A 576,716-nucleotide genomic window follows, 5' to 3' on the forward strand; every position below is an offset into this window, starting at 1 on the left:
AGGAGAAATTTGGATGTTGTACATTGTGGGAGAATGTAGTCAGAGCAAATGCTTATGGAGATGTGCCCATAGAAATTTTAGGGTGCTTTAAAGCCGAGCTCCAATTCAAAGACAGGAAGGCGATAGGGACTGTCCATGTGGCCAACAGAGGTGGAGAGCTGTTGTCCTGGAGTGATCAGGCAGAGCTGAAGATAAGACTTGAAGCAAGCCACCCAGAACAGGTGTTGACTGTGGAAGGTGAAAAATCTGGTGGAAAATCGGTCTCGAGCACTGTTATGGAAGGGGCCAGAGGGCAAATGAGTGTCACTAAGTTAGGGTGCTTGAAGGGATTTGTGCACAAAATTCGTTTGAAAAGAGATGCTATTCCCAAAGTTGCCAAATTGCAGACCATTCCCTTGGCCCTGAGAAAAGATGTAGAGAGTGAATTGAAAAAAATGGAAAGTGAAGGAGTGATAGAGAGAATTGATTCCTCAGAGTGGGTTAGTCCTATTGTAATAGTGAGAAAGGGCAATGGATCGCTGCGGATATGCATAGACCTTAGACACCTGAATAAAAATGTAGTGGCTGACAAATTTCCTTTACCCAGAATAGATGATTTATTGGCAGGTGTGTCTGGTTCCAAAGTATTTTCTCTTATTGACCTCAAATCTGCATATCACCAAGTAGAATTACACCCTGATTCTAGAGATCTCACAGCGTTCATTACCCCTATTGGCCTTTTCAGATGTATAAGAATGCCATTTGGATTGATTTCAGCAGCTAGTGTATTTCAGAACGTCATGTACAGATTACTGGGAGGAGAGAGAGGTGTCATGTGCTACCAGGATGATGTGCTAGTATGTGGGAAAAATGAAGCAGAACATGATAAAAGGTTAGAGAGAGTGTTGAACATATTCAAAGAGGCTGGCCTTACAGTATCGTTAGAGAAATGCATATTTAAAACTGACAAAGTTGAATATCTAGGTCATGAAATTACAGGTGAAGGGATCAAACCCAAAGAAAAGGCCATAGAAGCCATTCGCAAGATGGAAGCACCAAAATCCAAAGCAGACATACTGTCTTTTCTAGGTTTGGTTGAATTTTATGGCAAGTTCGTTAGAGGGTTGTCAAATTTGTCAAGGAATATGAGGATGTTGACTCGTAAAGGTGTTACGTTCAAGTGGAATGAATCATGTGAGGAAGAGTTTGGTAAGATTAAAGATGCCATAGTTAATGCACCCATTTTGAAAACGTTTGAAGAAAGTAGACATTCATTACTATTTGTGGATGCTAGTGACTATGGTATTGGCGCAGTCCTTATGCAGGAAGATCAGGAGGGATTACACACCATAGCATTTGCATCTAGATCTCTCAAAGGACCTGAGAACAGATACTCAGTGGTAGAAAAGGAAGCATTGGCTTGTGTCTGGGGAGTGGAAAAATTCAAGAGATATCTGTGGGGCAGAGAATTCACAGTATGTACTGACCATAAACCCCTTATAGGAATATTTACCAAAGGTGGTCTGGAGGGAGTCTCCAGACGCATCATGAAGTGGGTGACGTCCCTACAAGGCCTGCAATATGACATGCTTCACGTTAGTGGTGAAACCAACGTAGTTGCTGATGCCCTATCTAGATCAGTAGTGAGAGAAATTGTGTCTGAGGAGTCTTCTCTGACTCGTGAGAAAGGTGTTGAAATATTTCAAGTTCATGAGTCAGTAAAGAAAGAGGAGTGGGACAATGCATGTTCTGAGGATGAATTGTACCAGAGAGTTTTAACATTGGTGACGCAGAACAGAATAAGAGATTATCTTGGTGATTTAGGTGGGTTTGCCAAAGTTAAGGAAGAACTCTGGATTGATAAAGGATATTTACATAGGGGACATCAGATGGTTGTACCTATCAAAATGAGAAAATTAATAATTGAGCTAGCTCATGTTGGGCATTTGGGACTGCCTAGAACCAAAGGCTTAGTTAGAGCAGAATTTTGGTGGCCCAATCTTGACAAAGACACTGAAGAAGTGGTCAACAATTGCTGCGATTGCATTGAAGGTAATAAGGGTCTCAGAATTCAGAAAGTACCCATGACTGTTAGGAAGCCATCCACGGTTCCCTGGGATGAGGTTGCTTTAGACTTACTAGGTCCTTTCAATATCAGTGGTGGGAGAGACACCTATGTATTGGTTGTCATAGATTTATTATCCAAGTGGCCTGAAATATTTACACTAAGAGATATATCCAGCAGTAGCATCATTAAATGCTTGGAGCAATTATTTTGGAGAGAGGGATTCCCCAGGAAGTGTTTATCAGATAATGGCACCCAATTGGTTTCCAAGGAATTTAGAGAGTTTTTGAGTAACCATGGCATAGAACAAGTAACTACCTCATTATATCATCCCCAGACCAATGGGTGCGTAGAACGTTTCAACCGTACACTCATGGATGCCATAAGAATTGCGGTAGCCACAGGAGGTGACTGGGTCAGGACCATAATGGAGAGAACATTCCAATATAGACTAGCACCGCACAGTGTTACGGGTGTATCTCCATTTGAATTATTAAGAGGGAGGAAACCTAACTCACACATGTGTCCAGGCTGGATGGGAAGGTCAAAATTTGTAGGAATAGATCTGGAGGGAGTGAGAGAGAAGATATTTGAATCAGGGGTAAGATCCAAGGAGCAATATGACAGGAAAAATGCTTGTAGAGAATTCAGTATTGAGGAAGGTGATTGGATCAAGATCAAACTTCCCACCAAGGTGCGCAAAGGCGCATCCATATTTTCTCAGCCCAAACAAGTTGTTAAAGATTTGGGATCTTCGGTTCTTGTTAAAGGAGGTGGGGTCTGGAACAAGGAGAGGATAGCAATTTGCAAAAAGGTAAACAACACCTTGTAACTGCACTGCACGGTATTTACTGCATTTTACTTATTCCTCCACATAGCGGTGTATCAGATACTATGTAAATAATGAACTGTTTGATTTTCAATGAAATTGTTTATCTATTTTAGGCAAACACTTATATTTTGGTAAAAGGAAGGGAGGTGTTAGGAGGTGTTTAGACTTACATCATTGTGTTTATACTTACATCATTTCAGCTGCTGCCATGTAACCCAGTTACCAAAGAATCTGTAACGCTCACCTGATTCGCGTAGAGGCGCCGGTCTTGACTGGGCGTATACCGTATCTTCAAAGGTGATGTGTAACACACGGCTGGCTCTTTGGGCTGGACCTCTGTGCACTGTATGTTTGACTCGAAGGGTAAGATGTCTGCAGATAGAAAATATGGGATTAATGAACTGGGTTATTGAATGTCTCTCTCTTCTTCCCTTTCTCTTCTCCTGTAGAACCCCGAAGGTTAACGCTCTCACCTTAGGTAAGTGAACGCCGTGCTCTCCATCTGCCTCGGGGCAGGGTGCTGTAACCAGTTTCTTCACTGGATAAGGGGAGCAGGCCTCTTGACTTCAGAGGACTGCTGTCCGTCGTTTACTGCACGAACTGTAAGTTTCGAGTAATTCTAATGTCTTTAAAGTCTTTAGTAATGATGTCTCTTGTTTTGCAGGGTTCCGGCGATGGTGGATGACGGGCTGAAGTGAGTTGAAGATGGAGCCCGTGTGATGAATAGAAGCGCCTGGAAGCACGTAAGTAACCGCTTGTTGCCTGCTTCACGATGCGCTCTAACTGTCTTTTTATTTTGCAGGTACAAGTTCGGAGCGGCTGCAGGGTGCCGGAATACCCACTGGGTTAGATGTGGAAAGGAGTAATGGCACGTGAGTATTAAAGTTCCCCAATGTCTTTAAACGCACCTTGTTTTGTCTTTCAGATGCGGGATGCAGCGCCGAAGGCCTCCGGAGCGTGCAAAGAGTTGGCAAGCTTTTGTCTTTCAGATGCCGGAATGCAGTGTGAAGACCTCCGGAGCGCACGAAGAGTAGGTAAGCCTTTGTCTTTCAGAATGCAGCGCGAGGCGTTGGTGACAGCCGATGGCCCAGGTAAGTGAAGAGCTGTCACTGAAGACCGTAATGCTAACCTGTTCTTTCTTGTCTTTATAGGTGTTGCTGAAGACTGGATTCAGGATGGTAAGCCTTTTTCCTTAGGCCCAGGATCAGATGCAGAAGACACGATGAGCGTTCTGCTGCAGAGGATGCAGAATAATGCAAAGCAAGATTCATCCATCGGGTGTGGTTTAAATAGCCTCCTGTAGTGCTTAGGTGTCTCCTTCCACAGCCACGCCTAGGTAAGAAAAGAGTTCCTGCTTTCCAGAAGAGTTCCAGTGTTCTGAACCTAGGGAGTGGCTCCTGCCCCACCCAACAGGAAAAGTAGTTCCAAACAGAAGAGGATCAGAGGCTCAACTGGCAGGCAAGTAAGCAGCATGGTCTGCTGCAGGTAAGTCCACCCAAGCATTATGAGCCCGGCGCTTCCAGCGCTGGGACTGGGCATATTTATGAGCCTGGTGCCACTGGCGCCAGGACTGGGTCCAAAAGGTCCCAATTGGGACTGGTTGGCATTCGGAACCTGGGTTATGAATCTGCTTCAAAGGGAGTTGGGAAAACCCTGACCTTTTGGAAGCAGAGGTCATGACAGTACCTCCCCTCAAGGCCCCTCCCAAACCGGGCTTCTCCGGGGGTTTTGGCTTGTCAGGAAATGTTTGGTGAAATCTTTTGATTAGGCGAGGAGCGTGGACATATTCAGCAGGTTCCCAGGATCTCTCTTGGGGGCCGTAGCCTTTCCAGTCAATTAGGTAAAATAGTTTAGATTTGGAGATCTTGGAGTCCAGAATGCTTTTGACTTCAAACTCGAGTTCCCCATCAACTAGGATAGGTTTTGGAGATTTAGTTAGTCGGGTTTGAGGTTGCACGGGTTTTAATAGAGAGACGTGGAAGACCGGATGTATCTTCATGTGCGGGGGCAAGTCCAACTTGACCGCTACTGGGTTTACTATGGTAGTGATGGAATAGGGACCAAGGTATCTTGGGTTGAATGTGCGTGGCCCTTTTAGAGGTAGATATTTGGTGGATAACCAGACTTGATCCCCTACTCGATATTGAGGGGCTTCCTTCCGATGTTGATCTGCTCCTTTCTTGTATTGTTCTTTAGCCCTTTGAAGGTGAGAAACAGCTTCCTTAAAGGCTTGGGTGATTGTAGAATGCAGGTAGTCTACTGCTGGTGTTTCAAGATCTTGGAGGGGATCCAACTCCGAGGTTCGAGGGTGACTGCCGTACAAAAGAAAAAACGGGGTTTTCCCAGTTCCCGAATGGACAGAGTTATTGTAGGCATATTCGGCTATCCAAAGGATGTCTTTCCAAGTTTTTTCAGTTTGTTGCAGCATGCAGCGTAAATACTGTTCCAGAGTTTGATTGGTCCTCTCGGTTTGTCCGTCGGTCTGAGGGTGGTGACTGGTCGATAGTCTCACATCAATTTGAGCCGACCGACAGCAACTTCGCCAAAAATGAGAAATAAATTGACTACCTCGATCCGAAATTAGAACCGAAGGAAAACCGTGCAGTCGGACGATGTTTTCGAGAAATTCTCGGGCCAGAGTTGCTGCTGTTGGCAAGCCTTTGAGCGGAATGAAATGCGCCATCTTGGAGAATAAGTCCACGATTACTAGAATCGTATTGTATCCGGAGCATGGAGGTAGATCGGTGATGAAGTCCATAGAAAGCGTATGCCAAGGGCGAGGTGGGATGTCAATAGGGCGTAAGAGGCCTGCTGGTCTTTCCTTTTGACTCTTGTTTTGGGCGCATACTCCACAGGCCATTATAAAGTCTCTGATATCTTTTTTCCAAGACGGCCACCAGAAGTAGCGCTTGATCTTTTCTGAGGTCTTGGCTATACCGGGATGTCCTTCCATTAAAGAATCGTGATAACAAGAGATTACTTCTTTCTGTAAATCTGTGCTGGGTAGGTATAATCGTTCTTGGAAATACAATAAGTTGTCCTTTACTGCAAAGTCCTTTCCTTGCAGATGCCAATTCTGTATGTCTGCTGGAGTTACAAGTTGCCTGGCTTTATCCTTAACTTCCTCTATGGATTGTGTGGCGATTACACCCAGAATTCTTTGTTCGGGAATGATTGGTACAGGTTTAGGGTTGATCAAGTGTTCTTCCACTCCCATCCGAGAAAGGGCATCAGCTTTACCGTTTTTTGTACCAGGTCGATAGGTAATTATGAAGTCAAACTCGGCAAAGAATAATGCCCAATGGAGTTGTCTAGAGGATTGGGCTTTTGCGGTTTTCAAATATTGCAGGTTTCGGTGATCCGTAATCACAGTAACGGTGTGTCGGGCCCCCAGCAGATAATGCCGCCAAGCCTTAAAGGCAGACTTGATAGCCAGAAGTTCCTTGTCAGTAATCGTGTAATTGATTTCAGGAGGCGAGAATTTGCGGGACCAAAATGCCACGGGATGCAACTGATTGGTTACCGGGTCCTTCTGTGATAGAACTGCCCCCATGGCAAGGCTTGAAGCATCAGTTTCCACGATGTAGGGGAGTTCGGGGCGAGGGTGTTTTAAGATTGGTGCAGAGATAAATTTAGTCTTCAAATCCTGGAAAGCTTGTTCCGCCTCGGCAGACCATTCAAAACGTTTGTTTTTCTTTAACAAGGCAGTGATGGGCTGGACTATTCGAGAGAATTCGGAGATAAACCTGCGGTAAAAGTTAGCGAAGCCTAACATGCTTTGCACACCTTTTACGGAGGATGGTGATGGCCATTTGAGAACTGCATCGACCTTCTTTGAATCCATACGCACTCCGCCAGGTGATAATATGAATCCCAAGAATTCAACTTCAGTCACGTTGAAAACACATTTTTCCAACTTAGCGAAAAGTTTGTGTTGACGCAATCTTTCGAGGACCATTTTCACGTGTTTCCGATGTTCAGATTCCGATGAAGAATAAACGAGGATGTCGTCAATGTAAACAACAACACACACATCTATGAGCTCTCTGAGGACATCGTTCATAAAATATTGAAAGGCGGCCGGGGCATTGCAAAGTCCGAAGGGCATGACCTGATATTCAAATAGCCCATACTTGGTGCGGAAGGCAGTCTTCCATTCATCGCCCTCTTTTACTCGTACCAAGTGGTAAGCTCCTCTAAGATCCAGCTTTGTATATATGCATGCTTTTCTGACTTGGTCCAGGAGTTCAGGGATCAAAGGTAACGGATATCTATTCTTAACGGTGATCTGGTTCAGGGAGCGATAATCTATACAAGTTCTAAGGTCTCCTTCCTTTTTTGGAACGAAGAACAAAGCTGAAGAAGCAGGGGACTTGGAAGGACGAATAAACCCATTTGCCAGGTATTGATCCAGGTATTGTCGAAGGTGAAGGTTCTCAGGCTCGGTGAGGGCATAAATTCTACTACAAGGAGGAGTAGATCCAGGTATCAGGTCTATCTGGCAGTCATAAGACCTATGAGGAGGTAGAGAGTTAGCCTGATCCTTCCGGAAAACATCTTGGTATTCTAGGTATTCGGGAGGTAACTGGGGAGTCTCTGAAGAAATTGCTGCCAGTGCAACACCAGGTGGAGGGTGACAAGTAGAGACACATTCTGGAAACTGGACCGTTCTTGCTCGCCAATCGATCAGAGGATTGTGTTTCTCTAACCAAGGTATTCCTAGAATAATCTGAAACTGAGGGGCCTTGATCACATCGAACACGATCTTCTCATGGTGTCCATCTTGACTTATTAGCGTCACTTCTTGAGTGGTATGCGTTACTGGCCCGGAGGCTATCTCCGTACCATCCACCATAGTAATGACGTCCTTTACAGCCTTGGGACAAAGAGTTAGATTCATCCTCAAAACCATTTCATGATCCACATAATTGCCGATGGCACCGCTGTCGACGTAAGCTTCAATTGCATGTAATCGATCCGGATTATCAGGGCTAATGAGGACCATAGGTATCACGAAATGCGAGGTCACGGAACTGGTTTTCACGCTCGGCAAGAGGACCTCTATTCTTGTCGGGCGAGGTCGTTTCCCTGCTCAGAGTTTGTAACTTTGGTAACTGCAGCTCCTACTGCCTTCTTAGCAGGTTTCACCGGACAGTCTCGAAGAAAGTGCCCTGAGTTTCCGCAATAGAGGCATAATTGCAACTGTTTTCTCCTTTCCCGCTCCTTTTGTGTTAGAGGACCTTTCAGACCCCCTATTTGCATGGGTTCCCCGGAGTCTACTCCTTTGGAAGGAGTTGGCGGTTTGGAAAATACTCGAGCATCAAACTTGGAACGATCGGCCTTCCTGTTCTGCAGTCTGTGATCTATTTGAATGACTAAGTCTATATAGTCCGAACAATCTTGTGGGGGATTCACTACTTGGGCTAACACATCTTTGAGCTCTCCACGTAGACCTCTATAAAACAGCGTAATCCTTTTGTCCTCAGGCCATTGAGTTTCCACTATCAGTCTGTTGAAAGACGCAATATAAGCCAAAAGGTCTTGATGACCTTGTCGCAACGAAAGAAGCTCATTGTCCAAGGTCTGCCCCTGTGAATGTCTTGCGAACAGTTTTTCCATACTGAGCTGAAAAGCTTGAAAATCATGAAGGACCGGATCATCTTGATTTACTAGAGGGATCGACCAGTCTGCCGCATTGCCACTTAGGTACGAAAGCACGAAAGCTACTTTAGCTTGATCAGTTGGAAAGGCTGCTGGCCGGCATAAGAAATGCAACCGGCACTGATTGATAAATACTGCAAACCTCTTTGGGTCACCAGAAAATCGTTCGGGCGGAGCCAGAGGTACATTCCCAGGTAGGTTGATCTGCACTGGATTCATAGAGGATGTAGAAGGAAGATTTCCCCCAGATGCGGGTAACGGGGTCTGTCCGGCTTGTGACTGTAGCAATTGTCTAGCGAGATCATCTGTTCGCTCCTTGGAAATAATCAGTTCCCTTCTTAGAGCGTTCGTTTCCTGACGGGCTGCATGCACTTCTGCCCTTAGTTCCCCAAGTAACTGGGCTAGTTGGTCGGTATCCGAGGTTTCCATAGCGCCTGGACGGGAGTTTTGTGGTAGGCTTTGCATTCTGTAACGCTCACCTGATTCGCGTAGAGGCGCCGGTCTTGACTGGGCGTATACCGTATCTTCAAAGGTGATGTGTAACACACGGCTGGCTCTTTGGGCTGGACCTCTGTGCACTGTATGTTTGACTCGAAGGGTAAGATGTCTGCAGATAGAAAATATGGGATTAATGAACTGGGTTATTGAATGTCTCTCTCTTCTTCCCTTTCTCTTCTCCTGTAGAACCCCGAAGGTTAACGCTCTCACCTTAGGTAAGTGAACGCCGTGCTCTCCATCTGCCTCGGGGCAGGGTGCTGTAACCAGTTTCTTCACTGGATAAGGGGAGCAGGCCTCTTGACTTCAGAGGACTGCTGTCCGTCGTTTACTGCACGAACTGTAAGTTTCGAGTAATTCTAATGTCTTTAAAGTCTTTAGTAATGATGTCTCTTGTTTTGCAGGGTTCCGGCGATGGTGGATGACGGGCTGAAGTGAGTTGAAGATGGAGCCCGTGTGATGAATAGAAGCGCCTGGAAGCACGTAAGTAACCGCTTGTTGCCTGCTTCACGATGCGCTCTAACTGTCTTTTTATTTTGCAGGTACAAGTTCGGAGCGGCTGCAGGGTGCCGGAATACCCACTGGGTTAGATGTGGAAAGGAGTAATGGCACGTGAGTATTAAAGTTCCCCAATGTCTTTAAACGCACCTTGTTTTGTCTTTCAGATGCGGGATGCAGCGCCGAAGGCCTCCGGAGCGTGCAAAGAGTTGGTAAGCTTTTGTCTTTCAGATGCCGGAATGCAGTGTGAAGACCTCCGGAGCGCACGAAGAGTAGGTAAGCCTTTGTCTTTCAGAATGCAGCGCGAGGCGTTGGTGACAGCCGATGGCCCAGGTAAGTGAAGAGCTGTCACTGAAGACCGTAATGCTAACCTGTTCTTTCTTGTCTTTATAGGTGTTGCTGAAGACTGGATTCAGGATGGTAAGCCTTTTTCCTTAGGCCCAGGATCAGATGCAGAAGTCACGATGAGCGTTCTGCTGCAGAGGATGCAGAATAATGCAAAGCAAGATTCATCCATCGGGTGTGGTTTAAATAGCCTCCTGTAGTGCTTAGGTGTCTCCTTCCACAGCCACGCCTAGGTAAGAAAAGAGTTCCTGCTTTCCAGAAGAGTTCCAGTGTTCTGAACCTAGGGAGTGGCTCCTGCCCCACCCAACAGGAAAAGTAGTTCCAAACAGAAGAGGATCAGAGGCTCAACTGGCAGGCAAGTAAGCAGCATGGTCTGCTGCAGGTAAGTCCACCCAAGCATTATGAGCCCGGCGCTTCCAGCGCTGGGACTGGGCATATTTATGAGCCTGGTGCCACTGGCGCCAGGACTGGGTCCAAAAGGTCCCAATTGGGACTGGTTGGCATTCGGAACCTGGGTTATGAATCTGCTTCAAAGGGAGTTGGGAAAACCCTGACCTTTTGGAAGCAGAGATCATGACAGAATCTTTGTTGTTATGATTAAGCAAGGGTTCCAGATTCGAGCAGCAGAGAGAGGATTGAGAGCAGGAGGACAGCCCACAGCTGGGGGCCTTTCTCTTGGATGAACTAACTAAATAAACCCTCACTAAAGACAAGGATTACAGTGAAGTGTGGTCATTTACTTATTAACAATCTGCCTATCTCAACAACAGAATTAACTCTCTTTCTTGAGTAAGTCTACTTAAAAAAGGATGAGGGTTATCACAAATTACTTGTAATCAATCACAGAATATTACCTATATAATCAAACATACTGTAAGTATTGTGTGACATAACTCCACTCATGGCTAACTTTGAAAAAAAAATTCGAACTGGCCACCAGGGGGTGCACAGATTGCAAGCTCTTCTGCGTGAGCTTCGCATCGAGGTCCATCAAAGTGGAATGAGCCCCCGCAATCGGATCACCCCGACCCAGTGATCGACTGGTACCGTTGACTTAAGGTCCCCTGCGTTCTCCGGGAGAAAATCCGGTGAAAAACAGACATGATTTCGCCAAGTTATGGGCCCTTGAAACTTAAAAGGGAACCTGCGCAGCTGAAACGAAACAGAGCCAAGATACGCTACTTCCCGCCGTGCGACCTGAGTAAGCTCTCTGCACCTCGTTCAAGAGCGGCTGACCCATACTAACACTCCTATAGTATCGGAGAACCTGACCCTCTGCAGTCCTGCACAAAAATTGCATTTAAACAATAAACTGGACCAGACGAAAGGCACGCTACTACGCACCAAGCCACAACCACACGCAGAGGTCGCACCTCATTCAAGCACCTTCAGCGACCCTGGCCTAGGGGGAAAACAAGGTACTGTCCATACAAAGCCCCTCCCACCCTCACCTTCCGCGTCGGAGAATAACCGCGCAGAGCGTCCCGCTCACCAAGCGAGACCAGCTCTCCCTAACGGCCCCTCCGCTTCAGAGCCCCCCCCTCACACTGAATCCCGAGCCTGCGTGCACACCCGGACACTGTGTGAGTGGAACCTCGAGGGAGCCCCCGGTGCATATCGCTTGCACCCGTACCGCAGAGGTGCCAGCCCAGACCCTCCCTGGAAGGCTGTCACACACAGGCCCGCCATAAGGCCTGCACATCTTACGCAGCGTGCGCATACCTCATGAGGCGCACCGCCCCAACAACAGGACCAACCCTCGCAGACTGCCACACAAGTGCAATACCTCCAAAGGTACCCGGCCTGATGAGGTGACAGCCATGAGAAGCCCCTACCACTTCTCCCTGACCCACAACAAACTGCAGTGGGAGCGAGCAGCCTGACCTAGATAAGCTCCCAAAGAACATAGCCCCAAGCGGAGGCCGCACTCAATACGGCACGTACCCACCCCGCCAAACCACCAGTGGAAGTGAATAAAGTGCTCCTGGGGAGCCAGAGTGGTGGGCTCGCCGGCACCAGAAGGGGCACAGCAAAAGGAAACGGGAGGAGGCAGACAATCCCTGAAACTAGAAGCGAGGATCCAGAACACAGACCGGACTAGGTTGTGCACCGCCGGTGGTGTTGAGCCCACTCCATAAGGAAAGAAACTAAATACCACCTGAGAAAACCTCATCCAGCCCCCACACAACACCGAGAGACAGGCCCCTGCAATGCAGGGCATCTGCCCCTCTCGGTTTCGAGTGCAACTCAAGCTAAGCTACCCTCTACTTAACCGTGGGTTGGGCCCCTGCAATGCAGGGCATGTGCCCTCCGCAAAACCAACGCACAGCACAAACCTCATCCCTCTAACACCGCTGGCGCCCAACATGAATCATACCCTGTCAACTGGGAGTTCTACCCAACCTGTCGGTTGCAGCACCAGGAACGGACACTACCACCCGTCCTCTGATCACACACCAAAGAGGGCCATCTGTCCTAGCACCTCAGATATCCTGCCCATGGACATTAAGGAGAAATTGGCAGTATATCAGTTCTCGCCACCACACGAGAGCCATCGCCCACTTGAGGACACAACAATGGCGTCACAGAGATCCGAGGCAGCCTCAACCAAAGCGGATGTTGCCGACATCCTCACCGAGATGAGGAGCATGTGAGCCGATATTGGTGGCAAGATTGATAAAATCACCCAATGGATAGACAAACTTGAGGACAGACTAGAGGAAGTCAAGCACAATCAGTCATCCCTGAACACTTTGGAGACCCAAATGGATATGCGCATCGCTGAGCTCGAAGGCAGGGAGGAGGAATTTCACCTAAAGATCGATGACTTGGAAAATAGGAAATGGCGTAACAACATACGCGTTTTCGGTATCCCAGAAAAGGAAGGCGAGACTGAGTCAGACCTAAAAAGAACTTTGCACACCATGATGAAATCATTATTTAACAATGAGTCGGTCGACGAGCCCAAAATTGACCGTGTGCACAGGGCTGGTGGCAAGCCGGGTGGGCTGAGAACACTGCTTGCCCAATTCCATAATTACGCGGACAAAGCTAGAGTCCTGGGAAAGGCCAGACATACTCCGCAAGTCACAATGGGCGCGGCAAACGTCTCCAACTACCAAGACCTGTCCTCCCTCACATTGGCAATGAGGAGAAAATGTCTCCCATTCACCAAAATATTTAAAGAAAAGGACATACGATACCGTTTAGTCACCCCTTCTCGCTCGCCTTTGAGTGGGAGGGTACTGCTATAAAACTGATCTCTGAAAAGGACATCCGATGCTGCATTGCCAACCTATTGAGAGCCCACGAGGAAGAAACAACCCAGAGCGAAGGAAGGTCCGAGGTCAAGGAATGGCACACCAAAGGGCCACGACGGAAGAGGATGCAAGGTTCTAGGAAGTACAGACGGATGAACACCTCCCTGGACACCAAACACTAAATCCACCACCTTGAAGCCCCAGTAGCTTTTCCATGGGTGTGCCCGATGAGGGGTGCTGGGTTGGTTGGAGGCCAATGTCAACAATGGAAGAGCACGGACCGAGCAACGGCAGACGAGGGTGGGACTGACTTACCCCTCGTGTCGCCTCATCTGTTGCAAATGATGCACCCGCAGACTGGCCAATGGTAAGGTCACAATTGCATGATGAAAACCAATGTACTACAATTGGCCCCGAGAGCAGGAGGGAGGCTGGGGACTGCGGGCCGCTCAGGGAAGGAGGGACAACGAAAGTGGTGGAAAGCTAACAAAGATACAATTACCGTTTATATAATGTTCTGATGGGAACCCAATATCGGGTTCCCACAACCAAGAGACCCAGGTTTAAAACATAGTCCAGTTTGTTAATACTTTGTCATAAGGCAGGGGGGTCGGGGGCTCATTGTTAAATTATATTAGCACATGACTGGGCCCGTTCGTTGTACGGTTCCCGCTGGTGGTCCGAGAAAGACTGGGTGAACATAACCCAGCCTAATCAGACGCTGTGTGGTTGGGGGGGGGTGAGGGTGGGAGAGTGCGACAAGAAGGGGCTGATGGGATGGGTGGGTGGGGGGGAGGGAGGGAGGAAGGGGCACTATGGAAACTGTCGACTATGGAGCACAATGAATGTATAGCGACCCTCCTAGGGTTAGACACAACCCGACTCACTGGCAAAGAGCCAGACATATGGCCAGAATCTAGAGCAAAGGCACTGAGGCAGGCGCACTTAGCGTGCAATTATGCACTCGATAGTAACAATGGCGGAAACACTTAGAAATCACACATTACGTATATGCACACTCGATGTGAAAGGCTTAAATTCCCACACCAAACTATCCATGGTAGCGAGAGAACTCAAGAGATCAAATATTGACATCTTGTTCCTACAGGAAACGAAATACCAGAAAGGAGAAGAGAGGGGGATCCCTAGTGGCCTAGTGGGGCACAACTTCTAGAGCTCAGGCATCCTTAAAAAGGCTGGGGTGGGGATCCTGATCCGAAAGAGCCTCCGCATGAAGATCCTAAAATCCTGATCAGACGCAGAGGGAAGGGCCATGCTAGTGGTGGGATCCATCCGGGGCACAGTTATAACCCTCGCCACGATCTACGCACCCAATCAGGGACAAAATAACAGGCCGATTCATGGAATTAATGTGCGCCGAAAAAACGGCGCACGCGTGCGAAAACGTGCGATTCGCAGTGAAATAGCGAAAATCGCAGTGCAAGTGCGATTATCGCACAGAAAACATCGCACATCAATTCATGGAAGTCCGTGCACGCGCAAAATGTGGGATGTGCGCTGAAAAAGTGCGCAGCGCACGCTGGCGCACACTGGCGCACAGGTCATCGAACGCCGTGCGATAAGGCCACAGCGAATTCGCACATAGCGCGGCGCACATAACAAATAGGCGTAACATGGGGCGTCACATGCAGAATGGGGAACAACTCGTGAAAATGTGGGCGTCACGGGGGAAGTACAGGAGGCAAGTGTGCAGAACGCCCACACGCTCGCCTACAACACGTATTCATGGAATCGAATAGGGAAAAACAGCGCACGGCCAAAGACGCGCACAGGCCCATACATGTCCGCCACACGAAAGCAGGCGGTAGCGTCCCTGCGCAGGAAAAAAATGTGCGCCAAAGTCCAACACGCGCGAGAAGGCCCACACGCGATCGGGCCTGGGGGAGCGTGTGCGTGTATTTCAGAGGTGCGCGAGAAGCTTCACACGCGATCGGGCCTGGGGGAGCATGTGCGTGTATTCCAGAGGTGCGCGGGAAGTTCCACACGCGATTGGCCTGTGTGCGTGTATTTCAGAGGTGCGCGAGAAGTTCCACACGTGATTAGCCTGGGCGCGTGTATTTCAGAGGTGCGCGAGAAGTTCCACACGCGATTGGCCTGTGCGCGTGTATTTCAGGGGTGCGCGAGAAGTTCCATACGCGATTGGCCTGGGCGCGTGTATTTCAGAGGTGCGCGAGAAGTTCCACACGTGATTGGCCTGGGCGCGTGTATTTCAGAGGTGCGCGAGAAGTTCCACACGCGATTGGCCTGTGCGCGTGTATTTCAGGGGTGCGCGAGAAGTTCCACACGCGATTGGCCTGGGCGCGTGTATTTCAGAGGTGCGTGAGAAGTTCCACATGCGAATGGCCTGTGCGCGTGTATTTCAGGGGTGCGCGAGAAGTTCCACACGCGATTGGCTTGGGCGCGTGTATTTCAGAGGTGCGCGAGAAGTTCCACACTCGATTGGCCTGGGCGCGTGTATTTCAGGGGCTCACAGTGTTTTTACACGTGATCGGGCCTGGGGGAGCGGGGTACGTGTATTTCAGGGGCTCGTGGGTGGTTTCACACGCGATCGGGCCTGGGGGAGCGGGGTATGTGTATTTCAGGGGCTCGCGGGTGGTTTCACACGCGATCGGGCCTGGGGGAGCGGGGTATGTGTATTTCAGGGGCTCGCGGGAGGTTTTACACGCGATCGGGCCTGGGGGAGCGGGGAACGTGTATTTCAGGGGCTCGCGGGTGGTTTTACACGCGATCGGTCCTGGGGGAGCGGGGTACATGTATTTCAGGGGCTTGCGGGTGTTTTCAAACGCGATCGGGCCTGGGGGAGCAGGGTACCACTCACCGTCTGCCTTGCGTGTAGAAGAACGCGTAGCCAACACCCACCCGCTGTGAACCCCAACGCCTGCAAGACACACGCACCGCACCCCACGAAAAGCAACACCCGTGCGCAATACGTCACAGACACGCATACGCGCTAAGGGCCTTTGGTCCAATGGAATCGCGTATGCGTGCTGACGCGCTTATGCGCTAAGGGCCTTTCCTCGATTCACACGCTGACGTGCAGAATTTTCACGTGCCAAATCACTCCGTATCAAGCTGGCCACGCATAAACACACGGAAGACCACGCTCCTGCCCAGAAGGCCGAACTACTGCCCCCCAGAGCCCTGAGCATGCTCCCACTTGCCATCTGCTGCTGCCTGACTGCCTGCTGCCCACGTGCCCTGCCATTTGCTGCCTGCACATCAGCCAGGGGTGCTGTTGCTGTGACCACCCCTGCTGGAACCGAAGACTCCCGACTGGGATTCCATCGCTCCAGCCCCAGGACCCAGTTGCCCACCCACTCCTGCCTCTGGGGTTGTCATGTGGGGCACTGCAACATCTGGCACCACTGACAACCCCCGCCAGAGAGGCAGAGGGGCACCAGCTTCAGTGCCACTGAAGTTGGTGTCCTGGTGGAGCAAGTCCTGGGGCAGTATGATGCCCTCTTCGGAAGTTCCCGCGCCGACAAGGAAGGACGGACTCGGATCTGGACTGACATCGTGACTGCCATCAACGCGGAGGGGGTGGCAGTCCGCGACTTCCAACATGTCAAGAAGCGCTGGGAGGACTTCAGGTCCAGGACCCTGAACAAGGCCCGGCGCCTCTTGAAGGCAGCGGATGCCAAGGGGCGCCGGGGCCACTTGTCAGAAGTTCAGATGAGGGTCCTGGAACGCATATCCCCAGCGCTCCACGTCCAGGTCCTTGAGAGGCAGACCGGTCTGGAGTCGAGCGGTAAGTGTACATGCATCCTGATTGTGAGCTGTGCGTGTGGTGATGTTTCAGTAGTGTGCAGGTTGCACATCTGTTTGTATGGGGTCGAGTATGGGTGGAGGTGTACAGGGCCGTGGGGCTAACACATGCGAGGGCTGTAATGTGTGAGACATGGATGGTGCTTGTGTGTGTAGGCTTGCATGCCAGATGCAGTTGTGTGGGCACACATGTTTGGATGAATGTGTATGTAAGTAGACATGTCTGTGATGTCACGCATGTATGTTGTTTTCAGCTGCATGTATCAGCACTGTGTACATGTGCATTTGTGTGTATTTGACAAGGGTGCAACAGTGATGCAACATGGATGCATGTGACAGCGGGATGTGGAAGCCTGATTGGCAGATGTGACATGGATGCCCATCTGTACACTGCGACACTTGGCAGAGGTGTACACATGCATGCAAGTGTGGTGGTGTGTGTACATGTGTGGTGCACTTCCTGTGTTGCATGTGATGTCTGGCTCAGATTTGCCTGCTCATGCTGTTGTATGGGTATGGATGGTGCTGGCAGTTGCGATATGGCTGTGGTATGGCTCATGTGTGCGAGTTGAAATGACATGTGTGTTGGGGATTGTGATGGCATGTCTTAGGTTTGCCAATGCCACTCATGTACAACTGTCATGTGTGTATGTGTCCATTGTACAGTGCCCTGATGCCTGTGTTTTATTTCTCCCTGTCTGCAGAGTCAACTAATGAAGAGGGCAGAGAAGGTGCTGTGGAGCACAGCGGCGGGGATCCCACCGCCAGCCGGAGACGCAAGGCCCGGCTCCCCTCCCATGTTGTCATCTCGTCGGGGAGTGAGGAGTCCGGTGCCGCGTCCCAGGCCGCAGCTGCCGGGGGGAGGTCCAAGAGGCGGAGGTTGGAGTTGGACTCCTCGGCAGCAGAAGGGGCAGCTGGGACCCCACAGGGCCCAAAGGGGGAAGATGGCACGGAGTCATCCAGGTTGGTGGGGGGTTTGGTGGAGGAGGAGGCCGTGCAAGCAACGGAGACGGGGTCTGGAGGTGGGGATCCCACAGGTGCTAGTGGTGCAGTGCAGGACCAGGGACAGGAGGCAGCACAGGCCACCACGGAGGTGCCTGTGTGCAATCCTGTCCCTGATCCTGTCCCTGCATCATCTTGCACCAGCAGGGATGCCTACGTTCAGACCCGTTTTCAGGCAGGGGATGAGCAAACGACAACTGGCCTTCCTCTGCCTGCGGACGTGGCTATCCGGGTCCGGGTTGAGCCTGTCCTGACTGGTGTGGCGTTGCGTCAACGGGCCATGCAAGGTGACCTGCAGTCTTTTCATGAGGAGACTGCACGTCATCTCGAATGGCTCGTTGACCACGTCAGCCTGCTGGGACAGGTCACCCAGGCCGGATTCCTCCGTTTGATGGGGCTTGCTACGACCCCCTCCTCAACTGAACCCCCTACGCGCCAGACGTCCTCCGTGCCATCTTCCCACCCATCAGTCACCTGGGTGCCCTGTGGAGCTGCCTCTGACAGTGCGGCCAGGCTGGTGGAGGAGGCATCCCTGCCACAGTCGGGAGTCGGACGTCCAGCAGGGGTGGCCACATCAACGACTGCACCCCAGCCGGCGGAGGATGTGCAGGCAGCAGGAGGCAGTGCACGGGCAGAGGCACAGCAGCAGCAGCAACATGGTGGGAGCCATGAAGGCTCGGGGCCTTCAACATCGGAGGGGCAGGCATCGGCCGGAGGGCAGGAGGACCCAGGACAGAGAGTGTCTTCCGTGTGGCAGCGGTTGGGCCACGCCATAGATGCGGAGCAGCAGCGGCCGGAAGAGGCACGGCTCACAATGGTCAGGGCGGAGAACTCCATGCGGAGGGCCCTGAGGCGGGCCGAGTTCCTCGAGGCAATCCGCAGGGGGTTGGAGTTGGACACGTCAATGGCCCTGCGACCCTCGGGGCCATGGAGGAGGACCGCCTCTGGGACATTGAGCAGGAGTTCGATGATGCCCTGGGCCGGGACATCCAAAAGTGAGCCGTCAGACTAGCCCGCTGCCCTTGTACATAGTTATGTAGGTAGTGTTAGGTTTCCTTTGTTTTTTGATTTATTTTGGACCTTTTGGACATTGGCCACATTTTTGTATATAGTTTATTTTATTAGTTAGTGTTGTTAGATAGGTTTCATTTCTTTTGTTGGGATAATGGACCCTGGCTTGTTCGTCTGTACATAGTTCACTGTTGGATTTTATTTTTCTTTCACAATTTACCCATGGAGCAATGGCTTTCAATTATTATTTCCCATTGGATTTTCTTTTGTGGACAGTGACTTTGGACACCATTACTTTGGATTATGATTTTTGGTTTTGCTTTTTTTCACGGACATGCTTCTTTTCATTTTTGTACATTCCCATTTCTGTTTCTTTATTTTTTAATCTACTTATGTTTCCTTTAATACATATTTTTTTATCGAACTTCAATGTGTAGTATCATCTCATTGGTTTCATGCATATCATGATATGGGTTTTGAGATTCACTGACACCCATTGGGTGTATGTGAGGGACATGTGTTTGTTTCGAAACTTGCTATTGGTGTTCTGTCATGTAATTGCCATTTCGGAGTGGGTGGATGCAATACTCGGGTGGATATTTTGCATTTGGAGGCTGACCATAGGGACCAGGGATCTAGATTGTGATGACATGTTGGCTGGGGAACATGAGTTGGGGCCTGCTGGCAGGTGCCTCACAGTGCTGGTGGGTGGGGGTGGTGGGGAACATGAGTTGGACATGGGTGGGGGCCTGCTGGCAGGTGCCCCACAGTGTTGGGGGTTGGGGGTGGTGGGGAACATGAGTGGGACATGAGTGGGGGCCTGCTGGCAGGTGCCCCGCAATGCTGGGGGTGAGGGTGCAAGGGGACATGAGTTGGTGATCATTAGTGCAAGGAGACATGTGCCTTTGCTGGGGGGCATGCCCATGTTGGGTGGGCTGCCTGTGGGACATGACCAGGGATGCAGGGTAGTCCCCTGTGGTGTGGGCTGCCTGCAGGGGCCGTGGAAGGTGTACAGGGAACATCTGGGAGGACCCACACTGCCAAATCACATGTAGGACTCCCCGGCACCCCTGAAATACACATACCCTGCTGATATCGCGTGTGAAACTTCCCGCGCACCCCTGAAATACCCGCACACAGCCCAATCGCGTGTGAAACTTCTCGCGCACCTCTGAAATACACGCGCCCAGGCCAATCGCGTGTGGGACTTCTCGCGCACCTCTGAAATACATGCACACGTTCCCCCAGGCCAATCGCGTGTGGAACTTCTCGCGCACCCCTGAAATACCCGCGCCCATGCCAATCGCGTGTGAAACTTCTCGCGCACCTCTGAAATACACGCGCCCAGGCCAATCGCGTGTGGAACTTCTGGCGCACCCCTGAAATACACGCGCCCAGGCCAATCGCGTGTGGAACTTCTCGCGCACCCCTGAAATACACGCGCCCAGGCCAATCGCGTGAAAAACTTCCCACGCACCCCTGAAATACACGCGCCCAGGGCAATCGCGTGTGGAACTTCTCGCTCACCTCTGAAATACACGCGCCCAGGCCAATCGCGTGTGGAACTTCTCGCGCACCTCTGAAATACACACGCCCAGGGCAATCGCGTGTGGAACTTCTCGCGCACCTCTGAAATACACGCGCCCAGGCCAATCGCGTGTGGAACTTCTCGCGCACCCCTGAAATACACGCGCCCAGGCCAATCGCGTGTGGAACTTCTCGCGCACCCCTGAAATACACGCGCCCAGGCCAATCGCGTATGGAACTTTATCGCTCACCTCTGAAATACACGCACACGCTCCCCCAGGCCAATCGCGGGTGGAACTTCTCGCGCACCTCAGAAATACACGCGCCCGCACCCCTGAAATACATGCACCCAGGCCATTCGCGTGTAGAACTTCTCGCGCACCCCTGAAATACACGCACCCAGGCCATTCGCGTGTAGAACTTCTCGCGCACCCCTGAAATACACGCGCCCAGGGCAATCGCGTGTGGAACTTCTCGCGCACCTCTGAAATACACGCGCCCAGGCCAATTGCGTGTGGAACTTCTCGCGCACCTCTGAAATACACGCGCCCAGGGCAATCGCGTGTGGAACTTCTCGCGCACCTCTGAAATACACGCGCCCAGGCCAATCGCGTGTGGAACTTCTCGCGCACCTCTGAAATACACGCGCCCAGGGCAATCACGTGTGGAACTTCTCGCGCACCTCTGAAATACACACGGCCAGGCCAATCGCGTGTGGAACTTCTCGCGCACCCCTGAAATACACGCGCCCAGGCCAATCGCGTGTGGAACTTCTCGCTCACCCCTGAAATACACGCACACGCTCCCCCAGGCCCGATCGCGTGTGAATCTTCTCGCGCACGCGTGTTCCCGACACCCGTAATACGCGTTCCCAGCTTTGCGTTTGCTGTTTGCCAATCCGGTAAACTGGTACAGTGTTGGCGCAGCCCTTTGCGATGGTTTTGCGATCTTGATGGCTTTTCCTTGCGCGAGGGCGTTCTTGGGGGCGTAACTGGCGCTGCTGCAGGGTCGCTGCGCCACTCTGCGCCACGTCTGCTTTTGGAGGCGAGAGCATCCATGAATACGCTGTGCTCGGAAATTGATTTTATCGCACGCGGCTGGCGCAGACATTCGCACGGGCACGCTGTGCGCCAGCCGCGTGCGACACTTTTGTGAGGAATTACATGAATCGGCCTGTTAGTTACCACCACTTGTTCCTGTGAAATTACCACTGGATTACAAGTGATGGTAGGCAGTGTAAATCCCCATTTTCTGGAGTCCATATGACTCCATTGGGGATTTACCTTGTAGTAATTCTGACAGTTTTTGCAGGAAAAGTGTAGAATTCACCTGCAATATCAAGCTGGAGGTACATTTCAATCCCAAATTGGGAATATGATAACATTGTATACATATTCAAGTAATGTATAATGCAGGAGTCTGTCTTTACTCATCAACAAACACATTTAAATAAAAAAAAAGCTGGAGCTACAGCCTCCACTTTCCCCTCAAAATATCGTCAGAATTACCACTCAGTAATTCCTCCAGTGGTAATCTCGCCAAAACTTGCAATTTGACGGGGCAGAAAAAATGGAGGTAACTGAATTGCCTCCACTTTTTTCCTGCACCACCAAAACTCGTAATGAGGCCATACATATGGTATAAAGGGTAAAAAGGACCAGAGCAGGGGGCTCCAGTTTCCCGTACCTCGCTGCCGTACACTGGAACACCCTCCCTAGCTCCCTGCGCTCTGAACCCTCACTGACCGCCTTTCGGAAATCCCTGAAAACGACCCTGTTCATCTAACAATTACAGGGCCTAGCCCTCATAATTGTATTGTATGATGTATTATGTGGTATATCTGATCACAGGTCACTGCCTCACTGTAACCCAAGGCACAACCTGCACACATTGTAACTAAGTCTTCCTTGCAAGTAACAGTGCCACAATGCCCCTGGGCTGCCTGCGCGCTATATAAATTTAATAAATAAATAAATAAATAGAGTCGAAGTGAACTGGCTGAGGCCTAAGTCACTGTAGCACCTGTTCTAAAGAGTGTGCAAAATACAGTATAAAGACTATCGGGTTTCCTGTGTCAGTATTGTCTGTCTGCACAATCCCAGTTAATGCATTCAATTTGGTCAATGTCTGAATATCCTAGTTTGACTATCATTCATATTACCAGTGTCATGTAAAACTACATTTTGGGTAGCTTTTCCTACAGAAAAGGTTAGGAATTTGCATAATAAAACTTCTTCTGATGTGACAGTTGTCCTGGCACCACTTAAGACCCAGGGGGAGATTTCAAGTGCCAACATTCCTGCTGGTTGAAGCCTGAAGGCAGTATTTGCCCATACCTGTTCTGCTGATGTTGCAATTCTCTGACTGGAGATCAAATGGCTTAAGAAGAACACCCTCCCCAAAGGCCATTGCCAAGAAGGCGAACAGGATCCACTTCATTGTGATGGTAGGCTTATTTTTTATTTAGCTATTTCTTTAATTAAATAATTAATTAAATAATTGTAAAGCGCCTTAGGCCCAGAGTCACACGGGCACTGTAACAATAAGAACAAACACAACAAACACGCAAATGAGGAAAGAGTCTATCAAAATCAAAATACAGGCAAAAACCAAGAGCGGCTAAAAGCAGCATAAGATAGAGAGCACATCAAACCCAGGGCAAAAGCCAATAAAACTGATAAAAGAAGCACCAGGAAGAATAAGATCAATAAAAACCAGGCACAGATATTACGTAAAATAGAAAGTTTTCAAGGCTCTTAAAAGGGGCAAGAGATGTCTCTAATCGTAACTCAATGGGCAGACTAGTCCACAGTTCCGGGCCCAGAAAAGTAAAAGCATGCTTACCGTTTCCTGTAAAAACATAACCAGAGGTATGTATAGCAAGTTATATTGACTTGATCTTAAGGGTTGTACATTCTTTTTCCAACTCAGTCTCTGTTTGGGGTACACGGGATTGTTACCAAACAGGCATTTATGAACAATAGTAAGTAATTTTGGATCAGTGGCCTGTCTTATTTTGAGTTTTCAGGTGTCCTGGGCGTGCTAGTATGCCTATGTGCATAATGGCCATTAAAGGTTATGAGGGCCAGGCCAGGTCCATGCTAGCCACCCATGTCTAAATGGCATGTGTATGGGTGGCGAGAAGTACACTAGGGAAATAGGCATAGGGAGTGTGAAAGAGGACAAACAAATATGTGTGCAGCTACGGTTCCATTTTTTTTTAAATGAAAGGTAGCTACGTTCTTATGACAGCAGTATTGTGCAGAGTGTCATTAGACTTTTACGTGAGAGCATATGCGTCCAGAGAGGGGCCGCGCCTTTGGATAAAACCAACAAAGTGGATTGTGAGTTGGAAAAAAAAGATTGGAAGAAACAAGAAAAAGCCTAGACCATAAAAAGGTTGCCCTCATGGACGTAGCTAGGTGTGGCACCCTGGTCAACTGCGAGACTGAAACTTTGGAAACTCTCGTGAACTTGACTAAGTGCTCCACCCTGGATGCCTGCGCAACCCTTGAGGGGCTGTAGACCGGCTATCACCAGTGACTCTGTCTAAGTGGAAAAGATGCACACTCTTGGTATCAATCTAAGTGGCATATATTGCCCAACCTCAGTGTTCATCTGAGTGCGAATACGCTGCCCACTCTCAGGGATGGTCCAACTACGATAGTTGCCCCCATCAGAAAGATTGGGTGCAGAGGGAAAAGCCCACCCTCAAAATGCCTTAAAGAGTGATCCATTGTCCACCCCTAATTAGTCCAGATGCAGCACATAGTCCACCCCGAGACCCGTCCAGGTGCCACACATTTCTCGCCTTCAAGAGTCAATCTAAGTGCATTGCTCCCCCACCCACTCAGTGTTGTCCTAAGTGCGATATGCTACCCACTCTCAATTCCGTCCAATTCAATATGTTACCCTATCAAGGCAGTTCAAGTGCAGAGAAAATGCCCGCCCACAGAAAACATTAAAGAGCAATACATTGCCCACCCTAGGACAGTCCGAGTGTATCACATAGTCCACCCCCAAATCCATTCAAGTGCGCCACATTGCCCCCCCCCTCAAATTCATGCAGGTACACAAACCGTACCTGCTTTTTCAAAGGTCTTCCAGGGCCCAGAAGGAGGACAGGGGAGTGAAGTGAAGTAACTGAATGAGGAGCACTGTCACAGGGGAGAGAAAGGGGAGCGGGTTGGGGCAGGGCCCAGAAGAACAGGAGAGGGGTCAAGCAAGTAATTAAGTGGAGACAAATTAGCACAGGGGGTTTAGCAGTTGCAGGCCTGTGCTTTTTCTCACCCAGTTATACAGTTTAATAAACACCCTTGAACTGTGATCATGAGTTCCCTACACTCCCCTATAATCGCTGCTAATAGGCCTTTTACATCACCTATGGCTAGTGTCATTACTGATATCGATCTCTCTAACTCATAAATGCATTTTCCCGCACCGGAAGTTAAACTCTGCAATTTACATCTTAAATTGTCTTTAGCCATTTGTGGCCATGGCATATATTGTGGTCGTCCTCCCCCTTTCTCTAAAAATGGGAATTGTGAAAATCCTGATCCATAATCAAATCTACATATACTTCTCGTCTTCCAGGCAGGGCTAGTCTTGCCTATTTGTCTCCGTCCTGTTAACGCACTTAACCTGCTTACACAAGGCCGGGATACATCCCCTACACTGCTCGATCGTGCTTGTGGTCGCTCAGTGTATGGTGTCGATTCTGGTGCTCTCGCTTTAGGGTCTTCTAAGTCTCACCATTTTGCTCCTTTCTCTACAAACAATTCTTTTGAAAATCTGCATGCGCTCTCTCTTCACGCTGTCTCGTTTTCTTCCCTTTCTTCATCTGACATCATTATGCCCCAGCTTGCATGACTATCATCCCTTTCCACATCATCAAGATCGAGTTTACTTAAAGACAGCGTTCTGTGCTCGTCTCTCATGACGTCACCTGACCTACCTCCGGTTTCCCTCATAAGAGATCCTTCTACGTTCTCTTGGGTTTTATATCCTTCTTTATGCCTCATTTGCCTATATAACCCCCCAAGCCATTTCTTTGCACCTTCTGTACCACGCACTTCAGCCCATGACAGTATTCTTGGTACCCCTTGCAGCACCCTACAGGGCTGTTGTGACCCTCTCTCTTCCTTAAGTCGTTCTTGTACTTCGATCAGCACTATGCTTTTGTGACATAGATAATCTATCTCATAATCTTTTAGCCCCTACTTCTGTTAATTTCTTCTTCCCTTCTCCTCATCTCACTTAATTCCTCTTCCTTTTGCCTTCTTTGCAACATATGTTTTTGCATTCTTTGCGCTTCTACCCCCTCTCGTCTCTTCTAATCTTTGTTTTCTTTGCTTGCCCCATACCTTCATCATTCTTCCCTTAGCTTGCATTCTTTCTTTCTCTTCTTGCTTTTTTTATTTTCCCGCTCTTCTCTTTCTCGAACCCCATCAATGCCCTTATCATAAAGCTTAAGTGATATTTGTCCTTCCATCCATTTATTCTGTACTATTGTTTTTCCCTTAGGTGTGTCCTTTATTTCTTTCTGCTTTTGTTTCTTTCCCTATCTCCATCTTTTTATCTTGTCTGTCCTTCCTCTCATCACGCTGTTTACTTTCATCGTGTGTCAAAATATATTTGCTTTCTCTACTTCTGCTCTCCTCTGTGTTATCCTCACTGTTATAAGCAGGGGGCCCATATGTCGGATTAACGTACCTTGCCGCTGCTTTCAATTCCTTTAAAGTATAAAATCTTTTCTCCTCTGTATCTACGCTCTTGTTTTCAAGAGGAGAAAGGGGAGCCAAAGGTGTTTTATCCTCCCCTTTATGCTGGTTAAGCATCCACTCCTTCTCCTGTGCATGTGTGTATCTTGGTAATGTCCTGCATAACTGTAAAAGAGGAGTGTCTCCCATGATAAGTCGATCTTGACTGTTCGTACTTAACCGATTTTCTATTCTTCTAATATTATCAAATATACCACACTGATCAATTTGGACAGACAAAATCCAAATATTATATCTGCTTTTAGAACTCTACACAACAATGTTCTTATTGTTCCTTCGTTTACACTTTTCCTATCAATTTTTAATATCTCGTCCTACCATTCATATTTTAAGAATCTCTTCTTTTTTTATTAGATGCCTTTAATTGTTATCCTTCTGACTGACGTCAATCTCTTGATTAAAAAATTCACCTTCATTTTTTACTATTGTTTGATATCCACCTGTTTAAACACAACAAAAGCTTTATACTGACATATTTAAAAACACACACGTGTACTTTAATAAATGTTTCCCCTGCATACGCCTTCCTTTACTATCTTTAGTAAATGTATCTCATCTAATTTTTGCCCATTTTGGAGCTTGATACGCACTCTTCTTGTTGGCTTTGCCTCAGGAATCCTTAACACCCCCATTTGGATTATTTTTGGTTCATACCCTTCTGTCACCTTGGAACCGGCAATCAAGGTATCTACTTCTCTTCTTTATAATCCCCAAAAATCTGTTACCTTTATACACACTACATATATATATATATTATTTACAACACCGTCCCTCACCCTTATTTTTGCCACGTTCAATGTTCTGCTTACATCCGTGGCTCAGAGTCCCTCAGCATCGACTCTCCCTCAACCGGCCAGTTCACTTTACGTCCACGGGGCACCTACGGGGACCGGACAGGAATTTCGTCAAAAGGGAACCTGCCGACTGTATCCTTTACCATGTGACTTGTTGCATGCAGTACTCCACAGGAAGCTCTGCAGTCTTCTGGCTAATGGCGGAGCAGCCAAAGGTCTGAGATTCTGGAACTGGGCCTAGGGCAGTTAGACCAAAACCATCTGCACCGCTACCAACATGTGCTCTAGCACCTGGAAGTGCCTCTTGTGCTAGATGGAATTACCAATAAAGGTCTCCGACCAAAATAACCGGACGGACTCAAGGAATATGGCAAAATACTACTTTATTCTCAAGTAAATAAAGCAGGGTTAACTGACAATCATCAAACAGATGCTGGCACACTCACAAATAAAGTTGATTACACAGGGGTCTTATACCCCAATGTACGTCATCTATGACATCATCCTACGTGGCAAACCATAAAACGTATTGCCAGGAGGGATTGGATATGGGGAACATATCCACTTATGGAATGAATATGGGTCAATACTTTGGCTGTCTCTTATTGTTACACATGGCTGTAGATGGTCGCTATGGTCCCGTACCCGCTTGTGCGGTAAACATACCCGCTTGTGCGGTTGCCTTTGGAGAGGCAGTTCCAAGATGGACGCCCATAGGGATCTTCGAGCGGACAGCAGCGGTCCAATCTTTCCACGCCTTTTTGAGACGCCGCAGACCGCTCACGTGACCCTATTTCCTGATTCAAAACCTACGGATCATTGCGTCGCTTCTGCTATTGACGCTCCGTGAGTTCGTTATTCTATCCCTTGTCTACTTTGCTGAATATTTCATGCTAACCCTTTCTCACTCTTCTAATTCTATATCTCTTAGACGTTTTCAACAGTTGCTCGACTCAGCCGCTAATCCCTTTGAGTGCAGATCAGCCCGGCTAATCCAGCTTAACGCAGCCGTTTCGAGAGAAGTCTATCCAGCTTTCGCTTCCTCTCAGAAACCCACTAGGGTAAACCCCATTTCCTTTGAGCTCCTCTTTCTTAGTTCCGATCAGAGCACTTACCTGTCTGTACTTGTAGAGCTCCAGTCGCTCACCTGCAATTCTTCTGAGTTCCTGTCACGTAACGTCTAAGCCCTTCTAGAATCTTCAATGGTGAGAGGATCTCCCTTCCGCCCTTTACTCAACATCCAACTCTCATCTCCTATCTGACTCTCTCCTTGTTTTCCTTTTGTGCATCCAGAAGAAGCCTCCCGGGTGACATCAGTTCTCTACCACGCCCCAGGAACATCTCTGCTTCCACACCCTCCAGATCTTTGAGACTCCAGATTTATCCAGGGTTTTCTTCCCATTAGAGGGTTTCTCTGGCGGTCCTGCCCTCACCCCTGGTTATTCCATTTCTAGGTTGGGGGGCCAGGATTGATTCAGGGGAACCTTCACAGCCGCATTTGCCTCTTCCATATTGGATTCTCCGACTTGTCAAGGAGAGCGTGTTGAAACCTTTGGTAACAACTGCTTTAATGGTATACTAGTATTACAGACTTTAACACTTATCTGTCAGACAACCCTCATACTACCGCTCAATATGTATAATACTGAATATAGCAAACAAAATGATAGTGGGTTGGTCTATGCATAGCAGGTTGCCCCATAGACCCACTGACTGGTTGGCATTCTCACCCAACCTTCGACTTTCGACTCGGCTAGCAGCATGCGAGCGACCGAAACCCAGGTGCTTGGGTCACGTAGGATTATGCCTCACTTTCCCAATTAGTCCATCATCTCTCATCAGATAGTCTATGAGCCAAAGTCTTCCGTTTGTAGTTGACCTTGTGGCCTGTTCTATGTGCTAGGACATCCACGGGAGTGAAAGCACATCACTATATTCAGACATGGCTTAACGAATAGCCCTTGTTTTTGACTTCTGAGTCACATGTGAAGAGATCGCGAATCTGTCCATTTCAGCCTCGTATTTACTTCTATTTTATTTAATTATACTGAGTGTCATTGCTCCATTTGGCCTCTAGAGATTTGCTCACTGTACCTTGCATAAACTTTATACACTTTTAATTGTCCAATACGTGGCTTAATCTTAGAGAAATATGGCTCACGTCCATGACTCGTCCGTCTGCCTCCTTTTGTGCTTAACAGCTATTACTTGAAATAATAGCATCCTTGATCCCCAGCAAACACTGACCCCTCTTTGTTTGGCCCCCAAAGCTGTTCTGACCACGGATCCTGATTTTCCAACCCTGGTCGGCTTCTGATGTAGTTGAATTGAATATTTACACAAGCTGGCGTCCATTTTCCAATAATGGCCATCCTTGCCACGTTATAAATTCCTCTATAGCAAGCTTCTATGTACTTTTTCCACCTCGCGTTACTGCGTATTTACACTTAGTGGCCAGTAAGTTACTTTATCTTGTTTTGCGTTCATGATTCCTTCATTGTCTCGTATGTGTTTCTCTTATTACTTCAGTTATATCGCCCTTCTTCAGTATTTTCATATCATTTCAGCATGGCTTCATATATCTTCTTTATGACGCCACTTTGCCCTCGTCAGATTTCCCTCAGTGCTCCATGATGTCCAATGGTGCGTGCTTACATGCTTCCATACAGCATCCTTCCACACTTTCAGTGCGAGGGTACATTCGATACGGTTGTCTGAGTGCATACCGTCTCTCATACACTTAATGAGGTATGGGCATAACACATGAGGTCCCACATATAGCCATTCTTCTGCTGTTCCAGTATGATGGTGGCGAGGGGGGAGCCAGGGAAAATGTGTCCATCTGCTCCTCGACAAGCTGGTCACAACCACTGAGGATTTGGAGAATATGCATACGAGAGAGAACCTGAGAATCAGGGACTCAGAGAGAACACCAAAGGGGCTGACTTACGATCATAGGTGACCACGTTCTCGAGGAAGCCTTCCCGGGAATAGCCTCTGAGGACATTACTTTGGATTGTGTGCACAGGGTTGGCCTGATGCGAATGGGGTCCCAAGTGCAACCAAAGGACGTAATTATGAAGTTGTACTCATATACTGTCATGGAGAGGATCCTCAGTGCCGCTAAATTGAAGGGGGAGGTCTCCTATGTCAATCAGAAACTCTTAATCTATCAGGACCTGGCTGCACTCAACCTCCAGAAGCGTCTTGCGTTCTACCCTGTTACGGGGAAATTGCAGCATGAGAAGGTTAAATACAAGTGGACTTTTCTGTTTGGCCCGATCTTCTCTTGGAAGGGGAAACAGTGGTTTTGCACAACCCCGGAGGAGGCTGCTAAGATTCTTGGGTTCCATGTAATAATGTTGCCACAAGAATCTCGCCATGCAAAAGTATCACCGAAAAATGGCAGTTTTTTGTGGCGACATTATTGCATAGAACATTTTTTTTTGTGCCTCTGTCCCCATATATATGGTCACCCATATAATATCGCCACAACCTTTTCCCGGCGATATTATTTACGGCGACCATATATATGGGGATAATATTACCTGATACCGATTCTGGATGTCGCTCTGAGTCAGTCCAGAGAAGAGGACAGTGATGGTCACTGGAGGACTGTGCAGGGCAACGAGAGAAGAAAGCCGAGGGGGGCCCTCCCATTTGGGCTGGTTGGTAGGAGAATCTGTTTCCTCATGACATGCTTAGGTTCGCCAGGGAGCATAATGGCTAACTGTGAGGGTGGCGGGGGGAGAGTTCTTTAAATAGGGTGAAGTGGTGGGCTTGTTCTAGGGAATGATTCCCTCAAGGTGGAGAGTGGGGATGGGCCCAAACACTGATACACGTCTGTTCATTTTATCTACATGTTTTTATTGGTTTGTTGTTTGGCTTCAAAGTTTGGTTCGGCACAGGGGGGTGGCGACTTCACAGCAGGGCGGCGGAGAGGAGGAGTATGTGGTGCTGTGGGTGGGTTGGGGGGTCAAACCTGAGGTGGCAATTGAGGAGAGAAGGAAGCATCAACCAGTTCAGGGAAGTATGGAAGTAGTTCTTATGACTTGTAGCTTAAGGGATTGCAATTCCCACAGAAAGAGGACCATTCTTCTCCACAAGCTTAAGAGAGAGAGCGTTGACTTGGCCTTCCTGCAGAAAACTCACCTGACAAAGACTGATTCAGTGAGGCTCAAATCACAACTGTACAAGCATCAGTTCTTTTCCTCTGTAGGTATCCTGGTGAGCAGCAGGGTTCTCATACAGGTGGATAACACTAAGGCCAGCATGAAGGGGCAATACCTCTTTTTGGTGTGGACGCTGGGGGCGTGCAGGTAACTCTGGCGGTTGTCTATGACCAAAATTCAAAGCAAAATGATTTTCTCTGAGCCGCACTGGGGAATTTACTAGTGTTCACAGAGGGTACATAATACTGGGAGGAGACCTAAATGTAACCGCAACTGGGATACATCGAAGGACCAATATTGGGGAGCCACTAGGCCATCCAATGATCTTCTCCAACAACTGGCGGAATGTCATCATATTGAAATTTGGAGGCAGGCAAATCCCATGGCTAGGGGCTATACATTCTTCTCTCACTCACGCTGTATGTACCCTAGGTTGGACTACTTTTGGGTAAGCGGGGGCCTAGCATCAAGATTTGGGATGGTTGAGATAGGAAATATAGATTTCTCAGATCATGAACCGGAGCAGATGTGTATATCCCTGCCTGAGATCGGCCACAGGACCAGGCAATGGAAACTCAACTCGTGCATATTGAAGGACCCTGTGGTACACTCTGAGGTAGGCAAAGCCATTGGGGACTTCTTTAGCAATAATCCAGATGGCCAGGTGCAATGGACGACTCGACTCAGTGGCATGCATTCAAATCCTACATTTGAGGGTTACTGATCTCCAAGGCGTCAGCTTCTAACAAGCTAAAGAGAGACCAGGCCCACCTACTCAGCAAGGAGGTGGAAGCTAAAGATAGGGAAACAGGTTCACACAAAGTTTTCCGGGCATTGCAGGCAGCAAGGAGACAGGTCAACATCTTGGAGTCAGTCAGGGACAAGTTTGTGCTCTCATACAAAACAGACTTACTCCGAGTATGGAAACAAGGTGGGAAAAACTGTCTTGGAAGCTTAGGCGCAGGGTTAGTTCGGGCACTATCGTAGGGATTCGCGGGTAGAAGGGGGGTGACATACATTGAGACAAGCATATCCTGGGGGAATTTTATAAGTATTATAGGTCTCTGTATGCAACACAGAACCCAAAATGTAAGGCTATAGAGGGGTACCTAGATGGGGTTCCTATTCCGCTGCTCTCTGCAGAGCAGCGGGATTAGCTTGACCAGGAGATTTCCAGGGAGGAGATGGTGAAGGCTCTCTCAACTCTGAAAGGTGGCAAAGCCCCAGGTTTGGACGGCAACACAGCCATCTTTTACAAACAGTTTTCAGAGAAGCTGGCACGGCTGCTTCATGACCTGTTAAACTCAATGTTTTCGCAGGGCTACTCCCCTGTCTCTATGGGTGAAGCAGAAATCTCACTAATCCGCAAAGGAAGGCACGGATATGGCAATCTGCACCTTTTACAACCTGCAGTCCTTAATACTGACATAAATATCTACGCCAAGGTACTGGCTGCACAATTGGATAAAGTTCTTCCGCATTTGGTAGGGTGAGAGCAGGCAAGCTTTGTTAGTGGAAGGCATGGCACAGATGTGAGGAATATTGTGGGGCTCGCAGACATAGCGCATAAAACACACACCCCTGCACTGCTTCTAGGGATCGATGCCGAAAAGGCGTTTGACCGTGTTGAGTGGCCTTTCCTCCACAAGGTTATTTACAGGAAGCATCTGGAGGATAATTATATTGAGGGGGTCTTCCCTATGTATTCAGTATCCACAGATAGGATGATGCAAATATTCTCCTCTCCCCAGGGTTTGCATGGACCAGGGGGACTAGGCACGGATGCTCCCTTTTCGCGTTGCTCTTCGTGTTGGCAGTGGAGCCTCTCGCATCTCGGATACGAACCAACGTAGCCATAAAGGGAATCCCGTACCCAGGAGAAGCCCATAAGATCGCCATGTTTGCAGACAATATTATCCTTTCATTGACTAAGGTTGATGGGTCGATCCCAGCACTCCTTGGTATTCTCAAAATGTTCTGAGCTATCTCGGGCTTCAAAGTGAATCTAGATAAGAGCAAGGCACTTAGCATTAACTGTAGTAAGGACACGGTGGACAGCCTGCGGCAGACCGCTCCTTTACGTGGGCCATGGGGTTGATAAAATACCTAGGCATAAAGGTGACCCCACACAACGCGTAGATATACCAGGCTAACTATCAGGGGTGGTACTCAGTGATCGGAGTGGATTTGCGATCATGGAGATCAGCAGTGATCTTGTGGTTTGGGAAGATTGCCACAGTGAGATGTATGTCCTGCCTTGGATCTACAGTTTTCAGGCTCTCCCAATGCCTGTTCCCTGGCGGGTACTTAGTAGGATTCAGCAAGACATACTCTCATTGATCTGGCAAAATGGGAGGGCTAGGGTAGCAAGGGCAGTGATCTTCAGGTCTAGGGATAGGGGGGACTGGCACTACCTAACATCAATCGCTAGCAGGCGGCAGAGCTGAGTGCCCTTCACAAGTGGGCCAACCTGCACACATCCAAAGAATGGGTCTGCCTGGAGGAGTAAGTGGCTGGGAAGTTTCTTAGGTACATGCCATGGCTACCTAAGGCCGGGAGGCCCTTGGGTAAGTACGAGTTATCTATTAGCAGGACCTCGATGCAGGTGTGGGATGGTGCAGTCACTAGGCAGGGTCTTTCGATGTTTCCATCTCCATTAACACCAATGCACTTTAATGCAGATTTTCGTCTGGCTTACGATGGTGGGGCTTTTGGTAGGTGGGGGGAACGGGGTGTGAATATTTAGTGCATCTCTTTGAAGGGGGCCATATCTGCTCCTCTGAGTCCTTTAAGCTCACGTTTAGGGTGGGGGAGATTTCAGCACTGGCAGTTACGGCACTGGGCAAAGCAGCCACATACAGCATAGCAGCCACTAGACCTCTCACTGAATTTGAGACTATCACTTTCTAATCAAGTGCATCCCATGGGTTGGTTTCTCGTCTCAATGCCTGTCTAGGTAATAAACTTAATGAAGCTGCTCCGTCATATGTCCAGGCTTGGAACAGGGACCTGGGGATGGAGATATCAGGAGATACCTGGAGTGAGATCTGGAGAGGCCTCTGCAAGACCACTCAAAGTGTATAGTACGCGGAGAAGGGCTTCAAATTCTTGGTGACAGAGTAGTCTGTGTTGGAGGGGGTGTGGAGGCTATGGGACATATGTGCATGTCTGGTGGAGATGTCCTAAGCTGACGAGATACTCGGCTGAAGTGGTGTCCACAATTAACCAGACTGCAGGACAATCAATCCCTCTGGACCCTATGATAGGTCTCCTGTGTGCTCTCCAGGGTTATGCACAAACATCCGCTAGTGCGAGTTGCCACACTCTGCGTACTATAGTCATGATGGCTAGGGCTGCGATTGCAGCATGTTGCAAGAAGGAGAGGACACTCTCGGTGGAGGATTGGTGGGCGCAAATGTGGCAACTTCTGGTAATCGAGAAGGTATCTTATTCAATGCAAAATAGGATGCAGGACCAGATCCCACAATAGAGATGCCACCTGTCGGACAAGGTTAAGGGTGCTGGGCCAGCTGGAGTGCTCCTAAAGGTGCCCCATGGTCATGCAATATGCCTCCTAGGCTCACTCAACAAGTGGAGGGGGAGTCTGATACGTCACCTGTTAACTCACGTGCTGCTTTTCATTTGAATTTGTGTTTTTTGTTACCTTGTCATCTTGCCATTCTGATGCACGTTGACTTTGTATTTTTACATTTTGAGTTACTTCACATGAACTGTCTTGGCAACAAAGGAATGCACTGATATTGCTTTCTGTAACAAAATTCAATCAAAAAGATGTCAATACAAATCAGACTTTGTCCCAGCCCAAGAGGGACACTCCAGCCCAAACTGTTAGGTTACATCCCTTCTGCATGAGAACACAAGCATCCCCAGACATGTTTTGCCTCATTGGGCATCATCAGTGAGTGTTACATTTGGTCTCTAGGCACAGAAGGTATAAGACCCACATCTGGACATACCAGCCCACTCAAGGAGACATAAGCAAAACTGAAGGTTGATGCCTTGAAGCTTTTGAATCAATCATAAGCATTGGAATTGCATGGGCAACCCTCCAGGCCATCGTTATTCAGCCTGCTATGTCATTCAAGAAAGAGAAAGACTATGGGTCTCATTATCAGTTTGGCAGTAATTCTGGTAATTATCACCAAACAAGTGTCAGCGCCAAGTGATCATCTTGGTGTTGAGCAATGCAGTTTACAAGTGTAAATAAATACTGCTAATATATGGTTTGGGCAAGCACAGCTCTCCCTCTCCAGGCAGAAAGTAGCACGGAGCAATGTAGAAACATATATAACCCACTCAGTCAACCATAGCAACAATATTTGGCCCTTGGGCACTCCACTGGATTTACAGAGGGGTTCCTGGTAGGGGCACCACCGGTGAATGGCAGGCTGTACCCGGCTAGGATCAAGAAAGGCTGCCACCAGCCGGTGGAGCCCACACAGTCAGCTCAGCTGTGTGAGAAAGGTCACACACTGGAACACAGGGTGCTTTAAGGCACCATAAACCTGGGAGACTTACAAGCGCTTATTTAATAAAAAAGTGCGCGCTGGTGAAGAGCGGCCATCGCCTGTCTGGCCTGTTTTGGAATGAGGACGAGGAGCTGGGAGGAAGCAGGCTGTCGGCTGTTAGAGCTCCCACCACCATCAACCATATCCTTGCCGACAACCTGCGTGCCATCCATAGCATCACCTGCATCACTCCTTTTTAAAAGGTAAGCCCTGCCAGGCTAAATCAATTCCATGGCAGCATGGCTGTTCAAAAATGGCTGCTGCCATTTCAATCCTTTGTTGCCTTGTTCTGTTTGCTTCTGCCTCCTGCCTACAACTGCTACGATTGGCTGCCTTTGACTACATCTGGCCAATCATGGGGAGCATGCAGGCAAAGCCGGCCCCCACTAAGGCCTGCATCAAGGCTGTTGCCTGTCTGGTCTCTTTTGGAACGAGGACGAGGAGCTGGAATGACGCAGGCTGTCGCCTATTAGGGCTTCTCACCACCATCAACCATCCCATTGCCGACAGCCTGCATGCCCTCCATACCATCAACTGCATCACTCCTTTTTAAAATGTAAGCGCTGCCGGGCAAAAGAAATTCCTTGACAGCGAGGCTGTTCAGAAATGGTTGCTGCTATTTCAATCCTTTGTTGCCTTATTCGGTTTGCTTCTGCCTCCTGCCTACAACCGCTACGATTGGCTTCCTTTGACTACATCAGGCCAATCATGGGGAGCCTGCAGGTAAATCCGGCCGCCACTAAGGCCCACATCAAGGCTGTTGCCTGTCTGACCGTGGCCTGTGTGCCGGCCACAGCCCTTTCATTTCCAAGCAGATTCCTGATGCATACATTGGATCCCTTTCTTCACATTGCATCGTCCTTCTCTGGGTAAGCGTTGTTCCATCTACCTGCTTGTCTTCCCCTACTTGGTTCCCTCTACACCCCTTGCACCAGTGTCTGGCCTGCCACACTTAGTTATCTGCTGTGGCCGCTGTTGCTGAGGCCAGTTTTGTTTTTCATGCTCCAAGTTCATGACGCTCTGGTTTTATTTTCATCGCTACATACCACTAACCCCTCCTCCATTCTCCAGCACCTTAGTTTGTCCTTTCTTTGCCCCTGCTCTAATCAGAGCTACCTTCTTCCTTGCTTCTGGCCTGGCTGTGTTTGATTTCTTTCCGCCCTTAACGGATGTGGCGTCACCTCGCACTTGTGTTCTAGCTGCAGCTTATGACTATCTCTGACTTTATTGTCCTACCTTGGCCTGTACCCTCCCTGATGCCTGACCTCAGCTATGAGACTTACCTGTACATTTCATACTTGATGCATCTCTTCACCTTGAGGCTGGCAGTCCAAATGTGTACCTTCACTTTTTTACCTCCAAATGTGATGTTATCCCCTGCACCATAGGGTGGGGTTTTACAAACTTGAACACTCACTCGAATGTCGTTTCTAAGGCTTATTTGCCTGCCTGCATGCCTGATTTAGCCCCTCATTCCTTGAGGCAAGGCTTTTCCAGCCTGCAGGCAATTCATACCTGCTAAATTGCGTGTCTGCACGCCTGATGTAGCCCCTCATTCCTTGAAGCAAGACTTTTCCAGTCAGCGTGCAATTCATACCTGCTTGTCTTAATTGCTTGTCTGCACGCCTGATGTTGCCCCTCATTTATTGAGGCAAGGCTTTTCCAGTCTGCAGGCACTCTTACCTGATTGTCATAATTGTATGTTTGGTTTCCATAATTGCAGTTACCTACCTATTTATTCCTGCACTTCTTAAAATATGTTTTTATGTACTGTACTTCCCACCTTCTTCCCCCCCCCTTTTCATGTCTCAGCACTTGCACGTTCTAAATTATCTCATGACCTAGTCAGAGCGTTTGTTTGCATCCCTTCTACACCCTCCCACCACTACCCCGCCTCCCCCTCTCCCATGCCGTAGCACTTGCATGTTCCGAATGTATCAAGACCTTTTTAAGAACGTTTTGTTTTATACCTTCCTCCTCATCCTGTTGCCCCCCTTGTCTCGATGCGCCTTGAAACACTATTTTTGTGGTATAAAGTGCGCATTACAGATAACCGATAAATAATGTGTTGTTTGTGCGCCACTGCACACCTTGCAGCCCTTTAATAAAACAAATGTAAAGGCAGGTGCGCCCCATGCGCAGGCTACGCCCCTCTTATTCGCCGGTATGACGGTATGATGTTACCATAAAGAAATGTCTATGGTAATCAGGGAGGCGCGCTTCAAAAGCACTGCGAGACATTTCGAAAATAAATAATGGCGACGTGCTTACGCGACTGTTTTGATGGGCACAATGTAAAACACATGTCAAACATGTAAAAAAAGAAACCGTCTCGTGTATGTTAAAAAAAAAGGGACAGGTGTTGTGCTGTCTGCACTGGGGAAAATAGCAAATATTTAATAACGAAGTGACAAAATGTTTTGAATGGAATTTTTGAAAGATTCAAACAGACCCCTGTGGAGTGCACTTTTCATTTGTCAATCGGCTGTTATGCTTCACCCAGCCTCAGCCAATTGCTTCCTTGCATCCCCTATTGTCCCGCCCCAGAAGTGAGCCTCATTAATATGCAATATTGCCATTTATAAAATAAATTGGGCATTTTGGGGGCTTTCCGCAAGTGCAGCGCAGACTGAAAGTGCTCCACACGCAGCTTACTTTTAATAAATACGGCCCATGGTCTCTTAGTGAGCACAATCGTTATTTATGTCCAAGATGGGGTCACTGATGAGGAATCATCTAAATCAGATGAACGAGAATAAAGAAAGACAAAAGTGCACGGTGGAACATTTATGCTTCAAAGAAGTTCCTACAAAATTGGAGCAAATGATGGCCGCCCATGGGCTTCCTCAAGAGGTCAAACATGCTAATTGTCCTCCATTTCAAGTCAAAGTCAAGCCACATGTATGACCTTTATTGATTTGGTAGGTATGTTTTGTAGAGGAATGGCACATGAGGTGGCTTCTTTAAAGGAATAGTGTGCTCTAAAATATTATTGGCTAAAAAGATGGCCCATAATCAAAAATATCTATGAAAGATATTTTTAAACGAAGTCCCTATGTAACGTTTTGAGCAAATGAAGCTCAAACTCAAAAATGTGAAGCACTAGGAGGCATCCATTTTATGAAATGGATGACCCTCCTGTGCTAAGACCTTGCGGCACTAATGAAGCAAAAGCCAGTGAACTGTAATAAACAAAAGCTACTACTGGGGTGCTTTTGCTTCATTGGTGCCGGAAACCAGAGAATGAAGGCAGGAAAGCTGCATCTAGGTAAGTGCTTATTTCTTTTTTAAATAAGCACTAGCTGCGGTTTTCGTTCTACGTTTTCTGGGCTGGAGGAGCCAGTTGATGTCCTCTTGAGATGACGTGCTGTATGAGGTGTATAGCTCTTTATTGAACTGGGCAAATCGTGGAGTTATGTCTTTTGGGTTGGTTATCGTATCTCACCATTGTGACTTGATTTTATAGACTGCCCTTTTCCGCTCTTTGCCCTCTTAATCTGGCTGCGAGCAGGGTGTGGGCTTTTTCTCCCTTCTCGTAATATTTCTGTTTTATATAACGGAGGTGGGTTAGTGCTTTGCTCTGCCACACGTCCTTCAAGTCTTGCCTGAGCTCTTTGATTTCTGCTAGGGTTCCTGCTATGTCCCCCCACCCCTCTCTAGGGCTGCTTCTCTCTGGCTTATTTCTTCTTTTAGTTGTTTTTCACGCAGTTGTCTGACTCTTTTCATGTATGTACCCCTCTCTATCAACAGACCTCTCAGAGTGGCTTTCGCCGCCTCCCAAACTATTGCTCGGAGTCTAGAGACTCCCTAAAGACTTTGTCCTTCAGGAAAGTGTTGTTGCATATCCACCTCTTGTCTGTGACTTTGCTTGGGCCGTGCTTGGGCTTAGGTTCAGCTCAACAGTAACCATATCGGGATCTGACCAACCAACTAATTCTCTTGTTGCACTCTCAAGGTCATGTTCTAGTGGTGCATCTATGAAGATGTAATCGATACGCAAAAATGTTTTGTGGGGGGTAAATAAAACGTGTACACTTTCTGTTGTGGGTTTTGGGCCCTCCATGCATCCACTAGCAAGTGTTTTCGTATTAGGTTGAGAAAGGACCCCCTCTCTCTCTCTCGAGGGGGGGTGGAACCATCCCTGTCCGATACCCAGTCTACTGCCGGATCTATCACCATGCTGAAATCACTGCCGCAGATCAACTCCCCGGCCCCCTCCCTCTCTGTTACCGCTTAGAGTTCTGTGCCAAATGCCAGCTGCTGGGTGATTGATACATACGGTGAGCACAGAGTGATTTATTTCGCCTTGATTGTACCGTTGACAATAAGGTATCTCCCGCCCGGGTCACTGGGTACCATAGCAATCTGCAACCCCAGGGACGCCTTATAAATATCCCTACCCCTCCCTTTTTCTCCAGCCGACGCCCTTAAGGCACCACCCAGCCTTCTGCTCTTGGGAGTGATTTCTTCTCCTTTTCTAATTTAGTTTCTTGTAGGAAGAGTATGTCGAGGTTGGCCTGTTGGAACGCTCTCATCAGCATTGATCGCTTCTGGGGCGAGTTGAGACCCTTCACGTTCAGAGTCCCCATCCTGACTGTTTCTGGTGTCATGTTTCCGGAAGGCCTTGTGCTCTATGACTTGCTGCCCTATTTGTTTGCCCCTGTGTCAGGATTTGAATGCATGAGCGTGATTGATTTGTTTGGCTGAGGAGACTGTGACGATTGTATTGTTGTGTCGCTGTGCTGTGTGTTTCTTTGCTAGATGAAGTTGTCTGCTGGTAGGCTCTGTGCTCGGACCCCTTGTATTGTCCTTACAATATCTTTTACCCTTGCTCTCCCCCATCACACCCTGCCTTCCCCTACAAAGAACATGAAGAACCAACCAATAAGGGGTCCCTCTTAAAACTGGATACGCCCAAGAAAAAACCATAGGGCCACTCATCGGGGGACTCCCCGAAGGCCGTAACCTTGAACTGCAACATGTCAGCTATTGTTAGGCGCGAATGTGCAATATCTACGGTCTTGGTTGCCCAGCCCGGCTCGCAAAGGGCGTTTGATCGAGTCGCTGCCGACTGCTGAACTTTGGGGAGTCAACTCTCTGCTTGCTAATCTTGTGAAAAATGTGTTCCATAATCCTATTGTCCTCCCCGCTTTCCTTTTCCTCCACTTTCTGTGGCGTGACATCCGCTAGTTTGTACCTCTCTCGCTCAGGGGCTGTTGAGTCTCTTGAATTTTCTTGTGCCTTTGGAGCATCCTCTCTTCGGCCAAGGGCCAATGGGGTTTCTGATTGAATGTGAGGAGGAGGGGAGTTTGCTCTGTGCCCGCTGTCAGACCCCGCAAGATGCTGCCTGCTTCTTCGCTTGAGGTGACCCTGTAATCTTCATTGTTGTGTTCAAACAAAAGTGCAAAGGGGAATCCCCACCTGTATCGAATGCTGTGCTCACGCAACCAGGTGGTTAAAGGCCAGCAGTCTCTTCTTTGGCCAAGGGTAGTGGCTGACAGATTTTGGTAGATTCTGACTCGCAAGTCCTCAAAGTCAATGTTTTCTTGTTCTCTGGCACATTGCACTATTTCCACCTTGTGTTTATAGTGGTGGCACTTGGCCAGTACTGATATTGGGCCATTTGGAGGGCCCCCAGCTATATGGACCCTCTCGAATTCCAGTTCAGGGGTTAAGGGTGTTGAGAAGAGCGAGTTCACCAAGGCCTTGACTCGTCTCTCTAGGCTAGCCGGGGTTTCTTTCGGGCGCTTCCTTGAGGCCTTGTATCCTAATGTTGGCTCTCCTCTCCATATTTTCTAAGTTGTCAACTTTGGCCACCAAGTTCATGTTTTTCTGCTCTAGGTCCTGAAAGCGACTTTCTGACCTCACTTCAATGAGATCTACGGACTGCCGATAGTTCTCAAGCGCCTCCACTTCATCTTCTACTTTAAGGACCCTTTCCTGGAGGGCACTGACAGTCGTGGTCATGCTGCTGCGCAGGGACTGCATTTCGTCGAGCAGGAGACGAATGTCTGCTTTTGTTGTGGTCTCGTGGTGCTCGCCATGTATGACGGGTGCTTCTGGGGAGGACTGCGTTGCCATGGCTGGTGTAGCTTGACGGTACCCCTGTAGCTTTTGGGTTGTTGCTGGATCGATCTCTTTTCACATGTGTGGCCTGGTTTAACTTGGTGGTGAGGCCTCTGCTCACGTATGCAGCAATGGATTTTTGTGCCTTTCCTTTCTTCTGGCCCTTTATGTGGTCTGAGGCAGAACCTGAAGGTTTTGGGAGCGTTCGTGGCGCTCCTGTGACACTCTTTGTAAAATGACGGGCTGCTGTCCCGCACAAAAAGGGGCTGGCTGCTGGGCTTTTTTAGTGTATTGTGTCCCTGTTTGGTGCCCGTTTGTGTCTGGCTTGCCGCACCACTGGGGCGTTGCCGTGCGGGGCTGTTTCTGGCTACCCGCTTTTCACTCCACGTTCCTGCCCCTTGTCCCATTCTTTTATGCTGCCTTTGGGCCTCGCTTTACTTGATTCCTGCTGATGGGGGGCTTTGTCACCATTGGTGATTGGTTGAGGGGAGGGGGATGTGGGAGCTTTTGTGTGCCAGCACTGGGTGTCCTTGTCTGGCGCTTCGTGATGCCGCCTTCTTTCTTTTTCAGGGGGGCGAGCCGTGACACGTGTGTATGCGCTTGGCGTGAAGCTTGGTATGAAGCTTTCTGAGCTTCGTGGTTTGTGGCTTGTTGACCCCCAGCCTGATTGGTGTCCCGGGCCTCGTTGGCTTGCTGGGTCCCTGGTGGATTGCTCCTACTCTCTCCTGGGGCGGGTAGGCAGCGTGGTCCGAGTGGAGGTCGATTGTGGGGCCGCTTTATCCTCCTCCTGCGCCCCCTCCTTGCTATTGCCTCAGTTCTGTCCTCCTTTGCTTCCTCCTGCTTCTCTTTTCCCTTCTCCTCTCTTCCGTTCCTCCCGTTGGGCTCTCCTGTGCAGCGATGACTGTGGGGCCTTTCTGCGTGAGGGAGTGTTGTTGCAGTCAGGTATGTGTTAGACCACTGCCTGCTATGCAAGGGAAAGGCAATGGCACTCCGAGGGTTGCTCGGGCAGTGCTGGGGCTTGGGTCTAGGCCTGCGCTGTTTCTTAGTTTCTGCTCCCCCATGGGGCGTATGAGATGCTTGGTCGGACAGCAGCGTTTTGTTGGGGAATCGCCTCCCTGCTCCCGCTCCCCCTCCTTACTGCTGTGGTTTCTGCCGGCTGCTGTTTTCACGGTCTGCTTCTGCACCCGGGTCTCTCCCCATGTGGTGGGGTTGCCAAGCGCTCTCCACCACCTCCGTACCGTTGGGCCCAAGCTCTTGCTTAAGTGTGTCCACTTAGTGGAGGGTCGTCCTCACTTTGTCTCCCTTTCTTCCGCACTTTTTGTCCCTCAGGGCTAGAGCCGGACAGTGCCCACATGGCCTTGCCATTGCTCCGCTCCTGGCTGTGGCGGAGTCGGAGCGGGGCGGCACATCTTATGCCCCTGAGATCTTCCCCAAAACTGCTCCAATTTCTTCTGTTATTGATGCTGCAGCTCGGCCACTGCTTCCCTTGCCCTCATGGTTGCTGTGCGTCCGTCCCGGGCTGGGCTGACTCCACAACGCTGCCTTTCTCTATGGGCTTGCGGGCAGTGAGGGCTTAGGCTGTCATTCATCTTGCCTGTGCCCCCTGGTGGTCTCAGGGGCCATTATTAACACTGTGAGGCGAGCTTCTCTTGACACAGAGAAGCGGCACAACGCCACCTAGTGGCTTTGAAATATTTGACACGTACAGTGTCAAACCTCAACATTAACCTACAATACAGGCAGGAAAAGGCAGCAGTAATATCAGAGGCAAGTGCTACACACTCTAGACGGGCACAGACCCAAGTGCACCTGCAAAGGAATGACCACACCCAGACCCACAGGAGTTGCTCTTGACAGGTACAGGGCAAAGAACCCTGTGAAGACCCAACAGTGTTTAAAATCCACAGCTCCAGTGAAGACTATGAAGAGCCCCATACTAGCAAAAAGTGGACAGCATCCAGCAAAGGGCACGCAGTACAAAGAGTACTGGGTGCAGGAAGGGGAGCATTGTCCCAGGGAAGGAGCTTGGTGGAGGACCTAATCACTTTCTCTGAAGGGATGGAAGTCCTGAGGGGAGAAGCCTCAGGGAGATATCATGAGGGGCATGGGGGAAGAAAGAAAACCTGAAAGGCCTGCAGGAGCCAGACGCCGCCCCCCCCCCCCACCCTGGGCACACCACACAGAAAGAGAGGTGGTGAGAAAAGAGTGAGGTCCTGTGTAAGGAGAGGCAAAGGATATACAGACGAGGAGTCCAATTCAGATGAACTGGGCGAGGATGTGTGGGACGAGACATCTGAAAGCTTTGAGGAGCAAGATATATCATCCCTGAGCCCTCCTAATAAGCACAACACGGCCAAGAAAAGAAAAAGACAAAGGGAGGAGGAAGAGATAGACGAGGTATTCGACCCAGATTCTCTCATCCATCCCAGCTCAGCGGAGTGGGAGCCCCCCGCCAAGATTGCCAATGATATCAAGAAGAGGATTCGAAATCCTCTGTCGAAGGAGGCCAGAAACAAACTCAGGGCGGAATGCCCCAGGCCCCAAGTACCAGAGGGTATGGCGGAAACACCTGAAATAGATGAGAAAATGTCCTTCATAGAACCTACGGCAGGGACATCAAGAAGCATAGATAGATCCAGGTGGTCATGCCAGGATAAGGCACTTAATGTCTTAGATCCCCCGAATATGATCTGGCAGATGGCGGAAGAGGTGAAACAGCCAGAACAAAAAGTGGACCCTGAGATCCTAGCTGGATGGGCACAGAGGACAATATGCCTACTCGGCAATGCCCACAATGCCCTGACAAAAGAAAGACTGAGGTCTATCCTGGTCAAAATAGACCCCAAAATGAGCGAGCTGGCCACCTCAGAGTCAGTGTCTAGTAGTAACGGCAAACTCTTCGGGATGTCTTCATTAAAGAAATGGCGAAGTTCGCTAATAATTACGCCGCTATAGACAAAGCCCAGGCATCATTAAAGAGGGTGTTTGGACAACAGGTTTTTGGAAGAGATGGTATAGGGAGGGGCTGCTCAGCCAGCCGATATTCCTCATACAGGTCCAACTATAATAGCAGAAATGACTGGAGGAATCCAGACGAACACAAACCCAACCCCTTCTTTCAGTTGAGAGGAAGGGGTGGAGGCAGAAGCTGGAGAGGCAGCAACAGAGGTCAACAGGCAAACACAGCTGAGACTGATCACAGAAATGCCGAATCGACCAACACAGTCAAGGACCCAAGAGATTGGGGGGAGGACCGCAGTATTCTTAGAAATTATTAATTATTAATTATTCTTAGAAGTTATCAGGAGATGCATGGGTCAAAGAAATGGTACATGGCTTCCTACTAGAATTCTGGCAAGCACCAGTACAGAGTACCCAAGACCTAGAAAGTTCCTCAAGAAAGACAAAGCTTTGTTAGATAAAGAGATATTAGATCTAGAGAGAAAGGGGGCCATTTCACGGACATCTGACAACTCAATCGGTTTTATAAGAATATTTTCTTGGTAAATGGCAAAAAGAAACAGAGACCGGTGATAAACTTGAGAAGTTTGAAAGCATTCGTCATATACAGACATTTCAAGATGCAAGGCATCCATCTTTTGAGAGATGTATTACAATCACAGGATTGGCTGGTGAGGATAGACCTCAAAGATGCCTACTTAACGATCCCAATCGCAGGGAAACATCGGAAGTTCCTTCAATTCTGGTGGGGAGGTGAGAAGTGGGAATTCACATGCCACCCATTTGGCCTAGCATCAGCGCCCCGGGCCATTATGAAGTTGATGAGGGCGGTGGTCAGTCACCTAAGAGAACAAGGCATAAGATTGATAATATATCTAGACAACTTCTGTCTGATGGGGCAGGACAAAAGCAGGCTGGAAGAGCAAACAGATGTAACAATACAACTGTTACAGAACCTGGGTTTTCTGATAAATTGGGAGAAATCCGAGTCTGAACCAGCTTAATCATTAGAATTCTTGGGTTTCATAAGACACGAGAACGGCCACACTCAGCCTACCTATAGCAAAAGTGAATCTGATCAAGAAGGAGATCAGCTCAATCCTAGCATCCATTCAAGCGATCTTCCCGGGGCCACTGCACTACAGGGCACTACAGCGCCTAGAAATCCCAAATCTACAAAACCATTATCGTACAAACAAAAAGTACTGATCTCCTCAGAGGCGAGGACAGAACTATGGTGGTGGTTCGGACACATAGAGGCCTGGAACGGGAGAGCGATATTTGGCTCATCCCTGGACCTCGTCTTAGAATCGGATGCCAGTCGGTGGAGCTGGGGAGCCCGTTGCGGAGAGGTGACAACTGTAGACAAGTGGTCAGGGAAGGAGCTAGCGCGCCACATCAATTTCCTAGAGCTGATGGTGGGCTCCTTCGCGGTAAGGTGTTGGACCGAAGACAAAGTGAACTGTTGTGTATTACTGAAAATGGACGTCTCAGCAGTACGCTACATAAACAGGCTGGTCGGGACGAAGTCCAGGAGGCTGGCAGAACTAGCAAAAGACTTCTGGGACATGTGCCTTCAGAACAAGATCAGCATCACAGTAGAATATCTACCAGGACTGCAAAACAAAGTGGCAGACTGGAATTCAAGACATTTGAGAGATGCCAGCGATTGGCAACTAGACAGAAGAGTATTTCTGACCATAATGAGGATGAGGGGTCCTTGCAGGACATACCCATTTGCGTTCAGGTTGAATGCACAACTAACTTGTTTCTTCAGCATGGGCCCGGTGGAACAGCTGATGTGTGGAACAGCACATACATCCCACTTGAGCAAATGTGAGACAGATTGTGAATTTTCCAGCAACCCTGGCAGCACAGGGCAAAGCATACAGAACAGTGAACACGTGTAGATCAGCCATTTCAGCCGCCATCCTAGGATAGAGAATGTAGCAGCGGGGGAACACCCTCTAGTATGCAAACTCCTCAGGGGGGTAAGACTTTTGAAACCCCAGATGCCCAGATACTCACAGACATGGGACGTTAATATGGTCCTGAATCTGTTTAATAACTGGCCAGATGACGAACAACTAATGAGAAAAGCATTATCAGCAAAGCTTACCACACTGCTTTGCCTCCTATCCTATAAGAGGGTGTCTGCCGTGAAAGCACTTGAGGTAGACCAGAAATCTTTTGGCCCTTCGGGGGTCACTTTTTATATTAACAAAATGACTAAGACAGGTATTAAATCTGTTAATTACTTGGCCTTCCTGAACCAACCCCAGCTATGTCCGGTGCGTTGTTTGAAGGCTTATGAGGAAAGGACAAGTACCCTTAGGCCGACAGGGGTAACCCAATTGTTCATCGCACTAAGGAAATCTTTCACTGAGGTGGTGGTGGCAACGCTAGCCAGATGGGATAAATGGTGCATGTTACAAGCAGGCATTGACTTGGGAACTAATAGGGCCCATTCAATTAGAGGAGCTATGGCGTCAAAAGCGAATACCACAGGGGCTAGGTTACAACATGTTAGGCAGAATTATATGCAGTAGCCTTTGGGAACACCACACAAAAATTAAGACTACAAGTGACAGTACAAATTCACTTTTGGTACAATCCTGTACTACACAGTAAAGTGGCAGCGATGGCTGAGCAGCCAGACTTATCTCAAGAGTAAGTGAGCAGTATCAATAGTTACACAAAGGACAGCAATTACTATGATTCAAACAAACACTGACTCAAGGTTTCTGAGTAAAAGAATATACATTTATTTACACATCAGTTGTAAAACATTTCACTAAAGTAAAGCAGTTGAAAAATCACACTCTTAATACACTACACCACACCCAATAGATTCTGGACAAGTTAGGCTCAAAATGAAGTGTGAGCAAAATGGCACGCCAGTAATTCCAGAAAGGGAGGGAAAGACAAAGTTATCAAAAACAGTAGCAGCACCATCAAGTAATAGGCAGGGCAATCTAGAAAAAAAAACTACAGTGAGGAAATCAATTCAATAGGCCTGGGCCAATGTTAATGGGTCACAGTCTGTTGCTCAAGATCACACAGTTCACGGTAGTTCGCGGTTAAGTCTTTGCCAAGAGTTCAGGACGAAGTTGGTCGGCAGAAAAGTTAGCTTAAAGAATGGAGAAGGACAAGCCCTCGGATTGGTGAAAGGTTTCACACACTTTCACCGTGGCTGAACGAAACGATCAACCGGATTTGAACAGTACCTTAAATGGAGCAGAAGGCTGTAGCTGAGGTGGACGTTCCTGACAGGTCCTGCAGGCTCACGGTTCCTGAAGCGACTGTCGGACTGACACGAAGTAGGAAGACTGGAGGGTCCTGCACTGCCCAGGGAAGAAACCAGCAGCAGAGCAAAGCAACAAATAAAAGTTGTGCTCCTTAAAACACAACCAGGGTCCTTGCCTCCTGGCTATCCGGTTCACTGTATATCTGTACAGCAAATTTGACCAGAGAAGACCAGAGACCTGGTGAGCAGTTTGGTAAACTGGTTGGTCCCACCAGCTCAAGGGGAGAAGATTCCTTGAAGATCTTCCCAGTCGTTGGAGTATGAAGATTCAGACCTGCAGCAGGGCTTCACCGGGCGGTTCAGTCGTTGTATGGGTCCTCTTCTGTCTGCTCCTCTTCGGTTATTTTGTTCCAGTGGCGAATCTCCCTTTCCAGCCCCAGAGACCTGCTTTTTATGCAGTTTTCCCCCATTCACACAGCCTGGCTGTCAATCACACAGCTGGGTGACTGTCCCTCCGGAACCCCAAACTGATACAGAACTTCGAATAAGTAGCTCCATTCCACGGAATCAAACGCGTTTTCCATGTCCAGCAACGCCGTCACTGCTTGCGTTGCTGGATCGATCTGAGCCAATATTGCAAAGAGGCTCCGAAGATTTAAAGAGGTCGACCTCCCTGGGATGAACCCCGATTGGTCCATATGTAGTATCTGTGAAACATGCGGGAGCAGCTGATCTGCCAGCACCTTAGCAGATATTTTCGTATCGAGATTCAACAAGGATAGCGGGCGATACGAGGAGCACTCCAGTGGGTCCTTACCTGACTTAAGAATCAATGTTATCACTGCCTTGCGCATCGCAGGGGGGAGGTACCCCACTGTCATGATTCCTGCCCCTCATGTCCCCAGCCCTCCAAGATGTCAGGCTGGAGCCAGGCCACGATCACCTACATGGCCCTCAAAGGCCTCTCCATCCCTCCAAAGACCCACTTGGAGTCAGACTTGGCGCTTGTGGCACCAGACTCACTCACTCCCATAGGATAACATTGGGGATTGGACTTGTAGTGCTTTGATGGGGACAAGATGGATGCCCCCACATATTTTGGTTCCCAGAACTGCATGTGCAGTCTAGTCTTTTGGGTGTGGTTCAGCCCAGAGACACCTGGGATACCCAGAGACTATTTAAGCCACATGCTTTGTGTTTTCTGCACCTGCAGCGTGACACTCACCGTGTTCGGATCGGTCTCCAGTAGGCCTGCATCTTTCTTCTGCGCTCAGCTCCTGCAAGAACAAGAACACCGTTAGGAACAGCCTTACCTTACGGCGCTTGTGCACATCATTCATCGCTTCTTCTGTTCTGCGGGCATCTTCGGTGGTGTCATTCCCATCCCGGCACACCGCTTCCTAAGGAAAAGGGAAAAGAACAGAAAAAAGGCATTAGTACGCATTCAGCAAATATTTGCTTATTTTTAAAGACTGTACGAGCTTCAAACGCTTACCTGAATCCCAGCCGCTCTGGGGGAACTCTGTCTCCAGAACTTCTCATCACTCTGTTCGCTTGGGTTTTGTGCAATAATTGCATGAATTGAGAAGTGATGTACTCTGCTCACTAATATACTGTAGTTGACCAGGCGTTAGGTGACATCAATGAGAGAGGGGTAGCCAGTTCTCACTCCCTTATAGTACTCCAGAACTTCTCATCCATTTGCAAGAAGGAAAAGACACTCCAGGTTAGCGTGGAAACATCTAGAGGCGCCGCATACCGCGTTTACTCACCGCATTTCTTCTTCATAACCGGCATCCACGCTGAAAACATTGCGGCACCTAAAAGACACAGAAAAAGAACTCAGTTCAATACAAATACGAACTGAGTCGCATCGCGCTCTCACTCACCTTCAAGGCTACTCATCTCAGCAGCACGTCGCCATCCCCGGATGCCGGCTACTATCTAAGGATAGGAACCAAGTTAGAGAACTGTTCAAAAGACTCATTATACTTACCTGTCGGACTCTTGCCAGTGAAGTAACTAGGGAGCAACGAGCCTGCATCAATCAACGCGCCCCTGAGCTGAAAGCAGGACGGAGAGCACACTTTCCAAGAAAACAAGGTGAGCTGTGGTTCAAAGGGAATGGTTGGACCCCGGGGAAGAAGGGGTTCAAGCACACAGAGACAATAGGGAGTTAAACTCTACCAATCCTGTGTTTCAGGCCCAGTCTCCAGTCGAGTAGACTCCAGGGAAGGGTTTGAGGTCGTAAGAGGTCAGAACAGGCTGAGTGACGTCCCCGTGGATACCAGGTGAGCGTTACAGAACACAAAGACTCACATCAAAATCCACCTGGACGTCATGGAAACATCAGAAACCGACCAGTTAGCCCACATGTTGGGGCAGCTACGTTCCGAAGTACATGCAGCCAGGCAGGAGACCAACACCCTAAGGAGAGAGCTGATAGTAGCCAAAGAACACACTGATGATTTAAGCCGGCAACTTCTCCAGTCACAAGCAGGGCATGCACCATTGCCGGGAAGCATGCCCTCGATGCCAGCACCATCAGCCAATCCCGTTCAGATAACCCTGCCTGGGGCAGTTCCCTTGGTCCCGCCCAAACGATTTACGGGGGATCCCCAGAGGTTTGCAACGTTCATGAACCAGTGCCGCCTGCACTTCCTTTGTAGACCCGGGGCCTTTCCGAATGACCAATCACGGGTCGCTTTTGTACTATCCTACCTGAGTGGTAGCGCCACGGACTGGTCTGTACCCTTTGTGGCCCAAGACGATCCTTTGCTGCATGACTTCAGGGGCTTTCAGCAGGAGATGGAAAAGCTGTTTGCCCGTCGTACACATGAGCAGGCATTAGACAACAAACTTCTGTCCCTACGCCAAGGGAATCAAGACCTATTAACATACATAGCCACATTCAATAGACTCGTAGTTGAAGCAGAATGGCCAGTGGAGAAGAGAACCACGTTATTTCATCAGGGGTTGCGGGGGGAGCTCCAGGATGTTCTCGCACAAGTATTGAACCCCCCGAAAGACTGCTCAAAATTAATTGAGTGTTAGACTTTCCTCTGCACACCAGAACACTGCTAACATCTCCACAACACCTACCTCGGGTTCCCACACTACTCCCTCCAGGGTTCGAGACTCACGACGTGATGTGGTTGCCCCAAAGGACCCAAAGATCTGTACCAGGTACAATGTACGTGTCCGGTTGCAGCCCTTCCTGCATTGGCAGTTGCCATGGAGAACATACAGCAGAAGGGGCGGCGGAACACCTCCGCATAGATCATTCATTTGCTCACGTGATTCAGAGCGGCGTTTCCCACGTGATCATGGTGGACGTCACATGACTCAGAAGCGCACAGTATATAAAGCTTAATGCACGGAGCACTCATCGCTTCTCAGCTGTCTTCGACTCTGTTTGGCGCTACGTTTGATATACTCTGTTGGTTTACCTTGATCTTGGATATTTCACCTGGACTCCTTCGGATTACCCTTTTGTACCTTTGCTTGGAACTGTTTACCCATTGCTGAACCTCAACCCGTCCCTCACCTGTCTTCGGATCATCCCTTGGTACTTTGTTGGACTTCTACGCCATTGCCCTTTGGGTACTCAAACTACGTCTTCAGCTCTACAGGTGGACTATCCTGTATCCACACCTGACTCCGTTCCCTATTGTTCTGGGGACCGCCTCTCATCTGAGTCTCGAACCTCCTTCACTAGGTTTCCCGGGCTTTCCAATCACCGGATAGGTAAGATTACTCAGATCCTTTGATTACTGTGTTATATTGTATTTGCCTGGTACTTAACCTCGTTCTTTCTGCAGCAGCATCGGTGTTCCAGAGGTTCAGTGGATCCGGGAAGTAACATCTCCCACCTGTGGCTCCAAATGTCGCACAGCGGGTTTCTTTTGGTTCCCCTGTGAGTCACTTGGGGATGGCGATCTCAACGGTCTACACGACACTCAAGTCAGAACAGACTGAGAAGCCGTATAGTCGTGTTGGATAATGCAGGGGTCCACGGAAGAACCCATAGCTGCTTTAGTTCAGGCAATTACAGTATTAAGGGCAGATATGGCCGCCGCAAACACGGTGATTCACCAAAGGCTAGATTCCATACAGAGTGTCCAGCATTCCCTCCCTGCAGACTCTGAATTTGGGGATGCTCCCACTCCAGCTACACCTCCTCCATTGGCAAATACCCCAGCTCCAACCCCAGTGGTCCTTCCAGCCCCTTCTCCCTTGGCCGCTCCTGAACGTTATCAAGGCGACCCCAAGAAGTTCAGGACCTTCATCAATCAGTGCAAGTTACACTTCCTGTGTAGACCTCTGGCCTTCCCTAATTCCACTGCTAAAGCGGCCTTTACCCTTTCCCATCTGGCCGGAACGGCTGCCGCTTGGGCTAATCCTTTACTGGAGAACAATAGCCCGGTTCTCTATGATTTCGATTTGTTAGTTACCGAGATGTCCCGAGTCTTCGACACTCAACACAAGGCACAATCTAGGGATTTGGAGTGGTCAGAACTAACCCAGGGGAGTTGGACCTTGATAGACTACATTACCCGCTTCAACCAATTGGTCGCCGAAACATCATGGCCAGAAAGCAAGCGGGCGGTCATATTCTATAGAGGGTTGAATAATCCAATGAAAGATGCCTTAGCCGTGATCCCTACTGTACCCATTCAGTATCAAGAACTAGTGGATCTTGCCCTACAGGTAGATGCACGTCGCTCAGAGCGCAGGGCTGAGTTGGGTTTCTCTCCTCCTACAGCTGTCAGTACTCCCGCCTCCAGCACTGAGGAACCTATGCAAGTGGGAGGTTTACGTAGTCCTATCACGACATCTGAGAGAGAACGTAGGAGGGTGGATAATGCATGCTTTTATTGCGGCACCACAGGACATTATGTTAAGGAATGCCCTCGACGTCCCAAGAAGTCCCAGGTTTTTCGGACAGCTCGACCTTAGATCCAGAGACCAGGTCGAGTTTCCAGTCCTCATCTCCGGGTGCCACTCCTGCTTTCGCTCGTATCCAGCCCATCTTTGTACAGGCCACTCTTTGTCCTTCTGTGGGTATCTCTCACGCAGTCACAATCATCATTGACTCTGGTGCCACAGGGAATTACATAGACATTGCTTTAGCTCATTCCCTCAATCTACCTTTGGTGGTGAAAACCCGACCTGAACCGATTCAGGCCGTAGATGGCACTGCCCTAGTCTCTGGTCCCGTTAGCCACCAAACTGCTCCTCTATTATTGACTATACAAGACATTCACACAGAGACGCTAAGTTTTGACTTGATCACCACACCCCAGTTCGGTATCATATTAGGAATACCATGGTTGCGTGAACACAATCCTCTGATTAATTGGCAAACAGGCACTTGAGTCGGATATCTGCCAGAACTTTTGTCTCTCAACCCATTTAGAAACAGATACTCCGTCACAAGCTTTGGGAGCTCTTGCTCAGCTCACATTGAATGATGGTGAACCAGCGGTTGTGAATTCCCATACCGTCGGAGGGGTAGTTACCGGGATTCCCTCTGAGTACAAAGAATTCAAGTCAGTGTTCGATTGCGGTTCTTCCGAGGTGCTTCCTCCACACAGATCATATGACTGCCCGATTGAACTAATCCCGGACTCTACCGTTCCTTCGGGCAGGATCTATTCTCTGTCCCCCTCGGAAGAACAAGCTCTGAAACAGTATGTCCAGAACGCCCTACGACTAGGACACATCCGCCCTTCTACTTCACCAGCTGCAAGCCCTATATTTTTTGTACCCAAGAAAGAGGGGGACTTACGTCCTTGTGTGGATTACCGATGCCTTAACGCCATCACGAAAAAGGACAGGTATCCAATCCCTTTGATTACCCCCCTCCTGGACCGATTATCCCATGCTTCCGTTTTTACCAAGCTGGACCTTCGGGGCGCATACAATCTAGTGCGCGTCCGCGAGGGCGATGAGTGGAGAACTGCCTTTTGCACCCGTTACGGGTTGTATGAATACCTAGTCATGCCCTTCGGCCTATGCAACGCCCCGGCAACATTCCAGCGTTTTATGAATAACATATTCAGGGATATACTGGATGTATACATGGTTGTTTATCTGGACGATATCTTGATCTTTTCACGGAATCTTGATGACCATGTACAGCATGTTCGGGAGGTCTTATCCCGTCTGAGGGAACATTCGCTGTTTGCCAAACCCGAGAAATGTCAGTTTCATACAACGTCTGTTGAGTTTCTGGGCTTCCACATTACCCCTGGGGCACTATCCATGAACGAATCCAAGGTCAAGGCGGTCTTAGATTGGCCGATTCCTCAGACACTCAAGGCCTTGCAGGCCTTTTTGGGCTTCGCCAACTTTTACAGGCGCTTTATTTCGTCGTTTTCTACAATTGTGGTCCCACTTACAGCTCTTTCTAGCCCTCAAGTACCCTACCAGTGGCGAAAGGAACATCAGGAATCCTTTGAGGCTCTGAAGACCGCTTTCACCACCGCACCAATTCTTCAGCACCCCAATCCCGAACTTCCATTCATAGTCGAGGCGGACGCCTCTTCTTTTGCCCTCGGTGCAGTGTTGTCTCAGACATGTCCTACGACGGGCAAGTTGCACCCGGTGGCATATCACTCCCGTAAGTTTTCCAGTACTGAGACCCATTATACTGTAACGGAGAAGGAACTTCTGGCTGTCATGGACGCCTTTCGAGTCTGGCGCCATCATCTCCTGGGGGCTAAGTATCCAATCACTGTCTACTCCGATCATCAGAACCTGCAGGATCTGGCCTCCCTAAAGTGCATCAACAGCAGACAGGTCCGGTGGCATCTGTTCTTTTCTGCTTTTGATTTTCACATCACTCATCGTCCTGGGATCACTCATGGGAAAGCGGACGCCTTGTCACGCTCTCCGGGTGGAGTCTCGTTGCCAACCTTCCCCTATACAGTTCTAGGTAAGAGTCACGTGATTTGTCTCTGCACTCCCTCTCTATCATTGTTGGATTCTGTGCGAGCTTGGACGAGCAGTCATTCTGACCAACTGCAGGATTGGGATCCAGTGTATTGTGATGGTTTACCATTCGTGCATGATCGCTTGTTTCTCCCCACGCGTGACACCCGTAACCTGGCCCTTGAATGGTCTCATGATGCTCCCTTTAATGCCCATCCCGGCCAGGAGCGTACCATGGATCTCCTAAAGCGCTGGTGTTGGTGGCCCTCTATGAAGCGTGACCTTGAATGCTATGTCAACTCTTGCTCTGTCTGCGCTCAGGCCAAACATCGAAGAGGGCGTCCAATCGGCCTGCTGCTTCCGCTACCTGTACCCCCAAGACCTTGGCACACACTGACTATGGATTTCGTGACCGATCTCCCCAAGGTGCGGGGTTTTGATACCATCTGGGTGGTGGTAGATACATTCACAAAAATGGCTTGCTTTGTTCCCTGTAAGGGGATTCCTTCGGCATCGGTCCTGGCTGGGTTGTTTTTTGAATCTGTGCTCTCATTGTTTGGGCTTCCTTCTGTCATTATCTCCGATCATGGGTCGCAGTTCACCTCTCGTTTTTGGAGAGCTTTGACTAAGCTGCTTGGCATCGATACCAGGAATTCCTCGGCCTATCACCCCGACACTGATGGGCAGACTGAAAGGACGAATCAATCTATGGAGCAGTATCTCCGGTGTCTTATCTTGCAACAACAGTCCTCCTGGCTGAGTACTTTACGGCTTGCTGAGTTCGCATACAATAACGCGGCTCACTCTGCTACAGGTTTTTCTCCTTTCTACGCCCTCTATGGCCAACACCCCAAGGTTTTGCCTGTCCCTGACGCCTCTATCTCTTTGAATCCTACGGCCACGGCTTGTTTTAGGGAACTGTCTGCTGTTCATGCTCGTACTCTGGTCCATCTTACTGAAGCAAAGGCCTCTATGAAGTCCCGTGCTGATATCAAGCGCTTGGCTGCTCCTCCCCTTGTGGTGGGTTCGAAGGTGTGGTTGTCTTCCCGTCACCTTCGTCTGGTTGGTTGTCGGAAACTTCTGCCTCGCTTTGTTGGCCCGTATGTGATCTCTCAGGTTGTGAATCCAGTGGCTTTTCGTCTGGTTCTCCCGAACTCTTGGCGTATCCATCCTGTTTTTCATGTCTCTCTCCTCAAGCCCTGCCCTGATTCCTCCCGCCTTCGGGTTCCAGCAGCCCCGGTGTCCCTGGCCTCCCCTGATGTCTTTGAAGTGTCAGCCATTTTGGGTTCCCGTTGGTTTAGGGGTGGGCTCCAGTATTTGGTGGATTGGAAGGGTTATGGCCCAGAGGAGCGCTCTTGGGTTTCTGCCCTGGACGTTAACGCTCCTCGGTTGGTGGCCCGGTTCCATAGGGATCACCCGTCCTGCCCACGGGGTCGTGGGCCGTTTGGCGGGGCTATGTTAAACTTTCCTCTGCACACCAGAACACTGCTAACATCTACACAACACCTACCTCGGGTTCCCACACTACTCTCTCCAGGGTTCGAGACTCACGACGTGATGTGGTTGCCCCAAAGGACCGAAAGATCTGTACCAGGTACAATGTACGTGCCCAATTGCAGCCCTTCCTGCATTGGCAGTTGCCATGGAGAACATACAGCAGAAGGGGCGGCGGAACACCTCCGCATAGATCATTCATTAACTCACGTGATTCAGAGCGGCGTTTCCCACATGATCATGGTGGACGTCACATGACTCAGAAGCGCACAGTATATAAAGATTAATGCACGGAGCACTCATCGCTTCTCAGCTGTCTTCGACTCTGTTTGGCGCTACGTTTGATATACTCTGTTGGTTTACCTTGATCTTGGATATTTCACCTAGACTCCTTCGGATTACCCTTTTGTACCTTTGCTTGGAACTGTTTACCCATTGCTGAACCTCGACCCGTCCCTCACCCGTCTTCGGATCATCCCTTGGTACTTTGTTGGACTTCTACGCCATTCCCCTTTGGGAACTCAAACTATGTCTTCAGCTCTACAGGTGGACTATCCTGTATCCACACCTGACTCCGTTCCCTATTGTTCTGGGGACCGCCTCTCATCTGAGTCTCGAGCCTCCTTCACTAGGTTTCCCGGGCTTTCCAATCACCGGATAGGTAAGATTACTCAGATCCTTTGATTACTGTGTTATATTGTATTTGCCTGGTACTTAACCTCGTTCTTTCTGCAGCAGCATCGGTGTTCCAGAGGTTCCGTGGATCCGGGAAGTAACATCTCCCACCTGTGGCTCCAAAGGTCGCACAGCGGGTTTCTTTTGGTTCCCCTGTGCGTCACTTGGGGACGGAGGTCTCAACGGTCTACACGACACTCAAGTCAGAACATTGAGCTTGTTGTTCAACTGGATCATAGGTTGCAGGACCGAAGAGCAGATCGAATCAGACCGGACCCTCGCCCTATGTATGTGCGTTCAAAGGACAATATTGCCCGCACAACGGAAGGTTCAGGAGAACCAATGCATCAGGTCCAGTATCCCAGTCCACTGCAGCTTTAACCCTTCTGTGCCAGGATGGACACCAAGAATCTATTGTTTTCGACCTCATTAAGGCACCACAGTTCTGGTTGATTTTGGGAATGCCATGGTTGGTAGCTCACAATCCTCGAATCGATTGGCAAGCAAAAGAATTGGCCTTTTTCCGAGACTTGCACCCACACATGTTATTGCCAAGAGAAACAACCAATAGACACCAGAACCTCCACGCTTGCGACTGTGGCAATCGGCACCCTACCAAGTGAATACCAGGACTTTCAAGATGTCTTTCAGAAAAAACAGGCTAATACCCTGCCACCGCATAGACCATACGATTGTCAAATCGACCCGAGACCCGGTGCACAAATCCCTTGTGGGCGAATTTACGCACTCACGGAACCAGAAAACCAGCACCTGAAGGCCTATCTTGACCAATACCTGGCCAACGGGTTCATCCGTCCCTCAAAGTCTCTAGCAGCCAGTCCTCTATTCTTCGTAACAAAAAAGGAGGGGGACTTGAGAACGTGCATCGACTATCGCGCACTGAACCAGATTACCGTAAAAAAACACTACCCCCTGCCACTGATCCCTGAATTGCTTGATCAAGTCAAAGATGCCCAAATCTACACAAAACTAGACCTGAGGAGGGCATATCACCTTGTTCGCGTAAAACAGGGGGACGAATGGAAAACCGCTTTTCGCACCAAATACGGCTTGTACGAATATCAACTAATGCCCTTTGGCCTTTGCAACGCGCCTGCGGCATTTCAATACTTCATGAACGATGTCCTACAGGAAATGATTGATGTCTGTGCTCTAGTGTACATCGACGATATTCTAGTATATTCCGCATCAAAGCAGAACCACGTTAAACACGTCCGATCCGTATTGGAGAAACCCTGTCAACACCAGCTCATTCCATGTCTCCGAGGTGGAATTCCTGGACTTTATTCTCAGCCCGAAAGGAATCCGAAGGGATGTACACAAGGTAGATGCTATCCTGAACTGGCCATCCCCAAATTCATTCAAGGGGGTTCAAAGTATGCTGGGTTTTGCAAACTTCTACTGCCGGTTCATCCCAGGATTTTCACACATCGTACATCCCATCACGTCATTGCTAAGGAAAAGCAACAAAATGTTCCAGTGGACAACAGAAGCCGAGGAAGCTTTCCAGGAACTCAAAGCAAGATTCACATCTGCCCCAATCTTACGCCACCCTCGTCCTGATCTCCCATACCTGGTGGAAACGGACGCCTCAAGCATGGCTACGGGAGCCGTCCTCTCACAAAAGGACCCCGAAACGGGCCAGTTACACCCTGTTGCCTTCTGGTCGCGTAAATTCACACCTCCTGAACTCAATTACGCTATCACAGACAAAGAACTCCTGGCCATTAAGTCAGCCTTTAAGGCATGGTGACACTACCTCTTGGGCGCCAGACACACAATCACCGTAATAACTTACCACCGGAACCTCCAGTACCTAAAAACGGCAAAGGCCCAATCCTCACGACAACTACGTTGGGCCCTATTGTTTTTGCTGAATATGACTATGTGATTACATTTCGACCAGGGGCAAAAAACGGGAAGGCCGATGCCCTTTCCCGTATGGGGGTGGAAGAGCAAGGGTATCAGACCCCTAACCCAATAGCAATCATCCCGAGTGACAAGCTCCTAAGAATCAGATCAACCATAACTCTGAAAGAATTACATGAAGAAATCCAAAACCTGATGAGTCCGGAGCAATTACATGCGTGGAGTGCACAAGGAGAACATTACATGATAAAAGATCAGTTGCCCTACTTCAGGAATCGTTTATTCTTACCAAACCAAGAACTACAAGAACAAGTCATGTCCGGTTATCATGATTCCTTGATCGAGGGCCATCCCGGAATTGCTAAAACCCTAGCCAAGGTAAAATGAAATTATTGGTGGCCCACGTGGCGTAAAGACATTATCCAATTCATCCTATCTTGTGGAGTGTGTGCTCAAAACAAGTCATCCAAGCAGAAACCGGCTGCGCTAAGACAACCATTGGAAATCCCACCAGCACACTGGCACACGTTGTCCCTCAATTTTATTACTGACTTGCCACCTAGTCAAGGATTTAACACTATTCTTGTGGTCGTGGACCTATTTTCAAAAATGCCACATTTCATTCCTCTTAAGGGGCTCCCAAATGCTTCCACTCTGGCAAAGGTATTTCTTGAAAGCATCGTACAGCTCCATGGGTTTCCTTCAGTTTTAGTCTCAGACCGAGGTACTCAATTCGTATCTAACTTCTGGAGAAAATGCTGCTCTATGGCCCAGATCGGCATCCGGCTATCCACCAGTCACCATCCCCAAACGGATGGTCAAACTGAGAGGACAAATCAAACGCTCGAGCAGTATCTGCGTTGCATGTTACACCAAGCTGAATAAAGCTGGTTTGACCTATTATGGATAGCTGAATATGCTTATAATAATTCCCTACACACCAGCACTGGGCAGACACTGTTACGCTCACCTGGCTCCCACAGGGGCGTCGGTCGGACCCAGACAGCTGCGGTCTCCACCCACGTGATACGTAGTGCAGCAATGACTGACTGGATCTGCCCTCCTAATATTGTCTGCTTAACCCATAGAAATATTCTCCTGCAAGTGGAGAGATGGATTTAGCCACTTGTGGATTCAAGTGATGGCACCCCTACAGTCCTCCCCAACTAATCACCTCTGAAATGCCCTCACAGCAATCTCACCTTATATTCTTGAAAGATGAGCTCTCCATCCTGCGTGGATTTGCAGGGGCGCGTCGATTCCAGTTACTTCACTGGTTTGAAGGCTCGGGAGAGTTCCGGAGAGTATTGACTCTGAGGTTCCTGGTGAGGACCAGTAAGTATTAAGTTCATAGAGTTCAATATGTCCGATGTTCACTCTTGTTCCCCCCTTCCTTTCTTGTCTTGCAGCTGGCTCGTGAAAAGATGCTCTTGTGGCAGCTGGTGGCGCTCAGGTAAGAGTCTGTATTACCCGGCGCTGTCTGGTAAATGTTGCACGTGGAACGTGTGTTGTTTTGTCTCTCTTAACAGATGCGGCACGTGAAAATATGGAGAGTCACAAAAGGATGCCTCCGGTGGTAAATCAGGTAAGTCTATGGTGGTAAGAATTATATTTGTTGGTTCCCTCGGCTCACCTTGTGGTTTTCTTTTGTCTCCTAGGTGCCGAGGTTCGGCGAAGAAATGATGGTGGCAGCGCCGACCCGAAGGATGCTGTGAAGACTGGTGAGTATGGCGCGGCGGTGCAGCAGGAGGTGCGGAGCGTGCGCAGAAATGATGTTCTTTACAGGTCTGGAGACGAGATGGATCCAGAATCAGGTGTGAAATAGAAATAAGTTCGTTTTCTAACCTTGTCCCTTTCTTTCCTCTTTGTTTTATCAGCTCCGGATTCGAGGCGGGCGTGGCAGAAGACTGGATGCAGGCTGCAGGCACGGTGAGCGTTACGCTGCTGGATGCAGAATAACGCGAAGCGTGTGTTGCTGGTCGGGCGTGGTTTAAAGAGCCTCAAAAGTGGTCCCAGGTAAGAAGTCCCTAGAACCACACCCGAGTAAAAAATAGTCCCTGTAGAAAAATAGTCCCTTTCAGGCTTCATGTTGGATTGGAGTCATTTGCAGCATGGTCTGCCTGAGGTAAGTAATGACTATGAGCCTGACGCCTTAGGCGCCAGGACTGATTTCTACTTTGAGCCTGGCGCCTAAGGCGCCAGGACTGAACCCAGATAGCCCCTAGCCGGGGCTGCTGAGGTTTTACTAAATGTCTAGATGCCTGCTCCCGGGGCTGATGGGCTTGGTCCGGATGCCTGGGGGTAGGCATCATGACAGCACTCCCCCCCAAGGCCCCTCCTAAAGTTGTTCTTCCCCCGGGCCCTGGTTTGTCTGGGAAGTTCCGATGGAATCTTTTCACCAACCGAGGTGCATGGACGTGGTCACTAGGTTCCCATGACCTTTCTTGTGGTCCGTAGCCCTTCCAATCGATTAAATAAAAAAGTTTTGATTTAACCATCTTGGAGTCCAGGATATTTTTTTACCTCGAATTCAGGTTCTCCATCTATCAAGATGGCGTCGGGTGGTGTGGTTAATCTTGTTCCTGGTTGAACTGGTTTTAAAAGTGAAACATAAAAGACAGGATGAATGCGCATATTAGAGGTTAATTCCAATTTGACAGCTACCGGGTTGATAATGGCCTTTATAGTGTAAGGTCCCAAATATCTAGGGTTAAAAGTCCGAGTTCCCTTCAGAGGTATGTGTTTTGTAGCCAGTCAAACTTGATCCCCAATCTGGTATTGTGGAGTTTCACTTCTATGTTGATCAGCATTTTTCTTATATTTCTCTTTTGCTTGTTTAAAATGTTCTGTTGCCTCTTTAAAGGCTTGTGTAATAGTAGAATGCAAATGACTAACTGCAGGCATTTCTAAATGCTGACGCGAATCTAGTTCTGAGGTTCGAGGGTGATGTCCATATATGTTATAAAAGGGCCTTTGTCCGGTTCCTGAATGTACAGAGTTATTGTGTGCATACTCGGAAATCCATAAAATATCTTTCCAATTACTTTCGGTCTGGTGTAGCATGCAACGTAGGTACTGTTCAAGGGTCTGGTTGGTCCTCTCCGTCTGACCATCGGTCTGGGGATGGTGACTGGTTGATAACCTCACGTCGATTTGCGCCAGTTGACAACATTTCTTCCACAAATGTGAAATGAATTGACTACCTCGGTCAGAGACCAATACGGAAAGAAATCCGTGTATTCGAACAATGTTTTCGAGGAACTCCTTGGCCAGAATTGAAGCAGAAGGTAATCCCTTTAGAGGAATAAAGTGGGCCATCTTGGAAAAAAGATCCACAATAACTAGAATGGCGTTAAATCCATTACATGGAGGTAGATCTGTAATAAAGTCTGATGATAAGGTGTGCCATGGTGTAGGTGGAATATCCAAAGGTTGTAAGAGGCCAGCTGGTTTTTTCTTCTGACTTTTGTTTTGGGCGCAAATGCCACAAGACATTACGAATGACTTTACGTCTTTTCACCAGGTGGGCCACCAGAATTGTCTTTTAATTTTAGCTTCAGTTTTTGCGATACCTGGGTGTCCTTCCATCAGGGTGTCATGATAATTGGAGATGATTAGTTCTTGTAGTTCCTTGTGTGGTAGAAATAGTCGCCCTTGATAATAAGGTAGGTCATTGATGACTGAGTAGTCCGAGCTTTTCCTCACCCAGTCCTGCAGGGCTGTTGGATCGAAGATTTGTTGGATCTTTACTTGAATGTCCTCTAGTGTCTGTAGAGTGGTTATGCCAAGAATTCTTTGTTCTGAAATTATAGGCACCGGTTCCGGGTTCGCATATGCTTCTCCCATCCCTATTCGGGATAAGGCATCTGCCTTGCCATTTTTACAACCTGGTCGATAAGTGATCACGAAATCGAACTCGGCAAAGAACAATGCCCTTCGAAGTTGACGCGACGATTGGGCCTTGGCTGTTTTTAAATACTGCAAGTTCCGGTGATCAGTGATTACCGTAATGTTATGCCTGGCACCGAGAAGATAATGCCGCCAAGCCTTAAAGGCGGATTTGATGGCTAATAATTCTTTATCGGTAACCGCATAGTTTAACTCGGGTGCCGAGAACTTTCCGGACCAAAATGCTACTGGGTGAAGTTGACCGGTTTCAGGATCCTTCTGGGACAGGACAGCTCCCGTGGCTAAACTGGATGCATCAGTTTCAACTATGTATGGAAGTTCGGGGCGTGGATGCTTTAAGTCAGGTGCAGACGTGAATTTCACTTTCAGCTCTTGGAAGGCCTTTTCAGCTTCTTCGGTCCACAAGAAGCGTTTGTTTTTTCGCAAAAGTGCTGTGATAGGGTGTACAACATGTGAGAAATCCGGAATGAATCTGCGGTGGAAATTAGCAAATCCGAGCATGCTTTGTACCCCTTTAACTGAACTGGGTGATGGCCACTTGAGGATTGCATCCACCTTTCGAGAGTCCATTTGGACTCCTTTTGGAGTTAGGATAAATCCAAGGAATTCAACTTCCATAGCATGAAAAACGCATTTTTCCAATTTTGCATATAACTTGTGCTGGCGTAGTTTCTCAAGGACTGCACGAACGTGCTTCACATGGTCTGATTCTGAAGAGGAGTACACTAGAATATCGTCTATGTATACAACAACACAGACGTCAATGAGTTCACGAAGGATATCGTTCATAAAATACTGGAAGGCTGCTGGTGCATTGCACAACCCGAAGGGCATCACCTGGTATTCGAATAACCCGTACTTAGTGCGAAAAGCAGTCTTCCATTCGTCGCCTTTCTTTACACGTACCAGATGATATGCCCCTTGGAGATCTAATTTAGTGTAGATGCAAGCGACCTTTACTTGGTCTAGTAATTCGGGGATCAGAGGCAATGGGTATCGGTTCTTAACCGTGATCTGATTTAATGCGTGGTAGTTTATGCACGTTCTGAGGTCACCTTCCTTTTTAGGCACGAAGAACAAAGCTGAAGATGCAGAGGACTTGGATGGACGAATGAAGCCATTAGCAAGGTATTGGTCCAAGTATTGTCGTAGGTGAAGGTTTTCGGGTTCCGTAAGGGCGTAGATCCTACTACATGGAGGTTGTGCACCGGGTATGAGATCGATTTGACAATCGTATGATCTGTGAGGTGGTAGGGTGTTTGCCTGTTCCTTTTGGAAAACATCCTGGAATTCTTGATATTCCTGAGGTAACTGCACGACTGGAGTAGCGACTGTGGCCAGGCCTTGGTTCAAGGGTTTTTTCGGGTAACAAGTATGTGCACAATCCGGGAAGGTTATTCTCTTCTCTCACCAAGCAATACAAGCATTATGTGTTTCCAACCAAGGTATCCCCAGTATTATTTGGAACTGCGGGGCTTTGATTAAATCAAACACAATAGTCTCTCGATGCCCATCCTGACCCAATAGTGTCATCTCTGCGGTGGAATGAGTTACAGGCCCAGAGGCAATTTCAGTTCCATCGACTGTGGTGATGACATCCAAAGTGGTCTTTTGCAGAGAGATAGATTGATCCTAGAAGCCAAATCGTGGTCCACATAGTTTCCTATGGCCCTGCTATCAAATGTATGCCCTCACTGCGTGCATACGTGATGGCTGCCTTGGATCTATAAGGACCATTGGTATGATGAAGTGCGAGGTCTGAGTATCCTTCTTCAAGCTCGGCAAGCAGACCTTTACGCTTGTCGGGCGTGGTAGTTTCCCGAATCAGGCTCTGATTGATTTTTATCAGCAACTCTGACTACTCTTTTAGATGTTTTTATAGGGCAATCCCGTAGAAAATGTCCTGAGGCCCCACAGTACAGACACAATTGCATCTGCCGTCTTCTTTCTCTTTCCTTTTGAGTTAAGGGTCCCTTGACCCCCACCGATCTGCATCGGTTCTGATACATCTGTTCCTTTGAGGGTAACATTGGGTTTAACCAATACCCGATTCTCAAACTTAGCTCGATCAGCCTTTCTATTCTGAAGTCGGTGGTCTAACTGGACCACTAAGTCTATATATTCTGCACAATCCTGAGGTGGGTTCACAACTTGGGCCAAAACGTCTTTGAGTTCACCCCGAAGTCCACGATGAAATAATGTAATTCGTTTTACCTCTGGCATCCGGTTTCCACCACTAACCTATTGAAAGTGGCGATATAGGTTAGTAGATCCTGGTTACCTTGTCGTAATGATAAAAATGTCGTTATATAGGGCCTGTCCCTGTGAATGTCTGGCAAATAGTCTTTCCATGCTCAATTGAAAACCTTGAAAATCCCGAAGAAGAGGGTCATCCTGGTTAACTAATGGAATTGACCAATCCGCTGCGCTGCCACTAAAATATGATAGTACAAAGGCTACTTTGGTTTGGTCGTTCGGAAAAGCTCCAGGTCTGCATAAAAAGTGCAAGCGGCATTGGTTCATAAACACGGCAAACTTTTTTGGGTCCCCAGCAAAACGTTTGGGTGGAGCTAAAGGAGAACCACTTGCACAGGATTGCTCGATGAAACAGGAGTTGGATTCCCCCCGAATCCAGGTAATGGTGTTTGCCCAGCTTGGTTTTGCAGTAATTGTCTAGCAAGATCTTCAGTGCGCTCCTTTGACACAATCAGTTCTCTCCTGAGGGCATTAGTCTCTTGGCGCGCGGAGTGCACTTCTGCCCTAAGTTCCCCTAACAATAGGGCTAGTTGGTCGGTTTCTGAGGTTTCCATAACGCCCGGGTGGAGATTTGTAGATAGGCTTCGTATTCTGTTACGCTCACCTGGCTCCCACAGGGGCATTGGTCGGACCCGGACAGCTGCGGTCTCCACCCACGTGATGCGTAGTGCAGCCATGACTGACTGGATCTGCCCTCCTAATCTTGTCTGCTTAACCCGTAGAAATATTCTCCTGCAAGTGGAGAGATGGATTTAGCCACTTGTGGATTCAAGTGATGGCACCCCCACAGTCCTCCCCAACTAATCACCTCCGAAATGCCCTCACAGCAATCTCACCTTATATTCTTGAAAGATGAGCTCTCCATCCTGCGTGGATTTGCAGGGGCGCGTCGATTCCAGTTACTTCACTGGTTTGAAGGCTCGGGAGAGTTCCGGAGAGTATTGACTCTGAGGTTCCTGGTGAGGACCAGTAAGTATTATGTTCATAGAGTTCAATATGTCCGATGTTCACTCTTGTTCCCCCCTTCCTTTCTTGTCTTGCAGCTGGCTAGTGAAAAGATGCTCTTGTGGCAACTGGTGGCGCTCAGGTAAGAGTCTGTATTACCCGGCGCTGTCCGGTAAATGTTGCACGTGGAACACGTGTTGTTTTGTCTCTCTTTACAGATGCGGCACGTGAAAATATGGAGAGTCACAAAAGGATGCCTCCGGTGGTAAATCAGATAAGTCTATGGTGTTAAGAATTATATTTGTTGGTTCCCTCGGCTCACTCTGTGGTTTTCTTTTGTCTCCTAGGTGCCGAAGTTCGGCGAAGAAATGATGGAGGCAGTGCCGACCCGAAGGATGCTGTGAAGACTGGTGAGTATGGCGCGGCGCTGCAGCTGGATGTGCGGCGCGTGCGCAGAAATGATGTTCTTTACAGGTCCGGAGACGAGATGGATCCAGAATCAGGTGTGGAATAGAAATAAGTTTGTTTTCTAACCTTGTCCCTTTCTTTCCTCTTTGTTTTAGGAGCTCCGGATTCGAGGCGGGCGTGGCAGAAGACTGGATGCAGGCTGCAGGCACGGTGAGCGTTACGCTGCTGGATGCAGAATAACGCGAAGCGTGTGTTGCTGGTCGGGCGTGGTTTAAATAGCCTCAAAAGTAGTCCCAGGTAAGAAGTCCCTTGAACCACACCCAAGTAAAAAATAGTCCATGTAGAAAAATAGTCCCTTTCAGGCTTCATGTTGGATTGGAGTCATTTGCAGCATAGTCTGCCTGAGGTAAGTAATGACTATGAGCCTGGTGCCTTAGGCGCCAGGACTGATTTCTACTATGAGCCTGGCGCCTAAGGCGCCAGGACTGAACCCAGATAGCCCCTAGCCGGGGCTGCTGAGGTTTTACTAAATGTCTAGATGCCTGCTCCCGGGGCTGATGGGCTTGGTCTGGATGCCTGGGGGTAGGCATCATGACAGACACCCTTTTATACCATGTATGGCAGGCACCCACGTACTTCTGAGTTGGATGTTCCTACAACCCTGGAAATGCCAGCAGTCAAAACCTTGCACACGACCATTTCTCAAACCTTTAAAAGGGCAGCTGAACACCTACTTCAAGCTAAGAATCGCCAAAAGAAGTTTGCTGATCAACACCGAGCAAAGGCCCCCAACTACCAAGTGGGAGACAAAGTCTGGCTGGCGTCTAAACACGTGTCCATTAAAGGAACCCGAACTTTCCGTCCAAGATACCTGGGTCCATTCACCATCAGCTCCGTGACAAACCCTGTGGCGGTCAGACTAGCTTTGCTGTCAAACATGCAGATTCATCCTGTGTTCCACGTGTCTCTCCTTAAACCTGTTTAACCTGGGACCCAGGTAGCAACACCACTGCAGCCAGTAGTAGACGCCGGGAGCCAGAATTCGAAGTCAAGAACATCCTGGATTCAAAGTACATCAGATCCAAATTATACTACTTAGTAGACTGGAAGGGGTATGGTCCACAAGACAGGACATGGGAGCCTTGTGAGTACATCCATGCACCTCGCTTGCTTAGACGATTTCATCAAAACCATCCAAACAAACCAGGACCAGCAGAAGAGCCACCTTGAGAGGGCCCTTGGGGGGGGGGGGGAGTGCTGTCATGATTCCTGCCCCTCATGTCCCCAGCCCTCCAAGATGTCAGGCTGGAGCCAGGCCACGATCACCTACATGGCCCTCACGGGCCTCTCCATCCCTCCAAAGACCCACTTGGAGTCAGACTTGGCGCTTGTGGCACCAGACTCACTCACTCCCATAGGATAACATTGGGGATTGGACTTGTAGTGCTTTGTTGGGGACAAGATGGATGCCCCCACATATTTCGGTTCCCAGAACTGCATGTGCGGTCTAGTCTTTTGGGTGTGGTTCAGCCCAGAGACACCTGGGATACCCAGAGACTATTTAAGCCACGCCCAGGCTGAGAAACATGCTTTGTGTTTTCTGCACCTGCAGCGTGACACTCACTGTGTTCAGATCGGTCTCCAGTAGGCCTGCATCTTTCTTCTGCGCTCAGCTCCTGCAAGAACAAGAACACTGTTAGGAACAGCCTTACCTTGCGGCGCTTCTGCACATCATTCATCGCTTCTTCTGTTCTGCGGGCATCTTTGGTGGTGTCATTCCCATCCCGGCACGCCGCTTCCTAAGGAAAAGGGAAAAGAACAGAAAAAAGGCATTATTAAGCATTCAGCAAATCTTTGCTTATTTTTAAAGACTGTACGAGCTTCAAACGCTTACCTGAATCCCAGCCGCTCTGGGGGAACTCTGTCTCCGGAACTTCTCATCCATCTGCAAGAAGGAAAAGGCACTCCAGGTTAGCGTGGAAACATCTAGAGGCGCCGCATACAGCGTTTACTCACCGCATTTCTTCTTCATAACCGGCATCCACGCTGAAAACGTTGCGGCACCTAAAAGACACAGAAAAAGAACTCAGTTCAATACAAATACGAAAGGGTTGCATCGCGCTCTCACTCACCTTCAGTGCTACTCATCTCAGCAGCACATCGCCATCCCCGGACGCCGGCCACCATCTAAGGAAGGAAAGGAACGAAGCTAGAGAACTGTTCAAAAGATTCATTATACTTACCTGTCGGACTCTTGCCAGTGAAGTAACTAGGCAGCAACGAGCCTGCATCAATCAACGCGCCCCTGCGCTGAAAGCAGGACGGAGAGCACTCTTTCCAAGAAAACAAGGTGTGCTGTGGATCAAAGGGAAGGTTTGGACCCCGGGGAAGAAGGGGTTCAAGCACACAGAGACAATAGGGAGTTAAACTCTACCAATCGTGTATTTCAGGCCCAGTCTCCAGTTGACTAGACTCCATGGAAGGGTTTGAGGTCGTAAGAGGTCAGAACAGGCTGGGTGACGTCCCCGTGGATACCAGGTGAGCGTTACACCCACCAACAGCCCTTCCTCTCATACTGCTAGCATATACTGTTCTACTTCGGAACCCCACTTTTTATAAAATCTTAGCAGTTATCCCATCCGTGCCCGGCGCTTTGGAGGTTGGGAGGGCGCGCATCACACCCAGAATCTCATCGACCGTGACTGGTATTGCCAGGGCCTCTGTCGCCTCTTTGCTAAGTTTCGGAACAGCTGCAGCTCTAATATATTCCTCAAGCTCTGCTTTCGGCAAGGTCCCCCGTGAGTTATACAGGGACTCATAGTAATGGTGGAAGGCGTCCTCAATCGCGCTCGGTATCACAACCACTTTTCCATCTGCTGTTTTCTTCCTTACACGCTCTTTCATGCCCACCAGGAGCCTGCACGGTCTACCCTTCTCTCCGTATCTATGGGCCATTGCTGGTCTAGCTAGTTATTTGACCTCCTGCTTCGCTAGGGCATTGAAGCGGTCCAGTTCTTCCCTTAGTTTAGCCAGTGAGCCCGTTGTGCCTCCCCTGTCCACCTCCCCTTCCCACCTTTTAACTTCAAGCTCACTATCATTCAGCTGCCTCTGTATCAGTTTTAACACTCCCAGTTCTAGGGACAGGCACCCTCCGCGAAGCACCACCTTGAACGCCTCCCATATAGAGCCCCTCTCGGATACTGTACCCAGGTTCTCGCAGTAGTTCTTGACCATGCTGTGGACCTCGCTCCTAAACACCACGTCTGACATTGCTGCCGGTTTGAACCTTTAGTAGGGGCGAGGTGTTGCCAAATCCAGTCGTAGAGACCAGAGCACTGGAGAGTGGTGAGAGAGCGTCCTCGGGAGCAGCACACAATTGTCTGACCGTCGTACAAAATAAGGGCAGGCCAGGATATAGTCTAATCGGAATGAGGTGTTATGGGCCGTCGAGTGGTGTGAGAATTCTTTCCCTTCCGACCTTAACAGCCTCCAGACATCCTCCAGTTCTAGTTCACTCATGCCGCTCAAGACTGCCTCCACTGCCCTAGAGCATCATCTCCCTCCCCCCGTTGATTTGTCTTTCCTTGGGACTAATACAATGTTGAGGTCCCCCGCCCACACAACGTTAGTATGTAGGTATTTATGGTTTATTTTCACCAGGGTGTTGAAAAACTCAGGGTCGTCCACATTTGGACCATATAAATTGACAAATGTAATCATCGTGTTGCCCAAGCATCCTGAGACAATGACATATCTCCCTTGCAGATCGACTACTGTATCATTCATGCAGAATCCCAGCGACTTGTGCACCAGGGTCATTACCCCTGCTGAGTACGCTGAGTATGAGGTGTAGTATTTACAGTCTCCCCAGCTTCTGGCAACCCCCAGATTCCCCTTCCCAACAAGGTGTGTTTCCTGTAGCATAATTATTCTGGCCCCATGTCGCTCGCAGTACTGTATTACCTTACCGCCCTTGCGGGGGTTAAGTCCCTGCACGTTCCAGCTAACAACTTTATTCGCCATAGCTGGGGTGAGGACTATAAAGAAAGGCAAGTCCGCCCCGCATACTCAACTGGCCAGAGAACTGACTTATGACCAATCCCGTGAGGTGCAAATCTTTTTTACATAACTCAAACCAACTGCTCCCACAACTACCCACCTCCCCCACCCCATCCTGACCCAACTAGACCCATCCCGACTGCCCCCCACCCACACTGCCCGCCCAAAACCTGCAGTGACTGTAACCCCCCTCCCGATATGCCTCAACAACCAGGTCACCATGGGCCACAGCTCGGGGGCACTAGACTCCTCCGCCCAAGTTACCACCACCACTTCAGACCTCAAGGGGAGGACCTTTAAAACATTTCTTCCACATGTAACCGTACTTTTTCATTACATTTTCAGCTAAAGTTTACTAGACCCATCAGGGATGCCCTGTAGACCGCATTTGGTTGCCCGGCAACTTTTTAGGACCCTGATTGAGAAAGCTCGGGAGCACCGCCTCTTCATTGTCTTTCCCGACTGTGTGCTTTGTGCGGCCCGACAGTTCACTACGTTAGGGTTTCGAGGAAGTCATGTACTGCCCCTGGGCAGTAAAGAAATGGGTTTGTCTGCTGTTTTGGACTTGTAGTTTGGAGGGGTATTGCATCGAATATTGTATCCCTCGGTCACAGAATGCTCTTTTTGCCGCCAGGAAGGACAAGCGTGCTTTCTGGATTGCCGGGGTGAAGTCCGGGTAAAAGGACACTCTTCTGTTCTCATATGTGAGGTCCCCGAGTTCCCTCGCTCTTCGGAGAATGATGTCTCGATCCCGATAATTCAGAACTCGTGCAATTATCGGGCGCGGGTTCTGGCCCGGTCTTGGAGTGATCTGTGACACCTGGTGCGCCCTCTCCACCAGGAACTGGGAGGACAGTGATGGCTCCAGTAGCACGACCTTAATGAAGTTCTCCATGAAGACCTCATGTTTCGTTGCGAGATGGATTCCGGGACCCCCACCACTCGAATGTTATTTCTTCGCGACCTCGCCTCCAAATCTTCGTTCTTGTCTCTGATGATCTTCACCTGCCTACGCAGCTCCCGGATTGCGTGTGTTGTTTCATTGCTGGTATCCTCAAGCACACTCACCCAGAGCTCGACCACGGAGGTCCTGCCGCTCTCTCTTGTCTATGCGCTCCTACATTCTGTCGACTTTGTACGCCATTCCATCCAATTTTTTGTTAATGAATGCAAAGCCGGATCGCATTTCTGCCAGCATCTGACCCAGCTCTGACATTGGGGTGCTCTCCCTCGGTCCTGCTATCCCCTCAGCCTGGGATGCCACGGATAGCACGGTAGGAGCCTCGTGGGACGCCATCATCTTGTTGCTTTCTTTGTGTAGTTCTTTTTGGTTAAACGGGAAGCGGGACTGCCGCTTGTTTCCTTTCGCCATATAGCTTTTGATAGGGTCTGCTGCAGTTGTTCCCCGGCACAGGTCACGTGCAGTGGGGAGACGCAACCCGAGCAGCCTGTGCTTCTGTGTCAGGTCACTTACTATAGACAGTAGACAGCACAGAGCCCGCTCTTAAGTGGTATTATCTGGGCAATGCAAAACTTTGCACTCTTTCTCTTGCTTGGGTCTGGTATTGATACCTAAGCGGCTTCCTCACTCTGGTCATGTTGCAGCCCGGAGGGCTGTTGTATGCCTCAGGAGAATGCAGCCTCCAGCTGCCACTGTCCCTGACGCCTGTGTCTGTGTTGGGCTTGTGCTGTTATTGGTGCGGCTGGGGTTGGTGCCTGATGGGCCCCCTTTGGATGGCTCTCGGTGTGTGTCCAGGGTTGCTGCCCCGACCGCAGTGACCCAACCGAATGTCAGGGGTCTATCCCCCTATATAATGTTCCCGATCCTACTATAGTTTTGGCAGTCCTAGCATGAAATCAAGTGCTTCTAGCTAGCGGGATTCCAGGCAGACTCTGTGTTGCTGGGCCCCCGTGCAGCCCAGGGTGCAGAGGGTTGCTTCACCACTTGGTCACTGAGGGGTCGGGGATGCTTTGTTTCTGTATCAGGGAGACCTTGGGCACTGTCCGTTATGTATGGTGTTGGTCTGGACTCCCCGCTCCCAGCTGCTCCCTACTGGGTCTCCAGGCTCAGCAATAGGCCGCGGGACTCTCGCGCACTCCAAGCGATGCGCAACTCCCTCCCCTCATGGCCCCCACAGGGGCCAGGCTTGGTGTGGTGACAGGTGCTGGCTGTCGAATTTAATGTGCCAGGGGATCCTCCGGCTCCCTGATGCACAACTCCTGGCTGCTGCGGATATCCCTCACCTCACCTGTGGGGGCTGGTGGTGTTGTTTCATACAGGGGAGGATCAGTCGAGGGTGACCGCAGGCCCCTCACGGTTCTCCTATCCCTCCTGGGCTGCTGGCGCTGTTTTACTTAAAGGGGAGCCCAACGGAGGAGGACCGGTGTCTCCACACGGCACACCGGTCCCTCCAATGCCGGAAAGATACAGCAGGGGAAGGGCTTTCACATCTCCGCGCTCCAGACTCTCACATCTACGAATGGGTCATCCGGCCACCTCACTGTAGGTCCAGGCTTCAGACTGAGCACTCCTGGTTCCTCTAGGGGGGGCCACAAGCCTCGGCCGGCCTCTCTCGCTTTTCCGCCACCCACTTTCTCTGATGATGAGTCACGCGTCCTGGGCTGGCACGTGGCTCCGACAGCGGCTGTGGTGTTGCTGGCTCACCAGAGTGGGGGGTGCCTCTGAGCTGGGAGATGAACCTCTCTCCCTTGCTTCCTTGTCAGGGTTTGTGATTTCAGCCTGCGCGCGTTGCACCCTGGGCTGCGCACAGGCACTCGCGTGCAGACCACACCGAGCCGCGCGCCCCGGCCTCCCATGTCCAGGACCCCTTCGGCTCCTATAGGTATATTTCTGGTGCTCCACTGGTCACCAAACTCTGGCCATCAGCTGTTGGGCTGTTCTGTCAAGTTTCTACTCATGGACTCGCACAGTCCCCAATGGGTCGCAGATCCTCCTTTCCTCGGTCGAGGTCCGATACAGAGCTCACAGAGACGCGGCCATCTTGGCTGCGGGCTCTCTAGCCCCGCCCCTAGAAGACATCTTAAGAGCAGCAGACTGGTCAAAGGAATCTACATTCAAACAATTTTACTTTAGACCAATACATCAATGTCAACGTTGGTGGTAAGCGTTGAACAAGCATAATCCGAGCCTCCAGTCTTGGCATACAATACGGATTTTCCATACTATCGTTATAGAAAGTCAAGATTCTATTAAAGACACAGAGGTGAAGTATTATTCCACCCGACCAATCGTATGAATAAATAAGATTATGATGTAAGGCATATGGAATAATGTTGCTGTAATTGTACAGAAAAGATTGCCCACTTTATCATATCTAGTGTCAGATGTTTATTTATTTGGCAGTTACCGAATCAAAGCCAGCAGGGTCCTAAGGCAAACAGGAGGAAGACACACTTATGTTTCAGCGTCGACCGGTTGGGGGTGCACATCTTAACTTTCGAGACAGATAAAGAAAGAGGAAGGACAACAGAAGGGGATGGAGGTTATGCACTGGCAGAGAGGATTGGAAAGAGATGCCACATGTTTTCAAGTTATCATATCAAAAATGGACTACAAAAAAAAGACTATTTCTTGGGAGATGTAGTTTTTATTGTGTTCATTTTTATATATTGAAATGTTTGTAATGCTGCTCGAGTTTTGTAGTAAAGAAAGCATAATTCCCTCGCATGTCTTTAATAGAATCTTGAGTTTCTATAATGATACTATTGAAAATGTGTATTTTGCCTGTCATCTCAGCTAAATAGGGTTCATTGTGCTAGTCATAGAGTTTCAGCCAATCACTACCTCATATATTTGTACACATGAATGAATTGTAAAGTGGAACTGCAACTAACACTAGTGCACACAAATGTTATTCTCCTGCTTATAAGCTAAAATGTGTTAAACAGAAGTATTGTGAAAATACATTTTAGATATGCCCAAAACTTCCTACACTATGCAACAGCAAATATAAAGCATACTTGTTAACTCACCTGTAATGTCCTGTAACCGGTTAATAAGAAGCCCTGATTGGCAGGACTAGGAGACTGTATGGGAGGCAGAAGGAGGTAGGATTCTAAAACATGAATGCAGAGTGAACTAGCATGTGAGAAAAAGTGTCCTTGAGAACGAATCAGTGGTCTTTTAGATATCTTCTCTCCAGTAGCATCAAATATATGCAATCAAGGCAGATCTCGCAAATTACCGTTCCCGCCCTATCTCGCACCATGTGCTGGTACGACTTCTTGTCTTGGCCGGGCGGAAGACTACACCCTGGTAACTACACCCCAATGTTCGCTGCTCATTTCTCTGATTGGCTGAGAATGGCTGCCGGCGGCGCACAAAAAAAGCATGTTCAAACAAACATGTCCTTGGAGGGGTTCTAGCGACCATGCAAAATAGAGCCTACTAGTCGGTTTTAGGACAAGCAAAGACTTTTCCGGGAGAGACGAGAGGTAGCCTCGACGCCGGAAAGAAGGCCAGGCGGCGACATGGGCGAGTGCACGGAGGTATTGTGGGCCGCTCTCCTTCCCTTTAAGTTTAATTTCAAACCCGGCCTTTACGCGTTTCGGCTAACCTTTTGACTGGAAAAAAAAACGCATAACTGTGTAACGTATAAAATGTCGTCAAATGTTGGATCAGCGATATCTCTCCTCGTTTCAGTGAGAGGGGCTCACTGTTCACTTGGGAAGGGAGGGGGCGGGGGGAGAGGGTGGAGCTACCCAGGAGGAGGAACTGGAGCGTGTTCCTTACTGCAACAAAGGGCAACTGTTATGTGACCAACCATCCTATCAAGATCACGCTCAGCCTCAAGTGTCTCCATTGTCAGCGGTTTGAAGGCTGATGAAGTGTTAAAGGCAAGGCAGTAACTTGAGAGCGAAGCAAACTCCATGTCTTCAGACCTGCGGAATTGATAAACACACACCTTTAAGCAAAGCGCATATTAAGCTGATACATTTTGAAGGTCCTTGCTTTTTATGCTCGGATTACTTACCGGTAATCTTTATTATGTCTAGTCCTACTCTTCCTCGTCACAGTACTTACTCTTACAACAATCGGCCTTCAACATAACACGCTCCCACTATTATTTTGTTTCTTCCGCCCCTCCCCCTCCTAGCCCGGAGTATAAAGCACCTGGCAAGTCCCATATGTGATGATATGCCCCCGGGGTCTCTAGTTCTGCGTCGGACCTCGGGATGGCAGGCATCTGGTTCGCAGCGCGGGAAAGCGGGCGCAGCAAAGAAACACATGGACCACTTCGATCAGTGCATAAACCCGGACTGGCGTTATGACGCCAGTTCCGGTGATTCCTTTATTTCCTGTGTGTCACGTGACCCTCGATTGGCGGGGCACGTGACACCACATTCCTCCCCAACTTGGAGGTGTTTGCGCAGTTGTCGACAAACATACATTTAACTGGTCTTATATATAACTTGGCATACTTCTTGGATAAACAAAACTTATTGACTGGGCTTAGAGTTCACCTTAGCGAGGCTTCGGCCAGCTTACTCTGTCCACGACATATCCATGCAGGCGGGACGACGGTTTGGGCCTCTCCCTCAGAAGATACCGGGTGTTTCTTTTCTCCGGTGCGTCTGTCCTTGGAGTCTCGGCTCTCTCCCTCTTTGCTGGCGTGGGCTGTCTGATACTCCGGGAATAGCAGGACTTCCTGGTGCCACTTGGCCGGGGGGTGAGGGTGGCGCCTCCGCTTCTTCCCTAGAAGGCATCGGTTGTTCTTCCCACAGTTCTGGGGGTACCTTCCTGAAGTGAGACACGTTCCTCGTCACTGTCTCCCCCCCTCGGGTGGCTGTGACCATACTGTGGTTTGTGGTACTAACTGTCCATGGCTGGAGCTCGAAGTTGAGGGACATTTTCTTAGGCGGGGCTCGATTCTTGACAATGACGGTGTCCCCTGGCGTCAGCTCTCTGTGGCTAGCTCGTCTGGCGATGCTTTCTTGCTCATTCCGCCTCAGCCGCGTAGCGTCTATGGCAGGGATGTCTGGTTCTGGAGCTATCCACTGGGGGTGTATGGGTAGTTCCACATGAATGGGTACGCCAAGCATGAGGGCTGCCGGGCTGATCCCCGTAGAGGAGTGCAGGGTTTGCCTGTGTGTTCTCAGGAACCAGTACACTGTTTTCAGCCACGAGCGTCCCTGTTCTTTGGCGATCCTGATGACTTTGTTGAGTGACCCCATGAATCTTTCAGCGTCACCGTTCGCTTGGGGCCATCTTGACATTTACTGGTGTTTGACATTTACTTCTTGGAAGTACTCGCGCAGCTCTTGACTAGTGAATGATGGTCCGTTGTCGCTTTTCACTTTCCTCGGTATTCCATGCGTAGCAAATATCTTCTCTAGTGTGAGGATTGTGGTCTCTGCGTTAGTAGATGCTACGTGTTCCACCTCCGGGTATCGGCTAAATTCGTCGATCACTACGAGAAGATACCCTTCGCCAGCAATTGTGCAGTGGTCCATGCTGACAGCGTCCCAGCGTTTGCAGCTTCTTGGGGTGCTGCTAATCGGTTCGGGGTGTTCTGGTCTTCTCGATGCTTGACATGCTGCACAGGATTCGACTAACTCTACTACCTTTTGTTGTATGTTGGGCATCCACATCCTGGACTTGAGGTATGCAGTGGTTTTGACGATGCCTTGATGCCCACTGTGTGCTAGGCGTAGAGCTCTATCTTCTAAGGACTCGGGCAGCACGATTCTGTGTCCTTTGAGTAAGATGCCTTCTGGGGCTACCGAGAGCTCATGTCAGATCCCAAACAGAGCTCTGAGTTTGACTTGGGCTGGCGCAGTGCGCTGGGCCATCAACGTGAGATAGTTCTTCCAGTTGCCAGCTCGGACAGCGGCAGTGGTGTGTTGCAGGACGGTGTCCGTTTCAGCTTCACTGGCCACTCCCTGTAGGGTCAGGGCCCGCGGCCTCGCGCAGGCGACTATGTGACAGACGTGTTCGTCGGTTTCCTTCGCTTGGCGCCGTTCTCTGTCAGTGGCAGGCCGCGGGTGGCGGGATAGGTAGTCAGCTGGGTTGTCTGTTCCGGGGCGATCCTCAACCTCGATGTTGTACGGTTGTAGCTGCAGCATCCATTTCTCGATGCGTGCTGGTGGGTGAGGAGCGGATCCACGGAAAATCGGGATCAGAGGTTTGTGATCCGTGAGGACTTTTGCTTGTTTGCCTAGCAGGTACACTTTGAAGTGACGGCATCCCCATAAGATGGCTAGTGCTTCTTTCTCTATGTGTGCGTAGTTCTGTTCAGGTTTTGTAAGCGCTCGGCTGGCGAACGCGATGGGGACCACGTTTCCCTCGTTGTCAGTTTGGGTTAGGACTGCTCTGAGGCCGACGGGGCTGGAGTCGACCAGGAGTTCAGTCTGCCTATCTGTGTTGAAGAATGCCATGGTGGTGGACGCGGATAGGGTGTCTTTAATTTGTTGAAACGCTTGTTGGTGGGAGGTGGTCCATTCCCACTTCTGGTCCTTTTTCGTTAGTTCCCTGAGTGGGCTTGCCGTGCTGGCGAGATCGGGGATGAAGCGTGCACAATATGTCGCCATACCCATGAAGCTTCTCACTTCGGAGGCTGATTGGGGTGCTTTGGTGTCCTTTATGTCTGGTACCTTGGACGGGTGGGGGGATACTGTTAGGAAAGATTTCGTAATTGTAGGTAATTTTCCTTCCATGTGGCAACCCCTAAACTTTTTGCTATTGTTTTTAACCTTGTTCTTGACTTTGCCAGAGAAGTACAGCCTTCTGCCGCACTTCTCTGGGCTTTCGCTCCTTTCTTACGGGGAAACTGACATGCCCTTAAGACAGTCAGTACCGGGGAACGCTGTTTCCCGTAGTTTCTTTTATCGTGTTGCGGCTTTAGTGCAACATGACACAAGAGGGCACTGTAAGCTAAGTTACAGCTCTCTTGGGTCTCTAGCCTTCTACAGGCCCTAGATACTCTTTTAGGATGGTATTTGATCGATGCAAGTCATTCAGGGACTCGAATGGTGGCAGCGATCGTTTTGTTTATTTTGAGCTCCTTTTGGCGTTCTGAGCACGTTTTTCGCACTGAACCCAAAATGGTGGCCTGGCTCCCAAAATGGCCAGACCACGAGGCTCCTTTGTCTTGTCCACTGACCGTCTTGCTCCCTTCACCTTCCCCAGGTCGAGAGACCCGGGGCCTTCCTTATTTGGGCATGTACTTTCCCGCGAAACGTGGTTGCTTTCGCGGGCTTCTACATGTCGTTTGTGTGCCTCCAGGGTGTGGGCTGGGATGTCTGGTCCCAATACACATCCTGGGTGCCAGAGAGTCTAGGGTGGTGTGAATGCCTGGGACCACCGTGGTCCGTGATTGGTCCACGTATGGTATGTGTGTTGATGAGCTGATCTCCCATTGGCTCCCCTCCGTTTTGGTGCGAAGGGAACCGTGGATAAGGGGGGGCTGGAAACACCACTATCATGTCGATCTCCTGAGTTCTCACGAACGAAGGAATACAGGAGCCAAGTATCCTGCAACCAAGAGGCTGGACCGAGGAATCGCTGGTGACCCGCTGAAGGAATCCTCCTTTGCACTGCTGTCGTCCTGTGAAACCCTTTCCTCCTTTGATCGAACCAGAAGGCCTGTACTGGTGCTTCGACCTTTGGAATAGCAGGAACAGCTATTCCCGGCGACTTCATCATCTCCTGCCAAGTAAGCCTTCGGAAGTGTCTCTGGGCCATCCAGTTGACTGACCAGTTTACAAGGGAGTCCTGCTCTGTAACCGCCGCCAGGTTGTGTTGTATTCCGAGTCCTTGTCACTCTCCCACGCTTCGTACACTTGGCATTCCCAAGTCTGAAGGGAGGAGTGTACATTTGGCTCAAATACACACGGCCGCTCCGTTGTCCTGCTGCGGCAACAAACTGTGCTGGTTTCGTCGATTGGGACGTCTTTTTGCTCTACACGACTACGAGGCGTTCCCTGCTCTTCTGAACCTGCCAGCTGCTGAAAGTAACCTGGAGAAGCCTGGGTCTGCTTGCTTCGGGGACCGGTGAGTAGTTTAGCTAGGATCTGGTCGCCCTCCTGCAGTATCCCATTGCTTTTCCCTGCTGTGTAAAAACAGCACCCTTTTGGCCGCACTCGCGCTCTGCTTCTGCCCGCTGTGGAGGCTGCGCTTGAGTTGCGGAACCTGTTCTCCTTCTGCTGTGCACTAACCCGAACTGCCTGACTTCCTCCGAAGAGCTTCTCCTTTTGCCCGTTGGCACCGGCGTGGCAGGTACTTTGAGCACAAGGCTCCACTCTTCGCAGGGCTCAGACTTCCATCTAGTTAGGTGCCTCTGAAGGCGAACTGAGTCTAAAGCGTTATCGCACTGCCTGTTTTCCTTCCCTTTCAGGTGGACTACACATTTCGTGCATATAACGCTTGCGACTGTCGTATTTGTATATATATTGTGTTGATATGGTATGTGTTGGTTTAATATTGTGATATTGTGATTTTCTCGCTACCCTCATTGTTTTAAAGGCCTTAAAATAAATGTGTATCTATTTTTGATATAACAACGGTTTGGAGTAGTTTGTAAGCGCTCTTGCTTTGTGTGCTCATTGCGGGCTTTCAGTCACCCTCACCCCTCTTGAGACCTAGTCTTGACCGCCGCGATCGCTACCTTGATTGGTCTGGCTTGTCCAGAGGTTACCCTGTTCCAAGTAATTAGGTTGGCCTTCTGAACTTCTGCGCCACCAGGACAGAGTTCGGAAATCCGTCTTAACAAATTGGTGTACAGCGGTGGGATACGACTGAAGGTATCCAGTGTTGCGCTCGAACTAAGGCATTTCAGGTTATTCCAACCAGTACACGTAGTGAATTGTTGTAGTATAACTTTAAAAAGGCCATAGTCCTATCTAACAGTATGGAAACAAATACCTTGTTAACTTTAAATGCTTCCAAATCAGAAATATTGAAGAAGATGTGTGCGGAGAGAGGTGTTTCCTCTCAAGGCACGAAATTGGAAATGATCCAAAGAATCGTGGCGTGGCAAGAAGTGCAGCTTGACGCTATTACTTCTGAGGACAGTGCAGAAGGTGGTGGGGCTGCTCTCACTGGTAGAACCGACGGTTCTGCCGCTGCACTGATCCATCGCGACCACGAGGACAGGGAGGATGTGATGTCTAATGTTTCCTCTGCCAGTGCTGATGGGGAGGCTATGGTTGAATTCAAGAAGCAAGAGCTGCGGTTTAGGCAGCAGGAGCTTGAATTCAGCATAGCCAAACTAAAAATCGAACAGGCAGAAAAACAGAAAGACAGGGATCACCAGTTGGAACTGGCCAAGCTTCAGGTTGCAAATGGATCCAAGGGTCCTAGACATGGGTCTGGGGCTTCCTCTCATCCACGGTTTCCGAAAGATCTGCTCAGTGTGTATGAAGAAAGGAATGACATTATGGACTGGCTGAATGCGTTTGAGTATGCATGCGAGGTTCAAAAAGTTGACAATGCTGATAAGATTGCGTGGTTGCTCAGTAGACTGCCCCATTCTGGCTGTAGTGCCATTATGGAAATGTCGAAGGCTGAGCGGGCTGATTTCGCAATGTTAAAGCAAACTCTCATTTTAAAGTTTGGGAAGACTCCGGCCCAATATTTAAAGCGTTTTCGAGAGTATAAGAAAAAGGAAGGTGGTACTTGGGTATCTTATGTCGCTGAATCTTTGAAAAACTTAACTGGCTGGGTTGAAGGTTATAAGGTTTCTACCTTCGAAGGCATGATAAATCTTGTCATGCTGGAACACATTTTTGATTCTTCTTCCCCGGAGCTTAAGCAGCATTTGGCCGATTCGAAGGAGATAGATCCTAAGAAGCTGGCCATTGCAGCAGACTTATGGGTGTCACATCGAGTGTCCCATAAGGACAAAACTCATCCTGGTAAGCAGGAGGAAGGGAAAAAGTCCAAAGATATGGAGGGTGGGGAATCTGCTAAATCTTCTTCCCATAAGGGCCACAAAAAGAAAAACAAGGGTAAGACACAAGAGAACTCACAGGGCAGTGGAGGTCCGCCTCCGAAACAGAACTCTGGTTACAATAAGCCTCCCTACGTAAACAGACCCACTGGGGCTTGTTTTTCTTGTGGAGCAACTGACCACGTGAAGGGGGATCCCCGTTGTAAGGTTAGACCTTTGGGGGTCCACTCCGCTAATCTGGCCTTCTCCTCCTACGAGGAAGAAGAGATTACAGGAGCATCCTTCTCATCAGACTCATTTCCCAGCGGAATAGAGGCTGAGGTAGTTTTAGTGTCCCTGGGTTCCTGGGAGCCTAAAGTCGCAGAGGCTTATGCTAGGATTCCGGATAATACCAAGCACTACTTTAAAGACAGTGTGCTGATCAATGGAGTGGATACTCCAGCTCTTAGGGATAGTGGGTGCAGTCGCACTGTAGTGGATTCTACCTTGGTAGACTCAGAGGAAGTTGCCAGAGCTACTCTGATGCCCACTAAGTTGGCTGACGGCCCCCTCCGTATGTTTCCAGTAATACCTGTAAATCTTACTTTAAATGGTACAGCAGTCAGGATTCCAGTGAGCATTCAGAGAAACGTCCCGGGAAAGGTCTTGTTGGGTAATGATCTCAGAGCTTTAGGGCTCGTAGGAGACACTGCCGAAAGACCCTACACACGGTCTCAAGCACGGGCAGCATTGGCCAAGTCCAATACGCCGCCCCAGCCGAAGGGGAAACCCAAGGCGAAAGGAGTCTACAAGTCAAAACGAGGGAAAGAGAATATTCCCCCAAGCTCGCCTACCACTGCGGTGGAGGAAGTTGGTCAATCGCCCGGGCCTGACGAAGAGGTGGCGATGCCTGAAGTATTCGACCCCAACGATCACCCTGAACTAAAAGACTTGTTAGTTGAAGGAGGTCCTGATAGGGACGAATTCAGTAAAGGCCAACGTGAGTGCCCATCTCTGGAAGGCCTAAGGAGACAGGCCTGCTCCCAGCTTGAGGGTGAACCTCCTGGGAAGCATAGGATTTATTGGGAAGGTGGACTCCTGTATAGTGAGCCCACAGAGTCTACAGAAGGAGACCATAGGAGGTTGGTGGTTCCCCTTGCTGTTAGGCCCTTCCTCCTGCAGTTGGCGCATGAAGTTCCCCTTGCTGGTCACCTTGGTATGAAGAGGACCAAGCAAAGGTTATCCATGCACTTCTACTGGCCCAAGATGGGGGAGCAAGTAGAAAGTCACTGCAGGAGTTGTGCCGCCTGCCAGTTGTCTGGTAAGGTTGGCGCGACAATCCAAGCTCCGTTGGTACCGCTCCCAGTTGTGGGGGTACCATTTGAAAGGGTAGGGATCGACATGGTTGGTCCCCTTGACCCGCAAACATCCTCGGGCAATAGGTTTATCCTGGTGCTGGTCGACCATGCAACCAGGTAACCTGAGGCCATCCCATTGACAACTGTAACTGCCAAGTCAGTTGCAGAAGCTTTACTCGGCATATTTACTAGGGTTGGCTTCCCTAAAGAAGTTGTGTCGGATCATGGCAGCAACTTTATGTCGAAGTATAGGCAGGCTATGTGGAAAGAATGTGGGGTCACCTACAGGTTCTCTTCTGCATACCACCCCCAGACCAATGGTCTGGGGGGGCGTTTCAACAGGACGTTAAAGAGCATGATTGGGGCTCTGGAGGAGCCTCAGAGAAGAAAATGGGATCTTCTTGTTTCATGCTTACTGTTTGCCTACCGAGAGGTACCACAGGAGGGTGTTGGCTTCAGCCCCTTCGAACTTCTGTTCGGTCATCCCGTACGGGGACCCTTAGCCATCGTCAAAGAGGGATGGGAGATGCCCACTCCCCCTGTTACTACCAATGTAGTTGATTATGTTTACCTTGGACAAAGAATCGTGGCGTGGCAAGAAGTGCAGCTTGACGCTATTACTTCTGAGGACAGTGCAGAAGGTGGTGGGGCTGCTCTCACTGGTAGTTGATTACCCTAGTTGATTATGTGCTAGGGCTCAGAAAACGGATGGTACTTCTGATGGGCTTGGCTAGTGATAAATTGAAGGCAGGGCAAGCGCTGGTGAAACATTGGTACGACCAGAAAGCTTCCCTCATCAACTTTACACCTGGTCAGCAAGTCCTGATCATGAATCCAATAAGGCCTCGAGCTTTACAGGACAAATGGTCAGGCCCTTACACAGTGGTGGAGCCCCTGGGTGAGGTGAACTATTTAGTGGACCTTGGAAGGCCTGGACAGGCTCCAAAAGTGTTTCACGTGAATAGGCTGAAGGCTTTCGTCCCAAGAGTCGAAATCGCAGCACTGCTACTGGCTTCAGATGTTGAGGAAGAGGAGTCTGAACCTCTCCCCGACCTGTTCCAGAGCGGTCCTTCAGATAGCTCCATTGAGGGTGTCCGAGTGGCCCCTCACCTGACTTCTGATCAGCAGGCTGAGGTGAAAAGTTTGCTTAGGCAGTTTTCCCCCCTGTTTTCACAGTCCCCTGGTTTGACACCTTGGTGCAAACATAACATTGACACAGGAGACAGTGTACCTACCAAAAGTAGGGGATACAGGATGTCAGATAAAGTACGGTCTTATATTAAGACCGAGGTCAACAAAATGTTAGACCTTGGGGTGATTGAACCCTCTAGTAGTCCTTGGTCCAGTCCTGTGGTGTTGGTTCCAAAGGCAGGCACTTCTGAATTGAGGTTCTGCGTGGATTACAGGGCTCTGAATGCTGTCACCAAGACAGATGCACACCCCTTGCCTCGAACAGATGAGCTGGTGGATACTTTGGGTGCCTCCAAGTACCTCAGCACGTTTGACCTCACTGCTGGCTATTGGCAAATAGCTTTAGCAGAACATGCCAAGGAGAAGACAGCATTTTCTACTCCAGACGGCCTTTACCAATTCCGGGTAATGCCGTTCGGGTTGAAGAATGCACCTGCCACTTTCCAGAGGCTTGTGAATCATGTGTTGAATGGGTTGGACGAATTCTGTCTTGCATATCTGGACGATATAGCAGTTTTCAGTGCCACCTGGGAAGACCATGTGAAACACCTCAGGATTGTGCTCCAGGCTCTTCAGAAAGCCCACTTGACCATAAAGGCTAGTAAATGCCAGATTGGACAAGGCTCAGTGGTTTACCTTGGACATGAAGTAGGTGGAGGGAGGATACAGCCTCTACCCAGTAAAGTACAAGCAGTACAAGACTGGCCTACCCCCACTACGCAAACCCAAGTGAGAGCCTTCTTAGGACTCACGGGGTATTATCGCAATTTTGTGGCAGACTATGGCACCATAGCTGCTCCTCTGACTGCCCTCACAACTCCGAAGAAACCCAAGAAGGTAACTTGGACCGACGAGTGTGAGAAGGCCTTCAATGGCTTAAAAGACTCCTTGTGCCAGGCCCCTGTCCTTAGGGCCCCTGATTATCAAAGACCTTTTATCGTGCAGACGGATGCCTCTGACACTGGGATAGGAGCTGTACTATCACAAGTAGATGAGAAGGGTAAGGAACACCCTATCGGTTTTATTAGTCGCCAGCTTAAGGACAGAGAGCTCAGGTGGTCCACGGTAGAGAAAGAATGTTTCTCTGTTGTGTGGGCCCTAAGGAAGCTGAGGCCCTACCTCTATGGGACCCACTTCACTGTGCAGACTGACCATAAGCCGTTAAAGTGGCTAATGAACATGAAGGGGGAGAATCCAAAGTTGCTTAGGTGGTCCATAAGTCTACAAGGCTTCGACTTCACTATTGAGCATAGGCCAGGTGTCCAACATAGCAATGCTGATGGGTTGTCCAGAATGTTTAACCGACCTGAACAAGAGACTCATCCAGGGGTGGATTAGTTCCCCCTGTCCATAGTCTGGGAGGGGCGAGTGTTAGGAAAGATTTCGTAATTGTAGGTAATTTTCCTTCCATGTGGCAACCCCTAAACTTTTTGCTATTGTTTAACCTTGTTCTTGACTTTGCCAGAGAAGTACAGCCTTCTGCCGCACTTCTCTGGGCTTTCGCTCCTTTCTTACGGGGAAACTGACATGCCCTTAAGACAGTCAGTACCGGGGAACGCTGTTTCCCGTAGTTTCTTTTATCGTGTTGCGGCTTTAGTGCAACATGACACAAGAGGGCACTGTAAGCTAAGTTACAGCTCTCTTGGGTCTCTAGCCTTCTACAGGCCCTAGATACTCTTTTAGGATGGTATTTGATCGATGCAAGTCATTCAGGGACTCGAATGGTGGCAGCGATCGTTTTGTTTATTTTGAGCTCCTTTTGGCGTTCTGAGCACGTTTTTCGCACTGAACCCAAAATGGTGGCCTGGCTCCCAAAATGGCCAGACCACGAGGCTCCTTTGTCTTGTCCACTGACCGTCTTGCTCCCTTCACCTTCCCCAGGTCGAGAGACCCGGGGCCTTCCTTATTTGGGCATGTACTTTCCCGCGAAACGTGGTTGCTTTCGCGGGCTTCTACATGTCGTTTGTGTGCCTCCAGGGTGTGGGCTGGGATGTCTGGTCCCAATACACATCCTGGGTGCCAGAGAGTCTAGGGTGGTGTGAATGCCTGGGACCACCGTGGTCCGTGATTGGTCCACGTATGGTATGTGTGTTGATGAGCGGATCTCCCATTGGCTCCCCTCCGTTTTGGCGCGAAGGGAACCGTGGATAAGAGGGGGCTGGAAACACCACTACCATGTCGATCTCCTGAGTTCTCACGAACGAAGGAATACAGGAGCCAAGTATCCTGCAACCAAGAGGCTGGACCGAGGAATCGCTGGTGACCCGCTGAAGGAATCCTCCTTTGCACTGCTGTCGTCCTGTGAAACCCTTTCCTCCTTTGATCGAACCAGAAGGCCTGTACTGGTGCTTCGACCTTTGGAATAGCAGGAACAGCTATTCCCGGCGACTTCATCATCTCCTGCCAAGTAAGCCTTCGGAAGTGTCTCTGGGCCATCCAGTTGACTGACCAGTTTACAAGGGAGTCCTGCTCTGTAACCGCCGCCAGGTTGTGTTGTATTCCGAGTCCTTGTCACTCTCCCACGCTTCGTACACTTGGCATTCCCAAGTCTGAAGGGAGGAGTGTACATTTGGCTCAAATACACACGGCCGCTCCGTTGTCCTGCTGCGGCAACAAACTGTGCTGGTTTCGTCGATTGGGACGTCTTTTTGCTCTACACGACTACGAGGCGTTCCCTGCTCTTCTGAACCTGCCAGCTGCTGAAAGTAACGTGGAGAAGCCTGGGTCTGCTTGCTTCGGGGACCGGTGAGTAGTTTAGCTAGGATCTGGTCGCCCTCCTGCAGTATCCCATTGCTTTTCCCTGCTGTGTAAAAACAGCACCCTTTTGGCCGCACTCGCGCTCTGCTTCTGCCCGCTGTGGAGGCTGCGCTTGAGTTGCGGAACCTGTTCTCCTTCTGCTGTGCACTAACCCGAACTGCCTGACTTCCTCCGAAGAGCTTCTCCTTTTGCCCGTTGGCACCGGCGTGGCAGGTACTTTGAGCACAAGGCTCCACTCTTCGCAGGGCTCGGACTTCCATCTAGTTAGGTGCCTCTGAAGGCGAACTGAGTCTAAAGCATTATCGCACTGCCTGTTTTCCTTCCCTTTCAGGTGGACTACACATTTCGTGCATATAACGCTTGCGACTGTCGTATTTGTATATATATTGTGTTGATATGGTATGTGTTGGTTTAATATTGTGATTTTCTCGCTACGGTCATTGTTTTAAAGGCCTTAAAATAAATGTGTATCTATTTTTGATATAACAACTGTTTGGAGTAGTTTGTAAGCGCTCTTGCTTTGTGTGCTCATTGCGGGCTTTCAGTCACCCTCACCCCTCTTGAGACCTAGTCTTGACCGCCGCGATCGCTACCTTGATTGGTCTGGCTTGTCCAGAGGTTACCCTGTTCCAAGTAATTAGGTTGGCCTTCTGAACTTCTGCGCCACCAGGACAGAGTTCGGAAATCCGTCTTAACAGATACGCCCTTGGCGCTGAAGATATACCCGAAGAAGCATATTTCATCTTTGTCGAACTCGCACTTTTCGGCGTTGAGTGTTAGGCCCGCTTCTTCTAACCTTGCTAGGACCGCTGCCAGTCGTTTGTGGTGGTCCTTCTTGTTTGATGCGTATACGAGAATATCGTCGCTGATATTGGTGGTGCCTTCTAACCCCGTGATGACTTTTCGGATTTGGTGCTGGAACACTTCCGCGGCAGATGATATTCCGAAGTTGAGTCGTTTATACCTCATCAGGCCGAGGTGAGAGGAGAATGTAGTGATGTATCTCGATTCTCTGGACAGCCTCAGTTGGTGATAGCCTGATCTAAGGTCAAGTTTGCTGAAGACTGTTGCTCCTGTGAGGTCTACAATAAGCTCGTCTATCGTAGGTGTTACATGCCGTTCTCTCCCGATGGCTGCGTTGGGAAGCCTCATGTCCATACAAATTCTTACCGCGTCTGGTTGTTTGGGTTTTTGAGCAACCACCATGGGCGAGACCCACGGGGTAGGTCCTGACGTTTTTTCTATGATTCCCGCTTTTTCTATGTTGGCCAGCTCTTTTTCCACTGCTCCTCTTAAGTGGAATGGAATCCGTCGATGTCTTACTGCTTTAGGTTCAATGGTGGGGTCTATGTGGTGCTTGATGGTTCTTCCTTTTAGGCATCCAATGCCTTGGAACAGTTTCTTGTGTCGTTTTAGCAGGCTGTTGAGTTCGTCATGTTGAAGGTTGAAAGCGAAGGGATCAACTCTAGTTTTTCTGCTGTTCTGCAGCTCAGTAATGTCTCGCAGCCGGCATCTACTACATAGATGCGTGCTCTATGGTTTGCGTTTTTGTAGGTGAAATCCGTCTTGAAGGATCCTTGTACCGGCAAAGGCTTCTTGCTTCCGTAGGCATAGAGCCGGACTTTCCTCTTCTGGAGAGTAGGCTTCGGGCAGAGCTGACTACCTTCAGCGGTTGGAAAGAACGGTGCACGACGGTCTCTTTTTCTGTCGTGATCGGTGCGCTCGACGGCCGAGATCAGGTGTACTCGGTGTGTCCGCCTACTCCCCCTTTTTCGTCTGTTTTTGTCTCTACCTTCTGGAGACGAGCTGTCGACGCTGCTGCTCGTGTCTGGGGACTTTTGGGAGTCGTCCACGGCTCTAGCTTTTCCTCTTCGCTCTTGTTGGCGGGAGGATTCTCTGGGTGCAAACTTTTTCCTGCGATCCTGTGCAGGCTGCTGTGCTGCGTCATTTCTGTTCGGTGGGTTCAAACATACTGCGGCATAGTGGTTAAGGCGGTTGCATTTTCTGCACGTGGATCCCCATGCCGGGCAAGACTCACCCTTGTGCCATGGGCCTCTGCACCATTTGCAGTTCCTGTCTCGTCCCTGTGCCGTGTTGGGCCTTTGGCTTTGTTTCGTGCGATTGCTCTGATGTTTAGAGATGGCAGCGACGTCCTCGGTGGGTTTAGGGCTGTCTAGCGGCAATCTTTGAATCGCGGCCTCCATGATCGCCACCTGGTCTTCTGTTTGTTCACGGAGGCGTGCCATTTCTAGGATGCGAGAGAGTCTTATGTTTCTCTCAGGTAGGATGGCTCTTCTTAGCTTTTCTGAGGATATCCCGTTGATGATCTAGAGGCGGATGGCAAACTCTTCGTCCGGGAACTCGCAGCCTACCGCCATTTCTCGAAAGCGAGCGTGGAATTTGTCTACTGTCTCTTTCTCGCGTTGTCTCGCCGTACAGAAATGGAAACGTTCGTAATCTGGGTTGAGATCAGGCTTGAACATATTAGTCAGCGTAGCTTTGGCCGTGTCGTAGTTGTTGTCGTTACCACAATTTGGGGTCGCGTTGAATAGGCGCAGGGCGGCTGCTCCAATGTTTTGTTTTTTTTTTAATAACTCTGTTTATTGAGTTTAAACAACACAACTTAAAGGAAAAAACATGGATGAGACATGAATCATCGGTATACATAGGATGAAGGCAGCATGGCAATAATAACAACTAGCATGAGCCCCCTGGGTCAAGGGCCGCGGGACGTCAATAGGCCGAGGCCGGCAAACAGTGCCAACAGTACTACCAATGTACCCCCACCCGCTGGTCTCAGTGGAGATCTAGCCATTTTCCCCATATTTTTTCAAATTAACGGGGGCAGCCCCTTGCGTTATAAATCCGGCGCTCTGTGGCTGCGCACCTGTCCAGTTCGTTGCTCCAGCGGTTTAGACTCAGTGGGTCGGCAGATCCCCAATTGGCTGCGATAAGTCTTTTGCTTGCCCCCAACTCAATTGCCAGAAACAATTTCTGATATTTAGATAGATCTACTTCCCCCCCGATGCCCAAGAGTATCATCTTGGGATCCCTGCTGCTCCAAAGTTGAGTAGGAGGAACGTGCGCTTCTTCTTCGCTATGGTAATGTCTCTCGCATCTAGATGCATTTCAAATTGCTGTAGCCAGATTTCCCACCTAATAGCGGCTCCGGTGGTAAAAGGATCAAACGACGGCATGAAGGTTGTCTGCGCTGGGTCTGAAGGGTCTAAGGAGAGGCTCCTCCTGGATGATGAATTTGTGCTGGTCCTCGTGGGGCTAGTATTTGGGCTGGACATGTTCTAGAAAGTTCACGGTGCTGCCCTTCCAGGTTAGGTTTGAGCTCACCAGATTTGGTTTGAGGCGTAGTTTATGGGGGTTTTTGATGGCTCCTGGGGTGAGGTGAGGGCTGTGTCTTCACCTCTCGAGGTGCAGGGTGCCTGCGTTGCTACTATACTCCCCTTTTCTCGTTTCTGGGTGATGGGAGAGGGTTGTTGTGTGAGGAGGAGCTTGCTGCTTGCCAGTCTTGTAAAAAAAAAAATGTTTTTTTTCAGTGCCTCACGTGTTGTAGCCGACTTATGGCATGTGGGAGAGGTTGTCCGTGTGATGCACGGCTCATTTGTCCGTGTGGGAGAGGCCCCGGCGTGTTGTAGTGCTGCTGCGTGGATTCGCTGGGTAGATGCAGCAGCAGCTGGTCATCCGCGTTAGCAGGCGGAGGGATGACACGCGGCTCCGCGTCGCGCTGGCACGCGGAGTGATGATGAGCGGCTGTGCTTTCAGGGGCGCGGGTTCTTACCGCCTTGTCGCCAGTGTGATGATATGCCCCCGGGGTCTCTAGTTCTGCGTCGGACCTCGGGATGGCAGGCCTCTGGTTCGCAGCGCGGGAAAGGGGGCGCAGCAAAGAAACACACGGACCACTTCGATCAGTGCATAAACCCGGACTGGCGTTATGACGCCAGTTCCGGTGATTCCTTTATTTCCTGTGTGTCACGTGACCCTCGATTGGCGGGGCACGTGACACCACACCATAATCCTCCTGTCTATACGCAAAAGAACCTGTATTGTCATAACTAGTACACCAATGTGGTCCATATGGCGCAGGTGGAGGAGAATGCATGTGAATCCATAGTTAATTACATCCAAGATGGAGCTGAAAATACCCTTCCAGTAATACTTCATGCTACAGTCTAGTGTTTTCCAAGATGGCAGCTCTGTATGATCAAAACCATATAACCCCCTCATACCGGGTGTTGCATGGTAACCCCGCCTGGGAGCATGGTAGCTCCCAGGATGTTGTAATGGGTCACGTGGCAGTTGCACGTGACCAACATAATAAAAGAAACGAGCCGCTTCCGCTCGTCAGTCACTCTACAACCTGACTCCGGTGTTCTTTCATGGGCGTGCAGGAGGCTTGGCGGGTGAGTCAGCTGTTTACAACGCGGGTGACACCCGCCAAAAGCGTGTGAGTTGAGAGCTATGTGTTCTTTGTACGCGCCCGGCCGGCACTGCACCGTGTGTGCTGGGCCCAAGGACGGGGCCCAGCTCGAGGACAGTGCCCCTGCTGGGTAACGCTGTCCGGATGGCGCCCCTGCCGTGCGTCGGGTGCCACCTGACCCGAGTATGGGGCTGCCCGATGACCCGGAGCAGCCCCCAACAATGCAGCCCCCAACACCGACCATCGCTTTTCACTTGAAACGGTAGCTTCAGTGTGAAACTCCGATTTCTCGCTCTTGTTCATTTTGGGGCTCAAATGGGAATGGGGAATGGTTTTCTGAATGGGGGCTTACCAGGTCCTCCAAGGTTGGAATGACCCGGTAAGTCCCCATTCAGAGACCCCAGACTCGGGTGCTAGTATCACCTGTTCTCTGCCTGGGAGTTGCTGTGGACTCCATCGGATGAGCAGGAGCTCATCCCTCAAGGCCCCAACACTGCAGGAGCAGCGGGCCGGGCCAGGAAGCCATCCAGGATCAGCTGCTGCTATCCGGTAAGCGCTGCCACTATTGCGCCCATTCTGAATCCATCTAAGTTCGATTTTGCTAAATTCCTACGCAAATGCTCACAAGTGCTCTGAGTTGCCCCATTAAGGACCCAGGCAACCTGCACTTGCCCCGCACCTGCAAAAGCTCATTTTGCCCCGTTTTCTGCACCGAGGCACACGAGGTTCCCCCTTCCAAGATGGCCACCGTATTCAGGCCTGCTTCACTCTGTGCCTTACCAGGCACACATCAGTAGCCTTGCCCTGCCTGATTGGCTACAACGTACACAACCCCTGCCATTGGGCGCCGGCAGGCGAAGCCGGCCCCCTCCTTCCAAGGCCCACGGGAACAAGGCTGGAGCCTGTTCTCTGCCTGTTAACTGCCGACTCTGCCGTCTGCCAGACCCCCTGGTCCACCGTACTCACTGGCCAAGGTAACATTGTGCCTGCCATATCAACGCTCCGCCGAACTCACAACCTACCTGTAATTACATTCGCACTTGCATTGTGTTGTGCCCTATGGTCGCCCAGACCTTACCTGCATTGTGTTGTGCCCTATGGTCGCCCAGACCTTACCTGCATTGTGTTGTGCCCTATGGTCGCCCTGACCTCACCTGCATTGTGTTGTGCCCTATGGTCGCCCTGACCTCACCTGCATTGTGTTGTGCCCTATGGTCGCCCTGACCTCACCTGCATTGTGTTGTGCCCTATGGTCGCCCTGACCTCACCTGCATTGTGTTGTGCCCTATGGTCGCCCTGACCTTACCTGCATTGTGTTGTGCCCTATGGTCGCCCAGACCGTACCTGCATTGTGTTGTGCCCTATGGTCGCCCAGACCTTACCTGCATTGTGTTGTGCCCTATGGTCGCCCAGACCTTACCTGCATTGTGTTGTGCCCTATGGTCGCCCTGACCTCACCTGCATTGTGTTGTGCCCTATGGTCGCCCTGACCTCACCTGCATTGTGTTGTGCCCTATGGTCGCCCAGACCTTACCTGCATTGTGTTGTGCCCTATGGTCGCCCAGACCTTACCTGCATTGTGTTGTGCCCTATGGTCGCCCAGACCTTTACCTGCATTGTGCTGTGCCCTATGGTCGCCCAGACCTTACCTGCATTGTGTTGTGCCCTATGGTCGCCCAGACCTTACCTGCATTGTGTTGTGCCCTATGGTCGCCCTGACCTCACCTGCATTGTGTTGTGCCCTATGGTCGCCCAGACCTTACCTGCATTGTGTTGTGCCCTATGGTCGCCCAGACCTTTACCTGCATTGTGCTGTGCCCTATGGTCGCCCAGACCTTACCTGCATTGTGTTGTGCCCTATGGTCGCCCAGACCTTACCTGCATTGTGTTGTGCCCTATGGTCGCCCAGACCTTACCTGCATTGTGTTGTGCCCTATGGTCGCCCTGACCTCACCTGCATTGTGTTGTGCCCTATGGTCGCCCTGACCTCACCTGCATTGTGTTGTGCCCTATGGTCGCCCAGACCGTACCTGCATTGTGTTGTGCCCTATGGTCGCCCAGACCTTACCTGCATTGTGTTGTGCCCTATGGTCGCCCAGACCTCACCTGCATTGTGTTGTGCCCTATGGTCGCCCTGACCTCACCTGCATTGTGTTGTGCCCTATGGTCGCCCAGACCTTACCTGCATTGTGTTGTGCCCTATGGTCGCCCAGACCTTACCTGCATTGTGTTGTGCCCTATGGTCGCCCAGACCTTTACCTGCATTGTGCTGTGCCCTATGGTCGCCCAGACCTTACCTGCATTGTGTTGTGCCCTATGGTCGCCCAGACCTTACCTGCATTGTGTTGTGCCCTATGGTCGCCCTGACCTCACCTGCATTGTGTTGTGCCCTATGGTCGCCCAGACCTTACCTGCATTGTGTTGTGCCCTATGGTCGCCCAGACCTTTACCTGCATTGTGCTGTGCCCTATGGTCGCCCAGACCTTACCTGCATTGTGTTGTGCCCTATGGTCGCCCAGACCTTACCTGCATTGTGTTGTGCCCTATGGTCGCCCAGACCTTACCTGCATTGTGTTGTGCCCTATGGTCGCCCTGACCTCACCTGCATTGTGTTGTGCCCTATGGTCGCCCTGACCTCACCTGCATTGTGTTGCGCCCTTCATTGCATTGTGCGCCCCCTGACCTTATTTGCATTGTGCTCTGCCCTACGGTCACCTCAGACCTAACCCACATTGTGTTGTACCCCACCTATATCACCAATGCCCCCTACCCGCCACTCCTCTGTACATCACCCTAGCCCTAGCATGCTACTTTGCCTGACTGCGATCATGTTCCCCTTCTGTGTCATGCAAAGCAACATACCTTGCACTGGCAATAGTTACCTAGCCTATAACAATGGCTTAGTCAGACCCGCCTGCCCAAGACATCACCCGATAACCTGCCCCACACCATTCCTGCCCACCACACCAGCCTTCCTCCCGCATCCTAAATCCGCCCATCCCACCCATAGCCATGCACACTCTCCGGATGTCCCAGCTAATACGCACCTAGCTGTCTACAAACGGAACCCCATCAACACGAGAGCATCATGCCCCACTCTCAACTATAGCACCACCACAATAGCTAACCCAACTATCTCCCGAACCACCACCTTCATCCCTTCCGATCGGAACATTAGACTTGGCGCCAGAACCCACTACAGATCCAGCAAAGGCCCAGCCAACTCACCTAATAAGACCAACCATCACACTGCAACACCTATCAACACTATCCATCCCATTCCTAAAGGAGCTCTTCTAAATGTCAGATCATTAGTCGCCCACTCCACAGAAGTCGCAGACATTATCCTAACAAACAACCTGGACTTCCTTGCTGTAACCGAAACATGGCTGCACGATGCTGCAGGACCATCTCTCACCCTAGCCATACCTGATAACTACACCATCCTTAGAGCAGACAGACCAAACGCTCGAGGTGGCGGTGTAGCCATTATCTTTAAGTCCACGCTTGACATCAGACTAGCCTCCTCTCCTCCACTTAAATCCTGTGAGCACATCACAGTCAAATTTCAAACCTCCCCTAAAAGTACTATCACGCTGCATTTAATTTACCGACCCCCGGGCCCACCTGGCTCATTTGAGGAAGACATCACCTCACTAGTTGCTGAAAGCTCCAAACCATCAGCACAAATGATTATACTTGGAGACTTTAATCTTGGGTTTAATGACCCCCTCGACACCCCAGCCACTGCCCTGGCCATGGCATTAGAGGAGCATGGCCTCCAACAACTCTGCTCCAAACCCACCCACTCGAAAGGCAGAATCCTCGACTGGATTACGGCCCTTAATTGCAACATTACTGTGAAAGACCCCACACAACTTATCTGGACTGACCACTACCTCCTCCCTTTTGACATTCACACTAGCAACTTAGCGCATAAAAGGCCTATCATTTCACCTGCCTGCCCAACCAGGAAAAAGAGCAACATTACAGCGGAAGCCTTAATACCTTTGGTGATCCCTACCTTGAACGCACTACCTGCTATAACGGACTTGAACCAATTGGTCAACGTTTACAATGATTCCATGGCCAAAGCCATCGACATCATTGCCCCACTGAAACTGCGTAAAGGGAAACCTAAAGCGCACCTGAACACATGGTACACCCCGGAGCTCAAAACTCTCCGTCAACAAAAAAACAAACTCGAAGCACTATGGAAATCAGTGCCTTCAGTAAATAACAGAACTAATCTCACTAACATCTCCACTCTCTACAAAAACGAGATTACACGTGCCAAGAAAGAATCTCTCAACATTAGGATCTCCCAGGCAAGCTCCAGCACAAAGGAGCTCTTTAACATACTAAAGGAACTAGAAAACCCCATTACTCCCACCGACTCTTGCACTAAGGATAAACCGTGGTGCACAGGGATCCAGAATGCCCTAGCTAACAAAATCTCAGGGCTCCAAACCAAAATCAATAACAAACGACAACAACTCACTCTTGATCCTACCTCCATCCCCATTCCCCCCCCACTTACTGCCACCAGATCAGGCTTCACCTTCAAAAAGGTATCCATATCGGAGGTCCAGAAAATTATAGCATCCTTGAAACCATCGAACTGCAAGGGGGACAGCTGCCCCGCACAGATCATAAAAGATGCAGCCAGGGATCTCTCCCCATTCATCACCAAACTAATAAACCTGTCTTTCGCCAATAATATGGTCCCCAGCAACCTGAAACAGTCCTGGGTCCTACCTCTACTGAAAAAAACTACGCTCAACCCTGACATTCCCACGAATTATAGACCCATTACCACCGTCCCATTCTTACTAAAAATTCTGGATAAAGTGGCCTACTTACAAATCCAGGACTACCTCGAGGCAAATCATTTACTAGGAACCCGCCAATCTGGCTTTCGACCACAACACGGGACAGAAACGGCCCTTGTTGATCTTAAGTGCCAGATAGACGAACTCAAAGACAAAGGTAAGGCTGCCATCCTTCTACTCCTCGACCTCTCCGCTGCCTTTGACCTGGTCGACCATAAAATCCTGTGCAACCATTTGTCTCTGGCAGCACACTTCTCCCATTCTGCGGTCACATGGATCCAATCTTTCCTGGACAATAGGACCATGCGGGTCTTCTCTCCCCTAGCAGCGGCTGACCCCATCCCCATTACCTGCGGTGTCCCACAAGGATCCTGTGTCTCACCCACCCTATACAATATATTCACCAAGCCCCTATTCGATAAGCTGGACAATCTGGGTGTCACCTACACGAACTACGCAGATGACACCCAGATACTCCTCACCTTATCAGGCAACTACAACAAGGACGCCAAATGGATCAACGAAGTCTTTTCCATCATTCAGGCATGGATGGCCACACATGACCTGTGCCTGAATGATGATAAGACTGAACTGCTTCTTGTCGGTTCACCTAACACCATCCGAAAACTCTGTCCCGGCTACACTAGCTTTACTATTGACGGTAACACCATACCCATTGCCAAGAGCGTAAAAACTCTCGGTTTCTACCTAGACACGAACACCAACCTAGCTAAACAAATTAACATGACTGCCTCAGCCACTGCCTACACTGGTAAATTAATTAGGGCCTGCAGACCATTGATCTCCCCTAACAACTGCCTCATCCTAGCCAGAGCACTCATTCAATCCAAACTGGATTACTGTAATAGCCTCTATGTAGGTGCCAACAAAACAGTAATCAATAAATTGCAAGTCCTACAAAACAACGCACTCCGTGCCGCCCTCAATATCCCCAGAAGAGAACACATTTCCGCCACCAGAACTGCTTGTAAATGGCTGTCCATCCAACAAAAAATAGACCTAAAAACTATATGCCTTACATACAAAGCTCTTAATCATCTTGCCCCGCCCTACCTCTCTAACAAATTTACATTAAGACAGAATACTAGAACCACCAGATCGTCTAACACATTACAACTAACGGTACCCAAATATTCCCTCAAAAGAGCCGGCGGGTCCAGCTTCCCAGCTCTGGCTTCACAACTTTGGAACACCATCCCACTGGATATCAAATCCACACCCCCCTTCCAGCCCTTCAGAACTAAGGTCATCTCCTGGTTACTCAACAAATAACCATCTAACCATATATGTATGCACTCCCAATGTCCAATTTTTTTCCTATGTTGTTTGCCTATTATTATCTATGCATTAACTGCCTTCCTGTTCAACTTTCCTATGCCCTATTACTACTGTACTATTGTCTGTCACTTGTAACATGATGTTAAAGCGCACATATACCCCTGGGTCAAGAGCGCTATACAAATAAATAAACAAACAAAACAAAACAAATGGCTGCCTCCAAACTCGTAATGACCTGTCTTTTTCCCTTTAGGAGCTCGAGGGAATTTGGGAGGCTCTCCTCTGCTTCTGTTCGGAACATATGATCGGGTTGGTGTCCTTACATTATTGAGTTTTGCTACTAATCATCACACAGATGTTCGGGTCGTTAGTACCATAATGAGAAATAGTAGTACTAGGTGTAATGAAGTTTACCGGTAAGTAATCAGAGCATTACATCCATGTCTCTCTTCCTCGTCCCAGTACTTATCTTTTGAGAGGCTCCAGCCTCTCAGGAACCTTTTTTTCAAGCCTTTACTCCTGCTGGCTCTGCCCCTCCTTAGGAGGTATTACCTCCCTCTTTACCCAGGAGACCTCAGTTCTGTTCCTGCCAGGGTATGAGCGCCACCAGGACTCTAGGATGGCTGCCAGACCTTCTGCAGGGATGTGGGGTCTTGCAGAGGTGAGTTGGAGACAGACGGCCACTACAAGGAAGGTACCTAATGACATCTGGCTCCATCAAGTGCGCCCGGGGATCATCTTTTCCGAGCTAGGGTCCATGTTGGTGCCCCCGGGATATCTGGTAAGTGGGGGGGTAGGTAGGCTGCCGGAGGCCAACATTTCAATGCGGTGCAATACTGGGACGCCCATGAACGGCAGTATGATCACATTCACTGATGGCCGGGAGCGTTCAAAGCAGAGGGACGCCTACACTCCCTGGTTGTTGGAGAATATTTGGAAGAGTTGCAGGGAAACCATAAAATGGCAGCAGGAGGTTGCCTAGCAACATTGTTGTCTGTTTCCCCGATACAAAAATGGGGAAGTGGTCAGAAAAAAGAAAGCATGCAGAGCTGGAGTCTACTACTTCCTCTAAGCATGGCAGTAAGAAGAGGAAAAAGACTCCCATGGAGAAGTTGGGTTCAATTACCAGAAAGGAACTGATGCTACTGTTGAAGTCATGGCAGAGCATAATAAGAGGAAGGGGACAAAGTTGCCTTCTCCTCCATCCTCATCCTAATCTTCTGCATACTTGTCACGCTTTCTCCCGCACACCCTCTCCCTGCTCCCTCCGCACGCCCGGTCTCTGCCAAAAACCATCAGGGGATCCCGTTTATGCACTCTGGCAGTCAGAGACTGCATCATCTTACCCGCCATACCAAGACACTGTTTGGACCAGGGGTTTACCGGCCATCCCAGCGCTGGAAATTACAATGGAGACTCCCACTGGCAGCCAGTAACAATCCACATCGTTTGCGACGATCCTCGCGTCACGTGAGAGGGCCAACACGATCACGCATCACGTGAGGGGGCTAGCACCGCCAGGAGTCATGTGGCGACAACGCTTCCGCATCACGTGACACGCATCACGTGATTTCTCTCAAGGATTCAAAAGCGGCCAGGAACACGGAAGCGTTGCTTCACAGCTGAACTCTTTCAGTACTGTACGGCTCTTGTTCCTTGTTTTGAACCTTGCTCCTACGATTTTGCACGACCTCAGATTTTGTCTACTGGATTGCTTTTGTCTAACCCTTGGCATTTTTGAACTTTGGCTTGAACTCTGTCACGACCTCGGATTTGTCTACTGGATTGATTTTGTCTACACCCCTGGCACCTTTGAACCTTGGCTTTGCGTTTTCTACGACCTCAGACTTGGATTTGGATTGCCTCTCGGATTTCGTTGTGTTTTGGTACTTTGGCCACTGGCCTCTGCAAGGCGTTCGCCTGGCTGCATAACCTGGATTGCCTTAAACCTCGGTGTGCGCCCATCCACAGAGTCTCGCACACCAAGCCCAACCCTCTGCTATTGGAAGTTCAAGCCCCGTCCAGGGCCCCACTATCCATCAGGGTGACACTTCCTATACTCTAGGTAAGCGGTGCTCTTTTCCTTGCTGGGTAATCATTGTACAACACGCACATTGTTTTGATAATCACTTATTGCCTTGCAGTGCTCCAGGGGTCCTTCTGGCTGTTCCCCGTTCCAGACCTGACGGCTCACAAAACAACCTGTGGCCTCAAAGACTGCACAGGCACTGAATATCTCGTTGTCTCTGTGGTACTTGGGGACGGAGGCATTACTAATCTACACGACCATCAAGATCAAGTCCATAACAATACTCCTCAGCTTCTAGTAGCTCGTCATCCTCAGAAGAGGAGGACGGAGAAGCCACTCCTAAATAGCTCGACGCAGAGGAAGTACAGAAGAAGCTTGATCATATTTACCAGTCCATGGAATGCAAGGAGCAAGTAACGTTGGCTCAGTCCCTGGATCCGAAGGTACGCCAGTATAAGCACACCCCTAAATTGGACCTCCCATGATCTCTGACATCAGGAATACGATCCTGTGGAAATAGACGGGCCTGGAACATATAACTATGCCTAGATTCATGTCCAAATTGTAGCTTCTGAAGGGGGTGGAGACCAAGCTACCAGCTGTATTGGAAGTGAATGACATTCTGGCCAGTGTAAAGGGGTAATCCTCCATGTCGGTTGACTGGCACTTGGCCTCGGTGCGTGGGGAGACCCCCAGCCCAGAGACTTGCATTGCTCTTATTGCAAACGGAGCTCCGCAGAGGACGTGTGCTCAGAGGGAGCTTTCCCACCTCACCACAGGTGAGCCACCGCTATACTAACGCTTTGCAGTGAAGCGTGATGGAAGCAGCAACCCCCCGCCCTGTGTGAACGGGCCTTAGGCCCCACTGGAAGCTCTTCTGCACACAAAGGGCTGTCTGCCTCAAATCCCGGCCAACTGTGACATATGAGTGGCGTCCCTGGAGCTGCCGTCTCTACGAGGGGAACCCCTGCAGTCCCGAACGGCACTTGACACACAGGCCCCAACACCATCGGCCCTCCAGGTGCTCAATAAGGACACCAACAGCGTCCTCCCTCACCCGCACTGTGCAAGTGAGGTATCTTCCTGGCCACTTGAAGTTGCGCTTGAATGGGATGTCCCAATGACCTGCACTCCCACCATCCGTCAGCCAGAGGTCTGATGGCCCGTGGGCATAGGGCCCTCCGGATAGAGGTGTCCAATAGGCTGGAACGGCCATCTGCATACACACCACGCTCCTTAAGGACTACAATCCCCTAATCTCCGGCTCCCTCATTGCATGCCATTGCCAGGGGTTGTCTCTGAGAGGGGGCTACCAACTCCCCCATAACAGGAACTGTAGCTGGCTCAGGAGGGAAACGGACCAACTCACCTACACGGCTGGCACAGAACTAAATCACCTCAGTAAAGCGCTGCAAAGGGGGTTATCTCGGAATAGGCAGCAGCGTAGACTGCCCTGGGGGTATTTTACCGTACTGCACCACGAACAACTCTCCGGCACGGGACCCTTAAGGAAATACCCAAAAGAGGCTCTAGAAGAGGATTTGGTGCTGGGCAGCTAGAAAAGAAATTGGGGTGGCACCTTGAAAACTACACGGGAGAGCAACACGGAAGTGAGGCCACGGACCAGGGTATCAGAATCGGGAATAGAAACAGTTATCCGAGTAAACATCCCATCGCCCTCGTCCCTGCTCCTCACAGTGGACCCAGAAACGCACCTCAGGGGCCACAACAATGGCAAAACACCTTAAGGCTCAAAAAGCACCAACATCTCTACAATTTTGCTCCCACCAGATATAGGAAAGAAACCAGAACCTACCAAATCTGCACCCCCGCCCCCAGCGACTCGGGAGAGCACCGGTCATCTGGCCACTAAAGACGACATCCAGGCCTTTATGCTGGACTTTAAAACGGAATTTCGATCATGCATCTCAGAGCTCCCTACCAAGCTGGAGCAGACCGACCAAGGGGTGGTGGAAGTAGAGCACAGAGTAGGGGAAATCGAGGACCTAACCCAGGAACATGCAACTACCCTCCTGGCAATGCAAAGTCAGATCCAATCCTTAACTGACAGGAACAAGATCCTGGAGTATAAACAGGAGGATCTAGAAAATAGGGCTTGGCGGAACAACCTATGCATCTGAGGAGTGCCCTCCTCGGTACCAGACCAAAACTTAGTGGAGTACGTGAGTGATCTGTTTCAGTCCCTGTTGCTGCACCTTAAGAAACCTCAAGCTCATCCTAGACCGCACTCACAGACTGCGCCCGTGTCGAGGAGTCGAAACTGCCCCCCGATATCACCCAGGTTCACTTTTATACAACTAAAGAAGCAATCCTAGCGATAGGTCGATCACAAAACGAACCATCCTTCCAGGGAGCCCCTCTGCAGATCTCCAGGACCTGGGCGTGGCAACGATAGAGAAGCTGAGACCGCTGATGACTTTCCTCCATGGTCAAAACATCAGGTATTGCTGGCTCTTCCCAACAGTGCTGCAATTCTCCTCCAAAGGTGTCCCCCTGAAAGATTGGGCACTTGGAGGATGTAAGAATGATCCTACACCCTACTTCCCTGGAGAACGAAGCCGGCTCTACCTCCCTGGACGGCGGATCCCATGACCTCCCACCTAAACCGAGACAAACAGCTTGGTCCAAAGTGTAGAAGGGCCGAAGAGCACAATGACCGGCCTATCAACACCAACCATCCAAGCTCATAAGAACATTGAGGATGCTGCGCCTAGCCCTGGGATCCAGTGTTGGCCTCCGGCCACAATCCCAAAGACCGCCAAACACTGGGGAACCATTGATAACTTGATAGCTGTAGCGGACTTCGCACGTTTCATGCCTAACTCCGAGGTGGATGTCACCTGTAAGCCCTTGGAGTCCACTATTACTAGTTTGGTTAAAGTTTGCCAGGGACATGGCTGACAATAAATGGTCGGCCCCCTGGACGTTTGCTGTTACAATTCCCCGTTGGGAGTTTAAGTTTTTAAAATTCTGGTTGCACAGCAGAACGAGAACTTTGGGCATCATGAATGGTAATTTAGCACTAATCAACCCTGACCTACGGGACGTAAGCACCATGGAGGAGCCCCCGCCTCACCAGAAGCTGAACTTGATCACGCTGAATGTTAAGGGACTGAATGCTCCTACCCCCCAAACAGAAGTCAATCTTGCAACGTCTCCAAGACATGGAAGGCTCTGGTTTTTCTGCAAGAGACACACTTGTTACCAACAGACTTTGTATGCCTTCGACACAGACAATTTCCGCTTCAATATGTGGCCTCCAGTGGATCCAAAAAAGGGGGGACGGTGATACTCCTATCCAGAGGCCTCAAGCCCAGGATTCTCAACACGCTATGCTGCCCGAAAGGACGATACACCGCAGTCAAAGGCGTCATTCTTGGTCAACTTTATTCGCTGGTATCAGTCTGCCCCTAACGAGTGCCAGGAAACATTTTACGAGGACCTGGGTACTAAACTACTTCCCTTTGTTGAAGGCCAAATAATCCTTGGCAGGGACATCAATGGGGTCCCAGACCGCCTGCAAGACAGATCACACCTACCGTCCCCCAAAGACTTCAAAACTGCCATTGGGCTCCTCCACCTCTTCCGGACACTGGCAGTGGTAGACTCCTGGAGGATTCTACACCAAGGAGAGAAAGATTTTTACTTTTTTTCACACGTCCACCAAACCAACTACTGACCTTTCCACAAACTCTTTCCTTTGTGGATGAAGTGACCATAGGTGTAAGGACTCTGTTTGACCATGCCCCTTTCAAACTAACACTTCGCCTAAGACTCATCGCACATTGCAAACGGCCCGTGTGAACGAAACACTGAAGAAAGGACACCAGCAGCGGCAAGAAGGAACGGAGAAGATCAAAGGAGAACAATTAATCACTGAGCAATGGAAGGAGGAAAGCATGGTTCGTTTGACATAGACCAAACGAAGGGGGTAGAACAACAATGGCGAGGACATACATGGTCACAGGCGGCTGATGGCCGCGAGTCCTCGGAAGGTGGGGTTAGAGAAGACCGGAACAGAAGCCTCCTGGCCGTACCCGCTCCCCTATACCCGAGAAATATACTCTTATGTCAGCAGGGTAACGTCAATCAGACCAGTTATGCTCCCCAACAGCCGGCGGATTACCATTGAGCAGTTCCGTTCACGTGGCAGTGGAAAGCCGCGACAGAGAAACAAGTGGGAGTACCGGATTACGGAGAACCCCGGCAAAGCTCACCTTTCATTTCTCGTTGCATAAGTCCAGCAACTGCGGCGGTGACGGCTCACATGGAGGCTGGCGTTCCTTTCGGTTGCGCGGGCTTGGCGGACCAGGCATGGAGGCAACCTTTGTTACGAGAAAAAGGGGGCGGGGCTTATGGGAACTTTTATAGACTACCTGAACAATACCTCTCTGATTGGTTCACAACCCTCCAGCCCCTATATAGAGTGGCGACAAATGACGGACTGTGGGTGTCTTATCCATTCCCTTGCAGGAACCCGAGAGAGAAGGAGCACCCGAGACGCTGTGGGCTTATGAGAACTAGCTACACCTTTGTGAAGCCTCATCCTTATTACAGAAGGAAGCAGTAATCTTTATTAAGAGCCTTTTAAGTTGAAGCAGTTATACCTGCATCCTGAATAAAGGTTTTGTTTGGTTCAACAATCCTTGCTGCCAGGCCTCTCATTTACAGCCCGTAAGAAATTGGAAGCTCATTACGCAGACGAAACTGCACACCTCTTGGCCAAATCCAAGCAAAGCTATTACGCTAAAAATAACAAGGCAAATAAATTCTTGGCGGACAAATTGGCCAAGGCAAGGAAAAGGAACACTATAATAGGCCTACACGACCCACAGGGCACAGTCCATTATTCCGAACAGGCCATGCTACGACTGGCTGCAGCCCACCTTATCGACACAATATCAGCAGCTCCCCGGGACAGAGGGGAACAATTATGCTACCTTCGGGGCACCGCCCTGCCGCTCATCGAGGATCCAGACAGAGAAGCTCTGGACACCCCGATCACAGGTGAGGAGGTGGAAGCTACAATTAAGTCCCTAAAGCCCAGAGCCCCAGGCCCTAATGGCTTCACAACAAGGCTCTATAAAGTGTTTCGCCCCCAACTAATTGCCCCGCTAACGGCTCTCTTTAACTATTTTAGCATCACAGGCTCCATCACCCCTTAAATGCAGGAATCAGTAACTATCCTCTTACTTAAGCCTGGCAAGGACCCCAAGGATAACTCGTATAGACCCATCTCCTTCTTAAATATTGACGCTAACATTTACTCCAAGATCCTGGTGACTCGTCTGGCCATGAACCTCCATAAACGTATCGATGCAAATCAAACTGGTTTTATAAGGAACAGATTAACTGGAGACTACATCCGTAGAGCCCTCGACCCGATGGACATAGCTACCCAGGATTCACACAAATTGGCCTTGTTGGCCCTGGACGTCGCTAAAGCCTTCGATAAAGTTGACTGGTCCTTCCTTCGGCTTACTTTAGAAGCTTTCCAGTTTGGCCCCAATTTTCGTAAAATGTTTCTAGCCAACTATCAGTCTCTGAAAACTCTTCTCCGGGTAAACCAGAATTTATCTGACCCAATTCCTCTATCCTATGGCACGAGACAGGGTTGCCCCCTGTCCCCTCTCCTATTCGCTCTAGTAATGGAGCCTCTTGCCCAACGGATTCGTCGGAATTCCAACATCGAAGGGCTTTCAACGGGCACTGTGCTGCACAAAATCTCATTGTATGCAGACGATGTACTGTTGTCTATAACAAATATTGGTCCCTCCCTAACTTCTTCGCTCCATGAACTCTGGGTTTGGAAAGGGTGCAGTGTTCACCATTAACTTTGGGAAGTCTACAGCGCTGGAGGTGGGTCTATGCGCGGGGATCTAGAAGCTCTTAAGCCCATATGCCCCGTCCAATGGAGTCTGAAATCGATACCTTATCTGGGGGTCCAAATCCCGGGATATCCCAAAAATGTTTACCCTCTGAACACCCCCCTGACCCCCCCTCTTAAAAGAATTTGAGAGAGACCTCGAACGCTGGTCCTCACAAGAAATATTACTTATTGGATGAATTACAGCATGCAAAATGAATCTCCTCCCGCGCTTCCTTTATGCCTGTGCCTCCCTTTCCGTTACAATCCCACTGCCTCCCCTCCTACGGTTACAGAGGAAGGTGTTTGGGTTCATATGGAAAGGTAAAAAGTTGAGGATTCACCGGAAGATCATGATGGGCAATCCCGGCCTGGAGGACCCTAACCTACGCAACTATTGTGTGGCCTCACAGCTAGCACACTTCCGAGCTTGCTGCATAGGAGATAAACCCCCGAAATGGGTCCAACTGGAACAATCGCGTCTCCTGAAGCCGCTCTGCTTTCTTCCACATGTCCCCCTTTTTTTTTGCGGAGGACATGACTACGACCTTGACCTCTCCACTAAGGCCACCCCCCGTATCTGGGACTGGGTCCTAAAATCTAAGTGAATTACGTGAGGCCTAAGCCCAAACACCCCGATCTTCTATAACCCAGCCTTCTCTCCAGGGCTTAACCCTCTGAATTTCAGAAATTGGGTGGCAGGGTGTTGAAAATGTCCAACCGTGTACTTTTGAAAGCTGCAAACAGACTTTCACTTAACCGAAACAGACAGATTTTCTTATGCACAACTTCGGCACTGATACATGCAGCCACCAATCTGTCGGGAAGCCAGCGCTCCCTCACCCCTCTTGAACTCACCCTACAGGGAATGCCAGAGAGGGGTAGGACCTCTAGTCTTTATAGGTTACTCCAAGATGACCTCCTTTACCTGAGACCTGTGTATATGTCACGGTTGGAAACAGACCTGGGAAACTCATTAGACAATCGAGCCTGGGTGGACATTTGGTCCAGAGCCCACGCATCTTTTTGTATCACTAACCGGGAATGTGCGTATAAACTCCTTCTCCGTTGGTACTACTCCCCATCATGTCTCCATCGGTTTAATCAATCACTTAGCCCCCTATGTTGGCGCAATTGCGGATAGCCTGGATCATACATACATATGTGGTGGACCTGCCCCACTGCTCAAACCTTCTGGACCAGATGCACAGCCACCATAAAAGACATTACCCAGATGACGATTCCCAATAGCTCAGAAGTACTTCTACTGGGTTTACCAGTTCCGGGATCCTACCCTGGGTTCGGGAAAACCACCAAACTCCTTACCCAATTGCTATTAGCAGCAAGTATTATGACGGCCCGCACTTGGAAGATGTCCGAGGGCCCCACACTGAACCTGTGGTGGTCCAAGCTTTGGGGCATCTTGGTGGCGGAAAAGGTTACCGCAGCCAGGGCCAGTCTTCTGCATCGGTTCACAGATGTTTGGGCCCCACTTATAGACTACGACCAGAAATTCCCGGCCAAAACCTGCAAACCTCAAGCGGCTCAGTGGACCTTACAGGATGCCCTCAAATTAATCCCAAAGGCCCAGGACTGAGGACACGGACATCAACGGGAAGCCTAATGAGTGGGCGGAGGAGGAAGGCGGGTCTGGGGGCCACTGGAATAATTAAGGGGTTATTTGTGTATTCCGTAAGAAAGATTCTATGATGTCATGATACAATGTATGCTTTTATCTATATGCCCCTGCTGCATGTGCATAACAAGTGGGAAAAAAAAGAAATTGGCAAGTGTGAACCCAACGGAAGGGAACTCCCGCTTTCTGATGAGATTGTGAACTTTGATATGGGCAAATGTGAATCCGACGGAAGGATGCCCGCAAAGACATTGAGACTTTTTGAATGTTACGTTTCTAGCGAGAGGCCGTAGTGAACCCGACTGAGGCAGGCTAACTTTGCAAGAAGTATCGGAGTCCGGCTGATGGAGGTTCAAGGGGCAAAGAGCAATCGCTGAACGTGAAAGATTTGAAAGGAACTATTGTTTGTTTATAGTCCAGAAGGCCTAAGGCAAGAGACTTTATTGGAAAGAGACTTGGCCCCAGAAGGTCCTGCCATCGTTGAAAGGAACTGTAACCTTGTGCTGGCGAGGCCCAGGAGTGTACTGTGCTCAAGGGTCCTGCCTTGTCCCGTGCTGAAAATGTGGGGAAGGGAGACCACAGCCATACCATCCTGACTTATCATTACTGAACACTTCTTTCTTTTCTTTTGAACATTAACCCACACTATTTGGTAGGATTGACAATATTTATTTTTAGTATAGGACCTTTTTATTTGACAAGACACCACTAGGACTGCCTTATTATTTGATGGTCATAGCTTGCTCTCATCTTAGATTTAAGTTTATATTAGACGTTTTTCTCTCCCATTTATACAGTTCAATAAAAACCCTTGAACTGTGAAAATGTGTCTGTCTTTACTGTTGCCACCGCAGGTTCCTTACACCACACAGGTCCCTCTAGCTAATAGCTATGCATTATTTCCAATCCTAAATGCATGCCTGATGAAATTACAGAGAAGGGAGTAGCTGTCATGACTACGGGGTTCCCTCTCAAAAGAATTTCCAAAGTTTCCTGGGTGGCCGCTTACAAGTCCTGGTCAAGGAATAGGTAGGGTGGGGCTCTTCCTCATCAACCAACATGGCCGCCTGATGTTACAACCACTAGATTGGGCAAGCGGTCTAGTTTTCTGTCACTCTGGAGTACTTAAGCCCTCCCCCCTTGTTCAACGGCGCTTCGCGTCTTCAGCTGTGTCAGCGGACGCTTACCGCGGTTCATCCCTCTGACAGGAATTCCTCAGTTTCCCTTGTAATCCATAGATACCCTCTCTGTAGTGCCATGGTCATTGTTTTCCTGTTCCATTCCGCGGCAACAATTCTGTGAACTCTGTGTGGAGTTTGCGTTCGTCAGTGTGTGAGCTGGCGAAGACGCATTTCCTTTTGGTGTTTGGTTTGTGAGGAGAATTTCGAGGCACTCATTCTTGTTCGGTCTCCTTCCACAGCAAGTATTCGTTACCCATTTTTTCCTCTATACCGATTCAAAGGTTCCAAAAAGGCTAGTGCGCTTTGTACATTGTTCTTATAGGGTGAGTGTATGTTTAACCACCGTATCGTATTAGCCTTACAGAGCTAGGGGGTTGTGAGGAGATTTTTTGTTCTAAGAACAGAAGTGTTCCGTTTTTTCTGTCACAGTTAAGTACACTAATTCCACTCATTAAGGAACATAAAATGTTTAGGGTTGTGCACATTTGGTTTTAGACACAGTAAGGTTTTTTCTTGTGAGTAGTTTGTTGCAATACCATTCCTGACTGGGTATATTTTAGGAGTAGCACCTTAGAGATATTTTTAGGATTTCCAGAGAACAACCCTTCCTCTTCAGTCACGGTTGTGTTGTTGAAAATAGGTTATTCTCTTTCCACCTCACCATTTATTTATAACCGAAAATTCATGTTGGGCAGTCTATCTTCCCTAGTTTTGACCCTTCTTCAGAACATGCACCCCTGTACAGAAACAGGATGGAGAGCTAACCAAATCACTAACTAAGGTAACGGAACTACACAGTTTTAAGAATTTGAACCTTTTAATATTTTCACTACATTAGAACTCCTTTCATTCATTTCGTGTGGTAATTTGTTTTTGTGGTATAGAAAGAGAGTCCATTTGGGGTAGTGAACAAAAAGATAACTGCGCACCCTGAGAAGTTCAGAATATCACGTGGTGTTCCTGAGGAGTCTAAGGTAAGCGTTACAGTAGCGTTCCGAATGGATCAAGCAAGTGGGCAACATGCTGGACCTAGGTTTGTGGGTTGGTGTTGTGTGCAATACTTTGGTAATACCCACCTGTGCCCATAAACAGAAGAATGAGAACACCAGGACAGAATATTTCAAAAGGCTCACAGCCACAGTTTATTCTTAAACACGGTTAAGCGGTATGATATGCAACTGTTTCATCCAAGCCTCTTCTGAAGTTATTATGAGACAAAACCGCTTTATACATTCTTTATACTTTCTTCATGACCGTCATTAAATCCCCAGGCTAAATGTGAACACAGGTCAGGGTCTTGGCTTACTTCATGCAGCTGTTGCCTGGCTATTTCAACTCTCTGGAGCCTGCTCCAAGAATAAATGTGTACGTGCAACTCACAAAAGGCCTTTCTTTTTCTTGCAAGGCAAGCACTCTTTTAAACGTGTGCACAGACCAACTGATTAGAGAACCTATGTTCATTCATTTTACAAGGGCCTACCATATTTGGTTATAGTTTTTCACAATCTGTCCTTTTGAATATAGTTCTATAATCATAATGTATATCAGTACGTACATCAGTCGGTTACATGTATGGCCAGCATATCTCTAATTACATTCTCTTGCATAATAAAAGCATTTGTGGTGGATATTGAAGCTGCCTGCGGTCTGACACATGAGGCTAATGTCTGGCACAAGGCAGGCACACAAATAATACACAGTCCTATGAAAAGAAAAATGGCTAATAAAACAAAAATAACGAAAATAGTGTACACCCAAATGTTGTCATTAAGGACCATAGAGATCCACCAATATCTAATGTATCCACAGGGAAGTGTACTTGGTCTGCAATACTCTGAACAAAAGTATTTTTTCTATGCTCTTGCTGGATTGGAGACAGGGTGACATTACTGTTTTAATAAACCCTTTGGAACAATACCTTTTTTGTTTTTCTTTCTCTGATGGGAGCATAAAGATGCATTAGCCCTCTCTGGGGTGAAATAGCCATACACTCGCGGTTTGATGTAGCTTGTGTATGGAGCAAAACTAAACAGCCACCAAGACATGTATAATGGCGCTTAATCGCTCCTTGGGAGTGTCTGTTTTTACTACCTCACCCCCCCAAGTAGTCCATAAAGATGGTGGTCTTGACCACATGGTAGCTGTCCCTCACGGAAAGGGATTCCTCTTCATAGTTTGCAGTTCAATAACTCTTATTTTACAGTTTGCTGAGTCTCAAGTTATATCACAGTCCCTCTGTTGCTCCAGCAATGTCTTTTGGACGAACGGCAATGATGCAAGTGTCCAATGTCTTAGCAGAAGGGGTGCTTTCAGCACCGGACACAGCAGGCAATGGTGTTGGTTGCAAAGGAGATGGTGCTTGCTTTATGTGCGATGCATGGACCGAAAACTAGCAGCCATAATATTTTGCAGCCGTCTGAGTGGTGAGCAATACCTGCAACAGCCCTTTTCACCTGGCCTGCAGTCCTGATGCTTGATGAAAGTTCTTCGTTGGTACCCAGCCATCTGCCTGGATGCCGTGTCCTGGCCCCTCCAGTGGTGTTGGTAGACAATCGGCAACCTGTCTGCAGAGAATGAACATGTTTTTAGCTAACTCTTTACAGTAGTCTATTAACAGTGGATATGATTTGGCACACCCCATACATTTCCTGGGCGACCCATGACTACTTTGTAGGGAAACAATCCAACACCTGAGTACACTTATTCCATTGCAGTATCAACAAAATGCACATCACTGTTGCTCCAGACAATGTAAGGCAGTCCATATCGGGTTAAATACTCTTTTACAAGTAGGGGTGTCACGGTATTGGTTTTATTGCGGTATGATAACCTTCTTGCCAAATGACGGTATATCATGGTTATCGCGGTATTGCAGGTGGAGTTAACTAATCTTAACAAATATTTTCTTAAAGGTCATACATTTTCAGCATTTTGAAACTTGTCTCTGCACATTTTTAGCTGATTCCTCCAGGAATCTAAGGCAGCAGCAGATTTGGTCTTTCATGGCGTTCACTCGTTGATCGCCTTTAATGAAAGAGTGACTACTGGAAGTGTTAAAATGCACATTTTGAGCAATGAGCTTGCTGCTCAGTCACAGGTCATCGCTTTGAAAATCGGCCTCGACCTGCATTATTTTGGAACCACATGGCAGAGGAATCGTGACCCCCTCGCTGCGATCAGTCATAAAAGTTTGTTTTGATAACGCTTTATCCCATTAAAGGAAGAAATGTCACTCATGTGAGGTCAGAAAGCCCACGTCATTGTGTTTCTTTTGTCAACATATCATAGCCAACAAACACTCACCGAAAGGTTGCATATTGATCAAATCACTATAGCTTGTTTACCATCTGCCTGGTGTATTATAAAGGTCTGATGTTGGAGTCACCCCTGACCATGTAATCCTAACAGGACAGCGTTCAGTGGGCGCTGTTGATTTCTTTCTTGATTCTTGCAATACATGTTCATTTACCTTCTTTTTTTTTCAATTAAACATTTTATTAAAGTTCTCATGAACAGAAACACACTTACATTTGCATCGCATTATAAAGCGTAGGGAATACCGAAGCTTGGCTATAGATGACAACAAGTTGAATCACTCAGAGCACTCTCCCCCACCATCCACAGCCAGACAAATGAATTAGCCTTGAAGCCAACGGCTTAGAGGAGGTCTCCTGGTAAGGTCAGGGAATCGATCAGAGTAGTCCATAAAGGGTGCCCAGGTCGTTAGGAAGGAGTTCAAGTTTCATGTGCGGATGGCTGTGACTTTCTTCGCCACTGCGATCTCCCAACATTTGGACCACCACAGAGGGACCGAGGGACCATCCTCATGCTTCCAAAGTCTAGCCATTGCCACTTTCGCCGCTAGTAGGAGGTGTGTGCGGAGTTGAGAGAGCCGACCAACCATTGGGAACTACCCACCCCCGTCTCCCCCCAGAAGTATGATGCCAGGATCCCACGGGAAAGCAAGCCCCATAATTGCGTTTGTGGTTTGTCACCTATCTCCAGTAAGCCTCCGCCTTAGGAAAGGTCCATAGCAGGTGAAACAGGGTGCCCTCGCTTGCACATCCACACCAGCAATTTGGAGACATTTCGGGGTTAGATTTATGAAGTTGGGCGAGGGTGATGTAGTACCTGTAACATAGTTCATAGCCACCTTCCCTATTGGTGATACATTGTGTGCTTTTGTGCAACCAAGCCCAGATCTTTCCCCATTCAACCACCTCAATTTCTCGGCCCAGGTCCCTCTCCCAATCAGGCATATACTTGTCTTTTACCTCCGGTCATGTCTATCCAGTAGGCAGTAGAGGGTCGAGACTCTGCCCCTGGGTGCAGCTGTGGTCAGGGAGAGTTCCAATGCAGTTAGGTCTCTGGCCCCGCTCTCTTTGATCACCCTATAGGAAACCCAGTGTCGGAGTTGGACATAATGGAATTGCTCCGCCTCCCCCACCCCAAATTTCTCCTTGCATCTTTCGAATGTGATGGGGGAGCCCCTTTCTAGGAGATCTGACAGCTTTTCCAACCCACCTTCCTTCCATGCCAAGAAGCTGTGCGGGAGATTCCCGGGAGAAAAGTCTGGGTTGTTCATTTACCTTCTTTAAGATAGTGGCACAAAAACCTTTTGAAAATGACAAAGTTAAAAAACATATCGGCACACATATGGCCTAGATCACCACAGCCCCATGATTCCCATTTACCCCAGGTCTGAGCGCATTAGGACCCTTTTCATGTGAGTTGAGACAGAGGAATGCTTTCATGGGTGGTGTCACAAATTGAGAATAGATCTGAGAAATACCTCACCCCCATTGCTCTGGATAGTTTAATTTGAATGTAGAATCTGTCCTGCCTGCTTGAGTCCAGTGCCATATGCAGAATACAGGTGAAGGATCAAGGGAAGCAACAACTCTAGTGCCAATGTGTAAATCTACACTGAGGACAGTGGCGGGGGCAGTTTATATACTAGCACAAAGCACTGATATGGCCACTGTTCATACAGTCTACAAAGCTAACTTTTTTTGTGGTCATGCATCTGAAGGGTATCCAGTTCATTCCCCCTCCCTTGAATTCTGGGATGTGTAGTTCCCCATCTTTTAAATTGGTGGGAAAACTACAAATCGGCTGATCTTTAACCAGACTCTACTGATCAGAGAGAGCGGTCACAGAATCAAAGCTGCATTTACTGCGCAGCACTTGCTTACTGCAGCCTTTCCAAATCAGATTGAAAAGCTCACTTAATAGCTGCAGACCTAAAACGGTATACCGTTATAAACCATGACGGTTATTATAGTTCAATTAAGCTGTTCACGGTATCTGTAACGGTATACCGTTACACCCCTACTTAAAGTATTCTAGCAATGTTTAATGCAGTACTGTCTCTTCTACCCATTTGCTAAACATGCATACTATCACTAACCTCATTTTTCCTTGACAGGAAGGCAATTTAATAAACTCTATTTGTAATAATTCAAAGGAAATTCAGGTGGCCAAAAAATTTCTTTTTTGGGGCTCCCTCACTTTTCTCAATGTTACAGGACGCTCATACTAAACAGTTTTTACGAAAAGCAACCGTGGCTGGCCTTAGCTTATTGATACTCCACACTGTAGTGAGCAACCTTCCACATTCCCTCTGCACCTACAGGAGACGGGCCATAAGCATAGGACAACATTAAAGGTAAGTACATATGTGGTAATTTCCATTTTATCCTCATCTTCTGTGTCTAGCCAACAACCATATACATAATTCCCAGTCTGTTTCTATTTCTGAAGCTCTTGCTCAATGGTCTCAGCCTGAAAAGTTTGCACTGTATCAAGGGTATTTTCACATATGATATTCTCTGGCTGCATCATGTGTGTAACATACATAAGAGATGCAGGGGACTGCGCAGTTGCCTTTGCAATTTGGTCTGCAATAGCATTACCATTTCCCATATCATTTACAATGGCCTTTTGTGCGCTGCATTTAATGATGGCCAGCCTTTTTGGCAGGGTCAGTGCATACAATCATTTTCGAAATCAATGTAACATGCTGCATTTTTGTCCCATTTGAAGTTAAAAATCCTCTCTCAGCCCATAAGCGGCCAGTGAGCTAGTCCAAATGCATATTGACTGTCAGTCTAAATATTAACTAAAAGCCTGGAGCTCAACTCATAAGCTTGGGTAAGGGCAATCATTTCAGCTGCTTGTGCTGAATTCTGAGATGTCCTACAAGCCTCAACAAAGGTTTTCAATGTTGTAATAGCATATGCTGCCATGGTAGTACCATTTGGTTATTTTAGAACACAAACCATCTACATACAATGTACCATTAGGTTTATCAATTGGAGTATCCACCAACTCAACCTGTCTCTTCGTTTCATTATCTGTTATTAATACAAAATCATGCATTACTTTTGATTCATCCAATGGGAGGGGTAGTAAAATGGCAGGATTTTTTTTTTTAACATTCTCTTATTATTGACTTGACAGCACAACAAACAAAAACAGAGGGAGCCACATGGCACCGGCGTTGAGAAAAAGCAATGTGAATGTTAGACAATACATATTGAGTAAAACGCAGCATATTGGTAAACGGCAATATACACAGCATTGATACATACACCTTAACAGGTCATCATCCGAGGGGAACCACCTGGGGAGGTGGAGGTAGAAGTTGATGGTGAGGCCATGGCGGAGATTTAGGCCCTGATTACGACCCTGGCGTTGGACCATGGTGCTATTAGCACCATGGTCCATGCCGGTCTCCGCCATGGTGGATGGCGGAATTACCACCCCATCACAAGGTTGGCGGGGGCGGTAATTCCCCATTCACCATTTGCCCTTCCCCATTCCCATTTTGCCCCATAGGGCATAATGGGAATGGGGAAGGCGATAATTACGGCACTGCTAATAGCGGTTGCCGTAATTATCGCCAAGGTCCCTTTGCGGCACCCACTTGAACGGCTGGTCTACACCAGCCGTTAAGTAAGGGTCCCGCAAAAGGGCCTTGTAATCAGGTGCTAATGGTTTAACGGCGCCGCCGCCTTTTACGGCGCCGTTAAACCATTAGCGCCTGGGTCGTAATGAGGGCCATAGTCTCGGAATCTAGGCCAGACATCTCTCGGCCTGGAGTGTGGGTACTGCATCGCATTCCAGGACTGCTCAGTATCGTGAGCCCATGTGACCGATCTGAGCCATTGTGTATAGGTAGGCGCTCTAGGGCGGAGCCAACAAAGTAGTATACAGCGAACTGCCAGTAGCATGCAGAGACCTGTCAGTTTCTTAGAGTCACGAGGTAACTGAGGGAAGTCGTGGAATAAGCAGTGCAGTGGGGTAGGGGTGATCGGTATTCCAGAATGTCAGACAGTGTAGAGCAAATATCCAGCCAGAATTGGGATAGCCGGGGACAGAGCCACAACATGTGTATGTAGGTGGCTTGATCTGTGCCACATCTGGGACAAGAGGGGGGGGTTTGAATTGAACATACAGTGGAGTCTCATAGTGTATGATGGTATCTATGCAAGATCTTGAATTGGATAAGTTTGAATTTAGAGTTGTAGGAGACCTCGTGGGTACGAGCGCACATCCGAGACCACCTCTCATCAGTGATCTCGGAGCCAAGGTCCTCCTCCCACCTGTGTCGCAGTGAAGTGGGGAGCCGCTCTAGTCTGTAATAAGGAGTAGAGCCTTGACACCTTGCCTCTGAAGGAAAGATAGGAGCAGAGCTCCTCCACTATAGGTTCATCGGGAGTCAAGGCAGGGAAGTCTGAATATCTGGATTTGAGATGTCCACGGAGTGAAGAGTACTGTAGCCACACCGAGGGTCGGCGTCTAAGTGAAGGAGGAAGGTCAGACCATTCTATACAGTTTCCCTGCTCAAAGGCATCGCGCAGCGTCAGGAAGCCAGCAGCGGCCCAGCGAGTGACCACCGAGAGTGGAATGTGTGGGACATCAGGTAGGAAGTTCCACAGTGGCAAATCCCCGTGGAACGGGTAGGGAGTGTTGACCATGGACCAGAATTTGGACAAAGCCAGGGATGTACTGGCTACAGGATTCGAAGAGTTTGAATCAGGGGAGGTTGGTTGGAGGACCAGGGAACCGATCACTCGGTCACAGACAGTTAGCTTCTCGAGGTGAACATGTGGGGGGGGATCAATGGTATTGAACCAGTGTGCAGCAAACTGTGATTGGGCCACCACCCAGTATCTGATAAAATCGGGTGCGCTGAAGCCGCCCAACGCCTTAGGGGCTGTTAGTGTGGATAGTTTAAGGCAGACGGGACCAGAGTGCCAAAGGAAGGTGTTACATATGCCGCGCAGTGTTTGGAAAAAAAAAGTCCCCGGGCCACAGGGGCAGATTGGTGAATCGGTACAATAATTAAGGTAATACAATCATTTTAAGTATTCCAATCCTGCCTGCTAGTGAGAGGGGAAGTTTAGTCCAGCTGCAGGTTTTAGCCTCAAAGTTAGTTGGGTAAGAATGGTAGTTGTCGTCTCGCAACCTTGACGTGTGCCGGGAGACCACCACCCCCAAGTAGGTGAAGCTGTCATGAGACCAGTTAAACCCATGTAGAAGAGGGGGGGGCTGTGTCAAGTCTGTAAGTGGAAATAATGTAGATTTGGAACAGTTGACCTCTAAACCGGATATGTCCCCAAATCGAGCTACGTCTATCCGTATGCGAAAGATTGATTTCCGGGGATCGAACATACAGCAGGGTATCGTCTGCGTAGATGGAGACTATGTCGGTCTGGCCAGATGTGCGCAACCCTCTGTGCGAGTGTGATTGTCTAATCATGTCAGCGAAGGGCTCCATGGCAATAGCAAAAATGAGTGGGGAAAAGGGGCATCCTTGGCGCGTACCTCTAGATATCTGGAAGGAAGAAGAACACCTATCCTCCGTACGGACCTTGGCTGACGGGGCGTTGTAAAGGAGCTTTATCCAGGTGCAGAAGTTAGGGCCGAATTTGCACTTCTCTAGAACACACCACAGGTATCTCCATGAGACTGAATCAAATGCCTTTTGCATGTCCAATGTAGCAGCCACTGCCTGTGTGGCCGAGCCGATTCTGCTGATTACATTGAAGAGTCTCCTTAAATTTAGGGAAGTGGATCTACCGGGGACGAAGCCGGCCTGGTCTGGGTGAATAATGTGGGACATGTATGGAGCTAAGCGGTTGGCAAGCAGTTTGGCAAATATTTTAATGTCGCTATTTATCAGTGAGAGGGGACGGTATCAGCTGCTCTGCGTAGGGGTTTTACCTGGTTTAAGGAGCACTGTAATCAACGCCTCCCGGAGGGAAGGTGGGAGTATGCCCCTGTCACACGATTCTTCCTAAAGGGTCAGTAGGTGCGGCGCTAGTTGGGCCTTGTATAGTTTGTAAAAGTCCATCGGGAGTCCATCTGGGCCGGGAGCTTTCCCCGATGCCAGTGACTCGATGGCCTCCACTATTTCCTCCAGGGCGAAGGGCTTCTCGAGGGAGGCGCTAGCGTCGGTTGACAGGACTGATAAAGGGAGGTTCTCTAAGTAGGAGTTGATTTCGGAAATCTGGGATCTGTCAGCCTCCGAGTATAGGGACGTGTAAAACGCGAGGAACTCGGAATTGATATCTTGAGGGGAGGTGGCAAGTGTGCCATCCGGTCTAGAAATGGCCGGTATGTTGGGAGCACTAAATTCGCGGTGTAGCAGTCCAGCTAGCATTCTTCCAGGTCGTTCACCTTTGCCATATTTCCTCGCCGCTTGGGGGGAGTCCAGGAACTTAACCTCGCGCTCAGCTAGGCTGCGGAACCTGTCCAGCTCAGAACTCAGCGTCACTAGAGTAGTCGGGGAGTGATCCATAGCGTATTGGGATTCGTAGGCGGATACGGCTGATTCGCTGGTAGTGATGTCGGCTCGGATACCCTTCAGTATTCCACTGCTCTTGGAGATGGCAACCCCTCTCGTATGTGCTTTGAAGGCTTCCCAGAGCACAGTTTGTGTTGAAACAGAATTTATATTCATCTCAAAATATTCCTCGATAGAGGACTCAAGCTCAGAGGCAAAGACCTGGTCAAGAAGCATGTGAAGGCTCATCCTCCACGGTCTTGTTTTATTGGGGTCCCCAGTTTAAAGAGATGAGTACCGGTGAATGGTCTGATAGTGTCCTGGGGAGAATGGCTAAGTGGGTTACGCATCTAATCAGCATGTCTGTGACGAGCCATCTATCTATTCTGGAGTGGGAATCGTGCACCGAGGAGTAAAAGGAGTATGTACGGTCGTCGGGATACAACAGGCGCCAGGCGTCCACCAGTGCCAGGTGGGGGAGCGAGGTCAGGATAGAATATGCTGCCTTAGACAGTTGGCGAGGTCGAGAACCCGATCTATCCAGGGTGACGTCCAATATCATGTTGAAGTCCCCGCCCCATAGAATAGGAATCGGGGGGGGGTAGCTCTCGAGCAGAGTGGCCAGGTGAAGGTAGAAGTCAGGGTCGTCGACGTTGGGACCATATATGTTCAGGATAATTATTTCTTGATGTTGTAATGTACCAGCGATGAGCACAAACCTTCCAAGTTGGTCTATGTGGGAGTGCTGACACGTAAACTTCAGGCTTCTATGTATTAGGGTGAGGGTGCCACGGCTCTGTGTGGAATAATTAGTATAATATCTCTGGGGGCCCCATTGTTTGGCGAATCGTTCACATTGCATAGAGCGAGCATGGGTTTCCTGTAGACATAGGATCTTTACTCCGTGGCGTTCAGCGTGAAGCTGAATCTGCCTCATCTTTTTATAGTTGCCTAATCCCCTGACGTTCCAGCTCATAAAAGTCAGAGTTGTGTCAGCCATATCTGAAGAGGTGATGGTGGAATAGGTGAAAGTGGATTCTAGTCAAATATAAAGCGGGTACCCTGGGTGTATGTGGTCGCCTGACTATACATATGAATTGGTTGGGCGCGGTGCCTTTGGCGCCTCTGGAGGCTGTCAAGACTTTTTAAAAACATAACGTTCCCATCTTACTCCCCACCCACATCCCTCCCCCAATCAGAGGGACGAAACCCAACCAAAACAACCATAAACTCTTAGGCATCAACGCCTGGGGGTCTGTTAGCAGCCGGGCGATGGCGCGCCAGACTGGGAAGAGCGTAAGGAGAGTTATGCTACATAGAAGGATCAAGTAGGGGGGTTTAGAGTGACTGCGGGTTGCATCAGGACCAGATCTAAAAGCAAAGGACCCATAGGAGATTGGGGTGCGGCCGTGTGCCCAACAGGGCATCAACAGACACTGGGGGGGGGTCCTAGTCTGGAGGAACCAGGGTCCCGGGGCCCGATCAACAGAGGTCGCTGGGATAATATGCCGGGCAGCTCCGAGACAGGGGCCCAAAAAGAAACGGTTATTGCAGTCTGCGATGCAACAGCATGGCGCGGAACATACCTACATAGAGAGGTAATGGAGCAACATTAGCAACATGAACAACAATAAAGTACGATGAAGGTGACCATCGTGGGGGAGGAAGCACCGTGACGGTCCCGACCCGTGGCCCAGGTATGCTAACAAATATTGAAAAACATGAAACCTATATCAAACTGTTTAGATCAACCAGGAATATGTTCGTCTATATATTTCGAGGCGTCTTCTGGGATTGTGAAGAAGTATGTTTGGTTGGAGTGTTTGATCCTTAGTTTGGTGAGGAAGAGCATAGAGTACTTGACTCCCAAGTCACGGCACAGAGAGGCAATGGAGCAATATTGAAAAAATGAACACACAATAAACTGCAATGAACAGTGGCCATCGTGGGGGAGGAAGCGCCCTGGCAGAACCGAACAGTGGCCTAGGTATGATGACAAACATTGGAAACCAAACAGCCAATGAACTTCGGTAAACAAGTGGCCATCGTGGAGGAGGAAGCGCCACGGCGGTACCACGCGTGCGGCAATAACCATTAACACATATGAGGTTTGTGTTAACAATGCTTGTGTCAGCCCGGGATGTGTTCATCAATATATTTCGAGGCTTCTTCCGGGATGGTGAAAAAGAATGTCTGGTTAGCGTGTTCAATCCTTAGTTTAGCAGGGAAGAGCATGGAGTACTTGACTCCTAAGTCTCGAAGTCTCTTTTTGACCGCTAGGAAGGTCTTACGTTCTTGTTGCACAGCCACTGAGTAATCCGGGTACAGGTTTATCCTCGCCGCCCCAAGATGCAGCTCTCCTTTGGACCTAGCCGCACGGAGCAGGGCATCACGGTCGCGGAAATTCAGGATTCTGGCTATGAAAGGACGGGGCGGGGCACCCTGTCTGGGCTTCGCGGTCAGCGTGCGATGGGCTCTTTCTACTGCGAACTGCGCTGAAAGTTTGGGGTTATCAAGGAGTGTTAGAAGGGTGCGCTCCACATAGTCCTCCATTGGTTCCCTGATGTTGTCCTCTGGTATGCCGACGATGTGGAGGTTATTCCGCCTGGAGCGGGATTCGAGGTCGTAATTTTTCTTTTCGACCATCAAGAACCGGCTGGTCAGAGTGGTCACAGAGGCGCGTAAGGAACCCAAGTCGTCCTCCACGGCGCCACCCTCGCCTCGACCTCGGCCACCCTACCGTCAGTTCTTTCGATATGGGCCTTTATGGATGAGATGGTCCCGTTCATATCGTCTAATTTAGTGTGCAGGGTAGTGAAGCCCTCACGCATATACTCGAGCATTTTCTGCGAGTCATCAGGGGCTGAGGATGCTGTGGTGGTCAGTGATTCCTCCGGATGGTCATTCAGCGGCTTGGAGGGCGTCTTGGCGAACATATTCAATGAGCTCTGCTTCTTGCTAGCTTCGGTATCCTTAGTCATGGTGTCAGGCCGCCTCTGGTGCCAAGGGCCCCACTAGGATGCAGTGGGACAGGCCTCCAAACAGTGCCCCAGTGAGTATCCCAGGGGGGAGATAGGGCAAGGACAGCGCCTAGGGAGGCTGGAGGGAGCGCCAGTGAGGCTCCACCAAGGCACACAGCGCCAGCGCCGAGTTAACGAGGATCCAAGGGGGTCCAGATTTGAAGTTGACACAGGATCTTCAGGGAGTGATGTAGTATAGGAAGATATGGCATGGGCTGCCGGTAGAAGGGTGGTTTGTGAAACGGGACAGCGGAGCTCAGAGCGAGGGGCTCCGGCCCCTGCGGGGGAGCTATGAGTGAGGTGAATCGGTGCCACCGCGGTCTCAAACCCCCAAGTCCCAGGGCGTAGGACATATGCACAGCCAGCACAGGTGTGGGGCAGTGAGTGGGACCGCAGATCGTAGTTTGGTTCAGTTGGGGCGGCAGGGCCACCTGGAAGCAGCACTGCAAGTTGCACTGTCCTATACTTAAAAGCAGAGAGGGCACACAGGTTAGTGGTTCAGTATGGCTGCATCACTTTGAGAAGGCGGGGAGGCAGTGTCCCTGAAGTGGGAGGGTAAGGGTGTTCAGCAGGATGTTATTTGTAGGCTGCTTACGTGGGCCTCAGTGCACCGGGAAGCTCACCTAGCCGGTAGATGGTATAGTGGTTGGTGGAGGACACCAGTTCAGTACAGGCGAGTCCCAGCGCAGTTATAAAGAGAGAAGAGCCAATAGTCCGTGGCTTAGGAATGGTGCTGGGGCAGGGTATATCACTGTGGGTTGTCCAGCAAGGGGCAGTATCCGATCAGGTATTGGGAAGGCAATGTTCCTGAAGCAGAAGGGTAGGGCGTTCAGCAAGGTATTATCGGTGGGCTGCCAGTGTGGGCCTGGATGCACCGGGGAGGTCGCCCAGAGGGTGGATAGCAGGGTGGCTGGCGAGGGTCACCAGATTAGCCCAGGCGCATACTAGCGCAATCACGGGGAGAGAGGAGTCAATTGTCTGTGGCATAGGAGTGGAGGTGAGGCCAAGTATTCCAGCGAAGGCCGCCCAGCGAGGGTAAGGGTCCGATCAGGCACTGTTGTTGGGGTCCTCCAGTCAGTATACAAGAAGGGGGGGCGGGGGGCGGGCAGAAGCGGACAAGGTCCACCAGTGCGAGGCCCCACAGCCACGCCAGCCCGCAGTCAGCTGGGGAGCAGAGTAGTCACCGCAATAGGGGGAAAAGGATGGTGGTCTGTTAGGCCGGCGGGCGGTAAGTAGGGCGGCCGCAGGGACCGCCGGAGCCGGGCACACCCGTCCCCTACCACACCCCCTACCTTGTTGAAGTCTGGTGCCGCGGTCGTGAAGAGGAACGGCAGGGAGGGGGAGCCCAGGTGCAAGCGTCCGCCGTGGGATCCAGTTTCCAGTCGTAGCAGTCGCAGGGGGCTGCGGCCCGACACGGATGGGCTGGCAGGCCAAGGCAGTCCCCCGCTGGATGTCAGCGCCCCTCCCCCACCGCGGCCCGCAACGCCGCTTTCACAAGTAGAGGAACGGGCCGTGGTCCTAGGAGCTGCAAGGTGGGGAGAGTGGGTAGCTGCAGCCGCCGGCCGTTGAGAGGGGCACAGACAGGCTCTGAGGGCGCGTTCAGCACCGAAACTTTACAGGGATGCAGCAGGGATGCTCCTGGAGCCTCGACGGCAGCGCAGTAGGATGAGGCAGCGTACAAGAGGGGAAAAGGCAGGATCTGTCGCTCTGTCAGTCCGGAGAGGTATGCTAGGCAGCCATCTTACTTCGGCGCAACAGCGCCCCCCCCCCAAGATGGTAGGATTTAAAGTATTACAACGTTGTATGGCAATGTTTGGAGCCAATAATGTCAGCTCATACCTAGTTGACCTGGCATTTGTCAAGTGCTGTGTTTTAGTTTGTTCAAAATATATCAATGCATGTGGGACAGACAATGTAACTTGGTGTCCCAATATTATGGCATCAGCTTGCTTCATAGAAATGGCTGCAGCCACTACACCCCTTAAACAATTTGGAAATGCTTTTTCCACTGGGTCAAATGTAGGAGAAACATATGCACAGTCTGTTTTTACTGCATTGCTGTTGAGTTAGTACAGACCATGCAAAGCCTTGTTTTTCATGCACAAACAATGTAAATGATTTAGTATAATCAGGAGTGCCCAAAGCAGGTGAGTTGCATAATGCAGCTTTTAGAACATCAAAACTCTTGCTGAGCAGCAGTCCATGGCAAGGGGACTGGAGTGCTACTCTAGTTCTAACAGTGGTTTTACTAAAAGCGAAAATTTGGGAATCCACTGTCTGCAAAATGAAATCATCCCTAAGAACCCACTGACATCTTTCTATGTGATAGGGACAGGTATTTTCATTATAGCTTCTAGGCGCTGAGGGTGTAATCTATGCTCTCCTTTTGACAATAGTTGTCCTAAATAGGTGACCTGGGTTTTGCAGAACTGTTGTTTTTTTAGGGACCCTTTATGTCCCAGTGGTGCTAGAAATTATAAAAACCACACAGTGCAATCCATGCACTGCTCATGGGTGTCTCCAGCTATCAACAAATCAATGTATTGGAGCGGTATGGTATTTGCAGTCGGAGTAAACATGGCTTGCTGTGTTTTTTTTCAATGCTTGGCTGTACATTCTTAGCCTTTTAGTGTAACCTTGGGGGGTGGGGGAGCTAAGGAAGGTGTTGGACCGCCCTTACACATTAAAGGTAAATAGATACTGACTGTCTTCATGATTCGGTATGCTAAGGAAAGCATTTTTGAGGTCCAGAACAGTGAAATATTGGGCTGAAGGTGGTATCATGGTGAACAGGGAAGTCCTGTTGGTCACCACCAGATACTGTAGTTCTACAATTTTATTTATTGCTCGGAGATCAATAATCCGCCTCCATTGTGCTGGAACACAAGGCTTCCCATCAATTTGTTTTAGTACAGGAAGAATTGGACTGATGTAGGGACTCCCCACAATTTCTTTTAGAATCCCTTTACCTAGTAAGTTCTCTATTACTGGTTTAATTCTTTCTAACCCCTGATAGGGTATTTTATACTGAGGAATTTGCGGTAATACCGCACCAGGCTTAACCATTATTTTCACTGTGTCAACTACCATACATCATTCGATCACATATCACAGGGTCCACTCCCTTGTGTACACTCCAACAGGTGAACAATGTGTTTGCATGCAAATGTTTCAGCAAATCCATTCCCAACAGATTTAAAGCACATTTATCAGTGACAACCTGAGCCATTCAAGATATAGGACCTACACTAAACTGGACAGGATCAGATATTTGACTTGGACCGGATTATTAGAATCCCACTTAAGTGTTTTCTTCCAAGTGCAGAATATGGGGCACTAGTTTGTGGGACATTGATGTATTGGACACACCTGTATCAAGGAGGAACGTCGCCTGTTTGTCTTGCACAGTAACTTTCACAAATGCCCCTTTGAATCTACAGTAATACGTGTGCGCCCTTTTCCCTCTCCAGCGCAGTTCTATGTTATGTAGTTAATTGTACTGTAATCACCCTCGTAATAATCCTAGCTGAATATTGCAGACCATGCCTAGGGTCAAAATAATTATGCTGTTGCTCATTATTCTCTTATTCTCTTCTGATGTTCCAGTATTTGTTATTATTCTGATCCCGGCTCCATTCCTTATAAAAGTTCCTCTTGTCATTCCTTGCCCATTAGAGCATCCGCACCCTCTCCGGCGCAATCGACACTCCCTTATCCAGTGGTCTTCTGATTTGCAAAAAATGACACCTAGTGTCTATCATACCTGCTCCATTACTTGGCGGGCACTACCACCTCTTACTCCTTTATACATTACTCTTCCCCTTTGTATACGCATTTACCTCTGCCTCTTTCTGGAAAAGCCTATTGCATTACTGCTCTGTTTTTTTGAATTCCTTCATTTTCTTTTATTTTTCCCCTTTTATTTTTAGCATAGTGGTTTGCATAATACCTTGCCACAGTCAAAATCTGGACAGCAGTTTGAGTCAACCTTGTAGACTCCTAGGTTTTTATATCATTAGATGAGCAACAATCCCTCTACAAAGTGTGAACAAAAGGCTTTCTGTTCCTCGAGCATAGCCATGTCCATTCCACTAAACGAGGTAAAGGCTTCTTCCTTTCATGCAAAATATTGTTCATTTGACTTCCCTTCTACCTGCCTGCAAGCATTCCATTTATCCCAATTAATTTGCTTTCGGGGAACCACTTGCTGGATACATGTTGTCAACCGTGCTGAAAGAGCTATTATTTCCTCTGACAATTTCCCAGTCTTCCCCCTTTGTTTGCTGCCTCTGTCAACTCATCCCACTTAATGACAGGATCTAAACTGTCTTGCATTTTGCATTGGCTCTATATCTCCCACTTTGAGCAGACCTGTTTTAAGAACCCGGTCTTTCTGGGTATACCACTGTTATGGATTTTGTCTAATATCTGGATAATCTTTAGTAAAAGAAAGTAACTCCATCCTTTTCCAGGATACATGGACCTGGTGTTTTGGATTATCAGTATCAAACCCAGGCATTTCTCTCATGGGAAATGCTTGAGTTACCATAGACTTTGATGGGGAATTTATGATCCAAAATAAAAATGTTACACTGTTGCAGGACAGAAGTTTGAATCAAGTTTACACTCTTGGATTGCTTGCTCTATGTCCTTATGATTGCTCAGGTGGGGCTACACTTCATCCTTCTCATTCACCTTTTTATGTAACAGCCACATTTGTTTGCATAGCCTTTGTAATAGTGCAAATATAAGTGTATCCCGTTGCTGGGGCACGTACACTTTAACTTGTTCCACTCCTTCTACCCCATTTTTGTATCCATGCCAACACTACCTTTTCCGCGGTTTCCGTGTTGTGGGCTGTAATCCTGTGGGCATGAGCTGGCGAGGAGAACGCCTTATCACCAGGTACCGGATAAGGGGGTGGGGGAGGCCTTTTAGCCAATAAACATTCTAACAACGGGTGTCTCATATCCTCTAAGGTCACTTTTGATTTGGGTGTCTGGGCTGAGGGGCAAGCCTTGGCTGCATACACACCCTTAATTCTCATTATATCTTCAGTTTCCCCTCTTCCCAATACTTTTTTTTATCTCTTACCCGCTGACTGCACATTTGATCACCTGCACTTTTCCACGCCCCCGCTTTTTTGCACTTCTAGTCTTCCCCGCGCAATCTGACTGACACAAGGCTCAGTAAGAAGGTTGCCTTGGGCTCCATCTGTTCTCCCTCCTTGTCTTGTTGCGCCTAGAAACACTTGTGTACAGGCACGTTTAAAATTGCCATATCATATCTTTTATAATCATATGCGTGCGCTTTATCTCTTTCAGATTTTTTTTTAGTCTGGGTTTACCGCATAGATTTTTGTCTAGCATAATCTTCACATTGTTTATATGTTTGCCATTGCAGGGGCCTAATGGACTTGTCACACTTAGCGGCAAACAGTCCCCTAAATATCTTATTTATTAAGACCCATGCACGGGAAACTGTAAATCAGGGTTATTGGCAGTGTATTTGTGCCATTTGCGCAAAACCACTATGCCCAAGCCTTTCTTGATCATCAACTCCCATCCTGGCGTACCAGGGTGTGACGGTTCATCTTCAATACAGTGACCAAGTATCAGACCGCCTGCACCATGGGCAGTGTACGGTCCTGAGTGAGATTCCCTCCAAGATGGTGTCAGGTGCTTCTGGTAACATCCTAGTTGTGAAGCAACTGCCCGTTCAGCAGCCAAGGACCCCGGCTTTGGAGAAAGCTTTTCCGGTCTGGAATCCAATGCAGCTTTGCGTTGCTACTCTTCAAGTTTGCCTACGCTTAGTAAGTTTCTTCATGATCCTCTCATTCCTTGAGATTCTACACCTCCTTCCATGCCTGACATTTCCACTTCCGATCTTCTTCCCTGTTCTTCTGCAGCTTCAGTGTTTTTGTTCACCCGCAGCCAGGACTCATCGCGCTTACACAGCAAATCCACTTTCACCAGTAGGCGGCTTACCCATGTCCCACGGTTAGGTCTAGGTCCTGTTTGGGGTATCTGCACATGGGAACGAGGGTGTGTAACAATCTGTGATAGTTTCTGTGTTTTTAGACTTGTTCCGCACAGGTCGCCCCCATTTCTTGGAACTCCGTTTCCCAGAAAGCACCGGCAGCGATCCGCATCTCTGCCTCTCAAGGTTTACGTGCTGCTGAAACGGTATGTAAACGGGTAACACACATGGATGGGCTTGGGAAGCCTTCCTATTTCATTCCTGTTCTATCTCTGTTTATCTTTTATCTATATTCTGTTCTTTACGCTTAAGGGCATGATTGGTCCGAGCAGTACCTAACGAAGCAGTAATCTCTGCTTCTACTCCGGAGAAGTCCACACGAGCTCTGTAATCGGGTAAGGCTCTGCTCTAGGAATCTTAAGTAGGAGATTTGGGGTTGGAGTCACTTAAAGTCGTGCTTTACCTTACAGCTGGGAATCATCTTGCTGCTGGGAATCATCTATACTGCGAGAAGGCACTGCTCCAAAGCCAACAATCTACTCCAGAGACCTGACCAGATCGGTCGTTCTCTAGCAGCCCAGTCAAGGGTTTTCTTCCCCACGAGGGTTTCCCTGGAAACCTCTCTGTTCCTATCACTCACAGGAGCGCAGACAGGTGACAAGGTGAATTCTCATAACGTCTAGCTGTCCCTTCTGGATCAGGTTAGTGACTCATCATTCCGATTGCTGGCAATTTGTCGTACTATCAATTTAATCTGAGAAGGCCAACCCTAGCATAACACAGGGGAGTAGACACATGTTTTTCTAATTGCGAACAACTCTTAAACATTGCAATCCACAACATCCCTTAATACAGAAATGGGAAATTCATGCACTATTTCTTGTGATCACAAGGTTGCGTTGATAATGTCCCACTTAATGCAGTGCGCCCACAATCAATACAAATGTAGTGCTCATTTCAGAATTTATCCATTCCATGGTTTCAGGCTGTGTACACAAGGTGTATTTCCCTATGGTTCATTAACAGTATGCTCCCATAGAAAATACAACGTTACATATTCATACCATTAGACCACACAACATCGTTCTGCAATAAATCATCACACTCTGTGCATGAAATGGTCTCACCCTTTTTTCTGCAGTCTTCTGTGCCGGCACTTCAACAGAACTGTGAGTCTCCCTTCCACACAGTCTGGGCACCCTCGGTTACAGAGATCAACGTGTCGAAGAGACCGGCTGGTGAGTGAAGGGTGTGGCTGCAGGAAAACATGTCCAAATAACACAGTGCATTCCCCAACCTCCTCCCTTCCTTTGCTTGCTCTCTGACCATGGCAGATTAGTCCAACGGGATCTTTAACTGCAACACGATTCCATCTGGGGTAGCCAATTTGTGGGCAATACTTTCAGAATATCCACCAGTGCCGATAAACCGCAGAATGATGACACAAGCACAGAAGATTCATAGCCACAGTTTATTCTTTTTTTTCTAACATATTTTATTATTTTTTTTTAAAATAAACATACAATACTTAATCAATACATTCAAAACATACAGGCATGCAAACATTCTCAATGCACGGCTCGTTCAGTTACGTTTTGAGGGGTACTTCCGCATATTCAGTCTGTGTGTTACCTCTATACATATAGTTCAGGTGTATCACAGCAGTTCAGCAGTTCCTATGCGCAGTTGCTTGGCATTTCTAGTTGTCCTCCCAGCTTTGCCAGATCTTGCGTGCCTTCCCAGGGCACCCTCTGGTGGTATATACTCTTGTTTCCATTGACACACGCATATCCACATCTGTTATCCATTGTTCATATTGCGGGGGGGAGCCTGAGCCCCACAGCTGGGCCAGATTTCTTTTTGCGAGGCTGTGGTTGGTGCAAGCATGAGTTTATCAAAGCGGGATATTTCTATGTCCTCATCTATTCCCAATATTAGCAGTGTGGGGTCCATTGGTATCACTCGGCCGATGACCGTTGATAATCTGTCACAGCATTTCTGCCAAAAGTTCTGCATTTGTGGGCATTCCCATAGGATGTGGAAAAAGGTTCCTCTCGTTTGACATCTTAAACAGTTGGGATCCGTTGCCCTCCCCCATTGGTGCAGGGCCTCTCTTGGATAATATATCCTGTGGAGAATTTTAAGCTGGATCAGTCTGATTCTGACCGATATGGCTGTTTCTCTGGGGTACATGAGGGCTGTGATCCAGTCTTCTGATTGTAGTGGTCCCACATCTCTTTCCCACTTTGTCTTTAGGTCCGTAAGTTCGGTTGTAGCAAATGAGGCGATTGCATTGTACATGGTCGAGGTTATTTTGTTGTCTATAGGCTCTATCACAATGTTCCTCTCGATCGGTGTACACTCAGGAATGTTGGGAAAGTCTATCGCACATGTGGTGAGTACATGTAGCATCTGTCTGTAGTGGAAGTGTTCTGTGGAGGGTAGCTTGAATCTATCTCTTAGAGTCTGAAAGGATACTATTTTACCATCTTGTAACACATCCTCTATTATCCCAGCTGCTTCCCAGTTCGCCCATTCTGGAAGTTTTCTGAGCTCCGGTAGATGCCTATTTCGCCACAGGGGCTGAACCGGTGTGACTTCCCCTCCCATCCTAGATGTTTGTGTGCGTCTATCCATATCTGTGTTCTGTGGGCTGTTATTGTGGTGGGGGCCTGGCGTGTTATGTTTTGGTAGAGACTCTAAAGGGGAGGGCCCCTGTCCCGACTGCCTGTCCGCTCGGATGTGTGGTAGTTCAGGGTTGTTGTGTAGGATGTCGTTTACTATTGCCATCTGGGCTGCCCAGTAATATGTTTGAATGTGGGGGAGCCCAATACCTCCCTCCCATATGGAGCATTGCAGGGTGTTCAGGGCAATTCGGGGGTGCCCTCCTCCCCACAGCAGTTTCCTGAGTATCCCGTCTATTTTACGGAATTCTATTTTAGGTATATATAATGGTGCGTTTTGCAGGATGTATAGGAATCGCGGTAGAGCCAGCATCTTAAACGGAGCCGCTCTCCCCAGTAGGGTAAGGGGAAGAGTCATCCAGTGTTTCAAATCGTTCGCAAATCTATCTCTGATTGGATATAGGTTTGTGGGTACGTATTGTGTAAGGTCGGTCGTGATCTGTACTCCGAGATACCGGAACTGATTATTTTCTATTCGGTATGGGCAGTTGTTTAGGGTTGTTACATTGACTCCTTTAATTGGGAATAGTATAGATTTATTGTAGTTTACCCGTAGTCCACTAAAGGTTCCTTATCTGTTTAAGTTGTGTGTGACAATGGGACACAATTGTGACGGATCACTCAGGTAGATCAATAGGTCGCCAGCGTATAGGGAAACTCGGTCTTCCCAGTCGTGGGCCCAGTGGAATCCCTTCCATGACTGCGATTCTCTCAGCATTATTGCAAGGGGTTCAATTGCCAATGCAAATAGCATTGCGGAAAGGGGGCAGCCCTGTCTAGTTCCTTTGCCCAGATTGATGCTACGTGAGGTCCATCCATTTACCCTGATCTCGGCTGTTGGGGCGTTGTATAAGAGTTTGACCCAGCTCATAAACTGTTAGCTGAATCCCATTCTACCCATTATGGCCCACAGGGCCTCCCAATGGACCGAATCGAATGCTTTCTCAAAGTCAATGGTGAGGAGTGCCAGTGCTTCTTGTAATGCTGGTGCCTTTTCAATAGCGACCTGGAGCCTATGAATGTTCATTCGGGTGGATCTCTGTGGCATGAAGCCGCATTGATCTGGGTGGATGAGAGAGGTCATTACTGTCTGTAATCTGTTGGCTAGTATTTTCGCCAGTGTTTTGGCCTCTATATTTATGAGCGAGATCGGCCTATAGGAGCTACATGCATCTGGTGGTTTGCCTTCCTTGTGTATCACCACTATGCTGGCCTTTCTTAGGTCCGGGGGGAGAATTCCTTTTTCTTTGGAGTGCAGGAACATTTTGAGCATGTGGGGTGCTATTTCCCCGCTGCCAATCTTTTTCCACGTATCCACTGGGAAACCATTGGGTCCTGGGGTTTTCCCATTTTGGAGTTGGGATAGAGCCGCTGTCAGTTCTTCTTCTGTGTTTTCTGTTTGTAGGTTCATTCTTTGTGTGTCGTTTAAGGACAGGATGGTGACTGTGTCCAATATGCTGGGATCTGTCGGGGTCGTTAGGGCAGCGTATAGTGCCTCATAGTACGTTACAAAGCTTTCTGCGATGCCTGGGTCGGTTGAGATCCGTTCTGCATTTGCGGTGTTTATGCAGCGAAATTGGAGGTGTCTTTCCTCTCTTTTCTCCAGCCACGCCAACATCTTGCTGGCTTTGTCCCCAGTCTCATATAGTCTAGCGCGCATGGTTTTGTGTGCCTGTTTCGCACAGGTTAGTGTGATATTGTGTAGTTTCTTTTGTGCCAAACTGTAGGGCTCTGTTGTCTTCAGTTTCGCCTGTGCTTGTATACCGTGTATCAGCTTTTTGCACCTCTGTTTCTGTGTCTTCGACATCTTTCCTGTGCGCTTTTTTTATGTTCTGCTGTCCAACTTAGTATCTCGCCTTTCAAAGTTACTTTATATACTTCCCATATTATCCCTTTGTCATTTATCGAGTTCTGGTTTAGTTCAAAGTATGTTGCTGTGGCCTCCTGGATCTTCTCTACCAGTTCTGGGGGGCTGGGGTATTTCCGTTTCAAGTAGGATCGTTAGCGGGGAGTGATCTGATCTCCCTCGGGGGTGCAGAGTTGCTTCCATTACCTTATGTATATTTTCGCTGGGTAGAAAAAAGTAATCTAGCCTGGATAGTGACGCGTGTGCACCTGAGTGGAATGAATATTGCCTCTGTCGGATGAAGCTCCCTCCATGCATCCCTCAGCCCCAGTGCTGCTGTGAAGGTGGCGAGTTTGGTTGGTGTCGCTGGGTTTCTTCGCCTTATATGTGTGCGGTCTTTATTGACATTAGTATAGACTGTTAGTATGGCAATGGTTTGGTTCCACATTGTGCCTTGTATGAAGACGAACCTTCCTCCAGTGTCCTGGGTTATGTTAGATATTTCGATAGGAGTTCTCTTATCAGTATTAAAACTCCTCTCGAGCCTATGGAGAAGCCTGCGTGTATTGCTGTGTGGTATTTGGTTCTCTTGAAGAGTTGGCACATTGTGCCTGCCAGTTGCGTTTCGGTGAGGAGCACTATGTCTGGGTTGTGCCGATTTAGGTATTGCGTCACCAGTCTTTTCTTAATGCTGTTTCCCAGGCCGTTCACATTCCATGTTATGAGACTGAGATTTATGGTGCTAGATCCGGTTGAATTCATTGCTCGTCTTGTGGGGGTTTATGTATAGTCGGCCGCAGCTTCCTCACGGGGTATATTGTACTGTTTCGAATTTCGAACTGCAATGCTCTGATGTCTTCTATGTTCCATATGTGCGGTTGAACCGTGCTTGCCTTACTGCCAACAAATAACATGTTCAAATCCCAACTCCCCCCCCATACTCCATCCCCAACTGAAGCATTTGTCGCCCATTCAACAAAAATTTTTAACAAATAGTCAAACGTTAAGTGTCTCTCGTCACTGTGGCATTAGAGATGCCACGGTGGGCACCTTTGAACTTGTATTTCTTACTGTCTTGTGATCTAAGGGGGATGTGATTTGGCGTGTCTTGGGCCGCCAGCCATCGTGTGGGGTGAATTCTGTAGTTCTCGTCTGGGATGTCTTTGGGCGAGCTCTCGGTCGTTCACACCAGGTAAGTACCTCTGTTTGTCTGTTTGCGCTTATTCATCGCCTATTTGTGGCAATGCCTCTATTTCTTGCTGAGGTGGCGCATCTGGTGGTCTGTTTGGTCGAGGTCTATTTCTCTGGTTTTCTTGCCGTCTCTGTGGGCTCCAGTCTCCTTCTAGATTGCATTCTGCCCAGTTCCATGCCTCTTTAGGATCCGTGAAGTGCACCGTAGTGCCCTTGTGGTAGATTTTCAGCTGTGCCAGAAATAGTAGGCCATATTTCACATTCAGCACCTGGAGACGTTTCTTGAGAGGGTCAAAGGATTGTCTCGCTTTTTGTACTTATCTCGTGAAGTCAGGGAAGAAGGCTATCCTGGAACCGTTGTATGTTATGGCACCTTTCGTCCTGGCCATTTGGAGCACCGCATCTCGATCCCTATAGTTTAAGATCTTGGCTATCCCTGTCCGTGGTTGTGCTCCAGGGAGCGGTCTGCCATTCGGAACCCGGTGAGCGCGCTCAACTGAAAAGAACTTAGATAAGGATTTGGGGGCGAATAAGTCAGCGAGCCATTGCTCTAGGAAGAGCTCCATGCTTGCTCCCTCTGTTTTTTCGGGCAGGCCAAGGATTCGGATGTTATTTCTTCTCGATCGGCCCTCTCCCTCTTCCACCGTTCCTCCAATACTTTGACGCGTTCCAGTACACCGGTCATTTGTTGACCCATACCTCTTAGCTCGTCCTCCGCTACGGATATGTGCGTATCGGCCTCTCCTGTGCGGGACAATAGCTTCTGGAGATCGTGATGCAGTAGGGAGACCTCTGTACTGATGCTGTCCATTTTAACTTCCACGGAGGCTCGTGAATTGGAGATGGCGTTCATCACGTCTCTAAGGGATATGTCTTCGCAGGGTCTTGTGATTCACCAGGCTTATTCTGATCTGCTGTGGGAGCTGGGGCGGATGTCGTATATTGTTCCATTGTGCTCTGGGTACCTGCTTTCTTGGCCTTTTCCTTTCCCATTTCAGAAGTTATACGCTTACCCCTTGTGAGCCTCTGACGTGTAGCGTTTAGTGGAGCAGTTCGGGGTGTAAGCCCCCTTTGCCCTGTAGTACTTGTGATCTAGGTGCAGTTCCTGTGAGTGTGATTTTGGGCTCATCGCGGGTGGATTTCGTCTGTCTGTGGCCTCGCTGCTTTCAGAGTCTCTGGTGGGGGCACCACATCATTCTCTTTTGCAGTGTGCTGCCGAGCTCTTGTGCCTTATTTTTGATGCTGGCGGTGGCTGGGGGGTTGTTTTAAGGGTATCTTTGTGGAGCCCTCTATTTTCCTGTGAAGTTTAGCCCTGCAATTCTCTTGTTAATATACATTCACTATCTTGCATGTCTTCACCCTGGGGGTAATATTTGGTGCCGCAGTGGTTGCGTTGAGGCCTGTTCTGTATGCTGCTGTGTAGGGCCAGGGCGTGCTTGGAAATGGGCCGCAGGATGTATGGCTCTGGGTGTCTTAGCGCCTTCTAGATTGTTCTCAGTAGATGTTTGCTCTTCGCCTCACTAGTTGCATCCACGGTTCACATATGGTGTCTGCAGTTCTGGATGTGGTTGGCGGGTAGCATTGGTTTTCTAGTTGCTTCCATGTACGCCGGTTATTGTCTGCAGCTGTTCAATATATCGGGTTACTGATCTCTCTGTGGGTGTTCCCGCCCCTATATTGTTGCGGGGTACCACAGTTTTCAGGGTTTAGGGATCCCACTCGCTTTCCTGTGTTAATGTTGTGTCCCTTTCTCATGTGTTTTACAGGTTTGGCTCAGAAGTGTGCCTGTGCAGCCCTTTTCCCAATGTCCAATGTCCTTTGCAGATCGTGTGATTTTATCTGTGCTCATGCAGATCCGCCATGTTCTTTTTATCTCTCTGTGCCGTGCGGGTATGAGTAGTGCGGTGTCAGAGCCGGGTTCCTTGGGGCTCGGGTCTGTGGATCTGCGCTGGTGTGTCAGGCCAGCGGGGGCCTTCGCTCGTAGCAGCCGTCTCCTGTCTCCCTCCTTCCCTTCTCCTTACCGCCGTTATTGTTGTTGTATTCCTCTGCAGGAGGTCTAGCAGGCGCTCTACGCAGAGCGGAGCGCCCGCGACCGTGTTATGAGTTTTGCGTGCAGGGTTTGGGTTCATTGCAACGCAGCGTTGATTTTGTCAGGAGGGAGGCAATGTTCTTTATTTCTCCTCTTCCTGTGCGGCGGTGGAGATATGGGGAAATGCTTCTCGCAGATGCCCAGGAAGGCTCACAGCTTCTTATTGGAGCTCAACTGCCGGGCGTTCTATTTCCAGAAGTGGCACAGCTTCAACGGGCGGCAGCATTCGGTCTGATCCTCTCGCTGTCTCCGGCGGCCATCTTGTTTCACTCGCGTTGTCATCTGCCTCTTTTCTTCGCGGCAGGTTTCTCCGGATTCCCCGCCAGGTTTCCTCCCCAACTTCAGCAGTTCATTGTACCAGGTTTCTGCTCTTGATGGGTGTCCTTTTCATGGCTGGTAATTCTTATTATTTTCAGGATTTTGCAGGATACGGCTGGCGGCCTCAGGAGCACAGTGAAATTACGTCTTCGTGCCATGCTCGCCGGCCCACAGTTTATTCTTTAACACGCTAAAGCGGGGCCCCGTTTGATGCGCAACTGTTTCATCCAACCCTTTTGTGAATTTTTTATGTGACCAAACGGCTTTATACATTCTTCATGACCGGTCAGCAAATCAACAGGCTAAATGTGAACACAGGCCAGGGTTTTGGTTTACTTCATGCATCTGTCGCCTGGCTATTTCAACTCTCTGGAGCCTCCTCCAAGAATAAACATGTATGTGCAAACAACGAAAGGGCTTTCTTTTGCTTGCAAGGCAAGCACTCTTTTAAACGTGTGCACAGACCAACTGATTAGAGAACCTATGTCCATTCATTTTACAAGTGCCTACAATAGTTGTATATCATTTTTCACAGTGTGGAGGGGGGGTGTGTGTATGTAAGTGTAAGTGTAAGTAAAGCTGGGAAGGAAGAACAGATTCTGGTCCTAAGAGCATAATGAAAAGCATAGTGCTTCTTGTATCTTCACTGTTTGTCGTTCTGGGGGTTGAAGTGTTGTGAACCCTGACTGGACAGGAATGTGAATGTGTTGTAGATGGAGGATTGAAAAAGGGGTGGGTGCACAGATTCAGTGTTTTTTGCATATGAAACCCAAACCATTTGCTTGCTTGTTTGAAGGCCAACCCCAACATTCATTCAGTTCTTAGTCAAAGACATGTTTTAGTTCATCAGCATAGCATATGTTTTGTGTTCCTTACTCATAGGATGTTTCATTTTGGGATTTTCAGGTGAAAGTAAGAATTCCTTTCGGAAATAAGCACTTGGATGCAGTGTATACTGTGCCGGTCAAGCAGCAAGGCCCATTGCATGGAGTCATTCTCACTCATGGAGCAGGAGGGGACATGAATTTTGTTCATTTGGTGTCCCTTGCCTCTCACCTGGCAACTCATGGGCTTCTGTGTCTTCGATTCACCTGTAAAGGACTTAACCTCATTTATCGAACAAAAGCATACAAAACAGTATTGGTAAGCTCTACAATGTTCTTTTTAAAGCAGTATTGTCATGATAAATAAGGTCTTCTCCTGAATCCTCTTGAATCAAAATCAGCTTATCTGTATAAACGCCAATTGGTAATATACGTTAGTGCAGAAGTCCCCAACCTTTTGTAGGCAATGATCAAAATGTGTGTATCAAATGAAACGGCGAACAACATCCATATTTCGATGAAGCCTATTAGTGTTTAGTTGGTCGTAAAACGATTGCAACATAAAGAAACGTAATATTGCTAAGAGGATATGTTCATGTGCCTTAATTAATAGTAATCTAGATCGGGTTCAGTTCTGGTCCAGGCAATTTGTGGTGGCTTTTAACTGCATTTTTTTTGTTTTTAAACTTTTTTATTTTTCAAAGAGAGTTACATCATAACAGAGCTCAAAGCAGTCGGTAAATTAGAATAACATTGCAGATATCTATTTTACATTTCACAATATTCAGTCGATTAGGATGGCGGCAATGCAGTGAGATCATCTTCAGGGAGCATATTACATAGGTAAAGTCAGAAGAGAGTCCATATGTCCTTAGGTCGACAGCACAGTTATAACAAACTGCTCCTCACATTCATTTATCATTAACAAGTCTTTCAGAAAGTCTTCCCTTTTGGGTGCTTCTGTGGATTTCCAGCATTTCAGAATGTTTCGCTTTGCAACAACACATGCAATGTTAAACAGTCGTCTGGTGGTCTCAGCCACCTTGCCAATATCCCCAAACAGATATTTCAATGGGGAGGGTGTAGCTGGGATCATGGTGATGTCTTCTGGGATTTCCGCCATCTCCCCCCAGAATTTGGCTACGGATGGGCATGCCCAGTACATATGATACAGATCTGCCTTGGGGGCATCGCATTTAAGACATCTGCCTGTGTGGCCGTCCACAAACTTAGCTAGTTTGGCGGTGGTGTAGTGCAGTTGGTTGAGCACCTTAAATTGGATTAGTCTCAGACCCGAGGTCATGGAGACATTCTAAGTAAGTTGGCAACATCGCAACCAGCTAGATTCACCCAGTTCTACTCCCAAGTCCCGCTCCCAGGCCTCTTTGATGTTATTACATGTTTTTGAGTGTCTGGACCAAGTTATATAGTATGGAGATTCCTTTCCTATGTCCACCCATTACTGTCATTGCACTGATACATTCGTGAATAGGGGTCTCTGATGGAAATGTGGCCCATTTGGCGGCAACAGCGGTTTTCATTCGATAGAACTGGAATTGCTTGAGGTGTCCCCCACCCACTGCCTCAACGAAGTCACCCAGTTCACAGACCTTGCCATCCGGAATCATATTGCGCATCTTAAAATGTTTATTTGGATCCCATGCCCTCTGTAATGCCTTGTCAAATGTGGGTGCTATGCCAGGAAAATTTCATAACGGTATCTCTGGGTCATATAGGGTCGTAAAACCAATTCTCTTATATATCTTAAACCACGCACGCGTGGTAGGGCTCACGAGATCGTATTCGCAGGAGTCCTTGCATTTGGGGTCAAATATGACGGATCACAAGTCAATCGGGGAAGCAGCATATTTTTCCAGGGGGATGTGTGCGGCTGTATCATCTGGGTCGAACCAGTGCCTTGCAAAGTGTGCCTGTGATACTAAATAATATAATTCAAAGTCAGGCACTGAGATCCCACCCTTCGAAAATGGTTCCGCCATTTTGGACCATTTCAGTCTGGCTGTTTTGCCACCCCACACAAAGGAGGAAGTTAATGTCTTAAGCTTTGCGAAGAAAGGCCCTACCTGGCCAAATCGGGATGTTGCAAAAATAATACAATAATTTGGGGAGAACTGCCATCTTGAGAAGGGCTATCCGTCTGTATAACGAGATGGGCAGTTTAGCCCAGAGCTGTAGTTTGATGGAGAGAGATTGTAGTGATTCCCCATAGTTCTCAGTGTACAATGTGTTCTTATCCCTAGATATCATTATTCCTAAATAGCGGACGTGCACGAGGGACCATTTAAACCCATTTATGCCGGACTTATCTCCGGTGCTGGAGTTTAGTGGGAACAGTTCGGACTTTGAAACATTGATTTTGTATCCTGAGTACTCGGAGAACAGCTCTATATCTGTCATGATGGGGCCCCAGGTTTTCATTCGGATGTATAATAGGGTATCGTCTGCGTCGAGGCAAATTATTTGTTGGGTTCCAGTCATTCTGAGTCCCCTGTGTGCGTGATTTTGCCGCACAAATTCCGCCATAGGTTCTATTGTTAGTGCAGACAAAATGGGGGAGAATGGGCACCCCTGCCTGGTGCCTCTATTTAATAAAAAAGATGACAGTGTGATTAGTTGGTACTCTCGCACCTGGGTTCGTATAAAGTAAGTGCACACACTTAACAAAATATTGGTCTAATCCGAATCGCTCGATGACCAAGAACAGTTAAGACCAGGAGACAGAATCAAAGGGCTTTTCGGCATCCAGCACTGCTATGGCCGCATTTGCCTTCGGGTTTATTTGTGCCATTACTCTGAAGAGACGTCGCAAATTTAGGGCCGTAGACCTAGTTGGTATGAAGCCGGCCTGGTCTGGGTGCACTAATAAGGGCATATAGGGCAGTAAAAATTTTGCGTCTGTATTAATGAGCGATAGGGGTCTATATGAGCCCATATCCTGTGCAGGCCGACGGGGCTTAAGGAGAACCGTTATTACTGCCTCGCGCATAGAATCGGGCAGTATTCCCCGCTCCATGGCTTCTTCCCAGACATGCAATAAAACCGGGGCCAATTGTCTTGGAATTCCTTATACAATTAGGATCCCAGACCATCTGATCCCGGGGCTCTGCCTGAGGTTAAAGCTTTGGTTGCATCTGTAATTTCATCCAATGTGATGGGAGTGTCTAATATCATTCGTGTTTCCGGAGTGAGTGTCGGGAGATAACTGCATGCAGGTAATTGGTTATCTCCTCCTTTGACTTACTGTTTCGATTGGAGTATAGGGTCTAATAGAATTCAGCAAACGTATTGTATTGTTAATATCTTGATCTCGATTTACCATCATCCCATTGGGTGTCTGTATGTTGGTGATGGGGCTATGTTGGCTCTCGGCTTTGAGCATCTGAGCCAGGAATTTCCCGGAATTGTTGCTTTCCCCATATCTTCGAGCCTGTGGTGGGGCGGCCATGTACTGGATCTCGCAACCAGCAAGTGTATTGAATTCACCCAGTATTGTATGTATATCGGAGAGGGATTCTTTACTATGTGTGGTGCTGTATTTAAACTCAAGCAATTCAAGCTTCGCTTTCGCTATGTCTAATTCTCTCCTGACAGATCTCAACAGCCCAGTGGACTTGGCCATAATGGCACCTCGTACCCATACCTTGAATGTCTCCCATAGCGTGGCATGCCTGTCTACCGATCCCTCATTTAGTTAAAAAAAATCCTCTATTTCAATGTGAAGGGATTCACATCCTTGGGAATCCCTTAGCATGGCGGGGGGGCATCCTCCAACGTTTAGTCTGCGGTGTAGAGTTTCGTATAGTTAGGGTATTGATATTGGAGAGTGGTTTGAGAGCGTACGAGGATACATCTCGCAGTTCGATACCATGTCCGAAAGGGTCGAGCTAATGAGCCAGTAGTCAATGCGTGACTCAGAATCATGTACCGATGAATAGTAAGTGAACCGCTTTTCCTGGGGGTGTAGTTCTCGCCATATATCCACTATGGACATTTGTTGCATTATCAGGCGTAAGGTGAGTGCAGCCTTAGTGGGAGAGCGGGGGGTAGTTGAGGACCGGTCCAAAGCGACGTCAAGTATCGTGTTGAAGTCTGCCCCCCCCCCCCCAACCCCCCACATATTACTGCTGGGTCATCAGTTGTGGTTAGCATATTGTGTATAGTTCTGTAGAATTCTGTGTCGTCAATATTGGGACGATAAGTATTAACGATCGCAATATGTCGTTCTGCCAACTCCCCCCCCCCCCCCCAAACCAGCACATATCTACCTTGGTGTCTATTTTGTTATCCCGGAGCCAGAATCCCAAAAATTGGATTAATGTGAGCACCCCCCTTAGCATGGGTCGAGTACTCGGTGTAATACCTTAGCAGACCCCATCTTGGGAGAAAACCAGTACAGACTTGACCAAGCGCATGTGTTTCCTGCAGCAATATGAGCTGGGGGTTATGTCTAGTAATATATGCTGCAGTTTTCCGGGCCTTAACAGGGTTGTTAAGGCCACGGACGTTCCAAGAAAAGAGTTTAACAATTATTCCCCTATCAACCTGCGCCATAGTCCTCCTTAATCATAGATCTGTGTCCTGGCCAGCGAAAAGAATCTGCTATTGACACCAAGCCCCAATCATCCGGCAACCACTAATAAACATGAATCAGTGCCACCCAGACACCAATAGTGAACTTTGTCAAAGGATATCGTAGTGTCCCCCATTTAGTCATCGGGGCCTCTCCTGTCAACAACCAGGTGTTGGAGGTCATTCTGGTCTGGCTCTCGTCCTCACGGTGGGAGTGGAATGGAGGCCTCTATATAGTTCATGGCTGCTGTTGGGTGTTCAAAAAAATGTGCGCGACCGCCATGTTGTATGTACATTTTCGCCGGAAACATTAGGGGATACAGGACTTTTCTCAACCTAAGTTGCTTCTTAACCGGGTAGTAGGATCTCCTTTGCATCTATACCCCATTGGCGAAGTCAAGGTATATATGGATGTTGTCTCCGCCAGTGGCCCCAACTCTCTTGCCAAACGAAGGGCCATATCTCTGTCCCTGTAGTTTAGAAGTTTGGCGATAATGGTGCAGGGTGGGGCCCCTGGCTTGGGCACAGCAAGTGTGCGATGCACTCTCTCCACCAAAAAGTCTTCCGAAAAAGTTTTCCCCAAACAAAGCCTTGAGGAGCGATTCAATATGGGGTTACATGGGGCCTTTACAGAAGGATTCAGCCAATCCTACTATACGTATATTGTTGTGGCGGGACCTGGATTCCAAGTCGTCGCATTTACCACACAGCTTGGTCATTTCGCCCTTCAGGAGAGTTATGTTGCGGGTATTTTGGCATATGGAGACTTTGTTTGTTCCAATTCTAGTCTCTGCCTGAGTCATCCTTGCGCTTTCCTTGTCTACTCTGGTCTTGAGTGAGCCAATAGTGGCGACAATATCGTCCAATTTAACATTAACAGCCATGAAGCCATTATGTACTGTACTGAGGAGATGGTCAAATTTGGCGCTTTCGGATGATGTGGTGGGGGGGTGTTCGGCCATCTGACTTGACGCATTGGCTGGGGCTTGGGAGCTTGTATAGGAATCCATTGGACCAGTTGTCTTCTTCTTAGCATTGGTCCCTCTTGGCATTGCCCAGATATGTGGTATGGGCTGCAGGCAGCTGTCTGTATGGTCAGATCCGGCTGGCTGGTTAATAAAGTATCTTTACAGCTGTCGTATGTACGTGTGTACACTCGGTGCGAGCGCAACTGGGTTGATAGGTAGCACGTGTCAGTTCACCTCGAATGGGTGAAGATGTCTACGGCCTCTATCCCTGCGAGTTCCGGACTTGTGTGTGGGCTTCCCTTCAGATTTTTGGTTCAGACACTGGGAGCTTCTCATCCAAAGCCTTGTAGGGTGTTCAGGTTGATTTGGATTTATTTGCTACTGTGGTCATCAAGCATGTTGTGCCATGTATAGCTCACTGATCACATCGAGTGGACTGTGTTACCTTGCTTTGTATACACCAGAGTTGTTTAATGTCGTACACCGTTGGTCGCAGGGTTGAGCCTATTTGTGCCCATTCAGCGCTGCCTCGGATGGATTAGAGGGGCTAATATGGTGGTTCACTCAGCATGAGCAATGTGTACATGGTATCCGTTTCCAAAGCTTTCGGTTTTGTGTTTGGCAAATTCACAGATGGCTTTGTCTCGAGGTCGCACAAGAGGTTCCCCATTTAGGATTGTGCAGGGTGTTTAGATTAGCATGCGTTTGCTCGCTGTCATGACCCCCAGGTGTTTCGTAGCATGTAGGGCCCACTAATTCTGTAGACTGGACTGTATTCTCTCACGTGATTGTTGGAAATGGGGTCCAGTTTATGCGGGTGGACTTAATGCGGTACTGGGTAAGTTAAACAGACTTGTGTGACAGTTCACCTCTCATGTGAAGCAACGTACCTGGCCTCTGTTGCACCCTGTTGTGTGACAGATATAGGAGAGTCTTTGTTACGGGCCCTGTCTTGAAGTTAGACTTTGAGGGGTGAGTATGGCGTTTAATCCAACATGTGTATGTTTACGGTGGCAACTCATTGGTAGTTTATGATTTCTAGGAGCTAGTTAACCCTGTGAGTGGATCGCGGCTTGTTACATTTACATACTGTGCCTTTGCACTAAAGACCACGCAGGATGATCCGCTTGGTATAGATTCAACTATTGACTCGGCTGCCAGAAGGATTGTAGCCCGTGAAGTCCACTGATCACATAGGGTGGATTGTATCCTCCAATGTACTACCACAATCTCGATCACTTCGCAGGTGATTTAAAATTCAAATCCACATAGGGAGATACCGCATAGGAGAGCACAGAGTTTTCAGAGCAGCGTCAGCACGTTGATAGAGGCGGCCACGAGATGCAGCATGAGGAGTCTTCGTACCGTGCAGCGCGGGCCGCCACGTCTCATGCGTTCCCCCACCCCCCACCTATTCCTACCTTGCAGGGAGCTTGCGTCATATGCATCAGGCGAGGTCTCCCAGTGCGAGGCAGCAGCCATCCGAATAACAGTAAATTTCGTGTAGCAGACCATTCAGAATAGTGAAGCTTTGTGGTCTAATGTCTTATCGAGTTTCTGCTGCTACCGCCGGTGGATTCAACAAAAAAAGGGGGGAGAATGGGCTCTGTTGGTCTCCACGGGCAGCAACGAGTTTAAGACCGTTGTAAAGGATTTATGTTCTGACAGAGCTCTCAACCCCGGAACGCCCAGTATCGGGGGCCGTCAAACCAAACCCAGCGGGGGACACCCCTCCGTCTCATAGAATTGTCTAGGTTGGGAAAGGGGGGGGGAGGCCGGGGAGCACTTATCTCGATCGTAGCTGCTGATGTGACGGGTGATGACAGATGTTCCCAGTTCCTGTGTTCGGGCCCGTTGTTTGTGCTTCCGATCCCCTTGCGATGTCTCTGATTCACTGTGAGTATGTTCTGTGGGCTCGTCCCGGGCCTCTCCTCCCAGGGTCGACAGGTGATCTCGGATAGGGGCTCAGGGCGTAGCCAGCACCGGCGCCCAAGAGCCGCTGCCACACCCTGCACCCGTATCGGGTTGTGTCCGCTGCGTGGTCATCACACAGGTTGACGGTGTGCTCGCCGTTCACTCCTTATCCTTATCAGGGGCTCGGGGGCACCTCCTCAGCTGTAGTCCTCGCCTCAGTACCTGCAGTAGCCTGGCATCCAGTTTGTACGTGAGCAGGCAGTGAAGAGCTCCCCAGTGCCTGCCACGCTGGAGGTTTAGCTCCGCCCCCTCCGCGGCCCAGTTGAGTCACAGCAACCGCAGCATGTAGTGAGCACGGCTCGGATCACTCCTCGGGGGTCCCTACTCCAACACACCGCGCTGCACCTGGTTAGCCTTTTGTTTCGGGTATGTCGCTCCGTATTTAAGCTGGATTTTCCCCAGGCGACCCTCTATGGTTTAGGCAGCGGCTGTAACTTGTACAGGTCTCCTCGGGTGGCGCCAAGCACAGATATTTTTAGAATCTGGATATTCTATTCATCGGAGAGGAGCTTGGTGATTAGGCGGCCATCTTGTTTGCGTGCAACAGCGCCCCCCAGCGGCCTTTAACTGCATTTGAGTTGGGTTTTATAATTGGCAATGATGTGGCAAATGGGGCATTTGTAGACTCACAAGGCCAGTAAAATTGTTTGAAAACACGACGGCACAAGAAACATTATAAAGAGCTGGGCGTTCTCCCCTAAGATATTTTCTGCACATTTGGTGGCAAATGTATTTTAATTAAGCACATTTGTGTGTGGCAGTTCCAGGCAGAGCAGAGCTGTCCACGTCGTTGTGCTACAGGAAGTAGCATTTCTTTCACACCATACCGCGGAGCGGTGTAGCGGAGCTGTGTGGCTGAGGTGTGTGGCAGTTCCAGGCAGAGCAGAGCTGTCCACGTCGTTGTGCTACAGGAAGTAGCATTTCTTTCACACCATACCGCGGAGCGGTGTAGCTGAGCTGTGTGGCTGAGGTGTGTGGCAGTCTGCCGCAGTCCGCTGCAAACGCGTAGTAAACGCACTCCAATGGAACCGGAGGTGGGTCCAACAAACGCTGACACGGAGGGGAGGAGAAGGCAAAAAACTATGACGGCATCCATCGCACCCAATGAGCCAGGCGGTGCAACACGTAGGAGAAGTAAGTCAGCCTCCCTACTGAAAGGACTGGGGGGGGGGGTGCATTCCATCAGGGGCTACCTTTCCCCCAGTGCTAATCAGACGCTGTTTGGCGCCAAAAATGCGACATTACAATCGCAGGGGGTGAGGGGAGAGAAGGACATATGCATCCCACTCATCCCACCTGAGTCACTGGATTCGGTAAATACTGCAAATTCAACTCTACCAGCCCCACGCGATCAGACTCACCTCCCGGCAACTTGCCAGTCCAATGACCTGCAGCCCTCAAGTGCGCGGGAGCGAGGAATGGGAGGGCAACAGGCAATAGGGCAAAGGCATTCAGAACTATCACAGGGACTGGGACAGGGACAGGACCCTGGGGTTGAACAATCTGACATTTTTTTACACACAGACTCAAACCTAAAAGATGTCCCGTGCCCCAGAGTGGGAGGGGTAATGTCAACCATCTCAGCAACCGTATCAGACAAGATATTGGGTTCAACGAATACTATGCGTATCCAAGCAATGTTCCACGAGGACGAACAAAGAACCAATAACAACCTCAAGCTGGGGGATAATGCCAGTGTTACCATCTGTGACTCCACCGAGATAGAAATCGAACAAAAAGGACTGCTAAATGCTCATAACATAGAGAAGATTTCGGAGTCAGACAAAGAGGACGTTGAGAGTAATATCTCAACGGACGAGGAGTCGGAGGGCTCCAATAAAGAAACTGACGCGGAACAGGAAAAATTACTAGGAGGAACGGCGAAAACTAAAGAGAGACCTAAAGTGAACACCACTTCTAACCCAGGGCTCCAAAATAAAAAAAAAAGGGGAGACGAGGAACCAGCTAAGCTGACCCAACAGGGGCAACGGACACCAAGGAAAGAGTTAAAAAAACCAGGACGACGGCTACGAGGACGCTATAATCCACCTTCGTCCCATCTATTAAAAGTTTCTCTTACTCAGCAACCTAAAAGAAAACCGAGTATAGAGACCGAGATCTCGGATGCAGAAATGCTTGAAATCGCGGCGGATTCTCAGCCCGCACAAAAACAAAGAAGAACGGAACTAGATATAGGGCCGACAGACAAGAACGGGCTTGTGGAACAATCTCAACCTCACAGCGCTCCGTCAGCAAGAAAAGCACCCGGTCCGGACCTTGATAACCTAACTGAAACAATCACCCCGAAGAATCAAGTAAGGACTACCAGTGTCCTAACCAAAATTAGTTTGGACACTACACGATCTATAAGTCCTCCGAGGAAAAGACCCGCGACCATTGAACCGATAACAATCCAAGAAGAAGGACAGGATGAGGAGGTCAGGGAAGTGAAATCTCCAAATAAGTCAATGGATGCAACACTGTTAGATCCCCAAAATAAAGAAGAGAGATGGGCCTGGACTAAGCCCCACTTAACAAAGATCCAAGAAAAGGACCATCCAAACGTCACACAAGCGCAGCAGGGTTTTGATAGCAAAATCTATGAGAATGAGAGGGCGACTTTTAGAAAAGGGGGAACTCCAGATAGACCGCTGGGGGCGATTGGATTAAGTCCCGCACTGGAACTCCGAACATCGCCAAAAAGATCGGAAAAATTGCTTACCCCCCCAAAAAAGAGACGCCTCAGTGAAATTGCAGCCTCACTACAAAAGGACTCGCCCAATAAGAAGCCGGATATGATTGCGACTATGTCAGCCATGACCGTAGTTCTAGCACCTTTCTGCAAACTATACGAAGCAATCAAGGAAAATGTACAAAACAATACGGCAATCTTATCCAATGTGATGGACAAACTTACCCTCATAGAGACTCGCCTCTTGCCAATAAATCAAAAAATACCCAATCTGGATAATACCTTTGACTCCAAACGGAACACGAGACCACCATTAAGTGAGCCCACATGTTCACTGTTCACAAAAAAGGGAACAAACCCAGGGATTTCACAGGAAGTTGAGAACCAAAAAATACACTGGGAAAAAAAAATGTAAGCCCTGGAAAGAAAGATCGAAAAGCTTGAAATGCTAAATAAACATCTTGAGACTCCACTATCGAATACTGCTACCGTGTGGGGTGAAAGGGGAGATCTTCATAAAAACCACGAACCCATCATGTTGCTCCTAAATCCAAAAAACCAGAAACAAGGGCCCAATGGGGCTAAGCCAACAAATCTGCAGTTACCCGAAAAAGAGCGGAGAAATATGAAATCTAATTCACAAAACCAAACTCCGACTCCGATGGAAATGACCACCGAATTGTCGATAAAGAGCCCCACGAAACTACAACAAGAGATCAAAAGCCGAGAATCCACAATAGGCTCCCCAAGATCACCGAAAACAATTGAAGAGTTCCTACAATGTGCAGAGGTAATGAACATCTCCACCTATTCTGAGGATGGTTCAAATATAATATCGGACTCACCCATAAAAGAGGGCCATATTAAGAGACCAACAAGCAAGGCTGACACCACTTCTCGCAATGTGAAAGCGTCGGATGGGGGTCCCAACAAAAGGGAGGCCAGAGCATCCTCCGAGAACCTGGACCAAAGAGCAAATGAACCAATGACATATAGTCAGGCGCTCAGATTAAGAATCAGCCCACGGACATCGAGAAAGAGAAAAGAGAAGACGCAGAGAACTCCAAATCGACAAACCGATTGTGAAGAAATTAATGTCCGGGAAAACACTTCAACAAAACCAAATAAGATAATTCGAGTCTTTAAACTGGAACAAATTCGACCAGAGAGATACTCACTCATCTTAAATAGATCGACAATACTACAAATCATAAAGAAAGTTAAAACGTTGAAAAGAATTACTTCGGATGATCTGATATTAGTGGAACCCTATCACAGGGAAAAAAAAGCAAAAGCTTTCATCCACCTAAAAGCAGAGAACGTTGCTTATATCAACGAATCAGCATATCAAGATCTGCACCAAATGGGGTTTCACTTGTGGGAAATAAAAAGTAGCTCATACAGTCGAGACATCGAGGAGGACAAGAGACAAACACGAAACAGCCAGTATCCCCTCAGATCACGATTTGAAAATCGAAATTGGGCCCAGAAAACTCCCCGCTCGCAAAACTCCCGAGCATATCTTGACCATCGAAGATCTCGAGATAGAGATCATAGAGTCCAATCGCCAACCAAAGAAAGAACAAGGACTCACCTAACAGGTCATAAGAACATAAAAGACAAAACGGGACACTCCGGACATTCACAAAAAAGATTAAAAGAACAAGAAACTCCCACCCCTCCGCGAATTAACCACAACAAGAAAGCCTCGGGGGAGGACACACACACCCTTCAATCCTCCACAGAAAAAGGAGACCCAGAATCGCAAAGAATGGGCCCGTGGAACTGGATCTCATCAAGATGGACAAAAAAACAAGTAAAATAGCAATCATCGAAGGTGGGGGTCCGACAACACTCGACCACCCCACAGCGACCTCTTTTTCTCTTGCCTCTTGGAACACGAGAGGCCATATGCATTTGACAATAGCAGGAGACGTCAATCTAAATCAATTCGACATACTTTGTCTACAAGAAACGTGGCTCTCAATACAACCAAGTCTGGATGGGTACTCGGTCGCAATCTCTCCGGCAGTAAAAGGCCTACTCGGCCGACCGTCATCAGGATTGTTAACTGCCATAAAATCTAGCTCGGGTCTAACAGAACCCAAAATCTGGAAACAATCTTACGAAACACTGGTAACGCTGACTTCCCACACCCAGAGAAAGGCCAAGACGGAAAATGTTTTCCAAAAGACTGTAGCAATACTCAACTGCTACTGGAATCCACAAAGAATGTCCATCAAAACTTTCTCCGACAATATGACTATGGTGATTGATCACCTATATGCAGAATTTGAAAAAATTGAAATCATAATCTGTGGCGACTTTAATGCCAAATGCATTCAAGTAACGAAGGATCGAGCTTGCTCTAAATCCCAGCGACAGTGGGAAGATGCCGCCTCAAAAAGAGGAAAGGCATGGAATAAGGTCATGACATCACGACACATTCAAAACGTGACGACGCTTTTTCCCTCCCAAAATAATATTCCAACATGGGAACGCATGAGCTCCAAAGCAACATTAGACCACATTTTTGTGTCGTCTGGCCTCATCCAAGATTTAAAAAGCTTCCAAGTCCAGAAAACGGTGAATAGTGACCACAATTTATTGAGATCTGATTGGGTCATTCCTCATATCAAACCTAAAACATACGACTGGGAGACAGAAGTAAACAGACAACAAACGCGACTCAGACTGACTGAACGCGACATTGACAAAATTAAAAGTTCTTGGGAGCTAAATCACAACAAAATCGGCAATAAAGACGCTGAGGAAAGACCTAATTACTTGCCGCTATTACTTCCCTTTCACAAGAAAAGCTCAAACGGAACAAAGAAGATAACCAACAACATGCACACCTATAATAAAGAGCTGGTACAAAAAAGACAGATTGTCCGCAGATTACTAAGATGTGCGAAGAAAACAAACAATACAGAAGACTGGACTAGCTGGCAACTGGAAGTAAAAAAGTATAAAACCTGGCTCAAACAGAACAGAGCCAGTCGCTATCAAAATGACGCCGAACAGATGATGTCCGTACTACAATCAAAAAAATCTAGTCAACTCTGGTCATTGATAAAAGACAACAACTGTACCAAGAGTTCGACTTTTACAAATGCAGTCCTAGAGGAAACCTGGATCCAATACTATACGACCCAATTCAAAAGCCCCCCGGATAACTCGAATGGGGTTACACCATTCCCAGACACTGTTTGGGTCGACCTATCAAATCCGGAAGACATCGAAACGGCCATTAGAAAACTAAAAACCTCCAGAGCCCCAGGTCCCGATGGTCTGACCAATGTAGACTTAAAGATCTCCCCCCCCTAAATGGGCCGCGGTAATCAGCGACATCTTTGACATCTGTGGCCGAACGAAGAAGATCCCAGAATCCTGGCAAAGAACCGTCATTGTTCCAATTTATAAAAAAGGACCAAGGCAGGACCCGGCTAGCTACAGACCTATAGCGTTGCTAGATATCCTGAGCAAACTATATGCCACTCGCCTTTTGGCCCACTTTCGGACCTGGGAGAAAAACAGCGAGGCCAATGACCACTTCCAAACGGGCTTTCAGAAACATGGTTCCACGACCATCAACCTTTTCACTCTGAACATCCTGAAAGCCAAAGTGAAAGAAGGAGCACCCAAAGTCTATCTGGCTTTCGTGGACCTCTCGAAAGCCTTTGACAAGATTGACAGATCCAGGCTATGGGCAAAGCTGCAAAGCTGGAAATGCCCGATGAAAATATTGGAGCCCATTATGGCACTCAACACGGATATAAAGATGAGAGTAAGACTCAATCAACAGGGTGATCTGTCAGAAGAAATACCTGTGAAAAGAGGAGTGAAGCAGGGCTGCCCGTTCGCGCCAGCGCTTTTTATCGCCTTTTTAGGCGACTATCAGCACTCGGAAACAAAGATCCGAGCGTTCCCTCCAAAATTTGGGAAAGTCAAGATCTCTCGCCTACTGTACGCGGACGATATTACTATCATCGATCAAACCAAAGTGGGTCTCCAACGCAAACTATCTAACCTACAAAACTACATGGAGGACAACTTGTTAGAAATAAATAAATCCAAAACAAAAATCTTGGTATTGGAGAAAGTGAAGGCAAAGGGAACTTCTAAGCCCAATATTTACCTGGACAACGAACACATCGAAGTGGTCACCAACTTTAAATACTTGGGGACACAACTGGACTCTTCCAAAACAGACCTTAGTCTTCAAACTCAACTGTGGGCAAAAGTAAAATGCCTAACGGCTCAAATAAGGGCGATCGATCGTAAGTTCGGAAAGTTCTCCTTGATACCAGCCATCCTGTTCTATAAAACGAAAGTAGTTCCATCCTTGACGTATGGAGCAGAAGCTTCGTTATATCTTCCTCCGCAAATCTGGAACAAATTGGAAGGATATGTGTGGAAAACGTTGCTGGGTCTCCCCAAGTCTACTGCAATAGCTGCCATCAGAAGGGAGCTAGGACTGGTTTCTTTAACATCCTTGGTAAACCAAAGTGCGATGCGCTTATACAGAAAAATCATCTCTGCGGAAACTCTACCGATTTTGAACATTATTCACGCAGAAACTTCAACCGGCAACTGTTTCGCACTAAAAAACTGGGTCAACAGGAGACTAGAAGATCTTGAAATGATCAAATGTTCCCCGACGGAGCTAAAGGAAAATCCAGATCGTATCAAAACTAAAATGGAAGACATGGATTGGATTACCACAATAGAGCAGGCAACCAACAACAAACTATTGAGTCATCTACCACCTTCTTTTAACAAGTTGAAAAAACCCCTAAATTACTGTGCAAAATTTCCGGAAAAAAAACTGAGAAACGTGATTATGAGAGCCCGTTTTAACCTGCTACCAACCAGAGAGATATTGGCGCTCAGAAATCAGGGTTCTGTAACACTCTGCCGTCTCTGCAAAAACCCAAATACAACTGAAACACTAAAACATCTGATAATGGATTGCATCGCCATTAATGACATAAGAAATGTCTATTTACTCCCTTTGTCTGAGAGACTATGGTTTTTGCAGAAAAACGACATATGGAATAGACTAATTTCCGGGGAGAGCACCAAATGGTCTCAGGCACTGTCTAAACTGATCGATTTAGTCTTTACAAAAATTATGCAGACTAATGTCAATGAGTTCGTGGAAACCACCTCCTCAGTGGCCTCCACAATGGCGGAATGACAAAAAGGAAGTCGTCTCTCTTACCTTTTTTTTCTTCTTTTCTTCTCTCTTCTCTTCTTCTGCTGATCCCTGAAGAGCTTTGCCCTGGTCGGATCTGCTACTGTTTTCGTTGACAAAACTCAGTTTTAACTGTGTAAAGTTCAATTAAAAAAAAAAAAAAAAAAATTAAGCACATTTGTAAGATTGCCCATGAGCTTGAACATTTAAAACGAATGTTACAGCTGAATTTTATGATTCTCCCCCAAGTCTTTTTTTGATTTTTTGCAGCAAAAAGTGTGAACACAAGACCAGGAACACTGGTCAAAATCTGGCAGGATTTTAAAATCCCTTATCTTAGGGTTTCTGATGTTTTTCCCTAAGAATTCCTATGACATTTAGTGGCAAATTGTGCTTTTTAAAGCACAAGGGGCATTAAAGCACAGGGGGCATGCTACATTGGTCAAAATGCTGTTAGGCATACGCTTTACTAAAGGATATGCAGACTCTTCCTTGCATCGATCGTCTGGGAATTGTATTGGGAAATGGTGCATTTTTAGGCACATTAGGCCAATATCATTGGCCACACGTTGGAGCTTTTAAAGACCACTCTAAAGAAATGGTTGGGGTTTTACTTTGATATTTGGAAGAACTTCTCGTCCTGTTCATGACCAATTATTAGCTGTAACTTCATTGGCTTTGAATCGGAATTTCTTCAAATTACTTTATGATCGCAAATTTAGCATTTGTCTTATTTGCTCATTATCCACATGCCAGATGTCGAAGCATCAGACCACAACACTTTTTCCACCAGAACAACGCATTAAGTATTAACATTTATTTTTTTTAGTTTTGCACTTCATTGGGATTTTTGCAACAAACATTGCATGAGGCGTATATCCGTTTCGTACAACATTGAGTTACTTAGTAATGCAGAAAAGCACAGGACTCGGAAATAATTAGAGCCTGTTTATTATAAAACATATATAACATTGGAAATAATGATAAAAGTAAGTATACCAGCAATTCACTTGTTTCAAACCATAATATTACATTTGAATTCACTGTACTTAAGTATTAAATATTGTTTGTGCGCTGAATATTGGCTGAATTGAACAGGATATGTTTCTTGACCTGAAACATGTTTAGTTCAAACTAGTAGCACTCTGGTGGTTTCTGTAAATAGGTCTTTATTTGATCTTGTTTGTTGCCTCATAGTAACATGAGAAAAAAAAGTGGAGAGACAAATGGAAAATGAAGATAGAAAGCAAGTGATGGGAGAGAGGAAGGGAGACTGAGAGGAAAACAATGGAGTCTTTTTGAGGTTGTATATTAAGGTTGCAGATATTGGAGGCGGGGGTGTGGAGAGGGAAGCCGACAACAATAATTGTGTATAGAGTGGCCGGGGTCCTCCAGCAATCACCCCAACTGAAAGCAGACTACACTTTGGCCCCTCCAGCTCCCAGCCAAAAGAACAGAAAACTCAGCCATGGGGCAAAGTTACTGTCGTTTATTAGCGAATAAACATAATGGGGATCACACCAGAAAAACAAAGTTTGTCCAGAGCTTTCAGCTTGTAAGCATGTGTCGCCCGGTTTTATTCTTGTGACGTCACAAATCCAGGTTCCCTCCTGGGAAACTATCAGACATTCACATTGGTCAGTTTGGGTAAGTTACATATAGAACTTCTATAGGGTAGTCTTCTAATTGGCTAGCCCTAGCTAGTGGCTCCTCCTGGGACCACCTCTACTGCACTCATCTACAATGTTGTAGGGTCGCCGCAAGACCATTGGCCCGGGCAACAAATTATATTCCCATGAGAAAGTTGAATTTGAATTGAGAAAAACGTGTCTTCAAACCACTGGGACCCTAGGCTGTTCTCAGACTGAATGTACCTCTTCAAGGTAATGAGAAAGAACATGGAGGTGCAAAGCGTTCCCTAATGTTGCTATTCTGTGCTCACCCAAACCTGTGAGCGTGCAGTCACTTAACGAATCGTGGTCAACACTTGCATCTTCTTCCCTCTGGTTCTCTGGGAACATTTTTCTCTGTCTTGGTTACGTGTGTCGAGACCATGAAATGAAGCCCCCCCTAATCTGGAATTTATAAGGATTTTAGCCTGAATTTCAGCTGTGTCCTGTTTCTGCTTGCCTCGAGCTGCAGCGATCATGGCAGCTTGTCTGTGTAGTCAGAATCTGTCTCTCCTTTCTTGTTCGTTTCAGAGGCCTATAACTTCTATAGTGTTCCTTATGGCTTCTCCATGTTGGTGGCAGTTAAGGATGTGCAAGCTAAATGTATGAATTATTAGCATCTTGTGGTTTCAGCTTTGGCGATATGTATGTGTGGTTGTCCTCTGCGTAAGTGGCTCATAAGCATGTGCTTCGTGCCTATATGCAATACACTAGTGCAGATTCGTGTAGCTTTTTGAATGGATGAATATGTACTTCATGTGTAAACGCGGCTACGTCATGTCAGTGACAACATTCGTTTTTGATTTCCCAGTCAGTCGACTTAATCGATTGACGTCAATCCCATGTCTGCGAAATCATTAATTGGGTATGGTCTCAACTGTTATCTAAGGGAATGTCGCTTTTCACACCTGTGATACATCGATGATTGCGGTGTTGGGTCTAGGAGTGAGGCACAGCTATTGTTGCTCTGTCGCTGTGTCGAAGTCGTGCGGGGGGCATGAGGGTCAGATTTGCCCCCCCCTCCCTACAATTGTATTTTGCGTTGCCTGCTGGGCACAGCAGTGCTGTATGGCGAGATAAGTATAATAGCGACTTAAGGATGCATATTCATGCCCCCACTCTGTAGTCTGCACTGCTTCTTCTCATGTTATTATTTGGGGGAGGGAAACACCTTTCTGCATGGGCTGGTGGCGTGGGGGGCTCATTTCATAGTAAGCCATAACAAAAGGCTGGAATGATTTTAGGAAAAGCATGTGCCCAAATGATCCTACTTGCTCCTCTTTTTACATCTCCACCACTTTGCTTCTTTGAGGAAAGCCTGTGCAATTGGTCAGGCAACTAAAGCGGTCTGTGTAGTATAGAAATAGAGGGTTTGGGATCTGCTGGCAGACCTGGAAGATTTGGAAATCCTTCTGTATACCTTTTCCCATTAAGAGGGGTTCAGTTATATTAATATGCTCCCATTTGAAGTCGGTCATAGAGTTAGGTTTTGCATTTGTGTCGTTACAGTTCATAATTTTCATAGAAAATAAACACCACTGCAGTTCCTTTTTAATATCATGAGCTCATCTTCTCTCTTGTTTGTGTTGTGGAATTAATGTTTTAATCTGTTTAGTGCTGTGGCTAGTTTCAGGTATTGTGTGAATTGGTGGTCTTGTAATCCATATTTCGTTTGCAGTTCTGCAAACGTGAGGGGTGAACCATAATTTAGTACTTGCTTAGTGTAGGATTTCTTCTCTATCCAGGCGTCCCAGTGTTTTTTGTTGATGTTTTCATGGGGATTTAGCTATAATAAGGCCACTATAATTTATTTTGTAACTGGTTTGTAAGTATTTTGTGAAACGGTAGAAACATTTATTGGAGGCCTCAAGAACCTGATGCACTCCGTTCATAGACGCTCTACACTTAAGGGGAGAGGTGGGGCTTCTAGTTATGTCTATCTTGGCTTCATCCCAGTGATATGGCATGTGAAATCATTGATTTGTGCCACTATAAATGCTTGATGGTAAACTTGGAATCTAGGGAAGTTGACCGCCGCCCGCATCTCTGCACGCTTGGGAGTTTTTTTAATGGAGGCTCTGTGGGACTTCCCGTTCCGGAAGAATTTTATGAAGGTATAGTTTAGTTCTTTATAGAATTTGTTATCAAAAGGTCTGGGGATCATTGTCATTGGGAAAAGCATCATTGGGTTAACCTCATTTTTGTGTCCGATTTTCCTTCACTTTCTGGATGATGGAGAATTGTACTGAGACAAGGAAGAACAGGAGTACTGATCAACTCAGTACTGGTACAAGGTGGCCCCACAGTGACCTAAGGATTGAAACTGGACTCATGGACTACAACAGCACTGGCAACAATGTATAAAGATTGACAATGGGCTACGGTCTTTGTCGAGGCCAGCCACGATAGGCTGCAGGTGTGGAGCAGCCCCGAAGTGGGAGCTTCAAACGAGTGGAGAGGAGGAGGAACCGAGAATGCTGGCAGTCGGCCGAGGGCATTCATCGGCATTCATCGTCAGACGCGCAGGAGCGGACCTGTACACAGGAGGTGTGAGCCGAAGCATGCTGTCTGTGGGAACACCGTCCCATAACCGCAGCAAGAATGAGACGCCAGAGACACTTCTGTCCCAGGAAGTCCTGGTGACGTGCCGAAACCCTGTTCAAGGTAAGGGGTGGCCTGTGAGACTCTGAGGGGAGAACGTGACATACTGCATGCAGGTGGTTATGGCTAGGGAGGTACCCCGAACGCAGAAGTGCAGCGGACCTCCTCCTCCTCTTCGTCAGAGTGGCAGAGATGAGACCACTGATCACCAGGGAACAGTCGAGGAACCCCGCCACGAGCAGAGAAGCGTGAGAGGGGACACCTCTCGCCTCAGTGCAGAGATGTCCACTAATCACGAGGGATAGGTCGAGGACCCCAACCAACATAAGAGAAACCTAAGAGGGAACGTCCCTCACTTCAGTGGCAGAAAAGCCCACTGAGCCCAAGAGAATGGTCTGGGAACCCAACAATTGGATTGTAAGCAATAGAGGAAGTCTTGCTCACCAAACTGGCAGGAACCAGTACACCAGAAACCTGAAGGAAACTTGAGACTCTGAGACTTGGAGAAAGTCACTGAATAAACCCTAGGACATTTGTGTGGAACAATATTTCCAAGCTAAGGATTGTACATCAGGGGAAGGGAGTCATCCTCCCCCCGCCCCCAACCTCGGTGCTGTGCAGAAATTGGAACGTGTCTACAGATACCAGGGGAAGGGAGTCATTCTCCTGTTAATAGTACTTGTTGGATCTTTAAGGCAGGGGAAGGAAGTCGTTCCCCCGGTTACTTTTTGCAAACAAACACTGTTGGACACCACATCCGTGCGCCAGGAGAAGGGGAGTCATTCTCCTGGTGAAGGAACTTTCTGTTGAGCTGCATTTTCTTTTTAGTTATAGTGTGAGGGATAGAAGTAGGTTACGGCACAGGTTACGACACCGGGCAGTGGACATTAATTTTGACTGACATTCTGACACCCTCATTATTATTAGTTTTGAGGCAGGGAAACCCCTCATAGAAGTAGGAACAGCAAGGCATTTTCTTTCCTTTCATCACTTTAATGAACGTCTATAGTCAAAACCATGCCACCTTTGTGTCGGACTCCTCCTTTGACACCCTAACAGTTTCCTATGCTATAAAATAAAAAAAGAAATGCTCCTCAGGATGTCTCACAAACTAGAGTCAGTCCTCCATGCCAAACCTAGCCTAACCTAACACTATTCTATAGAAAAGAAGATAGAAAGAAGGATCCTAAGCTACTTCACAGGAGGCGGAGGATGAGGAGGAGGAAGAAGAGGAGGAGAAGGAGGAGAAGGAGGAGAAGGAGGAGAAGGAGGAGGAGAAGGAGGAGAAGGAGGAGAAGGAGGAGGAGGAGGAGGAGGAGGAGTAGTGGTGCTGGGTGTTGTCTGACTCCCCCACCAGAGTTCAGAGAGCCACTTGTGTCTCAAAATGTCTGTAAAGGATGTCCTCATCTAACCACATGATTGAATCCCTTCTCCAGATTTACACTGGGAGTCTTGGTACCCCCTGTAGTGTCGGAGGACATTCAGCACGTGAGGGGCACGATGGACACAGCGGGTCATGTGACCCAAGGCGATGTGGGGAAATGAGGAGGTGCCAATAAAGTTCTTAGTACCTGCACCCTGTGTGTGTGGTTGTCTTTGTGTGATGTCCTTGAATTTGTGACTGGCCTAAAGGCAGACAGCACACTGGCGATGAAGGTTGAAACCCTGCCGCAGCCAAGCAACTGGTCGAGTGCTTCGCACCCGTGTCGGGGATCCACCTGGATGACTACACCTGAAACATGCGGCTGAGCACTGCCACGAGCGGCAGAGGAGCCTTTTACAGCTCAGGGCAAGAGGAAGGACTGGCAAAGCCACAGAGAGACGCTGGGGAGGCGCGGATCTCAGTACTACCAGCAGAGACTGCATACAGCAGCACAACACTGCTTCATGCAAGATGGAGAAAAAAAATAATCATAAAAGGTGATGTGCCCACTGCAACGTTAACCCGGCTGGGGGGGGGGGGGCAGGCCTACAAGAGGGCGTCCTGCACGCAAAGGTCTAGAGTAGACCCTGCTGCTCAGAGTCTAGATGCCCAGCGAAAGGAATCCTATCCTGCAGAGAAGGAAAGGAGGAGAGGCAATAACGTGCAAGCAAGACACGCACGCACTAGCTTGGTGCATTTTCACTGTGGGCAACCCATTGGCCTCTGAAAAGTCTGAGCACATACATACAGAAGGAAAAGCTGCAGCTAGAGAAAAGAAAAGACAAAAGGCGAAATAAGAAACGTGCCATTGGAAGTAAAGTGAGCGTGAACCCGCACAAGTGTACCATTGCAGAGTGGAAGTTCTGGATCAAACTCGGGCAAACCCAGGCCCCAGCTCAGGAGGGCAGACACAGCAGCAAGCACAACAGGTATGGAACACATTTCTCAAACCCATGCCACTCCCTATTTTTTAACATAACTTTTTATTTGCATTTTTAAACCAAACATTTCCATATAAAATGAAACCTCCCCCTGCCCCCCCTCGTGGTCCGGCGATAGTCCATGAACTTGCTCCCTGGTCCTCTACCTCCCCCTTCTGCGGTGTCGGAGGGTATGTCCATCATGTGCCATTCCTGATCGCTCACTGGTCCTTCACCCCCTCGCCCCCTTCAAGATGCTTGAAGAGTTCATACCATTCCCAAGATGTGCATTCTCCTTGGGCACCAGGACCCCCTTGTCCTAACCTGTAAGAAGTCCAGAACCCTCAACAAGTCTCACCGATATCCTCTGTGATCTCCCTGCAGGGAGTATGTTCGTCGTTCCAGCACTGCAAAGCTCCATATTTTGCCTACCCACTGGTGTTCCAACAGGGGTTCCTTAGATTACCACTTTTGTTCTAGTGCTAGTGCCCCCGCTCATCAAAATGGCATAAACTTTGCAGTTGGTTTCGAGGGTAAGTCTTCAATGGCCCTGTCCAGGCCTATCAGAGCCAAGCCTCTATTACCCCCACTCTTCACTCCCAGGTCTTGTCCTAGAGTTTCCTGTATGACCCCCCCTTCCCCCCAGAATTCTTGTATGAGGGGACACTCCCGCCATATGTAGCTCCATGTTCCCTCCATCCCACACTAGACACTGCAGGATTAATTTTGTGTAGTTTTGCTGGGGCTAAGTTCCACTTTAGGACCAGTTTTACCTACATTTCTTGGATCTGGAGGGATCTTGTTAGTTTGGGGATGTTTGACCATAGTTTTGCCCAGTCAGTCTCCTCTATTTGTTGACCTGAGGTCACTTCCCAATGTTTCATATAAGTCCTTTGAGCCGGGTACTCCCCCTTTTTTGTGGGCATATATTGATGCCACCACCCGCCTATCCCCGGGGTCTGTAGTCAGGTATTTCTCAAAGGGGGTTAATGGGCGTGTCGCCGTCTCTTTATAAGGGGGTATTGAAGCCAATGCTTTATTTGTGTATTTCGAAATCGCTCCCCTTCTTCCACACCAAAGTCAGCTTTACATTGGCTGAAAGATTTCACCTGGTCCCCTTCAAACATATCTCGGATCTTCTGGCAGCCTCCCTCCTGCCATTAACTAAAGGTATTGCTCCTCCACCCGAGGGTGAATTGTGCGTTACCAAATATCAGGGTAAACGGGGATGGGAAGGAGGTGATAGCTTCGTCCCAGGAGTCTCCCACTAGAGAGAGTATTGTGCTGCTATACATTTGGGCCGGTCTCTCTGCCTTGGGCTCCCAGAGTACCTCCTCCAGGTTCTCCACGGTCACTGCCCTGGCCATCGGCGTCCACATTTTATCTCAGTCGTCCTTCTGCCAGTCTCTTATAATTCTGAGTTGGGCTGTCAAATAGTAGGTTTTGATATTTGGTTCCCCCAGCTCGCCTCTATTCCTGGGCATCTTCATTATCCTGTTTGCCAACCTCAGTGTTCTATTATTCCAGTCAAATCTACTTGTATGTTTTTGGATAGCCCTAAATAGGGCGGGTGGTATGTGAATTGGGAGCACTGAAAAGTAGTACAGCAGCTGGGGCAGTATGATCATTTTTAAACATTTATTCTGCCTAGCCTTGTTATGGACCGGGGACCCCAGTCGACCAGTTTGCACTTGACCATTTCCAGCAGGGGCAGGTAATTTGCCTCATATAGCTTTTCTATTGATTTGGTTAAATTGATTCCTAGGTAAGATTTGGTTTTCTCGGCCCATTATTGGAGGAGCCCCTTTTGAGTTCCAGCTCTATTACATTCGGGATTGTCAGATTTAGTACTTTGGTTTTGTGTGCGTTTATTTTTAGGCCTGCCATCGCCCCAAATTGCTGAATCTTGTTGTCTATTGCCCCTAGGGAAACCTCTGGGTGGGTTATTGATAGCAACATGTCATTGGCAAATGCAACTATTTTATGTTTAGGTCCCACCGCCGCCAAGAGGGGCTCTAAATGTATCGCATAGAGCAGGGGTGACAAATGGCACCCTTGTTTGTGCCACGTTGCACTGCGACTGGTTCCGTTAGAAGGCCATTTATGGCTATTCGGAGCAGAGGGTGTTGGTAGTTGGCCCTAACCCTGGTCAGATATTCTGTTTCCGAAGCCCATCTTTTTCATGGTTGCGAATAGAAACCCCCACTCCACCCGGTCGAAAGCTTTCTAAGCATCCAGGTCCATGAGGAGAGCTGGGATCTCTTTCTTGTTAGCTTTTCAATTAGATGGGCAAGCCTTCTGATGTTGTCGCTAGTTTGACGGCCCCTGACTAAACCCAACTGGTCCAATTGAATGATACGTGGGAGGATTTGATCCAGTCTGGTTGCCAATACCTTTGTATAGATCTTGGCATCTACATTGATTAAGGCGATTGGTCGGTATGAGCCGCACTTTGTGGGGTCCTTCCCCTTTTTGGGAATGAAAATCACGTTTGCCTCTTCCATAGATTGTGATTCCTCCAGAGCAAAAGTAGTTGAACAGGAGAGTTAGGTGTAGTAATAGTGTCTCCCTGTGGGCCTTGTAGAATTCAGAGGTGAATCTGTCAGGTCCTGGGGATTTATTGGTGGCTAGTGCTTTTATTGCCTTTTGGATTTCCTCACAGGTTATATCTTGGTCTAGGTCATCTCTCTGCCTCAGTTGTGCCCGGAAGGTTAATGTTCTCTAAATTGCCCTCCTGTACTAGTGTTATCGGGTTGTCCGAGCTATAGAGCACAGTGTAGTATTTGACGAATTCATATTTGACAAATTCTCTTTCAATGACCTTTGTATTCGTACTGGTTATCCCCATCAACCTTTATTTTCAGTATAGTTTTTGCCTTTTTCTCTCTCTCTCTGCAGCAACCAGCCGTTAGCCTGTCTGACCTATTTGCTTTTATATAGTATTTCTGCTTTAGGGACAGTACGGCATGTTTCAGCTGCTCTAGTTTGTATTGGGTCTAGTTGGCCCCTTATAGTCCTATATTCCTTCTTTGTTTCTCTGCTTGCCCCCGGTCCCAGGTGGGACATTATCTCTTTAAGCTTCCCCTGTAATTTAGTTTCTTCTGCTATCATTTCCCTGTCTCTGTGCCTTAATGGCTATAATTTTCCCCCTTATTGTTGCTTTAAATGCGTCCCATCTTGTCTGCGGCTTTGTTTCCACAGGTTTATTATCGTCAATGTTAGACAGAAACCTGTGCAGTTCCCTCTGGGACCACTGCAAAAGATTTAAGGCTACAGGTGTTTGGCAGTAAACCCACTTGGTAGCAGTCCGTACCACCCAGATTTACCTGGTAGCTGTGGCTGAGCAGTCAGACTTCCCTCAAGAAGAGTTAGGCAGTATACAGAGCATACATAATAGGTACAGAGGCACAGTAGTACAAGCAAACACTGACCAGAGCTAGGTGTAAAAGTATATAATTATTTATTTAAAAGACACACTCATAAATTACACTAGCACAGAAAAGGTAAGTAAGTCAAAACACAGTCACTATTACTTATGTATACATCCTAAACAGAGAATTCTCCCTAACACTCGCCCCCCCCAGACTAAGGGACAGGAGGATTTAATCCACTCCTGGATGAACCTCATACCTCTAGTCGATGACATACATCCTAGAGAGTCCATCAGCATTTTGATGGTGACAACCTGACCTGTGCTCAATGGTGAAATCAAACCCCTGGAGGCAGATTGACCATCTCAATAGTTTTGGATTTTCCCCTTTCATTTGCATTAACCATCTCAAGGGTTGGTGGTCAGTCTGAATGACAAAAGTAGAACCATACAAGTATGGCCTAAACTTCTTCAGTGCACACACAATAGCAAAGCATTCTCTTTCTATTGTTGCCCACCTTGTTTCAGGATCCTTCAGTTTTCTACTGATGAAGCAAATGGGGTGTTCCCTACCCTTCCCATCCAGTTGGCCAAGAACTGCGCCTATACCTACATTGGAAGCATCAGTTTGTACAATGAAGGTTTGGTTGTAGTCAGGAGCTCGGAGTACTGGAGCTTGGCAAAGAGCTTTCTTCAGGCTTTCAAAGGCCTGATTGCATTCCTCATTCCATTTGACCTTTTTTGGGAATTTTGGAGAGGATATCACATTCAGAGGAGAAGCTATGGTCCCATAGTTCTCAATGAAATTCCTGTAGTACACAGTGAGGCCTAAGAAGGCTCTCACCTGGGTCTGAGTAGTAGGTGTTGTCCAATTTTGCACAGCTTCAATCTTGCTGAGCAAAGGCCTTATCTCACCACCTCCTACCTCATGTCCAAGGTAGACCACTTTACTCTGTCCAATTTGGCATTTGCTTGCCTTTATTGTCAGATTGGCCTGCTCAAGAGCCTGCAAAACATGTCCTAAGTGGTTCACATGGTCCTCCCAGGAGTGGCTGAAGACTGCAATGTCATCCAAGTATGCCATGCAGAAGTCCTCCATCCCAGCTAGAACTTGGTTCACCATCCTTTGGAATGTTGCAGGTGCACTTTTTAGTCCAAAAGGCATAACCTTGAATTGGTATAGGCCAACTGGGGTAGAAAATGCAGTTTTCTCCTTGGCATGGTCTGTCAGGGCTATTTGCCAATAGCCTGACGTAAGGTCCAGTGTGCTGAGGTACTTGGCTGCACCAAGTTTATCCACCAACTCATCTGTCCTTGGCAAAGGGTGGGCATCAGTCTTGGTGACTGTATTTAGAGCTCTATAGTCCACACAGAATCTCAACTCTTTGGATCCTGCTTTTGGTACTAACACCACTGGGCTAGACCATGGACTAGTAGAGGGCTCTATTACCCCGAGATCAAGCATCTTCTTGACCTCACCTTTGATGTGGGTTCTGACATGTTCTGACATCCTATATCCTCTGCTTTTGACTGGCAGACAGTCACCAGTGAGTATATCATGCTGTCCCCAAGGGGTCAAGCCTGGTGAAAGTGAGAACAGGGGGGCAAACTGATTTAACATAGTTTTGCACTCCTCCTGTTGCTCAGGGGTCAGATCTGAAGAGAGATTAACTCCTTCAACCTTTTCGTCCAAAGGTAAGCCTCTCAGGAGGTCAGGTAGAGCTTCACTCTCCTCCTCCTCTTCTGATGAAGCTAGGAGCAAGGCTCCTACTTCTGGTCTAGAGACATAGGCTTTGAGGCGGTTGGTGTGGAAGACTCTGGGAGCTTCCCTGGGTTTGCCCAGATCCACCAGATAGTTGACCTCTCCAAGTTTTCCCACAACCTTGAAGGGTCCCATCCATTTGTCTTGCAAGGCCCTCTGCCTTGTTGGAAGCATAACTAGAACTAGCTGGTCTTGAGTAAACTCAACCATGTTAGCCTTCTGATCATGCCAATGTTTGATCAGAGCTTGGCCAGCTTTCAAGTTGTCACTTGCTTCTGCCATCATGTGTGACATTCTCCTACGGAGACCTATCACATAGTCAGTCACTCTGACTGGCTTGGGGGAAGGAGCACTCTCCAACCCCTCCTTAATCAGGGCCAAGGGGCCTCTGACTGGATGGCCATAGAGAAGTTCAAAGGGAGAGTAACCTACTCCCTCCTGAGGGACTTCCCTATAAGCAAAGAGAAGGCATGGCAGTAGAAGGTCCCACTTCTTTTTAAGGGGTTCTTCTAAAGCACCTATCATGCTCTTCATGGTTCTGTTAAACCTTTCTACCAACCCGTTTGTCTGAGGGTGGTATGCGGTTGAGAACTTGTAGGTGACTCCGCAGGTTTTCCACATGGCTTTCATGTAGTAGGACATAAAATTTGACCCCCTGTCAGAGATCACCTCCTTAGGAAACCCAACCCTGGTAAAAATACCAAGGAGGGCCTTAGCTACAGCCGGGGCTGTAACAGTCCTCATAGGAATTGCCTCAGGGTATCTGGTAGCATGGTCTACTACAACAAGGATAAACCTGTTGCCTGAGGAGGTTGGGGGATCAAGGGGACCAACAATGTCAATCCCTACCCTCTCAAATGGGACTCCCACAACTGGGAGAGGCACTAAAGGTGCCACATTCTTGGAACCAACCTTACCAGAAGTCTGGCAGGTGTGACAGCTCCTGCAATATCTATCTACTTCAGCCCCCATCTTTGGCCAATAAAAGTAGAGAGAGAGCCTTTCCTTGGTCTTCTTGAAACTCAAGTGACCAGCCAAAGGAATCTCGTGGGCTAGTTGCAAGAACTGTTGTCTGTTCTCTTGGGGCACTACCAGGCGTTGGTAGGCTCCAGGTTCAGATTCAGTTGGTTCACTGTAGAAGAGGCCATCTTCCCAGTGTAACCTATACTTCCCAGGCTCTTGCCCATCAGCCTGAGAAGCTGCCTGTTGGCGAAGGCCCTCCAGAGTTGGACATTCTCTTTGTCCCTTAAGAAAAGCTGACCTGCTGGGTCCCCCTTCTGCCAGTAAAGACTGCAGCTCAGGATGGTCAGCCGGGTCCAGGTCTCCAATAAGTTCTGGGCCTCCTACTAGCTCTTCTTCAGAGTCTAGTTCAACCAGACAGGGTTGTACCTCCCTCTCAGCCTCCGCTGGAGGTGGAGTTACAGGTGTAACCTTGGACAACCTCGGTGAAGTCCTTGTTGGAAGCACTGGAGTGCTTGCTGTAGGTTTTTTTCTAGGAGTCTTGGGTTGCCCCTTTGCTCCTGATCTGGTAGTTACTGCAGTAAGTTGCTCCCGTGGAAGAGGAGTGATTTCTGTCATCATCTCCTGAGATAAACCTCGCAGGGCTTTCTCTCTTGCAGGTTTGGTGAGCTCCTGTAACCTATTACTAGGGGGTCTGGGGGTATGTGACACAACTCCAAGAGCTTTCAGGTCATTACCTAACAGAACCCTTCCTGGTACTTCACATTGTATACTGACAGGTATCTTCACAGCCATATCATTACACTGGATGAGAACTGGTAACTGGGGACACATCTGCACAGGCCCTCCAGCTAACTTGGTGAGGCATTTGGGAGCCTTAGCAACATCCTCTGCCTTGAAAAATGATTCATCCACCACAGTTATGCTGGCCCCAGTGTCCCTGATGGCAGGAGTCTCCTGACCATTCACATGGACACTGTCCTTATAATACTGTAACGCTCACCTGATTCCCGTAGAGGCGCCGGTCTTGACTGGGCGTATACCGTATCTTCAAAGGTGATGTCTAACACACGGCTGGCTCTTTGGGCTGGACCTCTGTGCACTGTATGTCTGACTTGAAGGGTAAGATGTCTGCAGATAGAAAATATGGGATTAAGGAACTGGGTTATTGAATGTCTCTCTCTTCTTCCCTTTCTCTTCTCCTGTAGAACCCCAAAGGTTAACGCTCTCACCTTAGGTAAGTGAACGCCGTGCTCTCCATCTGCCTCGGGGCTGGGTGCTGTAACCAGTTTCTTCACTGGATAAGGGGAGCAGGCCTCTTGACTTCAGAGGACTGCTGTCCGTCGTTTACCGCACGAACGGTAAGTTTCGAGTAATTCTAATGTCTTTAAAGTCTTTAGTAATGATGTTTCTTGTTTTGCAGGGTTCCGGCGATGGCGGATGACGGGCTGAAGTGAGTTGAAGATGGAGCCTGTGTGATGAATAGAAGCGCCTGGAAGCACGTAAGTAAGCGCTTGTTGCCTGCTTCACGATGCGCTCTAACTGTCTTTTTATTTTGCATGCACAAGTTCGGAGCGGCTGCAGGGTGCCGGAATACCCACTGGGTTAGATGGGTAAAGGAGTAATGGCACGTGAGTATTAAAGTTCCCCAATGTCTTTAAAACGCACCTTGTTTTGTCTTTCAGATGCGGGATGCAGCGCCGAAGGCCTCCGGAGCGTGCGAAGAGTTGGTAAGCTTTTGTCTTTCAGATGCCGGAATGCAGCGCGAGGCGTTGGTGACAGCCGATGGACCAGGTAAGTGAAGAGCTGTCACTGAAGCCCGTAATGCTAACCTGTTCTTCCTTGTCTTTATAGGTGTTGCTGAAGACTGGATTCAGGATGGTAAGCCTTTTTCCTTAGGCCCAGGATCAGATGCAGAAGACACGATGAGCGTTCTGCTGCAGAGGATGCAGAATAACGCAAAGCAAGATTCATCCATCGGGTGTGGTTTAAATAGCCTCCTGTAGTGCTTAGGTGTCTCCTTCCACAGCCACGCCTAGGTAAGAAAAGAGTTCCTGCTTTCCAGAAGAGTTCCAGTGTTCTGAATCTAGGGAGTGGCTCCTGCCCCACCCAACAGGAAACGTAGTTCCAAACAGAAGAGGATCAGAGGCTCAACTGGCAGGCAAGTAAGCAGCATGGTCTGCTGCAGGTAAGTCCACCCAAGCATTATGAGCCCGGCGCTTCCGGCGCTGGGACTGGGCATATTTATGAGCCTGGTGCCACTGGCGCCAGGACTGGGTCCAAAAGGTCCCAATTGGGACTGGTTGGCACTCAGAACCTGGGTTATGGATCTGCTTCCAAGGGAGTTGGGAAAACCCTGACCTTTTGGAAGCAGAGATCATGACAGTACCCCCCCTCAAGGCCCCTCCCAAACCGGGCTTCTCCGGGGGTTTTGGCTTGTCAGGAAATGTTCGGTGAAATCTTTTGATTAGGCGAGGAGCGTGGACATATTCAGCAGGTTCCCAGGATCTCTCTTGGGGGCCGTAGCCTTTCCAGTCAATTAGGTAAAATAGTTTAGATTTGGAGATCTTGGAGTCCAGAATGCTTTTGACTTCAAACTCGAGTTCTCCATCAACTAGGATAGGTTTTGGAGATTTAGTTAGTCGGGTTTGAGGTTGCACGGGTTTTAATAGAGAGACGTGGAAGACCGGATGTATCTTCATGTGTGGGGGCAAGTCCAACTTGACCGCTACTGGGTTTACTATGGTAGTGATGGAATAGGTACCAAGGTATCTTGGGTTGAATGTGCCTGGCCCTTTTAGAGGTAGATATTTGGTGGATAACCAGACTTGATCCCCTACTTGATATTGAGGGGCTTCCTTCCGATGTTGATCTGCTCCTTTCTTGTATTGTTCTTTAGCCCTTTTGAAGGTGAGAAACAGCTTCCTTAAAGGCTTGGGTGATTTTAGAATGCAGGTAGTCTACTGCTGGTGTTTCAAGATCTTGGAGGGGATCCAACTCCGAGGTTCGAGGGTGACTGCCGTACAAAAGAAAAAACGGGGTTTTCCCAGTTCCCGAATGGACAGAGTTATTGTAGGCATATTCGGCTATCCAAAGGATGTCTTTCCAAGTTTTTTCAGTTTGTTGCAGCATGCAGCGTAAATACTGTTCCAGAGTTTGATTGGTCCTCTTGGTTTGTCCGTCGGTCTGAGGGTGGTGACTGGTCGATAGTCTCACATCAATTTGAGCCGACCGACAGCAACTTCGCCAAAAATGAGAAATAAATTGACTACCTCGATCCGAAATTAGAACCGAAGGAAAACCGTGCAGTCGGACGATGTTTTTGAGAAATTCTCGGGCCAGAGTTGCTGCTGTTGGCAAGCCTTTGAGCGGAATGAAATGCGCCATCTTGGAGAATAAGTCCACAATTACTAGAATCGTATTGTATCCGGAGCATGGAGGTAGATCGGTGATGAAGTCCATAGAAAGCGTATGCCAAGGGCGAGGTGGGATGTCAATAGGGCGTAAGAGGCCTGCTGGTCTTTCCTTTTGACTCTTGTTTTGGGCGCATACTCCACAGGACATTATAAAGTCTCTGATATCTTTTTTCCAAGACGGCCACCAGAAGTAGCGCTTGATCTTTTCTGAGGTCTTGGCCATACCGGGATGTCCTTCCATTAAAGAATCGTGATAACAAGAGATTACTTTTTTCTGTAAATCTGTGCTGGGTAGGTATAATCGTTCTTGGAAATACAATAAGTTGTCCTTTACTGCAAAGTCCTTTCCCTGCAGATGCCAATTCTGTATGTCTGCTGGAGTTACAAGTTGCCTGGCTTTATCCTTAACTTCCTCTATGGATTCTGTGGCGATTACACCCAGAATTCCTTGTTCGGGAATGATTGGTACAGGTTTAGGGTTGATCAAGTGTTCTTCCACTCCCATCCGAGAAAGGGCATCAGCTTTACCGTTCTTTGTACCAGGTCGATAGGTAATTATGAAGTCAAACTCGGCAAAGAATAATGCCCAACGGAGTTGTCTAGAGGATTGGGCTTTTGCGGTTTTCAAATATTGCAGGTTTCGGTGATCCGTAATCACAGTAACGGTGTGTCGGGCCCCCAGCAGATAATGCCGCCAAGCCTTAAAGGCAGACGTGATAGCCAGAAGTTCCTTGTCAGTAATCGTGTAATTGATTTCAGGAGGCGAGAATTTGCGGGACCAAAATGCCACGGGATGCAACTGATTGGTTACCGGGTCCTTTTGTGATAGAACTGCCCCCATGGCAAGGCTTGAAGCATCAGTTTCCACGATGTAGGGGAGTTCGGGGCGAGGGTGTTTTAAGATTGGTGCAGAGATACATTTAGTCTTCAAATCCTGGAAAGCTTGTTCCGCCTCGGTAGACCATTCAAAACGTTTGTTTTTCTTTAACAAGGCAGTGATGGGCTGGACTATTCGAGAGAATTCGGGGATAAACCTGCGGTAAAAGTTAGCAAAGCCTAACATGCTTTGCACACCTTTTACGGAGGATGGTGATGGCCATTTGAGAACTGCATCGACCTTCTTTGAATCCATACGCACTCCGCCAGGTGATAATGTGAATCCCAAGAATTCAACTTCAGTCACGTTGAAAACACATTTTTCCAACTTAGCGAAAAGTTTGTGTTGACGCAATCTTTCGAGGACCATTTTCACGTGTTTCCGATGTTCAGATTCCGATGAAGAATAAACGAGGATGTCGTCAATGTAAACAACAACACACACATCTATGAGCTCTCTGAGGACATCGTTCATAAAATATTGTAAGGCGGCCGGGGCATTGCAAAGTCCGAAGGGCATGACCTGATATTCAAATAGCCCATACTTGGTGCGGAAGGCCGTCTTCCATTCATCGCCCTCTTTTACTCGTACCAAGTGGTAAGCTCCTCTAAGATCCAGCTTTGTATATATGCATGCTTTTCTGACTTGGTCCAGGAGTTCAGGGATCAAAGGTAACAGATATCTATTCTTAACGGTGATCTGGTTCAGGGAGCGATAATCTATACAAGTTCTAAGGTCTCCTTCCTTTTTTGGAACGAAGAACAAAGCTGAAGAAGCAGGGGACTTGGAAGGACGAATAAACCCATTTGCCAGGTATTGATCCAGGTATTGTCGAAGGTGAAGGTTCTCAGGCTCGGTGAGGGCATAAATTCTACTACAAGGAGGAGTAGATCCAGGTATCAGGTCTATCTGGCAGTCATAAGACCTATGAGGAGGTAGAGAGTTAGCCTGATCCTTCCGGAAAACATCTTGGTATTCTAGGTATTCGGGAGGTAACTGGGGAGTCTCTGAAGAAATTGCTGCCAGTGCAACACCAGGTGGAGGGTGACAAGTAGAGACACATTCTGGAAACTGGACCGTTCTTGCTCGCCAATCGATCAGAGGATTGTGTTTCTCTAACCAAGGTATTCCTAGAATAATCTGAAACTGAGGGGCCTTGATCACATCGAACACGATCTTCTCATGGTGTCCATCTTGACTTACTAGCGTCATCTCTTGAGTGGTATGCGTTACTGGCCCGGAGGCTATCTCCGTACCATCCACCGTAGTAATGACGTCCTTTACAGCCTTGGGACAAAGAGTTAGATTCATCCTCAAAACCATTTCATGATCCACATAATTGCCGATGGCACCGCTGTCGACGTAAGCTTCAATTGCATGTAATCGATCCGGATTATCAGGGCTAATGAGGACCATAGGTATCACGAAATGCGAGGTCACGGAACTGGTTTTCACGCTCGGCAAGAGGACCTCTATTCTTGTCGGGCGAGGTCGTTTCCCTGCTCAGAGTTTGTAACTTTGGTAACTGCAGCTCCTACTGCCTTCTTGGCAGGTTTCACCGGACAGTCTCGAAGAAAGTGCCCTGAGTTTCCGCAATAGAGGCATAATTGCAACTGTTTTCTCCTTTCCCGCTCCTTTTGTGTTAGAGGACCTTTCAGAACCCCTATTTGCATGGGTTCCCCAGAGTCTACTCCTTTGGAAGGAGTTGGCGGTTTGGAAAATACTCTAGCATCAAACTTGGAACAATCGGCCTTCCTGTTCTGCAGTCTGTGTTCTATTTGAACGACTAAGTCTATATAGTCCGAACAATCTTGTGGGGGATTCACTACTTGGGCTAACACATCTTTGAGCTCTCCACGTAGACCTCTATAAAACAGCGTAATCCTTTTGTCCTCAGGCCATTGAGTTTCCACTATCAGTCTGTTGAAAGACGCAATATAAGCCAAAAGGTCTTGATTACCTTGTCGCAACGAAAGAAGCTCATTGTCCAAGGCCTGCCCCTGTGAATGTCTTGCGAACAGTTTTTCCATACTGAGCTGAAAAGCTTGAAAATCATGGAGGACCGGATCATCTTGATTTACTAGAGGGATCGACCAGTCTGCCGCATTGCCACTAAGGTACGAAAGCACGAAAGCTACTTTAGCTTGATCAGTTGGAAAGGCTTCTGGCCGGCATAAGAAATGCAACCGGCACTGATTGATAAATACTGCAAACCTCTTTGGGTCACCAGAAAATCGTTCGGGCGGAGCCAGAGGTACATTCCCAGGTAGGTTGATCTGCACTGGATTCATAGAGGATGTAGAAGGAAGATTTCCCCCAGATGCGGGTAACGGGGTCTGTCCGGCTTGTGACTGTAGCAATTGTCTAGCGAGATCATCTGTTCGCTCCTTGGAAATAATCAGTTCCCTTCTTAGAGCGTTTGTTTACTGACGGGCTGCATGCACTTCTGCCCTTAGTTCCCCAAGTAACTGGGCTAGCTGGTCGGTATCCGAGGTTTCCATAGCGCCTGGACGGGAGTTATGTGGTAGGCTTTGCGTTCTGTAACGCTCACCTGATTCCCGTAGAGGCGCCGGTCTTGACTGGGCGTATACCGTATCTTCAAAGGTGATGTGTAACACACGGCTGGCTCTTTGGGCTGGACCTCTGTGCACTGTATGTCTGACTTGAAGGGTAAGATGTCTGCAGATAGAAAATATGGGATTAAGGAACTGGGTTATTGAATGTCTCTCTCTTCTTCCCTTTCTCTTCTCCTGTAGAACCCCAAAGGTTAACGCTCTCACCTTAGGTAAGTGAACGCCGTGCTCTCCATCTGCCTCGGGGCAGGGTGCTGTAACCAGTTTCTTCACTGGATAAGGGGAGCAGGCCTCTTGACTTCAGAGGACTGCTGTCCGTCGTTTACCGCACGAACGGTAAGTTTCGAGTAATTCTAATGTCTTTAAAGTCTTTAGTAATGATGTTTCTTGTTTTGCAGGGTTCCGGCGATGGGGGATGACGGGCTGAAGTGAGTTAAAGATGGAGCCCGTGTGATGAATAGAAGCGCCTGGAAGCACGTAAGTAAGCGCTTGTTGCCTGCTTCACGATGCGCTCTAACTGTCTTTTTATTTTGCAGGCACAAGTTCGGAGCGGCTGCAGGGTGCCGGAATACCCACTGGGTTAGATGGGGAAAGGAGTAATGGCACGTGAGTATTAAAGTTCCCCAATGTCTTTAAAACGCACCTTGTTTTGTCTTTCAGATGCGCGATGCAGCGCCGAAGGCCTCCGGTGCGTGCAAAGAGTTGGTAAGCTTTTGTCTTTCAAATGCCGGAATGCAGCGCGAGGCGTTGGTGACAGCCGATGGACCAGGTAAGTGAAGAGCTGTCACTGAAGCCCGTAATGCTAACCTGTTGTTCCTTGTCTTTATAGGTGTTGCTGAAGACTGGATTCAGGATGGTAAGCCTTTTTCCTTAGGCCCAGGATCAGATGCAGACGACACGATGAGCGTTCTGCTGCAGAGGATGCAGAATAACGCAAAGCAAGATTCATCCATCGGGTGTGGTTTAAATAGCCTCCTGTAGTGCTTAGGTGTCTCCTTCCACAGCCACGCCTAGGTAAGAAAAGAGTTCCTGCTTTCCAGAAGAGTTCCAGTGTTCTGAATCTAGGGAGTGGCTCCTGCCCCACCCAACATGAAAAGTAGTTCCAAACAGAAGAGGATCAGAGGCTCAACTGGCAGGCAAGTAAGCAGCATGGTCTGCTGCAGGTAAGTCCACCCAAGCATTATGAGCCCGGCGCTTCCGGCGCTGGGACTGGGCATATTTATGAGCCTGGTGCCACTGGCGCCAGGACTGGGTCCAAAAGGTCCCAATTGGGACTGGTTGGCACTCGGAACCTGGGTTATGGATCTGCTTCCAAGGGAGTTGGGAAAACCCTGACCTTTTGGAAGCAGAGATCATGACAAATACTCTTTAGTATTATCTGGGATAGAATTATAGACATCTAAATTCTGTTGTTCCCACAACCCCAGAGAGACTAAAGAAACACTGGCTGAGACTCCAGTGGGTTCATCAGCCAGTAGTAGAAAGTTTCCACTTGCCATAGGGACTTCCTCCTCTGGAGCGAAGGCTAAGGAGACAAGCTGGACCCCTGAAGGTTTACCCTTACATCTGGGATCTCCTTTCACATGGTCAGTAGCCTTACAAACATAACAGGATCCAAAGGCCCTTTGGAATGGAGGCTTGTTCTGACCTCCTTCTGGTTTGGCACCAGAAGGTATACTGCTCTGCTGTGGTTTCCCAGGTGGCTTACCCTTATGGTGTGGTTTGGGGCCCTCTTTGGAATTGGAATTATTTGAATTCTCTTTGGAGTCTTTCTTAGGCTGCCTCCCCTCATCCTTCTTCTGAGTTACCCCAGAATCCTTGTGAGTAGCCCTGTTGGCAACCCACAAGTCAGCAGCCTTAGCTAGCTTTCTAGGATCTAACTCCCGTGAATCAGCCAAGTGCTGTCTGAGCTCAGGAGAGCAGGCATCATACATTGACTCCATCATTACAAGATTCCTCATTCCTTCATAAGTGTTCACTTTGTAACCCTTAATCCATCCCTCTAAGTTTTTCAACCCTTCACACACCCAGGTAGCCCAAGGGGTACCATCATACTTTTTGAGGCTTCTAAACCTCTTAAGATACTGGGAAGGGGTCTTCCCAAACCTAGCTATCAAAGCTAGTTTCACACATTCATACTCTTTCCTATCCTCCTCCCCCAACTCCATTACTGCATCAGTCGCAACAGGGGGGAAGCCTAGAGAACAACCAGGTGAGTAACTCATTACCTGTGATGTTCTGGAGCCCATGATTATACTCAAACATAGACAACCAATCCAACACATCCAACTTAGGCTCATACATACCAATCAATTCTTTAGGCATCCGGGGTCTTTTAGGACTGGAACTTCTAGAGGAGCCAGAGAGAGAAGCATTCTCAACAGACAATTTCTTCATTTCTAGCTCATACTTGAGCTCCATTTCTCTTAGCCTTAGTTCTTTGTCAGTTTGAGCATTAAGTTTCTTGTACTCTAATTCAAGTTTCATTTTCTCCAGTTCATAGTACTGAGGACCAAATGTGGGACCTGGCAAAGGCCCAGTAGGTACAGCTGGTAGAGCAGACAGAGGCCTAGAGGGAACATCTACAATAGTTTCATCTTCCTCTTCTGGTTCTGATCCAAGATCATCAATACTTTGTTCAATATCAATATCATTGCTGTTCTCTACATTTGCTGGAGTATTAGGTTCCTCTGAACCATCATCCAGACTTTGGTTTTCTAACAACCTTTCCATTAGCTCCATTTTCTTTCCTTTAGTCATGAGATTCTTATGCTTACAGAGAAGTCTTAGACAATCAGCAGTTTTTGTAGCAAGGGACTCTTGACTATAACTTTCCATAGTAGACAGGTTAGAATATGACTTTTTCTTTTTGTGCTTTAAGCTTTGTGGTTAGTTGCACTAAGGTATCTCAAAAGTACACTAAAGTGTATGCTCAATGCAAATCCCACCGCTGTACACCAGTGTTAGACAGAAACCTGTGCAGTTCCCTCTGGGACCACTGCAAAAGATTTAAGGCTACAGGTGTTTGGCAGTAAACCCACTTGGTAGCAGTCCGTACCACCCAGATTTACCTGGTAGCTGTGGCTGAGCAGTCAGACTTCCCTCAAGAAGAGTTAGGCAGTATACAGAGCATACATAATAGGTACAGAGGCACAGTAGTACAAGCAAACACTGACCAGAGCTAGGTGTAAAAGTATATAATTATTTATTTAAAAGACACACTCATAAATTACACTAGCACAGAAAAGGTAAGTAAGTCAAAACACAGTCACTATTACTTATGTATACATCCCTAGTTATTGGTTGGACAAGTCTAAGTTAACACCACTTATTTCCAAACAGAGGTGAGCACTTAACGTTAGATGGCACTCCAACAAGTTAGTTAAAAAGGGAGAGAAAAGGCAGAAGTAATGAAAACAGCAAGGTAAAACACTTTTCAGAGATTCACAGTAAGTTTAGCAAGGCAGTCTATTGAGGAGCAAGGAAGTTCGGTTGCCAGGCCCACTCTAGGGAAAGCCAGGCAAAAAGATGCCCAAGATCACACAATGTCACAAGTCTTTACAGGTGAGTAGAAAAGGGTTTTCTCAGTTAAGAAAAGTTTAGTTAGGGTGTCCCAGGCTTACCCAGGGTCGAGAGCCGAGGGTTAAATCTACCCCGTACAATCGGTGGCAAGGGAAGCTGGGCGGAACACGGTACCTTTAAAATGGAAAGGATCCTCCAGCGGTGGCAGTTGTTCCCGGTAGTGGGTGCAAGTCGCGGCATCGTCCAGAGGAGGAGAAGATCTCGTCGTGGGGGAAAGCTGGAGGTCGTTGCATTACCAGGGAAGAAACCAGCCATGGAGTTTTTCCGGTTAAAAGGATGTTACCCCTCTTTCGCGGTTGAGGTAAAAAGTGGTATCCCGGTTGCCGGGGTGCTTGGCACAGGCAAGGCGGCCACGAGATGCTTCAGGGCGGCGAAAAGGAGGCAGAAACTGGTTGTCCCCACCAGTCAAGGGAAGAAGACTCTCCGGCGGGAGATCTTCTCTGTCGTCGGAAAAAGTGGTGAGACGGTTCCGCAGGGCTCCACCGGTGGTGTCGTCTTGGCAGGTCGGCTCGGCTTCTCCCTCTTCGGCTTCTTAGGTCCTGTGGCGACTTCTGAAGAACCAGTCCCAAAAACCCTGCTTTTATGCAGCAAACCCCCATTCATACAGCCTAGCTGTCACTCAAACATGCTAAGTGGTGAGCGGGGTGGCTCACCACCTGGGCCAATCACACCAGAGTGCGACATGAGTTGGCAAGGCAACTCAGTCCAGGGTGCCTAAACCCCCTCCCACACCCCCTGTGGTACCCAGACAGAATGGCACCACTTTGGAGGGCTTCTGTGCAGAAGCCCGCCAAAAGTGGAACAAAGGCTCGACTCGGGTTCAGGGTTACTGAAATGAACCTAGACGCCATTTTGGTGGCGAGTTCTGGCAAAAAATCCCAACCGGTGAATTTATATTAAATAAATAAACCGGCGGTATCTTTAACATTGCACCACAAAGTGGTGCTTTAAATTCAATGGGAAATCCCATTGGGAAATATTCCGGTGGAATATTTCCGTGGTATCCACTGCCACCAGCCAGAAACTCGGCGAGGGGTACGGGACAGTACCCCCTCGACAGCGGACCCAGGGGCAATCTAATTGCCCCTACCAGTACTTCCACAGTATGATGGTTTGTACTGGTTAAGTTCCTAAGTTAGGACTAGTAAAGTCAATGGTGACTTTACAGACCCAGGGAGACAGTAGTCAGTCCCAGGGTGTGGAGTCTATGTTTGGGGGTCTCTATGACACCCCTGTGTTACTGCACTGAGGGTGCTGTGTAACACACATTCAAAAACCAATGATAGCCTAGGGGAAAAAATACCCCATAGCCCATAAGCACATAGTAAGTCACAGAAACACTCTCAAGTCATGTCCAAGAGTGAGGGTAAAAGAGTCTCACTCTTGGCAGGAGAAAAAAATAAACCCCAAAAATCCAGCAAAGCTGCTGGGGGACTCACTAGGTTAGGAAATTCAGCCTAAACAGAGAATTCTCCCTAACAGTCAAAGAAGTTTGTTATCCCTCGGTAACCTTCCTCATCCTTGAACAGGGCTGCAGGATATCAGCATTTCCATAGGCACAAGGGCCCCTGGTTTCTCTGCAGTGTTAGTTTAATGGGGGCATGATCAGATTGTATTATTATTGCCACCACAAACCCCAGTGTACGGACAAGAAGACTCCTGGATGCCCATATGTAGTCAATCCTAGAGTGTGCGGTGGACGTGAGAGTAGAAGGTGTAACCTTCCCTGTCCCCCTCTACCTCCCTCCACACACCCACTAGGGCTTCCCTTGTGTAATTAGGTCCTTCTTGCCTCTGTCCCTTGCTGGGTTCCAGGCGATGTTGAAGTCACCCGTTAGGATGATGGGGGTATTCACAAATTTCTCTATTCTGGTCAAAGCTTTTTTTTTAAATGCATCCTGTCCTGAATTGGGAGCATACATCGTGGCTACCGTATAGCCCTCCCCCCTCCCTTTCAGGGCTGTCTCCAGGTATCTCCCTTGGTCATCCCTATCAGTCTCTATAGGTGTGAGGTCAAAACCATCCCTCAGGGCCATTAGTACCCTTTCTTGCTGGCCTGTGTTGCTTGGTAGATTCGGGTGAAGCCCAAAAAAAGTATCTTGCCCCTGTCCTGCGATTGGACGTGGTTTTCCTGGAGAGCTACTGTGTCGGGACGCTCCCTTTTTAGGAATCTTTTGTTTTTTATTTATTGACTTTTTTTTCCCAGTTAGTTGGTGAGTTCAGTCCGTTAACGTTACGGGATACAAGTGTGTTTAGTTTATTGTCGCTAGCCATTATCCCATGGGTGCTCCTGCGCACGTTGTCTCCCTTTGGACTCCTGTCTGGACCCCCACCCTTTTCTGCCCCTCCCCGTTCCCCCCCCCCCTACAGTACCTCCCTCCCCATCCCAGGTAGGATTCAACCAGCCTCTATCCCCCCCCTCAGATCTGTGTTCCGAGGATTGAACCCTCCACTTCTCCCAGACCTAGTCCCTACAGGTTCTCCCAAGCCTCTTCTGAGATCTCCCCCCCACCCCCCATGTAGACCCTATAGTTGTTTGCCCTCCCCGGGTGTAAGCTGATTGTGGGCCCCTGCTGCGTTGTTGGTGCCGCCCCTCTAGCATTCCTCACGGGTCAAGTTCCCTTCTCCTGTTGTCCTGCAGCCGGGGCTTTCAAATGTGTCTGGTGTCCCCCTCTCTTGGTGCGTTTGGGTCTCACTGTCGACCATTCCCAAGGTTAGCGGGTGCTTTGGTGACTGTCCGAAGGCTGTCCTGGGGGTTGGTCTTCCTCGTCAATTTCCAGAAGCCCTGCCCCCTCTTCAAAGGACGTGATCCTGTGTTGCTTCCCTTGCCACTCAAAGAGTAGACCGAATGGAACTGTCCATCTATACCGCACGTCTTTGCTTTTTAGGAGTGACGGGACTGGCGCCACCCCTTTTCCTCTTGTTCAGGGTTGACTGGGCTAGGTCCTGATAGAGATATATTTCTACTCCATTGTAAGTTATCTGCTTCATCTTTCTTTCTTGCCTTGAGAAGTATCTTCTCCTTAGTTGTATAATCATGAAGGGCCACCAAGACCTCTCTGGGCCTCGCCCCAGGTTCTTGCCTGTAGGGTCCCACCCTGTGGATCCTATCAAACTTTATCTCTGGGGAGTCTTCCGCTTCCAGGAGGTCTGTAAAAATACTTCTGACCGCCGCGTCGAGCTCCTTGTCCAGGATCCCCTCCAGCAGGCACTTGCGTCGGATGTTGGATCTCCTGGATCCATTCTCCAGGTCCTACGCCTGGAGTTCCAGATTATGGGTCACCATTGCTAGGGTCTCCAGTAGGGTGTCGGATACCCTTGCATCCTCCGTCAGCTCTTGGATGGCCCTTTCATAAATGTCCACTCTTTCTTCAATTTTGTTAATGTTCCGTTTTATTTCTTGTAATCCTTCTGCCAGGTCCTCTCGCAAGATATCCAACTGCTTTTGCACTGTTGGCTATTTTGTCACCAAAATCTTTGAAATACTGCCTTAGCATCGTTTGTGTCACTGGTTGATCTTGCTCCTCTTGTGGCAGGCTTCCTCCTAGTGCTGGTGGGACCTCTGTGGTGTGTTGTGCGAGAGAGCTGGCTTCTCTGCGCCAGATCTTGGGGGGTGGGGTGAGTGCTTTTTTGTTTTTTTTCTTTTTTCTTTTTTTTCATTTTACGTTTTTTTGTTAATGCCCTTTACTGGGGTTGCTGGTTCCTTTTCCCCCGTGAACTTCGACATGTCTATGTGAGGCGTGTGGGTCAGCTTCCCTGGTGCCCCCCTTTCGCCTTGTGTTGTAATTTGCTTGTGAGGGCTGGGGGTTTTAGGTCTATTTATTCCTTGCCCTTGCTTGGTTCTACTCGGGGTCCTGCTGTCCGTGCCTATCCTGGAGCCTTTGAATCCTCTCAATCGTTTGGTATGTCCCTTCTCCTGGGATCCTGGAGTTGTTCCCATGGGTGGTGCCAGGAAGGTGGCACTGGGTCCAAGGGGTTTCGCTCCCTGCAGCCAGCCAGGGTTCGCCACCTGCTTTTGGCTACCTTCTATGTGGTGTTTGTAATAGCTGGAATACTCTCTTTAACTGGGATTCTTGTGCCACCCTGGGTTTCCGTTCAGGGTCAGGTATATGGTTAGGAGCTTACCTCCCTTTGTTATTCCCCACTGTGTTCCCGGAGTTGCTCAGTGGATGTTTAATGGCCCCCACCCCCATCGGCACATAAAGCGCCCATCTGCCGGTCGGACACACAGACCGCATGTGGATCCCCCACTGCGGGGGAGACACAATAGTGCTGTAGATGGGTGAGTGGGGGGAGGGAAGAAGTATGCGGCCTTGGACCCAGTGGTGGCAGTTATTCCTCGGTGGGGTGGGGAGGTTCTTCACTGCTCATCTTGCTGCTCGGTAGAGCGCAGGCTGTGCGTGGGTGGGCCTCTCCAGATGGGTGCACGGCCCAATTCCCGGGGGACAGCTCCTTCTCTGCCCGCTACCTCTCACCTTGCCCTGGTCGGAATGGGCAGAGTCTGCTCCGAGGCATATATATTCACTCTCCCGGAGCGAGGGTGTCGGGGGCTCTGCCAGGTGTCCCTCTTTTACATTTCGACGGGGTGACGCACCAGTTGGCAACTCTCCCTTTCTTGCCTTCGGTCCTCTTCTGTGTTTCTCGCCCAGGGCTCTCCAGTCCGCTGGGGGAGTAGTCGTTGGTGCTGCCAACGACCGTCGTCCTTGATCCGTGCAGGGTCCGTACAGCTATGATGCCGAGCCTCGCTACTGCTGCTATCTCCGTATGCATGTTGGGTTGCCCTGTGCGGGTCTCCCTCTTCCCCCGCTCCAGGCCTTCCTTTGTGGCGGTACGCCTGCGATTCACTGTGCTTGCAGCCTGATCCGTTAGTCTTTTCAAGAGGGTCACAGTCCCGCCACAGCAGCAGTCTTCTCTGATGTGTGCAGCACCTGAGGGAGGGCGTTAAGAGCTGTATTTAGAGCGTCATTGGTCTCAGGGTTCAGGAGAGCCTCGTTTACAGTGCTCTCCACCCAGCAGCCATCTTGAAAGTCTCCCTTTTGATATGACGGACATGACGAATCTTGGACCCAGATGGATCAGAGAATTTGATGTGCCCCTCAAGATGACAAGTGGATAAAAGGGCTCCTCACACTAAGAGCAGCCCCTGAAGTGAGAGGCATTATTTTTGAGTTAACTGAAGACATCGACTAAACCTATCCAGCGTTCAAGCGCATTCTGAAGGAACATTTAGTAATCCATAAAAATGTTGACTAAGAGCGACACATCTTCCACATTACCATGCAGATGGAAGGAGAGACCATGGATACATTTGTAACAAGACTAAGAGCCAAAGTCAAGAACTGTGATTTTCACTGCTAGTTAACTGGGGAGGCAATCCGATTACAGATTAATGCAGGTTGCAACTCTACAACTTTTAAAAAGAAACTGCTGCAGAAGACACACACGCTGGCCGAAATATTGCTGCTGGCAAGAACCACCACAGCGCTGTCACTACTGACGGAGAGGCCATGAGTGGTTGTATACCGAGTTTTCGATAAGTACATCACTCCAAACGCGAAGATAGAGGCAACTTTCACGTATTTGTTCAAGAGCATAGGGAAGCTTAAAGGGCGACAGATACAACTGCACATCAAGCCCTCTGTGAAACCTGTGGTGCAACATTACAGGGGCATCCCCCTCAACACCCAGCCCCGGTGGAAAGAGAGCTGCAAACCCTCATTAGGATGGATTTAATCGAACCCACCACTGGACCTACTCTGTGGGTATCGCTGGTGCCTAAGAAAGTGCAGAAAGGACAAAATCGGTTGTGCATCAACATGCTGGTGCCCAACCAAGCAATCCTAAGAGAGCCCCACCAGACACCACGTATCACAGACATGATGCACCTACTGAACTGAGCAACTGTCTTCTCTCGGCTTGACCTAAATGAGGGACATCACCAAATAAATATAAGTGAGGAATCCTGCTATATAACGACCTTCACTATTCAGTTAGGGCTGTTTCATTATAAAAGGCTACGTTTCGGGATATCCTCAGCAGCCGAGATCTTCCAACAAGAAATAAGAAGAGTGATCTGCCACATCCTGGACTGTATAAATTCTAGTGACAATATACTGATATTTGGCAAGTTAAATGAATCTCATGACACCACAGTACTGTGGGTATGTCGAGCACTGGAAGACGCCAACCTGACCCTCAACAAGGACAAATGTACATTCAACAAGCCAACACTGAGGTTCTTCGGACACACATTTTCAGCCAAAGGGATAGAACGGATCCGCAAAAAAGCACTTAAAAAAGCCCCACATCAATCAAATGTGGCTCAAGTGCATTCATTCCTGGGTATTGCAAGCTACTGCATGCGCTTCCTCCCTAGGTTTGCGTCCATCAGCACCCCCCCCCCCTCCGCACGCTCACGAAGATGGACCAAAGGCTTGCATGGGACACACCGTGCGAAACTGCATTTGACAGTATCAGAGACATCACAAATGGTGTATGCACCTCATACTTTGACCCAAGCCTTACAACCAAGCTAATGGTAGAAGCCAGCCCTGTGGGGCTAGGAGCCATACTTGCTCAGCATTCTGAAAGTGATCACACGCACCTAGGAGGATAGTATCCTGTGCCAGCAAGGGTCGGACGGAAGCCCAACAACGCTATTCTCGGGCAGAGAAAGAGATCCTAGCCATTGTGTGGGCATGCAAGCTTTTTCACTTGTTCTTGTATGGTAAACCTTTTACCATCATTACAGACCCCCAGGCCCTAATACTCGTATATGGCAAACTGCTGGCGCAAATGCCTCCTCATCGCCCAGTGGGGCCTAAGATTGAAAGAATACAAGTTCATCATAATCCACATGCCCCGAAAAGAGGCCAACCCGGCGGATTTCACTCCCACCATCCAAAGCTAGGAGCACTCGAGTGACCGTGCTGAAGGATACATCAATTATGTTGTGCATCATGCCTGCCCGTCCACGATCACGCTTGAAGAACTTAATAAGCGGACAAGGGAGGACCTGGCCCTGGTGTCGACCTACATCAAGAATGGGCGGTGGCGCTGAGCCCGGCAATAGACACACGGCTGTGGAGAACGTTATTTCGAGTGAGCAACAAACTCTCCATCGCGCTCTGAAACACTTGTGTACAAGCTCAATATAAATAAAATGTCATTTCATTTTCATTTTTCCAACGTCCTACTGAAAGGCAACTGGATTATAATACCATCTCAATTACATCATCAGGCCATAGACGTAGCACAAGAAAGGCACCAGGGAATTCTGTGTACCAAAAGGCTACTCGGGCAGAGTGTGGTTCCCTAGCATGGACAGCATACTAGAGGACGCCCTCCAATCATGCCACATCTGTCTCAGCCTGCAGTCACACTCCTTCCCAGAACCATTACAAATGATACCGCTGCCCGAACATGTGTGGGAGGAAGTGGCGGTTGACTTCTTTGGCCCACTCCAATTGGGCACATACATCCTTGTAGTACTGGAGGAACATTGCGATACCCGGATTGCAACTGCTGCAGTCTACAGCCGACACAGCGGTTATACTAGCGTTCAGCTGCATCTTCTCCATATATGGCATCCCAAAAATTGGGAAATCGGATAATGGTCCCCCTTTCACAGGGGGGGGGGTTCACCCTCCGGAGGGTCACGCCACTGGCCTCGGGTCAATGGAGCCGTAGAGCATTTCATGGCCAACCTGAAATGTGCAGTGCGCATGTCAAACATCACACGCAAACCCCTAGAACAAACTCTTTATCAGCTTCTGCGCGACTACAGGAACGCACTACATAGCTCCATTGGGGCATGCCCAGCAGAACTAATGTTTGGCAGTTCATTGCCACACATCCTATGTCAGAAATGGTAAGATGACAGTGACTGGGAAGTGTGAGCAAATGACATGAAGGCAAAAGCGATAATGAAGGATTACGTGGACAGACGTCGCAGGGCTCGCCTCTCTGACATTTTCAAAGGAGAACGTGTCCTGGTGCGTCAACCCAACACTCAGGAGTACAACCCTTTGACCCACATCCCCTAATAGTGACACAGAAAAAGGGGTCCATGATTATGGCAGCCCGCTCGGACAAGACCATACCAAGGAATGCCTCATTCTTCAGAACGTTTCATCCGGACTCGGGCAGAGTTGACACCTGGCACCCAAGGTAGTGCAAAGGTTCTGGCTACTCAGGTGATGAAGATGAAGGCTGGGTGTGTGGGGAAGAATGAGAAAACAAGCTAGCGCCAGCAGTTGACGAGAGACCACGTTGGATCCTAAGACATCCCAAGAGGGGGATTGAAGAGATGGGGTGAGACATTATTGCGTGAGTGGTCATCTTTGTGTGATGTCATGGAATTCGTGTCTGGCCTAAAGGCAGACCCCACACTCCCAATCCCAAGAATATTAATTCCTGGGCTGTCACGCTTGACGGCCTCGGGTAGACACCTAGTTTCCTTGATCTGGTTCACTCTTTCTTTACCTTCCTGTGGTTTGGTGCTTTTGGGAGCCCCTGGTGGCCTCTGTGCGGCTCTCACCCGCTTGATCTTTCGGTTCCTTTTACCCCCTTTTGAGGTATACTTGTGGCTGACCCCTTATGGGCTACAGGCACCTCTGGACGTTTCCTTGTTCGGTTTCATTCACTGCAGCCTCGGGTATGTTCTCGGTTGCCCTCTTGTGGGTTATGTACTTCTCTGGCCTATTTCTGTGTTCGGTTTCCTTCACACCATCGTTGGGTATGCTTTCGGTTCGCAGACTGTGGCCTTCTCTTGCCCTTGCAGTGGCATTGCTTCAAGTGTTCTCATCCTTCTGGCTCCAAGATGCTGTTACTGCTCTCCTGTGGTGGTGCTTCCTGCCTAAGCGGCCCCTCTCTCGCTCGAGGGTACGCCTCCATCGAAGCTATAGTGTTCTCATTCTCGCGATTCCACCCACCACTGCGTTCTGCTTTGTACTGCGCTCCTCCCCTGCGAGGCATGTTCCTCGTGCTGCGGTGGATGCTCTCCCTGCTACTACTTGTTTGTCAGTCTTTAAGTTCCTGCCTTGAATGGAAGACAAACTTGATTGGTGTTGGCTTCCACAAGAAGGTGACGACAAATACAGGTCAGAGACCAAGCCTTCCACATTAAAAGTGTCCTGAACAAATTTGTGCTGCACAATACCCATGTAACCAATGAACGTCAGTGGGACAGGAAACGCGGAGTATTATCTTTCTCTGCATAATCCTTGTCCCCAGAGGTGGTGGGGGGGGAGGGGTTACCATCATTGTAATCCTGATTGCTGTGTCCTCCCTAGGGAGGACACTGCATTGCACACTCACCTCCCTAGTCCCAAAGTGGGTAGCTCTACCTTGGGGAGAAGGGACAACATCTTGGCAGTCTGCTTGGTTATGTGGACCAGGGAAGATTGAACTGCCTAGGCCTATACTTCTTTCATTGTTATCCCCTCGACCTCCCACATACTAGAGGACTTCCAGAGAGGCCCGAAGATGAAAATGGTTGTGGTTCTTTCATTTCATTATATACAGTGTACGGGCCTTTCTTGTGGACAGATCTACTCCTCTTGTGTTTTGCCTGTTAAAACTGCAATAACAGATGTTTGAAAAAAATAAAAGTGGGGCGCGGAGGAACGGGGGGCGGGGTGTGGGACGGCACATGTCCGGCAGCTATGGAGTGAGGTGGCTTCTCAGAGTTGTCCTGCCTGATTCGACACGATTGCCCGCACTAGGATGTACTTGCAAAGTAAACCCAACTAGAAACTACATGGTAACCTGCCTAAGCACTTGAGGAAGGCGCTCACTGCCTGTGGAATAACTCAACCCTACAGAACGAAAGTACTGCTCCTCGTAAAGTTTGCCGGCTGGCTGCCTGCTTGCTGGAGTCGCGCTTTGGGAGCGGTGGATCGAGACATGAACGTCTGCAGGACAACACAGAGGAGAAGTTAGCCCTGCGATTGCTGACCTGGGACACGTGCGAGTGTATGAAGGGGAGCCGCTGTCTCCCAAACCCCCAAAATGCACGGAAGCCTTTTAGCGCACACTCGCGCTCAGTACTGCTAACGCAAGGTGGCACTGCGACTCTCCCAGCCCCCAAAGACCAAAGCACAGTAAAGCGTGGGGCCATTGTGAGCCATACAGGCACTCGCCACCCTAAAACAGAATTTTATTGTTATACGGCCCTATTGATGCAACATGGAGTTGGCAGAGATGCGCGCACCACCACGAGCGCCCCGCCAAGGTTCCAGCTGGCCACAGACCTCGGTCCCCCCTGTGCAGAGAGGAGAGCACATTGAAATCCAGAGGACAGGGCACCCACAAAGAATACCTCAGCACTGCGGCCTTCAGTATCATTGAATACCTCACAGGCTCTGCCCACAGCACCACTCCATTGATGCTGGACAATGGCCCTAACGTCCCTACAAAGCAGTTAAGGCCTACCATTAAGACCGCGCACAAGGATCCTTTTCCCTCCACCTGCTCCAACTGCAGTTAAGCAAGCTGGGCCAATGGTTTCGGACGAGATGTCCGAATAAAAATTACCGACCCCACCAAAAGACCTAAAACACACACCACGAAAAGTTCTAACTACCAAAATTTTGAACTTTTCATGGAATGTGTTTAGGTGTTTCAGTGGGGTCGGTATGGGGTTGGGGGGGGTATGTCCCCCGCAACACCTCGCTCACTATACTATACAGTATAGTGAACGAGGGTTGTGGGGGAAGCCCATGCAGCTGCCCGAAAAAAAAAAAGAAAAAAAGAAAAAAAAAGGATCCTGCGGCGCCGGTTCCCCATCACAGAAGTGAAGGGGAACCGGCGCTGCAGGGACACAGCACCAAGGAACGAAAGGTAAGTAGGGTGTTGCGGGTGGGGGTGTGTTGTGGGTGTGGGGGTGTGTGTGTGTATATATGGTTTTCTATTGGATGTTCGCATGGGAAATGTACGAACATTTGTAGTGCATACATTTCCCATGCAAGCATTTTCGTCGCTGGTTTTTCCGCAACAGAAATATCACGCAGACCCGGGCCAATGACTATGAAATAAGACAGTCACATGAGGAACCCAGCCAGCCACTCTAAACAAGGCAGTAGAAATATTCACACCCTGCGCACCAAACGCATCATACACAGAGAGCTGAATGGCTCCTAAGGCGGCCAAACTTAAGGGCAGCCAAACTATAAATAGATAACTACGCCAGAACCTTCTTCCAGACACCTACAGTTCAGATGGCGTTGACACAAAATACAGCTAAAGAAGCTGAAGAACCGGATAATCAAATCCTGCTGGCCATAGCAGAATTGAAAACCTTGCTGTGCTCAAAAATAGATGCTGTTATGGTAGATGTGGGGTTACCAATGCCTCTCACTGACTGCACCACGTTACCTATTGGCCGAATTCTCCAGACACAGCTCATCCAGACCCACCAGAACACCTTACATGAACCAACTGAACATTCCCAAATTCAATCTGAAAACAGCAGGGGGATCCTGTTTCCCTGTGCTAGCAGCGAAATGCTGGAACGAACTTCCCATGACAATCTGGGCCGAAGAATCCTCCTGGTCATTCAGAGCTAAGGTGAAAACATGGCTCACATCTCAGTAAGAATACGATACTGACATGCATGTACTGCAATCTGTAACCATGTTGCGGACCACATTGTAACCCGGTCCTCATGTCACCTACTCTATTATCCTCTTATGTTTCGTATGTGCAACCTTCTGTATGCGGCTCCTCAAGTCTAATGCGCCCAATTACCCCAGGGTTTGGCTGCGCTATATAAACAAACTAAACTAAACTACGTCAAGACATCAGGAAATTATCCAATAGGATTAGAGATTTGGAGAAACAACTGTACTGCAAAGATCCTAGAAATCTGCCCTGAAATTCACATCCTACAACAGAAGGTTAAACTGCTGAAAGAGAGAGCGGAGGGGAGAACCAGAAGAAATAACTCCTGCATCATCGGCCTTCCAGAGGGAGAAGAAGGGACGGACCCCACATCTTAAATGGAAAACAAGAAGAGATAGGACCCAGGAATCTCTCGCAGGGCTTCACAACAGAAAGAGCACATAGAGCCCTTACCAAAAAAACCGCAGCCAGGAGCCCCTCCACGACCAATCATAGGAGAAATCATCAATTACAAGGATATGGAGAAGATCTTATCCTACTCTAGGCAGGGGGGACATGATACGGAGAGCAGCTGTAACCCTAGCAGTATATTCTGACTATACTTTCCAGGTCCAGAAAAGCAGGGCTCATTTTTCCTCAGCCAAAGCCAGGCTCTGCAAGGTGGGCCTGAAATACATGTTAATGTACCCAGCTCGCCTGAACGTTCGTCACGTGCCCTGTTTTTTGACTTCCCCGAAGAAGCACGGGCGAGGATGGACAAAGAAAGAATCGGCCCCCTCACAGAGGGCAGCAATACCCCGCCATAGCACAGTAATATTTCTGCAATAGCAGCAAACGGAGACCAAAACTCCTGCTGTCACCAACTACCTCCTAACGATTGTACAGCACCGATTTGGAGCCATTTAGGAAACCAGGACAAGCGGGTTACCACCTAGGCGGATCTTCTCTGATTAACGCAGACGTTACTTAGTTTACGTACATGGCAGGATCAACTTTCAGCAAGTAACCGTCAACCCACAGGAAGGGGACCCGGCCCCGGCTGCTGCCGGCCCACCCACAGAGTTAATCCTGGGACGCTTGGTTTTGCGCCCAACCGCTGTGCACAAGTCCCTGGATCAGACACTGGAGGCGGCCGCGAAAAGCGGATACGCCCGAGGATGGGTAACATTGCTGGGCGACTGTTGGTTAATAAAGTTGGAGAGGTTATTGGGTGTTTTGTTTTGCCTGCACCATAGACTGTACCACAACACTGTCCAAGACTCTGGGCTTTTCTCTTAGCGAATAATGTAGTAGTGCTGTCTGTTGATTTGAAATATTGGGACTTGTTACAACGAGCCATAGCTAATACGAATAAACCGTCATGGCCACTGACTTGCAATTGCTTACCTGGAATGTCCAAGGTTTGAACAGTTATGTGAAAAGGAACTGTGTCTATGCATACCTCCGCAGACATAAAATGGATGTCTCCATACTACAAGAGACCCATCTCGCGGCAAACAAATTAGCGCTGATTGCTAGCAAATGGGGCTGGCAAACCACAGACTCTCCATCCTCTGTGTACGCCAGCGGAGGGTTAATTTGGATAGCCCTTGCTGTGCCCTTTAAAGTGACGTAGTTTAAAACTGATAACTAGGGTAGAATGGTGCTGGTGCAGGGGCTCCTAGAGAATGTAGATACCTGTCTTGTTAATACATATTCTCCCAACCATGACACAGCAGCCTTTTTCCAGACACTATACCCACGTCTTGGGCCATATTGCGAGGGCAAGATCATATGGGGAGGGGACTTTAAGTGTGTGGTAAACCGGCAATTAGATGGGTCATATACCAAACTCCAGAGACCGGCCCCACCTGCCCGATCCTTGATAACACTCTTGACTTTCTTCGAGCTGGTGAATATATGGAGAACGCTGCGCCGGAAATCCAGACATTATTCTAATTTTTCTGCGCCACACTCGGTCTATACCAGACTCGACTATTTCTTTTGTTGGGAAAGAGCTAGTCGCCGAACTTGTGGCTGCTGACTATAAAAGCAGTGTTTATCAGACCATGCCCCCCTCTTGCTGAAATGGCAGTATGTACCCCTTATGCCCCCATCCCCACATGGAGACTCGGGAGCGAGGCGCTACAAGACCCCCAGTTTCAAGACTATATCCAAGATGTTATCAAAGAATATTTCACACAATCGTGCCCGGTGCTGGAACTCTCTGGGAGGCTATGAAGGTGGTGGTTGTTAGGGGCACTGCAATTGCCCGGGCGGGAGGCATACAAGCCTCGCTATGCAGGGAACTCGACACTACCGAGGAGGCACTACAAAAACGTGCGCAGTCACACTTGGGACAACGAGAAGGGAACACAGATGAGTCAGTGTTACGGCGAATGTATAGAATGCTGGGAGAGATTAGGCTGTTACAGCTATTCTAAATGTATATAAGGACAACATGCGGAAGGTGACAAGCCGGGCTGACTGCTCGCTTGGCTATATAAAAAAGAACAGCGAGTACCCATTTACTTTATACACGCACAATAAGGCACTACAAGCACCACACAAGAGGGGATCAAAGCGGTTTTGGTTTTTCTAGAGTACTAACGAACATTGTATCGACAAGAGCCTGTAGCCCCAAGTGCGGATATAGAGGAAGTGCTCAGCGAGATCCGACTTCGTCAACTCAACGTAACGGCCGTTGACAGCCTATACGCACCCATCAACTCAGAAGAATTATGAGGCATAATAAGCTCATTGCCATCAGGGAAGAGCCCGGGCTCAGACAGCTTGCCCAGTGAGTTCTAAAAAAGAATTTGCAGTAGACCTGGCCCCTCACCTCCTTAATACACTAGAGGAGGCGTATGAAATAGGTTTCCTCCCCTGCAGCCTGAGGGAATCAATAATCGTACCCCTTCTCAAGCTACAAAAATCACCATTAGATTGTAGCTCGTACAGGCCCCTGTCAATGCTTAATCAGGACAGTAAAATCTTGACAGCGCTGCTGGCAAATAGATTGAAAAAATTGATTCATACCCTAGTGCTCTCCGATCAAACTGGGTATGTCCCAGGCAGACATATGGCCTGGAATCTAAGGCGTCTGCACCACGTTATTGACAGCACTGCATCATGGGACATGCCCTGTGCGATAGCAGTTTTGGACGCTATAAAAGCTTTCGACTCCATCAAATGGGACTGGCTGATCGCCAGGCTGCATCGGTTTGGTTTCGGGCAGACGTTTACCAATTGGGTGAAGCTAATCTACACCAAACCAGTGGCAAGAGTCAAGACAGGCAAACACTTCTCAGCGCCCTGGGTTCTAGAAAGGGGCACTAGACAAGGCTGCCCGTTATCCCCGCTGCTCTATATTCTGGCAATGGAGCCAATAGCGATATACCTAAGAATAGAATACATAGAAGCAGGATTGCTCATTAATGATACTCGCCATCTAATATCCCTATATGCCGACGACCCACTACTATATGTACAAAACCCGAAAGCCACTTGAAATTAATAATGGGGGCCCTAGATCTTTTTGCACGCCTCTCAGGTATTACAATTAGTAAATATAAGTCATCCCTGTTTCCACTGGCGGACTTAATAAAGTATGTCAGGATAGACTCTCTGTCCTGGTCTTACAATGGAGCACTAATGCATTTAGATACCTTGGAATTAACATTTATCACAACCCTGAGCTTAAACATGTCCACATCCAGCAAGCCCTTGACGCAATCAAAGGCTCAATGAAATGCTGCACTAAGCTCTCCCTTTCACTAATGGGCAGAGTTGCATTGTTGAAGATGGTAGCACTTCCCAGACTGCTACATCACTTTGCAAACCTCCCATACAATATACCAAAGACTTTCTTTAAAATTATAGATTCCCTAAGCAGAGAATTCCTATGGTGTAACAGCGATGTAGAATAGCATTGTCCTCCCTGCAGAAGCCTTATAAAGGGGGTGGTATCAGAACTCCTCACTTTGAATCGTATTACATTACAGGATAACTGCAATTTGTGGTAGGCTGGCTAGCAGATGAGCCTACTTCAGATACTGACTTACTCCAGCCCTCAGTGCCAGGTTGCTTCCTCAAAGAGCTACCTTGGCACAAAAAAACCTGAGCCACTCCGAGCTCACACCAGGTATCATTAGGCACCTAACTATGGGATAGGGCGCTCGCATCAATAGGACTGACAAACCCATTCTGCGTACAGATCCTCCTAGCCTCACTGACTCCAACACATCCCAAGCACAACTAGGTATTCGCAGACACAGGGAAACACACAGCATTGCCACTATAGACGACCTGATTGATGGCACCTCTTTCATACCTTTCCAGGAGCTAGAAAACACTACGGGGATACAACCAGGCCAATACCTATTGCACTGTACCATCCAGAAAGCGATATTGAGTAGATGGCCAACATATAAAGAAATAATGCAAACACACTCAGTGGTTGAAACCCTATATGACATAGCAGAGAGTGGCCACATAGCAGGTTATATGAATTACTCTTGACCAGCGCACCCCCTGGGGAATTGGTCATTAGGAGCAAATGGGGGGGGGGGGGAGACCTAGGCGCTCGATACAAGATTTGGATTGGTCAAAGATATTGCGATTCCACAAGAAGGTGTATCGTAATGCTAGATTGCAGCTGATCCAACTGTTTGTCACTTATAGAGCATACTAAACGGCCCTTAGGATATCTAGATTCCCTGGAGCAGCTGCACAACAATGCCCCAGATGTGACGCAACAGATGCAGGACTACTACATATGTTTTGGACATGCCCTACTATTAGAATATATTGGGAAAATGTGGCGTCCAAATGAAATATAATGGGTCTAACCACGAACCTGGAGTCGCCATCTGCTTGCCTGCTAGGACGCTTTATGTGGCAAAAAAACAATGCGCATGCATCCGAAATGAAAGATCTAGCATATATACTAGCAAAACGTAGGATGGCTATGGCATGGAAGTCTCCACGCGGCACCAACGTAGCAGATTGGTGGCGTGACCTTAAGAAATGGGCAATTGCAGAAACAGCAGCTTGGAGGCGCGCAATATCCCCCCCGCCCGACAAAGACATTAATCTATGAAATGAGCTCATACAGTCATTACTTACACAAGAGGCTCAGGACTGGGAACAGACAGACTCACTCCTGACAAGGACACAGGCAGTACATCCCCAAGGAACTATGACAAACGAAGCACCAACATTGCAGCCAATTCGAGGGAGGAGGGAGGGAATAAGTTGGGGGGCGGGGAGGGTTGGGAACGTTGGGAAACAAGTTGCTGTTAACTACAGGCGAAGTTAGGAAACCAATGAAAAGAATGTGGAAATGTGATATACCATACTGTACCGATGTCTATATAATGAAAACCTAATAAAGCCTGTTTAAAAAACAAAAAAGTGAAACGGGCAGAGAGCTCCATCGCCTCTTGCGGTAACATAGCATAGGGCTCACTGTACTCTGCAGGAGGTATGTAATCTGGTACAGGCGCAGCACAAACAACAATAGTACGGTGGTGGCAAAATAAGACTTTCCAAACAAGGTTCTGTAAAAGAATACGAAAAATGCATGCAATGAATTAAAAACGTGAAAAATCCAACCACGTAAACAAAAAGCAGAGAATGCAGACTTTAAGAGCAAAAAGGGTCAATTGATTTGAGCAACAAATGTGAAAAGTATTTTAAGATATCTTTAAAAGCCAAAGAGTGGTGTCTTCTAAGTCACTAGGGCCCTTCAAAGCGGACAAGGGGAATTGATTACTGCAAATACCTGTATTCCTTATCTTAGGTACTCAAAAGTGCTGTGCCAAAATTCTTGGCAGTTCTCTGCAGTTAATCTGATATCAAGACGGTCGAGTTGTGGTGGTCCAGTGGCGTGACGGTTTTGAGACCGGGCTCTCTGTGAATCGAGTCAGCGCTCGAGACAGTTCGGGTTGATGGGCCTCAACAGTTTGAGGCGGTGGTTGAGTCATGTTGAAACTGTGTCCATTGGGTTGAGTCAGCGATCAAGACAGAGAAGTCGATATCTTCCAGCAGGTTGATGGGATGCTTCTGTCAGGTTGGGTTGGGTGCTTTTGCAGCAGCGAGACAGTGGATCAGTCAGGGCAGTAATGGGATTCACTGGGTAGATTTTGCTAGAAGAAGCATGTTAGCAGTTTGAAGTGCAGAGAAAGCCAAAAGCAACACTGCAGGCCCTGTAATGATTTCATCTAAGTCTAGCGGGGTTGAGTCTCCTGAAAAAGCTCTTGTGGTAGTAAATGGGGCTCTTAAGCTGCTTCTGCACTTCTGAGTCGCTGGGACGCCCAAACCCTGGTTTCTAGGATAAGGCGAGTCCTTTGTGCCACACTTCCACCTGGAAGATTTTGTGGCATCTACAAGGGGTCCTTCACCTCCAGTGAGGACGATTCAGGTTCCTATGTACAGGCAGCAGAGAGGCCTTGGTCCACAGCATTGTCACCCCAAATGTCCCCCTGATGTGGGTAGGGGGAAGCACTTTTCTTTTCCTTGAAAGCGTCTGTCTTCACCAACCATGGCAGAGGAATTTCATGTAGGCTGTACCCAACATATTTCCAAGTGAATTCTTCTTGTCTTGAAGTAAAAAAAACAAATCCACTTAGGGGAGGGCTTCCCCTGACAGCTAGCCTGTTGTCAGGGGCCCAGTGGTCCAGTACCAATACAGGCTTCTATATAAAATGTCATTTGACTTCTCATATCTTATCCAGAGTGCTTTGTCTGCAGGAACTGGGAAGGGCGTTGGAAGTTTAGGGAGCCTTAGCAGAATCGAAGATGCTGGAAACCCACTTGTGGCCTACACCTCTTCTTGGACTACTTTGACTTCACCTCCTTTCCATGTCGGCCTACTACAAAAGGACTCAAATAATCAGCACCATTTTAGGCTACCTTTTTGAATCACCAGTACAGAGGACTTCTACGGGAGGAATCCTGTGTCCAGAAGGAAGGTTTTGGCTTTTTCTCAGGGAGATCAAAAGAGTAGCTTCTTGGGCAGGGTTGCACATGCTTGTTGCGCAGACACCAAGACCAGACTGCTAATACACACCAGCCCCATCATGACTGAGTCACCTCCCCAAGTTGCAACTAACATCCAAATGTGATGACTGTATAATTATGTGATCTTAGTAGCCACAATCCCATAACCAGAAATGGCTTATATTTGCAGTTTAGTGTGCCACTGTGATGAATAAGGTACACAGTAATTAAGTTGTGAATCGGGGGTGCATACGATTACAATGATACTGCTTCCTGTTGGAACTTTGTTTTCCATCAGCTGTCAGTAATGCACATGTGACATTTGAACCTGCCATTGCAGGGCACTTGCTGGAGATGTCCGGTGACGGTCACCGAAAAGGCACATGAGTGCTCTGATTTTGGCATGGAGCATTCTGAAAGGGGGTCTTATTAGTAGACCTCCCTTCCAGAAACCGAATTACCTGCACCATTTTATATCTAAAACCAAAGGAGCCTGGGCCATTTAACCCTTGCAGATGGCATTCCAGTAGCTTCTTGTGGAAACCTTTGTATGTATTTCTCTAATAAGGATCCTGTCATCCCCCACACACTTTATTAATGGCACAGATTTACTTTTTGGCCAGTCTAAAGGTCAGAGCGTCAGTTGCTAAGCCCCATGCCTGTCTTATTTTTACTTTATAGAGTACCTCCTTAAAGTTCTCCATTGAACTTGCTGGAGAAGCCATCCCCTTTTTCTGCCTGTTGCAGAATCCTGTTGGCTTGCTGGTTCTGGTTCCAAGGACTGTGAAGTTGAGGCAGCGTAGAGCCATATTGGACTTGGGGAAATTGAGCTTTACCCAAGATTCCTATGTCCTTGCATGACTATTTCTCTTTGGTTTTACAGCTTGGTTAAAAGGACAACACTTAACCAGGCCAGTCCTTCAGTACAAGGTAATGGGCATCATTACCAGTTTGCTGGTGCGAAAATAACGTGCCACTAATGACGTTTAGCAGCATGTTTCCTCACCAGCCAACTACAAGTTTGCCGGTGAGCGGCCTGATATACCTCCAGCCAAGAGCTGTAGCTAAGCCGGGAATCTCACGGGTAAAAAAACAGCCTGTATTACCGGTGCTGGTAATACCAGCAATCCCCCCCGATGGAGTCCTATGGAACTCCATCGAATGGGGAATTCCCACCCTTCCTGCCACTTGTAATCTGCCGGTAATTCCGGCAGACCAAGTGGCGGGATGTCTTTGCTCAGATTGTGTCTGAGTGATACAAAATAGAAACTCCATGTTAGGCAAGATTGTATGCAGTACCCTTTGGGTGCACTACAACCCTGACCTGCAGTAGGAACCCAACCTTTGATATAGGTCTGTACTACACAGGTTGGTAGCATGTTGAGCAGCCAGGCTTATCTCAAGTGGAGTCAATGTGAGCTCTAGGGGAGTTAGAGATTCACAGTGACAAGTATTCAAATACACTCTTACACACAAGGTTTCTTGAATAAACGAATATTATTTAACAGTCAGTTTGAGTAAGCCTTCTTCAGAGGGGGCAATATAATAGTAACACACAAATACTCTCCAAAATATGCACTCTTAGTTTCACTAAATCAGGAAGTGCCCATTTGGGATGTCACACAGACACTTCCTACACCCTTAGGTGACTTAAATAACTAGGACACTGTGGACATTAATATGCCGTTGCATTTAGGGCAATACTTGGGAGCATGTCAAAGAAAAAGTTTATTGGAATAAAACAAGAAATCTCACAAATATTCTGAAGCAGGTAAGTACTTTTGGTAACCCCCCAATGCAAAGTAAGTTAACCCCTTCCTGGAAGGAAGACCAAACACAATATCAGAGGGAAGAAGAGTCATTCAGGGAGTCAGGCTAGGCCAAAGTCAATTGGGCAAAAGTCTAGGTGAGCTGAAGCAGTTCTTGCAGGTAAGTAAAAGTCTTGCACAATGTTTTAGATGTCTTTGTAGAAGAGAAGAAATCAAAGCAAGGCCACAAGCTGATTAGGCTTGTGAGGTAAAGAAGCTGATAGAAACTCTACAAAAGCAACCAAGACAAGTCTCAACTGAGAACAAGTGAGGTTACATAAGAGGTAAGTTCTCTTAGACTTTACAGTACCTTTTGGTTAGACGAAAAATGGTTCTAGCTGGCTTCTGTTCCTGTGCAGCTTCTGCAGATCCTGGGTTCCTGCGCTCAGTTGTGGGGACAAGAGGGAGGACGTCTGGAGGGCTCCCTCACTGCAACGGGATGGCCGGCGACAGAAAAGGACCAATTTCTATTCAGTGGCACTTTGCAGTTTCAGCTCATTGCGTCTCAGCAAATGGCAACAACGCTGACTCTTGGCTGCCGAGATGGGCTTTCCTTGCATCTGGGGTCTAGCACTCTGTTGAGGTGGCTCAGGCTCGGTCAGTCCTGCTTCTTGGGATTCCGGAGGGATCTTCCTGGAGCTCTTGGCAACTTTAAAGCAACACACATGATCTGGTGTTCCTCTCCCTGTCTCTACGGTTTCCAGCAGCAACGACAGTGGAAAATCAACCAGCTCCGAAAGGATGTCCAGGTGGCTTACTTTGGAGTTGATTGGTCCCACCAACTTAAGGGGAGAAGTCCTTGTAGGGCTTCTCTAGTCGAGGGGAATTCGGAGCTTCAGCACAGCCGCAGTGCTTCACCGGGCAAACCAACGGTCCATGAGTTGCAGCAGGTGTCTCTTCCAAGTTCTTCTTCGGATTCCTTCGTCCATTGGTTGACTCTGTCTTCCAAGCCAATAAGCCTCACCTTTATTCAGTTTTCTCCCATTCATTCCAGCCTAGTTGTCAGTCACCCAGCAGGGTGGCTGTCCTTGATGGACAGCCAGCCGTCCAATCACCAAGGAGTGCATTCCTGTGTCCTAGGAGACTAAGCACCGGGAGTTTTGGCACCTCCATTGCTTCCTGCCCCCGCCAGACACCCTGGAGCCAGAGGCGGGCTTCACTCGTGAATCCGCCAAAGACAAAATGAACAAAGAGACCAAACCTCGTTTGGCGTGCAGAGTAAATCTCAAGAAGCACCTTTCCACAAAGAAATGGCGGAAAAAGAAGACCGGGCCATTTTGACAAAAATGGCACGCTTGGGAGCTTTACTGCAGCTGCGAAAGCAGCCCGCTGTAAAAGCACACCACGGTAGTTAAAAGTAAACCACTGCTACCAGCTATTCACTGAGGAAAGGGTAACATAAAATTGTTACACGAGAAGCTAGACAAAGGGGATACTAAGAAACCCATCCAGCACCCTATTGTAAGATGGTGTGTGCTGGGTTTAGAAAGTTAAGTGTAAGTAAAGTCAATTTCACTTCACTGCTCTTGGAAACAGTAGTTTATCCAAGAGAAGGTATTTAAACCTTTGGGAAATCTGAAAGACTTCCATGTGCCGCTGCACTGAAGGTGCTGTGTGACACAATGTAAAAGATGATGCCTATGGAGTTTGTCAGACTCCACAACCAAAAGAAACCATGTTCAAATCACATTAAAAAAATACTTGAGAGAGTGGAACAAAGGTTCTCACTCTCTCCAGGTTAAACATTCAAGTCCTCCAAATCCAGCAAAGTTGCTGGGGTTCTCTTATGTAGAGAGGAATTAGTACATTTTTGAGAATTCCCCCTAACGCTCCAATAGCTACAACCCCGGCCCATTGCGATAGACTTTTCAAGATGGTGGTAGAAACTCCATATTTCAGAAGCAATATGTCTTGATACCTTCAAGAGAAAGTATCCTTCATCGCATTCCTCCACTAATGAGACCAATTACTGGTGGCAAACCTTAAACATAATGCCAAGGAGTGGAGAGAAAAGGCATTCATAAGCATACAGGTAAGTACATACACATATACTGGAATCACCATGCCAGTACATTTTATAATTATTAAAATTGTATTTATTGAGCTCAGACCTAGCTTTGAGAAGCAACGGAGTGCTTTACAGAAGTATAAAACAATACAGATACACAACGGAGAGCTTTACAGAGGTATGCAACAGTACAAATGCATAACAGAGTGCTTTTTAGAGGTAACAGAACAGATGTACAGCGGCGGGTAAGATATAGAGGTGTACAGCTGTACATGGTGGCAGGGAGGAGAGGGCGGATGGCGTCTAACAAGTCAGGTGACATGGGGGTGACGTGATGACCTAGTAGTTGAGGAGGAGAGACTCATTGAAGAGGTGGGTCTTGGTTTTTTTTTCTGAATTGTAGGAGCGTGGCTCGAGTCTGATGCCGACGGGCAGGAGGTTCCATTGTCTTGGGGCATAGGCAAAGAAGTCTTGTTTTCTGGTCCTTTCTTTTTACAGCAGCGGATTTCAAGTCTACATGTGTCCTGGCTTCTGGTGGTGCGCTTTCTGCCTGAGATGCTGAGTTTCTCCACAAGGGCTGGGTCACTGCCTTATAGAATGATGCAGCAAGACTTGAAGGTGATTTGTGCGTGCAGTGGGAGCCAGTGAAGGTGGATAAGGACCTGGGTGATGTGGACGTATCTGCGTAGAGCCTTGATGAGACATGCAGCTCTATGTAGGACACTTCTCAGGGGCACAATGGAGGACGACGAGAGGCCTTCGAGGAGGGCATTGCCAGTACATGTGTTGAACCATTGTTCTCCAGTCTCTAGACCCTTTTTGGACACATGCATCTAAAAGAGAAATTTTGCGCACATATAATGCTTTACATGAAGGGAGAGAAAGGGTATAAAGGGAGTGAAAGGTGTAATGAATCTGGCTATGTTATGTTACTTGGCATTTATATAGCGACTTATATATGATCGGTATGACCACAAAGCGCTGGTAGGTTTAACGCCCTCGGGAACCGTAGTTCAAGTCAGTGGAGAGAGAGATAGTGTCGTATGGTGCATGGGTGCACCGGATATGTATGCAGCTAGTGTAGTTGTTTGCTGAAAGCTGCTTTCTAGCGATAGGTGTGAAGGAGGAGATATCAGTTGGATGTGTGCAATCGGGTGGGTGGACATCCAGTCTGGGTTCTGGCTGCGTTAGGCCTGATAGGCTGGAATGTGCTCATGTAGCTGCGTTTTATTAGAGTGAGGAGGTGTTCATCGGGTCATATTCGTAAGTGAACAGCTAGTACGATTTATCAGGGGTATAGCTGTGTTCTAGTTAGTGATGGTGTGTAGTAGAGAGTAAGCGTGGTGGTGTGACATGGTGGTTATCAGTAGAAGCACCTGAGACGAGGCACGTGGACCGAATGGTGGGGACATACATAGTGACATACGGATATATAGCAACAGGGTTGATCCAGGTATATATGGGATACATGTACGGGGATACAGATCTATAGCCGATATATGGTGACAATTCTGTCCAGTTCCATGTGCTCTGTCCAGTTCCGTACATTCTGTCCAGTACCATACATTCTGTCCAGTTCCGTACACTCTGTCCAGTTCCATCTATTCCATCCAGATCTATATATTCTGTTCAGTCTCATCAATGTCATCTGATTCTATTCACTCCATCCATTAGGTCACTCAATTCACTCATCCATTCACTTTTATTCTTCCATTTCCATCCAGGACCACCTATTCCCATCCAGTCGTCCAGTTTCATCCATGTCATTCGAGTCATCTATTTCGATCCACTCTTCCCACACAGTGACTCTATCCATCCGTTTCATCCGCTCCATCCGTGATACCCGCTCCATCCGTTCTCTCCGTGACATCCGTTCCGTCCGTTCCGTCTGTTCCATCTGTCCATCCACCCCCTCCATTTGTTCTATCCACTCCATTAGTTCCGTCCATTCAATCTGTTCCATCCACTCCATCGCTTCCATCACTCAACCCGTTCCATCTGCTCCATCTGCTCCCTGCGCTCCCTCCGCTCCATCCACTCCTTCCGCTCCATCCACTCCTTCCGCTCCATCCACTCCTTCCGTTCCATCCACTCCATCCGTTCCATGAACTCTATCTGATCTATGCACTTTATCCACTCCATTCCATCCTCTCTTATCAGATACTCTGTCTGATCCATACATCCTGTATTCTGTCTGTTCTATTTACTCTATCTGTTTCAATCTGGTTCATCCACTCTGTCTGGTTCATCTACTCAATCTGTTCCATCTACTCATTCTGTTCTATACATCATGTTTGTTTTGTATATTCAGTCCTATTTACTCTATCTACTCTATATGTTCCATCCACTCTATCCGTTCCATTGACTCTGGCTGTTTCATCCGCTCTCTCTGTTTCATCCGCTCTCTCTGTTTCATCCGCTCTCTCTGTTTCATCCGCTCTCTCTGTTCTATTTACTCTATCCGTTCAATCTGCTGAGTCTGTTCAGCTACTATTTCCGTTCCATCTACTCTGTTCATTCTGTCGACTGGTTCTGTTTCATCCATTCTTTTGCTCAATCCATTCAGTTTGCTCCTTCTACTCTACCTGTTACATCCAATCAATCTGATCCATCTTTTCTATTCATTCGATCCATACAATTTATTCTATTCATTCTATCTGGTCTATCCACTAATCCATTTCATCTACTCGAGCCATTACATCTAACCTACCCGTCCCCTGTATTCCATCCACTTATAATCACTCCATCCAGTTCCAGTAGATTTTATCCACTCCACCCATTCATTGTTTCTGTTCATCTGCTCCACACACTCTTATTTGCTCTATTCGCTTCATCGGCTCTGTTCCATCATCTGTACCATCTGCCCCACACACTCTGTTTACTCCATGCACTCCTTCCACCTTCATCCATTTGTTCTATTTATTCCATTCATTCTGCTCATACTATTCGATCCATTCCATACACTCAGTCCAGTTCTAGTCAGCTCCATCCACTCTCTGATTCCATCCACTCTATGCATTTTCATCCATTCCATCAACTCGGAGTCGGTATACACTACACACTTATCTAATTCCTTCCACACCATACATTCCGTCCATACCATCCAGTTATATCCATTCATCGAGTTCTATCTGCTCAGTCAACTCCAGTTACTCTTTTATTCCTTCCACAATTCTGTTTACTTTGTCCATTCACTCTATTTACTCCAGCCATCAGCTCCATTCACTCCAACCGTTTGATCTGTTCCATCCATTCTATCCTGTCCTGTGGGGGAGGATGGGAAGTTTTGAACACCAGGTAGGATAGTTTCATTGTGTGATTCGTCATTGGGTTGCTGGAGATTCAGCCACTTCATTGGGTGATCATTGGAGTTATGGGAAGAGCCATGTTTTTAGTAGTTTGCGGAATGACAGATAGTCTTTGGTGTGTCTGATGTGGGGTGGAAGCAAGTTCGAGTGGGGGCCAAGGCTGAAAATGAGGATCCTCCTATCCTGACCGAGTTGGTGATTGGGATCACTAAAAGGAGGGCAGAGCTTGATTTTAGGGTGCGTCGTGGGAGGTAGGGTTTTAGCTTGTTTTGCAAGTATAGAAGGCCGGTCTTGTGCATTGCACGGTGTGCGATGCACAGGGTCTTGAATGTGGCCCTTCGTCCAACTGGGATCCAATAGAGTGTTCTGAGAGCTGGCGAGGGGTGGTCTCTTGGGCCCAGTGCTAGTAGGATTTTGGCGGCTGCGTTTTGTGCTCTTTGCAATTTAATAAGGTGGTATGCCCGGACTCCGAGATAAAGGGAGTTAGCGTAGTCCAGTCTTGACATTACAATAGACTTAACAGCGGCTAGTCTATTAGGAAAGGAGAGGTAGGGAAAGATGCGTCTAAGAATTTTGAGGTGTTAATGGCAGGACTTAGATACTTTGTTGATTTGACGAGAGAGGGTTAAGTCAGAGTCCAGAGTGCATCCAAGGTTTTTTACTGTGGCAGAGGTGGTGGGTAGTTGGCCCATGGATGGGGACCAAGGTAGAGGGTGGGTGAGAAGCCTGGTGTTGCCGCACACCATGATTTCGGTTTTTGTCGGGTTTAGGAGGAGGTGGTTTGTAGTCATCCAACGGTCGATGTCAAGGTGGTAGGTTGCGAGATCAGGGTGAGAGTAGGGGTCTGAGTTGAGTAGTTTGAGGATGATTTGTATATCATCAGTGTAGTTATAGCACAGGATGTTGTGCAGCCGGATGATTCCAGGGAGAGAGAACATGTAGAGGTTGAATAGGAGGGCTGATAGTGTCACGGCTCGCTCCCTTCGCTCCCGTTCCCGCCACTTGGGGGCAGGTTTTGGGGTTTTTTCCCTACTGGACATTTCCTCCGAACCTTATGCTACAGTGTCCTGATGAATTGGGAGCGCTAAAACCTTATTTCCCAAATTACTTCACTTCCGGATCCATTCCAGGTTTTTGGCAGCCAGCATGCTACTGCTACTTTAATCAAATGACTATGCTTCCCAGAATGCCTGGCTCACTGCCTCACCTCCTCCCTTGCAGGACAAGGCTGGGTGGAGGATAGGCAACACCTGTGGCTGCAGGTGCAGCAGGCGACACGCCTGAGGGGTGTGCTCGTTAAGCAGCTTTAAAAGCCTCAGTTTGCTTCAGTCCAGCGCTGGTCATTGTTGCAGCGTTCCTGTCTTGACTGGTCCCTTGTTCCTGGTTCCTAGTTTTTGTGCCCAGTTTCTAGTTAGTGTTTCTTGTTCCTTGTCCTGGAATTCGTATTTGTATGCCTAATTGATTTCTGCCCTTTGGAAATCCCTTTCTCCCTTTCTCTGTCTGCAGGCAGCCTTTCTCTGAGCTTTCCTTTTGCTGTAGCCCAATTGCCTGTGTTCACTGTTTCCTAGAAATTGTCCTTTGCTACTGAAAGACTTGTTGCATTAATCTTTCCTTTACAGGTTTAGTTTCCTGCCTTTTCACCTTGGATGGGTGGGAAAGTTTCCCTTTTGATATCGTTTTCACTGCTCCTGATCCTTGCCTTCTATTGGGATCCATGCCATGTTTTCCTTTACACTTTTACATTTATTTCCTATTTTATTATTATTAGGTGTGGGAAGCTGTTGTAACTAGCTCCTGTGTGATTATCTTTTGTTTTCCACACTGTACTATTCCTTCTTGCCTCTTGACTTGGGTTTAGGTATTTAGTCATCCTCACTCTTTGCCTTTACTGCCTTCTGGGTTCTTGTTTGATTTACAGGGTTGTGGGTTAGTACTGACTTTTGAGTGGTCTTTCCGGTCCTCGTGAATACGGACATCCAAGTGGTCTTTCCGGTCTTCGTGAGTACTGGCATTCATGTGGTCATTCCGGTCCTTGTGAGTACTGTTTCCAAATTCTTTATTCAGTACCGTCTAGAGTGTCAGCTTACAGATTCTGTCCCTGCTTGCCCTCTACGTGGGCTTAGCGCTGTCAGTATCTGTAATAGCATAGTGGGTAAGGAGTTTGCCGACTTTCCTTTCAGTCATAAGGAGGTTCTAAGTGCTTACCCTACATTCCTTTTCATATAGTGGTATACACGAGTCTTGGGTATTGAATGCACGTTGTTATATTCAAGGTTGTTTACTGTGTATTTTGTGCACATTTCCCCTGCCATATCCATCGCCTTCTTCCTTTCCTGACAGATAGGCATGCTCCTTGTGGTACTCCAGTATTGACTTGGCGGGCAGCCGAGACAAAAGTGGAGAGAAGGGTTATTTGTTTTCCGTCATTGAGGAAGGAGGCTATCCATTTGAGAGCGGTTCCACGGATTCCTAGGGAGTAGAGGTGGTCAAGTAGGATTGAGTGGTTAATTGTGTCGAAAGCGGCAGAGAGGTCTAGGAGGATTAGTGCAGCGCATCCTGCAGAGTCAGCAGCGATCTTAAGATCGTCCCTGATTGAGGCCAGAGTGGTTTCGGTTCTGTGTCGCGGTCTGAAGCCTGATTGGGCGGGGTCAAGGAGGTTGTTGGATTCGACAAAGGCGTTTAGTTGGGAGTATGCGGTTCGATAGATGAGTTTTGCAAGGAATCTGGTGTTCGATATGGGGCGGTAGTTTATGGGATCGAGGGATTTTTAAAAAAAAAAAATTTAAATTTTTTTTATAGAAGAGGCTTGTCATGTGCAATTTTGAAAGTATCTGAGAAGATTCCAGAGCTGAGGGAGTCGTTTAGGATGGTTCCTGTGTATTCTCCTGTGCAGGTGGATGAGAATATTTGTTTGAGGCCTGCGGCGGGGCAGGGGTCAAGGGGGAGTCGGATGGTTTACGAGCAGAGAGGTCGAGAAATTTGTCTCTCCAGATTGGTTTGAACGAGTCGCAAATGGGTGGATTTGTTGTTGCGGTGGTGGCCGGGAGGGCGGTTGATTAGGCGGGTGGATTTTGTGGTGGTCAGAGAGGGCTAGTTTGTTGTTGAGAGGTCTTTCTGTCGAGAGCGGTGGTGAAGAAGTGGAGCGAGAGCGAGTCGCAGAGTGATTGAGAAGGGGTGGATTGGGCTGAGGTACAGGTTAGTTTGACTAACTCAGAAATGATTTTGTGGAGTTCCTTGCTGGGGTTTCCACAGTTAAGAATTCGATTGTTGTAGTGGGCTTTTTTGGCTTTTCGGATTTCAGCTTTATAGTTGCGATGGTGCAAGTCGAAAGAAGATTTTCTGAGGTTGGTTGATCTTTTCCACCATTTGCGTTCCAGGGATTTTAGTTGTTTCGCTATCTTCAGCTCAGGAGTAAACCATTTGGGAAAAGGACCAAGGCGTGGGGAGAAGCGGCAAGAGGGGGTGAGCGGGATTAGTGAGTTATTGAGCCATGCGTCAGAGTCGATGGCTAATGGTTTCTCAGGGGTGATGATTGTGGGCGGTCTGTGGAGCAGGGCTTCTGCTAGGTCAGGGAGGATCTTTAATCTCTTCCAGCATTTGCGGTGCAGGGGGGCGGTTGGTTCAGGGTTGGGCACGGAGTCAGGGGAGCGGATGGAGAAAGGGACGATGAAGTGATCAGACCAGATGAGAGGTACGGGTGGGGCTAGGAGAGTCTGGTTGTGGGAGCTGAATATGGCATCTAGGGTATGTCCTTTAGAATGAGTTGGGCCGTTGATGTGAAGGGAGAGGTTAAGTGCATCAAGGCAGTCGACCAGTGAATGGGTCCTGGGGTTTGTGGGAATGTCAAGCCAAATATTGAAAACTCCTACAAGGGTCAGAGAGGGGTGTTTTACTTGGATGGTGGCAATAGAGTCACAGAGATTGGTTGTGAAATGTCTGTCATAATCAGGAGGTCTGTAAATGATTAGGAAGCTGTAGGAGAACGTTGGGGGCATTGAGAGTTTAACAAGAAGGGATTTGCAAATTCAACACAGTGAAACATGTGGGCACACTAGATGCGAATTCTACAAAGTGGAAACTTTTGGGCACACTATCTAGAGGCAAATTCAACACAGTTAAGCATTTAATTAAGAGTGGAAGGGCTTTCTGGAGTGAAGTGATTGCTTCAGTCCCTAACCGTGACATACTTAGTTTGGTGCTAGTTGACGCCGGGCTACTGGCTTCTCGCTTCTTCTGCGGACACCTGCTGACATGATTTGGAGCCGCTTTTGTAGGAGCCGCCCTTCACCTTGGGGCCCTTCGCCTTGGGGCCCTTCGCCTTGGGGCCCTTCGCCTTGGGGCCCTTTGCCTTGGGGCCCTTCGCCTTGGGGCCCTTAGCAGAGGGGCTGCCAGGCAGAGGGCTGCCCTGGGAGGATCAGTTAAGACCAGTAGGATCGGCCAATCATGAAGGCGGTGGGTGGGTTGGGCGGTGGGTGGGAAGGGGAATCGGGAAGTGTTAGCAGGGTGGGTGAAGCTAGGCAGAGGGATTGGGAAAGGGCCTGGGGCCTCTTATTTCACGGGGAAAAGCTTTTTAAAATGGGCACAGAATCATAATCACAGAGCTCTTCTCTCACCTGAGTTTGCCAACAAAGAGGCCATGCCATCACTCCTCTCCTCTTGTGACCAAGGAAAGACAGAAGCTACCTAATCCTGACCCTGGGGTTGGCTATCTGAGAGAGGACCACATAGGGGGAGACAACCCTCATGGGGGTGGACCAACTTCACCAGATGAGACATGGAATTCCCCCTTTCACCTTTCTCACTGACTACACCTCCACCCCCCACATGCTCTAACCACAATTCTGCCTCCACTTTTAAAACTCCTAATATTTCATTCTGTAGTTAGTGAACCCTATATAGGGAACGGGAGGAATAAGACCATACTCTACCAAAATGACCTAATAACCACAGTATCCGATTATTCATTTTAATGTATCTGTTTATTAGGCGCCAAAAACCTGCAGGCATTAGGGTGCTACACAAAACGGGATGACATCTAATTCCTCAAGTGACCATGAGGGGGATGGTGCATGAGCACAGATTAGTCAAACAAAAGGGTCTTAAGCTGCTTCCTAAAAGGTTGCTGTTTGGTTTCTAATCTCCGCATTGTTGGCAAAGAGTTCCGTGCTTGTGCTGAGAGTAGATCAAATGATCTTCCCATGCTTCTATATTTGTTGCTTCTGGGCACATTCAGTGTACCTGAGTTGCTGGAGCGGAGTTGTCTGGATAAGGCTTGACTTTAGCCTTGAGGTATGTTGGTGTTTCCATGGATACATCTGTGTACCAGGGTGAGTGTTTTTTTTTAAACTTTTTCTAGCTTGTACCGGTAGCCAGTGTAAAGTCCTTCCAGCGCTGGTGATGTTCTCTTCTAGGAATGTCAACCATGCATCTATACGACATACCCATTTGGCCTATTGTGATATAGATGAAGAATATATAGGTATTCGCAGTCAAACCGTTTCAGCACCCCCCCCATTCCTCTCCTTTTTGTGCTGGAACGAGGAAGCGCGACAGAATGGCTAAAACACAATTACTGGGTGGGGGTGTTAAAAGAATGCGTTGGTACCCCAATGGCCATCATTTATGGGCATTGGGCTACAAGTGTTGTAAAAAGGAACTTGTCCTAGTAGTCCTATTGGCTACAAGGGCAGTACATCAAAAAAACTGTTGCAGTTACAGATAGACTTCAGTAGTAGACCCTCTGATCACAAATGTAAAGTGTAATAAAAAAGGGAAGGCAGCAAAAAGAAAGCAAACAGTTTAGGGAGGCCCACAAAGTGGGTCCAGAGAATCCCAAAATTAGAGTTCTGTGCTAACAGTGGGCAATACACAGTGGCGTTAACTCTTCTCCTATAGACAGGAAAAGGCTGGACAGTCGGTTTAGGCCCCAGGGTTCTGCATCTGCCTGTCTAACATTCTGCCCCATCAAGCAATGTGATATCGGCACAAACTAAGATATCCAAGCTACCTATGTCTATAGTTGGTGCCTTTAGTAGGTGTGCAAGATCGAGAACATCATTCACTGTCTGCTAACAGATGGAGTACATGTTTTGCAAGCCATGCATTGTTTCCCTATGGTTTCTGCTGTGGTTCCTCCAGGCAGGCAGGATGCACTTGATTGCATCTCTGTCATTAAAAAGTTCAAATGCTTCAAATTGTCCAGCACACCTGCTGCACCCAGGTCTCACTGCCTCAGTTCAACTAGTGCAGACATCTACGTTCTAGTATTTGTGGCTATGGTGAGAGGCAGTAGTTATTGTATACTTGTTGAGATGAACTTTGTCACTTCTGAGTCCAAGAAAACTCATGTTGAGGGTAAAAACTGTTGAGCGTTAAAACCAATACTGCACCCCTGCCCTTAATGCAATTCTCCTAATGTGAGGCTATTCATTGCCCATCTCAGCAAATATAATACCAGGTTCGATATTACAACAGGCAAGCCAAATCTGAGACCAACCTACCTGTGGCTCTTTTCAGGATTCAGTGATTACTGTTTCCTTCGAAAAATCAGTGCATTGCAAAATCGTGGATGTTCGAGGTAGTGGGATTTGGGTGAACGGGCAGGCAGGCCAGGCAAGATGTCTTTAACTGTAGTATATAGAGATCCTTATTTCACCAGCAGTGTGGGTTATGGTGGGGGGGGGTCTGCTGCCCTTGAGAGAGGTATAGCTTGTTGGCTCCAAATGAGGAGAGAACTAGAGCATTGCTTTGTTCATTCTCCGGCCTCTATTCCCCAATATTATCATGGCTTCAGCGTCAATTTCCATATAAGGGTTTGATAAGGCAATGCTAACACGGTATCCGTACTGCAGCTCCAATTCAAACAAGTCAATTGAAGTGGATATTTCACAGCCATTTAATGTGAATTGTCTATTTGGTTAGTTCTCTACTTGAAGGATACTCAAACGAGGGTTATGTCTCTTTTGGCTGAAGCGTAGTGTGCCAATTCTCTGGGGACATTTGCTCTATAATAATAGATAATATTGTAAGGCATAGTGCCCCTTTATGCTTGGCTTCAAGGGTGCTTCCCATGCAATAGGGGTATTGGAAAATGTTTTTTTTCAAGCTTCTGAAAATAGACTAGACTTAACAAGAGTGCACCACACCTGTAATGCTCAGTTTAATGAGCTCTTTGGGTAGCATTTCCTTCTCCTCCCTCCTAATTCAACACCCCTATTTTGTTTCAGATCCACCAGAGCACCTTTAGACAATTCAAATGGCAGTAGCACAGGAAGACACAACAGAAAAAGTACAACTGAAATAGAATCACATCAGGCTACTGCGCCAGGAAACCGAACCATAACAATGAAACGCACACCCACCCTACTGAATTAAGAGCCCCCTCGAAATCTAGGCCAAAATCACTCAACTAACTCCCTACTTGTCACCAGACCACCCGCCAGAGCAGCAACAAACGGTCAAGAACATTAGACACATCAGCAGGATTTCAGGACTCCAAAGGGAAAGATACAAAACAAACAGAAATGAGACAGGAAATGACACGTTCACTCCATACATCACAAAGAAACAAGGGGACCAACGGCACCATCAACCGCAAACAGAAGAGGATTGAGAAGACGACGTAAACCCCATACGAAATCTAATGGAACTACTCAATGAAGAAACTGACAGAACACAAACGGCACCCTGCTGACAACAAAGAGAATCCTCAACAAGAACACCACAAAACACAGTTAAAGTGAAAACCGACCACAATAAACAATAAAATACACTGCAATCTAATGAACGCCATATGTGTCCAAACACACCACAGAGATCTATGATCTACGTTGCGACGGAGGGATAGACGTCCTATTAATCACGGAAACCTGGCTAAAAGAAAACTACAATGTTATACTGTACAGCTGCCTGCCTGACAACTTTAAGATCAAAATGGCCAACAGAAATGGAAAATGAGGAGGACTCACCGTGGCCTACAAGGACCGTGTAAAAAATAAGACCATCTGAACCGCTGATTTCCCAAACTGTGAATCACGCATTTTACACCTAACCGCAGAACACCCCCCCACATCTCACATTTATACTGATCTATAGACCTCCGACCTACGATGCAACCATCGTAGACCCTTTCTTAGAAGCTGTCACCAACATGGCCATTAAACACGACCACCTGATCATATTCAGCGACTTCAACATCTGGTTCGAAGAAGAGAATCCAACTCACCAAGAACACTAACCAGCTGTAGACAATGCAACTGTGACAAATGGTGAAAGGAGCGATGCACACAGCAGGCTACACCTAGATGCTATCTTCGCCAAATACAAATCTGATCACAACAGTACCCCAATCCAGATACTTTGGAGCGACCACCTCATTATACTTTACTTTGATTCATTTATTCGGGCACTACCAAAAAGGCCCGGAGGAATACGGGCGCCTGGAACTGGAGTCCCGACAAAGATGGCTGTAGACAAAAACAATCAGACCTAAAAGTAGCTGTCTAGGATAAATAGAGGCCTACCTAACTAGGTTTGTGTTTTTATTTATTTATTTATTTAAGCTTTCCAGTGACTCAAAGCTTCTAAGGTCCATGGTCAAGGCATTCCATCTCCGAGGTGCAGCCAACTAGAATGCATTTCTTTGTACCAGGGTCAGATTGGATCTAGGAACCTCTGATCATTTAAGGTCATTAGATCTCAGGACCCTAGTTTTTCTCTTCTTATTCAGACTATCTGCAAAGTAGGCTGGGTATTGTCTTGCTAAACACTTTGTAAGTGATGATTAATAGGTAACTCTATCCTAGCCTCTATCGGTAGCCAACTGAGACTTCTAGCATCCGAAACCTGATCAAATTTTATTTATCCCAAAATGGCTCTGTGCTATTTTATATAACTTGCAATCTGGCCATCTCTCGCCTCCCAATCCCCACCAATAGGCTGCCGCAGTAGTCGATCTTCGAGCATATAATAGCTCTTGCCACTGCCTCGCAGCTTTTTTGAGACGGATAGGGTCGTATATGATACAGTAGCCTGATGTAATGGGCAGAGGAGGATACAAGACTACTCACCTGAGCCTTCATGAAGAGTGATTGGTCAAAAGTGACTCCCAGTATCTTTTATCTTTAGTCATTATTGTACAGTCACCAATTTGGAATCTTTGATATTCTGTGCTAAGAGTTTTCAGTCTGGGGCTTGAACCTAAAACCATCAATTCAGTGTTATAGCCTTTGCTAATCAAATGCCATCAAAAACGTCCAACAACCCTCTAGGCAACTCTCAGATCTGGAAAAGAAACTGGAGAATTGTCAAAACGGCGACCTACAAGAAAAACTAGAAGCCACAAAACCATCAATCGCAACCCTGGACAGGACCGACATAACAAAAGAACAGACACAATCCTAAACTGGATCCTGAAAACAATACACAGCATCTCACCGGAAAAACCCATCACCCCTTCATGAGGACAATTGTGGGCAAGATGGTTCACACCCCACCCCAAAGCGATGGGAAAAAAACAAACGAACAGGAATGGAGGAAAAACTATGACCAAGTCAAAAGAATAACGTACCAAAGACTGATAAGATCATGCAAAGCAGACATTCTCAAAGCGAAAAAGAAACACTACAATGGATCATGAAGGCCAACACACTCAGAGAATTGCTCAACATCCCAAACGAGATGAGAAACCCTCCCGGAAGCAATAATGCACCAGTCCCCACAGAAAAACTATGCAACCACCTCGCCGACCAGACCACTTTAAGAATAAAATCACCAACTTAGAACAAATCATACAATGCAGGCCAACCTATCCCACCATCCACAAGTTAAATGTATCTTCAACCAGACAGTGTATTTGTATGGTGAATATGGGCACATAAGGAAAATTAACCTAATCAGACATATTTGTGTATTTTGTGAATAATAAATACACACATGGGCTTGGATTGTCCATTAGAGACAACAGAAAATAACCAACTCCTCATTGACGCCATGGGGAGAAACTGTGTCCAGTGTATCTGTCTAGAAAGCCTCTTTGTTGTAATTCTTTAGCGATATCAATATTCTGACTTTTTGTGTTAATGACTTCCAAGAGCTGGAGTTTCATTTGTGATAAATGATGTGTTTCTTGTTGAAAATGTCAAGCCACTGGAGATTGCTGATTGTTGGTCCTAATGTTGGATTTATGCTCATTCCACCGGATTCTAGCTTTGTGGCTAGTTTGGCCTGTGTACAATAGACCGCAGGGACATTTGAGTGACGCATTCAGCGTTGCAAGTAGCATAGTTCTGAAGCTTGATTTTAGCCCCTGTTCTGGGGTTCGTAACAGTATCTTCTTTGGTGATGTTACAGTATTTACATGACATACATGGGAAAGTGCCCTTTTTGTTAGTGAGTTGAATCTTGGTTCATTTTGATGTGTTCTCACTAAAATCTCTGAAATTATTACTTCTTTGGAAAGCGAAAATTGACTTTTCTTTGAATAGGTCCTGTAACTTATTGTCACTCTGTAAGATATTCCAATGTATGAGGACGTTTATTTTAATTCTTGGAGTCTGTGTGCTGTATTTGCTCACCCAAAAAACGAATTGTCATCTATAATTTTTTTGGGAGTAAGTAGGGATATATGTGTCTTAGTAGCCCCTTTGTTTTTGGCCAAGGTAAGTTCTTCTTCTGTGAATCCCCTCTCCTTGAATTTCTAAAGCATCGCTTGTTCTCGATAATACTCGTTGTCCAGATTGACTATGCGTTTGATTCAGATGGAGGGTGAAAACTCAGCCTGTGACGCAAGTTATTGCGGTCGGTGGGTTTATGATCTGGCGTGGTATAAAATCCAGGGGCATTGGGTGTAACTTGAACATCCAGGAAATGGATGCCAGGTCTTCCAATCTCATACGTGAATTGTATCCTTTGTCTATGAGATTGAGGTATTTTAGAAATGCTACTAGTGTCTTTAAGGAATCATTCCAGACCATGAAAATATTGGCTATCTAGCAACCCCAATGGGTCATATATGTATGCCACACAGGATGTTTAATGATGTGATTGTCCTCAAATGTAAGCATGAACGAGTTTCCAAATGCTGGGGCAATAGTGGCCCCCATAATGGTTCCACTGGTTTGCAGATAGTATTTGCCATTATGCTCAAAGTACGCATTCTGAGAGATGAATTCTAGCAGAATTATTATCCACTCTTTTGATGCTCCAACTTCTTCATGTAAAAGCAGCCATTCAACCACTTGTTACATGTGACATTTGACAGTACAATGGGTCCCATAGTTGCCAACTAGAGTATAGCCATTTGACACAGCGGCCCCTCTCCCTGGGTCTCTCGCTTTTCCTGTTACCTTCCTGGGTTGGGGCTTGCGTCACCGGGTTGGTGCTTCTCCTTGGTTCCTCGGTTCGCCTCTACCGGGTGACCTCCAGGCTTCGTTTTGGGATACCCTTGGGTACTGGTCGGGGTGCTGCGGTAGCAGCTCAGAGGGCTTCTCTCCCTCTCTTCTCCTGGTTACTGTCTGCCAGGTTTCTGTCACTTCTCTTGATTACCTCCGTTGTGGGTACCACCACCTTGATGGTCTCGGTACAGAGAGGTTTCTCCTCTTTCCATTCTTTGGTTACTGCTTCCTATGAGCGACCTCCTCTGGGGATGTTCGGTCTGTGCATAGCCTCTCAGTAGACATTCTGTCTACGTGTTTTTCTTGGACACCCTATTCTCTGTCCTTTTCGGCACTCAGGAGACCGGCATCTCAGAAACGCCCAGGTCTCTCTCCATGTTTGCCTGACTCCTCCCAGTTTTATAAGGCCAGACTGAGGCGTCATTAAGTTCCAGGAATGGTCCTTTCTTTGTATTTGGGTCAGGCTCAGCCTAACTCCATTGGGCTTCCTCATTCATTCTTTCCTGCTCTTTGATGTTTACTCGTCTCAGTGCCAAATAGACTTTTTTTTAGCAGAGGTACTTCAGTAATGGTAGGAGGATTCTCGTGTTTATTAAATAATATATATTTTTTAAAAAAATGGAAGAACAGAGGATGAGGGCTTTCCTCCCTAGTAAGGCTCTTGGTAGTGTCCTTGTCTGTCTAGTCTCTAAATCAACATTCCAAATCTTCTGTAGGGATGGCTTCTCCCTTCTTTAACTCCCTTTCAGGTCTTCCTAATACGCCCAGCAATATTCCTCTGGGTCGGGTCCGTCGTCCTGCTTCTGTAATGAGACAAACTCCTAATGTATATGTCTTGTTGGCTTTTATGTCCAGCTTTCCCTCTCCTGGCCAATATTCATCTTTGTTTGCCTACGTTTGACGTGAGTTTATAGAGGAGGCCTGTCCCCCTTTATTTGGCTTTCCTGTGTTTGCCAGCATGATGCCTCCATGCCTGCAGGGTCCGGTATTTCCGTGTCTCATAGTTGTTACTGACAGTTCCTGACTGTTAGAGGTAAGCGGGAACCCCACGTTACTATCCGTGACAGTTCTCTTCTTTTGTACGGGTTGTCATGTTTTTCCTTGCGTCTGCAATGTCGCCTGCATATCCCTGGGTTTTCTTTCATTGTTTTCGTGGCGGCTCCGTTCTGCGTTGTACCCGCTTTAAAATGCCCTATGTGGTCAGGCATGTGGGTGGGTGCTGAGAAGAGTCAGAAGATGGCATAAGTGCTATACAGGCACTATGTGTCCAGCATGCCCAAGTTTGTCATGGGTCTGCGCTGAATTCTGATGTCGGAGGTTTTGAGGCGTTTTGTGAGTAGGCAGAGAGTTCTATGAGCAGCATGACCACATTTTGTCATAGCACATGCTGTATTCTGATGTGTGCGGGTAGCCATGCCTGCAGCCAGAGTACGAAGTTCTACGTACCTGGCGGAATTCGGTGGTGATTTGTTGTTTGTGTGCCCGCTCAGGTAATTGGCTTCTTCTGTTGATTCTTGCAGCTGCCATGTAAAGGTTTGCGAGAGTCTGACCTTCAACGATTTGCAACAAAAGGATCATGAGTTGTACTTCCAGGTTATTCTAAGCGGATAACGCAGCAAGTCTACCCAGCTATCGATGCTTACTGAACCTTTTCAGTTTTTACTTTTACCACGGGCAGCCCGTCCTATAGTTCCCTCTTCCTTCCAGAGTGATTCTGGGGCTGGTTCTTGATTACCCTCCTGAAGTACTGCACGGGGGACCCCCACCCGACCTACTGGTGCGGGACATGGCCCTGGCACATGTCCTCCCCTGACAATTCCCAGCAGTCCATACCAAATTGTCCGATTGCAATGGTTGTGATTCTTTCACAATCAGAAAAAAGAATGTGATGTGTTGCAGCAAAATCAATTGTTTTTAATGATGAGGTACAAGTTGAAAATCAAAAACATCTAGTTTGCTGATGTTGAAATCCCTCTATAATAATGAGCTAAAGTTGAAAATCAAATACATCTAGTTTCCTGATGCTGAAATATATTTAAATCCTTCGACACGTGTTTCTCCACCTTTTCAAGGGTGGTTCATCAGGAGGGTGTAGTAGTACACATCCAATTAACTATTGAATGTGTTTTGGCTCCTAAGCAACACAAAGAAGTGTTTCATTCCAAATTCCTAATGGGCCATTATGGAGTGAATATTGAACACATATCCAATAGTTAAATAATTCGATGTATACTACTAAACCCGCCTGATGAACCACCCTTAAAAAGGTGGAAAAACGCATGTCGAGGGATTTAAATATATTTCAACATCAGGAAACTAGATGTATTTGATTTTAAACTTTACCTCATTATTATAGGAGGATTTCAACCTATTTCAACATCGCAAACTAGTCAAGATCAATTGGCGAAGACCCTCTACTAAGGCCCCTGTCCGAGCCTGTCCAGGCCTTGGCGGGCTCGGAGGGCCCGCCTCGTTGCACCCCTGCGTCACCTCATGGAACAACCTACAAGCATGCATTCTGTTACCCCATAAACTTGGGCCTATGGAACTTTGTGCACCCCTCAAGTATACCTGTGAGCTATGGCTGGAAATTGTTATCGCCTTCCTTACTAACCTAAAAAGCTGCTAAGCCAAGGTGTGCCTGTGCCATTATGGCTTCTTTGCCTTACTTATTCCCCCTTTTAAATGCGTTTGTGTGCCTCTGTGTAATTCGAATCCTGGTTTGCCTTTAACATCTCTGCACCCCATTTTCATTACAAAAATATTTCCATTACACCTGCTTTCTTGCTTCTCTTGGCTACTGGGCCGCCTGGTGAGTTTGTGCTCATACTATGCTGTGCAGTCCCTCCTCTATCTTCCATCCTATCCTCTGCCGCCCTATGGCATTCACCATCTCCCCTATCTTTTCTAACTGCTATACTATCACCTATCCTCCCTCCCTCACTCATGAAGTCTGAAGGAAAAAAGCTTAAAGACATCCTGACCACTAACTCTGGCCTACACATCGCAGACAACTATGTCAGCGAAACCTCCAGACAGATTTTCACTGATAACCTCTTTCTGTCCCCTCTCCAGATCTATGGACTCCTCATCTTATCTCTACTCTCTCTCCTCTCACATCTTCTCCCATTAATGGTGGCACTAGATGGGAAGTACTCTTGGCGGGCTTCTCCTCCAGGTGTTAATGTAATTGTATTTCTGGTGCTTTTATCTGCTTAGATTCACATGCGCCCACCTTTCCTCCCCATAGACATCTTACACCTTTCTATCCTTCTGTACTCACTCATGCATTCTCTTCAGGCTCCCTCATGACAGAACAAAAACAACCGTGAGGACCTTGACGCATTAGGGATCGTGGGTACACTAATATCCTGTTTACTTATCCATTGTTTTATTCAATCATCATTTTTTAATGAACACATTTAAAATTGCTGATTTAAATAAACCAATTTATAAGTAAACAGGATTTAGTTTTGTACGAGGCAAAATTGACTGACGTTAGCACATTGATTGTAGATTGCCGAAATAAAATTGCATCTACATGCTAACGGATATAAAACCAAGAGCAAATGATGTTTGGGAAGCAATTGTTTGTTGTGCATCATATAACATTGTGACAGCTGTTCTTTTAATACACATTTTGGTGCTATTAACCATATTTGTGTCCCGTTTATCTCAAACTATAACCTATGTTAACATTCTTTCGCACAGCGACTGACCGACTTAGTTGTCAGAGAAACCAGGCTCCCACATTAAGTTGACTGACAGCTTAATTGTTGTCTTGCAAAGCAATAAAACCAGAATCCCATGTCAATCGGGAACTGACCACTCTAACCTAACCTGTCCTCCAGGCCCCACACTCTTATAGGTCACCAGTCACCGACTTGAAACCTAAGAACGTTCTGGAAAATTCTCGCTAGGCTTTCCGGCAGAAGCATCAGGCCTCCCGTCAATACAATTCTTCCTTCCATTCACATTTAGTCCTTTCTTAATACCAACTTGCGGTTACTGTGTTACAAGAAAAGGCCTCCAGGGATGCGTCTGACCCCTTCCATTGTGTCATCTTTCACTCTCTGAGAAATCATTTGTCCGTACCAGATTTAATCAGTTTATGCAGTCACATGGGTCGAAAGAAAGGTCCTTGGATGGGGTATCTGCAAGAGAGCATTTTTCTACCCTTACTGTATATTCATGCTTGGGAGTCCACTAGGAAAACAAGCAATGGTTAAGCCAACTTTGATAAAAACATTGGAGCTTCACAATGTCTGCTAGAAGAAAGGAAATACCATAGGGGCTTCACTTAGGAATCCTCTGGTTTGGTGGCTTCCCTCCTCATCAGCCTGCCTATGCCAATACATCCCAGATGCTCTGTCTTTCCCGCAGAGTCTTTTTTTGAAAGGAAGATGAAGCTGTAGGCTTGGTCACAGAACTCCTTAAGCTCTCTGCTCAGCCTCCCAAGCTGACCCAACATATTGTAATAGTGTTGTATACTAATGTTAATTTTCTCCCCTAACTGGGAGAGGCATCGATTTTTTTTTTTTTTTTTTTTTTTTTTTTATTTTTTTTATTTTTTTTTTCCCCCCCCCATGTTCCAACCATTTGGTCAAAAGGGCAATCTGGGATCAGAACCTGGATATTCTGGTTTCAAAGTGGAAACAGACTACTAGGCTGCAATTGTACCTTTTGTTGTCTAATAATTTAAGTAAATATATTTAATATAGGTGTGGTGACTATACAGTTTATTTGGTAGCACGCCCTTCTTGGGAACTAGAATACGAGGTGTTAATGATTTGGTCAAGATCACTCAATTTTGGCCAAGTGGAAATGCTGGGACCAGAACCCATATCTGTAGGTTACAAAGTACACAATATTCACTAGACCATTTGTTTTGCAATGCTTTCTGGACTGCTCCCTTTTATTTCAACTCCTCAATGCCTGTGTTTATTTGGACGCTGTGAAGAGAAGGCAGACATGTGTTTATTCAATGTAATGTATGGATGGAAGGTGGCACTAAATCTGTAGAGATTTTGTGTGGTGTGGGCTGAATGTGGGATATGTGAATGTAAGTGGTGGATGGGAGATGAATTTGTCTAGTAGGGAGGAAAATGTGCCTTTAGCATGTGGTTAGATGGTGGTGCCATTTCATTGTGGAGATTTGGTGTTTGCAGAACGAGGAGAACTGCTTCTGGGAGCCTATGTCTCAGGGTGGATGCAATGTGGGGTACAGTGTTTAGGGGTAAGCGGAGTGTTGTGTGATGAATCCAACTGAGTCCTTGCAGAATCCCAGCCTAAAGTCTCCTCCCAGGTGGCCAGGGGAAGACGGCTGCTACCTGATCCTAACCCTCTGGGTGGTATTAGCCGGGTGGATCACATGGGGTGGGGGGAGGCCACCAAGGGAATATGATGACTGTTAGGAGGGACGCAGTATTCATCCTCTTCTGAGGATGAAGTTTCTCAACCGGAATACCCAATGATGTGTTGTCATAGCAAGGCGTCCTCTCCCAAAATTACCAAGATTGTCAGTTATGAGCACCCTTATGGTAAACATGGGAATGTTATATTTAAGGGTCAGGGAGTTGATACAACTACTTCTGATTTTTTGAATGATCAAAACAAGAACCAACCATTAATTCCTTTGAAAGCTTCCCCTAAATGTACATTTTATCAATCATTAAAAGAGAGCGAATTAAATAATCTTAAAATGACTAAGAACATTGTGGACTTCAAGTCCCATAATGCTCTTGCTCTTAGTACTGATACGAGGCAGAGGGACTTGTCGCAAAACTGTAGTGTGCAGTCTAGTGGTTGTAATGACCCACACCTGAGTGGGCCCTTTGAACATTTAAAGGCCCTTCAGGTGAGGGCCATTGGTGAGAAGCACTGGGAGCAGCAGAAGCAGGAGAAAGAAGTAGACAACAGAGCCGGTACTGTATTGCAAGCGGGACGCTGTGTTGAGAGAGTGGCATAAGTCAGGAATCCTGTGTAATGCAGAGGACGCGCATTGGGAATCTGTGCTGAGACTATCTGTCCTGGAGAAGAGCGAAGCTCTTCCCATCCTGCATCCTACTACGGTGGGTGGCGTTCACCGGAGTATGCACGGAGCAGAGAAGGCTCCCTTTTCAGGAGGCGTGAGCAGCAGGAGTGTTACCGGAGCTATCGGGCGCCAGGACAATCCCAACGAATGAAGAAACTGAAGCAGCGGGTCCAACGGAGACGCAATGAAAGACCTGTGAGTTGGCCTTCGATAGCTAACCGGGGCACCCCGAAATAGACCGCTAGTTCATAGTGGAAGAGCTTTTGAGTACCGAACTGCTGAATCAAAGCATTTTGGGCACAACTCTCATGTTAAGAGAAACCGAGTTGAAGAATATTGTAACCACCATTGCCAAAGTAAAAAGGGAACAATATTCAAACAAAGTGAATGTAATGTACAGAAAGGGAGATTACTTGTAAGAGAAGATTGTAACCAGCATTGCCTAAGCCAAAGAAAGTCAATCACAAATGAAAGGGTATATAACTGTCCTAATGAAGCATACCCAGCAAGGAGACTTTGTAGACTACCTTACCAGCAGCTAATTGGTGGTGTAAAAGGAAATAAGATTGCAAGATATAGGCCCTCCTTATAGAAATCAACAAGGGGGAGAGAAATGTAACCTGCATTGCCTGTGGCAAACGAATCAGAGGGAGAGACATTGTGAATGTGTATTGTATCCCTGTGGAAGAAGTTCTAAACCCTTTGTTGTTGTTGAACATTAAGACTTATCCAAGAAGCAGTTGTTGATTTCCCATTGAGGATTTACGTGTGGAACGTTTGTAGCAAACCTCATGTAATAGTAGGAGTTTTTTCCTGGCAGGCGAGTTCACCAGGAAAGGGACACATTCTGGTTAGTCCTGGCAGGCGAGTAGACCAGGAAGAAGACCAGTTGAAGTACTGCGGTGTGGCATAAGGTTGTGGTGGAAAGAAAGTGGCAAGTCCACTAATGTGTTCTAATGGAGCTGTTGTAAAACCATTTTGACAAAACTTTGTTGCTTATGAAGAAGAAATGTGATTTGAGAAAAAGTGATTCCAAGAAGAGAATAATTACATTGAATACTCACTTGGTGTGTGACGACAAAGTCGTTTTGGTTTGTCAAACAGGGAGGAAACTGTAACAATTGTCTTGAAGAGTGAGAAATCCTGCTTGGAAATAAGGCCATCAAATTGCCAAGTGAAGGACTTTTGGAGTAGAACTTGGGTATTGAAAAGGACTTTCTTTATTTTGGTTTGAAATATACTGAATTGAACCTGGGGGAGGGGATTCTACCCCGGGTACAAGGATTCATGTTTATAACCTTTTCTGTTTGAATATAACTGCAGACATATAAACCCTATATGATTTTGTTGTATGTGTGTGAGGGACAGATAATTTTGGATATTAGATTATTTTCCTTTAGCCTTAGTTTGACAGGTAGGGAACCCCTTGTTAGGTTAGGGAAAGATAGGCGTTTGTCTCACCCTTATTATTTAATAAAATGACTACTTGTGAGAAAACTCTATCTACTTGGCCGTCTTGCATTTCGCATCCCTCGCAGTTGCAACATGCCCATGGTTGTGTTTCAGTGGGTAGATTGTGGAGATGTGTATGTGGGGCTATTGATGTAGGGTGGGTTGTGTGTCTATGGGGACACACTGGGTGGAGACTGGGGCTATGTCTAAGTAGGAATGGGAGTAAGTGGAGCATGGGAGTGTCTGTTGGGAGGGAGGCCTGTAGTGTGGAGATGTGCATATGGAGCTGCTGCTGATGGGTGATGGGGATGTTGGAGTTATGTCTGTAAAGAAGAGATGTTGACATGGGCAACTAGTCTGTAAAGAAGAGATGTTGACATGGGACTTTCCAAGATGCCTGATTTTTAAGTATTGTTGTTCCTACACTAGCCCATTATGGCTAATCCAGTTGTATGATTTTTTTCAGAATACTGCATGCAGTCAGTATTGAGTTATTTTCTGCCTAATCCCATCCATGGCTGCTCTAACTTTTGATAATCCCTCGGCAAAGTGATGATTTTAGCAAAACCATCTGATCATCATTGCTAATCCTACATGATGGGCATTATTATGATAAAATTCTGAGTTCAATTTGCCAATTTGTTGCCTGCTGTCAAAGCCTCTGTGTACCTCCTGGTCAACATTACACAATTTACTTGATGGCCCTCATCACGTTTGTATGGCTCTGCGAGAGGCAGTGCAATGGGTTTTCTTTGTCAGATCAGTTGAGAAAAATTTGTTTGAAATGCAGATTGGGTCCCATTTTAAAAGTATTCCACTTTTAAATCCCCTTTTAAATGGTCATGTTTGCTCAAAACCCCAAACCTTTTATTGAAGTGGGAAATATTTTATGAGGATCTATGTTCTTTGCACATATTGTTTCAGAAGATTTTGGAGGGCTGCAGGCAAATTCAAAGAAATATGTGCAATAGCATTATTGCAAATCTGACTGTGTCCCACCTAACAACTTTGCAGTGAGCTGGCCATCTGTTCGAGAGAATATTAATTTCTCTGATTTCAGTTAGAAGGGGGTGGTTAAAATATCCCTTTCAAGACCGTATAAAGCCACTGATTATGAGCCAGAGGGCTTTTGACCTACATGGGAGTTTTGTCTAAGCATGGGGGAATTGGTAACTGAAGGATTATTGTTTTCCTGACATTTAGTGGAGTGTTATACTGGTTTTCGAGTTGACACTGATGATGGAGAAGTGGTAGGGGATGTTGTCTGTTGCTTGAGATGTCAGCGTTTGTTATTTTGAGAACCTGAAAGTGATTTAGAGGTTGATAGGATTTGAGGTCTTCTCTTCAGAATTGTAGTACTGTCACCTTTTTTTTTTTTTTTTTTGGATTTCTCTGTCAATTACATTATCGTTTTTTTGGAGAAAATGACAATTTTCTTTGTAAGGCTAGTGAGGGTGGTGGCATTACTGTAATCGAACTCTGCACCTGCTATTGTGCATGGAATATAGATGATTTACCCATTGCTCTTTTTAGGAGGATTTGAGAAGTCTTGATGCATTTTGCGGGCCAGCTCTGACTTTTAGTTTAATCTCTGGCATTTCTTAGTGATCTAGCAGTGATTGGAATGGAGCAGGTTTATGCACATTATAATGATAATGATCTGTAGACCTAATTGGATTTTACACTGTTTGTCTTGTCAGATTATATTGACCGATGAATTGGATCATCTCAACATTTTAACATTCAATTTCAGAGACTCTGAAGGAGAAAGGGAACTTACACATTGGCACAAAATAAGTATTTGATGAGCAGGAGCGGAAAGAGCTCCTGGGTATCTGACATTCGAGCTAGTAGCAGCTACCGCCTGACGAACGAGGAGCTAGTACCTAGCATGCCACAAATCTACCTTTCACATGAGACGCACAACATAACTTTATGTTGATTACATAAGACCCATTAGGTCATTAATGTCTTCAGCATGTGTCCCATTATAAACATTCCCACATAAATAGAGGTAATGTCATAGTTATGTGTGTATAATGCCAGAAGTCCTAGGAGTCAAAAGTAGCTGCTGGTAGTTATTGTCGTCAAGCCAACCAGGCTCTGCTAGGCTATAAGCAGGAGCTAAATAGCCCCCAGCAATTTCGAACCATGCATTGAATATAATGACTTGATCATTAGTTAATTTCTACATTTTGATGTCTTCCAGCCCTTAGTAATACTCAAAGGGTTGGTTGTCTTCATGGACAGCATCATGGCTGTGCGCTTGACCTCCGCGCATTCTCTTTGGCGGTGGTAGTTGCCAGGTAGAGATTTAAGAGTTGTAACAAATTCACCTGGGTGTAGCCCATGATATGAGAATTTATTTATATTGCGCTCGTACACAAGTGTTTCAGAGCAGGACAAGGAAAGGCAAGGGAGGGGAACAGGGGAGAACAAGAACAATGGGAGGGAGATTAGACTAGCAAAAGTCACCAGCCACGTGATGCAACCCCTGGAGGTGGTATATGAGGGATCTGCCATTCGTCCCTCCATTGTCACTCCGCACATTCTGCAGACGCCACTCCAGGGAGATCGCCTCAATATAGCCCACCATGAAACGTGTTGTGTGTGAGAAATGAACAAAGGTGCTCCATAGTACAGCATTCATAGGTTCATAGAACAATCACGTTGGTGGCAGTGGGGGGACAATACCCGACATTATCCTGCGCAAGAAAGGTTTGCTACAGGTGGAGTGCTCAGTGGAGGATCGCTATTGACCCTGACCTCGATCAGTGGGGAGCCACCTTAGGCAGCACAAGTAACAGAGTGGCTGGGGGATGGGCGCATGAGGAAAGTGGGTGCCTGAAAATGGCGTTAACAAACGAGGGTGCTGCACGAACTAGGCTTGAGGAGGTGAGTGCAGCTGATGACTGACATCTGGAACACAGGGCCACCCAGCCGCCATGATGCTAGAGCCTGACTCGAACATGGTGGGTAATCTCAGTCAGTATCCTTAAGAGAAGAAATGCCGTCACATATAGCTACAGTCTTTGAAGCACATTTTCTAACTTGCTGCATTGGTTGTGTTTTACTTGCATCGCTCCATTATGAATGACCAAGGCTTCCGCAGCAGTCTCCCTCTTATCAAGCAATGCAATGGAGAGCTCCCTCTTTCTGATTTGAACCCGGTTTGTGACCCCTATTCTAGAGGCGAGCTGACTCAGCAGCAGCAGCAGTAACCCACAGAACATACAGAATGCATAGGCACAGATGAAGCACAGTAGCAAGCCGTCATTGTGGCGTAAAGCAGGAGCTCAGTACTTCTGAGAGCATAGAATAGTGCAAGAGCCCTCTTCTCTTCCAGGAGAGGCAAATGGAGAACCTCCTTTTAGAAAGATGATTGCTAACACAGTAGGTGTATGCACTAGATGCAGGGCAAGAGGATGTGAGCCATCATGAAGTGGGATTGCTGCTGTATCGTCATGACCGACAAAAGGCTACAAACAGGTGTTCCTATTTCCCAAATCATTTGTAACCATCTTAGAAAGATGAAAGATTGAGTCAACAGTGCTGAGTAGAACCTTCTACCTGTAAGTTGCACAGAGATTGCTATAGCAAGGACATTAACTTGTTGAGTTGTCATTTTCATTCTGCAGCGATTGTGCCATCTTGATCTGTGTCTTTTTTTTCTAGCCAGTGACTGCTTCTAGAGCCAGACCACGCCAGTTGGGCCATTGAAATATTGGCACTGTAGGGATGTTCTACAAGTTTTATTAACCCGTGGCACCGTTTTATCTAAAATATTTAAAGATTATGCTTCTACCACTGTAACCTGCATTTCTGTAATGCAAATCAGTTGCAGAATATGACACATTTTCTTTGTAGAGAAGGATTCAAAATGACTCATCCAAGTGACAGTATTCCCCAAGAAGGTCAACGGCACATGGAGAATACAGTGCCATGTGATGAAAACCTTTCTTGAGCTGCTTGCCAAACCCTTAACTAAGCATTGCTGTTGACTGACGGTAGTCATTTTAATGCGGATCACATACATTTATATATTTTTTTGATAAAATATTTGTATTATTTTATAGGTACAAACAAACAAAACAGAGACTAATTAACACTTAGTCAATACATTTAAACACACAGGTATACCCTTCTTCTTGGTGCTTGGCTTCTTTCCCCTTTCCCCTTATACTGTAGATCTGTTACGCTCAATGAGTTTTAGGGTCATCTCGATCGCCTGCATGAGTTTTTTTTTCGGCAGTTCAGCGGATTTTAGGCTCCTTTCTACATTCCTTCAGTTGTCCTCCCATCTTTGCCATATCTTGGCCGCTTTCTCTGGGCACCACCTTGTGGTATACACTCTCGTTTCCATTGGCACACACATGTCTACATCCGTTACCCATTTCTCGTACTGTGGGGGTGAGGCCGAGTCCCATAATTGAGCTAGATTCCTCTTTGCAAGTCCTGTGGATGTTGCGAACATGAGTTTTTCGAATCGAGATAGTTCTATATCTGCATCTATCCCCAGTATTAGAAGTTTGGGGTCCATCGGTATCTCGCGGCCAACCACTGTTGATAGTCTGTCGCAGCATTTTTGCCAGAAGTCTTGTATTTGTGGACATTCCCATAGGATATGGAAGAACGTCTCTCTCGTTTGGTGGCATCGTAGACAGTTGGAGATCTGTCGCTCTTCCCCATTGATGCAAGGCCTCCCTGGGATAATATATCCTGTGTAGGATTTTTAATTTGATCAGCCTGATTCTGGCTGAGATTGCTGTCTCCCTGGGGTACATGAGGGCAGTAGTCCAGTCCTCTGATTGAATTGGGCCCACGTCTCTCTCCCATTTCTCTTTAAGTTCTGTGAGTTCTATTGTAGCAAATGAGTTGATTGCATTGTACATTGTAGATGTTGTTTTGTGGTCGATTCGCTCCATTACTATGTTTCTCTCAATCGGGGTGCACACTGGTACATTAGGGAGGTCTATCTCACTTGTGGTCAGTGCGTGTCTCAATTGCCTATAGTGGAAGTGTTCTGTGGCAGGGAGATTGAATTCGACCTTTAGGGCTTGGAAAGACTTTATTTCTCCATCCCTTAACATGTCTTCTAGTCATTTTATCCCAGCCTCTCCCCAGGCCGGCCACTTGGGGATTCCTCTAAGTTCTGGAAGATGCTTGTTATGCCACAGTGGTTGTCTCAGTGTGACCTTCCCTTCCCATCCCAGGTGCTTATGTGCGTCCCTCTAGATCTGTGTTCTCTGAGCGGCCATTGTGGATGTGATTTGACGTGTTCTCTTTTGATAGAGGTTTTCTATTGGGGTGATCCCCTGCTCCGCCTGATTGTCTGCTCTGTTGTGCGGTAGCATCGGGTCGTTATGCAGGATGTCATTCACTACTGACATTTGGGCTGCCCAATAGTACGTTTGTAGGTGTGGAAGTCCAATTCCTCCCTTCCATACTGAGCGCTGTAGGGTTTTCAGTGCGATTCGAGGATGCCCTCCTCCCCACAGCAGTTTCCTAATCGTCTCATCTATTTTGCGAAATTCTAATTTTGGTATATATAGTGGTGCGTTCTGCAGGGTGTATAAAAACCGGGGAAGGGCCAACACCTTGAATAGGGCAGCTTTTCCCAGCAGTGTGAGCGGGAGAGTCATCCAGTGCCTCACATCGTTCACAAACCTATCTCTTATTGGATGTAGGTTTTTCTCTGCATATTGTGTTAGATCTGTCGTGATCTGTATCCTGAGGTATCGGAACTGCTCTTTTTCAGTTTTGTATGGGCAGTTGTTTAGAGTCGCCGGTTCGAGTCCCTTGATTGGGAATAACAAGGATTTATCATAGTTTACCCTTAGGCCACTAAAGATCCCATAGGTGTTTAGTATACTCGTGACGATGGGGCAAGAGAGTGCTGGGTCACTTAGGTAGATTAGAAGGTTGTCCGCATATAGGGACACTTTGTCCTCCAAGTTCTGTGCCCAGTGGAACTCCCTCCAAACCCGGGGCTCTCTCAGCATTATCGCTAGTGGTTCAATTGCCAGTGCGAATAACATCACCGAGAGGGGGCATCCCTGTCTAGTACCTTTCCCAAGCACTATGCTGCGTGAGGACCAGCCATTTACTCTAATTTCTGCTGTTGTGGGATTGTATAGGAGTTTGACCCAGCTTGTGAATTGAGCTCCGAATCCCATTTTACCCATTATGAGCCACAGGGCCTCCCAGTGGACCGAATCAAAGGCTTTCTCAAAGTCTATGGTGAGGAGTGCCAGTGTGTCCTGTAGAGCCGGTGATCTTTCGATGGCAGTTTGAAGTCTGTGATTGTTCATTCGCGTGGATCTCTGTGGCATGAAGCCACGTTTTTCCGGGTGGACCAAACAGGTTATCACTGTCTGTAGCCTATTGGCTAGTATTTTTGCCAGTATTTTGGCCTCAGTGTTTATGGGGGAGATTGGTCGGTAGGAGCTGCATGCATCTGGAGGTTTGCCTTCCTTGTGTATTACCACTATACTGGCCTTTCTTAGATCCGGCGGGAGGATTCCTTTTTCCTTTGCATGCAAGAACATTTTAAGCATATGTGGTGCCACTTCTGTGGTGCCAATTTTCTTCCATATTTCCACTGGAAAGCCATTGGGCCCCGGGGTTTTCCCATTTTGGAGCTGGGAGATGGCGGTCGTCAGTTCTTCCTCCGTTATTTCGGCTTCGAGTTCCAGCCTCTGTGTTTCATTTAGTGCTGGAATAGTTAGCGTATCCAGTATGCTGGGAGCCGCAGAGGTCGTCGGCGGGGCATATAGCTTTTCATAGTAGGTTGCAAAGGCCTCTGCAATATCTGAGTCCGTTGAGGCCCATTCGGTGTTTGTGGTATTTATTCAGCGCACTTGGAGGTGGCCGTCTTCTCTCCTTTCCAACCATGCAAGCATCTTGCTGGCTTTGTCTCCCGTTTCGTATAGACTGGCACGTATGGTTCTGTGCGCTTGTTTCGCGCATGTCAGCGCCACATTATGTTGCTTCTTTTGTGCCACTTGTAAGGTTGTGTTGTCTTCCACCGCTCCTGTGCTTATGAAATTCGCCTCGGCACGTTTCACCTCTGCTTCTGCGTCCTCCATGTCGTACTGATGCGCTTTTTTGTGTGTTGTTGTTCAGCTCAGAATTTCGCCTCTGAGTTGCCTTGTATGCTTCCCATACTATCCCTGCATCATCCACTGAGTCGTGGTTTAGTTCGAAGTATGTTGCGGTTGCTTCCTGAATTTTCTGTTAGTTCCGGGAACCCTAGGTAGTATGCATTCAATCGCCAATTCGGTGGAGGCTTCGGTCTCTCTGTCTCAAGCAGCATCATGAGTGGGGAGTGATCTGAAATCCCTCGGGGGTGTAGAGTCGCCTCTATTACTTTGTGTATATTTTCACCGGGGAGGAAAAAGTAATCTAGCCTGGACATCGACGCGTGTGCGCCTGAGTGAAACGAGAATTGCCTCTCCACTGGATGAAGGTCTCTCCATGCGTCCTTCAGGCCCAGTGCTGACGTAAAGGTAGCAAGCTTGGTTGGTAGTGCCGGATTTCTCCCTCTTGTATGTGTGCGATCCTCACTGATGTTCATCACCTCATTGAAGTCTCCGCCCATTACCAATGTATCTGTCGGGTTGTTTACTATTATCGGTGTAATCTTCTCAATTAAGGCTGCCATGAGTGTTGGGGGCAAATAGACTGCCAATATGGCTATGGTTTGGTTCCATAGTGTGCCTTGCATGAAAACAAATCTGCCTCCAGGGTCTTGGGTTACTTTAGTTATGTCGATCGGGGTTCTTTTGTTTATCAGTATTAGTACTCCCCTCGAGCCCATGGAGAAGACTGTGTGGATTGCCATTCTATACTTGGGTCTCTTGAAGAATTGGCAGTTTGTGCCTGCCAGATGCGTTTCGGTGAGCATCACTATATCTGGGTCGTGCCGATTTATATATTGCATTACTAGTCTTCGCTTTATGCTGTTTCCCAGGCCATTCACATTCCATGTCATGAAGGCTAGTTTTTTTGCATTATTTCCTGTTGTGGCCATTACTCCTTGGGTTTGGTGCTATTTGCAGATGGCCTTCCCTTGCAATCTTCATGTTTGCTATGATTGCTGTAGCCCTGCTGAGCCAAGTGTCAGTTGAATACCTGTGTAACACCCAACTCCCCCTCCCCATACTCCATCCCCAACTGAAGCATCTGTCGCCCATTGAACAAAACATTTAACCAATCAAACTAATTTTAAGTACGTAGGTCTCTTTGGTATTGGGAATACCTCGGTGTGCACTTGCTACTGTGGGGGGATTGTGTCGTGCTGGTCTGTGGGCCGCCAGCATTCATTTTCCGGTTGCAATATGTGTCAAAGTCCATTTTTGGTTTCATGCCTTGTATGTTTTCATCATTCATCCGCCTTTGCATTTATTTGTCTTCTCTCTGTGGTATCGCATCTATTTCTTGGTGGGGTGGTCTCTCTGGTGGTTCGTTTAGCCGTGGCCTGTTTCTTCTCGGTTCTTGTGATTTTCGTGGATTCCAGTCTCCTTTCAGATTTCTCTCTGCCCAGGTCCATGCCTCTTTGGGGTCAGTGAAGTGTATTGTCGTGCCATTATGGTATATCTTCAGCTGAGCTGGGAACAGGAGACCATATTTCACGTTTAGTGTCTGAAGGCGCTTTTTGAGGGGGTCAAAAGATTGCCTCATTTTCTGCACTTCTCCAGTGAAGTCTGGGAAGAAACCGATCCTGGAGCCCTTACATGTTATCTCCCCCTTTGTCCTGGCCATTTGCAACATTGCATCTCGATCTCTGTAGTTAAGGATCTTCGCTACCACAATTCGCAGCTGTCCTCCAGGAAACGGCCTGCCCGTTGGGACTCGCTGTGCCCTTTCTATTGAGAACAGTTTAGACGGGGTCTTGGGTGCAAATAGGTCGGCAAGCCATTGTTCTAGGAAGAGTTCCATGCTCTCCCCCTCAGCCTTTTTGGGCAGGCCAAGAATGCGGATGTTGTTCCTCCTTGACCTGCCCTCTCCCTCTTCTACCCTGCTCTCCAGTACCTTTATGCGTTCCAGTGCTCTATTCATTTGCTGACCCATACCTCTCAGTTCGTCCTCTGCAACAGATATACGGGTCTCAGCCTCTCCAGTGCGGGATGAGAGCTTCTGAAGATCATGGCGCAGCAGGGAGACTTCTGTGGAGATGCCGTCCTTTTTGACTTCCATAGAGGTTTGCAAGTTGGAGATGGCGTTCATCACATCTCTTAAGGATAGGTTTTCTTCAGGATTTTGCGTATCCTCAGACCTGCTTGATTCCATTGGTGGAGGCATGGTGGTGGTCGTGAATTGTTCCATTGTGCTCTGATTGGTCACTTTTTTCGTTGTAGTCTTATCTTTGCCCATTGCAGCTGTTGTCTGTTGGCTTGTTGTTGCTATATAAAGTGCAGACTTTAGAGTTCTGGCTCGTCTTGTGGGATAGTCTGCTCAGTGTCGCTTGTGTTTTGTAGGGAAGCTGGTATCCAAAGCGTGCTGTGCACCTGTATGGGTCCTTATTAACTATGTGGGCGCCTCCCCTTATTGTATTCTATTGCACTTGTTTTGGTGCGCTTCACTACCATTGTGTGCCGCCGGCTGTTGGGCTGGCTTGTGGGTCTCGCCTTCCCTTTTCCCCCCCTATAGGGGTTGTCGCAGTCTGTGCTCCGGTTGAAGGCGCTGCCTGGGGAAGTTTTGTTCGGCCGGGTTGGATGGGGGGGGGTTTCCCCCCTTTCCCAACTTTCGCTTCTAGGGTTTGTATGTCCTCCTCTGTCCCCTTTGCACTTGTTGGGTCCCGTTCCCCCTGGTTGCTTCTTACTTTGCTGGCAGTTCGTGTTGGGGTACTTGTCTGTTGCCTGTATCCTTTATCTCAGGATCTACCTCTGTACCCCTTCCTCATTTCAACAGTCCGCGTATAGCCAGTGTTTTAGGCCGTGTGCGATGGTGGGGGCGGTTCTGTTTCCCCCTAGCGCAATGTGGTGCCCTTCTTGGTTCAGTGTCCTGCTCTTTCATCCAACCATCCCCTCTCCTTACCGGCTTAATTTTGCAGGATGTCAGCGGGCGCTCAACGTTATACGGAGCGCCCACGAGTATCAGTATTGGAGCGGGAGGCGGTGTTCCGGGCGCCGTCGCCTTTTCCAGTCGCCGAGCGGGGGATCAGGGCTCTCCCGCTCGCGTCCACCTCAGGGATGCTGGATCCCGGATCGGGCTCCGCTGTCTGTCTGTTGTTTCGTCCGCCCCAGCTGCCTCTGTTTTCAAGGGGGCGATCCGTTTCCGCCATCTGGCGGTCACTTCAGCAGTGGCGATGCGAAGCGTCTCCGACCTCTTTGGGCTCCCCAGCGTTTCCGCACTTCAGCGCCGTTTGCCTCTGAGGATGCTAGTCCGTTGTGACCACTCCTCTTACTTGGCGCATAGCGGCCATCTTGGATTCACACCAGTGCCGGTCATGATATTTCTTCCCCCGTGGATTTCTCGGGATCTGGTCAGCGGAATGCTTCCCAGCTTCAGCAGATTGTAGCGATGGCTGTCTGCTCTTGTTTGATGTAACTGTTCGCCTCCGTTTCAACAGTTTTCTTCAGGATTTTGGAGGAATCTGCTGGCGGCCCGGGAGCTCACAAGGATCACGTTTCTATGCTGAGCCCGCTGGCCACGACCCTACATTTACATATTTTTCGATGTTGGGACACTTCTCTGGTTTTGAAATCTGATTGAATAGCCCAAGGCTCTACATTCACATAAATGTAAAAACATGGATGTCTTTTAAAAAAATAAAATAAAAAAAGCTCCCATTTTCACCAAAAAAAAGCTACATCCATCCACATTTATTTTTAAACCAAAGAAGGATTTCTCCCTAGACACTTGTAGATTCTGAATTATGAGATGTATTTGAAGGTGCCTACACAGCGCAGGAAAGCTCTCTGAAATAACCTTTAAATGTGTATTCATCCTGTACACAAAATACTTTTTAAAAATGACAATACTGCATTAAAAAGGAAGGCAGTTATGTGACTATGCTTCCTTGGATAGGACTGTTGGAGGGTGGAATGACTTATGTGTAAAAATCTATAAGAAGTGGCAGTAGTCAACAGATGTGGAATTTGTTCAGTCATGGTTGATTACACAGCTAATGGAAAAAGTAATGGTAATGTGGAAGCATTGATCACCTTATTAGAGGCTAGTAAGATGCAGACATGGAAACTATGTGGTGAGCTCGGAACAATTTGGACTTCTGCTTAGGGGAGGTGGAAGCATTTGTCTCCATGCACATCACACAAGAGTTTGCCAGGCACAAGGATTGACAAAAAGTCATATAATGACCTTGAGGAGGCCACAGATTAAGGCGACTGAAAACAGAAGGTGTGAAGCAAGGTATTCAGAGACCTTGACCTTATGAATAATTGTAAAAAAAAAGGTTAAGAAGGAGGAAATCTCAAAGACTGGTGTATGGATTGTACATTACAAATGGACGCTTTCACTTATGGTGCGTCTCTAAAAGTTCTCTATCCATCCTTCTTGGGTTTCAAAAATGGGCCTTTCTCTGGTGATGAAGAACACATGTTAGTTAAATTAAGCAGAACAACCTGCACCGCCTCCTTCATTGCCATCCAGTTTATTGATATTCTAACAAAACCCCATGTAGGTGAGAGTACCGGTTTACATCTTTAGAAGACAGCATCTTTTATAATGTTTGCTATTCTTAACATCATTATTTTAATTGTTTTAATGTTTTTTAGGAGTACTTGAAGACATCGGCTGAATATAAAGTTGACAGCGTTTTTCTTGGAGGTAAGTGAAGACTTCAGACTCCTGATACGGATGTGTGTCATTCCTTCTTTAGCATTCACTTCACCATAAATTAATTTGGTCACATTTGCCTGTTCCTACTTTATTTCGTCAGTCTTTCACTTCTAACATTCACTTAGTCATTATAGGGGTTGGCCCCCTTGAAGCCCCATTTTCTAACCCATATTCTTCCCCCAACCCCTCTTTGACCCCAAACCTACCCATACAGCTAACCTTACCAAATCCATTGCCACCATGACAATTTGAAAATGCAGACGAAGTAAAGGTAAGAGGAAGTAAATGCATGAAGAAGTAAATGTCTGAAGCGAATGCTAAAGAGGTAAGCGGTGAAGTAAAGAGATGAAGACCCCCGATACTTGTGTGGTACAGGGTCTATTGCTCAACCCCCAACTGCTTGTTGCTTCAACTGCTAGTCTTTAAGTGGTCACCGGTCTGGACTTGTAGACCCTTTAAACAGGTCGACCTACCCAACTGATCAACCCCTTTATTGAGCAGGGTGTCAAACCTACAGGGTGATGAGGATGCTGTGGTTGGAGGAGGCGGGGCGAATGCATGGTGGGGTTATCTTTGTAAGGTGGGAGGGGCTGAGTTGGGAGGTGTGGAGAATGCGTAGTGGGTGTGTGCTTGTAGTGTTGGGAGAGGACCGGGGGAGGCTGTAGGTAGCAGAAAGGGTATAGGAGGTGTGGAACTAAATGAGGGAACATGGTCAGGAATGTTAGGAGGTGGTGCAGCACAGGGGTTGTGGATGATGAGTCCGGGTGGAGCGATAGGGGGGGGAGGGTAGAAAAAAGAGCCACGGGGGCTCGAAAGGAAGAGGACAGATATGATATTAGGAAAGAAGGAAAAGGGTATACGGGGTGATGTAGGGATTTGTTTTATTGAGGAGGGACGAGCAGTTGCATACGTCGACCACCTGGTGTCAATCAATATGCAACTGCTCATAGACAATAACAGAGGGTGAGTAGTTGTGGGGTGCCAGCAGTTGGCATCAACAAGATTAATAGCTGAACACTGTTGCTTATGAATAAACGTACAAGCCTTTATGTGGTGTTTTGTGTTTGGCTATCCGGTGAAGGAACAAACTTGTTTACATTGGTGAATGCGTACATTTTCGCAACTAATTTTAATGTACGGCATCTAATAGCATCATAAGCATGGCAACACAATAGAAAATTGAACACCGTCTCCACAGAATCATGGCAGCTCAAACACAGTTGGTCAGGTAATTGAGACATTACCCAAATCCCAGTTACAGTTTAAAGATTAAATATGAATCTCACTAACCAATGTCTGCTCGCAGCTGCAGCTGCTCAACCAAAGATAATAAGCCTGACTAATTTTGTTATTCACAATTTTACTATAATTCAAGTTACGGATTTTAGTCAGTTCTGCTTGGGCATGAATCTCACTAGCTTGCACCAACCGCTCATTTATTATCTTCGACTGAGGCAACTTAGTTAAAGGTATACTATTCTTGGGTTGCGATTCCATCCTACCAAGAGTGGTTTTACTGTTTTGTGCCACAAGATATTTAAATAACCACAACTTGTACGTAAGCGATTTAGCAATATATGCAAGACTCTATTTCTGTTATTTGCCTATGCTCTTTACCAATGTAGCACTATCACAATCGTTACTTCTCTTCCAAATAAGTCCAGCCAGGCTCCAATGGAGCAGCATAAAATGGTGCAGAGGGCGGGAGAGAAAGCAATATTTTGATTAATTTTATTTTCAACTGTTTGCAAATTGAGATGATTTTCAAAGCCTTAAATCCCTGCCCCATGTAGTGCAGTTGTCTTGACCTTATAAACTCCGACCATCATATTTACTGATTGATGTGAATAGTTCCTCCCAAAACCAAATGACATTCACGCTTGAGCCATCTTCGCAGGGGGTCATACAAAATGATAAATGCCTCTTAAGCTAGTTCCAAAATTGACCCTGAGGTAGACACTATGATCTACCATGGGAAGCCAGTCCTTAGCAACTTTAAATCTTTGACCTAGGTTTCTCTTTGCTTTTATTCCCAAAGCCAGGGTTACTGATTTGAGTGTAATAATAGAGGGACCTCTTGTGTTCATATGATGGGCATCGGCTTTAATTAAGCTCTGCAGCACATTTTGGTTCAGAAATTAGGTGCTGTTGTCTGCATGCCCCAAGATAGGTCAACCCCCTGCCACCATTTGAACATCTGGTGTTGCTGCCTTTAAAACATTCTTGAATTAGTTGGTATAAAGGTTGAAAATCAGTGGGGCAAAAACAGCGCCTTGTTGCACACTGCCTTCAATTTTGAAGTGATCAGTGCAAAGCCCTCTTCTGGCAGATCAGACTCGTGCCAAATGGTTTGAATGTATAGCGATCAGTACATTTAAAAGATGGTATCCCAAAATCCTTTATGATCTTCCACATTTTCCCGTGATCAAGCACATCGAAGGCTGTGGAGGGATCCATATAGGCTAAAGAAATATTTTAATTTCTAATATAAAGTGATTTAGCCAACATCAGTTAAGGATTTAGAACTTAATTGCTGGTCCTGAAACCCTTTATGAAACCATACTGAACGGGGGCCAGAATATCATTGGCATCCACTCACTCCATAATCCTGGATAGATTAAACATCCCATATATTTTGACAGAGTTGCCCAATAAAGACATAGGACTGTATGGTGCTGGTTTGTTCTTGGGGCTCTTTTTGTAAATCGGGCAATGATTGCAGACCCCATGACTGAGGTGGGATCTATAAGATGCCAGTTCATTCTTGGGGGGGGGGGGGGGTTGGGGGGCTTTTTTGTAAATCGGGGCAATTATGGCAGAACACATAACTGGAGGGATTCAAAACACTTTCACTAGAATTGCACACAGTAATTATCGGCTTTTAGCAAGTCCACTAACATGCAACCAGGGCCTGTCACTTTACCAAACCTCTCTAAATTAATAACTTCAGCGGTAAAGGCACATGCCAACTGAGTCCAGTCATTGTCACCCTGTACATTATGATGGTGAGAATGGTAAGGGCCATTGCTTGTCAATTTTACTTTGCTTTATTCAATATTTGTTCTCTACGTGTTTAATCCATTGTGAAGGGGTAGTGCGAGTATCAATAATGTTTCCAACACCTCCCTCAGGGCCCTGAGCAACCGATTCTCAGAATCTGGTCCTTACCTGCATGCTCCAATAGCTGCCAGGCCTTTTCCTTATTGTTATGATTTGCTTGTCTGTGATGTGTCAGTGTACGAGTGATCAGTAACGGAGGGAGATGTGTTATATAGTGCCTGTCTGTGATGGCTGTGGCTCGTGATGTCATGTGGAATGTTGATGTGAGAATGTTTATGGTGAAGGTTCCATGTTGAGGCAGTTAGTCTCTCCCTGCCTGGGTGATGGCAGCCAGTGTTTCTGTCCTTATGTCTTATGTAACTGTTACTGAAGAACTGTTAATAAAGCCTCTTAGATGTAACCGAAGTAAGCCTGGAACCTGCTTTAGTACACTGGCGACGAGTTGGTCTCAATCAGAAGAACCTGTGTGTGCAAGAAACTAAATAAGATAAAGAAACCTGCTGTGGGGGGTGCAGGAAAGAACAGGACAGGAAGAAGGACAACACTGCCCCCAGAGACAAGTAAGACCCATCTCCCAGGGCATAAAGGGGGAGGAAGAAAGCCCCAAAGAAGGAGGGACTGGCTACCCAAGACGGCTAAGTGCAGGGGGCTAGAGAAACTGAAGAATGGGGAAGCTCCTGCAGAGACAGATGGGGCAAGGATAAAGGTGATGAGGCAGAAGCAGTGAAGTGCTGTCTTAAATGCTTAGTGAAGTGAAGTAAACACCAAGAGAGGAGTAGGCCCCAGATGTAGAAGTGGGAAGATGTGGTATATTCCCCATAAGACGAGAAGAGGGAAGTTGCGCCTACCGAAGGAAAAGAAGGGCCTGTATGATGGAGAATGGGAATGTATCCCACAAGCAGGAGAATGGGGCATAGCAGAAGTAAAGTGAATGGAAATGCCCCAGTAGCATAGCAGAAGTAAAGTGAATGGAAGTGGCCCAAGAGCTCATGCGAGTGCCCCAAGAGCGCAGTCAAAAAAAAAGGATAGAAAAGCATGTCTGGGTTTTTGTGCAGATGTTTGAAGAACAGGCAGCCCCAGACGTAAGAAGCCGGGGCGCGAAGCATAGCGGATGTACTGTAGGAACAATGGTACACGTGGTACTGCTGACCTGTATGGGTGGCTGTTGGCCATTGCAGGAGTTATGCTGCGCTCTGCTTCTTGTTGTGACTGATTTCGTCACATTAGGAGCAGAGGGAGTCGGTGAAGCTGTGTAACGCAGAGCTCCCATCGTTCCGTGAGAGGAATAGGCATGGTGTTAGGATTACAATGGAAGACTTTCGAGCAAAGGACCCGAAAGCGTCTCCATACGTTCTCGGGAAACAGAGGCAGGAAATTCTGATGTGATATGGGAAGGAGCCGATGTTTGCCGTCCCGGCTAATTGGTGGGTCGAAGGAGCGGCGTATGAGTTGAAGAAGCTTCTACATTATAAGCAGCATGAGAGGGAAAGGAGCTGCGTGTAGTCTTGTGACGCAGATGGGATATGAATATATTGTGCCTACCAAAGGATGGTCGGCAAAGGAGATACTGTGCACGCCTGTTCATGATAATCAGGACGGCGCAACAGTTTGAGTAAAGGTGATAACATGCACTGCCCACGTTTATAGTACAGAGCAGAGAGTCGGGAAGTATGACGCCTGCAAATGTATCCTTTCATGGAAGCGTTTTATATTGCCGGATATGGCTTTTGGTTTATTGTTAAAGGTTTACAAATTTGAGTAAATGTAATGTTGGGATACGGAAAACGTCGGTTAATGGTGAGATGCCAGCATGAAGGAGTGTGTTGTGTTATGGATATACATGTCATGCGGTTAGATAATGTAACGTTTTGTTAGGATTTGAAGGTTACGGGTGCGAGGCACCAATGGACTCTTAGCAGAAAGTGGTAATGTGTAATGACAGCTTACCAGTTTGGAATTGGAAGAGATGAGTTTGGTTAAGAGTGAAGTTAGATATAATCACATTTGAGGAATTGTAGGTTAGAGTCCAGGATTGGCTATGGACTTTTTGCAGACATTAGATGTTATGGTGAAAAAAGGTTTTTTTAAATGACTAATTTATGAAAAGTGAAATGGTTGCAGGTGAGTCAAAGAGTTGAGAAATGGGTAGTGCCCAGAGTGTGAGTCTAGTATGTGGGAGAGTGCCACAATAGTTAAGGGTGGTAGAGCCTCCAGCGCAGGTAGTTCCTCCTGTGATGGTATGATGTTTGCTGGGAGGTAGTGTCTCTGACAGCAGTGTGTGTTGTGTTCTACAGAGTTTAGGGAGGTAGCACCTCCGGTAATGTTAAGGTGTATGTTGGGAGGTAGTGGAGTATTGGTATAATATTTAGAGGACTCATCGATAAGGGACAGGAAGTTTTGTTGTTGTTCAAACGTATTTGAAGGTGATTGGCAGGGGACGCCCGCTAGATTGCCTATTAGGAGAAAATTGTAGGATTGTGTCCAAGGTGATGAGTTTAGTTCCTGTTTTAGTGTCTTTTGTGGTTTTTGCATCTAGATCCTGTTTTCTGTCTAAAGGTACAGGGTTTAGCATATTGACTCTTGTGAAACTGTCATTATTGTGTGGGTGGTCAACCAACAGTGATGTAGATGGATTTGAGGATGACAGGCCAGCGTCTTAAAATTGTTTGGAGGATTTTAAATATCGTGGTTTGGTTGTTTGTGCCCGTTTGGCACAACCGAGTGGTGTATGTGAGTCGGATGCATGCAACAAACTGTGTAGGTCCAGCATGATAGGTCGTGATCAGGTGGTGGTGTAACATGGTATCGTCGTACTTGCATTGTGTTGCCTTCTTTTCAGCTATGGTGACACATTTGTCATCCTTGAGGTCAGGAAGTGCTTCAGGGTGGCAGGTAGTGCTTCAGGGTGGCAGACTGGAGGCCCGCCGGTGGCAGGGGTGGGCGGAAAGTGAAAAGTTAAATTTGTGCTGGTATAGGGATGGATGTCTGATTGCCTTGGGTCTGGGCAGGTATGTGTCTGGGGTGAGAGTCTAGAGTCTGTTTGTGGCAGGAACAGACAAAAGGAGAATTGCGTATTTTGTGACGGGTATCTAGAAGTGTATAGGGGTATTTCCGGTTCTTATGCCTGTAGGGAGTCTCAAATGGAAGTGGTATGCTAGTGTGGGTACACGATCTGTGATGGGTGTACATGTTCTTTGTATGCCCATGGTGTTTGTGGATGTATATATAAAGGAGGGAGATGTGCTTGTCTGTGATGTGTCAGTGTATGAGTGATCTGTAACGGAGGGAGATGTTATATATTGCCTGTCTGTGATTGCTGTGGCTCGTGATGCCATGTGGAATGTTGATGTGTGAATGTGAGAATGTTTATGGTGAAGGTTCCATGTTGAGGCAGTTAGTCCCTCCCTGCCTGAATGATGGGAGCCAGTGATTATCTGTCCTTATGTCTTAACTGAAGAACTGTTAATAAAGCCACTTAGATATAATCTAGGTAAGCCTGGAACCTGCATTACTACACTTATCTTTCAGATTAGCTTCCCTACTTTCAATTTTATAATAGGGCCAAGCCCTAGAAATCTCTATCTGGTTGACCAGTAAATCAGGTAGCACTAGCATTTAAGATGCTTTTGAAACCCACTCATTCTGTAGAATTTGGCTTATTTAGGAGTATTTGTCCCATGGAGTTCACTGTATTAGTATAAGTGCCTAAAATGCTAATTGTGGGCCTCATGCTCTTCTAAACATACAGCTATATTGCTTGTAATCATAGAATGCCGTTCTTATTTTATCACCAAAGGGACTATCCCACTTTATTCGCCTCCTGTTTGCTGTCAGTTGACCCTCACTCATGGTTTTACCATTCCTTTGTTAAATGCTTTGTTAAACCATACTGTTACTATTATTGGGAGAAGATCACTGCCAGAAATTATTTGGACCTCAGAACTTTTCAGTGACGGCCACTGTGCAGGATTTGCAACAAAATAGTAAATTGTTAATGTGCTCCTAGAGCTGGCAAAGGTCTGTTTCCCAGGCCGATCGCACACCAGGGAACACATCCTCCATTCATGGAGCACTGCATGGATTTTAAAACCTGTGTTTAACGTATCATGCATTACGGGAGCAGGCAAACCATAGACCCGTTCTTCATTATAATTAAAGAACCTTTCTAGAGTAATCCACCTAACGGCATGCATAGATTTCTACCATCCAATAGATTCAGCAACATTCTGACGCCTTTTTCTAAATCCGACATCTCTATGCATTGGATATATACAGTTATGCAAAGGCATTACACATAATTTGCCTCCTTTATTTAAAGGAGCCATTATAGCTATAACATTGTCCTACGCAATATGAAACCACACAAATCTGTTTCTCCAGCATGGGGTCTGGCATGGATTCACATGCTCATGAATATTCCCCGTCGTCAGGCCGGGAATCCTCGGTATAGAAAAAATCAGTATCAGTTTCGTTTCTGATCTGTCTTTCTCAGTAGTAACCAATCACTGGTCTCTGGGTCATGCTGCCCCCAAATTAACAAGGGGGGTCCTGGGAGTCCCTCTGCCAGACATTAGTCCTGGTTATGAGAGACTTACCCAGAGTCTTTAGCTCACTATCTTTCACAGAGAAGAAATATCCTAAACATATCAGTCTTTGTCCTGCCCTGGGGCAGTCCAGCACCGAATTGCTAGGCAATTCTCCTCTGAACAAGAGTACCAACAGAAACCCCAGACACATGTTTCGGTCTGGTTGGACCTCATCAGTAGGGTGGATCTGTGCCTCTTTAAGAATAGTGAGCAAGGGGTCCACGTCTGGATTCCCCTAGTAACCTAGGGTGAGACCCAAAGTTACTTAAATATGCAAATTAACAAGGGGGGTCCTGGGAGTCCCTCTGCCAGACATTAGTCCTGGTTATGAGAGACTTACCCAGAGTCTTTAGCTCACTATCTTTCACAGAGAAGAAATATCCTAAACATATCAGTCTTTGTCCTGCCCTGGGGCAGTCCAGCACCGAAATGCTAGGCAATTCTCCTCTGAACAAGAGTACCAACAGAAACCCCAGACACATGTTTCGGTCTGGTTGGACCTCATCAGTAGGGTGGATCTGTGCCTCTTTAAGAATAGTGAGCAAGGGGTCCACGTCTGGATTCCCCTAGTAACCTAGGGTGAGACCCAAAGTTACTTAAATATGCAAATTAACAAGGGGGGTCCTGGGAGTCCCTCTGCCAGACATTAGTCCTGGTTATGAGAGACTTACCCAGAGTCTTTAGCTCACTATCGGTATAGTGTTGGTACTCTTGTTCAGAGGAGAATTGCCTAGCATTTCGGTGCTGGACTGCCCCAGGGCAGGACAAAGACTGATATGTTTAGGATATTTCTTCTCTGTGAAAGATAGTGAGCTAAAGACTCTGGGTAAGTCTCTCATAACCAGGACTAATGTCTGGCAGAGGGACTCCCAGGACCCCCCTTGTTAATTTGCATATTTAAGTAACTTTGGGTCTCACCCTAGGTTACTAGGGGAATCCAGACGTGGACCCCTTGCTCCCTATTCTTAAAGAGGCACAGATCCACCCTACTGATGAGGTCCAACCAGACCAAAACACGTGTCTGGGGTTTCTGTTGGTACTCTTGTTCAGAGGAGAATTGCCTCGCATTTCGGTGCTGGACTGCCCCAGGGCAGGACAAAGACTGATATGTTTGGGATATTTCTTCTCTGTGAAAGATAGTGAGCTAAAGACTCTGGGTAAGTCTCTCGTAACCAGGACTAATGTCTGGCAGAGGGACTCCCAGGACCCCCCTTGTTAAATCATGCTGCCCCCAGCCAATGACTGCCCTCTCCCTAAGCCCCTCCCCTGGCAGCCATCCTCAGATTTTTACCGCACGTTCAAGTGTTGGGAGTCCTCGTGCTTATGTCACGCCCCTACGTTCCATGAACACATCTCACAATACAGCTCCCACTATCTCCACCAAAATACATGCCAAAACACACTCTCCCCTGCAGGCCTGCCGGCAAGGAATGGGACAAGGTCAGCGACGCCGGTTCTTGCCATCTCAGCGTTGGTTTCCATTCCGGCGTTGGCAGTTGCCATGGAGACGCGCCACGGGCATTCTGCAACGTCTCCGTTGCCGGCACCTGAGAGCTCCTCCTTCAGCACGTTCGATCACGTGACGGATGATGAGAGTCATGTGATCATTAGTCAGCGTTCAAAAGGGATGCGCTGACTGCCCTTCAGCGCTTCACAGCTGATCCTGTTGGGCGCATTACGGACTACGGATTCAGATTACTACCACTGACCTCGGATTGATCTTGGACTCTGATTTTGGCTTCTTCCTTCACGGTACCGTTGTTTGGAACTATTTTCTACTGGATTCGACCACATTTCCGTCCCTGGATTGCTATTTGGATTGCCCTTTTGTTATGAACTATGTTCTTGGATTACGCACTTTTCAACTGATTGACTTACGTTTTCTGGCTTCTACGTAAGGTGGTGATTTCATTCATACTAAGTGCTTTACCAACCTGTCATCTGGTCGTCACCTTTGCCGGCTGCCTCCGACAAACATCTTTACACCATTATTAAGTCCCGACCAACTCCTAAGGGTAAGCCTTATTCTAGACTTATTACACATTCATATACAAGTCTGGGATTCTGTGTTTATGACCTAACTTCGTGTTTGCCTTACAGTGGTCATAGGGGGCACCTTCCGGCATCTTCAGGCATTCCTGGTTGCGGCTGACGAAGATCACCACCTGTAGCCTCAAGGACTGCTCGGGCAGTAATTTCTTGTTTGCTCGAGTGGTACTTGGGGACGGAGGTTTCATCGGCTACACGACCATCAAGTCTTGACAGACTGTGAAGCCATTTTTTGGTCGTCCAGACGATGGAACCTGCTGCCGGGGACCCTGTGGCTGCTCTAATGCAAGCTGAAGTAGCGGCTGCCACAACCGCGATACATCATCGCTTAGATAATATCCAAAGTACCCGCAACCCTTCACCGGCAGATGCTGAGTTTGGCGATCAGGCAACACCACCACCGGGTCCCTCTGTACCTCCTACACCACCTACTCCTGTGGTGTTACCTACTCAGTTTCCATTGGCACCTCCTGAGAAGTTTCAGGGTGATCCTAGAAAATATCGCACTTTTATTAATCAGTGTAAACTTAATTTTCTTTGCCGACCACTGGTGTTCCATGATTCCACCACAAAAGCTGCCTTTTTGTTATCCCATTTGACCGGGGTTGCAGCTACCTGGGCTAATCCTTTTCTTGAGAACAACCACCCAGCCCTTTACGATTTCGATCTTCTGGTGAGCGAGTTGGCCAAAGTATTCGATACCAGGTACAAAGCCCAGTCTCGGGATCTGGAGCTCCTAGAACTATCCCAAGGCAGACAAACCTTAATAGAATACATCACACGCTTTAACCAATTGTCAGCTGAGACTTCATGGCCTGAAAATAAGAAAGCTGTATTATTTTACAAAGGTCTGTGTAACGTTATGAAGGACGCCCTTTCTGTCATTCCTTCCCTTCCTGATGCATATCCCGAACTAGTAGACCTAACTCTTCAGGTAGACGCTCAGAAGACCGAACGTCGGGCGGAATCTGGTTTTTCAGGTAAACCTTTGCCCTCTCCACCGGATGGTGCAAGTGAACCCATGCAAATAGTTGGTCTACGAAGTCCCATCACTCAGACCGAAAGGGAGCGTCGGAGAACCGACAATGCATGCTTCTACTGTGGACTCAGTGGTAATTTCATCAAAGAGTGCCCAAGACGCCCGAAGAACAAGTCTTCGGGTTTTCAGAAAGCTCGTCCTTGAGTATGGGGGACAAGACAAGCTCGATTCACAACCCCAGGTTTCCTACTTTCGGCCCAGTAAGACCAGTGGTCGTTCAGGCAGTGCTTCATCCTGATAGGGAGTGTTCACACACAGTACATATAGTTATTGATTCAGGGGCTACTGGTTGCTTTATTGATATACCCCTGGCCAAAGCATTGAACCTTCCACTAGTGACCAAGACAAATCCCGAACCAGTCCAAACTGTGGACGGGTCCTCTCTCATTTCTGGTCCGATTAAACAGACCGCCCAGATGGACGTGATTATTCAGGGTAACCATAAAGAACAGTTGTCCTTTGAGTTGATATCCACACCACAGTTTGGAATAATCCTAGGCCTTCCCTGGTTAAAGAAGCATAACCCACTCATCGACTGGGGTACGGGGCAGGTTTCTTTTGAATCAGACATTTGCCAACACTTTTGTTTACTGGAAGATGATTTCAACAACCCTGCGAGGGCACTTGGGGCCCTACACTTAGCCCCTGTAGGGGAGAACGACCCACCCGAAACAACCCACACGGTGGGAACCACTTTGTCAGGGGTACCCCCAGAATACCATGATTTCCATTCGGTTTTTGATAAAACATCTGCCGAGATACTGCCCCCTCACAGACAGTATGATTGTTCTATCGACCTAATTGATGGGGCATCGCTTCCCAAAGGACGCATTTATTCACTATCACCATCTGAAGAAACGTCCCTTAAAGAATACATCCGCCACGCCCTACAGTTAGGACATATCAGGCCTTCTTCATCACCCGTGGCCAGCCCCATTTTTTTTGTCCCGAAAAAAGAAGGCGATCTCCGCCCCTGTATAGAGAACAGACGCCTGAATGCGATTACCATAAAGAATCGTTACCCTATTCCACTCATCTCTACCCTGTTAGACAAGTTGACCAATGCCTCCATCTATACCAAACTAGATCTCCGGGGGGCATACAATTTAGTCCGCATGCGACCTGGGGATGAGTGGAAGACTGCTTTCTGCTCTCGCCAAGGATTGTATGAATACATGGTGATGCCTTTTGGCCTCTGTAATGCCCCTACCATTTTCCAACGATTGGTAAACAATATATTTAGTGATATTCTGGATGTTTATGTCATGGCGTACCTGGACGACATACTGATATTCTCCCAAACATTGGCCGAACACGTCATTCATGTCAGAGAGGTACTCACAAGACTCAGGAAGAACTCACAATACGCTAAACCTGAGAAATGTCTGTTTCATACAGCTGAAGTTGAATTCCTGGGTTTCCATATTTCACCTAGGGGGCTAACAATGAACCAATCCAAAGTCCAGGCTATCACAAATTGGCCAGTACCCGTTACATTGAAACAATTGCAATCCTTTCTAGGGTTCGCAAATTTTTACCGGAGGTTCATTGCGAATTTTTCCTCCATTGTGGCACCATTAACCGCATTGACCAGTCCTGCAGTACCATTTATCTGGACCGATGCACATCAAGCAGCCTTCGACTCCCTTAAAACCTCGTTCACCACGGCCCCAGTCCTGCAGCATCCTGACCCAGAGCTTCCGTATATCGTAGAAGCAGATGCTTCTTCCTTTGCCTTAGGGGCCGTCCTATCTCAGCCTTGTCCTACCATCGGAGCACTACACCCGGTGGCCTACCATTCCAGGAAATTCACACCGACCGAAACTCACTACACAGTCACTGAAAAAGAGCTCCTGGCCACCAGAGACGCATTGTTGGTCTGGAGACACCATCTTCTGGGGGCAAGACATCAGACTATCGTCTACACAGACCATAAAAACTTACAGGACCTATCGTCTCTGAAATGCGCCAATAGTAGACAAGTTCGTTGGCACCTCTTTTTTGCTGCATACGACTTCCTTGTCAAACACAGACCGGGTTTGTCACATGGTAAAGCGGATGCTCTGTCCCATTCACCTGGGGGAATACCTCTCCCTTCATGTCCCGAAACTCTCTTAGGTAAAGGCCATGTTGTTTGTACCTGTACTCCATCTCCTCCTATGATAACGGCTATACGCCAATGGGTTATACAACATCCCCAAGTATTGGATGATTGGGATGCCGTTATGCAGGATGAGTTGCCTTGTGTTCAAGGAAAACTGCTCCTCCCCACCAGTAACTCTCGCAACCAGGCCTTAGAGTGGTCCCACAATGCTCCTATCAATGGTCACCCAGGTCAGCGACGTACTCTAGAGTTGTTGAAACGCTGGTGCTGGTGGCCATCGATGCGGCGAGACGTGGAGACATATGTTAACACCTGATCTATATGCGCACAATGCAAGACTCGGAAGGGTCGTCCACTAGGACTGCTACAACCATTGCCCATACCCCCAAAACCATCGCATACGGTATCCATGGACCTGATAACTGATCTACCACGAATACAAGGCTATGACACGATTTGGGTGGTAGTAGACTCAAACACAAAAATGGCCCGTTTTTTACCATGTAAAGGCATTCCTACTGCTCCCTCATTGGCTCGTATGTTTTTTTAATATGTTTTCTGTCTGTTCGGTTTGCCGAGTGTCATTGTGTCAGACAGGGGGTCTCAGTTCACCTCACGTTTCTGGTTGGCTCTTACCAAACTACTAGGTATAGATGCCCGTTTTTCGTCAGCTTACCATCCAGAAAGCGACGGCCAAACTGAGAGAGTAAACCAGGTCTTGGAACAGTACTTGAGGTGCTTAACTTTGCAATTCAAGAATACCTGGCTTGAGTCTCTTCATTTTGCGGAATTTGCATATAACAACGCCATGCACTCGTCCACTGGGTTTTCTGTTTTTTTCGCTCTATGGCCAACATCCACATACTTTACCCTTTTCTGATTCGAATCCTGCCAATGCCCCTGTATTGAGTACCAGTACCCCTGCGGCAAATGACTGTGTCAGAGATCTCGCATCCGTCCATGCTCAAACCCTTGTCCATCTCCAGGAGGCCCAGGTGTCTATGAGTACTGCCGCTAACAAAAAAAGGAAAGAGGCCCCGTCATATAAGCAAGGCGACCGGGTATGGTTGTCTACACGGCATCTCCATATACCGGGTTGTCGTAAACTGCTGCCCTGTTTTGTCGGCCCGTATAGGGTTTCCAAGGTCCTGAACCCGGTGGTCTATAGACTTGCCGTCCCCGCTTCATGGAAATTACACCCTGTTTTTCACACATCTCTCCTCAAGCCTTGTCCTGATGATACACGCATTGCTCCCGCTCCTGGTCCTGTCCCTGTGATTTCCCAGGAGGATTATGAAGTTAGCTCTATTCTGGGATCCCGGGTTGTTAGAGGGAGGTTACAATACTTGGTGGACTGGTTGGGTTATGGTCCTGAGAAGAGGTCCTGGGTCCCATCGTCTGATGTACATGCCCCGTTATTGGTGTCCAGGTTCCATCGGAAGAACCCTTCTAGCCCACGGGGTCGTGGGCCTTTGAGGGGGGGCTCTGTCACGCCCCTACGTTCCATGAACACATCTCACAATACAGCTCCCACTATCTCCACCAAAATACATGCCAAAACACACTCTCCCCTGCAGGCCTGCCGGCAAGGAATGGGACAAGGTCGGCGACGCCGGTTCTTGCCATCTCAGCGTTGGTTTCCATTCCGGCGTTGGCAGTTGCCATGGAGACGCGCCACGGGCATTCTGCAACGTCTCCGTTGCCGGCACCTGAGAGCTCCTCCTTCAGCACGTTCGATCACGTGACGGATGATGAGAGTCATGTGATCATTAGTCAGCGTTCAAAAGGGACGCGCTGACTGCCCTTCAGCGCTTCACAGCTGATCCTGTTGGGCGCATTACGGACTACGGATTCAGATTACTACCACTGACCTCGGATTGATCTTGGACTCTGATTTTGGCTTCTTCCTTCACGGTACCGTTGTTTGGAACTATTTTCTACTGGATTCGACCACATTTCCGTCCCTGGATTGCTATTTGGATTGCCCTTTTGTTATGAACTATGTTCTTGGATTACGCACTTTTCAACTGATTGACTTACGTTTTCTGGCTTCTACGTAAGGTGGTGATTTCATTCATACCAAGTGCTTTACCAACCTGTCATCTGGTCGTCACCTTTGCCGGCTGCCTCCGACAAACATCTTTACACCATTATTAAGTCCCGACCAACTCCTAAGGGTAAGCCTTATTCTAGACTTATTACACATTCATATACAAGTCTGGGGTTCTGTGTTTATGACCTAACTTTGTGTTTGCCTTACAGTGGTCATAGGGGGCACCTTCCGGCATCTTCAGGCATTCCTGGTTGCGGCTGACGAAGATCACCACCTGTGGCCTCAAGGACTGCTCGGGCAGTAATTTCTTGTTTGCTCGAGTGGTACTTGGGGACGGAGGTTTCATCGGCTACACGACCATCAAGTCTTGACAGCTTAGCTCTCGAGCTTTTGCTGCGTTTTCGCGCTTTTTTCAGGAGATTTTCTCATTTATGCAGTTAAAAGAGCCTCAAGCTCCACCGTTTCTAATTCCGATCAACGGGGATCTGTTTTGGAGTTTTCTACGCCCCTCAAGGGTGAAGATTTCGTCGAGTTACGCTTTTGGAGGATTCCAGAAGTTCCGAGGCCTACCCCGGACATGGCCCAGGAGAAAGGGAGCTTGACGCCCGGGAAGCTATTCAGGACCTGCCCTGGATGCCAGCGTCAGAACGTTTTCAAGGAGGACGAGCATTCGTTATGCCTCTACTGTCTCCATGAGGACAAGACGCACAAGGAAAAGGAGTGCGCGTTTTGTGGAAACATGTCGGAACGGACCATGAAGGATCGCCACCTCCGTCTCGCCAACTGGCTGGAAGGTAAGAGCCCGCCAGGCGAGAAGAAGAAGAAGAAGTCCGAGCGGTCTTAGTCCTGTGAGGGTGCCCCGGCGACGGGGGCCCAACAAAAGGCTAAGCACTGCGAGTCCGCGGGCACCGGGAGCGCCGAACGGTCGGGCTCCTTGGCTGCCAGGCAGGGCACACCCTCCCCGGCGCCATCGACCACGAGCCAACGCTCTGGCTCGGGTAAGAGGAAGTCCGAGAACCTGGCGGAGCTTCTGGAGAGGCCCCGGTCGATCTCGAAGACTCCGGCGGAGGGGGGAGCGAGGCTCGGACCCTCCCCCGAAGGTGAAGGCCCCGGGCGTACAGAAGGTGACGTTGGCCGTGATTCACCCTGCTAGGACCTCGATTGAGGATGTCGCCGCGGCCCTGGCTCAGCCTGTAGAGGCTACACCAGTGGAGGCGCCCTCAGGTACCAGAGTCTCCCTGCCACCGCGGAGGGAGTTGTCTTTCAGGCCCATCGAGAGGACCCCCACGAAGTCCTCGTTGGAAAAAGGGGGGTAGGGGGTGGTGGCCGTCGTGGATACGGACACGAACTCTGAAGAGGAGCTCATCCAAGTCGTGGAGGAGACACAGCCCATCGGGAGGGATCCCGACGAGGGCGACGGTGACGCAGACGAGGCTCCTCAAGAGCCCTCGCGCCCATCGTTTCCGGCGCTGCAGGACACCTCGGCGGCCATTTTGTCAGCCATCCAGTCCTTATGCTCGGAGATAAGGACTAGGTTGCCCCTTCCCCCGACGGAGGAGCCTGAGCCAGACCCGACGGAGGATCCGGAGCCAGGACCTTCGGGGAGCCCACCGCCTAAGAGGAGGAGGACGCATCCTAGGCCTCCTCTCCCGCCTCTGCGGCCTTCTCTGCCTTCCCCCCCGGTCCACTACCCACAGGGATGATACAGGCATGGACACAACTACGATGGGTATGGATGACGACAGAGGCGACGACGGGACGTGTCCCCCGTCGCCCCCTGCCCTAGCGTCCCCGCCCGAGGAGATTGGATCCTTCCATGCAATGATCTCCAGGGCATCCGAGCTCTTCCAGCTCTGCCCCGAGGAAAAGAAGGAGGGGTTCCTTTACCAGCGCCGCGAGGCTAAAAGGAAGATGGTCCTCGCCGTACCGCTTCTTGATGACATCTGGGATGAGGGGCTCGCCCTCCTCAAGAACACTGCCACGGCTCCTGCGAAGAGGGACCGGTACGAGAAGAAGTACCGGGTTCCCGACGCTGCCCCCTTGTGCCTTAGAGCGCAACCTACCCCGGACTCGGTCGTCTTGGCGGAGGCCAAGAAGAAAGCGGGGGGGGGGCATCGGCCTCGACTTCAACCTACCCTCCGGACGGCGAGGGTAGGGAACTGGATGCGATGGGACGACAGGTCATCTCATCTGCAGCGACGACCATCAAGGCGGCCAACACCCTGGCCATCGTAGCCCGCTACGACAGGGAGTTGTGGTTTAAGATCGCCCCTCTGTTGGACTTCCTTCCGGATGCCAAGAGGGCTGAGGCCCTGGAAATCTTGCAGGAAGGTGAGATTGCCTCGGACCACGCCATTACGGTGGCTACGGACATCGCCAACACTGGTTTCTGTCAGTTGGGCAACGGCGTTTGCCTGAGACGACGTGGACGGCTCAGGGTGACGGATTTCCGCCAGGACGTTCAGACCAAGGTTTTGGACATGCCCTTCGATGGGAACAACCTTTTTGGCAAGGCGGTTGATGAATCCCTTCAGGCGATCAAGACGGACACGGAGACGGCCCGTGCACTGGGGGTGCTTCAACAGCGACTGCCGTCCTTTCGGAGCTCCGGAGGCAGACAGGGTGCCTCCAAGGGAGCCGGCAGCAGCTCCTCTACTTACCGTCAAGCGGCAAGGTCTTCGTCACAGGAGGCCTACAGGGGACGCGGCAAGTCAGGTGGATCCCGCCTTCGTCACCAAGGTGGTCAAGGAGGCAAAGCGGCCTCCAAGCAGGATTGAACAGTCCGTCGGTTCGGGCCCCCGCCGAAGCACCCCGGTGGGAGGCCGGCTGACGAAGTTCGTCGGCGTGTGGGAGTCCATCTCCACCGACCGTTGGGTGCTGGACGCCCTGGCCCTAGGGCACGCCCTCGAGTTCCAGAAGAGGTGCCCCCGCATTCCTCCCGTGGCCATGAAGGAAAATCACGTCCCTCAACTGCTGTTGGAAGTACGGGCGATGCTCAGGAAAGGTGCCATCGAGCTCGTCCCGAAGAGGCTTCGGGGCTCCGGAGTTTACTCAGGATACTTCCTCGTGAGGAAGAAGACAGGAGGATGGCGTCCCATCCTGGACCTGCAACGACTAAACAAATACATCAAGGCACAGAAGTTCCGGATAGTCACCCTCCAGCACGTGCTGGGACAGCTGGAGGAGGGCGATTTCCTGTCGTCGTTGGATTTGGAGGATGCTTACTTCCACATCCCTATTCTAAAAAGGCACCGAAAGTTCCTCAGGTTCGTGGTCAAAGGGCGGCACTATCAGTTCAAGGCCCTCCCGTTCGGACTAAAATCGGCGCCCAGGGTGTTCACCAAGTGCCTAGCACCGGTGGCGGCGCGGCTGCGCCTGCAGGGGATCCACGTCTACCACTACCTGGATGACTGGCTCATACAGGCAAGGACAAGGGAGCTTGCTGTGGAACACACTGCGAAGTCCGTCCAGCTGCTCACGGACCTGGGGTTCTCCATCAACTTTCCAAAATCCCACCTGGTCCCGTCGCAAGTCGCCCTGTTTCTGGGAGCACAGCTCGACACAGTGGAACGGCGGGCCTCACCGTCGGAGGAAAGGATAAGGATCATCCTAGGAAAGGTGCAGCGTCTACTGGCCACTGACGTGGCCAAAGTGAGGTCTATCAAGTCCCTCCTCGGAATGATGTCCTCCTGCATTTATCTGGTGCCCCATTGCAGACTTTGGATGCGGCCTTTGCAAGAATTCCTCGACGCCCACTGGATCCAGACGACGGGCAGCTTCAAGGACAGGATCTCGCTCGACGAAACCGTCCGTCAGGCGATACGATGGTGGGGTGTCCGCGCTCATCTGACAGCGGGAACAGGCTTCCTAGCCCCGGCCCACCAGGTGACGGTGACGACGGATGCCTCCCTGGAAGGTTGGGGAGCGCACACCGGGGGCCTCCACGCGAGAGGCCTTTGGTGCTCGGAGGAGAAGACTCTCCACATCAACATCTTGGAGCTCCGCGCAGTGTTCTGGGCCCTCAGGTCCTTCTTTCCGTCCCTCAAGGGCAAGGTGGTGAGGATCTTCACCGACAACACCACCACGATGTTTTACATTCGGAAGCAGGGCGGAACCAGATCCCCTGCCCTGTCCAAGGAAGCCCAGGATCTGTGGCATTGGGCCATCGTACAAGGGATGTTTCTGGTACCCTTTCATCTGGCAGGGATAAAAAACACCATCGCCGACTCACTCAGCAGGGAACTGCGCTCGTGCCACGAGTGGGAACTGCGCCAGGATCAAGTGGACCGACTCTTCCGACGATGGGGTGAACCCCAGATCGATCTCTTCGCGACGGCGGGGAACTCCAAGTGCCGGAGGTTCGCCAGCAGGTTTCCCCAACCGAGGAGCATGGTCGATGCTTTCTCGTTCCCCTGGGACGGCCTGCATTCCCGCCGTTGACGTTGCTACTCCGGCTCATCAACCAGCTCAAGAGGTCCCGCTGCAGGATGATCCTCGTCGAACCGGCGTGGCTGAGGCAGATCTGGTTCCCGGACCTTCTGGACTGGTCAGCGTCCACACCAGTCAAGCTACCGGCGGACGCGGATCTTCTCTCCAGAGAAGGAGGCGCCATTCTTCATCACGAACCAGGGTCGCTGAACTTGCAGGCCTGGCTCCTGCAGCACTAGAGTTTGGAGGATACGACATCACGGCCGACTGCAGAGAGGTTCTTGCAAAGGCCAGGGCATCCTCAACTCTCGTGCTACGGACACAAATGGAAGAGGTTCTCTGTCTGGTGCCGAGCACAGAAGATTAACCCTCTGCGGATTACGGCCCCTCAAGTATTGCCGTATCTAATGTCTTTGGCCAAGGCTGGCCTATCTCACGCCTCCATCAAGGTACATCTGGCTGCCGTCTCACGTTACACCAGAACTACAGGCCGGGCGTCCTTGTGGTCTCATCGTCTGGTGAAGGAATTTATGAAAGGACTGTTCCGATCATTCCCGCCGGTGAAGGCCCCAGCCCCGGCGTGGGAGCTCAACGTGGTACTAACTAGGCTCATGGGGGTCCCATTCGAGCCTATGCATTCAGTGACGTTGAAGTTTCTGTCGTGGAAGACCGCATTCCTCGTGGCCATCACCTCTGCACGACGAGTGGGAGAGATCCAGGCTCTGTCTTGCAAGCCTCCATACTTGACTTTTCACGACACGAGGGTGGTGCTGAGGACGCACCCCTCCTTCATGCCAAAGGTGCCGTCAGACTTCCACCTCAACGAGCCCTTGGTGTTGCCAGTTTTCTTCCCGTAGCCTTCATCGCCGGCTGAGAGGACACTGCACTCGCTAGATGTGGCTAGAGCGCTGAAGTTCTACGTGGACCGCACGAAGAGTTTCCGGAAGACATCACAGCTATTTGTGAACTTTGGACCTGTGAATCAAGGGAAGGCTCTCTCGAAGACTTCCATTTCCAGATGGCTCTCCAGCTGCATCATGCACTGTCACCGGTTGGCAAACCGACCGCTGCCCGGCCGTCCGAGAGCCCATTCGACCAGAGCGATCGCTGCTACTACGGCGTTCCTGTCTGGTGTGCCCCTGCTCGACATCTGCAGGGCTGCTACGTGGAGGTCGACGCACACCTTCACGAGATTCTACTGCGTCGACCGGGATTCCAGGGAGAAGTCCAAAGTCGGCCAGGCAGTGCTGCGCAACCTGTTCGCCTAAGGTGAGCCTGGTGAGGAGGTAAGAGTTGCTTAATGTTGAGTTGTTGTATTGCTTGATATTGAGCCTTGTGCCACCTCCCATGGTTGTGCATGTGTATACTGCTATGTATTCTTATATTCATGAGCATGTGAATCCATGCCAGACCCCATGCTGGAGAAGGAACAAGTTACTTACCTGTAACTGTTGTTCTCCAGCATGGGTCTGGCATGGATTCACATGCGAACCCTCCTGCCTACCCCTCTGCGGCTCTTCACTTGGTTATACTGCCACTTCACGTGCTACCAAATCTGAGGATGGCTGCCAGGGGAGGGGCTTAGGGAGAGGGCAGTCATTGGCTGGGGGCAGTATGACCCAGGGACCAGTGATTGGTTACTACTGAGAAAGACAGATCAGAAACAAAACTAATACTGATTTTTTCTATACCGAGGATTCCCGGCCTGACGACGGGGAATATTCATGAGCATGTGAATCCATGCCAGACCCATGCTGGAGAACAACAGTTACAGGTAAGTAACTTGTTCCTTAAATTTAATTCTTTAATAGCCCAGGTTTCTTGCAACATTCCCACATCTAGCTAATCTACTAATGATCTAAAAGAAGGTGCTTGAAATACAATGCTCACAACGTTCCAGGATGCAGTTTTAAGATTCTATTTCCCTACTGACATTGACCATATCACAGTATAACAAGGTTGGCATAGTTTGCCTCAGTAAACATACAGGCTGATCCTGGCCATATAAAGAGTCGGCCATTATACTTCTAGATGGTTAAAATACTATTGGCATCATCACGAGTTGGGCGGTATCCCAAATGGGTTTGCATTAGCACCCACCCGTCCGGTGGTATTACCGCCGGATCACGGGTTTAGCGGTAAATGTAATTTCCCATTCCCCATTGGGTCCAGTGGACCCAATGGGTAATTGTTGGCTCAATTACCGCCGGCTCTGAGCTGGGGGTAAACGCGCCATACTCCTGTTTGGGCAGACCCTTAACCGCGGCGGTAATAGCGTTACCACTGCATTTAAGGGCTACCACCCAACTCGTGATGAGGCTATATATCTATTACTTAAAGACGTACCTGGAATACAATTAATGAAGGGTACCACTATAGGTCCATATACCGGCCGGTTACCTTTTTTGCGGGTTTTACCAAGTAACCAATGGTGGAGCTCATTAGGCTCCAAACTAACTTTGTGAAGGTTCAAACCTCCTGGCATTTTTTCCGTACTCCTGTCCCCCTGTTAGCTGATTGCTAAATACAAAAAAGCCCATCCATATTTGCTCTACACGTGTGAATCCATTTTTAGGATTTAATTGTATTTTCAATTAATTTAAAACGTTTTGTACAAAAATGTATATACATGTATTATCACTCTGTTCTTTTAGTTAGTATACAGAACACAGTAATTATTTCACCCTATGGAATCGGTATGTATTCTTAATTCACTTGCACATAATAATTACATCACTTCAATCAAATCACTCATTCTTATTTTGTTAATACAATATGAGCTCATCCCATTAGTTTGCACTTCAAAAAATGTTTATATCATGAATCCATAGCATATCATGGCCTACATTTTCCATTTGTTCATCAATCGGTTATTGTTATGGACTGTCCCCTGCTTTTCAATAACCATGATCAGCACATTGTACAATCATAACCCAACATGTTTCGTTCCTACAACCATAACCTTTATCAGGAACTTCCTCAGGGAAAAGCTGACTAAAGAGATTTCTGTTATTCATAATCCATATAGACAAGTGCTGCTATTTTATCCTATAATACCTCAGTAGTTCTGAAGCGCACCCCTAAATTATTTTAAACTATTTTAATTGACCATTAGCCCAAAAACATTTATTGGTAAATTTCTCTGGTTGTTTGAGATGCAAATATTTATGTAGTGTTTGTTTTCAACATCTTCCTGTGGAAGTCGTTTCTACCTCATACACGCCACCTCTGAAGTGACAAATATATCACAAAATGTTGCCTTTGTCAGTTTAATATTTTAAGCAGTAGAGGTATGACTACTTGTTTTCCTATATTAAACGCAAGGTAAATGTGATCAATCTGATTTTATTGCAGTTGTTTTTCCACTTCTTTTGGAACCATTCCTGGAACTAAATAAACCCATGCATCTGGCAACCTTAGCGTGTCCACCTCCTAGTCTAGTGTCAACATATCCAGCTTGTTGGTGCTAGTCCTATTATTCGCTTTTGTACCTCTTTGTCATGGATCAATATTGCATGTTGGTAACAGCGTTCTCGTAGGTCGATCACTCTTCATTCATATTCTGGAATGATACAACAGAGACAATTAGTCCTGCTGTAAGCTTGACCACAGCTTATTTGTCTTTTCTCAGTCCTAAATACAACATTACTTTTTTACCTTTCAGATTGAAACTACTTCACGGGTCTTCCTTGGAGTAACAATTAATTTTCCTTGTAATGCATGCAGTGTTCTTATCCGCCCAACTCTATTGGATACAACACAGACAAATAGTCCTGTCGTATATATGGCCAAAGTTACCCTGCCTTTCTTTCTGAAAGTTAAGTACAGCTTAGCTCTTATGTTACCTTTGTAGTCGTAGCTTTGCCGTCTCACTTTGTGGCCGGTGTGTGCGATTCTCGCTGCTACTCCAAAGGCTAGCATGGACCAGATCTCTTTCTGGGTATCTCGATGTACCTCGTATCGTCATCCGGTTCAGTTGTGCATGTTGGTCCTTTTCTCTAAGTATTCTGTTGATAACAGATGGTCTTTTAGTTTATGGTGGAAATGTCAGTAAGTGGTCTTGTTCCTGATTTCAGCTGCAAGGTCTTTTCAGTGTTTACAGCCAAGCACAGCAAAGGAACAGCCACCGTGCTCATTTCTGCTGAACTTGGGCGTACAGAGGAACCTTTGAGAAGCTGATCTTTAATTACCCCTTAGGGGTGTGGCTCCTGGCAATCGATTTGAGATGATTGTGTGTACTAGGCAGTGCCAATTCATTGCACTCGGAATTAATTTCCAAGGTTTGACTAAGAAAATTAGTCTGGCATCCCATTTCTGGAAAAGTTGCAGCTATCGGATGGTTACTTCATTAACACAAGGAATGCAATGTTAGAATAGATCTGTCTTGATTACAAGGGCATGAATAATTGTCTGTGGCATAGTTAAGTAGGAGACATTTTTGATTATCTCATATGAAGCTGGAAGTTCATTCATTTTTACTGTCAGATTTGAGGGGTGAATGACTGAGTAAAGTCAAACACTATTCCTAAATTCATTACTTTGAAGGAAAAAGGGGATTCCCAATATTTGAGCCCTTTGAAAGGAAGGGATGATAGCTGGGACTTCCCAAAGCAGCCCATTTACATTTTTTGCAGGGTTGAGGCAGAGTTTGTGGTCAATAGACTGGTCTTTGATTTTTGGGAGGAAGGAGGGGAATCGGATCATGAATTGCAAGGGTGTAGAGTACATCTAGCAATCACCTGCATAGGAGTGGAAATGGGGTATGAAAGTGTCTATCAGCTTAGCCAAAGTACTAAACATTAGAACTGGAGATTATGGAGCTGCAAATAGGCTGGTGTAAAATTATCTAGTTGAATATGATGGGAGCAATCTTGCAGGTAATTTCTGATCCATTTGAGAGCTGCCCCCATTTGAATCAATGGAATTGTGTGGTCTTTTGATGTGGATACTGTGATTCACATTGTCGCACTACTGAGAAATGTGACATGGGTGTTATTGTCAAGATATTCTAGAATCGTTCCTATCATGAAGATCAAGCAGGCTTCTGTGCTTCTTAATTGGCAGAAGCATGATTGATTGTTGTGTCACATTTCTGCCTCTTTGTGGCTGGGTAGTGCTGTCTGCAGACCTGTGGGGCATTGTCAAACATCACCAGAGAAGCCCCTGTATCATTCTTGAATGTTTCCTCTCGCAAATCTGTATTTTCAAAAACCTGGATTTCAATTCCCATAATACACCTGCAAGTTACCTGGAAACCCCGGCAGCCCAATCCGGAAACTCTGGAATTTGAGTTGCATGCACACTGGTTTCACAGTGACTGGAAGCAAACTCCCTCCTTTCAGTGGACTGCAACATTCAAAATGCCACAGCAATTGTGCTTTTGTTTCCATACAAAAACTCCTCGTGTTGGTCAGCACTGGATCCTCTACCAAGTCCATATCGGAGATTTCCAGTTACCACACCTGTGACTGCTTGTTTTCAGCCCAATCATGCAGCGCCACCCTGGCTTTCCACCCTGCTAGCTCTGCTTATAAGCTGCCAATTCCTCAAGCTTCCTTGTTCTTGCATTCTGTCAGGGGTCTGTCAGGAGATGCACAGGGCACCCAGGTAGGTTGGGGTGGCTTTGCTATCATAAGGGGACAGGCAAGCACATCCAGCAAGAGGGTAAACAAGGAATAACAGTAAATCAGAACAATGGAACAGAAAGAAAGGGCAGACCTTGACGGTGAAGAAGGGATGAGAACCATACAATGGACAAACTATGAGGAATCCCACTAGGGATGTACACACAGGTAGGACTTTAGACTACCCACAGAAATAAGGGAAGCTCAAGGTCTCTGTTCAAGTTACTATTACAGGCACCACACCATACAAGCCCATGCAAGGGGGCAACAAGAGTGGCTTCTGTATCTAGACCCAAAGGGACAAACAGAGAGTGTACTTGCACGAAACAAGCAGGTGTGGGTCCAGCCAGAACATACACCGGTATTTACCTCACACCAGCCGCCGTCCTCAGAGAGTGGCCCAAGCCCACTGCCTCGTCCTACCCAGATTCAAGCTTCAGAAAGCTGGCTGGGCTAGCTTCCCAGTCCTTGCTGCCAAACTGTGGAACTCGCTGCCCAACCCTCTTAGATCTGAACCTTCCTTCTATGCCTTCAAAAGCAAAGCCAAATTGTGGATTATTGATCAGCACATGCCAATCACCGGTCTCACTAGCCGCACCTCTCTCCCCCTTCTGTATCCTGCATGTAAATACCTGTAAAAAAATGTAATTTTTCTGTAAGTATCATGTATGTTACCTACCTGTAAGCATGCTCCTGTTGTATATTCTGTTCTGCAGATCGACTGCTACTTTGTTGTATATTATGTCACTTTAGACCTTCTGTAACCTAAGATATGCGCCCAGATGCCTTTGGGCCAGGCGCGCTATACAAATAAAGAAACTAAACAGTGGATGCCTTCTGTGGGGGCAGAATGCAACACACTGTTACATTAAATGCACTATAGACTACAAGTAAAATGAGACCAAGGAAGGGGCAGAGATTAAAGAACTGATTGTTCTCCAAGATGGGCGGGATTAACAGCGTACACTGGGTAGGGCCTGAGCGGGCAAGGCCCACCCAAAATCTGTAACTTCCCACTCATTAGCGCTGTGTGGGCATTTACGGATGTTAATGTCACTGCGGTGGGCACAACTACATTAGTTTCAGGCCCCACTTTTTTGAGAACACTGGTTATGCCTCTGGTCAGGAGTTAGTTCAGGAGCAAAGTGTTTGTCTTGAAAGCAAAACAACACAGAGCAAGATAGGTTTGAAATTCCAGTCCCGTGCTTAGACTGGTCTCCGTTATTAAGCTCATACTCCTACGTCCCGTCCCCTTTCCTCCATATTTATGGGACATCTCTCCATCCTGTGGGACGGGACCGGAGCACTTTGTAAAAAGCATCCACATTTTTTTCAAAAATTTGTCCCTCCTCTCTTTCCTGCGCGGGGCCCGGCACGCGGCCGAAACCCCACCCGCCTTGGCTACGCCCCGTGCATCGTCCATCAGTCCTTTTCTCCGCACGATCGGGGCCGGATGCACTTGCATCCTCAGAAGACTTTCTTCCCGTTTTTCCCTCTCTGGCTCTCGCTAGCGTTCGTTTACTAGTCTGTCTATGTCTTTTAAACTAGATTTTCCAGACTGTTCATCGTGTCACCGTCGCTTCGCGAGGGCGGATCCCCATCCGCTTTGTTTAGAGTGTTTGGGTCTGGAACACCGTTGGGACTCCTGTTTTACTGTGACTCCCTTTCGGTCCGGGCTCTTCAGCGTCGATTGGAGCGGTGGGAGGAGGTGTTCGGACGGACTCCTCCTTCGCATTTTCAGGCGTTCATCGACGAGAAGAAAAAACGCCCAGTAAGTTCTTTGATTTTCAGAGCACCCCGGCCGGGGGATACCTTCCCGGGTTCCTCTCGAGCCGGGAGGGGCGTTGATCGCTCTGTTACCGGGGTTCGCCCTGAGGTGCCTGTCGGGCCTAATAGTTCTACCAGAGTTTTCTCCAAGCGTCTCCGTAAGGGGCCTGTAATCACCGGAGTACACTCAAAGGCCCCTCCTGTGGGGGCTGTGTGTAGAACCAGTTCTACTGAGTCGTGGGGTACCGTAGCTTGCTCTGAGGCTGTTCTTTCGGCTTCCCTCAAAAACAAAACCGGGGTACGCCCCGAGGTCTTGGCTGGGCTTGAGGTTACCGAACGTATGTTCGAGGCTCGTGCCGATAAGGCTTCTACCGGGCCTAGGTCCGAGGTCCCTCGTACAGAGGCTAAGGCTACCAAAATTTCTGAGGGGCCGGGCAAGGCCCTGTCGGTGACAGCGCACTGTTCCCGCTCTTGTGGTGACACCAGATCTGTTGAGGGGGCAAAGAAGAAAATTTCTTCTTTTACCGGCAGTGCTGAGGCTCTTCCTTCGAAGGCTCAGTTGGCGGTTGGTATGTCGCAGAAACATTCCAGGCCTCATAGTACCGGCTCTGCCGAGGTTCCTTACGTTAAGGCTAAAATTAAGACCCCTGATCCATCGACGGGGACCCCTGCCTCACTTCCTCACATGCCGCAGTTCCCCTCAGATGAGGACAAAATGGCACCCGTTCCCGCCACGACCACGGCGGCCATTTTAGGTACTACCCCTACAACTACGCCATCGGCCCCTGGTGTAGGGTTCGGTCCTTCGGGTGAACCTAAGGTCCCTTGTGCGCATCCTTACCGGCCGGTTTATGATTGGAACGCCCGGATGCCTCTTCCGCACAATGTTTCGTTGCCCGCGGGGGCGGCTTCCTTGATTTATGTGGATATGTCGGCAGAGGGGCCTGTGTGGCACCCTTCCCCGTTGCGTCCCTGATTTGTCCACCTCATGAGAGGCCTCCTCAGGTTCCGAAACAATCTCCTTAGGATACCTTTTTCAGTAAATTTCAAGCACTCATGCGCACCGACCCTATGAGGGAATATTTCAAGGGGCTTTTCAAGGAGATATGTCCACCCGCGCCTCCGGCTCCACCCGTCTCGTCGGTGGTTCTGCCGGCGCCTCCCTTGCCCGTGGTGCCTTCCCCTTCGCTTCCGCCTGTGTCACCATTGTCCCCAGTGGACAAGGCAGTGCCTGACTCAGCTCAGCAGGAGCCGGACCTGTCAGATGACCCTCAAGGCGATCAGGACAACGAGGACCTGCCCCGCTCTACCAGAGCTTTCCATGACCGGGTACTGGACATGATGAGCTTCTTAGATGTTCCGGTGCCCGAGGCACCTGCTCTGCAGGAGGGCGTGCTTTCTGGGGCGTTCACCAGGGTATCCATGAGTATCCGTATTTGAACGACTGGCCCTTATGCCGGGGTGCGCCCCGAGGCCTTGGTGGGGCTTGGTGCTACCGAACGGATGTTCGGGGCCCGCGCGAGTAAGGCTGTTACCGGACCTGGGTCCGAGGTCCCTCGTACAGAGGTTAAAGCTACCAACATTTCTGAGGGTCTGGCAAGGCCTTCTCGGTGAAGGTTGTTTCTCACCGTTCCTGCTCTTGCGGCGACAGATCTGTTGAGGGGGCAAAGAAGGGAAATTCTTCTTTTACCGGCAGCGCCGAGGTCCTTCCTGAGAAGGCTAATTTGGCGGTTGGTATGTCGCAGAAACATTCCAGGCCTCATAGTACCGCCGAGGTTCCTTATGTTAAGGCTAAATTTAAGACCCCTGATCCATCGACGGGGGGACCCCTGCCTCACTTCCTCACGTGCCGCAGTTCCCCTCAGGTGATGACAAAATGGCGCCCGTTCCTGCCACGACCGCGGTGGCCATTTTGAACGCTACCCCTACAGCTTCGCCATTGGCCTCAGGTGTAGGGCTGGTTTCTTGGCCTTGTGCGCATCCTTATCGGTCTGTTTATGACCACAATGCTCGGATACCCCTTCCGCACAATGTTTTGTTGCCTGCGGGGTGGGCACCTTTGGTTGATCTGTCCATCCAGATATAGGAGTGGGCCATGCTTCATGGCGTCTGGCTGCTTGCGGTGTACATCCCAAGCCAGCTGAATGTCACAGCGGATGCCCTCAGCCGGCGGACAGTGGTCAGCTACGAGTGGGAGTTGAAGGCAGAGGTCCTCTCATGGACTTTCTTGCGTTTGGGCACACCGGAGGTGGACCTCTTCGCTACGGTGGTAAACAAGAAGCTTCCTCGGTATGCCTCCAGAGGGGGGCTGAGAGCCTCCTCTCTGAGGGATGCTCTCGAGATTCCATGGCACAACATGAGAGCTTACGCCTTCCCGCCTCTTCCTCTAGATCATCGAGCAATTGGGAAGCGGAAGAACTCTGTGAACTGTTCCCTTCTGCTCATGGCCCCGTGGTGGCCGGCCAGTTTTTTGGTTCTCAGAACTTCAACACCTGTCAGTGTTTCCGCTGATCAGGTTACCAGTAACCCCAGATCTTCTTCATCAAGGGGAACAGCAGATGTGGCACCCCTCACCACAATCGCTCAGCTTGGCATGGTGCCTGAGTTCAAGTCTTAGAGCCTTTTAACTTGTCTACGGATAACATGCGTATTATCCAGGCATCCAGGGAACCCTCGACCAGATCCCAATACAGGAGTAAATGGCTCAGGTTCTGTTGTTGGTGTTTGGAAAAGCAGTTGGATCCAAGGGTGGCTACGATTGACACAGTGCTGTCCTTCGTGTCCTCCCTAGCAGAGTCAGGTGTTTACGTTCTGTCATGCAGAACTTACCTTTCAGCGTTTTCCGCTTATCTTGCTATTGCTCTTATTCTCTGAGTAACCCAGTGGTTAAGAGGCATTTTGCAGGCTTGACACGCCTCTACCCTCCGGTTCGTAGTCCGCACCCGCCTGGGGACCTAAATGTAGTCCTGACGGCGCTGTGCCATAAACCCTTTGAGCCAATGGCTACGGTTCATCTCAAGTACGTGTCCTGGAAAGTGTCCTTTCTGGTAGCCGTTATGTCACCGAGGAGAGTGAGTGAGCTCCAGGCATTGTCGGTGGAGCACCCTTTCTTGGTCTTTCACAAGGACAAGGTAGTCCTTCGGACGAACCCAGCTTTCCTACCAAAGGTAGTGACCGAATTCCATCTGAATCAGTTGATTTTCCCTTCCGGTTTTTTTTCCGAACCCTGCCTCGGAGGCGGAAAGGGTTCTACACTGCCTGGATGTCCGAAGAGCTCTTAGGTTCTACCTGGACAGGACTTCCGAGCTTCGGAGCTCTTCCCAACTGTTTGTGACCTTCGGTAAGCCTCAGGGCAGGCGGGCGTCTAAGGCATCTATTTCCAGATGGATTACCGCCTGTATCACGGAATCTTTCACCGTCCAAAAGCTGAAACCTCCTAAATGTATCCATGCACACCAGGTGCAAGGCAAGGCAGCCGCGGTTGCTTTTCAGAAGTATGATCCCTGGGAGTCCATCGCTAAAGCGGCTACTTGAGCCTCCCCATCTGCTTTCTGTAAGCATTACTTCCTCGATATGAGCTCTAGAGCTGACGCTCAGTTCGGCCAGGCTGTGCTGAAGAACCTGTTTCAGTAAGGGGTATTTCCATCCACCCATAGTTCCTGTAAGGAGTGCTTGGGAATCTCCCATAAGTATGGAGGAAAGGGGACGGGACGTAGGAGTATTGCCAGGTTACTCACCGTAGTGATCACCTTACTCCTAGTCCATAGTCCCCTTTCCTCCATACGCCCGTCCGCCGTCCCCTCTAATAAGATTCCTCTGTTATTGCTAATGGGTCTTTGACCCTGCGATAGAAAAGGACTGATGGGCGATGCGTGAGGCAGAGCCAAGGTGGGCGGGGTTACAGCCGCCTGCCGGGACCCATGCAGGAAAGAGAGGAGGGACACATTTGTTTGGAGGAAAGGGGACAATGGACTAGGAGTAAGGTGGTCACTACGGTGAGTAACCTGGTAATTATAAAACATTAATTCATGAATTTTCCTATGGATGGAGTTGGAGATGGGCTGGTAACGAGACCAATCTAATATTCCTATAGAACCCCTCCTATTGCATTTCACTTGCATCCTTCCCAAGCGATTGAGACCAGCTTGCCAGCACACTGCATCTCTGGTCCCAATCTCTGCAAGATGGAGTAGACTGCTGAGGCTATATGCCCATACCTTCCTAACTGTAATAAAAGAGTTCCTAAGTCTTCCTTCATATTACACATGGCTTCTACCATTAATACCCTTTTCAGTGTTCTGTATTGGGCGAAAGAGCAACCCTTCAATCCTTTTAGCTCGCTGTTAGTACTTCAAAGGGAATCCATTTCCCCTCTACCTACAAATCATCCAACCAGTTTATTCCCAACAGATGCCAAAAGTATTTTTTTATTTATGGCAAACTTTGGGTTGAACCAAATTGGAGCTTTCATCATATAGGGATCCTGCTCTCGTAGATTTGATGTTTTTTCAGTATGTCCTTCTACATTTTGTCGGATTTCCCAGCTCATTGTATTTCCCCACCATCGTCAGCAGGTGGCTCGAACGGCCCCATTATATTGGCCTCAGTGTTTACCCAAGCATCTGGCTCCTCTTCCAAAACGCCATTGTGTGACGTGCTGAAATGGCCAGATGATAAAATGCAAAATTAGGAACACTCATTACCACTTTCTGCGACGACTGCTGCAGTTTCCATATTGCTAATCTTGGAGGTTTGACATCCATAGAAAGGCTTGAATTGCTTTTTCCATTTCTCAAAACATCTTATGTGGGTACAATGGTCTCATAGCCAATAGATCGTTAATTGTGAGAGAGGCCATCCTCTTCAGTGCATTCAGCTTCCCCAGATTGATCGTTTCATACTTGGCCATCTTTCTAGGTCTGTCTTCAGGCCCACTATTCCAGTAGATAAGTTCCTCTTTAAGAATTTACTTACATCACTAGTTAACCAAATTCCAATATATTTCATTCTAATAAAACAGCAATTAAAGTCCTATTGAACCACATAGTCTTTGTTGCAGCACATCGAAATTGGAAATTCTTCGGTGTTTGACCAGTTGATTTTGTATACAGAAATCTCTGCGAAACGGTTAATCATCCACATTAGCAGTGAGGGTGAAGTGAAGCTTTCCTATCTGGAAGTACTAGCAATAGATCAGTGGCATAGAGCCATAGTCTCTGGTCAATCCCTAAAGAACCTCATGCCTTGGATTCGCTCTTCTCCTCTTATCATTCATTTTGCTAGTGGTTCTAGCACCAACACAAAAGCACTGAGGAAATGGGGGTAGCCTTGACTTGTTCCACGGCCCAGTGAGAAAATCCTGGCTCAAAGGACATTGGTGAAGATGGAGGCAGCGGGGCGCATTACAGCAATCTAATCCAACCTGAGAAGCCCTGTCCAACATCCATCACCTTCAATATCTTGAAAAGAAATCTCCATTCAATCTGGGAAAAGACCTTTTCAGCGTCCAATGATAACACTGCCAGCACTATATATAAATAAAGAAATGGTCCTTGCGAAAAAATGATTCCGCGCCACACAAATGTAAGTATACTCAAAATAGGTCTTTTTTTAATGATCATAACACAAAAAACTGGATATCAATCATGTTTTTTGCCCATAGGTGACAAGTGTTTCGGCAAGTACATCATTGCCTTTTTCAAACCAAAGCTGGTTTATCAAATTATTAGCGCACTAGTTCTGCTGTATCTGGAGGCCAAGATATTGTGATACAATGCTGGTAAATATAATATCCGGGTTCAATCCCGGAGAGAGAGAGGTGGGGCTTTGACCTCTGTCTTTCTTGATTCTGCGACTCCTATATTTATTTATTTTTTTTGTAACTTTTCTTTATTGGCAAGAAGTAGCAACTGGTATAGCACAATTTACACGAATGACACACAATTCATCTTGAAGCGTGAATGACAAAACGCAGGTTCTACAGAAGGTCACATGCAATCCAACAATAGTTAATTACAGTAGAGGCATGTATCATGTAGAGCGGTCCGCCCCCTGATCAGGAGAGGGAGAGGATGACAAGAGCACAAGGTCCACCTTGCGGTTCAAGTAACTACAGAACTCAGTCCATATGTTTTTAAGGCGAGCATTGTTAGGCAGCAAGTTAATATAGTCCTCTTCACAGGATTGTGTCCAGGTGAGGGCCTTCAGCCACATTTCTAGGGAAGGGGGGGATCTGCGCTTCCAACATTGCAGAATGCATTTCTTGGCCACAATAGCCGCCACATTCAGAAAGCTAGCTTCCCGTTTCGCTTCCGCCCCCTCCCAAAGCCCAAACAGAAGAGACAGAGGATCCGGGCCTACACAGAACCCCACTTCCTCGGAGAGGGTTTCAAGCACAGCATTCCAGAACGTGGCCAGTGCCCCACAAAACCAGAACATATGTGCGTGGTCCGCTTCAGTAGATCTACATCTTGGACAGGGGTGGGATTGATCCAGAGCAAATTTCCCAATCGCGTAAGGAGTGTAGTATAGGCGATTGAGCAGTTTGTATTGAATACATCTAACTCGGGAATTAAGAGAAACCTTGCGAGTATGCATACACATTTTGGTCCACATATCATCAGTGATGTCTAATCCCAGATCCCGACTCCAGGCATCTCGCACCGAGCGGGGGGGCTCGGCAGCGCGCGCCATCAGGATTTTATACAAGGAGGATACGATGCCCCTACCACCGGCGGAATTGGCTACATAGCTGACCTCGGGGGACTCGGGGGAGGGGGGGGGGTTCATCCTTCGTCCGGGTACGAAGGCCACATGTCTTGGATTGCCGCCCTGATACGGAAGTATTGCAGCAGCTCCAGTGAGGACCTGGAGTGCCCGGGCTTCCACGTATCTGGGGTGATGAATTTCCCATCAGGGAACAGGTCGGAGAATAATCTGTATCCCAGGTCTGACCAGTGACGCATGAGAAGCTTATCCTGTGTGGGGGTGAGGCCAGGGAAAGACCAGAGAGGATGCCATTTGTAATACGGGGGTGAGCCGGAGTCGGGCGTCAGAATCTGCCGCCACACCCTTATAGTGGAGGCCACCGGGTCAGCAGGGGCCTGCGATCGATACGAATGAAAGAGGATCAATGACATGACGTTCACCTCCTCGGCAGCCAGGATTTTGAGCTTAACATGCGGGCGGGGGTTCCTGGTGCTGGTACCAGTATGTAGCGTATTGGGCCTGGGCGGCTATCCAGTACTGGGCGAGATCAGGTGCACTGAACCCACTCATCTCGGAAGGCAGGGTCATATGCTGCCACTTTCTGCGCACGGCCCCTGAGTGCCAGAGAAAGCGGGCGACCCCGCATGCAAGTCCGCAAAGTACTGTTTTCCAGGCCAAAGTGGAATGTTAGCGAATATGTACAGGAGGTTTGGGACTATTATCATTTTTATTAGGGACAGTCTTCCTGAGAGTGATAGGGGGAGGTTCCGCCATCTTTCCATTTTGGAATGAGCATAATGTGCGGCAGCCCCATAGTTCTCAGACAATAGAGAGGATTTTGAGAGGGACACTTGGACCCCTAAGTATTTGATGCCATCAGGTGCCCATTTAAGAGGGAACTCGCATGAAGGCTGGGAGGTTGCAAGGGTGAGGGGAAAGATTTCTGATTTAGAGTAATTAATAGTGAAGCCAGAGAATGTGCCAATTTTGATAATTTCACGTATGATCGGGTTGAGGTGGATTGAAGGGTCTCTAATGTATAACAGCACGTCATCGGCGTAAAGTGAAATGATTTCGGGAGTGTCCCGCAAACGAATCCCCTTGCGCATGTGGTTGCTACGTACACTGTCAGCCATGGGCTCGATGGCCATCGCGAACAACAAGGGAGAGAATGGGCAGCCCTGTCGCGTCCCTCTATGGAGGGAGAAGGGAGCCGACAGGTTAGAGTTGACTAGGACTCTGGCCACAGGATTAGTGTATAACAATTTAATGCAGGACATCATGTACGGGCCAATCCCCATCTTCTCTAGTACCGCCCACAAATATTGCCACGAGACCATGTCGAACGCTTTTTGGGCGTCCAGCGTCACGGCCACCGCATTGGCTCGGGGGTCGATTCTAGAGATTACGTTAAATAGTTTAAGGCAGTGGAACGGGCAGGGACAAAACCGCTCTGGTCTGGGTGAATCAAATATTTCATGATGGGGAGGAACCGATTTGCTATGATTTTGGCTAAGATTTTGGTATCGGTATTTATGAGGGAGAGGGGTCTATAAGAGCGACATTCATCTAGAGGCTTACCCGGTTTGGGAAGCACCGTAATAACAGCCTCGCGCAAGGAACAGGGGAGGGTAGTAAGACGCAACGACGACTCCTAGACCTCGTGCAGGCGCGGGGCAAGAAGGGCAACATGTTCCTGATAGAACTCGGCGGTCAGGCCATCTGGTCCAGGGGCTTTACCCTTAGGTAGGGCCGAAATGACAGCAGTGATCTCCTCAAGGGTGAAGGGAACGTCTAATTGTTCTTTGGTGGCTAGAGATATAAGTGACATTGGGATGCGGTCCAGGAGGTCATCAAGATCTCGCGAGCTGTGCTCTGGTTGCTTGGCATAAAGAGTTGTATATAAATCTGCAAAGGTCTCAAGAATGGGCCGGTCAGCCCATTGTCGCACTCCACCACTATCGATGATGCTATCAATTCGAGCTCTGCCTCCCTCTGCCCGGGCGAGGCGGGCAAGAATACGGCCTGGCCTCTCTCCTTCACCATATTTCCGGGCTGCAATGGGACGGGCGAGGTATCTTATTTCGCTGTGGGCGAAGGACTCAAATGTGTCTAGTTCATTTCTAATCTGTGCCAGCTTGGGCGGAGAGGGGGCGGCCGCATATTCGCGCTCTAGCTCCCCGAGTCTGGACTCAGAGCGGCGCAGAGAATTTCTGATGTCCTTCAGGACCCCAGCCTCCCTGGAGATACACATGCCCCTGATGAAAACCTTAAATACCTCCCACCTCACCCCATCCGTTGTATCGTGGCGTTTGTTATTATCAAAAAACGAGGTGATATCTGCAAGGATGTCAGCCTTGAAGACTATATCGTGTAGTGCGTCTGACTTAAACCGCCAGTGAGAGTGCGGAGGGAGGGTCGGGCTCAAGGCAATGTCTAACGTGATCGGGGAGTGATCGGAGAGTGTGCAAGGCAGGATCTGTGTGGTACATACTTTGCCCATGAGCCCCGCGGAGAAAAGGAAAAGATCGATCCTGGAATGACTGTCGTGGACGGAGGAGTAAAATGTAAACTATTTTGTCTTTGGGTGGAGTGCTCTCCAGGCATCCACCATACCGGTAGTGAGCATGTGTGCATGGAGGCGGCGAGCGGCCCTAGAGAGTGTTCTAGGTGCAACACCGGATCTGTCAGAGTCGAGGATGCGATTCATGTCCCCCCTCCCCCAAATGATGGGAACCCCAACATAGCCAAGTAGAATGTCAAGGATGTGGTTGAAAAACTTGGGTGCATCTATGCATGGGGCATATGTGTTGACCAGGAGGTATTCTGTACGAGCGAGGAAACGGTGAAGGATCACATATCTACCCTGGACATCTATATGGCTGGTGCGAAGGGAGAACTGCAAGGATTTGTGAATCAGGGTGAGGACCCCTCTGGATTGTGAAGAGAACACAGTATAATATCTGCTGGGGCCCCATGACGGGGCAAGAGAAGCCGATAAGTGTGCAAAGGCGTGAGTTTCCTGTAAGAGAAGTATTTTGACCCCGTGCCTCTGGGCGTAGGCCGTGATCCTGCGTGCCTTCGTGAAGTTGCTGAGCCCTCTGACATTTCAAGACATCAGCCTAATAGCCATTCAGTAGCGATTTAGGGGGGGATCTGAGTAATGTGTATCATATTTTGTCGAACTGGTGCCAGCAACTTGTACAGCTGCCAGATGTGTCATACCAAAAGCCACCACTGTCTCACCGTTTTTATTGTTAAAACATCCCCCAACAACCCCACCCCCCTCCCTCACTGCCACCCCCAACACAGCAGTGCCCAAAAACCCACCCAAGGTCTCATATCTGTTGTGCCGAGCCCAACGGGGCTGGACCAGCCCCCAAACCAAACATGGGAGCAACCAATGAACTAAACAAGCCAAACTCGGCGTTGCAACTGCAGCGGGGGAGCTGCTGCCGTGAGCCCGATTAAGATTGTAGAACGGTGAAATACACCAAATACCGTACAGCGGCGGCATAGTTAAACTTTAGAGGAGACAACACAGTAGGGCACAGTGAGCATGGGCTATAGGAATAAAGGATCCCAGTACACGTGCAATATACCGTCAACCATACAGCTGTGACCCATGTTACGATTCATGAAATACCAATGAGTTACGACAATAAGAGAGAGCATAAGGGAAAGAATACATGAGATTACGGGGAAAATGCAAATGACAGGTGTGGTATTGGCACCACAATAATTCAAGTAGCGGGTGCAAGGCAAGCCGGCTCAACCCTCATCTGCGGGGCCTCCCTCAGGGCCTGGGACAGGAATATGGGACTCGATGAATTTCACCGCTTCCTCAGGGACAGTGAAAAAGTACAGTTTATTACGATGGGTGAGCTTCAGCCTTGCGGGGAACAACATGGCATATTCCACCTTCCTCTCCCGGAGCATTTTTTTCACGCCATTGAATTGTCTGCGCTCCATTTGGACGTTGACAGAGAAGTCATGAAAAATGCGGATAGTCTGGGACTCAAGTCTCAGTCCCCCTTTCTCCCAGGCAAGCCGTAGGATGTGGTCTCTATCTCTGAAGCTAAGAACCTTAGCTATAATTGGTCTGGGGAAGTCGCCCGGCTTGGGGCGTGGGGCCAGTGATCGATGGGCGCGCTCAATAGTAAAGAAAGGGGAGAGTTGAGGATCACCTAGGAGGTCTCTAAGAAGGGTCTCGACTGCCAGTTCCATTTTGCCTTTGAGGGCTGTCTCAGGTACCCCCACTACGCGGATATTATTCCTACGAGATCTGGACTCCAAATCATCACACTTCGCCTTGACCTGCTTCATGTCTCGCACCAATTCAGAGACCGTATTCTGGAGCGTGTGTACCTCGTCCTCAGTGGCCACAATTCTGGTCTCGGCCTCCACCAGCCTAGTGCCATGCTGATCCAATTTGGTGCGTAGTGAGGCAGCATTTGCATTTGTCATCTAATTTTTCATGAAATGACGCAAAGTTTTTGGCCATGGATTCCATGATTGACGTAAGGTTCGGCTGAGGAGAACATGAGGATACATCCGGGTCGTCTTGAATAAGGGCAGCCCCAGCCTGGTCTTGCTTGGCAAGCGATTTGGCAAACTTGTCCATTGCTCCAGCCTTGTTGGCCCCACGTGCTTTGCCGGACATTTTTGGGGGGGCTTTGAGAACAGTAGAGGGTGTATCGTTGAAGGACAGAAGTAGGAAGCAGGGGGTTTATGGAGGAACTAAGTCCAAATCAACGATGGGGCGGCTTCCGCCTAGTTAGGTAGGAGGCAGGAACACCACCAACAGGCGTGTTATAGGGCGGTAAGCCCGCTTTGAGGGGCAAGCAAGGAGTCCCAGGGGCAGTGTAATCTGAGGGGGACAGTATCTTGCAGCGCTCACCTCTGAGCCAAGAGGGTCTAGGCAGAGGTGGCCAATGATGAAGGGCAGCGCTGTCAGGGGCGCATGATGCTCCCGGGGCGTAGCAAGTAGGTGCGCTGGCTAGGGGGAGGAGAATAGTAGATGCATAGGGTGGCACCAGCACCGGGTGAGTGGTCCAGGAGGAAGCTCGGTGTGCGAGGGGGTCACTATCCTGCGTAGAGTGGAGCAGGGACAGCCCGAGGACGCGGCAGACAAGATAGGCTGATTGTGTAGCGACCAGCTCCCCCAACCTCCTCACCTCGGGACTCCGCAGAGCGAAGTGTGTATAGCAGTTCGGGTAGTAGCCGGCCTCCAATCTGCAGCAGCGGATCCGTGCTGGAGCGGGATCCCGGAGGCCCCAGCATGACCGCCAGTTACGGCCGTCCCACGGGACCCGCGGAGTCAGCGGCGGAGCCGTGAGGGAAAGGTGCCAGGCTGATATCGGTGCGGGGGCCGCTCTGGCAGCCCCCGCGGAGTTCCAGTGTGATGCCTCCCGTCAGGGGGCGGCGCCGTCACCGCAGCGGAGGGAAGGAGTGCAGGGCTGATGTCCGTGCGGGGGCCGCTCCAGCAGCCCCCGCCGTATTCCTGAGTGATGCCTCCCGACCGGGGGCCGGCGCCGACGCCGCAGTGCAGAAGGAGGGGTGCTGGGCTGATATCGGTGCGGGGGCCGCTCCAGCAGCCCCCGCCGTATTAGGAGTGCTGCCTCCTGTCAGGGGGCCGGCGCCGTAGCACAAGAGGCGGAGCGGGCCGGCAAGAGGAACCAACAGGCCGCGGGCCTAGGCGCACCCCCAAGGGAAGCGCGGGGGCGGACGGCCGCGTCTCCCAGCGGCGCCCGGCCGCGATGTCCGGGGCGAGCGGGTGGAGAGGGGAGAGTCTCCGCGCCCCAGACGGCCCCACGCTCCAACAGCAATCCTAGAGGGCGGCCAGCCGGCCATCTCCACACAGCGATGCGCCGCAGGGCGATGGGGGGGACAGGCCACCGAGGAGCCACGCGGCCCGGAGGCCTCAGCCGGCAGGGTGGCCTCCCCAAAGTCCGGATTCGCCCCAACACAGGGCAGGATGAAGCGGAGGCGATGGGCAGCAGGATGCACGGGGTCTCGGCCTCAGTATGTCCTTGAAACCGCTGATTGAGGCGGATATGCAGCGCTCGGGCCACAGAGCGTTGAAGCTAAGCGGCCATCTTGCTGGCTGCTCAACAGCGCCCCCCCCCCCGACTCCTAGATTTTCTTAACGGCAAAGACATTTTTTTGGGCGCATACTGTAACCAGGTTGGTGCCATTTCCCCATTCTTTTGACTTTTAGCACTATATATAACTTCTTAACTTCTGACAGAGTAAGTATCAGTCTTCTTCGCATATTCACAGCAGCATGTCTACCTTTTACAAAGCCATTCTGATTAGCATTAATAGCACGTGCTAAAATCTTCTCTTATATCCTTGCTTTTGCCATGATCTTACAATATGTATTAATCAAGCTGATCAGTCTGTAGCCACTTGGTAATGTGGCTCCATTTCCTTTCTTTAAAATCATAGCGCTATTAGCATGCTTCAGCGATGTTGGCAATCAACCTTTTTTAACTGATGCTTCACACATTGCCTTGAGATCTTTATATACTGCCTCAGGCATGTTAAGAAATTTCGCAGGAAACCCATCCGGCCTGTGGTACTTCACCCGCACCGAGGCTATTTGTTGCTGTCATAAGTTCATCAAACGCCAAGTTTTGTCAACCTCCTCCTTTTCTATTACTGTTAATTTACTTAATTCAACTTCTTGGAAGAATGGTCCTAGATTCCTCTCATTGATCAGCATGTCTGCTGAATCTTCATAATATTCACTAAATTTGTTGTTATTCACTCTTGGGTCATACGTTCACCATCCTTCGTGTCTATGGAGCCTGCAGATAGACTGAGAATATTGCACAATGAGACAGCTACGTGCCAACAGGCAGCTACATTTCTCCCCATCCTCTTAGTATATACATTGTGTTCTAAATAGGGCATACTCTGCTTTTTCAGATATCTTTTTATTCAATTCATACTTTTTTGCCATCCAGCCCTGTTTCTTTCATTTTGTAACATCCATAGTCTTTCTCCAACTGTTTAATTTCTTTCTTCAAGAGTATTCATCTCTTGGCGTTTCTTTGCTTTAGCTCTGCTAGACCATCCAATTAAGAGTCCACACATATAACATTTAAAGATCTCCCACACTGATCATCTCCTGCTTTACCGTTAAATAGTATAGAGTCTTCCACTATTCTCTCCCTCATTTCATCGTCCTCTATTAGTGTAACATTAATTTTTCCCAACTTTGATTTTCCTAGTGAACAATCCAGAGGAAATGTCGAAATAAGTGGTTGATGGTGTCAAGGAGCCCCCCCCCCCCTTCTCACCTGAGTTTGATCTTTGCTGGATTTCTTGATCAATGCCTTCTTGCGTACTGCTCGAGTCTTGAATAAGGCTGCACAAGTCTCTTCCGACTCCAGCGTGCGTTCAAGGACCAGGAAGCAAGGGTCCAGGAATCCAGGAAATAACAGAGTGCGCAACTAGCACACGAGTCCAGGAATCAGAAAGGGAGGAAAGGGACTAGAATTGGGTTAGGGTGGAATAAGCAAGGGAATAATGCCGCGAGCTATGGAGCACATGTCTGGTCGCTACTTCGCAATAGCATTGAGACGCGCGGGCCCGCGGGGGCGTGGCATATTTATGGAACGTACTACGTGTGCCGTGAAGGCTGGTGCGAGGCGTGTCACGTGATATGGCTATGTTGGGAGAAACAATGAATGCAAACCCCGCCATGACAAGGACCAGGAAGTACAGAAGGGGCGTGTTCTGTGGGTCATGACAGATGGTCAGATATGGCTATTCGGTATGTTATTATTCAGACAATTCTCTGTTGCTCTACCAGAAGTTAATATAGTCTATTCGCGAATAGACATTGTATGCTCCAGAATGAAAGATTCATTTTCTCCATGTGGGGTGATCCAGTCTCCAAATATCTACAAGCTTGAATTCGTTCAACACATTTTCCAGGGCCCTTTGGTTTCATCTGTCTAATTGGTGTGTCCTTCCTTTACTCCTTTCTAACAGTCGATCTAAGACTTCATTGAAATCTCCCCCAGAAATGTCACACCTTCGAATGGATTGTGCCCTCCCACGTATTCCTCATGTTATGATAATTATCTCTCCAGCATCAGCTGCTTTGGAATTTTTCTTTTTCGACAAGTCGTCGAGTCAATGTCCCTCGAGGGCCTCCTTTCCCATTCAACGGTCGACGTCATCATCAGTATAAGTAGCACATGCAGCGCCCATTGGCTTCAGTTCTGTTTTTCCGAGCTAACGCTTTGAGAGAATTACGGCACGCTTCAGTGAATATAGTGTTTTTCATTTGAAAAACGTCTTCTTCATCGACTCCATCGACAACCAAGTCGGGCTTTAAGAAGTGCCCAGACTCTGGGTCAAAGATGTCAATCACCAACCCCCACCATTTATATCTGTAGTGTCTGGGTTCTGGGCACCGTACCTCCGACTGTGGCTGAAGCGATGACCGAGAAGGCTCTCAGGAAGCGTAAAGGTAAATTGGCGGTGGGGAGGTTACCTTCGAAGTCACCTTCGAAGAGATCAAAAAAGACTGAATCGAGGGATTCTTCCCAATGCAAGAAATCAAAACGGTCTTGATCGAGAAGTCGATAGCGTCATTCTTTGTCTTCTTCGAAGAAGGCCAAGAAGAGGCGTCGTAGGCCACCTTCGACCTCCATTGATTCCTCAACGGAGGTAATCAGGTTTCCTACAAAATCGGACTCCCCTGCTAAATGGGACGCATTTCGTAGTGAAATGCTTTGAATCTTTGAGAATGCGACCCCGACCCCCTTGAAGGACAAGCAGAAAAGGCATGCCCCAGTCGCTACGCATAAGGACGACAAAGGGAAGTCGAAGACTAAATCTTCGGAACCAAGCCTCAAGCCGATTTTGCATCAAGAAAGTTCTCGATCGGATGACAAATCATTGAGGGCTTTGGCAAGTCAGGAACCTAGCCCATCTAGGGTTCCGTTGAAGAAGCACAAGATGTCAAACTTCAACGCCTTTGCCGACCCTGTTGTCGTCGGAGCCATCGACGCTGACTAAATCGGCACCGATTTCAAAGCCATCGTCGATGCCTGTAGTGGTACAGGAAAAGGTTTACAAACCTTTACCCAAAAAGGACTATTTTAAGTCTCTGCCAGCCATATGCAGAGGAACCTCCCTCTGATGACAATACACCACCTTTTGGGACTACGGTTTGGTACCCCTAATGTGCCAGAGGAACTAATATCGGATGAGTCCATGATAAGAGATTTATACGATAACCTTCAGTCAGCCAGTGGGTTGGTTAACTTGCCAGAGTTAGTTTGGCAAACCAGACTCTACTGAGCATGCTTACTCATCATACAGAAAACATATGGGAAAGGTGATCGACTTTTTAGGATGGAGTAGGCCCACTCAATCATTTGAGCAAGATGACATGACAGGACCAAGACCCACTTTTGCCCTTTCAGAAGGCATTACAGAAAAGTGTCTCTGCAAATTGGGAGACACCAGAAACTGTGGCTGCAGTAAATAAAAACTTTGCAAGGAAGTACAGACCATCCAGCAGTGACCCGGAGTATCTCACTAAGCATCCGACACCAGAAGGCTTGGTGGTGCAGGCTGCTATATCTACTAATCAGTCAGCTTACCCATCCATCCCTCCTGACAGGGATGGTAAGAGAGTGAATGCCTGGGCGAGAAAAGTTATCACTGCGGGTAGTATGGCATTGAAGTCGACAAATGTGACTTGCATATTATCTAGATTTACGTCTACCCTGTGGGACTGTGTTGCTATGGCGGCTGACCACATCCCAGAAGGAGGGGAAAGCGAAGGCTTCCTGGCAATCATCAAGGATGGTAAGGAGGCAATGGGTGGATGTTTCCAGCCAGGTTTGGATACTGCAGACAGCATCAGCAGATCCAAGACGGCTAGCACAGTGTTAGGCAGACTTACGTGGTTGCGGAAGTCCGGGTTTGCACCAGATGTGCAAGATAGACTACTCAACATGCCCTTTGACGGCTCAAGGCTGTTTGGCAGAAAGGCGAATGAGAGTTTGGAAAAGCTGCAGACCTCAAAGGCGGCAGCTAAAGCCCTTAAAACCGCCATAAAACAAACTCAACAACCCTATTCTGGCTCATCTTCCTGGGAGGGTAAGTCCTTTTGATTCTACTCCTCATTTAGAAGAGGAAAAGGACAAGCCAGACAAAGATCAGAGAAGATTCCCTCGTGGTGGACGAGGGAGAGGTGCCAAGTCAGCCCAAGCAGCGGCAGCCTTACCTTCAGCCGCCTCTAAACCACTCCGAGGCCTTAACCCACAAGACACCAGTGGGAGGTACACTTACTCAGCATCTGAACGAATGGCGGGGCATTACTTCAGATGCTTGGGCACTGGAAACTGTGGGCCAAGGTTACTGCCTTCCTTTAAAAAAAAAAAAGAAAAGGCCTCACGATCATCCACCTAGGAACTAGGCAGTCCTGGATATTTCCTCATGTAAAGCATCGCCACCCGAGGTGAGAGCTCAACACATTATGCAGATGGTTACCAAATTCCAGAATGCCCAGCATCTTCCGACCTTCGATTTTCTAAGGTTGTTCGGTCTCGTGGCATCCTGCATTTTCGTAGTGCCAGAGGCTCGCCTGAGCATGAGATCCCTCCAATGGGCTCTCAGGACTCAATGGTCCCAATTCTCACGCAGAATGTCAGACTATATGCAAGTTCCGAACAGAGTGGCTCAGGACCTTCTGTGGTGGGCTTGCAAAGACCACATTCTCGAGGGAGAATCTTTTTGGCAGCCACGGCCGGAGATAACAGTAGTAATGGACTCCTCACTCAAGGGGTGGGGAGCCCACACCAGCGATCTGACAATCAGTGGTCGTTGGTCTCCATAGTCCAAACTACACATCAACCTTTTGGAGCTGAGGGCAATCAGACTGGCGCTGAGGATCTTCCTGCTGTCTGTACGGGGAAAGAATGGCATGATAATAGCGGACAACACAGTGACCATGTACTACCTCAACAAGAGAGGAGGTGTAGGTCACTACCATTGTGCAGAGAGGCAATGCAGTTCTAGTTCTGGGTGATACAAGAAGGAATCTCTATATCAGCAGTTCACCTAGCCGGAGAGCAGAACACAGTGTCGGATGCTCTGAGCAGGCAGAGCACAGTTTCCCACTAGTGGGAACTAGCTCAGGAAGCCCTTCAAGAGATCTTCCCCCTTTGTGGAACCCCTCACGTGGATCTGTTTGTGAACAGTGTGAATCGTAAACTGTTTTGCTCCAGGGAATTTCCTCCAAGAGGAGCCCTAGGGGACGCATTCGTAGTGGACTGGGAGTTTCCACTCCTGTACGCGTTTCCTCCAGTCCCCATCATTCCTCGTGATCAGGAGGTTGAGTAAGTTTGGGAACCCCATGATCCCAATTGCCCCGTATTGGGCCAGGAGGACGTGGTACCCGGACCTTCTGGACATGTCCATCTGTCCTCGGGTTCTCCATCCAGAGGTCAAGAAACTCTGCCTTCACGCATGGTTTCTGAAAGGCTGATATATAAGGATTGTGACCTCCTGGATGACGTAATGGAGATTTTGCTTTCAGCCAGAAGACCAGAAACAAAGTCTTTGTGCCATTGGAACAAGTTCAGAAACTGGTGCAGGGATAAGAATGTGGATCCCTTTCTATGTGAAACACCTACAGTTCCTTTGTGTTACATTTGGGAAATCTGGGGCTCCAGATTGGAACAATTAAGGGTTACCTAGCGGCGCATTCCATTTTCAAGCGCTCTTCAGAGGAGGATTCATATTTTTAGATGTCTCTGATTGCGCAATTCTTGAAAGGCCTTACTAATGTATATCCATCAGTTCCATTCAATGTCCATATATAGGACCTCAATCTAGTGTTAAAGATTTTAACGTGCATTCCCTTTGAGGCTTTACACTCATGCCTTTTAAGACTCTTGACATTAAAAACCATGTTGCTTATTGCAATAACGTCAGCCCGCAGGGTAAGCGAGTTGCAGGCCCTTTCCTGCAAACCTCCACATTCCATAAGAAAGGGTCATTCTTAAGGTAAAGCCTTCTTTTTTTATCAAAGGTAGTCCCAGACTTCCACTTGACACAAAAAATAAGCTTAAACTTTCTATCCACTTTCTCGTTTATCTACATAGGCAAATTGTTCTACTTACTGTTTTACTGGTTTGTTTCATATTTTGTAATTTGGTTCTACTGTTCATCTTTATTGTATCCTTGTTGTTCTAATGTAAGCGCTTTGGCATAAAGCTCTATATAAACATAATAAACATAGACTGGACCAAAAAGGGCTCTCAGCTTTTATATATTTAGAATGGCAAAAATGTTGTCAAGATGACCAATTATTCATTGGCGATACTGGTCCCAAATTGGGTCTTGCAGTTACTAAACACACCATATCCAAGTGAATAATCCTGGCTATTGGCGAATGCTACAGGTTAGCGGGAAAGTACCTGCCAGAAGGCCTAAGGGCACATTCCAAAAGGGGCATGACAACCTCTGCTGCTCTTCAAACAGGTGGACCAATCAATATTTGTTCATAGGTCACTTGGTCCTCTAGCCATACCTTCGTAAGACATCACTGCCTGGATTCATCTTCCAGTCAGGGAGGACAATTTGCAAAAGCGGTCATTCATTCAGTCCATGATTAGATCTAAATTTAATTGGTACTCCCACTTCCAAATTATTAATACTTTGGGAGTCTATCAAAAGATGAGGAATATGTAGGAGGACACAATCCGTTCGAGGAACAGGCTACTTACCCCTAGTAAGATTCTTTAGATCGGTTGTGCCTCCCTTGTATTCCTCATCGCCCCTTCCAGCCTATCCGGCCTTACAATTTACGTTTTATTACACTTCACGCTTTCTGTGAGCCTACGGTCTACGGTACGCCTGGTAATGCCTCTTCAGGAGGGGGGAAAAACAGAACTGAAGCGAACAGGCGCTGCGTGGGCTACTTATACTGATGACGTCGAACTGAGGCCCTCGAGGGACATTGACTCTGACACTGCACACACCGCCCTCTGTCAGATTTTATTTTTTTCAGCAGCAGCTGAAGCTAGAGAGATAATCATCATAAAATGAGGAATATGTGGGAGGAACATTCAATCGAATTAACATCACCAGGGGTAAGTAACTTGTTCTTCTGAGTAATCCTGTAAGTGTTTTGCTAAATCATTGATAAAGGAGCTTCCTACTATTAATGGAGCATATGTTGTATACTTTCACTATCGACCCTTGTACTTTAAGCTGTATTGTAACAATCCTTCCTCCTTTAGCTGTACTATGTGTAATCACTGTGATGGGTATGTTCCTACATAGTAATATTTCCACATTTCTCGATTGGGAATTATATACAGAGCCAGAAATCTGCCATGCCCATGCCCTTTTCCGTTTCATTGATTTCTCCAGAGGTAAATTTGCTTCTTGTTTGATTGCTATATCTGGCCATAATTTGCCAAGATAGCCAAAGACCTTTTTCCTCTTAATTGTGTTGTTTAATTCATTTACATTCCAAGATACACATGTTTGATATTATTTAGTTTCCTTCCTTTTAGTCTTGGTGTTGAACATACATCAAAGGTGAGATTGGTGGGTAGTGGAGTAGAACCCTGCGACTCCATTACTTCTGTACGATAGGATCACAAAAAAAACACCCTCCAGACCGTCCAGGTCTGCGTATGCCAATCGCCTCATTGTTCCTCATGCACGAAGAGTTAGAGCCGGTGGCTCTAGTTTCCCTACCTTGGCTGCAACTCGCTGGAATACCCTCCCTGCCCAACTCCGGATGATTGAATCACACAACCTTCCGTAAAGCCTTGAAGACTGAGCTTTTTGCCTGACTTGCCCCCCCCCCCCATCGCCTCAGTTTATGACTATTTCTGCTTACTGCACCAGACTTGTAACCTTCTGTAATCGATGTAACTGTTTTATTCATTGTATGGGGCCGCTATCTTGTAACCCTTAAGCAAGCCTGCATACATATTCTTCTCAGCGCCTCTATGCCCATGGGTTGCAGAGCGCTATACAAATACTAAAAGAAAATAAATAAAATAAATAGATCTACAGTGCTAAACTAACTATGAGCACTACGAGTTCTTAATGAAAACTAAATGTACAAGCTCAGATCCCTCCCTCCCCTATCTAAGTGTGTGCAGCAGTTTAATAACATATCTGGAGTCTAAATCTAGTATCTATTCTTGTTTCATCCAGCCACTCAGGCTCCCAAATCTCATACTCAACCCTTTATTCTAAATCTGTATTCAATACCTCCCTTTTCCATCCTCCCAAGAACTATAGATACATTACTTCTCTCTGCATATCTGTTGCCAATGGCTGTATTGACACTTACCCCATTCCACCCGGCCCCACCCGTCAATAGTATGCTAACTCTGCTAGCATGGTCCGCATCCTGTGTGCAAATGCACCACTGGGCTCGCTCCATCTAGATCATTGCTTGGTTCTTATTCCACTCCGGATGGTCTCCGTTCATACTCTGTTGCAACACTGGCTTGTTACTCACATCGGAAAACATCAAGCAGTGCAACTTCAGCATTGCAGTTCATCAGGACCGTTGAGGAAAAGACCTTATTACGTGGTTCTGTTTTCTGTTCTTTGTAGCGAAACCCCCCTGTTCAACTGTGTGCATCAGGCGGTGCAAGAGACTGCTTCCTGATCAGGTAGGCCATTAAACCATCTACTTCTGACAGCACGATTTTCAAACAAATGTATTATTCTGTGATCAAGTATATCTAATATAAATGCACCAAAATCCTTTCACCAGGGGGCTGGAGTGGAGGGGTTGGGGGTAATGAGTTCTTCAAGTTCAGGAGAATGGGAGGCGAGTCATTCAGAAAATAAAATGTCAATACAGCTTACATTGCCCCTTTTATCCATGACATTGCTTCTGCAGGGTCTTCAGTGCTTTTAATACCATCCAGCATAAATACCTTTAATATGGCAAGTTTAATAAGCATGACCTTGATCTTGAGATCCATGGGATTTTTGCCTCTCCAAAGGCTTTCTTCTTCTCCACCTTTCCTTTGGAGAAGTCAGGGTATGTTGAAACAGGTGAGCCCCTCCGCATTACTTTCCCTTTCTCTCTTGCTGCTGATAATACATTACTACAATTCAAGAAATAATTTCTCCTTCTGGGTTAACATTTTAAGTACGTTGGTCTCCTTTGGGACACCAAATTGGCCAGTACGTATCCACCTAAGGAGAGGATGCTGGGTAGCCATTCCGCCCTTTTTATGAATATGCAGATCCTCTTGAGCGCCAGCTCTTCTCCTTCCAGAAATGTTTGGCACTTGTGGCATCGTGTTCTGTTGTCCCCTTTTGTAAGGTTGCACAAGGGATCAACCCAGCTGCACCTGGAGGCCAATTGAACACAGTAGACTCGGCATCAGTCTATGTGGGTCCAAGTATCTGATCCTCAAGTTTTGATTGCCATAGACTCTTCCCTCATGCTATGGTTTGACTTGTAAAGCGAACATCCCGAGGGAACCAAACAGGCGGACCTTATTCTAAGAACAGGTGTCGTACTGAAGAAGTGCCAAAGCAAGCCAGCCAAGGGAAAAGGTGAGAGGTCACGGGGCCAAAGATAAATGAAACAGATATGTTTTGAGTGGTTTTCTCCATCTTTCCAGTGATCTTACAGTGCAGATGTCAAAAAGAAAGGAGTCTCTTCTGCAATTTCGAATCCACCATTGAAAACTGTCTGTCACCTCTAATGAGACAGTTGGTACATGAGACGGCCCAAAGATGAGGTTTCTTATCTCAAACGTCTGCTTTGCTGATACCAGCTTAAGGGAGCAGAGATCAAGAGCTAACTCATGCATGCACTTAAACACCAGACAGAATATTTTACAAGAGATAGCCAATGGAGTGCTCGACAAAAAGGCGAGATGGGTGCAAATGATGGACAGCCACGTTTTGGATCTTTTTGTAGTGATTTCCTTTTGGCATCCACACATATAGTGTGTTGCTGTAATCTAGATAAGGATTTATAAGCAAGCCAACTAAATTGGCGTGCTCGATCTTGGGACTGAAAGGAAGTCCTTTTTTAAATTACTGAAGGTATAAAAAAAAGCCCCGCCAGAGACTTTATTTATGTGGGCTGATAGAGCGGTCGGATTCCCAGATAACCCTCACATTTCTTTCTTTGAGGAAAATTTTGTGGGAGAACAAAGAGGCATGGAGCAGTTGGTATCTGCTGCAGGTCCCTGAACAGATATCTTAGTCCTAACAGAAGAAGTTTGGTCTTTGCAACATTAAGTTGCAAGCCATTGTTAATCATCCAATTATGAACCACAGTCCTTCCAGAAATGAGCAAAAGGTTTCAGAGGGACCTGAAACTTTAACATACATTTGAGTATCATCTTCATAGGAGTGATACTGCAGCTGAACTTTGTGAGATATTCATCAGCGGTTGAAGGTATAGATTGAACAAGAGGGGAAAGTGGTGATCCTTGCTGAACTCTGCAAATGAGTGTTAGGGAGAATTCTCTGTTTAGGCTGAATTTCCTAACCTAGTGAGTCCCCCAGCAGCTTTGCTGGATTTTTGGGGTTTATTTTTTCTCCTGCCAGGAGTTAGACTCTTTTACCCTCACTCCTGGACATGACTTGAGAGTGTTTTCTGTGACTTGCTGTGTGCTTATGGGCTAGGGGGTAATTTTCCCCATAGGCCATCATTGGTTTTTGGAACGTGTGTTACACAGCACCCTCAGTGCAGTAACACAGGGGTGTCTTAGAGACCCCCAATCATAGACTCCACACCCTGGGACTGACTACTGTCTCCCTGGGTCAGTAAAGTTACCATTGACTTTACTAGTCTTAACTTAGGAACTTAACCAGTACAAACCATCTTACTGTGGAAGTACTGGTAGGGGCAATTAGATTGCCCCTGGGTCTGTTGTCGAGGGGGTACTGTCCCGTCCCCCCTCGCCGAGTTCTGGCTGGTGGCAGTGGATACCACGGAAATATTCCACCGGAATATTTCCCAATGGGATTTCCCATTGTTTTTAATGCACCACTTTTTGGTGCAATGTTAAGATACCGCCGGTTTATTTATTTAATATAAATTCACCGGTTGGGATTCTTGCCAGAACTCGCCGCCAAAATGGCGTCTAGGTTCACTTCAGTAACCCTGAACCCGAGTCGAGCCTTTGTTCCACTTTTGGCGGGCTTCTGCACAGAAGCCCTCCAAAGTGGTGCCATTCTGTCTGGGTACCACAGGGGGTGTGGGAGGGGGTTTCGGCACCCTGGACTGAGTTGCCTTGCCAACTCATGTCGCACTCTAGTGTGATTGGCCCAAGTGGTGAGCCACCCCGCTCACCACTTAGCATGTTTGAGTGACAGCTAGGCTGCATGAATGGGGGTTTGCTGCATAAAAGCAGGGTTTTTGGGACTGGTTCTTCAGAAGTCGCCACAGGACCTAAGAAGCCGAAGAGGGAGAAGCCGAGCCAACCTGCCAAGACGACACCACCGGTGGAGCCCTGCGGACCCGTCTCACCACTTTCCCGACGACAGAGGAGATCTCCCGCCCGAGAGTCTTCTTCCCTTGACTGGTGGGGACAACCAGTTGCTGCCTTCTTTTCGCCGTCCCGAAGCATCTCGTGGCCGCCTTGCCTGTGCCAAGCACCCTGGCAACCGGGATACCACTTTTTACCTCAACCGCGAAAGAGGGGTAAAACCCTTTGTGTGCGGAAAACTCCACGGCTGGCCTCATCCCTGGTAGTGCAACGACCTTCAGCTGTCCTCCACGTCGAGATCACCTCTTCCTCTGGACGACGCCGCGACTTGCACCCACTACCAGGAACGACTACCACCGCTGGAGGATCCTTTCCACTTTTAAAGGTACTGTGTTCCGCCCGGCCCCCCTTGCCACCGATTGTACGGGGTAGATTTAGTCCTCGGCTCTCGAAACTGGGTAGGCCTGGGACACCCTAACTAAACTTTTCGGAAACGTAGTAAAACCTTTTCTACTCACCTGCAAAGACTTGTGACATTGTGTGATCTTGGGCATGTTTTCGCCTGGCTCCCTCTAAAGTGGGCCCCGAACTAATTTTCCTTGTTCCACAATTAACTGCCTTTTCTAACCTTATGTGAAAAGTGTTTTACCTTACTGCTCTCTTATTTCTGCCTTTTCCCTCCCTTTTTTTTTTAACTTGTTGGAGTACCATCTAACGTTAAGCGCTCACCTCTGGTTGGAAATAAGTGGTGTTAACTTAGAATTGTTCAACAAATGATTAGGGATGTACATATGAGTAATAGTAACTGTGTTTTGACTTCCTTACCTTTTTCTGTGCTAGTGTAATTTATGAGTGTGTCTTTAATAAATAAGTTTATACTTTTACACCTAGCTCTGGTCAGTGTTTGCTTGTACTACTGGGCCTCTGTACCTATTGTGTATCCTCTGTATACTGTCTAACTCTTCTTGAGGGAAGTCTGACTGCTCAGCCACAGCTACCACAGTGAATCGGTGTGGTGCAGACTGCTACCAAGTGGGTTTACTGCCAACACCTGTAGTCTTAAATCTTTTGCAGTGGTCCCAGAGGGAACTGCACAGGTTTCTGCCTAACACTGGTGTACAGCGGTGGGATTTGTATTGAGTATACACTTTAGAGTACTTTTGAGATACCTTAGTGCAACTAACCACAAAGCTTAAGCACAAGAAAGAAAAAGTCCTTTTTAACCTGTCTACTATGGAAAGTTATAGTCAAGAGTCCCTTGCTACAAAAACTGCTGATTGTCTAAGACTTCTCTGTAAGCATAAGAATCTCATGACTAAAGGAAAGAAAATGGAGCTAATAGAAAGGTTGTTAGAAAACCAAAGTCTGGATGATGGTTCAGAGGAACTTATCACTCCAGCAAATGTAGAGAACAGCAATGAAATTGATATTGAACAAAGTATTGATGATCTTGGGTCAGAACCAGAAGAGGAGGATGAAACTGTTGTAGATGTTCCCTCCAGGCCTCTGTCTGCTCTACCAGCTGTACCTATTGGACCTTTGCCAGGTCCCACATTTAACCCTCAATACTTTGAACTAGAGAAAATGAAACTAGAATTAGAGCATAGAAGGATTAATGCTCAAACAGAACACAAACAACAAGAACTAAGGCTAAGGGAAATGGAGCTCAAGCATGAGTTAGAAATGAAGAAATTGTCTGTTGAGAATGCTTCTCTCTCTGGCTCCTCTAGAAGTTCCAGTCCTAAAAGACCCCGGATGCCTAAGGAATTGATTGGTATGTATGAGCCTAAATTGGATGTGTTGGATTGGTCGTCTCAGTTTGAATATAATCATGGGCTCCAGAATATCACAGGAAATGCTTTACTTACCTGGTTGTTCTCTAGGCTTCCCCCTGTTGCAACTGAGGTGGTAATGGAGTTGGGGGAGGAGGATAGGAAAGAGTATGAAAGTGTGAAACTAGCTTTAATAGCTAGGTTTGTGAAGACCCCTTCCCAGTATCTTAAGAGGTTTAGAAGCCTCAAAAAGCATGATGGTACCCCTTGGGCTACCTGGGTGTGTGAAGGGTTGAAAAACTTAGAGGGATGGATTAAGGGTTACAAAGTGAACACTTATGAAGGAATGAGAAATCTTGTAATGTTGGAGTCAATTTATGATGCCTGCTCTCCTGAGCTCAGACAGCACTTGGCTGATTCACAGGAATTAGATCCTAGGAAACTAGCTAAGGCTGCTGACTTGTGGGTTGCCAACAGGGCTACTCACAAGGATTCTGGGGTAACTCAGAAGAAGGATGAGGGAAGACAGCCTAAGAAAGACTCCAAAGAGAATTCTAATAATTCTAATTCCAAAGAGGGCCCCAAACCAAACCATAAGGGTAAGCCACCGGGAAAACCACAGCAGAGTAGTATACCTTCTGGTGCAAAACCAGAAGGAGGTCAGAACAAGCCTCCATTTCAAAGGACCTTTGGGGCCTGTTATGTTTGTAAGGCTACTGACCATGTGAAAGGAGATCCCAGATGTAAGGGTAAACCTTCAGGGGTCCAGCTTGTCTCCTTAGCCTTCGCTCCAGAGGAGGAAGTCACTATGGCAAGTGGAAACTTTCTACTACTGGCTGATGAACCCACTGGAGTCTCAGCCAGTGTTTCTTTAGTCTCTCTGGGGTTGTGGGAACAACAGAATTTAGATGTGTATAATTCTATCCCAGATAATACTAAAGAGTATTATAAGGACAGTGTCCACGTGAATGGTCAGGAGACTCCTGCCATCAGGGACACTGGGGCCAGCATAACTGTGGTGGATGAATCATTTTTCAAGGCAGAGGATGTTGCTAAGGCACCCAAATGCCTCACCAAGTTAGCTGGAGGGCCTGTGAAGATGTGTCCCCAGTTACCAGTTCTCATCCAGTGTAATGATATGGCTGTGAAGATACCTGTCAGTATACAATGTGAGGTGCCAGGAAGGGTTCTGTTGGGAAATGACCTGAAAGCTCTTGGAGTTGTGTCAAATACCCCCAGACCTCCTAGTAAAAGGTTACAGGAGCTCACCAAACCTGCAAGAGAGAAAACCCTGCGAGGTTTATCTCAGGAGATGATGACAGAAATCACTCCTCTCCCACTGGAGCAACTTACTGCAGTAACTACCAGATCAGGAGCAAAGGGGCAACCCAAGACTCCTAGAAAAAAACCTACAGCAAGCACTCCAGTGCTTCCAACAAGGACTTCCCCGAGGTTGTCCAAAGTTACACCTGTAACTCCACCTCCAGCTGAGGCTGAGAGGGAGGTACAACCCTGTGTGGTTGAACTAGACTCTGAAGAAGAGCTAGTAGGAGGCCCAGAACTTATTGGAGACCTGGACCCGGCTGACCATCCTGAGCTGCAGTCGTTACTGGCAGAAGGTGGACCCAGCAGGACAGCTTTCCGTAAGGGACAAAGAGAATGTCCAACTCTGGAGGGTCTCCGCCAGCAGGCAGCTTCTCAGGCTGATGGGCAAGAGCCTGGGAAGTATAGGTTACACTGGGAAGATGGCCTCTTCTACAGTGAACCAACTGAATCTGAACCTGGAGCCTACCAACGCCTGGTAGTGCCCCAAGAGAACAGACAACAGTTCTTGCAACTAGCCCACGAGATTCCTTTGGCTGGTCACTTGAGTTTCAAGAAGACCAAGGAAAGGCTCTCCCTCTACTTTTATTGGCCAAAGATGGGGGCTGAAGTAGATAGATATTGCAGGAGCTGCCATACCTGCCAGACTTCTGGTAAGGTTGGTTCCAAGAATGTGGCACCTTTAGTGCCCCTCCCAGTTGTGGGAGTCCCATTTGAGAGGGTAGGGATTGACATTGTTGGTCCCCTTGATCCCCCAACCTCCTCAGGCAACAGGTTTATCCTTGTTGTAGTAGACCATGCTACTAGGTACCCTGAGGCAATTCCTATGAGGACTGTTACAGCTCAGGCTGTGGCTAAGGCCCTCCTTGGTATCTTTACCAGGGTTGGGTTTCCTAAGGAGGTGATCTCTGACAGGGGGTCAAACTTTATGTCCAACTACATGAAAGCCATGTGGAAAACCTGCGGAGTCACCTACAAGTTCTCAACCGCCTACCACCCTCAGACAAACGGGTTGGTAGAAAGATTTAACAGAACCATGAAGAGCATGATAGGTGCTTTAGAGGAACCCCTTAAGAAGAAGTGGGACCTTCTACTGCCATGCCTTCTCTTTGCTTATAGAGAAGTCCCTCAGGAGGGAGTAGATTATTCTCCCTTTGAACTTCTCTATGGCCATCCAGTCAGAGGCCCCTTGGCCCTGATTAAGGAGGGGTTGGAGAGTGCTCCTTCCCCCAAGCCAGTCAGAGTGACTGACTATGTGATAGGTCTCCGTAGGAGAATGTCACACATGATGGCAGAAGCAAGTGACAACTTGAAAGCTGGCCAAGCTCTGATCAAACATTGGCATGATCAGAAGGCTAACATGGTTGAGTTTACTCAAGACCAGCTAGTTTTAGTTATGCTTCCAACAAGGCAGAGGGCCTTGCAAGACAAATGGATGGGACCCTTCAAGGTTGTGGGAAAACTTGGAGAGGTCAACTATCTGGTGGATCTGGGCAAACCCAGGGAAGCTCCCCGAGTCTTCCACACCAACCGCCTCAAAGCCTATGTCTCTAGACCAGAAGTAGGAGCATTGCTTCTAGCTTCATCAGAAGAGGAGGAGGAGAGTGAAGCTCTACCTGACCTCCTGAGAGGCTTACCTTTGGACGAAAAGGTTGAAGGAGTTAATCTCTCTTCAGATCTGACCCCTGAGCAACAGGAGGAGTGCAAAGCTATGTTAAATCAGTTTGCCTCCCTGTTCTCACTTTCACCAGGCTTGACCCCTTGGGGACAGCATGAGATACTCACTGGTGACTGTCTGCCAGTCAAAAGCAGGGGGTATAGAATGTCAGAACATGTCAGAACCCACATCAAAGGTGAGGTCAAGAAGATGCTTGATCTCGGGGTAATAGAGCCCTCTACTAGTCCATGGTCTAGCCCAGTGGTGTTAGTACCAAAGGCAGGATCCAGAGAGTTGAGATTCTGTGTGGACTATAGAGCTCTTAATACAGTCACCAAGACTGATGCCCACCCTTTGCCAAGGACAGATGAGTTGGTGGATAAACTTGGTGCAGCCAAGTACCTCAGCACACTGGACCTTACGTCAGGCTATTGGCAAATAGCCCTGACAGACCATGCCAAGGAGAAAACTGCATTTTCTACCCCAGTTGGCCTATACCAATTCAAGGTTATGCCTTTTGGACTGAAAAATGCACCTGCAACATTCCAAAGGATGGTGAACCAAGTTCTAGCTGGGATGGAGGACTTCTGCGTGGCATACTTGGATGACATTGCAGTCTTCAGCCACTCCTGGGAGGAACATGTGACCCACTTAGGACATGTTTTGCAGGCTCTTGAGCAGGCCAATCTGACCATAAAGGCAAGCAAATGCCAGATTGGTCAGAGTAAAGTGGTCTACCTTGGACATGAGGTAGGAGGTGGAGAAATAAGGCCTTTGCTCAGCAAGATTGAAGCTGTGCAAAATTGGACAACACCTACTACTCAGACCCAGGTGAGAGCCTTCTTAGGCCTCACTGGGTACTACAGGAATTTTATTGAGAACTATGGGACCATAGCTTCTCCTCTGAATGTGATCTCCTCTCCAAAATTCCCAAAAAAGGTCAAATGGAATGAGGAATGCAATCAGGCCTTTGAAAACCTGAAGAAAGCTCTTTGCCAAGCTCCAGTACTCAGAGCTCCTGACTACCACCAAACTTTCATTGTACAAACTGATGCTTCCAATGTAGGTATAGGTGCAGTTCTTAGCCAACTGGATGAGAAGGGTAGGGAACACCCCAATTGCTTCATCAGTAGAAAACTGAAGGATCCTGAAACAAGGTGGGCAACAATCGAAAGAGAGTGCTTTGCTATTGTGTGGGCACTGAAGAAGTTTAGGCCATACTTGTATGGATCTACTTTTGTCATTCAGACTGACCACCAACCCTTGAGATGGTTAATGCAAATGAAAGGGGAAAATCCAAAACTATTGAGATGGTCAATCTGCCTCCAAGGGTTTGATTTCACCATTGAGCACAGGTCAGGGTGTCACCATCAAAATGCTGATGGACTCTCTAGGATGTATGTCATCGACTAGAGGTATGAGGTTCATCCAGGAGTGGATTAAATCCTCCTGTCCCTTAGTCTGGGGGGGGCGAGTGTTAGGGAGAATTCTCTGTTTAGGCTGAATTTCCTAACCTAGTGAGTCCCCCAGCAGCTTTGCTGGATTTTTGGGGTTTATTTTTTCTCCTGCCAGGAGTGAGACTCTTTTACCCTCACTCCTGGACATGACTTGAGAGTGTTTTCTGTGACTTGCTGTGTGCTTATGGGCTAGGGGGTAATTTTCCCCATAGGCCATCATTGGTTTTTGGAACGTGTGTTACACAGCACCCTCAGTGCAGTAACACAGGGGTGTCTTAGAGACCCCCAATCATAGACTCCACACCCTGGGACTGACTACTGTCTCCCTGGGTCAGTAAAGTTACCATTGACTTTACTAGTCTTAATTTAGGAACTTAACCAGTACAAACCATCTTACTGTGGAAGTACTGGTAGGGGCAATTAGATTGCCCCTGGGTCTGTTGTCGAGGGGGTACTGTCCCGTCCCCCCTCGCCGAGTTCTGGCTGGTGGCAGTGGATACCACGGAAATATTCCACCGGAATATTTCCCAATGGGATTTCCCATTGTTTTTAATGCACCACTTTTTGGTGCAATGTTAAGATACCGCCGGTTTATTTATTTAATATAAATTCACCGGTTGGGATTCTTGCCAGAACTCGCCGCCAAAATGGCGTCTAGGTTCACTTCAGTAACCCTGAACCCGAGTCGAGCCTTTGTTCCACTTTTGGCGGGCTTCTGCACAGAAGCCCTCCAAAGTGGTGCCATTCTGTCTGGGTACCACAGGGGGTGTGGGAGGGGGTTTCGGCACCCTGGACTGAGTTGCCTTGCCAACTCATGTCGCACTCTAGTGTGATTGGCCCAAGTGGTGAGCCACCCCGCTCACCACTTAGCATGTTTGAGTGACAGCTAAGCTGCATGAATGGGGGTTTGCTGCATAAAAGCAGGGTTTTTGGGACTGGTTCTTCAGAAGTCGCCACAGGACCTAAGAAGCCGAAGAGGGAGAAGCCGAGCCGACCTGCCAAGACGACACCACCGGTGGAGATTTAGTCCTCGGCTCTCGAACCTGGGTAGGCCTGGGACACCCTAACTAAACTTTTCGGAAACGTAGTAAAACCTTTTCTACTCACCTGCAAAGACTTGTGACATTGTGTGATCTTGGGCATGTTTTCGCCTGGCTCCCTCTAAAGTGGGCCCCAAACTAATTTTCCTTGTTCCACAATTAACTGCCTTTTCTAACCTTATGTGAAAAGTGTTTTACCTTACTGCTCTCTTATTTCTGCCTTTTCCCTCCCTTTTTTTTTTAACTTGTTGGAGTACCATCTAACGTTAAGCGCTCACCTCTGGTTGGAAATAAGTGGTGTTAACTTAGAATTGTCCAACAAATGATTAGGGATGTACATATGAGTAATAGTAACTGTGTTTTGACTTCCTTACCTTTTTCTGTGCTAGTGTAATTTATGAGTGTGTCTTTAATAAATAAGTTTATACTTTTACACCTAGCTCTGGTCAGTGTTTGCTTGTACTACTGGGCCTCTGTACCTATTGTGTATCCTCTGTATACTGTCTAACTCTTCTTGAGGGAAGTCTGACTGCTCAGCCACAGCTACCACAGTGAATCTGTGTGGTGCAGACTGCTACCAAGTGGGTTTACTGCCAACACCTGTAGTCTCAAATATTTTGCAGTGGTCCCAGAGGGAACTGCACAGGTTTCTGCCTAACAATGAGTTATAGGGTCAAAGGTAAATGGCCCAATAGTCCACCTCTGGGGTTCTATCTTTTAGAATGCTCTCGAAACACATAAGGGTGGACCTGTTCCTCCCTGTTTAGGCACGACAGTAAAATGTAGTGATTCTGAGTAACACAAGTCACTGATGATCAAGCATGATCAGAAATGAGAAGTCCCTTGTCAGCCTGGGCAAGAATATAATCCCAGACTGCGATCAGAGCTGATTTTGTACCATGCTTGGTTCGAAAACCAGATTGATGTATGTCCAGGATGTTATTTTGTTACACAAAGTCTTAGAGTTGGGTAGTGGTAATACTCTCCAATATTTTAGCCATCCATGGTGAATTGACAATGGTCATGAAATAATTCAACAAAGGGGATCAAGAGTGGACTTCTTTAAAAGTAGGGTCATTAAAACCTGTTTTAACAAAGCAGGGACCTTTCCAGGCGATTGCCCTGGTTGAAGCCCAACCTTGGGCAATCTCCAGTTTCACTACTTGTGAAGACCCCAAGACAAATGCTTCCTTCTATTGGGGGCTTCAGGGTGCAGAATTTGACATAAAATACTACAGCAATGCTTTATCTCGAGAAGCAGTGGGAGAATAGCTCTGTATGATGAATCCAGTGGAGCCATCACGTATTTCCCAGCAATGACCTCCCATGTGGCCAGGGGATGGCAGCCGCTGCCTGATCCTGACCCTTTGTGGTCGGGGGTCTTAATGTGGGAGGATCATATGTGTGGAAACAGCTACCGGGGAGATGTCATGACTTCACTGGACAAGACGAGGCATCGCCCCCTGTTCCATTAGGAAGTCCCTCTGATGCCCCAGACCCTCATGGCATACGGTCAGATATGTATTACCAGTGGTAGGAGAAGTGAACCCTCTTCTTCAAATTTTTTTTACACCATCACCCACTGCTCAAATATAACCCCTTTATCTCCTAAGGTTCCTTTAGGTAAAACCAGTAAAAATAACTATTCAAATGCCATGTGTTTAACAACATCTATGAACTTCAACACCCATAATTCCCCCAGTACTAAGATGAGGAGGATGCAGGAGTTTGAATTGTGTACCAAGAACTTGAACCACGATGTCTAGTTGTTCTTATAAAGCACCTATGCATGGGACATTTTAACCTGGCGAGCGCACTATTCATAGATGCAGTTCAGGAGAAGATGTTGGCTCCTGTTCAAGAGCTCACAAACGTGAAGGTCGCATACTGGTGTGGCAGAGCAGAAGAGGTAGCCGCGGGAGAGACACTGAGTCAGAGAATGGAGTGCCGTGGAGAAGCTGGGAGCGCTAAGGGAGGTTCTGGGCGCTCAGCGAGTGAAGATGCTGGCGTTCTCCATTCCGGATCCTGAAGGGAAGAAGGCGTGCAATTGCGAAGCCACCGGGGAGGCCGGAAGAGCATCTACAGCCTCCACATTGGAAAGTGGGTGAAAGCAGCACGTTGCAGAAGCGCAAACCTGACCGGATACGCTGGAGAATGCCAGTGAGTCTGCCCGAAGCCAGTGGAGACTCGGGGTGTTCCAGTGACGGCGCCAACAGCACTTTGACCATTTTAGCCCTGTGAATATGATGAAAGGCTGATTTGAATACCCAAAAAGAGCAAACCCCAATGAACTGTGAATATCTGAAATGTAAATGTGGGGCCAAAATTAAAGAAACCTTACCATGGGTATATATCTCAACTTAAGGGCCATGCCTACAATATTGCTGATACAGAGAAGTATGAGAAGTCCTGGTAATCCAAAAACACCAGGAGAGTGAAATATATGAGAAATTCTGACAAGCAGGACAGCAAGCAATTGATATATATTTATTAATTTTTATAACACGCCACATGTCCATGGTCCTCTGGGCGCACATAGAGAAGACAAACTGGGACCAGATTCAGAGGGCAAACGTCAGGCCAGGGAGAGGGAGCTATTAGTCTGCTGAGTTAAAGTGCAGGAGTTTTATAGCCCTCTTAAATTCTGCCAAGGATGGAGACATTCTTATGCAGAGGGGGAGGTCCTTCCATTCCTGAGGTGCATGTATTCCAACGCGTGCACCACCAGATCTAGCAAGTTTAAAATATGGTTGACTTAATGCGTGGTTATGATTAGCCCGTGGTGTGCGCGTGGTATGCTTGGTGGTCAGGCATCTGATCAGTACTGACAAGCAGAGGTGTCCCGTTATTTGTACGTGAGAGCCAATTTCTTATGGGTGATCCTCTGTTTGATTGGCAACCCATGCAATGTCTTTCTGTATGGAGTTACATGATCACGTTTAGACAGTCTATGGATTGCTCTGATTGCTCGATTCTGTGTCTGCAGTCGGCGTGGGTTAGTTTGTGATGTACCAATCAACAAGTTGCTACAATCATCGAACCGGGAATTTACCATGGCGGTCGCAAGTAGAGCTCTGTTCATGATTGAAAGGTAGCGTCTGATCTGGTGTAGCAGTTTGTTCAAGTCCTGACAGGGGCGTACACTAGCAATTGCCATTGCATAAAGGAACCTGGCAGGGGAGTTAACCAGGCAATTTGCAAGCCCCAAGAAATGTAAAAGGAAAAATTGACGTTTATTTATCGAACCATGGAAAGTTGGATGTTAAAGAAATACGTTGCTATCCAGACCGAATGCCCCCACACATTGACTGTTAAAGACTTGGTTGCCTAAACAGGGCTCTTGTGAGTACAAACAAGACCCCAAAAAACCTGTTTACAATAGTGACTAGCCTTCTTCTAATTAAGAATGTAGGGGAAGAGACACCCTCTGGAACCAAGGGCTTCTGCGTTGGAGATTATTTTTGTTGGAATTATACTTATTTCAGTTGTAAACACTTTTGGGGCTCTTGAAGATCTTTTCCTTGCGTATTGTCATTTGTTTAGTGTGAGTTTTTCGGTTATTGACATCCTGACACAGACAGATCCTTAGTTTTTAATTTTATAGGTAGGGAAACTCCTCTTTAACACAAAACCAGAGAGGCATTTTTCCAACCCTTCTTCTTTTAGTAAATATCTTTCATAAAGACATGACAACCTGGTGTCCTGCTCTCATTTCCACCTCCTCACATCTGCAAATTTGTGTAGCAATGCGGCAATGGTACATCGAATGTGACCTAAATGCTGCTGCTCTCATCTGACGATAACTGAAGATAACGGGATGTATAGTAGACTTGGATAAAAGCGCACCTATGCTATTTTGGCAGCCTCCTTGCGCATTACTCTGCAAGATAATGGAGGGGGTTGGAGGATTAGTAGGGTGGGGGGGGGGGGTGGTCAGCTGTACAGTGTTAATGAGGGCAGACTGGAAATTGGAGTCCTGGATGCCGGTATAGTTCAACATGGTTTGTGGTATAGAAAGTTAGATGTGAGTGAATCGGAGTAAAGAGTATGTGATAGAACTCGAGACTTGATGTGCTGGACAAGGAGATCTGATATCTGTTCTGCTGAGGTTAATGTGGTGGGCTGGTGCCAATAGGTAGACGCTGCTGTGTGTGTAATGGGATCTGATAGCAAGGGGAGTGAATTTGTTCATAGAAAGGTGGGGAGATTTGGGGTTCCCGAGAGGTCATGTAGGGGTTTATCATTGAGAATTATCCATTTGAGATGGTCTACTGTTGAGCTAAAATCAAATATTTTGTCATGTGGTTATCCTTTGAATTAGGGGTTGTTTAAGCAACTGCTCTAGTAGCCCTACCACTCACCAATGCTACATTTGTATCCGTGTGCCTTGCATCCGATATTCAATCTTTGCAGGACACTAATATGCATCACTTACCTAGTCTTGTCTATTCTAGTACCGACCTCGCTCAGCTCTCCCACGAGACTCATGATGAATCCGCTTACCAATACCAGAGCGCCCTTTACTCGATTGACCATGGCGCATAGCCTACCACCCTCAGCCCTTATAACACCAACCAGATTCCTACCACCTTGTTTTCCTATCAAAAATACATGCCTACCAGGTTTACCACTTCTAGGTACTCGCACTGAACCCAATGCCTCATACTTGAATAAGGAATCTCCCCACGACACTACAGCCCCTACACTTGGAAACACCCATCTCTGCTTCACTAATAAACAGACACCTAAACCCACCACACCAACACCACTGTCCACCTCGCCATGCCCCACGCTACACAGAAATCATAGACTCAGCTCAAGATTCCCCAGGAACACAACGCCACCATTTACAAAGGCACCACGCCCCGAACATCCACCCCAGCTAGCACCCACTTACCTCACCCACTGCCCCAGAACACAGCCAGAGATCATCTACTGGCAAAAAGAACAACACATCACCCCTTATCAAAGCTAGCCTTATCAACGCAAGATCCTTACTTGCACACGCATTAGACATCACTGACTACGTAACACTACATGACCTAGACTTTATCGCCATCACGGAGACCTGGCTACACACAGCCTCAGGCCCATCCCTTTCCCTGGCCATACTGGATAACTACTCTATCATCAGAGCGGACAGAGATGCTAATATATCCAAAGGTGGAGGCATTGCATTCATATATAAGACATCACTAGGCCTAAGAAATATTAACAAACCTCTACTGTCAGCAGAACTACCATCTATCAAACTAACCACCTCATCGACATCAACTATCACTATCCACTTAATTTACCGTCCACCAGGACCGACTACCACTTTCGAAAATGATATCTCACACCTGCTATCTACCCACACTAAAAATAACTCACAAGTCCTCCTCCTGGGTGACTTCAACCTAGGCTTCCAAGACCCCAAAGGCTCTAAAGCTAGTACCCTTCAGGACACAATAACGGAACTAGGATTCACTCACTGTATAACCGAACCTACCCACATCAAAGGTAGAACCATTGACTGGTTAGCTGACATAGCTTACAATATAAACACCCTATCCAACACTCCTTGTGCCTGGTCCGACCACCACTAAATCTTGTTCACTATTTTTTTTTGTAACATATTTTATTGACATTTTCTTATTCATGTACAACCTTTGTTAATCATGAGTTAGATTGCAAATGTACTGACAATGCCATTTTTTTCTTTTTTTTTGTATAACAGATAACAATTAACAAAAGATAACTTAATAAACTGTTAACTGAGACAGTCTTCTGCTTGCGTTGTGGTGACCTCAGAAAGTTCAACCTGGGTTGGCCGCATGGAAGTCTGGCAGTTCATGGATTATTATGGACTTGTGTCAGGTTTTTAGGTTGTGCAGGTGAGCTGCACTTCCCAGGGTCACACTGGTGAGAACAATTAAGTCATGGTGGCTTGTGGTCAGCAGTGAAGCGAATGTCCCGCAGGAGGGCATTCCATGATTCCAGAGTGTCATTCGTATCTTCCACTCCTGTGTTGGCCCAGTCTTGCCAGGCCCTGGTTTCGGCATCTGTCCATCTTTGCATTTCTTTGATCTATCGTTCGTGTCTCGGCCCCCCCGGGGACTTCCATGCCATTGCTATGGTTCTCTTTGCCAGGATGCAGGAGATGTCCATCAGCTTAACTATGTGCTTGGTCACTCTGGGGTGGGCACCTAGTAAGCATTCTTTGGGGGCCCATGCGTACCTGGTTATCCCCGCTTCTGTGCAGGTCTGTTTCATATTAATCTCGTTCACTATAAAAGAATCGGCACCACCTACCCCACAAAACCAAGCATCGGCCTTGATGACTATAAATAAACGCAAGTTGACCATTTAGAAATTAATACCATTACTTCAACCAATCATCAAACCCAACATTAATCTCTCAGACCCCACAGCATTAGTCTACTTATACAATCATACTATCCTCAAGGCCATCAACACAATAGCGTCACTCAAACTACGTAAATCTAAACCCCGAGCTCACCTCAACAATTGGTACACCCCTCCCCTCAAGTCACTTAGAAAACTGAAGAGAACCTCGGACTTTATGGAAGTGCACCCCATCTACAGCAAATAAGGAAAACTTCATTACAGACTCATTCAACTACAAGGTAGCCATTGTCTAAGCTAAAAAGGACAACTATAATGACCGAATAACCAAAGTTAAGTCTAACTTTAAGGAACTGTTTAACATCTTGAAAGAGTTGGAATCACTGGCCCCTCCCCCAGATATCTGCACCAAAATTACTCTCTGGCACACTAACATACAGAATGCACTCCTAGACAAAATCGCCTTGCTCCAAAGCAAAATAGAGACCAAGAAAATTCTTATTACGAATGCCGATCCAACGCAGTACCCATCATCCTCTACTAGGAAAACCCAGCCCCAATTTAACTTTACTCCCCTCTCTATCAAAGAGGTTGAAACCATCATCCTAAAACTGAAACCGTCAAACTGTCAGGGCAATGCCTGTCCCGCTACTCTTATCAAGGAGGCCGCAAAGGAACTGGCCCCCTTCATCACAACTGTCATTAATGCCTCATTCAAATCCAGCATAGTACCCAACAATCTGAAAGACGCGTGGGTACTCCTGCTTCTAAAAAAACCTTCTTTGGATCCTAACAATCCTTCAAACTATAGACCTATCACAACGGTACTCTTTCTGCTAAAAATCTTGGACCGAGCAGCCTATCTGCAGATACAGTAATACCTCGAATCCAACAACCTGCTAGGCCTAAGACAATCATGTTTCAGAACCAGACATGGGACAGAAACTCGCTGCTCGACCTAAAGACCCAAATCCAGACCATGAAAGATGAGGAAAAACTGGCCCTACTTCTTCTCGACCTATCAACGGCATTTGATTTGGTGAACCATAAAATCTTATGCAAACACTGATCTTCTGCCGCACACTTCTCTGACCAAGCAAACGCGTGGATTGAATCATTCCTGAACAACAGATCCAGGAGTGTCTTTGCACCTTCAGTCTCGGCCTTAATACCCCAGTCACCTGCGGTATCCCCCAGGGGTCCTGCGTGTCTCCTACTTTCTACAATGTATTTACCAAACCACTTTTTGATGATCCTGACTATCTGGGTGTCACTTACACAAATTATGTGCATGACACCCAGATACTCATTCCCATCACTGGCATTTACCTCATTATACAAGCCTGGATGGCGAAGCATGGGCTCGGTCTTAACGATGATAAAACTGAGCTGCTCCTCCTGGGCTCACCAGGTAACCTGAACAAACTGGACGTGCTAGTCGCCTCCTTCATTATTGACAGTAATATAATTAAAGTCTCCAAAGTTGTGAAAACTCTGGGAATTTACCTTGATTCCACCTTGACCCTAACAAGACCAACCAATGCCTTGGCCTCCTCCTCCGCTTACACCTGTAAGCTCATCACCGCCTGCCGACCATACTTGACAACCACCAACTGCATTACAATAGCAAGGGCACTTGCTCTATCCAAGCTTGATTATTGTAATGCGCTCTATCTTGGCACTTCACAACAAAACCTTAATAAAATGCAAGTTATGCAAAATGATGCCATCAGAGCAGCATTAAACTTCCCCAGGAATCAACACATTTCGGAAACTAGACACACACTAAAATGGCTCAACATTAACCAAAGAATTGCTTACAAAGCACTTCCCCTCATGCACAAGTGCTTATCGAACCAAGCCCCTATCTACCTCTCCAAAACTATCTCCCGCCACACCTCCACACTGCCTGCTAGAACAGCCCAGACTCACTGTGTCAACCTACCACATTTCAAACAACAACAAGCTGGCGGGGTCAGTTTCCCAGTCCTCGTTGCAAAGAAATGGAATGCCCTCCTCTATCCCTGAGGGGAACCTTCCTACCTCCTTTTCCGGAAAAAGGTCAAAGCATGGCTTCTCGAGCAAGACCTTATCTCGGCTGTATAATTATGTCATGTTCCTGTACATATGTATGTAAACAATGTATGCCATATTACTCGGCTGTATATTTGTAACTCTTTTTGTATTATACCGGGTTCGGTGCGTGGTACAAATAAATAAACTATACTAATACTTAATGCGTTGCATAGGGAAGTGTCCTGTTTCTTCCCAACAATGATGTTGGGGGGTCGATTCGCTGGATGACCTATTTCTTATTTATTGGACAGACATTATTTTTTTATGCGTTTCTCCCACTGCCCACAAAGGTTCTGCTCAAGCTTAGGTGCAGTGTGGGCTCTCACCTGATCCTGTTTGCCCCTAAGTGTCCGAACTGAGTCTCATACTCTGAACTTCTGGAGATGGCTTGTCTTTCAGCAGTGGTTCCTTGATGCCTGGTGTTCTATTCCAGCAGGGGGTTGAACCTCGCCCTTCCCCTGTCTCTATACTTAGTGGCTTGGCCCCCCGAGGACCTCATATTTGGTAGAATAGGATTCTAGCAGGAACATTTAGAGATCCAGATAGCCACTGGTAACAATTAACCAGATCTCGATACCCCAGTAAGTGGGCTAGATACTGCTTTTGTGGCAAGATTGAAACATCCATCATCAAGAGGGCATCTTCAAAACAAGTGTTGTCTTTAATTTTTTATTTGGCAGGAACCGGAATCAAGACAGACTCCTCAAACAATCTCTAATAGTTAAAAGACACTTGAATGGCTTGTTAAGACTGTATCCTCCAGTTTGCCCTCACCATCCATCTTGGGATGTCAACATGATCCATCTCCTCTGGACCGTAAACTCTTTGAGCCTTTGTAATGTGGAAGACTCTTTTTAGCAGTGGTTGCTCCTAATTGTAGGATTAGTTCATTCAAGGATGTGGTCACTGTGTTTCATCTAAGCAAGGAGATTAGGGTACTTCTTTTCACCAATGCAGACTCGGATGAGGAGCAAACGCTTCAACATTTGCCTGGGTAGGGAACTAAAACTGTATCTTGACTGTACGAGAGAGGGATCTACTCCTTGGAATGTCTTCACCAATGGGGGTATCTCACAAGGTTCTAAGGTCTCCATTGCACGACGGAGAGTCCCATATTGAATGCCACAAGCTTTGAAGATGTCTCTTAATAAAAGAACACATGCCCATCTATTTGGGGCTAAAGCTACTCTGGTAGCCTTCCAGAGACATGATTCTTCCAGAGGGAATTTGAAAGGTGGTGACTTTTTCTAATCTCCCGTCCTTGTATTAACGCTAGTCTAATTGTAAATTAAAGTGTGTTTGTTGAAAGGTTCCATCCTCCTATTATTCGGTGTGCCTTTCCATCTCAGAGTTTTATGGATGAAATTGGGCCAGATATAGAAGCAAGTTACTTACAATGATTACTGGACCGCTAATCCAGTCCCCTTTCTTGCAGAGGCCCTCCCTCTGACCTCTGTTATCCCCCTGCCTCGGTTTATAATAATCCAGCACTCTCATGCTGATAAAAGAACTAACAGTGGCACCTGTGTGTGCAGGTTCCTTGTCAGTGACTTGGCCAAGAATGCCCCCACACATTGCCTGTTAAGATTAACACTGCTGTAGATCCAATCTTCACATACTCTTCCCGATGGCGGCATGGCAGAAGTATGGAGGAAAGTTGGCAATGTACTAGGAGTACATTAGTTACTGCAATGGGTTACTTTTACTTTTCCCATCCACTACTAATACTGATTTGGTAATCTTCTTTAGACTAGTTTCAACATAGTTTGGTTGTGTACATTTATTGGTAAGCGTTTTGTTGTGAACTGTTTTATCTGAACAAATAATTGTTGGATACGAAACCACTTTGTATAATTTACAATGGCACCACTTTGTTGTGTGATTGTTAGGACAGAATTCAATTTTTTGTGATCCTCCTGACCCACTTTATGAATCGTATACATTTTGTTTTCTTTTTGCTGTCTTCTTAGTTTCTTTACTTTATTTCTGTGAGCACAGGGACTTCTACCGAGGTCTCTACCACTGCAACCCTTTTTGTGGTGTGCTGCCCTAATAAACTATACAGCTACTATGGCAGAGGTTAATTTAAGCACCCCATTTTGATCACAGGGCAATTCTGTCATCCTGCTTGTGCTGTTGTGTAGGATGGTGGCAGATACATTAAGTCTTGACTTCACCAATGGGTGTAGCCATTTTTAATGCATTAGATGCCAAATGGGTCTACATTCTAGCTATCTGGATACTAATGCATGTCTGCAAGTCCTGCTCCTGGCCATTTGACTTTGTATCATTCATTTGTTTGTGAAGACCATAAGGTAGGCATAAAATGGGTGTTTGCTGACATTGGCTCACTCTGACCCCAGCCTTTCAGCATAGGGGGATTTATAATGGGTGATTATTATTATTTTTTTTTTAAAGGTAGCTGGCGCCCCTCTCCAGAAAGAAGATGGCATGATGACCTGTTCTGTGGTTTTTTCCCACTTGAGAGTTTGCAGCCATCACTTTTTGCTCACAGTACCTTTCACAGATGGGGGAAATATCCATTTGCATATCAGTCTTTGCCCCGCTCACATGAACCCAGACGTGGACCCCCTGCTCACTATGCTTAGAGAGGCACAGCTCCACCTCACTGATGAGGCCCATGAAGGCTGAAACATGTGTATGGGGTTGCTTTTGGTAGTCTTGTTTAAGGAGGTTTGCCTGGCATTTCGGTGCTGGACTGCCCTTGTGGGCAGGACAAAGACTGATATGCAAATGGATATTCCTCCTTTGTGAAAAGTACAGTGAGCTAAAAGCGATGGCTGTGGACTCTCAAAGTGGGTAAAAACCACAGATCGGTTATCATGCCATGTTCTTTCGAGAGAGGGGCGCTTGCTACCTTTTTTGCATTTATAATGGGTGAGCCTGGTTTTCTGGGCCTAAATACACACCCAAGGTAGGACTGCCAGTGTGGGTGAAGGATTTTAGGCTACGCCTTATTGGCTGATCGCCAAAACCTCTGCGTGTTAGCCTGTTTTATTGATGGCTGGCTTGACCAGCCCCTTAGGGGTTACAATGATCAGTGGAAGACCCTGTGCTGCCCCATCTCTTTTACCTGAACTCCTGGAAGACTCCTGTTAATACTTGCTGCTCCTGGGGATCTTTTGTTTGGCCATCCTATCTGGGCACAGGGTTCTTTGTGTTTTGCATCCCTGTTCTGTGCCTACTGATCAGACCCTGTTCCTGGCCCTTTGCTTCTCTTCTGTCCTAACTGGCTGATCTTAGGTGAGCTGTTTTCCTGGCCACTACAGCACTGCTTTCCTGTGAAACCCTCATGACCAAGCGCCTTGAGGTTGGGTGTCTTTCTGACATGCATTAATGGTGGTTTGCTGGCACTATTTTCTAGCTCTTTTTTTGGGGCAGCATAGGCCGTCCCCATCTTTGCTCCCATAATGGGACCATTCTTTGCTGGCTGACTGCCCCCTTGAGCTGATCTGAACTGAACACTTTGGTGGGTTCCTTAGTTCTCGTGGTGTTTCCTTTGTTGCCGCTGTTTCTGCCTGTTGGGTCATCCCCTGGTTACAGGGGTTATTCCTGCTTTCGTTTTTCTAGTTTGTCGAGGGTTTAAGGCTCATGGTTCAAGAGCTCTTCCTGGACTTGTTTAGGCAATCCCTGTACTTACCAGGTTCTACCACTGAATTCACAGTGACTGGCACCTTGAGTTGAGTACTTGTGCCCAGCTACTGATATATTCCTTGAGGTCTTTCAGGTGTCCTCTAGTTCCGGGAGCAATGGGGTTTTGCAGGCCCCCTCTAACCAGCATTACCATTGGTTGAAATATACTCTGCATCCAACCTTCGAGGGGATTGTGTCCTCCGACGTATTCCACATCTATGAAAGATAATCACCACACCTGTGCTGTTTCGGAAAGTTTTCGACGTCTGCATCCTGCGTCGATGACGTTGATACGCTGTCCTCGAGGGCCTCCGTCAAGCCGACATCACGGGATGTTATAAGTAGGACGCACAACGCCCGTAGACTCAGTTCTGTTTTTTCCGCTAACGTGTTCGCTTCAGAATCTCGGCGCGCCTCAGTTCTTCTCCTGATTGAATCGGTTCTTCGTTCTTGGTTTTTGTGAAAAATCATGCCTTCATCATCTTCTACCCTGCGGTCAGGCTTCAAGAAGTGTCGTGACTGTGGTTCCAAGATGTCGCTTACGGACCTGCACGACGTCTGCCCCTGGTGCCTCGGCGAGGACCACGCCACCGATGACTGTGATGATTGCCAGTCTTTGACATCGAAGGCCTTGCGGGAGCGGAAGAAGCTATCTGTAGGTAGGGTTTCCAAACCCTGAAAGTTGAAATCCGCTGAGCTTTCAACCGATGATTCGAGGGGCGACACTCCGCATCGGCGTAAGTCAAGGGGGGTCTCGGTCCCGGAGTGGCTCCCGCCATTCCTCTGCCTCTTCGGTGACGGCTCTTCTGCGAGTGCCTAGGTTGCCTTCCCCGTCCCCGTCCTCGTCTGAGGACTCCGTCAGACGGCGGGTAGCTTGTCCCAACAAGCATTCCTCTCCTGCGGAATGGGACGCATTTTGTAAGGAGATGATGGCGATTTTTGAATTGCAGGGCTCCGTTCCATCCGCAAACAAAAAACTAAAAAAGCGATAAGAGTTATAATTTTACTCTAATGCGCCAACCTCTTGTGTTGAGTTTGTTTCAGTGAGTATTGATGAAAATAAGAGTAAAGTTCCATCCGCGCCTTCGAGAGAAGCCGGCAAGGAACACGCTAGGGCCACTGCTCGCACGGCTTCAGGCTCGGGTGGTCGGCGCGATCATCGGCTGCCATCGAGGTCCCGATCGGACAAGGTAGATCGCTCTAGCCATGCCCGCTCCAGGTCCCGGTCCTCGACGCCCTCGAGACCGTTGGAGCCTGTGAGGTCTTCTAAGAAGACGTCGACGCCATCGGCGCCAAGGCCGTCGAAGGACATGCTCGGGGCTCCAGCCTCAAAGCCAAAGCCGTCGACGCCGATTCCGTTGACGCCTTTTGAGGAGGCTTTATCGGAGGCACCCCGGAGACCGGTGGATACACCGAGGAAGGCCCCGAGTAAGTCAGTGTGGCCTGTGTATGAGCCTTTCTATCCAGGGATTTGTTCCAGCCTCTGGATTATATCTCTGAGGTGGATGAAGAGTCAGATGTGGAAGGTCTGGTTCCTCAGGAGGTTCCTGATGAACTGTTGTCTGGTCATAGCCAGTTGGAAGACCTGCGTCAATCTTTGCATGACGCTAGTGGTCTGGACACCTCCCCAGAGGTTGAATTTGGCAGGCCTGAGCCTGGGACTCACGCCGAATCTTCATACAGGCGTCTCATGTCGAGGGTGACGGAGTATTTGGGGTGGTTTGCTCCACCCGTGGATTTTCAGCAGGATGACCCGACAGATATCTTGGGCCAAGGTCTAACCACTGACCCGGTGCTGCCATTTCATATGGCCCTACAAAGAAGGGTGGCAGCGGCTTGGACTGCTCCGGAGAGTCTCCCGGCAGTGAATAATTCGTTGCCGAAAAAATACCGTCCAGTCAGTGGCGACCCTGGCTACTTGTCTTTGCACCCCACTCCGGAGAGTTTGGTGGTGCAGGCGGCTACGGCCCCAGCGAAGCAGGCTTCGTGCCCTACCATCCCCCCTGATAGGGACGACAAGCGTTTCGACGGTTGGGCAAAGAAAGTGTTCATCTGGAGGTATGGCTTTCAAGGCAGCCAACTCCGTTTGTGCCTTGGCAAGATTCACTCACACTCTGTGGAATTGTGTATCTTTGGCGGCTGAACATATTCCCAAAGGGGCGGAAGGGGATGGTTTTCTTGCCCTCGTTCAGGATGGCAAGGATGCCATGTGTGAATCCGTTCAGTCAGGTCTGGACGTGGCAGACTGTCAGCCGGTCCATGGCGGCGAGCACCGTGATGCGCAGGTTTGCGTGGTTGCGGAAGTTGGGGTTTGCTCCTGATGTACAGTCCCGGCTTCTCAACATGCCCTTTGATGGTGACCATCTTTTTGGCAGAAAGGTTGACGAGAGCCTTGAGAGGTTTCAGACCTCTAAAGCTGCAGCGAAGTGGTTGAGCGCTGCAGTTCGTCAACCTCTGCCTTTTCGTCCTAGGGGACAGCAATGGAGGGGAGGTTCCTTTCGATATTACTCGACCTTTGGTAGATCAAGGGGAGCTGCCAAAGGGGCCAACATAGGAGTGCCAGAGGTGGTAAACAAGGGACTCGAGGTGCCAAAGCCGCTCGGGCAGTTGTCTTTGCCCTCAGTGTTACTCACCAACCAGGATGAGGATAAGGAGGTGACCAGGACCGGTATTCGCAGGGTTTGATTGAAGAGCTCGGATGGGGCCTCCAACCGAGCCTCCTCTCTGTGAGGGAATAGATCTTTAAAATGATATGACCCCCTACTGATTAAACAGTACAAGAGCCTGATCACCCAAAAGAGCGGGGAGAACAGACCGCCGCGGTTTACCAGCTGTAAAAATAAAGAAGAAGAGATGAGTTCTATAATTGTAGACCGGGGATGGATTATTCTACCTCAAGACAATATCCCTGTCAAGACTATTCAAGGAACTATGACAATGGGTTGGAATAGGAAAGAAACACTCCTTACCACTAGTAGTGTTGGGATCAATCCAAGGTGAAACAAACGGCAGTATAAAATAATAAATGGGAATGTTAGTGAGGGTTCTAACCCGAACGGCACGAGGAGCGCACTAGTTCCGGGTTGGTGCACACTCTGCGCAGCGTCCCCCTGTGCACTTGTTGAAGAAAGGTAAACACAATTCCCAATGTCCAATAGATCAGACTTGATAGAAATGTCAATGAATCCCAGACGGTAATCGTGTTAGATGTACTGTTCGGGGCTAGGAGCAAGACTTGAAAGGGTCCTGTTAACGTGCGGGCAGCAGAAGTACAAAATCGATTTGGCAAGGCAGTCCGTGAAAACAAGAAATAGGTCCTGGTACACTAACCTGGCAGTAAAGTACAAAGCAGCAGACAAGACGGTCCGTTAGGCAGGCAAAGGTCAAGACTTCCAGATTTTCAAGAAAGGACGAAGACGAAACTTCAAAGGCGTCAGCAACTTCAATCAGAAGCAGCGAGCTGAATGAAAAGACTGCATTTATCCGAAAGAGAAAGCAAAAACGTCAGAGCATGGTGATTGGAGGCGCAGAGCACATGATAGTGCAGTGGAGCATCATGGTACTCGTAGTTTGTTCAATCCCTGCCGCAATCTTCATTGTGAAAGGTACGGGGGAATGAAGCGCCGCATACCATAAGGAAGGAAAACATGTTTGTGCGTACCCTTTAAAGAACAAGCCCATCTTCTGGAGTGATGTGCATGGTAGGGTGTAACAGTATCCACCCCCAAAAACGGCGCCAACCCCCTACGGGCATGGAAACGGCGCAAAAGGGCAGGCGCATGTATATTGCACAAAGGCTCCCAAGACCGGTCCTCGGGACCATAGCCCTTCCAATCAACAAGGTAGAAGGGACGACCCCTGCGCAGACGATAATCCAGTATGCCAGCCACTTCATATTCCAGGTCACCATCCACGTGCACTGGAGAAGGACGAGCCGGCAGCCTGGTGGAGGCAATACATGGTTTCAGCAGACTCACATGAAACACGGGTGCACTTTCCACGAAGAAGGCAAAGAAAGACGCACCACTGCCGGGTTGATCACGGCCGTCACCGAATAGGGACCCACAAATTTCGGAAGGAGCGCACGTTTGCCAGGTATGTTCAGATTGCGCGTGGAGAGCCATACCTTCATGCCTACCGTATAATCGGGTGCAGGGATCCGATGCCTATCGGCATAGAATTTGGCCCGTCTGAGCCTTCAATAGGTGTCCATGAACTGAGTCATGCACCGTCTGCATGTTCCGGACGCAATCCAGAGCTGCCGGGTTATCAATTGGAAGAGCCGGATCCAGAGGCAAGGAACGAGGGTGTTGCCCGTATAAAGCAAAGAAGGGAGAAACACCAGAAGAGGAGTGTAAGGAATTGTTGTATGCGAATTCAGCCGGTGTGAGCATCACCAACCAATCCGACTGGAACTGAAGACAGAGACACCTGAGATACTGTTCCATGGTGGCGTTAACCCTCTCTGTCTGGCCATCCGTTTGTGGATGAAAGGCCGAACTGAAACGGTCCTCGATCTGAAGCGACGCCGTTAAGGCTCTCCAGAAGCGTGACGTAAATTGGGACCCACGGTCTGAAACGATGATAGAGGGAAGGCCAAAGCACTTAAAAACGTTCTTAGAGGGACGCCAATGCTGGGGCAGACGGGAGACCGATACAGGGAACAAATAAGGCCAGTTTCGTGAAATAATCGACCACAACCCAGATGGTGTTAAAGCCGTTCACAGGAGGTAAGTCCACTACAAAGTCCATGGATACCATATACCACGGCTTATGTGGCACAGGGAGCGGTTGTAGGAGGCCCATGGGCTTGGACCGAGTAGTTTTGCATTGGGAGCAGACTGAACAGGAGGCAAGGTACTCAATGACATCTTTAGACATCGAGGGCCACCAAGCCCAACGGCGAATAGCCTCCAAAGTCTTCTGTTGACCGGGATGAGCTGGCGAAATCGAGTCGTGTGACCAGGTAAAAGCACGAAGACGTGCTTCTCCAGGAGGTAAGTATAGCCGACCCTGGATGTAAGGCAACCCCTGAACAATGTTAAGATTCAGGTCGAGGCATTCCTTTGCATGAGTGGCAACCCATTCCGTAACTATGGAACGCAAAGACGGATGTGGGGTGCATCCGCAGACCACCCTGCAGGGTAAAACCAAAGGTCGGTCAAGAATGGTACTCTGAGGATCTTGAGGCAGGCGAGACAAGGCGTCAGCACATGTATTGAGATGTGCCGGACGATAGGTGATAGTGAAGTTGAACTGTGAAAAGAAGAGGTGCCAGCGGGCCTGACGAGCAGTGAGACATTTCATAGATTTGAAAGCCAACAGACTGCGATGATCTGAGAAAACCGTAACAGGATGCTGTGCACCCAGCAAATGATGTCTCCATTCTGAAAAAGCCTCCTTGATGGCCAACAATTCCCTTTCTGTAATGGGGTAATTCTTCTCATAGGGAGTGAGTTTCCTAGAGAAATAAGCTATAGGGTGTATTTCACCAGAATCAGGACAACGCTGAGATAAGACGGCCCCAACAGCGGATCCCGAAGCATCCGCTTCCACCAAGTATGGTAACAGTGGATTAGGGTGCTGTAGTACCGGGGCAGAGGAGAAGGCCTCTTTTAGAGCATCAAAGGCCTCTTGTGCCTCAGGAGTCCAACGGAAGGGTTGCTTGGAACTAGTCAATGCTGTCAAAGGAGCTGAGATGGAGGAGAAGGAGTGTATGAAACGTCTATAGAAATTTGAGAAGCCCAAGAACGACTGAAGTGTTTTGACTGAGGTGGGAATAGGCCATTCTAAGACTGCCTTAACTTTCGAACGGCTCATTCTGATACCCTGATTAGTGAGATCATAACCAAGGAATTCGACCTCAGTGGTATTGAAGACACATTTCTCGGCTTTAATGAATAAATGGTTCTCTCGCAATCTCTGCAGAACAAAAAGCACATGTTCCTTATGTGCCTGCCTAGATTAAGAGTATATAAGGATATCATCCAGGTAGACTACTACGAACTGGTCCAAACAGTCACGGAAGATATCGTTCATAAAGGCCTGATACGTGGCCGGAGCATTGCATAGCCCAAAGGGCATGACAAGATACTCAAATAATCCGTACCGGGTTTTGAACGCCATCTTCCATTCGTCCCCCTTGCGTATACGTACAAGATTGTACGCTCCCCTCAGATCCAGTTTGGTAAATATAACAGAAGTACCTAATTGATCCAGAAGAACAGAGATTAACGGAAGAGGGTACTGGTTTTTTACTGTGACCGAATTTAAGGCCCTATAGTCAATGCAAGGGCGAAGATCACCCTCCTTCTTAGGAACGAAGAAGAGCGGAGAGGCTGCAGGGGACCTGGACGGCCTGATGAACCCGTTGCTCAAGGCTTTCTCAATATAGTCTTTTAATATCTTATCCTCTGGTAACGTAAGGGAGTACACTCTGCCAGTTGGAATTTTGGCCCCAGGTGTTAAATCAATAGGACAATCGTATGGACGATGTGGTGGTAAGTGGTCGGCTCCACCCTTGTCAAAGACATCACAGTAGGCCTGATATTCCAATGGAATAGTTATATCGGGAGCAGTGGTAACAGCCCCGATAAGGGCTGTGGAGGCGACTAATACCTGACAGAAAGAATCGGGTGACACATTAGTGCTTAGAAAGCATTGTTCATTGCAGAGCAGGGATGGAAACTGAACGACCCCCTTAGCCCAGTCAATGGCAGGGTTATGTTGTTGAAGCCAGGGAACCCCTAAAATGACCCGGAACTGGGGGGCCTTGATCAAGTCGAATGTTATGTTCTCGGTATGCCCTTCTTTGGTTTGCATTCGAACCAGAGAAGTGTTTTGGGTGACCAACCCAGATACCAAGGAGGTACCGTCCACTGCATGAACGGTTTCTGGACGTACCTTAGACACCATAGGCACATTATGAGAACTAGCATAGTCATAGTCCATGTAGTTCCCTGTGGCGCCGGAGTCAATAATGGCTAAAGAAGAAAAAGAGATGTCAGGAGTCGCTGTAAAGACCACAGGTAAGCTAACAGGGGCAGAGGTGACCCCGTGTGAGTCCAAAGAATGTACCCCCGGCGTAGGGACTCTTACTAGCGCCGGGTTTTGGCGTTTCCCGCCTTCCCAACAGGTTTCTTTGGACAGTCCTTAAGTAGATGGTCCGCCGAACCGCAATACATACAAAGATTGTTAGATCTGCGGTGTTCCCTTTGGGCTGGAGTAAGGGGTCCCCGTATAGCCCCCACTTGCATGGGTTCAGGGGCGGACAAGGAAGAACTGGCGGTTTCCAGCAGTGGAGGGGTCAAACCTGCTGGTTTGCGTTCCCCTTTTCTTTCTGCTCTTCGGGCATCGATCTGCAAAACCAAATCCAGGAGTTCACCAAAAGCCGTGGGAACTGTAGGTAAGGTTGCTAATACATCTTTTAATTCCTCTGATAGCCCTTTGTAAAAGACTGCCGATTTTTTCTCTTCTGGCCAGTCTGTTTCGGCTGCCAGTTGATTAAACCTAGTAAGATAGGTAAACAGAGAGGATGTCCCTTGGCGTAAGTTCAGGAACTCAAGGTCCGTAGCCTGGGATTTGTAAAGAGTGTCAAAATCCCGGTTCATAGCTGCGATGAGGGCATCACAGTCATATAGCAGGTAGCTGTTTGACTCGAGTAGAGGGTTAGCCCAGGCTGCAGCGGTTCCACCAAAATTGGAAAGGATAAAGGCAGCTTTTGTCGTTGAATTAGGGAAGGCCGTAGGGCGACAAAGAAAGTGCAGCTTGCACTGATTAATAAAGGTCCTATAATTTTTTGGGTCTCCAAGAAATCTCTCAGGAGGAGCTAACGGGAATTGGGAAGCCACCAGTACTGGGGCCGCAGCAAACCCCGATGTTGAGGGATTAGAGACCCCTGAAGTCGATGCAGAAGCGTTTGAGACGTCTATCCCCAAAGACTGCGGCTGCGGAAATCTTTGTAGATTATCAATCCTGTGACTCAGAGCATCATGAGCTACTGAAATCTCAGCCCAGAGTTCTGCCACCAGACGTACCATGGCGGCTAAGGGGTACTCTCCTTCCATATTAATAAGGCTTCTGATTCTGTTACTCACCAACCAGGATGAGGATAAGGAGGTGACCAGGACCGGTATTCGCAGGGTTTGATTGAAGAGCTCGGATGGGGCCTCCAACCGAGCCTCCTCTCTGTGAGGGAATAGATCTTTAAAATGATATGACCCCCTACTGATTAAACAGTACAAGAGCCCGATCACCCAAAAGAGCGGGGAGAACACACCGCCACGGTTTACCAGCTGTAAAAATAAAGAAGAAGAGATGAGTGCTATAATTGCAGACCGGGGATGGATTATTCTACCTCAAGACAATATCCCTGTCAAGACTATTCAAGGAACTATGACAATGGGTTGGAATAGGAAAGAAACACTCCTTACCACTAGTAGTGTTGGGATCAATCCAAGGTGAAACAAACGGCAGTATAAAATAATAAATGGGAATGTTAGTGAGGGTTCTAACCCGAACGGCACGAGGAGCGCACTAGTTCCGGGTTGGTGCACACTCTGCGCAGCGTAACCCTGTGCACTTGTTGAAGAAAGGTAAACACAATTCCCAATGTCCAATAGATCAGACTTGATAGAAATGTCAATGAATCCCAGACGGTAATCCTGTTAGATGTGCGGGCAGCAGAAGTACAAAATCGATTTGGCGAGGCAGTCCGTGAAAACAAGAAATAGGTCCTGGTACACTAACCTGGCAGTAAAGTACAAAGCAGCAGACAAGACGGTCCGTTAGGCAGGTAAAGGTCAAGACTTCCAGATTTTCAAGAAAGGACGAAGACGAAACTTCAAAGGCGTCAGCAACTTCAATCAGAAGCAGCGAGCTGAATGAAAAGACTGCATTTATCCGAAAGAGAAAGCAAAAACGTCAGAGCATGGTGATTGGAGGCGCAGAGCACATGATAGTGCAGTGGAGCATCATGGTACTCGTAGTTTGTTCAATCCCTGCCGCAATCTCCATTGTGAAAGGAACGGGGGAATGAAGCGCCGCATACCATAAGGAAGGAAAACATGTTTGTGCGTACCTTTTAAAGAACAAGCCCGTCTTCTGGAGTGATGTGCACGGCGGGGTGTAACACTCAGGCACTGCCGCAGCCTCTTCAGCTTAGTCATGAGGCCATGTCCCATGGTTCGCCGGTTGGGGGAAGGCTGGCACAGCATCTTGTAGAATGGCGTGCCATTACTTCAGATGTGGGGGTTCTGGAGATCATGGCCCACGGCTACTGTCTTCCTTTGTCAGGATCGCCTTCTTAGGTTGCCCTCGTAGTGTAGACGAAGAATTCTACCCTACAATGTAACCCTGTGTCTGGATATACAATATACCAGCACCAGGGATCTATTGTTTGGAAGAATGGATCCCGGATGGCGCGTGGCAGCAGATTCCCTTGTGTCTGACAGTATACCAGTTGATTCCCTTATGTCTGACAGTATACCAGTTGATTACAGAACAGCCTTTTTATGCAGATGTCACAAGGAACAGAAATGGCTGTTACAAAATATAAGAGAAAACAATCCTTAATACTTATACCAGGGACACCAAGAACAGAAACATGAAAGTAGGACAGACACTCTTACCATGGGGTTGTTGATAGGAATTCCACGGGCAACCAATGCTCCAGTAAGACCGCCAAGGTACAGGGATTTTGAACTATTCCCGCCGGCACGCGTACGCCTAAGGGTCGGCAGTACAATCCCCGACGAAACGAGGACGCTCCTACCTCCGCCCCTAATGGTACCACGGCAGTCTCTAGTCCGTACCGGGGGATGGAGAGGAGTAGTGTACCGGCAGTCTAGAAATAAGGAGCACTGGTCAGGTGGATCCACAGCGGGAGATAATGTTCAGGTTGATCAAGTTGAAAGGCAGAGGCAATCCGTAAGGCAATCCAGGTCGAAAGTAAACAAAAGTTCCGAAGGCAAAATCAAGAAACAGAGGCAATCCTGGGCGAGGTCTGGTCCGGTAACAATTAGCAGTGAGGCAGAACAGGGATTTCCGTGGTGGGCTTAGACAGAAGACAGGAGCGGGTACGCAGAAAGCATGGGGAAAAATCCCGACAAGAGGTAACAGGGCTAGACAGGAAGACAAAGGTACAAAAGCAGGAAGACAAGAATTTTCACAAGCACGTAGCAGACTCCAAATTCAAAATCAGAAGCAACGAGATAACTGCAGGCTAGAGTTTTATAAAATCGTGATCACATGACCTGTACGTGCGGCCGCCGTGGTGCGGGTCGACGTCGCTGCCCTAATCTCCATGGTAACCGCCAACGCAAAAACCCTGAAGGACGAGATTGTAACCGGTTCTTGTGGCCGTGGATTAAACCTTTAATGCGAGGTAACCTAATGGATAGCGACCGCTGAAGCAATGTATCTTGATCCCGGTTACTGTGAGACTGCGGGGGCAGAACTCGCCTATGACCCCTGCGGCTCCCGGGCCGATTCCTGACATCCTTTCTGTCAGAAGCCTCACGACAATCCACCAGGGAAGCTCTCTTTGAAGAGTCCGGATCCGCTCCTTGTGCAGGAGATAAAATCCCTGCTGGAGAAAGGCGCCATAGAACTGCTGCCTGTAGCGGAGAGGAACAAGGGATGGTATTCCCCATATGTTTTGATCCCCAAAAAAAGACGGGGGATTGAGACCCATCATGGACTTGCGTGGTTTGAACAAGCTCCTCGGGAAGGACAAGTTCAAGATGGTTACTCTTTCTCAAGTCCTCCAGGCCCTTCAACTTCAGGACTGGTTAGTGTCTCTCGACCTCAAGGATGCTTACTTTCATGTGCCGATTCATCCCAAGCACAAGAAGTACCTGAGGTTCGCGGTTGGCGACTCGCATTTTCAGTTTCAGGTCCTGCCGTTCAGATTGACCTCCGCCCCGAGGGTCTTCACCAAGCTCATGGTGGTGGTGGCAGCGTATCTCAGGAAAGGGGGGATTCACGTCTACCCCTACCTGGACGATTGGTTGATCAGGGCACGCTCTCCCGAGCAAGTCCTGGATCATCTGTCAGTCACCTGCCACTCCCTTCACAAGCTGAGCTTCTCCCTCAACTTAAAGAAGTCCCACTTGACACCTACCCAGCGGCTCCAGCACATCGGAGCAGTGCTCGACACATCTCTGGGGCAGTGTTCGCCTCTCCAGATGAGGCTCTTCACATTCTGCAGTTTCAATGTGCCAAGAGTCTCCTGGCGTTCGAGTTCTTGAGGTTGCTTGGCCTCATGGCATCCTGCATTCTTCTGGTGTCAGAGGCCAGGCTGCGGATGAGATCTCTGCAGTGGGCTCTCAAGATGCACTGATCGCAAGCCTCCGGCAGGATGTCGGATCCCATTCAGGTGCCGCCCTCGGTCGCCCAGGATCTTCTGTGGTGGGCCGTCAAAGGCAATCTAATGAAGGGGGCTCCATTTTGGCTACCCTGGCCGGAGGTGGCGATCGTGACGGACGCATCCCTCACAGGATGGGGAGCTCATGCCAACGAGTTGACAGTCAGCGGTCGTTGGTCTCTGTCAGAGTCCAGACTCCATATTAATCTGTTGGAGCCGAGGGCCGTTAGGCTAGCCCTGAAGGCTTTTCTGCCGTCTGTGCGGGGGAAGAATATCCGGATTCTGACGGCCAATATAGTGGCCATGCACTACCTCAACAAAAAAGGGGGCAGGGTCTCTCCCTCTGTGCAGAGAGGTGATGCAGCTCTGGTTCTGGACCAACCAGCAGGAAATTTCAATCTCGGCAGTTCATCTGGCCGGAGACGAAAACGAGGCGGCGGACGCTCTGAGCAGGCAGAGCACGGTCTCTCACGAGTGGGAGCTGGCTCAGGAGGTTCTCCTGGAGATCTTCGCCCTTTGGGGGACCCCACAAGTGGATCTCTTCGCCACCAGTGTCAACCGGAAATGCGAAAGATTCTGCTTTGGGAATTTCCTCCAAGAGGATCCTTAGGGGACGCGTTCGTAGTGGAGTGGTCCTTCCCACTGCTGTATGCGTTTGGGGACCCGGAGTGGAAGGGGTAGCGGGAGGGGTAGCGGGACTCCGCGGGGTCACGGCAGCGGGCCACGATGCGGAGAGCGCAGCCCCATCCCACCTGTCCTTCCCGGGACTCCACAGGATCGCAGCAGCGGGCCGCGAGACGGAAAGCGCGGCCCCCTCCCGCCCAGCCTTACCTGAACCCGCCAGGGGTGATGTCGAGGCTTACAGCCCGGGGTCCGGGCTGGTGGCGGCGAACCCGGGGGAAACGCGGGTAGTCGCGGAGAGCCGACCCGCACGGCCCGCCGAGCGTCTCTCACCGCCGGGAAGGGAGCAGAGGGAGAGACGGCTTGCTCGACGAGGCGGTCCGCTCTGGAGCAGCCGGATGCACGAGCCCACATGGCAGGAGGGAGAGTCTTCCAAGGGGGGGGGGGCTCACTGGACGGAGTTGCCTGGGAACAGGTCTCTCCTGACAGGCAGTGGAATCAGGTGCTTTGGAAGGAAACGGCAGCCTTTAAAGGAGGCGGGACATGGCAATACCAGCCAATGGGAAGCCAGATTGACAGGGCAGGTTTCCATTGGGGGGGGGAAGTCACTCACATCACATAAAAGCCCGGGAACTAATCCACCGTTTGTTGATTTTCCTAGTCATACGGAGAGGACGAGGAGAGAAGGAACAACTGGTGGGCCTATCCGGACACCAAGCAGGCTTAGGAGGGTTAAGTCACGTCCCTGGAAGGCTGCCTAAGAGTGAAGTAACTCTCAAGGAGTTCATGGACTATACTTTCTTTGATTAAAGTCACAAGAATAAAGTATAATTTCAACAACCCCAACCTGGTCCGGGTCTTGATTTCTACATTGGCGACGAAGGTGGGATATCCGACAACGCGATGGAGACCCTAATTAAAACCCTGATGGATGGCCAACAGCAGTTGCAGCAATTAATACAGCTGCAAACGCAACAGGCAGTGGCTGACCGCCAGGCATTCCAGCAAGCCATCCAATTACAGGGCACCCTACAGACCACGGCCCAGGACAAACAACATGAGAATATTACCAGGCTCACAGATGCAGTGGCCAGCACGAGGAACCAACCCATGGTGCCGTCCACCCTGCTCCAGAAGTATAAGGAGGGGGAGGATCCAGCCTTTTTCTTCACAAGTTTCGAGAGGATTGCGAGAAATGCACAATGGCCGCCTGAGCGCTGGGGACAGTATGTTGCTCCCCTGTTATCTGGAGTAATGCAGGGTACATGTCAGGCTGTGAACCCCAATGGTAACACTCCATATGGGGAAATCAAAGCAGCCATACTGGACCGTCTAGGCCTGGATGAGGAGGCCTATCGCATTCAGCTAAGGGACACCAAGTAAAGAAGCGGAGAGAGTCCCAGGCAGTTATATTACTGCATTAAAGATCTGACAGAGAAATGGATGCAGTCCCCCACACCAGCCAACCAACCCCTCCTGGATAAGATAATACTGGAACAGTTCATAGAAGCCTTGCCTGGCCCAATGCAAAGATGGGTTAGGCAACACCACAGGCCTACATTGGCGGAAGCCGTGGACATTGCGTCGGCTTACCAAAAGGCCGGGTATAGTCGCTTCCCCTCAACAAGTGTACCAGGAAGGATGACCTCGCCAAGCATTGAACATCAGGTACAAAAAGGCCCAAAAGTGGCACACACCAGATGGAGGCAACCGGAGGAGGTTTTCAGGAAACCAGAAGAAAGGAAGACTGGATACGAGGAGAAACAGTCACCCATATTCCCGGGATTTCGACAGCCCCAGTGCTTTGAGTGCAGTGAATGGGGCCACATTGCCCGATTCTGCCCCAGAAGGAAGACCTCAGAGCCTATGGAAATTGGCTACATGAAGCCACAACCGGAAGTACGTAGCCCGGGTCCATACATCGTGGATATAAGGGTGGATGGACGACCGACTCGGGCGCTGCTGGATAGCGGGAGTAGACAAACAGCCATATCTCCCACGGTGAGTAATACCCCTAATTTACCTAACATTTCTATACCGATAAAGTGTATACATGGGGACGTAAATACATACCCGATGAGGGAGATACAGATAGAGGTGAATCATGAAACCACTCGGTTAAAGGCTGCCGTCCTTCCTGCCCTACCCACCCCAGTGGTCCTGGGAGCAGACCTGCCTCACTTTGATAAAGCACTAGATGAAGAAAGAGCGAGGAGTAACAGAACCACGAACGTAGGTGACTCTAGAAACCCTCCCAGACATAAAAGACGAAATAGACTAGAGTGGTGCCAAGCCAGTTACATGACCCGACCCATTAACTGGAAACCCGAGGATCATGAGGACTCCCTGAGGGGGGAAACCCTAACTGATCCCACCCTTCGGGTAGCCCGTGAGAGAGCGGCCAATGAGAAAGATCCAGACGTAACGAAAGGACCTGGCTTTCTGTTCCGTCACGGACTATTGTACCGAAAATATAAGGCGGACGATGGGAATGTAAAGGAACAACTGGTATTACCAAAACCCCATAGAATGGTCATAATGCAGCTGGCACACAACCACCCCTGTGGCGGACATATGGCCTCCCTGAAAATGCAGCAGAACATCCTGAGACGGTTCTACGGGCCAGGCATATACGGTGAAGTAGCTCAGTTCTGTAAAGCGTGTCCCACTTGCCAGCTAACAAGTGGCGTCTTACCAGCAAAAGCCCCTTTGCAGAAGATGCCCCTTATTAACGTTCCTTTTCAGCTGATAGGCATGGACATCGTTGGACCAATAGAACCCGCGTCCCGGGGATACAAGTATCTACTAGTCATTGTTGACTATGCTACACGGTATCCGGAGGCATTTCCCTTGAAGGGAACATCAGCCCGACAACTATGCGATCAGCTCATTCCCTTCTTCGCAAGAGTGGGGTTACCCTCGGAAGTTATCACCTACCAAGGGACCAATTTTATGTCCACCTTACTTCGGCAGGTATGCGAAAGACTGCAGATTCATCAGTTACGCACCTCGGTATACCATCCCCAGACTGATGGCCTTGTCGAAAGGTACAACAAGACGATCAAGAAAATGATACCGAGAGTGACCGGGCCAGATGGGAAGAACTGGGACCACATATTGCCCTTGGTCTTGATGGTATTACGCGACACCCCACTGTCGTCTACCGGCTTTTCTCCATTTGAGCTCCTTTTCGGAAGACAACCCCGAACCATCTTGGATCTTGTAAAAGAAGAATGGGAGACTTCGGATGAGATCTCTTTAACAGAGTACACCGAAGAGTTGAAGGAACATCTGACAGCACTCCGCTCGATGGCCGAGACGAATCTGGAACACGCACAGACAAACCAGGAGAAAAACTATAACAAAGGAAGTCGGATGAGAACCTTCCGAATAGGAGAACAAGTACTAATCCTACTACCCACCAGTACTAACAAATTATTGGCCAGATGGAGAGGTCCTTATGAAGTTAAGGAGGTACTCAGCCCTGTGACCTATCGGATCCACCAACCCGATCGAGCCACACCAGACAAGGTATACCATGTGAACCTGCTAAAGGCATGGACCGCGCCTGTATTAGCAGCCACAATGGATACCGGTGAGGATACCTCAGAACAGAATGTGAATCGTGAACAGGGCAAGCTGGAAGACGTGCAATGGGGAACCATCTTGACTCCTTCCATGAAGTCAGAACTTTTGACCAGACTGTCGCCCTTTGGAGACGCGTTGTCGGCCTTACCAGGGAGAACAGATTTAATCGAACATGAGATCAAAACCGATCCCGGACGGATTGTTAGGCTAAGGCCCTATCGTATTCCAGAAGCAAGAAGGCTGGTTATCCGAAACGAAGTGGAAGATATGCTCCGCATGGATATAATCGAACCATCAGTCAGCCCATGGTCCTCCCCGATAGTGTTTGTACCAAAGCCCGACCGTACAATTAGGTTTTGTATGGATTACCGACAATTAAATACGATTTCCAGTTACGAAGCATATCCTATGCCACGAATGGACGAGCTGTTGGAAAGGCTTGGATCCGCCAACTTCCTAAGTACGCTAGACCTAACCAAAGACTACTGGCAGATCCCCTTGAAATCCACGGACCGGGAAAAGACTGCCTTTACAACTCCCCAAGGTCTGTATCAATTCAAGGTTTTGCCATTCGGTCTACACGGTGCACCAGCCACCTTCCAGAGACTGATGGATGTCGTACTACGTCCCCATGAGAATTATGCTGCGGCTTACTTAGACAACCTCGTCGTGTATAGCACGACCTGGATGGACCATTTACACCACTTGGAACAGGTGGTGTCTGAGTTATTTAAGGCAGACTTACACATTAATCCGAAGAAAACGGTGATAGGGGCACACGAGACAAAATATCTGGGACACCTGGTAGGTGGAGGCACGTTACGACCCCAAGTCTCGAAGATCAGGGCCATTCACGAGATTCCTACTCCATCCACGAAGAAACAGATCCGTGCCTTTTTGGGTTTCATAGGCTACTACCGTAGATGATTTATCCCGGATTTCTCCTCGGTGGGAGCTCCACTAACTGACGCTTTGAGGAACAAAGGGTTTCCCGATTTGACCAAGAACACCGCTGCTTTGGAAGCTATCGATGTCCTGAAGCAGAGGATTACATCGAACCCAGTACTTCGGTGCCCTGACTTCCATAGCCAATTTTTTCTTCAGACGGACGCGTCGAATCAGGGACTGGGAGCAGTGCTTTCGCAGGAACAGGAAGGCGAACTTCAACCCGTCTGTTTGGTGAGCAGGAAGCTCGTACCACACGAGGAGGCCTATTCCACTATTGAGAAGGAGTGTTTGGCCATCAAGTGGGCGGTGGAGACCCTCAGATATTATCTCTTGGGTCGCTGCTTTACATTATATACCGACCATGCCCTCTTACAGTGGCTCGCAAGACATAAGGATACCAACCAGCGAGTGCTTAGATGGTTCCTGTCTCTGCAACCGTTCGATTTCCTTACCTTACACAAACCTGCGGGTTTCCAGCTGGGGGCTGACTATCTGTCCAGGAATGCTCCCTTGCCCAATCGGCCAGGGTTTGTGATGGGGAGATGTGAGGTGGGACCCGGAGTGGAAGGGGTAGCGGGACTCCGCGGGGTCGCGGCAGCGGGCCACGATGCGGAGAGCGCAGCCCCATCCCACCTGTCCTTCCCGGGACTCCACAGGATCGCAGCAGCGGGCCGCGAGACGGAAAGCGCGGCCCCCCTCCCGCCCAGTCTTACCTGAACCCGCCAGGGATGATGTCGAGGCTTACAGCCCGGGGTCCGGGCTGGTGGTGGCAAACCTGGGGGAAACGCGGGTAGTCGCGGAGAGCCGACCCGCACGGCCCGCCGAGCGTCTCTCACTGCCGGGAAGGGAGCGGAGGGAGAGACGGCTTGCTCGACGAGGCGGTCCGCTCTGGAGCAGCCGGATGCACGAGCCCACATGGCAGGAGGGAGAGTCTTCCAAGGGGGAGGGGGGGCTCACGGGACGGAGTTGCCTGGGAACAGGTCTCTCCTGACAGGCAGTGGAATCGGGCGCTTTGGAAGGAAACGGCAGCCTTTAAAGGAGGCGGGACATGGCAATACCAGCCAATGGGAAGCCAGATTGACAGAGGAGGTTTCCATTGGGGGGGAAGTAAGTCACTCACATCACATAAAAGCCCGGGAACTAATCCACCGTTTGTTATTGATTTTCCTAGTCAAACGGAGAGGACGAGGAGAGAAGGAACAACTGGTGGGCCTATCCGGACACCAAGGAGGTTTAGGAGGGTTAAGTCACGTCCCTGGAAGGCTGCCTAAGAGTGAAGTAACTCTCAAGGAGTTCATGGACTATACTTTCTTTGATTAAAGTCACAAGAATAAAGTATAATTTCAACAACCCCAACCTGGTCCGGGTCTTGATTTCTACACCCCGTCATTCCGCAAGTGCTGCAGAGGTTACGGAGGTTTGGTTCCTGAATGAGCCTCATTGCTCCAGCATGGGCCAGGAGAGGGTGGTACCCGGACCTTCTCGACATGTCCATCTGCCCTCCACGCCGTCTTCCCTACCGAGACGATCTGCTCTCACAGGAGGGGGGTCCGGTTCTCCATCCAGAGGTCAAGTCTCTCAACCTTCATGCTTGGTTTCTGAAAGGTTGAGGTACAAGGATTGAGACCTCCCTGAAGATGTGATGGAGGAGTTGCTTTCGGCCAGAAGGCCTGCAGCAAAGTCCCTTTACCGTTGCCGTTGGAGAAAGTTCTGCGACTGGTGCAGGGTAAAGAATGTGGATCCTTTTTCATGTGCCATTCCTGTGGTTCTGTCTTTTTTGCTTTCGTTAACCCACACGGGCCTGCAAGTGGGTACCATTAAGGGTTACCTGGCGGCGCTTTCCATATTTAAGCCGTTGTCTGAGGAGTGTTCTTATTTTAAGATTCCTTTTGATCTCTCCGTTTCTGAAAGGGCTAACTAATGTGTTTCCCACTGTCTCCTTTCCAGGTGCCCGGTTGGGATTTGAACTTAGTTCTGAAATTCCTAATGGGAGCTCCGTTTGAGCCCTTACATTCTTGTCCTTTGAGACTGTTGACCTTTAAAACTGTATTTTTGGTTGCGGTTACTTCCGCTCGCAGAGTGAGTGAGTGAGTTGCAGGCACTATCCGCCAACAGGGTTGTCCTTAGGGTCCGTCCTTCTTTTTTTCGAAGGTTGTGTCAGACTTTCATTTGAGCCAGAAGGTCATTCTTCCGGCGTTCTATCCTCCTCCACATCCTGGTAAGGAAGAGGAGAGGCTCCATAGGTTGGCCCTAGGAGAGCTTTAAGTTTCTACATCTCCCGCATGTCCCGGGTCAGAGTGGACGATCAGCTCTTTGTAGGATACGCTGGAAGGCGTTTGGGTCAAGCTGTTACTAAGCAGACCTTGTCCGGATGGATTATCTTGACAATCTCTGAATACTACCGTCTGGCTGGTGAGGACCCTCCGGTAGGCCTACGGGCCCATTCTACTAGGGGTGTGGCTGCCTCTACTGCTCTGCAGATGGGTGTTCCCATTCGTAACATCTGTGAAGCAGCCACATGGGCCTCTGTCCATACTTTTGTAAAACACTACTCCCTGGATTCTATCCATGGGCAAGATTTGGCCTTTGGCAAGGCAATCCTCTATTCTGCAATTTAATTGGGCATTCTAAAATTCTAAATTGTTTTCCCACCTCCATACGTTGGTACTGCTTTGGGAGTCTGTCATAGATGTGGAATACGTCGGAGGACACAATCCCCTCGAAGAACAAGTTACTTTCTTACCTGGTAACGTTCTTTCGATGGGATGTTCCTCTGACGTATTCCACATCGCACCCTCCCAGCGTGCCCCTCTACAGAATTTCTTATGCGATTGCAGCTTACGTTTCTGCAAGGCTTTCTGTAGTCATACTGGCAGAAGATTGGTGCCACACGTTCTGGGTAAAAACTTCAACTGAGGCTACGGGTGTTGTGCGTCCTACTTATAACATCCGTGACACCGGCTCGACGGAGGCCCTCGAGGACAGCGTATCGACATCATTGACGCAGGACGCAGACGCCGAAGATTTTCCCAAGCAGCACAGCTGTGGTGATTATCTGTCATAGATGTGGAATACTTCGGAGGAACATCCCATCGAAAGAATGTTACCGGTAAGAAAGTAACTTGTTCTTCTCTGGCGATCTACATCTCAGACCTGGGGCTGGAACTCTCCAATGCAGTCACGTCTGTGGTTTGTTGACCCTTTTGCCCGTGGGGAAGAACTGGTACTCATCTTACCATGTCCTATACAACTGCGGTCTGCCTATGGGATTTGTTCTGTTGATTCCTGTGAAAAAACATTTGAAAACTTTTAAACTCCTCTAAAGTAATTAGAAAGGAATACTTACCTGGACTTGGACATTATTGTGGTTTCCCGCATGGGACACTGGAATTTTCTATCAAAGTATAATTTAAAACCATTCCATTGATTTTATTAGGGAATTTAATGCAATAAATCACTGCAGTTCAGTCATTTTACCAAATGTTTCTATTGTTTTATGTTGGTTTCTAGGTGTGAAGTAGGACATATTTAGGCTCAGTTCTGTAAATCTAGGTTCATATGATTTTGGGTAGCCCTCTCGGACTGGCTTCTAATGGTTTATCCATTTAACTCCCTCTCTTGAGTGCACTATGTGTGCAATATCTACCTGTTAAGTTTATCTGTGCTACAAAGTGTTCAAGGTGGTGTGGAACTCAGTTGAAACATCTGTCCTACCATGACGATGCTTTACCATGTATATGTAATTCACATAAAGAATCATTCGCACACACACTCTATCTGAAGTAAAAAAAAATTTTTTACTTTGACTTTATGTATATCCCTATAATAGAGTACATGTTTTTCTGTGTAGTGTATCTTGTGTAATTTATGGGGTCTGACTGTGCCTCCCTACCAGCAGTCTCACCTCGCCAGGGTGAAGACTTACTGCTCTGCTATAATACTCAATAGAGAGAGTTTGGATTATTTTTGGCGACCCTGTTTTCACGAAGGATAGATGTTCCTACCCCGCTCACCAAGGGGTTGTGGAAAAATGTCCCTAACACTGACCCTGTCCTTTCTTCTTGGAAAGCAGAAATTCTGGCATGGCTGCAATGAGTGTTTTAAGCTGAATGGGCATAACTTCATTTTCCCATGTTTCCCTTGAGCATGATTTGTTATTGTTTTTACACTTTCTAATTTTGTACTAGGTCGTTCAATGGGTTCCAGAGCAGCCGCTGCTGTGGTGCGCCAAATACATGAAAATGATTCTGATCCGAGCATGATTCAAGGTCTGATATGTCTGTCTTACCCACTGCACCCACCAAAAGCACAGAGCAAACTCCGGACTGAAGATTTACTTCTCATCCAGCACCCTGTTTTATTTGTCTCTGGATCCGCTGATGAAATGTGTGAGAAGGTGGGTAGTATTTGAATCTAGTTTAAAAATGCCATTCTGTTTGGAAATTGATTTGTGGTCATGTCTGGTGGAAATACAAACTGGAAATCTAAGGGGGTGGCCTAGCAGAGGACTGATGCAGTTGGGTTCTCCGTAGCTCCGGGTTCCATGTTCTGTCATGTTGATTTATAACACGTACCGCTGCAATTATTATGGTCTCCAGGCACCCAGGCAAATCTGCAAAGGTAGGGGGTTGGGAGGGGTTAATTGGTGGGGTTGAGAGGGAAAAGCCCAAGAGAACTTTGATGCGCTGTTCATGGCTTTAGTTCAGAAAAACCGGTCACTGTGCGCTGGTATGTTTTTAGTTGATTGACATTTGTGCTGTGTGAAATGGGTGGTTATATGCAGGTGTTTTATGTGTCTTGGGTGTTGTGAAGAGTCAGCGGAGTGCTTGTAGTTTGCTGTATTTTTATTTTTGTGGCAAAGGTATTGTGCTTGTTTCTTCTTGGGTATGCAGGGTATTAGAGTATTTTTAGTCTGGGTTTGTCTGAGTCTTTTTCTGTGTGTTGAGATGATCCTTTGGATTATTCCTTTTCAATTGAGTTTGGGGTTTGAGTTTTTTTGTTTCTCTGGGTGATCCGGTTTCGCAATTCCTTATTCTGTTGCGTTGACTGTTTTTCTTTCGCTGTGTTCCCTCTTTAGCTTGGTGAGTTAAACAGCCATGCGTCGCATCTAGATAGGACTTCGAGCGTTAGCATGCCCACACCTATGCAAAACCTGAAGACTAGCACAGGCCACACCTAGAATTATGGACATTGGCCTGCGTCGCATCTAGATGAGACTGATTGAAGGATAGCAAGCCCGCACCTAGATGAAACTTGAATATTGGTGTGGGCCACACTTGGAATTGTGAACACCAGCCTGCGCAGCATCCAGATAGGGCTGCGAATGACAGCATGCCCACACCAGGACAGATTTCTAGACGCTAGCTTGCTCCGCATCTGGACGGGACTGTGAATGTTGGCTTGCCCGTACCCAGATAGAATTCTAGACATGGGCCCGCGCCGCATCCAGATAGAGTTGTGGGGGTCAACTGGTGCCACACTGGGACAGAACTGCAAATGCTAGCATGCCAAAGGTCAGATAACCCACTAACCAATATAAGCTCAAACTCTGCATACTTATCTCACTCAAACTCACACAACCATCTCTCGCACAACAAGCCGCACGCACTTCACAACACTGCAACAACACATAAGCCGGACAAACAGCACACGCGGCCTATCACAGACCCGATACCCGCACCAAAGCTCAGCATCTGGTGTATACCGAGTTGAAGCTGCCAACAGAACACCACTCCTCTCACTATCCTACTCCCTCTTCACCTTACTAACCCACCCCCACCTTATCATTTACTGATCCGCCAGAGCCTGGGGACCAATTCCGTTGGTGACAGTGTGCGGTAGAAATACCTTTTAACATTTAACATGTTTTTAACAATTTTCAGAATTTTAGGTCATTTCCTGTTAATTGCATTTCCTTTGGGAGTGAGTTCCAAAGTCTCCACGCTATGCAGGCGAATGCTGATCCTCTGAATTTGTGTTTTGCATGTTTTGGTTTGAGGTGAATGACGTTGCTGGACGTTCATGTTCGTTTGTAGATGGAGATTTTTCCCATTTGAATTTCGCTCCTTGGCCGTGGATTTGCTCTTGTGTTATGCAGAGTGTTTTACAGATTTGCTTTTTGACTGGTAACCAATGTAGTGTTCTCAGTACTGGTGTGATTTTGTTCTTTTTTTTAAACATGTCATAACCTGCCTGTTTAAAATAAACAATACAGAGCTTAATCACTTGCGACATGAAGCATAAAGCAATACCATTTGACGCTCTTCCCACCCCTCCCTCAGGTCTTAAGTTCCATCCTCCCGCCCCCGCTGGGGATCTCCATCTTGAACAGTTCTCCTGGCCAGTTGGGGCTTGAATGTCAGGGCCGGGAAGCTTTGGTCAAAGTCCAAAACCAGACCCCAGATATTGTGAAAGCGATGTAGAAGGCCTGCCCCGGCAGCCGTCACCTTCTCAGCGATCAAGATGTCCCAGACTTTCATCCACCAGAAAGGCATGAGCGGACCTTCCGTCGTTTTCCAGGTGCGGGCTATCACGTTCCTGCCCACCAGTAAGCATTGGGATAATAGTTTGGCCTTAGATCCAGACCTTGGGTAGATCCCGGGGATCGGCGCTCCAAGGAGAATAGGTTCGGGGTCCAAGGGCAGTCGCACCTGAGTGATGTCTGCTATCGTCGCTAAGCATTGTTTCCAAAAGGCTTGAGCCTTGGGGCAGGACCACCACATGTGGAAGAAGGAGCCTATTTGGCCGCATTGTCTCCAGCATTGTGGGTCGAGTGTGGGGTTCATGTGATGAAGTCTTAGGGGAGGGTAGTACCAACGGAGGAGGATCTTGTAGGCGCATTCTCTGTACGTGATGCAGGATGAGGAGGTGTGAACCCGGGACCAGATGTCAACCCACTGTTGGTCTTCAATAGGACGGCCCAGGTCTGCTTCCCATTGGGCCATATACCGAGTCTTGGAAGTTAATAAATCCGTTTGGAGGCGTTTGTATAGAGTAGAGATTCTCCCTCGGGGTGGGAGCTCATTAAGGGTCAATTTGATGGCTGTGGGCGGGCGGATAGCTGCGTGGCGAGTCTGTGGATGGGTGCACCAGTGGCGCAGCTGGATATATGTGAATCTATCCTGTTCCTGCATCCTAAAGAGTTCTTTACATCGCTCAAAGGTGCAGGGTTGGCCCCCTTCAAAGAGTTGTCCCAGGGTCTCCAGGCCTCCTGCAATCCAGGACTTAAAATTCCAGGTAGACAGACCAGGTGAAAAGGTCGGGTTCATAAACACCGGGGAGAGGGGGCTGAGCCCTGTCGGGATCCTCTTTTGTTTCAACACCTTGTCCAATACCGAGATGGTATGTTTGGTGGTCACCAGAAGATTCTGCCACCGTTGCCGTTCCGGAGGAGGGATACATGGGAGAAAGCATAGTGGGAGGGGTAGTTGCGCCTGTTCGAGGTCCACCCATCTAGGGCGGTTAGTAAGGATTTGCCACGATTGTATACAGGACAGCTGAGCCGCCATTTGGTATTTCTGTAGGTCTGGGACCCCGAGGCCACTGAGTTTCGCGCTGACCAGCATCGTGGATTTAGGGATTCTGGCTTTTTTCCCCCTCTAAATAAACTGCAGCATTTTCTTCTGTAGGTGTTGAAGGGCTGGCGCCGGAACCAGCACCGGGAGTGAGGAGCAAGCGTACAGGAATCTCGGTAGTAAGTTCATTTAACAGGCTGTAATACGGCCCATCTGCGATATCTCTTGTGCCGCCCAACGCTTTAAGTCTGCCTCTAGGTCTGTAAATAGTGGGGGGAAATTAGCCCGATAGACCTCACTTGGGTTAGCCGGGATCTGGACTCCTAAGTAGCTGATTCCCCTGGTCGTCCATTGTATTGGGCACAGAGGGATTAGGGCTTCTCGGTCTTCCCGGGACAGACCCACTCCCATGGCAGCTGATTTCCGGAAATTGATGGCAAAGCCTGTGACCCTTCCATAGCTCGCTATCTCAGCCAGGGCTTGACGGAGGGAGGAACGAGGCTCCGTGATAGTCAGAAGGACATCGTCTGCATAGAGGGCCAGTTTGTGGTGTGCCTTGCCTGATTGGAAGCCTTTAATTGCCGGGTTCAACCTGATCCGTTGGGCAAAAGGTTCCATGATTAGTGCGAAGAGGAGCGGTGACAGTGGGCATCCCTGTCTGGTTCTGCAGGTTAGGCTGATAGGGGAGGAAAGGGTGCCATTAACTCTGAGAAGGGTTTTGGGAGCGTTGTAGTTTGCCAGCGTCATAGTGCAGAATTCCGGGCCAAATCCAAAGGCCTCAAGGGTGAGCCTCATGAAAGTCCAATCCACTTTGTCGAATGCCTTGGTTGTGTCCAGGGCCAGAAGCACCAGCTCCCGGGAGTCTCGGGAGGCAAGTTCCACCAGGTCTAAGGGCCTCCGGATGTTGTCGGCCGTGGAGCGGTGTCTGAGGAAGCCACTCTGATCAGCACTGATTATCTACGGCAAGAACTGAGATAGTCGTGTTGCTAGAATTTTCAAGTATATATTAGCATCTATGTTGAGCAGGGCGATGGGTCTATATGACGCAGGGTTCTTTGATTGCTTCCAGGTTTAGGCAGTAAGACCGTAATTGACTCCTGCATGGACGGGGTTATAGTGCCCGTGGTCCTGAATGAGTTAAACAACTGTACCAGAGGCGCTAATAATTGGGGTTTGAAAATCTTGTAAAACCTAGTTGTATATCCATCCGGGCCAGGGGCCCGGGATTTAAGGGCTTTTATTGCCTCGTCCACTTCCTCGTCGGTAATCGGCACCTCCAGAGAGTCACGGGCTGTTCTTTTTAGCCGGGGAAGCGCTGCATTCTGTAGGTATTCCCTCTGTTCCTTCATGTCCCGTACCGGAGCGGTCATCACCTGGGTCAGGTGGGCCATTGCGAGCTGTAGTTTGTCCTGGTCAGCGTAATGGACTTTGCCTTGTTGGTCTCGCAGGCCCACAATTGTGTTATTCCTCTTCGCCTTGGCAAGTTTGGCCACCAGTAGCTTGTTCGCTTTGTTGTTCTTAGCATAATAAAACTGTTTAGCTTTTGCCATTTGGCGGGCAGTGTGTTCGGCGTAGTGGGCCTCGATCTTTTTTTGCTCTATCCGGATGGCTCGCTGAGTTTTAGGGGTCCAGCCCTTCTCCTTATGGGTCCTTTCTGCTTTTTTAAGTTCTTCCTCAAGACCCTGGCGAGTTTGTCGTTAATGCCTGTGATAGGTCGCTCCTTGCGCAATCAGTTCTCCCCGCACTACTGCCTTCATTGCGTCCCAATTGTTGGCGGAGGAGGTGTCTTCGCTGGGGTTTTCCTTAAAAAAGTTGGTAATCGTGGTTGCGATCGCGTCTCTGAGTGGCATCTTGTTAAGAATCGGATCATATAGTGTCCATCTGCACTGTTGGGGGTTAGGCGGTTCCTGCACTCGGATTTCTAGGGTCACCGGGGCGTGATCAGACAAGATTCTGGAGCCGATTGTCACATTGTTGGTGAATGTGAAGATTGGCGGGGATACTAGGAGAAGGTCTATCCTGGAAAAGGTTCTGTGGACATAAGAATAAAAGGAAAAGTCTCTTTCAGATGGGTGGAGTACCCTCCATGAGTCCACCACCCCCAAAGTTCTGAATAGTTGCAGGAGAGCCAGGGCTGTAGTGAGGTCCCCGGCACTGGGCGGGTGCGATTTGACTTTCGTGGGGTCCGGGACCCCATTGAAGTCCCCACCAATCACTATCTGGCCCTCCAGAAAAGGAGAGAGAGTCGTACTCGGGGACTCATAGAACAGCGCCTGGCCTGAGTTGGGTTCGTTTACAGAGATTATGGAGTAGAGTTGTCCCAGCAGCAGGCATTTCACTGGCATGTATCGCCCCTCCGGACAGCTTATGGAGTCTAGAATTTGAGGGTTCAGTCCCCTCCCGAATAGGATTGCCGTACGGGAGCGTAGGTGGCTGTGGTCCGCCGGCAGCAGATGGGTTTCCTGTAGCATAGCTACTGCTGCATTGTCATTCTGAAGCTTCTGTAGGATGGACTTGCGTTGGGCCGGTGAATTCAGTCCCTTGACATTCAGGGAGACAAACCTCAAAGTCTGATGTTCCGGGGCTAGTTCTGGGGCCGCTGACAAGTCCTGGGGGAGAGGGGGAGATGTAGAGGCATCAGCCATCATGTCGCAGAGTGTATGGCCATTCATTAACCTGCCTATGGGGTTTATGCTCGGCCGCCAACGGGAGGGCCGAGTTTTAACTGGGGGTGGTGGACCTTTTGTAGGTCTAGAGCCTCCCCTAGCCAACGGGGCCATAGAACAGTATGTAGCCAACATGGCTAACCTTAGAGGTAGTCTTGGTGGATCGTTCCAAGGACTCATAGGTGGATTGTGCCTTGGAACTGGGCATGGGCCATGGAATAATGCCCGCTGCTTTAGGGACGGAGCTCATCTGTGTTCCTGTGGGTGCTGATCGGCTTCATGGTGCCGGGCTGATGAGCCGGGACAGAAAGTGGTGACTCCATCATGGGACCACACCCGGCTACTTCGTCCTCCGGAATCTAGGAACCCTCAACCAGGAATTTTGTGTGGGGTTAGGGGAGGCCACAAGGTCCGAGTCAGCCATTGCCTCGGTGGGCGGGGGAGGCGAAGGCCTGGAAGCATCTGGGCGCAAGATGTTTTCAGCATCTTCCAGGTGGCTAATTTTCCTTAGTGAGCCCTTGTAGGAAAATTGCAAGGCTGTGGGAAAGAGCCATCTGTAGCAGATTTTTTGGGCTTGAAGAAGAGTGGTTAATGGGCAGAGGGCTCGCCTCCTTTGGAGAGTAAGAGGGGAAAGATCCTGAAAGATCTGGAGGGAGGTCCCTTGGAATGTGATTTCATCTTTGGAGCGGCTTATCGCCGAGATGGCTTCCTTCGTAGTAAAGAAGTGCACCCTGGTGATGACGTCAGGTGGGCCATCTGACTCCACTCCGCAATGGGGGTTCAGCCTGTGGGTGCGATCTAGGAGAAGCTGTGAGTCTTCAAGGTCAGGGAGGAGAGACTGAAAGAGGAGGCCCACGTATTCAGCCAACCCCTTATCTGGGATCGAAGTAGGACCCCCCCCGAATACGGAGGTTGTTGCGTCGGGCCCTATTTTCCAGGTCCTCCTGCTTGTATTCTAGGATGTCGTACTTGTCTTGCAGAAGTCTAATTGAGCGTTGGACCTCAGTTAGGGCGGAGGCATGATCTTGGATGTGGTCCTCCACTCTTTGTGGTACCTCCGAGACCCTTTTATCCGTACTTTCCAGCTTAGTAGTAAGTTCCGTCATACAAGAGCGGAATTCTGATTTGATGTCAGCCATAAATTCACGTATGTCTTCTTTGGTCGCCAGAGGTCCCTTGTTGTCTAGGGATTCCCGTGAAATAGAGGAGCAGGGGTCCTGTTTCTTAGCTTTGTCGGATGAGATCAGCAGTGTTGCTATGTCCGAGGTCTTGGTGGACTTCTGTTGCTTGGTCATTGCGCTGGTTGTCGGCGGCGGGTCAGTGGCCGCAGGGAGCACCGTAATAGTGAAGGAGAGTTGCTGCGGGAGCCGCTCAGGGATCCCCAGAGCCCCGCAAGAGGTTAGGGAGCACTACCCATGCGGGTTATAGGCCTTATCCGCGGGAAGCAGGGTCGTGGGCCGGGGCGCCCCAGGAAAGGTTCAGGGAGAGGAGCATGCGGGCTAAGCCTACATTTAATTCGGATTCGGGTCCCCCGGGGACGGAGCGGGGCCCCCAATCGGGCACTGGTTGTACACTCAGGGAGGCGGTGAGGTGCAATGGAGTGCTCTCCAGGGGTTCCTGCGGAAGGCTCCCACCGCCAACCGGTGCATGGGGGGAGGGTCTCCTGTCCCCGCTCCAAGGAATTGAGTCGCTTTAGGGGGCTGTTCCAAATGTCTATAGACCGGAAGGTAGGCCCCACCGGGCAATCGGAGGAGCCACCAATGCAGCCCGCGAAGGTCCCCGTTCGCCGGAGGGGTGGGGGGCACCCTTCAATCCACGGGCGCGTAGCTGTAAAGCGGCATGGTCCGGGGCACCCCAGGAGGAAGAGGGAGGAGAGGGGGCACAAAACGGGGGCCAGGCAAGGCCACGGGAGCGCCGCTGATCAGGGCGCGGGTGATGCAAGGCTCCAGATCCCCAGATGTCTGCAGAACCAACGAGGAGGGCGCCACCCAGCGCGCAGGTGCCTCCAGGGCCTCACGGCTCCCGAGTCCCCTCCGAGGCGGAAGCAGGTAGGTCCTCCTCCTAGGCCGATCACCGCGGCTGGAGATCACGCCGCAGGGGAATCCCCCGCCAATCCTCGATGCGTGCAGTGCTCCTCGTCGGTCCCAGGAGAGCCAAGGCCGCCCCCCGCAGGCAGACGGAAACAGTCCGCGCCTCTTGCCTGGATGTCTGGATGCTCGTCCGTTCCCTCCGGCCTTTGTGTTACGGGGAGGCTCGCCTCCAACTGCCAGCTGCGTACGCGTTCAAACGCGCGCGCGCCATCTTGAATTCCTTGGGCGGCAGGGGGGAGCCGGGATTCAGGCGGCGAGTACGAACACAGTGCTCCTTCTCCCGCCTTTCATCTTTGAGCTGCTTGTGCCCCATCAGTTCCGATCCACATAGCTGGCGTTGGTGGATCGTGTAAGCCACAGGAACTGCACGAATTTAGCTATAGCAGCGGGCAGTCCACGGGCGGCTTTAGAGGAGCGACTGCATCGCGTCGGCTTCAAGCCACGCCCCCCCCCGTGTGATTTGTTCTTAGTGCGCCTGAGGAGTAGTCTTACTGCTGCATTTTGTATCTGTTGCAGTTTTTTTCATAAGGTATTTTGGCATCCCGAGATGCTGGCGTAATTTATCCTTGACATGACTAGCGAGATGACAAGATGACAGCGAGTGTTCTGTGTGGAAAGTTGAAGAAGGGAAGTATCCTCTTAATTGTGTTCAGGTGTAAGAAGCATTTCTTAACTACTGCGTTGACTTCTGGCTCTTGCTAGTTCATTGTCCATTAGGATTCAGAGTTTCTTTACCACTTTGGATGATTCTGGCTGGTTTCCCAACTTGGTGGAACATGGGATCTGGTGATTATCCAACTGGTCATTTGGTGTGACCATGATTTCTATTTTGTCCGGGTTGAGTTTAAGGCTGTTGGTGTTCATTCACTGGTTTAATTCAGCAAAGCAGTTGGTGGGTATTGGGTTTTGTTCTTCACTGGTGTTGATGTGAGTTTTATCTGCATAGTTGTAGCAGGTGAGGCCATGTTTTTTCATAAGGTTAATCGGAGGGCGGGGGGGAATGTAGATGTTGAACTGCACTGGTGATAGCGATGAGCCCTGTGGGACTCCACATATTTTGCGAGATGCTGACTTGAATGGTGCTCTCCAGATTGTTTCCATTCTTTCTTTCAAGAAGGATTTTAGCCAGAGGAGAGCTGTGTTGCTGATTCCAATACCTTTGAATCTTTTGATGAGTGTTTCATGGTTGGCTGTGTCGAAGGCTGCTGACAGATCTAGTAGTATTAGTGCCGAGTTGACATTAGAGTCTGCGTTGGTCTTTAGATCATCGCATATAGATAGTAATCCAGTTTCGTTTCCTCTTGTGGGTTTGAAGCCTACTTGTGCCTGATCTAGTATCCAATTGTCTTCTACATGTTCCAGGGTTTGTTCGTAGATGTAGTTTCACTGGGTATGGGATGTTTGAGATTGTTCAGTAGTTGGTTAGGTCTTCCGTGTTTCCCAATGGATCTTTAAGGAGTGGCTTGATGTATGCCGATTTGAATGCTCATGGCATAGTTCCTGTTGCTAGTGACTGGTTAAAGAAGTTTAAGTAATATTCTGCAGGTGTTTTCTGGGTGAGCATAGTGCTGGATGTCTGGTGGGCAGGGCTATGCTGGAGAACCAGCTCTGTTGCTTTTGCTCACCAGGCTCTTGAATTTTATTGTCGATCAGTGGGAGGTGGTTTTGTTTAGTAGGTGGTTCCGCTGTTGGCTAGTTGAGGTGGACGATAGTGCTTTTCGACTTGCTCTCAATGATTTGCTGGATGTTTGTGATTTTGTTTTTGAAGTAGTCTGCAAGGTCATCGCATCGTTTTTGTGATGGGGTTGGTGTGTTGTGGGGGTTCCATGTAATAATGTCGCCACAAAAATCTGTTATCTACAAAAAGAAGTTCAATTCCTAAAAGGTGCCACAATTCTCATGGGTATCCTATTTTGCAGGTAAGTAGCACGTAAGTAACACTCTGGGATTTGGAAAAATGAAAATCTGAAATGGCCAAAATAACATCTGAGGGTAGGGGACTCAGTGTGATTAAGCCATACGGGTTTAACCAGAGATCAAATTTAAGTTCAGAACCGACTAAAGCTGATTTACTTGTGTGGTTTTAAAAGTGGTTGATTGTTTTATGTAACATGATCATTTTTTATGATGACTTTTTTAATTATGAATTTTGTATAACTAATAAAATTTGTACTGTTGAGCACCAGAGTGTTACTTACGTGCTACTTACCTGCAAGATAGGATACCCATGAGAATTGTGGCACCTTTTAGGAATTGAACTTCTTTTTGTAGATAACAGACATTGCTCCACTGAGTAAGAAGTTTGTAAATCCCCAATTGTGGCTATTTGCCGTTTTGAGAATATTGCCACAAAAATCTCGCCATGCAAAAATATCACCGGAAAATGGCCGTTTTGTGTGGCAACATTATTGCATGGAACATGCGGGGGACACTCCTGCAACCCCCAATTTTTTTTTTTCTTTTTTTTAAAAAAAACATTTTTTTATTTTGCCCCTGTCCTCATATATATGGTCACCCAAATAATATCGCCACGACATTTTCCCGGCGATATTATTTACGTCGACCATATATATGGGGATATTATTACCTGATACCGTTGTGGGTTGGTGCACACTGCTGAGTTTATTAAATCATTTATGATGTTGAACATCTCTTATTGGCTGTTGCTTGAGTTGATCTGTTCATTGTACAATGTCTTTTGCTTTGAGTATTTCGGCTTTGTATAGTCTAATTTGTCTTTGATGTGCGTTTTTCTTTCCCCCGTTGGTCGTAGTATTTCCTCCATTCTTACTCCAGTTTTCTGTTTGTTTTTTCTGGGCTCTGAGGTAGGGTATGAAACATCTTGCCATTTTCTTTAGCGAGGGGGAGAATGTTTTTTCTGGTGCAATGTTATGCATTGTTTTCGAAATCTATTTTTGGATTGTCTGTTCTTGCTTCTAATCTGGCTGAATCTAGAACAGTGATTGATGCTTTTCTGGATTCCAGTCTCGCGTTTAGGTCCACACTGTTAATGGATTTCCAGTTTCTTTTCAGAATTGGAGGATTTTGGGGGAGGTTATCGGGTATCCGTGTTAGCGGTTGGATCACGAAGGGTATAATTGAGACGGTTGCTCCAGAAGATTTGAATTGGTGGTGCAGTTGGGACCAGGTTTTTGTTGTAGAAGATTTAATCTAGTGTGCTGCCTGCCGTGTGTCTTGCGCCTTGCACCAGTTGTTGTAGATGTATTGTTGCTAGTTGATGTTTTCGTCTTTGAACCAGATGTTAAAGTCTCCAGGTCTGATCAGGTGATCATGTTTAATGGAGATGGCGATGTTGGTTATGGCTTCCATTCAAATGTCAATGAAGGTAGGGTTGTAAGTTGGTGGCCAGTAGATAAGTAGAAATGTTACATTGGTTTGAAGATCTAAGGCTGGGTTTAGGATTAGTTATTCGAAATTTAGGATGTTTAATGGGGGTGCTGTTGTTATTTCTAGCTGGTCCTTGTATGCTTCAGCAAGACCTCCTTTTTCCTTCTCTGTTGGCTTGTTTAAGTTTGAAGTTGTTGGGTGGGCAGTCATGTGCTATTACCGTGTAGTTTTGAGTTAGCCAGGTTTCAGTGAGCAATAGGATGTCTATCCCTCCATCGATTATCAGTTTGTATATTTTTTTTGTGTTTGGACATTGATCTCGCGTTGACTAGGGTGCACTGTATCTTTGTGTTTCTTGTGGTTTGTTTGGTCTTTGGCTGGGTAGTTTAGTGATTGCGTTGGTATTGTCCATGGCTTGTGGTCCACCTCCCCACCCAACAGGAGACCCCATATAACATACCTACGCACTGGTGGGGTTCCTGAGGGAGAGGGAGTAGCCTGGCCCATTTGAGGCCGTCTTTCATGGTCATCCAAAGATGAGTTGGCGGCATTCAGAGCAAAAATGGTGAACAGCCCGATGTAGAGTGAGCCCCACTTCCCTACTAGCTTTGGGGCGTAGATTGAAGCTTTGTTGAACCACCTGATCGCTCTGAATGGTGGCCCCCCTCCCCTTGGAATTGTGCAGCTCAGTTTCTGTGGCAATGCTGCAGAGGGCTGACCTGTCCCTGGAAGCCAGCGGGTGCAGAGCAGGGCTGGTCTGAGTCTGCCCTGGGAACTCTTCTGGCAGCAGGGCTTCCTTGCGTCTCCCCTCCAACTGTCCTCTCCTTCTCACCAACCTGATTGGACAGTAGTCTGGTGGGAGAGGATCCAGGACGTTGCCAAGGCGGGCCAGGGGAGCGATCAGAGAGGGTTCCGCGTGTAAATGGAAACAACTGACTGAACAGCAACCCCAGTTGGAGGTTTAAAAATTACAGAGCTTTTGGAGTCCACGCATGTCTGTCCAGTAAGGAGTCCTGAGCACTCATCGATTGCAGTACAGCTGAGCTACATCTGGGAAGAAGGCAGGTGAAGGAGGGTGGACATTGATAGAGCAACTGAGGCTGAGATAGAAGCGTGGACCGTCCCATTAGTCCACAAGCAAAGGGACGCACCCATATTCCACTGCAGGAAAATATATCAACTGCGGCAAAAGAATTGCTAAACGCACCCCCAAAAGTAAAACCTGTCTGACTAGGGAAATGAAGTTGCTCATCCAGATGCAAGAGGCGCCAAGGCAGAGGGCTCTCCCGGTCACTATGCAAGTTCATATGCATCCCTCCACACTGGAAATGTCATACGCCCCGGCCACGACACAGGATCTGCAGTTTATCTGGGCAAAATTAAAAGCGGACTTTAATAACAGCATGGGAGGCTCTCACATTCTAGATCTTAAGCCACCAAATACAAAAAGTAGAGCACTGACTAAATGAACTCGGGATGTGATTGAAATGCAAGACTCTGAGCTAGAAACAATGATGCAATGAATGATCGAAAGGCAGGAGGATGCAGAAAATGGGTCATGTCGGAGTAACATCCACTTTAGGGGAGTTTATAGAGCAATTTCAGATAAGACCTGCAGGGATATGTACGTGATTTATTCATTTCAAAGCTTGAAAATGGTCAAGAGTTTGACCTCCACCTGGACAGAACATACAGTACATTCCAGCAAAGCAAGAATCTAAACCCTGATGTCCTAACTAGGGTCCCCTTCTTCTGTATGAAAGAGATATTGATGGCCATTTCTCAAAGGTCCTCTTGCATCCACTTCAGGGACGCACTAATTTCCTTATTTCAGGATCTATCACCACTAACACTGTGTAACAGGAAAGGTCTTCATAAGGGGACAGAATGGCTCAGAGGTAAAGGAGTAAAATTGTTACGCTCACCTGTCTCTGCGGGGACGTTGGAGCCCTCCCTGGACTCCCCTGGCTCGGCTTCTCCCTCGACTGCGGTGCTGTGGGCTGCTCGGGTTGCTGGTTATACCCCTGAGAGAAGGTAGGAGGCAATGTGAATGCTGCGGTGGAACTGCGATCCCCTCGCACCCTTCGTGCCAGAATGAGATGAGCATGCGTTTTCCCTTATGACCTCACCTGTGGTTTTGTAAGGATAAGCTCTTCGTCCTGCTTTCTCTCAGTATGGGCGTCGTAAGTAGACCAAGTTACGTCACTGGTCCTTGTGCGTGGTGGTCCAGACCGGCTGCAATCAATCCCTCCTTGGAGGTACGTTTTTGTAGCAGTGATTATTGTTCGTATCCTTTTGTGTTGATTTTTCCCAATGATTATTGTCCGTAACGTTGTAATGTCCTTTCTTTTCCCCTTTAGGTGTGAAGATGGCCCGCGGAGACGCAGTGATGCTGAGCCGGCGGATGTCTCCGGTGATGTCGGGTGTCCGGAACAGGTAAGAATGTAAGGCGCTGCAAGATTTGGATCAGCAGAGACAGGTAAGATGCGTGCGGTAGCCGTAGAGTTGCAATCGAGTAAGCAGTGCTTCGAACAATGGCGTGGCTGGTCTCAGGTAAGATGCGCATAGTAGGTGCTGAGTTGGGATCGGGTTTGCAGAGCTTCAGGCGATGGCGTGGCTGTCTCAGGTAAGATGCGCGCTGTAGCTGCAGAGTTGGGATTGGGATAGCAGAGCTTCAGGCGATGGCGTGGCTGGTCTCAGGTATGATGCTTGCGGTTGCAGGATGGAGTTCTGGAGACTGAAGATAAGCATGCATAACTGGAAACCGGTAAGGATCTGTAGACCGCGGTAAGCGTTACGCTGCACCAGCAGACTTAACGCGAAGCACCAGCACGCAGGTGGGGCTGGCTTATATAGTCTGGCCCCAGCCACGCCCCTTCAGCCCCGCCCTCTGACTCCACCTTACCACTCCCTCAGACTTCTGCACGTGCTCCCAATGCTTGTGGATGGCCACGCCCGGCCTAGATGCACGTGCCTCGGGCACACTGTGTGCAGGGCACACTTTCAGGACTGGGTCCATTGGGACCCTGTGGGATATAATGGCCCTTGACCAGTGGCCATGACAAAAATACTGCTCAGGTTTTCCATGCAAACTTCTTTTTTAACTAGATGCAACTCAGAGGTCGATCCTGAAGCTGGACGATGCCTGCAATCTTTTTGGAGAGATCCACATGGAAGATATCGAGGGTGATATCATGGCTCCAAGTCAACCTAACCACATCACGGAGCCAGAAAGAAACGCCTGCCAAAAAGACCTTAATCCATAGTAAACATGCCCCTGGATCCGGACCCCATCTAAATTCTCCTCTAGAACCAAGTAGAACCACCCTCATGCACCTCTCTACAGGATGTGAAGGGGTAAATGGGAGAGGACTATGAAGCCTGATATGAAAAAGTCGAAGAGTGAATATTGGGAGTGGCATACATTGTTTTTTAACCCAGGGGGCCATGAGAGCGTGGGAACTCGATTCCTGGATTTATGCTGGTACACACTGTCGGGTTACATGCTTGTTGTTTACTTGGGTTGCACACAAATGAATAATTGTTGGTTACCTTATTCATGCCATTGGGAGTTTCTGGGTTTACAACAAAATATCAGGAACTGTTTCCGAGCTGAAAATACGATAGATCGTGCTGGATAGGGATTGAATTTGCCTGTGAGGAGAAGATTGATAGAGGGCAGACTCGATTAACAAACCGTAACTGGAGTCTTTCTCCAAGAAACGGCCTCGAGAAAGATGTAAGAATATTCATGGCCAGACACTATACTGCCAGAGGTGTAGAGGGGTTAGCGATACCCCTAAGTAATGCACAGTTTGCTTCAGTGTCTTCTAAAAAAGTTTGGGTTAAGGTTCTGGCTGGAGGGCTCTTTTTCACATAAATAACAATCTGTGCCCCAATTAATCACAAGATGCATTTTCTGAAGCTCTGAGTTCATGGGGTTTGTCACGAATCCAAAGAATTCTTCCCTTCTCACCAAGGGGGATCCCCATTGGGACTAGGGAGATGGACCAGCTATGCAATATCCTCTGTAGGGGACCGGGAAAGGTGGATTCCATAAGGGGTGCCTCCCTCCCCTCTCCCATTACCTCAGCCGGGGACAAGGAATGCCTAAGTAAGGATTCCAACCCACCTCCCTTTACTTCTACATCCTCATTGTTGGTTGGTTACATTGACATCGAACAGGGTTATCATATACAGGGCCCCTTTAAATTGGATGGTTTGGTTTCTGACCTGTATTTGTTACCGCCTTCTCATGAAGACCAGGACCAATAGCATCTTCCCTTTCCTTCAAGAGAGAAACCCAAAAGCACCGGGATGCAGCAACACAAGAGAGAGACCAGCGGCAGATAGAAACACCAGCCTGCCTGGCCGCACAGACGAGGGAGTACCTACCTTGCAGGAAGAAGCAGAATGAAGGAGCACATCGTTAACATGGTGGGCAGAGTATTTGAAAAGCCTATGGAGACCGGGGCTGCCAAAGTAGGAAGGAGCCAAGCCAGGAACAGCGGAGAGACATCCTGCCGAAGAGGTGCCCAGAGCCCACCCATCCCTAAAGGGAGAAGCCACTGAGAGACCCAAGACTGTGCAGACTGAAGCCAGGTCTGAGACGTGGAACTGTGCTGACCAGCAACATTGATCCGCTGGATGGGCCCCACAGCTGGAAGAGAAGTACTCAGCACTGTACCAAGAGCGTGTAGAGGGCGGTGAGGCAAGACAAAGCCCACTCTGGGCTAAGAATCTGTATACCCCAGAAGGAGGTGAACGGGATGAGAAAGCCGCAAGCCCACGCAGGGCAGGACAAAGGGTTTGAGAAACATGCTACCAAGCAGAGCTGAGCAGGCCCATAGCTCATCCGGAGCTGAGAAACCAGTTAAGTGAAGGAAGGATGAACAAGGCACAAACCCACATAGGGCTGTGATCCTAAATACCCCATGGGGGGGCTGAAGAAACAGAGAAAAGTGTTAAGAAAGATTCATCTTTACTGCACCCTTCGTTCCATTTCTATGAGCCCCCAAACATTTTGCTTTTATTTCTGTATCTGACCTGTTCTTTTTACAGTGCAGTGAAGCCTTAAGCTTCACTACACTGGCTTTTGCTAATCTGTTATGGGGAAACTGACATTTCCTTCAGGCTGTCAGTACTCGGAAACATTGTTTCCCTTTAGTTACTTTGGTGCTACTTTTAGTAACTTGTTATCACGTGTGGTAACCTTTTATTATTGTACAATGTATCTTGAAATGCAGTACAATAGGGTATACTTTTTGTTTTGCCCTAGACTAACACTCGGAGCATTTTTGATTACTCTAGGTCTGCGAAATGACCAAGCTGGTAGCAGAAGTGACTTTTCACAATTGTTTTGGGGTGCATTTTCGTTTTAGCCTTACCGCTTTTACTGCCAGGAAAATCCTTGTATGGACTTCTAGTGCCCGGGAAAGCGGAGGATTTTGGGGGGCTAGTGGGAGGGCTATGTGTGTTTTCTGCCAGGAAGTGGGCTGGTACTGTCTGGTCCCAATCCACAAACTGGTGCCCGTGTGCCTGAGTGATATTCATGAGTTGTGCCACCAGTGGTCCTGACTGGAGTGATGATTCATGAGTTGTGCCACCAGTGGTCCTGACTGGACCACTGCTCGGATGTGTGTGGGGCAGATCTGTCATTGGCTAGTTGGAGCTGCTAGTCTTACCTGGATTTTAGGACAAGGGGAGGACCCCTGCACCCACTCTGGCGAGATCCTTGACGAAACTGAAGGAGCCAAGACTCCTGTCCTGTCCAGCTACAAGACTTGTGGGTAGACCGTGGACCCGTCGGAAGAAGGCGTGGCGACCAACTTCTGCTGCTGCCCTGGGAGAGCTGTGTCCTGTGGAAGATTTTCAGCAGTCCTCCAATATCGACGTCTGCTCAGTGTCCTATGAAGTAGAGCCTTTGGAAGTGCCCCAGGACTGCCTTGTGGCTAACCAGCTCTGAGTTTGGGCTACCATGATGCAGACGTCGCCATTCCGAGTTGATGCCTAGATTTTGAGGGATCCTCTGCTGGTGCAACAAGACTTACCTCTGAGAAATGTCATGGCCCTGGCATCAAGGGAACCCGAGATAGGAGGGAAGGTCTGACCGTGACAAGCTAATCCCTTTGCGTTGCTATGCATCGGTGGCCATCCTCCGAAACTATTTACCTGCATCCATTTGTATCCTGAGAGGTGCACTGCATCAAGTTCTGCCGCATTCTTCAACTGGGAGAACTTGCACCAACATTAGACACCGACTGGAGAACTGATCGAACCTGCAACCTCTGGGGATAAAGGGCTGAGGCTGATGGTGGGAAAAGCAACCTTGGACATTCTTCAACCTGCCAAGTCTCATGAAGAATCTGTGTATGAGTAGGGTGTGGGGGGGAGGGGTTGCTCCCTTAACTCACTTTTAGAACTTTTAGATTACTTTGGCTTTGCCATAGCTTGTTCAAATAAGCACCCCGAAAGTTGGGAACACGTGTGTTAGCTAGTTTAACTCGTCCCCTGATACTGGAACTGTTTACTGGGCCCCAGAGACCCTACTTCATTTTTTCCAGCTTCACATAACTGTATGGAACTTTGCTGAACTTTCGGGCACAAGGCCCCTTGGGGATGGACTTCTGAAGTTAGGATTGAATCTCTGTGGACTAGTAGTGCCAATACTAAACTGTAACTTCTTTTTCAGGGGTTTTATATGTATTTTGCCCTACTCCAGTAATTCTATATATGTATCTAATTTTTTGTATTGAGTGATATTTCCTGTTAGTAAACATTTTTAACTGTGTTATCTAGCCATAAGTAAAGTATTTATATACCTGTCTGTCCAAGTGTTTTCCCTGACTATTTCATTGTGCGGGCTCGTTGAGGACCCATTACAAGCTCACCACCTCTTGCGACTTAGCCTAGACCACTCACCTTGCTACCTTGAACTGGTTTGGCTACAGCTCCCAGAGTTGTCCCTGTCACAAAACTAGGTTGGCCTTCTATGCATCTGTTTGCCATGCCAGAGTATAGAAAATCAGTCCTAACAAATTGGTGAACAGCGTTGGGATGACCCTCTCCACTTAACATTTAGGTGTTTAGTGAGTGAGGATCAGTATTGGGTACTTCAGTGCTGTACACTGCTGAAGTGTCTGGATAACACTTACACAGTACACTGTGGTCTTTGACTGCCTTGTAGTTGACAGTCATCTACTATATTGGATAATATGGAAACAATTACTTTCACTACTTTGAGTTCTTCTAAAGTGGATCACTTGAAAAAGTTGTGTGGTGACAGAAGCCTGACGGTCTCTGGCAACAAATCTCAACTAATTGTAAAAATTCTTGATTTTGAGAACAATAAAGGTGTATCATTTTCAATGAAGGAGAAGTTTTGCAACTGTCCAATAATGTGTTGGGTGTGGGGATGGTCGCACGTTTGAGAATAAAAGAAAATGTACAGTTTAAAAACACAGATCACCATCACTTCCGCCCCATTTCTCACAGGCAACCAGGTCATGTTCTCCCTCCCATATGCATTGTCAGTCCATAGGAAACGTAAGACCTACACACCTTGCAGATGGATGATCGCCTGTTCAAGACATATTCAGCTACATGATCAACTCCTCTGGGGGAGCACCGGAGACCCAAAGTGATAGCCACAGCAGGCAGAAACACAACAGGGTTGTGTTGGAAAACGCTGCGGTTTTTCTTTCCGAGTTTCTCAGGCTCCTCCGAGCCAGAGCAGCCTGAGAAACTTGGAAAGAAAAACCTCAGCGTTTTCCAACACAATAACGTTGTATTTATGTTTGCGGTCGCTTCAAAAGCGACCGCAAACATAAATACGTTTTTAAAGCTGCGGTTTTATTTCTAAGTTTTCTGGGCTCCTCCAGCCCGGAAAACTTAGGAAAAAAAACGCAGCTAGTGCTTATTTTTTAAAAAAAAATAAATGGCACTTACCGAGATTCAGCTACAGCTTTCCTGCTCTGGTCTCCGGTCCGCGTCCTCCGCGTACAGCACTAATGAAGGGAAAGCCACCCAGCGGTAGCTTTTGTTTACTACAGCTGGCTGGCTTTTCCTTCATTAGTGCCGCAAAAGCAAAAGCCAGCACAGGAGGGCCTCCATTTCACAAAATGGATGCGCCCATGTGCTTGCTTTTGCGAATTTTGAGCTTGAATAGCTCAAAATTTTACGTAGGAAGTTTTAAAAAAGAGAATGCTAGTATTTTTTTTTATGTTGCCTATCTATTTTTTAAATAAAATTTTTTACTAGACCATGCCTTTAAGGACACCTGATTGGAAGAGACCTTTCATAGTGCAGACAGATGCATATGGCACTGGGATAGTTGAAAAGTGGCTGGGTGACAAAAGTGAGGAACAACCCGTTTAGGAGTGGAGAACTCTGGTGGCCAAGGATGGAGAAGAGATGCTTTTCCATTATATGGTGCCTTAGGAAGTTGAGGTCCCACCTCTATGGGACTCACTTCCCTGTGTATGCTCACCCTAAGACTTTGAAGTGGTTGGTGGACATTAAGGGAGAGAATCCAAAGTGGCTCAGGTGGTTCATGAGTCTACAGTGCTTGAACCTCACTATTGGGCATAGGCCAGATCCCACATTTAGCAATGCTGATGGGCTGTCCAACTGACATAACCAGCTGGAGCTGAGTACTCATCCAGGGGTGGATTAGTTCCCCCGGTCCCTAGTCTAGGAGGGGTGATTGTTAGGAAAGATTTCTCTTTACTGCACCTTTCCTTCCATTTCTATGGACCCCCAACATTTTGCTTTTATTTTTGTATCTGACCTGTTCTGTTTACAGTGCAGTGAAGCCTTAAGCTTCACTACACTGAATTTTGCTCATCTGTTATGGGTAAATTGACATGTCTTTCAGACTGTCAGTACTGGGAAATATTGTTTCACTTAGTCTTGTTACTTTGTTACTACTTTTAATAACTTGTTATCACTTGTAGTAGTAACTTTTTATCATAGTACAATGCATTTTACAGTGCAGCTCAATGGGGTACACTTTTTGTTTTGCCCTAGACTAACACTCGGAGGATTGTTGGTTACTCTAGGTGTGCTAAATGGACAAGCTGGTGGCAGTAGTGACTTTTTAAAAACATTTTTTGGCGCATTTCGTTTTAGCCTTACAGCGTTTACCGCGTTTGGCTACTAACTGTGGCAAGTGGTCAAACATGGCCATGCCACAAGATTTTTCTCGCTTGCCATTTGGCCATCTTGTCTTTTAGCCTTCTTCTAGGCCTGTGAGTTCAGGAAAATCCTTACATGGACTTCTAGTATCCGGGAAAGCAGAGGCCTTTGGTGGGCTACTGGAGGGCTATGTGTGTTTGCTGCCAGGAAGTGGTCTGGAACTGTCTGGTCCCAATCCACAAACTGGTGGCAGTGTGTTTGAGCGGTATGCATGAATTTTGGTGGGGGGGGTCATGGGGGTATGGGGGTGTGTGTGTGTGTGTGTGTGTGTGTGTGTGTCAGAGCTGAGCTGCTGGTTTTAACTGCTTTAGGATAAGAAGAGGACCCATGCACCCACTTTGGAGAGATCCTGGCGGAAACTGAAGGAGCCAAGTGTCATGATCTCTGCTTCCAAAAGGCCAGGACTTACTCAACTCCCTTGGAAGCAGACCCATAACCCAGGTTCCGAGTGCCAGCCAGTCCCAATTGGGACCTTTTGGACCCTGTCCTGGCGCCAGTGGCGCCAGGCTCATAATATGCCCAGTCCTAGAACTGCAAGCGCCGGGCTCATAATGCTTGGGTGGACTTACCTGCAGCAGACCATGCTGCTTACTTACCTGCCAGTTGAACCCCTGATCCTCTTCTGTTTGGGTCTACTTTTCCTGTTGGGTGGGGCAGGAGCCACTCCCTAGGTTCAGAACACTGGAACTCTTCTGGAAAGCAGGAACTCTTTTCTTACCTAGGCGTGGCTGTGGAAGGAGACACCTAAGCACTACAGGAGGCTATTTAAACCACACCCGATGGATGAATCTTGCTTTGCGTTATTCTGCATCCTCTGCAGCAGAACGCTCATCGTGTCTTCTGCATCTGATCCTGGGCCTAAAGGAAAAAGGCTTACCATCCTGAATCCAGTCTTCAGCAACATCTATAAAGACAAGAAAGAACAGGTTAGCACTACGGTCTTCAGTGACAGCGCATCTCTTACCTGGTCCATCGGCTGTCATCAACGCCTCGCGCAGCATTCCTGCATCTGAAAGACAAAGGCTTACCTACTCTTCACGCGCTCCGGAGGTCATCGCACTGCATTCCGGCATCTGAAAGACAAAAGCTTACCAACTCTTCGCACGCTCCGGAGGCCTTCGGCGCTGCATCCCGTAAGACAAAAGAAGGTGCGTTTAAAGACATTGGGTAACGTTCAATACTCACGTGCCATTACTCCATCCACGCCGAACTCAGTGGGCATTCCGGCATCCTTCAGCAGCTCCGAACTGGTACCTGCAAAATAAAAGGACAGTTAGTGCGCATCGTGAAGCAAGCAACAAGCGCTTACTTACGCGCTTCCAGGCGCTTCTATTCCGCATACGGGTCCATCCTCAACTCACTTCAGCCAGTCAACCGCCATCGCCGGAACCCTGCAAAATAAGAGACAGCATTACAAAAGACTTTTAAAGACATTTGAAATATTCGGAACTCGCCGTTCGTGAAGTAAACGACGGACAGCAGTCCTCTGAAGTCAAGAGGCCTGCGCTACCTATCCAGTGAAGAAACTGGTTACAGCACCCTGCCCCGAGGCAGATGGAGAGCTCGGCGTTCACTTACCTAAGGTGAGAGCGTTAACCTTTGGGGTTCTACAGGAGAGGAGAAGATGAAAGAGATAGGGACACCCCAATAACCCCAGTTCATTAATCCCATATTTTCTATCTGCAGACATCTTACTCTTCGAGTCAGGCATACAGTGCACAGAGGTCCAGCCCAAAGAGCCATCCGGGTGGTGCACATCACTTTTGAAGATACGGTAGTCGCCCAGTCAAGACCGGCGCCTCTGCGAGAATCAGGTGAGCGTTACACCAAGACTCCTGTCCAGCTACAAGACTTGCGAGGAGACCATGAACCCGTCTGAAGAAGGCTTGGGGACCAACTTCTGCTGCTGCCCTGGTTGACCCTTGTCCTGTGGACGACCTTCAGCAGTCCTGCGAAGGAGCTGCAACCCTTGGAGTGGAGGGAACCTCCATTTGGAAACTTCAAGCCCTAAGAATGATTACTGTATTCCCTTGTTCCCCTCCTGCCGTGAAGCGCTTTGAAGCACTCCACCTGTTTATAAGCGATGTATAAATAAACAATTAAAATTCTCAACATCAGCTCGTAGTCCTACGAGGAAGTGCCCAAGGACCGCCCTGTGGCTGACCACCTCTGAGTTTGGGCTACCGTGCTGTTGACGTTGCTTTTCCAAGCGGATGTCTGGAACTTGGTGGGGGGCGGGGATCCTCCGCTTGTGCAACACGACTTACCTCTGAGAAATTTCAGAGTCCTAGCGTCAAGGGGACCTGACATGGGAGCGAAAGTCTGACCGTGGCAAGCTAATCCCTTTGCGTTGCGTGCATCGGTGGCTGTTGTCCGAAACGGTTTACCTGCATCCATTCGTGACCTGAGAGGGGAGCTGCATTGAGTTCTGCCGCATTCTTAAATTGGGCGACCTTGCAGCAGCATTAGACACCGCCCGAAGAGCTGCTGGACCCTGCTACTTCTGTGGATCAAGGGCTGAGGCTGACTGTGGGAAAAGCGACCTTGGGCCTTCTTCAACCGACCTGCCAAGTCTCATGAAGAATCAGAGTGTGCAGGGTGAGTTCTAGCAATACATGCCTTCTCCCCTAACTCCCTTTTAAAAATGTTGTAACTTTTAGAAACTATTAGATTACTTTGACTTTGCCATTGCTTGGTCACACAAGCACTCTGAAAGATGGGAACATGTTTGTTAGCTAGTTTAACGCGTCCCCCCTACCCGACACTTGAAACTGTTCACTGGACTTCAGAGACCCTACCTTCATTGTTTCCAGATTCACAAAACTGTATAGAACTTTGTTGAACCTTTGGGCACAAGGCCCCTTACATTTTAGGGATGGATTTCTGAAGTTAAGATTGAATCTATGTGGACTAGTAGTGCTAATACTAATCTGTAGCTTCTTTTTCAGGTATTTTATATGTATTTTGCCCTACTCCAGTAATTCTATATATGTATCTTATTTTTTGTATTGCGTGATAATATATTTTTCACTGTGTTATTTGGCCATAAGTAAAGAAGTATGTTTATACCTGTTTGTCTATGTGTGTTCCTTGACTATGTCCCTGTGTGCTCATTGCGGACCCCTTACAAGCTCACCACCTCTTGAGACTTAGTCTAGACCACTCACCGTGCTACCTTGAACTGGTTTGGCTAAGCTCCCAGAGTTGTTCCTGTCACAATACTAGGTTGGCCTTCTATACATCTGTCCCCCAGGCCAGAGCATAGAAAATCAGCTCTAACAAAAAGGAAGATTGAGAAAGCCATTAGCCTGTGCTGGGCTGAGCATAAGAATACCCATAGGAGCGTTGGAGAGAAACTAACTACCAAGCAGGGCTGAGCAGACGCATAGCCTGCCCGGGCTGAGGAACGAGTTAGCCCACAAGGGGGTGAGCAAAAGGATACAGCAACCAGGGCTGAGCAAGCCAGTAGCCTACACAAGGCTGAAAAGGTGAACTATTCAGAAAGGACAAGAGTGAGCTTTGTTTATGGGAATGCCGACCTACTCAGTTCTAGAGGAGATTTACAAGAGATGGGGTAAAGCAAAGACTGGTTGGATTACCTGAAGATGACCTTGTTTTTGACCTAAAGGAAAGCTGAAAACATTTTTGTTTTGGAACTTGGACACTTAAACAGGAACTTGGGGCCGGGGGTGGGTGGGAAGAGATCAGAAAAACCAGCCACCAAGAAGTTACCGAAAGGAGGGGGTGGGATGGAATTCTCTTTTCTTGCTTTCTGTGGTAGATTCAGGAGAGAACCAGGGCTCAGGGTAACATTGAGCTTCTGGATGAAAGTGATACAAGGGAGAATTCCTTTGAGAAGGAAGAGTTGCAAGTGGAACTTCTTGGCAATGTACTGAGTGAGAGGGAGAGGATTCGAAGATGACTTCAAGGTTTTTGGCTTCAGATGAAGGAGCAGGGTGAGAGCCCATAGAGGAGGGTCAGAGTGAGGGGAAGGAGGGAGCAGGGGTCCCAATGGGAAGGATCTCAATTTTGCTGGTATTGAGGCAGAGATTGTTGGAAGTGCACCAGGACTGCATGGCAGAAAGGCAGTCTGGGATGATGGAAGGTGCAAGAGGGTTGTCAGGATGTTTGAAAAAAGAGTTGTGTGTCGTCTGCATAACACTGCAAGTTGGTGAAGAAGGAGATGAGTGCCAGCTAAACAGGAGAAGCTGCCCAAGATGACTTGGGAGGAGCGGTCAGTTAGGAAGGAGGTCAGCCAGTCTAATGCCCGTTAAAAGATACCACGGGTATCGTAGAGCCTTTTTATGAGGGTGAAATGGTTGACTGTGCCTGTCACGTTTGTCGTCTTTTTCTGAAGAGATGACAAGTTCTCCCCCTTCCCTCAACTCCTCACCTTCCTCTTTCTGCTTAATCCTTCTGTCCTTGTGTTGTGGAGGCTTCTCTTTTTTCTTGTGAAGATAAGGACGCCCTCGATAGGATGCCACCGTGCCACTAGATAGGGGCAGCGGGGGCACTCCTACCGAGAACGCCTCACAGGGGGAAAAAAGCCGGAAGGCACAAAAAACCCCTGAACGTGGAGGATCCCAGGAGGTGAGTAGCTGAAGATGACGCGATCCGATGTGCAGGCACCGAATCGGGAAATAGGCGGATCCAAACGGTAGACCAGGATATGGCAAAAGGTGGTTTCAATGCGGAGATACTAAGGAAATCACAGGCAGTCCGGTAGGCAGGCAAAGGGTCTGGCAACAGTTCAAATAGGATATAGGGATATTCACAGGCAGTCCGGTAGGCAGGCAAAGGGTCTGGCAACAGTTCAAATAGGATATAGGGATATTCACAGGTAGTCCGGTATGCAGGCAAAGGGTCTGGCAGCAGTTCAAATAGGATATAGGGATGGAAAAGGGGAAAAAACAACAAGGCAAGAAGGAAAGGAAGGAAAAGAGGGAGAAAAAAGAGGCAGGACGAGGACGAGACCACGCACTGGGCAGGGTGGAGAATTAACTGCGAGGGAAGGCTGGCAAAGGATATGAAGAAGATACGAATAATTCACCGGGAGATGGAGCGGCAGCAACACAGGAAGGAACCCGGAAACGTTGCAACGCGTATGCGACCCGGAAGTGAGGACTTAAATACTTCCGGGTCAAGGACGCGTGCAACAACTAGAACGGTAAAACGGAGGACGAGTAGCGGAATGCTACGGCGGACAGAACCGCCAGCGATTCCACTTCCGCCAATCCTGCCGCGGCATGACAGTATGCCCCCTCCTATGGAGACCCCCCCCCCCCCGGTTTTCCCGGATGAGAGCGAAAGAACTTGCGGACCAACAGTGGAGCATGTACCTGAGAGGCTGGTTCCCAAGAGTTTTCCGACCAGTGATACCCCTTCCACCGTACAAGGTATTCCAACCTTCCCCGGCGGTACCGGGAGTCACAGATTTGGGATACCTCGAATACCTCCTGGGTCGAAGTAGCAGGCAAGGGGGTTTTCTTCTTTTTGCGAGACCAGATGTCTGCAAGAAAAGGTTTGAGTTGTGAGGCATGAAACACCGGGTGGACTCTTTGAAGACTCTTGGGTAATTTTAGCCGAAAGGCCACCGGGTTGATGACTTGTGTGACTTCGTATGGACCCAGAAATTTAGGGGAGAGTTTGGAAGGGTGTGCCCATCGTGGTAGATATCTTGTGGACAACATGACTTGAGAACCTATTCCCCAGTCAGGCCCCGCTCTGCGATGTTTGTCGGCCTGGACCTTGTATCTCATTTGGGCCTTGCTAAGATTGTGTTTAGCCTGTAGGTGGACGTCTCTCAACACGTCGAGAGTGGAGTCGACTGTGGGCAGAGAGGTTGAGACATTAGAGACCGATAGTATAGCTCGGGGATGGTAGCCATAGTTACAGAAAAAAGGGGTGAAACCGAGAGTAGACTGGAAAGAGTTATTGTAGGAGAACTCAGCCAGGGGTAGTAGAGAAACCCAGTTGTCCTGTTGAAGGTTCACATAACATCGTAGGTACTGTTCTAGTGTGGCATTTAAACGTTCCGTCTGTCCATTTGACTGAGGGTGGAAACCTGATGTTAGAGCTCTCTCTATGCTCAACCGGTTGCAGAGATGTCTCCAGAAACGAGAAGTGTACTGGCTACCTCGATCGGAGATGATCTTCTTTGGTATTCCATGGAGACGAAAAACGTCTTTGATGAGAGTCTCGGCCATGGTTGCTGCTGTTGGTACCCTTGGCAATGGGGAGAAGTGAGCCATCTTTGTGAAGTAATCGATCACTACCATGATGCATGTGTTTCCTTCAGAAGGAGGTAAGTCCACGATGAAATCAGTAGATACCACTTCCCAGGGACTGTCGGGAACTGGAATTGGTCTCAGAAGGCCCAAAGGTTTCAGACGAGAGCTCTTGCTGCGAAGACAGGTCACACAGGATTGTACGTAACTGGTCACGTCTTGGCGCATCCCTGGCCAATAAAAGTGCCTCTGTAGAAATTCTAATGTTCCCTTAATACCTCGATGACCTGCCAGCTTGGAGTCGTGACACCATCTTAACGCCATTCTCCGAAATTCCGTAGTAGGTAAGTATAATTTTCCTTTCACAAAGTATAGGCCTTCCTTGACTTCGTAGACGGGGTCTTGTGGGTGACACTCCGACTCAAAACCCCCCTTTGAAGCTTCTTTCACTTGTCTTAAGAAAGTGGATAGAACGCCTATCCTCCTCGTCAAGGGGAACATAAGATCTGGCGACCTGTCGGATTCATTCCCATAGTCTCCTCTGCGAGACAAGGCATCTGCGACTATATTCTGTGGTCCTGGGATGTAGGTAATGTTGAAATCGAACTGGGCAAAGAAGTGAGCCCAGCGGGCCTGTCTTGTGTTGTAGCACTCAAACTGTCGCAGAACTTGTAGATTTCTGTGATCTGTTCTGATGGAGAATGGGTGTTTACCTCCTTGTAGAAGATGACGCCACTCTAGACAGGCTGATTTCATGGCCAATAACTCGCGCTCTATGACTGAGTAGTTCCTTTGGCTGTCATTCAATGTCTTGGAATAATAAGAGACTGGATGTTCCTCGCCTTGGTGTTCCTGCAAAAGAACTGCCCCCATAGCTGATGAAGATGCATCTGTCTCGATGATGAAAGGCCAGTCTTGGTCTGGCTGCAGAAGGATGGGGGCGGTACAGAAGGCTTCCTTGAGACTGTGGAAGCTATCCTCAGCTTCACTGGACCAAAGGAAAGGTTTGGAGCTCTTCTTAAGTAGTGTGGTGATAGGTACCATTCGGTGGGAAAAGTTGGATATAAATTTCCGGTAAAAGTTTGCCAGACCTAAAAACCTTTGTACCTCCTTGATGGATTTTGGTGAAGGCCATTCCAAAATGGCAGAAACTTTGCGGGGATCCATGGAGACACCCCGACTGGACAATATGAAACCCAAATATGGGATAGATGTTGCAGAAAATATACATTTGTCTATCTTGACTGAGAGGTGATTTTCTCTTAGTCTCTGGAAGACTTCTTTGACATGAGCCACATGTTCCTCAGGAGTTCTGGAATAAGCCAGTATGTCATCGAGATAGACGATCGTGGTTTGACACAACAGGTCCGAAAAAAGCCGGTCCATAAAGCGCTGGAACACAGAGGGGGCGTTAACAAGTCCAAAAGGCATCACTTGGTATTCGTACAGCCCATAAGGGGTCCTAAAAGCAGTTTTCCATTCGTCCCCTTGGTGGATCCGAAGGAGATGGTATGCATTCCGAAGGTCCAGCTTTGTGAAGATCGTGGCGCCATGAACCGCTTGAATAATTTCGGTGATAAGTGGCATTGGGTATCTGTCTTTTATGGTCACCTTGTTTAGACCCCTGTAGTCGATGCAGGGTCTTAGTTCTTGTGTGTCTTTCTTCGGAATAAAAAACAGGGATGCCCAGCTGGTGACTTTGAAGGTCTTATAAGTCCGTTAGTCAGATTGTTATCTAAATATTCCCGGAGGAATTGTTTTTCCCTGAGGGATAATGGGAACATTCTACCAAACGGTACCAGTGCATTAGGAACTAGATCCAGACAACAGTCTTCTGGTCTGTGTGGAGGAAGATCACTAGGCGTTTTTTCCGTTACTACCTCTGTATATTCTTGTAGATGGCGTGGAAGACAATGGATGAGTCTGGAGTCATACACAATGTTAGTTTCTACAGTCTCGAACTTGGGTTCAGGTAGACATTTGGATCTACAATAGGTGGACTGAAAACTGAGTACGTTCTTCGCCCAGTCAATGTGAGGGTTGTGCTTTCGTAGCCAGCCTATCCCTAGTATGATAGGGAAATGGGCTGCTCGGATTATGTCAAACGAGATACTTTCGGTATGTTTTTGGATACATAGTTGTAATTCCTCAGTGGTATGTGTGATCATGCCGGAAATCAGGGGTTCCCCATCCACTCCTTCAACCTTGTGATCCTCCTGTTTGGCCAGACGAGGTATACCCTTTTGCTTAGCCCACAAGGTATCTACGAAGTTGCCTGCAGCACCACAGTCTAATAAAGCCTGAGTTGGGACTTCGGTCCTGCCTACAGTAAGGGTTACTGACAGAACCATCAGCCTAGAATCCTCTAGTAAACCAGACGAGGCTATAGACAGAGATGTATAAGGACTAGAAAAAGCCCCTCGGGAGTGCGTCCCCATACTCACCGAGGGCGCTCGTTTCCCGAACGCCTCGGAGGAACGTTAGGACAGTTCCGTAACAGATGGTTAGAGGCTCCACAATACATGCACATGTTGCCTTCCCGTCGTCTCTTCCGTTCTTCCGGGGTGAGTGGTGCACGAGCAGTACCGATCTGCATCGGTTCTTCCTTTCCCTGGCGTGAAGGTGGTTGAGGGAATGGTATCTGAGTCTCTAAGGGAGGGAGACTGTAGAGTTTGTTCTTCTTTCTTTCTGACCGTCGTTCCGAGAGTCGGAAATCGATCCGAAGAGCGGCCGTGATGAGATCTGAAAATGAGGCTGGACGGTCGATCCGGGCTAGTTCGTCCTTGAGATCCTCTCTCAACCCTCGACGGAAGATGGTATATTGGGCTTGTTCCTGCCAGCCAGCTTCGGCGGCTATCTGTTTGAACGTAGTGATGTAGGAGAGGAGATCGTTATTTCCCTGACGGACATCTAAGAGGTCCTCTGAGGCTAAAAAAGCACTTTCTGTGCGTAGAAATGTTTGTTGCAGCAGGGTCTTGAAGTCATTGTAATTCTGTAGCACGGGATCTGACTGATTTACCAAAGGGGTGGCCCACGCCAGGGCATTACCCGACATATGGGTAATCATGAATCCTACCTTGGTATGATCTGATGTGAAGGTCTGTGGACGGAAGGAAAAATGAAGGTTGCAGGCATCTAGGAACTCCTTGACTCGTTTTGGTGATCCATCGAATTTGCCCGAAACCAGAGGGTACGAAGGTAGGTCGGCAGGGGTTCGTTCCCGTTCATTCATTCTTAACTGTAACGCGGCGTTGGTGGTTTTTAGATTCTGGACCTCCATATTAAGGTTTTGGACTGCGGCTACTAGTTCCTGGACCTGCTGGGGGGTAGCCATCTCAGTTTCTTGTTGGCGTTGCAAACTGTCACGTTTGTCGTCTTCTTCTGAAGAGATGACAAGTTCTCCCCCTTCCCTCAACTCCTCACCTTCCTCTTTCTGCTTAATCCTTCTGTCCTTGTGTTGTGGAGGCTTCTCTTTTTTCTTGTGAAGATAAGGACGCCCTCGATAGGATGCCACCGTGCCACTAGATAGGGGCAGCGGGGGCACTCCTACCGAGAACGCCTCACAGGGGGAAAAAAGCCGGAAGGCACAAAAAACCCCTGAACGTGGAGGATCCCAGGAGGTGAGTAGCTGAAGATGACGCGATCCGATGTGCAGGCACCGAATCGGGAAATAGGCGGATCCAAACGGTAGACCAGGATATGGCAAAAGGTGGTTTCAATGCGGAGATACTAAGGAAATCACAGGCAGTCCGGTAGGCAGGCAAAGGGTCTGGCAACAGTTCAAATAGGATATAGGGATATTCACAGGCAGTCCGGTAGGCAGGCAAAGGGTCTGGCAACAGTTCAAATAGGATATAGGGATATTCACAGGTAGTCCGGTATGCAGGCAAAGGGTCTGGCAGCAGTTCAAATGGGATATAGGGATGGAAAAGGGGAAAAAACAACAAGGCAAGAAGGAAAGGAAGGAAAAGAGGGAGAAAAAAGAGGCAGGACGAGGACGAGACCACGCACTGGGCAGGGTGGAGAATTAACTGCGAGGGAAGGCTGGCAAAGGATATGAAGAAGATACGAATAATTCACCGGGAGATGGAGCGGCAGCAACACAGGAAGGAACCCGGAAACGTTGCAACGCGTATGCGACCCGGAAGTGAGGACTTAAATACTTCCGGGTCAAGGACGCGTGCAACAACTTGAACGGTAAAACGGAGGACGAGTAGCGGAATGCTACGGCGGACAGAACCGCCAGCGATTCCACTTCCGCCAATCCTGCCGCGGCATGACAGTGCCCAAGGCAGGGGAAAGATCGAGTAGTATGAGGACAGCTGGGGAGTTGGAGTACAGAATTGCAAGCAGTTCTGCACGGATGTTCAGAAGAGCAGTTTCCCTGCCACTGGAAGCTCAGAATACAGATTGATGGTCGTGGAGACTACCAACAAGTTCAATGTGTGAGGTGAGTTGAGGGGCAGGCCAGCTTCTCTAGCAGTTTCCCCAGGAAGGGGGTGATAGAAATAGGGTGGTAGTTGGCTGGACAGGTATGGTCTGCTGAAGGTTTTTTCAGGAGGGGATGCACAGGGCAGTGTTTGAGGGAGTTGGGGAAAGATTCGGTGGAGGAGGTAGGTGAATATTGAATATAAATTAAAACACTACTTTAAGAAACATCAGATGAATCTAGGGTGGAGATATAATCTGCGATGCCCAACAACCTGTGTTAAGGGGAGAAATGTCTATCTGTGGCCTATACCAAAACCCTGTAAGCATTTAGGGTATCCTTGGTAAATGTGAAGGCAGACCTTGAAAACTCACAGCATCGCATAATATCAGGCAAAGCAGTTAGAGACCTAAACATTTCCCCAAAACAACTCAATCGCAGATCGTGACAGGAGCTCCTAAAGACTAGCCACTCATACTTTATAAAAGGCAATAAATTAAATACATTTCTAGCTGCTAAAATGAGAAAGTTTGAAACCATTCATTCTAGAGCTTGCCTCAAGGACAACGAAGGGATAGAACAATACGGTGAAGAGGAAAAGTTAAAGATTATGGAAAATGTGTATTAAATCTTTCAAAATTAACCTTCATGATGGGAATGCCAACCCATATATCTAGCCTCACTCTAACTCCCTCAAATTACATCTCTGGAAAAAAGGAGCTGGAAGCCCCAATAACCTCGGAGGAGGTCGCCTGGGCAATTCAGTGGTTTGCATGCAAATAAATCACTGGCCTGATGGGCATTTGAACACTTTCTAGACAACCTTCCAAAATATACCTTTCCCACTTTAACGCCCTCCCCAATCCCCCTCCCTGCCCCACCAACTACACTCCTTAACTCCTTTCTCAGTACTGGTAAGGTTACAAATTCAATGTCCAAATCTACCACCTTGCTAATTTTAAAACCAAATAAAAACCTTAAGGCAAGGCGGTTTACCAACCTATTTTGCTCCTTAGCAAGAATGCTAAAATATATACTAAACGTTTCTTTTGGGAACTGAATTCAAAACTAGAACTGCCAAGCCCTTGAACACAAGCCTCAAACTATGCCTGCAAATACACCATTCCCGTCATGAGGAAGGCTGGGGTGTGTGAGATAAAAATCAATCACTTTAGTCGACATCTAAACAATTTCTCCATAACCTTGATTGTCAAAGTACTCTGCACATAGATTAATGCATTTTTTCTTTGCCACCCTTTTTGCACACATTTCCTAACTGAATGAATTGATTCTAATATTTCCCTTCAAGGTTCATGTTCTACCTTTTTGTTGATAGACCCTGGAACAGGGGTCTTCTTCCCACCCAGCTTTCTGGCATCTGTGAATTCATCTTGAGACAAAGACAGGAGCAAATGAACAGGTGCCCAGATCATTTTCACAGCAGTCTTTATTAGATGAATTTACAATACACTTCTGAAAAAGCACACACACGCTTTGCCTTCAACCTGCTTATATAGGCTATTTTGGATGATGCAAAACCCTCATACAAATTACTACTTTGTTTGAGCATGTATCTAATAGGTCCTTGTAGCCAGAGAAAAACCCTGCCTTCCCTACAATTGGATGATTTATCTGATGCACACCAAGTCACATTAGTCATACTTGGCATTAACACTTGCTATCTGACGCATAGACTTATTGTCTATTTTAGACCCTGCTGAACATAATTACAATATTCTTCAACTTCTGCCAAAAATAATTTTATCACAATACTGTCAATCCCTTATCTGCTTCTTGAGGTCCTGCCAAGTTTAATTAGCCCTAATACTGTGGAGAAATAAATAAGCTCAATTATATGTTGCCAAGTGTTTTTTTTTTTTGTATTTAATTGTGTTACAATTTTTACAAAATCTTTCCGTCCTGACAAGTTTCCTTTGGTTTGCTTATTTGTTTTAATTTGTCCTCCAGTAATCTGTTGTATTCTCTTTCTTCTTAAGGATCAACGCTTTTCTATTTATTCTCGTTTATCTTTTCCTCCAACTTCAAGCTTTCCAGGAATTTTGCTGTTGCTACGGTCAAGGTTGTGGAATCCCCACGCATTAATTTGTTCCACCAATCTTCTTCACTTGCGGTCAGATGCTTTGATCTATGTAGATGAAAGTAAGTTTTCCTAAGTTTGTCCGATCTTGGGCAGTGGAGAAGTAGATGTCGTAACGTTTTAATCTCCAAAGTCTCGCAGTAACGACCGTTGTTGTTCTTCGACTGCTTTCTGAGAAAAAGGATCTCATTTGTCTTCAATATATTTAGACGTGCTCTCAGAAAGATTGTTCGCAGTCGCTTGTCTGGGAACTTTATTAAGTAGTTTCTTACTTCGTCTATCTTTTGTGTGTTAACTGTGTGATGAGTCGCAGCTGTATGTTCTTCCGCTTTTTCCAGCATCTCGATCCAGTGTTGTGTTTTTAATTTTTTCTTTTCTTTTCCAGGAATGCGTTCTATGTCCCATTCAGAACATCCCATTTTTTCTCCTTCTTCTCGTAGGCTGTTATACCAAGTTGTCATAATTAGGTTTTTCTCGCTCTTCATTTCTTTGAAAATAATGTCCAAGACTTTTGGTCGGGGGCGTCTTAATATTTTTCCTAAGAACAGTAGGCTGTTTCTCTCGACCACTGTTTTTAGTGATTGCAAACTCAGTTCACGTGGGATGGTTGCTATGGGAGTGGAGTTAGGCAGTCGTAACACCCTACGCCAGAATGTACCTTCCAATTTGGCCCACAACGTCTTCGGATTATGCGGCATAGCCTCTGCCCCATAGGTCGGAGCTGGAATGGCTTTTGCTTTGTAGAATTTTATTATTGGTAGAATTTGAAAATTTGCCTTATTTTCTTTCCAGAGACAGTGCTTGTGCTGCTAGTGTTTTTGCTTTGGAGAAAAGATGCTCTTGCATCGTGATTTCGATTTTGCTGCTAGATAGTTTCACCTCTAAGTATGTTAAACTTTTTACTGTGTCCAGTTTTTCTGAGTTCGCAAACCACTGACGTCTTTTGCTTGGCTTTGATGATTTTTCCAAGATCATAATTTTGGTTTTTGAGGTGTTCAGTTCAAGATCGTTTTTCTTTAGGTAGGTAGTGAGACTATCTAGTTGTCTCTGGAGTCCGATGGCCGTTTGATCCAGCAGTAGAATGTCGTCCGCGTAGAGCAGACGTGTCACTTTCGACTCTCCTATCTGGGGAGAAAATGAGCAGGTATCATTTTCTGCATCTACTATATCTGCCATATATGCCTTGTACAACGCCGGGGCTAAGGGGCAGCCTTGTTTGACCCCTCTGGCTGTCTTTATACTTTTTGACAGCAAGCCAGCTGCATTTATCCGGACTCTGATTGAAGTGTCATTGTACAGGGCCTTCATAGGTTCAAGGAGAAATGGTGGACATTTTTGTTTTTCTAATTTTCTCCATAATTTACCTCTGTTTACTCGGTCGAAAGCTTGGACCAAATCGATCGTGACGATGAATATTGTTGGATGACCCTCGAGAACTTTGGATTTTAAGATGCTTATCATCATGATATTTACAGAGGTACCTAGGTTCTTTTCGAAACCAGATTGTAGCGGATCTGCTGTTTTTGTCTCCTTCTGCCATGTGTGAAGTTCGTCCAACACCAAAGTGCTGAAGAGTTTACCGAGCACATCCAGTAATGCGATCGGCCTGTAGTTTTTCGGATCGTCCCTCAGGCCCTTTTTATAAATTGGGACGATGTTTGCTGTTTTCCACCTGTCTGGAATTGATCTTGAGATCCTACATCTTCGAAATATTTCCGTTATTAACGGTGCCCAGTTTTCTGCGTCCTGTTTCAGGTGGGCGTTGGAAATTCCATCTGGACCTGGAGCACGGGAGTTGTTTAGCTTCTTGATCTTTTCCAGAATGGCCTGCTCAGAGCATACGATCCATTTGGATGTGTCTCGTTTGTCAATGTTGTTTTCTGTTGGTGTTGGTTCTTTGAATAATTCAGTGAAATGTTCCGTCCATTTCTCTTCTGGAACACTATTGATGATTGTTGTATCTGTGACAGATAGTTTGTTCTTTATTATCATCCAGAAATCTTGCGAGTTCTTTTTGCACATCGCTCTCAACATAGACTCTGCGTCATCTTGAGACAGTTCCCATCGGATTGATTGTAACCATGCTTTATACCCTTTTTTCTGTGTAATTGCCACCTCGAGATTTTTTAGAGTTGGGTTTGTTTGTGCCCGCCGTGTCACTTTTCGTAAATTGGATTTCTTCACCCTCAATTCTTCGTTGTGTTTGTGGAGATGAGTTTTTTCCTGTCTCCTTGTGTGTCTTGGACGAAGATACGGTATGAGAAGAGGGCGGTAATCCAATTTTTCTATTTGGTCATTCAGGTTGATTTGTCTGTTGTAAGTTGCTCTCATAAAAATTAAGGCATCTGTTGTCATTTTCAGCCGATTCCCTTGTAGGTTTGTTTCAATCTTTTGTGGCATTTTCACCGGCGAGTGTTTTGTTGCAGACCATGTTGCGGTTAATAAATTGTGGTCACTGCGGGTAGTTTTCACTACCTTAAAACTCTTGATTATCGAGTATAGTTCTTTGGAAGTAAAGATGTAATCAATTGTGCTTTCGTTTCCTTCACTTCCCATGTTGGAATCCTGGGTTTGGCAGTTTCTAAAGAGTTTAGGTTGTGCAGGTCACGAGATTTCATCAGCTCAGACCATGCTTGGCCTCTTGCTATTGATTGCAAACTGGCACTATTTCGAAATGTCTTTTTCGTCTCAAAACCCGGACAAGTAGCATTCAGGTCACCACATATTGTGTGGTCCACGTCATAAGTTTCAGCGACGTCTGTTAGTATTTTTTCCACGTTGTTCAAAAATTCATTTGTTTTGGTTGCCATTGGGTTCCAATAGATGTTCAATAGGAGGATGAGATCAGGTCTGAGTTTTTTCTGTGATGTTTCATCTTTCTCCCATTCTAACAATGTTGCCTGAATTGCCACAGATGATATCAGGTTTTGAGCTATGCGCAATGTTCCCCCTGTCCGAACGGCTTATAAAAGGCCTGATGTAGGACGGCCTCTTTCCCCTTTTTGAGCGGGAGAGAGTAGAACCTCAAAGCCGTCCAGACTAGGCAGAAGAAGCAGCCACGTCTCTTGCAAACTTATTAGATCAAATCAGCCAAGGTTTATCTCACCTGGTTGTGTCAGGTGAGTGTGGCCTCTGGTGTTCCATGAGTCAGTGATGATGTTTTGCTCCAATTTCTGTGCACAATGATTCTTCTCAGATGTGTCACTTCCAAGATTGGCCAAGGGACGGTTTGGTTGCTATTTCCCGACGTACCGTGTCAGCACCGAAGGGATCCATGCCCATTTTTTGGCGTCTTTTTTGGACTTGTCTGCATGTTGCTGAGTCGAAAGCTTGTCTCACTCAATGCAAGTTTCTTTTTCTCTTTCGGCCTGCAATAGTAGCATTCCTTTTGGCTTTCTAGTTGACGTTCTTTCCGCATCCTCCTCGTTTGTCTTCAACGGACTTCTACTCCAAAAGTTTTCTCTTGTTTTTGCTCTTTGTTTATCTTTTCTGATGTATAATTAATTTGAGCCTGAGGTTCTCCGGGATGCTCGTCTTTCATCTTCTTCTTTTCGCTCGTCTTTCTCAGGTGTTTGATTATATTTTCTCTTCACTCTAAATTAGTCTTTCACGTTTGGCGTTCTCTGTATCAATTTCCGTCTTTCTTTCATTAGTCTGGTTGATGCGTTCATGTTTTGTTGTGTTTAAATTGCCTCTTTCTTCTGATGTTGTTTCTCTTAAGAGGTATCCTATGTTTGATAATTCTCCTGCCGCCGAGAGCAGAAGTTTTTTCACTGTTTGGGACGTAATGTGCAGGAAAATACTGTCCATCCGTGCCTTATGTGCAAATTCCACTATGTTTATGTCCACACTTCTAATTTGATCTCTTTTGTGGATTTTTTCTAAGAGCTTCATAGTGGCTCTTCTGTTTAGGACAGTTTTTTCTCCCGTGCTCTCACGTCTTTCGAGTTTCAACGTACATGATGCGTTACTCTTGTGAGTGAAGATTGCCGATGTCCGAGTTGGGTTTTGCTGCATGGACGAGTCAGAAAATCTTCGGTTTGATCTGATTGTCTTTTCTGAGGATTTCTCCCTTAGTCTGTTTTCTTCTGTCCAATGGTTGGTTTTTCTGGGTGTTGATGTGTCAAACTTTTTTCGGTTTGTTCTTTGGCTAGACAGATGGTTTTGTCTGTAACGAGTTTCACTGTTTGGTGTCTCTTCAAATCTTTCTGCCTCAAGTTTTTTCTTAAAACTCTTTGAACGGTAGTCTTCATTGTCATCATGTTTATATTCTGTTTTGTTTATTCTTGCATTAGCCAATCGGAACAATGTTTTTCTCTCTGGAGTAATCCGAGGTCTTCTGTTACTTTCATCTTCTACTTTACCTTTCTCTTTTTTTGTAGTTATTGTTTGCCTCTGCTGTTGTTTTTCCTTTGGATCTTGCTGTGGAGAGTTATCCATGAAGGACACCTTTCTTTTTTTTCACCATCGGTCGAGGTATTTCTGACTCTGAGTTTTCAATAGAGTAAACACTTGGGTTGGATATGTCAAGCGAAGTGTCTTCCAAAACTTGGCACGACTCTCTTATTTCGTTATTTTGTTGAGCGTCATTCTCCGTAGTTTTTGATTTTGCATCAGCCACTGCTACCCACTTTGTCATCAGCTTATTTGTATTTCTTTCAGTTGTTGTTTTCTTCCGCCTCTGTTGTGATATTGTGCTTTGTTTTTCTTTTGAAGTTAAACAGTTTTTTGTGATCTTTTCTCTCGGTTGTTGTATGTGCTTCTCGTTGTTACATAATTTAAACTGAACTTCTTCAGTTTGACCTTTTAGTTCTTTTCAGTTTCACGTGAATTTCCGTTTGTGCTTTTGTGACTTTTTGTCGTATTTGATTGTCGTGAGTGCTCCTCAAGTTCTACTTTCTTAGAAGTAGGTGTCAATCTCGCGCTAGTTTTATCTAGGGTCACAAGTTTGTCTTCTTCATTCTTTTTCTCGACAATCTCTGTTTGATCAGTTTGAGAGCTGATGGACACTGCTTTTTTTTAAAACTGGAACATCTCGGGTTTATCAGTCATAGTACCTTGCTCTTTTGTATTTGCCTTCCATGCTTCTAATGCTGTTATATATCCCTCCAAGTGGGTTAGCTTCGAATTACATACCGCTAGTAATGAGGTGTGATCCTTCAATGTGTCGCTGATGGTTTCATATAGCTTCCCAAATGGTGCAAGAGCGATGGTCACTGCAGACATGACAGGTAATATGTCAATGTTTTTAACAGGTGAATTTATTTCTTTTTTTCCTTTGGGTTTCGTTTTCCATTTTTGCTTTGTGTGGAGTAGAAAGGAGTGATCGTAGTGCATCCACTGAGGCATCAGCCTTTCTTTGTTGAGGAGTAAGTTTCCAACCTGGAGTTGTCTCTCTATGTTTTAACATATTTTTGTAGTTTAATATTGCCTCTGCCAATTTAGTTTCTTCCTGATTCCTCTGATGGTTAGGTTGGTGCTTCGGTGAGCAGTCTTTCCTTTTTTTCTCCTTCACAATTTTCGTTTCATTAGATAGTTTGACTTTGTTCGTTTCGTCCGACAATTTTGGTTGCATGGGCAGTGGTTTTTGATTTGAGGTAAGTTCTGCCATTTTTACTTCTTCATGCTTTCTTTCATCAATGGAGTCAGACTTTGGTGCGATTTCTTGTTTTTTACCTTTCCCATCTGAAGGTCTAACTGTTGTTACCAAAGCGTTCTTTCCCTCTTCGTCGTGGCTCTCCAACCTTTGCTCTATGGTTCCAAGATCTATTACAAGTTTAGTTGTTTCCATTTTCTGTGGAGGAATCAGTTGGTTGAAGCGCCAGCGTATTTGAGGTGGAGAACCACCACTTTCAGGTCGGTGTACTTGGACCGGTTGTTTGGATAAATTTCTTTGGGGGGACGGTGGAGTCCCCTCCAAAATTTCCAAGTCAGAAAGTTCAAATCGGTTCACCGTGGGGATCTTTCCTAGTTTTTCAAAAAACCTTCCGATCGGATTGTTGGTCGGAACTATCGGTTTGCCTGTTTTTTTCATCTGTAGTTTTAGTGGCAATCTGTTGTTGGGTGTCGATGAGTCAGTTGGATTAGGTTTTTTGACTCCTTGTCTTTTTATGTTTTGATTAGATGAGATTTTTTCCATTTTGTATTCGGGAATGTTTCCTTCTTCCTCTGATCGTTTGGTAGATGGTTTAGTTCTGTATTACACTGATCCCCACTTTGAGTTTCTGTTGATGAATAGGTATATGTTTTACCCCAGTTGTGTTTCCTCAGGATATTTAGTTTGTCTATTTCTCCTTCATCAGGTTCTACCAGGTATGAATGAGTTCTATTATAGCAGTTGTTGTCTCTGATATCTGTTAGATTTAGGTCAGGGCTTGGTAAGTCAGCTCTTACTATCACTGGATGGGGCTCACTTTCACATATCAGCTTTTGGGGGGATACGTTTGTTTCTACCCCGTTATCTTTATTTGAAAAAGTTTGATAAAAAAACTCCTTTAATCCTTTTGTGGTGGTTACATTTTTTTCCTTGACTTTGTCTTTATTGATCTTTTCATGCGGCGTCTCCATCGTGCCACCAGAGGGCGCTCCACAGCTGCACTCTCTCTGGCTCTCCCTCTCAGCAAAGCCGAGCCTTGCCCCGGATGCACTCGGGTGTGGCTGGGCCCCAGCCCGCTCTCTGCCACACCAGGGTCCTCGGTTCGAAGGCAACCGGACCCCCCACCGCGACCCCACTCAGAGGACTCAGAGGGCGGCGGAATCACGGCCGTCCCCTCCAGAGACCCACATCCTCCCTCACAATCGGCTCCACAGCCGAACGCCCGCGGGGAAACACCATCCCCGAAGGGAGAGCTCCCGCATGAGAGCCGCGGCGCCCTCACGCCAGCGGGCTCGGAGTCCGGCGCATCTTTCCTCCAAGGTAGGCTTTGCTGGTGGGGGGGATATGAGGAGGGGGATTGGGGAAGAGGATTTGGGAGCTCCTGAAAGTTGCGTGTCCGTCGTTTTACTTTTACATGTATTTTCTTGTTTTATACGTGCGTTGGTTTCAATTGACATTTTTGCTGTAAGGAAGCCACTTCTCAACACACGGCCAGTTTCTTCAGAGTCAGTTGGCCAAGGCTCTTCAGCCCGGCGACAGCTCTCCATAAATAGCAGATTGACAGTCGATATTGAAATATTGAAATGTTTGTGTGTTTATATGTTGTGGCCACCGTTCTTCTTAGTTACTCTTGGTTTCCTTGAGTGTGATGAACTTCGGTAAGTTTTGCGGGGGGCAGTCACCCAGTCACCCAGCATCCAGACTGCCAGACTGCACCTCCTCGCACCTCTCCGCGGCCACTCTGCGGCCAGAATGGGTTTTTAAACCCTATGCTTCAATGAAAGGCAAGAAAAGACTTCAGGTCACAGGTTGCAGGTAGGAAAAATCAGGACTCTCTGCCAGACTGCACCTCCTCGCACCTCTCCGCCAAGTAATGCAGCTGGTCTGTTCAAATTGGTAATTTCCCTTGCCTTTATCTGACTTCATCCTCAATCTTGTCTGCTTTTCCTGCCAAGTGCCAAATGTAACCTCCCAGACTGGATCAACTACTGTTTCCAAGAGCAGTGAAGTAAAATTATCTCACTGTGAGATGCTGCCAAACACTATTTCATGTGTTAGTTTCTGTTGCTTTAGCAGCATGAGCCAAGATTTTCCCACAACGGGCCTTATCACTAGACACCATTTTGTGATTGTGGTATCCATTTTGAAATATCTGTCTGCTGTATTTAATCTTTCAGGGAACTATTATTTATTTAAGCTTATCTCACCTTGTATCCTATATTCATAATAGCTCTTTATCCTTATGGCATGTGTGTGATATTTAAGCACCCTTCACTTCCTGGGTCATCTTAACCCAGATATTGCAGCGCCATGTGCACCTTTTACCTTTAATAAAAGGCACTATATAATCCTGATTTCTGTAATAATGGAACCATTGATCTGCCTTTCATGTTATCTGTACTTAGTTGAGGGGAGGGGTCAGCAACCCTATTGTTGGGGACAATTCTCAGAAATGTGCTAATTCCTCTCTACCTTAGACTCCCAGCACCTTTGCCAGATTTTGAGGACTTTTGTTTTTTAGTTGGCGAGAGTGAGACCCTTTTTTCCCTCTCATGTATTTTTGCTATGACTTGAGCACTGTTTCTTTTGGTTGTGGAGTCTGACAAACTCAATAGGCATCATCTTTTACATTGTACCACACAGCACCTTCAGTGCAGTGGCAAAGGGACATCTTTCAGAATCCCCAAAGGTTTAAATACCTTCTCTTGGATCAACTACTGTTTCCAAGAGCAGTGAAGTAAAATTGACTTTACATACATTGTAATTTTCTAGACCCAGCACACACTATCTTATAATAGAGTGCTGGTGGGGTTACTTGGTATCCCCTTTGTCTAGTTTCTCATGTAACATTTTTGTTACCCTTTGCTCAATGAATGGCTGGTGGCAGTGGTTACATTTTAACTACCGTGGTGTGCTTTTACTGTTGGCTGTTTTCGCAGCTGCAATGAAGCACCCAAGGGTCCCATTTCTGTCAAAATGGCCCGGTCTTCTTTGTTTGCCATTTATTTGTGGAATGGTCCTTCTTGAGCTTTACTCTGCATGCCAAACCAGGTTTGGTCCCTTTGTTCATTTTGCCTTTGGCGGGATTCACGAGTGAAGCCTGCCTCTGGCTCCAGTATGTCTGGCTGGGGCAGGAAGTGAGGAAGGTGCCCAAAACTCCCTGTGCTTAATGCCCTTGGTTATAGGAATGAACCCAAAGGTGATTGTCCGGCTGGCTGTTCGGCAGACAGCCACCCTGCTGTTTGACTGGCAGTTAGGCTGGAATAAATGGGAGAAACCTGCATAAAAAGGTGAGGCTTTTTGGCTTGGAAGGCAGAGTTGACCACTGCACGAAGGAATCCGAAGAAGAACTTGGAAGAGACACTTGCTGCAACTCCTGGACCGTTGGTTTGCCCGGTGAAGCCCTGCTGCTGTGCTGAAACTCCGAATTTGCTTCGACTAGAGAAGCCCTGCAAGGACGACTTTAAGTTGGTGGGACCAATCAACTCCAAAGTAAGCCCGCCTAGACATCCTCTCAAAGCTGGTTGTATTTCCGCTGCTGCTGCTGGAACCGAACAGCCAGGGAGAGGAACACCAGATCATGTGCGTTGCTTTTAAGTTGGCCAAGAGCTCCAGGAAGATCTTCTGGACTACCAGGAAGCAGGACTGACCGAGCCCGAGCCACCTCAACAGAGTGCTGGACCCCAGATGCAAGGAAAGCCCATCTCGCCAGCCAAGAACCACGGTTGTGCTATTTTCTGAGATGAGAGGAGCTGAAACAGCAAAGTGCCACTGAATAGAATTTGGTCTTTTTCTGTCGCAGTCTGCCCTGTTGCAGTGCAGCAGTCCTCCAGATGTCCTCCCTCTTGTCCCCACAACTGAGGCGCAGGAACACAGGATCTGCAGAGCTGCACAGGAACCGAAGCCAGCTGGATCCATTCCTTCTAACTAAAGTTACTGTACAGTCTAAGAGAACTTACCTCTTCTTGTGCAGCATCACTTGTTCTCAGTGGAGACTTGACTTGGTTGCTTCAGTAGAGTTGATAACAGCTTCTTTACCTCACAAGCCCAATCAGCTTGTGGCCCTTCTTTGATTTCTTCTTTTCTACAAAGACTTCTAAAACATTGTGCAAGACTTTTACCTACCTGCAAGAATTGCTTCAGCTCCCCTAGACTTTTGTCCAATTGACTTTGGCCTGGCCTGGCTCCCTGAATGACTCTTCTGCCCTCTGACTTTGTGTTTTGTCTTCCTTCCAGGAAGAGGTTAACTTACTTTGCATTGGGGGTTTCCAAAAGTACTTACCTGCTTCAGAATATTTGTGAGATCTCTTGTTTTATTCTAATAAACTTTTTATTTGACATGCCCCTAAGTATTGCTCTAAATGCAACAGTGATAGTGTCCTAGCTATTTAAGTCACCTGTGGGTGTAGGAGGTGTCTGTACACCATCTCAAATGGGTACTTGCTGATTTAGAGAAACTAAGAGTGTCTATTTTGGAGTGTATTTGTGTATTAATATGATATTGCCCCTTTTGAAGAAGACTTACTCAAACTGACTGTTAAATACATTTATAATTGTTTATTTAATCAAGCAACCTTGTGTGTAAGAGTTTATTTGAATACTTTCACTGTGAATCTCTGTGTAACTCCCCTACTGCTCACATTGACCCCTCACATTGACCCCTCTTGAGATAAGCCTGGCTGCTCATCACGCGACCATCCTGTGTAGTACAGGCTTATACCAAAGGTTGGATTCCTATTGTCAGGAGGTCAAGGTTATTGTAGTGCATCCAAAGGGTACTGCTCAAAATCTTGCCTAACACCTATACACACCCCCCTCTGGTCGACATTCGAGCACTGTGTAATTGTCATGCGCACGGGCGCATGGAAGAAATGGCAACGGTTTTGTTGGAGCGGCCATTAGCATTTCCAGCACGCTTCGTCCCATTGCACAGGTGACGGTCTAGTCTTTTTCCGTTTTTCTACGTTGCGGCCACGGATAGCTGGGAAGTATTTAGTTCCGGGCTTCCCATCTACCTGCGCGTTGCAACGTCTTGGTCATCGCTCTCGCTTTACCTTGTTGCTACAATGCTTGTTATTTCATTTCTTTCGGTGCTATCTTTTTCCCTTCCTCTCCTCCGCTCCGGGGATCTGCCTCTCCTACCTTCCGCTCCTACTTCCTTCCCGGACTTCGGTCCTTCTCTCGTCTCTCCTTCGGTTTCCCTCCGTGCAGCTACCAGCCCTTCTGGTGGTGTTCCTCCTGGTTTTCCGTTGAGATTCTTTCTCATTCATTTTTTCTCCTTGGCTTCAATTCCGTTCATTTTTGTTCACCCATCTTGTTCCGCCATACCCACCGCTGCGGTTCCCAGCGCCACCTTGGATCTGTCTGAAAGCTACGTTGTGCCTCTGACTCCGCCTGAAAGCTATGTTGTGCCTCTGACTCCGTTAATACTCCAACAACCCAGATCTAATTCTGAAAAGAGTTTTTTTTTATGCCAGCAGCTTTTTTCCCTGCTTGCCTGTCTTCGGTGATGGGGCAGCAGTGGCCACAGTTTACAGGTGGCCGTTATGGATTCACAACGAGGAGGGACTATTGCATCAAACACTTGCCAGTATCAGAAAACGCCACAATACGCCACGGATTCCAGCTTCACAAGTGAGGAGTCGGAGGAGGGGAGTGGGTCGGAAGGATCAGACACGTATTGTGAAAGTAATATACGACCACTATACCCAGTGTTCACCCTCCCCATATACAGTGTACCTATGCATTCCTACTCCATCACCCCCTCAATGTAGTGCTCTATCTCAACATGGGAGGTACCATAACATACACTTAAAGAATCACCAGTGTCTTCAACCATATTGTATTCTCCTAATCTAAAATATGCATGGATCTCTTTTCCGTCAAAAGACCATGGCACATAGTTCGCTGTATTTTAATCTTTGTATTTACGTATCCCCAAACAATAACTTTGTGTGCTCCTGTCTGGATCCCACCCCTGTTACCCATTAAACATAAAAACATGCACAACAAGTGATTTAAGCCACCACAAGAATCGGGAGGCACCATTCCTTGAGGGGACCCACCAGCCCATTTTCTACTGTTCCGTCCATTTGCAACATTTCCTTGTTTATATACACTTTTTCCTTCCTCCCACCCCACAGCACTTCCTTGGTCCCTGCCCTCTCCCCATGCACATTTAATTTTGTCTTCATTTTATTTGTCTTCCAATGGCACATCTTCCACCCCATTCATCTTATTCTCCTTATTTCATGTGCAAGAACTTTCTCATTTTTAGTCCATTTATGTTTGTTTTATTTGTCCTTTGCAGCAAATTCAAGGGCCCCTTAATTCATAGTCCAGTCCTTTTGGATTCACTGTTTTTTTGTGACCACAGAGGACTTGAACTTTCAATCTTCTTTATTCATATAGTAGTCAAGGGGCCAAGGGGGGGTAGGGGGGCTTTTGATTGTGTCTTGGAAACTCAAGGATGGGGGAGTCTTCACGGTTGGTTGCAACTGGGCATCTGGCTGGGTCCCTCAAAACCCTTTTCACGATGGGTTTTCTCCCTGCTCGCAGGATCGGTTGCCGTCAATCACCTGGTGTGCAGGTACCTCTCGACCATCGGTAATACAAAAACGGAGTGAGTTTCTTTGAAAAAATACATGTTTTTTATCGTTGGTACTGCCTCCTCCAACCCAAACCTTAGAATAACCATGTCCGTCCTTTAAACACTCCTACCTCCTAAAAACAATTGCTACTAAATTCCCTTTCTAGTCTAATAAAATGAGTGCTTCTTTCTCCCCTTTTTGCATATCTTGGTGTCACTTATACTTCATACATACTGGCGGATACCTGAATGTGACTGACATGAGATCATAAAGTACGTATTGGCTTTATCCTTCTCTCGCCCCATTTTTTCATGGGCTTTATTTAAAATAAAATGTCTAGTGTACTTATATTCTAAATAACAAAGTAAACATTTTCTCTGTGGTTGTCATTCTTCACGCCATAGAGTTATACAGTCTTCTTTACAATACAAGACAAAACCAACAACATAACAAATTTAAAAACAAGGGATGTGGTCTTCCACCATGCCCTTTCTTTCTTCTTGGTGCATCGATAGCTGAAGAAGACGACTCTGGTATGGGTTCTTGCTCCCTGTAGAAGCCAAAATAGAGGCAAAGTCATGTTTAAGATGGCAAAGTGATCAGTTATTTCTTAAAAACAGGCCTTTTTTTTCCTTTTTTTTTTTTTCAACATGATGTTGCTGAGGTTATCTTTTGGCATCCTCAGCCCAATAAAATCCAGGATCGTTTTTCTGGAAAACAAATGTTGGTGCACTTTTAATTTCCTTCAAATTCTCATAAGTGTAGTGACAGGCTTGTTTCTAGTCTCTTCGGCTATGCTGAAAATGTTCTCTGTACTTTGAAGTCCTCCTCCTGATGGCGTAGGACTGCGGCCTCTTCTTTCTTTGCTGTATTTATTCTGTTGAGACATAATTAAAAAAATGTGTTGTACTTCCTACACTAATCTTGCCTACCCATGTTATTTGGAAACCAGCACTGATCTATTAAGTGCATACAAGTGTGGCATATAGAAATGCATGGTTTTGCCTATCCTTAAAGCTTCCTGCATTTTGCCAAATGTACATTTTTGGCATTTCCTTATCAGCAGAATTACAAAAAGGTTACTCCACCTTCTATCCAAAAGTCTTCTTCATTCTCGTCATTAGATATGGCCATACTCGCATAAATATGCTATTCTGTGCTCACACCTGTTTGCCCCTTAATTGGGAAAATGCTACCTATTCAAAAGGACTGTATCCCTTAATACCTTTTTTCTGTACTTACCTGGGTCTTCTTTCTCCTAATATGATCAAGAAGGTTGTTCACACACTTTCTGTGTCAACTGGTACTTACCTTTTCATTCTCTACTTGTTCACTTTATCATAATATAATGTTTCTTCCCATTATATTACTATACTCCACTAAGGCCATATAAACATTCTTCCCGTTCTCTAAAAATGACAATGTTTGTCATCTGTAAAACATAAATCAACATCTTAATATAAACATAAACAATGTTCTTGTTACTTGCTCGTGTATGCTCTTTTGTGCAGTTCCACTAAAAGTTTTCTCACATTGTTAGATCAATCTTGGCCATTCATACCTTTTTGGCCTTTCAGTAATCATATTTTATCCTTATCAAATATATTACACTGATTAATTTAAACCAGCACCATCCATTTTGCTCAGTGTTTGAAAATCTGGATATCTTATCCACACCTTCCTCCATCACTCTTGTCTCATATTGCTATTCTTTGTTCCTTTATTTGAACCTTCTAGCAACTTGTGTTTTATGCTGCTTTAATATCTCTTCATTCAATCTCTTGGTTTTGAACTTCTTCAGTTCTTTAATTTTAACTGTTTATTATTACCTTACATTAATTAGTCTAAACACAACACAAACTCTCATATTTTACATATTATAATCCCTCAAATGTGTGTACTTTTATTTTGTTCCCTTATTCTTTTCAGTAGACCCACATCATGGTCCACAGGACACTGGGCACCTTCTCCAAGTATTCCTGAAATTATACTGGGTACTGCCTCATTATTGCCTTGCGCTGTGAAATTTCCCTCTTTTCTATTTTTATCCAGTATTTGATGCTCATAAAGAACATCACCTCATCATCTATTTGTTCTTCTCTAAACATGTCGTCATCAGTGATGTCAGTCAACCTAGACTATTCTTCAAGAGCTATTACTGTTCTCCATGGTCTACCCTCATCCATTCCTTCGAGCATTGCCATTTCCCCTCTTACTATGGCTGCATCAAATTCTATAGGGATGGTCTGTCCCCCCTCTTTGTCCATAGGTATCTGTGGTCTGACCAAAATTTTGGTGGGTATCCACAGATTGTCCAGCTAAGCCAGGTAGCCATGCAAATGGAATGCTCACCTCATAAAGAAAAAACCTCCGGCTCAACTGAAACGCCTCGCAGAGCCACTTGACCTGTGAATACCAGTATAAATTTGCCCTAGTTTAAATAGTGTATTCCTGAAGTAAAACCCACTATCCATTGGTCAGTAAATGAAATTGTCATGTTTAGTTTTGTCATTAAATCCCTTCCCAAAATATTAACTGGTGTCTGTCACAATTATAACAAAGGAACAGTCATGTCACACTCTCCTATAGAGACTGGTAATACATCAGTAAAAGGAACTTACCTTGTAGCTCCAGAGAACCCGTGAGCATTTATGGCAATTTCCTGACATTGGATACTTTCCCTCCCGTATACATGAACATGTAGCCCCACTGTCTACTAAAATGAAAAGGATTTGCCTCCTATCATCACAGAACACATCAAGTCACCCTGAGAACTGTCCTGTTGTGGGTAAATGCATACCCCCATTCCTGTGAAAGGATTTCCTCCTACCACAGTGCCACCTCCTATTCTAGGAGTCAGTAATTGTCCCATGTTTGCATATTGCTGAGTCTACATGGGGGCTTGTTGCTGCCCTTGTAGTGGATTCATGTGCACTTGCTCTGGCTGTTGTACCTGTTGCACTCTCGGTGCTTGCGTCTGATACAATGTCAGGCCTTGGGTGAACCCTTCTCTTGTCTCTTCTTGAGACAGTAATTCCGATCTATCTTCCATTTGTAGTCTCTAAAATCCAGCTACTCTTATCAAATTTTAGCAAGACATAATGTCACTGACTGGTATTCCTAATGTAAAACGAAAGCATCCTATGTGAGCGTGTGTGCTCATTGTAGCATTGAATTCATTTTCTGACTGCCTATGTGTTTTTATGTGAATTGAGCCTGCAATCCATTGATTGCCTGTACTTCCACAAGATTATATACATGTGCGCATGTGCCTGTGTAGGTGTGTGTGCAGCTGTGTGTATATGCCTGTGTGTCTGCATGTGCTTGTGTATGTGTGCATGCATGCGTGTGTGCATGTGTTACTCCCCCTCTCCTTATAAACATATCATGACAGGGACTCTGACCTAAATCAATTCATCATGCATAATAATAATTCATATCATGCTTAATAATTGTGCCAGGTCTTCCTTGTTTTTCTTTGTCAGTGACCAGCCTGCTTGTACTTATTCATAAATATATTCCATTTAAACCAACCCTCACAAAAATATAAATAATGCACTCCTTATTCTTGAAAATCATATTAATCAAGGTGTGTGCTCTATAAAATACTCTTCTCAATACAAGTGTTAAATATCTTACTTTTCATCTATATTGTGTGTAACCTTAGCCTTAGTTTGTTTGACAGTACTCCCTCTCATTATTTACTGCTTCCCCATTCTAAATGCGAATTTGTGCATTGATGCATGCATTTTTAATATTGTTGTTAAAAAAGGTGTTTTGTCTTATTTATTCCCCATAAATATTCACTGTGCTTACTTCAAAATCATTCATTATTGTATTAATCCACTTTTAAATGTAATTTGCACTCATAATTACATTTTTATTCTCAGCGACACTTTCACAATTTGTGTGATGTTAGGCACATTCATTTTGTTTCTTCTTTTCAATGCCTTTATACTGTGCAGTGGGGGAAATGCTACCCCCCCCTCCTAAAACATGTTCAATCTGCTGTGGCCCTGGTGCTCATTCCTAAGTCTGCATGTATAACATCCCCATTACTCTGCATCGAATTGTGGTGCCTATCCAGTGTCTCCTCTCTCTGTCCCCTATTGCCAATATTCTCACTGTTCTGATTACTTATATCACTCTCCTGTGCTTTCATTTGCAATCTCTACCTCTCCCTTGCTCTCCCAGTCATCCTGTGTCCCTTTCCTTCTACTGGTGTACTTCTGTTTCATTTTCTATGACTGTGTGCATCTGCTCTTCTCTTTGGTAGCACACTGAAACCTTTTAGCGTGATTGGCCTATGCATGTCTTATGATCTATGCTCTTTAAAAAATGTCCCATTTATCACTAATGAAAATGCCTATATTGTTTTTAAATGAGATTAACAAATCAGGGGTACTCCTGTGTGCTTAACAAAGAAGGTATCCAACATTAACTCCAAAATAACGAACAACCCTTTTAACATGGGTTGTGACTTGTGTCTTTTAAACAGTGCCCTAATGGGATCACTCTAGTTCACATATATGCAATAACTGGGGGCAGCTTCTAGTATAAAACAATAAACTCACATATGGTTTCTTTGGAAAAATCAACATTTTTTCACAATATATACCTTTGCTTAACTAAACAACCAGGGTTTTAATTGTCCCACAATGTCCTATAATTCAATCCAGTGCTTCTCTAGCACCTGGCTACAATAAACATGCACAAATGCCATGAAAGAAATGCTGTTTTCAAAATGTACTCAATTGTCAATTTCCTCAGCTGAAGTTTGTCATATGGACCTACAGCTGAGCTTCCTTATTCAAAAACGCAAGCATTACATGTGTGTATCACAAAAACCCTTAAAAAACAACAATCAATTAATTGAGTTCTGGTTGAAAACTATATTTCCTTAAGGGAGTGAGTCAGCCCTGGCCCGCTTACAGCTTGGTACAGAAAATATGAATATTTTCAAAAAGAATACACAAATAGCCCACTACTTGGTCCAAGAAAACATATATACATTAGCTTTGGCACTACAGATTTTGTTTCAATCATTCCTTCATGGCTTTTTATGTATTTTCCTGTTTCAAATGTTAATACACATACATACATTTTCCTAAATTGCCCATGATTTCGCTAGTGTTTTATAAAAGATATTGTCAACAGCATATTGCTGTTTCTCTGTACAAGACCGATACATAGCTGCTTTGACTTGCAGGGCTATATCTTGTTTCCAAAAATGCACGCAGCCTTGGCTTCCTACAATTATTTTCTAGCTCTGTGTCAGTTCTTATCTTGGTTTTGAAAAAGAGCTTTGGCTAACTCAGCAGCGCGGTTTTGAAACATACCTCACTCTCCATGATGCGTAGCTTCTTATCAACTACGCACTTTAAAATGAATATATTTTTGCCTTCTGTTTCTTTTAGAGCATGTCATGTACAAAACTGTCTTAATTTCTTCAAACAGAAAAGGAATCTCTGTCGGTTTTTAACTCGTAATTTAGTTTAAAGACTATTTTTCAACTTCACACTTTTTAATCAGCGCAAGGCTGCAAAAGCTCCCCCATGTGTTATTTGTTTTCTTCTTCGTTTCTATCTTCCGCTTATTGAATTCCTACCATTCAAAGCATTTTAGTCTGTGAAAAGCCTTCCCATTGTGCGTATATACATTTTATTTGTAACCCTTTACTTGATTTCACTCACTTGTTTTAAAAGTGCAAAGGAGAATCGCAATTGACTGCATTTTTTTGTTTTACCAAATCTTTTAAACACAGCCTCCAAACATCTCAAAAAAACAAATATGAGCATGCTCTAACAATCGCCGCTCAAAACCTTTTTCTATCTCTAGATTGGTACCAACCACTTCCCTAGATAGATAGTATAACTTCTTGACTTTGTCTCAATTCTTAGACAACTATTTGTGTCGCTCCTCGACCCCTTCATTCAACACAAATAACACAAACCGACAAACTAGTCGACTCGTCACATAAAAACCTTGGTGATCACCCTTATCCTCTTGCCCATAATTAATACTCTTATCACTGAGTTTAGATTGTCACTTTATGCAGACCTGTCCTGCACTTAGCCTAATTTACTCCAATTGGCGTGTGAGACAACCTCTTCTAAGACTCCCTTGGGTTAGGACTCTTGGGCATTATATCCCTCCTCTTCACAAAAATCTCCCCTTACTCCTGTTACTTTTACAATGACCACAATCCATTTAATATATACATAAACATGTTTTATTTTGCCTGTGTCCCTCATAATACATACCATAATTCATAGATGCCAAGTGTGCCATGCTGACGGTCATGGGGAGACTACCCCCGACAGAAATGAGAGCATACTGCAGTTTGGTCACTCACCTTAATTTCCCTCAGTCCTCTTCCCACCTCCATCAGCACATCAACTTGAAGCCTGCATTCTTGCCCCTGAATCTTTATGAAAGACTTTTGGGTCCCATCTGGGTCACCAAGTGAACAGGGGTCTTCTTCCCATCAAGCTTTCTGGCATCTGTGAATTCATCTTGAGGCAAGGACAGGAGCAAAAGAACAAGCGCCCGGATGGTTTTCACAGCAGTCTTTTTTAAAAAAAAAATAATCAAATTCTATCACAGATCACATAGAAGTATTTACGGCTACAAGTTATGCAGGGTTTGTGCAGTGAACAGCTTGTACCTCATGCAAACATGTGAAGATTAATACAAAGTGTGCATTATGTATTTTCACCAGCATTTTGCTGGATATTTTCAGGGATTCCTTGCTGAGAAAGCAATATATATCCAGTAGGGATTCATGTCCTATCGAAAGAGTGAGTGTTTACTATTATGGATGAGACTATATAACAGAGTACAAAAAGGAAGGGATGTAAAGTAAGATGTACCAGTACACATAGAAGCAGGTGCAGTGCACCCCCATCTCACAGATAATGTAGTACAGCCAGCAGTATATGGGGAACACACACCCACCCCTGTATAGAGCATAGGCATCTGAAGTGTGACGTTTTCTCAACAAATGCCATTTTATTATAATCAAAGGTTGGATGAGCGCTTCACTATCCCTACCCTGATTAGGATTGCGCTGCCTAAAATAAAGGAAAAAGATATCTCTCCATCACACTTATGCATAGAACAAATGAATAAGGAAATACATGGCAGCTCAAAACAAAAATGGTTAAATTCACTATGTAACAGTCTCTCTTAATAAACCTGGATGAACTCCCCTACCCCAGGTTTAAACGTGATTCTTCTTCACAGTGCAACAAAAGAACAGAAGGAAATCCTGGTATGAAACAAAGTTCCAATAAGGTTCGATGCAACTGCAACTTCAACTTGTCAACAGAAAGTTCCAACATAAAATATATAAGGCTCTTCCTCTTCTTTGAACAGGTTCTAACTTCATCAATAGCAACAATAATTGTCTTGGCGAAGATGATTTTTGACACACTGATAACTTCTAAAGAAATACAGCTTTTTGTTACCGCTCTATTGCGCTCTTCTTTTAGCACCACAAACAACATAAATTGTCTCTGCCAGGACCCCCTGGCAAGAGTTCTTCAACTTCCGCCTGGTCTACTTCCATGCCAGGCCTAAAACTTCAAAGCTTTGCCATTCAGGTATACTCCCCTGGCCGAACAGCGCTTCACAACAAGTTCTTTTGTGGTTAAGGTCAACTGACAAAAGGTACACAACAACTTCGGAGTCTTCAACAAATTACAGCTTCAACATTTTCAACAACATTTCAGGGAAAACGAGATTCACATTGTGCTCCTTAATACTCTTCTGTAATGATGTTCCTCTAAATCTGGATATCTTTTCTCAGAAGGGCAGCCTTGTTTTACCACTCTTGTTTCCCCCCTACACAAGTAACCAATGACTGACAAGGATATGGTCTCTTCCTGCTTCTTCCTGGGTTTTGGCAAGGTGTCTTTATCCCTGTGTGTACCATATGCTGTACAAAGCATGGGCAACAAGTTTCAGAGTTTACAGACCCTGCATTAGCCTCTTTTTGCTCTTGAGAATAGTGTCTCTGAGGGGGCGCTGTTGCGCTCGAAGAAGATGGCCGCCTGATGCTTCGCTCCGCTCCGTGAGGCACCTTCCTCTCACAATCCTGCCTCGCTGCCTGCATAACACCAATATTCGACCACCCACTTGGGCTGCTGGAGGTGTCGGGCGTGTGCTGCCTGAACACCGCCCTTTAACTCACCCCTGCTGCGGAGCTACAGCCTTCTGGAAGCGAGCTGGGAACTCGCGCTCCTCCGGCCCTGCTCTTGGCTCCAGGGGATCGTGCCTGTGACCCGCGGCTTGAGGCCTGCTGTGGGGGAGGGTCGCTATGCCGCGCTCTACCGCCCTCCCCGCCTGTCGCGGGACCCCGGCGACTCGCGCTGTGCCCTCGGCCTCCCCACTGTGACCTGGGGGCCGTCATTGAGATCCAGAGCGGACCGCTCTGCCGCCCCTCCCTGGGTGGCGTGCTACCTTCTACAACCCCCAGGGATCTCGTTGCAGGCCAGCCCTCCAGACGTCCCCGCCTCAAGCTGCAACGGTGAGTTGCTCTGGACCCCAGCCACTCTCCCGCCCGCCTCGCAGTGCTAATTGACCCGGGCTTCCATCTCCTCGCTCCCGGTGGACTCGAGTGGCGCCTGGACCCCTGTTGCTTGTGTGTGCTTCGGTGGCCTTCAGATTTAATTGCCTGCTTCCTCCTGCTTATTGCACTGGGCCAACGACGGACACTGCTTGGGGGACTGGATGGACGCGGAGACTGGGCTCCCTCCTTCCTAGCACCATCCGGGTGCTGGCGCACCTGCCCGGGGTCGGCCCCCGGCCACGGAACTTGCCTCCTCTCCCGCAACATTAACGGGAGATCTTCGCTGCGGAGCTGCGCCCATTGCACACGGTACCCTGGGTTGCCTCCCCTCATCGAGCCACCCGTTTGCTGGACCTCCGGTCCCACCTGAATGCACTGCAATTTGTGGCCTCCCACACCGTCTACACTACCAAGTCAGGACTCCTGGTGCCACTGCTGCCCTCGCGCCTACTGAACTGGGTGGTTGGCCGCCCCAATGTTCGACACAGGGACTGTGCCGGCAATCTGCTCTACTACACCAGCACCCAAGGCCTCAGCCCCTTTCATCTCGGCTGCGGAATACTGATCCTCGGGCCGTGGCCCTCTCACAGGACTTTTGGGGCTGTCTGCAACGGTGGGCTCATCCACTGACTACTTGGTCCCACGTGCACCTACTGGCCGGGGAGGCCTCCTCGGCACTTGATCAGTCAGTCATCGGTGATCAGCCCCCCTTTTTTCAATCTGCGACATTACATTCTACCTTGACATTGAGGCCCTCTGACATGACACCCAGGACAGCCCGATTGTCCCCTCTCCGGTGCCTTGTCTGCTCCCTCAGCCGGCCCCAGAGCCCCGGCCACATTCTGGGCCTAGGCCCACCCTTTACCGGCATCATGACAAAGGGAGCTGGAAAGAAACAATCCTCTAACATGTTTACAAAGACCCCGGTGGGACCGGTGGCGGAGACGTCGGGGTCAGGAACCATCCACTTCACCAACGCCGGAACAGAGTTTATCCGGGAAGGGTTCACTACACTCCATAGCAAACTGGACGACATGAACGGCACAATATCCTCCATCAAGGCACTTATGGAAAGGACCGAAGGTCGGGTGGCCGAAATCGAGATTCGAGTGAGCACCACCGAGAACGGCTTGAGTTCCCTCCGGGCAGAGGTCTCCACGCTCTCAGCCCGTGTCACTGAGGTGGAAAAGAAAAACGAGGACCTCGAGTCTCGCTCGAGACGAAACAACCTCCACATTATCGGTGTACCGGAGGATGGTATATAGGAACCCATGGAGGACTACGTGGAGGGCATGCTATTACGACTGCTGGACTCCCCAAAACTCTCCCCGCAGTTCGCAGTTGAGAGAGCCCACCACGCGCTCACGGCAAAACCGTGACCGGGCGCACCACCACGGCCTATCATAGCCAGAGTCCTAAATTTCCGCAACCGCGACGCCCTCCTCAGGGTGGCGAGGGCCAAGGGAGAACTTCTTTTGGGTGCAGCCAGGATCCACCTATACCCTGACTTCTCAGTGGCGGTCCAGCGTGAGCGCAAAACCTTCTTGGCGGTGAAGAGGAGGCTGCGAGACTTGCAGGTCAAATATGCCATGCTATATCCTGCCAAATTGAGAATTGAACATGCAAATCGGGTGTACTTCTTCACGATTCCGGAGGAGGCCTCCAGGTTCATTGATGATCACTTCCCTGGCTGACCCCAGTTGCAACATATATTGTTAATGTTTTGTTCCCTATCGCTTGTGCTCACGTACTGTGACATTGATTTACTACAACATAGACTAACTGTTGAGCAGATGATGTTGGGAACCGTTCCAGAATTCGCCTAGCACCATGACATGCCCTTATTACGTATTGTTGTACCCACACATCGGCTATGATCTGATAGAGAAACCACTCAACCTGGATTTATGCACGCTGTCTCCCTATGGTGCTACAGTGCCTTGCTAATCCGGAGAGATCCCTGCCCGGGTGATACTCTATACCATCACTAGGCACCACAATATCCTCATATTGCCTCCCGGTTCAGAGCATTGCTGCCAGGCCAGCTCACAGGCCCCCCAGGCGTTGATGCCATTGGTTTGGATTTGGTTGTTTAGTTATGGGGTTGTCATTCCTCTGGGGGAGGGATGTTGGTGGGGGTGGGGGGTTCTGGGTTATATGTTAAATACTTGACACACGCAGTTAGGGTAGAGTACGGGGCGTCATGGAACCGATGGTATTGCAGACCTAACCAGGCTGTGCACGGTCCACGGGGGGCACCCCTCCATTTTCTTGCAACTCCCAATGGCTGCCCCGGACCCATTGAGTGAAGACACCTTGACATTTATGAGCTGGAATGTGCAGGGGCAGGGGAACCACAAGAAAATGAGACTACTACAGCTCCAGGCCGAGCGCCATGGGGTTAAAGTTCTGTTCCTACAAGAGACACATGCCCGAGTTCTGTGAAAAGTTCGCTAAAATATGGGGTCCTCAAAGGTATTATACCAACTACTCCACCCAAAGCCGTGGGGTTATGACCCTGATTCACAGGACCATTAAGTTTAGCCACATTGATCGACCCCCAAGGCAGATACGTACTACTTCATGGTGTCTTGCAAAGCAAAGAGGTGGTCCTGCTAGATATTTACAGCCCCAACATTGATGATCCAGACTTTTATCTACACCTCACGTCTCTCCTTGATAGTTTTCCGTTGTTACCAATCCTTTGGGGAGGTCATTGCAACACAATATTCGACGTAGACCTTGACAGATCGGGCTCTCAACCCTGTCGGCTTACTAAAGCTGCCTACTCTACACTTTCGTCTCTCCCCCACCTGGCCCTTGTAGATGCGTGGAGGCTCCTTTATCCTGACTCTCGCTCTTACTCCTTCTACTCCTCGGTGCACGACTCCTATTCCCGAATTGACAGGTGGCTGGTGTCTGATATACTCATAAGGGGTGTATCTTCCCTTGCGATCCTACCCAGAACCCTTTCTGACCACTCACCGGTGACCATCACCATGTGCTCGGGTCCAGATCGGGGTCGGACCAGACACTGGAGAATGAAACCGCACTCCCTTCTCGACTCTGTTTTCAGCTCCGAGTTGGAGTCAGCGAACGAGGAGTTCTTCGAGATCAAGACCAACTCGGTTTCCTTGCAGGCCACCCTTTGGGAGTCCCTTAAAGTCTATATCAGAGGTATTGCCCTCTCGAAGGAAAAAGGTATCCTTAAAACTATCCAAAGGAAAATTCCCGAATGTGAGGCCACTTTGTCCACGCTGGAAGCCCAATGCGCGCTACACCAAACTCCTGGAATCCTTGCGTCAATCGGGGTAGAACTGGATACTTTCCGTTCCCTTGCGGACCGTGAACTGAGGTTCCTGGACAGTTCGGGCCTTGCGAGGAAATATGGCGAGGGTTAACGCCCGAGCCGCCTCCTGGCTAGACTCCTTTGCCGAGAATTTGGCACCCCTCCCATCCCCGGGATAGAAAGACCTGATAGAACCCTGGCTACTTCACCCCAAGATATTAATTCCGAATTCCTCTCCTTTTATGAATCACTATATGCCCAAGCGGACAGTGCCACGACATCGGAAATCGACGCATACTTAGATAATCTCCCCCTCTCGTCCCTTTCCCCTGAGACTATTGGCTCCCTTGAGAATCCATTCACACCTGAGGAGTTCTCGGAAGCTATAGACTCTTTCCTCAGGTAAATCCCGGGGTTCAGATGGAATCCCCGCTGAATTTTACAAACATTTCAAATCACTCCTGCTTCCACACTTGGTGGCCCTCTGGGAGGAGTCCCTGGAAGTGGGTCAGTCCCCCTCCCCCCTGCTCCGCGAAGCTATAATAACCGTTTTGCTAAAACCTGGTAAACCCCCCACTCAATGCGGCTCCTACCGCCCACTTTCACTCATCGACTGCGATGTCAAGATCTATGCCAAACTACTTGCCTTACGTCTCGCGCCCTACATGCCACACATCATTCACCCTGATCAGGTGGGATTTATTCCTGGACGATCCACCTCCCTGAACCTGAGGCGCCTCTTCAATATTATAAGTAGGGTGCACCCAGATGTCCACGCAGTCACTCGATATGCAAAAAGCTTTCGACTCCGTCTTGTGGAAGTACCTTTGGCGGGTGCTTGATAAATGTAAATTCGGCCCCACCTTCCGTTCTTGGGTCAGGTTACTCTACTCCAATCCTGTGGCCAGAGTTCGTACCGAAGACCAATGTGCTCCCCTCTTCCACATAGCTAGAGGTACGATACAGGGCTGTCCCTTTTCCCCCTTATTCTTTGCCGTGGCGATGGAGCCATTTGCGGACCTGCTTCGCCAATGTCATGCACACAGGGGCCTGCGTATCGCCAGTTCGTCGGACATAGTTTCCCTATATGCCGCCGACGCCCTCCTTTTCATCCGCTCTCCGGATACTAGTCTAACCCCGATCTTGGAGGATGTTGTCCTCTTTGGCCGAATCTCAGGCCTCAAAGTGAATTGCTCTAAATAAACCCTGTTACCACTCACTGCCAGTACACCCCCTCCCGCTGATACCTTGGGATTCACATGGGCCCAATCTGTCTTTACCTACCTGGGCATCGTGGTGTCACGTCAGACTGAACAGGTCTTTGAGGACTACCAAAAATATCTCACAAGTCTCACAGTAAAGTCACAAGGTTGGAGCAAACTCCCGCTCTTACTGGCAGGCAGGATAGGGATTCTGAACATGGTGGTGCTGCCCCAGCTCCTATACAGGTTTGCCAACCTCCCACTGTGGCTGGGTAATGGGTTCTTCCAGACGCTGACTCGTACCCTTAACACCTTCCTCTGGCACTCGGGCGCGGTCCGGCTTCAACTCAAGACCCTAGCTGCCCCAATGGAGGCTGGCGGCTTCGGGGCCCCTGATTTCCTTAACTACTGGATGATGGCGCAACTCCAATATACTGCATACTGGTTCAACTCATCAGATCCCCACCCCATGTCCGACTCGAAAAACTATCAGTAAACGACCGTGACATCCGCTCCTTGGTGATTATGCCCATCCCGATGGTGTCTGATTCACTTGACCCGGTGACCTGTACGTCACTGGCCCTATCCAAAACGTGGCGACTGTTGGACGTCACCCACCCCTTTCACAGTAATTTGCCACTTTGGAACTTCCTCCCAGAGGTCCCACGGGTCCCTCCCTCTATTGTTCGCCAGTGGGCCGAGGTGGGATATGAATTGCTCCGGGATGTATTTGATCAGGGCAATTTCATAGAGTGGCCTGACCTCCCTTCATCCTTGAGGCAAAGACCTTCCGTTTGGCTCCAATACTCATCCCTCCAGAAAATCCTTAAACACAAATACCCGAGCTTCCTGGTGTTACCACCTGATAAGCCTGCCATTACGGAACTCTCCTCACCCTCCCCTATGAGGGGCAAAGTCTCCAGGCTGTACGCCTTGATACAGACCAGATCGCCCCCCACGCTTTCCACATTAAAATTCTCCTGGGATGACCGACCTTGCTCTTGAGATGACCGACGAACGGTGGGCCCACATGTGCTCGCGCATCCATGGGGTTTCCTTCAACTCCTGCTTCAAATTGATCAATTTCAAGATACTCCATAGGTACCACTTCACCCCCACCAGAATGCATCGCATTTCGAATGATCTTTCCCCGAGATGCCCCAGGTGCGGTTACGACAACGCTGACTATATTCACATGCTCTGGTCCTGTCCCCGCCTTACTCAATTCTGGGGTGCAGTATGCTCCACTATGTCAGCGGTCCTTGAAAACCCCATCGCCCTGTCCCCGATGAAGTGCCTTTTTCATGACTGCCCAGAGCTCCACCGGGACTCCAAGAAACTGGCTGGCCTCTGTATGCTACTAGCAGTTTGCTCTATCCTACTCTGTTGGCTCCGGCCCACCACACCCATACAGGCACAGTGGCTCAGGGCGGTCACATTGTCTTCGGACACTGAGGAATCCTGGGCGGTACAACAACCCGCCCACTCCAGGCCTAGGGATATCTGGTTAAAGTTTCGTTCATTTATGTCCCCTCCTGACATGGACTCAGACCCCGCATCTCCACCTCCCTCTTCTCGCCCCTCCCCTTCTGACTCCTGAATAGCTTACTTCTTACCCCTGCACTTACCTTGGATGTAACCCCTGTGTGTATAAACTGATCTTTGTATTTGCTCTGTGTACCTGTGCTGCCTGCCTTGTTTTGATTATACATGCCCTGTGTGTTGCTCACCTCTACCTGTGTTGCCAAATTCAATAAAAAGAAGTTTAAATGTCTCGATTGTATTGGCCTTGGTCTCTTGGCTTGGGCAATGCGTGTATGTATTAACTCCCAACAAAGTTACCCCCTTGGATTGCTGGGGTTTGCACAGACTCACACCATCAGGGTTACAGTAATTTGGCTTTGATATAATAGACTTTTTTTGTTTAAATAATCTTGATTGATTTTTATGTATGCATAATACTTCTGTTCAACACATGTTCATATCGTGCATCATCAACGCTGTCTCCAAGCAAAACACATACTTCACATTCCCTTAACCAGTCCTTCCCCTTACCCCTCCCTCCACCCACCCACATTCCGAGCTTGTCTGCTGCCTAACAAGTACCTAGATGCTGCATAGAGGCTGTTAGTTCTGAAAGTCACCCTAATCGGGGAGTTACTCCGTATCACTTGCATCCCTTACACTGAACAGGGTTTGTAGCAAGGCTTCCCAACCTGCAATCTCTGCTGTGCCCTCCACCCTGTCTCTCCCCCATGCTGCCGATTCCGCTCTGTCCCACCTTTGCATGTCTCGACACCATTCTTCAATTCCAGGGCCTTTTGGTGATTTCAATACCATGGCAATCCTGCGTTTGACTAGTATACACGCCAGATCTTTCAGTTTGGTGACATGTTTCCGACCCTTTGGGCGCAGAAAACGGCCCAGCAAGCAGGCCGTGGGGAAAAGTGCATCCAATTCCTCCCACTCTTTTTGCAGTCTGCTCGACACCTCTAGCCAATACGCCCCTGCCACTGGACATGCCCAAAACATATGTAGAATCCCTGTGTTATCTGTCTTGCATCTGGGGCACCTCTGCTCTCTTGCCCCCGGAAACTGCGAGATTCGTTTCAGCTTCTTGTATCCTCTGTGTCACTGATAATTGTATCATCTGTAATATCGTGTTCCGGACACTTTCTTGTGATATCGTAAGATCTCCTGCAATTGTTTGATATAATACAATTCTGCTGCTTTTCCCTAGTTCGGTATTCAAAATCAACTTGGAAGTTACTTTTACTCAAATGTGAGTGCTGTTCATTCGCTGAATGCCTGCTACTGCTACCCGAGCAGAAATGGCGTGCTCCGTGGTCACTGCCTGATTGTGAACTCACCGGTTAAGACGTGTGCCTCCATTCCCCTCGCTGCTCACAGGACTTCTGCTGCTGTGGCTCCTCGTGACCCGGCAAACTGCTTCCAGAAGTCGACCTTCGTCCACACCACCTTGTATTAGTTTCTCTTGCTCCAGAGGCCCTCTGGTGCACGCTAGCCACCGGAGACAGCATTGAGGCTCTCAGGCGAACAACAGCCACCATAACAGCCTCCTGCATGCTTCCTGCTGCACAGCCTCTGCACTTCAGATTTCTAGATGCACCGACCCTCTCTGGACCGGTAGCTGATAGTGGTCCCAGCGTCTTCTGTCATCCAGCTTCTGCCTGGGTTGCCAGTGAAGACCATGCTGCTTCTGCTTCTTGCTTCCTCTGCTCCTCTCCAACAACTTCCTGCTCCTGAGGGGGGCTTTTAAGCCTCTGTCTCCCGCAGGTGTGGGTCATTTGAATGAATGATCTGACCTCTCCTGCAACATTGTACCTTTTCAGTCATCTTCTTCGCCCCAGTACTTAGGAAATTATGGGACTAAAATTCCCTAATGAAAAAATGTGGCTTTTGAGTTCCTGTTTTACTTTTAAACCCCTGTGTGTTATGCATACTATTCTTCAAATGAACATCATAAGGATTAGTCATCAGCCCTGATTGAAACGGGGAAAGACAATTATGTTAAGCCGTTGATATTCACATATTTCTTTTCACTGTACTTTTGGTTGTTGGGGAAGTCTTTAGTTTTCAGGTTTCCTGCATTGTAGAGGGATTTTGATTTCTCCCAAGGCCTAGGAGTTTGCTATTGTTTTCACCCCTATTTACCCATATATATTGTGGACCAGAAAGATGCTCATCTCAATAAGCCATCACATATTTTGGCAGTGTTGAGCCATCCTCTCTAGAGGAAGGCAAATACTGCGTCTCATCCGATGGATTCCTCCCAATCCCCTGGGCCTTCCCTTCTTCCAGGTGATCCTCCCGCAGAACACGACCTCCAAGGTCAGGATCAGAAAGCGTCTGCCTTTCCCTGGCCACCTGTGAGAAGACTTTAGGCAGGGAATTAGTGAGGAATCCGTAGGATCCATCACATACAGCACAGCTAACAAGGCACATTTCCCTCAGACACATAGCAAAGTATTGTCAAAGGCTATGGCAAGGTCGCGCAAGCTTCCCTCTTATAAATGTGACAAGAGAAGACTGACCCTTCCACCTGCAAGTTCATATCTATGAAAAGCTGTGGCACACGTCACTGTTGCACACACAGCAAGGGCAGCTGGCTTGCAAGACTTCCTCAATTACAAACAAAAATATGTATTATTTATTTATTGTGCATTTGTTAGGCGCTTATACAGCAAGTAAATTGTTTCAAAGCGCCCACAGGGCATTAGGGAGGGAGCTTTTGATTGAAAAACAATTAAAACACTGAGGATAAAGACGGACCTACTACGCATGTGAGCATTCAGAACATGCAAGTGCAATCGGAAGAGGGAGTGGGGGTAAGTGTTTGGACTCCTAGCTCTTTGAGGATCACGTCGGAGTCCCTGCCAGCTTGTATTGATAGTCGAGCAGAGGTTGGCTTACCTTGCAATTGGATGCAGCATATTTTAAAGACATCTGCAAAGCTGGTCAGATAGCGCAGCAAGTTAAGCCCTCACCCCTGATATCTGTGTGCAGTTTGCTGTGGCAGGTTCGAATCCCGGCAGGGTCAACTCAGCCTTGCATCCTTCCGAGGTTGATAAAATGAGTAGCACTCTGTGGGATAATAATGTCTTCAACTGACATCGATCTGGTTGAGTTCATTGCGGACGCTGATTTCACCATTGTGCGCCTATGGATACCCTCAGCCACAGTGGCAAAAATGCTATGGAATGCCAAACTCATACTGTTTGACATGGGTTTTCTAATCACTCAGGACCCTGATCGTATACAATCCCTATTTACTCCGACAAATGCAGCTGTTAATACTACTGGCCAATCCTTCCCCACCACACGAGTTTACCAATCCAACAAAACGATATGCCATAAGTTATAACCATCAGACGGTCAAGATCCGCAATCGTTCTTGTTAGGATGTTGGAACACTCGAGGACATACCCATTTGCAACATTCTATTAATGTACTTACCAACTCGTATGACATCTTAGCTTTTCAAGAAACGTGGCTTTTAACACCACCTGTCTGGGACAACTATTCGATTGCCTTAATTCCTGCTACAAGAGGCGAAAAAGGTCGCCCAATGTCTGGTCTCTTGGTAGCTGCCAGACAGTCAGCCCATTTACAAATTCAACCGTGGTGTGCCTTTGACATTTTTATACAATTAGTCAAGATAATTGGTTGTGGTGGCAACATGGCTATTTTTAATATATACCGGAACCCAGCAAAACTTTCCATAAACTTGTTTCTCAGAGAATTGTAATTTTTGCTTGAAGTAGTATCACAAGCACCTAACATCACTGCCACTCCTTTAGTTGGTGACCTTAACCTTGACTGTCTCTATCCTAAATCTGAGGCTGCAATACAGGAAGCCTCCATGTGGACCACTTTTATGTCAGATAACAACTTTAACATGGTTAATGGTGTGGTTCCTGGTGACTTGCCCGCCACCACCACCACCTGGCGTCGTGACTCAAGTGTCAGTACAATTGACTATATCTATGCGGACTTACTCTTATTTCAGAACATCACCGCTTTGATAATCACTTCGCAGGCATATAGTGACCACAAGTTTCTAACGTTACATTTCACAAGACCACATGTTAATGTTCCTCTATATCACAACAGGATGCTTTTCAATTGTCTATCAACCGTTCTGGTAACCGCATTTCGTGGTCTTTAAGTAAGTTATGGTCATTAGAACACTCACTTATGGCTTCTAACGTGAAAAAACCTAACCTCGAATACACTGACATGTTACACCTGTTTCATAACAATATCATAATTGCCAAACAGAAGCCTCTGACTCACTTACAATCATTTGACAAAGAGTTACACTCTAGAAGACTTTGTTATAGAAAAGAGCGTACATTTCTACTTGCCTCCTCCTCACGTGCAAGGTTTGATGCAGCCAAATTGGCAAAAACTCGCTATTCTAATTGGATACGTGCCCATCGAGCACATTTATTTCAAAAAGATAGTGAGCTCATGCTTAATACTCTGGCTACCAAAAACTCAGCAGCTATTTGGAAATTGCTAAACTTTAAAAACTGTACTCATCAACTGGATGTACAAGCAAATGGCGTCCAAGAAGCGCAATGGGTTCTTCACTTCTCCAACCTTTATACTGACTCAGCCTTCGTCCAGTTTGATTATCAAATGCAATCAGTTTATAAACGGTCCCTTAATTGTGACCTGGATTCCATTATCAATTATATCAAATTGGCTAAATATTCCAGAGCCGCGGGGCCCGACGGTATCAGCAATATAATGTTAAAAAATAATCTACACCACTGGGCCCGCATCTTACATCATCTGTTCCAAAATATCTTCCATACAAAAAAACTTCCACTGTCTTGGCACTTGTCCATCTTGGTCCCCATTTACAGAAAAGGGGATCGTGCCTTGCCTGAAAATTACCGACCCATAGCGCTTCTTGATTCACCTAGGAAAATATTCACAAAATTCCTATTGCTTGAATTTTCAGCATGGACTCTCTCTCATTTCCATCGCAACCCATTTCAAACAGGGTTTGTTGCAGGGATGGGTACTGTTGTGAACATGTTTCTGTTAAATGGCATCAAAACTCAGTGTCATGTTCAAAAACAGCAGGTTTACTTTGCATTTGTGGACCTGCACTCTGCTTTTGATTCAATCTCAAGAGTCAAATTAATGCAGAAACTCAAACACTACCACTGCCCACCAACAATCGGTGACCTTATTTATCACTTCCATTCGTCTACTTCTGTTCAAGTCAGACTAACTTTGAATGGCTTACTCTCGCAGCCTATTTCAACAACACGCGGTCTCAAGCAAGGCTATTTACTGGCTTCAGCCATTTTCAACTACTATATCCATGATATCAAATTTGCTTTTGAACCTATCGATTCTGATTCACCGAAAATTAATGGTTCTCCCATCAAAGCGTTGTTCTATGTTGATGACAGTTTTAATTTCTAAAACTCCTAGTGGCCTTCAGAAATTGCTTGCTGCTCTTGACTGTTATGTGGCAGAGAACGAACTAAGAATTAACACTACCAAAACTCAAGTGTTAATGTTTAATCCCCATCAAGGTATCCACACGTTAAAACATTGGTCCATTGGAAATAATGTCAAATTGTCAATGGTACCTTCATATAAATATCTGGGTGTCATCTTCGAAGCTTCCCTAAAGTCAACAAAACATATGGCTATGATTGACGGTAAACTTCTTAGTGCAATCTCTCAGACACTCATCCTCCTCTCTAAATTTGGCAAATTTTCTGTAGTCCCGGCCATCACGTTTTGGCAAATTAAAGTGATTCCTATCATCCTTTACGGACTAGAAGCAGGTTCTCCTCTGTCTACAATTACTCTCGACAAATGGGAGGCCAAATTTTGGAGGAGTGTGCTGCACTTAACCGATGTGCAACTCGCTACGAATTGGGACTCACGTCATTGGCCTCGGCCCTCGCTTGGAAGCAATGTTCATTTCTCAGAAAGTGTCTGATTTCTTCGCAGTCTGACAATTTACTCAAGGTAATCTCAACCTATATATTCACCACAGACCACTCATTTGTTCGAAGTTGGCTGTTGTCAGTTTATAAGATCTTGATTCAGGCCGAAATTACTATTGATGTCCTATTACATGATCCCAATAAAGCCAAACTAAAATTATTGCAGTTTTCATGGATTATGAATCACGAGAAATGTTTGTCATACAAGCATGCTACTAGTCATCGTTTTCCGCCTCATAAAGGAGGTATTCCACAAAAATATCTCTTGAAAGCGCCCTCATTGAAATATAGAACTTCAATTCTGCGCTTTCGCTTGCACATCTGGGAAACCAGAGATCTCCTATGCATGCGCAAACTAATCCCTCGCATTCATAACTTTTGTCGGTTTTGTCAATCTCGCGACTGCCCTGAAACCTTGGCTCATTTAATTACACAATGTACCCATTTAAATTGGCTTAGACAATTACATTTTCACAAATACTGCTTGAATTTTGCCACGTTTGAACCAAATGTTTGTTGGAACCACATTTTTGGATCGAATACTTTGGGAATCCAAATAGCTACTGTCAACTTTTTAACATCTCTAAAATTAGATCAAGTAAATAATACTTAAGCCTTTGCTCTTATGTTATCGAACTGCGAATGTGCACTATCAATGTTCTGGCTTCAGGCCTAATGATTAATGATTATTGTGATGCAATCTGTTTTATCTTGTTTGGGTACCATTTTTTTATGATTGTTTACCTACAGCTGTTTTACGTTTTGAATTGTATTAATGTCATTTTTTACTTTGTTTATTGAAAAGTTGTAAAACTCAACTAAATCAATAAAAAAAAAAATGTCTTCTGTTTTTTTAGCGCTGTGAGACCTATGGGTGTGTAGCGCTATATAAACATTATTCGATATCTTTTTCTTTTTGTTTAGTTAAAATTGAATTCTCTATTTTTTAATTCGTTAACACCAGCCCAGCTCTCTGAGTGTGGCACTCAGCTCTAGGAAATCACTCCATTGTGTAGGAAGGTCGCGCAATGACTAAAAGCGGGTCAGAACAATGCCCTCCAGGCGGCCACTGACATCTCAAAGAAGGAACACATCTCTGCAACCAGAAGAGTAGTCCACTGGCTCCCCGTTAAGGAGCACATAACCTTCAAAACCCTCGCCATCACTCACAAGACAGCTCCGAGGTATCTCTCCCAGAGATTGGTTAAATCCCATTCAGACAGACCTACAAGAGCAGCCTAGTCCAACCGGGTCATCGTTGCTAAAACCTTGAGGGCACGAGCAGGAGGTTCCAGCTCCCCGTTTATCGCTGCGTCACAATGGAACTCCCTCCCAACCCACCTAAGAAAAATTGACTCGCACACTACTTTCAGAAAAGCCATTAAAACATGGCTGTTTGTATAACCTGGCACCCCGGCCAAATGTGTTCCTCGCCCTTTTTGTATACCATCACCTATGCAAATTGAAACCTGCTTCTGTTATTTGGTAAAACAATGCATAAATCATGCTCGTTGTAACCCATTATCATGTCCATTTACTCCTGTAACTAAGACATTTGCTTGCAACAGCGCCTAGATGCCCCTGGGCTGTAGTGCGCTCTACAAATACAAAAAAATAAAATAAATAAATAAATGATCTTTTGTGGTGTTTTTAAAAAAATATATTCATCATTTCAGGGTTTGGGTTGAAAAACTCCTATTGGCTCTATGGGATTAAGCTAGAAATCTTAAAATAGCAATCCTAAGGGATCTGTGTGAATATTGGCAAGCAAAAATATTAGAGAAAGCGGTCACTTCCAAGCTCCAAGACCACATTGAGGAATATAAACTTCTAAATACTTTTCAATCTGGTTTTCGTTCAGCACATGGAACGTAGACTGCTTTAGTAGCCATTTTTGGGACAACCTTCTCAAAAATGAAGATGAGGGCTCCTGCACACTATTTATTACGTTAGTTATGTCGGCAGCCTTTGACACTGTAGATCATAGCATCCAGAGCCTGCCCAAGGGCAACCGAGCAGTACGGTCACACAGGGGCGTTGTAAATTAAAAGGCGTCACAATGTAAATAGCGTCCATTTCCAGCAAGGGCCGTGAGGAACGGCTCTGAATACAGCGCCGGCAAACACAGCATCCTCTCTGGAAGGAGGTAAGGGAGACATATCGAATTGAGCCTTTTACCAGTTCTACCTTTAGAATGAATTTTGCTAGTGATTATTTACTGTCGGGTACCGCCATAAACCATGAGCTATAAACCGTTTTTTCAGCAAACTTATCATTAAGATCTGGCTTTTTCTAAACCTTTTGAGTTAGACCTTTCTAACACCGCACATCTATATGTGTTTTTCAGACATAAGCAGAGGGGCTCCCCTTTCTGCTCTATCCCCATTTCCTGAGGACTCTCCCAGAACACTAGAGATACTCTATCCATCGAAGAAGTAGCCTCTAACACAATTAAAGAACCACCAGGTAAATTTTATCTCTAATTAGACCAGGTTCTCCTTCACATAACTATTCCAGACTGAATCCTTTTTGAGTGGATTCCTTTTTAATTAAGCCTTTTTTACTGTTTTTCCGTTACATCTGCAGGTTGGATAGCAACTGAGGATTCCAACTATTATTGTGTTGATATTTTTCTAATAACATATAAGGTCAGGATATTCTACATTGGACATCCAGGTGATTATTAAAGAAAGAATTTCTTTTCTCAAAAAAGTGACATGACAGCTAATAGCTAGAGATCATGAACTGATTGTTATATCATATATTGTAGGATAATCAAAGATAAAAGGAATGAAGAGGGCTATCAAATCTTGAAGAAGGGGACTCCAACTACCCCGAAACGCGTCGAAAAAATATTTGTCATCACAGCATGTGAACATTATATGTTATAAATCAATCTTGCTGAAAGTGTGATAAATACATTGTATGCCCACGAACTATACTGTGCCTGAATTATATGTGATTTAAAAATAAGTGTGTTTAAATCACCATGTTGGAGAACACATACTCATAACAGATGATTCAGAACCAAATTAAATTGATGATTGCCATCATTTTTATACCAACAGTGTCCTAAATTGGTTTCTTCCATAAACTTCTTTCCCTTTTTTTTCTAAACAAAGCATTCTGTTATCATTGTGCAAAAAATTGTGACAGTTCTTGATTGTCTTTACAATTGCAAGGGTGTGCAGGGGACGGGAGAGTTCCACAAGTTTGTGGACAATCTGTTGGTTTTACATATGTTAAAACAACCCAGTGTCAAGGTGGTTATTCTCCCTGGCACCCCGCTAATTTTCTATAAATTCTATAAAAATCCTTAAAATTAGGTGTGCGCTAGGCAACACAAACATTGGACATTGCCTTTTCCATAGTCAGTGCAGTAAGGCCATAACAAAAGCACAAACACAGGCGCAGGGTTTTGCACAAGGCATCAGGACAGTGACTGACATTATTAGTGTGCCCGGGCAGATGTTAACTTTCTGCATTAGCATGATAAAAAATGTATCTCGAATGAACTACCCTGTCCCCCGTGCACCGCCCAAAAGTAAAAGAAAGTTACTCCAGAAATATTTATGGGTCATTTGTGGAGTCTGAACTAGATGCTCCCACCTCTTAAAGCACTCCTTTGCCCTCCCACTGTACACCATGTTTTTTCCACTTCTCCACAGCACCCACAAAAAGCATTACAACTTTGTTCTAGAACCAGCCCAGGCGCCAGTACAGTATTTAACCTTCTGTGAACCACAAACATTTCTGTCTGGAAATATTCAACAGCTTGCAGGACCTTCCGCTACCCAAAATTTGGGTGGTTGGAGTCATTCCCAAACTAGATCTCCCAGTCCTAGTTATGATACACTACAGTTATAGTTTCAATTCAGATGTGAGAGGCCCTGGTTTGAAAATAAATTGTACTTAATAACACAGTATTTTGACATAACTAGGTTGTGCACCCCTCCCCCCACACTCGCAGTGGAGCAACCGTCCTCAGGCACAGATAAGATTTTTTTTTTAAAAGACCTTTACATTTTTTTTTATTGATTTGTTTTTTTATGATGTGCCTAATGCCATACCGGAGTTGGGTTTCTAAGCGCGGATGCAGGATTGGAACATCTGTTGATCTGTGTGGTCCTGCTTCCAAGACCAGCACGTTGTCCCTGTGCTATGATTTGGGGATGGATGTTCCCTCCCAAGCACAAACATTGCAAGAACTCCAAACCCCTTAGCCTCTAGAGACCCTCTTGTTTCCAAAAGGGGATGCCACACACTATGACCTCGCCACAGCTTCACCTTATGATTTCTCTTCCTCCTATGATCCAGGGTCCGATGCCTGTTCCCTGCATACAAAATAAACTGTACTTCTTTTTCTTCTTAGCAACTGACTTGAAATTGTGTCGGACAAACTGATATTTTGTGCTGAAACAGTTGAGCCCTGTAGCAAGAAAAATGCTCATTTACAGAAACACTGGGTTCCTCGAGGGAGTGATGCCTCAGTTGCAAAAGATGATCAAGTGTAAACACCTAAGCCATTACAGGGGTCTTGGTTGGAAGCTGATTTAACCTTCAAGTAGGCGAGAACTCTCGAATAAAGCAAAAGGTCTTAGTACCCCATTTTTAGTCCCATAGTAACCTTGTTCAGGAGGAAATTGAATCCCAGTACTGGCCACTCCATTTTGGGTAGTGACGTTGACTGGAGCATGGACTTCAGTCATGCCCCATGCCCTGCCACGCCACTCCATGCAACCATTGGGCCAGGCTTGCGGCCAGACTCATGGCCACTTTACCTCCACTGAGGGCCATAGCCAGTGGGGCCACTTTGCCCTTGGCCATGCCCCACAACCCTATCAAGCCACGCAGAAAGGCCACTGGGTCTGGTCAAGTGACCACTTTACCCGTATTGTAGGTCTGTGGCTCAGTGGCTATTTTACATTTGATGGTGGAATACAAATGACTACAATAGACCAGGACAACACTGACAATCATTTTGCAAAGACAACGCACATGTGTAGAATACAGTTCAGCACAGTATTCACAGACAAAAGTCACAGAGAACACACTGGGATCAGACATGTTAAGGCGGTATAAAATGAACCACACTTGCCCAAGACACTGACTACCAATATGCACAGACAACAATCGGGTGTGGAATGACGTAGTACACATTGGCACAGTTGCCTCATACAACAGTCAGAAATACGCAAGGAACAAGTATGAAATGGCAGAATATAATTGACCACTAAAGCATAGACCAAATGCATTAAATTGGGAATGACCATAAGCACAGACTACACCGACAAAGTACACACAAACCCCCAACCACTCCTGGAAATCAGTGGGAAAAAATAAGTTTTAAAAAAACACAAAAAGTTAAGGTTACTACCTATAAAATCAAGAAATCTACAAACTTGACGATAGAGAAGTTATGGTATCAACACTCAAATTCAATTGGAATAATTCAGGAACATAAAGAAAGTCTCATTACTTAAACTTTTACTCACACTGCAGCACTGCTTCACAAAGGTAACCATTGATTTTAGCGAACAGAAAATAAAGAAGGAAATTATAGCGAAACAAAAAAAACCTAATTGTTTAAATACATGTGGAGGTGGGGGTAAGGGGTTAAAACATGGGGAAACAAACCTAGATACAACAATCAATCCCACGCAAATGCACCACACTGCAAAACCGAACGATGGATCTCGGCCTCGTAGATATTGTCAAGGATGGCACTCTGTCAAGAGTGGCACAGGGCCCCAGGTAGGGTTTGGGTGGCTGTGCTGATGTAAGGTGATAGATAAGTACACACACAGCAGGAAACTCATCAAGAAATAAAAGTAGGCAACTGTAGTTGTGAACAGAAAGGGGCAGGAAATACAAAGATACAAACAAACTGGATTCCCTCTTCGGGTGTATGCAGATATGGAAAAAGTGTTCCACAGACCTTTGGAAACTCAGCCTTCTGCACGGATTACTATTACAGAGGCCCACTCTGTCTGCTCATGGCTGGGAACAACAGCTGTGGGTGTCTGTTAAACAGAAAACGCGACAGAGGAAGGGGCAGAGGTTGCCTGCCGGAAACCAACAGTCAAGCTCTGTACAAAGGATCAACATAAGACACAAGAGAGACAAGAACAGTAATAACCAAAGGACAAGGAAGTCTAAGAGAAATCTAGCAGAAGGGAATGAAGGAAGAAACAGTACAATAGAAATGGGTAAACTAAAGGGGAGGACAGAGGAGTCAAGGAAGAGAAGGACAGGGATCAAGAACAAGGGGTTGCAAACAAGGAAGAGAGCAAGGGAGCAGCAGCCAGGAAAGAGGGGGGCTGCAAACAAGGAAGCAGGGCTGTAGTACCAAATGCTACAAGGTACAGAAAAACTGTAGTGGATTGCAGAGGACTGTAGTAGGCTGCTAGGCAGAGAGTCCAGAGGAGCAGGACTGAGAGCTGTAGTAGGCGGCAGACAGAGAGCCCAGAGGAGTAGGGCAGCAAGGAGCGAACACAAAGGAACAGAGCATAGAGACAGAGAGACCCGAGGGTCAGGGTTGAAAGCAGAAGAGAGTAGCAGGCTGCAAGGCAGGGAGCCCAGCGGAGCAGAGCAGCAAGGAGCGAGCTCAGAGGAGCAGAGCAGCGAGGCAGGGATCCCGGAAGGCTATGGCTGTAGGCAGCCGAGTGTAACGGGCTGCAAGGCAGGAAGCCCAGAGGAGCAGGGCTGTGAGGCAGGGAGCCCAAAAGGCTAGGGCTGTAGGTAGCAGGGTGTAGCAGGCTGCAAGGCAGGAAGCCCAGAGGAGCAGGGCTGTGAGGCAGGGAGCCCAAAAGGCTAGGGCTGTAGGCAGCAGGGTGTAGCAGGCTGCAAGGCAGGAAGCCCAGAGGAGCAGGGCTGTGAGGCAGGGAGCCCAAAGGGCTAGGGCTGTAGGCAGCAGGGTGTAGCAGGCTGCAGGACAGGAAGCCCAGAAAGAGCACTGGAACAAAAGCAGGAAAATGCAGCAGCAGGAACAGCATACAAATTCGAGACAAAAAGGGGCTGGGAGGACTCTTGATGCAAGAGACTGAGCTCCTGCAGGCAGCTGCTTAAATACCGCCCTGCCCTGTACTGAGGCAGGCTAATTGGCAGCACCTGGAGCAGCACACCTGAATACAATCTGCCTCCTCCCTCTCTGGTCCTGAGATGGTGGAAGCAGCACTGATCCCTAGGGCTTCTGGGGATTGTGGTTCCAATGCTGACAAATGTGAATGACCAGGAATTGATAGCTGTAGCAAGGTGCATTGTGGTACATGTAGTTAGTTGAGTTATATAAGAAGGCACCTAAGTCATGCAAATAGGAATTAAGTACCAAAGTGTGAATAGGGGTTGTTCCAAGAGTATTCTGAAGATAAATGAATAACAAATAGTCCATGATGGTTGCCAATGTGTGCGCCCATGGCGCAGGCATGACAGATGTTAGGGAGAATTCTCTGTTTAGGCTGAATTTCCTAACCTATTGAGTCCCCCAGCAGCTTTGCTGGATTTTCTGGGTTTATTTTTTTCTCCTGCCAAGAGTGAGACTCTTTTACCCTCACTCTTGGACATGTTTGAAGTGTGTTTCTTTGGTTTGCCTTGTGTTGAATGGGCTATGGGGTCTTTTACTCCATAGGGCCTCATGTGTTTTTGTGAGATGGGCTACACAGCACCCTCAGTGCCGTAACCCAGGGGTGTCCTAAGGACCCCCCAACATAGACTCCATACCCTGGGACTGACTACTGTCTCCCAGGGTCTGTAAAGTCACCATTGACTTTACTAGTCTCAAATCCTGAACAGAACCAGTACAAACCATCATATTGTGGACGTACTGGCCGGGGCAATTCCATTGCCCCGGGGTCTGTTAGTCGAGGGGGCACGTCTCCGTCCCCCCTCATCGAGTTTTGGCTGGTGGCAGTGGAAACTACTTTTTATATTCAACCGCGAATATTTTCCTATGGGATTTCCCATTGTTTTAGGCTAATACCTTTATTTATTTATTTACAGTAGCCTTGAACATACCGCCGGGTTATTTCTTTATTATTATAACTCCAGTTGGTATTTTTTGCCAAAACTTGATTCTAAAATGGCGTTGGTGTTCACCTCTGTAACTCTGACCCAAAGTGGAGCCCTTTGTTCCACTCTTGGCGGGCTTCTCCACAGAAGCCCTCCAAAGTGGTGCCACTCTGTCTGGGGTACTTAGGAGGGGTGGAGGGGGAATTAGGCACCCTGGACTGAGTTACCTTGGTAACTCAAGTCGCACTCCGAACACATGTTTGAGTGACAGCTAGGCTGGGTGAATGGGGGTTTGCTGCATAAAAGCAGGGCTTTGGGGACTGGAACTTCAGAAGTTGCCACAGGACCTAAGAAGCCGAAGAGGGAGAAGCCGAGCCGACCTGCCAAGACGACACTACCGGTGAAGCCCTGCAGAACCGTCTCACCACTTTTTCCGACGACAGAGGAGATCTCCCGCCGGAGAGTCTTCTTCCCTTAACTGGTGGGGACAACCAGTTGCTGCCTTCTTTTCGCCGTCCCGAAGCATCTCGTGGCCGCCTTGCCTGTGCCAAGCACCCCGGCAACCGGGATACCACTTTTTACCTCAACTGCGAAAGAGGGGTAAAATCCTTTGTGACCGAAGAACTCCACGGCTGGCCTCATCCCTGGTAGTGCAACGACCTGCAGCCTTCCTCCCCGTCGAGATCACCCCTTCCTCGGGACGACGCCGCGACTTGCACCCACTACCAGGAACGACTACCACCGCTGGAGGAATCTTTCCACTTTTAAAGGTACTGTGTTCCGCCCGGCCTCCCTTGCCACCGATTGTACGGGGTAGATTTAGCCCTCGGCTCTCGAACCTGGGTAGGCCTGGGACACCCTAACTAAACTTTTCAGAACCGTAGTAAAACCTTTTTCTCTCACCTGCAAAAACTGATGACGTTGTGTGATCTTGGGCAGATTTTTCGCCTGGCTCCCTCTAAAGCGGGCCCCGAACTAATTCTCCTTGTTCCACCATTGACTGCCTTTGCTAACCTTATGTGAAAAGTGTTTTACCTTACTGCTCTCTTTATTTCTGCCTTTTCCCTCCCTTTTGGTAATACTTGTTGGAGTGTCATCTAACGTTAAGCGCTCACCTCTGTTTGGAAATAAGTGGTGTTAACTTAGAATTGTCCAACAAATGATTAGGGATGTACATATGAGTAATAGTAACTGTGTTTGACTTTCTTATCTTTTCTAGTGTGCCGGTGTAATTTATGAGTGTACCTTTAATAAATAAGTTTATACTTTTACACCTAGCTCTGGTTAGTGTTTGCTTCTGCTACTGTGTCTCTGTACCTATTCTGTATTCTCTGTATACTGCCTAACTCTTCTTGAGGGAAGTCTGGCTGCTCAGCCACAGCTACCACAGTGAAACTGTGCGGTACAGACTGCTACCAAGTGGGTTTACTGCCAACACCTGTAGTCTTAAATCTTTTGCAGTGGTCCCAAAGGGAACTGCACAGGTTTCTGCCTAACAACAGATATATGGCATGCCATGTACCTGAACCACCAAGACTTCACTTTCTACTCAAATTGCCATGGCTCCTACTCTAGACTTGACTACTGGCTAGCCCCCAAATCCATTCTCTCATCAATACAAAAGTGTGAAATATTACCCATAAAAGTTTCCGACCACGCACTTGTGATCCTCCATGTCCTATTCCCGGGTGCTCTGCAAAAAAGATTGGCATGGCGACTAAATCTTAGCGCACTGAATTCATACAACATCTAGAGGTTGACATTGACACATTCTGGCGACTAACCTGACGGAGGAATACCCTGCCAATAACTGCTGGGACGTCTCTAAGGCTTACCTTCGGGGACAATGCATCTCCAGATGGTCTGAAAAACTGAAAACATATCGGGAACAGGAAACCCAGCTCAATAACATTATACAGAATGCAACAATAGATAAATCCACACGAAGCCCCGGAATCCTCACGCTTATGGCGGATATCTCAACACAACGGGTTCAAAAATCATTCTCTAGCTTGTCACAAGCCTATTACCAGGATGGAGACTGCCATCTGCACATGATGGCCCTTGCTTTTCGTACCAGACAAGCCTCCCAGTGCATACATAGTGTCAGAGATCAGGGCAGGACCCTCCTAACAACGGAGACGGATATTAACAACTGGTTCACCGAATAATATTACAAACTATACAAACACCCCCGAACTGATACCCACCCCACCCGGATAGACTAATTCCTGACAAGCCTCCATCTCCACAAAATAGACCCTACTCACATCGCCGAATTAGACAGCCCGATCACATCCGTAGGAATAACGCTGGCCATCGGCGCCCTGTCAGCAGGCAAGGCCTCTGGACCTGATGGCCTCCCAATAGATATTTACAAAAAAATGGCTGGAGAGGATTTTCGCAGAGGCCCAAATTAACGACCAACTCCCTAGTTCAATGCTCAGTGCCAACATCATAGTCTTCCACAAAAAGGTCCACGATCCTGAAGATTGTGGGTCATATCGCCCGATCTCACTGATCAATGTGGACGCCAACATTCTGGCGAAATGCCTGGCACAAAGAATTGAAAAAATCCTCCCCCAACTGATACACAGAGACCAGACCCGATTCATCCGGGGCCGACATTCGACTGACGTCAGGCGACTGCTACACATAATAGCTGGACAGCATGACCCAGATTATGTTGTTCTAACAATTGATGCCGAAAAAGCATTCAACAAGGTGAGGTGGGACTTCATGTTCAAAGCACTACAAATAGACGTCTTTCCCGTCAGCGTTCCTAACTTTGGTAAAATTGCTCTATACGAACCAAACAGCCACAGTGCCCACCAATAACATCACCTCAACCCAATCGAGCTACACTCCGGCACCAGATAAGGATGCCCTCTATCCCCCCTCCTATATGCGCTCTCCATCGAATCACTGGCAGAAAGACTCTACGAAGATTCGGGATAGGAGGGAATACCATTAGGGGATGAGGAACATAGTCTCCTTGTATGCAGACAACCTCTTGCTATATGCCAGTATACATCAACGACACATTAAATGACTGGGAATACTAATTGGCCCCTTGCTGGATCCAATCATGGAACTGAACTACCTCCCGACCCTCCGTCCAACCTCTCCAGAATACTATACCACTGTCCCTCGTAGGCAGTATCAATGCATTAAAGATGAGCTCCCTCCCTAAATTGATATATCTGGCCATGATGCTACCATGCACACCAACACGCAAGATGTACAAAGACCTAGACACATGCCTATCCAGATTCCTCTGGAGAGGTAAAAAAGCGTGACTCCGTCTGGAAGTCCTCCAGGCCACCAAAGGGGACTGGGGACTAGCAGTACCAAACTGGCGCACTTACTATCAAGTGGCCCAAGTATGCTAGGCCAAGAGATGGCTTGATATCGCAGACATGCCAAGTTGGAAGCGCATAGAATTCTCCCTAATGGCCCTCTACCATCCGAAGGAAATTCTGGCCATCCCCCTAAAAAAAGATGCCCGAGAATGTATGCTTGCTCCATCTACTGGGCCCAATGCTAACACAATGGCATAAAATGACAGTGTTCTTGGGTGCGGATGTACGAGACGCCCCTGCGTGGATCCGTGTATAGGCAATACTATCAATAGGCCTGGACCACTCTCGCCACCCTAACCAAGAATCTTTATGGCCAGGGGTTAAGATAATGGAACTATATGATGAAAAATCCCCCATTGATTACCAGGAGGCCAGACGAATATTACAACTGAAAGAAACAGACTGGCTACGATTCCACACCATACTAGCGGTAATACGCTTGAACACAACTGAACAGACATTGGGCCTCATTACGACCCAGGCGGTAAGTTACCGCCTGGGCCGTGACTTTACCACCATGGCGTAAACTACGTTTACGCCATGGTGGTAGGTGGACTTACCGCCCCATTCTGAGGTCGGCGGGGCGGTAAGTCCCCAATCCCCATTTACTCTTCCCCATTCCCATTTTTGCCCCATAGGGCATAATGGGAGTGGGGAAGGCGTTAATTACGCCACTGTAAATTACGGTGGCGTAATTAACTCCATGGTCCCTTAGCGCCATGGATTTTAACACCTGCTAAAAGCAGGTGTTAAAACCTCCATGGCGCTAAGGGACCTCGTACTCAGGCGGTAAGGGTCGGCGCTGTTTACGCCGCCGTAAACCCCTTACCGCCTGAGTCGTAATGAGGCCCATTGACAGCTAATCCATCATCGGGTGAACTGGAAATGTAACAAAACGCGCTTTCTATACTATATGACCAATACTAAACTAAACTAGACGCTAGCGACGCACTGGTCCACTGACCTAGCAACACCAATTGACCCGGGGAATATCTATGGTTTCTTTGACGCTATACCTGCAATGTCATATAATATTCGCAACAGGGAGATTCAATTTTAGCTGATTCAGAGGCTATATTATGCACCAAGCTAAATGCATAGAATGGGGCTCGCACACACAACGTCATGCTGGAGACACTGCGGGGAACTGGGCACAATGGGACATATTATATGGACCTGCCCGAAGATTAAGTCGTTCTGGTTAAAGGTACATCAATTTGCCACTAGGCTGCACAGGACAACCATAGATTTGGACCTGGGCCCGGAGATGAAGATTGGCACAGTGATCCGATGACAAGGAACCTAATACACAAGGTCCTTTTCACAGCTTGAAAAATTATGATCCAGCAATGGAAAGCAGACACAGCCCCAATGAAACAAACATGGTTGTCCCTAGTGACCAAAATATGCTCACTAGAATGTTGTGTCTTAAAGCGACACAACAAATCCACACAAGCAGACCAATTGAAGGCACTGATGGATACCTACCTCCTGAGATGTTCATGACTTCACACCACCCGTGGCACAACACGAACCTATACCTATTGACAGACCCACACAGAAGTGTACTTAATCATACTCCTATATACATATATACATACATATGCAAGTTGGAGGGGATGATTAAAGGGGGGCAGCCACCATGTTGGTGGTGAGAACAGGGTGGGAAAAGGGAAGTGGGTTAGGAGCTATAGGGTGCAAACAGGAAACGCCATAAATGCAACTAGCGAGCAGCTGTAATTGTAGATACAATAGTTTGTACTCATTATCGCTTCTTGTTATGTTTGGTTTAAAAAACATAATAAAAAGAAGTTTTAAAAATAAAATTGGGAAACAGCGAGCTTGGGGGTTGGAGAGACACCCCCAAAAAAGAAATTCGATATCTTTTTCTTTTTGTTTAGTTAAAATTTAATTCTCTATTTTTTAATTCGTTAAAATCACATAGTTCCCTTCACAACACATACTTTTAATATTAGGCCTCACACCCATGCTATACTTAACTCACAGTGGAGTGTTACTTCCTAAGTTTCCAAGCGTTGTTTTCGAGTGATCACAAAACGCAGCTTAGTCCTGAACAGGTACCAGAAGGATTCCAAGATGGTGGTGAACAGGTTAAAGAAATCCCCTCATTATATAGCACAGAGAGACTAAATTAGACTGATTTGAAAATCTAATGTAGGAAGCACAATCCCCAGGCCAATCCATAGTCCCAAAACAAATGTATAATCGACCAAGCCAGTCCTAAGGGCAGAGACAACTACAAAGAGTCTGGAAGTGAGAGTTTAGAATATTTTATATTTTCGGCTATTAGTTTACTCAGACAAGACACACCAATTTAATGCCCCGATTTATACAATTGCCCCCGCCCCCACAATTCATGGCAAGGGAACTGTGAGGTATTCAAAAATCAAAATGTATTTTAAAATAATTAGATGGTTTCAACGCACTGGGTCACCAGCTTTACCTTGGAGATCACTACATCTGTAGGTATATAATACGACTTCAAATTAAATGTTACATGCCTACATGAATCTCACTATTCTAAGTCCACAAAGGCATCCACTTTCAGTCACAAAAATCTCCATATAAATATGCTGTCTTCTAATAAACGCTAGAGACTCATCCTCCTCACGATTTGGGCGCTAGCCCTTGAATGCGGCGGTAACGCTATTACCGACCCATTTAAGAGCTGTCCCTATCATGAATTGGGCGGTAAGTTGGAGTTTTACCTCCAGTGAAAAGCTGGAGGTAAAAATGTCCTTACCGCCCCAACCCCATTCCTATGGACCCAATGGGGATTTACCATCACCCCCCGCAACTCGGAACCGGCGCAAATTGCACCGTACCAAGCTGCGCTAACGCAAAAAGCGGTGGGCGGTATCTCAGCAGTATTACCGCCTGGATACAGCCCAACTCGTAATGAGGCTTTTTTGCTTCACAATGATCTCTCTATAAACGTCACAGATTTTTCAATGGAACATTGTACATAATGTAAGTATGGTTAAACATTTGATTTTCTCCTGCATCAATACAAGTATTGTACCGGGGAAAGTTCTATCAATCAACTTTCAAAGAACACATATAATTCACCAACTCACCTGTGCATGTGCAAGAGTGAATATATTAGCTATGTAGAGTAAATAGACCATGACTGGCTATCATACCAAAGCAGACACCAAAGTCTGTTTCTGACACATCGTCCAAATCTTGAAAGTTCTCTGGTTCCGGCGACCGTGCGTGGAAAGACACGTCGATGGCCCCTGTAAAAAGCTCTAAAATGAGCAACTTAATTAAAAAACATGTCCCTGACACCCTACTGAAGACCAGAACGTCCAAAACTCAAAATCCTCAACGCCCTAAGCCTCAAATCACATGGTTCAAAGAGTAGAGATTATTCTACCCCTGAGGACACCCTTTCAGGGGCAAAGCATCACAAACAGACCCCTGCTCCAGACCCTCTACCTACACCTGCTCCCTCAGTGTTGCCAAGCTCCTCCCAATGGATCACAGAACAGTTTGATAGGGTCATGAGGAGAAGGTCTAGTTTTGTACATTTCTTTGATCTCCACCCAGATCAACTTGCCAACCTTCAGGGCCCCCCTCAAGGCGAAGCAGGTAGCAAACAGTCAGAGGCCAAAAGAGCCCACCTGGACGCTAGAAAAATGAATACCTCGTCATAATCAAGATGTAGGTCAGAACACACATTATTACAACACTCAAGGCTCACAAGACCCGCGCTCATTTACGGACCCTGAAGACAAAGGGGACTCAGGGGACTTAGACCAATACTATGATGATGATGATGTATACATCATCTATTCCCCCAGACCATATCGAACAACCAGTGGCAGATTCCCCGGTGGACAACCAGCTGCAGTACAATGACCTGCTCTTAAAGGCTGCAGAACACTTTAAGATGGATACCCAGAAAGCTCAAGTCGATAACGACTTTGTAGAGGACATCCTTGGGGATAAGAGATCTGCAGCACAGTTCATCCCTCTGCTTCAATCTATCCAGAGGTGTATTCAGCCTTCTCTACTTACCCCAATCTGACGAGGACAGTCAACCCACGCATTGAAAACCAGGGCCGGTCTTTGCATCAGGCAATACAGGCAGCTGCCTGATGGGCAAGTTTCGAGGGGGCGCCAGTCCGACTTCAACAACACAACCATCATGCATGATTCTACATCATTTAAGTGTTGTAATAAAATACAACGCATGCAAAATCAAAGTGCTATGAAATCATTCAGACTCAGTCTGAGCACTGTAGCATGCCTGCTGTCAGCAGCAGTGTGGGCAAAGCCATGCTAGCACCTCTTGAGGTCTGCAAGCCCCTGATGCCAGGCCCGGCCTACATTTAATTTGATCTTAAAAGCAACATTTGTTGCTTGTCAGTTCCCTGGCCCAGGCCTGGCCCATTGTACATGACTACCCCTCAACACATGCATACTACAGTTTAGTTGGGGGTGATTGATTGGGCTTCGCTGCTCTGCTTCAGACTTCAGTTGGACAGGGACTAAGAGCCTCACCACACTTCTCGGGAGGATCAACAAGGCCCAGGCAGGGGCTGCAGGGCAGGCCAGCCACTGGAACAAGCTCACCACCACATGCAACTGAACTTGGTGCTTGCAGCTTGCCAGTGGACGATCGAATGCTGGATGACCCGTCCTGACCTGCTGCTGACTGCCTGCACACACTGACCAGGTCAGTGAATAACCAAACTGCTGATCGAAGATATGTGGACAGGGCTCTGTGCCCCTTGTATGTATGAGTTCCAATAAGTTTGGCACCTGATAACACCTATTTTTAACTACCTCATGTTTATTCAGTTTTCATTCACTATGCAAAGAATGTCTACTGTGAATCTTCTGCATTCATCAAATGTTTATATAGGCAGAACTGTATAGAATTGGGGTTAAATGAAGCCCCAGAGCAAAGTACGGCAGACTCTCTCGACAGAGCGATTTGAAAAAGGATTTACATGCACACTTATAACTTAGTTAATTGGAATGGAAAGCTGAAAAGCAAAGCACAGGCGGTAGGTCACACAGCACGAGGAACCCATGCAATGGTGTGCTCCAGAATCTTGGTACTGGCACTGCAATTTGTAAATCCCCAGGAGGGCAAAGAGGTACTGGAAGAGGACATCACATACCAAGGTACAGGGTTTAGGTTTCCATTTGAAGAATAAAGGTTTCTTGGCAGGAGAATTTACACAATCTCACCCATCCCATTTGCCGCTGGCTGTCCCACCACCTGTATCGCAAAACTCTCCTCTCTCGTCTGCTTCTGTTTCACAGTTGTTTCCTCTTGGCACTATCTCTCTGTGTGTTCCTCTCCCTGCATTCTACTCTCCCACCCGCAGTCGCCTTCCCACTCCTTTATCGGTTTCCACTGCCTCCCTGCAACTGCAAGCTTTCCACTGATGCTTTCTTTGTCCCTGTTAGTCTCAACCTGTCTTCTCCCATACTGCCTTCTCCTCCTTCTCTCTCGCACCCTCTCTGCCCCTCCTTCCCTCTGTTTCTTAACCCTTTCTCAAATGTTCCCCCTACATCAGATTGTGGTTTCGGTCTCTTGGCTTGTCACTCCTTTGCAATTTTTTTCGCTCTCATCTGCTCAGCCTGGCGTCTCAGGTTTCACTATTCCTCACCTCCTCTGTCTGGCGCAGTGGTCTACTTCTACGGTTGCCTCCCCTCTCTCCCTGCAGGCTCACTGTGTGGCTCAGTGTAGGGATCTTCAAAGTTTCTAGAGGTTCCCTCTTATACTGTTTCGCTTAACGCCTATCTTGAAATTTTCTTTTTTTGCAATTCATCACCCTTTGTGAGTTGCCTAGGTTTCTTCCCCTCTACCATTTCTGTGTGTTGTTTCATTTTTTTGTAAAAAAAAAATGTTTCCTTGCCTATCTACCCCTTGTTTCCCCAGTCATTTCTTCTCCATCTCGCGATATCTGCCAGGTTGTGCCTCACTCTTTCTCAGTGCGACTGTTTCTCTACTCTACCCATTGTGTCTGTTCCCTCTTTTCAATCTTTGAGGTTCTAATCTCAATAAGACAGCTTGGTGGGTTAATGTCTCTTCTGCGACAGATGTAGAGAGACTGCAGAGTGCTAGTTTCAAGCACAGTAAAATAGCTCAGGGAAATCGGGTGACAACCTGGTTTCTGCTGCCGTTTTCTGCATGTAGACAGCAAGTTACAAGTTAGACATCATGCAGGGCCAGCACAACGTTCACCCTTTGAATGTCCACAAAATGAATAACTTGGAATTTGGTAATAATGACAACGCTTACTGGATGACTGTGGTACCCCAAGTATGAGATCATAATGAGCATGTAAGCTACTAATAGTACTTAAGGGACAACAGGACCGTCTCTCCTTTCCATCTTTTCACGTTAAGAGGCTATCGTGTGTCAGAGTCAGAGAGCTCTCAATGACTTATCTCTCAAATGTCCCGTCCTTCTGCACTTGTACTGGTAGAATGGCGCTACTGATGCTTTAGATAACAGATTAATATGAATTTACAGTGATATTGTAATCCATAGAGTACTACCAGCAAGAGGGACAGGTGGGCACCAGGGGATAGCTTTCCCTGGCACATTCTCCACAGTGTAGGGAAACCGAACATTTTGGACCAGTCTCTGGGGCTTCTATAGCCATTTGCTGCCCTTGGGAGAGCCATCAAGATTGGCCGTCTGGTAGCAGAATGTGTCATGGCCACAGGACGGATGGCCCTGCAGGTGGTCGCAAATTTTCTGGCCATGGGATCACTAATCCTGCAGATCCCTGTATTTCCTTTTATGTTTTACCCAGACTCTGCAACCAGAAATGCCCCTCTAAGAGACAGCACCGTAATTAATGGATTCAGCAGTAAAGATAAACAGTGTAAAGTGTCCCTCGTGAAACTCTCAGCTCAGGTTAATTCTGATTGCTTGTTGTGCAAAGGTTGTGCACATTAAGCATGACAAGAAATGCATGTATTTGTATTCAATGTTTGACAATCAGATGGGTTTATCACAAAAAGCTCTTCTGGGGTGTCTTTAAGTCATGACCTGCTGGGCAGTAAACAGGGATCTCAATTTGTCCAATATCAAGTGTGAAATAATCACCCATTCCTGGATTGCAGCCCAGCATTTAAAATGTGTACCGGAAGGGAAAATTACACTAAAAATTCCACAATTTAGAGAAAATGTTTTTAGAGATTGGCTTCCACATATATCTTTGAGCGAGAAGAGTATGAATGAAATATTGATGTTAGGTAGGAAAAGTGGGCAGTAGCGTGCCTGCATTCCCAGCTTTGGTAATCTTTAGATGCTCAAAATGAGTGCATTTTCTTAGCATGTAGATTACTGTTGTGCAGCATAAGTGGAAACATTTGCTTTTGCCACTTAGGTGGGTTCATCCCATGGGACCAGGAACACATATATGTATATTTCCTGTGATTTCTGGGCAACTGTTTAGGAGGACAGTTCCTGCTTTTAATCCTTAAGAAGCAATGACCCAAGTACCATTTAGTGGGTAACAGTAACATCTGGTTTTTCCAATGCAGTAAAGATAGTGGTACTCCTGTGAATAGCGTGTTGTGCTGAAAGCAGGAACGGAAGAGAGGATCTGGGTGCAGTCTATGAAAGCGCAGCAGTTTACTGATTCCCCATGAGAGGCACTAGACACAGCATGGTCACTGGGACAGGAAAATTAATTTGTGTTGTCATTTTTTGGGGGGGGCTTCAATGATGCTTCCTGCCTGGGGTGCAATCTGGTCTAAGACCGGCCGAGTTGAAAACCATTTCAGACCAGCCCCATCAGACCCTTTATACATTAGGGACAGCTAAAGCCTTGACTCTCTAGTAGTCACCACCACAAGAAAGAGCAGGAACACCCCCAGCCTCTGCTGAGGGCTCCTCCTGACAGGAGAGTAACATAATCTACACCCTGGGCAGGAAAGCAGCTTCTTCGGCTGCCTATCCAGTAAAAATAGCTAACACTATGCTACTATCGAGCTATAATTGCCACAAGTGGAACGATGTCACACAACAAATAGACTTGGTTCCAGAGCCCCTAAAGAGACAGCTCTTACACACTATTGCTTGAAAGGAGACAAGTAGCAAGCTGCATTCTTAAAAATAACTGAGACGCAGTAGATCATGCAAGGCGAATTGTGGCAGAAGGTACATATCAAACGCCATGCATGGCTTCGTCAATCGGGTTTCAAATTGGAGACCCAGGCTACCCTTTTAAACATGCCCATCAAGCCCAATGTATTATTTGGCAAAGCGATTGAGGGAGCACTAAAAAGTGTAAAGGAAGAATATGATGCCCTCAAATCACTAGGACAACTCACTATAAAACCCCATAGCTGAGAGGAGGTTCAAATACACGCCGGTTTAGAGGATAGAACTCCCAGTGGTCCTCGCATTACAACCAGGGTGGGCAGAGTTTATCCTGGGGTTCTTCACAAGGGCAGTCCTCCCAACCGAATTTTCGAATGAGCCAAAGAAGGTCCAGAAGTAGGGTCAGACCCTCTGCCTCAAAAGGGGGCTCCACTCCTCCTAAGCAATGACCAACCGCTATGGGTTCCCTCCCATGCGTCTCCAGTAGGAGGTTTGTTTGTTTGTTTGTTTGTTTATTTATTTATATAGCGCTCTTGACCCGGGGGTATATATGCGCTTTGAACATCAGGTTACAGGTAAAAGACAATAGTACAGTATTGATAGGGCATAGATAATAGTATTCAAACAATATACATAAAATTGGACATTCGGAGTGCATACATATGTGGTAGGTTGTATTTCACACTTTACCCACACATGGGAGGGGATCATGTCGGACAAGTGGGTACTTTCCACCGTGGCGGGGGGGGGTCTATTGCATAGAACTAATACAAACATCAGCCAACCAACCGCCAAAACAAAGACAGACTACACAGGAAGAACCATGCATCCTGTTTGAAGTCAAAGCACTGCTACTAAAGGACACCATAGAAATTGTCCCAGCAAACCGGTAAACAAGGGTATTTATTCAATGTACTTCCTTGTACCAAAGAAAGATCTACCAATGCACCCTGTCCTAGACCTGCGAACACCTATGTCAAGCCACATAAATTCCACATGGCAACGCTACAGGAAGTAATCCCATTCTAAACAGGGCGACTACATGGCAACCTTGGACAGAAAAGAGTCATACTTTCATATTTCAATGTTCCCAGCGCACAGAAGATTCTTGCGCTTCAAAATGGCGAATCAACACTACCAATTGAAGGTGCTAGCTTTCGGCATAGCCACCGCTCCAAGGGTATTCACCAAGGTACTAGTAGTAGTGGCAGCGCACCTATGCAGAGAATCAATCCCAGTGTACCCTTATCTGGACGACTGGCTGATAACAGGGGAATCCCCCCAAAATTGCAAGCAAAATACCCAGAGAACAATCAAATCTTCTGTTCCTGGGAATCTCAATCAACGAGAAAAAATCAAGTCTCGTTCCAACAAGACAAAACAGTTCATGAAGACAGAGGGTCTAATCTTTCCATCAAACGAAAGAGTGCAAAACATACTGCTGCAAATACCTCAGTATCTAGCTGGTTGCCAAATAACCGAACGCAAAGCCAAGTGCACCTGTCGGGTCAAACAGTACAAATCCTCACGGACAGCACCACTGCCATGTTTTACATAACCAAGCAGGGAGACACACACTCTCCAAGTCTGTCCAGGCTAGCATAAAATATTTGAAAGTGGGCACTCAATCGGAACATATTCCTAGTGTCGCAACACGTTCCAATGGAACTCAATTCTCTACCAGACTCCTCAAGCAGAGATCCTCTACCAGAAGAGCACGAGTGGCAGCTCAGCAGAAACGTCTCAGACCATATTTTCTCCCTCTGGGGCTATCCTGCCTTAGACTTGTTTGCCACAAGCCAAAACAAACAATGCCCAGACTTTGCATCCAGGTTTCCCCAACCTGGATCCAAGGGGAACGCCCTGTGGATGAACTAGTCATGGAAATGTGCCTACGCTTTTCCCCCACACCACTACTGAACAATATGCACCAGGAACAAGTAATGATAATCCTGGTTGCTCCTATGTGGGTGAGACAACCTTGGTTTCCGCATCTGCGCCAAACTGGAGATGTGCGATCCAATCAAACTTCTGTGCCCCTCCAACATGCGCACCCAACACAGGGGGACAACGTTGCACCCACATCCTCAATCAATGAAGTTGGCAACTTGGCTCCTGAACATGTCAACTAGGAAATGCATCTCTGTTTAAGATCCTGAAGTCATAGAGTTTGGCCATTTTTAAAACTACCTCAAAGGTGTATGGAAATCCTCAAGGAGGCACGCAAACCAAACACCAGACACTGTTAGATTTGTAATATGGTGCCAGTCAAAAAAGGTAAACCCAATCGAAAGTACGCCATTGTGTACGCCATCACATATTCTTCATTACATGCTCCACTTACTAGACTCCGGTCTAGTATTCAACTCCATCAAGGTTCACCTAGCAGCTCTAGCCGCGTACACCACTTCTCAAAGCAAGATGTCCTGGTGGAAAGTCCCTGTCATAAAGACATTCATGGAAGGAGTAAAGGCTTTACCTCCCCCTTTCAAACCCGCCTTCAGGCTGGGATCTAAGTGTGATACTCTCAAAGCTCATAGGGCCCCCCCTTTGAGCCTATGCGCAATTCCAGACTTAAACACCTAACATATAAAACAGCTTTTCTGGTGGTCATCACCTCTATAAGAAGAGTCGGTGAACTACAAGCTCTGTCAGTGCAAGTCCCTTTCTTTGTTATCCACAAAGACAAGTTGGTACCCTAGGTTGTCACCTAAGTTCCTATCTAAGTTCCATGTCATCCAGTCCAACGAACTACACGCTTTCTTTCAAAACCTTTCAAGCTCGGCTGAGAAACGCCTCCATACACTAGATGTAGGCAAAACAAAACCGCTCCAAATGTCACACCGCTGGAGTATCTTGCAACTCCTTCCTAGCCAAGGAAGCAAAATTAAGTTGACCACTCCCACCTTGGTTGGCACGAGCTCCTGAATGTTCAATATACAGGGAACCACGAGGCAGCCAATGGGGGGGGAGAGGGTTAGGGAGAAGTTGTGAATAGGAAGGAGGTGTTTAGAGTAACTGGAAAAAGGGTTAGGGTACTTGAATTAGATGGGCATGGGGAAGAACAGGGAAAACCTTGTGTGGCATAATGCACCATCTTGTACCTGATAAATTCCGCCTGCGCCTATTCCTGACATAAGACAACACCCTTCTTAATTAGGATATTGCCCCTGGTAATCTAGTATCACACATTTATCATTCCTAACCAGCAAAAAACAAAAGCACATGATGTGTTAACAGGAATCTCCTGAAAACAGCCTTGGTACACAACAAGGAAGGACATAGACTTATACATATGCATATGGTAAGATACCATTAAAGTGTTCTGATACCTCTTGCCTACCACTGAGCAGAGAGGTTCTCACAGAAATGCATCTTGTGAACCAGTGGGCAGTAACACATATATTACGCTTACAAGGAGATATTGACAAAAGCAAGCAGCGACAAACCAAACATAGCATCTCTCACTTCAGTTCAACCCAAGAAACGCTCAACAAGTTCTGAAAATGGTCCCCTTTACAATGTGTGCACATGGGCATGGACAAATTCATGAGGACACACTGCTGTGAAAACACATGTGCCGCTAGCGTGGCGATAATTAGCATGTGCACTTAGAAATCCCTGGATTCAGATGTTCCCAAACGTGAGGCAATGTCCCTTCTGAGCCAACATTCCCACCACCTTTCCCTGATCACTTAACTGTGGCTTGGGAGGGGGGGGCAGATGGCACCACCCCAGGAAAAGGTGAACGCTGCATTGAGCGGTTACACCAACGTCCCTTGATCAAACTGCTGTGAGGGACGAGGCTCCCTCCAGTATCAACTCTTCCACTTTGCTACATGATCATTGCTGCAGCCCAGGTCCAGACCACAGGAACGCCAACACCCCTTCGACTGCTGCCTCCACACCAACAATCACCAACACTAGGCACGTCACACTAGGAATAGTATTACTGGCACGCCCTGTCGATGTCACGTTTTGAGTTTTCGTAAACAAAAAATGTAGTACTCTGCGGCTACCACTAGATGTTGGCCTATGCATAGCATGTGTATCTAAGCAGATGCAAGCATCAGAAACATGATTACGGTGAGTAATGTATCCCATATATATAGAGAACACAGAACATTGGGATATAAGCACCTATGTCCCTGTTTTCGAATAGCATTTTTCTGCATTCCCGGTTGTATTACCTTCCCAGATTTCTCCTAGATCAAGTTGGACAATTTAGGGAATTGGGATTGATTTACTTTTTCAGATGTAAATTCTGGTTTTGGGGAAGTCAACTAGGGACCTAGTCAGCCAGATATTCTGCAGCAAACCCTCAATTCAGGTGGTCTTCTTGGACTTAATCCCTCTGAGCAGACTGATCAACCTCCTATGAACTGCTCTGGCTTCCTTCTCTCAATGAACCGATTTCATGGACTGGTCTGCCATCTGTCAAGAGTCAGTGATCTTGGTCTGCAATCTCCAGTTTGTTCCCCTTATTTCTCTTCTTTGCCCAATATTCCATAATCATCTCTGTGGGTTGTGTTATGCCATTATAGTTCTCTCTAACTCCACCTCTGGCCGGTCAGAGGTGTGGCTTTCTAGTCCCAAGGGTGGGAGGAAAGACCTCCTAATTGAGAAAAGCCTATTTCGTTTTTATGCTCTAATTTCTGACTCATCTGTGCTACCTTGATAAAACTTATATTTTTTAAATTCTACTAGTCTGGGTGAACATTTTGAGATATTGAATGATGGAAATCTGATGTTTGATGATATCATGCAATTTTAGCAAATTAAATTAATTCTTAATATGAATGTAGTTTGTATTGCACAATCTAATAGGTATTACATTTATATACCACATATCCAAAACTTAGATTATTCAGAGCTTGCATGGTGATGTACCAGTTAATTTCGTTTTTACGCCTTTTAAGTATTATTCTCTACCTTTTAAAAATCATGTATTTCTTTTGTGTGCGATTGAAGCAGTTCTCCAGAAGAAGTCAGGTACGATACATGGCCTCAGTGTTCCCTTTATTTGTTACCACTTATCCAAAAGTAGAATGCTTTTAGTGTGCATGCTCTCAATTATCTTTCACCTTGACTAATCCAAGACAGAGGCATGGTCGCAGTGCATCTGAATATCATTGATCTCATCTGTTAACTTTTCATACGCTTATGTGTTTTTGGCTTTAATGGATGATGACCTCTGTTACATATTCTCTTTGAAAATAAGTTTTGGGATGCATTGCATGGCATCTGGAGAAGGGTGTTTTGATACAATCCCAGGAGCCGACCCCAGCTGGATTGAATTGACTCATTATGTCTGTCCTTCATGAGCTGTTTCAGGCAAGTAAACATGGGAAGAATTTCACAGTTTGGTTCCCCCAGTAGTCTCCATGCTTTCCTTTCCCTGTTTACTTATCAAAGCAGAACTAAAGCCCAAAGACTGCGCCAGCTTTTTATTCTTGCCTTTCAGCTTCTCTTTATTAAATTAACCCTGTGTACCTTTAATTATATGAGTCTATAGCAAGATTTCCCATAATGGTGCAATATTGCGCACACACAGTTTAAGTAACTTTTAGGGAAAGCCAGTGCTTAAAACAAATGCATTTTTCTCTGCTTAAAGCTGCACCCCAAATGGCATAATATCCTATGCTTGACGTTTTGGAATCATACATAAATACATTTGAGGTCAGGATTTCACACACTACAGGGATGTGCTTTGCCAAAACGGCATGTGTACTCCACAACACATATTCAAGATAGGCATTGGTGTAAATGTATTTCTGAGACACTTTCCGTGGGTTGCACCATGGCTGAAGGAAAATATGTCGCTGTACATTGGTATTATGAAGTCTGGCTTTGGAAATAAATTAGTTCAGCAGTCATTTTCCAACATTTAGGTGATCTGCAATTTGATCGGTGTCCCTTTTTAATGTGACAGCAAGCAAGAGGCAGAAATCCCCAATAAGCGCCAACATCGGTACATTTTATTTCTTTTGCTCTTGTCAGGAATGCCTTTCTCATTGTATTGGTTCTAGGCCACATTTTTATTATAAAATCCATTGCAAGAGGGAGGATGATTGGTGCAAAGACAGTGAGCCTCACAGTGATTCATGGATACACAGGTGAAACCACTACTTGGGCAGAGGTAGGATACATCTTGGCGACCTTGCAGCACTATGGAAGAAGGCAGCACACATGAGAGCAAGTCGAATACAAGGGTGGGTGTAGAGGTAGGTCCCTGAAGGACTTCCTAAAGAGTTACTAAAATAGAGACCCATGGCAGGAGTGCATTCAATTATCGTCTATCTGGAAAGGATGCTGAATGAGGAGGGAGAAATACCTATTACCGCTGAATTGATTGAGGAGAAACCCAGGGTTTGGGAGGGACCTGAATTGAATGCAGAGAAACCCAAGGTCAGGGAGAGTTCTGAATTGTATTGTTCACCTCCAGGCTTTCTCAGACCAACATTCAAGGCTGAAGTAAAGTCTGACAAGAGCGAAGCCTGGAACCTGGGAGAGGTCTCACAAAGCATTGTGTAAACATCAAGACTTGAAGGGTCCAGACTTTGAATATCCCTGGAAAAGCCTTCCAAATAGAAGCTTTCTGCTTTGTTTTTTTGATTGAGGTTGTATATTTGAGATCAGGATTTGTGAACTCTTTTGTTGGCCAATTCTTGGAACTGATGTGTTTTATAGCACATGGTAGCCTCAAGGCTAAGGACTTGCTAAGTTTAGGATTTTGACTTTTTTATTGGCTGCTTCATTGGAAGTCACTTTCTGCACTAGGGTGTCTCCAGGGGACTCTTATGTTATAATGTTTATTGTTTGCACTTTAATCTTTGGAGGTGTGGCGCACCTGAAGAAAAGTCCCAGCTTGTTCTGCCCCATCCACTCCTGATACTGCTCGCTTTCGGAACATTTTAATTAGTGATAGGTGCATATTTGCAGTGATTGTCTTGGCCCTTTCACCCTTAACGCTGGATCATGGTATTGGCTAGCGTCTCATAGGCCCAACTCCCTCTCCAGTGTTTCCCCTCTGCCTCTCATTGGGATCATGTGCTGTGTGCTTCCCATTAGACCACTGTCTCAAATACTTAGGGTTAGGATGTCTGAGTGGATCAAAGTTTCAAAAGTGCTGTCTGCCATCTTTAAATGGGGCTACACCAACATGGTGCACCTATGCTCCTACCCCTTTATTTTCACTTTATCATCTCTATCACGCTGTGTGTGTATGATCTGTTTATCTACACATGTTCATGAGGGGGTCACTTGTGGTGTAGACTTGTTGCAGAAACAATGGGGTTCTGGTAGTTTCTCTACTACCTGCCGACATCCTGGGTTAGAGTCTCAACCAGAGTCTTTAGCTCACCATCCTTTCACAGAAGAGAAATTTCCACTACATATCAGTCTTTGTCCTGCCCAAGGGCAGTCCAGCACCAAAATGTCTGGCAACTCTCTTCTGAACAAGAGTACCAACTGCAACCCCAGAAACATGTTGTGCCTCGTCAGTGAGGTGGAGCTTTGCCTCTCTAAGAACAGTGAGAAAGGGTTCAACGTCTGGATTACCCATGTAACTTGTTGCAGACCATTGCAGAAGTGTAATGCCACTTGAAACGGTAATGTGCCACCTCTGGTCCACCGCCCCTGGGAGAACACCTGTAACGCTCACCTGATTCCCGTAGAGGCGCCGGTCTTGACTGGGCGTATACCGTATCTTCAAAGGTGATGTGTAACACACGGCTGGCTCTTTGGGCTGGACCTCTGTGCACTGTATGTCTGACTCGAAGGGTAAGGTGTCTGCAGATAGAAAATATGGGATTAATGAACTGGGTTATTGAATGTCTCTGTCTTCTTCCCTTTCTCTTCTCCTGTAGAACCCCAAAGGTTAACGCGCTCACCTTAGGTAAGTGAACGCCGTGCTCTCCATCTGCTTCGGGGCAGGCTGCTGTAACCAGTTTCTTCACTGGATAAGGGGAGCAGGCCTCTTGACTTCAGAGGACTGCTGTCCGTCGTTTACTACACGAACGGTAAGTTTCGAGTAATTCTAATGTCTTTAAAAGTCTTTAGTAATGATGTCTCTTGTTTTGCAGGGTTCCGGCGATGGCGGATGACGGGCTGAAGTGAGTTGAAGATGGAGCCCGTGTGATGAATAGAAGCGCCTGGAAGCACGTAAGTAAGCGCTTGTTGCCTGCTTCACGATGCGCTCTAACTGTCTTTTTATTTTGCAGGTACAAGTTCGGAGCGGCTGCAGGGTGCCGGAATACCCACTGGGTTAGATGTGGAAAGGAGTAATGGCACGTGAGTATTAAAGTTCCCCAATGTCTTTAAACGCACCTTGTTTTGTCTTTCAGATGCGGGATGCAGCGCCGAAGGCCTCCGGAGCGTGCGAAGAGTTGGTAAGCTTTTGTCTTTCAGATGCCGGAATGCAGTGCGAAGACCTCCGGAGCGCACGAAGAGTAGGTAAGCCTTTGTCTTTCAGATGCCGGAATGCAGCGCGAGGCGTTGGTGACAGCCGATGGGCCAGGTAAGTGAAGCGCTGTCACTGAAGACCGTAATGCTAACCTGTTCTTTCTTGTCTTTATAGGTGTTGCTGAAGACTGGATTCAGGATGGTAAGCCTTTTTCCTTAGGCCCAGGATCAGATGCAGAAGACACGATGAGCGTTCTGCTGCAGAGGATGCAGAATAACGCAAAGCAAGATTCATCCATCGGGTGTGGTTTAAATAGCCTCCTGTAGTGCTTAGGTGTCTCCTTCCACAGCCACGCCTAGGTTAGAAAAGAGTTCCTGCTTTCCAGAAGAGTTCCAGTGTTCTGAACCTAGGGAGTGGCTCCTGCCCCACCCAACAGGAAAAGTAGTTCCAAACAGAAGAGGATCAGAGGCTCAACTGGCAGGCAAGTAAGCAGCATGGTCTGCTGCAGGTAAGTCCACCCAAGCATTATGAGCCCGGCGCTTCCAGCGCTGGGACTGGGCATATTTATGAGCCTGGTGCCACTGGCGCCAGGACTGGGTCCAAAAGGTCCCAATTGGGACTGGTTGGCACTCGGAACCTGGGTTATGGATCTGCTTCCAAGGGAGTTGGGAAAACCCTGACCTTTTGGAAGCAGAGATCATGACAGTACCCCCCCTCAAGGCCCCTCCCAAACCGGGCTTCTCCGGGGGTTTTGGCTTGTCAGGAAATGTTCGGTGAAATCTTTTGATTAGGCGAGGAGCGTGGACATATTTAGCAGGTTCCCAGGATCTCTCTTGGGGGCCGTAGCCTTTCCAGTCAATTAGGTAAAATAGTTTAGATTTGGAGATCTTGGAGTCCAGAATGCTTTTGACTTCAAACTCGAGTTCTCCATCAACTAGGATAGGTTTTGGAGATTTAGTCAGTCAGGTTTGAGGTTGCACGGTTTTAATAGAGAGACGTGGAAAACCGGATGTATCTTCATGTGCGGGGGCAAGTCCAACTTGACCGCTACTGGGTTTACTATGGTAGTGATGGAATAGGGACCAAGGTATCTTGGGTTGAATGTGCGTGGCCCTTTTAGAGGTAGATATTTGGTGGATAACCAGACTTGATCCCCTACTTGATATTGAGGGGCTTCCTTCCGATGTTGATCTGCTCCTTTCTTGTATTGTTCTTTAGCCCTTTGAAGGTGAGAAACAGCTTCCTTAAAGGCTTGGGTGATTGTAGAATGCAGGTAGTCTACTGCTGGTGTTTCAAGATCTTGGAGGGGATCCAACTCCGAGGTTCGAGGGTGACTGCCGTATAAAAGAAAAAACGGGGTTTTCCCAGTTCCCGAATGGACAGAGTTATTGTAGGCATATTCGGCTATCCAAAGGATGTCTTTCCAAGTTTTTTCAGTTTGTTGCAGCATGCAGCGTAAATACTGTTCCAGAGTTTGATTGGTCCTCTCGGTTTGTCCGTCGGTCTGAGGGTGGTGACTGGTCGATAGTCTCACATCAATTTGAGCCGACCGACAGCAACTTCGCCAAAAATGAGAAATAAATTGACTACCTCGATCCGATATTAGAACCGAAGGAAAACCGTGCAGTCGGACGATGTTTTCAAGAAATTCTTGGGCCAGAGTTGCTGCTGTTGGCAAGCCTTTGAGCGGAATGAAATGCGCCATCTTGGAGAATAAGTCCACGATTACTAGAATCGTATTGTATCCGGAGCATTGAGGTAGATCGGTGATGAAGTCCATAGAAAGCGTATGCCAAGGGCGAGGTGGGATGTCAATAGGGCGTAAGAGGCCTGCTGGTCTTTCCTTTTGACTCTTGTTTTGGGCGCATACTCCACAGGACATTATAAAGTCTCTATCTTTTTTCTAAGACGGCCACCAGAAGTAGCGCTTGATCTTTTCTGAGGTCTTGGCCATTCCGGGATGTCCTTCCATTAAAGAATTGTGATAACAAGAGATTACTTTTTTCTGTAAATCTGTGCTGGGCAGGTATAATCGTTCTTGGAAATACAATAAGTTGTCCTTTACTGCAAAGTCCTTTCCCTGCAAATGCCAATTCTGTATGTCTGCTGGAGTTACAAGTTGCCTGGCTTTATCCTTAACTTCCTCTATGGATTGTGTGGCGATTACACCCAGAATTCTTTGTTCGGGAATGATTGGTACAGGTTTAGGGTTGATCAAGTGTTTTTCCACTCCCATCCGAGAAAGGGCATCAGCTTTACCGTTTTTTGTACCAGGTCGATAGGTAATTATGAAGTCAAACTCGGCAAAGAATAATGCCCAACGGAGTTGTCTAGAGGATTGGGCTTTTGCGGTTTTCAAATATTGCAGGTTTCGGTGATCCGTAATCACAGTAACGGTGTGTCGGGCACCCAGCAGATAATGCCGCCAAGCCTTAAAAGCAGACTTGATAGCCAGAAGTTCCTTGTCAGTAATCGTGTAATTGATTTCAGGAGCCGAGAATTTGCGGGACCAAAATGCCACGGGATGCAACTGATTGGTTACCGGGTCCTTTTGTGATAGAACTGCCCCCATGGCAAGGCTTGAAGCATCAGTTTCCACGATGTAGGGGAGTTCGGGGCGAGGGTGTTTTAAGATTGGTGCAGAGATAAATTTAGTCTTCAAATCCTGGAAAGCTTGTTCCGCCTCGGTAGACCATTCAAAATGTTTGTTTTTCTTTAACAAGGCAGTGATGGGCTGGACTATTCGAGAAAATTCGGGGATAAACCTGCGGGAAAAGTTAGCGAAGCCTAACATGCTTTGCACACCTTTTACGGAGGATGGTGATGGCCATTTGAGAACTGCATCAACCTTCTTTGAATCCATACGCACTCCGCTAGGTGATAATATGAATCCCAAGAATTCAACTTCAGTCACGTTGAAAACACATTTTTCCAACTTAGCGAAAAGTTTGTGTTGACGCAATCTTTCGAGGACCATTTTCACGTGTTTCCGATGTTCAGATTCCGATGAAGAATAAACGAGGATGTCGTCAATGTAAACAACAACACACAAATCTATGAGCTCTCTGAGGATATCGTTCATAAAATATTGAAAGGCGGCCGGGGCATTGCAAAGTCCGAAGGGCATGACCTGATATTCAAATAGCCCATATTTGGTGCGGAAGGCCGTCTTCCATTCATCGCCCTCTTTTATTCGTACCAAGTGGTAGGCTCCTCTAAGATCCAGCTTTGTATATATGCATGCTTTTCTGACTTGGTCCAGGAGTTCAGGGATCAAAGGTAACGGATATCTATTCTTGACGGTGATCTGGTTCAGGGAGCGATAATCTATACAAGTTCTAAGGTCTCCTTCCTTTTTTGGAACGAAGAACAAAGCTGAAGAAGCAGGGGACTTGGAAGGACGAATAAACCCATTTGCCAGGTATTGATCCAGGTATTGTCGAAGGTGAAGGTTCTCAGGCTCGGTGAGGGCATAAATTCTACTACAAGGAGGAGTAGATCCAGGTATCAGGTCTATCTGGCAGTCATAAGACCTATGAGGAGGTAGAGAGTTAGCCTGATCCTTCCGGAAAACATCTTGGTATTCTAGGTATTCGGGAGGTAACTGGGGAGTCTCTGAAGAAATTGCTGCCAGTGCAACACCAGGTGGAGGGTGACAAGTAGAGACACATTCTGGAAACTGGACCGTTCTTGCTCGCCAATCGATCAGAGGATTGTGTTTCTCTAACCAAGGTATTCCTAGAATAATCTGAAACTGAGGGGCCTTGATCACATCGAACACGATCTTCTCATGGTGTCCATCTTGACTTACTAGCGTCACTTCTTGAGTGGTATGCGTTACTGGTCCGGAGGCTATCTCCGTACCATCCACCGTAGTAATGACGTCCTTTACAGCCTTGGGACAAAGAGTTAGATTCATCCTCAAAACCATTTCATGATCCACATAATTGCCGATGGCACCGCTGTCGACGTAAGCTTCAATTGCATGTAATCGATCCGGATTATCAGGGCTAATGAGGACCATAGGTATCACGAAATGCGAGGTCACGGAACTGGTTTTCACGCTCGGCAAGAGGACCTCTATTCTTGTCGGGCGAGGTCGTTTCCCTGCTCAGAGTTTGTAACTTTGGTAACTGCAGCTCCTACTGCTTTCTTGGCAGGTTTTACCGGACAGTCTCGAAGAAAGTGCCCTGAGTTTCCGCAATAGAGGCATAATTGCAACTGTTTTCTCCTTTCCCGCTCCTTTTGTGTTAGAGGACCATTCAGGCCCCCTATTTGCATGGGTTCCCCGGAGTCTACTCCTTTGGAAGGAGTTGGCGGTTTGGAAAATACTCGAGCATCAAACTTGGAACGATCGGCCATCCTGTTCTGCAGTCTGTGATCTATTTGAACGACTAAGTCTATATAGTCCGAACAATCTTGTGGGGGATTCACTACTTGGGCTAACACATCTTTGAGCTCTCCACGTAGACCTCTATAAAACAGCGTAATCCTTTTGTCCTCAGGCCATTGAGTTTCCACTATCAGTCTGTTGAAAGACGCAATATAAGCCAAAAGGTCTTGATTACCTTGTCGCAACGAAAGAAGCTCATTGTCCAAGGCCTGCCCCTGTGAATGTCTTGCGAACAGTTTTTCCATACTGAGCTGAAAAGCTTGAAAATCATGGAGGACCGGATCATCTTGATTTACTAGAGGGATCGACCAGTCTGCCGCATTGCCACTAAGGTACGAAAGCACGAAAGCTACTTTAGCTTGATCAGTTGGAAAGGCTGCTGGCCGGCATAAGAAATGCAACCGGCACTGATTGATAAATACTGCAAACCTCTTTGGATCACCAGAAAATCGTTCGGGCGGAGCCAGAGGTACATTCCAAGGTAGGTTGATCTGCACTGGATTCATAGAGGATGTAGAAGGAAGATTTCCCCCAGATGCGGGTAACGGGGTCTGTCCGGCTTGTGACTGTAGCAATTGTCTAGCGAGATCATCTGTTCGCTCCTTGGAAATAATCAGTTCCCTTCTTAGAGCGTTCGTTTCCTGACGGGCTGCATGCACTTCTGCCCTTAGTTCCCCAAGTAACTGGGCTAGCTGGTCGGTATCCGAGGTTTCCATAGCGCCTGGACGGGAGTTTTGCGGTAGGCTTTGCGTTCTGTAACTCTCACCTGATTCCCGTAGAGGCGCCGGTCTTGACTGGGCGTATACCGTATCTTCAAAGGTGATGTGTAACACACGGCTGGCTCTTTGGGCTGGACCTCTGTGCACTGTATGTCTGACTCGAAGGGTAAGGTGTCTGCAGATAGAAAATATGGGATTAATGAACTGGGTTATTGAATGTCTCTCTCTTCTTCCCTTTCTCTGCTCCTGTAGAACCCCAAAGGTTAATGCGCTCACCTTAGGATAAATGAATGCCGTGCTCTCCATCTGCTTCGGGGCACGGTGCTGTAACCAGTTTCTTCACTGGATAAGGGGAGCAGGCCTCTTGACTTCAGAGGACTGCTGTCCGTCGTTTACTACACGAACGGTAAGTTTCGAGTAATTCTAATGTCTTTAAAAGTCTTTAGTAATGATGTCTCTTGTTTTGCAGGGTTACGGCGATGGCGGATGACGGGCTGAAGTGAGTTGAAGATGGAGCCCGTGTGATGAATAGAAGCGCCTGGAAGCACGTGAGTAAGCGCTTGTTGCCTGCTTCACGATGCGCTCTAACTGTCTTTTTATTTTGCAGGTACAAGTTCGGAGCGGCTGCAGGGTGCCGGAATACCCACTAGGTTAGATGTGGAAAGGAGTAATGGCACGTGAGTATTAAAGTTCCCCAATGTCTTTAAACGCACCTTGTTTTGTCTTTCAGATGCGGGATGCAGCGCCGAAGGCCTCCGGAGCGTGCAAAGAGTTGGTAAGCTTTTGTCTTTCAGATGCCGGAATGCAGTGCGAAGACCTCCGGAGCGCACAAAGAGTAGGTAAGCCTTTGTCTTTCAGATGCCGGAATGCAGCGCGAGGCGTTGGTGACAGCCGATGGGCCAGGTAAGTGAAGCGCTGTCACTGAAGACCGTAATGCTAACCTTTTCTTTCTTGTCTTTATAGGTGTTGCTGAAGACTGGATTCAGGATGGTAAGCCTTTTTCCTTAGGCCCAGGATCAGATGCAGAAGACACGATGAGCGTTCTGCTGCAGAGGATGCAGAATAACGCAAAGCAAGATTCATCCATCGGGTGTGGTTTAAATAGCCTCCTGTAGTGCTTAGGTGTCTCCTTCCACAGCCACACCTAGGTAAGAAAAGAGTTCCTGCTTTCCAGAAGAGTTCCAGTGTTCTGAACCTAGGGAGTGGCTCCTGCCCCACCCAACAGGAAAAGTAGTTCCAAACAGAAGAGGATCAGAGGCTCAACTGGCAGGCAAGTAAGCAGCATGGTCTGCTGCAGGTAAGTCCACCCAAGCATTATGAGCCCGGCGCTTCCAGCGCTGGGACTGGGCATATTTATGAGCCTGGTGCCACTGGCGCCAGGACTGGGTCCAAAAGGTCCCAATTGGGACTGGTTGGCACTCGGAACCTGGGTTATGGATCTGCTTCCAAGGGAGTTGGGAAAACCCTGACCTTTTGGAAGCAGAGATCATGACAACACCAGCCTGTCCTGGGCCTCAAAGGCCATGGAGGATATTGAAAGCCCTATGAGTAAATGTACAATTCATGTTTTTTTTGTTACTCTCCAAATACTACATGCATCCATGTGTAGAGCCATCTACTATGATGGCTATGATCTTGTGAGTTCTGCAAGAGGGAGTGACCCCACTGATGGCACCCCACACCAAAAACTGGTGAGAAGGGAAGCCATCCCAGGCAGCACAGTGCAAATTGTTGCCCACATGTCTTCTCTAGCGCTTTGACACATGGGGACCTATTGTGTTCTAGGACATATAGACCTGAGAATGATTTGGAAGAATATGGACATCGCAGGATAAAATGAGCAAGGCAACACATAGTAGCCAGTCTTCACAAAGCTGACCTTGAATTTTAACCTGCTCATTGCAGGAAATCAATTCAGAGGTCAAGATTGTAAGGGTGGAGGGGCTTTATCTTTACAATGTACATCATTTTCTTTCCAGTGTTGCAAGCTCCTTGTAACATTAATGTTTCCCTCTTTTAGTGGCACTTAGAAAATGTTCTGGAAAAAAGGGCATGTATAGCCATATCATAGTTAAGGCCGCATGGTGATAAATGCCAGCTACGTGTATGGCCAAGCTAATGAACAATGAAATCGAGTCCAATGTGCTGTATCCTGTAACATCCGGAATTTGGTTAAGTAGCATTGCATGCTACCCAGATAAAGGCGACGCACCAACTCTGAATGGTCTGATGTCTGTCTGGCAGGACTTAATGAGTGTTTGGTGAATGGACATGTGCAGCTATTAACACTGCCAACTTCGGTGCTAAATCCAGCAACAGCAAGGCTGCCAGAACCACAACTGCCAGGCATCAGAGCAGTACAATGCCAGCTACCAGCACAACGATTAGCGCTGCCACCACTGTCTTCAGACACCCCAATCACTTCTATTAGCACTATCAATGCAGGCACAACCAGCACCACAGAGCTCAGCCCCTGCCCTCACCCCTGCTGCTGCACTATCCAATATTAGTGGCCAGACAGTCTGCCACAGGAGCATAACCTCAAGAAAGCCACCTGCCAGGGGGGGTTCACTGCTCAGCCGCAAGCTGCTCCTCATTCATCCATGTCCCACCTGGCCATGAACAATTATGTCCTTCTCCTGTTGCCTGGTGGGACTCTGCCATTGAGGAGGATGTGTGAGAAACCTGAGGGAATCCTCACATCTACTCCACTTGGATTCTCTGCTCAGGTAGCCAGGGAAAGGCCATAGCTTTTGGATCCTGACCCTGGGGGTAGAGATGCGAGGGAGGATCACCTGGGTGGAGGATCCTTGGGGATTTGGGAGAGGATATCTGCAGGTGAGAAATGGCAGCCCCCTTTTTCCCTATGAAAATGAATCCTCCCCTACCACTTCCTTCAAGGAGTTTTGTCGATCTATGGCTCTTGCACACACACACTCTAAAACTAAATTTAAAATGTGTCCTTTTAAAACTGGGATAAGGAAGAGGCGACTAGGAGCAATACACACTTCTAGTCACTTTCACACTCTAGTACTGAGACAAGGAAGAGGCATGTGAAGGATTGGGCATGTCCTTCTAATTGTCAGAATGAGGGTCAGGCAAACTACCTGCACCTACAGCCTATTAGGAGGCCACAGGTGCTTAAAAGCAGACCGGCACTGCACTGCAGGGAGAAGCTGCCTGGACGGAAGGTGACTGGCATGTGACGAGCAGACGAGAACCAGACCGACAAAGGGGATGCTGTGTGTGCCCAAGGGAGGAAGAAGGGTCCGCAACCTGAGAGCCGCGACAGGACCTATGCCCTAGTACTGCCCAGTATGATGTGTTCCCAGCTGGGGAACACTGAGAACTCACGATTGCCGCGGGACGCAGCCCGAAGGTTCTCCGAGAGCGAGCGCTCTCGACGCCTACCCGGGCGGAGAGGGAGGAACGAAGAGCAGATCTGGTGAGTACAAGAGAAGGTACTCGTACCGGGGTGCTCTAGGGTGAATGCAGGCCATTTGATGTTACCGCATAAGCAAGAAGCACGTAACAAGAGGGTTTGGAACCGGGTGAAGACAAAAGAGTTGTGCACAAAGGCATAGAAAGAAGTGTGGATAGGAGTGAAATATGGCAAACTAATAGGAGGGAGACATTCTATCAACAAAGTCAGGCAAACAATAGCAAGGAGTTGGTGGTCCCTAAGACACAAAGGGGTACACTTACAAGGGGTGAGCTTGTGGTGCAGCATCCAGGAGAGTCAAAAGAACCTCAGGACAAAGAGAGAAGGAAAGAATTGTCAGGAACAGGAACCTGTAGGATCAAGACTTGAGGTGAGACCCGGATGGCTTGCTATAGAATGAAGTAGGTGGGTATAGAATCGGAGCCCTGACAGGTCAGGATGGGATAAAGAGCCTAGGGAGCACCCTGATCAGGGATTAGGGTGCTAGCAGTCTCCGTCTGGGACCTGGGCTTTGTTGAAGGCCATCTCCACCAGAACACGATCTACTGAGCCTGCCAATAGGCTGCAGTTTGGAGCTATGGCTTGTGAGGAGGCTCTGCCTCATGAAAGCCAGAACAAGGCTGTGCAAACCACTTTAACCTGAGACTGAGAACCAAGTGCAGATATCCCTTAAATCCGAGACCAAGAACCAGGCGATGAGACTTCAGAGAACACTGTATAAAAAGTGTGCAGGAACCCTATTACACATGGGACTGAGAACCAAGGAGAAGAGACATAGAGAATACCAGAGAAGAAGGCTGTGGGAACCCCTTAAGGCTGAGTCTATGTATACAGATTATTAGGTTAACCTGCTCAAGACACCCAGCGACATTAAGGAGTGATTGGAAAAGGAGGAAAAGAAACAAAAGTACAGGCATACGTGTGTTCAAGTTTGTATGAAAATGCTCCACTGATCTGGGTAAACTGCATACCTTTAAAGTCTCACAGTTCCAGGGTAACACGAGCCATGTAGTGTAGTGAATATCTGTGGGACAATGGGTATATGTAATTGACGCGAGTAACCTAAACATAGTTGTAACAAGAATGCTGCACTAGGCTACATGGAAGATACCACTTTGTAAGCTAAAATGGAAGGGGAAGATTGTATGCAATCATACGTTTAATGTTTGTAATATTCGTTTTTTAATAACAGTTTAATGAATGGATTAAAATTATCCTGTATAGGACTTTTAAAATCGTTTATGTAGGAGTGTGTACATATATTTAAACATATTTTAATCCATTTGGCTGTTTTTTTACCCATCTTTTAGATTAAAATAAAGTGATGGGGGGCGCTGTTGCGTGCAAATCAAGATGGCTGCTTGATTAGTGGCTCTGCAGCCTGGGATAATCGCATAGCGCCATACTCATCCTTGCCGTGCACCAAATACAACAAAAACAGTATTTTACTGAACTGGAGGGGGAAGCTGCCTCCCTTGCCAAGTCTGAGCTCGGTCTCCCCCTTTATACTGCAACTGGCCTGCGTTTTGTCTGCTGCCCGACAGTGCAGCGGCTGCTTTGCCCTTCCTGCCTACACTGCGGTACCCGCCAGAGGTGCCTGAAGACACCTGCGTTGAGGGATCGGCTTGAGAGTTGGCCGCGGGTGTTACCCGCTACTACTTACATCTGCTGGTACCTGTGCCCCCATGACTATCTGACTCCCACTGCACCCGGTGACTCAGAGTTATTGACTCGCATCATTTCATGGTGCGGACACTGATGTGGTAAGGTGCTGCAGGTCGCGGCTCCTTGTACCGCCTGCTACACAATCTGTGCGCCCTTACCTGCTCCTCCTTTGCGCGTTGATCTTGGCCACTACCATTCGCTCCTCACATCACTGAGCCGCGGTGTTGTTTGCCCGGAGGCCCCCGGCCACTCCTCCTGTTCTGCTCGCTCCTGGCAGCACGTTTGTTGTAACAAACACTGTGTCTTGTCTGTGACTGTGCCGCCGGTGGAGCAGAACCCACCATGCACTGCAAATGCGGCAAAACCTTCCTAGCTTGATTTTGTGGGATCCCTTGAGTTGCCGGCCAGATATAAACATCACGCCATGCAGTGAGACTGCAGGGCATCCCTGCTAAGCCCAGAGTGGAGGTTGCGATGCCTGGATACAGCACCCATGACACCTGTTGCTTTACCCTGTCTCTTGCCTACAACTACTGCAGTACACTGCCCATCTACCTGCCATCTCAACACAATGCACAGACATAACCAAAGGAGGAGGCAAAAAACAAAGCTACATTAATATGTTCACAAAGACTGCCTCCAAAGAACATGGGGGGAGGAGGGGCTGCTGAGGCTGGAGCGGGCCCTTCTGCACCCACAGCTGGAGAGCCCACAGAGATACAGTGAATGATGATGCGAGAGCGGTTCACAACCCTCAGCACTCAACTCGACGACATGAGTGGCACGATTAGTGCCATAAAGACCTGCATGGAAAAGACTGAGAACCGGGTCACAGAGGTTGAGACCAGAATCGGGCTAAGGAGGACGACCTCACCAGGCTCAGGGCTGACTTAACTTCACTCACCAAGCAAGTGAAGGCAGTCATTAAGAAAAATGAGGATCTGGAATCCCTGTCCATATGCAATAACCTGCGCATAATCGGTGTTGCTGAGGACAACATTGTGAGCCCCATGGAAGACTTCATAGAACGCACTCTCCTCTCCCTGCTGGACGGTCACAAGCTGTCACCCCAGTTTGCTATAGAACGCGCCCACCATTCATTGACCACAAAGCCTAAGTCAGGGGCTCCTCCTTGCCCAATTAGTGCCTGAGTCCTGAACTACCCAGAAAGGGATGCACTACTGCCTGCTTTCAGAGCCAAACAGGGGAGCTGCTGCTGTGATCTAACCAAATTCAGCTCTATCCTGATTTCTCCATCAGCTTGCAGCAGGAACGGAAGTCCTTCATGGCAGCGAAGAGAGACTCTGCGACCTAGGGGTTAAGTACACTATGCTGTTTCCAGTTAAGCTCAGGGTTGAACGCTCTGAGAAAGTTTACTTCTTTACAATCCCTGAGGAAGCAATGACATTTCTGGATCAGCACTTTCCTGGGTGAACCTATTTATCCTCCGAGGTTGCCATTGGTTTTTGCTACATGCTGTGGTTAGGACACTTAATGCAGGATACTCTGTAAGCACTTTTGTGCCTGGGTTTATCCAGCCTTGGCTTCTGTTGCACCCCCTGTGACCGTTCTAACCATATTGTATTGTGCATTTTACACTTGCTACATACCACACTGCTGTGTGTGAAGGCCGGGCTGTATGACGCAAACAGCCCCCCCATGCTAAGTTGCAAATGTTATTGGCTCTGTTGGTATGGGGTGTTCACTCCTCTGTTTGGGAGTGGTGTGGGGGAGGGGAAAGTTAAATGGAAAATACTTGTTTGGCAGGGCTATTGGTGGGCGACCACCCTTTTCAGTCTTCCTGGTAAGGTGCTTTTTTTATCACCCGCAGTGGGCTCAAGACCTATTGTTTGCAATGGCCTGATGGCGGCTGACACACTGATATGCAGGGGCTGGAATATCAGGGGCCTGGTTAATCATGTTAAGATGCGGAAGCTGAAGCTTTATGCAGAACGGCACAGGGCCCGCATTCTCTTCTTACAGGAAACGCATGTGCTAACTGCAGGCTGTGCTAGATTTGCCAAAAGCTGAGTCACACATCGCTTTTACACAAACCATTCTACTGAAAGCCGCGACGGTCATGATATTTATCATAAATCATTGCAATATGTACATAAGGCCACTCACGTTGATCCCCTAGGCTGATATGTTTGAGTGCACGGTATACTATACGGTCTAAAGGTGGTAATGCTGAATATATATATATATGGGTCCAACATTGATGACCCCGACTTTTATTCCCAGATGATAGACTTACTACCAAGGTATCCCCTTGTCCCCATCCTGTGGGGCGGGGACTTTACTCCCAGACCTATCCAAATTAAGATCAACAATGGTATTAAAGTCTGGCAGCTGTCTAGAGCTGCCCGGATCATAATTGAAGGACAGACCAGGCTTGGAGTGGAGTATGCCTAGAGATTTTTACACCCGAGGTCCTGCGAGTTCTCCTTTTATTCAACAGGGCATGATTCGCACTCCAGGATCAACTGGTGGCTAGTGTCTGGGACATTGATAAATTGGACTTTAGAAGCAGATATACTGCCCAGGACATATTCACACCACTCCCCGATTACCCTGATACGGGCTTGGAATGAGAAACAGGCCACGGGACGCCTCTGGAGACTTAAGCTTCAGGCACGAGCCTGGTGTTTGAGGCCGAGCTGGGGGAGTTTGACGATTATTTCAAAATAAACATGGGTACAGTGAACTCCCTTACTACCCTTTGAGATGCCTTTAAGGCTTATATCTGAGGCATATCCCTGGATAAAAAATCGGGGATTATTAAAGCTATCCGCCGAAACATCTGAGACAGTGAAGCCTCCCTCAAGCTACTTGAAACACAATATGCTGCAAATCCGGCAGCCACCACTTTAGGAGAAATTAAAGATGCACTGGACAGCTTCAGAGGCCATGCTGACAGGGAACGGAAGTTCCTTGATAAGTCAGGGGTAGAGAGGCAGTACGGTAAAGGGGAGCACCCAGGCAGACTACTGGCCAGGGTTGTGCGTCAAGATGATGGCGATGGCCTCATCCCGCTCATCGTTAACTCTGCTGGTGTCCTGGTCCACACTGTGCCAGACATAAATGAGTTGTTCCGCTCTTTTTATGTGTAACTTTACACCAATAATGATGTGGCGCCTGGCTCAGACATAGAGGCGTTCCCAGACGGACATCCGCTCTCCGATGAGGCTAGAGATGCTCTTGACTGTCCGATGGGGGTTGAGGAGATCTCGCGAGCCATCAAAGCTCTGCCCTCTGGAAAGGCCCCCGGTCCGTACTGTCTCACTGCGGACTTCTATAAATGCTATAGTTCCCACCTTGCACCCCATTTGTCTGCCCTGTGCGAGAGGGCTTTTACCCTCGCACACTCAGAAAGGCGGTCATAACCATGCTCCTCAAACCCGACAAACTAGCCACACACTGTGGCTCATATCGCCCTTCTCATTCATCAATAGCGATGTTAAAATATTCGGAAAGGTGCTAGCCCTCAGACTTGGCCCCTATATGCCACATCTTCTATGCCCTGACCAGTCTGGATTTGTTGACCAGTCTGGATTTGTGCCGGGTCGTTCCACAGGCCTCAATCTGAGGCATCTATTTAACATCCTAGCTCGGGTGGATCCAGATGTGAGGGCAGTTGCTGCTACACTGGACGTTCTGAAGGCCTTTGATTCGGTATCCTGGCGTTTCCTCTGGGTTCTACTCAAAGTGCTATTTTGGCCCTGATTCATATCATGGATACGGCTACTTTACACACTGCCTGTGGCCAGGGTTTGCACCAATGGCCTGCTCTCACCCACATTTGATATCTGCAGGGCAACGAGACAGGGCTGTCCATTTTCCCCACTTATCTTTGCTGTAGTCATAGAGCCTCCGGCTGACCTGATGTGCCAAAAGCATGCACATATGGGGGATCAGACTCTCAGGCTCTCCCGAGATCATATCGCTATATGCAGATGATGCATTGCTCTACATTGGAGATCCGGAAGAGAATCTCGCACCCATCATGCGTGATGTACTCCGCTTTAGGCTCCTGTACGGACTCTGGGTCAATTGTGCCAAGTCCGAACTGTTCCCCTTGACAGACGCTACTGCTGTCCCGGGTGATCTCATGGGGTTCGCTTGGTCTCCCACTGAAATTAAGTATCTTGGGATCACAATCACGAGACACCATGCCTCGCTGTACGTTCGTTACTTTGAGTCTTATTTACAACAACTTTTGGCCAAACTGCGTATTTGGGCAAAACTGCCTATAACGCTTGCTAGCAGGGTGTCACTCCTCAAGATAGTTGTACAACCGGCACTGCTGTACCGCTTTCTTAATGTCCCGATATGGCCTGGCGCAGCATTGTTCGATGCATTACGGGTCGCAATGCACGACTTTCTGTGGCACGCTGGGGTGGTGAGACTCAAAAGGGCCACGCTTACAAGACCATACAGTCAGGGAGGGCTGGCTGCCCCAGATTTTGAGAAATACTGGCTGGCGGGCCAGGCTCAATATGCATCTTACTGGTTTGCTGATGGCCCGCCACTCCCACATGTAAAGATCGAACAACATGCGACTGGGCCTCGCGGCCTCTGCTCTTTGGTACTTCCCCCCCCCCCCCCCATTGTGGAAAGACTTTGGGGTGCCCAATCCAGCGGCCACATGGCGTTGACATGGGATAAATTATGGCAGCTGGTCGATAATTCTCACCCATTTCATAGGGATTTGCAGCCCTAGAAGCTCTGCCCGTAGTTTTGTAAAATAAGCCGAATTGCTGTCGATATGTGGGCAGCAGATGGCTAGTCTACCCTGGGCGACATGTCAGATACGGGTTCCTTTGTTGCGTGGCCCGACCTACCTAAACACCCCGGTAGGCAGACCTCCCGGTGGTTGCAGTATGCAGGACTTCGCGAGCAGTCAAGAAGGCATGGAGGGTGTTCCCCGCGCTGCCCTCAGATTAACCACTTTTGGCACTGATTATGGAAGGCTCCCTGACTAATGGGATAGTATCTAGACCATATAAACTGCTACATGACCAGGTTAGGAAGCTCCTATCTAAGTTACAAGAGTCCTGGGGTAGGGATCTTGGGTATTGATATTACAGATATGGATTGGGAAGCTATGTGCATGCAGACACGGGACGTTTCCCTTAATCGCAGGTTCCAATTGATTCAATTCAAAGTATTGCACATATTTCACTACACCCCAGCTAGACTGCACCTTATGTCCCTAGATCACTCTCCCCTCTGCCCTAGATGCCCCGCTGATGAAGTAGGCTACCTACACATGGTTTAGGCTTGCCCCAGAATCTTGATGTATTAGGCCAGGCTCTGTACCGCTATCTGAGATGCTGGACTTTGCTATTTCACCGAACCCTATGAACTGCCGGTTTCATAAATTCTTGTCTCTTCATGGTACCCATCGTAAACTTGCCAGTCTTTGTATTATTATTGCTGTGCGCTGCATATTGCTATTATGGCTTAGACCAGCTAGCCCCACTGTGAAACAGCGGCTCTGAGATGTCACCTGGGCTTCAAACCTGGAGGAACGCGGGGTCTCCCTGCAACCTGCCTTCTGCAGGCCCCATATCTGCAATCACTTACTGATGATGGACCTGGGGATACAAATCACAGGGACCCCCCTGATCTCGAAAACATGCTTGCTATAACTATGTATGTTCTATTCCTTGTTATGGTCCGCTCTCTTGCAATTAGATGTATCATTGTTGCGCAACGTGGTTACTTTTATGTTTATACCGCCTTGTTTATTATCATTGGAAAATTGCCATGCCATAATGTGAAGCACTCAATAAATAAATTTAAAAGAAAAAAAAAGATTGATATAATATTCATGCTGTATTTGTAATCTGCTTTGATTTTCTTAAAATTTGGTTATACTTGAAACTAGATGCATATCATGTAATTGTACTGGTGTTTCTTCAATGTATTCCCTTAGCGTTTCAAGCTTGGAACAGACATTTCTCATCTCTTTGTATATCAAAATCATTAAGTCTCATGTTTGTGCTCATACATAAGTGACAAATACTATTTTTTCCAAAAAAAGGAGCATGTTGTCTTGGGAAATGAATGAACTCTGCGACTTCAAGAAACCCTACAGCAGTTCAAAGCTTCTCATGTTGACTCTGTAGAAATCGTATAGGCATTTTGAATGTAATAAATGAATCTGGATGGTTTGTGGTGTATTGTAGCCATAGCAGGCTTGCTGAGCAAACTAATCAGTGTTGATGCACAGGCTGGCTTTTCTGGTACCAAACAGTTGCCGTGTTTTGGTCATGTTGAGATTTTTTTTTTAATCATTAATGTAGAATTCCTGTTTTATTCATCCTAACAGAACTTGTTGGAAAGTGTGGCCAGCAAAATGAAAGCACCTAAAAAAATCCATTGGGTGGAAGGAGCAAACCATGGCATGGCAGTAACTGGACGAACAGCAGACGACATTACTAAGGAAACCAACATGCACGTTTTGTCTTGGATCAAATATATCCTTGATAGTCACTAATAATATCTAACTTTTGTAAGAAGGGAGATTTTAATTCCCATGCTTAATGTATTTGATGAAGCTTCCTGCACATGTTTCTCTTTTCATTCAAAAGGGTTGTTTAAAGGTTTAACATTTTGAAGAGTGGATCTAGTTTGTGTGCATTGATAGTTTCAAAGCTTAAATAAACTAGAGGAGCCATATAAAAAGAATTGAATTAATGAACAAGATGGGGCCCTGAAATTGGGATTCAAAGATTGCTTTTTCACAACAATCGCTGGATATGCTTGGATCTTGTACAGGCAGGGAAACTATTTACAATTAAAAATAAAAATCTGTTTCTGTAAATGTGTGTATGCCTTTGGAATCTGCAAGCTAAAATCTCATTTGACTTTATAAAGTACATATTTTCCACATTGGTTTTCTTTACCACTTGTCATTTACCCCATGCTCAGTGTTCCTTCCTTTTTTTCACACTGAATTGGTTGGTTGTCTCCATGACATCAGTCTGGCTTCAGAGCTACCAGAAGCACAGAAACTGCTCTCCTGAACATCAGTGAATACATGCTCCCCAACCTTGACTCCAGTACCCCCTGTGTCCTCATCTTACTTGATCTCTCTTCTGCCTTTGACACAGTCAACCATGCCATCCTGCTCAACCGTCTCCGTGATAACCTGGGTATCACCGAGCAGGTCCTGGCTTTGCTGACCTCTTTCCTTTCAGATCGACCCTCCCAGGTCCAACTTGGGCTCTTTCTCTCATCTATCTCTACCTGTCCTGTTCCCCACCTGTCTCCCTGGCTGTTCAACCAATACCTGGAACTTCTTGCCCACCGCATTGTAACTCTCTGCCCCTACTTTCAGTGCTATGCAGACGACACTCAGCTCATTTCCAGGCTCCCTTCCGCCACCTCTTCTCCTTCTCTCATCTCTGACTGTCCGCTTTCCAGGAGTGGTGTGCCGACAATGATCTCTGCCTTAATGCCACTAAGGCTGAGATTCTCCTCATCTGCACACCTGCTCCCTCCTTTCCCGTCGCTCTCTGGCTGGCCTCTCTTGGTCCTCGTCCTTCTCCCACTTGTGAGGCTAAAAACTTTGGATTGTCCACAAGGCCTTCTGGGGCCTGGGGCCTCATTGCCTCCAACTCTCTCTTCCTAAATATCTTCCTTCTCGAGCTCTTCGCTCATCCGCCTCCAACTCCCTCAGGGTCAGTCGCTTCTCCAAGCAATGAGTTGGTGGTAGAACTCTTTCTCCGGCTGGGGCCTCCCTCTGGAACAGCCTCCCTGAAACTCGAGGATAACCAATATCTGGTTCTGTAAGCACCTCAAGACTTCCTCTCCTCCTCTCCCCTGTGGAACTCCTGACTGCCTGACTGAAACTGCACTGGTCACCTGGCTACCCTCTAATCTCAGGCTTGGGTCCCCTCCCCCACTAGCTGCACTCCTGTACTGCCTCCTGGGCAACCCTTGCACTTGGGGGCTGTTTCTTTATCCCTACTGTCCCCTCCAGCTCTTGACACTTGATGTCCGCACTTACCGCTGCACTTGCCACTAGCTGGCCACACTTTTACCTACTTTATTTATTTTACTGTTGATCCTATGTATTTTCGCCCCTCTCCTGCACTTGCGCAATCTCAATGTCACCTGGCCTAGTAAGATTGTTGTCTCTGTGTATAGGTGCGTTACAAATGCCATATCATATCATCTCATACTTAGGGCCTCATTACAGCGTTAGCGATAATGGAAAAACAGGTGGTTATCAGCTTATTGCAGCCCTCATATGCATGAAAACATCAGTGGTCGTAATAAGGAAACTCCACTGGCAGTACCCAGAAATACTGCTGGTGCAGCTGTAACCCTGAATTAATTGCTGCAGTAAAAAAAACTTGCCTATTGCAGCTTGAAAAACCACCTGAAATTGGCAGAAATACCTCCAGCGTTAAGGAGGGTGTAATGATAGACAGGACAGAGCAAAATTAAATCTGTAGCACAGCCTGCCATTGCACCTACCACACTGGAATCCAAGAATAGTGTGTGCTTTAGTTCCGTGCGACCACTCATGAATATATTTAGTGAAAAGCATGAATTCCTTCAGCATAGGAAATGCTAACAACACATGTTTTTAATACTCTTGATTAATAGCAGAGTAACAAATTCTGCAATTACGTTGAGATCTAGCTAGGCCAATTATAGGACCCAAGACTACAAGGGTGGAGCAATATTAAAGCAGAGACACACATATTGTACTTTTTGGCACAGGGCAGGGAATTGTATTATGTATTTAGGATAATCCTCTCTACGCCAAGAATGGAGTATACTTTTAAGTATAAAGTACTTTAAGGGAGTGTGACCGAGAGTGCAGTCTTGGCGGTTGTGGCGGCACCCTTTGAACAGTAGCAGTTGCAACATGGACTCTGCTGAGTGAGACACTGTTACCTACAGAAGCAGCCATAGGCGCGGAGTAAGTCTGAGTATTCAGTCCTGGTGGTGTGGGTTGGGCTGCCGGGCTGCTTTAAAAGATCGTTATGCCCTGAGACAAAGGCATTTCTCTGGCTGCTGGACGGTATCCTGAGAGAGCGGAAAAAATTAAAAAAATTCACAGGTATTTCTGGTAACACGCTATATCTGGCCTCCCAACCTAGATGGGAAGCAAATGCAGGAAAGTAGACATAACTTTTCCTAACTTATTGGGCATACTGGTATGCCTGAAAAAGTGACCAAAAATAAAACTTACGGAGCACAAGAATGAGGGAAACCATTAAAGCAGCAAAGGCAACAATGTTGGATGCTGTAGAGACAAGTACAGAGATATAATATTTCCAAATGATCGTACGAGGAGTAAAATGGAAAACGGGAAAATTACTAAATACTTCCTACAGACTAAGGAAGAACTATCTATACAGCAGATGGACAATATCATAAATAAATCATCTAGTACTAATGCATCATTCATAACACCAATAGATAACAATTAATTACTAAACCTGTGCTACTCGCGCCAAAACAAGACCAATAAACTAGAGAATAATGCTCACCACACCAGTAGGACTGATACGGAGGGCAAGGACGCCTATGCAACATCACCAAGACCTCCCAACAGCCTAACTGTCACTCTAGAACTGTTTAGGGACTGTGACTTAGCAGATAACTCTAATACTGGATACGGTTCTGAGAACTCAGACAAATCAGTCCACCAAGAAGCCCTAAACTTCGTTTTTTGTAACATGTTTTTATTTTTATTCAACAAACAAACAAATGCAGACAAGCTTCACCATGTCATTCCAGTGATGCAGGCATATATCAATTTAGTCGTTTCCCCATGTGGGTAGTCGTTCTTCCTCCATCTCAGCTTTCTGGCAGGTCAACCACCCCCCACAAAAATTCCTGCCCACCAAGCTTCATGTTCCCCCATTGTGTCAGTACCTCCCAGCTCCTGCATCAACCTCCCCCCGAAACATACGGCCTCTAAGTCTTATCTTCTCCCGGGTTGAGCATGTTCAGTACCAGGCAGTTCCATGTCTCAATTACCTCATTCTCTTCATGCATGCCCTTCTTAAGGACTTTCTACCATACAGCAGACTCTGCTAGTGACCATCGACTTCGATCCGCCAACCGGGCTTCTATTTTAGGGCCTTCAGACGATTTCCGAGCCATGGCAATTTGGCGTTTCGCTAATACACAAACCAGATCCTTCATTTTGGTCAAGTGAGCCTTTTGTCTCCCGTCCCTAAGGAAAAATCCCAGTAGACAGTACTCTGGGGCCCACGTCTGCATCTGGATGCCACCCTGTGCCAACCTACCCACTACACCCCCCCCAAACACACCCAAAACATGTGTATCAGGTCCGCTCTCTCCTGTGTGCATCATCGCCAGGCCTGGTTTGGACGTATGTATTCTCTTACCATCCCAGAAAAAGAAGCACTCCGGGACTATGTGGATTGCAATCTGTAAAACGGACTTATCCGTCCTTCCAAATCTACCGCTGGAACATAATTATTTTTTATTGCTAAGAAAGACACTAAGCAACTGCGGCCTTGCATCGATTTCAGAGGACTTAATAAGGTTACTATACGCGACTGTTACCCAATGCCTTTAAATAAAGGACATTCTTGAAGCAGTCCAAGGAGCAGTGATCTTGAGTAAGCTGGATCTTCGGGCACTTATCATTTGTTGAGGGTACCTTAGGGAGATGAGTGGAAGACGGCCTTCCACACTGCCCATGGCCTTTTTGAATACAATGTTATGCCTTTTGGATTGGTGAATGCCCCAGCCATTTTTCAACGATATATGGATCGTTTGTGTGCTGACTTTTTTATCGGTGATGACATATTGTTTTTTTCATTGCAGCCAGAGCACCATCAGGAACATCTCTGAGGTACTAAATCGATTACGAGCCCATCACTTATTTGCCAAGCCTGAGAAGTGTTTATTCGAAGTCATCTATACCATATCTGGGATTTATCCAATTGTGGGGTTGCTATGGAACCGAGAAAGTTATCCTCCATTCTCAACTGGCCTTCTTCCACATCAGTAGAAGATGTTCAAAGATTCCTCAGACTGGCCGATTTTTACCATCAATTTGTAGGTGAATTTTCACAAATGATGCTTCCTCTCACCAACTTACTAAAGAAGGAAGTGCCTTTTGTTTGGAACCGTGAAGCCGAGCAAACATTCCAGTTACTCAAATCTAGATTTTGTTCGGCGCCTATCCTAAGACGGCCCAATCAACTGCAACCCTTCATTGTAGAAACTGATACTTCGGCTGGTGCCATTGGGGCTGCATTGAAACAACTGGAAGATGGATCTGAATATCCGATTGCTTACTATTCCAAAACATTGACCTCCAGCAAGATTAACTACTCATCTATTGAGAAAGAGTTATTAGCCATCAAACAAGCATGCCTTGAGTGGTGGCATCTCTTGCAGGTTGCATTACAACCTTTTGAATTGAGGACGGATCATCGCAATTTGAAGGCATTACAACAAATGGAGTACTATAATTCATGTCTTGAAAACAACAGGGAAAACTTCAAAAAGCTAGAGGGTACGGTACAACCGTGTTCGTCCTTTTAACCGTTAACAAGGAAACGTCTGGTAGCACAACAATGGTTTTTTAGGAAGGCAGGTATTCAGGGTGCATCTAAAGTATGCGAACAATTGGATCAACTTGAGTGCTCACACTCAAACACAAAAAAGGAAAAAGGGGCCACCCGGCTCGGTGTACCTTGCCCTAAGGAAGAACACCCTATCCCTGGCGGGGGTGCCTGTCCCTGGCTAGCGCGTGGTGTATCGCCTTATCTAACAGATATAGAGGAGAGTACTATCCCTCAACCTTCTATACTGTGCTTAGAGAGGCATCAGCTTCACCTCACTGATGATCCCCAACAAGGGTGAAACCCGTGTATGGGGTTGCTGGTGGTACTCTCGTTCAGGTTGGAATTGCCATTGCATTTCGGTGCTGGACTGCCCCTGGGCAGGACAAAGACTGATATGCAAATGGATATTTCCCATCTGTGAAAGGCACAGTGAGTAAAAGCAGTGGCTGCGAACTCTCAAGTGGTTAATAACCACTGAACAGGTTATCAGGCCTTGTTCTGTCGAGAGAGGGGCGCCCGCTACCTTTGCAAACTAAATTTCAAGGAACCGGGGATTGGTAACCCTAGGTCTCCTGGGGGCAACCAGACGTGGTCTCCCTCTCACTGTGCTTAGAGAGGCATCAGCTTCACCTCACTGATGATCCCCAACAAGGGTGAAACACGTGTATGGGGTTGCTGGTGGTACTCTCGTTCAGGTTGGAATTGCCATTGCATTTCGGTGCTGGACTGCCCCTGGGCAGGACAAAGACTGATATGCAAAAGGATATTTCCCATCTGTGAAAGGCACAGTGAGTAAAAGCAGTGGCTGCGAACTCTCAAGTGGTTAATAACCACTGAACAGGTTATCAGGCCTTGTTCTGTCGAGAGAGGGGCGCCCGCTACCTTTGCAAACTTCTATACTAGTGGCAGTGCCTGTAGGCAGACACGGTTGTCCAAAGGAGAAAAAAAATCTAAAAAGGGGTGTTCTCCAGTAGGTGTAGCAGTGTTCAACAAAGTCGTAGATTAGATCTTGTGGCTGCTAGATCTTGAACATGGGTACAGCCTGCGTATCAGGTCAACTGTTTATAATCCATCCAAGGTGTACAACTTTAATAGTGCCGGTAGGTCACCGTGGTTGGGGTGCAAAACAGTACTGCTGGAGAAACCACTGGTGGGTGAAGCAGTAAAAATCACAGCCACAGGGCTGGAGGGCTAAAATTTGGCTCTTCTAAAAATATTCAGCTCACTCGGTAGTAAAGAGTGTGCTACAGCGGATGATTTTCAGGACATAAAGTCTCTTTGTTGCTATAGGAGGGATCAAACTTCAAAAAGCTAGAGGGCACGGTACAACCGTGTTCGTCCTTTTAACCGTTAACAAGGAAACATCTGGTAACACAAAAATAGCTGTTTTTCTGTCCCCCCCTCACCCTCGGATCCCGGCCATATATGCTCTTCCCAAAATCCACAAAGGACTCATACCTCCACCAGGGCGTCCGATTGTTTCCGGGATTAGTTCTATATTGGAACCCCTCTCACAATATGTGGATTTCTTTATCAAAGATCAAGTTCCAAAAATGACCAGCTATGTTAAAGATTCTACTATTATGCTGACTCTTCTAGACACCATTGCATACAATCCAGAAACAGAATGGTTAGTCACTATAGACATAGAGTCCCTTTACACCCGGATACCGCAGCAAGAGACACTGCAAATGCTTAGCGGAATGCTTCATTCAGGTATGGACCTACATGGAGTTCCACCCAGCTTCATCCTATCTTTAGCAGAAATAGCATTGACCAAGAACTATTTTCTCTTTGAAGACACCTTTTACCAACAGATCTCAGGAACTGCAATGGGGCGACCTTCGCCCCTAGCCTCGCTAATCTGTATGTGGATTTGTTTGAACGCCAACATATCTATCCAGAGACCAACCCATATCTCGCCCAATTAATTACATGGCGGCAATACATTGATGACATTTTTGTGATATTCAGAGGCTCAGAACATGATGTAGAATCTTTCCACACCTGGCTCAACTCCCTTAATCCACATCTCAAATTCACCATGGAGAAACACAGATTTAACACCCATTTCCTCGACCTTGCATCTCAGCATCTAGCGGGAACCTCTCCTCGAGCGTTTACAAAAAAACCACAGACAGAAATTCTTTGCTGTGCTACTCAAGCTACCATCCTAAGGCACTCAGAGATAATCTCCCCTTTGGATAGTTCCTGCGTTATAGAAGGCTGTGCACACAGACTCCAGACTATACCAGACAATCCAAACAACTCCAAATGCAACTCGCCGAGAGAGGTTACCCGAGGAGGATTATTAAGGACACCTGTAAAAGAGCCAGGAACATCCCACGTTCCACCACTCTCCAACAGCATACTAAACCCAGAGAGTCTGACACCTTCACAGCTGTGTTCAGTTTTTCCCCTCTTCTCAATAAAATAAAACGGGAAGTGAAGACTTTGGCCCATCCTCAATACAGGCGCCTCCAACATCTCTGTCCCACGGTTTGCCCTTAAGAGACGTTGCAACGTGAGAGATAAGGTTGTCAAGACTCTGATACCAAGCATACCCAGGGATGAGCCCACCCAGGGTACCCTTTGGAACATTCCACCTATCAAGGGACATGCGCCATGTGGCAATTGCTCCATGTGCGCCCAGACCTCCAGAACTACACAGATAGAGATTGGATGGAAAACACCATGGATACAGAACACCTTTACCAATTGTAACACCAAGGGTGTTATATATATGATAACTTGCCCCTGCAGCTTGAGGTACATTGGCATGACCATAAGGATCAGTTCGAACCCGCATGACCGAACACAGATCTTGCATAAGAACGAATAAGCTGACTGCACCCTTGGTGTCCCATTTTTTTATCTAAAGGACACACTGCTGACCAGTTCAAGTGGACCATCCTAGAGAAAGTCACACCGCCCCGTAGAGGCGGTAATTACCACAATTTGCTGTTCAGAAAAGAACGGATGTGGATTTACAGACTCAATACCTACTCTGAAGGCTTGAATGAACAAATACAGTGGCACGAACTAGCAGTGCTGTCCTGAATCCAAATCTTTTCAGCATTTTTCCAGCATTTTTTCAGCACTACGTGTGCACCACCATGTACCTGGCCTCTGCTCACCCCCTTGATGGAGCATTTTCATGATTCTTTCATGTTTCTTCCATCTTACATGATTTGTCTAGATTCACTTCTGTTTCCTCCTTTGCATTCCCCTCAACTCTTCATTCTATTTATTGCTCCTTTGCCGTTTGTTGCCCCCCCACTGCACCCCTTCCCCCCTGGCCCCCCATCCTCCCCCCCTTCTCCCACCACTCAGTCTCGCCCACAGGGGACTCTCTCTTTTACAGCACCATCGGAGACCATGCTCCAGTGCCTGACATCTGCAAGCCCGAGCGCGCTCTCCTTTTGTGTTGAGAGGCGCTCGGGCTCCTTTTTCTCCAATGCGTGAGGCGTTCGACTGAGCCAGCCCGAGCGCGCTCTCCTGCTGTTTTGAGAGGCGCTCTGGCTCCTTTTTCCTTTTCTCCTACAACGCGCGAGGCGTTGCCAATGAATCAGTTGCGTCATTCCGACGCTTGCGCGAGCACGCTTTTCCGCCTTTTTTATAGGCGATGAGCCTTCTTCCAACACAATCACCAGTCCGGAGCTGTATACCCTGACACAGCACTCGGACTCGAAGGAGGCAAGCAGCACCCCTTTACAGGTATGACCCACACCCTGATAGAATGTAGTCCTTCCATGCATTCTGCTGCACACTCTACCATCTGATTGTGGTGTGCCTTTCTTCTCAGGTATGACTGACCTGTAAACCTAGGTGTTATTCTTCAAACTTGAACTCGGTGCCTTGAGCTATCCTTGGATCACTGATCGCCTCCTGTCCTCCTATTTAGGATGCCTGCCCAGAGGTATGGATTTTAGCTCTCTCCCCCTGGCACTTAATTTGCACCTATTTTAGAGATTGCGTTCCCTGCAACCCCTTCTTTCACTAGACAGGGGTTCACCGCACTTGCCCTGTGTTTATACCTTCCACCTTACAGGGGTCATCGTATTTGCCCTGTTTGCACACATCCCACCAACTGTGTGCACGCCGCCCTCCACCCTCCGTTGGTTCTCACCAGTCATCCCACGAGACGTTTCCTTGTACTTCCCCACACCTATTATCCCCCACCATTTGGCAGTGAGATCCCACACAGGTGCCCAGGCACCCCCACCTCTCCTGCAATTATTGACCCATGTTATTTCTTGCTCCCGCATGCTCACCCCAATGCATGGAAATCCCCACCCTAATGCCTGCAATTAGTTACTATTGCTAGCCATTACCAATTGCCTTCCCCCCCTTGATTGTTTCTTCCATGTTCCCCTCCCCTCCCTTCTGTCTCCACAGGAGACAACAGCAATTCTCATCTTGTTCAGCAATTTTCTGAACCTTGGCAACCCAGTTTGCATTCCAAATGACGGTCCTGATGAAGATGGCCCGAATTTTCCTACGCCATTGAAACCGGTCGACCCCTTTCGGTCATGAGGGCTCTCATGACCCACTTTTGATCTCTCCTATACCAACAAACAGACTTTATTTCCTGAAAATCACCCGCTGTAGCACACTCTTTACTACCGAGTGAGCTGAATATTTTTATAAGAGCCAAATTTTAGCCCTCCAGCACTGTGGCTGTGATTTTTACTGCTTCACCCACCAGTGGTTTCTCCAGCAGTACTGTTTCGCACCCCAACCATGGTGACCTACGGGCACTATTAAAGTTGTACACCTTGGATGGATTATAAACAGTTGACCTGATACGCAGGTTTTACCCATGTTCAAGATCTAGCAGCCACAAGATCTAATCTACGACTTTGTTGAACACTGCTACACCTACTGGAGAACATCCCTTTTTAGATTTTTTTCTCCTTTGGACAACTGTGTCTGCCTACAGGCACTGCCACTAGTATAGAAGGTTGAGGGATAGTACTCTCCTCTAGATCTGTTAGATAAGGCGATACACCACGCGCTACCCAGGGACAGGCACCCCCGCCAGGGATAGGGTGTTCTTCCTTAGGGCAAGGTACGCCGAGCCGGGTGGCCCCTTTTTCCCGTACTATAATTCACGACAGGCCAGATGCGACTTTATTTTTGCCCAATACGATTTCTTTATTACTTACATCCCAGGAAGTAAGAACACTGTTGGTGCCAGCCTGTCCCGAAGTCCTTTGGTTTACCATGAGACCGTCCTTAAGAGAGAACGCATGATCAAGGAAGGCAAGTTTGTGTTTGTCTCTTCTTTTTTTCTCTAAGATGTCAAGGAAGCTACTTTACAGACTGTTCCTTCTCTCTCCTCTCAAGACAATTTCCGACTCCAAAGAAAGGAAGGTCTTCTATTTTTTGATGATCGTTTGTTCATTCCCATTTCTTCTCTCCAATGACAGATTCTCTTGTGGGGTCATGATACCCTACTAGACAGACATAAAGGTGTTTCAGCTACCACAGAACTCATTACCCGGTCTTTCTGGTGGCCAACGATAGGACAAGATATCAAACGATATATCCAATCTTGTACAGTATGCAATAGGAGTAAATACTCCACCGCTAAGCCCATTGGTCTACCTGCAGAACTCTGGTCTCACCTCTACACAGACTTTGTGGTGGACCTCCCGCTGTCTCAGGGATATTCCTCCATTATGGTGGCAGTGGACAGTTTTAGTAAGGCTTTCCCCGCTCAAGGGTATGGGTATGCTGACGGCACCCGAGATGGCTCATGTCTTTCTTAGGGATATCTTCCGATTGCACAGTTTACCCGCGTCTATTATTTCTGACCGAGGATCTCAATACACTTCTTGTTTTTGGAAGACGCTATGCAGTTTACTTGGTATTGAAAGGGCACTCTCAAAGGGTTACCACCCCCAGTCCAAATGGACAGATAGAACGACTCAACGGAACGATGGAACAGTATCTTCGATGCTTTACCAACTCAGAACAGGACAATTGGGTCACTCTTTTACCAACGGCGGAATTTGCTCATAACAATACCATCCACTCGGCCATAAAGAGGACTCCTTTTTTTGTCTTCATGGTCGATATCCCAAGGTCTTTCCGTCTGCTGTATGTCCATCTACCAATATTACCTCCATTGACTCTCTTTTAGACGTGATTTCTTCAGCCCCAAAGGAAGCCAATAAAGATCTTGAGGGAAGTAGAGCTTGGTGTAAACGCCTGGCGGATAAGCATTGAAGGAAGGTACCTGAGTGGAATGAAGGCTCACAAGTCTGGCTTACAACCAAGTATTTGCCTTGATGCATCCATCCATCCAAATTGTCTCCCAAATACATCTGACTTTTACCATCACATCACAAATTAATCTGGTGGCATTTCGGCTTAAATTGCCCAAAACCCTCCAACACATCCATCCGGTATTTCATGCGTCTTTACTCCAGTCCTACTGGCCTGACACTTACCAAAGAAAGAACAAACCACAGAGAACCGTTATCGATCCCTCTTCAGAAGAATATGAAGTGGAAAGAATAATGGACTCAAGATATAAGAAGGGAAGACTACAATACCTGATCAGGTGGAAGGGATATTCCCCCCTGGAAGATTCCTGAGAGCCGTTAACCAACATCAAGGCCCCACGCATTATTCAGCGATTCCACCGACTTCACCCAGGAAAGCCCGGTGTTTCCGGCCATAGCAGGGGGCATACTGTCATGAATTCTCCTGGATGGCGAGTATGGGAGCGATGGAAGGGCTGCCATAGAATGTTCCATCACGTCTGCTCCCGAACGTGATAGCCAGTCTAGTCTTTTTCTCCCTCACGTACCATCCATTATTTATTCTTGAATCTCTGCCCACTCCTCGCATTGCAACTTTCCCGCATTGGTTTCAAGGTATGTGAGTACTTTCCTCTGCATATGCTGTGCCTCCTTTTGCTTCCTAGCCGTTCTCACCTGGCGGCTTTGTTTTTTCTCCTTGCTATACTGCCTCCTGTTACCTTTCCCTTCCAGCTAGGCTCTCCCTCCGCTGCTGCTTCCATTGCTGCCTGCCTGCCTTCCTCTGCACTTTCCTTCCAGCCTGCATTCCTCCTTCTTATACTCTGCACGGTTTCATTGTCTACTTATCAACTCTGCATTGTCTACTGCTGCACTTTACCTTGGATTTTCACAAACACGCAGTGTGGACTAATAGTATCTGGAAACAACAACTTCAGGGGTTTTCTATGCCTTTTTGGCTTTTTCCACGATTTCCGGCTCTGTCCTGAGGGAACACCATTCTTCCCTTCTGTATATACCAAAGAGAAGTCTGGCGTCCTCTAGGAACAGACCCTATCTCTTCGAAAAGAAGGGAAATCCTTTGGGACACTCAAAGAACAACACCTCGGAGGAGTCCAATCAGTCTAACTCAGCCTCCTCTTCAGGTGAGAGCGAAGGGGAATCAATAATACAAGGTGATACACTTGACAGTCCTGACAGGAAGGGATCCCCGAAACTTTGTGAACTATGTTGAACTCTTGGGCAAGGGAAACCTGAGGCTTTCTTGGAACTATTATGAACTTGGGGAAGGGGAAACTGAGTGTAAGCCAAGAAGCTTTGAACTTTATTAGTTTGAACACTATTTCTTTCACTGCTGGCATCCATACACATTGTAAATATATACTTGAATAGGTTTTGGACAGACAGACTTTTCATTTGAATTTACTGACGCAGACTATCCTTAGCTTTCTTTAGGTATGGAAATCCAACCTTAGCATAGGGCAGGTTAGGCCTTACTCTTCTTACTCTAAGTAAAATAAAGCTTTTACTTAGAAAGTTGAATCTGTTGTCTGTGTCTTACTTCATGATGCCTTCACAATACACTCATTAAACAAGTGAAAATCAAAGGTAACCATCATCTCCATGTTTTGTTCATAGATTTCACTGCAGCTTTCGACACAGTGAACCGTAACACTCTTTGGACTAAGATGGAAAAAAGGTATCCCTGCAGTACTATTGGCACTAGTAAAGAAATTACATACTGAAACCAGGGTGTAAGGCAGGGCTGTGTGGTGGTGTGCATGCTGTTCAACCCATATCTCTTGGACCTGGTTGAGGTCCTGCAGAATATTAACAACTGCCCCCCTAAAGTTGGAAACAAACACATGGGTTATTTAGCTTATGCTGATGATGTGATCGTTTTCGATCACACACATAATGGAATGAAAAAAGTGTTGTGACAATCCACATATAAGCCACAAACTAGTAATTAATATGAATAAGACAAAATTCATGTGCTTTAATAGAGGTAAACCATGCCTGACTTCAATAAAGAACGCAGAAGATGTGATTGCAATGGTGGCAATATATACATATCAATACAAAAAAAGCAGAGTGTAGGACACGCGGCTAGACGGTCGCTCTCACAAGTGTACCTCAACTGAGGTTACTCGAAATTGTTGAAGAACATTTCTAGAAAATTTGATCAAGTTCCTATTACTTTTCATAGGGCTAGTACAAAAATAGTTACGTATTGATATTTGGACTCCTTTGTAGTAATCCTTTTTTTTTCTCTTTGGTTTACTGTTGCCTGGAAGATGTCAAACAAACCAACTAGGTAGATTATGTAAAAATGAGAGTTTTAATCATTGCCAATGCATTTCGAGTTTGTAATCTCCTTCATCAGGGCCGTACTCTGTTCACAGTGAACATGTACATTTTCATAATTTTATCATGTATTTTTAGCCAATAATAAATTTAACAAAAACAGCAAACATGTGTTTCTGTGTACATAAATAGAACAAAAGTATACGTACCACAATTCAAATTGTTGATATACATGCAATACAAAATTCAAAAAAGAGAAAGAACAACAAATCAGCGTTGCCTTCTGACTTAATGAGGCTTAGTTATTTTACAGTATGATAAAAATAACTGCTACTTAAAGAGCACAAATTGTTAAATACCTTAGCTTCGTGTTCCACTACGTGTGGAGTCCAGTTAACTAAGAAAAGTTCAAATGAGGGTCCTAAAGCATGATATGTAGTAGGTTAGGGAACATAGCACTTATGTTTCTCTTTGCTCTTACTAAGAATCAAAGAAAGTAGGACTTACTTCAGTGTAGGCGTGTATATCACGCGCGTTGTGCAACAGGAGTGTTAAAGGTATCCCGTTTTTACCTGTAGGCGTAAGGATACGGTTGCTCGTTCATGTAAAAAACCTTTCATTTAACGGAGCCCTCAGCTTACCGTGTATCTCTGGCAAGTTCCTTGTTGCTGTGATTTTTTTTTAAATTTTTATTATTATTTATTTTCTTCTGGCAATATATGCATATCTGGGATATGATGTAAGGTATGAAGGCAGTGTCAGTGTACTCATTAAACACAAGGGAATTAAAACACTGACAGTGACGGCCATGTTTAAAATAGCAGTCAGAAAATGGCAGGCTATAGTTTACCTGGAATAACACAGGCATACAAACAAAAAATGTGCCAGAAAACCCTGATGAAGGCCATTAGATTAGAAATGGGCCTCACTTCATTATCCTCTACCGTGAAAACCAAAAGAGAACTTTTATGCATAACGATAATGACCTCTGCGGGTAATACAATACAATATTAACAATCATGAAAAAGGCTATCGGTGACAGAGCTCAAAGTCCCTGCTTGATTTGAAATGCATAAACAAGGAATAGACTGGACACCACATTGGGATGAGGGCAGTGGTGTTCTCATGCACAAATTCAAGAAACACGCTAAGAAATGGGATTGGTGCATGAACCAAAACTATGTCTGTAAATGGAAAATCCTGCATATGTTTGCTAGGTTACACGTTAATTACCTTAAAACGCTGGGATATTTGATCCAATTCCCCTGTCCCCAATGCAGGAGAATATTCCTTCATCCAAGATTCCATACATTATGTGTATTAGAGATGTGGGGTTCATGGTACAATATCACTAGTATGGAAAGGTACTGTTGCATCTGTAAGGAAAAAGATAAATTAGAAAGATATCAATATGTTTTGACTGATTGTAAAGCCATGGCAAGTAAGCATGTATTCTATCTGGACAATTTTGTTATCCACATTAAGGAAATTGAGGGCGAGCTTAGCGGGATACAAACAATCATTAACGATAGCTATAATTAGACTATGGCAAATAGTTGAAAAGAAGTTGAACAAAATTGATATTTTTGTAAATAACGATTCAGCTGAGCTGCCATTATAAATTGGTGATAATTGCTCAAATGAATATTGAAACTTGAGGTGAATAACATGAAGTATTATTTTTCTTCAATTTAATTATGGATTTTATGGACTATTGTAAAGGTATTTTAGATTTGTAATACTTAGCATGTAACTTTAATATATTTGGATGATTTTTTTTCTTCTATGCAATGTGTGAAAAGTTGATTAACTATAACATACTAATAAAAAAAGTTATAGGTTATTCAGAATTATATGATAAAATAGCATAAAATTGAAGTGAAATGTCATGTAATATACACAGTCAATACAAATACAAGTTTCATACTGATGGTAGAATGCAAGCTAAATGCTATTATATTGTTTGTTGCCCAGTAGAAAAAGCAGCAATGGCAACATTTCATATAATTTGTCCAAATGTTTTAAATTCTCTTGATTAATACCATAGTTGCAAAGTCTGCATTTATGTTGAGATCTAGCAATGCCAATTTGGGGGCCCAAGACTTCATGAGTTAGAGCAATATTAAAGCGGCAGCGTATATATTTTAGTGTTTGGCGCTGAGCAGGTAATTTAATTATACCAATAAAGAATAGGATATACTTTTACAAAGTATCCAGTTTGAAAGTTGATCCTGCATTTGGCCCCAATCTCTATTGAATAACTTAGCTTCAATCAATGTTGGATTCATAGGTTGCCCTCGGGCCTTGTGCGCTATACAAATAAATAAAATACATAGCAAGGATGTCCTTTTCATAACCCAAATCCTTAAGTAACCGGAAATTGATGTCAGTAAAATTGTTCAAGGCTGGAATGGATCTTTCCTGTAGACTAATATTAAGATCCTCAAATAAAGACTTTGCTAGGGGAGCTAAAATTTTTGCTAGAAAACTCAATTTCTTCGATTGTACCAGAGTTCCAATGGATATGAGACACAATTCATGATAGATCACACAATTAGGCAGGGCGTTTGGTAAAGGGAGGACCGTTTTACTTATTTTTCCTTCTAGAACATCTAAGAATTCTTCCAAGTTTGCCAATATAGTTTCAAGGCCATAGGTCAGGGTGGGAATTTATTTGGTTAATAATATTTAATTGTCTCTATTATTGAAAATTTGCAAAAGTTATAGTATATTCTTTTAAGCTGAGCGGTATACATTTTAGCTTTGTTTTTCAATCTGTCCACTGTTCTACCAATAAACCCTGATTTGGACAGTTCAAATCCCAAATATATAAGCTCCTCCTCTCAATCAAGCTTAGAGCCAGACACAGCCCAAGTCATTACCTTTGGGGACCTCAATGTAGTAAGAATTAGTCCTTTTAATTTAAATGGATTTGTGGTCAGACTATTTCTTTCTGCGAGAAAGCATCAAGCTGTTAAATCGAACAGCATAATATCAACTACATAGGCCATCCAATGGATAAGGCTTGTACTCAGTTTTACCGGGAAACAATTTATATTTGACCATATCTCATTTAAATCAGAAAGATACAAATTAAATAACATCGGGACAAAATACACCCCTATCGTAGTCCAACCAATGAAGATACGGGACGGGAAGAGTACCACTTTTCGTGAATCTAATTTGCATTTTTGTCTCCTTACGTAGAACCATAATGAGTTTGAGAAGCACTCCGACATCGACCATTTGAATAGTTTGGAACATAGTATCTTACAGGTTCATATTAGCAATATAGACCGTCTTTCCATATTTCAAGTGGCTATTCGCATGTACTTAAGACATGATGAAACCATTTAGCGTAGTCCCCATCTGTCTCTGTAACCCAATTTGAAATTTAGTTGGGGCCCTGATATTTTGACCCAATTTTCAATTTCCTGCAGCAACAGCTCTGCAGAGATGTTGCTAGCAGCATCTAATATTACAATAGGACAATAGTTTGCAGGGTCTGACGCATCGCCCTTTTATGCACATTAATGATAAAAGCTGTATGCCATGATATCGGGACTACATTTTTTTTCAATCATTTCAGCGAAAAGAGGACACAATATTTCTGCCCATAAATCGGGTTGATATTTTAATGTTGCAGGGGCCATCATGTCAGGACCAACACCTCTTGGGTTCTTAAAGTGTTTGATTGTTTCATAAATGTCTTCTTTGTTGAATTTATAATCGCAAGATTTCAGGTATTGACTATGAATCACATGCGCTAAAGGCAGGTTTGGAATTTTGCCAAATGATGGGACAGATGGCAGAACAAGTGGCTGCCTCAATTACACTATAATCAGGAGAATCCTGTGTGGTCTCACTATTCATGATTGCCAAGGAACACATAACTATTATTTCTACACACTGACAACTGGCATTTATAACTTTCAGCCAATTTCTATAGTGTTGTCATATTTTTTGCTTTTCAATTTGGTAGGTCACAGCATCATTTACATATTTCTTATACAAGTTTCTGATTTGCATTCTACATAAAGATACTTTTAACATAACATGTATTTTGACAACAATTGAATACAGCGTTTGTGTCTTCATAGCTGCATTAGTTCAGCAGGAGGACAGTTATCCTCTAAGCAGCATACTTTCTAAACAGCAGCATGGGTAGCCCATCACCTGCACATGAGTATAAAAGCCTCTCAGGATGTGGAAGCACATGTGAAGGGGCAACCTGCCACAAATAACCACGCTGACTCTTATGAAGGGTCCAAGGGTGTTTATTTGAAAACTTAATGGTCAGAACGGCTGCTTCTGTTCTTGATTCTTTGAGGTCTAAGAGACTGGGGATGATTGCCACTAGGGCCGTCTCTTTCCTCTCTCAACTTTACCCGGGCCTGGGACCCACCTCCTAGCCCCAGACGTCCCTAGTGGGTTGTTAGCAACTACCGATCAGTAACACCTATCTTTTCTACTAACTATGACTGTAGGTGTTTTCCCTAAGAATCTAGCAACCTGTCTCCCTAGGGAACGTCTAACTTTCCCTCTTCTATCGTTGGTTAGTCTCTCTGGGAATAGGGAATGGTGCCTTCTTTCACAACCTCTCACACTTGACCCTTTCCTGTACTGATCCCTTAATCTATTTTCCTCCCACCATGTTACTGTCCCTCCAATCTCTCACTCTGGCTTTCCACCTCCACTCTTCGATCTTACTTCCTTTGCCACTCCTATTCATTACTGCCGCTTGTACTTCCAACTATCCCTCTATCTTGGGTCATTTTACCTCCGTCCTCTCACTCTACTTCCCCACCTCTTGCTATTCCCCTCATTATAATTTCTATCTCACTTAATGCCAATAGCCCCTCCTACTCTCCCTCTCACTGTCACTCTTCCTGCTCTGTTACTGTTCCTATTTCCCCACTACCACTACCTCTCTACTACCTTTCCTGCTCCCAGAAGCTCTCACTGTTACAGAACCCAGGGATATGGTTTATCCCTTTACTAGCCCCTTTTCAACCCTTGGGTACCTCCAGGGATGTGGTGCCCTGCTGACCCCTCTACTAATAACTCCCCCTCTGCCATTAATGTCCTTTGCTTGCTACTCCCACAACCTACTACCGTTATTCCCAGCAACTACTGCTACCTCCGTTCCTACTACTCCCCAACTCTGCCACTACTCCTTCTCTACCTCTAATACTCACACTCGCCTCGCTCTCACACAAACCTCACAGACCTCCTCCTTAACAATAGCCTCTGCACTCAAGTCGCTCTTTCCTCCTCTGGTCTTTTGGACGCCCTCCTCCATCTCCTGTCCTCACCCAACTAACCCACACATACACACCTCCTTAAATACCCCACCCCCTCACAGGATTGACCACTCACCCTGTCCAATCACTTACTTGGCTGAAGGGGGAGTGGCAGGGGGAATGTTTAGGGAGGCTTCAAAAAGGGCTTGTAATCCCGCCCCCTTTTCTGGAAGCATCTCTGGCAAGGAAAGTGGAAGAGTCTCTGAGGAACTGTAGTCCCTGTTTCATAAGGCCTTCAATCTTAATATATCTGATGGGCTGGTGGGAACCTCATTAATAAGGCCTCTTTTCCTGAATGGTGTGTAGATTTCTGGAGACTTTGCTACACTACTTTCTCGCGTGGCCAGTGTTAGGCTGCTGGCTGTGTGCTGCGAAGCAGTGCAAACTGCTGCTGTGACATGGCTTCTCTCTGCTGCCTCTCGCTGCGGTTTTCCCCCATCAGTGTTCATCATTACAGGTAAGGTGGGGATGGGAGGGGGTCTGTGCACGCTTGCGCAAGCACCAGAAAATGTTTGGGGTGGACTCCCTCCCTTCCCTGACACGGGATGTAAGCAGGCCTTGTCACACACACCTCCTCATGCTGGGATATAGAGTCCTGAGCCAACATGTCCAGAAGCTTATTGTGCATTTTGAGGGAGAGAGGCAGCTGAAGATACAGCAGCAAAGGAGGGAGCCCCCACAGACGAGGAGGAGAAGGATGCCTCAGCCAGACATCCCCCAGATCACTGCCATCAAGTTGTAAAGTAACCTTGTGACAACCAGACCACAAAATAACCCTCTAGGGAAAAAGGCTCGGTGCACCCTTTTGTGAGAAGAACAAGCGCTTTATTTTTTATACAAAAAGGAAAGGCATGACAGTGTATTATAAGTCCACTGCCGTAGAGGTCTCTGTCTTCTTCAAAGCAAATGGCACGTTATAACTGCAGAATATCGTCATTCATGACATGTTCAATATACAGTGTTCATCCTCCACCTTCATTGGCAACCTCCTATTTACATGCTAATAATACATATAGACCCCTTGCTCGTTGGTCGCCTCTTCTCTGACTCCTATGTTTTCCCATGTGGGTGACCATCTGTTCACCTTGGGTCAATGTGAAATGACTGGTTATGTTTCTGAAAACACTGCCCTGGCCTAAGATCTAATCACGTGATGTGCACCTGGCCTCCAACATGAGCTCATCCCTCCCTGTCGATATCGTCCAAGAGTTAGCATCATCCTCTGCTCTCTCCAGTACAAATCAGAGACTTTGTTGTCTTCTGCTCCCCCCTTTTCAGTTACCCCTCCCGGGGGCAGACATGGATTTCTTTCGGGTCCCACTAACCAGTCTAAATAGTAAAGGATTTCGGAGTTTTGCTCAAAATAGACTAGCACCCGAGCCGTATACCTGACATGACCCAATACAATGTCGGACAGGGTCAGGCAATCCCTGACCATTACACACACCTGACTTTCATCACACTTCCCCACACAGATAAAAGGCGGAGCATGAAAACACACTCTGAGCAAGGGAATGCACACGAGGAAGCAGCTGTTCCTAGATGGCAGTTTAATACAAAGCGAAATGCGGAAAAAACGAAGAGGATTGCAAGTAGGCAAGTGCCCTTGACCTTTTCAATGAAAAACCGTTACTTTGAGGAACCTTTGAGAATAGGACCAGGAATCGAAGATGAAGAATGCTGCATTCTGTGTCAGAGGTACCCGGGGCTCTCCCACGTTGATAGTCAAGGCGGGGAGAATCGTGTGCTTCCGTGGTACTGCCCTTGGCTCCTACAACAAAGCAGCGCCAGTGAAGTCAGGACAGCAGGTGAGTTGGAGAGACTGATACTAGACCGGTCTGTGTTGAAGCCAAGATTGCAAGCGGCAACATTGTATAATGAAAAGTGAAGAGAACAGTGTATGAAGTTTATGTGGCAAGCGACGCGCAATTAATCAGCGGATGAGTGGTTGAACTTTGAAGCTAAGATAGGATAACATAGACAGAGTGGTCTAGTACCACGTGGGTGCTCATTCGAAAGTCTGTTAGTTATCCAGCTGAAAAGTGGCAAATGTGAAAAGTGAAAAAGAATTGTGAAATCGAAGTGGTCCTGCAACGGGTCAAGCAAAACCCTGTGCACATTCAAAAGTCTTCAATAGTTGATGAAAGCATATAGAAAGTTGGCCCAAGCCCGGCAGAGGGAGATCAGCCTACAAAGCTTTTGGTTAAAGCAAGTTTGCTTAAAGGTATGAACATTGTGCTAAAAGGAATCTGAGCTTGACTGAGGGGGATCTGAGATCCGAGCACGACCGAGAGGGATCCGAGATCTGAGCCCGACTGAGGGGGATACGGGGTGAATAGTGATTCGCCTAAGAACTTGAGTATTGTGATAATCTGAAAAAGGAAAAGAATGTATTGTTTGTTTGTTGCACCAGGCCCTCTGAATGGAGAGACTTTAAAAGGAAAAGAGACTTGGACACAGAAGGCCCCGATGCTTATGTCTTGAACTATATCCTTGAGCTAGAGAAGCCAGAGACTGTGCTAAGCTTGAGTGTACAACCTTGTCCCGTGCTGAAAACCTGGACATCCTGACATATCATTTTGTGAATGCTTCTTTCTTTTTCATAAGATTATTTCCCACACTATTTGTATTTAGATGTAGGGATTGGCAATAGGTTTTATTAGTATAGGCCCTTTTATTTTGATAAGACACTACGAGGACTGCGTTATTATTATTTGATGTTCGTAGCTGGCTCCCATCTGTAGATTTAGGATTAGATATGCGTTTTTCAAGCCCTTTTTGAAGTTCAATAAACACCCTTAAACTGTGGTCACTTGTGTCTGTCTTACTGTTGATACCATGCCTTCCTTACACCATCCAGACCATCTGAGGGGGTTCCCAAGGCTCTGGTTGCTCCCTGCTGGAAGCGTGCCCGGAGAGCCTCTGCCGTGGCCTACAGCAGAATGGCAGCTGCCTGTGTCCCAGGCCTTGGATGTCGCCTGTAGCTGGCCCAGGCTGCAGCAACTTCACTTTTGGCTTCCCTTCGGGGGATGGGCCTAGCGGATCCCCCTCACTGCCCGGCCCACAGCAGCTGCCGACTTGAGGGGGCACCCAAGGACGAGGTGTCTGGAGCGACAGAGCTCCATCTACAGAGATCGGAAGCAGGGGCTGTGCTGCAGGGATGGGCCGTCTGCCTTGGGCTGTGCTCAAACCGAGGGCTGGCAGTAAGTGCTGCCCGCCCCAGCTCATGTATTCACTGTGGCGTGGTGCTTCCTGTGCGCCTCCTCTGCGCTAATGGACCCAGGAGCGCATTGACTGTCATTGGAGGCCCCGGGGGGGGGGGGCCTAAACGCGAAATATGTGCTCTCTGCATGCCGGAGGGACTGAGCTGGCATCTGGGAACTGTGGTTGCAATTTGCTAGTCTGCGGCAGTAAAGCTGTTCTGTGGCACTCCACCCCACTCTGCTCCAGCCCAGGCTTCTCCAGGATGGGCTGGCGGCTGCTTCAGGCTGGGGACAAAACACCTGATTAAGCCTTTGTATCTGATTCTATTATGCTTCTGGAAATACAACAGGAAAGACTACTATGTCTGACGAATGACATTTTGAGAATGTCAAGCTGGGGCATCCATCTACAACCCCTTCTGGGTTTCAGAAACTTGCTATGCCTTGCATTGCTTTTTGGTGCCATACCCCTCAGCCTAGGGATACATTGCTCCTCCACACCATCCAAACGGACCAAGAGAGGAGACCTCTGGGCTGTACTGGGGTGGGAGAAGGCTCTTGTGGGTACCCCCATCGGCAGTTGCACGTCTCTACACATTAGGGGGTGCTCTGAGGACTGCGAGTGTGAACAGGAGTAGGGTCAGACCGACTGTGTGATACCGATCTAGACTCTTGTGGCCCCTCTCTTATGGTCCTGTCCTCGGGGTTCCCCATCTCAGCAGGGGCCGTTATTACCCTGGATGATTGCACCGGCAGCTGAGCCAATCTGTCCAGAGCCAACAACTGGGTCCTAGGGTTGACTCCAACTGCTCCCCCGACTATCACGCAGCCACAACCCACCCCTGCCGGAGATGGCCACAACTGGAGCTAGAGCCAAAGCTGCGGATATTAAAACACTGCTGACCATGCAGGACGGCAAAGGCAAGCAAGCACCGATGAACCGGGCAGGGGTGCACTCTCCTCCTTCTTTGGCTGCCCACACTGATCTTTTGTTCACGAAGCAGGACTTCTTAGAAATTCTGTCCACCTTCAAGCAGGACATCACTCTGGAAATTAAGTCCACCAAAGAAACGCTGGGCAAATCCATCGCTGACCTAAGCTCTCAGCTGTCTGGGCTTGAATCTCGTGTAAGCAACATGGAAGTTACAGTACAGTACGGGCCCATGATTATGCGGAATTGGTAAATCGGGTGGTGGGCATCACGGAGCAGCTGGAATATCCACCTGCATGGAGTGCCTCCACATATACACGATCAAGAGCTGGCTGACTATGCCAAGACTTGTTCTGTTCCTTTCTGGACCTCCCGGACACGGCAGACCTACATTAGATAGAACACACTGCATCTATTCCTCCGCTCAACAACGTTGCAACCTGGTTCCTGATGTGCTTTCCATGGAGCATTTTTTCAGCAAAAGTAGTCTATCATGGCAGCTGCTCAGAGGAGGGAACCAGTGGAGTTCCGGGGGGCCAAGCACCCTTTATTCCAGGACCGCTCACCTCATACTCTTGCCAACAGGAGGAAGTTGCATGTCGTTTCGGGCTGGCTACAGGCACTCAAAATCCGGTACCGCTAGGGATTCCATTGTAAGCTGTTGTTTGACTATTAGAATCAGCATTATGAAATCAGCGCAGAAGAGGAAGTGGCAGAGATGATGGAGGCTCTGCTAAAGGCCCAGACGATGGGCAAAGGAAGCAGCGTAGCTGCTCGCGCGCAGCCTACACCCCGCAACAAATCCAGGAAACCCAGAGGCAAGTGGGGGGCAATTTAGTAGGGGCCGACATTGAGCCATTGCCTGATGGTCCAGACTGACATTTCAAGGTTTGCTGTCCGGCTGAAAGCGGTCTGATTTTGTATATGTTGCCTTGGCTTCTCAGCCTCGTGGTGTTCTGATTTGGGGTTTTCACTCGTTGAGAGTTGTATTATGATTGTTGCCTTATCACAGTTTGTGCATGGGGGAGGGTTGTGGAGTGCCATGAGGGACTGGCGCCCAACCTGTCCTAGAACAAATGGATTTCATAATGTACATGATGGGTTTTCCTCTTAATTCTGTTTTCTTCATGGTTTTTCTTTTTGGGGTTATTGCTTATTTTTTATTACACGTTTGAGTCTCTACTATTCGTATGACTCACCCCCACCTGCGGCTCTTCAGTAGGCTTCTTAAGGGCCTCCTATTGCCTAGCTGAGCCCGAAGGGACTCATGATTGTGTCACTTGACATATCCTATGTGACCCTAAATATACAAGGTCTTAATTCCTTGATCAAGCGCAAGGCCCTATTCCATAGGTTATCCACATTGGACGCAGCCTGTTCTTCCTTCAGGAGACCCATCTCCTGGCAGCAGATGCAACACAGCTTTGCAATAAATCATACCATAAAGCGTATTTCGCATCCAGTGGCCTCATAAAGTGCAGAGTCACTATTGTGGTCCATAAAGGCATACCCCTGAGGGTCTTAAGGGTGTTGCGGGATGGGGCGGCCGGTATTTGCTGCTCACAGCTCTTTTTTGGGGACGTAAGATCAGACTGACCTCGATCTATGCTCCCAGTGACAAACAGGATTAATTTATAGTGTTTTTCTCTAGAGTGCTGACTGGCTGACTTTGCAGAGGGAGAAGTAATTCTATGGGGAGATTTTAACTGTGTTATTGACCCAACAATGGACAAATCACTAGCTCCTACCCGCAATGACAAAAGGAATTGAGACCTGGTGGTTCTGTCACCCTGGGGAAAGAGAATATACCTTTTATTCAGCAGCGCATAAGGGGTTCTCTAGATTAGACATGTTTCTCATTACCAATACCATCATCTCGACTGTGGTGGGGATAGACATTCAGCCAAAAGCCCTCTCAGATCATGCACCCCTAAAACTCAAACTTGATCTGGCCCCCCAACCTCCTAGCAAAACCACTGTGGAAGTTTAATGATTTCCTCCTGGGTCATCTTGCACTGAGAGCCCGTGTAGCTGACACTATAACCAATTACTTGAGCGAAAATGACACCAGGGAAGTTGACTACTGAACAGTGTGGGATCCCGGAAAAGCTGTGATTCGGGGAACCACTATTGAACAATCTGCGATTTGGTTCTGACCTCGGAAACTATACCACACTCGGTTCTAAGACGAAGTTTGCAGGGAAGGCGGCTCAGACCATATTGCTTACAAAACAACACCACTACACCATGGGTATTAAGGCCAACAAGCTGCTAGCTGCTAAACTTTGGAAGGCGCCCTGTTGTAAATTACATAGGAGCTCTGAGGGAGGGATCGGGGAAACCGGTGACCACGGATCCGGGGAAATTACTGGCAATGGTGGAGTTTTTCCACACAGTCTAAGCGGCACACCAGGGGAACCACACCCTGACGCATTAGTTTATCACCCAAACAAACCTCCCCAAGTTCCAATAGAGATGAGGGGCCTCCTCCAAGCAAACCTAACAACCCAAGAAGTAGCCCAGTCAATTTGGGCCCTCTCAACTGGCAAAGCCCCTGCCCCAGATGCCTTCTCCAATACATTTTATAAAGCTGTTGCCTCTGTCCTGATCTCACAACTAACCAAGTTATTTAACTCTTTCTTAACCTCTGGCAAAGTGACGGACTCCATGGCGGAGTCGGTCACTACTCTCCTATTGAAACCAGGGAAAGACCTGGAAGACTGCTCCTCATACTGCCCCATAGTCCTGTCAAATACTGACGCCAACCTATACATTAAGATTCTTGGCTCCAAGGCAGGTGAGGATCTGCCACATATAAATAATAGCGACCAGACCAACTTTATAAAAAATTGGGGAGCTCATACAACAATTGTCGCCTTGGCCCCCCAGATCTCAGGGGGATTATCTCTCCTCTCACTAGACGCACACTGTGCGTTTTATAGCATAGCTTAGGATCATCTAAAACTACTGCTACCAGCTTACAGTTTTGGCTGACTTTCCCCAAGCTGGTCATGGTGAATTTTCAGAGCCCCACCACTCTCTGTGGCCTCTACTGCTTCCCCAGGGCAAGGGTACCAGACAAGGCGGCCCTCTTCACCCCCTGGTGTTTGCGCTAGCAATGGAACCACTTGCGCAAAGGATTCGCCTCCAGCCCCGCATCTCAGGGCTTACCTTCAGGGGGGCTACCCACAAGGTGGCATTATATGCCAATGATGTTTTATGCTTTCTACTGGATTCTCGATATTCCTTGCTGGCACTTCTGGAGTTATTGGATGAATTTACCTTGGTACTGGGGTCACTATCAATCACAGGAAATCTGTAGGGCTGTTCCCCTCAGGTCTTAAGCACCCTGAAGAATAACTTCCCCTTTCGATGGGCTGATCGAGAGTTCACATACCTCTGGGTCCGCATCACATCAAATTACGACTTTCTCCTAAAAGCCAACATCCAAACGCTGTGGAAAGAAGCCAAAAAGAGTTTGCAGCAGTGGGGCATGCAAGAAATCTCGTGGTTGGGTTGGGTCAATGCGGACAAAAGGACCCTACTTCCAAAGCTCCTCTATGTCTTCCAGGCATTGCCCATCCGTATCCCAGCGAAAGACCTACGTCACATACAGAAGGCGGTAGGGCAATTTATCTGGCATCGCAGATCCCAGAGAATTCCCCCCAAGCTTCTTCTCAGGTCTAAGTGTTTGGGTGGGCGTGGGGTTCCGTCTATTCAGAGATATTTTCGAGCTGTTCAGATCGGCTCGATCCTGGATTGGGTGTCAGAGGAGTGGACCCCTAAGTGGAAGGAGATAGAGCAGGCCTGTACACCCTTCCAGTTGGCTCATTTCCCCTTGCTCCCCTTCCTCCCCAAAGAGGCTAGGTGCTTTCAGCAAGGCTGCCTATGAACTATGTGCACTACTTTACAACATTGTGATAGGGCATGCGCTCAGCTGGTGTTTGTCAGGGTTGGGCCCCCTTTCTCTGGCAATCCATAACCCAGTGTTTTGGCCGAGTATGGACAGCAGGGCATTTGCACAGTGGGAATCCCAAGGACCCTTGAGATTGAGAGACCTATATAAAGACGGGGTCAAGCTCACTTTTACTGAATGCAAAGCGAGATTTAGTTTGACAGAGGCAGAGTGCTTTCGCTAAGTGCAACTTCGGCACTGTGTATCCCACAACTCAATTAAACAGGGTGGGTGTTGCTCTCTGACAGGGATAGAGCTCAAAATTGTAGAGAGGCTGGAGTCACCTAAGGTTTCTACCTGCTATCGCCTACTAGAAAATGCTTCGCCAGGGAAAAGCTCCCCTACAAGATTGGCTGGGAACGGGAGCTAGGCATGGACATTCCAGAAGAATCATGGTCGAGGATTTGGGGATGGACGCACTAGAGCTCCCGTTGCACCCTAATTCAGGATGGAGCCCTTAAAATATGCTTTAGATGGTATATGACCCCTCAAAGACTGCATGCGATCCACCCAGATTACTCGGACTGCTGTTGGCACAGTTGTGGAAAACTTGGGGACTTAGCGCATATGTGGTGGTACTGCCCGACTATGCAGACTGATTGGCAGCCGATTCACTCCAAAATTGAGACATGATGGACACCCTACTTCCCATGTGTCCACTAACTTTGCTCCTGGTGAAGGTCCCAGAGGATGGCACGTTGCCGATATCCGGCCAGAGGGAAGACCTCCTATCACACATGTTGATGGCCGCAAGAACTAATCGTGCTAGCTCCTGGAAGAACCCATACGGCCCATGCATTTTTTACTGGTGGGTAAAATGAAAATATGGGAAATTATAGCAATGGAGAGATTACAGGTGCTCCTATCAGACGAAATGTCAAAATTCTCCCATACCTTGTCCCCTTTCCTGGATTTTATCCGGGATAAAGACCACATGTTCTTTCGGCCACAGCTCATGACACACTTTTCCCTGAACTGACCAGGGGGGTGGCCAGGAGTGGGGGCAATGGAGCTATAATGATCAAGATCTTGTGGAAGGAGACGCATGGGTGTCAACGGTGCATGGTGTTGGTGCAATACCATGACTCTCGTTTGTGTGAAATATATCAAAATGTGTATTTTTTTCTTTTTTTCTGTCTCTCACTTCCTTTTCTCTTAACTTCTCTGCTTCTCTCTTCATATTCTTTGGGGTGGTCTACTTCTGTTTGACATATTCAAAATTAAATTTTGATGCACCACCTGTAATACTTGAGGTGCTTGAATGTTGATCTGTAGTTTGTTCATCGAGATTTCAATAAAATGACAAATTGGAAAAACAAGAGGGAAAAAGACAGCTACTGTCATCCTTCTCCTTAAGAAACCTGGTCTCGATCGTAACTGTCCTGCCATCTTCCACCCTGTCTCTCTTCTACCACACTATTCCAAAATCATGGAGGCAGTAGTATTCAATCAATTCTCTAATTTCCTTGATATTCACAACCTCCAGGACCCTCTTCAATCAGACTTCCGACCTATATATTCTACAGAGATAGCTCTCCTCAATGTCAGCAACTTAATCTCTTCCATTCAGCAATCAAACCTTTAATCTTTTCTTATTCTTCTCGATCTCTCTGCTGCCTTTCGATACTGTCCACCTTTTTGACCTTCCCTCTACATTATCTCTCCTTGGCATCAGAGAAAAGGCCCTTGCTTGGTTTGCTTCATACCTTGCCCCCAGACACTTTCAGGTGTCCTGGAGCAGCCTTACCTCCCCACTCACCCCCTTTTTTTTGGAGATCTCCAAGGGTCTGTCCATGGCCCACTTTTGTTCACTCTCTGTACTTCAGCTGTTGGTGCCCTGATTTCCTCTTACAACTTCGCCTATCAACTCTTCGCTGACGACACTGAGATCTTCTTCTCCTTTTCTCTCCTTATCCGATAAGCTGTTATCAAAAATGTCAAACTGTCTCTTCGCCATCAGATATTGTATGGCGCCTCATTCCCTCAAGCTCGATTTCCCTAAGACTGAAGTTCTTTACTTCCCAGCAAAAAAAGGCTATCTCTTCCTCTCCCCCTCTTCTTTTCTCCTGATTACCTTCCTTACTCTGCTTCCGCTCGTAAGCTTGGTGTCATCTTCAACCAATCACATCATTTCCCGCTCTTCATCCCCAAATCTGCCACTGCAGCCCAACTCAACCTCCTTAATATCAGAATAATCTGTCATCTTCTATCTTTCAGTACTGCTAAATGGCTAATCTCCTCTTTAGTCCTTTCTAGATCTGACTAATGTGCCAGTCTCTGATCCACACACTTTTCCACATTTCTCACTTCTCTCTACCTCCTCTGCCCATCGCCAGATTGGCTGGCAATCTATGAATAGTATAAACTTCTTCTCATTATCTTCAAATCTATCCATGGACTCGCCCCACCCTACCTATCTACTCATCTCACTCCCTACTCTTCTCCTTGCTCGCTAAGATCATCCTCAGCTCACCTTGCCACTGTTCAAGCCCCATGTGCTTCCTCTTGTTTCTGCTCTTTTCTTGCTCCCCTACACTGAAATGCTGTCCCTTTCCGTACTTCTCCAACTCTGTGACTATTTAAATCCAACCTCAAAGCTTTGCTTCTTTCTGAAGAACCTGTTTTCTAGCACTTTACGTTACTGCATCACCCTATTTTCCTCTCTCCCTACCGTTTATGGACAACCCTTCAGCACTTTTCCATCACCCAGTCATCCTTAATTCAGCACTTTTTCCATCATCCCGTTCCTATCTCATTCTGTCCTGTCCTTGTCCCTGGTTTGTTTCCACCTTCCCCTACAACATCTGGTCTTCAAGTCACATTCTCTCACCCCATTGTAAAGGAGCCACGTACTCTACTCTGTTAGCAGTGGTAAAATCGGTATGCATTTTAGTGCCAAAAATGCTCTGCTTTTCCTGCGACTTTTATGCATAAATAAATGATACAAATGTTAACTGTTCATCCTTGACAAGGTTAGAATCAGGCACCTAGGAGTCAGGACTGTCATCCAAAGTAAAATCAACTTAATTCCTGAACTTGGTATCAACCATGCACCTATGTGCGACAGGAAAATTTCAACAATGTCAATATTTTTATTTTTGAAATTGTATTTTGAAAAACGTTCTATCGCCTGTCACGGCAGAACCAGCTGCATTTGCGTGCAAGAACTTACAAATCAAAAAAGGCAGTTAACCGTGCCCACATTAAAGGTATTAATCAATATAGCAGAATGAAAATATTGAAAGAAATAGAATCAAATGATTAATTTTCCTGAGCTTCAAAGGGAGGGATTGCACATTAGCACCCAGGGCAGAGGGCATAGCCAAACAGGTTCTGGGGATCACAGACTGAAACCTTTAATCTCCGCCCGTGTTCCACAGAACTCGCAGACTGCCGGCCACGCCACAGGTCGCCATTTAAAAAAAAAAATCCCAACCACTCTTACCCATTCCCGCCCACCGTCGCTGCAGCAGCTTCCCTTTCCTGGCTGCCATGGTCATAGAAGAGGGGCTCCATATGGAGCCCCGCCTTCTATAACCCTGGTGGCCATTTTGGATCAGTATTTTAACGGGCCGGAGCCCTCTTTAAATGCCCTTGCTTTGCTCAGGCCGTTAACTTGGCCTGCCGGGCCATTCCTCCCTGCCCCCCCCCCCCAACCTCCCCTGTTCCAGCCCTTGGAACAGTGATCCGGCTACAGACAATTTCCTGGATTTACCTCATTTTGAGAAATTTAGGAGAAGATGCTTTTCTGATCTCTGATTTTTTGTGGGTTTTGGGGCTGTCAATCTGTCTGGCGATAAGGTGGAGCAAGCCCATTCAAGCATTTAAAAACCATATATGAAAGATTGGAATAAGCCCGACAGTTGATTGGGAGACATCAGAGGGATGGCCTGTATGGGGAAATAGAGCCCCTCCTAGAGACTCCAGAGATTTAGCTTAATGCATCAATTTTAACTAATTATAGTTGCAGCAGTTGATTGGTCTGAAGTCCAGTGTGCAAGCACTGGCATGGTATAACCTTTAATTTGGCAAGGTGGCTGCAACTACTGCATGTTGTTCCTTGGGAAGAAAAGAGAGGGTTCTGTGCTGCTTCAGAACACAGTCCCACTTTGTCTTGAGCCCCAAGACTGCCTGCCAAATAACTACTCCAGATTTCTCACCTCCTCTATGTATGTGGTTTGGAGTCTAAACCATATAGGTGGAGTGAGGCAGCATTGAGGTTTGGCCAGTAGATGGTGAGGGCCAAGGATCACTACCTAAGTCCGCGGTGGGGTAAGGGCGCAGTGTTTGGTGGCCTCCAAGACCCCCCCTGGGTCTTTCTTTGCTTCCTGCTGATTTTGACCACGCCCGCCAGACTTATAACTCCTTCGCTGACCCTGCAGCGGTGAAGTCTGCGGCGTGGTAAGGGCACAGTGTTTACTGCCTCCAAGACCCCTCCTGCGTCTTTCTTTGCTTCCTGCTGATTTTGGCCATGACGCCCGGATTTATAACACCTCGCCAACCAAGCAGGGGTGAAGCCCGCGGCAGGGTAAGGGCGTGGTGTTTGGCGGCCCTCAAGATTCTTCCTGGGTCTTTCTTTGCTTCCTACAGATTTTGGCAATGCCCCCAGACTTATAACACCTTCGCCGACCCCACAGCAGGAGTAAGGGCACAGTGTTTGGTGCTGCAGGTGTACGGCGCTGGTGGAAGAAAGTGAGAGCTGAGGTTGCGAAGGCTGCAAGGGGAAACAATGTAGGACTGGATTGGATATATTGCTGCTTGGAGGGCCGTTGCCCTGGTGTAGCTGGAGCTGTACTCTGATACTTTATCGAGGCGCTGCTACCTATTGTCCTCCCTGAGCCTTGCGCATGGAGCCCTCACCCACCTCCCCTTCTCTCCCGCCCTCTTCTGCTCCCTGCCCGATGCACAAGAAGATCACCCTGCACCCAAATCACAGGATGTTGGCAATAAGAAGATGGCGGCAACAGGAAGACCTGCCCCAAATCATGACTAGTGATCCTGTCTTCGGTGGGCAAGACAGACAATTTATGCCATAACCTAAGAAGTTAACTGACCCCACGGGGGAGGTGCATCTGCTGATCGATGAAATTTAACAATTCCTGGGGGGGAGCACAGGAAGAACGCACATAGACTCCACACTAGTAGCCCGCTGAGCAAAGTACTTCAACTTAAATGGTATGTTTGCCACATGCTCGGGAGTGGCCCGCACTGACTCAAATCAAGAAGTCCCAGGCATCACAGGAAATAGGACACTGTCCGGAGGGAACATCACAAGTAGTGCAATATAAATCTTCAAGTCCATACGACCTGGACGGTATGACTGTAACTCCCGCAATTTCAACCGGCCCCACCATGGTTCAAGAGTCCCCTGATACCATCATGGCATCTCTGACACCTGAACCTGCAAGCAATTGCATGGTTCCAAGTTCCATTCCAAAAATCCCTTGCCCAGTCCCTGTCTCCATCGCTGCCAATGACCAAGATACTATCTCCTCATCAACCCATGCCCTCCTCTCCCAGGAGGAACTATGTAGTGATCATTGATTCCTTGGCCACCAAACTTTCCTCTGGCCCCTCCAGTAGTGTCTGGAGTGAGCACTTGTCCACTTGCTAGGGGGTCAGCTCTTTTCTTCACCTATCCCCACTCAGGGCTCACAAGCTCCCATGACAAGCAACTAAATTGGGTGCTGGGACTGCCACTGATCGATCCCCTGGGGACGACTGTTCTACTAGAGGGTGCAAGTGCAATCAAGCATTTGCCGAGTTGGTAATAATAAAGAAAATGCTTGCAGCCCTGATGGGGGCGCTGGTGAGGGGAGGTGGGGGGCTGCAGGGGGAGGGGGAGCCCTGCACCACTTCCATTGTTGGCAAGAGGCCTTCCAACTGACTCTTGGAATGCCCCATTGTACAGATGTCCCCGAGCCTAGCGCACACCGCTGTGAACTATGATTGCCACAACTCGGTCTCTGGGAAACAAAGCCCTGCCAACACAAAAGCCCCCTGTGACAAATTCGCTAAGAGTGGGGTGCCCAAAGGGGTGCTTAACCCTAAGACAAAGTCTACTCACCTGGAGGATTATGTATCAAGCCCAGTGGCTACAAAATGCACAAGCATAAGGGCAACTAGAGGACAAGCCATATGGCAAAGAAGTGGCGGGAGTAAGCCCAATGGCCAAGGAATGTCCCAAAGCGCTACAATTTATCTCCACAGGGTTCCAAAATTAACGATGAACAAATCAGAACCAAGGGATGCCCTGTTAAACAAAAGCCTGCATTGGCCACGGACAGTAGGAGGTTGTGAGTTTGTCTCAAGAGAATCAATGGCGGGATGCCATAGATCTCCAAGCAAAGGGCAGAATGCCTTTGACACTGTCGAATTGACTTTTTGGTCCGGAGAGTGGCTGAGGCGGTCTGGGGAAGAGGGGCGAGGGATGGTCGGCAAACCCAAGAGTGTGTTCCTAATCAGGCTGCACTCTTGCATTGGTCCAGTCGGCCTAACCAGGCAAACACGGAGGAATACCCCCCTTACTGGCGTGAACCTCACACCTTTGGGAATGGGGTTTAGTGGGGTTAAATGGGGGTGTGCCCCTGGTGCAGGAGTTAGCCTGAAAGGTGTGGGGCTCTCCTGATGGCCTCTTTTTCCCCTTTTATGTCACGATTTTTTTGACGTGTAGTATCAAGTTTGGTTTACTGTAAATTGTGATAGGATGTACTTTGATGGCCTTACGGCCGAATAAAGTTTTTGAAATGACTACCTAAGTGTTAAATGCATTCAGCTGCAAGACATTTTGGACCATCCAGAACCCAGTGTCTTCCAGTCAAGAGACCCAGGCAAACTCTTTCCCAGGTCCACCCACCCGAAGGTTTACCTAGATATCGTACGCATAGGAAATGATAAGCGAGGCTATGTTTAATGAAGATGTTCATAAAGCAGGCAGGTAAATGTAAAAAAGTAATGTGGGCCACTATCCCTGTGGCAAGGCACAATTGGTAGTCACCAGGAGCTAGAGGAAAGGCTTTAATTTAACTCTCTGGAATCGTTTTCTGAGAAAAATTTGGAACCAGGTAGTGGCTTGCTCTGACATCAGACCAGTAGATGTCAAATGCGCCATAAGCATATCACGGTTAACTATGTGGAACGCCACCACGAGGTTGAGCATTATCAATGGGGAAAGATGCCCCTCATCTGCATTTGTTAGAATGACAACCCACAGTGACAGGGCTGATTCTGTTACATGTCTGGGTTGGAACCCAGCAGAATTGTTTCCAAAATTCTTTGCTTCTCCACAAAAGTGTGTAATTATAGAGTACCTTTTTAAGAATTTTTGCTAGCTTTTTTAGACCAACAATGGGTCTCATTTTATAAGGTGTCAAAATTCCATTTTAGCAAACAGCAGTATGATCACTTATACCATCAGTGAAGACGGAAGCCTGCCTGATTCTATGGAATCATTAATGACTGTAAAAAAAGGCCTGGTATCATAAGTGAATTACACAGACACAAAATGTACAAGTTTCAAAAACCTTTATTGAACTTAACTGGGGTTGGAGACTTCTGGCCTTAACTCTATAATGGGAGTAGTCTCGACCATCAAAGTAAACCAAATAGTCCAAATCAGACAGTCAAACCAAAAGAGAAGTCTGTGTCATAAACCTATACTTGCCCTCACGCTCTACAAAAACTATATGTGGGAAAATGTATGCAAAAACAACAGTGTATCAAAATGAATGTCACAATGTGAATGGAAGTGGGACACCAATCTCTTCATCAAGTTCAATACACTGGGGCAGTTTGTAAAGTTCACCAGGACGGCTGGTTTACACAGTTCACGTCGTTGGCCCATCTCATCCTTTCAGACTATGTTCTTAGTCTTTGCTCGCCTCAGTTTCACAGTCACTTCACTGGTTGCAAAAAGGTGCAACAAAGTTCCAACATAAAGCTCTTTCACACCCAAGTCCGGGTCTCTCTTGACTTCCAACAATTCTTTCTTGGTTTAAAACAAAAGACTGTAACCGCCAGGCTTACCTCGCCCAAGTCCAGGTTTCACTTGACTTTCAATGTAACATGCGCTTGTTTTCAATGTTCATGTTGAAGACCTTTGAAACTGCATAGATTTGCCTTGGAACTATGCCTGACCACTTTGACCAAATTTCACAGCAGTTGCTTGGCTCACAATTCTTCTTATAGTCTTGGTACAACAATATTTCACACCAGACCCCTCAGGCTTCCCTCACCAGAGTCTGGGTCTCTCTTGTAACAAAATCTGGTAATATGCCTCTCAGGGTTCCCTTCCCCAAGCTTAGGCCTGTCTTGACAATGTTCACAAAGTTCACTCAACTTTGGTGTGGGGTCTCTGCGGCCCTCCTGGGTCTGTCCCCTGCCTGGATACAACACCTGTGCGTTATGTCTCTTTCCCAACTTTGGTGTGGGGTCTCTGCGGCTCTCCTGGGTCTGTCCCCTGCCTGGAGGCCACCCCCTGTGCTTTATGTCTCTCAAGGAAGTAGTCCCGAAATGCACAAAAACAAAGTCTGTACCTGGGCTTTGTCAGAGACTTTCGCGAATGCTGGATTTTCCTTCTTTCTCCCTGCGTGACCACTCTGACTGGTGCCCCTCTAGTTTCGCTCTCCCCGATCTTGCCTCTGCACACTTCCGGGATCTTTCTTTTACCTTCTTATTGCATTGCATTTCCAATCTTGCCATTTTCACATTACAAATCCCAGAATGCAACATGTTTATTTTGCTCCCACTTCGCGCGCTCCCCAGTCTTGGAAGCTTCAATCTGCTAAACTGTTCTCAATGTTCAAAAGAGGTTATCCCGCTTCAGCCACACGCACGCCACTGGGCCTCCACCTCTCACCCTGAGTAGCACTGCGCTGGCGGGTCCTTCAATGGGATCAGACAGAAATCAGGGTCTCACCACCTGCCCCTCAGCCACCTGGGCTTCTGTAGCTCACCCAGGGAACAAGCACTGGTTTGGGCCCTGCCAGCAAGCTGCAGCTGCCCCTGTTCTGGCTCCTTGGAGACAGCGCACCCTCCCCACAATGCAGCCCCCCTTTAGACACAGGCTCAGTCTCCTGGCACTCCGTCCTCCTCCAGACTCTCCAGGCTTCTCCCACCTTAACAGGTTTAAGGTGTTGGTGATAATGGTCTTGTGCCTGACCTTGCCTGTCCTCGTAGCGGGACATTGCCATAGAGTAGGTAGGGCTGCTGCTTGTATTTTCCTATGGGTAATCTTCATTGCTTCTGGTTGTCTCTTCCTTGCCCCAGTACTTTGGCAGTCAAAGGGGAAATAGGAATTATGAGAGTTGTAGTGTTCCATAGGGGTCATGAGTTAATTGGGTAAATTACTGTTAGGAAAGTGGATGAATATGTTTTTGTGGGTAAATGGGTGTTATCCTTAAAGGAAAGTGCTGAGGTAGGATGGGACTTAGATGGCAATATCCCATGAAGCCTGAGAGTATGTCGGGTAGGGGGGTATGGGAAAGGGGGGAATATCATGTCTCGGTCTCAGCATTCCTCCCGTATTCCCCAAGGACCCCCTGCCCAGGTGATCCTCCCTCACTTGTCCACCCCCATGATTGGGATCCAAGAGCGATGGCCTTTCCCTGGCCACTTGAACAAAGGATACCCAGGGATTACTTGTGAGAAAGCCCTCACGTTTCTCACATGACGTTAACAATAAGAGGGGTTGATGTCTTCTGCATGCTCTATGGCAACTAGCGTGGCCTCCACTCTACAAACATGAGAGATGGATTTTAGCCTGGATATGATCATTCCATGCAAAACATATAACATGGACTGCCCCAGCCTTCCTTTTCTCTGCTCCTGGGCCAGGTGCATGAAGCAATTGTGCAAAATGCACATTTACATATTTTCCTCAAATATCTGAGAGGCCATCATTGCAATGAAAGTAGGATTGCATTCAGAGTTTCCAAGCTGCATTGGTGTCCAGCATTACACACGTGCCTATGGCCCCTAATGCAAGGGTGCAGTTCTACAAGAAGCAGCAACATAGCCTTACCATACAGATTTCATCTTATGCAAATTTGACCGGTGCACACTGCTTAAACCAGTTCAATGGGTGCACCAATGATGTCGTAGGATAGTGCCACAGCGCTCCACCAAGATTCAGGGAGACTCCTGAGCAGATAGATGTGACTCCTAAGTAAATCACTCTCCAACACATGTAGCCTGTATCACAACCCCCTTCCATGCAACGTACCTAAACCGCCTTCCTCCCATCTTCACTCACTCACGTTCCCTCCCCACCTCCTCTCCACTCCGACACACCAACACCCCTTCGCCTCATCCAGCGGGTCAACATGAATTATGTGCACTTAGATGACATTGGGGCTAAACTGTTATACACTAAGCACTGGGTAACAAGAGTGCAGGTAGAGCCATACATGTGTTGGTGTCCCCTGGCGAAATGAATTACATATTGCATACAGGTGACACAGGATATCTACAGCTAACCTGGTTAATGACATCCACCAGGACACCCAGAGGCAAGAGGAACAACAGTACAATAAGGCCCATTTTAAGATGATTGTAACCATCGAGAGGGCCTTAGCATTCTCTAGAGCAAAGTTCGGGGCCATTTACCAGACACGTGTATTGTTCTGAAAAGCAGGTGAAAGTAACCCTAGTCTGCGGCATACCGAATGCATTGGGAATCTTGGGAACATTCCAGAAGACAAGTACATACTGCCTGACTGTGAGGATGGCTGTGATGATTAGCAGCCCGGGCTAGTCCTTCATGATGGCTATATTATCTGCCAAGAGTTGGATTTTTTTCAAACGGACATTAATACATACATCCAACCCATACCATTCACCCTAATTCAGCCCAAGGTTGCAAATGTAAATACAATTCAAACAGAGAAATGTCAAAGTATATGTGTCAACAAAATATGTATTTGCCTATATTCAGACTTACACCCTCAGTGACCCTCTACATGCCCATACCCCAATGGCTCATCCAACCACCTTCCCCGTCCAAAACTATGCCCTGTGCCCTACTGGATCATCCTAACCCAATTTTCCTTATGTGCCCTGCCGACTCTTCTTATGCTATACTTCGCTCAACTTCCCACATGTCCACTGCACAATTGGCTCATCCCACCCTCTCCCCAGCCAGACTCCCACTAATTAGGTTCATTTTATTGTATGCTGAGCTGGCGTACTAGCTACACCGCGAGAAAGAATAAGGTCTTATTCCTCGCAGGAGGTCTCCCCCATATAAAACTCCCTAACCATCCCTCTCTATAGATCACTTTATTAACTTCACATCTCTGTTTTACGTTCACTTTGACTTGTCACTTCAATGCTTCTGCTTAATTTCCCTCCCACACATTTGAAGCTGGAAGGAGTTCCTGCACCTTCTGCCCCCACCCCTCAACATCCTGGGGCATCCCTGGGTCTAGTACCTCTATGCACTGTTGATCTAAGCTAGTGGCTGTGCTTCACTCGTGCGGTTCTCAGCAGCACTTTCTTATTGGATGCACCCTGTAACTCAGCTGTGACGGTACTAAGATAAGGGAAAAGGAACAAAGAGAACCACCTTATTAACAAGCAGTATAGGGAACCACTATATTACAGAAGCCCCATGATTTGCAGAACACTTGGCTGGTGATGGATGTCACAAGATGCATCTTGCCCCTAGATTTGGATCAATTCTCTTGAGGCTTCATCCTGTTGAACATGGCTGAGAGCAGTCCAAATCAGTGAGACATGACCTCACGCCCTCCCTGCACCTGTAGTGTCCTTGCAACTGTACAATCAGGCTGCGGGCAGCAGCACGGCCTGTCTACCATATGCCCTAGTTCTAGAGAGACTACTGTTCATAGCACAAGGCCTCCATCTGCCCTACTGCTTGCTGCTTCAAATTCCCGCTCTTAAGTCCATGTTGCTGATCGGGACATAACCAGCTGGTGAGCAGTATCTGGATTGAAAGCTGGAGCATGACCCTCACCATGCCCAAATCCCCTCTTGCCAGTGGTCTGTGTGCTGTGTAGACTATAGGGTAGCCTTTGGGTGAGCAACATCCACTTGAACATCACCATGGTAATCATGTATATAGGATAACAGGTCATACTGATGACAAGAGTGATTCTCGTTTTGTATGGTGGTGTACCTCTGATGATTGTCCGCACTGTAGCTTGGTAGACCATAACATGTTGGGTATAAGTGCACATGCTTTTTAGAGGAAAAAATAGATTTTTCATGTAAAGGAGGATTTTTAGTGTTTGGTGTAGAATCAACTAGTGGTAATGTAGAAGGAATCAAATATATTACTTAATGTATTTTATGAGGGTTACATTACTTAGGATCAATCAGTGCCCAGAGTGAGGGATTTTAGTTGTTTGTAGTGTAGGCTGAAATAAAGGTATTTGAGAGATTTATGCTTGACACACACACACACACGTACATTTCTGTCCACATAATTGTAGAAACAGTGTGTAATAAATGCATTTCATATACCATTGTAATGATAGCGTTGCTTATTATAGTTGATGCTTGACCAATAAGGGGCAGGGAGCCTTATTGGGATATTTATTATCGGAGGCACAATGCTTGAAAACCACACGAGGAAAGACACACACGTGGGTTGGAGGTGGAACCAATTGGCCTACATCAATCACAAAGCAACAGGATGATCGCGAAATGACCCCTGCATCCCCAATCCAGATACTCAATGGAATAGTTATTGAATAAGCACCAATATGGAGAGGCAGAAGAAAGGCAGTAATGTGGCTGTGGAGGGTGTTCCAGAGAGTTGAAACCTCTAGGTCAGGAGGGGGAAGCTGAGAGGTCTTGCTCCAGTAGGAGGACATCATGTCTAAATAATCTCAGTGGACTACGCATCAATGGGATCATGTGCCAAGGCTGTGTAAATGCGTTTGCTGGCGCATTTAAGAATCCCTGAGACTGAATTTATTTTAAAAAAGAATGCTTTCCTCAGTGCAGACGACTAGGAACTGTGTGGCTTACAATAGGGAATACACATTGTTCTCCTAACATGAGGTCATCTTCGCATAGGCTCCTCACTAACTTTATGTATCCCACCATCCTTAAACTGGTACATCAATATCTCCCATTTGTGTTGATTGGTTATTCCCGTAAGAACTGTCAGTCTGCCCTTACTCTAGGAGTCATTAGCAAGAGAAATGAAGATGAGGGAAACCAAGCTACAGATACCCAGACTTCTAGAAGGCAGAAATTGGTGAAAGAAGGTAAAGCCACTGCTGCAATATTAATGGTTGTCATTACACACTACAGGTATTGAGTGCAGTGGAACAATCTTGGTATCCAACATTTTCTTTAATTTTGCCAAGTAGGCCTGTTCTGTTTGTTGTACACCTCGTTCCCTACAGATTCCGACCCTCTGGGTAAATCCCGACATGCTACATTCTTGATGTTCTGTTCCTCCCTCCACATGACAGCTGTCCAGGCCAGCAGAGTCCAGTGTAGCTGACACCTTTATCTACCATGGATGTAGTACCACTGGTTGCAAATATCCCCCTTAGGTGGCCATGATTTCCCTTCATCGTTGTGATATGAGGGACCTGGCCTGCCCCCTGAAGTAAATCGACTGGGATGCTGGGTTGGGAAAAGATTCTAGACATGGATCTGCCATATCTGGTAATCTTCGCCTCACTAACTTTGATGCAAAAGGGTCCAAAACAACGCGGCTCTCTATAACTTCATCTATCAAGATGGTGTGTTCCTTCTCACTTCACGTGGTTTTCCATGCATCCATCAGTTTCTGAACCATCCCGACCACTTCTCTTGAACATCCTGCTTGGATGGTGCCACTAAGGTAGTGATTCATGTGGGATTTCGATTTCCAAAATGCAAGCCATTATAGAAACAGTTCTCCTGTCAATGGTAACAGTATTTTGGAAAAGTTAGCACACAGAGACAATTTTCTTCTAACTGAACTTTGCAGTCGTAACTGCCTTTTACCTTTGATGGTGATGGTTGTTAAACCGTTTACCATCATGCAGACTACTTTGATTACCACTGATGATGGTGATAATTACTGCTGCTGGTATTTTGTCAAGGAATAGCGCTGAGGCTCCTAATCTTTGCGGTCATACTTTACTGTTATACTTTATAGTTCTCAAACGCCATTTACCGCTTTCTCTGTATAGGTTTCTCAATTTCTAGTTTAGAGGCATGATTTAATTACTGGTGTGTTACCAGACCTAGACTATCAGATTATCTCACATTGATTTTCTAGTAAGTACATCCTCGGCCCGTTATTTAAAATCTATTAGAAAATAAAATAATTTGAAAGTCTCTTATTCTGGTGGGTGAAAAATGCAGTGTTCTTTATGCAAAGACTACATCGCTGTAACATTAGCTCTTCAGTGAGACCTTTGTAAGAAATTCATAATTCTGCTCTTCCCTGCCAAATTCTTGAACACCATGTGGCAAACATTCCCCACAAGTTTTTTTTTTATCATTGAAATTCCAATCAGAAAAAAGAAAGACAAAAACTGCATCAAGTAATCCTCTGTTGAAAAAACAGGACCTTTTCACTTTATGTTTTGCAGGGGGGTTACAAAATATTTGGCAACAAGGAAGCCATTTTAATTGTAGTTGTTCCTAGTTCACTCGAGCAACCGATTACTCCAAAGGGAGAGCAGGAAATGGTTGCTTATGAATGTGGGGAACTATTGTTCAAAGTAGGCACATGTTCCTTCTCCAGAAAAAAGGATAATCTCCAGATTCATAAGCTTTGAATGAACCATGCATAAGCACACCAAAAAAGGCTGATGCAATGAGGAGGGCACTATTTAAATGGCTGCTTGATAGAGCTGCTTAGAAACCGGTTCACTTTTAACAGGTTAAAGAAGAAAAAGCTTCCAGTTATTTTGTCTTGATCTGGATACAATCATGGTGTTCATGGCGCATAATCAGAGCCTGCACTAGAGGGCTAGAAAGATTAACAAAAATGTGGTCTTGTTGAGATGAGTCAAAAACCACTTTAGACAGGAATGTTGCATATGCTCCCACAACCATTTTAGCTCTGTGAAAGGTGGTGAACAACGTATCTGCTGACAAAACTTGGATTTAGTTCACACATTTTGCTAATGTGAATAACACCAAAAAGGCCACCTTTCAAGAACACTCCTGTCACATGCTCAAGAAGAACTGGTAACCTTAGTTACACCACACAGGGCTCAGAAGACGTAGCCACCTCACATATTGGTGGAAACTCCACCAATCAGACACACCATAAAATCCTATATAGAAAATATAAAACAGGGATTTAAAAAAATAACACCTGCCTTGAGACTTTTCTATAGCCATTGGTGCCTGGTGAGTGAACCCTGAGAATACTGCCAGATGGATTTAGCAAGACAGAACAGATAATGACCCAAAACCTCTTCTAGACACGATGCATGATCATGAACATTAGACACATAGAAGTGGGGAAAAGTCTCCATGCTATCAATGGCATATCTGGCCAGACTGTCTTCTTGCATTCCTGAGAATTTACATACAGTTTTTCGAAAGATTAAGATGACCATATTTTGAGATCTTTGGAACCAAGCAGCAAAGTTAAGGGACTGAGAGTTGTAATGGAAGATGCTGCTCTTCTCCCTTCTCATGAGGTCTGGTCTGAGGGGCAGGATAAGTTTTGAGCTTTGCAAGGATTCAGACGCTCTGGAAACATTACTTCCCTGCCCCACATCAGATCTGTCGAAACCATTGCTGCAGCACTGTATAGGCTTTTAGATCTTGTTTTACCCACCGGTAGGAGTAAAAAAAGGCATACTCTTTTGAGCATGAGTGTGGTGGCCTGAATGAGTAAAGATAGGATCTTGAATTTTTGTTTTCTTTTTTAAGATGACATATCTCTAGCAGGTGTGTCTTACCAACTGAACAGGTGATAAACCACGATTAAATGGAACTCTCCTACACTGATGCCTGAGAGCCGTCTGCTTAGATTGTGTGCTTTTGCATTTTGGACACCTTGTACTAGCTAGGTGTCATCTGTACCAGATTAGAAATGTAGAGAAAATGAGGGGATACGGCATGCCAGCGCATGAGTGTCAATGTTCAAGTGAATGGGAGAAAGAAAGGAACTGTGTCAAACAGCAAATGTAAGAGGGAACGGATCAGTAGAGCAAGTAGGGAGAAACAATGACTACGAAGGATCAGCCAGGGAAGAAGAAAACGGTTTGAAGGCAGTGCCAGTCCCTCCTGTCTTCTTAAGTTGTTGAACGATCTAATATGGCCAGTGCAGAGCTACTATACCCATCCTCTGCCATCTGAAAATTGTTGAGTACAGGCTCAGTGCCCATCAAGAGGAGAACATATGGCCGTTGTGGGTCCAGAAAATTAGAAGATTCAATGAGGTTTCTAAGAGGTTTAGCACCAGAGTGTTTTGCTGGATTTTAGCTACCAATAAATGGAAGGAAATGGTAAGAAAACCTGCTGAAGATCTTTAACCATGGGTTGAGGGAGGAGCCATTATGTCAATGGTAGATAAACAGTGTGCTACTTTCTCTAAATACAAGAGGAACAGTAAGGACAAGGGAGGCATTTAGGAGGGGAGATTGAGGTTCAGTGTGACAACAGAATAACGATATTAGATGAAAATAGTTGGATAATTATGTACGTGAATAAACACATCGTATGTATGTGTGTGTCTTGTATAGAACATAACACCACCTTCAGACCACTTTAAAGTACTGAAGGAGGAGAGAAGAAGAAAAAGATGAAGTTTGAAAGTGAGGTGTAGATTGGAAGAGAAATCAGGGGGAGAGTGGGAAAACCAGTCTCACAGTAGTTTTGGGTTTGGCTTTGGTTGGGGTCACTGAGAACCGCACTAGTACAGAGGTCCCAGGCTTGCAGGGTCTGTCCCACTTCCCCCTCCAATAGTGTTTGTAGACAGGCCATCACTGTCTCCCGAATTTCTGTTATGCTATGTTATGTTAACAGCACTTATAAAGCGCAACATCTGCCCTGAGGCATCTTGGCGCTGGCAACAAAGGATAAAGGAAGCAGAAAGAAAAAGTCAAATGAATTACAACAAGTAAGAATTTAAGAACCGCCTGAATGACAGATGATCCGCAGTAGTACAAAGTGACAAAGGAAAGGAATTCCAAGCCACAGCAGCTGCTAAAGAAAAAGCTTGGCAGCCGATACAAGACAATTTAACAGAGGGAACTTAAACCAGATATGTGCTGGCAGAGCGAAGGTCCCGGGCAGGGGCACATCGGCAAAACCTAGCCTGTAGATACTCTGTGTCAATGCCATAGAAAGTACGATGAACCAGGCACATTGATCTGAATTGAACGTCTTGGTCACCGGGAGCCAGTGCAGATGACGAAGAATAGGGGTAGTATGAGTATGCCTTGGTGTCCTGGTAGCTATTCTCGCCGTGCAGTTCTACAGAGCCTGCAAACACAAGATCAAATAGGCAGGCTCTGCCAAAGAGAGAGAGTTACAATAATCCAGCGAAGATAAGACTAAGGGTAGCCACTACTGGGGCCCTGAACTGGGCTGGTAAAAAAGGAAGGACCTTCCGCAGAATCTTCAACTGGAATTAGCCTTTCTGGCACACTGCACTAATCTGGTTTTCAGCAGAGAGGGAAGCAGCGATTTTAACCCTGAGATCCTTTACAGACAAGACCTGAGTAGGAAACGGGCCAAAAGAAGGGGCCCAGAAGAAAGAGGTCTAGAAAGCCTTGCCCGAAGGGGGGCCCACCATCAGCACCTGCATCTTGTCACCATTCAGGTTGAGACAGTTATTACTCATCCACTCCCCCACAGCAATCAGGCAGGTTCTAAGCCTAGACACAGTTTCAGCCAAAGAAAGATCAAGGCAAACAGTCATTTGTGTGTCATCTGTGTAAGAGGATAAGAAGCTGGGGGAGTGGCTGAATGTAAATGTTAAACAAGATCGGGGAAATGGTGGACCCTTGCGGAACTCCACAAGAAAGAGAGATAGGAACAGAACGAAAAGGGGTAAATGAAAGCGACTGGGCCCGGTCAGATGAAAAGGAGCTAAACCAGGCCCAAACGACACCAGACAGGCCAGCGCCCGCAATACGCTCTGAAACTCTCCCTGATTGATACATTTATTTGTAAGCCCAGAGCAATACTGAGGGAGAGTAAGATCTGAGGGGTACTGACAGGTGCAGAACTGTGAATTTTCCTGGCAGTCAGGGCTACTGGGAGGTGAAAGGCATCAGGGCTTGCGGAAGGTAACCTTCCTTTGGGTGCTAATGGATAGCTTGTGAAGCGCCAGTATCCCAAGGTGGACAGGTTTGGGTTCAGGCTGCTTGCGTTACTGAATCATAGAGGGTCCATTGGACAAAGGTGTGCTATCACATTTGTGACAACCTAAACACTGCTAGTGGGGAACAAGGGGAGGTGAGTGTGACATAACAATTTATACAGGGCATCACAGTAGGTTCACCCAGTACTGATGTCACAGGTTTGATTGTTTGAACATCCTTTGAATTAAAAGATCTTTTAGGCAGACACTGACCTAACACCAGTCCAAAGCCAACACAATGCTTTTCAATTATCTTGCTTGGAAATGCTGTTTAAGAATCTGGAGGAATAATCCCTTTTCATAAGAAAAATGTGGCCCGAGTCCATACAGATTCCTATGCAAGTTTCCTTAAAGACTAAATCTGCGAGATTGATCGTAGGTCACTTTAAGGACAATGCTGCTAAATGGCAAAGTATACTTGCAAAATGCCAAAATGGTTGATGCCATTATCCATCTCCCGCTGGATTTTTGGCATAACACCTTGAGAAAATCACTTGCGATTTCTTTCAGCTGGGCTGCTCAGCTGGTTTTCCTCTTAGGTTGAGATGTCTAATGCCCCCCTTTCTTTAGAACCAGAGTGGCCATTGTGGCACCCAGCTACCACTGACTGCTCTTCAAGATTCCAGGCATGACAGTCCCATGAGTTTAACGATAAGGCAGAAGGATGCCACTCGTTTGGAATATCTGAGAATAAGAAGTCCTAGATACTAGCTTAAATCCTGTAGGGAATGATGACAAAGAAAGCTCATTAGCTAGGAAATGGGATTAAGACCAATTCATGTTTAACTGAGAGGGCCCAATGCTTGACGTTTTAGAGGAAAATCATTAACCTTGCTTGGTGGGATTTCTAAAACCTTAAGCATCTAATGCGATTGTGTCTGAGTATTCTCCTCCCTTTCCTACAAAGCATAGGCATTGCCTTGCTGAATTCCCGAACACTAGGTCATATTTCCTGTCTATAAAAAATGGCTGAATTCAAGGTATTATGGGAAAAGTGTTTACCATTGTCGGATCAAACTGTTGGTACAAGAAGGGCCGTTTTATATATACAAGTACCTATAGTAGAGCCATGCTCCTCCTTCGGAAAGGTTTCAATCTTTAAGGAGAATTGCCTATGAAAGGAATCCCTGTATCGCTACACAAAATGTGGTCTTAACTCTTGAGAGATTGAAAGATCTTAGCGGTATCAGGCCTGGAATTCCCAGTGTTTTACTTTTCTGCTAAACCCAGATGTGCTAAATGGTGTCTTGTGAGACGGGTGGTTTGTGCATGCTATGAAAGCCCGATATTGGGGGGGCATGGCCTGGAGCTCATGGTGTGAAGTTGTGTGTGCGCTGAGCTCCGGTGTACAAACTTGAAAAGATCCTGGAAACGGCAAATAAATTGCCTCCGGACACTTGTTCTAGTTAAGGCACCTGCCTGGCAACCTCTAATGCTGAAAAGCGCAGTAAATTGGACAAGTTTGAGCCCATTTCGGTGTCCAAAAGCCTGGTGGAAACTGCAGGAATGCACCAATAAGAAGCTGTCAAAATGCAGCTAACGTGCTCAGCTCCACACCATAGCTGCGATAAGAAGCAACGAGGCGATTCAAGGGCTGCAACAGTCGCAGAAACAACGGGGAGTACTGGTGTGCTGGCGCGGACCCATCCGTAAGCCTGGGGGAACCCTAACACTAGCACAGAAGAACCCGCGGGCGTGCGGGGTGCGACCCGGGGCAGGGGGTGGCCTGCTGCCCTCCCCGAAGCGCCACCCGAGGTCCAGACGCATACAGTGCTGTCCATTTAGACGGGCAGCTCTCTGACATAAAATTGTAGCACGGAGAGTGGCGAGTAACACCGCCGCTGAAATTTAAACAACGAAATCCCCAGCGGATGGGAGTGTCAGTGCTGAGCTCAACAAGGTACGCAGCCATAATAATCATGCTTCGCAACTCGAAGAGCTGCACAGGCACGGCTGGCGGAATACAGCAATATTAATTAAGGAGCAGCGGGCGCTATGCATGGCGCTTCATAATAATGTTCTACACACACGTCAGATGATGGCCAAGCACCACATCCTTAACCCGCACTGCCAGTGAGTGCCAGGCGCATACATGACAGCTTCCCTTGTGCATATATAGCGCACAGCTGGTCAACTGTGCTTGAACTTGAAGCTCGACTTCTGTTTTCAACGACGGGATTGCAACGCCTCCATTTTGATACGTGGCGTGCTCAAGGCAGTAAATCAGAGGAGATAGTAACTAATAAGGCATTCCTGTGGGCTGCAACCATAACTGCAGTGATGAGACCCCCCTGCACTTTGTGGTATTCAACCCCCCAGAGGTGTCTGTCTGCCTCAGCCCACGAGGCCAGACAGCATCAACCAGACGGGTACTATGAACTTCAAAGAAGATACCGCCTAGACCCTGCTAATGAATGCATGGCGATGCACTGAGCTCCACCCACCATGAAGTCCTTGAACACCTGCACCTAGAACTGTGCTAGCTACTTGCATTTGGAAGGGGGTAAGTTAACACATTTGAAGCTATCCTAAAGACTAACAATAAAAGCTTGGCTCCTACCACATACCTCACCCTGAACAGAAGGCCTCTGCACATACCGTGCATATGAGGAACTAAGGAAAGGATCAGCAGGCCACACGTTCCTAACATAGACACTGGTCTAGACTGCGACTATGATTGTTCCAGTGCGTTTTACACGGCCCCATGAACTGGCAACACGAGAGAAGACCACACAGTGAATAAGAGAGACGAATAATAGCTTCCAAATACAACTTAGACCAGGCCATTCCTTTTTGGCGCAACCCAAAGGGACCGACTGGAGGTGAGGCCACACCTTGAGGGGTGACTCCACGAGTACAAAGTCAAAGTGCACGGACGATGCGACAGTCATCAAGCCACTGAGATGAACACAATGCCTACAGCGAAGAATAAGCAGAAGGGTAACATCATGGACTCCTTCGCTGGGCTGGGAAAGATGCAAGGGCCGACCTCAGTAGATAGCGGTGCAAGACTGGCAGACAAAGGAGCCCACGCAGAGCCACAGGAAGACAAGGTACTTGCAGCGATTGTGGCACTCAGGACATCCCTGGAGCACAAAATAGATGAGTTTAAAATAGATGTCCAATTGTTGCGCCAAGATGTGCAGTCTCTGGTGGAGTGAATCACGAATACTGAAGAACTGCTGAAAGAAACCTCTGCTACCACCACAGATTTAACCACCTGGCTGAAAGCCCTTGAAGCCAAGAATCGCTTTCTAGAGCAAAGAACTGAGGACGCAGAGGGCCGATTCCACAGAAATAACATAAGGATCCTTGGTATAACAGAAGATACAGAGGGTAGAGACCCCACGACCTACGTTGAAAATGTGTTCCTGCAAGAGGTCGGCCCAGGAAAATTATCGCAAGGATTTGTAGTTGAAAGAGCCCACCGGTCACTACAAAAGAGGCCCCCACCTGGGTCGCATCCTCGCCTGATTATATCCAAAATAGTGAACTTTCAAGACCGGGAGGTATTGCTACAGTACTCTAGAGATGGCAGAGCGATACAACGTGGGGGCTCCAATATAGCCATTTAACCGGATTATACCCCCTTAGTACAACAACAACGGAATCGATTAATCTCCGTCAAAGCCAGGCTATGCAAAAAAGGGATCAGATATATGCTTACATACCCAGCAAGACTCAAAGTGATATACGAGGGAAGATCAGGATTCTTAGAAAGCCCGGAAGCATTAACAATGTGGTTGCAACATAACAATCTTGACACGGACGACGACCCTACACAGCAGGTGCCTGAAGCTGGAACTAACTTAACACAGACATGATAGAACTTTGTTGCTCACCGTTGGGAGTGGTTGTATGGACATTTAAAACTGAACGTGCATGCCAGCTTAGACGACACCAATAATGCTGTTATAAATTTAGACCAAAGGTTTGATCTACGACCATATTGCAACTCACGAAAACATAAAAATAATGCAAGGCTGTAAATGTAGCAACTAGTAGGCCAGAGCTGGAGGCTCAGCCCACTGAGCTCTGATGGAAACCACCCCGATCCATATGGACAGTCGACAGGCAATGCTTGTCGAATTCCTAGGCTGGTGCCTGCATGGAGAAGCAGGTGCAGCCGAGCCCGAGCAGACCACATCTGTTGGGCACAGTTGGTACCCCATATTCCGGGGCCGGTTGTTTGAGTTTACTTCAAGTTACTCAACCAATTTGACTCTTAATACTTATTGTTCTCTACACTGCAAGACATTCAAGAATATGCAAATATGTCATTGTTTGAGATATGCATGACACTGCTCACAGTTCTGCATTCATGGGTGCCAGAGGACACAGAATGCCATTGCCTGATGGTTATGGCGACACATGGGAAAACATACACAGATCAAAATTATCACATGGAATGCGAGGGGCCTAGGCACATACATATGTAGAAACAGAGTTAAGTCCTATCTCCAATGCAATAAGATCTCGATAGCCCTTCTAGAAGAAACTGATCTGACAGCCAAAGAGCAGGAGATGGTAGTGAAATATTGGGGTGGCGTACTATATGGGTCCCCATACTCTAAGTACGCAAGAGGTGGTCTCACGTGGGTCAATGGCTCGCTCCCATTTCAGTTCCTAAACTGCGACAGAGACAAAGAGGCCCCATATGTCATCTTAGGGGGTACATGGGTAATTTGGAAGTAGTCATATTTAATTCCTACTTCCCAAACCACGCCATACCGGTACACATTCACACAGTGACTGCTCACATGACCCTCCCACAGAGATACCTTCTTTATATGGGGCGGAGATTTTAATTGTGTTTGTGACACTACGCAGGATAGGTCCATACCGCTTAAGTCCCGATCCTCCCCAGCCTCAATAATACTGTGACCGAGCTAGCCTTAGCAGATTTATGGAGAGAAATTCACCCGGACCTGAGGGAGTACTCCTACCACTCCTCGCCTCATGACCTCCATACCAGGTTAGACTACATATGTGTGGGCGCAGAACATTTACAAAATTTTGCAGGTGCGGAATATATGGGACGCGTAAAATATGATCACTCTCCCCTTATAGTGATGTGGAATAGCGAGAAACCAAGCACCCCTGTTCCGACGTGGCATTTGCCCACAGACGCACTATTAGATATAGCCTTCCGAGAACAACTTCGAGATGCGCTGACCCTCTTTCTCGAAGAAAACATTGGCAGTGTAGAAAGATGGGGACGGTCTGGGAAACCATAAAAGTGTTTATTAGAGGAGAGGTCATTGCAAGGGCAGAAGGAGTTCGGAGACAATTGAAGGCAGAGCTTGAAACTCTAGAAAGTAGGGTCAGAGAATTGGAATTACAATAGCCTATGGAGTAAACCGCAGAGCGAACCCTCCGAAAAGGCCCGGCTCGATCACCAAACCACTTGGGAACGACTAGCAAAATTTCACTACGCCACCAACACAGCACACACACATGCTGAAGTGGACAAGTCAGGGAGACTCCTTGACTGGCTATGTCGCAAAGAACGCCCCAGAATACCGATCATGCTCTTCCAGGATGAATGTGGCAAACCCTGGAGGGTGCAAACCACAATTAATGATATATTTGCTACTTATTATGCCACATTGTACAGTCACAATACCCGCATCCCAGCGGAGGACATAGCAGAGGCTTTCACTAAAATTAAACTGCCATCACTCACTGACAGCCAACGGGATCTCTTAGACCAACCCTTCACCTTGCAAGATTTAGAGGAAGCGATCACTGCATCTGCCACAGGGAAAGCGATGGCCTCCCGGAGGAGTTTTGCAAAACATATCAAAGTACAGTGCCTCCGACACTCCTGAAGGACTTTGAAGAGACCTTTGAGACAGGGAAAATCCCAGACACAATGAGAGAAACATGGATAGTTCCTATTCTTAAACCAGGGAAACCGGCAGACTTATGTGATTCATATAGTACGCTGGCTATGCTAAATTGTGATGTAAAACTGCTGACAACAATGCTTGCATCCCGCCTCCAGCAGTGTATAGCGTCACTAATACACTCTGACCAAACCGCTTACATGCCAGGTCGCAGCACCACCTCAAACTTACGCAGGTTGCAAAACATAATGGAGCAGACGAATGGGCGCCCGGAGCAGTTTGTAGTAGCGTCACTAGATGCGGTCAAAGCTTTTGACTCTGTTTATTGGGAGTGGATTGAGGCTGAGCTGAAGAGTTTGGGAGTTCGAGCATATTTTAGAAGGTGGGTTTAAATAATTTACACCTCCCCTACTGTGAGAGTTAGAACGGGGAGACACATATCCAAAACATGGGATATTCAGAGGGGGACTCGGCAAGGGTGTCCTCTCTCCCCAATGCTTTGTATATTGGCACTAGACCCTATTGCGGCATAACTCAGGCAAGAATACCTCAAGGCAGGGATACGTATAGGTAATACCACTCCTTTACTTTCATTGTACGCCGATGACGTGCTACTATACCTATGCCAACTGCATCACAATTTTCCCCTGGTACTTGAAATATTAGACAACTCTGCAAGGCTGTTCGGAATTACATTCAATAAACATAAATCATGCCTTTTTCCCCTGGCCGGGTTGAACAACACCAAGGTAACCTCTACACTAGACTGGGGACTGAAGTGGGAACATGACTCCTTCAGGTACTTAGGCATACACATTACACATACCCCGGATAACAAACACACACATTAAACACGTTGGGAACAGTGGAGGGGGTTAAAAAATACATGATGTTTTGGTCCCGACTACCTCTCTCGCTTATGGGCAGGATGGCCATTACAAAAATGATTATACTGCCTCGTTTATTGTATGGTTTTAGGAATGTCACTTGCCACATCAAGGCCCCCTTCTTCCGTGAACTGGAAGTCACTCTAAGAACCTTCTTATTGGGCCCTAAGAGACAGGGAAGTGAATATTGTCACTTCCCTTTGAGCAAGGCGGGATCCAGCTACCAAACTTAGAGTATTACTACCTGACAGCTCAGCTTCATCACCAAATGGCTAGCAGACGAACCCAATACAAAGCATGATCTGCTGGAAACCCTGATCCGCCCTGTACGACTCCGAGAAGCCCTTTGGCACCCACAGAGTAAGCATGTAACTCGCCCGCTAATACTGTCAGTGGTCAGACAGGTCTGGTCACGGGCGCAGAAAATCCTGAAGCACACACACCCCTGATCCCCACACAGACACATCTTTGTAAACACACGTTGGGACCCTGAAGAGTGGAAAGTGGTATGGTGTTGAGAAGAGGTGGGCATTGCAACGTGGGGAGATATGTACGAGAGTGGCACTTACAGAGAATTCCCAGACCTCCCACAAAATGAGGGACTCCAGAGAGGGCAGTTTTTGAGATAAGTACAAGTGACTAAATTTGCTAGACGAATCTGGCTAGACTGGCCTTCAGAACTCCAACCAAATGCGCTTCTCACACTTATGTATGATTTAGAAAATGGCTGGAAACCAGCATCTAGATTGTTCAAGGCCCTAATAGAAAACACGAACATCGATCACACGCAACTTAGGTCTAGATGGGAAGCAGTGACAGATAAACAGTGGTTGTGGGTGCTTAGCTATGGTAAGAATGTCTCATGCAATGCGAGGTTCCGTCTTATCCAGGTTAATGCCCTTCACCGCACATATCTGACCCCAAATAGTGTTTCCAAATTTAACAAGGATGCGACATCCAGCTGCCCTAGAAGTGGTCAGGCAGAGGCCCACCTAATGCACATATTATTGGAATGTGGTGTTGTGCAACGGTTTTGGGATAAAATTAAGCACACCTGTGAGAGTGCAGGAATTACTATTTACAAACGGACCCCGCAGTAGTGCATACTGGGAATGTATACTAGAACCAGCAAACACAAAGCTGTCTCCAGGTTCATGGACTTGGCCTGTATATTGGGTAAAAGGTGTATTGCCATGACCTGGAAATCGAACAAAGGTCCACAGTTTGAAGTATTGTTTAGGGAAATGCAGCGCTGGAGTGCAGCGCAGACATCAGCGTGGGGACTCACTATAAATGTACATGGAGGAGAAGTGGAGCTCCTTTTTGAAGCATGGAAGGCATTGGTTAACACCTGCCTGTATCTCTCTGATGACAAACCCCCATGAACTACCTTGGAAGATGGCATGACTTGAGTTAGCTCTTTCCGAAAAGTTTGTCTTCCGTGATGTATATCGCGGCCCCCCCTTAGCTGCGTTGACTACAAACTGTCAACATTTATTCCTTAAACATGACGAGATGCAACCCTGACCAAGAACAGCACAAATATGAATTGCACTAACAGAACAGAATTGGTTGGTTTTTCTTTTGGTTTCTTCTTTCTTAGCTTCCTTTTTTTTTGTGTGTGTGTTTTGTTCTACTGTTCAAGCTTATTAGCTTGTTGCGTTGTACTGTATGATGTTACATCTCTGTAACTACGATATCCAGTCATTTTTTCGAAACGCAAAGTTTCGAACACAAACTTTGTGAATACTTTCTGTCGAAAAGTCATTTTTTTGAATAGTCATTTTTTAGAAAAAAATGTGATTATCATATCGAATCTTTTTTTAAAAAAATGACTAGGGTTGGGGCTAGGATCAGTGTTTAGGGTTGGGGTTGGGGTTGGGGTTAGGGTTAGGGTTTGGGCTAGGGTTAGTTTAAGTGTTAAAATAGGGTTAGGGTTAGGGCTGTACGGGTTACATTAGGGCAGAGGTCTTCAAACTGTGGGGCGCTCCCCCCCAGGGGGCGCGGCCGCATCCCAGGGGGGGCGCCAGAGCCCTGCATGAAATGTAAAAAAAAAAAAAATTATAATCATTTCTTTTTATTTTTATTTCTTTTTTTTAGATTGGAGGAAATGGGAAGGGGCAGCTCACATGCTCAGTCTGGACCATAAAACGGTCTTAGACACCAATGAAAAAAATGTCCAGCAGTTGCAAATGGATATTCAGTCCTTTAGTCAGACACTGTTTGAATAGTACCCAAGGGGTTGTTTTTTGTTCAAATGTAAATAAATTGTGATATTTAAAGAATATTTATTCAGCAACAATGGTCAAAACTACTAGCTGCATAGTGAAGTAACTCCTCAAACTGGCCCACATTGGCCAAAAAAGTTGCCCATTCTGACTGGCCTACACTAGCATTTTTGGTACGGTCATCGCCCTATTGCCCTATAGGCCAGTCCAAGCCTGCCGGCTCATCCATAATGGGTGAGGGGGCGTCCACCCACTGGCCACCTCACCCATTATGGAGGAGCCGAGGAGCCAGCCCAGTGAAACACTGAGCACTCCCTCAGCTGCTTTTTCCAGCTGAGGGAGTGCTCCTGGGCAGGCTGAACTGTCCAAGGGAAACACTGTTTGCCTTTGACAGTTCATTTCTCCAGCCACACATGGTCACTGAGCCATGCAACGCTGGGCGTATTTTGCTTTGCCAGCCTTGCATAGCTCATTGGAAATGCTGGCTGGGCACTGCATGTATGTATGTGCGAGGGGGTGCTCCTGCGCCTCCTCCCACATACGGGCAGAGCAACCTGGAGCGGGGCATTTTAGCAACCACGTGCAGGCCCCTGCAGAAGGTACGTTTATTGCGCTTTATTTTTTATTTAAATATGTATGAATGTGTGTATGCTTGTGTTATGGGGCTGTGTTGGGAGCAGGATGGGTGGCAGCACTGGAATAGTGGTGGGAGTAGGGTGGGGAGTGCCCAGGGTCTGTACTGGGAGTAGGGTGCGGTGACGGCACGCAAATGTTCATAGCGATTTCTACATACTGTCCATCTGGCACTTTTGAGGGGGCCAGGCCTGTGGTGTATAATTAAACATTATAAGGGGCTGCCCAGTGGTGAAATTTCAGCACTGGACAGCTCCATGTAACGTTTTAACGTTACAAAAAAAGCATTGAAATGCTACTTTTAACATGTGAAAGTGCATTTCAATTGAAACCAGTCCATGTCTATTGTCGATGGATTGGTTTAGAAAGAAATGCATTTTTTCATGTTAAATATAGCTTGTCACAGCTTTTTTTTTTTTGAAACTTTGTTTTCAAATGTTTTGTCATTTTTCGAAAAAATCAGTATAAACTGTAACTACATGTCGTTTAGCTACTGTATATAACAAAATGCCAATAAACATATTTTAATAATTTAAAAAAACATGAGAGCCCAATTTTCCTGAAGAAACTTGAAATTAATGCCTGCACCGCAATTCACCCCGCAGAGGGTATCTCATAACCCACTTCCTCTGCCAACTGCACAGAGCAAACTATGTCTATGTGGATTTATAGACTTGGATGGAGGCTACAACTCTGTAAGCCGGGAGCATACCACAACTTAGCAGCCACCACTGTAGGAAATCCAAGACTTGGCTACCAGGGCTTGTTCCTGTCATCTCCACAGCTAATGTCTCATCTCTCCAAGCCCTTGAAATGTGAGCCACAAGCCTAACCAACATGGCAGCCTACACTATACCAGTCATTGCAATTCATACATAAGAGCTGATGCAGTATGTACCACCCCTTCTTCCCACCAGGAGAAAGGCTGCAAAACCCAAAGCGATAGTGTGGAATTTAAAAAGAATATGCTGCCCATTCATTGATAATAGGACATAGAAAACATATGCATAGTATCGATTATGAAATACTCATAGACCTGAGTAGCCCCACTTTCAAATCTTGAACAATCCTTGAACTTGAATAGCCGTCAGGAAGGGTGAACAACCATATGTTTCCATAAACATGCTGGCGGAAGAACTGATATCTTACAAGTGGTTTGGAAGTCAGAAAGACCTGTGATCTTCACCAGGTTTTCTTTGGATCTCCTGGACTAAGCATATCCTTGCCGGCTCCTAGATATGGCTAAAGGACCAGTCCAAGAAAGGACACACAATCCCTTGCCTGTTGTAGAAGGCAGGGAAAAGAGATAGCCTTGCCAGCAGCTGCCAAGATAGGCTGTCTCTTTTCATTATTGTTGTATTATACTATTATACAAAGCATAAAGAACAAGTGAGCCCCTGGGTATCCCATGTTGTGAGAATATTGCAAAGCATAAACTAACCTGAGACACCCCCTTACCCTCCCTCTGGCAGAAGAACAAGATAGCCTGGATTTTTCTCCCAACCAGTCGTGTTTGCCTTGTGGTGATCTCAATGTGCAGACAAACAAAGGGCTCCCTGAGAATTCCTTAATGGAGCTTCCACCCTGCCACAAAGCTGAGTAGGATATGAATGCAGATTTTTTAGGGACCATTAAACCATTGGGGTCAACTGAGGAAAACATAACAAAAGGATACCTTCGCCTTGGGTTTGTACAACAAAGCAACTAGGCTTCGTAATCCTTCATCTGGGGATCCCTCCCCGAAATATGTGTTCATGGCTCAGTCAGAGACAGTTTTGGGGGTTTCATTATCCCAACACTTCTTATTTGGCTTTTTATTTCATAGAGTAATGTCCTCTGCTTCTTGTCTGTGACCCCCGGAAGACCTCTCGTCTGATTCCCTGGGTCCTACGTGACCATGCATGCCAGGCCGGGCACAGCAAACCCGGGGTTGAACTGTGATAAAAGGACCCCCATAGCAGCCACCTAGAGACAGGTAACCTCAGCTTCTTCACAGTCTTGACAGAGATTCTCACCACCTCTCTCACCCAGAATCTGTCACAGGTTTCTCCCCTTCTCACCTGTTTTTCCTTTCTTGTGACGCTCTTGGACGTAGCTTCCTTTTTCCTTAATGTCTGGGACTTGTATAAACCTGGACACGCGTCTTCAGAGTCCAGCGTGAGGTTGCAGCCTTCGAAACGGAAGAGTTCAGTATCTGGGCGAGGAACCAGGGTGCCGACGAGTTAGCTTGAAGGAGTCGGGCTCCGAGTCCGAGCACGAGGAATTTCCAGGAGTAGTCCACGAAAACAGGTAAGGGGAAAGGGTAAAAATGAATACCAGGAAGGAAGGAAGAAAATAGGGTAACAAGGAGAGCGTGAAGCGAACTTCGGTACGCACGTCTAGATACACCAAGCTGTAGTGTTGAGACGCGCGGCACCGCTGAGGTGTGGCCTTTTTCTAGGAAGCTGAACGTAGTAAGAGAAGGCTGGCGTGCAGCTCTTCGGAAGCGCCGGCCATGTTGGTAGAACCGCGGAGTTAACACCGCAGTGCATCATGGACCATGAAGTCCACAAAGGGCGGGCTTGGCGGATCATGACAGAATGCCTCCTCCTAAGCCCGGCACCACCGGGTTTGCCTGGGTGGATCCGATGATATCTTTGTAACAGACGAGGGGCATTCATGTTTGAGACTGGTTCCCAGGTGCGCTCACTGGGAGGGTATCCCTTCCATTCAACCAGATACTGGAGTTGGCCACGTCTGTATCTGTAATCACATATCCTGGAGACCTCGAACTCAAGTTGTTTATTGACGAGTACTGGAGGGGGTCTAGTAGCAGTTCGAGTAGAATGCACAAACGGTTTCAGCAAGGAAGTGTGGAAGACTGGATGAATCCTTTTTCATGAATCCGGAAGCTGGAGTCGGTAGGCTACTGGATTAATGATTTCTTTTATGGAGAAGGGTCCATAATACTTAGGGGCCAATTTATTTGGTCGTAGATGCAGTGGAAGAAATTTCAAGGACAACCAAACCTTGTCTCTGACCGCGTAAGGAGGGCTTGGTCTTCTTTTGGTGTCTGCATAACGTTTGACATCTTTCCTGGCCTTTTCCAGTCATTCTTTGGCGTCTTTGTGGACATTGATTAGCATTTCTATCCAGCAATCAACCGTAGGGACTGGGTGAGGCAGGATAGACGGTAGAACTGAAGGATGAAATCCCTGGCTACAGAAGAATGAGCTGGTTTTGATGGCTGAATGATCCGAATTGTTGTACCCAAACTCAGCTACAGGAATCAGAAGTGACCAATCATCCTGGACTTTGGTGGAAAAACAGCAAAGATACTGCTCTAAAGTCTGGTTGACTCGTTCTGTTGCTCCATTGGTTTGTGGGTGATCTCCTGATGACAACGCACACTGAATTCCCAATATTTGACATAGTTGTTTCCAAAATTGGGATATGTATTGGGGGCCTCTATCAGAGATGATTTTGGAAGGCAGTCCATGAAGTCTGAATATGTGTTCCAGGAAAATATCAGCCAAATCTTATTAAGATGGTAGCTTGAGCAAGGGTGTAAAGTGAGCCGTCTGTAAACAGATCAATTGTAACCATTATGGTCGTGTATCCTCTGGATGGGGGTAATTCTACGATAAAATCTGTGGCGATGATTTCTCAAGGCCGTGTTGGCATTGCTGGTTGGTGTAAGAGACCTGCTGGTCTTCTGTTATCATGTTTGTTCTGGTTACAGACTGCACAGGATTGGACATAGGTTCTTACATCATCTTTCATCCGTGGCCATCAGAACTGTCTTTGTAGAAGATGGAGGGTGGTGGTGATACCTCGATGTCCTGAATGGAGGGTATCGTGACATAGTCTTGTGATTTTATGTCTGAGTTCCTGTGTGGGTACTGCCAGCCGGTTTTCCTTGAAAAGATACCCATCTTTCTGCTGGAGGTTCCTAAGATTGTTCCTTTCGTATTCCTTCCAGAGTTCGGAAGAAGGTGTCTTAGCACGAATGTCCTCCAGGACAGAAATGGCTTGGGCTACAATTACTGAGTCAGGAAACATCTTGGGAAAGGAGCGTGCTTCGAGAGGCTCGTAGTCAGGACGTCTGGACAAGGCATCAGCTATGGTGTTATGTGTTCCAGGAAAGTGAAGAATTTGAAACTGGTATTGGGCAAAAAAGAAGGTCCAACGGGCCTGTCGGCTGCTTCTGCACTCCAAGGATTGTAAGACTTGCAAATTCTGATGGTCCGTACGAACTTGTACTGGGTGTTTGGCTCCCAGAAGGAGATGACGCCAGTCAGTGAAGGCTTGTCGGATGGCTAGCAACTCTTTCTCCAGGATGGAATAATGAGTTTCACTGGGAGTCAAAGTACGGGATAGATAGGCAATGGGATGTTCCATCTTGTCATCAAGTTCTTGTTTCAAGACTGCTCCGATGGCATATTCGGATGCATCAGTCTCAACTAGGAAGGGTCGGTCTGTATCAGGTTGAGCTAGGATGGGAGCTCGAGTGAATTCCAATTTTAATTGTTGAAACGCCGACTCCTGAGCTGAGGACCACTGAAACGGAGTGTCTTTCTTTAAAAGTGTTACAATAGGGTGTACAATGTCAGGAAACACAGGTATGAATTTCCTGTAAAAGTTAGCAAGCCCCAGGAAGGATTGGATGTGTTTCACAGTAGTAGGAACAGGCCAAGACAGGATGAAATCAGCCTTGGAAGGATCCAATCCGATACCTTTGGAGCTAAGAACAAACCCAAGGTAGTGAACGATTGATACATGGAAAAAACATTTTTCAGGTTTGGCTAGGAGTTTATGTTCACGTAAACGTTGTAGAACTGCCTTAACGTGTTCTTGATGTTTCCGAGGTTCCTTGGAGTAAATCAATATGTCGTCTAGGTACACAATGACAAAAAGGAACAACTTGTCAGAAAAAACCCGATCCATGAAACGTTGGAATACAGCGGGGGCATTAGAAAGACCAAAGGGCATTACCAGATACTCAAAGTGGCCAAAGGGAGTTCTGAATGCTGTTTTCCACTCATCGCCTTCTTTTATACGAATGAGATGGTAGGCACCCCTGAGATCGAGCTTACTGAAGATGACAGCACCCCTAACTGCCTCCAGGATGTCCGAAATAAGAGGTAATGGGTAGCGGTCCTTGAGGGTGCACTGGTTGAGGCCACGGTAATCCAAACATGGTCTAAGCTCCTTGGAGTCTTTTTTAGGGACGGAGAAGAGAGAAGCACCAGCTGGGGACTTGGAAGGTCGAATAGTTCCGTTTGTTAAATTGGTGTCCAAATATTCTCGGAGGGCCCTTTTTTCCGGTTCAGACAAAATGAACATTCTTCCAAAGGGAATCACCGCTGAAGGCTCTGTATCAATGGCACAATCATCAGGTCTGTTAGGTGGGAGAGATTGAACAATGGCTGTTGAAAACACATCTGAGTATGTTTGGTAAGCTTGGGGAATCTGGATGATGTTGGAGACAGTTACTGAGGGTTGCTGAGGTTCCTGGAGATCTTCTGAAGGGCTTGACAAGGTGGTAAGAGATAAACAATGGGACATGCAATGTTCTGAACCGAGAAACAAGGAACCTGCTGCCCAATTGATGTAGGGATTGTGCTTCTGTAACCACGGCATGCCCAAAACCAAAGGATCATGAGCCGATTTAATGATGTCAAATTTGAGAATTTCCTGATGATTGTTTATTGACAACAGTAAGTCCTTGGTTTGGTGGGTTATGGGTCCAGAAGACAAGGGTCTGCTGTCAATGGCTTCGACCGGTTGGACAACTTCTTTAGCTTCTCGTGGGATGTGATGTTCGACAACCCAATCATGGTCTATAAAAATGCCCATGGCACCACAGTCCACTTATGCCAGGATGGGGTAGGAATCCGCTTTGGAAAAGGATAGGATTATTTGCAGGATCACAAGAGTGTTCTGTCCAGGAGATTTCAAGGAGGGAATAGACGAGGAGCAAACGTCTTTCTCCCAAAGCTGTGCTCCGCCTAGGATTGGGAGCTGGCGTTTCCCGAACGCTGAGGTGGTGCTATAGGACATTCTCTTACAAGGTGTTTGTCAGAGGTGCAATACATGCATAGCCCAGTGTTGATCCTACGGGTCCTTTCCTGGGGGGAAATAGGTCCTCGGAAGGCTCCTAATTGCATTGGTTCAGGTTCAGAGGCTTGAGTAATGGTTGCTTCTTTAGGACTAGGATAGTTTGTGGCTGGCTTAGAAGACGTTGATTTAGATTTCCTCTTCTCCACCTTCCTTTCCTGGATCCGGAAATCAATCTGTAGAGAGAGATCCATGAGGGCTTGAAAGGAGCTGGGGCAAGCTACTCTGGCTAATTCGTCCTTTATCTCCTCATTTAAACCTCTTCGAAAGAGGGTAAAGCTGGCTTCCGGGGACCAATCAGCCTCTTTGACTAGCTGTTTGAAGCGTGTCACATACGTGAGCATGTCCTGGGTCCCTTGTTGGAATTTGAGCAATCTTTCCTGAGCACTGTATACAAGCTCAGGGCAATCAAACATGGCCTTAAGGGCTTCCACAAACCCATCGTAGTCATCCAGGAGAGCATCGGCAGCATTGACTAAGGGAGTAGCCCAGGTTAAGGCATTGCCCGTGAAATGAGATATCATGAAGCCAACCTTAGCTCGTGAAGTGGAAAAATAGTATGGTTTGAAAGTGAAGTGTACCAAACAGGAATCTAGGAAGGCACGTAGATTCTTTGATTATCCGTCGTATTTGTCTACTATTCCCCCTAACAGGACACTTTCCTTGGCAGCAACATCTCTGGACAAGACCAGCTGCTTTAATGCAGCATTCTCAGCCTTAAGGTTCTGAACTTCAGTGGTTAATTCTTGCATGCCTCTCATGGCGTCCTGGACTGCGGCTTCCATAACTGTCTTTGTATCAGGTTTTAGGCGTCTCAAGTTTCTCCCCTTCTCACCTGTTTTTCCTTTCTTGTGACGCTCTTGGACGTAGCTTCCTTTTTCCTTACTGTCAGGACTTGTATAAACCTGGACGCGGGTCTTCGGAGTCCAGCGTGAGTTTGCAGCCTTCCAAACGGAAGCGTTCAGTATCCGGGCGAGGAACCAGGGTGCCGACGAGTCGGCTCGAAGGTGTCGGGCTCTGAGTCTGAGCACGAGGAATTTCAGGAGTAGTCCACGAAAGCAGGTAAGGGGAAAGGGTAAAATACCGGGAAGTAAGGAAGAAAATAGGGTAGCAAGGAGAGCGCGAAGCGAACTTCGGAACGCACGTATAGCTACACCAAGCAGTAGCATTGAGACGTGCGTGCGCCACGGAGGCGTGGCCTTTTTCTAGGAAGCTGAACGTAGTAAGAGAAGGCAGGCGTGCAGTGCTTCGGAAGCGCCGGCCATGTTGGCAGAACCGCGGAGTTAACACCGCGGTGCATCATGGACCATGAAGTCCAAAAAGGCCGGGCTCTGCGGATCATGACAGAATCCTTGCTCTGTTCCCACACACTCTCTTCTCATTTACCTCCTCTACGAGTCGCAAAGGTCTCATACCTAAGGGACCTCTCCTGCTTCTGTCCTCTTCTCTCAACTGTATTTCCCCTTTGACTCCTATTGTATCTCCTCAATACTCTACCATCTGCTCATGCACCCACCCCTCATCCTCTCCCTCCTATCAGGCTAGTGTGCCAGTACCCTCTGAACTCCTTCAGCCTTCTCTCTGTTCATCTCCTGCTCCATCACTCTACTTTTCTCTTCTATATACCTGTTCTCAATAACTATTTCTCCTTGTAGCTCCAGGTTTTCTGGTCCTGACCCATGTGAGCGCACACTTCAAACTTAACTTGGGTCAGCAATGGGCCACATTGGAACCACCCCACAACTCCAGACCATCTGGTGAGGTGAGGCACTGAGCAACCTGCAATAGTTGTTTCATAGCTTTAATAATTTGTTTTGCACAGCCAGTTTGATTGTTGAATGAGATTAATTTGCATATCTAGCTTGAATGGAGTATAGCACAGGGGCAACGTGCCGGTCTTGGAAGCAAGAACACGTAGAGCAACAGAGGTCCGAATACCGGATCCACGCTTAGAAACCGAACTCAGGTATGGTATTAGACGCGTTATAAAAAACAATTAAATAAATTAAATCGTCACACACCCAGGTTGTTTTGTTGCATAGCTATATATGATTCTGAACTAGATTAATTATGGCCTAACTAGATCTATTGTTGTAGATAGATTATTGCTGCCCAACCATATTTTGCTTCATGCACCCTTTGTCTACCTGCTGCTAACTCCCAACTAACATGCTTCCCTCTGAAATCTGCTACCACATTATCCTTCTCGCACAAATCTCCCCCAGATGGCTACCTCAGCCTATCAACTACCACACCAACATTAACTGACCTAATACAAAGCACACCTCTGTAGCTCTAAAGACCCCTTTCCTCCCACATCAGTGATTAATCCATCCCAAGAGTGCTGCAATTCATCAGATCTTTGAGTCACAACCACAGGTCGCCATTCAGAACTCGGGTACTTCCAACCGCTACCCATCTATACTACAGGTTTTCACCTCTGCCTCTCCCTCTATCCCACTAAAATCCCACTCCCGCTTTTTTTTACAGGGACACACACTGCAAGGCCACCAAAGTGGCAGTATGGTGCAATACAAGAGCACTTTACATACCTAGTATATTAGCACCATTAAAGAATGTGAACCAGAAAGAGGAGGGGCCATCCCTTAAGAACATTTGGCAAGACACTCTGTACAAGATGAACCAACCAAAGCTCTTCAAGAGTATACAATGAATGGACCTCCTTCAGACAAACACACACCTATGCACGGAAACCATACAGGAAGCTAGCAAGTGTTCTCATGTTACAAGGAAATGTGAAATTAATAAAGGTTTGATTTACTGAAATTCATCAATCAAACCCCCTCTAGGCTTAGAAACCGACTTGATAGAAAGAGCCGAACAAGGACATATGGGCACTGCACTGAACAAGGACACATGGGCTCTGCATTGAATAAAATAAGACTGAGAAATACATACTGGGGGCCTGGCACTTCATGGATACTGCAATACACAGGGCTCAAGTTGAGGGTGGGTACACACGGGTGAACAGAGTCTGCACGCTTTTTTACTGAGTCTCCCTACCCCACTTTTTTCAGAGGCCACCTTAATATGCTAATTTCTGGTGACGCCACATTCAATGGGTATGTTAATGAGCCCCCCCCCCCCACACACACTTTTGTTTTTAGGAATTGACCCCTGGAAATACAAATAAGAGTGTTTAATTGTTCCGCGTCGTTCCAGATCAGTAAGCAATTACACACCAGAGAAGCATCCACGAGTCGAATAACTGTACCGGACCAGGTGTGGGCTAATGAAGGCCTAGGCTTCATATTCGCCCTTGATAGTTTGCAGGGGCGGACTGGCTACAGGGAACTATGGACATTTTCTGAGGAGTCTCTTTGGTGTGGGTACCGTGGTTTTCTGCTCCGTTTACCCTGGCCCCAGTCAACACAGCCTCTTCCTTCCATCTCTCCTTATACCCCCACATCCATTCGAAACAATTCATTTCTTAAAAAGCTTCCAGTAAATTATTTCTCACTCTTAAACAATGTTTTATGTCAGTTTTTGTTTGTTTAACTACTTTTTAATTCATACATAAGGAAAATATTCTTTAAAATTCACTGTTTGGACATATTTTCCCAAATATTCTTCTGCGTAGAACCCGCAACACGTGGACGGAATTACATTTTGTAAACAACATAAATACTTCTGCAAACATTGAAATTCTGGAAAGCATTTTGCAAAGACAAGTTAATTGGCTTAACTCGCTACCGACAATAGCATCCGATGACCACCTAAAGAAATGATGCGATGCCTGAAAACAGAGGAGATAAAACACAGCCGCACATTGCTTGTACACATTGGTCAAAGAATGCCTGCAATTGGCTGCAGCCTCGGGACTGATGGGAAATGGAATGGCCCTGAAAGTCACTTCTGCGAATAGGATGACCCCCATAATGCCACCACTGGCATGACTCTCCGCGAATTGATGAGGCAGAATGGGTAGATCAAAACTACTTGAACCATGTATGCCAACTCCCACATATCCCAAATATATTACCATAAGGAAAATACAAGATGAAGAAACAGCAGATTAACGTGAAAAGGTGATCTGACAAGAGGCACACAGTGAACCTGTAATCCTTGCAAAAGATAAAGTGAAGATAAGAATGTCTGCCAAGGATAAAGTCACGCGTTCAAACTATAGTCAACTACAAGTAATAGTAAACGCAGGAGCTCGCTACGTTGTGCTAGAAGGTGGAAGGAGATGGGATAGGTGGAATTACATGGAGTAGCAGGCAGTAATTCTGTTCATGGTGACTGGGAATTCACTGCAGACCACCATGAAGGAAGTCACGATAAACCAAACCATTATGGGCAGGTCCAGCCAGAGAGTTAGAGCAGAGAGACATTTTGGGCCAAGTGAAGACAAGTCAGGCTTACCCTGTTCTAACACCTCAGCACGGAGAGCCAAGAGTTGCACGCCACAGAGTACTATGAGGGAAAGAAGATTGCGCATCTCACAAAATGTGAGCTGTATTGTCTTTTCATTTTTTCTTCCCCTCCTTTTCTACCCTGCTGTTTTTAAGGCTGATAAAGGGGGGCCTGTGGCCCCTACCTAGTCTTTCTTCATACTGCACCCTGCCCAGCGCACGACAGGGAGTGACAAAGAGTGGAGCGTTGTGGAAGCACACTTGCCGCTGGTGGGCTCCTGTAGGACGCTTCCCCCCATGCTCCACGATGATAACATTAAGATTTGCTAAACTGAAGCAAGAAAGCATACTTGTACATCTCGAAATAAAGACTTCAATGCTTGTTCAGTAAATTAAGTGTTCAGTCTTTATTGGGAGCTACTAAGGCACACAACATTGTGGTCTGCGAGCATAGCTTCCCTCTTCCCATAGTGAGCTATATATGGCTCGCCTGTTTCCCCCATCCACTAACAGGGTTGCGGACCTGTCTGCTACTAAAGATAACAAAAAGGCCCTATTCATTATTTTAGTGAGTCACTGTTCCTTCACTTTGGGAGAACAACAAGCCCTGTACCTGACCACTTCATTCCTTGACAACACCTATTTTAGCTTGAAACAAATAGCCTCCATAGTATAGGTGATGCATACATTCTGAGAGAGTGGGCAATAATGCATAAGTGGTGGCGGAGCCAGTGGGGCCATTGTTGTTGATCACCCTATGCTGGCTCCTCCTTGGAACCCAGTTTGCCCCCCCAAAGCTCCCGCAGGCCTGGCACATTGATTACCAACTTTGAAATATTTTTAGTAATAAAAATCATTATCATTACTTATACACGGTTGCTTAGCAACCAACCATGCTTCTCATTGGTGTGGCTCCAGCATGCCGAAGTCCTTCTGGGATGCGCTGATACTTCTCGCCTGGTGGTCAGTTCTGTGCCCGTGTGTCTCACTCTGTTACCCGAAGAGAAGAAGACCAAAGGTAAAAACAGTGTGTCTTGTGTGATATATATGTGTGCTTGTGTGTGTTGCAATGTAATGCAGTGTGTAGTTGGCTGAGTCTGTAGATGTGTGTGTATGTATATGTATTTTAGCATCAGGGTGTGTGCATATTGCTGGTCATTCCTTCCAGTGGCTGCTGCCATAGAACGGTTGTGCCAGAAGCTTCATGCATGCACGATCTGAATGACACCTGGCCTAGTAGGATCGCTGTCTGTCTTCCCCCTGCTCCCCCTCCCTTGCCACACCGCGCCTTGAAACACTTGTGTATAGGCGCGTTATAAATGCCATATCATATCATATCATGTGATTTTTAGTGACCATTACTGGCCTAGATAAGTTGTGGCAGCAGCCTCAGGCAAGCAATTTACACTGACTATTGCTGGCACAGGTAGGTTGTGGTAGTAGTCTCATTCAAGTGATTTACACTGAACATTACTGGCCTACATGAGTTCTGGCAGCAGCTTCATGCAAGTGATTTACACTGACCATTAATGGTATTCTCTCCGGTGTAGTCTACTGTTGGTGACATGGTATTTACTGGATTTTTTTCTTGCTACCCTAGAAAACTAATTGTACATTTACTGCATTTGACCTCATTTTTCATCAAAAATTGTGGGGGAATCTCTCTCATCCCCCGAAATTATTTAGGGGTCCCTCACCACGCTTGGTCACTGAATCAAGAAATACACTCAAAAATGCTCATGTTTGAGCCAGAATAGTAAATTGTATAGCTTTTTACCCAATTTTTCTCAAAAACTATGCTGCAAGATGCAGTTTCAGCACATTATTTTAAAAAGAATTCTCAGAGGGAAACTCCAAGAAAACCTGCTTAATTGTTTTGGGCTAAGTCGCTCATGCTAATTTGAGGAAATATTTAGCCCCCTTGACAGAAAAGAATCCCCAACTGTTAGGACTTAGAATCCTGGTGCATGTTCAGGAGCTACCTGGCAACAAAAGCTGCCTCACCAGTGTACGGAAGTTTCCATTTTGGGTAAAAAACATTTCATTGCACAAAATGAACAATCACATTAGTAACAAGTTTTCTTCTCAATGCATCTCTTCAGAAGAGTCTGCGTAGATCAGGAAGGAAATGGGCACCCAGTATAAGTAAAAGCAACAAGCTGAGACACATATGGTGACGCATGAAATATGCGTAAGTAGGAAATGAACATTTTCACTTATTTACTGTTCTTGCTGTCTGTGTTTACCAGATCTGATAGAAGAGCTGTGTCTATTTTCAAATGAGGGCTCCTTGGACTTTGGCGGATGTATTTTACTAACTGCGTTGCTTTCCGTATTGTGAACTTACTGCACAAAGCTGGGCATTGACCCTTTAGCTAATGTTTTACATAGGAGTCATTAAGAAGCCAGGAAACATGACCTCTATTATTTTCCTTCTGACCTATTTGAAATTGTACCTCTTTGGGCCTGGGGATTCTACCCTGTTGATACAAGCGAAAAGGCTTACCTGACAGCTGCGCGTTTAGCTCTCCCTTAGGGAACCCCAAAGTAGAATATTGCTTTACTAGAAAATGCCACCTCTGCCAACCCAAAGATGCGTGCACAAAATGCTGCTTTGACTTTTATAAATCATGCATTTCAAAAACACACATTACTTTAAGGGCTTCCTTAAAATGTCGAATTATCTTTAAATGTCCACATAGGTCTCAACCAAAATAATGTAATTAGGCCAGAGCATGAGGAAAGGAGAGGGTGGTCAGTGTTGTAGGTTGGCTGGCGAGCATCAGTGTTCCCGTGAGCCCCCTCCGGCTACAGGCTCAGCCGGAGACTGGTGTGTGCAGTTCAGGCTCCCCGGTCGCTCTGACGCGGCAGGGAACACCCCGTTTATTTATAGTGCACGCAGCGGAGTGCAAAGTCACTCTGCCGCCTGCTGAACCCTTAAAGGGGCAGTACCACACTCCTCCTTTTTCATGAGGACAACAACGAACATCTTAACAATACTTAATACACGCACTGCAAATCAAAACCCACAAAAGACCCCTTTAATGACAACCACCCGAACCCCTGCACCAACTGTAGCATCCCGGGACGTTGCTCTTGGATCAGGACTCCAGTACATAGTCACTGAGGCAAACAGGTTTCCCTCGCCCTGTCCTCAGGGGTAACTCCTGCCCATCTCCCGGATAGGGACTTCCTCAGCGATACTCTCTCTGGCCGGTGGGGCCACACCTGCACCCTCATCTGGAACCTCCATCATGTCCCAGATTTGGGGCACCTCCGCCCGAGGTTCCCCCAGTCTTCTAAAGAAGCTTGCATTGTGGGTGACAGACGCAGTTCCGCTCCGAGGCCGTCACCATCGACCCCTTCACAGCCACCACGTCCATCGGCTCTGGCTCATATGTCAATGACAACTTCCCGTGAGGGTGCCGATTCTTCACCAGCACCTCATCCCTGGGAACAAACTGCTCAGGCCTGAGTCACCTCCGAAGGTTCTCCTGTTCTGTCCTTGGTCATCAATCACAGCTCGCTCCTTCTCCCCCATCTCGGGCAACAGTGTTAACTTGACAATGTTCTTATACTAAATATAAACTGAATCACTAACCTGGGCAGACTGCGGTTCTCAATGAAGACAGCAAGCAAGAAATTGGAAAGCTTCCCGTGAGAATCCTGCTCCCCTCTCTCCCCGCGGTAATGTCAAGGGAGGAGGAAGGCACAACCCCCAGGGAAACCCTCCTGGGGGAAAAAACCCTGTGTAGCAGCGAAGATCCGGACTGGGCGATGGAGTAAGGATGCAGTTCCTGCATCGAGTTGTACGCAATGAGGGATGGTGGTCTTTCTATGAAATAAAGGCAGAACAGGTAAGTGTAAAGAAAGAAGAGTGTCTCGGTATTGAGCAAGTAAACTATCGGGAAGGGACTTACAAAGAATTTTACGAAGGTGTTCAATACAAAGCTGGATATTCTCTGAAGGGCGAACATGTTTGGGGAAAGTGTTGGGAAAGTCGGATCGGTAGTTGGGCTAAATGGAAGAGAAAGTGGATTCAGAAATGGATGTCTGGAGGGAAGGTAATGACTGGATACAACGAAGGATAAATGGAACACTCACTGCCAAGGGCAGAACCTCTCTCGAATAGATATCTGTGTAAACAGTTGGCGGCCAGATCGTAAGTCTGAGAGAAAGAGATTGGGAGAGAGGAAAGTGAATTTAGAACAGCAAGAGAGGCAACAGTCAATGGAGTGAAATAGGTAAGTTTCCTAGCAGCAGACTTACGGAGCGTCTGTAAGAACAGTAGCGACGCATTTGCTTGAAGCTCTTCCTTATCAGGCATCACGTGATTAGTCGCGGAAGCGGCAGACGAACGTGAAACTGCTAGACCGCTGCTTCCAGTATGAAATGCCGCCGCATCAGCATTTATTCCAACAGTGTTTCCCACAATTCTGCCTAATCTTCTCCTCTGCCACCATGACCAACGTTGATAATGTGTAACAGTATGCCCCCTTCTCAGGGGAGGTGACCCCTGCTTACCCGGGTGCAGTCGAAAAAACGTTCTCACTAACTCAGAGGCATGAACTCCCGAAGCCGCTTCCCAGGTCCTATCTGATGGTGAATACCCTTTCCAGTCAATCAGAAACTGCAGAAGTCCCCGTCTATATCTTGAGTCACAGATGTTGGCCACTTCATATTCTGGACCAGTAGCAGAACAAACCGGTGGAGGGCGAGTCTTTGTTGTCCATAAAAAACGGTCTCGAATGGACAACTTGATCTGGGAGACATGAAAAACCGGATGAATCCGAGAGCAGGATGGAGGTTGTTCAAGTCGAACCGCCGAAGATCCCACTAGGGAAAGGATCTTGAATGGACCGAAATATTTGTGAGAGAGTTTAGAAGGAACCAAATGTCTTGGAAGGAATCTGGAAGCTAGCCAGACCAATTCTCCCTCCTGAATTGCAGGTAATTACCTACGATGGCGGTCTGCATATCGTTTAGCTCTGTCCTGGGCGGTTTTTAAAGATAAACGTGCCAGTTGATGACCCTTGCGAATGTCTTCAATAAGACTGTCCACCCCCGGGCTTAGGGATGAAGGGGGAGCGATTGAAGGTAGAAATGATGGGTGATAACCATAGGAGCAGAAAAAGGGAGTAGACTTGATTGCAGAGTTATATGCGTTGTTGTAGGCAAGTTCTGCCAGTGGGAGCAATCCTACCAGTCATCTTGGGCTGCTGAAACAAAACACTGTAGGTAACCTTCTAGGGTTTGGTTGAGACGCTCAGTCTGTTCGTTGGTCTGCGGCTGATAACCAGAACTGAGAGCCCTCTTAATTCCCAATTTGAGACACAAATACTTCCAAAACTGAGATGTATATTGGGGACCTCTATCAGAGACAATGGTATCAGGAAGACCGTGTCGAGAAAAGATTTCTACCAAAAACACCTTTGACATGTGGACTGCCCCAGGAAGCTTAGTTAGCGGGGTGAAGTGAACCAATTTGGTCAAATAATCGATGGTTACCATAATAGTGTTGCATTGAGAAGAGAGGGGAAGATCTACAATAACGTCCATAGAAATCACCTTCCAGGGTTTGTCAGGGATAGGCATACGGGATAGCAGACCGTAAGGAGGAACTCTAGGGGTTTTGGACTGCTGGCAAACCACACAAGCGGTTACGTAATCCCGGACATTTGTCTTTAGTGTTGGCCGCCAAAAATGTCGGGAGACTAATTCCAAGATGTTTTGGTATCCCCGGTGCCCGGCCGCTCTAGAGTCATGACACATCTTTAGAACTTCCTTTTGTAGAGATTTGGTGGGGATGAAGACTTGTTCTTTATGGAAATAGCAGCCTTGTGTCAAAATAAGTGGGTGGGAGTCTGCGAGTTCTTCACATCTCTGCTTATTCCGGGAAGTCTCTTGCCTTAAGTCTCGAAGAAAATCCTTCACCATAGCTACAAACTTAGCCTTTGGGAATAATGGTTCCGGGATAAATCTGTGTGAAGGGGAATCTTTGCGAGAAAGAGCATCAGCTCGTAGATTTCGGTTTCCTAGGAGGAAAGTAAATTAAATTCTGAAAGGTAAAAATAAAGGGGCCCATCTTGCCTGTCGACTATTAGTCGTGTAGGCTTGTTGTAGAACCTTGGAATTTTGATGGTCCGTTCGAACCTCCACCGGAAAAGTTGTTCCCAATAAGAGGTGTCTCGATTCCTCTAAGGCTCTCTTAATCGCTAGCAATTCTTTTTCTAAAACAGCCCCCAAAGCATGGTGTGAGGCGTCCGTTTCGACCACGAAAGTTCGATTCTGGTCTTTATGGAAATAGCAGCCTTGTGTCAAAAAAAGTGGGAGGGAGTCTGCGAGTTCTTCACATCTCTGCTTATTCCGGGAAGTGTCTTGCCTTATGTCTTGAAGAAAATAATTCACCATAGCTACAAACTTAGCCTTTGGGAATAATGGTTCCGGGGTAAATCTGTGTCAAGGGGAATCTTTGCGAGAAAGAGCATCAGGTCGTAGATTTCGGTTCCCTGGGAGGAAAGTAAATTCAATTCTGAAAGGTAAAAAGAAATGGGCCCATCTTGCCTGTCGACTATTAATCGTGTAGGCTTGTTGTAGAACCTTGAGATTTTGATGATCCGTTCGAACCTCCACCGGAAAAGTTGTTCCCAATAAGAGGTGTCTCCATTCCTCGAAGGCTCTCTTAATCGCTAGCAATTCTTTTCGAGGACTGGGTAGTTTTCTTCAGAAGGGCTAAAGGTCTTTGATAAATATGCTACAGGTTTCTCGATACCTTGATTGTCCTTTTGGAGTAAAACAGCCCCCAAAGCATGGTGTGAGGCGTCTGTTTCAACCACGAAAGTCTGATTCTGGTCTGGAGTAGCCAGAATCTCTGCAGAAATAAAAAGGCGTTTAAGTCTTTCAAAGTCCTCTTGTGCCACTTCATCCCAACAGAATGGAACTTCCTTTTTTAACAATCGGGTGATGGGTTGAACAGCTTCAGAAAAACAGGGAATTAATTTGCGGTAAAAGTTTGTGAACCCCAAAAACTGCTGGATCTCTTTTATAGACGTTGGTGGTGGCCAGTCCAAGATAGAAGATAATTTTCTTGGATCCATAGAGATACCTTGAGATGACAATACAAATCCTAAATATGTTACTTGCTCTTGATGGAATTCACACTTTTCAGCTTTACAATATAACTGATTTTCTTGCAGCCGACCCAGAACTAAATTGACGTGTCGGATGTGCTCCTCCCTGTCCATAGAAAAAGCCAAAATATCATCAAGATAAATTATCACAAAATGAAGAAGGATGTCAGAGAATAAATGGTCCATGAAGCTTTGAAAAATTGCCGGTGCATTGACCAGTCCGAAGGGCATAACCCAATATTCGTAGTGCCCGAATGGAGTTCGGAACGCTGTTTTCCATTCGTCTCCTGGAGCGATTCTGATGAGGTTATATGCTCCTCTCAAATCTAACTTTGTATAGAACGATGCCCCCTGAACAGCTTCTAAGATATCCGGGATCAATGGCATGGGGTATTTGTCCGGAATGGTGATCCTATTCAGTCCCCGGTAGTCTATACAAGGTCTGAGTTCTTCTGAGTCTTTCTTCGGAATGAAAAACAATGATGCTCCTGCGGGGGAGTTGGACTCAGTGATCAGACCGTTCTGAATATTTTGTTGTAGGTACTCCTTAAGAGCGGATTTTTCCTTGTGTGATAGTACATACATGCGACCAAATGGAAGAGGCTGAACAGGGTGAAGATTAATATGAGAGCCTTCTCTTCTATGTGGGGGTAGAGTAGGGAATTTGGGAGTCAAAAACACTGTCAAATATTGTTGATGGCAATCAGGGATCTTTTTAATGTGACTAATAGATGGAACTCTTTGAATCTTATCCATCTCTGAAGGAATATGTACTCCCATCGAGGTTTGGGACACACAATGCGTAACACAGTGTTCCGATCCCAAAAAGAGAGTGCCGGCGGACCAGTTGATAAATGGGTTATGTAATCTTAGCCAAGGAAGGCCTAAAATTACCGGAAAATGTGCGGTCTTGATTAAATCAAACTACAGGACCTCCTGGTGAGCAGCAACTAAACAGGTTAAAGGGATGGTTTGTTCTCGGATTGGACCAGAACTTAAGGGTGTTCCATCCACCCCCTGAATAGGAGTGGCTAGTGGTTTGGTTACTCTGGCAATTTCTTTCTTAGATGCCCACTCATCATCCAAAAAATTCCCAGCTGCGCCACAGTCAATAAGCGCAGGGATATTCTTAAGAACGACATTCGGGAGGATTCTAGTCAGAGAAATCACCACCATAGGTTGTTCTGCTAGTTCAGTGCCAACTGGAGGTTCATTTTTCTTAGGGGAACCCTGTCGAAAAACTCCTACCGTGGTTCCCCCTACGGTAGGGACTTGGCGTTTCCTGAAACCTGGGAAGGGTTTTGACGTGGTGGGACTAATAGACAGTCTCTTAGGATGTGAACGGAAGACCCACAATACATACAGAGTCCCAAGGTCTTCCTCCTTTCTCTCTCACTGGTGGATAACGGACCCCTCATGGAACCTATTTGCATAGGCTCTTCTGTGGATACTGGCTTAGTATTCATGGGAAGAAACTCTGGAGGAGACCGGATAGCTTTCCCTTTCTTTCCCTCATGGTGACGTTCTTGTAACCGGTAATCGATCTGCATAGTAAGAGAGATCATGTCCGCCAGATTGGCTGGTCGGGGAACCTTTGATACTTCGTCTTTGATTTCTTCAGAAAGACCCCATCTAAATAAGGTAGTGAGTCCATCACCTGGCCACTCAGTCTCAGCGGACAGTTGTTTAAAGAGCGTGATATAGGATATGAGGTCTTTAGATCCCTGCTTTAAATCAAGTAGCTTCTCTTGGGTGGTTACCGAGATTTCTTTCCGGCTAAACATAGATTTCAAACTGTTCGTAAAGGCTGGGTACGAGTCTAAAACTGCATTTCCCGAGGTAACCAAAGGAGTAGCCCATGCTAATGCGGGCCCTGATAAATGCGAAATCAAAAATCCCACCTTATCCTTTTCTGTTGGAAAGAACCGGGGCTTAAAAGTGAATTGGATTGTGCAGTTATCAAGAAACTCCTTTAATTTGTGTGGGTTGCCGTCAAATTTACTAATTTGTAACGAAGAAGGGGGAGTTTCTGTGAATGCTCGAGCTACCTGTTGTTTTAACTGTGCGTTATCTTGTTTTAACGTCTGCATTTCTAAGGACATAGCCTGCATAGCGGCCATGAGTTGTTGCATTTGTTGCTCTATTGCAAATCGCCTTCTGCGTAGCAATTACCGAATTCTATAACCCTTTTAATGGCGTCGCTAACTGTTAACTTGACAATGTTGTTATACTAAATATAAACTGAATCACTAACCTGGGCAGACGGCGGTTCTCAATGAAGACAGCAAGCAATAAATTGGATAGCTTCCCGTGAGAATCCTGCTCCCCTCTCTCCCCGCAGTAATGTCAAGGGAGGAGGAAGGTACAACCCCCAGGGAAACCCTCCTGGGGGAAGAAACTCTGTGTAGCAGCGAAGATACGGACTGGGCGGTGGAGTAAGGATGCAGTTCCTGCGTCGAGTTGTACGCGATGAGGGATGGTGGTCTTTCTATGAAATAAAGGCAGAACAGGTAAGTGTAAAGAAAGAAGAGTTTCTCGGTATTGAGCAAGTAAACTATCGGGAAGGGACTTACAATTAATTTTACGAAGGTGTTCAATACAAAGCTGGATTTTCTCTGAAGGACGAACACGTTTGGGGAAAGTGTTTGGAAAGTCGGATCGGTAGTTGGGCTAAATGGAAGAGAAAGAGGATTCAGAAATGGATGGTGTGGAGGGAAGGTAATGACTGGATACCAACGAAGGATAAATGGAACACTCACTGCCAAGGGCGGAACCTCTCTCAAATAGATATCTGTGTAAGCAGTTGGCAGCCAGATCGTAAGGCTGAGAGAAAGAGATTGGGAGAGAGGAAAGTGAATTTAGAACAGCAAGAGAGGCAGCAGTCAATGGAGTGAAATAGGTAAGTTTCCTAGCAGCGGACTTATGGAGCGTCTGTAAGAACAGTAGCGACGCATTTGCTTGAAGCTTTTCCTTCCTTATCAGGCATCACATGATCAGTCGCGAAAGCGGCAGACGAACGTGAAACAGCTAGACCGCTGCTTCCAGTATGCAATGCCACCACATCGGCGATTATTCCAACAGTGTTTCCCACAATTCTTCCTAATCTTCTCCTCTGCCACCATGATCAACATTGATAATGTGTAACAAACAGTCCTCTCGGACACCGTTTAAACAGAGCTTCCTCAGGCACCACCGGCGTAGATGTGTGTGGGGTGGCCCAATATTCTCGCAGAAACTGATATAAAGCCCTCTTCAAGCACTGGCCTTCTCCCTGTGCGATGCAGAACACTTTGTTGAGGGTTCTCATCATTCGCTCTGCCTCACTTTTTGCCCTGGGCCACAACGGAGTGACCTTCCTGTGGTGGATCCCATAGTCCTGCATCAGCTTGGCAAAGCTCTCACCTTGGAAGGGTGCTCCGTTGTCCAATCACAGTACCCTGGGGAGCCCATGAGTGGCAAAGATCTTCTCAACTGCCATCACCACATTTTCAAAGGGCGCCGACTCAACGAACTCCACCTCAGAGTACCTAGACCACTCGTCCACCACGACCAGGAAATGTGTGCCTCGGGTTGTGGAGCCAAAGTCTGCATGGACCACCTCCCACGGTCTTGTGCCACGTGTCATTGTCTCTATGACAGGCTCCTTTTGGGCCGGTGACGTTGCCTGACACCATACACATGACGCAACAAACTCTTCCACCCGCCTCTCCAACTCTGCAAACCAGACATTCTGGCGCAACCGGTCCTTTGTTTTAGCTGGGCCCTGGTGTCCCTGGTGGGCCAGCTCGATGACCTGCTGTATTTTCACCTGCGGGATCACGATCCGGTTGCCCCTGAGTAGGAGGCCAGCCTCAGCGAACGTCAGCTCATTTCTCAGCATCCACAGTTGTTCCAGGGTGACTTTGGCCTCCTGCGTCCGCAGAGCAAGAGTGTCCAGCACAGCCTTCCACGATCCTTGCTGAATCGCCGACTTCAGGATGAGGAAGCATTCATCTTGGGCCGCCGCCAGCTCTAGATCGTTCAGCGGCACAAAGTTGGGAGTCGCCACCTCGACCACCAGTTGAACGTGGGCATCCGCCTCCTCTGCACAGGTGTCCATCTGCTCTTCCGGTGCCCCTCTTGGATGGCGGGACAGATAATCGACTGCATTATTACTCCCAGGCTGATATACAAGTGAGACCCCATACTCCAGTAACGCGAGCATCCACCGCTGTCATGATCACTGCTTCCAAGGAGCCAGGACCAGCCCAACGTCCTTGGAAGCAGGCCCCTAACCCTAATCCTAGGCACCAGCCGGTCCCCACGGGGACCTTTTGGACCATGTCCTGGCGCCGGTGGCACCAGGCTCATCAGAATCATCGGTCCCGCCACTGGAAGCGCCGGGCTCATAATATGTGTGCAGATGCTTGGGTGGACTTACCTGCAGCAGACCATGCTGCTTACTTACCAGCCTCTTAGAAGTCCTCTGTGAACAGGGACTACTTTCTTACCTGGGTGGGGCAAGCTCCACTCCCTGGATTCAGCACTGGAAAGCTTCTGGAACTCTTTTCTTACCTAGGCGGGGCCGTGGAGGAAGACGCCTCATCACTCCAAGGCTATTTAAACCACACCCGATAGACGAAACGTGCTTCGCGTTATTCTGCATCTGCAGCAGAACGCTCACCGAGTCTGTTCCAGCCTTTCTTCTTACGATCCCGAATCTGCAAGAGTCATACTCACCATTCCTGCATCCTGAATCTGCAAGAAGCATACTCACCATTCCTGCATCCAGTCGACAGCAGCACCTGCAGAGACAAGAAACAGCAGGTTAGCAAGGCAGCCTTATCTCGCAGTGCTACTCACCTGATCCATCGGCTGCGGTCATTTTCGGCACGCTGCACCTCCGCCTGCGAAGACAAAAGCATTGTCACTACTTACCGGCACTCTGTGAATTCTGGATTTCTTCACACTGCATCGCCGCCTGCGGAGATAAAAGCATTGTATCTACTTACGGACATTCCGCGGACTCCGGCGCTGCAAACCAACTTCTGAAAGACAAAAGAAGAGACATTAAACGGGTATTTACTTATGCCCATCGCGCTCTTCGCAATAGAACGCCTGCTCTTCAGCACGAACTAAGGAGCAAGGAAAATACAGTTGGAGCGCTTGCATTTACTCACGCATTTCCAGACGCTTCACTCCATCTTCCTCAAGAGTCCTGCAAGACAAAAGGGAGAAAAGCATTATACGAAGTCCTGTTCAATGTTAACGTGCCTTGCACCTAAAGACTATAAAGACTAAAAAGGTGTCTGGAAACTCACCGCTCGTGCAGTTAACAACGGTAACGGTCTTCTGAGTCCAAGAGGCCTATGTTTCACCAGTGAAGGAACTGGCAACAGCGCCCTGCACCAGACGCAGATGGAGAGCCCAGCATTCACCTATCTAAGGTGAGCACGTTGACCTGGGGGCTCTACGGAGAGGGAGAGAGAGGAAGAGGGACATTGAACAACCCAGACCATTAACCCCCATATTCTTTCACCTGCAGAAACCTCACCCTACGAGTTCGGCACACAGTGCGAAGAGGTTCGACCCCAGAAGCCCATCGGGTTCTGCACATCACCTTTCGAGTCACAGACACCGTCCTGCCAAGATCAGCGCCTCCGTGGGAATCAGGTGAGCGTTACAACCGCTCAATCCTCGCAGGGGGGTTTGAGGACGAGCCTGCCAAGATGGGCAGGAGGGGCTCATGGTCGGTGACCACCATCACTGGCCACCCCAGGACGTATAGCTTAAAGTGCCGACAGGCCCATAGGACCACCAGGGCCTCCCGCTCAATCTGGGAGTACCGTTGCTTGGTCTCCGAGAGGGCCTTACTGGTATACGCCACCGGCCGCACACCCAGATTGGCGTCCACTTGGGTTAATACCACCCCGAGGCCAAACAGACTGGCATCCACCACAATCTCCGACTGTAGGGCAGGCTCGAAGAAGGACATGGTATCCTCCGTGGTTAGGGCACTCATGATGTCTTCAAATGCTGCCTGCTCCAGTGGCCCCCACTGCCACGTGGCGTCCTTCTTTGTGAGGGCTCGCAAGGGTTCCGACTGCGAGGCCAAGTTCTTAATGTAGCGACCACAGTAGGTGACCATGACGAGAAAACTCTGCACCTCCGACACATTCTCTGGGGGTCGTGCCTCCGTAATGTCTTTAACCTTGCGGGGATCAGGTGAAACGCCTCCCTCCTTATACACAAACCCAAAGAATTTAATGGTGGTTTTAAGGAACTCGCACTTGTCGCAGTGCAGGGTTAAGCCAAGCGACTGGAGCTGCTTGAACGTTTTGGCCAACTTGTGCAGGTGCTCTGCCTCCGACTTGGCAGAGACTAAAATGTCATCACTTATGTTGAGAAATGTCATCACTTAATTTCACCAGCAAGTAGGTGCCACTGATGACTGAAAATGTTGCAGCTGTACTGGGAAATAATACCAACAGTATAAGAGTTTTAAGGCACATTCATTATTGGTCACGCATCTGGAGGAAGAGTGGTTCCTGGCCCAAATGTCTAGCCAAGATTGGTCCTCAGCGGGTGGCTTAAGTCCATCTCACAGCGACTCATGGGCACCCAGATAACATATCATCTGTCAGAAGTTTGTACAGTTTGGAGACCCCTCCAGGCTGCGTGCCCTCCAGAGCTGTTAGCTCGATGGGACTCAAGCCTTGTGTGGCTTTTTTGTCTTATCACAGGGTGTATGATCCAATGCCGTAACTGAGCATAGGAGAATCTGTCTGACTCCGAGAGTTGAAATACCTCTATGCAGTTCTCAAACGTGCGTGGTTGGTCCCCTTCAAACAGCTGGGCTAACGTTTGAAGGCCGCTCTGCCTCCAGTTTCTAAAGGCCTCTGGCAGCATAATAGGGGAAAAGGCAGGGTTATAAAAGATTGGGGAGAGTGGGCATATGCCTCTAGGGATCTTTTTCTGTCTCAGAGCCCCATCCTATGACTTTAAAGTAGCTTTTGAGGAGGAGAGCAGATTATTCCATTGTTTTCGTGTCGTCTGGGGGACAAAAGGCAGAAAACGAAGAGGGGGCGGAAGTCTGGACTGTTCAATGTCAGCCCATTTTGGAAGAGGGGTTGGGACATCCATGTTAGGAGATGTGAGATCTGGGCCGTTTCTGAGTATTTGTATTAATCTGGAACCCCCAGCCCACCCAACCAAGCACATCCCATCATCACATTCCCAGGGATCGTACCCTTCTTGCCCCAGCAAATGAAACCCAAGGTTTTCCGCTGAAGGTGATCAAGTACATTTTTGGGATTTCCACAGGGAGGGATGAACAGAAATAAAGAAGGCAAGTGAGTAAATTCATTTTATGAGCCGTAATATGTCCTATCAACTAGATTTCCTGGGACGCCCATGCCTCCAAATCTGTTTCAAACAATCCCCCGCAACACCCCGCTCACTATACCACACACTATAGAGAGTGGGGTGTTGCGGGGGACACCCACGCAGCCCCCGTTTTTTTTTTTTAACTTACTTTTTGTTCATGCAACCGTTTAGATACAGTCTTTTTGGACAATACCGTCACCAAAGCATTCGACAAGGCGGATTGGGCCTTCATGCGATTGACCCTAGAGGCATCCAATTTGGACCCTCCTTCCGTTGAATGGTTTCGACTACACTACAAAAAAGTAAGTGGGGTTTGTTTATGTTGGTGGTGTGGGTGGGGGGTGTGTTGTGGGTGTTGGTGGGGGTGTGGGTAGGACCTTGTGTTCGCATGCGAAAGGTGCAAACTTTTGGTGGTTCGCACCTTTCTCATGCAAACTTTCCGGCCGCGGCAAAATCACCCGCGGTCGGATCACGTAGATCCTTTGTTGGCATCTAGTGCCATAAGGGCCAATATTCCTTGGTCTGCTATTGTTATTTCTATCAGATTCAGGGCTCGCCCTAATATTGTCCCCAGTTTTCCTCTCCAGAACAAAACCTGTTCGGTCAGCATCAATCAGTGTTGGGAGAAGTGGAGTCAACCGGTCAGCCAGTACCTTAGAATAGATATTTGAGTCGATTTTTAACAAGGAGACTGGCCTGTAAGAGGCACAATCCTTTGGATCTTTTTCAGGTTTTAACAACTGGATAGTGTATTAGAAGTCTGCATTGATGGGGTTATATTTCCCACCTTTCTGAAATAATTAAACAGGGCCATGAAAGGGTGGAGCAGTTGGCTTCTAAAGAGTTTATAAAATTTAATTGAAAACCCATCGGGCCTGGGGCTCTAGATTTCAGGGATCTAATTACTGCATCTACCTCTTCTAGCTGAATTGGGGATTCTAAAGCTTCTCTATCTTCCTGAGGAAGGTGTGGTAAAGCAGCTTCTTTGATAAATCTTTTTTGACCCTGGAGAGATTGGGCCGGTGCCACCATTGTTTCCATCAGATGGGATTTCACCAACTACAGCTTCGCCTGTTCTCCATAATGCATTGCCCCTTGCTGGTCTTTTAGGCCTCTAATAGTATTACATTTTTTAGAATGGGCTAGCTTCCTTGCCAAAAACATGTTGGCCATATTGCTTTTAACATAATACCCTTGTTTCGTCATTAAAAGGGAGTGAGCTGTCTCTTCAGCGTATATCGACTCTAGCTTGTTACGGGCAATACGAAGGGCTTGATGAAGTTTAGGGGACCAACCTTCCTTATATTTTCCCTCAATCTCTAGGATTTCCTGTTCTAGTAAAGCTTGCACGTGTTTTTTCCGCTATAGTATGCTGCAGTATGGGCTATGAAAACTCCCCTAATCATCGCCTTCATGGCATCCCATTTCGTAGCTGGCGATGAGAGTTCAGTAGGGTTTTCCCAGAAATAGTTCTGTATTGCTTTAGCTACATCATCCCTAAGGGCCATATCATTTAGAATTGGGTCATATAGTCACCACTGAGGTTTGTGGGGGGGGGCTGGATCACAGGTTATGACCTGCAGAAGAACAGGGCATGGTCAGAGAGAATCCTGTGGGCAACAGAAACTCTGTCGATACATGGCATAAATTGGGGTGATACTAAGATTGGATCTATACGGGAGGACGGTGGACGTTAGAGAAAAAGGTAAAGTCTCGTTCTTCTGGATTTAACACTCTCCAAGAATCCACCAGAATACTTAAGGCGATCTTAAAGTCTCTAGTTGAGGGATCATGCGTTTTGTCTCTTATGGGGTTGGGGACCCCGTTAAAGTCACCCCCAATAATAATGTGACCCTCCAAGAAGGGAAGAATTATGGCTTCTACATCTCTGAAGAACCGCTCTTGTCCCTCGTTAGGGGCATAGATCGAGAGTAAGGAATACATCTGCCCTGCTAACATACCTTTCAGTCCGATATATCGCCCTCCCGGATCCTGTAATGGTGACCAGCTCCTGGAACGAGATGTCCTTTGCCACTAAAAAATCGCTGTTCCTGCCGTCTTAGCTCCACTAGAGGTCAGAAATTGTTTAGGAAAATCTCTGCTCTGTAGACAGATGAAATGCGAAGGAAGAAGGTGGGTCTCCTGTAGGAAGATCACTGACCCATTTAAATTTTTCAAACGTCACAAAATAGATTTTCGTTTCACTGGCGAGTTCAAACCTTTAACGTTTAATGAGACAAAGCCCAGGTTTTGATGAGGTAATGTAGAATCTCCCGAGATGATATCTTCCATAGAGGGGACTTGGAAGGGCCAAGTGACCATCAGTCACCATCTAAAGTTAGAAAGTATCCAAGGCCACGCTCCAACCAAGGTTTTAACTGAACTAGCCAACAAAAATCAAAATCACAAAAAAGAACTCAAACGTGCAGGGCGGATCACCCCAACAATCCTTAGGTGACATCTCATTTGCAGCCAGGCATGGACCGCATGAAGCCGATCATTGATTTAGCATTGCTCAGCGCCTCCTTGAAATTTGTTGCTGATTTACATATGCTGGGAGGTTCCTGATGGAGTCTTAGTCATGGTTCAGGTGTTTGGTGGGGTTTTCCCTGGATTGCGGCCTTTATGGACGCTCGACCAGGCGGTTTGCTGCATTTTTGGTTTATCGCCTTCTCCCCCCACCAGGAAGCCAAGTAAGGACCCTTTCTCATTATTTAGTGGAGAGGAGCTCAGAATACCTTCTGCACCCTCTAAGCTAGCTATGGTACAAAATGCCCCCTTGAACGTGAACTGTAGGGAGGTGGGAAATAGCCAGCAGTATTTGATGTTTTCATCCCGCAGAAATAAGGTCAGTGGCCGGATAGCTCTACATTTTTTAATTGTGACAGCCGCTAGGTCTTGATAAATCTGAAGGGCAGAACCGTGAAATGTCAATTCATCCCGGGTGCGACCCACTGCTAACATGTAGTACTGAAGAAGTGGATCCGAGTAATAACATCGGGAGAAGAGTAATAACATCGGGAGAAGAATCAGTACGCAATCTGTGAGTTCGATCCAATCGGACCATTGACTTGTCAAGACCATCAAGAGAGCTTGAAAGAAATCCCCCACATATTCACTCAGGGCTTGGTTCGGGACTGAAGAGGGCACCCCTCTAATGCGTAAGGTATTCCTTCGGGCCCTGTTCTCCATGTACTGCTGCTTATACGCCAACATCTCAGTCCTTCTCTCTAAGGTTTGAAGCTTTTGTTGTATGGCCATCAGTGTAGTTGAGAGGTCCAGAACATGATCCTCCGTTTCCCCCACTCGACGTTCCACAACCACCACTTTCTGGTCTAATCACTCTAATTTGGTGGAGATTTCGGACATGCAGTTCCAAAACTCGGATTTAATGTCCAACGTGAAGGATTGGATGTCCTCCTTAGTGGCCAACTGACCAGTAGAGCGATCCTGGGTGTGAGGCGGGGATTTTGCCAGATCAGCCTTTTTGCCTTTGTCTGAAGGCAATAGCATTGTGAATATGTCTGCGTTTTCTGTGATTTAGATTATTTAAACATGATTCCCTTCGTCGGTGGTCCTCACCCAGCAGATGCCGCTTTGACCCTGGATTCCAGCCAGCCAAAGTGAACAGGGGGATCCAGGAAGGGTGTGGCTGAGTGTATTTAATTAGTTTGAGAGGGGCCTGGTCGATGAAACCAAGCAAATGTGTCCCCAAGAGGAGGTTACAAATTGTGTGCCAAGCCCCCCACAGAGCTTCCCATGCCTAGAAGAAGTAGGCCAGTCTGATGTTGAAGAAGGGGGGGCAACTACTCCACGCACCTGGTTGGAGTAGTTGCCCTGGGCGTTATTTTCTGCTGACTCCTAATCTTCCAGGATTTAAAGCGTGATGGCGTTTCAGTCGCCCGCTACCCGCAGCAGTAGTATCACGGTGTCCTGCTTAGCTCCCTGCTGATCTAGCTGGAGCGGGTGCTCACCTCGCAGACCCACGGGTTATGGTCCCGTTACATGTCCCTCACAATGAAGCGCTCCGGCGCTCACAGGGGGAAGAGCATGAAGGAGAGAGAAAGAGGAGCAGGCTCTACTCTAGTTGAAGCGGGTGCTCACCCTTAGGGCTCCGTTCCTAGGCCTCCTTATTCATCCCTCCCGTTGCTGAACTCCGACGCTCTCAGGAGGATGAGCAGTGTTAGGGAGAATTCTCTGTTTAGGCTGAATTTCCTAACCTAGTGAGTCCCCCAGCAGCTTTGCTGGATTTCTGGAGTTTGTTTTTTTCTCCTGCCAAGAGTGAGACTCTTTTTCTCCCACTCTTGGATTTGTCGTGTTCCTTTGACTGTGTTCTAAATTTTCTTTTTATTATGACCGCATTATTTTGTATGATTTGGCACTTCATTAAGTATCCGTTGTTTGCGCCTAACAGTAGTGTGTTGCCATAATCGAGCCGAAATAATATTGTGGCCCTAGCAATGGTTGCACAATTATCTTCACTCAAATAGGGACGGATGGCTTTAAGAAGCCGTAGATAGTACAGGCAGTTTTTGTTTAAAGTACATAACCTGCGCTTTGGCGCCCATGGAAGCTTCTAAAAATAGCCCCAGTATTTTCACTTTCCCTGTCACAAGGAAAGGGGAATCATTGATATTAAAGTACTTATATTCTGGGCCTAGCTTGGCTCGGGGTTAGTGAGAGCCAAAGATAATCATCTCCGTTTTGCTTCCATTTAGACACATCCCATTTCTTTCCATCCAAGCTTCAATGATGTTGTATAATGCCGCCACCCTAGTACTATCACTGGTGTAGCAGCCACTCAACTCCACCATCAGCTGGGTGTCATCTGCATAGTTTGTGAAAAAAGCTCTGATGTTATCGAGCACTATGCAGAGACACCTGAGGGAAAGATTGAAATGAAGTGGAGGTATACTGGCTCCTTGCGGCACGCCACAATTGATGGGCGTTTCACGTGATAATTTTTCCCCCAATGGATTTTAGATTTCCTGTCTGATAGAAATGAAAGAACCCATCTAGAAAATAGGCTTCTGTGGAACAGTTAGCCACATTTTCCAGATCCCATTGGAGCTGTTGGTGGTCTAGGAGGTTGAATGCTGCGCTAAGAACTAATAACACGAGTAGACCCATTTTGCCTTTATCCATAATGCTTAGCATATGTGATTGTAGGTCCAACATGGCTGTGTCCGTGCAATGAGCTGCTCTGAATCCTGACTGTCGGTTATGCAGGATGTCTTTGGCTTCAACAAATAATTGGAGCTGTGCAGTGGCAACCTTATCCATAACTTTAAGTAGAAAGTTACAATTGTTTATGGGGTGCAAATTACCTGGGTCCTTTTGGTCCAGGCCTGGTTTTTTCACCAGAGGTGTGATACTGACTGACCTGATACATTCTGGTATTGTTCTGTCCCTAAAAGAAGCATTCACCATCCTGGTGAGCAATGGCGCAAACATTTCTTTGTTTTCTAGGCATGACATTTTGTATTGGGCATCTTGATAAAGCAACATGATAAGTGTTGTTATCTAGCTGTAGCTATAATGGCATATTAATGGAGCCAGTCTAGCCATTTCTTGTTATGGCATGACATTTTGTATTGAGCATCTTTGAAAAAGCAAGAATGAGAAGGGTTATTATGTAGCCAGACTGGCACTTTAATGCAGCCAGTCTAGCCATTTCTTATTGTGGCATGACATTTTGAATTGGGCATCTTTGATAAAGCAAGCATAGCATTTTGGTGCAGTCAGTCTAGCCATTTCTTACTATGGCATGAAAGTTTGTATTGGGCATCTTTGATAAAGGAAGCATGATTAGTGATATTATGTGGCAAGACTGGAATTTTGGTGCAGCTAGTCTGGGCACTTCTTACTGTGGCATGACATTTTGTATTGGGCTTATTAAGTGGCTAAACTGCCATTTTGATGCAGCCAGTTTAGACATGTTTTCATACTGTGGCATGGCAATTTACATTGTAAAGTCGACTGGAGTATACTCTTACGTGGGGATATTGCCCTATATTGGCACATCAAGCGTGGACATGCTTTCTTGTAGTATCATTACTGGCATTATGTGCGAAACAAACATGAGTATGTTCTTTTATGGGAACACTGGCAGATATCAGTGCGGCCAGTATGGAAATCTATTGGCACAACCATCATGAAAATGTTTTATACTTGTATGTATTGTGGGTAAAGGCATCATGAAAATGTGTTGTGGGAATGCTCCTGTGCACTGTTGATGACTTGCAACTATTGGATATTTTCATGCGTTACCCTAGAAAACCAACTGCAAACTGTTTGACTTTGTACCCCATTTTTGTTTTTTTTTTAAGTGTGCTGTAAAAAGAACAATTTTAAGCCAATATTTAAAAAAGAATTCTCAAGGCCCCCCTCCAACCCCTTGATTGTTGTGGCTCCCTTGCTACGCTCAGTTGTTCAAGCAAATTTTGGGGACATGTTTACACCCATCCAATTCAAAAATTCACCAGCCGCCATGAGGGTGGACAGTTCTATGGGGGCATATTGAGATTCCTTCAACCATTGCTAAAGAACCAAGGAAGCAGTTGCCTCATTTTCCCCAGTACAAGGCACCTCTATGAAATATTCCTCTGTTTCAAATGATAGTCAAGGACAGTCTGTGTAACAGATGAACTGCGTGATATCTCTTCTGTTAAACTGACTCTTATTGACTGGCTATTATTTAAGGCGGAGCTGAAAGCAATGGGCCTCATTACGAGTGCGGCGGTAAGGGGTTAACGGCACTGGTAAGGATGCCGGTGCCGTTAACCCCTTACCGCCGCATTCCGAGGTCCCTTAGCGGGTCCCACTAATGCCGGCTGGTTTTACCAGCCGCCCTTAGCGGGAGCCGCTAAGGGACCAGGGAGCTAATAACGGGCCCGCTATTTGCGGGACCGTTATTAGCTCCTTCCCCATTCCCATTGAGCCCTATGGGCGCTCCAATGTGAATTGGGAATGGTTTTCAGAATGGGGACTTACCGGGTCCTCCAAGGTTGGAATGACCCAGTAAGTCCCCATACCGAGAACCCGGACCCGGTATGCGGTATGGGGGTAGCCATGGCGCTAATAGCACAATGGCTACCTCCATACTCGTAATGAGGCCCAATGTCTCTTCTGCTAAATACCACCTTTAACTACACATTTGTTGAAGCTGTGCTGTGAGGGATGTCTGCTTGAATTTAAAGAATACTGGCCCTCATTACGATACTGGCGCTAAACCATGGCGCTATTAGCACCATGGTTGGTGCCGGTATCGTAACGAGTCCGCCAATGTTCAATGGAGAATTACCACCCCATTCCAAGGTTGGCGGGGCGGTAATTCCCCATTGAACATTGGCCCTCCCCCATTCACATTTTTGTCCCATAGGGCTCAATGGAACTGGGGAAGGCGCTAAGTACGGTACCGTAAATTGCGGTACCGTACTTAGCACCAAGGTCCCTTTGCGGGTTCCTGCTTTAACGGCTGGTCTAGACCAGCCGTTCAGGTAGGGTCCCGCAAAGGGACCTCGTAGTAAGGTGCTAAGTGTTTAACGGCGCTGCAGCCTTTTACAGCACCGTTAAACACTTAGCGCCAGGGTCCTAATGAGGGCCACTGTCTCTTGCTGAAGCGTAAGGCATTTTTGCAACTGTTGAACACGAATTAACATTTTAGGATGTATATTAACTTGATGCAACACTTTTATTGTCTTAAACCTACTCTGAACATGCTTAATGACAAAAAAATTGAAACAGCATGTTAAGATATGGAAAAACTTAAACCAGTTTGGTTTGGCCTGTGCCCCTGGGTTTGCCCCCACCCCCCACACCCCACCATGGTCCATGCCGGGGTCCGCCATGGTGAATGGCGGAATTACCGCCCCATTCCAAGGTTGGTGGGGCGGTAATTCCCCATTCACCATGGGCCCTTCCCCATTCCCATTTTTGCCCCATAGGGCTCAATGGGAATGGGGAAGGCGCTAAGTACGGTGCCGCAAATTGCGGCACCGTACTTAATACCAGGGTCCCGCAAAGGGACCTCGTAATCAGGCGTTAAGGGTTTAACGGCGCCGTCACCTTTTACGGCGCTGTTAAACCCTTAACGCCAGGGTCGTAATGACCCCCGTAATGTTTGTACTGTTTAGGCCTGCCCTCACTTGACAGGACACAGAGGTAGCATGAGCATTCTCTGTTAAACTGAACCAATGTTGCTTTATTTGGTATCAATAGTACTTCACCGCACATATGTGTGGGCTAGAATCTAACTACCTATAATTATGAAGAATCTGAAGACACTGTTGTTCAAATAAAAGACCTGTATGAATGCTAAAGACCAAGCAAACCATTCAGAACCAGTAATTTTGCTCTGATGTCCCTTCACTTTTCTGTTTCACTTGTCTTTATGTAATGCGCCCTGATGCCTGCGGGCTTCGGCGCTATAGAAATAAATAAATAAAATAAACATGCAGCAAAATGGGTTTGTGTTTTTTTCCCCCCAAAGTGATCACATGGATCCCTTTATCTCACGGCTTCCCCAGGATTCAGAGCTTGGAAATGTGTTAGGATTAATCAAGAGTTTGGAGGAGCGCACAGGCAACAAACTCATGACGCAGATCGCCTATGGCAGCACAGTATGAAATCAAATCAGAGATTCGGGGCAGGGGGGGGCCGGGTGGGGACATAGTCGCCTGTAGACGAGAAATGAGCCGGCCATAAACCTCCCATGGTGAGACTGATACGTGTGCTACTGCTTCCACACCACAGCAGGAAAGGGCTTTATGCGGAGCACGAGAGTCACGGCCTCCTGTAGCTCAACAGTTTTCCAGATTTGCCTCTTTCAATTAAAAATCAACCTTTATCTTAAGTCGCGCCACTTCTTATCTGATTGGGCAAATTGACCCAACCTCTGTCTATGGAATGAGAGTCACCAATAAAAAGATATGGGACCATTGTTTTTTATGGTATCTGTACTTAATCTGTTTCTTTATCCAACGCCTAGATAACGCACCTTTATTGGGTCCATAATTGGCAGAGTGTTGCCGTGTGCTGCGTGATTCAGTGGATTCCATAGATTCCATGAAAGTCTCGCGCATGACTGCAACGCCACTCCCAACTAGGATTCGTTTTGGTACGATGCTTCTCCGCACCTCCAGTGCTAGGTTGTAACTCTCGCAGGTGTGTGTTGATTGGCCTGATACGCTTGGATTTTCCAGCTCCACTCTCATGAGGAGAGTAATGACGCAGTCTGAAACATGCAAGGGTCCACTTTAATTTTGAAAATAAAACGAAATTCAATGTTACTTTTGAAATGTTTTGGTCAGCAGTACTTGTAAAGTGGTTTGTCTGATGCTTAAAAACCCTTGCGTGGCATAGCGGTGCAAAAATGCATCAAGCGTCTGGGGAACTGGGATTCAACTGGGGATAAGAGGAGTCACAAGATGTTGTGTTAATTCGCCGGCGGTCCCATGTGTCTCAACCACCGTCCAAGGCATTTCTCTGTGTGTGCGTGGCCGGCTCCTGGAGGCGTCAATGGAAGGGCAGGTACTCACCAATATAGGCTTTAAGTGGGCTAAGGCTAAAAACCCAGTAAACTCCCAAAATGACCCTCGTGCCAGGGCCATACCGGGTCTCCCCGACCCATCTCTTTAAAATGCACATTGTCACCCTGTCCAGTCACGTAGTTCTCTATTTTGTCTCACTTTCTGTGTGTCTTGCTCTTTTTTTGTCTCACTGTCTATTTCTATCACGTTTTATTTGTCTCTCACCCCACTTACTCCTGCTCCAATCATATTTTCAACCTGTCTTTAACTCAGCTTAAGTCCCTTTTTTTCTGAGCTTGGGACATGGGACCCTGGCACACTGCAACATTACAATCAGTGTTTCAAACCAAAAGCTCAGTATAATGGTGTACTTTTATGTCATTTGCTTGACATTTGATTCTGTTAGCCTAGCGCAGTCATGTTCTGTGACGTCCATCAATCGCAAGCAGATTTAGCCCTGTTGTGGTACCAATATTGTGATGCATGAAAGTTGGCAGGCTTTGAAGGAAAAGAGGGTCAGAAAGTCAACTAATACTAGAAGATACAAAAAAGGTAGCAGGCGCCCCTCTCTGGAAGGAACATGGCATAATAACCTGTTCTGTGATTTTTACCCACTTTGTGAGTCTGCAGCCATTCCTTTTTGCTGACTGTACTTTTCACAAAGGAGGAATATCCATTTGCATATCGGTCTTTGTCCCACCCACAAGGGCAGTCCAGCACCGAAATGCCTGGCAAACCTCCTTTGAACAAGTTTGCCAACAGCAACCCCAGACACATGTTTCGGCCTAGTTGGACCTCATCAGTGAGGTGGAGCTGTGCCTCTCTGAGCACAGTGAGCAAGGGGTCCACGTCTGTGTTTCCCCAGATAATGCAGGGTGACCAACCCCCAAGTTCCTTGCAAAAATGCAAAAAAGTTAGCAGGTCGACCCTCTCTAGAAAGAACATGGCATAATAACCTGTTCTGTGGTTTTTACCCACTTTGAGAGCTGAAGCCACAGAACCGGTAGCATGCCATGTTCTTTCTAGAGAGGGGTGCCTGCTACCTTTTTTGTATTGATATTAGAAGATAATTGTGATCTATGGGTAAACTGGGGTGCTTCAAGAGAAATTGATTGATTGTTTATGTATTATGGGCTTCTACGCAAGTGTTTCAAAGCGCAAGCATGCATGGAGGGGAAGACATTGGCAACACAAGACAAACAATCTTACTAGGAATGGTGCATTCAGATTATGCAGGTGAACAAAAACAGGAAGAGTGTGGGGGGGCAACAGGGACCAAGTGCGCCCGTCAGAACCTGGGTTAAGTGCAGAGATACCACTCTCATGGGTCGTAAACGAGGTGCAGTAGTGCCATGGCAAGTGCAAGGCCCGGGGGCAAGTGCAGAAGACTGGCAAGGAAAGCTTGGGACCTGTGAGGCTCATAAGGTACTTTGTCTTACATTCTGTATCCCCTACTTTTGGTAGGTACACTGTCTCCTGTGTCAATGTCATGTTTGCACCAAGGTGTCAAACCAGGGGACTGTGAGAACAAGGGGGAAAACTGTCTAAGCAAACTTTTCACCTCTGCTTGCTGATCAGAAGTCAGGTGAGGGGCCACATGGACACCCTCAATGGAGCTGTCTGAAGGACTACTTTGGAACAGGTCAGGGAGAGGTTCTGACTCCTCTTACTCAACATCTGAAGCCAGTAGTAGTGCAGCAATTTCAACTCTTGGGATGAAAGCCTTCAGTCTATTAACATGGAACACTTTTGGAGCTTGTCCAGCCCTTCCAAGGTCCACTAAATAGTTGGCCTCACCCAGTGACTCCACCACTGTGTAAGGGCCTGACCATTTGTCCTGCAAAGCTCTAGGCGTTATAGGATTCATGATCAGGACTTTCTGACCAGGTGTGAAAGTGATGAGGGAAGCTTTCTGGTCATACAAATGTTTCACCAGTGCTTCCCCTGCCTTCAGCTTCTCACTAGCCAGACTGATCAGGAGTACCATCCTTTTTCTGAGCCCTAGCACATAGTCCACTACGTTGGTAGTAATAGGGGGAGTGGGCATCTCCCATCCCTCCTTGACTATGGACAAGAGTCACCTACAGGGTGACCAAACAGAAGTTCAAAGGGGCTGAAGCCATCACCCTCTTCTGGTACCTCTCTGTAGGCAAACAGTAAGCATGGTAACAGAGGATCCCATTTTCTTCTTTGAGGTTCTTCCAGAGAGCAAATCATTATTTTCAAGGTTCTGTTAAACCTTTCCACAAGACCACTCGTCTGTGGGTGGTATGTGGATGAAAACTTATAGATGACACCACATTCCTTCCACATGCCTGCATATACACATGCCTGCATATACTTTGACATAAAGTTGCTGCCCCTATCAGACACAACTTCTTTAGAGAAGCCAACCCTAGGAAATTTGGCAAGTACAGCTTTTGCAACTGGCTTGGCAATAACAGCCTTCAATGGGATGGCCTCAGGTTTCCTGGTGGCATGGTCACCCAGCACCAGGATAAACCTATTGCCTGAGGATGTTCGGGGGTCAAGGGGACCAACAATGCCTATCCCTACCCTCTCAAATGGTACACCCACAACAGGGAGTGGTACCAATGGAGCTTGGATTGTTGAGCCACTCTTACCAGATAACTGGCAGGTGGCACAACTCCTGCAGTGACTTTCTACTTGCACCCCCATTTTGGGCCAGTAGAAATGCATGGATAACCTTTGCTTGGTTCTCTTGATTCCTAGGTGACCAGCAAGGGGCACTTCATGCGCCAGCTGCAGGAGGAAGGGTCTTACAGCAAGGGGAACCACCAATCTCCTATGGTCTCCTTCTGTAGACTCTGTAGGCTCACTGTACAGGAGCCCACCTTCCAAATAAATCTTATGTGTCCCAGGAGGTTCACCCTCAAGCTGGGCACAGGCCTGTCTCCTTAGGCCTTCCAGAGATGGGCACTCACGTTCGCCATTATTGAATTCATCCCTGTCAGGACCACCTTCTACTAATGAGTCTTTTAGTTTGGGATGGTCATTGGGGTCAAACACTTCAGGTAACACCACTTCCTCGTCAGGTTCTGGTGTTTATCCAACTACCTCCACCTCAGTGAGTTAGGGGGAATATTCTCAGTGAGTTAGGGGGAATATTCTCTTTCCCTCTTTTGGTTTTTCTGACTCCTTTAGCCTTGCGTTTCCCCTTCGGCTTGGGCACTGCAGTGGTCTTGGCCAGTGCTCCCCTTGTTTGAGACCTTGTGCAAGATCTTTCAGCTGTATCTCCCACAAACCCTAAAGCTCTGAAATCATTTCCAAGCAAGACCTTTCCTGGGACATCTCTCTGAATGCTCACTGGAATCCTGACTACTGGACCATTTAAAGTAAGATTTACAGGTAGTACTGGGAACTGGAGAGGTGGGCCATGAGCCAACTAAGTGGGCATCAGAGGAGCTCTGGCAACTTCCTCCGGGTCTACCAAGGTAGAATCCACTACAGTTCGACTACACCCACTATCCCTAAGAGCTGGAGTATCAACTCCATTGATCAGTACACTGTCCTTAAAGTAGTGCTTGGTATTATCTGGAATCCTAGCTTAGGCCTCTGAGACTTGAGGCTCCCAGGAACCCAGGGAAACTAAAACTACCCCAGCTTCTATCCCACTGGGGAAGGGGTATGAGGAGAAGGATGCCCCTGTAATCTCTTCTTCCTCATAGGACGAGGAGGCCAGATTAGCAGAGAGGACCCCCAAGGTTTTGACCTTACATCTGGGATCCCCCTTCACATGGTCACTTGCTCCACAAGCAAAACAAGATCCACTGGGTTTGTTTACATAAGGAGGGTAACTATAACCAGAGTTCTGTTTTGGAGGATAACCTCCACTACCCCGTGAGTTCTCTTGTGACTTACCCTTATTCTTCTTTTTGTGACCCTTTTGGGAGGAAGTTTTATCAGATCCCCCACCCTCTTTATCTTTGGGCTTTTTCCCCTCCTCCTGCTTACCAGGATGAGTATTGTCCTTATGGGACACTCTATGTGACACCCACAAATCTGCTGCTATGGCAAGATTCTTAGGATCTAACGCCTTTGAATTTGCCAAATGCTGCTTAAGCTCAGGGCAAAAATATGTTCAAGCATGACAAGACATATCATACCCTCAAAGGTGGAGACCTTATAACCTTCAACCCAGCCAGTCAAGTTTTTTAAGGATTCAGTTACATAAGATACCCAAGTACTTCCTTCTTTCATTTTGTACTCTCTGAATCTCTTTAAGTATTGGGCAGGAGTCTTTCCAAACTTTAAGATGAGAGTTTGCTTCAACACTGCAAAATCTGCTCTCTCAGCTTTTGACATTTCCATAATGGCACTGCAGCCAGAATGGGGCAGTGTGCTAAGTAACCAGGCAATGTTATCAGCATTGTCAACCTGTTGAACCTCACATGCATACTCAAAAGTATTCAGCCAGTCCATAATGTCATTCTTTTCATCATACACACTGAGCAGATCTTTAGGAAACCTTGGATGAGAGGAGGACCTAGACCGATGTCCAGGACCCTTGGATCCATTGGAAATGTGATGCAGGGCCAGTTCCAACTGGTGATCCCTGTCCTTCTGTTTTTCTGCCTGCTCTATCTTCAGCTTGGCCATGTTAAATTCAAGCTCCTTCTGCCTAAACAGCAGTTCTTGCTTCTTGAATTCAAGCATGGCCTCAGCATCAGCACTGGCAGAGGAAACATTGGACATCACATCCTCTAAATCCTCATGGGTCCCATTGATAAGTGCAGCGACATACTTGTCAGTTCCGCCAGTGAGAGCAGCCCCACCACCTTCTGCACTTTCCTCAGGAGCTATGGCATCAAGCTGTGACTCTTGCCAATCCATGATTCTTTGACTCATTTCCACTTTTGTGCCTTGAGCAGGTAAACCCCTCTCAGCACACATCTTTCTTAATGTTTCAGACTTAGAAGCATTTAAGGTTAACAAGATACTTGTTTCCATTTTGTTAGTTAGGTCTATAGCCTTTTTTCAGTTATGCTACAACAATTCACTATGTGTCCTGGGTAGGAATAACTCAAAATGCCTTCACTAGTGTGCAACATTGGATACCTTCAGTCCTATCCCACCACTGTACACCAATTTGTTAAGACGGATTTCTGAACTCTGACCTGGTGGGCAGATGTTCAGAAGGCCAGCCTAGTTTCCTGGAACAGGGTAACCCCTGGACAAGCCAGACCAATCAAGGTAGCTATGGCAGGCGATCATAACTAAGTCTCAGGAGGGGTGAGGGTGACTGAAAGACCTCAATGAGCGCACAGAGCAAGAACACTTACAAATTACTCCAACACAGGTGTTATATCAAAAATATAAACACATTTATTACAATACTTTGTAACTCAGACCGTAGAAAAAGAATCACAGCAGTACTAAGTAAACCAACACAACACAATCAATACAAGATATATACAAGACCATTGGGGTCTAAAGGGTTAGCTCCACGAGATATGTCCACAACCTAGATGGGGAGAAAACAGGCAGTGCAGATAGCCTTTAGGCCCCTTCGACATCAACAACACACCTAACTAAGAGGCAGTTCAAGCCTTAAGAAGAGAGGAGCCTTATGCTCAATAGTACATGTGGTGCGTGCACACGCGGTTGTTCCAATGGGCAAAACAGGGTCTCTTCAGGGGTCGCTAGCAGCTCAGGAAGGTGGATGAGGCGATGAAGAATAAGTTCCGGCTATTCAGGGAGGACCTCCACTTGAAGGCAGAGGCAGTTCCAGAGTGTGGGATGGAGTTGCTAGTTCACACTAGCAGTGGAAAGGAGAGGGACCCCCAGGGGCCACTCATGCATAATAATGGATGGAGGTGCTAGGGGCCACCGGTTAAGGTTAGGGTTACTCACCGGCCCCAGGCGCCCTCTGGACCAAACTTCGCCAGTTGAGTCCACTTCGGTTGCGGGTTCTACTGCGGCAATATGACGGCTCTGCGGCTTTCAGTTCCAAAGATACAGTGAGGATTCCCAAATGGGACAGTGATGATTTATCCACTCTGAGTGGACAAATCGACCCAGTTTCACTTCAACAGTCTTCAGGGGCAAGAGAGTCACAAATGCAGCGCACCTGAAAGGTCGTTGCTGCGACAGGGCAACACGGTAACCGTGTATGCTCCGGTCCTGGCACACTCATCTCACTTCAGACCTGGAAATGCCAAGAGTACGAAATTCAGTGTGAGCATGCCGCGGACACAGGGCTAGCTGTATCCCAAGTTTTGAGGGCCTCCTCGAAACGACGTCAGAGACAGAGCAAAGGTCCTGCGTAAGCTGGTCAGCCCACAAGTTGGCCCAGGGACACTTCCGAGAAGGCTTACTTGCAGGGTTTGTTGAAGGTGCAGAGAATAGTTGGTCCCACTATTCTAATGGGTCAAAGCGTCTTCGCTGACCTTCTTGGACTCCCAGATGTCGAGGGCTCACAGCGGACGACAGCGTGCTCAGGGTGCCAAACCCAGTGGTTCACCAGCGGTTCCTCGACTCGGCTTCTTAGTTTCAGGATACTTGGATCCTATCCTTCGTTCAGTGAGAGCTCCAGAGATCAACATTGTATGGGTGTTTTTGACCTCCTCTTATCCAAAGTTCCCTTCACGCCAAAACGAAGAGGACCCAATGGGAGATCTACTCACAAACACACATCCATATGTGGACCAATCATGGACTACGGTGGTCCCAGGCATTCACAGCACTCCAGACTCTCTGGCACCCAGGATGTGTATTGACGACAGACACCCCAGCCCACATCTTAGAGGCACACACACAAGTTATGCAGAAGCCCGTGAAAGCTTGGCGTTTTGCGGGAAACTGCATGTCGAAATAAGGACTGACCCGGGTCAGCTCGACCAGGGGAAGGCAAAGGGGCAAGATGGCCAACAGACAGGACAAAGAACCTCGTGGCATGGCCATTTTGGAGTCAGGACACCTATTTGTGCCAAACGCGGTTAACGCAGTTAACATGGCAGGAAAGAGTTAAAATTACATGAAAAGATAAGCTGCCACCAGCCCTGTCCATGACACATCTGCACATCTCCAAAAAAGTCCTACAAGAGTACCTAGGGTCCTTGTAATATACTATGAGACCCAAGTAAATGTTACGCTCACCTGGTCTCTGCGGAGGCGTTGGGGCACGGTTGCAGCCCTCCCTGGACTTGAATCACCCCTTCAGGCCTCTCCCTCAGTAGAAAAGCTGTCAGCGGTGGTACGTGGTGATACTGCTCCTGCATGGAGATAAGAGTGTGTGAGTGCACCAATCTGTGATTGTTGTACCTCTCGAACCCTTGTCCTCAAAGTACGGTTTCTGTGAGCATACGCCGGCCCATAAAGCTCACCTGTGAATTATGGAAGGTAAGCTCTCCGTCCTGCTACTTATGGCATGGGCGCGTTGAATGGGATATAGTTTCTTCACTGATCCCTGATAAGGATTAGTCCAGTCCAGCTGCGACTATGCTTCTCCTTATGATTGGTAAGTGTCTCTTGAGCTCTTGTGATTCTGTTCATTCTGTTTAATGTCTTTATATGTTGCTCCTTATGCCCGCAATAATGTCTATCTTCTGTTTTCTTCCCTTAGATTGAAATGCGGCTTCAATGCAGCTGTGAGACTCGAGACACGGCCGGATGGAAGATTGATGCTACCGCAACGTTCGACAGCAGATAAGTGATGGTTTAAGGAAAAGCGCAAAGAGTGGCAAAACGCAAACTTAAACTGACTGTTTTTTTGATGTCTAACCTTGTCTTCTGTTTTTCCTTGCCGGTGCTGCTGTCGACGATGGAGCGTGTCGGGCTGCAGTGCCAAGATGAAGATTTCGGCGTTCTGGAAAGTGTAAAGATGAATGCTCGGTTCGCCGAAGAGATGTACAGGAAAGAACAGCTTCTCCCAGTTGGTAAGTATGCTGGCAGGAAGCAGGATGTCCAGGAAGCAGGGTCTTCAAAGGGAAGCAGGTCTGACCTCAGGTGACGGTGAGCGTTACGCTGCTGGTAAGTGCAGAATAACGCGAAGCATCTCTCTTGAGGATCAGGGCAGATTATATAGGTGTGAATCCATTAGCCGTCACACCCAAGAATACACTTAGGGCTGCTTAATTGATGGAATGTTCAAGGTTAATGCATCTGAAGTGCTTAATGGATGGAATGTTACAGGTTAATGCATCTGAAGTGCTTAATGGATGGAATGTTCAAGGTTAATGCATCTGAAGTGCTATGTCCATAATAACAGCTTTTTAGTGTTAAATGGATGTTCTTGTTTACTTTTTTTCATGAGCCTGGCGCCAAAGGCGCCATGACAGTGTCCACCCAGATCTCATATGCATGCGACCCCTGCATGCCTGTGCCCCTGACTTCATGAACATGACAGTAAACTGTACTGTAAGGTACATAGTGTATTTGTTACATGTTGCACAAAAGTTGCAACATTGGAAAAGGACTGAGAGAAACAAAGGACCTCCTTACAAATCAGGCGGTCTGGAAATAACGGTGGCGGTAAACCCGCCGCTACCATTGTTTCCGGACCACCTGATCCCGACTCCTGCAGGCGGGAGGTGATGTTCCCGACAGGTTTGACCTGGCGGGTTTAACACCGCCCGCCTGCAGGCGGACGAGGAAACACCGGCAGCATTACGAGATGCTGCCGGTGTTTCCATGATCCCCATTCCCATTGAGTCCCATAGGACTCAATGGGAATAGGGATTAACACAATTCCGCCTCAGTGATTCCCGGGAAACTGGGGTTGTAATTCCCCGGTAATTCCGGGAATCACGGAGGCGGAATGGTAATACGAGTCCGGCGGTAACCAGGCGGTTTTACCGCCTCGGTTACTGCCGGACTCGTAATGAGGCCCAGAGTCTCCCAGTACTGACTGTCTTAAGGGCATGTCAGTTTCCCCATAAAAAGTGAGCGAAAGCCCAGAGGAGTGCAGCTGAAGGCTGTGCTTCTCTGGCAAAGTCAGTGTATGGTGTCTAAACAGCAGCAAAACGTTTGGGGTGTACAACTGGAGGGAAAATTACATACAATTATGAAATCTTTCCTAACACCCAGTATCCGTAAGTTCTGCGGGCAGTGTTGCATCATATAGTCTCCATGTAAAAAGTCCAGAATCGAAGCTCATTCTGTCGAGAATTTGATCTGATCCCCTTGAATCGCATATGTGACCCAGTCTAAGGATACTAAGTTCCAAAGTTTGTGGTACCAGTCTTTGATATGTGGAGCATCTTTAGACTTCCATTTCTGGGCCGACAACTGGAGGATGTAATACGCTTTCCTTTTGTGCTTCGACCAGAGTTTGTAGTCCTGTCCTGCCATGCCCAGGAGACATTCGCCTATGGGTCTCTCATATTTGAATGCAAACATTGCCTGCATATTCCCCTTCACCTCTTCCCAGAAAGGTTGCAATTTAGGGCATGACCACCGGACGTGTAACCAGTCACCCGTCCCCCCACAATCTCTCCAGCAGCAGTCTGGGATAGTTGGTGCTATCTTGTGTAATCATTCAGGGTTATAATGCCATTGGAACATTAGTTTGTGCCAGAATTCCCCGATCTGTAAGGATCTCGTCAGTCCGGGCATAACCGACCAGAGGCAAGACCACATTTATTCTGTTGGTGTAAACCCCAGAGTTTATTCCCATCTAGCTTGGTAGGATGGTGCTTTCTCCTGGGCTTCATCTGTTAGGAACTTGTATATCTTTGAGATCAGATGTTTATCCCACAGGTTAGAGGTCAGGAATTTCTCAAACGAAGTGAGGGTTCTCAGGTCTGCTGACCTATTTAGCGGGGCCATCAGCCAGTACCTGAAAGTATTGGAAGCGCTGATTCTCCTGAAGACCCAATTCTTCTTTACATGTATTAAAGGATTTAATGTGTTGCCCCAGAAACATATTGCAGAATTGTATGCATACCTGCCATTTTCCAATGTGGAAATGATTTGGCGGGCATCTGCGCCTGGGGTAAACTGTGGGTTCGCGAATAATGGGCGGAAGGGGAAGGGGAAAGTAGTGATATGGTGTTGTCGGATAGCTTGATCCCACAAGTCTTCAACAACTCTTGTGATCTCACTGAGATGTATTTTTCGTGGCCTATCTGGTCTAGGTAGCCACAATCTTTCTCCCATTCTTGGGCCTAATAGTGCTTTCTCCATCTGGCCCCATCTCTTACTTGTGTCTTCCCTGAACCAGTCTTTTCTCACTTGCAGCTGTGTTGCCCGGTACTATTCTCCAATGTTTGGGAGAAACGTCCCCTCTATTTGGAGGGAGCATTAGAGTTTTCAGCGCAGTGCAGGAGGGTTATTTTTCCATATGAAGTTGGATATTGTCTTGTGTAGAGTGTGAAAGAATATGGTCAGGATCTGGATCGGGAGGGCTTGAAAAATGTACAGAACCCTTGGCAAAATTACCATTTTGATGGAATTGATCTGTCCCAACCACGAGACTGTTAGTGGGCTCCACGTCTGCTCTTGTTTCTGGATACCCGCTATGAGAGGCTGAAAATTAGCCGAATATAGTTCTCTAACTGAACGTGTAATATTCACCTTTAAAATTTGAATGCCCTTTGGGACACAGCGGAGCCGAATCGCCTCCTTAGCCTTTATTAATTGGTCTTGTTTGACCCCCAGATTAAAATTTTGGGTTTTGTGATGTTAATTTTTAAGCCGGCTACTGTACCAAACATTTTCAATTCGAGAAGTGCTGCGGGGAGCGAGACGACCAGATTGGAAATAGTAAGGAGCATGTCATCTGCGTAGGCCATCATTTTCTGGGTGTCTCTCCCAAATGGTATACCCTTTACTACCTCTGATTGACAAAGCTGTGACAGTAGTGGTTGCAGGTGTATCGCGTAGAAGAGAGGGGGGACGGGAGAGAGGACATCCCTGTTTCATACCCCTTCAAAAGGAGACAGGGAGAGACAAGTGACCATTTATTAGCAATCTGTCCAGGGGGGGTTAACATAATTAGCTTGTATCATGGTGACAAATTTGTACATGCTCTACGGTAGTTTACCTCATTCAGCCGAATCGTCCTATTTCGGATATGTCATTAGCTGTCAAGGTACTTGAGACTGCGCAGCCAGGGTGGGGGGCTTTCTGGCTTTTCCTGCGGGCACGTTCCGTTGTTGTCCATTGCCAGTGACTGGGACCCCGGGGGCGTATGGCCGGGCTGTGACAGGTCCTGGCTGTTCCGTCTAGTTCAATCTGCAGAACCCAGGCTCCCTCCTCCTTTGTTGTTACCCAATGCTGTCTGTCTTCCCAGCTGAATATAAGGCCAGATTGGATTTGGATTGCAAGTGTTCCAGAAGCCCTTGCATGTCCCTGCTCTTTTGCAGTGTCAGTTGGGAGAGGTCTTGAAACAGGTGGATTTCGTTATCATTGAGCGTGATTGGGGCCGCTCTCCTGGCTGACCTGAGGATTTGCTCCTTCTGAGGATAGCAAGCTAGTGTGGCCAAGGTATTTCTGGGGCGAGCACCCGAATCCTGGCGTTTCGGTGCCACTCTGACTCCTATTTACAGGGATGGCCACCTCTCCTTCCACGTTCAAAAGTTCTCTGAAGATACCTGTGACCTTGTTCTTCAGGTCCATGCCCTGCACTGATTCTGGAAGATTTCTGATACGGATGTTGGACCTCCGTGACCTATTCTCAAGGTCCTCGCAATGCAGTTCATTATTGTGTATTTTCTTAGCCAGATGTTCAAGTCGGGTGGAGTCTAGGGCCAGTTCTTGTACGGCCTTTTCATTTGTATTTGTTCTTTCCTCAAGGAAGGCAATATCTTTTCTCATATGCGGCAAGGCAGACGTAAATAATTCACTGGTAAAGGTATTGAATTGCATTTGCAGGAAGACAGAAAATATGTCCTGAAATTCTAAGAAGCAGCGTTCAACATCTTCTTTGGAGGCCGCCATGTTGGTGTCTGTAGCATTCGCCTGTGCTTCAGCCGGCTCTTTTGTGTGGTCTGGGTTTGTTTGGGCCTTCTCCAACCTCAACCAGCAGCTTCGTATTGAGTTTCGTTTGGGGGTGGACGGGTTTGTGGGCATCCGCGCTTTCTTTTTCCCCCCTAGTTCCTGGCATTGACCGTAAACTCCCCAGGAGAGTTCCTGCTGCCTTTTGGCGATTTGTATGTCTTATCTGCCTCGTATCCGGGTTCACCTGGGACCCCAATTCTGCTCTGGGCTTTGTCCCCAGATGTGTAGTGCAGACGTGTGGGGAGCTCCCCCAAACTTAATTCCTCTAGATGTGCACCCCATGGTAGGGGGAGTGCCCGCCTGGGTGGGTGTGGACCCCGCGCTCCTGACTTCCTCTGGTAGGAAGGGCCTCCAACCCCCTTGTGCTCAGCCAGAGCGGTTCATCCCTGTTGGGTCTCCTGTTGCCTTTTTATGATCCTGAGGAGCGGTGCCTTCCCACCCCGCCCATTCTCTGTTGATGTCTGCCCATGGGAGGGGGAGGAGTACCCACGGGCGCGTCCGCCTCTCTAATCTGGTGTTGTTTTGTTTTCCTGGGGGACACCTGGGTCTCTGTAGGGTCTCCTTACCCGTTCCAGGCGGTGATTCCTTCTTTTTCCAGGCACGTGGGGGGGGGGGGTGGTCTGAGCACTTGGCCAGTTCGGGCGTCCAACTACCTGACGGCGGGGACAGAGGCGGTTTCTAGACACAGAGGCTACACGGTTGAACTAAGGAATCAGCTGGTACTGTTACTGTGCTAAAAGAAACTAAAGAAAATCACAGGTTTACTTGGAAATGTAATTTGTGTGTGAAGTTTGGTTTTGCTGCTGACACTTTATAAACGGCGAGTACACCAGAATATGCCTCTCCGTGCCTTTAAATGGCCTCAGTACTCCCCACTACTGTTTAGGATGGAGAATCCATAAGGTTTCCACATTTCCTTGTGCAGGCGATACATTAATGGTGGTCCATTCATAAACCTCGCTATGTGCGCGCAGAAGAACACAGTACGGGATTTTGTATTACTGCTTTTACCACACAAAGCAGGAAATGGCTTGTTGGGAAGAAAGTGAGTCAGTTCTTTGTAGCACGTAAAGGCCACTTGTGAAGAAAGTGTGTCCTGCCTTCTTGCTCCTTAACGATGAGTTCCATTTGCCTGCAGCAAATCAAAATGAACCTTTATATCAAGTCACAGCACTTCTTATCTTAGTCCTCTGATTTTATCGGATTGTACTAATTGTTCAGCCTTCGCCTACGGGTTGGGAGGACTCAATAAAACTATATGAGGCCATTGTTTCAGATGGTATCTATATTTAATCGAAAACCTAGATAACATGGATTTATTGGGTCCATAATTGATAATGATTAAAAATAATTTGTTGCCGACAGCTTCTTAGTTCAGTAGTTTCTCTTGGGGCAGTACGTCATTCTAGTAGGTTTGAAAGTCTATTTTTTAATACGTACAGCGGATTCCAATCTTTGGTCCCTACCACTGATGCTCCATGGTAACAATCAGCAATATACTCCTGCCATTGGCCCTATTTGTTTGAGATTTCTGGTTCCATTTGAAAGGAGAAGCGGGAGAGACATACAAAGCAAGGGTGGGGGTAGTTGTGAAAGTAAAATTAAAAATATTACTTTTGGTATAATATAGTAGGTGGTGACGTGAAGATGGGAACAAGCCTCACAGTGGCTTCTGTTTGTGCAAGGCAAGAGGAGCAAGAGTTGTTTCAAGATGTGCCTCGTTGTCGCTGGGAAGGTTTCTGGAAAATTCTATTGTAAATTAAGACTGAGCAATGTAGGACCAGCACCAACAGCAGCCTGCATCAGTCACTGAGTGGACAAGAAGTCTATTCCCCTAATGTTTTATTGATTATATATTCATAAGGAGAACCAAAATCGAAAACAATCTGCAACCTTTGAAGAGAATCAAAGGGGAAGTAGTAACCTCGGGGTGAAATAAGAGAAAAGGAAAACTAAAAGAAATATAAAAAGAGAAAAACAAATAAGCAAGTACACTAATGCACAGGCACTTATAACCAATACGTCTACCGTGGTGCATATAAGTCGAGGTGATGATAATCAGCCCGGCCGCAAAGGTGATGATAATTAGCCCGGCCGCAAATAAATGCTATTTTCAAAGAAATAACTTTCCAAACTTCAGATCAACATAGCTGTATGATGGAGGAGTAAGGGCGTGCTGATGCCAAAGGTTTTTCCACTGAGGGCAAAACAGCACAGGTTCAGGACTAAGACTGTCATTCATGGGTTTCATGGAGTCCTTTATCTCATGGGAGAGAAAAGACAGCAATGGGCCATGTTTTCTACTTCTTTCTTTGTTTTGCTGAGAAATACGTGTCACCTTGTGTCCACATCAGAGCCCACATAGACTAGGTGCACATATGAGCTGGACATTGATCTTCGGTCGTTAGCTGTGGTGATTGTCTGATAGCCGTAACGCCAGAGTTCAAAGGGGAGCAACTAGTAGTGTCCTCTGATTGGTAGCATCCCTGGCCAGAAGATGCAGAGTGCTGGCCCAACTTGTCAGAGGCAAACACTGTGCCTACTTTCCCCTATTTGCAAAAACTGGCATTACTAAGTGACTGGTGACTCAGTATGCAATCAAATCGGAACCTCATTAAGGCACAGCCTTCTGGAGATCATTTGTCAGCACAGCCATTTCATATCAAGATCTTCATGGAGATGGGTCCTCACCAAAACCACACCTAAATGTACAAAATCTCAAAACCGGTTTTCAGCTAGGGAACCAAGGAGGGGCGGGGGTTTATGGCATCCTACAAGGAAGGTAACTTTGATGAGAGAGACAGAGAAGGGGAGTATAGGATGAAAACATGAAAGCCACCACCTCCTTCTTATGAGTAGTACTTGATAGGCAGATAAGGCCTGCTACTTGGAAACGTCTACCCCTTGGGGAGGGTGCAGTGGTTACGTGGCAAGTTGTCAGGAAAGAAAACCTTCCAGGCCTCCAACTTGTCCTCAATCCTTGGTGTGATCCAGAGGAGTCATTCCCAGAGGCTTTGTTAGGGGAGGGGAACTGGGGCAGCTATATCCCCAGGACTTTTGGTTGCAGCCCCGGATACAAGCTATGGGGCTACAACCAAAAGGCTAGCTAGCCCTGAGTCCCAACAGTCCCGCCATTTTCTTAGCCCTGGAACATTTCCAGACCTAGCACCACCCCTGGTCGTTTCCCACAAAAGCATTAAGAAAAGAGTTCCACCAGATGCTGCTTACTGGCTGTCCAGAGTCTTTCAGAACAAGTCTATGGCTTGATGAGAGCAGTAACGTCTATCAATACAGTTGCAAAGAGTGGCTCTGCCCTGTCCCACCTCCACAGCTATCTTCATTGTGCTTACTTTCGAGGTACTAACCACCATAAAAAGAAGCCCTTTTTTATTTTTTTAGCTTTAACTGACCCGCTCCTCTCCATTCAGAGTAGATCACTGCCAGTGTCCACAATGCATCCGTTAATCTTTTTCTGCCTGCTAGACAGGAACGTGCGTGTGCCTGTGCTACATGCTGCAACGTGATCCTCTCACTGACAAGCTTTGAGTGCATACCTCTCAACCCTTTTAGTCCCCTGGGCCGGGTGAAAACATACTAGTGCATTTTAGGTGGGTGAGAATTCATTGAATTGAATGGACTTACAAGGAGCTTGGCTGGTGTGATAACTGATTCCAAGGCAGGTGACACTCGCCAAAAGAAAGAGGTATGCAGTGGGCGCAGCACTTGGGCTCTCTCCATCAACCACTTCCTCCAGGAAGAGGGAGTAGGATCTTAAGGTGGGAGAATCCACCCTTGGTGCCTGCTAAACGAGTAGTGGAACGAGAATTGCATTGGAAGCACGGCTTAGATGGCGCAGTTTAGTGGCAGTACTGAATATGTGCCGTGGGTCTCTTACAGCACATTTTTCTGCATGGACCACAACATGGGCTCACTGGCGTACCGAGCACGGGGTGGCAGCTTGCCCTGTGGTGGCTCTTTTAGAGACAGAACGGTTCATTTGGCAGGGGGGTGTCCCGCTGGAAGGTCAATGAGGGTGTTGAGCACTATGTTCCTGCTGAGCACCCTCCTTGTTCTGGCACATAGCATTACAATGGGAGCCATTAGACATTGATGGGAAGGAGAGTGGAAGTGGGGGGGGGGATGATTAGCAGAGACCATTGTCCCTTAAGAAATTTGAACAGGGTCATCAGAAGTGGGAAGGGTGCATAACGCTCCATGCTTCATGAAATAATGACTATGGCTTCAAAACCCCAGGGACATTTGGTATGCTTACATTAATCTATATGATGCTTTTGCGACTTGGCATGCAGGATGGGAAGAAAAAATCTAAAGCCATACTCTTATTGCTCAACATATTTCTATGCAAAACACGAGGTGATGGCTGGAAGGTTTGGGATTAATCCTAACCTCTGGCATTGCTCTCGGCAAGCCTCCGCCATCCTTCTTCAGCCTGCCAAGCCATTATAGAAGGGGAAAGACTATATGCAAATCAGGGTTGTGCCACCCCAAAAAGTGGCATTCGAGTCCAAGCTAGAAAGAGAGAGAAGATTCAACCGAGGAATCCTCCCGTCCCCTGCACACTGTCTAGTGTTGGATAAACCAACTACTATTGTCTGTAGATTGAGTTTAGTCAATTATTTGCAAACTTATAAAGTAAAGATTAACTCCACACAAAGTTTTTGTAGAAAAATAATGTATGAATGTATTTTCACAGAAGACAATTTCAGAAAAGAAACAGTTCAAGAGAATGGATACAGAAGGAACATATGCAAAAGTCAGTTCTCAATGGTGACGCATTTTGAGGAAACTGCCCTCTTCTTCATAGGCCTAAACGGACTGAATTATTATTTTTTCTTTCTTTGAAATTTGGTTTTATTGATTTTTAAAGGAAATAATACAGTTTCCAATGCAAACATAATGAAGCAACTTGACATGTAAAATGAAAAGAATTGAGATCAAAATTCCTGATGTCAACTGTCCAAAAAGACACATTGCATTAACATTTCGATTAACTGAAATCCCTTGCTTTCCCCTCTCCCCCCAACCGTTCTGACTGTGGATGGCATCAATTTTTTTCAGAGTCCGGCAAAAGAGTTCTCAAGCAAAGTCAATAGTTGTGGCATTGGCTCTGCACAAAACATTTGAAGTCTACATCGGCATTATCGGCGGTTCATTAAATTGGCATTCCATTGTATCGTGTTGCACACTCAGTATTTTAAGTAATGTACTTGGCTCGAAACTCAGACCATTCATTGTCCATGGAGGTACGGTCTCCGTGGATGGCAGCGGTCAGTTTGTCCATTCTAAAAATATTAAGGGAGACATTGACCCATTCAGCTTTTGTAGGTAAGCTTGCCCTTTTCCACACTGTTGTGAGACAGGCCCTCGCCGCCAGCAAAAGCATGTGTGTAATTTTGGGTACCTTAATTGTTTCTTCTTCTATCTTGACCAGGCCAAATAGGGTCATGAGTGGTCGTTTCCCCCTCTCCTCCCCATCCAGCTCTTTAATCCAACTAAGCACTTCATCCCAATATTTTTGGACCGCCCTACAGCCCCACCACATATGCCAGTAATCTGCTTTCTGGCCACAACCCCGCCAGCAGTATGGGCTTACATCCTGGTACATCCTAGCCAATCTAAGTGGGTCGTACTGTCATCTATATAGTAACTTGACACCATGCAGTTTGTACTGACCAGAGATTGAGGTATTCAAAGTCCTCCTGCATATCTTAAGCCATGTCTTTTGGGGGAGGTGTATTCCGAGGTCTGCTTCCCATTTGTGTTTCAGTGTGGCTGAGGGGGTCACATCGACTTCAACAAATGCTGTGTACATTGCGCTTATAAAACCCCTGGAGCCTATGCAGGTGTCAAGAAATTTTTTCGAACGGGGTGAGGTCTCTCTGTAATGCTTTTTTCCAGACCTCTCGGGTCATGACACTTTTTAATTTCAAGTATTGGAACACTGAGAGTGGGCCTAAACCTAGGGCTTCCTCAAGCTCTTAGATGGTGATAAATGTCTTGTTTCTCCATAATTGGCCTGCCCTTTCAAGCCCTGCTTCGTACTATGATTGGAAACTCCCTGGATCGGGGATATTGTCCCGAATCCCCGGTACCCATAAATGTGATAGGGGGGAGGGCCATGTCGTAATCCCTTTCATTCCTTTGTTTGGTTTCCACATAGCCCATATGGTCCCAAGAATGGGGTGGTTCTTAATACTGTTTCGTAATAGGGGTCCCGGTACCCATAACCATTCTCCTACGGTAAATGGTTGAAGATGATAATTATCTAAGCCTATCCATTGGGGGTCTTTCTGCTGTCTGAGGTGCGGGATTAGCACTCGCAGTTGAGCTGCCCTGTAATAGAGTTCTATGTCTGGGAAGCCCACCCCTCCATTATCTTTGGTAACGGTGGAGTAACGTACTGGGAACCCTAGGCTTTCTATTTTGCCATAAGAAGGCGTGGAGGACTTTCTTGGAGGTAACAAAGTATTCTTTGGGTAAATGAATAGGGAGCATCTGGAATAAGTAGAGCAACTTTGGAAGAATTACCATCTTGATGGTGTTCAGGCGGCCCATCCATGTAATGGTGAGTCTTAACCATCTTTCAATGTCTCTTTGTATTGTGTGTAACATCGGGGGGAAATTTGCCTCATATAGATCACCCAGGTCTCGGGTGACGTTGATGCCCAAGTACCTCAGCGTAGTAAGGCTGGCCTTCATCCCTAGAGGTGCAAATCGCCCTGCTTCAGTGTCTTTGCTCTTATTGATCGGGAGGAGTACTGATTTCCCCGTGTTAATTTTTAGACCCGCCAGTTGGCCATATTCCTCAATTATTTCTATCGCTGCTGGTATTGAACTTAGGGGGTTGGTTGTATGCAAGAGAATATCATCAGCATATAGTCCTAGTTTGTATTCTTGGTCCCCTACTTTATTGTCAAGCCTCAGCTTCTGTGCCAGAGGTTCAAGGGATAGAACAAATAGTATTGCAGATAGGGGGCAGCCCTGTCTAGTCCCTCTTTCCAATGCAAACCACCTTGAGTAACCACCATTCACTGCTACTGAGGTTTTGGGAGATAAGTATATTGCTTTGATGGCACGACGGAGCTTTGGTCCGAGACCTATCCAGACCAGAACCTGTCCAAGAAATCCCAATCCACTCTGTCGAATGCCTTCTCGGCATCTAGTGACAAGAGGGTCAGATCATCGCTCCTCCATTGTGCCTCATATATCAGATGTAACGTTTTCCTCATTGTGTCTGCTCCCTGTCTCCCCATTACAAAGCCAACTTGGTCTGTATGTATTAACTTTGGTAGGTGTATCTCTAGTCTGGCCGAAATTACTCTTGCATATATTTTGGCATCTATGTTGAGGAGTGAGATGGGGCGGTATGATCTGCAGTGTTTTGGGTCTCTGCCTTCTTTTGGGATAACCGTCAAAAGGGCCTGTGCAAACGATTGGGGTGATCGGCCCGTCTCAAAGACATCGTTAAAGAGGGTCACAAAAAAGGGGGTAAAAAACGCGGTGAACTATTTGTAAAAACCGGGGGTGAAGCCTTCGCCCCCCGGCGCCTTCCCTGTCTTGAGACGTTTGATGGCTCTCGGAAACTGTCAAAACCAGACAATCTTTGTCACAACCCCCGCTTTGCCTGAAGCCATTTGCAGCCAAACTTTCCTCGCAAGAGCACAGTCTGTCGGAGTATGAGCAAGCACCTAACAGACTAGGGGCTTGAGTGAAAAGGCAGGAGCAGCAGCAACAGAGCTAGAGGAAACAACAATAACAGCTGTTTACTACTTTGATCAAAAGTACCAACCGTATCCGACACCACCCCCTATTTCCCACTCTTACCTGCTCCGTGAAGAACAAGACCCGAAACCTACTTGGCCACAACGAAGGAAATGGAATGAAGAACCAAATAAAGAAGGTCCAGGAGAAGTCCCGTAATCCCAACAGGAAAGGATTGACAACAGTTTGTGTCGTACTGCAGAGCGTCCAGGTAATTAGTGAAAAGGAGTGACCAAAGAAGAAAACAGTAGAGCGTCCACAACAGTCACTCTTGTGTCCAAATTAAATAATCCTTGTGGTTCAGCAGAGCGTCCCAGGGTGCAAGTAAATTAGTCCGTGTATGGAGGTATGGTGGAGGGGGCAAAATAAACAAGGATAGAAGGAGTAAAGGAATGGAAATGAAAGAGAGGAAAATACAGGTAAGGAGAGGGTCCAAGCGGGAGCGGGAGGTACATGACCAGGTTTCAGAGCGATAATGCTGAGTTGCAGAGTTCCGGGGTAGCGACGTAACAGAACGGTAGACAGTGGGAGTCCAGGTAACGTATGCCGGGTCAGGGGTAACAGGAATCAATCCGAAGGAGCCGAATACCAGAAATCAGGGGCAGTTCAAAATGGGCAATCTGTAATAACAGGCCAAGGAGTCAAAACAGGTTCAAGAAACAAGATTGCAGAAAACGGACACTACAAAACTGGCTGTAGAACTCAGTTAAGGAGCACCGTTCTGTGTGCACAGCAAGAATAAGTAGTATTCGCATACAGACGTGAATGATGGTCCGTGCGTATCACGTGACCGTAGCGCCTGACGCGAGTACTAACACAGAATTCTGGATGCTGCAGTCCACACAGAACCGCCGTGTTTTCGGCGTTGAGCCAGACGCGAAGGAATCTTCCAAGTGATTGGAGGGGCCATCGCAAGTCTTTGTGACTTTAAATAAGGTCGATTCACGACAGAAACTTTGTCTCCAATGACCGGTGCATCAAGGGCTTCCGCTTCAAAGTGAGACAGTGTAGGGAGACCCATCTCTTTAAGATAGGCGTCTACACTCCCCGGTGGGGGAGGTGGTTCATTGGTGTACAGGTCTTCGTAGAAGGAGGCAAACGCTTCTTGTATCCCTTCTGGGGAGGATTCTATTTTGTCTGTGAGAGTACCATCTGTTCTCTCTATCGTGTCTACCCATCTCTCTGCCCTTTGCGCCCGAAGCCTCGCCGCGAGGAGGGTGTCTGCCTTGTCTCCCTTTTCATAAAACTCTTGTTTTAAGTATTGCAGGGTCTGTGCTACTTTACCTATCTCTAGGGCTTTAAGCTCCTCCCTAAGTTCCTTGGCCTCTGCGAGATGTTTGGGTCTGTTTTGCGGAGATGACTGTGCTAACCTCTCTGCTGTGTCTAATTTCCCTCTGATGTTGGTCTCTATCAGAGTACGTTCCCTCTTTTTCCTGGCACCTTCTCTGATAAGGATCCCCTGCCAAGTGGCCTTAGCAGCTTCCCATACGTTCACTTTCGCGACTTCACCTGTGTCATTAGTAGTGAAGAATTGTTTGATTTCATTTTCAAGCTCTTCCCTGAAGACCATTTCAGACCATAGTGATTCATTGCATCTCCACTTTGTGCTGTGAGGGGCGAGGCCGTCCCAGTCCAGGTCCACCACGACCATGTCATGATCCGACCATGCAATGGGTTGTATGTCTGCAGTCTGGAGTACTCTCACCAGGCCTTCGGAGAGGAACACATAGTCGATTCTTGTGAGAGTGTCATGGGGGAGGGAGTGGAAAGTGAAGCCTCTGTCTAGTGGGTGTTGGTGGCACCAGCTATCTGAGAGGCTGTATAGGGCAAGGGTCATTTTGATTTCTGCCTGCTCCTCCGTCTGGGGGGGGGGAATGTTGTATGCAGTTTGCCTGTCCATGGTGCTTTTCATCCATGTGTTGAAGTCACCTCCAAGTATTGTGTGACCGATTCATGTAATTCCTCACGAAAGTGTCGCACGCAGCTGGCGCACAGCATGCCCGTGCGAATGTCTGCGCCAGCCGCGTGCGATAAAATCAATTTCCGCGCACAGCGTATTCATGGATTCTCGCCTCCAAAAGCAGACGTGGCGCAGAGTGGCGCAGCGACCCTGCATCAGCGCCAGTTACGCCCCCAAGAACGCCCTCGCGCAAGGAAAAGCCATCAAGATCGCAAAACCATTGCAAAGGGCTGCGCCAACACTGTACCAGTTTACCGGACTGGCAAACAGCAAACGCAAAGCGGGGAACGCGTATTACGGGTGTCGGGAACACAGGTGCGCGAGAAGATTCACACGCGAACGGGCCTGGGGGAGCGTGTGCGTGTATTTCAGGGGTGCGCGAGAAGTTCTACACGCGAATGGCCTGGGTGCGTGTATTTCAGGGGTGCGCGAGAAGTTCCACACGCGATTGGCCTGGGCGCGTGTATTTCAGGGGTGCGCGAGAAGTTCCACACGCGATTGGCCGGGGCGCGTGTATTTCAGAGGTGCGCGAGAAGTTCCACACGCGATTGCCCTGGGCGCGTGTATTTCAGAGGTGCGCGAGAAGTTCCACACGCGATTGGCCTGGGCGCGTGTATTTCAGAGGTGCGCGTGAAGTTCCACACGCGATTGCCCTGGGCGCGTGTATTTCAGGGGTGCGCGGGAAGTTTCAAGCGCGATTGGCCTGGGCGCGTGTATTTCAGGGGTGCGCAAGAAGTTCCACACGCGATTGGCCTGGGCGCGTGTATTTCAGGGGTGCGCAAGAAGTTCCACACGCGATTGGCCTGGGCGCGTGTATTTCAGAGGTGCGCAAGAAGTTTCACACGCGATTGGCCTGGGCGCGGGTATTTCAGGGGTGCGCGAGAAGTTCCACACACGATTGGCCTGGGGGAGCGTGTGCGTGTATTTCAGAGGTGCGCGAGAAGTTCCACACGCGATTGGCCTGGGCGCTTGTATTTCAGAGGTGCGCGAGAAGTTTCACACGCGATTGGGCTGCGTGCGGGTATTTCAGGGGTGCGCGGGAAGTTTCACACGCGATAGCAGCAGGGTACGTGTATTTCAGGGGTGCCGGGGAGTCCTACATGTGATTTGGCAGTGTGGGTCCTCCCAGGTGTTCCCTGTACACCCTCCACGGCCCCTGCAGGCAGCCCACACCACAGGGGACTACCCTGCATCCCTGGTCATGTCCCGCAGGCAGCCCACCCAACATGGGCATGCCCCCCAGCAAAGGCACATGTCTCCTTGCACTAATGATCGCCAACTCATGTCCCCTTGCACCCCCACCCCCAGCATTGCGGGGCACCTACCAGCAGGCCCCCACTCATTTCCCACTCATGTTCCCCACCACCCCCACCCCCTAACACTGTGGGGCACCTGCCAGCAGGCCCCCACCCATGTCCAACTCATGTTCCCCACCACCCCCAGCCCCCAGCACTGTGGGGCACCTGCCAGCAGGCCCCAACTCATGTTCCCCAGCCAACATGTCATCACAATCTAGATCCCTGGTCCCTATGGTCAGCCTCCAAATGCAAAATACCCACCCGAGTATTGCATCCACCCACTCCGAAATGGCAATTACATAACAGAACACCAATAGCAAGTTTCAAAACAAACACATGTCCCTCACATACACCCAATGGGTGTCAGTGAATCTCAAAACCCATATCATGATGTGCATGAAACCAATGAGATGATATTACACATTGAAGTTCGATAAAAAAATATGTATTAAAGGAAACATAAATAGATTCAAAAATAAAGAAACAGAAATGGGAATGTACAAAAATGAAAAGAAGCATGTCCGTGAAAAAAAGCAAAACCAAAAATCATAATCCAAAGTAATGGTGTCCAAAGTCACCGTCCACAAAATAAAATCCAATGGGAAATAATAATTGAAAGCCATTGCTCCATGGGTAAATTGTGAAAGAAAAATAAAATCCAACAGTGAACTATGTACAGACGAACAAGCCAGGGTCCATTATCCCAACAAAATAAATGAAACCTATCTAACAACACTAACTAATAAAATAAACTATATACAAAAATGTGGCCAATGTCCAAAAGGTCCAAAATAAATAAAAAAACAAAGGAAACCTAACACTACCTACATAACTATGTACAAGGGCAGCGGGCTAGTCTGACGGCTCACTTTTGGATGTCCCAGCCCAGGGCATCATCGAACTCCTGCTCAATGTCCCGGAGGCGGTCCTCCTCCATGCCCCCGAGGGTCCGCAGGGCCGTCGACGTGTCCACCTCCAACCCCCTGCGGATTGCCTCGAGGCACTCGGCCCGCCTCAGGGCCCTCCGCATGGAGTTCTCCGCCCTGACCATTGTGAGCCGTGCCTCTTCCGCCCGCTGCCGCTCCGCATCTATGGCGTGGCCCAACCGCTGCCACACGGAAGACACTCTCTGTCCTGGGTCCTCCTGCCCTCCGGCCGATGCCTGCCCCTCCGATGTTGAAGGCCCCGAGCCTTCATGGCTCCCACCACGTTACTGCTGCTGCTGTGCCTCTGCCCGTGCACTGCCTCCTGCTGCCTGCACATCCTCCGCCGGCTGGGGTGCAGTCGTTGATGTGGCCACCCCTGCTGGACATCCGACTCCCGACTGTGGCAGGGATGCCTCCTCCATCAGCCTGGCCGCACCGTCAGAGGCAGCTCCACAGGGCACCAAGGTGACTGATGGGTGGGAAGATGGCACGGAGGACGACTGGCGCGTAGGGGGTTCAGTTGAGGAGGGGGTCGTAGCAAGCCCCATCAAACGGAGGAATCCGGCCTGGGTGACCTGTCCCAGCAGGCTGACGTGGTCAACGAGCCATTCGAGATGACGTGCAGTCTCCTCATGAAAAGACTGCAGGTCACCTCGCATGGCCCGTTGACACAACGCCACACCAGTCAGGACAGGCTCAAGCCGGACCCGGATAGCCACGTCCGCAGGCAGAGGAAGGCCAGTTGTCGTTTGCTCATCCCCTGCCTGAAAACGGGTCTGGACGTAGGCATCCATGCTGTTGCAAGCTGATGCAGGGACAGGATCAGGGACAGGATTGCACACAGGCACCTCCGCGGCGGCCTGTGCTGCCTCCTGTCCCTGGTCCTGCACTGCACCACTAGCACCAGTGGGATCCCCACCTCCAGACCCCGTCTCTGTTGCTTGCACGGCCTCCTCCTCCACCAAACCCCCCACCAACCTGGATGACTCCGTGCCATCTTCCCCCGTTGGGCCCTCTGGGGTCCCAGCTGCCCCTTCTGCTGCCGAGGAGTCCAACTCCAACCTCTGCCTCTTGGACCTCCCCCCGGCAGCTGCGGCCTGGGACGCGTCACTGGACTCCTCACTCCCCGACGAGATGACAACATGGGAGGGGAGCCGGGCCTTGCGTCTACGGCTGGCGGTGGGATCCCCGCCGCTGTGCTCCACAGCACCTTCTCCGCCCTCTTCATCAGTTGACGCTGCAGACAGGGAGAAATAAAACACAGGCATCAGGGCACTGTACAATGGGCACATACACACATGACAGTTGTACATGAGTGGCATTGGCAAACCTCAGACATGCCATCACAATCCCCAACACACATGTCATTTCAACTCGCACACATGAGCCATACCACAGCCATATCGCAACTGCCAGCACCATCCATACCCATACAACAGCATGAACAGGCAAAGCTGAGCCAGACATCACATGCAACACAGGAAGTGCACCACACATGTACACACACCACCACACTTGCATGCATGTGTACACCTCTGCCAAGTGTTGCAGTGTACAGATGGGCATCCATGTCACATCTGCCAATCAGGCTTCCACATCCCGCTGTCACATGCATCCATGTTGCATCACTGTTGCACCCTTGTCAAATACACGCAAATGCACATGTGCACAGTGCTGATACATGCAGCTGAAAACAACATACATGCGTGACATCACAGACATGTCTACTTACATACACATTCATCCAAACATGTGTGCCCACACAACTGCACCTGGCATGCAAGCCTACACACACAAGCACCATCCATGTCTCACACATTACAGCCCTTGCATGTGTTAGCCCCACGGCCCTGTACACCCCCACCCATACTCGACCCCATACAAACAGATGTGCAACCTGCACACTACTGAAACATCACCACACGCACAGCTCACAATCAGGATGCATGTACACTTACCGCTCGACTCCAGACGGGTCTGCCTCTCCAGGACCTGGACGTGGAGCGCTGGGGATATGCGTTCCAGGACCCTCATCTGAACTTCTGACAAGTGGCCCCTGCGCCCCTTGGCATCCGCTGCCTTCAAGAGGCGCCGGGCCTTGTTCAGGGTCCTGGACCTGAAGTCCTCCCAGCGCTTCTTGACATGTTGGAAGTCGCGGACTGCCACCCCCTCCGCGTTGATGGCAGTCACGATGTCAGTACAGATCCGAGTCCGTCCTTCCTTGTCGGCGCGGGAACTTCCGAAGAGGGCATCATACTGCCCCAGGACTTGCTCCACCAGGGCACCAACTTCGGTGGCACTGAAGCTGGTGCCCCTCTGCCTCTCTGGCCGGGGGTTGTCAGTGGTGCCAGATGTTGCAGTGCCCGACATGACAACCCCAGAGGCAGGAGTGGGTGGGCAACTGGGTCCTGGGGCTGGGCTGTGGAGCGATGGAATCCCAGTCGGGAGTCTTCGGTTCCAGCAGGGGTGGTCACAGCAACAGCACCCCTGGCTGATGTGCAGGCAGCAAATGGCAGGGCACGTGGGCAGCAGGCAGTGAGGCAGCAGCAGATGGCAGGTGGGAGCGTGCTCGGGGCTCTGGGGGGCAGTAGTTCGGCCTTCTGGGCAGGAGCGTGGTCTTCCGTGTGCTTACGCGTGGCCAGCTTGATACGGAGTGATTTGGCACGTGAAAATTCTGCACATCAGTGTGTGAATCGAGGAAAGGCCCTTAGCGCGTAAGCGCGTCAGCACGCATACGCGATTCCATTGGACCAAAGGCCCTTAGCGCGTATGCGTGTCTGTGACGTATCGCGCACAGGCGTTGCTTTTCGTGGGGTGCAGTGCGTGTGTCTTGCAGGCGTTGGGGTTTACAAGCTATTACTTCACAGCGGGTGGGTGTTGGCTATGCGTTCTTCTACACGCAAGGCAGACGGTGAGTGGTACCCCGCTCCCCCAGGCCCGATCGCGTGTGAAAACACCCGCGAGCCCCTGAAATACACGTACCCCGCTCCCCCAGGCCCGATCGCGTGTAAAACCACCCGCGAGCCCCTGAAATACACGTACCCCAGGCCCGATCGTGTGTAAAACCACCCGCGAGCCCCTGAAATACACGTACCCCGCTCCCACAGGCCCGATCGCGTGTGAAACCACCCGCGAGCCCCTGAAATACACGTACCCCGCTCCCCCAGGCCCGATCGCGTGTAAAAACACCCGCGAGCCCCTGAAATACACGCGCCCAGGCCAATCGCGTGTGGAACTCCTTGCGCACCTCTGAAATACACGCGCCCAGACCAATCGCGTGTGGAACTTCTCGCGCACCCCTGAAATACACGCGCACAGGCCAATCGCATGTGGAACTTCTCGCGCACCTCTGAAATACACGCGCCCAGGCCAATCGCGTGTGGAACTTCTCACGCACCTCTGAAATACACGCGTCCAGGCCAATCGCGTGTGGAACTTCTCGCGCACCCCTGAAATACACGCGCACAGGCCAATCGCGTGTGGAACTTCTCGCGCACCTCTGAAATACACGCGCCCAGGCCAATCGCGTGTGGAACTTCTCGCGCACCTCTGAAATACACGCGCCCAGGCCAATCGTGTGTGGAACTTCTCGCGCACCCCTGAAATACACGCGCACAGGCCAATCGCGTGTGGAACTTCTCGCGCACCTCTGAAATACACGCGCCCAGGCCAATCGCGTGTGGAACTTCTCGCGCACCCTCTGAAATACACGCGCACAGGCCAATCGCGTGTGAAACTTCTCGCGCACCTCTGAAATACACGCACACGCTCCCCCAGGCCCGATCGCGTGTGGGCCTTCTCGCACGTGTAGGACTTTGTCGCACATTTTTTTCCTGCGCAGGGACGCTACCGCCTGCTTTCGTGTGGCAGACATGTATGGGCCTGTGCGCGTCTTTGGCCGTGCGCTGTTTTTCCCTATTCGATTCCATGAATATGTGTTGTAGGCGAGCGTGTGGGCGTTCTGCGCACTTGCCTCCTGTACTTCCCGCGTGACGCCCACATTTTCACGAGTTGTTCCCCATTCTGCGTGTGACGCCCCGTGTTACGCCTACTTTTGTTATGTGCGCCGCGCTATGTGCGAATTCGCTGTGGCCTTATCGCACGGCGTTCGATGACCTGTGTGCCAGCGTGCGCCGCGCACTTTTTCAGCGCACATCCCACATTTTGCGCGTGCACGGACTTCCATGAATTGATGTGTGATGTTTTCTGTGCGATAATCGCACTTGCACTGCAATTTTCGCTATTTCACTGCGAATCGCACGTTTTCGCACGCGTGCACCATTTTTTCGGCGCACATTAATTCCATGAATCGGCCTGTAAATCCATTTCGTCTTATCTCAGAGGATTTACATCTGAAATACCACCAAACTCGTAATGAGGTCCTTAATGTTCCCTGTTTTTAATACAGTATATGCATTCACTGGAATGGAAACCCTTTTTTCACAGCTCTAGCAAAAAATATTTAGAAAGAAAAATGTTTCGTCATTAATATATGCAGAAACCTTAACATAAAAGATAATAGTGTCAACAATTGCAGGGCAATCAAACTGACATCTACTAGCCCCACCTGCTTGAGGGTTTCCCAGAGGTGCTTTCTATCCATGTGCGTAGCAGCACAATGGGAACGACGGGACCCTAAACTATGTGCTTAAATTGACACATATAAAGATCTGCCTCCCTACGTTACTTTTGCATCAACTTGGAATTACTTGCAAATATGCCATCAACTTGGAAAAATAAAGAAGACTGACCTTCCAAATGCAGCAGTCAGAGAAGTGGTCGAGAGCTATCCTGGTGACCCCAATTCCTCCACTTCCCAATACTATAAGGGAGTAAAAGAGGTAGCGCCCCATAGAAACCCTCTGGGGAAGAAAACCCTGCTGGAAAAGATGGAGTGCGGAGTCCTGAATGGTTCAACCCCTTCTCTTTGATCCTTGTTGCGGATACCTTTTTGTCGAATGCTTCTGATCCTCTCCGGTCACCCTATTCGTTGGAAGTTCCTGGTAGAGCAGAGGAGACTTGCGCTATAATGGAACACAAAGAGAAGGTAAGGGAACTGAAGGCTAGCGCAGGAAGGATTCCCAAACCAAAAGGCTCTGATCACATACAGAGCGCTGGGATTGTGGCAGAGGAGCGCGAGTTCCGAGGCAGATCGAATGCCTCCATGTTGTTGCACCAGGGATGTAACACCCTACAAGTTGAATGATGTGTAGTAAATTGTGAAAAGCAGCTGCTTTGACTCTCTAGGCAGCACATTTACTGGAACAGTCTTGTGTTTACATCCTGTTAGGTCACAGGAGTCTGTTTGAAATACTGTTTTACATGAATTTATGGGTACAGGACCGGTAAACTGACCTAACAAAAAACTAGAGGGCATAAATAAAACACAAAGGGCCTCATTACGACTTTGGTGGTAATTCGGCAGTAAATCCACTGAATTGCTTCCAAACTTGATTACCATTACCGCCACGTAGATTTACCATGGGATTACAAGTGGTGGTGATTTCACATTTTTGGTCTCCATAGGACACCATGAAGATTTTTGGCTGTAGATTGGACTATTTATCACCAGCTTTTTCTAGAATTCTTCCACAATACTGCAAAATACGTAGTACGGTGGTGCAGTAATGCATTGCTGAAGGTGCAGTAACAGAATTATCGATGCTTTACAGCCCTTTTTAACCAAACCGCCATACTTAAAATGAGGCCCACAGTGGCTCAGGAATGTCTGCTGGGAAAATTAACATTGGTAAGACTGAAACCCTGGTTCTCAGTTGATTGAGGGATCACCAGATCAGAACCCTCATACCCAGTTGATTGAGAGAGGTTTACCAGGCAAATGCTCTGATATCAAGGCCACCAAATCTACAGGGTCTGATATGTCTCTAAACAGATATTTTCTTGGAAATGGTGCATACGTGTGTATTGTGGCCTGGTCATGTTTGTTTGTTTGTTTAAAATGTATTAAGCGCGCCAGACCCGATGGTATCAGGGCGCAGGCATTAAGAAGTCATACAGCTTAGTACAAGGTTACAATAGTTACAGAGGTAACAGAAAGACATTTAATCTAACAGTTATACATTATATGTACAGGCAATAAACAGTGGTTGATAAATACATGTAATCTTATACATATATATAGCAAATGTACAGTTGATCACAAGTATGGTCGGGTCATGCAGATTTATTTTGCCTCGTTCTCTAGGAGCCATATAATCAGATTTTGCCTCAATTTAGCGAAGGTTTGGTCCATCCTGAGTGTGTAAGGTAGTGAGGACCACAATTGAGGAGCTTTGACTGGGAAACTGATACCCCCAATAGTGGATAGTTTGAAGCGAGGCACCTGAAGGCAGTTGGAGTTCGCTAATCTCAAAGGTCTAGTAGATGATTTTCTAGAAAATCTTTCTATTATATATTGTGGTGCTTTACTATTAAGGCATTTATGGGTCAGGGATGCTGTTTTTAGTCCGATTTTCTCCTGAGTGGATAGCCACTTGTACTTTCTTCTAGTGTCAGAGATGTGTTATTTCCTAGAGATACTGAGTGCGGCTCTCAAGGCGTTGTTATGGAGTATCTGTATTTTATTAATAATGTATTTATTGACTCCAATGTATAGTGCGTTGCAATAATCTAGTTTAGAAATAATGAGAGCTCTCGCTAAGATCATGCAACTGTTGGATGAGAGGAATTGTTTAGCGGCTCTAATTAATTTGCATGTGTATGCTGTGGAGGAGGCTAGAGAGTTTACCTGTTTAGTAAAGGTTAGGGTGGAATCTAAGTAAAAACCTATAGTTTTTACTTCCTTGGCAACCTTGATAAGTGGGCAGCTGAATCTAGGTGGCTACATAAAACATTATGATCCACTAGATCAAAAGCCGCCGACAAGTCCAGGAGGAATAGTAATGCAAGTTTGCCATTGTCTCTTAGTTTGTTTATTTGGGCTTTAAGATCAATGAGAGCTGTTTCTGTGCCATATAATGGCCGGAAACCAGATTTACGGGAGCCTAGTAGTTGGTTAAGTTCTAGGAAGTTCTGGATTTGGATATAAGCAACCTTGTCTAGGATTTTCAACAAGAATGGTACAGTGGTGATAGGCCTGTAGTTTGTCGGGATAGAGGGATCTAAGGTTTGCTTCTTAAGGAGTGGGAGTACCCAGGATTTCTTAAGGTTACTAGGTATAGTGCTGGTTGTAAAGGAGCCATTAATAAGTTTGGTAATGAAGGGTGCTAGATCCCTAGCGGTGTCCTTGATAAGTTGTGCTGGGCATTGATCACCCTTACAGTTAGATGGTTTGAGACCCAGTATAACTTTCTCGACCTCTATAATAGAGACTTTAGTTAAGGGAAATTGGATGGCATGTTTGATTTTTGGCAATACCGTTTCGTTGGAAGGTATCAAGGAGGTTAGTGACGCTTTCTTTATTGCTATTTTGTTTTGTAGGTTAGAAACTTTGTTGGCAAGCGCATGCTGGATATCAGCGCACCATGTTTTATCTTTGACACAGTTGTCTTGGGATATGATAGGAGTTTCTAACTCTTTTAAAATCGTGAAAAGCTCTTCCGTGCTACAATTCGCTTGCGTGATTCTATTGCTGTAAGTTTCTTGTTTGGCCAGGAGAATGTCCTTTATGTATTGGGATGAGATATTGATTAGCTTTAGTTTGTTTTCCGTGGTGGGGTGAAGTTTCCAAACGGTTTCACATTTCCTTTTGTCTAGTCTTAGGTTTTTTAGATGAGGAGTAAACCAATTGTTCAGGTGACTTTTAGGTTTACTATTTTAAGTTTTTGAGGGGCGATAGTATTCAAAGTTTTGTTCATGACTTTGTTATAGTCTTCAACTAGAAGGCTAGGATCCATGTTATCAGGTAGGGAATTGAGGGTGGGCAGGATACAAGGTAGTAGTTTGTCTACTGTAATATTTTTCTTATTTCTAGTAAGTGTGGGTGGGGCTAGAGGTGGCTGAAAGGTGGATATTTTAGTTGCTAATGTAAAGGATATCAGGTGGTGGTCAGTCCATATTTGGGGTGAGATGGAGGTGATGGAAACTTTGCAATTATGATCTGCAACCCAATCAAGAGTTCTCCCTTTGTTATGGGTGGGTTGGTTCACTCTCTGGGTGAAGCCAGGTTCTGTCAGGATGTTAGATGTTGCAGTGGCATGTTGGTCGTTAGTATCGTTAAAGCCTATGTTAAGGTCTCCTAGCAATAAAGTTTGGGATGTATCCTTTAGGTTTTCCGATAGAATTATTGAGAGGTCTTCAATGAAAGTGTTGATAGGGCCAGGGGGTCTATATATAAGGTGGATATTCAGTGTTTGCGAATTAGCTGTAGGGATTTTACTTGATATAGCTTCACACGATTTGATAGTAGGCGTAGGTGGTATTCTCATAGAGAGATTCGCTTTGGCTATGATGGCTAGTCCTCCGCCTTGAGCTTTACATCGATCAGCTCTGAGGATAGTTAAATCATTTGGTACGGCTAGGGTTAGTGCTGGGCCTGCTGCCTCATGAAGCCAAGATTCTGTAACAGCGATAAAATTATAGTCTTCTGTTAAGATGACTTTAGTCGCTCATGCCACTGAAATAGCCAAAGACCTTGCATTTATTAGGGCTCCTTCAAGGTTTGGTGAGGGCTTATCTGGAAGAGGTAAAGTGGTGCGGTCTGGAGCCGCTCAGTAGATGCGGGTCCTATTTCTTGTTGTGTAGGACTTATTGTTACTGCTGTTAGTAGTGGGGCTGGACTTTGGTAGGTGTTTCTGAGATATTTTCCTTTGGGAGTTGGCGGAAATCTCGAATCTAATAAGTGGGTCAAATATTCTAGGTAATCGTGCCCGAAGTCTGTGGTTTCTGAGCAAGGTGTTACAAAGGATCGTTTGTAGAGGTAAAATGAAATTGTGCATAGGTAGTTTAAGAGGCAGGGTGGGGTTGACCACTATGTCTGCTATGTTAGTTGGAGTCATTGTGTATAGTACCGTTAGCGTAAATAGGACGCCCTGGTAGCCTAATTTAAGCAGTGTAGGGTACATAATGTGATATTTTAGTATTAGGCAGTTCACAGTATGCAAAAGGGATAACAGACTTATTTCAATATTTGGGCATGTTACAGTGCGCGGTTGTACATTTTGCAAATGGACATCATATGATTCGTGGCCATTTAACACATTTTCATATGACCATCATGCAGTTTATAGAGACACATATATCACGCTCTGGGATAATTCAGCATTATAGCATCCAAGTGATGAAGAAAAGTAGTTTGTAGGGCCTTGGACAAGGCTAGACAGGCTGCCTGACCGTAGGCTAGTACAATTAGTTGGCAGTTCGCAGTATGCCAGGGTGCTAGTGGGATATATTCAATATTTGGGCAATGAGCAATTGTGGAGGCTGATTCAGTTAGGGACTTCACAATGTACAAAAAGTAACTTCAGGGTATTACCACATTAGGTGCATGAGGCAGAAGGAGAGTACCTTGAGCGAATTCGAACAGCAAATGTGCACAACAATCAAGTTCAGCTAGCAATGGACATTATAGTTACATTTGGTGGCATTAGGTGGCAGCTGAGTGTAGTGGGCAAAATCGAGTGGCGAATGCGTAAATGCACCTGGCAGTGGGCATACACCAAGAACACATTCAAGTAGCACATGAAAAGGAGTAAGCTCAACTAACATAGGGCATCGTGAGCGCATTTAAATGAAAGACTTTCATTTGTGATTTAACAGATTTGGACTTATGGTGTACACGGTTAGCATGTGTTGGGACAGCGTGATTTATAGCATACTGTTCATGAGTCAATAAAGACTCTGCGTATCTTTGTTATAGCTAACGATTAAATATGGCTGGGGAAATAACTGCTACTTCTCCGATGCAGTCCTCCGGAGTCGGGACAGTGGGAGCAGGGTGCTTGTTAGGAGCTTGTTAGCATAAGGAGGGCGAGCGATGATGACTAATTCAGCGGGCTCGACAACCCAAGGCTCGAATGTAAGCCTAGAGGTGGTGCAGAAGATATACGGTAGGTCATGATAAGGCCAAGAGGGTCAATGTCTCACCGTGCGGATCTCATAGGCGCCTCGGGAAGATCCGTGGGCGGCGGTCGCAGTCAGCACTGTCGGGCAGTACACACAGCTAGAGCTCCTGCTCTGTAGAAGTATGGATCTCATACATGTGTAGGCACGTCCATCTCTGTTGAGTGTTGAATAACAAAGACATCTAGTAGCAAAGTAAAGACAGTGGGCCTCATCCTGAGATGGGCTGTATCCCAGTGCTAATTGTGCCGGGATACCACCCAACGGTAAAAGCGTTACCGCAACTCGGTCTGGCACAATTTGCACCAGATCACGAGTTGCGTTGGGGAGGTAAATCCCCATTTCCATTGGGTCACTGGACCCAATGGGAGTTTCTTGGCGCTATTAGGCTGGAGGTAAAACTCTCACTTTCCGCCCAACTCGAGATTGGGCAGGGCGGTAATGCGCCGGTAATATCGTTACTGCCGCATTTTCTCACTCTGCCCAACTCAGGATGAGGCCTTGTTTCTTACACAGCTATTACCAACCTTGTTACTTAGTTGAATTGGGGCCCAACCAGTGGCAAAATGGGTTGGTGGGATGGCCGTTTCGGACAATAAAAAGAGTAATGTGCAAATGTTGCTCTGAAGTACTGAACATGTTTTCTCTGTATTATAAATGTCATCTTTTACATATAAAAAAGAATTATCGTTTTTTGAACATGCAAATTGTAAGGCATGGGGGTTGAGGAATCAGTACATGATGGGGTGGACTGATTGTAGTGACCAAGTTTTATCTTCCAAGAAGATTGTTAAGATTCAGGACTGTCTTGGCTAGCCATTTCTACATTTGAGTTCTGAAGGGTGGAGGATCTTGCTGCAGGTGTAAATACATGGGAACTGCATTCCTTTCCGCTTGGAATGCAGGAGACAAATGATGTCATGAAAGTTGGGCATGCCAAGGTTTAAGTTGAGTAAGGTTCATCTACCTACGTAATGATACATTGATACAACACCCATTTAGCAGCAACAGCTATGTGCATTCCAGCTCTCATTTTCAAAAGATGGTCATAAAATTGAAGGACGAGGAACAATTACGCCACTGTTAAGCCCTTTGTATGTTATCTGATAACAAGCGTAATTAAGATATCAGGTTATTGACCTTAAGATCTACTGAATGATTGTCAGATCCTTGCTGATAACTGACCTATAAAAGCAGAGACATTAATTGGCTTTTCTTTAAAACAAATCACTATTGTGACGAACCAGAAGAAGGACATTTCAAGTGTGTTTATTAAACTAAAAAGGGATTTCCCTGCCTACAAAACTAAGTTAAGGGTGCTCGTCTATTGTCGAAATAAAAAGCAGTCCTCACTCGAAAACCTAATCGATATCTGGCACTACAACCATGAAAAGACAACAAATTAAACCAGAGCACTATGCTTCTGACCCAGCCTTTGTCCATCTCAGGTTTCGGTAATATCTCTCTAGATATTATTTTCAGTTTCAAATAAATTGCTCAGTGTCTGTTCACCAAAGAAGACACTTCAACTCCCCCTTTAACTTCCTTAGAAAAAGGTTGCAAGCCCTGATAAATCCAAAGTCTTATATTCCTTTTAACGGAGTGATGTTTCCTTCATCCCTTTTACACCAGTTTGGTTGTTCCCCTCTTGGCTTTTGCCTTGCTTGTTTGAACCCTCCAGGTTCACTTCTACGCAGATAATGGATGTAATTACGGTTTTGGTGGTATTCCGCCATTGAACCTGGTGAGATGCGACCAAAACAGAATTAACATTCCCGCTGTATGATATCCCGGTATTTCTGGCATATTACAGGTGGTGGGAATGCCAGTCATTTCTCCTTCCACGGAGTCCCATAGGACTCCATGGGAGGAATTACCTGAATTACCGGCACTGTTATTACCGGTGCCCCTACCTCCGGCAGTCTTTTGCTGGTGGGGGAATAATTTCAGGTAATCCCCACGGGCAAACCTGTAGCTTGGCAGGGTGGTAAAAGTGGCAGTAATGGATTTACCAGAACTTTTACCACCACTTTTAATGCTCAGCCAAACCTGTAATGACACCCAATCACTTGTTTCAATAGGGTTCTCCTGACCCCTCTGATTCTCTGGTTTGGGTTATGTCTTTGGCCGTGGGCAATGTCCAGGACTTGGGTTTCTAGGGCTCCCTTAAAATGTTCTGGCTTCCTGCTCTCTTATTTCCACTCTCCTCCATCTGCCCTGGACCACCCTGATACCTCCTTTACTGTTGGGTCTGCTCCAGTTGGATAGTGTCTCAGCATGTTGATTTTTATTCATTCTCCTCTCCGGCTTCGCTGGTGTGACACCACGTGAAAAAGGTGGAAGAAAAAGAGCAAAGACGGAAGAGCGATAGAGGGGCTACCATGGAGGGTGGGGAGAGCACTCACCTGAAAGCAGGCCCAGGGATGTTAGTAGCAGGACCCACTCTCACAGGCCTGCTAAAGGTGGAAAGACCGTCCTGGGCCCTGCATACCAGGTAGCTGGACCAGCAACACTGCAGGGTCAATCAGAGGTAGGGGAGGCCTGTGGAGGGTGGGATCACTACTGGGGAGGGTCTAGGAGAGAGCAGCAAGGGGTCGGGTGAAGCGAGTGGGAAAGGGGTAAAAGAAGATGGAAAACGTGTGGAAAAAGGGGTGGAAAAGAAGATGAAAACGAGTGGAAAAGGGGGCCAAAGAAGATGAAAAACGAGTGCGGAGGGGGGAAAGAAGATGAAAACGAGTGGAATGGGGGAAAAGAAGATGAAAAAGATGGAAGAAAAAGAATAAAGACGGAGGAGTGAGAGAGGGACTACCGTAGAGGGTCGGGGAGAAACTACTACCACCATCCCACCACATTCATGTTAATAAGCAGCTTGGTGCTCATTGCACAGCAAGACCCATTTTTCCCTAGCACACACCCACTCCACCCCAGCGGCATCTCCCGTATCCCAGTTCTGTCATCTGCTAGATCTTTGGGCTCTCCCATCTTGATAAAACAGATTCTCAAAGTCACTGCGACAAACCACAGAGAACCATAACAGTTCTCTGAACCTGGGTGCTTCCGGCCTGCATTAATCAACACTTCTGATCTTGCATCTGCCTACCTCTCACACCCCAGTCTGCTCTTTTTTTTTTGCAGAGCCACATGCAACGAGGCCGTCGAAATGGCAGTCGTGCACTATTCAAGTCCACCTTACATTTAAAAAAAATACTTTATTTGTAATTTTGCATCAACGATATAAACATACAACATACAAGGTGTCCGATCTGTCCTGCGTTCCACCCTAAACAGAGTACAATCTATTTGGCAAAGCTTGTTACATATAGATCGGCCACCATTCCATACCAAATTCTTAGTCAGCTGCTGTAGTCAAGTATTGTACATAACCCTGGCATTTGTCCATTTTGAGCCCAACACATAGCAATAGCTCATTCCCTTTCTCCCCCCCAGAAACGTGTACAATGAGCCTTGCTTTGTTTTTTGGCATAAAAAGGCTGCAGATTTATTTCCACAATATCATAAAACCATACTGCACACATTAGTGGAAAACACTCAGAAGATGCGGCGACTGCTCCGTGTCCAAATAACCTGCTTCCCCCTTTCCTTCCCCAAGAGTCAAAAATAGGCCCAACTCTCCCAACCTTTGCATCCAAGCCTCTCCTGCCCCTGCAGACGCTCCTGGGCGGGGAGAGTGTCGTGTCCTTGGGGGAAGCTGAGCCCTTGTTGTTCCCCCCAGACGCCCCTGCCGCTTAGGCTCCCAAGGGGCGCTGGTCTCAGAAGAGCGAAGACCCTTCCGGCTTTCTCCTGGCTCATCCGGAGTCTGTCTCTTGTGTTTGTTCGGCCAAACACCGCCACACCACCTTGTCGTCCTGCAACGTCGATGACCAGGCTTCTTTGCTTGTTCTGTTCGTAGGGTGGGTGGGTGGAAAACGAAATCCTCTTCTCCGTGTAGTCGAGCGGGCGTCCTTCTGCTGCGGCTGGATGCTGGCTGCAGTAAGGAGCCCGCCCGCTATAAAGTGGGTAGCCCCTCCCCTTTCTTTTGTTTGCCCTTCGCAGGCTTTCCTCAGGTTTCGCCGCGCTTTTCTTTTTTCGCAGGCTTTCCCCCTCTTCCGGTGCGCTTTTGGCCGGTGCCTCCCCCTCTTCCCAGACGGGGGAGTACAGGAGGAGGACACCGCCCGGGTTATCGGGGTGCCTCCTCCATTTTGCTCTGCTCCATTCGTAAACACTGTCATACGCAGCCCAGACCTCAGGTGGCCGGGCGTGAAGCGGCAGGGTTCAGATAAACGCAGTTTCCACATCGTGACAATGTGCATCATCCTGTAGCCACCCCAACCCACATGGGGGACGCCCCTTCCCCCCCGGCCATGCCCACCCTTCTGCGAGCCACCACTTATAGCAGCCCTGCCAGGTGCCTCATCGCCCCGCGACAGGGATCTTGTGCAGCTCAGGAGAGTGAGTGCAGGGTCCGGTTCCAGGTGTTCCCCAATAATCAAAGAGACTTTCTCCAGGACCCCAGCCCAGAAACAGGAAACCTGCGAGCATTCCAAGGCCAAATGAAGAAAACCAGCCGGAGCAACCCCACATCTGACACAGGAGTCCAGGACAGAAGGGAAATACCTGTAAAGCCCAGCCGGGGTATGGAAGACCTGATGTAGGAAATTAAAGTGTATTAACTTGAGTTTAGACACTTTCTGGGTTTGACCAAGCACACACGTCCAATCTTCCTCCGCTATTCCCCTACCCAGATCCCTTTCCCAGCATCTCCTTGGTGCCCTCCCTCCCACGGTATATACACCATGAAGCTACTATATATTTGCGAGACCATGGGCCTGCTTGCTGGGAGGGTATCCCAGAGCGCGAAAACTCAAACATGTTGGGAAAATGAGAGATTTGGCATATGTGCTCGTGAAACGAAGGATTGCCATGGGATGGAAGGAGTGTCATAAGCCGCGAGTGGAGGTCTGGTGGAAGGACCTACAAAAATGGGCGGAGGCTGAAACAGTGGTGTGGCAAGAGGCTAGTAACGCGGGGGAGGATGAAGAAATGGGCTCCCTCATGGCATGGAAATTATTGATAGCTGAAATGTTTGGAGCAGTGTCGGCTCCAGTTGAATCTGAGGGCAGCGATAACCTGACACACGGAACGGATACTGAATGTAAAGAACAAATAGGCTCATAAGGGGGGGGGATTGGGAGTGCAGTGTTTATGTTGTTAAATGTGTTTAAATATGTTTTGTTGTATTGTTGTTTGGTTTGAATAAAATAATATATTTGCGAGACCAACTGCCCCTCTCCTCGAGATTGAATCACCCCTTGCAGTAGAGCCCACGTGAAAGGTTGTTTTGGGAATGAGTGGAATAGTGCGTTAAGCGCGTGCCAAACCCAGAAATACAGGAAAATATCTCAGGTTATTAAGGAGCTCATCTGCAATGAAGAAATCCCCAAAAGGTGACTATACCCAGCTTTTCCGCCCACTGGTGGGCTCGGTCCGCCGATATTGCCAGCCCTACCACATGACGTAAAGGGAGGAGGGGTGAATATAATGTGCAAACACCCATCTTGCCCGCGATCCTCTTCCAGATCGTTCAAATAACCGGTTGATACCACCGAGGCCCCTAGGATCACAGAACGTAACAGACCCCGGGTGATCAACACTCCCTCCACCTGTACATGAGGTCGAATAAGGTGGGTTGCATACCAATATGCCAGGAAATGTGCCTTTGCCGCCCAATAATAACATTCCAAATCCAGTAGAGCCAGGCCCCCACTCACAAATGGTTGTGTCAGCGTGGAATACGCCTCCCTCGCCTGCTTCCCGGCCCAAAGAAGATCCAGAATGAGCCCCCGTAATATAAGAAAAAAGCCACCTGTCAACAATAGAGGGACGTTCAGGAAAAGATATAAGAGTTTGGGGGAAACTATAATTTTTACAATTGAAATTCGGCCAAGTAGCCTAAGCAGGAGCCTCCGCCATCTCATCACCGCCTCGAGGAGAGGCCCAACCGTCCACCTATAATTGTTGCTGAACATCTCTTTGCGATCATGTGACACCTCCACCCCCAGGTACCGAACCCTGGAGGACTCCCAATTGAGGCCAAACTCATTCCCGAAAACTCTTGTCCCCTCAGTGAGCAGAAAGACCACTGATATACCATGATTAATTCTCAAACCCAAGAACTCTCCGAACCTAAGCATCTTGCGCATCACTGAGTCCAGGTTGCGCTCCAGGTCGCAGAAGAAGAGGGCCACGTCATCCGCATACAAAGAGATGATCATCCTATGCGGCCCCAGCTTCAGCCTGCAGTGAATGTGCCTCTCTCTTAGGACCGTCGCCAGCGGTTTCATCGCTAGAGCAAAGAGGAGAGGGGAAAGGGGACAGCCCTGACACGTTAACCTACCCATATCAAAGCATTCAGATCTCGCTCACCCTACTACAATCCTCACCATTGGGTTACCATACAGGAGAAACACCAGCGCTATAAAATGGGGACCAAGTCCAAGTTTCTGGATAACTGCAAATAAATGTGGCCATTCAACAGAGTCAAATGCCTTTTCCGCATCTAATAAAACGGTGGCATTCTGCGACTCCTGCTCCAGTGCTGCCAGGACCCAAAAAAGACAGTACAACCCATATGTCGTGTTCCTCCCGGGCACAAACCCGGCCTGATCTGCCAGCACCAGGCCCGGCATCAAGGGGATCAGCCTATTGGCGAGTACCTTTGCGAAAATCTTATTATCCACATTGATTAGGGAGATCAGCCGGTATGAGGCACAATCCTCCGCTGGTTTCCCCTTCTTTTGTAGAAGTATAATATTCGCATCATGTAGAGAGGGAGGACGCGACCCCAAAGCGAGCGATTTTGCTTGCACCTGCAATAGAACTGGGGCAAGTAAGGGGGCATACGCCTTATAAAATTCCCTGGATAGGCCATCGGGTCCCGGAGACTTAGATCCCAGGAACTCCCTGATCACCGCCAGAATCTCTTCCACCAAAATCTCTCAATTAAGAGCCTTGCAGAGTTGGGGTTCCACCCAGTATAATTCTACCTCCTCTAAGTACCGCTGCAGACTCTCTGGGTCCTGCGAATACCTGGACCCACACAGGCGAAATCACAGAATTGAACCGCTATATCGTTCTCCACATACAGGGGCCTACCCTGAGAGTCCCTGATGCACTCCACCTGTGGACGGCATCTATCCGCCGCAAGCATCTGAGCCAACTGTGCCCCCGGCATCTGGCCCTCCCCGTACTGGCGCACCTGGTGACCCCCTGCCCAGAAATTTGATCTCCTGATCAGCGTTCACCCTAAATCCATCTAGTTCCATCCGGAGGTCTGCCAGGATTTTGGGGTCCGCCCGGGATGCGTATTCCTCCTCCAGTCTCTTAAGGTGTGATTGATTGACGCCCCAATGGAGGAGGAGAAGAGGTACAGAAACAAGGGTGTGAATATGAGAAGGAGGCTCCGACAGCAACTGGGAGACGAAGTGATAGTAAGGAATATGCACCCCCAATGGAAGCTGTCGTTGACATACAAACCGAGCCCTATGGACGTGATTGCAATGAGGGGGTCTATTGTGATAGCCTTGGATGAAAACCCCATGGTTACAAGGACTGCCAGTTTCTTCAAGAAACTGGGAGATGGTGCACGGCCAGGGGCATCCCCAAGCAGAGATTATACCAAAGAACATGATGAAGGTGGTGGAATTGACTGCTCTCAGATTCCCCTGGACCAAGAGGATGCAAGTGAGTAGAGGCTGGCAGGGAAGGGGCAGACAGTATCCCCAGTGAGCTGAGAGGAGGAGACCTGCCTGCCTGAATGACTATGTACTGGACCACTGAGTCAAGCAGCCGGGAGTTGCTGGAGACTATTTCACCTGTTCAGGTAGAGGGTGTGATTTTCCACGTGTTTGTGTCGGTGGTTGTTTTGTGATGTTATTGTTAATGTTATGAAAAAGGAGGAGTGTGGTGTCCCTTTAACAGCCACACGCGGCAGAGTGCTATTCAAAATACGAAAGCAGATGATCACACAGGAGTTGTTTGCAAATAAGCTCAGGCCTGACGATGATCGCACAGGAGTTTATTTTCTACAGGCCTGAGCTTATATGCAAAAAACTCCTGTGCGGTCGTCGTCAGCTTTTGTATTTTGAATAGGGGCCGCCCCTCTCACCGAGCCTGAGTTCTGCAGTTCGGTGTATGCACTGGAGAACTCGGGACATTAAACAAATATAACAAAAGAACTTACCTTACAACGATGACTGTCAGCCTGCCCTGCTGCTTCTTCCTTCCTCTGGTCCAGAGCCGCACTGGCCTGAGTGTGCGACTGCGGACTAGAGACCCACCCACATGCCGGAACTACACAGATAAAAAACCAAACACAGCCCAGGCTCCGTTTGGTTTTGTTTCCCAAAGGGGTCGAACGTTTCGACCACAACTGGGAAATGAAACCAAACAGAGCCTGAGGTGTGTTTGGTTTTGTTTCTGTGAAGTTCCAACATGTGGGTGAGGCTCCACAGTGACATCACTGTGCCGTACCCCTGAGCCTCTGCAGCCTATGAGCATTGACCCTGGCCAATGCTCAGAGTGTGGAACTGAGACACCCGAACCACCCTCAGTGCCACGTCCCCTGTCCTATCTATTGCAAAGACCTGGGAGGGGTCTGCAAAGTTTGACCCCACCCTAGTCTGTTTGAGGGACAAGACGGGGGTCACAACCACTAGCTCCATGGGAAGCTCCAACCCCAATCCCTGCACATATGCACACATATCAAAAAAAAACACCGGGTCACATAGGCTCCATGGGCACTGTTTGGGGGCTCATGCCAGTTCAGGTGTCAGTACTGGGAAACATAGTTGGGTGCAGGCATGGCGCAGTTGGCGCCACATCCATTTCCCAATGGACAATGTTGAGGGTTAATCACTTCCTGTCTCCCCCAACATGGAGGAGGACTGCACACACAGCATTAGATGCTGCACACTAGCTATTGGATTTGTCTGGGAGGCTTTGGGCGTGGTCGGGTGTGGCCAGGTATATAAGCCACACCCAGACCAGTTCTCCTTGCTTCGTGTTACTCTGATTGTCAGCGTGACGTTCACCGGAACCGCCTCCTGCAAATAGAAGAAGAAAACATTATTCAAGGACCAGGTCATCGTTTTGCTTGCCTGCAGATTCTGCCGACGAATGCTCCTGCATCTGCAAGTCTCCAAGTCCAGCACCAGTCAGGAAAAGTCACCGCACTGCAACCTGTGGAAGAAATAAAGAACAGTAAGTGCCGCGCACATACCAAGCACTGCGTACCAAGCCAGAAACTCTGCGCACGTGCAAAGCAGCGCGCAACAAGCCAGAAACACAGCGCACATGCAAATATACGCTTAAAAAACTATGAAAGCCGGGGGGCATGGCTAGGCAGCACGACATGCGGTCGCGCTTGCTGTGAGCTCCGCCACAGGGCGCCCTGAAAGGCCTGTTTTCGGCACTTAGAAGCATAACCTTCTGATGTTCCAGAGATAGCCAGGTCGCTCATGGAGTGGGGACCCCAGCAGACGGAAAATTGGAGCGAACCGGAGTCGTGAAATAAGAGAATTTGGCGGCGTCCGTTCTGACATCTTAGTAATCAAGACGGTGGAGCGCACCAACGGAGAAGCGGGGCGATGCTCAGCACCGGTCAATCTGGGTGCCTGTTGAAGCGGAGGGTGCTGCACCCGCTGTTTATGGAGACCTATTTTTCCCCGAAGCCGACACGCTCCCACACCGCATGATATATGGCTCTTGTAATCGCAGAGCTCCGAGAGGGAAACTCCTATGTAGAAGCGGTGAAATCGGGAGCCTCGGGTGGACTTGCCTTGCGACTGAGGATCGGAGTACAAGGTGCGGCGGGGGTCTGCTGGTCCGAGCGTGAGATCCGCTGCAGGAGTGAAGTCGGAGCTCCGTGAGACCTGGTGCGTCCGACGTCTGCACTCCTACGTGGAAGCGGTGAGGTCGGGAGCTGCGGGCTGTGGGCGGGCTGGCATTGCAGCTGAAGATCGGAGTTCAAGCAGCAACTGTGGATCGCAAGGCATTGGGCTGGCGTGCTGCTGCTGCGGATCGCTCTTTGGGAGGCAGAGGGATCCCCCACTGGTGTGGTGGGGACTGCTGGACCGGGTGCGAGATCCGCTGCGGGAGTGTAGTCGGAGCTCCGTGAGACCTGGTGCGCCCGGCACCTGCGCCCTGCGGGGGTGAATTACCGTGGCTGCAACTGTCCCGCCTTGCTGGAGCTGATGGGGGGCAGAGCGAGTAATGATGTGACCAGCGCTGGCAGCCCTCGAGGCGGGAACGGCAGGCTCCCCAGCGTAGGACAAGAAGTGGCATATTACAGTCAGATACTGTCGCAGCATATCTATTTGAAACAAAGCACAAGCTGTGAAGCCCTTGCAGCTGTGATTAGTCATTGATCAGCCCAAATATATCTGCCCCATCCCTGTGAAGTTTCTTTGCTTAAAGGCTCTGAGGAGGAGCGGTATCAGAGGCGGACACAAAGCTTGGGGGAATTACCGCCTCTCACTGCCCAAGTCTGCTGGGGCAGGGGGTATTCTACCGCATGGGGGACAGGCAGGAGCAGTGATTATGGAGGGCCACAGGCCATGCTGAGATAGACCTGCTTCTCTGGAGATTGCGTGGGTCACAAGGGGTAACCTGACTTGACCTACTCAACCCTTTATGGGTGCACTCCATTTTTTCCTGTTTTTCCCAGTTCCTGCCTTACCCAGAAACAGCTCAGGGGAGCACCCTTGACACTGTACACACCCAGCATCTGAGCAACTGGCAATGCCTAAGACAGCAGGGAAGAGGAAAATACACAGAATTAAAGCCTTCTTATCACCTCAGCCAGTGGCCTCCCCTCAAACTCAAACAGTGATAGTGGACATTCACCCGGCCCCCTGGACGGCAAAGCTTCTAGACATGGCGCCCTCAAAAAGCGACTTTGAAGAGATGCTAAAATCCCTCAAGCAAGATATCACCCAAGAAATCAAATCTGAGATCAAAACCTCGAAAGACTCTTTGGCCCGTTCACTAGCCAATCTCACTGCTCACTTTGGAGGACTGGAAGCCAGGATCAATGAACTAGAAAATATAACATGTGAACAAACACATGATACCGAGGTGCTTACAGAAAGGGTGAGGATCGTCGAGGAGCACCTGGAAGACATCCGGGCGAAGCAGGCAGACCTCGAAAACAGGTGAAGGAGGAATAATGCACGCCTACGTGGCGTCCCTCGGCAAGTCTCGGATCAAGAATTGGCTTACTATGTAAGTGCTTTGTTTAAGTCTCTGCTGGGTCTCCCGTCTTCAGAGACACTGGTCCTAGATCGGACCCACCGCGTTTACTCTTCGGTCCAGCAGAGGAGGAATTTGCTCCTTGATGTCTTAACCTGGGAGCATTTCTATCGTCAGAAAGAAGAAATCATGACTGCGACCAGGAAGTCCGACCCAATACAGTTCTGTGGATCAACACTAAAACTGTTTCAGGACCTCTCCCCACACACCCTCACGAGCCGAAGACGCCTGCAGAAAATGACACTCTGGCTGCAGATTCAAAAGATTTGCTACCACTGGGGGTTCCCATGCAAACTGATTTTTGATTTTCATAATCAGCATTACGCAATCTCTTCAGAGGATGACGTAAAGGGCTTAATGGCAGAAATAAATAACGATCCCACCTCGGAGCCGGGTCCCCGGGAACTAACAAACTCGGACCTGCCCTCCACGCCAAAAGACAAAAGGAGAAAACCCAGGTGCTGGCGACGACTGGGATGTCCCCCACATCAGGAAACAGAAACCACAGATGACATGGTCCTGCAGCAGATGCCGAATGACCTCATCACTCTCCAGGACACGTTAGTCACGCAACCATTCGAGAACCGGAGGACACCTTGCTGACTGACGATAATTCTCAGTGCTAAATTGAGGGAACCCAGGATGATACCCTGAGAACCGTCAATGCGGTTGCCCTCCGCGACTTGAACAGTGTGGCATGGACACACGCCTGAATCGCCTCTGTCCATAGAACCGAGGGATAATGAGGAACAGAATGTTGAGACGGTCGGAGACCGTCGGTGCACCATGGTATATTGAATCCCAGACACAAGTTGGAATGCATGAAGGTTAAGATCTCAATATGATAGCAATATCGGGCCGCCCTAGGCAGATTGTACCCCTTACTGTTGACGGTTTATTAATGTTGGTTAGGGTTATGAGATTATTAAAAACCTCAATTATGATGCCGCGCCCCTTTTTTTATTATTTCTGTCTTTCTTAATTTGTTTTTTTGGACACATTACCACTAGGCCTCTGAGGTGGCCCCATACACTGCCCGCTAGTTACAAACCGCAGAGCATCTCTTGTTCCCTGGAGGGGTCCCTTGCCCGGCCAATCTCTCCAACCAATCAGACACGTTATATCATTACACATATGCTAGACACAGATTGGGAAATGCAGAGGGGAAGAGGGGTTATGGGAGAGCCCCTGATCGAGGTGAGATAACCTCATGCAATATACCACAAAAGCTCGAGCGACCTCAGAATGGTGACCCCAGAAATTAAATTGGTCACCCTCAACGTCAAAGGGCTGAATTCTCCTCTAAAGCGCAACGTGCTGTTCCATAGATTGGCAACGCTTGACTCTTCCCTCTTGTTTCTCCAGGAAACCCACCTCCTGCCCGCGGATGAGTTTTGCCTTAATAATAAACTTTATCCCATCAAATTCTTTGCCTCCAGTGGCTTGAAGAAACGTGGGGTCACCATTCTAGTGTGCAAAGGCATTTCCTTACAAGCACTGAAGGTGGTGCGGGATGGGGAGGGAAGGTTTCTCTTGGTGGTGTCATTGCTATGGGGACGCAAAGTGACCCTGGTCTCACTATATGCACCGAATGCTAAGCAGAATTTGGTTTTTGCAACGCTATCTAAATCCCTGATGGAACATGTAGAAGGTGAAATAATCTTGGGCGGTGATTTCAATGCTGTGATCAACCCCCTGGTCGATAAGACACTACCCCCAACGGCCAATGATAAGAAGAAGTTTCTGGCCCTTACCACACTGTTACGGGAACACACACTCATTGAGGTATGGCGGTTCCACCATCAGGAGGAACGCGAATATACGTACTTTTCAGCAGTTCACAAGGGGTTCTCTAGATTAGAAATGTTCCTTCTCTCAGATGCGTTGATCCCTCTGGCGATAGACACTGAAATACTTCCAGAGGCGCTCTCTGATCATGCTCCAGTGAGACTAACGCTTTCCTCGCTTCAAGCAACCCCTCCCCAGAAGCCGCCCTGGTGATTAAACAATCTCGTATTAGAGGATCTCTCAATCCAATCTCACATAGCGGACATCATAAAACTTTACTTTAGGGAGAACGACAATGGCAATGTGGGCTGCGACATACTATGGGATGCTGGCAAGACAGTATTTAGGGACACCTGATTGAGCAAGCCGCACAGAGGGGGAGGACCAGAAGAGTGCTACAGTCCCAACTGGAGGGAGAAACCCGTAAGCTCGAAGCAATACACAGAGAGAGATGTTCGCGGCGTTCTTTGAGAGATTTAAGGGTAGCTAAGAAAGCGTTGGTGGCACACCATACGGCACGAACAGTGCACCATATGCTTACCAAGCAATATTTTTATACGAAAGGGAATAAAGCTAATACATTATTGGCTGCTAAACTGAAAAAGCAAGCAAAACGGGATGTTACTGGCAGACATGTCTCCTCGGTGGACGGCAAACTACAAATTATCGAGAACTTTTTTAGGATACAAGCAGCCCCAAACGCAAGAGACTTACAAGCTGCGGAAAAATTCATAATACCAGCACAACTCCCACAAGTCCCACAAGCCCTGGATGGCCCCTTAGAAGAGCCAATAACTGTGCCGGAAGTGGAATGCGTGATCAAATACCTTCCCCTAGGTAAGGCCCCGGGCCCTGACGGGTTCACAAATAAGTTTTACAGAATCTTTAGTGCAGAACTTACTCCCCACCTCACAAAGCTCTTTAATTACCTATGGGAAGCAGGGTGTGTCACACAAACAATGGCAGAGTCGGCTACGACCCTGATTTTGAAACCAGGGAAAGACCCAACAGAGTGCACATCCTACCGACCTATAGCTTTGCTCAATACAGATGCAAAGCTGTATAGCAAAATCATAGCCCGCCGCCTCGGGGAGGTATTGCCGCTAATAGTGGATAGGGACCAGACCGGGTTCATGCAAGGCCGATCCGCACATCATAATATTCGGCAGGCAGAGGATCTGCCCCCCACTCTTCCAGGCACCCTATCGCTACTGTATTTAGACGCCCATAGGGCGTTTGACAGCATGTCGTGGGAATATCTGGGCTTAGTATTAAAGGGCTTTGGCTTTGGCCCGAAGTTCTCCAGATTGATCATGTCAAACTTCCAGATCCCATCAACTCGTGTGCGGGTCAACTCACAGTGGTCTGCTCAGATACCCTTGGGTAGGGGTACTAGGCAGGGTTCCCCTCTATCTGCATTGGTTTTCGCATTAGCGATGGAACCCGTAGCCCAGCAGATTCACCTTCACCCGAAGATCCAGGGATTCGAAGTGGGGGGACAATGTCACAAAATCACGCTATATGCAGATGATGTGCTATGCTTTTTGAGAGAGGCGCTTAGCTCCTTTCCTGTCCTTATGGACGTAATGGCCCAATTCACAACGATCTCTGGTTTTATGATTAATACGGCAAAATCAATGGGTTTGAATTTATCGGAACCCCCTGACACTCTGTCTACTCTTCAGGGCATATACCCCTTTCAATGGAAGACCACACACATCACTTACCTAGGTGTGCACTTGACTCAAACATATGCTGGGCTGATGAAAGCTAATATTCCCAATCTCTTAAGGGAATCCGGGGACTCCTTGTGAAGGTGGGCCTCGCAAGAGATATCGTAAAATGTCCTTACTCCCGAGACTTTTATACACATTTAATGCCCTTCCAATACTGATCCCAGAACGGGACCTTCTTGAGTTACAAAAGGAAATCAGACGATTCATATGGCTGGGGAAAAAACCAAGGCTTCCGTGTAAATTTCTCACACGGGGGAAACCGCAGGGGGCCTTGGGGCTCCCTTCAATCCTGCGATTTTATAGGGCAGCCCAAATAGCGGTAATGTTGAGCTGGACAGACACAATAGAGTCACCCAAATGGCATGATATTGAATAGACAACTATTAAAGTCCCTCTGAATTACTTACCGTTCCTCCCGAGAGAAGCGCGTAACCACCAAGGCGCGCTTCCCCCCACTATGGCAACAACTCTTCGATGTTGGGACAAGGCCTGTACACAAAGAGGCTTCACATCGGGCCTCGGCCTATTCTCCTCTATTACACAGAATCCGGCTTTTACGCCAGGGCTCCAACCCAATTCCTACCGTCTCTGGTCAAGCGGGAAACCATTGAGGTTACGAGACTTTTATGCTAACAACTTACCCCTGACTTTCGATCAGTGCAAAGAAAAGTTTAAGCTCCCAGAAACAGAGAGGTTCAAATATATACAGCTACGTCACTGGGTAACTAATCCGAGCATAATAAGGGCAGCCACTATACCTCCCACAGGGATTGAACTAACAATCTTAGACGGCCAACAATCTCATAAAATAGCCACTTGTTATCGCCTCCTGGAGAATGTCCCTTTGGATGAGAAACTCCCTTACATGTTAGCGTGGGAGAAGGAGCAGTGGGTGACAATTTCTCAGGAATCCTGGCAGAAAATATGGGATAGAGCCCATAAGACTTCTCGATGCACTACTGTCAGAGAGGGAGCCCTTAAACTCTGGGTCACATGTGGTGGGACTGTCCGATCATACAATCGTTCTGGCTAGAGATCAGATCAAAGATCAGAGAGATCTGTGGTGCCTTGCTCCCTATGGACCCACACATAATGTTGTCTCTCCTTGCTTTTCTCTCTGTCTCTACTTCCCTGCTTCTCTTTGTTTTCCCCACGAGTCCTACATTTCAGACTAATGATGCTATTCTTCCTAACCTGTATGCTTGTGCGTAATAATGGTTTTATGAGAAACAGGTATGCAGTTACTTAGTTAAATGAAGTTTCGATACAAGTTCACTTATCAGTGGTTACTGCTTCATTATTGTTTGCATTATGTGATACATTTCTTGTTGATCGAAATTTCAATAAAAATAATCTGGTAAAAAAAAAAAACTGCAAAAGCCATTACCAATAAGAAGAGCAGCAGAAAGATGGAGAATCGGCTTGCAAGGAAGGAAAGCATAGAAAATCACGCGCAAAGAGAAGGAAAGCACAGTAGCATACCGCAAGGAACAATCACAGAAAAGAAACAAAGCAGCCAAGGAACAGCGTATTCAGTGCAGAAGTATGCATTGTGACATTGGCTTAGCATGAACAATAATTGAACAGAAAAAGCAGCGTGCACAGCGCAAAAGCATGTATTGAGACTGTGGCAAAGACTAGGTGGGAGCACTGCCACGTTGCCAGAAACAGAGCACACCGCAGCAGGTCTGGGCGGGAGTCGAGGCTACGACCAATGAGGTAACTGGTCTTCTACACGCGCCCCTGCTTGAAGAAGAGGCAGGATGGAGAGCGCCCTTATTCTACAAAGAATGTGAGCGTAGTTCCAAGGGTTTTGGGTCACAGGGAGGGTGTTGGGGATCTTGTTACACTCCTCCCTAACCCCAGTGTTCCTATCACAGGGGAAGTTCCTGTGCAGCAGTTGCAGTCCTAGGAGGCCCCTGTCCAGACCCTCGAGAGGTTCCAGGTGCTCCTGCAGAGCTAAGGTGAGCGCAACAAGGGGGCTGGGTGAAGAAAAGGATGCCTTGGGGGTGTTTCTTTCTTAACGCCCCAAGGCATCCTTTTCACCCGGCATATGTTGCTGCCGGGAGGGCCTGCACTGAGCAAGTGCCCAGGGATGGCTGATTACATCGGTCCCCGCTGCACATTCAGTGCAACCCCCACCATGTCCATTTCACAGGATTTCAAATGGATTGTGTCCTCCCACGTATTCCTTATATTTGACAATTGTTGTCCAGCTTCAGATGCTTGGGAACCATTATTTGGCAGAGGGCGCTGAGCAACAATGGCGTTGAGTCGATGTTCCTTGAAGGCCTCCGTCGAGGATGATGTCATCTAAGGCATATATAGCACGTGCAGCGCCTGTTGGCCTCTTTTCCGTTTTTGCACGACAGCGATTGCTTTGAGTGAAATTCGGCCCGCCTCATCTTGTGACGTCTTCTTACAAAAACCCAGATGAATAATGTCTTCTTCTACACCGTCAACGCCGAAGTCCGTTTTCAAGAAATGCCAGGATTGCGGGTCAAAAATGTCACTCACTGACCCGCACTGTATCTGTTTGTGGTGCCTCTGGGAGGGCCACGATACATCAGACTGCTTCAAGTGCCAATCCATGATGGGAAAAGCCTTGATGGAACGGAAGGGGAAACTTAATGTGGGAAAAATCCCTAAAATATCACCTACCCGATCAGCTAGGCCTTCGACCTACGAGTCGAGAAGCGTCTCTCCTTGGAGGAAGAAGGCTAAGCGATCTAGGTCGAGGAGTGGTTCCCACCACTCTTCTTCGTCTTCAAAGAAATTGAAGAGAAGGCACCGAAGGAAGGTGTACCAGAGAGCTTTATCTCTGAAGAATCCAGAATGCAGCACCTGTATGAGAACTTTCAAACAGCAAGAGGTGTTACGCTCACCTGATATCCCCGGGGGCGTCTGGAAGGCTCTGAGATCTGGAACCCTTGATGCGCAGTTGCCCAGTGCTGAATAATGAATCTGCAATTACAGAAGGGAGGATTTGTGATAACTGTCTCTAACGGGTGACTCTTCCACCTCCCTCTGACAGATTCCCTTCCCACTGGGTTCTTTTCTCACCTTAGTTATTTGTAGCGTGAGCTATCCATCCTGCGCTTCTTGCGCATGGGCGCTTGATGTTTGTTGGCAAGCTGCCCGAGTTGCTTCACTGGTGCAGTACGCATTCCTTGGGCCCATGCCTGCTGTGGCCCCGAGTCTGCTGGTAGGCAGGTATGTTTGTTAATTGTAAGTCTGTGTTCTGTTTATGGTGGGAATTCGTTAATGTCTTTATCTCCTTCTTTTCAGGTGCGAAGATCTTGATGCTGGCGTGCCGGATGGAGAGACACGTTTCTAGGTAAGAGAAAGCGCGAAGCGCAGCGCCTTTATTGTCTTTTAAAGCTAACCTGTGTTTTCTTCTTCTTCTCCTCACAGGCCACTGTGGTGCTGCGAGTGGATGAGAGCACGATGAAAAATAGGCCCCCGGAATCTGTTAAGGGAAGAACAGCACTGTGTGGTTGTTTAATATTGAAAGCGAACCTGAATATGTCTCTTTTCCTTTGCAGATGTTGCTGTGGTGCTCCGGATGGAAGAGTGGCGTAGCGCGATGGAATTCAGGTAAGACTGATGGAATTCGATGTTTTGGAAGTGCGCGTTCTAATATTTTTTTTTCCCTTTCTCGTTATTGCAGGTCGCAATGTTCGAACAGCAGCTGTGGTAGTGGTTCGCCGGAAGTCCTTAAGCTAGTAGGCACAGGTGAGTGATGTTTCTTCTTCTCTCGGTTTCCACAGATTGCAGCCCATTTGAGATGCTGAGTGCTGGATGGTGTTTTCTCAGGTAAGACAGAATAATCTTGTTCTTGTTCTTGCAGGATTACAGGAAGATGCTGAAGACCAGGAGCTGGACACGGTGAGCGTCACGCTGCTGGTTGCAGAATAACACGAAGCGTGTTCTGCAGTCAGGGTGTGGTTTATATAGCCCAGGTAAAGTAGTACCAGGGAAAGTAGTTCCAGGCCTGCCACACCCAAAACACTAGACCGCACGGCTTGGTTCTCAGAACTAGACTGTGTGGGTGCTTCCATGTTGGATTTAAAGGCCCATGTACATAAATGGGACCTAGGGCCTCATTACGACTCAGGCGGTAAGGGGTTTACGGCGGCGTAAACAGCGCCGACCCCTACCGCCTGATTCCGAGATCCCTTAGCGCCATGGAGGTTTTAACACCTGCTTTTAGCAGGTGTTAAAATCCATGGCGCTAAGGGACCTTGATGTTAATTACGCCACCGTAATTTACGGTGGCGTAATTAACGCCTTCCCCACTCCCATTATGCCCTATGGGGCAAAAATGGGAATGGGGAAGGGTAAATGGGGATTGGGGACTTACCGCCCCGCCAACCTCGGAATGGGGCGGTAAGTCCGCCAACCACCATGGCGTAAACGTAGTTTACGCCATGGTGGTAAAGGTACGACCCAGGCGGTAACTTACAGCCTGGGTCGTAATGAGGCCCCTAGTGTTAACAGCCCTTCCTTCCTACATATGGGCCTAGAGCCCAAGGTGCCAGGACTCGCTCCAGAAGCCCTTTTGCAGTGGTTTTAAGGCCCTCAGGGTTCTGGTGGGAGCCTGCTTGTGGCACAACTTGTGCCCCCTCACAGTGGTCATGACAGTGGGGTAGATACCTAGCCAGAACTTGGGTTTGGAAAGCCAAAGACAGGGGGACATGCAGACTCATCTTATAGCCCTGTCGAAAGGGGCTGATTACTTGGGTTGGAGTAGGCCCCAATTGCCCTATGACCAAGACAACCTCACAGACATTCTGGACAAAGGTCCACAAACTGATCCTATTTTTGCCTTTTCAGGTGGCACTGCAAAAAAAGGTGGCTAGGAACTGGGAAAACGTACAATGCAAAACAATGAGGTACACCTTTTGTGTTGACCTAGACTAATCCTTCACAGGATTTTTGTGTACTCTAGGTGTGATAAAAGGACTAGCTCGTGGCAGCAGTTACTTTTTACAATGTATTGGTGCATTTTCTTTTAGTCTTACCAGGTTTACCACGTTTTCTACTAACTGTGGCTAGTGGTCAAACATGGCCATGCCACAAGGCTTTTCGCTTGTCCTTTAGCCATCTTGTGTTTTACCCGTCTTCCTGGCCTATGAGGCCAGGAAAATCCATATATGGACTTCCAGTGCCCGGGAAAGCAGAGGTATTTGGCGGGCTACTGGGGGGCTATGTGTTTTTGCTGCTAGGGTGTGAGTAGGGACTGTCTGGTCCAAATCCACAAACTGGTTTCGGTGTGTCTGAGTGGTATCCGTGAGTTTTGCCAACAGTGGTCCTGATTGGACCACTGCCGGGGTGTTTGTGTGGGCCAGATTTGTCATTGGCTAGTGGGAGTTTCAGCTTTTAGCTGTCTTTTAGGATAAGAAGAGGACCTCCGAACCCACTCTGGATCCTGAAAGAAACGGAGGCCCCTGTCCAGCTGCAAGACCTGCAAGGAGACAGAAGACCCGTTGGAAAAAAGGTCTTGTAGGTGGTTTTCAGCAGTCCTGTGAAAGAGCTGTGATCCTTGGAGTGGAGGGAACATCCATTCTCAACATCAGCCTGGATTCCTACACAGAAGCGCCTTTGAAAATGCCCTTGAACTGCCCAGTAGCTGACCAGCCCTGAGTTTGGGCTACCATGCAGCAGATGTCACTGTTCTGAGTTGAGATCTGGAATTTAGGAGATCCTCAGAGTGTGCAACAAGACTTACCGCTGCAAAATGTCATGGTCCTAGCATCAAGGGGACCCAAGATAGGAGGCAAAGTCTGGCCATGGCAAGTGAATCCCTTTGCATCGCTGTGCATCAGTGGCCATCATTGGAAACTGCTTACCTGCGTCCAGTTCTGTTCTGAGAGAGGTTGTGCATCGAGTTATTTTGAAGTTCTCAACTGGACGACCTCACACCAGTATTAGTTGCTGACCGGAGGAGTGCTCGAACCTGCAGTCCCTGGGGATCAAGGCCTGAGTCTGATGGCAGGAGAAGCGACCTCAGACACTGTTCAGCAGGCCTGCCA

The 576,716-nt window shown here is 47.5% G+C and overlaps 1 protein-coding gene across 1 annotated transcript; it reads left to right on the forward strand.

Moving 5' to 3' along the window:
• The first annotated feature begins 74,871 nt into the window (after positions 1 to 74,871).
• On the forward strand, positions 74,872 to 432,790 carry TEX30 (testis expressed 30). Its single transcript, XM_069640410.1, has 5 exons — positions 74,872 to 75,091; positions 135,900 to 136,136; positions 230,740 to 230,791; positions 321,732 to 321,940; positions 432,296 to 432,790. The coding sequence occupies exons 1-5, from the start codon at positions 75,074 to 75,076 to the stop codon at positions 432,461 to 432,463; spliced, it is 684 nt and encodes a 227-aa protein (XP_069496511.1). The 5' UTR covers positions 74,872 to 75,073; the 3' UTR covers positions 432,464 to 432,790.
• Positions 432,791 to 576,716: the final 143,926 nt, after the last annotated feature.

This window comes from Ambystoma mexicanum, chromosome 7q (assembly GCF_040938575.1).
Source record: "Ambystoma mexicanum isolate Mex_15411 chromosome 7q, UKY_AmexF1_1, whole genome shotgun sequence".
In the NCBI taxonomy this organism is placed as follows: Eukaryota; Metazoa; Chordata; class Amphibia; order Caudata; family Ambystomatidae; genus Ambystoma; species Ambystoma mexicanum.

What these genes read in the sequence shown, in the direction of transcription:
- TEX30 (XM_069640410.1), top strand. An exon ending in AAGCATACAAAACAGTATTG is followed by an intron (nt 136,137 to 230,739) that starts GTAAGCTCTACA and finishes AATGTTTTTTAG; the next exon opens with GAGTACTTGAAGACATCGGC. An exon ending in CTGATGAAATGTGTGAGAAG is followed by an intron (nt 321,941 to 432,295) that starts GTGGGTAGTATT and finishes TCATCCTAACAG; the next exon opens with AACTTGTTGGAAAGTGTGGC.